Source organism: Rhipicephalus microplus, chromosome 5, assembly GCF_043290135.1.
Source record: "Rhipicephalus microplus isolate Deutch F79 chromosome 5, USDA_Rmic, whole genome shotgun sequence".
Lineage (NCBI taxonomy): Eukaryota > Metazoa > Arthropoda > Arachnida > Ixodida > Ixodidae > Rhipicephalus > Rhipicephalus microplus.
Window position 1 is genome coordinate 37424979 of NC_134704.1, and position 567904 is coordinate 37992882.

At 44.6% G+C, this 567904-nt stretch overlaps 14 protein-coding genes and 1 long non-coding RNA gene across 26 annotated transcripts; 7 read left to right on the forward strand and 8 right to left on the reverse strand.

Moving 5' to 3' along the window:
* The first annotated feature begins 10003 nt into the window (after positions 1-10003).
* LOC119174705 (methylmalonyl-CoA mutase, mitochondrial) lies at positions 10004-12490 on the forward strand. Its single transcript, XM_037425738.2, has one exon. The coding sequence runs from the start codon at positions 10145-10147 to the stop codon at positions 12452-12454; it is 2310 nt and encodes a 769-aa protein (XP_037281635.2). The 5' UTR covers positions 10004-10144; the 3' UTR covers positions 12455-12490.
* Positions 12491-13106: 616 nt separating this feature from the next.
* On the forward strand, positions 13107-22638 carry LOC142817732 (cysteine and histidine-rich domain-containing protein 1-like). The gene is made up of 10 exons (XM_075895225.1): positions 13107-13232; positions 13698-13793; positions 13954-14060; positions 15768-15860; positions 16944-17109; positions 18700-18752; positions 20364-20434; positions 20525-20624; positions 21471-21662; positions 22348-22638. The coding sequence occupies exons 2-10, from the start codon at positions 13721-13723 to the stop codon at positions 22498-22500; spliced, it is 1008 nt and encodes a 335-aa protein (XP_075751340.1). The 5' UTR covers positions 13107-13232; positions 13698-13720; the 3' UTR covers positions 22501-22638.
* Positions 22639-24291: 1653 nt separating this feature from the next.
* On the reverse strand, positions 24292-25685 carry LOC119174703 (mitochondrial import inner membrane translocase subunit Tim13). Its single transcript, XM_037425736.2, has 3 exons — positions 25454-25685; positions 25141-25209; positions 24292-24581 (listed from the first exon to the last, which is right to left on the reverse strand). The coding sequence occupies exons 1-3, from the start codon at positions 25556-25558 to the stop codon at positions 24483-24485; spliced, it is 273 nt and encodes a 90-aa protein (XP_037281633.2). The 5' UTR covers positions 25559-25685; the 3' UTR covers positions 24292-24482.
* A 229-nt stretch (positions 25686-25914) lies between these two features.
* Positions 25915-36747, forward strand: LOC119174702 (small ribosomal subunit protein uS9m-like). The gene is made up of 14 exons (XM_037425734.2): positions 25915-26054; positions 26189-26333; positions 26535-26638; positions 26731-26793; positions 26881-26911; positions 28053-28132; positions 28519-28607; positions 29644-29719; positions 31270-31395; positions 32389-32431; positions 32569-32674; positions 34583-34755; positions 35457-35535; positions 36673-36747. Exons 1-14 carry the CDS (start codon positions 25971-25973, stop codon positions 36683-36685), a joined length of 1212 nt encoding a protein of 403 aa, XP_037281631.2. The 5' UTR covers positions 25915-25970; the 3' UTR covers positions 36686-36747.
* Positions 36748-36965: 218 nt separating this feature from the next.
* LOC119174701 (uncharacterized) lies at positions 36966-56312 on the forward strand. Its single transcript, XM_037425733.2, has 6 exons — positions 36966-38125; positions 39775-39946; positions 40903-41151; positions 42550-42843; positions 44291-45241; positions 46476-56312. The coding sequence occupies exons 2-6, from the start codon at positions 39776-39778 to the stop codon at positions 46818-46820; spliced, it is 2010 nt and encodes a 669-aa protein (XP_037281630.2). The 5' UTR covers positions 36966-38125; position 39775; the 3' UTR covers positions 46821-56312.
* A 3020-nt stretch (positions 56313-59332) lies between these two features.
* Positions 59333-89334, reverse strand: LOC119174700 (SWI/SNF-related matrix-associated actin-dependent regulator of chromatin subfamily A containing DEAD/H box 1-like). 2 transcript variants are annotated; one of them, XM_075895226.1, is made up of 18 exons: positions 88741-89334; positions 88594-88654; positions 87809-88103; positions 86079-86267; positions 83026-83412; positions 77537-77748; positions 72623-72813; positions 70157-70295; positions 69448-69583; positions 68168-68305; positions 66785-66985; positions 65378-65506; positions 64914-65009; positions 63093-63185; positions 62410-62528; positions 61478-61660; positions 60195-60301; positions 59333-59586 (listed from the first exon to the last, which is right to left on the reverse strand). In XM_075895226.1, the coding sequence occupies exons 1-18, from the start codon at positions 88895-88897 to the stop codon at positions 59525-59527; spliced, it is 2895 nt and encodes a 964-aa protein (XP_075751341.1). In that variant the 5' UTR covers positions 88898-89334; the 3' UTR covers positions 59333-59524. The 2 variants fall into 2 exon arrangements, with proteins under 2 accessions (XP_075751341.1, XP_037281629.2); XM_037425732.2 differs by having other exon boundaries at positions 87809-88106; positions 88741-89333.
* A 3270-nt stretch (positions 89335-92604) lies between these two features.
* On the reverse strand, positions 92605-106034 carry LOC119174698 (uncharacterized). Of its 2 annotated transcripts, XM_075895227.1 has the most exons (8): positions 105419-106034; positions 105266-105332; positions 104172-104442; positions 102588-102773; positions 99821-100258; positions 96236-96379; positions 94201-94364; positions 92605-92745 (listed from the first exon to the last, which is right to left on the reverse strand). In XM_075895227.1, exons 1-7 carry the CDS (start codon positions 105597-105599, stop codon positions 94248-94250), a joined length of 1404 nt encoding a protein of 467 aa, XP_075751342.1. In that variant the 5' UTR covers positions 105600-106034; the 3' UTR covers positions 92605-92745; positions 94201-94247. The 2 variants fall into 2 exon arrangements, with proteins under 2 accessions (XP_075751342.1, XP_037281628.2); XM_037425731.2 differs by lacking the exon at positions 92605-92745 and having other exon boundaries at positions 94174-94364.
* Positions 106035-122934: 16900 nt separating this feature from the next.
* On the reverse strand, positions 122935-135249 carry LOC142817733 (mitochondrial tRNA methylthiotransferase CDK5RAP1-like). The gene is made up of 12 exons (XM_075895229.1): positions 134835-135249; positions 134169-134272; positions 133970-134108; positions 133414-133542; positions 133220-133301; positions 132255-132375; positions 129646-129891; positions 128830-128983; positions 128178-128308; positions 125661-125810; positions 124632-124772; positions 122935-123084 (listed from the first exon to the last, which is right to left on the reverse strand). Exons 1-12 carry the CDS (start codon positions 135091-135093, stop codon positions 122977-122979), a joined length of 1764 nt encoding a protein of 587 aa, XP_075751344.1. The 5' UTR covers positions 135094-135249; the 3' UTR covers positions 122935-122976.
* Positions 135250-155676: 20427 nt separating this feature from the next.
* LOC142817734 (uncharacterized) lies at positions 155677-227272 on the reverse strand. Of its 6 annotated transcripts, none has more exons than XR_012895328.1 (5): positions 226944-227272; positions 207944-208009; positions 205560-205613; positions 182646-182815; positions 155677-156703 (listed from the first exon to the last, which is right to left on the reverse strand). XR_012895328.1 is itself a non-coding variant. In XM_075895230.1 (3 exons), the coding sequence occupies exons 1-3, from the start codon at positions 227058-227060 to the stop codon at positions 156536-156538; spliced, it is 339 nt and encodes a 112-aa protein (XP_075751345.1). In that variant the 5' UTR covers positions 227061-227272; the 3' UTR covers positions 155677-156535. The 6 variants fall into 6 exon arrangements, 1 of the variants encoding a protein (XP_075751345.1); XR_012895327.1 differs by having other exon boundaries at positions 182592-182815; XR_012895331.1 differs by lacking the exon at positions 207944-208009 and having other exon boundaries at positions 182592-182815.
* Positions 227273-228845: 1573 nt separating this feature from the next.
* On the reverse strand, positions 228846-429457 carry LOC119173913 (uncharacterized). Its single transcript, XM_075895231.1, has 12 exons — positions 429068-429457; positions 380407-380571; positions 261765-261892; positions 244814-244939; positions 243585-243770; positions 242511-242673; positions 242063-242234; positions 241249-241354; positions 239902-240127; positions 239199-239330; positions 236197-238900; positions 228846-234865 (listed from the first exon to the last, which is right to left on the reverse strand). Exons 1-11 carry the CDS (start codon positions 429288-429290, stop codon positions 236226-236228), a joined length of 4302 nt encoding a protein of 1433 aa, XP_075751346.1. The 5' UTR covers positions 429291-429457; the 3' UTR covers positions 228846-234865; positions 236197-236225.
* On the forward strand, positions 393440-413763 carry LOC119174696 (zinc finger BED domain-containing protein 4). Its single transcript, XM_037425729.2, has 4 exons — positions 393440-393819; positions 397046-397405; positions 403625-404086; positions 404818-413763. Exons 1-4 carry the CDS (start codon positions 393649-393651, stop codon positions 405730-405732), a joined length of 1908 nt encoding a protein of 635 aa, XP_037281626.2. The 5' UTR covers positions 393440-393648; the 3' UTR covers positions 405733-413763.
* A 10543-nt stretch (positions 429458-440000) lies between the features above and the next one.
* LOC142817735 (protein SET-like) lies at positions 440001-459953 on the reverse strand. The gene is made up of 6 exons (XM_075895233.1): positions 459573-459953; positions 457973-458162; positions 454073-454251; positions 446813-446907; positions 446428-446522; positions 440001-440420 (listed from the first exon to the last, which is right to left on the reverse strand). Exons 1-6 carry the CDS (start codon positions 459840-459842, stop codon positions 440383-440385), a joined length of 867 nt encoding a protein of 288 aa, XP_075751348.1. The 5' UTR covers positions 459843-459953; the 3' UTR covers positions 440001-440382.
* A 784-nt stretch (positions 459954-460737) lies between these two features.
* On the forward strand, positions 460738-493041 carry LOC142817736 (uncharacterized). The gene is made up of 8 exons (XM_075895234.1): positions 460738-461151; positions 462891-463546; positions 472039-472563; positions 479716-479904; positions 482720-482908; positions 484671-484951; positions 485368-485476; positions 485925-493041. Exons 1-8 carry the CDS (start codon positions 460866-460868, stop codon positions 488811-488813), a joined length of 5124 nt encoding a protein of 1707 aa, XP_075751349.1. The 5' UTR covers positions 460738-460865; the 3' UTR covers positions 488814-493041.
* Positions 493042-498143: 5102 nt separating this feature from the next.
* LOC142817737 (uncharacterized) lies at positions 498144-560455 on the forward strand. Of its 5 annotated transcripts, none has more exons than XM_075895239.1 (18): positions 498144-498355; positions 532945-533035; positions 539869-540026; positions 545126-545209; positions 547013-547075; positions 549026-549125; positions 550488-550554; positions 550769-550862; positions 551475-551683; positions 552210-552305; positions 552985-553055; positions 553998-554072; positions 554999-555118; positions 555621-555797; positions 556346-556540; positions 558017-558178; positions 558856-558951; positions 559903-560455. In XM_075895239.1, the coding sequence occupies exons 1-18, from the start codon at positions 498299-498301 to the stop codon at positions 560061-560063; spliced, it is 2076 nt and encodes a 691-aa protein (XP_075751354.1). In that variant the 5' UTR covers positions 498144-498298; the 3' UTR covers positions 560064-560455. The 5 variants fall into 5 exon arrangements, with proteins under 5 accessions (XP_075751354.1, XP_075751350.1, XP_075751352.1 ...); XM_075895235.1 differs by lacking the exon at positions 498144-498355 and adding an exon at positions 530198-530326; XM_075895236.1 differs by lacking the exon at positions 498144-498355 and adding an exon at positions 530199-530326 and having other exon boundaries at positions 554001-554072.
* On the reverse strand, positions 525501-529478 carry LOC119174692 (uncharacterized). The gene is made up of 2 exons (XR_012895332.1): positions 529341-529478; positions 525501-525709 (listed from the first exon to the last, which is right to left on the reverse strand). It is a non-coding gene; the product is annotated as an uncharacterized LOC119174692 (long non-coding RNA).
* Positions 560456-567904: the final 7449 nt, after the last annotated feature.

Sequence of the window (567904 nt, forward strand, 5' to 3'; positions counted from 1 at the left end):
TGCGTGAAATAATATCCCACGGGTAGCCTGAAAAAGATAAAAATTAGCAGTATTCTGTAGCGTCGGTGTCAGCTGGGCTTAAAATCTCACTCCGTTGGAGAGAGGAGGAGAGCCAATTGCTCATCTCGAGTGCTTGTCAAATAAGTGCACAATGCTAAAGTTGACTTGCCGGGGGAAAGGGGGGGGGGAGCCCTCCTTAAAAAATAGAAGACGACTCCCCCTGCCCCTCCCCAGACTTTCAGCCCTGGTCGCGGAATAGCACATCATTGGTTAATTAAAGACAACGTTTTCTTTTTATATCTATAGGTGGGGTTAGTCTTTCAGTCACAGCGAAACGTATAGTGATAGACAAAGTGATGATTCACTTACGTGTAGTGCGTTGATAAGCCTACAAATACAAAGGCGAGAAGGTGTGTGGCCAGCTCGTTCTGAATGCCCACTTCTTTTTCTAGGCCTCCCATTTCGACTAGGCCATGGACTTTGTCTCCTTTTTTTTCGTACGTCAGTGCTTGCTTTAAAGACATTTCATCCACAATCAAAGAGCCCATTTTTTCCTAACAAAAAAAATGGGGGGGGGGGGAATTCACTGTTAACAGACATGCGTTATATATCGGCGGAGACAGTTAATTATATAAATAACCTTCTTTGTTGTTCCGTACATGACCCATAATTTAACAGAAATGATTAGGGTTTAGAGCAAACATAGCGCACTGCCGTATACTCTTAAACAATACATCTTACGTTCGAGTAATCCTTGCCACAGGTCTGGTCCCTGTTTATTCACTTTAAATCACTTTTCATTCGGCTATACTAGCATGTATTTTGATCAGTCAAACACTGCCGCGTGCGCTGCTTCCTTCGTTATTCGCGTGCATATTGTAAATAATTCTGATCGAAGTAACGTACCCGTTCGGACAAGTGTGTGCTTTCCGTGTGCAGCCTTTGCTTCATTAGCGACGAAACAACTGCTCCAGTACAGTAGCCAATGTAACGCTTCAGTGTCATGCGACTTGGAAGGGTGAGGCACCCAGACCTCCGCAACATTTCGTACCCGCAGGGTGATTTAGCTTGCCACATTATGGCCTGCCTGATGGTCACCTCTTTCCAACGGTGATTTTTCTCACGCAGGCATTGCAATTGCTCCTTCAAAAATTCAGCCTTCTTGTCGTTCTCGTCCAGCATTTCCTGATGATGAAAGGGCAGTTGAAATGCGTAAATCACGCGCAAGATAACATACTGGAAGAAAGCGGAAGTGCAGGGGAGAATGGAAGCTTGACCCGCTGAAACATCGTAGAGCAGGGAATGCCGGCGCATCCAACAATTCGACATTTACGTACTGGACTTGCCCTTGTCAAGACAAGTTTAGATGTTGTGGGAGAGTGAGCAAACGTTCACACACACGCTACTAAAGGAGGCTGTTGCTGTCCTGACAAAGAATAGTGCACCTGATTGTCGAAACCTTGCATTTGGCATCATTCCTTATTCAACAATTCATAATCGCGAGAAAAGATATGCGTTTACTCTTAAGACAATAATAGATGTTTCATGTCACCACGTGGACATTCAATTGCAGCTATGCTACATTAATGAATTGCGCAACTTCAGACTTGCGTCATGTTCAGTAACCGGCCACCGACTCACACATACGGACTAGCGGAAACTGTTCACTTACACTTTCCAAACCATTCCTTCCTTTTTGAATGCAATGCTGCTCGCTCAAGTTTATAAGGCAGACATCACATGTGCGTCAAGCGTGGCTTCCTGTACGAGCATAAACCGATCGGCCCATAGCACCAACACAACACAGCTTGCAAATTACTGTCTTTCCAGTTGTCAGTCCAATGTCCCTAATTGTTTGCGACGACAGAAATTTGAACTCGTTGTTCGCAGGATAAAGGAATAAACTCGGGGTGCGCCAATCACGCAAGGGGGTACACACCGACCTTCGTATCTTAAACACTTGCTCATGTGCGCGCTTACCCACCAACCTTCTTTTATTCCGTGTCCTTATGTCAGGCCTACACCTTCGTATGACCAGAAAGATTGCCAGCATCGGCGTACACTAAAATGTCACGTAAATTTATATGAAGAAGAAAATCTATAAACAGAGTTTCTCTCGAGCAGACATCATGACAGCGGACTTGTCATCCTTAAGGCTATAATTGTATTTCAGTCTTTCAGAAAACAAGCCTGCTTGTCGAAACGCCGCCTCGAAACAACTTTGCTAAAACTACTGATTAAGCGAGTTGGTTCATGATTATTTTCAGTGTTTGTGTGTGTGTAAACAGCGATTAAAGAATGGGAACAACCCCTGTTCACAGGTTTTTTACTGCAAGCTTCCATCCTCCCCTTTCTGACGTTTCTTACAAAAAAGTATAGGGACACTAAGTTAATAGACTGATAAATGAGTACCTGATAATTCTCTATCGTTCCTGTTCCGATCATACGACTATTAGAACAGAAAAAATTAAGACTAGGTTTAATGTTCTGAGTTTGGCGAACAATCTTCGACACGTGCACGTCGCTTTATGTTGCGTCGCTCCTTGTGTACTTGGCCGCATTGGCTGAGAACATTTCTTTGAAACTTGCTACTTCAGACCTTGCATCTACTAACACAGCAGTCTTAGACATTACCTGAGGCCGTCAAAGTATGACGTCACTGCTAGCCGATGCACGAGAACTTAAGGGTAGCATCGCCACCTTTACAATCTCTTATAGTTTCGAGAATTCCTTCGCTCACCGGACGTCCTCTCGTAGTACGGGTGATGTTGATAGAATTGACTTACTCCTAAATTGTTATTATGTTCAGAGTCATTTAAAATTAAGTGCGAATATAAAAGGATTAATATAACATTCGTCCACTGACGTAACTGCGTACCTGCAGCGTTAGAGCGCCATTCGCCTCGGCGAGGGCTTTCATCTCGAAAAAATCTTTCTTTAGCTTCTCTAGCTGTGAATGCAAATTACTGTTCATTTCTTTCAGCCTGCTGCACTTCCGCCGCAACGTCTTAGTTGCCGCGACCAGGGAGCGCATCTTCTTCAAACCGATCGACGTTTGCGACGTCATGGAGCGCCGCACTGGCCTCTTCTGGTGTTCCCCTTGTATAACTGAACTACAGTCCTCCATGTTGTCCTGACTTGATGGAAAATGCAACCACTCGGCCTCTTGTGCAGTTTCAATTGGGTTTTCAGAACTATATACTTCCCCAGGCTCCGCTGATGCTCGCTCTTCTTGAGAAGAATCTGCGTTGGACGTTCCCCTGTTAAGCCGAAAAAATAGCGAAGCATGACAGATATATTGTCCCGCTAAACGCATAAGGGAATACTGCTAACATTATTCTTATCCGTTGTTGTGTTAGACTTCAAGTTTTACTTACAGTATTTTTACTTGTATGGGTGCCAGCGTTGTTTCCCCCTGCGTTCGTTTTAGCCGCTTTTTCCGCGGCATTGGATCTTGCCCACGTGGATCAGGAGAAGCGGGAAATAAGGAAGGCACGGCTGTGGGCTTCAACATCTTCCTTTTCGTCACTGTTCTGTAATCTTCAGCGGTAAAATGCAGGCTGCATACCTTCGACCGGTCGCTGGGCTCCCAGCGATGCTTTCCTGAACCTTCATCAAAGGTAAAGGCGTATACGCATGGCTAGCAAGATTGCAAAATAACAGTCCATAACACCTTTTTTGTAATTAATTTTTCCAAAATGTAACAAGCCAAATGGGGAGGTTAAGAAAAAGCATAGCCACGATTTTATTCTGGGGAAGTACCTGTATACCCATTTAGTGCATTTTCATATTTTCTCGCAGCCTTTGTAAATGTCTTTTTAGATGACTACATTCGTCGATTGATGTTTAGTGATGGTACGTGGTCGAGTCCAGTGGCATACTTGAAGCCCTTTATTCGAAGAGCTCATTGGCTATACAAGGTTTCATAACAAAGCTGAATTTCCTAATGGCTGCTCAGTAACGAAGCGCGACCCAATACGACAGAGCCGAAACCGAGGCGCACTTGAGCGCCTTGGTCTTGGTTTAGAGCGCAAACCTCTAACCTGTACAATGACTCCGCCGTTGACGACGATGACTTCAGTGGTTTTTGTTCTTTTGCATTCTCCAAAACGAATCTTTGTCATGCATGATGTAATCTCAGATGCAGCACGCACATAAATAGAGTATCTGTCGCTGATTATTCCAGGTTCCTCATTTCGGTTTCACCGGCTGGGTCTCTTAACCCTCACAGAGCCGATGGGCTCATTGCACGAAGGACTTCAATTATGTCATTATACCCGACCGCCTGCCAGCCCTGTTTTACGCGCTCAGCAAGGACACAACCACACGAGACGCTAGCTAGCAAGGGACTGTTTATTGATGGCTGCCGCGCCGCGCGCGCGCCCTCTCTCAAGGTGGCCAGGTGAGGTGGGATCATCCCGATTTATTAAGCGGTGGCCCGCCTGGTACATCCTCCTTTTTCTTTAGGTGATGTAGTCGGCAAAGCGCGTCGGTGCTCTACGTGGCCTAGTTGATCTTCTGAGACTCGAGTCGGCTGCTTCTTGTGCCTGGCAAGTGACCTTATGCTGGGACGGGACCACGTCGGGGTCCCTTGATGGTTGACTTGCAATGGGTGGTGCACGTGCAGCTGACTGGTTCAGTAGAGCATCCGATGCAGGCGCCTGTTGTGACGGATGTCGTTCCTTTCGTGATGCGGATGCTGTTGTCAAATCGGGCGCTGTATCTGATGTTGAATGTTGTCTATGCTGTATAGGCGACGGGATTATCGGTGCGACATCCTTGTCATCCAGTGGGTCTAAGTGTTCGGGCGTCCTTTTTAGATGCTGACGATTCCTTCGATAACGCCGGCCTTCATCTGTACAGACTATGTAAGATCTAGGGCCAGCAAGTTTCTCTACTCGGGCTTTCGGAAACCACCCCTTGTCGTTTCTTATTCTGACGACGTCCCCTTCGGAGAGAGGTGTGAGAGGTATGCCTTTGCCGTGATCCTGTGGATGTTTCCGCACTGACGATGTCGAAGCCGATGAGAAGTCTGGAAGTCGTCCCCGAAGCATCCGTCCCATAAGGAGCTGACTTGGTGTGCGTCCGTCTATCAGGGGCGAGATTCGATAATTGAGCAGTGCAACCCAAAACTCCTCGCCAGCGTACTCACTTTTCTTCAAGAGGCGCTTTACGACCTGTACCCCTTTCTCAGCTAGACCATTGGCCCTGGGGAAGTGTGGACTGGATATGGTATGAGTAAAATCATATTTTACTGCAAACTGTCTAAACTCTCGCGATGTGAACTGTGGTCCTCCATCGGTACAGACTTCAATGGGTATACCGTGGCGAGCAAACATGGTCCCTAGTGTGTCCACTACGACCTGACTTGTTGACTGAGGCAACTGTTCCACTTCTGGGTAGTTGGAGTAGGCACAGTACGCAACCAGGTAACGCTTGCCCCCATGGTCAAATAGGTCGACACCAATTCGCTGCCACGGCCGCGTTGGGATTTCCCTCGATAACAGTGGCTCTGAAGGTTGCCGGTAGGCAAAGTGCTGACATGTGGCACACTTGCTAATGAGTGACTTGATGTCAGCATTCATCCCAGGCCAGTACATCAGAAGGCGTGCTCTGGCTTTGCACTTGCTCATTCCCAAATGGCCTTCATGAAGACGTTGCAGCATGGATCGCCTCAGACTCTTTGGGATTACCACCCTGCTGCCCCGCAAAAGCACTCCATCAACATATGACAGTTCTGACAAACATGGAGCTAGTTCGCCTGAGACTGGTCGTCCTTCCTGGAGTGCCTCCACCACTTGCTTGAGGTATGGGTCCGCCAGGATTGCAGAGGTCAGTTCAGTCTTCGTGTTCTCACTTACGATGCTGGCTAGCACGCGAGTCGCATGGATGCATACGTCTTGTTCGCTTTCTCCGTCACTCGGTTGGGTTCCTGGAATTCGGGACAGCGTGTCCGCCACTAGCAGATGCTTCCCAGGAACATACTGCAATTTGATATCAAAAGGCATTAGCCTCAAGAAATAGCGCTGCAATCGTGGCGGCATTTCACTCAGGTTCTTTTGTGAAATAGCAAGCAAAGGTCGGTGGTCTGTTTCGACTGTCACTGATAACCCCAGTACGAACTCCCGGAAACGCTCACAAGCAAACGTCACGGCCAGCGCTTCCTTTTCAATTTGGGCATATTTTGTTTCAGCCTTTGAGAGCACCCTTGAAGCATAACCCACTGGGCGCCAATCTTGGTCATGGAGTTGAAGAAGAGCAGCACCTACTGCAAAGCTTGATGCATCAGCTGAGAGTTTCGTTTGCTTCAATGGGTCAAAAACTGCGATCACTGGAGCCGATGTCAAAGCCTTAATAAGATCTTTCCATTCTTTGTCATGGTGAACTTCCCATATGAATTCAACATCATTCTTTATCAATGACCTAAGGGCGTCAGTTCTTTTTGAGAGATTAGGTATGAATTTGCCAAAGTAATTCATAATACCTAAAAACCTTTGAACTTCCTGTTTACTCGACGGCTTTTGCATGTTGGCAACGCATTCAATGAGACTAGCATCGGGTTTTATTCCTTCTTTGCTGATACAATCTCCCAGGAATTTAACTTCGGCCTTCGCGAACAGACACTTTTCTTTGTTCAGTGTCAGGCCAGCCTTTCTCGCTGCCATCAGTGCTGCACGCAGGCGTTGATCATGCTGCTCTTTTGATGCACCCCAAATTAAAATATCATCGACATATACGCGTGTGCCCGGCAGGTTTTCAAACACTTCCGTCATTGCCTTCTGAAATACTTCGGGGGCGGACGCGATACCAAATGGCAGGCGCAAAAATCGGTATCTTCCGAACGGCGTGCTAAAGGTGCAGATCTTTGAAGTGTCTTCGTCTAAGGGGATCTGGTGAAACCCGCTATTGGCATCAAGCTTGGTGAACATCACCGCTCCTGCCAGCTCTGCTTCTATTTCTTCACGTGAGGGTAGCTGATAATGCTCGCGTTTAAGGCTTCGATTAATGTACCGCGGGTCTAGGCATATTCGCATGCGGCCATTCTTCTTCATAATAAGAACAAGTGGACTCACCCAGTCTGACGGCTCTTCCATTTTGCATATGATGCCCTGCGAGACCATCCGGGCCAACTCCTGCTTAAGTGGCGCTCGCAGTGCGTGTGGCACTTTCCTCGGCGGCATGATCGTGGGGCGCGCATCATCCTTCATTGCCAGCGAATATGGTCTACGGATGCAGCCCAGACCGTGGAATAACTCCGGGAACTCGGTGACCCAGTCGGTGCTAACGTCACTTCTTGAAGATACATCGTGAACGCGGGAAATCAGCCCGAAACGTTCTGCTGCATTCAATCCGAGTAGGACTTGCTTGCCTCTCTTGACCACAAAAAAACTGATATTCTCTTGCTGCTCTCCTAGACGTAGTGGCAGACTGATAACGCCCAAATGATGTATTTTGCTTCCTTCGTAGTTAGTAAGTACTGTGGTCGATGGCCGCACCATGGTCGGCAAACGCATCCTGCGAAAGTACGAGTACGGCAATATGTTCGCTTGCGCTCCTGTATCCACTTTCAGTTCTGTCGGGTGCCCGGCAAGGTCCCCTGCCACCGTCCAATCCTGATTTTTGGACACGTTTCTGATTTGTACCGTGAGAACTTGAATGTCTTCATCGGTAGCGTCCGAGGACTCCTCCAGTGCATCTTCTGTTGCAGCGACGCCTAACTCATGAACGCCGCGTCTACTCCTGCAGCAAGCTGCAAAATGGTTTCTTTTGTTGCACAGCGTGCACGTTTTTCCAAACGCTGGGCAGCGTCTTGGTCCGTGAATCTTGCCACAGTAGCCACAGCGTCGACGTTGTCCGCTCGTACGAGACTGTCCGGCAGCGTTTGCAATTTTTTCGACTCTCTGCACTTTCGCTTCGCTTTCAAGAGCCCGGTTCTGCGTTGCTGCCAGTTCCGCGGCTTTGCAGATTTCTATAGCTGATTCTAGGGTTAAGTCCTTCTCCTGAAGCAGGCGTGCACGTAGCTTCTTGTCGACGATACCGCACACTATCTGGTCCCTCACCATCGAGTCCCTAAGTTCGCCAAAATTACAAGTCTGTGCTTTCAACTGAATATCGCGCAAAAACTGTTCGAAAGGTTCACCATCCTGTTGTTGCCGACTGCGCAGAACGTACCTCTCGAATGTCTCGTTGCACCGAGGCGTGCAGTAGTCTTCGAAGGCTTTGACGATCGAGTCATAGTCCTCTCGTTGTTCTGCTGATAGAGGTAGGGTGTTAAACACTTCAATTGCCTCTGGGCCCGCGACGTGTAGAAAGATGGCAGCCTTCTGTGCTGGCGTCCGTTTCTTGTTGGTCTCAGTAGCTTTGAAGTAGAGTTCGATTCGTTGGCGGAACTTTTTCCAGTTGTCGGCCGGAGTATTTGTCAGTACAAGTGGCTCGGGTGGTGGTAGGCAGTCCATCTTCAGCGCAGGGTTCGACTGTTACACTTCTGACACCACGTTCTGTTTTACGCGCTCAGCAAGGACACAACCACACGAGACGCTAGCTAGCAAGGGACTGTTTATTGATGGCTGCCGCGCCGCGCGCGCGCCCTCTCTCAAGGTGGCCAGGTGAGGTGGGATCATCCCGATTTATTAAGCGGTGGCCCGCCTGGTACATATAGAGTGAACAGTTAATCGCCACATTTCGTTACCGGCGTAACGTTTCTAATTACCTTAAGTAAGCTTATACAGAAACGAACAAAGCTGTATGGGAAGATAGAGGTTTGAGATGAGAAATACATTTGACCAAATTCGGTCGCTAACTTCAGTGACACCCAGTGTTCAAGAGTTGTCCATCGCTAAACACACACACACACACACACACACACACACACACACACACACACACACACACACACACACACACACACAGAGAGACAAACTGTGGAGGCAGCACGTAAATATTTCATATCATTAATTTTTTTATGGATTTCGGCGGCATTTGTTGAGGCAGCCTTCGGGAAGGGTGCTCGAACCCCTCGCAACCCACCGCTACGCATTTTTACATAATTTACAGATTTCGTATATTTACTTTTTTCTTGTGTGCTATATTTAAATTTCTTGGCACTATTTGTGGAGCCTGCCATATTAGCCGCGGTACTTTAAAAAAGCTTTCATGTTTTTTAGCTCAGTGAATTAGCATAACACACGGAAATAAAGTTTACTAAAGCACCCTGGTGCTTCTTGCTAGCTTGCAACTCGTTCTGAATTGAAACGACTCTCAAAAACACAAGACTCACCTTTTCTTCCAATTGCCTCGATCCATTCTTCCCGTATGTCTGTGGCAGGAAACTCGTGAAAACTTACTTTACTTTGTTTGCCTTGTTCCGATTTGCAATATGGCACGCAGCAATACACCATACTTACATTTGAGGTGTCAGCTCATCTAAAAAAAAAAAAACTGCACGCGGCCACTATTAGAGCTGACTACTGCAGCTATCTGCCGTCTGCAAGTTTCTGCACACGACCTACTGTGTTTCTGCGTATCTTCTGCAATTTGTGTATGCGTATCGTCTGGAACCATCGTGATTCAGTGTGAACAATGAATGCCTAACAATAGTTTTTTTATCTCGTTGGACTACGTTTTCATTCAAGAAATATTTTCATAATAAATTTTCCTTCATTTGTAGAAAAGTTCCCGTCTGCTTGCCACTGTGACCCTTTGTGTGCTTTTTTTACGGTTCTATTTCTGCTTCAAACGTCCACACGAATGCAGCCAACTCTGACGAGGAATCATATCGCTTTATTTGCCATATTTTACACATTCATACACAATTCATGCACAATAAGAACGATTTGCACTGCCACAGCGATGGCTGAAGCAGACGACAGCGAACAGGTGCTGCCTAGCGCCACGCCGCTCGTAGGTGACGGCCCTAGCGGCAGAAGGTATGAACTAGAACGTGGGCGCTGGAAGAGGTGCTCTCTGGGCAGGTCAGGAGTGTAGTAGGTCATGGTTGGTTGTGCACGTCCAGCTGGATAATGTGGGATGCAAACGTTGGTGTCTAGTACTTTAATTCGATTCGTTTGACTTCTGAGACTCCGTGCGGCATGGATGACTACCTGTGAAGTGTCTGCGCTTAGGACGCTGCCAAAAGTTGCCAAGCATGTTGCGGGCATCTCATAGTTGGCGTAGTCTCATCTACAGGAGCACTTATGTTCAGTGTTCGTGGGACTCGACAAGCGCGGCAGCGAGTTCTGCTGCAGGTGCAGCAGCTCCCGAAACGTCGCCATCACCTGCACCAGCGTCAACCGGCGTGGATTTCAAGTTTCCCGCAGATTGGGCGAAACGCGCCACTAAACAGCTGAAAGGAAAGCCACCCGAAAGTCTCGCGTGGCATACGGCAGAAGGCATCACCGTGAAGCCGCTTTACACGAGCGAAGACGTCAAGGGACTGCCTGAAGACTACCCTGGCATGTTCCCCTTCACCAGAGGCCCCTACCCGACCATGTACGCGGGTCGGCCATGGACGATTCGTCAGTACGCTGGTTTCAGTACCGTCGAAGAGAGCAACAAGTTCTACAAGGACAATATAAAGGCCGGCGTGCAGGGTCTTTCGGTCGCCTTCGACTTAGCGACGCACTGCGGGTACGACTCCGACAATCCGCGAGTCAAGGGAGACGTCGGTATGGCCGGTGTGGCAGTGGATTCCGTTGAAGACATGAAGGCGCTCTTTGACGGGATACCCCTGGAAAAGATATCGGTGTCCATGACAATGAATGGTGCCGTCATTCCTGTGCTGGCGATGTTCATTGTAGCCGGAGAGGAGCAAGGTGTCCCGGTTGGACAGCTCTCTGGAACCATTCAGAACGACATCCTAAAGGAGTTCATGGTGCGGAACACGTATATCTATCCGCCAGAGCCGTCGATGCGCATAATCGGCGATATTTTTGCGTTTGTGTCAAAGAACATGCCAAAATACAATTCCATTTCCATCTCCGGCTACCACATACAAGAGGCAGGGGCAAACAATGTTCTGGAACTAGCGTTCACCATTGCTGATGGGCTCGAATATTGCAGGACAGGATTGAAGGCTGGCATGACCATCGATGACTTTGCCCCGAGACTGTCATTTTTTTGGGGAATCGGCATGAAGTTTTACATGGAGATAGCTAAGATGAGAGCCGCACGCAGGCTTTGGGCCACGCTGATTAAAAAAAATTTCGATCCGAAGAATGAAAACTCGCTGAAGCTGCGTACTCATTCCCAGACCTCGGGCTGGTCACTCACGGAGCAAGATCCTTACAACAACATAGTCCGCACCACAATTGAAGCCATGGCATCTGTTTTTGGTGGCACACAATCCTTGCACACTAATGCCTTCGACGAGGCACTTGCACTTCCATCCAGGTTTAGTGCGAGGATTGCCAGAAACACTCAAATCATTCTCCAGGAAGAAAGTGGAATACCACATGTAATAGATCCTTGGGGCGGTTCATACCTCATGGAGGCTCTCACGGCCCAGGTGTACGATGAAGCCCTTAAAATAATCACCGAGGTTGAAGAAATGGGAGGCATGGCCAAGGCAGTGGCATCGGGCATGCCCAAACTGCGAATTGAGGAATGCGCAGCCAGAAAACAGGCCTTGATTGACAGTGGCAAGGAGGTCATCGTAGGTGTAAACAAATATCGCCTCGACAAAGAGGACCCCATCGATGTCCTGATGGTGGACAACACAAAGGTGAGAGCCTCACAGATTGCTAAGCTCGAGCATATTCGCAAGACCCGAGACAATGCGAAAACAGAAGCGGCACTGGATGCCATCACAGAATCTGCAAAGACTGGAGAAGGCAACCTGTTGGCACTGGCTATTGAAGCGGCTCGACTTAGAGCTACGGTTGGCGAAATCTCCTACGCCATGGAGAAAGTTTTCGGCCGCCACGTTGCGTCTGATAGAATGGTTTCTGGTGCCTACAAGTCAACATTCGGAGAGGATGATAAGGAAATTTCGAATGTGATAGCCAAAGTGAATGCCTTCCAGGAGCGGGAAGGACGAAGGCCCCGTATTCTCGTTGCCAAGATGGGACAAGACGGCCATGACAGAGGTGCAAAAGTAATAGCCACAGGATTTGCTGACATGGGCTTTGATGTTGATATTGGTCCGCTGTTTCAGACACCTGAAGAAGTCGCGCAGCAAGCAATCGATGCTGACGTACACGTTGTCGGCGTGAGCAGCTTGGCTGCCGGTCACAAGACCCTTGTGCCAGAGCTGGCGAAATGCCTGAAAAACATGAACAGGCCAGACATACTCATTGTTGTTGGAGGTGTCATTCCACCGCAGGACTATGACTTCTTGTACAAGGCAGGTGCTGCTGCAATCTTTGGTCCCGGCACACGCATACCAGTTTGTGCTGAGCAAGTGCTTGAACTCCTCTCGGGAAAGAAAAATGAAGAGAAAGAGAAGCAGCAAGCATGATCACATTCATTGGAAATAAAATGCACTTTGTTTAAATTGTCTTTTTTTTCTTAATGCCATTATTGTAGGTCAGAATTTTTCTGTTTTATGTTTTTCTTCAAGTCGCCTAATGCCCGAAGTTGTTTGCACTTCACACACTGCCCAGCACACAGTCAAAATTTTCAGCTTGTACAAAAAATGAAAATGTGTACATGTGCATTTTCTTGCTACACCCCCTTCGATTCAGAAAGTAAATGACCACACATATTTCTGCAGCATGCAAGCCTCGTAAGAACTGAGTCGGTACAACGTTGAAGATTATCACAATACTAATTTAAGTATTATGTGGTGGAAATGCTCGGCCTGTAAATTTGGCTGAATAAAAGTCTATTACTACTACTTATGTGGCACACAAAAAATTCTTCAAAAGATGCAGCTAATCACCCCCAACAACAAGCCTTGCATTTCCTCAATATCAACTTAACGAGAAATTAAGCGTTTCTACCCCTTGCCCACACCTTGCAACTGACGCCTGTAGTTTCGAGGCAGACAGGCGTCTCAAATGTGACCTTCGTCTTGCTGCTCTTTCACTTCATATGAAACGAAACCGCTGAAACTGGCGACAGCAGAAGAACTCGGGTCATCTGCAGCAGTAGTATCGACACCGCATCTCCGTTATTTCCGTTACGTCACGCCTGCCGTTCATAATAGGGCGATAGAGCTTTCCTGTCGGCGAGGCCGACACAAAAAAGGTGTGCGCGGATCGCACTCGCCGACAAGTACTTCCGAAAGTCCGTCAGTAAGTAGCAACGCTTTGTGTAATTTACTCCGGCCACCTTGCGTTAAAACGCCTAGCTGTAAGCAAAATTAATAGAACTTGCTGTCATGCGAAAACGATCTTGCCGCATCTTACGTCAGGAGAGACGCAAAACTTCATCAATGAACACTTTCGCTGTCAGGCCCCGGCACATTATTCTAGAAAGTTCTCTGTTGATATTTACTTTACAAGACGCCGGTCTGTGTGCTGTCATTAGACCGTTTAAAAACAGTAAAATGTGCTGCGATGCGCCACTTAACGCCGTCGGAGGCGCCTCTTCGCTGGAGTCCTATTCCATCCATCACTGCTGTCGCATGGAATCGCGGACTGTCAAAACGCGAATCTCGTGGATTCCGAAATTGTGATCGTTTGTCTTGAGTTATAGTTGTAGATATACGGGCGTTTAATCGCGCGTTTTGTGACTCTCAATTGCGTTTTGTGCTCCAGAACGATTGCGCAAGGCCCGAGTCATGCCCAAGACCTTGCTGCAGTGCTACAACAAAGGGTGCCTAAAGAAATTCGATCCCGATGAGAACGCGCCAGGTAAAACTATCGCTTTCACATTCATTCTAGTTGTTCACTAACTTATTACCGATTAAATCATCTGACATACTGCGACAGTTCAACGTCAGGCTGGCCTGCTTTTATTTTTTTAAGCACATTTTTTCGAAGAGACTGTTCTGACCCATCTTTGCCTCGACAGATGCATGTGTACATCACCCGGGAAAACCTGTATTTCACGATGCCTACAAAAGTTGGTCGTGCTGCAAGGCCAAGACCACGGATTTCACAGAATTTCTAAACATCAAGGTAAAAAGAGTTGGTGTTTATTTCAGTGTAAAGCAAATTAGGGGTAACTATCAGTGAAATAGCCTGAGGGTAGGCACTTAGAAACAACTACCTCTTTCTCCCTTCCTTGTCTCATAGAGAGATATCTAGCACCAACTCCATTGCCAGTAAGTGGTCTCGAAAATTTAATATGCTGGGAATAGTGATGACATCAGCTGTGTGCTGTTTAACATCCAGATGTCTTGCTTGCCCTTTCTGTTTCACTCAAATATTTCTTCCAAATCATTCGTCTGTACTTACGAATAAAACAGGGGGACCTTAGGGCTGATTTTTCTTAATTAGATACAACCCTAAATGAGCACCGACACTAAAATTTTCCATCTTGTTTTTTTCTGTTGCTTTAGGTAGCTGATGACCAACTTATAATGACTAGAAAACTTATTTGCCCAAGTACACAATGGTTAATTATTTAGAGAAGGTGTTATAGCACTCAGTCGCAGTTCCGGTTTCAGAGAGCACCAAGTGAGGCGGGACCCGAGTGATTTTCATGTAAACATAGCTGGCCAAGTGAGTGTGCAAAACTGAATGCTCGTGAGCACTGTGTTGATAACTCTTTTCAATGACTGCTTCGTGGGTGCTTTGAAGCATAAACATGCATGACCCTCCAAAGAATGCTCTGACAAGGCAAAGACATCAGCCTTTGTACTCTCATACAAGTCTGTCCCTCTTTAGTTAATGGCTTGCACTGATGTTTCCGAAACTGTCATGTTGGTGGAACACAGGTTAGTGATGTCCCAGGGAGATGTTATCATTTACATAAATTGCAAGTTCTGTTGTGATTGATGCACAGAGGTCAATAAAATTCCGATTGTAATGTTATCATACTGAAGTGCATTAAGCTGCGACCGTGACGTCATGTGCAAGCTATCTATTGAAAATTACTGCTACGAGAGAGCGCTCACAGGGATCGTGGCAGCGCACACAAACTTGTGACACGTGGGGCTGTTGCTTGTTTTCTCGAGAACCAAAAGCACATTTCACGTGCACTCGGCATAACATGCACTTTACGATTGATTTTAAATATGCTATAAGCTATACTATCCTTATATTATAGATGCTGCATGGGGGGGGGGGGGGGGTCCACACAAATACATCTCACAAGTTATCCCACCTTCAAAATTGTAACCTTAAGACCAAGAACCTTAAGAGACAAGAAGAGAGCAGAGTGGATTAGGGAACAAACGGGGGTTAAGGATATCATAGCTGAAATCAAGAAGAAGAAATGGACATGGGCGGGGCATGTAGCGCGTAGACAGGATAACCGCTGGTCATTAAGGGTAACTAACTGGATTCCCAGAGAAGGCAAGCGGGTTAGGGGGAGACAGAAGGTTAGGTGGGCAGATGAAATTAAGAAGTGTGCGGGTATAAATTGGCAGCAGCAAGCACAGGACCGTGTTAACAGGCGGAACATGGGAGAGGCCTTTGTCTTGCAGTGGACGTAGTGAGGATGATGATGATGATGACTTTTAATGAACACCAACAGATACTTCTGGTGCTCCACATGATAGCGTAACTGTGCTAGAAGCGAACACAGGCCACTGCAGACATTGACCATGAACGAACTGCTGGGAAGTTGTTCGAGGGAATCGGTGAATGACATAGCATTAATGAGCCTACCTCATTTACAGATTACACAATTTTCTTTAATAAACTGGATTTCACTTTCAGGGTTGTACAAAATCGTACCATTTGGACCAGAAGCCCCCAGAGTCGCCAAAACCAGAAAGAAAAATTGATCCTGAACTTGAGGCTCAACTTGAGGTAGGTCATTGTTTTTTATGCCCACTATGCCGATAACAGCAGTTATCATACAGCAAGTTTATTGTTGCAGTTTTTTCAGTTAGTATCTGCTTTAAGGCATGAAGCAGCCTGTTTTGCAGAAATTCTAGTGTCGGGAGCTTTTCGTTGTGACTGAAAAGTTTCAAACAGTGGATTCAAGTCGGTATTCAACCGAGGCATTCTACATGGCAGTGATTGAACGAACTGCTTTGGAACAAAAGTCCTATGCACTTATACTAAACCCTTTTAGGTGTCTGTCTATGTAATACTGCTTGGCAGAAGTGTGAAGTCACCCCAGGTGTTGTACCATGTGAATTGTGTTACATTGCATAATTGATAATCATTATTAGCCACAGCATAAACAAATTGGGCAGCTGTACAGAGCACATATTGCTGTATGGACATGTAGTAGGTACTTCACTAATTTGCAAAATGATAAACTATGTCGTAGTGGGCATTTTACAAGTATACATGAAGCAGGCATTGTAGGATTGTTTGAAACAGCCAGTGTCTTTGCTCGGGTGTTCCTTTCCTCAGGACAGAAGTGAAGTATCTACTGAGAGGCAAATGTGAAGATGTGAACGGATCCTGAATGCGATTTTGAAATGCACTTTTGAAGGTGAAGCTCAAGTGTTTGAGTTTTTGTGTTATATAAATCCCGAATCGGTACTGACAACATTTTACGAGCTCATTGTGCTGGCAGCATGGGCCATTCAAAGCATTAAAATGTGTAATATGGGATTTTAAACGTGCACATTGGCGCTGATTGCAGCGCCCCACCACATTTTGTTTGAGCTCTCACTTGTGTGATCGATCCAATTGACTTCTTAGTGTTTGTAACGGCAGAGAAAATGCTAGCGGCTATTCCATCTTTCGTTGTGCTACAGCTCATGTTGGTCCATACAACTGCACCGTCAGGAAAGTACTTCCACTATTTTGTGACAAATATCTGGTGAATCACAATATGCGACATTCAACAGAACATACTGGCATCTCCTCTGCTAGCACTCGTGCATACTACAAGGTATTTCTTGACTTGTCACATGGCTTTTTTTTTTTTTTCAGGCTGCAAATAAGGAGAAAGCAGCAGTGCGTGCTCAGATAACTCCGATTATTAGACCTAATGAGAATGACCCACTGGTGCGGCTAAGAAGCTCCATTGGTTCAAGCCTGACTCCTCTGCTGAGCAAGCTTTCCCTGGAGAAAAAGGTTGATGCTCCTGAAATTGAAGGTAAGCTCTTTGCGTGCTTGGCACTTGGGGAGAGGGTTATCACCCAAATTACTCTCTGTGTGTGTTGTTGCTTGAGAGGGTCCTTTGGTTCATTCATGCACGCAAACTGTCCCGTGTCGTACATGTCAAAGAAATTCTTCGGTGTCAATTCTTTTATGAATTTCACTTCAATGGCTTCGTCAAGTTGAGTCAATTCACGGCATCTTACGTTTTTGTCATAGGGGTTCTTCATGTAAATATGAACACATCAAAGCTGCACGGGTAAACCTGTCGCTCGTTCAGTTTTCTCCGCATGCTATCAGATTGGCACTGTTGTTAGTACTAGACAGCAGCCCAAGCAGTTAGAACCCTGACCCCTTATCCCACGTCTCGCGTTGAGTTGCGACCATTCTGGGTTTCAGGCCAGTGGGGACAGACACGTCTTTTAACTGAAGGTGTTTATTCACCTTGGATACATATCTGCCAATTGCAACAAATACACCAGCACAGCCGATTAACACAAGAACACCTCAAATATGGAGTGCACTCCGCACTACTAGGGGTAACAACAATGAACAAATATCCAGCACATGTCAAGCGAGTGATAACCGCTCAGCTCACCTTGCTTGGCTTCTGCACACCGATTCTGGGTGGGAGTTCAAGCTTCATGGCTGGAGTGTTGCAGGGGTTGATGGTGGCAGCGTTGCTAGCAGATTGGCTCCGATCTGGTCCTTCACACATCCCGAGACAGAGAAGCCCCTGAAAAAGCTATATGCTTTCTCAGGTTGAGAGGAGTAGTCTCCTCACAAAAGGGAGGGAATGGAGCACTTCGGCTACAGAATAAGCGCAGGGTGCAAAGGGCAGTGGGGGCGGCAAAATGATCCCCCAATGCAACCTTTTATGCCACTGCGAGCGTAAGCATATCATGAGCGGAGACACCGCGTTCAGAACACCGGATTGCTCACGCAACCCCAGAATATTCAACCCAAGATTTGCAGCAGTATGTCAGTGTCGCGTCGCAACAAGTGTGTTGGGCTCTAGGCGAGACTTGAAATTCCTGGTGCATTTTATAGACTGCATTACTCTACCAGCTAGTGAAATGCCCGTGCCCCTTCTATTTTTTTGAAGTGAGCCGAAATCTGCATCCCTTCGAACAATCACTTATCTGTGATAAGAAGCTGAGTGCATAAAGTAGCATACGTCACACTGCAGCATTGCAGGGTTAAGCAGTTCATATAGTCTATGTCACAGTGTCGTAGCATTACCGTTTTCTGTTGTTTTTCTTGCACTTATTTGGTGGTCAGAGTGACATGATACCCACATATCTACAAGATCAGCTGTCCACGAATATGAAATTGGCATTGCTGCAATGTCGTGGTCTGCATTTCTTGTTAGGTTGTAACTCAACTTATTTCATGACTTTGTACATTTATTTATAATGGTCGATTTAAATTGGTACGCTGGGGCAGCTTCCCAGCACGTACTTGCTACAAGAAACCAAATGAGGTCGACGCAGATTTGTGAGGCTTTAATGAATAACAGTTTTCAAGAAATTTTTATTTTGATTGCCTTTTTGGAGTTATCTCAGCCAATCTGCGCTTTACTTTGCAGCTGATAACATTGTTACCGTTGGCACAACGTGCAAGAATGCCGGTTGTCGGCAGGTGAGTTTCTTTTTGTAGCTGTAACACCTGATGGCAGCAGTGATAGCCGACACTGTTGTAGCAATTCACAGCGTTGTTTTGGCTTGACTTGTGTACAATAGATTCAATGTAATTATAACTGGGTGCATCACCTGTGCCATTGGTAACTTCGCACGCCTAGATCGGACTAGCCATTCTTCTGCAGCATTCATTTTCATTTCTGAGGAAAATAAATGAACCAGCCAGCAGCAGCATTAACTGCACTTCCTTTTGATTAATTCGATGGTCTAGTATTTGTAGGATCAAGCATGTGATGTTTAGGGTCAACACACATGTAGCACGACCTCTGAAGAGGTCACTGCTGCGATTACATAAAGCTCCTGCCTCCTGTCCTTTCGCTTCAAGGGCCTTTAACAGGCTTTTCCGGTATTTCCCATTTCTTACTTGTAAATGTCATGCTGACCCGTCATTCATTCCACACCCATAGATCAGGTCACATCTTAATGCCATAATTTTATACTCTTTACAGACCTTGTACGCTTCTATATAGTGTATGATTTTAGGCATCTATGCACCTGTAATACATCCCATCATCGTAATCATTGTTCACTGCTAATATCACCTGAAAGACATGGTGCTTTTTGGCCACCAATGGCCACAAAAAACTACTAATCATTGCAGGGATAACATGCTTAGGTACTTGTGTTTGTGCTGTTTTGTGAGAAATTGGACAAAATTTTGGACTCAATTCTTTGCTCAGGAGTGTACCTATAGTCTACAGTAAGATCCACCCCCCTCCATAATTTGAGAGATTTGAAATATCGATCAGTGGACTGCCTCCTTTCCTTCATTTTCATTTTTCACTGCTTGAATTTGCTTGATGAGGGCGAATAAAACCAATGAATGCATTCATATATTATAGTGTTTCATTAGCAATACGGGTGTGGTTTCATTATTTCTCGTAACTGTTCCATTGCCATTTTGAAGTTTGATGCGTGACCAAACTAGCCCCCCCGCCCCTCTGAATCTTTTCGGAATATTTTTCACAGTATAGGGATAGAAGGCGCTTGCTTGATTTTACACTGTGCCATCCTAAGAGCCAAAATGTGCCCTACACGTGTACTAGAGATCTATGCATTGCTTGCCCGTTGCATTTATCTGCGAATATGGTTCATGGCATAACTAGCCGTTTTTCACGACTATGACCAATTTTCTTCTCTCTTACGGTTGTATTGTGTAGAAAACTTTATTTAGCCAAGGCATTATTGGCAGTGGCTGGAAAAATTTTCAGATGATACAATAGCAATTAGGATTACTGCTGCTTAGGGGTATATTATAAAGCTGAAGTGCATCAAAAATTTCAGCCTAACCTGAATGCATGCTTGTTTCTTCAATTTATCATTAAAATACTTCTCACATCATGCAGCTTTGTCATTTTATGTGCACGAAATTAACGCTGGTAAATTATACGAATTGAAAACATATGTTGACTATTCTGCCAAAAAACCTCTTGCTGCAAATGCAAAATTAACACTGCATGCCTCTCGCCTCTACGTACGCTTTGAACATCTCAAGCTCTTTTCTTTGGCAGTTATTTGTCACCAAGGTAATAGTATCTTTTGCCATTTTCAGACTTACAAAGGCGAACAAAGCAACCTGGACACCTGCTTCTACCATGCAGGCTATCCCATATTTCATGAAGGGTACATTTTTTCTTCTTTCTCGGTGCTGCTCAATTTTTCAGCCCAATAAATTCAAAGGCAAACATTTTTTTTTCTCCTTCTCTACTGCAGGATGAAGTACTGGACTTGTTGCCAGCGCAAGACGTCAGACTTTGCCAACTTTCTAGAGCAACAAGGTTGCACGTCAGGCAACCACGTGTGGATAAAGAAGGTACGATGTCGCGCAGAAGGCCGTTCTGGTACTACATTATCGCGTGAAGCGGTCAATTGTCAAGTTATGGTAAATGGGAGCAGCAGCGAGTGACTTCGTCTCAAGAAAGTCTGGTGCAACATATACTGATCGTTCCAGAAACCTGAAGCAGTCGATTTGGCAGTGCTGGTCGAGAGACGGTGTTCCAGGTAGTTGCCGCCAGTGGAAATCCGACGATAGCAGAAAAAATTTTTCCTTTCTTTCAAACTTTTTTTCTTATTGTGGTCATCAGCTGCTACTAGCGTGCACACTGCTGAACTCTTAGACATCTTTTGAGTATTCTGTGGACTTACAAGTGCAACCTAACCTAAGAAGAAAGCTGGCAGAAAGGAGATGTGAAGCTGTTTATGGAGTGGGTTTCACCATATTAATCTAAATTAAGTTGAAGGAGGCTTGAAGGAAATGGAAGCAGCAGATTTTTCTAGTAAGCGGCATTCATTAAAGATGATATTTGTTTCGCAGCAAGAACTTATCGGCAGTCGCCGTGATGGTGTAGCGGTTAAGGTGCTTGGATGCCAACTTAGTGGGTCTGATGCCGGCTGCGGCGGTCACATTGCGATGGAAGCGAAATGCTGGGGGGGGGGGGCATGTACTGTGCGGTGTCATTTCTTGTTGAAAAAACACCAGATGGTCGAAATCGCCAACGCCTTTCCCTACAGCATGCCTCATAATAATGTTGTGGTTTTGACATGTAAAACCTCGGATATTAATAATTATTATCGAGATGTTATGAGCAGTGCTGCTCTTGCCCACGTCTCTGGTATTGCTGTATACTGCTGCCCACAAAACGAACATTGCCCTTTGCAGAAAACTGCCGAGGCACAGACGTCGTGTCGTTACGACTGGTACCAAACTGGAAATTCTGTGGTGATCAGCATTTTTACCAAGGTGCCCATACCCGATGAATCATACGTGGAGGCAAACTCGGTCAAGTTACACCTGCACATTACCTTTGGGGAAGACCGCACCATCTACGATGAAGTTATGGTGCTTCATGGAGTGAGTGGTGGACACTTATGCACTTCCAGTTTGTCACTCACTTTGACAAACCACTTCACTGCATGATATTGCTGGTGGTAGCTTGACTAGCCTTAACTAGGGCCAGCAACATTTGTTACGATGTAAACATGAATTGCCTACTAGTGTAACATTTGAAGAAAGTTCCGTTGACAACTTGCATTTGTTTCAGGTCGTGTGGCTATAACATCTCTCCCTAAGATCAAAGATACTCCTCTGTTGCTTGAAGTAACCTACTCCAATGACCTGCCACCAACTTCTAACGGGAGATTTGAATACCACAGAGTTTAAAATTTTTTGAAGCAGAATACTTTCAACAAAATACTAAAATACTCCCATGTTTTTAATTTTATTGTTATAACTTTGCGAGAGTTGGAAGGCTATGTTATGTATTATGTTGTACATTACAACAAAAGCATGCCAGTGTCTCGTAATCACCAGGTTTAGTAGGAAACAGCAGCTTAAGTGAGTCATTTCCATTTCATTACTATGCAAAATTTTTTAATCAGCATTCGATAATCAGTTTAGTCTCTCACATAAGTCACAAACACGGTCTGTTTTTATTTCACCTACCATTAATATGCAGCAACTGTGGCATACTGCCAATGCAAACTTCTGCTTATGTGGCTTCTGTTAACTCTAGAAATTTGTTTCTTCTACGCAACAGGTAATTGATGTGGAGAAAAGTTTGGTGCAGTACCTTGGAACCAAAGTGGAAATCAACCTCAAGAAAAGAGACGCTGTAGGGTGGAGGCTGCTGACCCTTCCACCACAAAAGCCACGGATTCAGGATGGTGATGGAGACATTGAAGACTCGTGAAACAAGCCTTGTGCCAGATATGCTGCATGGCTGCAGCTCGGGCAGCGAAATGTCGAGACAGTTCATCTAACTTAATTGGAACATCCTAATCAAAGAACATGTGGTTATTAAAGAGATTTGACTTTGTTTTACATTTCATTTGTCGTTAAGCTTTCTTTCTAAGCACATGGGCAGTGGTTGTGTTCACGATTGTTCAGCCACTTCACACGCAAACTGTCCAGTTTCAAAAGTCTTTCATGCATTTCAAGTGTACACCTACGTACTGTGCAAGGTCAGTGCAGGTTAAATACCTCATGGTCTAAAATTTTGGAGCCCTCCATTACATTGTGCTTCATTATGATATAGTGGTATTAGTGCATAAAACAAATTATGATTTCAAATTTATACAGCTCACTAATTGTATTAAGCAGAAAATTGTATCCAATTGTAAGGCTTAATAATATTCCAAAGCAAAGATGAATACTACTAATAACAGTCGGTGCAAAAAAAAAGACATGAAGAAAAATAATTCATAACACAAGGACTGTTTTAGTTAGTCCAATTTGCTACATTACTATTACTAATAATGGCACAGTGTGAGAAATGTAAATATGGTTTGATAAGAGGGGCCGTAATTGTCTGAAGGTTAGCTATGTATGCTTTTGCGAAATTACGACACATTGGGAATTAGCACCCACAGCCTCGTATTCATTGATGATTGATTGATATGTGGGGTTTAACGTCCCAAAACCACTATATGATTATGAGAGACGCGATAGTGGAGGGCTCCGGAAATTTAGACCACCTGGGGTTCTTTAACGTGCACCCAAATCTGAGCACACGGGCCTACAACAACAGCCTCGTATTCACACCTTGAAGCTGGATTAGATGCAAAAAAGAAAAGTCAGTTTCCCCAAAAGGGCAAAGCAATGAATGCAATAACAACATATTCAAATGTTTTATGAAGCAAGGCTAGCATTTTCGGGAGCAATATTAATTGTAGTACACATGCGCTTGGGAAGTAACCAATCTTCCTGCGGCGTGGCCACAGCAGATGGCCACAACAAGGCTCGAGCGTAGTAACTGCGATGATGAAAAGCGTTTCCCGTGGCAGCGTATGCTGGTACTAAGGGTTGTGTGTTGTCGCTGGTGGCAGTTTGTTACGTACCGCTCCAGGTACAGTTTTGGCACAGTTTTTTTTTCATGATGAAAGTGCAGCCCGTAGAAGCTCCTGCCTGCTGTGGGTGGAGCCAGAGCCCCCGCATGACCGCTCACAAGATAAGTGGGCGTGCAGATGACCCCGGCCCGAAAGGAGCTGTTCGCTCTGCAGAAAGAGGAGGCTAGTGCATCCTTTCCTGTGTTGTGTGAAACATAATGCTAAGGAAAGTATAGTAGGGGAAATTATTAGACTGAATTCGTAATATGTAAATGGGAAGAAAAGTGGGTGAAAAGATAACTTGCTGTGGGCAGGAACCGAACCTGCGACCTTCGAATAATGCATGTGTGTGTATATATATATATATATATATATATATATATATATATATATATATATATATATATATAGCTCATTATTATTGTGTCAAACACGGAAAAACAAGCCCTTAAGTATACACTCTTAATATATATAGATATATATATGCATGAATGACGGCGATGGCAAAAACTAGCCGAGGCTGTCTATATAATTTAAATTGCTATCGCAATAAAATATTAAATGCAGTCACATGACAACTGCCTTTAGAGATCTCTTGAAAAAAGTTTTGAGCAAGTACAGTGTACTTGTGACAGAATAATACAGGTTCAACAGCATAGCGACGCATTATGGTGTTTTAATCGTACGTGTGCTTTGATACGAGTGACACAATTCACCTTCAAAGCAGTTATCTACAATACCAGCGTACTTTGCCTATTTGTGTACATATATTCATATATACAACGTTGGTTGCAATTCTTCGTAATGTAGTGGCACAATTGGCATATACTGTACTGCAGGCCGGGTGTCACACCTGACCCCGTTCCCTTGCAATTCGATTGCCGTAGGACCTTGACACTATGTTCCAGGAATCCATGTACCGGTCCATGCACATGGATATACATTTCTGAAAGGTCAGAGAGAAGAATGCATTAATGAGAGATGGCTAAACATCACCACACAATGATGATCAGCACTACATAGCTTGCTGCTTCTGAGAAGAATAGGCAATGGATTCCTAGTCCCAGTAACAGCTGTAGGTGTCGCACCCATAATGCCTTGAATGAAACTGTCTCTAGTACTGCAATAGATCAGCTGTGGGGTCAATACTTCATAAACAATATGAGGCTTGGATGATGATAATAAGCACTGTCCTTGAACATGCTGTCTGACCAGCCTTTCCAACACTACACTCAATTACGATTGGGGATCGGCTGAATGTAGTCGGGAAGATTGAACACTTAATCAAACGAGCACAGCCGATCACATAATATTGTATAGTTGAGAAAACAGACCAATATATAAAGTTCGTACAGGTCCAGTAAACATATTATGGCGGAGATTTCTCTACCCGTGCCCCGAACACGTCGCGCGCACCTCCCTGAATAAAAAAAAAAAAAGGACGTTTCAGCGTCAACACGCGGTGGGTTGACACCAGGTCGCCAAGGGACAACCAAAAAACTGACCTGTTCAGAGTTGTCCAAGGACGTCCCAGGCTTGGAAATGCACTTCTTAAAGCACTTCTCGGTCATTTTCTGAAACGAGATTTTCGCAGTTGAGGGGCGTTCGCGGGTACCACTGAGGGAGATGACCTTCCCTGTAACGGCCATCTCGCACGTGTCGCATGCAGTAGTGTCAAATAGAGTGTTTCGGTCAACGTACGTTGCGAACGAACAAGAATAAGCGCAAGAGACTTCCAAGAAGACACCGTAAAACAAAGCGCGCTTTCGTAACAGTGTGCACGCGACCGGCATGGATTATGCCATTGCTAATCGTCACCTGCAATAACTCCTGAGCATTTGCAACAGCGATTTGCTGTTTGACCTGGTCCATCAGCTCCTCCTTTTGAGCTCCGGTCAGTTTTCCGGCCGGTAAACCATCCATCGTAAGCGTCGTTGTACAATTACGGGCGGTGGAGCCCCTATGTAACGAGACGAATTTCCAACCACGTGAAAAAAAATACACCCGGATTCCCGCACCACCGCGCTACACGCACAGAAAAAGAAGCAGAAAAAGAATGAGGTCGCAAGCCAATCCAACTCATAACAAAGGTTGATTGCAAGCCACTGCCAAAACCGAAACCTAAAACATGACGACCATGACGTTTCAATTTAAACATCACAAAGTAAACTTCTAATATGCGTTTTTGTTTCAAAATAAATTCTACATAAGATTGTCAACCTTTATTACAAAACTGTACTACATGCATGACAACATATTTTGGCTTTGTCACGCTGCGGCTTGGCTGGATCGGTTTTTTACTAAGCACCCGAAAACGCATGGCATAAAAGTTGCGATGAAGTCTGCTAGGACGCTCCAACTTATTTCCAAGTTGAATAGTTGTTGCACCGCAGCACGTCTATCTACCCCTTTAACTCATGTAATTACCGATTTTCGATCTGCGTGTCGAGCGGTACCAAATGTTATCGTAATACATTTGTAGTATCACTCGTAAAACCGGCCATTCTATCGCGAGTCTGAGCGGTTCGATGATCTGTGTCTCCCGACTTTCAGGTTCGCTACTCCGCCACCAGCAGCGGAGAAGACGCAGCCAGTAATGATGCCCCTGATATTCTCCAGCTGCATCTGCGAGCAGAAACCAAAGTTCAGAAGATCAGCAAAGCCATGAAAGCATACTTGGAACGGGCCAAGGCGTACGGTAATTTAATCGTTATTTGATCAATCAGTGGACGTGTTACCGAAGTTTTGAAGCTTTACAAATGCCCACTTCGGGAATTAAAAGTTTTCTCGACATCAACCGAATCGGTACTGGGATTTAGTTACTATTCGTGACGCTCTAGCCGTGTCATCAGCTACGAACCTAAAATAATGTTGCGTGTTCTTGTTGTGCTCGTTTCAGATGATTTCATAAAGAAGGAGCAACATGAATTTGACATTGGCAAACGACATCTTGCAAACATGATGGCCGTTGATGTCGACGAAATGACGCAGGATGACGTTGACGTGAGTTCCCGACTGTATATGTACTCGCGAGTATCACTGATCACGGTTTATTTTCTTTTCCTTTATTCTTGTTAATCTATTTTTTTTTTCAGAGAGCCATTCAGTATTTGATGCCTTCAGGCCTACACGAGCCCAAGGCTCGACCTATCATGAAGGTAAGTAAACCTGGTTTTGTACAACCTAACTTGTAAAACTGGAGGAGTTCCAACGTTCATGAAAATTTCATTTATTCTTTTTGATAGCCTCCTGAAGACGTATTCCCCAGAGAAAAAGGTTAGTTTAACGTCTCTAATCATGTTTACAATTGGTGTTGACATTGTTGATATTGAGGGATTCGAAGCTTTTGCGGCACCAAAGAAAACAATTTGCGTGCATTTCGCTTCTTTGACATTGCAGCTGTTTCCTTTGGTATGTTTGTAGCAGTCTGTACGCAACTGTACAGCTGCATGAAAAGTTAGGTCACGAAAATGATCACTTCAAGCACAATGCAACTTAACAGCACAAAAGCAAAAGAAAGCAGCGTAAAGATTATTGGTTTCACGTTGTGCACTGTGTTGTTATGCCAAAGCAGAACCACTATGTTAGTCATGCTTATGTCTTTTACTATGCATCTTGCAACTGAATTGAGTGTTTCATGTCGTTTAAAGTTGCTGATACGTTGCATTGAACAAGGCGAGTAATACACTCAAATTTCGATACAGCGAATCCGGATATAACGAAAGATCAGTCATAACGAAGTGAATGAAAAGATAGTCTTGCAATAGTTATATTATTATGAATAAGCCTTTATAATGAATATTTGGATATAATGAACTTAATTTTGTGTAAGATGCAGCTTTGTTATAATGACGTTTGAGTGTATAAATTATATATCGTGCTACATATAGATAGGTCTGTCTCTATGCAGATGTGTAGCTTTGAGTTTCATTAACGAAACTTCAACCAATAGGTACTTTCATCTGGCAGTTAAAGGCATTCATCCATGTGGTGCAACACATGATTGTGAAGTTGAGGAACAACTGTTAATAGGAACATTCAATCCACAAATGTAATAACCTGGCTGCTTCTACTGCGTATGTAGGTTGATCACACTTGTAACCTTTTTATTGAGAAAGGACGAAGTGTTCATTCAGTCTAAACCTTCAAAAAGGTTAGAATATTTCTGCTGAGTCAATGAAACAATTATGGAGCATCCATGTAGTGCAGCAAGGCAGTCTTTACGTGCTTACAAAGAATACACATTTTTTTCTCACATTGCATTTACGTACTTGAAGAAATACTGGTACTTTGTTGTTGAAGCCATTTCATTTTCGCTTATTACTTTAACCATATACCGGAAGCTTCTAAGTAAATCGCTTTGAGCAGAAATGCTTGGACTTGTCTTGTAATGTCATGACGCCTTGTTTGTGTGCAGCTGCGCAGTTCGACTATTCTGGAAGGCCGTTTCACTATCTCTTCTACACAACGAAGCCCCACTACTATGGCGTGTTGCATGTAAGAAACAAAATTTCATTCGCAAGTTTGTTTGCTTTTGTGATGCAGAAATCATAGTCCTGTTAAACAAGGCACTGAATGATTGCATTAGAGTGTGGTAGGGGTCAAATTTGCTGACCACAATTAGCCATCTTCTACATTTCGATTAAAAAAACCAATCACATTCTACGTATCTCATCCCATCGACCTCAGCCAAAAGTGTCCTTAAGAAACAAAATTCTGGCACGTGTGGCCTGCATTCATCTGCTGTTCAAGTATCAAATGGCTAGTTAAGGCTTGTGGAGTCTGGTTAATGTTAAAAAAAAAAAATATTCGACTAATTGCCGTGCATAAACAGAATCACTACGTACAACCACATGAAAGGTTTTTTCTTTTTTTTGATACAGGATGCAGTTAGCCATGTGGCAGAATTGAACCGCCTAGAAACCCGAATGCTCAACAAAGGAGTGGCTGAACCAGAAGCTGCAATGAAGTTGTGAGTTTGCTAACATGCAATTTTGTGTTGTGGGCCATATTTTCAGTGCTTGCTGCTAGAAAAATTACAGAAGTCCTCTGGCACGTGTTCCAAATGTTTCTACGTGCAGTCAGGGTTGTGCAGTTGTGGAGTACCAGCCGTAGGTCAGTGTACAGTCAAGCCTCAATATAACGAAGATGGATATAATGAAATATTGGTTATAACAAAGTAAACGAAAAATAGTTTTGCAATGGATACAATGTTAGAAATAACCTTTCTAACAAATTTTTTGATATAACGAAGTTATTTTCTTGTAAGATGCAACTGTTATGATGAGGCTTGAGTGTACTCACTATAGAGTATGCAGAGTCATACTTATGGACTTTAAAAATAGTTTAAAGAGTATGACCGAACAATGTTTGGCAGAAAATGAAAGTTTTTGAAATACCATACATTCACCCATACAGAAGAGAGCAAGAATAAAGTTTTTAGAGGTTGTCTTTTCAAGAGTGACAACCGGCGATATCCGGCCTACATTGGCTTCAATACAATATTTTTTTTTTTTTTCGAGCCAGACGAAAACTTCATCACTAAATTCGTTTTACAGCAAAAAATTTTGTAATTGAACACCAGATGGAGTGGCATCTGTTGTTTCTTAAATTTTGAAAACCAGGGTGTGTACTAATATCCAGGGGATTCAGAGGAATTCCTCATTTTTCATCAATTCCTGTAGATGCTATACTAGTTCTTTAATGTTTATCATGCACAGGAGGTCCCAATTACACCTCCAACTCTGGGACCTCCTCCTGGGCACTGAAATGTAACAACATTGTTTTGATTATTGTTCCAATTCATATTGATTATTGATCGACTATTGATTGAAATTTGATTATTGTTCCGATTCTGATTAACTGTGAAAATAGGGCATGCATTGCGATCTCAAACACTTAAAAATCAAGTGACTGCTGTAGCTACTTATTTATTCACATTGGACAGTGTGGAATGTTGTTTGTGCATAGGTGATTAACAACACACGCTTTGCATTGCATTTGCTCAGGAGTCTACAGGACAGCACCTGGCTTCCAAAGAAGGATCTTGAAGTGCTACTTGTGGAGTCATTGAAAGATATTCAGGTGATTTCCTACTGTCTATGCTTTCTCAACCTACCTGCCCTCTAAATAAGCTGTGGCTTCATTAGGATTTGTCATATTTGCTCTGTTTCACATTAATCGGGAACCAGTTCGGTTCGTGGGACCCTTTAAAAGCAATTCTCTCTTATATTAAGCATTTCGATAGCTTGATACAAGAGCAACAAGGTTTCTAAAGTGGTATTTATAATAGTTGCTGTCAACTGAATAGTTGCCTTCTGTGTCCCTTGAAGAATAAGCTAGAAGAACTGTATACGGAGGGAAAGCACCTTGTAAGCATGGAAAAAACGTGCACAGGTACCTGCGTTCTTTCATACAAACAGCCAAGAGCTTCACTTCCCCCTCGCACACTTCCTTGTGTGTTCAGTGTATGAGCATGCATTCGCGTGTGAGTGCTTTTGAATTATTAAGCTTCTTCCAAAAAGATTTACCAACTAGCCCAACTACAGGTTCTTCTGGCAAGCATTCTTTTTTAAGACGGTGATATTTATAGTGTTGACTTCACAAGACAGCATGGTAGATTGTGAGGGATGATTACAGAAATGTGACCACACCTTGGCTTTTGACATGAGCTCTGAGATGTCACTTCTTCCTTAGTTTTTTTTTCTTTAATGCACGTTTGAACACTCTTCACCTCTTGGAAACTAAATACTTTGCAACAATAATTATCTGGTAGTTGCGACCTTGGTACTCACAAGACTAATATATTGAAACGCCATGATACCCTGGATAATTTTGTTCTAATTGCCATTGCTGGCAAGTTACAATGATGCTGTGTGCCCATGTAGTGGACAAGTTTGCGTCTGGGGTAAAGTAAAATATTTTCGGTTTCCATCTGTTGTAGTAGTAGTTAAATAGTGATACCCTTCAACATGTAAGGAGCATGTGCTGAAGCTTCTATAACTTTTAAAATCTTTTCACTGTGTATATATCAGTGGAGGTGCATAACAAATCTCCCCCCCCCCTGCAATGCAAAAATACAGGTGTTATTGCAGTTCAATATTATTATGAATATCAGTATGTATACAGGTATTGTCAAATCTGTGCCCGCACAAACACTGCTGCTCTTACAAATATTTCAGTTTTTTTTTTTCACTGCCAGTAATAATGTACAATATTCACTGTCCTATTCGTTGTATGTATTTTTATGCGAACAACCAACAGAATAGTGAATTAACAATTTATGCATTTATAGAGGTGTACTTCTTTTTTTTATTAATTTTGTAACTTATTTGTGTTATACTTTTCAATGGTACACATATGTGAAGCTTTGGCAGGTATGACGCTACTGTAGCATAGGAATGAAATGGAAAAAAAAAAAATTGCTTATACATTGGTGCATTAGTAAAAAAAAAAAAAAACCTTCACAAACTACACTTGAGTTTGGAACCACCTAATGCTTTTGCTTTATTTATGCTGATTCTCTGTCATGTGCCTTTTGGCCTCCGACCGATGAAATCACATTTATAAGTGCAAATGTAAATGCAAATAACCGGCTTTCAATTGAGTGCTTCTTGCTTTTTTGTCTATCCCAGTACGAGTACTTCGTCAAGACCTTAGATCGATTAGCGGAACATCCGTACTCATCACAAGTCAAGGAGTTCATCATGAAGTACAGAAAACCGAGGATGGCGACATTTATTCGAGACGAGATACCACCGGTATGCCTTAGGACCCATACATGTCTGAAATTGATCTTAAAAAGATGAATTCCGGGGGTTTTATTTAGTTTGTGTCGTAGCGAGTGGTCTTTGGACTTATATTGTCCCCCTGGTGGATCCTGTAATCTGCGACTCATTTTAGTTTTTAGCATATATTTAGAATACTTTAGCATTCAAAAGCATTGAAACGGGGTTTTTCTGGCGGGGTTTGAACAGCCTCAGGCTTGGTGCTGCAGCATTCTGCCATAACTACGAAGTTAACTTGGCGGTTCATGTTTGGTGTTGGTGTATTGAGAGTGGTAAGGGTTTTTTAGGAGATGTGACAGTTCCAATACAACAAACCGATGCTCTGCATAATGTGATTTCCTTACAACAAGCGACAATCATTACATGATTTTATTACACTTTTAATTGTCCTGTTCACATCCGGTTACACCTTAAATTCGTGTTCGGCAGTATAAATGGTTGGCAAAATAATGACTCATGCAGCAGCTCTTTTCCCCCGACTGCCTGCCATGTATCCAGAGCACTTTTTTTTTTGTGCAATACAAGTGACAAATTGAATTTTGGGAGCTGGAAACATGCCTCAGCCGTCCTTTTCAACACTGCATTCTTGAACGGCAGAGGTTGTTACATTCACAGGATGTTCATAATTTAATTAAAACTAAGGAAATGAGAAAGTAGCCAGGGTGTTTTTTTTTCTGCCGCCATTGGCCTAAAAAAGCAGCCAAATCGGTGCAGAATAGCCAAATCTGGTAACCATGGTCAATTGATAGTAACTGTACAGCATAGTGAAATTGAAGGCTTGCCCTGAACTCCTTGGGAAACGATATTGCGGATGGTAGATTGTATTGATCATAGACCTTTTCAGATCACGTGGTCCGCATTAACTTAGAATGACCTGCAGTAAGTAATAACATGTCAAGGTTTTGCAAGCTCGTAGTGGTTCTTTATAAACCTGACTTGTTTTCTGTTTCTTTTTCCAACACCCAGTTACAATATGATGAAACTGGAAGGCCTTATGCCAAGGGTAGTGGTAAGTTCATCTGTACAATTTTGTTCGTACTGTAGCCTTCGTACTGTAGCCTTCTTCGTACTGTAGCCTTTTCGCTAACTTTGGTGCCATAAATTTTATTGGTTGGCGTATTCTCCCTTCCCTTCACATTTTTTAAGGTGCCAGAAAGCATGTGAGGGCTGAAGTGACTGTCTGGGGCAATGGCACGGGAAAAGTGACAATCAACGGTCATGGCATCGAATACTTTGACCAAATTGCAGACAGGTTAGTTGGCATCTGCTTCCTGTAACTTATTGATACCAGGCACCATTAACAGCAGCTCTAATTTTTCATTCTACTGTTTCATACGACACGATAATTTTGGCAGTGATGAAATATATGAACGCTACGGCGCCGCACTGTAATAGGTAGCCTGGATTTGTTCTCTGTGTAAGCTGACATGACACAGTCAGATGGCCTTTTTGTTCAAGTGAACAATGCACAGAAAGTGGTTTTCTGCTGACCTCGAGTTTACTGTAGCAAAAAAAAAAAACAGACATTTTTAGCTATATGTACAGCATTTCAAAAGCCTTCTCATGTGCGAATAAAATCACAGCATTATGTGTGTTATCATTTTGGCATGAGCTTGGTTCACACATTTTTTTTTTTTTGTTCTGGAATGAGTGGGCACTAGTGGCGTGAAAGAAAGTTAATTGTTCGAGGGGCTCATTTATTTGTTATACCCAATTAATGAAACAAACTGACAATTAAGCCAAGGAAAGCTCCTTGGCTTAATCATCTGTTGGTTTCGTCAGTTCAGCTCTAATGGTTCATTTTCCACCAGCTTTTAGTATCATTATGCAGCAGTTGCAGGTCATATATATCTCTTAACAAGTTTGTTGTACAACAGTGGTGGGTTTTTCCATGCTTTTCGTCACAGCATTTGTCAAATTATAAAAAACAGTTTAGTTGAAAGCTACGCAAGAAATTTCTCTCATCAGAATTGAACTGTGGTGCGGTGAAAATACAACCGCTTCCTAACAGAACCGGACAGAACATGTGCTAGCTATAATCTCCTGCTGCTGTTATTTTATACATGGCTATTGTGTCAACGTGACGTGCCAAAATGCTTCCGGAAGTTTGCATAACACTGTTCAGTTCAGTGAAGGAATTAGTGTGGCTTGTGCATTGTCAAATATGTTACGCCAATAAAAAAGCCCAAGAGTCTCATGAAATACGCTTGTTAGAATGTTGTGGCCTCTGTGTGAGAAATGTTATTATTTAGGCTTGAATAGATATTCGAGAATTTCGAGTATTTGACGGACATTGGATGAATGGATAGATGGAAGAGCTTTAATAATGTCCAACAGGTCGCACTATAGTTCGTAGCGAGCCGCTCCCACTTTGGGACCGAAAGACCTAGCCTTTCAGATGCTTCGAACGGATATTAACGTAATAAAATTTGCTTCGATTCGAATTTAAGGTATTGGAAATTTAGAAGTGTAGAACGACTAGGTGTCCATTAATTTGCATGTAACCCTCTTGTAAAGGTGGTTTCACTGCAGTGGAGGGGTGCCATACCATGAATACATCTTTTTGGGGGAAACCTGCAATGCCACGAAGCCTTATTTCAAAGCTAAATGCACATATTACTTTCACATCGATTGATAATTTTTTTCGAGTGTAAAAGCTTGTTATACCGACTTATGTGCTCTAAGTATAGTAGATTTCAACACGTAACTTATTTACAGGTTATCACTCGCATTCTACTCTGCTACTACTCTAACTCTGCTACTATTCTAAGTTGATTCCACCTCCTTCGAACCAAAAAGAATGACATTTGCGAATGCCTTGTTCGAATTTCAAAAGATATATAATGTGCAAAGTTAGTGAGGTCTTAACAAATATGCTTGTTTTTTTAATAATATGTGATATATGCTATTCTAATTCGGTTCGAAAATCAGAACCAAATCACTGTTTGCTTCGAATTCACTTCGAACCTGAAATTCACTATACATACAAGCCTAACTACATTTTTTTAGCTGCCACTATATCAAACACCGTATTGGGAGTTGCTCTCCAACCAAGTTTAATTAAGTGTGTATGAAAGTCGCATTAATTCTTGATTACATTGATTACTACGTGCTGTCACACTTTTGCCACCCTTTTACTCTTCTGCAAATCTTTTTTCAGGGAGCAGATAATGTTTCCCCTGCAGTTTACGGGACTCCTCATGAAAGTTGACATTGAAGCAACGCTCAATGAAGCCGAAGGGTCAAGTGTTCGTGCAAATGCCATACGTCATGGAGTGTCATTAGCACTACGCAGCTTCGTCTCGGAGAAGGAGGTAGAGAGAATGAGACTGGGTGAGAAACGTCATGGCCCTTGGTACTTTCGCAATACATGGTGCGTCGTTTACAGACCTTTAAAGCACACTTGTCACTGTTTGTTTTCCCGTGCACATCGGAAACAAGAGATTGAGAAGCTCATGAGCATTGCGGTTGTATTGAACACGAGTAGAGTAGACTGTCATTAAATGGAAAGTGAAGGGACCAGAAAACGTTCCATATAAAAATAGTTCCATTTACTGAGAGATGAATAGGGGTGCAGAATTCAAGTATGCAATTAATCATATTATTGGCACTTGTTCCATTTCAGCAACACTTCTGTTTAAGATACTTCTATTTATTGATATTGTACAGCATCAAATGAACTGCGTAGGGTCATGGCAATGAATGAAACGTGCCAGTCATTAGTTCATTCCACTTTGTGCTGCAATACACAAAGATTATCGGAATACTTGTATCAGAAGTTCACTTCTTTAGCATAGGGTCTCCTATCTCAAAGAAGTGACAGGTGTTGTGTTGCATGTGCTCCTGGTGCATTACGATAATTTCTTTGTACCTTGCATACACTTCAATACAACAAAAAAACGAATCAGAAATCCTGTGCCTATTTTGCTGTGGCTCATCCATTGCAGATTGGGCTGCCTTGCACGGAGATGCTTGCTTTTTCTAGCTGTATTTTACAGTTGAACTTTGTTGAGATATTTTTCTTTGTTATGCAGCTGGATTGCTTACAAGGGACCCTCGCCGGAGAGAGCGCAAGAAGCCAGGCCAGGAAGGTGCACGACGCAAGTACACTTGGTAGGTTGACAAAGTTGGCACTCGCACATTATCAGCAGAGGCTTTCTATATGAAAATACATTTGTTTATACAATCTACTAGCACTTTTGTCACATCTAAATGCAAAAAAATGGGTGTTGCCGGCTGTGACTTTCGTCACTAAGTGGTCTAAACCGGACACGTAGTGCTGAGCGTGCAACCTCATTGAGTGCTCTAGCATGTTTGTATGTACATATTTATTACCATTCGTGGAATGCCCGGTTTCTCGTGATGCTATGTTTAAAGTTGTTCCAATCACAAAGGAAACGACAATGCTGATGCACAAAGACAGACAGGTGTCTAGTGTGTCCTATTGCTTGTTATGTGCCGCATAGCTAAAACGAAACGCATAAAACTGGTTTGGCAGAGAAACACCAAGGAATTGAGGGTATGTTCATCTTACTAAGCAAGGATACCCAGTGAAAAATGTCGTCTCTTGCCAGTGAAAAATTTAGTCCTAAGTCGTTCAAGGGCTTAAGTCTCGTGTTTTGAAGCCCAACCTAGTAATCCTATTTGATAACCAAAGAAGCCCGTCTCCCAAAGAAGCCCGTTAGGGCGCTTTTTTCGTGTATGTTCTTTTGAAAGCACCAATTAGGACACAGGTGTGTACGAGGTGCCTTCTTGAGAGCCAAAGAGTGGGAAGCAGGTTTCTATTTTGTCTGGTTATCCCACTGTCGCATCTAAACAGTCATGTTGTCGTTCATTGTAGCTGGAAACTACAGCCTTTACATCTCGCCTTCGCTTGCTTTGTAGAAAAAGTGATGCTGTGAGGGTCATGTAGGTAACACATTTGTTAAAGGATGCACAAATTCCCAGTTAAATTATCATGCAAGAGGCTGTGCATGGATATGTTTATGGTCTAGGATGCACGTTTCTTTGTAGTCGTTTTAGGTTAAGAGTAAGCACTGGTGTACTTGAATGTATTTGTTCGGGACTACATTGACAGTTTGGTGGACAAGGTTGCATTTTATTGCTCTCCGGATTTGATCGAATAAGGACGGACTACTTAATAACACAGCTAGTGTCTAATAATATGCCTCTCATGAAATAGTATTTTGCCTGCCCCCCCCCCCCTTTTTTGCATGTTTTTTAATTACATATTTTTTTCTCTTTTTTCAGGCTCAAACGGTAGTCTGAAGATGACGAACACATCAAAGTAGTTAGAATGATTATTAAATAAACAAGTATAACACATTCCTGCTTACCTTGCCTGTTTATTTGTAGGATCGAAGTCCGGTGTTTTACTTACTTTGTATGGTGCGAAAGTATAAATAAATTTCGCGCGTCACGTTCAAATTTGCCGCCAGAATATGCTGTAGGAGCTCTGTTTTCAACCTCCTTTGATTAATGTTCTCTATCGGTAAATGCTTGCTCTCACAATCTTAGAAAGTGTACATCGAGTATCACTGTCTAATGCTGATGCCAGACACATTCGGCTATTTGGTTAGGCGGCGCCACTTAACTCCTTGGAAATAAACGAGCTTCCTAAATGTCAACGGCAGAGCCCACAACAGCTGCGGAGGGGAGGTGCCGTCGCGAGACTACGAAACTAGATTCAACGGAGCGCCCTTGCACGATCGCCTGATTCCTAGACGTTTTTTTCGACCAACTATGCTTAGGAATTCCGCTTGTCAATACAGATAGCATCACTGCGAGCTAGAGGAGCAGCTACTGGACGCAAATTCGGCACAAAGATTTTGATGCTGCAGGCTTTGTGCTGCCAAGGCCCGACGTTGGACGTCAAGTTCCCTGGCACGCCGCCGCCGCTCGTGACTGTTAGTCGGGGCGTCAAGATGCTACTGACTACGCGAGAACTGTGCACGCCGAAGCGCTGAAAACGAAGAAAAGGCACTGCGCACTCGAATTGCTCAACACCCAACCGCGCATCGAGGTCCGCGCGCCACTTCTCCCAGATTGCGCACCGACAACCCAGTTCGGGAGCGACGGCCCTGCGATATCTAACGGCCAAAAGGAACAAAACGACGAACCCATTTCGCGATCATTTCTTTTTTTTTTCCTTCGTTCCCGTCGCATCTTGTGAAGCTGCGGATATCCGCGCAAGACTGAGCAGTGCTAAAGTGGAGCGCCGCGCAAAACTGAGCAGTGCTAAGTGAGTGGAGCGCTGGTGCAAAGCGAAAGCTGCGATATCACGTCGGAAGACCAACCGAAACGCGCGAACGTCGCATGGGCTCTACGTGCGCGCTCTATCAGTGCTGTAGTACGTGCGTCACTCAAGCCACCGACGCGTGTTGTTGCTACAGCTGGTGCCGTCGCTCGCTTGACCGATGACGTGCGTTCCTGACGGTCCGGCAGTTGGGTGTTGTTGATCGGTGGCGCACACCGGCCGTTCGGCTCATGTCAGGCGCTGCGGACGTTTCGAGTTTCGCGATAAGGACTAAAACGGTTGTCTAGGTGGCGAACGAGGCCATTCTTGCGCGCAGTGCATCGTTTCCTCATTTGTGCACTCTTGCGCGGTGCATCGAGGTGGAGCGGTGGTGGCGGCAGCCGCATTGGATCGCCGTAGAAGAGACGCACCTCCCTCGGGCTGCTGCACCCTGAGGCTGGTCCGCAGGTTTGTATCGGACGCGCACTGCGTGTGCCTAACAGCTTTATTTGAATCATTAGTCGACGCGTCCGTGGTATAACCACTGCTTCACTCCGCGCACATTCGCCTGCTAGAAATCGCGTCGTTTTACTCCTGCAAAAACTGCCCCAATACCCTGTATCTCACAAATTATACCCGTCCGTCATTCGAATACGTGTGGCATGTATGGGCCCGACCCCATCTTTTTCTATGGAAAACAGTGGTTTTATTTCAAGGGCTACATGAATTAGCCACTAGCATTTTCAGCCTTCTAGGTGCCAACTGTGTGAATATCAATGTGTGCTTAATAAAGCTTTTTGGTACAAATTAATCCGGGCAGTGCTATATGTGATACATGCATTCAGGTAAGCGAAAGGAAGTGAAAAATGGTGTGTTATATCATCAAAGAGCAAAAAGAGGACTGTTATTACAAGTTCTTGCATGGTCAAGGTGTCATCTTCATGCTATGATACTTGCTTATATGTTGCAGAATACAGTCATACATAACCAGGTCATCAAGCACAAATGTCATAATGATAAACATGCACCCCCCATTTGACATTTCACGTAAATACCACAAGATTCACATCAGAATGAATTGAGTAAACTAAAACACTTTTGCAGCGCACCTGGTTTACAGCCCATGTTTTGGGACATCACATCGTACGACCAATCTGATTGGCTTCTTAGCATTTGCATGGCACGAGAAAATCATCTGGCTTTGAGGCAACACTTTGAGATCAACCAGAAAAACACATGGCTTGGCCTCCTCAATTTTGGCATACAATGAAGGATTGTGCAGAGTTTTTCTGTAAGTTATGTACCAAGTAGCCCAAGCTCCTTCCGCGGTTTTCTAGTGGCTAAGGTACTCGGCTGCCGACCTGCAGATCACGGGATCAAATCCCAGCTGCGGCGGCTGCATTTTCCGTAGAGGCAAAAATTCTGTAGGCCTGTGTGCTCAGGTTTGGGTGCACATTAAAGAACCCCAGGTGGTTGAAATTTCCGGAGCCCTTCACTACAGTATCTTTTATAATCGTATGGTGGTTTTGGAACGTGAAACCCCAGATATTAATTATTATTATTATTATTATTATTATTATTATTATTATTATAATTATTAAAGGTAAACATACAGCAGATGTCTGCCTGGTTGGGGTAACAGAAACCTAAGGAAGAAGATAAAATTACTCCAAGGTTTATCTTAAAGTACCCAGGATTTTGAAGCTTGACCGGCTTCTTCATCAGAGATGAGAAGGCCCCTTTCACTCATCCTTATCGCCAGCCTTGATGAAGACGAGTACACTTGTCGAAACATCAGCTTGAGCACCCAACCCCTGTTAACGGATTTTCTCATGCAAGCTTTTATCTTCCCTTTCCTATAATTGCTCGGACATCCTTATCTCATGTTTTAAGTTTTGGTACAATTTACATGTTACAAGGGCACTTTCGAAAATGGTAATAGGGTAAACGATAACTACAAGATTGGTTTGAGAATACCGGCCTACTTAACTAATCTCACTATACTTTTGAAGGTAATAAGGGGAACACTAGATAAGGATAAGGTTGGCTTGTGAGTAAGGGCATTATATCTGCTTCGCTGTTGACTGTGTTTTTATTATCATTTGCTTCTACTGCAGGATGGGTGCCCTAGTGAGCAGCTTCTTTCAGACGGGGGGACACTTGTTGTCGCCAGGTGCGTCTGAGAGTACTCGGCGAGTCATCCTGGAGCTACTCGAGGAGATGCGTTCCAGGGAGGCATCTCACATTCACTGGTCATCGATAGAAAGTTACCTCGTACAGATACCAAAGGTACTTTACCACTGCCCAAGTGCTGATACCGTACTCGGAATGTACTGGCTCCAGCAGTTAACTATGCGCAAGCATTCACTGCACACCATCACACCTTGAAATGACGAGAATCTACAAGACTAGCAAAATAGTCCAGAGTTTGACAGAACATTGTCTGGCAAGGGGCACACATTTCTTGCAAATAAAGAAACACTCGCCGAAGTTTCACTGAAAAAAAGAATTTGTGACGTTTTCGAAACCACTATTCGGGTCATTGTTAACATTCAAGCAAATGAAGTTGACCTGTGCCTTTATGTGCACAGTGGATGGCGCAATGATCTGATGTAAGTATCGGGTAGATTTTCACGTGTCCGATTACGTGTATGGGTCTTCAAACGGATTAATTGCGATTCCAAAGGAAGGCGGGATGACAGAGTCTTTAGGGTCGACGACAGTTGCTAGTACGTACAGGCGCACACAGCATTTTCATTGCAAGCATTCCTATGCTGTTCCTTTCAATGCATGCCTCATTTTAGTTCCTGGCCTTGTCTTTTTAACCAACCAAAAAGAAGGAATATAAAAGTTTTTTGGCAATGCTCTCTGTGGTTGTGTACAGTTTTGCCTAGCTTGAGTGTTTTACTATGCACTTACATATAAGTACATGGGTGCTATTGCATTTTGCCTCTGTTTATACACAACATTATTGAATCCACTCCCCATGCCTAGCAACGCAATGACATATACCCCATTGCCACCATGACGGGGGTATGATAATGGTAATAAACAGCAATGCAGTGCACTGAACTTAGGTTACTAACGAGCACATAGTTACTTGAAATATGTGCATCTTCGTTGTGCGGAAGACATCTCCAAACGATAAAGAATGGCGTATATGATGATATTGAACAGCATTGCACTGCGTTGAACTTACCAGTGTGCATGTGGTTGTTTCACAATTATACCCATCTTCATGTTAGGGTGAAAACGTCTTGTCAGTGGTGGGTCCGGACAACTACAACCTGCTTCAACGTGCCATTGGCTTCAACTGTGTTGAACTGGTGCGCTGGATTCTGGGGCGAGGCTGTGATGTGAACCGAGGCGTTTGCAGCCTGCCACTGCACATTGCTGCCCTGCAAGGCAATGAAGAAATTGTTGAGCTGCTGCTAAAACATGGAGCTCGTGTTGACACTGAGGCACGGATGTGCTTCCCAGGTCCGCATAATCAGGTAAAATGAGCTTCGCTTCTGAAACCTGAAAAGCAAAAATGATGTTCTGAGATAGTTGGCCTGCAGGTTGATCTGCAAACATTGGCTGGCCTAAAGCCATGTGCCACTAGAGAGCCACAGGTTGAGATAAATATGCGAAAGCTTAACCATGAAGTATTCTGCAGAGTAGCGAAAGCCATTTCCCAAACATTTATTGACAATGAAGCTTATCTAGACTCATGGTGCAGTTTTATATATTTGTGATTGTGTATTTTGTGTATGCATACACAACTGTTGTATATACGAAGATCATATTCAACCCTGTGCCTATCTTATTACACACTTTTTTTTTTTGCTTGATGTGGTTTGTATATGGTTAAACCCTTGACTTGTGAAGTGTCATTTTCTTGGAAGCATAACTACAATACTGTTCATTTCAGTTGTATCTGATATGTTCAACTAAAGAACGTAACGTGAAAGTTGAAGGAGCTAACGTTCAGTAGGGTGGCATCAAGGGGGCATTTTTTTATATAATACTTATGGCAAAATACCGCCCATTTCTTCTTCAAGTTTTGTTATCGCCCCATTACACCGACAATGCTGCTGTGATGAAACTGAGCCGAATGACCGAGAACCATCGAAATAATCTTAGAACCTTTCGATGCGATTAAGCGTATGATGCGAACATTACTGTTTATTCAAGAACTTACGTAGCTGCTAGGGATATCACTCTAATATTTCACGATAGATGTATAAATGTCGATGCGCTTCACCGCTTGTCAGATTATCGACGGCCGACTTCCTGTATGCCGCTATCAGTGCCAGTGTGTATTGCTGTAATCTGACTTTCCGTTTACCGACCACAAGTTCGGCGAAATGCAGAATTTTTTCTTGAACACTCCAGCCTCTGCCTTTGTCAAAGTCATGACCACGTGGCAATACTACTCCAAGCAGAGATGCGACAGTCAGTCATGTATTGTTTAAACTTGAGCTGCATTACAACTAAAAGCACCATGGTGGCTTAGTGGATAAGGTATTTGGCTGCTGATCCGCAGGTCGCGGGATCGAATCCCGGCTGTTGTGGCTGCATTTTTGATGGAGGTGAAAATGCTGTAGGCACAGGCCGTCTGCTCTGATTTGGGTGCACGTTAAAGAACCTCATTCAGTCCAAATTTTCGGAGCCCTCCACTACGCCGTCTTTCATAATCATATGGTGCTTTTGGGACGTTAAACCCCACATATCAATCAATATCAAACAATTAAAAGTGTTGCAATCTAGTGGCCTATTTCTATTCACTTGTAGCTACCAAACTACCAACGTACACAGTGATGCCCATGCCTTTTTGAACAGTCATTCGCTTGTTGCATTACAGTTACTAACAAGGCTTTTTGTTCCTTCTCTGTCCTTTTGCACGTAAGGTGTGTGAGCTTTGCAGTTCAGTGGGAGGCACTGGGCCCTCTTCTGACCGCTACTCTGAGCGCCTTCAATCTGCAGAGTACTATGCCATTGACGGCGACCATTCAGACATCTTGGAGCTCTTGTTGGCTCAAGGGGAAGACAGCTGGCTGCCCTGGCAGCAGAAGCGGCCCTTGCTGCATCTGGCCTGCGAGCGGGGTGCCTGGAATTGTGTTCGCTTCCTAGTTGCCGAACGCTCCGAGGAGCTCAATCAGTGTTATGACGAGTACTACCCCATCCACCAGGCTGCGCTTCAGGTGTGCATTTTGTATCATTTGTTTCATTCTTTACCCGCACCTTAAAATTATTCCCTCTGAAATTCTTGTTGCTTGAGCAATCTTAGTCATTAATAGTACAGTCAACCATTCCGGAAAGTGATCGACGAGAGGGAACGATTGAGAGCTCAGCAACTGCAGTCTATCTTCTAGTGTTAGCATAGTTTTTAGACTGCAGTTGCCTTACTTGTAAGAGTGCCTTTGTCATCGCAAACACCATTTTACAGCTGTGTTACTGATTCAAGTGCGCCAACGATGGGGCTTATGTAATTTAATTTTTACTGGCATTACACTTACAGGTATTGCATTACTGTTATATAAGAAGAATTTATGCTATAGCTGCTTCTCAAGTCTAATTTACTGCCAAAATCTAAGTTCCTGAATAAGACCAGTCGGTCACAGGTTACTTAGGTCATGACAAAAACATCTTCAAACCAGAATGTCGTGCGACACCTCAGTCAGCAAACAAATACCAACGTCCTAGAAAAGTACATAATTGGAGCATTCTGCCAGTACACACCATGTCATCTCAGCTTGGCGGTTGATAAAGACACTTAGAGAGAGCTAACTACTAACACAGTAAAAACGACGACGAAAGAATGAAAGGCAGCGCAATAGAGGACGCAGAACAGCAGTGTTGATGACAAAGCGAAGGCAGGTTAGTCAATATTCAATATGAGAGATAGATAAGTAAATTTGTACAGGTTATATATAAGCAACCAGTTAGATGCAACCATATTGGTCGTAAGTGATCATATCAAAGAGATTGCAGACATAGGATGAAGTCAGTTCATGCATGACAGTGGTAACTGGAAACAACTAGATGAGGCCTTCATCCAGCAGTAAACATAATGAGGCTGACAATAACGAAGCCTGAAATAGTCAAAGGTCTAAAAATATGCCAACATGCATAAAAACTTCACCCTGCTGACGCTAGCTCATGAATCGCACATAGAGTGCATTTCTTGTATTGTTTACAAAGCTGCTGTGACACAGCTGTCACCATCGTATTGTCTGTGGCAGTCAATCAAACAGAACACAGTTTGGCTGTTGCTGTCAGCTCACAGCTGTTATGCCGTGTGCCTTAGTGCCTTTGTTCCCTTGATTGTAAATATAATGCACTCAGTGCGAATGCTTTCGCGTTAGTGTTTCTTGTCGAGTCCCCCAAAACAAATACATTGGGGCTCCGTCAAATCAAAACAGCGAGACAGAATTTGTTGCATAAAGCAACACAAAGCTTTAAGTGGAAGTTGGACTTAAGTGTAACCTGGAATCGTGAGAAGAGTAAAACAAAAACATATAAACTAATTGACACAGGTTTCTTTTTATAAACTAGAGTTTTCATTCTAAGAGTGCCGCACCAGCGGAACTAATTTTCAAACTTTGCAATTGCTCTGGATTGCTTATGTTCACGCATTTCCCCTTGTAGGACAAGAAGTTCTTGGAGTTGCTCATACAGTGTGGGGCCGAAGTGAGTGCTCGCACAACGACTCAGCAGCTGACTGTGCTCCACGTGGTGCTTTTGCTGGGGAAGAAGTCTGCCGAGGAGACACTATCGGTGCTGAGGGCCCTGCAGGACCATGGCTGCCGCGAACTTCTCAATGAGCCCGACAGCCTGGGCAACACACCTCTGCACGTGCTGATTGTGCGCTACGCGTTGGAGGAGTCTCGACTTGGCTACCAAGAACCTCGCCCGTGGACTAAGTGGGACATGCTTCATTTAGTGCGCTACCTGCTACAGAGCGGTGCTGGGCCTAGTATCAATCGACCGGGGAACAGTGCATTGGCGTGCGTTCTTCGCCACGTTCGCGACTGGGAGTTCCGTTACGAACTGCTGGACATGCTCCTCCAAAACGGTGGCGATCCGAACTGTGTCGGTCGCGACGGATCGGCGCCACTCATGGTTTGTCTGGTGCCTCTCATCAACAAGGATCCACTGCATTCTCTCTCTCACAACAAAAAGGTGTTCTACCTCAACTCGGTGCGTTTGCTGTGCCGGTACGGGGCAAACCCGAACTGCAAGTCGCGCAGCAACCTGACTCCCATGCATGTGCTGGTTTTCACGGCTAGTGAGTACATTACGTTGAACCGGGAGGACGACAAGCGCAGTGCGTTCACCTTCATCCGACAGCTGTTGACAGTGCTTCTTCAGCACGGACTGGACCCCAATGCCCGCTTCTCGCAACGAATGCAGCACATCTTGCTGGCTCTGTTGGACTTGGTGCAAAACGCGAGGCTCCCGTCGGACTTGGAACACGTGCACGCGCTAACACTCGCACTCCTCGTGCACGGTGCAGACCCGGACGTGCAAGTCAGCTCGTCAGACCCAGTCATTTGTCACTCGCAGAGCTCTGTGTTCCTCAAGAAAGCTTCTAGCCAGGTGAGCACATATTATGACACGCTTAAGAGACATGAACTGTATGACCTCGTAATGGCAATAGTCAATGGGATAAGTAAGCGTTCTTAATTACGGTGCAGGCATTGTGTGCAGTGAAAACAGTGACTGCATGCCATTTGCATAGTGCAACCAGATAAAGCTAATTATTCTGTATATATTGCATGTGGAAAACTGATGTTCATGTAAAATAACTCGGCAATAAATAACTAGACGTCTTAAAAGTTTGCTAATATTTAAAGGCAAGCTTGACATCTTCAGTTTTAACGTCACTTCACATCTTCATTGTAATTTTGGTTTAGACATTCTATAGGGCATGCTCATACTTTGTTTTGCTATCTGTGTTTTTTTTTGTTGCATTCTCAAAGCACCCGCATGTTGCAACTCGAAATGGTAGAAGCACTTCTCCACTGCAATATGCTCACAGGGAGAATCATTCCATGAACAACGAAACTGACCTTGTATTTCTTCATCTTAAGTGCCTCATCGATATGCATGAAACTAGTTATGCTATATTTGTCAACCATTTACTAACAGTGAGACCATATGGTGCATCAATATATGTTTGATATTGTGTCAAGATCTGTACAGAAAAGTCAAATAGGTGTTTCACAACTGCATTTGTATACCTTGGTAAATGCAAACCTTTTTAGCCCGCGGTCATATGTACTTTTTTTTTAAATTGAGAGTAATGCAAAGCCGCTTGCTTCAATTCTACATGTTTAGTATGTAGCAGAGTAACCTTCAGGCGCCAAGAGTGGATTGCAGGGGACATTCGCGTGATCTAATCCTGGGCAACCATGAGTTATCTCTTTAAGAAAGCCTACTTGTGATGCCAGTTTCTTTGCAAGAACTTTTCTGACTAGTTAGTCCATTTTTATTGAATACCCACAATCGTTTTTCTCCAGCTAGATGTGTTCTGCCCTATTTTCAACAATGAATTTTTACACAACAAATTTAACATATGTGTGCATTTTAAAATTCTAGTTTTTACCAGGAAAGTCAGTAAAGAACAACAGTACGTTCCGAAGCAAGTAGCAAGCTTTTTGGATTTAATTGGAAGCACACATTTTGTGACACATCACAAGTGAACTGATGCAAAGAACGTTATTACTGGCTCTTTGTTCAGCATTTGTACACGAAACCTACACATTGCAAAGCGACTTACAAGAAAGACAAATGCAATGTTATTTCATTTCTGTTATGCTGCCATCTCCAGGTCCTACACTATTACATCCATCAACTGAGCCGCAAACACGACCTCCTCAATGACCCCGAGCAGCGCTTTGCCGACCTCATCCGACTGTTCTACTACACCATGGACCATCGCAAGCTCTACAGTTGTCTCAAGAGTTTTCTGAGCCAGCCGGCCATGTTGCCTCCAGTGACTGCTGGTTGCATCACACAGCTGCTCAAGTCCATGTACAGCCAGCCACGCTCGCTCAAGCAGATAGCCCGAGTTGCCATACACCAGGCCCTGCGACACCAGGTTGCCACGCTGGTGGGAAAACTCTCGCTCCCAGGACCTTTAAAGGAGTACTTGCTCCTCGACTGGACGCCTTAAAGCTAGCACACTTGGCGACATGATTGCCATAGCAGTGGTGCGGTGTTTTGTCTCTGCCTTCTCAGCGTGAAAGAATTACGGTGTGTATACACGAGGACAGTTAACAAAGATTCACAGACAACACGTGCAGGCACTGTGTGGTTTGTCAGCTGCACGGCTTTGCCGTTATCTGTTTGCACTGCAATTTGTTTGTTTTTAGTGTGTGGTACACAGTCCATGAAAGAGAACTGTTGGATCTCTCTGTATGTATGTGGTCAAGCGTGGCCTTCTCTCGTCCCTATACTTCCCTCCTGTGTTGTTGCTTTTTTTTTTTCCCGCTGAAGTAAGAAAGTTCGTGCTTCAATTCTGGCTGCGTTAAAAGGTCTTCCTAATGCTGCTGACCTCTCGTGTATCTCTTTTTCAGTGCTTTTTTATCTTGTGCTTGATGCTCTTTCGTCAGTTCCCTCATTTCCTGCCATGGAGGCAAAATGCAAACAATATAGGTGTAATTACAAAGCAATATTTTTTGCTTAACTACCCTAAACAGATTGAGCTTGTGCAATGACGTGTGGTGCATACTATCGGTTTTTATGATCAATTTGAAGCTTGTACCAACTTGTAAGTCACTGCTTGAAATCTTACTGTCGAGTTTTGACCTGTTACAGGGGTGCTGCCTTGCGATTTCCTATTAACGTCTAACATCCACAAGAGTGGATGATCTTTTATGCATGCATTGCAAAAGGAGCCACTTCTGACAGAGGAGCAATATGGTGCCACAATATGGTACCAAGAACTGCTGTGTTTGAATGTTACGCACAAAGCAACTGAAAGGTTATTGAACTGGAAAAAGAAGTATTCAAGCTGCAGGAAGTTGAGGGGTAAAAACACAGGTCCACGAGGAAATGAAAGCATGTTTGTGTTGTCTGTTCTGTTCCTTTTTGCGTTCACGTTTTCATTCAGTAACATCTCTCGATTATTGGTTCAGTTTTCTTGGCTGCCCAATATGTTTACAGTGATGGATGCAAAATGAAAGCATCAAATGCGAAAAAGTTTCGAAAGGGGCCAATTTAGAGGGAGTGAACAGCCATGGTGTCACATTTCTCATGAAAGCCTTCTCACTTTAGATTTCAAGAGATATCGTTGTTTAACAGGTGCATTTAGATTTTACTGTTACACAATCTTGAGTATAGTTATACTTCTTGTAATCACGCATAGCTCAGTCTTGTTACGATGCAGAGATGTTGCGGCAACAGGCGTCTCATTAAATAAGTTGGAAAACAACACGCCAAGAGTAATGAAGCTCTGTGAAGGGAGTAAAACTGCATAAACCTATGCAGTGGCAGAAAATCTGCCCTTTGTATAATTTCTTATGCATACAATAAACATATTACATATCCTTACTGTATATTTAACACAAGCAAAATTGAAACAAATCAATTTCCTGCAAACATTTGACATTCCGTGGGTCATATTGGCAGAAAGAAAACAGTGTCAAAACTTTTCTTCCCTGTATTATTCTTCACACGTTGCAGGCAAAGAGGTGAAATATTAAGCACTGACAAGACTAGCATTGTGATTAATACTGCAAGTGCTAAAGGGCGAACACTGCAATGTAATCAGAAAAAAAGCTTGGAGACGTAAATTTACAAAAGCATTTGTATTTCAGGGGAACATTAAAGTTTTATAAAGAATTTAGAGGTAAAGATAGATTGTTTGTGAAGAAAAAAAATGTATAACAACAATCATTAGTGAAAGGTGTTGCTCGAGCACTGGAGAATTGTTTAATAATGGGTGTGAGGCTATGCAACATTGTGGGCGCCAGTGCAGGATATGCTTCAGTACTGGACCTTAGGAAAAACTTCTACAGGGTACTACTTCTACATGCGAAGATTCGAGAACTTGAGATGTTAATGACAGGTTCAACACCTTTAAAATGCCTGAAGTTATCAGTGCATAAAAAAACTGTTACTGAAGAGTACTGATGTGTAATGAAGGTACTTTATTAGGCATGTTCTATTCAGATTTAACTGTATGATCCAGAAAAATGTGCCTTTGTTTATTGATCATGGTACTGGACGACACAATAGCATGTTATGCATAATTCAGATCTGCATCGCTTCCTCCCAGTAATGAACTTATGAGCAGGTTTCAATCAAACACTGTTGTGTGCTTATTTGTATTGACACTGGTGCACTGTAGATGCTTTAACTTCTTGTGCAGTTAGCTCTGCAGTGGTTTTTTCATCATGGTACAATACCAAACAAAATAGAAAAGTTTTGTTCTCTTTCTCGTACGAGCTTACTGAAATGTCCAGAGGGCAGAACCAAGCATTATGCTTTTTCTATATTGCTGTAGTATGTGCAGTAAGGTTGACAGAAATTTCACAGCAGGACCTGGAAACGTACAGTAATAAAAATTTTTCATTTTATGTTTCTCAAGTTATCAAATTTAATATTCTTAGAGGAAGTGCTTAGAATGTCAAGAAGTTAAGCTAGCCTATAAGGATTCATAATGTGAGAGGGTAAGATGTGACACACACAGACACAAAACAAATGCATTGCTTGCGCACGAATGCATGTAGCTTGATCTCGTTTTTTTTTTTTTTTCTCCTTCAATCTCGCTCCCACATTTGAGATGTCATGTCAACTACCTCGCTTCCTAACACCTGAATGCCCATTCGCTTCCTGGCACTGACTAAAAATGTGTAACCTAGGTGGTGTGACAACCAACGCAGCTTGCAAGTGCAAAATGCATTTCTGAGGTTGACCAGGTTACCACGTTAACTATGCAGGACTGTTCTGCACTGCTTGATTCCTTAAATAAAGGGCTCAGTCAAGTGACTTGGCAGCAAGTTCCTCGAAACTTGTCTCACATGTCTTTGTAGGCCATGCTTGGTATTTTAGTGTCTATCCTAACTGATGGAGAAGCAATTCATTATCATGATACTACTGCCATGGTGGGCATTTGGATGCTGTAGATTGGCGAGAGGCTATTTAGTGGGATGCCACGCTTCCCAGCGAATGTGTCGTGCAACTTGTACAGTATGCCTTGTGGTCGGCGCTGGTTCACCTTGCATCTCTTGGTTCTACCCTCTTCCCACGTGTTTCAACTGCCACAGTTGTGTTTTGAAAAGCTCTTTCCAAAACAAACTTATGTTTGGTCTTTTCACCTCAAACACTGCATTTCGTGTGTGTATTCGTAAAGGAATACGAAGGGCAAAGATTGAATCAATCTGTAACATTGCTACCATGCTAGAAACATGGTTTCTTATGTGTTGTTAAATTTCTTATCAGCCATCCCAAGCTATGCCAGCTCTTTAGGAAGCCAGGTACTTCAGAGAGCTATTGCCTGCATTGAGTCATCGAACTGCAAACCCCCATTTGGTGCCGCATTGCTACAAAGGTGCCAACAGAGTAGTGCAAGGAGGTTACAGCAAGTTTCTATCTATTAAAATCCAATTAACCTGGCCCAACTGTAATCTGTTTCTCTTTGAAATGCAAGTTCCTTATTTTTCCGGAAGTTGTCTATTGGTGGTGAACACTTACTCTGTTTTGGCATTGTGCAAGGCTAGCATAAATTATTTATTCATCTTGGAAAGGCTATATTTTCAAAAGTACTGAACAGGCACAGATGAAATATACATGAAAAGAAACGCTTACTCACCAAGTTTCTGTTGTGTCTTGCATGTGGCACCACCACCACTACAGCAATCCTTAGTCGAGTTCAAAGAACGCATCAGTGCTGCAGTGCAGACAACTGACAGGACTGCATTACGAAATGTATGGAATGAGCAAGATTGTTGTCTGTCTAGACATGTGTGACCATACGGGCATGTATTGAATGTTTGTAGAGGGTGTATTAACAAGGCAAATTTGTGTTTCTTTTTGTATATCTTTCATGAGTGTGTGTGCGTGTAATAGTTTCGAAAGTATAGCCTTTTCAAACGACTGAACCAATTATACTGGCACCGTATTTCTAATCATGTACCAGTCCTGTCCCACACTTATGCCATTTTCTGGCTCATGAAAGCTTTGTGCACAGTGTGATGAATGGCATAGACCTTCCGTATGAATCCCCCATTTCTACAGCTTGATTTAATTTTTGCCTTTGGTACCTGGTCTGAAAGGTTTATATCTGGAGCAGCTAGCAACGCTGCAAGTGAAGTGTTTACAGAATATGTCGTAGTTCTACGCACCTCTGGTGGCACAAGCAGGAAACTTGGAAGTGCATGGCATGTACTCTGTGCTCTGGACACACAGACTACAACTTGTGGCACTGAGTCACATCTAAACAAACAGACAAAAAAAAATATGCGCCACGTCATGCATCACCAAATCTTAGGATGCAACGTGCCACCATTTTGTAAAGTGCAATGTGTCCAGTGTTTTGCATGTTTGCATACACTTTCTACACAGTGCACACTTTCTTCTATTCTCATGTTTATGATTGAAGGGCTTGCACTTTCATTCATGCATATATATACCTGTAACATGGCTGTTATGGCCTCAAACGTACGTCAAACACTGCCACAACTGTAAAACCGGATGGTTTCTATGTGTACATAATGTGCAGCATGTTCTGCTGGACAGTGCAAAAGTGGTAAACCGACGAATCAAGTCGTAATGCAAGTGTTTAGAGACTTGTGTAGTCTCTCTCTGGTTAGGAAGAAGTGTGTGTGTGTGTGTGCCCTTCGTAGCATTTCTCTCTCTTCTGGCAAGGCACATGACATGAAAAGCTTTTTCAGCTTGTGAACCTTACAGAAATCCTGAAATAATTCCTCTGTGAAACTGTACATTGATAGCCAAAATGATGGTGTGATTGCCCAAACTGGATTTGGCGGTTTCCATCAGCACGTGCTCATTTTGCACTGTTGGCACCAGAAAAAAAAATTTGCATTTTCTTGAGTTTAATAGTACTGTTAGTATTTATACTGGGCCCATGAACGCTCTCCAACAGGAGAAAGACGAAGCTGTGGACTTGTATCCTCTACAATTTTGGTGTTGAACATACCTCTTTGAATATACCTATATTCAAGTTTGAATCGCTTTTCATCTTGAACAGGCTGTTACCTAGAAAAGTCCTCTTTTGTCGATTTCGTTCTGTATCGCTAAAGCAGAGCTGTGTATTGGTTTACTAGCGTAATTTCGATACATTGTGGTTCCCTGTGTATGTAATAGCTGTTGTGCCTAGTTTGAGGGTTTGCAAGAGTAAGGCTGCGTGTGAACGTCACGGATAAAAAAGCTGGCAGAGTGGTTTTTCTGTCATCTTCTCAATATTATTACAGAGTTTATGCTGTGATCTCTGTGTGCTTTAAAAATGTCATTCAGCAATGTCATTTCACTTAAGATTTCACTGAAACTGTCAACGAGAGGGTGCTTACCGCACATATTTCAATTCAGTGAGGCCCTTTATGTATTGTCTTGTTGCCAGCATTGCAAAATCTAGCTGTGATGTTAGCCCCTCGAGAATGTCTTTTGCACTTTAGTGGTGATAAAAAAAAAAACAATGTATACTTCATAAAGTTCTAAAGAGGAATATCATTTGAGCTCTATCAGACTACCCTTCAATATTTAAGAAAAGAAAAGGAAAATGTCTCTCATATCAATAGGGAAGCAAATGAGAAAATGTGCAAAGAAAACGTGTAGGTGTTTTAAAATACTATCTGCACTAGCTAACTGGGACATCATGAATTTTGAGGGCGTTTGCTCAGGCCAACACAACTTGATTGGTTAACTAGACTGAGATTCTAAATGTGCCAGAGACCGACTTTTGGTGTTTAGGAAGTCTTAGAAATGTTTACTGTGCCATAATAGCATAAGCTCGAGAGTGTGTGATGTTGCAGTAATTTGGGGTCTGCAACCTCTTGCTGAAAGATGAACAGTTGAAAAGAAAAAATACAATAATGGTCAAGACTGATTAGGAAATTCTTGACAGTGCCCCAATAACTTGCAAGGGTCCCCTTCTTGCATGGGTTACAATAAAAAGACGGTAAAATTGCACACCGGCTTTTTTTTTTTTTTTCTAGACATTAGCTGTGCCGAAATCAAGCGATTGCCTGTTTTACATTATCAGACTTCTAAATAGGTGCCCTTGCAAAACATCTTACACCAAAAACTGTGAGTGGCTCTGTCCACATCCCCGCGTTTCAAGAATAGACCAGACATGCTGGATTAACATAAAGTTGGTTGCCGGGGCTATGATAAACACACAATTCTTTTATCACATGATGGCATTACCCACTGCCCCAAAACATAAATGGCAATAAATTAGATGAAATTATGGTTAGAATCGAAAATTAAATATAATGGAGAGATTATTTTTAATATGTATTTAGGACTAGCCAAGCTGACAATAGTATTTAATTGTAGAAAAATGAAAAATAACGCTGGACAAGGATACGATCTGTACTGTTCAGTACAGAAAGCAGTAAATGCAGGAATTAATAAACATTTTTTTTTATATTGTCTAACATGTTTAGCTTTAAAGGCCTACAGTCATAGGCCCACCCTTGGGCCACTGAGCACACATGCTGCACCGCCACTGAATTTTTCATTTGTAGAAATTAATAAAAACGACAACTGCAGACACTTATTTCACTTGGCGTTCCAAACCTAGAGCACAAGTGCGTCCTTGCATATCTCCATTAATTGGCCTTTTTATGCCGTAAAAGTGTTGCAACTGCTGAAAAAATGAAAAGTCTGCAGATGAAAGCAAAATGTGTTTTCGTGTAAGCCCGGATCAGTTCCTGAACAGTAAAAACACACTCAAACCCACGTGCACTTTTCAGTTAGCATAAGATCTAGGTGAATAAATTCTTGAATAAAATTTTTTTAACAGCAACTAAAGAAACTGCTGATCATCACTTTGTTTCCAACTTTTTTTTTTAAATTGAAATCTTACTCTGTTGGCCATTATTTCTTAAGTGAAGGTACGTTACACAAAATAGAACATGGCTAAGGGAGTAAAGCCCTCGAAAACAGCAAAATTTGATCGGGCAAGGGAATAAATGGTTAATTTAAGGAACCTATTCCAAGAGGCTTTTCTAAAACTCATGCAATATATGCATGACCAACAAGAGGTTACACATTTTAAATGGCTTGAGGGAAAATAAACATAGAAAATAATGAACCCAAGGAACAACTGAGCTCAAAGGCTATAATCAAGCTTTACATCAAACCAGGCACAAGCAAAAACATATAAAATGGCCCATTAAAGTATGTTTAAAAGGCCACTGGTACATCACTATTACATAAATTAAAAAAAAATTTCCTATGTCAAGGGCCTAGTTGGCTAACTTTATGAAAATGTGAGGATCTTGAGAATGTCAGCCAAGGAAAATTTTTTTTTGAACTGTCTCTCAATCTTTTGTGTTCACTGAATGACAAAAAGTGCCAGTAGTTCCTGATTTGCTTTACGCGTAATCCAGAAGTTATGTTCACAAAACTTATTTATGATAACACTACGGATTAGGCTCGAAATCAATAGTAAGGGCCACACAACTTCTTTTTTCACATGTGAAGGACTTCTCTGCTGTCACAGATTCAATTGCATTTGCACATGATTGAAACACTGCACTCTAGCAGAAGTCTCACCTGAAATACTTAAGTTGAATCGAAGCTGTTCTTTCGTGATACACGTAACAATTGAGCCTGTTTGAAAGAACAGCTGTCATGACTCTGCAGTTCCTAGCTTGGGTTTTTGAGGACTGCTTGAAGGTTCTTTTCTGTATGTTAAACTGGAGAGGCTATCTAAATCTTCAACCTCTATCAAACATACACCGATTTCTAATCCCCAAGTATGCAGTCTGCTGCAGCGAACCAACACTTTTAAGTTTTACTCCCGCGTAAAGCAGTTGCATTCATATCTGACAGAATTCCCTCATCAGGAAAAGCATGCAAGGGCCATCTGTCACAGAACTAGTTAATTCGATAAACTTAGTAGAGAACGAATTCTCAGCTATGGAATGGACCTCTCTGAATTAATTCATATCCACCTCGAGTGTACTGACAAAACCGCTGCAATGTGGGAAGTATCATTTGCAAGGTAGTTCGAAGCATTTTTTTTTCGTGGTTTCTATGCTAAAACACAACTTGCACATTGTTTGCCGCAGTGTACCAGCATCGAAAGCACTTATATCTCACAGAGAAGATTTAAACTTCTATTCAGGTTAAGCAAGTACTTTCGGCACCTTTTGCTTCATCATCTTAATGAATACTTTTTCTGGAGGACAATCCTCCGTAAAGAAAGGTCCTTTGAAGTCAAGGTGGAGCATTCAAGCTTTGCCATACCAGCAATTGTCAAGCCCATATGTCAGGAGAGCCACCTGTCTTGCACTGTTGGTCATGACTGGCCTATCGAATCGTAGATTGAAGACGTTAAGTGCGAGATTTCTACTATGCTCATAAAATATAACAATTTGCACATAGTTATGTGCCACGTGTGTGTTAAAAATGTTGCGACGTGTTAGAGGTGTAGCAAGGAGTGTCTGGTGTACACATACTGTGATTTTCACTCAGCAAACTGCCCAAATGCAACCGTAAAGAATGCCTGCATCGAGTATAGTCAGCCTTGACACGGCTTGTAGCACTGGCATTGTGAAGTGAAATATATCTATACTTGTATGCTGCATCTTCCTTTCGCTGGTTTATGTTGCAAAAGCATTTTTTAATCAATCTTTTTAAAGCACATGCTACATCCCATTTAAATTTGCAGTTTTGTTGTTTTTTACTGTTTTGTTTTCGAACTCAGTAAAAATACATAAGATTGAGCTTAAACTTATGCTTGTTCCACTTGTCATAATAAAGAATACTGCCATGCAGCCAAGAACAGCGTCACCAGTGGCATCTACTCATGATACTGTGTCTAACAAGTATTCTTCAAAGCTTGAACGTATTATCTAGATTAACCAGTCTGTCTAAGAACGCAACATTCGTGCTAAATGCTTGTGTATTACCGGGAAATTGAAAAACGTAGCTCTGGGAAGAATGTTGCTTTTTTGCTTGAGGTAGTGTTAAGGCAGGATGAAAACAAAACGAACGTTACATGCTGCAATGGTTCAGTTGACGATAGTTAGATAGTTATAGCGCGAGAACAGAACGGCAACGCAGAGACAAGAAGGACACGAGTGCTAACTTCCAACAGTCCTTCGAGCCCTTCTTGTCCCTGCGTCGTCGTTCTGTTCTCGCGCTATAACTATCGTCATGTCATACCAACTAGCCCAAGCTGCCACACTTTTCGGTTCAGTTGAGTCACACGACATGTCACCAGCAACATTGCTGCTAAAAGCGACTTTCTCGTATTCCAGTGATATGGTAACCGCAGCACATACATTCAAGTCGAAGCTGTTTATCACAAATGATCTTGCACTTCATAGAAGTGCAAGGCAACGTAGAAAATGTTTGTGCTAGCTGTTTGGAAATCTGTACGATTAAATGTTTCACAATGATGTTGTGCTAGTTTTAATGATGAGCATATACAAGCAGCAATGACAGAAATAAAATTTGTTTGCAACTACATGTGTCATTTGTGTCTTACGTTCGATTGGGAAAACTACACTATGTCTTTAGGCCATGCTCTGTACCTGTAGTCTATAAAGGCCCTGCAACACTTTATTCAATGGTTTTATGGAAGGATTTTACACCCCGTGAATCAACTATTGCAAAAATTTTTAGAATCCACCATGTAGAAGCGAAGTGACAGAGATATCGCACGCAGTGATTGCTTTCTCTCTCATCTTGTCCCCAATGAGTGCACTGGAAACTAAGCGGGGAGCGATGGCATGGGGAAAAGAAGTTACATCAAGCCGCATTATGACCTTAAGCAGTCTTTCTTTTTTTCTTCAAACTTGAGATTTATCATCGATGTGACCGCAAGCATGCGCATGAGTATGTGGCGACATCTTGCAGCAATCGCAACAACAATGCAGCTCAAAATGCTCAAACCAGCCAATGGTTGTAAATTTCGGTACATGTTGCGGTGATTTGACTATATGATATCATTTGTAGAAAGAAAAGGAAACGATTTCTAGCAGACTTCGAGTATTCAATGTAAATTACAAGCAACATGCTGCACTATCACGTTTCGCTGGAGCCTTGACTACTGCATTCTGAAGCCTCGACTCGCGTGTTCTCTGGAGCCTCGGTTCTCTGACCATACTGAAAAATTGCTGCAAGGTCCCTTTAATAGAGACAGAAATGGTTCGGGGGAAGGTGACGGCTATAGATGATGAAAAATGTTGCTAAACCGGGAATGCCACCGGGCATATCTTTCTCGGGGCAACAATGAACGAACGCAACTCCTCATTTAAAGCTCAGCATCAAGTCGGCCATTGTAAAAAGCGTTCAAAGAACAGAACAGAAAATGAAAATAAGTTAGTGTAAAGCACCAGAGCCGAGTGTACAAATGCATTAACTTAACACTGTTGCTCTAGAGCCTAATGGAATAGAAATGCCATTGTTTGGTCAACTATGGTGTCATCACAAGCCATTTAAAATTTCCTGCAGTACACAGCAACAGTAACAATAATGACAAAAGAAGTGAGCCCACTACAGCTATCACTCCATAAACAATGATATACTTTACATAAATAATCACACACATGCTTGAATTACCTAAAATTACAAACTAGCCCAACCCAACCATTCAGGAACAATCTAGTTTTCCACGTTCACTGATTACTAATCTTATAGCTGGCTCTCTGTTGAAGCTTCACGCAAGCTTGATTGATTAATATGTGGAGTTTATTGTCCCAAAACCACCATATGATTATGAGAGACGCCGTAGCGGAGGGCTCCAGAAATTTCCACCACCAGGGGTTCTTTAACATGCGCCCAAATCTTAGCACACGGGCCTACAGCATTTTCGCCTCCTACGAAAATGCAGCCACCGCAGCTGGGATTCAATCCCACTACCTGCTGGTCAGCAGCAGAGTACCTTAGCCACTAGACCACCACGGCAGGGCTCGCGCAAGCTTCATGCACACCTTTAGTTTGCATTCAATGCTATGTGGTTGTCATGTGAGCACTTGTATTACACAAGAAAATGAAATAGAGTAGTATTTGTAAGAACAAACAATAACAATTTATTGTTCTACATGCCACAACCATATGACAGTGAGGCCCATTGTGGTGAGGGACCGTGAAATACTTTCGACCGCTTGGATTTCTTTAATCTCCAACTAAATCCACGTACAGTGTCCTAGTATTTTCCCCCTATTTAGATGCATCCACAATGGCAGGGAATCAAACGCACATACCTTATCTTAGCAGCATGAAGCGTTACGATGTTAAACAAACATGACACGTAATATAAACTGAAATGTCAGACATACCAATTATGGGTTAGGAAATAAGATTGAACAGCACTGCAGGCTCCGAAAACTCAACACTGGCCCTGAAAGGATCAATGCTGAAAACGTATATGCATGTCCTTTGCAAACATTTTCAAGATGGTCCATGAGATACATGCATGTCATCATCGATGTTTAAAAAGTTTGCATAGTTCAATTATTTCTCTAGCTTGGCATGTGATGGCAGATTTGGGAATAGTTTTTTTTTCATGTGCTGTTGTTTTTCAATTTTACTACAGCGATGTGCCGGCAATCTCTTGTGCATTCGATCGCGCACAGCCACCAGTTCCGGTATCGCCCTTTGGGTGGTTCTTGCTTCTTGCACCCGCATTACTGATGGCTATCTGGTTTAGAATGTCTCAAAGGACGGCAGATTTGTTACTCTCTCTCTCTTTTACTGCTCCCCAGAGCAGGCGTTGACTTAACAAACAATGCTGCTGTAGCTGCACAGCGTTTCCAGATTCGGGAGTCTCAAAACCACCTTTCATCACGTTGGCAAACAGATAAAAGATTATCGGAACTTTCTCATTTGTTTTTGCTTTTTGTATGCATGCACAAGCACACAGTTTTTTTCAGTTCACTCACCCGCACAGTTCACTTGAGCTGAGAGGGTGCACAGTGGTCGCTCTGCCGAAATTGAGTCGACTGGCCGTTCCACAAAACCGCCAATCGACTGCTGCACCAGAATCTGATTCATAGTATGTCAGTCTGTCAGACACCAAGTTGCTTGCTCGCTAGCACTCAGATGTCCACAAATTAGAGACATTTCAATAGCAGTTGCCACGAGACAATGCTGGCTGAACTAAAGGTGACTGTTCTCCTATGGTGTTTCCACTAAACAACACTTTGTGCACTTATTTTTTAATGTCTGTTGACAATGTTTGTTGCAAAGCATAATTTTCAACTGTGAAACATTGTTTTTTTTTTTTCACTTTATAGTTGCCCTAAAAAAATTACTTCTTTTTTCTGAAATAGATTCATCCGAAGAGTGTAATTCAGCAATAAAAAAAAATCGACCCTCGGGGGTCATATTTGTTGAAAAAGTTCAACTCTCAATTGAAGGCAATTACTAATTGATATGTAGATGATTTTATTATTCTCGGTGTGATGATACTTAATGAAATGAAGTATCAACCTAGACTGAAGGTGTCCACATTATATCAAGAACTTGCACAAGGAAACATGGTGAACCTTTTAGAGATTTACTATAAAAGAACGAATGTATATCACAAAATTGTACAGTGAAAAGAAAAAAAGGAAGGGGGAGGGCAGACGGTCATCATAGCCAAAGCTTCCGTGAAGAACAGACTAAAATATCTCTTTGAAATAACAAAAATATCAATTCAAGAAGATGACGTTGCATTCGTAATGGAAATAACTAGCTGCCCAAAGCAGCCTTGAGAATTTGGGCAACACTGGCCACATCCATATCTTCTTTGGCTGCATGAAAAACAAGAACAATAATAAGGGAGAGCAAACGACAAATGAATTCGTACACTTCAATTACACCACCAAAGTCCAGAGAGCTGTACCACTAATTGATCATTAGGAGATATATGAAGGTTGCGCAAGCATTCTGACCTGGACCATGTCATGATTGTAATCAATTGATAAATAAATCAATCAATCAATGGAACTTCATTCTCACGAAAAAAATAATGAAAAAAGTATAGGGATATAGCAGGATAGAAAGATATTGCTAAAATTTTAATTCAGCCTTTTTCTTTGCCCCAAAAACCTTATAGTAACAAAGCTAAGCTGTTTGGCTATCTAGATATAAAAACAAAATAGCTGTAATGATTATTCAAACACTATGCACGAGTAAAAAAATATGTGACAATGAAAGCAATAAAGGAAACGGCCTGTAGCTGAGTGCCATGACTACAAAGCACAAAAATCGAGAGCAGACAAAGGTTTGGACACACACACACACAAAAAAACAACTTTACATTGGTCAATACCTTCAAAATCAGAGTTAAAGCTATGTTCCATCATGTTGACTGCGCCAGTGACGAAGAAAAGAGAATGTCTATGCAAAAAACACTGACCTGTCTCATCCGTAATCTCTCTTTCAAGCTTAAGTTTGTCCTTTGCAATAGCCAGAATGCCTTCGTCAATGGTGTCTTTACTGATTAGTTTTACAATGTAAACTTCTCTGAAAAAAGAAAAAGATAAATTTTCAGGTAAGAGAGCGATGAGGGAATACCGGACAACAAAGCTACACCGAGAATCGATTGCGCACACACACTACAATATTATATTAATTCGTTGGGTTTTACGTGTCAAGTCTAGAATATGATTACGAGACACAGAGAAGTGAGGTACGTAAGATCGATTTCATACACCCGAATTCTTGAACGCACGTTTCCGTCAATGCACACACGTGTTCGCGCATTTCGACTGCACCGAAACATGGCCACAGTAGCTGGGAATCGAACCCACATTCCTGGGCACCTTTGAAGCAACCGTCATGAGTATTGTAACAAAAAGACATATTAGAGGCAGAGGAGTAAAGTAAAGACATACATTTTTAAATTAACAAAATCTTTCTCAAAGGCTTCTCGCACGTAAAAGGATGACACTTGGGCTGCACGTAAAATGGCAGACATGCTATCACAGACAAAAATTTTACGTACAGCAACTTGTGGAGTGACCTGCCGCGATAGTCTAGAGATCATGGTGCTTGACTGCCGACCCTAAGGTCGCGGGGTCGAATGACGGCCACGGTTCCCACACCTTCACTCGAGGTGAAAATGCCTAATTAAGGCTTATGTGTTTATATTTAGGTGCAAGTTAAACAAAGCCAGGTGGCCGAAATTGTGGAGTACTTTATTACGGTGTATTTCATAATCATACGGTAGTTTGGGAATGTAAAACCCCAAGAATTGTTACTACTGAACTTGTGCACTGATAAGACTAGACATGAAAACTGTGCTCACAAAAAGAGATTTTTTTTTATTCTCATGGAACTTGCATGTAGCAACGGCAGCAATTACAGAAATGAAGTGAGTCATTGTATTACAAGATCTTGACGCCCCCTCCCTTTTGGATACTAGTTCGTAGAACCAATCACACTAAATTCACTAAGACGCACCGATGCTTGAGCATGTGATCTGGTTAGTGTCCTTTCTGTATAGTCAGATAAAAGCCACTGCTTTGCTTAGCAGTGTAAAACAATAGCTGACTTCATAAGGAGTGCCACAGACCCCATTCCTATGTATTCTAGCATTGATCTACACCAGAATCGAGCGCTTGCTCACAGAGTCTATCGGCTGCTCCAACTCTGCCACTAAAATTCAAAATAAGATAGAATGCAGGCGCCGGGTCTCACTTGTTCTGCCCCAGCCTGTGGCAGCGGTCTTCTGCCTGTTTGTCATTGTACGGGTTAAAATCTAGGTCGTGGATGATGACCACATTGGCAGATGTGAGATTGATCCCCAAACCTCCTGCTCGCGTTGAGAGGAGGAAAACCAGGATTTCGCTGTCCCCATTGAACTGGTCTATCAAGTCTTGCCTGAAATCAGCCAGATCAAAAGACAGTGAATGAGGCAAAAAACACAGATGCCTCCATGAACAGCAAAAAATGAATAAGAATTGGGCATGCTGAGAACAATGCAGCGAAATCAGATGAGAGATTGACTTCGTGAAACAAGGCTTAAGAACAAGTTTTCATTTGTGTGCACATGTAAGGCCAATCTGTGCCTACTCGAAAAAACTGTGACTTTGAACTTTAAATACACAGTGTTTATCTTCAGTTAAAAATGAGCTGCAAAAAGTATAAAAAGCACACCTCTTGAATATTCATCATCTCTGACAACATAACAGATCCAACAGATTCTGAGGTTCAGCACACGCTGCCAACATTCATTTGGTGATGAGTTACTACTGTGTAGAGTTGGATACTTCTTGATTGTCTTGCATGAAAATGCAAAACCGTTACTGGAGATAAAGATAAAGTGCAAAAATTCCAGAGAATTCTGCTGCACAGTTTATACGTGCTTGCAGAATATATCCCCTATACACTCTTAACGCCTTCTTAGTGATGAAAAATCCTTGACCATAGGGTGCCATTGGAGCCAACGTTATGAAAAGTGGTCTCGTCAACTTCAAAGCAGCAATCACCAAACAGCCTATGTACAGTCTATGTACCTTTTGCACTTTCTTGTTCAAGAAGTTTCCACCTTACACTGCACTTCTCGTCTGAATGCCTTTTTAGCAAGTATAAAACAGAGATGAAGGTGATCCTTAAATTGTAGCGCTTACCTGTCAGGCACAGAAGTCTGGCCGTCGAGACGAAGCCATTTGTGGTGCCTGATGTTGAGATACACCTCAAGGATGTCCAGCATCATAGTGAACTGGCTGAATATTAGCACGCGATTTTTCTGGAGTAAAGGACACAAATGGAACAGGAGCGTCACAAACAATGACATTCTCGGGCTTCTTTTACTCGCATTAGAGAAATCTCACATGCCCACGCACTGTATGGCCTAACCTTGGTGCCAATTTCACAAGATGCATTGTTTTCCTACACCTGCAGATAAGCATAAGCTAGTTCATTCCTGCAACGAGATTGCCAAGCCCTTTTTGGTTAAAATCTGTGCTACCAATGCAGCTGATCACATTTGTCACTGGCTACCTAACATCCCAAAAAAAGGGAGTACGAACCAACTTCTGTTTCGTTGAGCTCGAACGTCTAGCAATAACGCAAATGCTTGCAGGCGTGCAGATAATGCCAACTTTACGACAAAGTAAAGCACAGTATTACGATTCAAGTTATTTGCTATGCTAATTGATGCCTGATTCACAGTGTTTTTTTTAATCCCTAAATCTCTCTGAAACATTCCGAACAAGCCTCATGCAAAAGTTACAGCACAAGAATAACGAACTTTTTAACGAATAACCTAAATGGACAAAATCTGAAAATAAGAAGACCGAGATAAACTCACCTTCTCTTTATGTTCTTGTAACAAAGAATCCAACTCTTTAAACTTGCCAGAATCGAGAATTTTGTCATCGTCGAGCTTAAACTCGTGAAGGATCTGACCAAAAATTGGGAAACAAGTATTAGGATTAGCACGCAGCAACAACAGGCTTTAATAGATACAAATTAAACAACAATATTAAATTTTACTCTTCTCGTATGAAGTACAGTCGCCAACCGATTTTCCAAACCTGGCGGGGACCGCGAGATAGTCCGAAAAATCTAACAGTTCGAAAAAATGGTCAAACCGTGATAATGAAGTTAATTTGGATTAGAAAAGGGTTAAAATATCCCCAATAATGCCATGCTTCATGGCGTTCTTGGGGACGAGCAAATTTGGTTCTGTTTGGACTACGGTAACATTGCTGGCACGCGCGTTGGCAATCGCTGCCGCCGACCGTTGCTCCACGGAACCCCACAAACAAAACCTAATGCTGGTCACAAAAAGATGCATGCAACTTCTCGCTTGTTTAATGAGATTTAACCACACGGTCTGGGGTTTTTTTACCTGCACTGACAACGCACAGTATGTGAGCATCCAGCATTTCGCCATCATCTAAATGTTACCGCCGCGGCCGCGATCGAACCAGTGTGTTCTAGGTCAGTAGCCGACCACAGTGACCACCCCGAAATGCTACTGATCGACTGCGAACATAAGCAAGCATGTGACACGCACGATGGCTCAAGCACACATGGCACACCACTGACACGACCACGTATGCAATGACCAACACAAAAACAAAAGCCCACGAAATATAAACAACTTACTGGTGTACAAATGATGATAATAAGCCTGACTGAAAAAGAAAAGTTTTTCTGTTTTGCTAGCCAAGAAAGATCAGACATGGCCTCCGAAACAAGGAGATTGTGCGCGCTTCCAATCTTGGAGCCCACACAACTAGCCACTGCAAGCCAAACTTGACCAAGCCAACAAAAATCCAACATGGTGGCTTTCTAAATCGAGCAGTATAGCTCACAACAGCCGATTTAGACTGGAAAATCGAACTTTCGAACATAAATTTGCCCATAAAATCGGCCGCGAAAATGCATTACAGTAACGAGAACCATGACGGTGCATTTGTGAAGTACGAAATATCCAACAAGAGTGAATTTTTGGAGTCCGAAAAATCCGTTGGCGACTGTGTAGTCGTAATACACCATTTCCGTTAACACTGCTACTAAAAAATTGTGCTTTTTAATGAAGGCATGCCACACACAATGGTTCACTATAAAAAATTCACACATTTTCACAACCAAAATCAATGGTTTCACAGTGCTGACCCCTTTTTAAAGAGACTTCACTTCAAGCAAAGCCAAACGTGGCATCTGTTCTCTCACTACATCGCGTTCTTATATGAGATTCCACACCGTGAAAGCGTGCCAAGTATACTTAGAATCACCAATCCAAGTACGCTTTACCAGCAAACAGTGCAATTTCGAATGCTTTTCCATGAAGCTTAGGGCTGCTATTTATGCATCCGCAGTGACAGTCCGCAATTCAAAATACGATTGTGAACTATACAGACATTTAATAAACCAGAGATAGCAACAATAATGACAAGAAGACAAAAATTGACAAACACAAGTTTGGCATTGCAGCACGCAGTGGCCCACGAAGACAAGAAAACAGTTCTGTCATTTTATTTTGCTTGTGCTGTTAATTCGTTGCCGTGACACATTTTTTTTGATGAATCAGCCATGCGTTCTAGCCCACTCCGTAAATATTACTGGTAAATGAAAATCGTATATCCTTCAACTAATGCATAACAAAATAAGGTTCGCTTACAGGAAACTTGGTGCAGAGTGTATGCAGCTCAAAGTCTGACATCACTTCCATGTCCTCAAATATTAGGTCAGGATTGGCATCAAAATATGTTGGTTCCTGAGAAAACAGAAAGAGCACTGAAAAACTCGTCTACAAGCATGAATATTTCACATTGATCATATCATATATGGTAATTTTTATGCTCTGCTTTATCTCACTAGAGTCCTCTTCTCTTCCTTCACCTCTGAAAAGGCCATTATTTAAATGAACCCATCAACTGCCTCTGAAAAAACAGTTCACTACTAAATGTTCCGATGGCATCATCAGAACATTTGTTTTATTTTCTGTCTTCCCTCCCCTGCCCTTTCTGCAGCAGTCTGAAAATCTGTAAATATGCCTCAACGTGATAACAAGCAAGTTTGAGCAACAGGCACCACTAGTTATCATAATAATTTAACATATAAAGAGTAATAGAGGAATACTACCTTCAGCAAGACACGGGACATTATTCGCAGCTTCTCCAGGTCAAAGTGGTTGCGCAGAAGCAGTGGATGATTCGAAGCTCGTCTCAACTTCATTACCATCCCCGACTGGGCCTCCTTGTTTTGCTTGAACTGCAACAGCAATGAGTTTTGTAAGAATCATCACATCAGTTCATCTCAGCAGCTGTTTAGAAAATGGCACTGTATTTACTCAAATCTCCAGACATTTGTTTATTTGAAAAAATGAATACAAAGATTGCCCACACGTTAGAAATGCTTAGAAAACCAAAAGCACTTTTGTGGTCTAAGTAACAATCAGGTGGAGTGTTATCGCCATAAAAAAATGGCAACAGAGCACGTTCTGTTGCGAGTTTCTATTGGTTCCTTTCATGCATGATGCCTACCTGCGCATATCGTATCTGTTCCCAATGAAATGCAAATGATGAAATGCCTCTTTTATTACGAAAGCTAACGCGAAAGGAAACTTTTTTCACATGCTGCTGAAAATAGCTGCGTATCACCCAAAAAGTTTTTAGCCCCCCCCCCCCCCCCCCCAAAAAAAAAACAGGACCTCAAAGGCAGGCTTGCAGACTACCTTGAGCAACTATGTGTAATGCTGAGCTAAACGAAGTAATGGCTGTTGAATTCACAGACAGTTGTTGCATTTCCAAAAGCAAAAGCCTAAACAACTGACTCAAAGCAGAAAATTAAATGCCAAGAAATTAAATTCTTCATTCTGTGAGGGCAAATTGGGCTCATCTGTCTTATTCTGATAACCAGCGTAGAGGTATGCCTTAGTTTTTATAAATTCTGATAACAATACATTCAGGTGCATTTTCGTTTTGAACCGCATAAGAACTGGGTGCAATGTTACATTCGAGCAAATACAGCATACAACGTAACAGCTTAGGGGTGTCAGTGCGTCGAGAGATTTCGAAGCCATGATGGAGGCACCTGAAAAGCTCGCATGTGCTACAAGTTTTTTTTTTTTTTTTTTTGACAACTTGTTAGTTCTTACAGCTCATGATGTGAAAAAATGATAAAGAATGCAAGGAACACTGACGAAGACAACAATGAGCCAATGTTGCACACTAATTTTGCCGTTGAAAACATTTATTTAAGCTCGGACTGTTTTTGGGAGTCATATTTTCAATCCGCATTTTCCCTAATGCCATGGTACGTGAGCTCTTCTTTTAGCAAGGAAGTCAAGAAATGCCTCCTGGTCTCGGGGGGCCTTCGTTCCAGCAATACTGGTGCTTCTTTCGGCCCCTACCAAAACCCTACCAAAATGGCAGAGGGCAGCACAGGAAAACGGAAGGGCGGATTCCTCCCGAGCTATTGACATTGGGCCTAGATTTGAATGGACGCAATCAGCAGTGCACATTTGATCAGCGCCATAAACCAACTCACCTCCTTCGAAAGATCAGCCACCAAGTTGATGTAGCAGGTCTGCTGGTAAGGAGTCATGGTGCAATAGCGTTCTTCCTCGTGCTTGACTGGAAGCTGCTGCAGCACGTCCTGTTTCAGGCGCCGCAAAACAAACGGCCGCATGATCTTTTTGGCGTGCTCGATGCGGCTCCGCTCGAAGCTGCTTTGGTCCTCCTCGTTTTTCTGCAGTGAGACATAATGCAGCTGACATTTGAGCTTTGCGGCCACGACTCCTCAAATACCAAGTATTTTCAGTGACATAGCTTCATACTCTTTCGTAAAAATTGAGAGTGGCTACCAACATTCACATCAGCAACATCAAGATCAAGGAATAAAAAAAGCAAGAGGAAATTTTGGCCAGTTCCATGCAGTGAAAAACATCGGACAGCAAAGCTGTAAGCGTGGGAGTGTATGTGATTGGCTAGTTTGATACTGGAATATCTCAAATCCGCCACTAGATTTGAAATACGCACACTTACTGTGGGAATTGAAGCTAGCCCGCTGCCTTTGAGCAGGCTTTGCCACCTTTTCTGCCGTTCTCATGTCCCAACATGTCTCCCCTCCTTTGCTGTCTGCCGCGCTGGGAGAGCGGAGTGCCCCCTCACCTGGTAGCGGATGTTGACTGTGGCGCTGCGCGCGAAGTCTCTCAAGAGGTTTTCGCGCGTTGTGTCGGGAGCGGGCAGATAGATACTCTCCGGGACTGCAGACGGTGAGCCACGCAATCTTTTCTGTCCGTCGACCCCCGACGCTCGGGGCTCGTTGAACTTTGCTGATGGCACTTAGCGCCCGAGGCGAACGCTCACCTTTTGTTGCCCCACTGCGTACGCACGGCCGAAGGGTGGTACGGTGTCTTAGTGCGTGTCCTAGCTACGCCGACCCGTCTCCCTCCAAAGCCAACGCGAGCGCCTTTGCCCTCGCTCGAGAAACCGAGCCTTGGTCCCGGTGTCTCCGTTGATCACCTTTACCGCGGAGACGTGCTCGTGGCACCCTGTGTAGTACTTTTATACCCTTGGCGTGGATAAGCCTATTTGTTTTCCCGTCGCGCCTTTGCAACGGGCTGTACTGCGTTCGGTGGCCACAGACAATAAAGTGTTGCGACTTTGAGCAGTATCGTGTTCTCGCCACGGCGACGGTAACGCGTGCCCTGCGGCTCGCTAAGACCGGACCCACGCTAGTGGCCATACACCTTCGGGATACGTGTCACTACATTACACATTTCGAGCATCACCATCATCATGACAATCATCATAATAATTTAGTTTCATTTATTTCTTCATGCACAACCTCTACGGCCTCATGACCTGCCTGACGCCTACTACTACAGCTGTTGCTATGACGACGACATAACGACTGGGAAGAACTCACAGATGCTGCTGAGAACATGAGCTTGATTTGGTCCGTCTTCTTGCAAAACATGTTGGGCATGACAAATGTGAGCAGAGACATGAGCTCCACGAGGTTGTTCTGCAGTGGGGTGCCAGTGAGGAGAATTTTCCGCTTTGCCTGCAAGCAGAGAAGTGGGGTGCAGTTAAAGAACTGATCTATCTAACATCGCTCTCACAAGGGAGCAATTCGCACGGTTAAATGTTGCAGGTCTACAAAGTTAAACAGGCAGCAGTGATTTATACCCTGATATAACAAATGCAACAGTGAACTGCTTTCTAGAAGAAAAACTTTGTATTATGACAGCTTTGTATTATTGGTGTACAGATTCAGTGGCACAAAATAATTTGAATATTTAGAGGTACCCTCAGTCCAGTGTTGCAGAATGCTCACATTACCAACGAACCAATATGAATGCAGGAAAACCATTCCATGAAAACTGAGTAAAACAACCAAATTACAGTGACTACTTTTAAGCTGTACAAAACCACATATTTATATTCATGAATATCTTGACTAAGGGACACAACACTATGGAACTAGAATTAAATAGAGCAGCTTAAACTTTTTATCCATACGAAAACATCTCTGATCAAAGTGCCTCCTTCTGATGAGGTGAAATTTTTGAACGTACTAGTACGAAAGAAAAACCAGCCCTATGTGTGTAGACCATGACAACCTAATCCAATTACATCTTGTGTTTTAACAGAGGAGCTGTTTAAGCTTCCCTTTGCAGAGCGTGGCGTCAATAGGAAACTCGGCGGCGTTGTCTGGCAACCACATGGCACAGCTGCGCCCTAGCAGGTGCAACACAATATTTTGGTCAGAGTGGGCTCTCTATGTCCTCTTCAGTTTTCAGTTAAATTACCTGAACATGTGCACCTGGCACACGTTCTCTAGCAGCCTCGATCTGGCTATATTTGGCGAGCAAAGAGAAAGGTAAAAAATGAAGAAAAAAAAACTGGGAGAAAGGAACAGACACAAAAATAACTAGAAAAAAAAATGGAGAGCAAGACGGTAAAAGAGAAACAGAGAAAAAGGAAGCAAAAAATAGATAAAAGGATAGATTGAGAAATAAATAAACAAAAAATACAAGGAAAGATAAAAACAAGGAGGATAAAAAAATATAAAGAAACAAGGAAAGCTGCCCAGCTCTGCAGTGATACCTTTTGGGCTGAGCACTAATAGTGTGAAGCTGCGTTAAATTACTTAAACAATTGCATAGGCAGCAAAGGACATACTGCTGAGAAGCCTGTACTCACACTGATCTTCATGAGGTTGGCATAGCGCTGTGAAGCCATGTTTTTGAGCATGTGGGCTTCGTCGAAGATCACATAATGAAATGGCACTTTCTTGAAGAGGCTTCTGTCTTCTCCATTTCCAGAAATCATGTTGTACCTGTCTCAATGAGGCATACGAGAGAGAACAGAAACCTTTATCAGATAAATGTGAGAATACCGACACCAACCAATGCGTGGAGAAATCTTACATTAAAACAACGGTCTTTTTTTTTCATAAAGGGGTCCGAATTTCAATACTGCGGCCTTTTAGAGGATAATAACAGCTTCATGTATTTCGATGTTATTATAATAATAGCTTGATGTACCTACCCCACCAGAACTGATCAGTGTAGTAGTAACGAACTATTCCGCTGAATTACAATAATGGAACTAGCAGTCAAACGTATTAATTCTTAACAACAACTTAATTACGTTACATGTTATAGAAAAAAGTAAGTCGTACTATGATATGCCAACCCCATACGAGAAATCTCTGAAACAAGACACTACTTTGCTATGCTATAACTCAGCAGTGGTACACCTAAAGTTACAGTAGATGTGCATTCTCTGTATCGGAGTTGGTAAGAGCACTCAATATGCTTTCCATTAAAAAATACCGATGTTGACACCAAGTATAATGAATGAATACAGCCGAGATTTTTCACTGGAGCACTTTGCATCGTAAACTTACGTCGTAATGATAACGTCGAAGTTTCCCGCTTCACCCATAAGAATATTGTACTTGAGCTCCCGCCGGTCCTTCTGACTGCCATGATAGACGAGTATGTCGAGCGAGGGACACCACAACGTGAACTCCCTCATCCAGTTCTCTGCAATCGTGTAACATAGCAAGAACTATTAGCTGCTCAATACAAGAATTAGTGGGCAAAAAAAATGTACGCACAGTCTCTGTAGCAGTATAAACACCAAGAAACTTCAACAGTACTAGCTGCTCTCCCACTTCAATTTTGCCACAACTTGTTTTTACGACATGGTACTGCCTCTTAGGTTGAATTTAATTGATTTGAGTTTTTTTTTGCAACAAGGTTGCGAACAGACCAGGCGAAAAAGCTGCACTGAGCAGCTTGAACGAAACCTGGCCACCTGATACACTGAGAAGTTGCATCCATTGAAACAAGCATGCCATTTACTTAATGCATGAACAGTAAACAAACATGCTAAGAAATAATGAACAAGAGTATTGTGTAAACATTTGAAAAAAAAAACAAAAAAAAACATGAACCTATGGCAGCGCAAGCAATCATACAAATATCTTCCATAGCCTTTCTATGACCGAGTAGATACATCAAGGCCATTTTCTTTGTGTAATAGATTTAGAATAGTCGATAAACAAAACTGTAGCATTTGGTCACCGTATCCAGTTCTCTTTTTATTGACAATCCAAGATCCTATATGATGAAATTTATAACAGGAATTATATTATCGTAGATCAGGTGACCTATTATAACTAACAGCTTAATCCAGATGAGCGTGACGAGACTTCTAATAACTCTAGCAACTCAATTACTCTTTGCTGGCGCCTAAAATATTTAAGGTTCCAAACTAGGTATGTCGTGAAATAAATGGGCTCCTCTAGTCAAGTTTATGAATGTTGATTGTATGAATAACGATTTCCCCTGAATGACGAGATAAAAGGCATTGAGAAGTGCAATCCTAAGCACAGTCATTTCTTTCCTCGGTTCTGCTCAAAGCACTACCGAAAAAGACATATTAACACATTATGTATCGCAATGAAAGCAGCATAACTGTAAGCATGCAGATGAATGCTACAGTAAAATCTCGGTATATTGAACTTCAGGGGGCCGTGGCAATTCGTTCGTTATTTTGAAAGGCCGTTATAGTAAAAGCCCAAAAATTAACATTAAATACTTATTTTCCACCGTCTAAAACGACTTACCTTTACAACGGTGGGTCCTTGAACACGTTTTTCACAAGAAAAAGCTAATGCACAAGTGAACACCGAAAAATGCAGGTTTACTTTAAAGAAGTCTGTTTTCTTTTTTTGATGCGTGCAACACAAACTTTGCAGTGCGAAGGGCCCCAGCTCATCCACATTCCTGTGGTGCGATTCAGTTCTTTGGTCACAACAGCCTGCTTTTTGCCTTCTAGTTGCCGAAGAATATCCACTTTCTGACTTATCGAAAACTGATTCCGCTTCTTTGTCGCAAGCAGAGACGAGCTCATTCGTAGTAGCACCACAGCGAGAACACTTTGCGGACACGATAAGTAATCACCGAAAAGAGATGAACACGACTGACAAACAAAGCCTCCTAGTCCCAGAGCACATGTAGAAGTGACAAAAAAAAGAAGAAGAAAAAAAAACACAGCATTGCGGCTGTCATCGCCTCTTGTGAAGAAAAAAAGTGCTAAAAACAAAAATTCCTCGTGTTTCGTTTTCTCCTCCCTCAATGTCTCAGGCTTTCCGCGCCCATGCTTCCTGTTCCGCAACTCCCACTCTGCCTTGCTGACCTTGCCCTCCCGTATTGCACTCGCCCCTCGCCCCTGCGCTTGCAAACCTGCAGCATCGGCACTTCAATAAAAAGAAAAAAAAAGAAAGTCGCCCTTTTGTTCTTTTTTTCCTCCTCACCGTGGCGCGTCTTCTGAGAAGCCAGGCATCCATTAACTTCGTCGTCTGCTTGCGTACCGCACCGGTGGTCGCCGCGGATTTCAGAACACGAGTTTGTAGTACTGAGGCGTTGTTAATATAACGCGGAATTAAATTAACAGTTGTTATTCTGAGAAGTTCGGTATTCTGAAGTATGTAGTAGCGAAATAATTTTACATTGAAACTATTAGCAGTCGGCGTGGGATTTTTTAAAAGTTCGTTAATGTGGGGTTCGTTTTACTGAGATTTCACTGTATTTTGTAAAATCAATCAACAAATCAATTGATCAACATAATAATGAGCAAGTAGTAACCGGGAGATTAATGAAATTCTGCTGAAAGTAATCAACATAATGTCATGAAATGCTGTGCCCGCATATTTTGTTGTCAATGCAGGTGAATAGGCAAGAAAGAGTGAGCAGTCAGTCAAGTGATGGGTTCATTATCGAACATCACAGCATGAGCTATGGAGAGTCCATGAGTTGGACTGTCAACAGCACCGAATAGATGGGGCCAAAAATCGCTCCTGTACCTAAAGTAGAAGAGGGCACCACAACCAGATGGGGCGAGGCTTCGCCCTGTTCCTGCAGGTATGCCAGGAAGGCAATGGCCTGGATGGTTTTACCCAGGCCCATTTCATCGGCGAGGATTCCATTCACTTCCTGTTTGTGCATCACTGTCAGCCAGTTGAGGCCGATGAGCTGATATGGGGAAAGACGGAGACTGGAAAAGAAGACAGTGGGCCATCATTAATCCACAGATTTTATTTCTTAGCTTATTGACACCATGCAAAAGCAAAGGGACTCGTCAGCAAGCTTTAAGATCTGCAAAAAATGACTAGAGCTCACTAATCAGAACTTCACCATAATAACTAGCTGAACTTTAAATGCCAGACTCACAGTATGATTATAAGCCATATTATACGTGTCACACGGGCTGTTTTAACCATGATCACGGGGGTCCGGAACGGTTTCCTTAATCGCGATCAACTTTATGACCGCTGCTACATAGCCCGAGCTACCGTAATTACTCAAATCTAACGCGCACATTTTTTCCGGTTAAGCGAGTTCATAAATCGCATGCGCGTTAGAATCGAGTATGAAAAAAAAAAATGAATACGGTCATTCTATTGCCATCGGCATTTACAAAATGGCTGCCCGCTACGTGCGTCGGCATGGCGCGTCGGCCATTTCTGCCTATGTGTTTCCCATGTGCGGCACTTCGTACGTGTGCTGAGGGGTTTGTCATATTGTAGTGCATTAGCATCGACGGCATGGAAGGGCCGACTCGAAAAACTCGACGAGTGCACCACGATGCCGCTTTTAAAAGAAAAGTCATCGCGTGCGCCGAAACGGACGGAAATCGGGCCGCAACGCGGTCGTTCGGAGTTCCCGAAACGTGCGTGCGGGACTGGCGGAAACAAAAGCAGAAGATTGTCGACAGTAAAGATTCACGCAAAGGCTTCATTGGACCACAGCAGGGTCGGTTTCCGCAAACTAAAGAGCTGCTCGGTGAGTATGTGATTGAGCAGTGAGCGGCACAGCGGCCCGTGACGACAGAACTGCTCCAAGTGCAGGCTATGCAGTTAGCCTTAGAAAAAGGGCTAATGCGGAGCCAGTTTAAAGCGAGCAGGTGCAAGCTAACTAACTTTATGAAGAGGAAAGGCTTTTCCCTCTGAAGGCGAACAGGCATATGCGAAAAGTTTCCGAAGGAGTGCGATGAAAAGCTTCACAGTTTTCAGAGGTTCGTCCTAAACTTGCGGCACAACAACGGCTACATGCTTGGGCAAATCGGGAATGCCGATCAGACGTCTCTTTACTTCAACATGCCTGGCACCACAACCGTCGAGAAGAAGGGGGCGAAGCAAGTTCGCGCGCTGACATCGGGCCACGGTAAAACTAGAGTGCCGGCAATCCGTTGCACGTCAGATAGGCACAAGCTTCCCCCGTAGCTCATATTTCAACGAAAGACGCTCTCGAGAGGAGTCGTTTTCCCGAGTGGTGTGATCGTGCGGGCCAACGAGAAAAATGAGTGCGGGTTGCAATCGATGTTTTACTTTTGTTTTTCATCGTGGAAACCGGGTGCGCGTTACAAGCGAGGGCGCGGTAGAATCGAGTAAATACGATAATTCATTTCGAGCTTGGGTCAGATGAAATGCACCAGGTGGCGCTTGCGTGCCGCAAAGCATGTCATTGACCAAACACAGGGCACGCCATTTCTATAGAGGTCTTTATAAGCAATGTTATTTGTGCAAGAACTACTCGAACATCAAAAACTTTGCGTGCTACTACAAAAGTAATATAATAAATCCATCATTCAATAGAGCTTCCCTTGCACTCGCCTGTGTTGCTTTGTGAGATTCTTCATCTTAGTTTTTATTTCTAATGGCCACCACACGTGCCATCTAGTGAACCGTCAATCTCATACGCGCCAGAGTTTCACTTCTGGCACCTCAGGTCTCCCAGTTGCTCAATTACTGTGAACACCTCTTCATTCGACTACAAAGTGCGTGTACATTGCCACAAAGTCGAAAGACTGGGGACACTCATAATCAGCTTGCTTCGAGGTGCTCCGACGGTGCGAGAGTTGAACTAAGTGTGGAAGACAGCAGTCATCTGCTCATCGTCTGCTTCTACCTTAACTACATGCGGTCTTTGTAAATTTTAAAATATGCAATATTTCAGATATTGTTCCAGTTTAAACATTTTAGAATTCACTTTTTTGTAAATACCTAGCTGTTTTTATAGAACAATGCTCTATTTTCTTGTTTATTGTGCTTTCTATTTTCTTGTTTATTGTGCTCTATTTTCTTGTTTATTGTGCTCGCCAGGGAGTGCAGACAACAGCGAAATCGCAATCTCTCAGCCAGATCGCGATGCACGGGTCGCGATAGTTTTGATCTTGATCACGCCTGAGCGCATTTGATTAGATAAAGTAATGACACACGCTTGTTGGACCAGCCATGGCCCACCAACAGCACCAGCTATCTATTGCATTTGCCGTTGCTATGACACCCTACGAGGTCGCCGGAGCACGTTGAATTTGTTTGTGTGCAGTGAAAGCGGCATATGCTTCTACCTTTTGTTCCTAACATGCCATAGGCGCATTTCCTGGCTAAGAAATTCAAATTCCCCCCAAGCCTTGGTGGCTACGGCAACGCATTGTGTCTTGAAGTTTTGTCGTCCTGCCCACAGAGATCCGCTGCGGTCAGCAGACCGGTGGGTGCGCGGCGTTGTTACTTTAATTGGTCGATCGCATCTCACGAGTGTCCTGACCTTATGGATATAATACACCCTGGTTAGGTTCCACCGTGGGTTAGGATCTGCATGCCTGGATCTCTGGATTGATTGACGACGCAAACTACACGTAGCCCATGTGGGTTCATTTCTTGCTGAAACTAGCGCACCAAAGAAATTTTTTAGGCTGGTTGGGCATTTTGGCGCAGCATGGCGCAACTTCAGCGAATTTCATGGTTTCGGTGCAGCTCGGCACAAAAATGGACAACTGTTTAAAATTGGTGCAACTGGCGCAGCTGCTGCACACCTGCAGATGCCACAGTCATGATGATGCATTTGTGCACTTAACTAAGAATGCTGTGTTAGGACAGTCGTAGATGTAAAAAGCAGATTTTTTCAATGCTACGAAGTTTGTGATGGTGGCACAGCGGAAAGCATGCTCGGCCTCTTTGGTCGCGGACCCAGAGGTCATAAGTTCGAACCCCTTTAATGGAAATTTTTTTCTTTGTCTTCTGATCGTGCGTATTTTTTCGGCGTCATTTTCTTGATGAAAATGCGTCCCTGAAATCTTGCTGGACCACAGCATTAAACACTGTCGTGTTAAAAACATGACAAAACTTATTTTTTATTATTTATTTATTATTCTTACATACTGCAGCCCGAATTGGGCTATCGCAGGAGTGGTGCTATACATCAGCACACACAAGAATACAACTCTTAACAAACAGGAATAGAACTCGTAATAAACAAATCGTGAATCAATACATTCATGCAAGAAATCTTCCAAACACAATGATCTAGTTGACCGAGGCAATACATTCCATTTTTCTATAGTGTGCGAAAAAAAGCTGAATTTAAATAGGTTAGTACGTGGATGGAATGGTGTCAGGTTGAATTTGTGGCTATTTCTTGTGGGTTTTAGTTTTTCAGGTGATAGATATTCCTGAGTTAATGCGAAGCGTGGGGTATTAGCAAGAATATGCAGCAACTTTAGGCACTCTAGCTCGCGTCGCTCGGACAGGGTTTGCAGACCTAGCGTAGCAAGTTGAGAGGAGGGTGAGAAATTCCAGTCGTAACGACGGAAAATGAAACGGATGGCTTTCTTCTGAACGGATTCTAGTGTGCTGATGTCCGATTTTTTATGAGGGTTCCATACGGGGCAGGCATATTCGAGGATGGGACGGATGAGCGATTTATACGTTAACAACTTTGTTTCGGGTGGAGCATCTTTTAATGTACGATTTAGGTAGCCCAGTTTCTTAAAAGCTTTATTGCGAGAGTATTCGATATGTTTAGACCAAGACATATTGGGTATGAAGATGGGGCCTAGGTACTTATATTCGGACACACGTGACAGAGAGGAGCCACTGAAGGAATAATCGAACAACGAAACGGAGCTGCGTTTACAGAAGGAAAGAGCAACTATTTTCGTAAAGTTTTGAGTTCATTTGCCATGTGTCAGACTGTCTGCAAAATTGTGCAAAACAATCATTAAGTAAATTGTGGCCATCATTGGTATTAATTACATTATATAGGACACAGTCATCAGCATAAAGGCAGATTTTCGCAGACACATAATTGGGCAAATCATTTATGTACAATAAGAACAAAAGTGGTCCAGGACTGAACCCTGGGGGACTCCGGATGAAACATTCACAACAGACGAGTTTGAGAAATTAAAAGAAACAAACTGAGAACGGTTGTTTAAAAAGCTAGCAATCCAGTCAACTAAGAAATAATTGTTAAGAACAGCGTGAAGTTTGTGCAGAAGTTTAGAATGCGTAACAGTGTCGAATGCTTTTGCAAAGTCGCTGAAAATTGCTTCAATTTGGTATCCAGAGTCTAGAGTGTTCGAAATGTCGTGAGAAATTCTACAAGCTGGGTTGTTGTACTAAAACCTTGGCGAAAACCATGCTAGGCATTACTTAGGATGTTATTATCTTCAAGAAACCTCATGCTTAAAGATAATGTGTTCTGAAAGTTTACATGATTGAGAATTAATGAAATCGGGCGATAGTTTAATAGTGACTGCTTGTTGCCAGATTTATGCATAGGAAGAATTTTCGCTAATTTCCAAGCTGAAGGAACAGTTGAAGTGCTTAAGGACTTTTGAAAAATTATGGTCAAGTAGCAGCTGGTCCACTCACAATATCTAAGAAGAAAAAAATTAGATAAGTAAATGTAGAAGGGGGGGGGGGGGGGGGGCAAACCTTTGGTTTAGCAGGGATGGTTGGGTCTTGATGTACTCGTCAGAGTCCTCGCTCTCACCGCTCACAAGGCGTGACACGATCTCTTGCATCTGGTCGGAGATGCTCTGGCAGCGGGCCATTAGGCGATTGACCACACCACGTGTGTGCAGCAAGTTTTTGGAACTATTCAGAAGGGTGGGCGACAAGTTCTTGCATGTTTCGAACTTAAAAACCTGCACAGACGGGGTGGAAGTTCAAATAGGTACACGTCACTGAAACAAAACAAAAAAACAAAAACAGCCTAGACAAATAGTTGCCATGGGACATTAAGTGCCGGAGGAGCTAGAGGATTCCTCCAGTAAATCATCCGGATGGCAAGCTGGGCAAGTTGGTTGCCCAAGGTAATTAAACTCAAGCATGAACTCATTCACACAATTAGCTTCTTGTAAGGTAGCAACGCGGGTAACAAAGAAAATGCCCCACTGCAAGAAAACAGCTCAAAGTAACAATGCTGTGCAAATGATGCACATTATTTGGGGCACGATGTTGCCCATCTTTGCTCAGCAGCGTGCGCAGATATTGCCTTTCTCCCTGCGCACCTCATTTCAATACACTAGTCGGAAGTATCAGATCAGCCCAGTATTTATATTCTACTTGCACTATACCATATTTACTCGCGTAATCCTCGCACTCGCATAATTCTCGCACCCCCCACATCACCCAACAAAAATTCTATTTCTTTTTTTCCTCGAGTAATTATTGCACCCCCGAAAACTTCCGCAATGTCGTCTGCTCGTTCCAGCCAGATAATGATAGCGCGCGCCATCTGGCGTTATCTCTTAAGCATCAAGCATACTATTATTGCACGGAGATTCAATTTAATCCAAGCCAAGCCCAAGTGGCAAGTGCACACTGCGGAGTGTTTTGTATGTTGCGTCAGTAATCTTGTCACGTTATGGGGCAATACTGAAGCTACACAGCTGCTTTCAAGTTGAAAGTGATTGATCATGACTAAGCAACGGCAACAGGGCCGCCGGCAGCTGAAAGCCACCAAGATGCGTTGGGCCTGCCGGGTGCCTAAAAACTGGGATTGATTGTAAACTTTATTTCTTCAGAAGGCAACTACGAACGATTCTGTTAAATAGCCATCAGCCCAATACTGACGTCCTACACTTACCTTTTGAGGGCTCCTGTTGAGCGACGAACGCTACCGCTACAGCCGCATGCCCACAAGCTTTGCATATACTATTCTAATTCTAGACTATTTGCTTGCACTTTTTGTGTCTCAAATAAATCTTGCCTTGTGTTGAACCTGGGCTTTTATTGTTGAAGTAAGTTTTAATTGGTACTTCTCATAACTTGCTATTAGTTGCTGGTGATAGAATCTCGATTTGCGGCCACTTTGTTTTCTTTCTCACTCTGTACGTTTTCGTGAAAAGTTTTCCCCGCGCGATTCTCGCACCCCCCAACTTTGCATCAGTTTTCCACCAAAAAAAGTGTGAGGATTATGCGAGTAAATACAGTAGTCAGTGACAACCTAAGAATAAATATAAGCTCTACCCATGAGGCTCCGTCGCCTTTCTTTTCCATGCCTCCATACTACAAAGAAAGTAGTTCCCAAACAATGGCAATGATTTTCACACGTACAACGACAATATCAAGCAAGATTAGTGTCAGGTTAGCAATATATATCTTGTTTAAATCTCAACCCCCACCGCACTCATTCTGGAGTCCACGAAGAAACAATGTACATCTCTCGAAGGTGACGTTTCTGCGCGGTACCTATGATGGTACTAAAACAAAAAATGCCACATTTAAAAGGACACTGAAGTCAAATAGAAACTTATGTCATAGTGAAAGCTCAATATATGACATCTAAATCAACAATATTATCAACAGCAGCGCCCTATTTATTGAGAAATTAGAGTAAATGCACAAGAATACATGCGCTGCAGTAGGACATTTTCAAAATGATCCCGATGACATGAGATGGACCGCCTACAATTAATCACCAGTAATCAATATAACTGCACTAAATAAAGAACCTTCCATGCATCAAGAGACACAATAACATGCTGCTTGTTCGTCCCTTTTTTATTCATGGAAAAAAAAAAAACGCCAGACGTTACCATGGAGAATGGCGCGAGTGGTTCAAAAATTCCATTTTCGCGTGGTTACATTGGGCAGGTCGTGCCATCTAGCGGAGCACAGTTGAACCAAAACATGTCTGCCATCTCGGAGCCAATGACAGGAAATTGATCAATGGCCGTTGTTGCTGCCGTGGCTCCCACTGCCTTCATTCTGTCTACTAGTGTCGGCGACCACGCAGTAAAGCCCGGCAACCTTGTGCCCGGCAACCTTGTGCCCGGCAACAGTGACGCGAGTCGCGCTTCTTGAAGCGGGTAATTTGAAGTGCGTTAACCCGATGCGGGCCACTAAAACGTGATTTTATTTCAAAATAAGCCCTTACTTGGCACAAAAGTGACACTACGAGGGTTCTGGACCACTATTTCAACAAACAACGTCGACTTAATAGTTGCCTTTAAGTGCCCCTTTAATGTACTATTTAAAATAAAAGAATCGCTCTTTCGCAGTATCACAAAATTAAACAGGGGCCTTAATCATATTTCATAAGGTCATCAGCAATTATTTGTTGTCTTATGAAACTCTCACTTCCCGGTTTTTTCGCTGTCTGGCAACTGTGACTAAAAGCATAGAATAGAAAATTTGCGATAAACTTCCTGAACTTTGACTCTTGTGCTGCTATAACCGAATGTGCGTCTCGAGTTGCCGTGCCTGTCCTTGTGTTTGAGATAAACGCCAATGCTTCATTCGACATCATGCTTCACCAAAATAAAACGGTGTAGTGCACATTAGGGAGTAACAGTGACCATGTCACTGCATACATGGTCGTTATGTTAATATTAAGCCGGTGCCTGCGGCTGAAGTGGTGGTGACTAAAAACTGTAGGTGAATTTTTTTTCTTGCTTCGGCAACTTGCACTTCATGATGTTGCCCTGATCCTGTCAGCCCTTGAATATTAAACTTTTTCAAAGCAGGACCTAGTTTTTCTGGTTAAGGGGCCACTACCTTCTATGAATGTGTGTGTGTGAAGGTGTGTCTGTGCAAGCAAGAGGGTTTTATTTCTCCAGTGTATGCAAGTGAATTGCGTGCCAGACTTTGCTTTCACAGGAGAGTGCAAGGCATCCTTCATGTTTCTTTCAAAGGACTACAATTGAATTTAAACTAGTTATCACTACACAATACATGCACGAAACACAGACTAAATTTAATAAAGACATGTTAAACAAAAATAAGACTTCTTAATAAGATATCAGTAAGTATGATACAACGCTTTAAAAAAATTTTTCTTTCTCTTTTTTTTTTCTGGTTAATAATAGTTTCAGCAGCATCGCTTCAGTAACGATTACGATCGATGCAACTGATAATGATTGATCGCGATCACTGCATCGATATCGCATAGCAAGAGTAATTTCGCAGTTTGAAAAACCTTGCACAATGTTTCTCATGCAAAGAGTTCGTGCATTGAGCGTGAAATAATCGCTTACGCGACGGGACCATCAATCTGGCACATAATTATGAGCCAGTAGAAATCCATTCAGTTAAGATCACGCAGCTGTACCAATAAACACATGTCAAATTATTCGCACACACAACAGATGACTACAATTAACTCTATAATGCATACAACATTGCATATTCTTCCCACTTGGTTTGTTTACTTTCGTACTGCGTCAAACTAGCAGGTTCTGTTGGTTGCTCTATTCTCACGTCTTGTCCTCACTTACATCACTCATATGGGCGCACAACACGGTGCACATTACAAAACATCACCAAGATTCTCACGTTGCGAGACCCAAGTAACACACATGCACATTTAGCAACGGTGATGCCATGGCTTTTGTGGGCAGAAAATCACAGACGCAAACATTCCCCAAAGCACAGACGCGTACATTCAGACTGCGCCTTCAGCTTATTGCACATGAATGACCGCGATGACAATCGCCGAGAGTGGTCACACTCAGGCGATACGCTTGATGCATTCAAACGACAAAGCTTCATCGCGTTCCGAAACGACGGAGCACGATGAAGCTCTGCAGTAGGCTTGTGGCACAAAAAAAAAAAAAAAAAAAAACGAGGAAAGGACAAGCGCAACCTCCGTTAAGAATGAACAAACTCGCCCAACAAGTCACTCTGCTGAAGCTCTGCCGCTTTGGAGCCCTTTAAAACGCTACCAAATCGGAAATGTCTTTATCGAATGCCAAACGGCGAGAATGATAGAGAGTGCGAGGGAATAACAGTAGCAAATAGCTTCCTCTTGACAAAAAGGGCATCACGGGAAAGCCAAATAAATGCCTGCCAGTCTCGGTGCAGCAGTACATCACCTCTCATCGCGAACAGTGTCATGCTGAATTTGTCATTAGTTCGTGACTGTTACGTCATGGTAAAGAGCAGTCGCAGTTGGACGCGCATAATACAAATGGACAGAGGCACACTTTACTTTTTATTCTTAGCTTGTCACCAACTTTAGAATTAAAACAAAGGTTTCATTGAAGTATATTCACTTGCGCACTACAAGTACTGAACACTAGAATGTGTAGATTGCCATAAAAAAAAAAGGGGGGGGGGGGCATGCAAGCAAGGCTTTTATAGGAAACATTATCACCAAGACTAGTAAACATCTTTTGATCTTGTTTCATTGCCAAACAGCAATTGTCCCCAGTAGGTCTGGCAATGCGTACAAATATTAATAATAAAGATATGCCGCGTATCTGCAAGCTTCGCTGCAAAATACGTCGAAAGACTGTCCTCTGTATGGAGGCACTGCGTGAGATACGACGCTATCTAGGAGTAATGTGAGAAATTAGCTTTTTGAAACGTAGAGCCACTGGCAGGTGGCAGCACCGTGTAGTTTTAGCAAAGCGTAAGAAACACCTGCTTTTTCGTTCATAGTGTCGCATTGTCTGTGCAACGCAATAAACACTACGGTCTTTAGGATTACGTATCTATGCATTTTCTAAATAAGGAAACACACTGCCCGATACTTACGCATTGATTTTGCACCTCAAATATGCATAATATTTACTTTTTGGTTGACAATGTTCACAAGCATGAATGGGGTCACCAGATTAAGATGGGTGGCTGTCGAGCAATGGCTTAAACTTTCACTGGGCAGCAGAATCGTTGGGAAGATGGACCAACAGACAGACCAAAATTTCTGCATTTAAGTATCCCAAGAAAGGCTATCATTTTCAATAATACAGTTTAACCCCCTTTATAAGGGACAGGCAACAAGAAGCCATTCTGTTTTTTTTTTTTTTTTTAATGAGGTGTCTCATACCTAATTGTCTGTTATATCAGTGCCTCTTATAAAAAAACGCCTTTATAAGAGGCACTGGAGTCAACTGCAACAACAACAACAACAACAACAACAACAACAACAACAATAATAATAATAGTAATAATAAATGATGAGTGAAAAAGCTTACCAGAGTCTTCCATGTTTGATATGGTCGGTTCTCCAGAACGGCCTCAGCCTTCTTCCGACTGCAGCCCGGGATCGCAAGTAGTTCATTAAGAGAGGCATTGTCAAAAAACTCTGTGATGGCCCGCTTCGTTTCGGCCCTCGCAGGTGTGTCGTCTGCCTCTGCACCACTGTCCTCACTGTCGTCAGCGGAGCCATAGATGTCCTCGTTGCAATACTCTTCCTCATCGCTGGCGTCGTCAATCTTAAGCGCCTTTGCTGGCCGCTGCGACACCTTCTTTTGGGTGCCTCGAGATTTGAGATCATTGAAGGCTTTGAATTTGGACAGACCAGCGTTCGTGCTCTTCACTGGTGATTCACTCGTCATAGCGACTTTTTCCTGGCGTTCGACCTGTATGCGGCAACAGACAAGAACACAAGCGTAGAGGAGCTTGAAGGGACACTGCGACATTTTTTGAGCGTAGTCGGAAAAAGCAGCCAATCATTTTGGGGCTACTGAGAAGATGAGAGCCAAACATTTAGAGCGCGGCATGTGGTCTGTAATTTACAACCAATTTTCAAACTCGGCTAGAAGTTGCTCTTATCTCGCAAACCATGCCATAATCAAAAATGATCGCGCCATGAACGCAAACTCCATGGCCATGCGCCGATTCGAGCGTCACTAGCTGCATAGCTAACACGACCATTGTGAGATGTTGCACTGCGCCCACACTACGGTCTATAAGAAGTGCAATCAGACAGAATATAGAATTACACCAGTGCCTTATATGGAATTACCCCATTGTGCCTTTAGATAACAAAGAAAAGAAAGCGCTCAAAGTCATGACGAGCATTGACAAACTGATGTAGCTTCTTGCCTCCTTGTCATCGCCCCTGCATAACTCCCAGCCCACTCACTAGTAGGAAAAGAGAGAAATGTCACTTAATGCGTGCGACAAATCCCTGCAACTCCACTCGTAGTTGACGGATCTTAAAAAGTTGTGCGGTTGGTTCATGAGGCAAGAAACTCTTTCAATAAAGTCGTCCGATGATTACTTTGAAAAATGTTGCAGGGCTCCTTCAAAGGAATGCTGCATAGAGCCAACAAGTTAGGCAAGATTCATAGATCACACTTACAGAATGCCAGAGAGGAAGGTCTTTTAGCATGAGTGGAGGTTCAGTAAATCAAACAGGACACAGAAACAAAACTGAGATTGAAGTAATACTGGAGAAACTGCACCATGGTGCACCCACTCTCCATCACTCACCGACTCACTCACACACATTTCAAAGCTTCTATACTCAAGGACAACTTTTCTTGGCAATGAACGGAAAACTACGGGGTCGGAGTTTCTGCACATGTACTCCTACGCAAAGACGGCAGGTTTGGCATGCACTTTGTACCGCAATAGAAAGTGATGGTTTTGAGCAATCAGCATCGCATACCGACTGAGACGCCGCTTGGCGTTTGAGGTACACTTAAACAGCAGGAATTTCTAACATGTCTACAAAAGCAAAAGTAACAATGTATAAAGTGGAATAACTACAAACATCTCACTAGTGTGAGCTGTGTCCTGTATCAAAGAGCTGCATGTAGAAAAGAAAGTAGTTTTTATATGTCACGTAGAAAATACTGACACAATTGTTTAACTAGATTCATTGAATGCAGGATACGTGCTATTTTTCTTGATAGCCTTCACTTCATTGCCAAGAAACATTATCCGCAAGTATAGTATGAGTGTAATACAAATGATGAAAGAAGCGAGCAGATGCGAATAGGAATGTGAGTGAGTGCTAGAATGGCCAAATTAGTATGAGTACAGTAGTAATATCCGTGGCGGAACATTTGATATTATGGGCGTGTAACACGTTCAAGGTACTAAATGCAAAAAGTGAAGTTATCATATATCATTAACCTATATGTTGCCTGAATGTTTTCTTTGCGTGAGCTTGAATGACAAGCTATCTTATGTATTTTTCAATTGGTATAACAATCAGACAATTTAAAGATCAGTTGCCAGTCAACACATTGTTTGCATACATTTGTTTATTTTATATGAATTAAACTACTGTTGGAGACTTCTTCAACACTTGCCAACACCTGTGAAGACTGGCCACTGACAGAATGCAAAATACACAAGGCTCAATCTATACCACTTTTGCAACGTCCCTTTTTAAAATATAGTACAGCAGAAGCTTGTTGATTCTAACTTGGTTAACTCAAACTTACAGTTAAATCAAACTGACGCGCTGATCCCAACGCAGCCTTGTGTATTTCTACAGGAAGAAACTCTCGATTATTCGAATGCATCAGATTCCACAACGGTTAATTCAAACTGCGAACCTCTTGTTTTCATCGTTCCTCGCAGAAGTTAGCCCTCAGTGATCACAATGTGTTGCAAAACCAAACCATACCAAATTTGCTAGATACAACACAGAAAAACAGCAGCATTTCTCAGCAGGTGAGAATTCCAACGCTGTGCCAGAGCTATTGGGCGAGCTGCAAGGAACGCTCATGGAGTCATAACAGAACAAACAGAAGCAAATTACTGATTGCTTTCAATTTTGCTTGTGTTATCTCTGTTATGTAAATATACACATTTTTGAGCACGAATGGCCACAAATATTTCGAAGCTAAAGCTCATTGTTCACACAAGTGCCAATCGGTGCTTCTTTCTGGTGTATCACTAACTGATCATATTTCTGTTCATGGTTCGAGCTCCATGAAACTGATTCACGAAATCACCTGCCACGAACGTGTAGTAGTAGCATCTTATTTGCGATAACGAGTACAGAGTTTCTCTGGACTTTGCCCACGCAATGTGGTGAGATTTCTGTTCATTCAAGTGACCGCCCACTGATTTGAACTCCACTTAATTCAAACAATTTTATAGTCTCCCTTAAGTTCAAACTAATGAGCTTCCACTGTACTATCAAATTTTACTAACATGCTCTGTTAGCAAAAAGTGCAAGAAACTTCAGCGCCAGTAGCAATCACATCGACAGAAGCAATTAGCTGCCAAATGAAATAGCTCAGTTTTTCATGAAAGTATTTTGCAAGCAAGTGTGGGAACATACCTTCGGCAAAGCCTTTTTCTGCTCTTCTGCACCATCAAATTCCACCCCTTTGCTGCTGGATGAGGAAACTGTCTTATACCGTGCATTTCGATGTGGGCTGGGGTCCTTGATGCCCGGAGGGTTGCCCAGCAAGTGCATACGCGCTTTATGAACATTCCATTTACATTGCACCAGAGCATCTTGAACGTCCTAGATTGCAAAGAAATAGATGAAGGTCAAAATTACAACGATCGCGGGACACTGAAAGACAACTCCGGCTGAATTACCTAGGCCAGAAAGGCTGAAAACGTAATATCATGATGAAAGTTTGGAAAAATACCTCGCTTTGCCGCAACATTAAATTCGGAAGAACAAGTTTAAAATGCACTGAAGCAGATGTCAATAAATGTGCGATTACAGATAATAATGAATTAAGTTTAAGTGCACCTCTCCCAAAAGCTTTTGTGACACTACTGGAGCTTTTTCCCAAAAACACGAATAAGCATGCAGCTTTTTTTTTTTTCACTGCCTGAAAAAAAGTGCCACTGTGCCAGAATTGAAACTGTTGAATGAATCAAAATTATGAACTTACATTTTTACACTTTACGTACGAAATAAATGAATGCTGTGCATTATTTTACAACATAGTACCAGTGAGTAAATATTAATGAGCAGAGGCAGATAATGGCAAGGTACGTATAGGGAGATGTTATTAAAACTAAATGTAATGTAAATGTGAAGAAAGAAACGTGGTTGAAAAGATAACATGCCGTGGGCAGGGACCGCACCCACGACATTCGAATTAGATTCAGTCACTGCCCAGGGCAAGTTATCTTTTCACTTTTCGTCCTCGTTTTTTTTTTCTTTGCAGTTACATAACATTTACTACTAGTAACATCCCCTATACATTCCTTGGCATTGTTGACTGTTAGTGCCCAATAATATTGTGTCTAACAAATAAAAGTTAGCCCTTCAAATTTAGAGTTCTTTCTTTCAGTGAGTAGTAAAGTAGTTTGCTTAGGAGATGCACAGCATGTGAACCAGCACACGTGCAATGTAGTTGAGAAGGCACACGGAATATTACTGCTTTTCTCATTCATTATTCTACATGAATATTAAGAATGTCAATGTCTTCTAATTGATTTGACTACTACAATGCAATATAAAAAAGGAAAAGCTGCTAAATTGCACCAGTACTTTAGCAATGAATATGAAAGACCTACAATACAGAAACATCATTACATACTAAGTTTGAACTGCTTCAAACTGAACAAATGATTTCCTTTAGCACGCTACTTCATTGATGACGTTCGAAAACATGAGCTTCAAACCAGACGGTCACTATTGTTGCTTGAACTAGGCTTGCTCGAGCATATTAACAAAGCACACAGTACAGATATGACTATGTTGAATTACCAGGCTGCCAAAGATGCAGACCAGATACCACAACTGACAAAACTTTAACCATAACTACACAGACCACTGTACACCTGGATTATTGTCGGCATACATGTTTACACTGGGTGGTCTCCATGTAGGCCCCGTTTAGAAGTCAGCGTAGGCATATTCTCAATTAACCATCCCTGTTTGTTAATGCACACGTGCCTCGTGACTAACAATGCTTTTTTTCTGTTTTTAGTTAATTGATGATTTTTGCCATTTTAATGTCGTACTTAGCGATCTGAAGGAGCGCAAGCGGTCTGGCTGTAATCAACAGAAATATGCAACCTGCAGTTATGTAGTTTACTAACCATGATGTCAGCTCCTCTGAACTCGTCGATCAGCAGCTTGAGACCCTTCTCTTTGTCAGTCATATACCTCGTGCACTCATCATCCGAATTCTTCTCCCTACTGCTGTCATCGTCCATGTGGTTAGTTTCCCTTCCGGCATCTAGAGCACACCTCTTCGAACTGCTGCTGCTCCCTCCACCCTCTTCAGAGCTGCTCGAGAGGACGCGCTTTCGCCTGGCTCCATTGGTTACAACTTGACTTTCTTCTAAGTCAGCAGTCGAGCAGCTTGCGATTATATCAGGAGACGCTTCCGCACTGCTGACAATGTGAAAGAAACAAAAATATGATCACAAAATTAGGAAAAATATGTCAATCACAACACTGTACTATTCGATACAGCTTGCAATGACTCCAAGCAACTGATACTCAGAATGTCAGAAAGCTAGGTCCGTGCCTACAACACTACGAGATTGAGAATGGCTTCTGGTTAGACCATCAATTTTCACACTCTCAATTTTTTTCCTCGTTCTCTGAGGCCATGAGTGGTAGAAACACAAACCTATGTGGCATGCATGGTGAACGAACAAACGGCAGGTCGCAGTAAATGCAAGCGAAGAAATTCAGAAAATACAGTTGTCACTACTCAATATTGTCATTACATAAGCTGAAGCCTTTGAGGCTCCAGCTTTACGAGATAACGTGCATGTTGGCACACCTCACCAAGTGGTCGAATGAATGAGTAGCGATAAAAAAACATAACAGGGGGCTTGTGTGTGCATGTGCAGAGGATAGTACAGTCGCTTACTTCTTATCCAGCCCAGACCGCATCAATACCGACTCGGGAGTCTCAGGGATGACAACTTCATCTGCGCACAAACAAAATCAAAGACGCTCTCAGACGCGAACACAGCATTCGATAGCGAGTCGCACGCTCGCAGGTCGACAGACCCACCTTCGTCTCTTTCAGGCGAACCTCGCTGGTCACTCGACGGCGAACGTCGCTCCAAGCCAGGGCTCTGCTGCGAACATTTCTTTTGAAACCTATAATGTCTAAGCGTATTCAACAGGCTCGGCGAGCTGCTGCCGTTAGAGACCAATGAATCGGACATGTTGCGCAAGGCACCCCGGAAAGAACAAACAGCTCAGACAGGTCACAACGTGTCAACTCCTGCTCCGTCGTATTGCACTTGACACACGGCAATGCGATCGATATCACAGCAGCCGAAATAATACCGCACAACACGTTTGCTAGCCCCAGCGGGACAGCAAAAGTTTACCCGCGAAATCGTGCACGTTGTCAACTCCAGCGGTGGTTGGACAAAGAAAACAAATATCTCAAGTCCTACACACCATTACCGATACGCTGCACCTCCTCAAGTACTGTGGACTTTTTAACAGCAAACTAACAGGAACACTTTGGCTAGGACAACAGAAACGTAAACCAGGCACTTGATGAATCCTGAAGATGACAACCGCGGACCGCGGTAGCCGCGGCTCAGCGCTCGGCTCGGACGGCTGACCGAGCTGGAGCAGGCTGGAGCAACTCGGGTCAAGCGTGGCGCTGCGGTCGCCGACTCGAATGAGAAAAGTAGGCTTAACCTTTAATTTGCCGCTAATTGTTCCTAATAAACGGCTTGAATTTTGTATTTCTTCCGTCTCGATGGGTGCCAGTGTTTACAAAGTAATACAGTTAACGAATGGGCGAAATACAACATTCGTGTCGAGTTCGGCAATGACCCAGATTGGGTTTACTTGTCGTGCGCGGAGAACAAAAAAATAACCAATATTAGAACCGATTTGCTCACAGTTGTGTGAACGTTAGTTTGGTTTCATATGCATTTTTACTACCACTGCCACAACAAATGCAGGTTTTCGTTTTTTTTTTTTTTACACGATGGCTTGCGTCGGAAACCGCGCGCCTGCCAGTTAAATTGTAGTTAAATGCACTCATCAGGCTCTCACATTTTACAAAAATCTAGCGTACGCGAGGGCAGTTTTCTAAACAGCATTAAGCTGTTTTAAAACAGCGCTTCAATATCCGAAAGCCCATTTCATTACCTAGTAATAAGGTGGCGGCATTTCCCAGCAAACGATCAGGATGTGCAGCGACTCGCGATATGCGAAAGCGAAAACAAACAAAAAAAATCAAATAGCTAATTCAGCTAACTCGCTTACCATTCGCACTGCTATAGTCATGTTCAAGCCTTACCTTACCTTACAGAGACGGAAGTTGCACCAAATATTTTGTGGGAGTTAGGAAAGTTAGAACCGCTAATTTTGTTCTGCCAATCAGGCTTCACTGCATTACAACCAAGATGTACAGGGAAGCAAAAGCTTGTAATACTTATTGTGATAATTAGAACACGTTGTGTTACCATCTTCAGTCTCATGCTTGATCTCTGTACGTCGCCTCGCTGTAATACGACCCGTTTGCTGCAACGCACGAGGAGAGAAAGATGGAACGTGCGTGCATCGTTGATGCTCTTCTTCTTCTCGACCATGTAAGCACGGCAGAAGAAACCGTAAACAATTTCACAAGGACGTCTTGTTTTTTTTTTTTTAATTAGCTACAGTTCCGAACTCAACTGACTTTAGTGCACAGCACGAAAGATACGCGTGGCAGCGGTAACGCAAGCAAGCTGTGAGACTACTCGACAGACATCGATCGTCCACACTGTCTAATAAGTACAGTGTATGCTGATCATAACCAACACTAATTCACCAGCCAAGTTTGAGAAACAGCAATGATATTTATTGCAGTCTTCGACGTTGGTACTACGTACGAAATCAGGCCCGCGAGCGATTAGGCCTGGCAGCACAAAACACAGTGGCATGGACAAAAAAAAAAAAAACGAGGCATCGTCAGAACACACTAAACTGCAAAAGTTTTTTTTTTTCTTATTTAAAAATGGCTTTCATAATGCCTCTCGCACAACAATTGCCACAAAAAGATGCTTGGGTTGCGACGCTGCCTTGAAGTTTTTGCACCAACCCGTTGTGACGACACTTATTTTGATGTCGCTTATTTAGCTCTCAATCGGTAAAAATTAAGTGCAATATCCTATGATCAAGAGACCCAGAAGGCTTAATGCGCCAAGTTTAGGAAAATATCTTCGATCCAAAGTGGCTATGAAGAAAAAAAAACATTTGAAATTCATGACATCATGCACGCCGACTTCCACATGCAGAAAGGTCAGTGTGAAATCGAAAACAAAATTATACTATAACCTTCAACTTGCCGTTAAAGTACAGATTTAAGCAACAACTTGTTCAAACCGATTCAATGTCCCACTTAAGCGCCACTTTAATGAATATTTGTTCATGTGACAATAGAGTCACCATATGGTGCAACGGGGGCAGTGATGGGCATTCGGAAGCTGCACTTCAAGATGCTATTGAGGTCACAGAAAGCTACCTCAGACCTATTGGACTCCGATACTCACCGCGTAAATCAAAACTGCTACTGTACAGCCCCAAGTGCAGGGGCCCCAAACCGAAAGGTTGGAGGCCTGTAGATGACATCGACACCACTCAAAGGACAAGTGAGGGTGGACACCCTCCGCGTTCTGGGTATGATGATTGAGTCAAACAGTTTAAATAACCAGACTGTACAGAAGCTTACAAGAAAAACAGACAATGCGCTCAGATTGATAGGAAGGGTTGATAACCGACAGCAAGGACTATGCAAGGACAACCTCATCAGGCTGGTGCATGCTTTCGTGATGTGTCACATCACTTACGTAGCGGCAATGCACAACTGGCAGAGGTCGGTTCGGGACAAGTTGAACATGCTGATAAGAAAAGTGGTAAAGAGAGCCGTCGGGCTTCCCATGTATACAAGCTCAGAGAGGCTGCTTCATTTCGGCATACACAACATGCTGGAAGAGATAGCCGAGTCTCAAGAGAGGGCGCAGTTCACAAGACTTTCTAACACCAGTTCCGGGAGAAACATCCTGAAAGAGATTGGAGTTCCCCTAACAAAAATCGATACCAGCTACTGCAGCGTTCCTCGAGAACAGAGAGAGCGTATTACCGTGGCGCCCATACCTCGGATTGTCCACCTTGAATACGATGTAGGCAAACGACGGGCTAGGGATAAAGCCCTCTTGGAGAGTGCCCATGCACATGCCCGGAGTTGCTGCTTTGTTGATGCTGCACAGTGCGCAAGCGGAAAAGAATTTGTTGCAGTCACTGTTGATCAAGATGGCATTGTTACGAACTCCTCGTCAGTCCAGACCACAACGGCTGAGGTTGGCGAACAGATCACAATAACCTTGGCCCTGCTAGACAACGAGAGAACAACAATATACAGTGACTCGAGATCAGCAGTCCAGGCATTCGGAAGGGGCACCATCTTGGAATCAGCCTTTCGCATCCTGCGAAATAAGGAGGTACAACAACACACAATCCCCTGGTTCCCAGCTCACGTGGGACAGATTGAGGGCACTCCATCCAGCCTCAACGAGAAGGCCCACAGAACTGCGCGAGGAGTGGTCGACCGCGTAGCTACTGAATGGCGTGAAGATGAGGTTCTGGACAACAAAGACCCTCCAACGACGTACAATGAACTTTGCCCCGCCGCGGTGGTCTAGTGGCTAAGGTACTCGGCTTCTGACCCGCAGGTCGCGGGTTCGATTCCCGGCTGCGGCGGCTGCATTTCCGATGGAGGCGGAAATGTTGTAGGCCCGTGTTCTCAGATTTGGGCGCACGTTAAAGAACCACAGGTGGTCGAAATTTCCGGAGCCCTCCTCTACGGCGTCTCTCATAATCAAATAGTGGTTTTGGGACGTTAAACCCCACAAATCAATCAATACAATGAACTTTGCAAGAACTTTTATTTGATGAGGCGAAAGTATCCGCCACCGCACAGTAAACTGAACAGGCCTCAGGCATTGATGCTCAGACTCCTGCAGGTCGGGGCATATCCCATGTCTTGCACTCTTGTACAAAATTCACCCTGAAATTCAGACACCAAAAATTTGCGCGCTTTGCTCAGACTTTGCCGGCTAAGATCATATTCTCTGCCGGTGCCCTGCGTTACGAGTTGAAAATGTTACATCGTCGAAGTGAGACGCTACGGTAAGCAGTACAAATTTAGGACGCAGCTATGGACAGTCCAACGACCCACGACGTGGCGGACAGGTTAAGCTATCTGTTCACGACCAGATGAACCTAAATAAAGTTTTTCCACACATAACGTACAATAGTATAATAATGCTATATTGTGGGAAAATTTTTAAATTGCACAGGGAGATTGAACTACAAAATGGTAATTATTTATCGGACTTTAAAGTTTTAGTATGAAATTTACAGAGCTGTGTGAAGGGTAAATTTGTTGTGGGTGCAATTATGAAATAATTTTTAGTGTGCTCTTCCTAAATCAATCCATCATTTTGCACTAAGGTGGCTTTCACTAGCCCACAGTAAAGTCATTGAACACATTTCAAAAAGCAGCTCTACATTTATAGACAAATTATCGCAATGATCTTCCGAGTCAAATGTCCTCCTTTGCAAAAAGTAATTCATATCTAACGTGAATACATCATCAGTATTCAAGACCTCATAGAAGCCAACATTCAATACATATTGCATAGAATTATTACAGTGCCTATAGACGCCTTGATTAGCCATAATTTCCCCCATGAAGTACAATAGACATTACAGATTCAACAGCTTGAACACTTACGGGGTGTTCACCTAAGATGCGGCCAACCCTGTACCTACAACGTCGTATGAAAGGCTGCTTGGCTGGTTGCTCCCAATACCTTTACCATAGTCGTGTAAATAGGTATGACTCTAAACAGGAAAAAAACACAATGGTAGCTCAAGTTGTTTTATTGAAATATCACTGTTTCACTTCCTATGAAAGCTGCAAAGCTCACCGATTAAATCGTGGCACCACGCGGTAATGAGCGACAGCTCGAAGCGCACCTACAACATGGAGTTAGGAAGCATTCAACAAAATTTATTGAAAAATATTAGCCAAGGATGATTAGTTCAACGTGGCGTAGAACGGCGTGAGTTAATTGTGAACGTGGTTTAATTAACTAGTGAGCACACAGCGGACATCACTTAATACATGAAAAGGCCTAAAATTGTCAACAGAGTTGTTGTTAGCACTTTTTGATTAAAAATTGATACACAGGAAAAAAAAAAGTGGTGGCTAAGCACCTGCTTTTATGGGCGAGTCTATATCCAACGAACTACTGATATAACGACCACTTATCCCACGCCACCTTCGTGTTCATTATAAATTGGTTGGACCGTAGTACCTAAAATTACTCAGGTGTTTGTGTGGCCCATATGACAATGAACGTTATTTACAACTATTACATTACACTTTCCATGCACACACACACACACAGGCACAAAAAAAAACCAGCCGTGTACGTGTATACTTTAATAAAATCACCTTCGGGAAGACATCGGACCACTCTCTACCACAAGGCAGTGCAAAAGCTACAGTGGCTGCACACGCCTCAACCGTGGCCGTTGTCGATCCTCACTCATGCGATGTTGCAGAGCAGTGGCATACAAAGATGCCGCCATGAGCACCTTACTGGAGTTTTCTTTAATCTGGAATAACAACAGCCAAGCATAACATAAGGAGAGGACCAATCCAAGGAAAAGTGATTCACTATAAAAGAACTCTGACGCCCCCATTTCCCTGTTCCATTTTAATCCATGACCCACTGTTTTTTAAGTTTTTCAGTCTAAAAAGCTTTTTTTTTTTTTTTTGAGTTGAGATCAGATATACTGCTTCTGAAAAGCATGTTTTGATTGAAGAAAAAAATTAAGGTATATATTACTCCAAATTAGCATAACAAGGTCTACAGTCCCACGGGCTACTACTCTCTTTCACGTTTCGCAAAATAATGTCGCAGTTGAAATCCTAGTGATTATAACATGTCAAATCATCAAAGTGAACTCCAATATTTAAATGACTAGCGTCAGAAGATCTGTTTAGTGACAGAAGGCTCCTTTTCCATGATGACGCACGAGCAAAGCACTGCACAACATTTTGTAAATACGAGCCATAAAAAAGGTGCAACGGTAGTTAATAAAAGAAAGTGCCAAGCAAGTGCAGCCATCTCTGATGCGAGACACAAACTAGCTTGAAAACGAGCGAGTGTTATACAAGGCACTCACGGGGAAATATATATGGAGCTGACACTGCACCGTGTTCTCTGTTGGGCCCCAGAAATACGCGTCTTTTTTTTCATTAAATGCTATGATTGCGAGCGGATGAGTTGCACTCATCCAAAATGATTAAGGTGCTAAAAGAATACTGACAGAAAATTTTCAAGGCGAGAAAACTGATGGAATAGACTTGTGTGAACACACATGCATCATCTACGAAATAGAAATGAATATTATAGCATAGAACATGCTTAAAATTAATTTTAAAGAATGTGTCTACCTCCGAATGTAAAACGTGCCTTTCATTTTTAAGAAAACGACCATGAGTTAGTGTTGGCTGCCACGATCTTTGTGAGCACCCTCTCCCAGCAGACCTTTTCAATGAAAATATGGGGCACCCGCATGAGTGTACAAAAGCTGATGTTCTTGCCTTGGCGGTGCATTTTCAGGGGTCACACATATTTGAACCATCTTAGATGGGATTAGAGCAGCATCCATATAGCAACGAAGCAAGCCTTCGTCGAAGAGTTGTCAACGCAGTGCTCATGCGCACACTGTTCTGAGTACTCACATAACCAGCGTTGTCTGCATAAAAACCACTCCGAGTCCCACCTTTCTCTGCACTCTATGAAAGCACAACTGAGACTGGTGCTACATAATAGCTCAAGCAAACGAGTGTTCCAGCCAGGATAAGTGAAACGTGAGCAACACTTATTGCAGCAGAAAAAGTAAGATGCAAAACTTTTGTCAGTGCTCCTTTTAAAGCTGACTTACTATTGTTGTTTAGACAACTTGGCACATTAACAGTCTAGTCACACTACAGTAACCTTTTACAGAGCTTTAATCCACACAAGAAACAGCTCCTGCCACTATTTGTAGAACAAAGCTTTATAATAGCGTTGTTACACAAGTAGATTTAGTACTGCTTATGTGCACTTGTCAGTACTACCTTATACATAGCAGACTAACATCACCCCCCCATCCACTGCTTAGTTGCTTCCTTTTCTTTTGAAAAATGTATTTTTCATGTCGAGCTTAATTTTTAATTTTTAATTTAATAAAAAGCTAATGATTGAGCCCATGCTTTCTTGTACCCATTTTTCGCCTTATCCTTTGTATCATATGGCGAACTTGTATACTGCACCTCGGCAGTTTATGTACACACATTCCTTTAAATGTATTATAACTAACAGTACAAATAAACCCTTACCACACTGAAGCAAGAAGTTAAAGGGCAGTTGCAAATTTCTGGAATGATATATAGATATCGCACTTAGTTGCAAGTGCTCGGACGAATATGACCGTACCTCAACAGCCACAAAATCACCGGGATTGATTTGCTTCTCCTCCACAGAAGACGATGGCTGTTCTGTGACATGCTCGGTAGGGAGTATAAATTCTTCACCATCGTCATTTCCCTCAGCCACGTCTTCTTGTTCTTGTTGGTTGGTCTGGAGAATAGGAACATTCCAAGAACACAACTGATGAGGTCATGCTCCAGAATAACTTTCTCTGATGTCTCCTCCACAAGGTTGCCCTTGATGCTCACTATTTTCAGAGAAAAAATATTCCTGGGAATGTGAATCTAAAATAATGTTTACTCTCCCGGGCACATAGCTTTTTGCTGGCTCAGTATGACTAAGAACCGCACAGCAAAGCTTCGTAGTTACTAAGTCCAGAGAAGACAGACACACAGAGAAAGATGGAGGCTTAAAGGAGCACTGACATCAAATTTCAAGATTAAGATGTGCTCGTCATTCGATCGCTTGGTATGCATAAATCTTCTTGGCCAAATTTGAACGGCATCCGTCGCGTGGAAGTTATTTTAATTTGATGTAAAACAGCGTAGAAAAGCTAAGGAGAAAAAAAGAAAAATAGACTGCCCTGCGACATCGACACTAGTTCTACGTGTTCGGTGGGATACATTCCACAAATACCATCCTGAATGACAATGCCCTATTAGCGATGACGGGTACGATCCAAGTGTTCTTATCGTGGCGCCGACTGGCGCCGTAGTGCAGAAACGCACTCGCTCATCCCATCTGATCTTCGTCGCACCGCTTTGAATGATTTCATAAAATTATCAAGATAAAAACCACCTTAAAAATAATGGCAAAAAAAAACAGATCATGATTAGGCGTGTGCTTGTCGGTCAGCATATCGGGGAATCGTTGCGAGTTGCAGGTGAGTTGCAGTTGTCTAATTCGAAGCACATAAAAAGCGCAATGAGGGTGTCTTTTCATATCACGTATGTATTACACATCGACATGACCAGAAGCTATCAAAAGTGGAACATCATATAGTCAGATATCATCGCTAACAAGTAACACACAGGTATCGTTGAATTTTAGTTAATCTGTAGACTTTGCGTCCACGTAAAAGTAATACCGTGTTAACCGCAAGAGGCTGGATAGGAAGGGCCATCTGGAGGCGCGAAAAGGAACCCGGCAAGCAGGAAATGTATATTATTTCTCCGCTGATGCTCATTCGCGATAGATACATTGCATTGACCACTCTGTGTATACATGAATGCTTTGCATGCCAAACGCACCAATATAGCTAACTGAGACACACGAGCGAACATGGTTGAAGCGCGCATCCTCGGGCACCTCTGTAGCGCTGCTTGGAACAGCCTTCCTTTCGGAATCACTGTTCTGCAAAAGGTCGATCGAAGCAAAAATAATTCGCGACATCGGGAATCAGGGTGATTCCAAGCTCCAGACTATCGTATGGAACCCGAGTCGACACTTTGTAGGGCGATGACAGCAGTGCAGGTGACAAGGCACGACTGAATGTGTCCGCCCAGCAGAGGAAATGTTTACAGAGCAGGTGAGCCTGACGTCACTCTTTTCTGTGGAGAATTGGTCAGCTGTGGCGTGATCTGGAGGTCACCGCGAGGTAGCGCCACTGGTGGTGCTCCCAGCGCTAAAAATGGCGGGATCGCAGGCCGTTTTGAATTGTGCTAGATACCAGTGATATAAATCAATAAAAATGATAGTTATTCATCCCTCAGTTGCATTTTAGGTCGCGAATCGCTGCTACGGGGTCTATAGCTACTCGCCGACACAAAAATCTTGGCATGATAAATTTGATGTCAGTGCTCCTGTAAAGAAACAAGGGGTCATTGAAGAAGGAAGGAAGGTCACTGGGCCTAACACTTTTACAAGGGGATGTGTTCATCAGGGCATGAACAGCTTTTCTTTAGCAGCTTTTCTTTATTACACTAAATCCATTTCTAAAAAGATACAGTTCAATGATTTTAACACCTGTAACATCATTCTCTTTCCATTTTTAGATTGTGGAATAATTGAAGATGTTTTGTCTTTTAGAAATAAGCATGCCCTCTCATACGATTGTCAACATGTTCTTCTAGATCACTGTGTTCTCATACTGTGGCCTCCGCAATTAGTTTGGGTAGAGCGCCGCCGGAACCAATTGCACAATACACGTTTACGACAATGAAATCCAAGTGCGAGAAACGTGGACTTGCTGGCTGGACTGCTTAAACAGCTTAGGCAGCATTGTATCTGATGTATAAAACGAAGTATAGAGCGACCAGTTAGCTGCCTCAGCCGCCGTTTTTCGCAAAAATATGCAGACACCAACTATGTAATGATATTGAACAGTCATACTGCATGCTGGGTTCTCATGCTATAATTCAAGCATAAATGGAAGCTTGCGGCTAATGAGATGTACAGCAGCCACAGACGATGTCAGCAGCTACAGCAACATGCTGGACTGCTCTAGACAAGTGTGAAAGTCTAGTTTCCCACAGTGAAGGTACAACAAAGTATTTGTGCAAAACTTTCAAGAAAAACTAAAGAGAAAAAGCTTTTTTCTCATTTTAGTGAATTACTTTGTTGCCATTCCAAAACTACCATGCTTGTCGCAAGAAAATGTTTGGCAAGCGAGAAAACGTGCAAAAAGAAAAGGTGGATGGTAATGCCACATTAAAATTTCCGCACCAAACGCCATGACATATTGAATTTTCGCAGTGTGTACTAAATCTTACATAGGGAAAGGCCAGAGACCTAGTTTTATATATACCAAGTTTTTTGAAACTTCAACCCAATGTCGCCAAAATTGCAACAATATGCTTTGGAATCTACGACTTCACGTGCAGAGGTTTCAGTCCAAAATTTAAAATGAAACTTACAGCGACTGACTCTCTTCTGCAGCTTGTGTGAAAAGTAAGAGTCAAGATCAAAACATTGAATCCAGATCCGCCCAAGTCGCGACCAGTGAATGTGTGACAATGGTGCAATAGACACACAGATTCATACATGATCTGCTTATCTGCTTACGTGCTTTAAAGGCTCTGAATAAGAAAATCACCTACCATAATGCTTTGTTGACATTACTTCATTGTATATAGACAATTCATTTATCAATTTCACTACAAGCCAAGTTTTTCTCCTTTGTTCAAAATTTCAAAACGGAGGGGAAAGTTCTGGTGTGTGCACATGAATGACAAAAGATACATAACCCTGCTGGAGCCCTTGGCAGCAAATTGAGTGCTTTTTCCTAATTAGCTACCACTAATTGTACACAGCATGTCCCTTCAGACATGTCAGTTTAATGGATTTGATTCGATCTATTTGTTTACCCCAACACATGTGATGGGGGGCAAAGAGTAAGGTCATTTCATGCCACTATCACAGCGGTGCGAAATCAGCCACAAATTATCTGAAGACCAATTCTGTACAACCCTAATGCATGTTCATCAGCAGGATCCGAATATTAATAGCCCACAACCACTGAGATGCAATGCATTGTGAAAGTTTACCGCTGCCATTCGCATATGTTAAACAGTGACGAGCCCTTGCTGCAACTGCTACAGTTATCACTGACCCAGTAAGGGAAAAGAATGAGAGAGAAAAAAAAATACCCACCACCGTTTTCCACGTTTCATCTGGCCCACTTTCCTCAACAGCTTCAAGTTTCGGCTCGCAGATGGGTATTGTAACCAGTTCATTGGAAGAAGCGTTGTTCAAGAAACCCATGCAAATGCGCGGTTCAATTTTCACAGCTGCACACTTCACTTCTTCATTCCTTTCGTCGATGCACGGTTCAACTTTTACAGGTGTGCTATCTGTTTCTTCGTCACTTTCGTCAGTGTCCCTTGTCGTACCATGGACGTCACCATCAATCTGCTCTTCGTCATCGCTGACGACTTCCACCTTTATCTCACACACGGGCACAAGCTCCACAGTCCTTTGCAGGCAACATGTTGGTGAACAACACGTATCAGGATCCGCAGAAGCTTGAGGCTCAGGCTCATCGCGAGTAACATTCCTTCCTGATGCTTTGTTCCTTGTAGCAATCGCTGCCTGCATTTTAATGCAAAAAATGTGACAAAGACCGGGAGCCAAACACACGAAATTTAATTATGAATTGGACTTAGCTGCCACTAATTGCATGCAGCATGTCCCTTCAGACTTGTCAGTTTAATAGATTTGATTCGATCTATTTGTTTACCCCAACACTTGTGATGGGGGGCAAAGAGTAAGGTCATTTCATGCCATGAGCAGGTTTTCTTAGAGCGGGTACAGTAGAACCATTTTTTTTATGTGAGAGAAGACAAGAGGGGATGTGTACACTCATCCCATTCCACGTTTTTTATTTGTGAACAGTGACTGGTGGTGTACATGCCTACTGTACATGCATACTACGAGCATTGGTTAGTAATGTTCGATAGTGCTATTATAAAATGCTAGTATTGGCTGATGTCCGCTGCTGTGTGTCAGAGTCATCTTGCTCTTATAGAGTCAAGAGCTAAAGTTAGTCACACCTCACTTTTTAAACATCTTCAATAGCAGCTTGAAACAGATCTTGTGACAGCTACTACAATTTTATTTTATTTTTCCATGGCAGACTTTTTAAAGGAACCGACAAATAACTTTTTTCGACCTAGTTTTTTCCAGCGTGACAAGTTACCCTTGGCAGTGTTCACGGCTGCAGTAGTTACTCCCAAAAGCACGTAGTTATTTTATACGCAGTATTTTTCCATTTGAAAGGCTCTGAACACCGACTTGCCTTTTGTCCAGCAATGCTGAGGATTCATAGCGATGCCGGTGGCCCATCTAGTGACTTGTGCATGTTGCCACTGTTCTGTTTTCGCAGGAGTTTCTGTAACTATGCTTAATCACGTTTATTCTGAGCTTTACAACTATTTTTGAAAGTAAGCCACTACGAGACGATGTGGCTTTATACAGCTTCCCTGTATTTTTACCACGTTTCGTGCGCCTGCAGCCAAGGTTGATGCACCTGTGTCTTAGATGGCTTGTCTCGTCGTTGTTACTCTCCCAACAAACGAGCCAAGGCATGTCACCAAAAACGCCCCTGTGCGTCATTTCTGAGACAAACTGTAGGTAAAAAAACCACGTCACTGCAAAACCTTAGTGACCAGGAAACTGCGTGCTCGGTTTCAGAAACATGTAGATAAGTTGCTCAAGACACGCTGACGAGCACGGGATCATTACGTCATGCGAAGGCAGCACCACTTGCGCCATGCTGTAACAATATGTGTGGATATATGGAAGAATCACGTCTACTAACGCCAGACAGCCGACCAGCCATCTAGACGGGCTTGTTATCACACGAAAGTATCATTTAAGCTGTACATCGTTGAAAAGACGGAGGTCTTCTTAGTTGATTCCCGGAGGATAGCAAAGTGTGGGAACGCAGAGGCGGAGACCCATTTCTGAGGAAAGGGCAGTTGTTTGCTCCATTGGTGGAGCATCGAGTAGGAGTTCGTCCCACGAGGCTGTCTCAGATGAGACGGAAGGTATTTAATGAAGAGAACTGGAGAGAAGGGGGGGAGCTTGGTGCTCGAGAATGAGATCGGGAAGCGGGGACAGAGGTTGTGCTTAGTGTAGACTCTGATCCAGGGTTGATACTACGTTGAGGGGGACAGACGTCATGCTTAGCGCAGACTCTGATCCAAGGTTGATACTACATCGAGGAGTTGGTTTCGATGTGTGCAGTACACGAAGGGCTTGGCAAGTAACGCCGACGTTAATATTAATACAGGCCAGTGCTTACTGTGCTTTAGTTGCCACCCCGGTTGCTTTAGTGGCCACCCTGGCCTTTATTTGTAAATAAGTGTCAGTGTGTAAATAAACCGAAGTTTGCCAGGAAATGAGCAAGCAGTCCAGTCCTTCAACGTGTCGTCGTGATCATCTGAACCATCGGGATAACATCCACCATCCCAATCTTAACTCCTTCCTTTTGTTCTTGTTTGTTGTAGGTTTTTGAGATGAAGCTGGTATGCACCAACTAACCTTAAACAATGTTTTCTTAGAGCACCATCTCGCTGCTTGTGTGTACACTCAAACCTCTTTATAACAAAGTTGCATCTTACACAAAAATTAATTTGTTATATCCGAAAATTCATTATAAAGCTTTACTCCTAGCACTATATTTATTGCAAAGATATTTTTAACTTATCTCACTATAACAAATACTTCGTTATATACAGTTTCGTTATATCGAGGTTTGAGTGTATTACGAGGGAAAAGGTATGCCTGGAAAGCAATCGCACAAAAACTTTCCATCATTTACTCAGGGTAAATGTCGAGCACATCTCTTGTGTGTATAATGACTACCACAGGTCACCCTCGGTAGTCACTCTGAATAGGGCTGACTTGGGAGTCTCACCTGTGGAGACTGTTCTCTCTCCTCTTCACTGTCAGAATCAACATTTCTGCTCCTAGACGTTGGAAAAATATTGAATTGGGCATTGCGGTAAGGGTTGGGAGCCATACGACGGGGCGGGTTTTCTTGCAGGTATGCCCGTGTTTCGCAGACATCCCATTTACATGTCACCAGGGCATCTTGGAGAGCCTGAAATGCAACATAATTAAAGTTGGAGGAAACTAGTTGCTGTATTACAAACAATTTTTGGTTGAATCCATATTTTTTTGAAATTTGTGACTCTAGAGTCATAATCTCAAAATGTGACCTCTGAACCACATGAAGTATTTCATGTTCCTGTTAAGCATACTTAGGCCTTTCACGTCGCTTCTTGTCTGAAGAAAATATGACGTGCACATGAATACACTCTGTTCTGAAGCTCCAATCAACTAGCACATTGTTCATGCAGTTGTTTGTGATGAGTGCATATATAAGCCCATTTCTAGGCTCAGTAACCTGACACAAAACTGCTACGATCGTTCGTTCATTGTACAGGGTTTCGCACTACTTGACGAACAGTCATCGAAAGACGCTCCTAGCGCACCTACCTTTGAGCGTGAAGCTTTGGACAGTGCAGTGGTGAACGGATGCAGCTGTGTGTCAACTAAAGAATGCTTGTAAGCATTCAAGCAGTGGAGCGTGAGTGTGGGTCAATTTCATATTTCGTGCATTTTTGTTTTTTCTTCAAAAAAAAAAAAAAACAACCAGGCAGATTTCAACAAAAATGAGTGCTTGATACTGGGGTTATTTGAGGCCAGGTACAAAATAAAGTGAATATTTCACGGATTCAAGCAAGAATAAAAAGTTAGCTAATTGAAGTCATTAATTTGTAAGCACTTCACCCTGAAAAAAAAAAACTTGGACCAGCTCCCACTAAAGAGAACCATGTGTAGATGTGAGGCAGTTGGCACTAACGCTTACGCTGGCAGCAATGTTGACACTGGCGCTCATCAAGCGAAAGCCGAGTAAAGACGCCTTTGACTGAATTCTGAACGTGCAATAGTGCGTCTACATATACAGGGTGGCCAGTGTACGGTTGTGCAGCACGAGCAGTCGTTTTTTTTTACTAGCAGATGTTGCCAGCGTCGACCTTGTGAGGCGAGAGGAGAGGAGAGCGACAGTTTTGCGAGTGTCTTCCTGTTCCGGCACAAGACGCGAGCATGCAGCACGAGAAGCGAGATGCGAGCGTACAGAGAGGGGTGTGTATGGAGGGTATCTATGGTTTGTATTACACAGGCTATAGAAAGAGCTGCTTCGCATCTAAAGAAAAGAACACAGGTTGTATGTACACATGATTGCAACTAATATACAACAGGTAGGACTTTCTATCAGCACACATCTTTTTTTTTTTTTTAAATCTTGGTTTTAGTTAGCTGGGACACCCTGTATATAGTATGTTCTACAGTGGGGAATGAATCTAAACAGGCCCTAACAGTAATTATGGAGAATGGTAATTGTTCAATCGAGTGATTCCCAATTGTACCTTCAACAATGTTGGAAGGGAAAGTAGAAGAAACAAGTCTAACAACTATGCACCCTGATACATACCATAACGTCGGCTCCTTTGAACTCTTCAATGATCTGTTTGAGACTTTTCTCTTTTTCCGTCATGTACTTTGTGCCCTCTTCATCTGAGCTCTCATCCTCACTGCTCTCGTTCTTGACAGTCCTTTTTAAGGCACTTGGAGCAGGCTGTCCCAATACTCTCGACTTTCCACAGGATTCTGAAAGCTTTCTCTTCACTCCAGTGGATGTGGATGGACCCTGTTCCGAGTTGGCAGCTGAATCTCTAGGTTGATTGCCAAGAGTTTTATTTGCACTGCAGTCAGTGTACAAAAAAAAAAAAAAAACAAGAAAGAGAATGAAACAGTGGTTGCCACAAACCATGCATATATATATATATATATAAATATATATATATATATATATATATATATATATATAAATATATATATATATATATATATATATATAAATATATATATATATATATATATATATATATATATATATATATATATATATATATATATATATATATATATATATATATATATATATATATATAAACACGATAGCAAGTTGAGCTAATAGCAAGTTGTGCTACTTATCTGCTGAATTTAAGATCACAGGATCAAATCTCAAACAACGACAGCCACATTTTTCTATAGACGCGATAAGAGTTGAGGCCTCTGTACCTAGATTTATGAGCATGCTAAAGAACCTCAGGCGGTTGAAATTCCAGGAGCCCTCCACTATATGTTGCCTTTCGCAATCATGTCGTGGTTTTGGGACATTAATATACAACAATCATTATTAAAAAATGGCAGGAAGGGGAAGATAGATGCTTGAAATGAAAAAACGCCATAAACAGGGGTTGTGTGCTTGAGCCAATGTTTCAACAAGTAGACTTTTCTTCAAGGCTAGAACTTGCTAATCTTTGAGAAATAGTAGTGTTTGTATCAAGCTAGCCAATGAGGTTCAAATGGGCCCTTTGCGTCGTGTAGTAGCATGCAAAAACGCCCCAGACTGACTGCTAATGCAAGATAACAGGCAAATATGTTTCAAAAGCAAGCTATCATTGTTACCTAGGTGCAATCAATGTAGCAAGGTTAGCAACGGATGTGTAGAGCATCACTTGCCTTTTTACTACGCTTTGGCCTGGCCTCTTCAAAGATGATTCCGAAGTCCCAGGACTGACAGTATCATCTGCACATCAACACACAAAGCACCTTTTAGAGGAAAGCACAGCATTCGATATTTATCGAGAAGTGAAAGTAAGTCGACAAACTAACTTTCGTTTCGGCCCGGCACTGAAGGACGACTGTGGGTTTGACTCTGGCTGCTGCTGCTCTGCGATGGAAGCTTTTCGGAGACAAAGTTTTGCTGCAAACATCTCTTTCGTGGCCTAAACTGCCTGAGCGTGCTCAACAGGCTCGATGATGCGGTACCGCTATTGACGAGTGAATTGGACATGGTGATTATGTAACCGGGATATTGGCATTCACGTCACTGGAAAATGATTGTCAGCTGTCAACTCGGACGAAAACGACCTGAGCTTGAAGCCATCAGTGGGGCTCTTCAATTTGTGCGATTCGTAAGAGCACAACAACACACTAACAAGCACGAGACAACAGAAACTTGCTCAATCGCTGCACATCGCGAAACCGTAAACATTGACTGTAAAAACTTCTAACACAACGTCATCTCACACGCCACTTAACACACGTCCAAGAACGATCGGTGGGACAGATCGCTGGCATTCAGGCACTTGTCGAAACAATAAGTTGACAAGCGCCGACCCGCGATAACCGCGGCTCAGCGCTCAGCATTCTTCGATAGACTCCGAGGCTCGGGCTCGAGTTCGACAAGTGCAGCAAGTGTTGTAGCTTGGCTACAGTTGGCTGGCTTCGCCGCGTGACTGGTTTGGCTTGGCTTTCAAGCGGCTTTAAATCCCAATAGACGTAGAAATTACGATAGTTATAGCGCGAGAACAAAACGACGACACAGTGTCTTTCGTGTCCTTCTTGTCTCTGTGTCGTCGTTTTGTTCTCGCGCAATAACTATCGTCATGCCATACCAACTAGCCCAAGCTGCCACACTTCCAAGTAGAAATTACACGAAGGGCACTATACACGGTTGAATTACAGTTGAATGTAGCACCATAGCGTCGCGATCTCATTAGCATATGCTTGACATTCATGCAGTGGGAGCACATGGACTGCGGTTTGGGTGCCTTATTGCCAGTTGTAACTGCAGTCTGTTGACAGCATGTGGGCGTTTTCGTAGATAGTAATGTCCTAATTTTACCAACTGTTCAACTCGCACATAAATATGTGATCCCCGAGGTCAAGAAATCGGAGCCAGAGCCTTTAGCAAGCGCTGGCCAAAGCAAACGTGACTTTCCCTCCACCACTTGGACCTCCATATCCACTACTTGAACTGAATTGGAAAAAAATAAAAAAATTAAGGAGTGTGTTTTCGCGCCAAGTGAAACCTCGGTACAGATTGTGGTTATAAGATGGAGAAGAAGAGAAAAGTGAGCCCCGTAACTGTCTGCATCAGCGTGCGACACCTCAACAGTAGCTCACAAGGGATGGGGGTGAGGAGGGATTAAAATGATAGAATTATAAAGGTATAGAGTGAGAGAGAGATGCACTGGGACAGCGAGCGAGGACATATCGAGGGGATAGGATAGATAGGAAAGATGGAAACACGGACACAGGAGTCCGAGGACGGGGCACCACTTGCGAGAGCTCTTGTTGGCGTAGGGAGATGGCGCAGGGGAAGTCCAGTAGGCCAGAGCTACGCTGTCGTAGGAGATCGGCGTCAGGAGATGACGTAGGGCCAGCCCAGTCGGCCAGAGCTACGCTGACGTCGGAGATCGCGAGGGCACAACCGGTCGGCACGGAATCCAGCGAGCGTACAGTGTACTCAGTATGTAGGTGTTCTGTGGTGTACAGTGTACTCAATATGTAGGTGTTCTGTGGTGTACTAGCGCTGAGCCGTGTTCTTGCAAGGGCTGTAGAAAATAGTGCCTTTTTCCTTTCTTTCAACCACACATTTATTCAATTCTAGTACACTGGAGGCGTGAAGCATATGCAGCATGTGCCGGTTGCGTTTATCAAAAGTTGTTCGCTGAATTGGAAAAACGTGCTCGCCAGCTGACCCGAAGGTCTCGAGTTCGATTCCGGCTGCCGCGATCACAATTCGATTGACGCGAAATGCCAAAAGGATCGGTGCACGTTAGAGACACCCTGAATGGTTGAAACCTCCGGAGCGTCTCTCATTACATCGTGGTTTTTAGACGTAAAACCCCAGATGTGAGAATCTAAAGATAAAAAAAAGTGATGCGCTGCACAGGCGTTCTTGCTACTCGCTCTCGCAATGTCTATGTTTGTTTTTTTTTTTTTTTGATGGTATCCAACTAATTTTGAGAATGAATTTTATGTATATATACTCCGAAAAACGCGTCATCCAGTGACCACTCACATGCTCGACGACATATTAAGTACGTCACCTACGAGCCATTGCGTCTTGTCGCTGCGGAAAACATGTTGTTACCCTAAATACATTGTCTGCATTTGAAGAGTCACTGCTGAAATGATTGTTATCTACGTTTGTACCTTGCTTTTTGTTGATTCTCTTGTCTCGAAGAATCACTGCAGCTATCAGTTACATAAGTTTGTATTACATTTGTTTTTGATTGATTGTTTGCCTGTTTCCACTGATATTTATGTTTATGTTTTGTACCACCCCTGCTATGATCTTGTAAAAGATCGCAGTACCAATAAATAAAATTAAAAATAAATAAATAAATAAACTGCCACCGCTTCAAGAGCAAATTGTCACCATTGCCTACAATGACATCGACCACGGCGGCGTGTTGGTCTCCCCTTCATCTCTTTGCGTTCGTAACGATAGCTCTCATGTCCCTTTCCGCAGTGGACCTGCGCTCGTCACCAACGTGAGTTTTACATATCGGAGAAGATTCTACCTCCCTTTCTCTATGAGAGCGCTACGGTGCCTCGCGCTGCCGATCACGCATGCGTCATACAAGCCGCCTCATCCAAAGACATATATCATCCTCTATCACGCACACAGCAGCTGCTTGTATTGTTATACGAAACACACAGAAGTTATTTCGATGTTTACTCGTCTACGTATAGGGTCACGCCATACGTCACTACAGCGCATATCGAATTCAGGTAGCCGGGACATCGTACACTCTATTGCTGCTGAAAACGCTGCTGACATGCTCAGATGTACAGGAGGTAACCCGCCCCTCAGCTAGCCATTGGTCGTCTCCTGTTCTGGAAGACCTGACCACAGAACACCGACCTGACTACAAGCACCCGTTGCAGCACGTCAGCGCGTGGAATTTCGACGCGACGCCACCACAGAACACCTACCAGACGCCACTGCCAGGTGTTAGAAAGAAGGGTTCGGGCAAATGGGAAGTTAGCCAGCACGGCATATTGCTTTGGTGAGGTGTTTTTTTTCATGTCGCCGTTCTAGATATAATTGGAAAAGGTCGTACCTGATGTATTTACTCTCAGGGACGGATCCAGACACTCATTCTAGGGGGGGGGGGGGGGGAGGGGGCGATCGCTTATCGTAACACCGGAGAGGGGGGCGTGGTCATTAATTTTTTGTTTTTACGAGCACAAAAACTCTATCATATAGCATAAACACTGTTATGTGCTCGAAGGGATCCCACTCATTTGTCCTAATGGGTGATAGCAGGTGGAGGACAAGCACTGAAGAGAGGGGGAGGGGGTATACTCACAGGCTTGGGGGGGGGGGGGGAACCACCCTTACACCCTCCCTCTTGATCCGCCACTGTTCACTCTATAGTGTTGAAAGCGCATGCTTTAGCGTTTCGTCCTATTCAATTGCTTCCAACTGTCATGCCTATGTTGAAAAAATACCCTGAGGGAAAAAGAAAATCTCAGTAGCCAAGTGGTTACGACGCACGCCTCCGGATCGCGAGTTCGAATCTCCCCTCGCCGAGAGTTTTTTTTTTCGTCAGGAATTTCTCTTTTCTTTTTCTTCCTGCTTTTTTTTTTTTCTCTTTGTACTCATTCTCTCACGCATCAGAGTTATTAGACTCTACGTCATAGAAATCGACGCACGTGTTCTGGAAGCAAAGGAGAATCAATCAAAGAACGAGGACGAAAAGAGCTCGTGCCAATTAATGATGTTAACTTTGTTTCTAAGACGCACTGCCAACCTTGAGCGTAACAGCTAGATCTGTCGTAAAAAGAGAGAGCGAGAGAGTGTGAAAGAGAGAGAGAAAACCAACTATTCCTCTCGCACATGGTCGGTCTTGCTGTTACGCGCTTCCCTGCCCCCCCCCCCCCCTTCACCCCTGCGTGCGCTTTGGAGTCAAAACTAGGACGCGTCACAGTCACGTGAAAGGTGGGCGGTACATTTCTCGTTTCACGCGGTGGCACATCCATTCTGTTCTGAATTATGTGCTGTGCGTGCGTGCCTGTCTAAGGCCATTGAACATTTACAAAATTTACCAAAGGAACGCCGTTATTTCCTCTGCCATTCCCTCGTAAACGTAACGAGCTTCGACCCTGAACGGAACGGTGGCGTTCCTCCGTTCCTTGCAAAATGAACTAGTTCCTGGAACATCGTTCCTTGGTATGCCGTTCCGTGAAACAGTGCTTATGAGCGCATAAATGGTGCGCCGTACTACGCGGCCTAAAATGAAAGACCTGCCATCTGCAACCTGGATGACCATTGTTATCTTTTCGTCACCGTTTACTCAGCATGCATCTGCAATGCCTAGGTGAGGTTTTGACGTGCCTTGCTAAAGCTTGTCTCCCACTCAAAACCACAAAACGCGCAGTTTCGCCAGCAAATACATCGATCAAGGTCTTGCGACACGTAGTGAGCGACGCCGCTAAGAACCAGAGGCAGTGAGGTTTCCTTGGACTCACCTCTCATATTCGTCAATATGCAGAACCTTGCCTTAATAACTGCTCCACTACACCATCTACTTGCTTCCTACGTACCCAATATTTGGGGACTGGATAATTAACAGGTCAGATGCCAAACGGCATACGACATGTTAACCTGTTCAAGGACGCCCTCACAATGCACTGGCCGCTTTCCGTGCCGCGTGTACCACTCTTCTGCAACGCGACATTATTATTATATAATTTCAGATGCGAAGCAGCTCTTTTACTAGCCTGTGTGACACTGTCCATCCGTGTCTCCGTGCCAACGCGCCGCACCACGTTCCCCCCACGCTGACAATTAGGTGGTGGTGGTGGTGGTACTGGTTGGAAGAGGAGAAAGGCACCTAATTTCTGCAGCTCGGTCGGGAGCACGGCGCATTAACGTCGCTTTCTCTTTCACCCGCAGTAGCTGCCGGCTCCTCTCAACTTTTTAAAACGTTGGCTCCTCCCCACACTTGCTCCTCCGCCCGCTCGCAACTCAATTATCTCTCGCTCCACCCTGTCCACCGCTCGCACCGCTCGACCACACGTCGAGTTGAAACACTCTTTCTGCTCGTTTATCTGCGATGAAACTTGCACGAAACCCAACCGACCTCCCGTGTCTGCCTTTCCAAGAAACGTTTACTCGAGTAAAGGCTACACCGAGTTTGGCTTCAAACCGCTCTTCCAGCACCCGCGTCAACGCCCGCTTCAGCCGGGTCAACGGCGTGCGCACCTCTGCTGCTTCACATCCCATCGTGGTTCCCTTCGGGGAGATTGTCCATAATTTTATAAACAGGTATACCAACGAATCTTTGCATGGTAAGCATACAGTACTCACTGAAGTCACGCCTGAAGCGTGCGTCGGCTCCTCCCCCGTCAGTCAGACGGCGTTCCTTTCGGCGACCCTCTGCTTCTGCTGCCAGAAGATCCAGATTCTCTTCTCTACGCCGGCGTTTGGCTGCTGCTTCTCTCTGTTGAAGATCCGGATTAGCTTGTCGCTTCTGACGCATGTACTGGGCTTCCTGGGCCTTCAGTTCTGGTTTGGCTTTCCAGTGCTGGCGCGCAGCTGCGGTTTGGGCTTTGACGATGCTAGGGTCAGCTTGCCTGCGGTGGCGTGCCGCTGCTGCTTGTAGGGCCTTCAGTTCTGGGTTCACTAGCAGGCGCTGCCGAGCGTCCGCTGCTTCCCGGGCGCGTACAGCTTCACTGGCCCGGCGTCGGCGTTGTCTCTCACAGGCGAGCACGCGTTCTCGCTCCTTGCGTGCTTGCAGTACAGCGTCCATCGCAGGAAGAGCGTTTCTGGAGAGGTAGTCGTGTGTTACGCTCATTGCAGGGACCCTTACAGCTATAAACGAATTTTCGCATGCAGAGCCATCGCCTCCTAGACTGGTTGAGCAAACCACGTACTCACTGTAATCTGTTCGCGATGTAGCGGGAAATTCTTGTTGCAGCGCTGCCATGACGTAGCCTTGGGACTGTGCGCTTCGTATGTTGCAGATTTTCGTAAACGCATTGTCAGAGTATAGGCGTTCGCACACTTGGTAGCTATGGTCGAAGCGCAGGTCTAGGAAGACACGTTTGATGCGTGCGTCGGATCCCACATCAGGAAGATGGCGTTCCTTCCGGCGGACACGGCAAGCCTCTGCTTCTGCTGCCAGAAGGTCCGGATTCTCTTCTCTGCGCCGGCGTTTGGCTGCTGCTTCTCTTTGTCGGAGATCCGGATTAGATCGTCGCTTCTGCCGCATGCACTGAGCTTTCTGAGCCCTCAGTTCAGGGTTGACTAGCCTGCGCTGGCGGGCGGCTGCTGCTTCCCGGGCGCGTACAGATTTATTGGCCCTGCGTCGGCGTTGCCTTTCGCGGGCGAGCGCACGTTCTCGCTCCTTGCGAGCTTGTAGTACAGCGTCTATCGCAGAAGAAGCGTTTTCGGAGCGGTAGCCACGTGTTACGCTCATTCTCGGGGCCCTTCCAGCTATTAACGAATCTACACGCTGAGCCATAAAGCACGTACTCAGTGTAATCTGTTCGCGATGTTGCGGGAAATTCTCGTTGCAGCACTACAATGGCGTCCCGCAGACTGTGCACTTCGTATGTGGCCGACGGCGAGCCTCTTCTGCTGCTCGAAGGCAAGACCGGATCTTCTTCTCTGCGCCGGGGTTTGGCTGCGGTTTCTCTCTGTTGAAGATCCCATTACCTTGGCGTTTTGTTTGTTCATTTAGTTATTACATCTGGCTCGTACCCACTACGTGGCCGGGTTATTTTTATAATCCGCAAATTGCGTTGGGCAAACATAGAGAGTACATTAAGCATCCTGCCGCCCAGTTCTTGGCTTATACCCCTTTGTGGGCAAACGCCATCCATACGAGGTCATCATCATCATCATTAGAGAGGATTGGCCGAGTAGAAGGTGCATTTTTACCATATTGTCTGTATTGTGTAATTCTTAGGTTCACTAGTTAATTCATTACTGATTTGAAGTATCAACTATAAGTGATGAAATATGTAACACATGCAAAATTTAGCTATAGTTTCAGTCATAGGAATGTTTTCTTTGCTTGAACAGCAAAGAAAACATGCCTGTGGCTGTATCCCAGAGTAGTGGCACCGAAAGAAAGAACATGTTGGGAAAGAAGCCGACAGTTAATGTAAATGAGAACATTAAGCAAAATACAAAGAAAGAGACAAGTCAAATATGATAATCTTTGTTATATAAAAACTGAAAAATGAAACAAGACTTTTATATGACTAAAAAGCTATAATTCTATTAATATATTTTTTCCCCTCCGCCATTCGTTCATTCACTCCGTGTCCTCTTCTCCTCCTCTTCGCCCACTCCACCAAAGACCGTTTCGCCCGCTCCGAGCGGCGCACCCAGCACGCCTCCTTTCAAACGTGCACTCGCGACCACGTTTGCGACAAAGTTTTTCTAGCAATCGCATTACAACCGGTCTTTCATCTTCAAGGACTGCACAATAAGCAGTATGCCTACATATGGTGTTCTATGGGAGGGTAAACGGCTCTGCGCTTATAAGGGATTACGTCGCAAGTGGTCAACACTATAGTTAGATCAAAACCACCGAACCGATTGGTTTCAGACTTTTGGTGCAACCACATTGAGGCTCTAGAAAGTGTTTTTGGTAGTTGCGCACAAGTTAGAAACTAACAATACAACCGTTCCGCTTGCACGTGCTGTGTCCCTTTTTTAAAATCAGAGTTTAGCGCGCTCTTCACCAGATTCAACATAAGAGGCACGATTGAAAAGGTTATTTCATACTAATTAGTTTATAAATGTACTATTATAATGAAGAAATGTGAAAACACCAACCAAAAATTTATTTTAGCGAAACCTAACGTTTCGACGCCGGAGTGGCTTCTTTCTCAAGAGTGAAAAGTCACGCGCAGCAAGCGACCGTATATAAGCGCCACACATCTCGAGTCTTATCACACTCGAGGAAGAAAGCCAGTCTGGCCTCTTCCTCAGGGATGATAAGGCTCTAGCAGTGTAGAAAGGAAAGCTTTCCTAAAATAAATTTTCATTTGGAGTGTTTTTCATTTCTCCAGTTTCTATCAAAACCAGGCTGACTTCTGCCAAATGTTCACCTTTGGCTTTAATATAGTGGTTTTCTTCGTTTCACCCTATACAGTTTCATCAAAAATTTGTGCAATGCATAATTTACAAATATTTAGTGACATATTTTCGACACCGTAGCCTGTCTAACATTGTGCACAGCTGATTGCAGAATCCAATTTTTGTTTTGCTTCATGCATGGAAGTCTCTTCCTCTACGAGCGAAAATTCGACTGTTGCAGGCATAGCCCGTACCCACATCTGCTGCTCGAGTTGCTTCAGCGTGTGGATGAACAAAGGACATTTAGGTGACTTTTTTTTTTGTAATAGGGTATTTGTGTTTGTAGCCTATATTCTTTCTTGATTGTAAGGTAGCAGCAAGTTTGCATAAAAAAATAAAGGTACTACTTTTTTCTGAAACCGCTGTCCTTTATTAGGCAGTGAGACACGTATGTCTCGCTTTTTAAAACAAGCTCATAGGGCAATGAAACGCACATTCCCACTTTTTTTTCCCAAAAACCCTTCACAGAGAGCTCAAATTTTGTACATATTGTAACGGGCTAGTAAAAGGCAGAGAAGAGAAGGAGAGGAAGACGAAGAGTCTTGGCAAGATCGCAGTGCGCTACCGCGAACGACCATCACTCACCTCTTGTAAATAGAGCCATTTCATCACAGCTCGCTGTAACAGTTGTGGTGGACGTGCTGGGTAATCGACTCCCGAAGACGGAGGCTGAACTGCAAGTTCTTCGACGGAGCCGTCACCTTGCTGGACTTCCACCGAATCTATCTGGGCTGGAAATGTCCCACAACGCAGATGAACACCAACCCCTCTCGACTTCTGCGCCGACCAGTTCGGCTCCACAACTGAGAAATGCTCGTCCTTTCGTCGGCACACCTGATGAAGACGTCAAGGCTTGGCTCATCCATTACAAACGGGTGAGCGCCGCCAACAAATGGGATGCCGCTTCTCAGCTTCTGTACGTCGCGTTCTTTCTGACGGATACTGCATTAGTGTGGTACAAGAGTCGGGAGGAAATGCTAACGACGTGGGACAGATTTGTTTCTGAGATTAAGGAGCGTTTCGGCGACGCAACAACGAAAAAGAAAAGAGCAGAACGGACGCTAATGCGATGCGCTCAAGTGCCAGGTGAAACTTGCACGACCTACATTGAGAAAGTAATAAAACTATGCAGGATCATTGACTCCAGAATGTCTGAGGAAGACAAAGTCGGGCACATTATAAAAGGAATCGCCGAGGATATTTACAGTCTCCTCATCGCGAAATACACCATGACATCTGTCGCCGATGTCATTCGCCATTGCCGCACTTTTGAGCAACTGAAGACGAGGCGCATCACGCCGAAGTTCGGTAGGCTAGCCAATGTGACGACTATCGCGAGTATAGACAGCAACCAGGCGCTTGATCTTGCATCAACAATCCGGCAAATAGTACGCGAAGAACTCGGCCTGTACACGCAAGTGGCACACCACCCAAGCATTCATCCCCCCTACCTGCCAACAGAGTTCGAGCGAAGCGTTGCTTCATTCTCCTTGCATCGAGTGACGAAGGGCATTGAGGATTCTAATACCACACCTCAGCATCAGCCACGTCTCTACGATAGAGGCCCTGCCTATGACGCTCGATCACGACGAGGACAGCCGCGTTCTTATACTCAGGACTCTCAGCCCGACTACGTCCCGCTGCTGCAAGGACAGTACCGACCCTACTACCAAGATGCAACTTACGACGAATACAATGGACTCCAAAGAATGGCAGAAACCCGTTCTTCGCCTGATAACGAACTTCCTCGCCGACAGCAGCGGCCCAGGATTCGTTCCGATGAATATAGTATAAACCGTGACCCTACCGTGTGCTACAACTGTGGCTTCACTGGACATATCGCTCGGTATTGCCGCCAACAACGCCGCCAATCACGAAGGACACCAGCCATGTCTTCGCCACCAAGACCCGGTGCTTCATATGACATGTGGACAACCAACTTGTTTCCGAGGGACCGTTTTTCACGCGAGACTAGACGCAGCGATTCGCCAGCATCTGAGCGGAGTTTGAAACCACCATCCAACTGTTCTCGTCGCTTGCCGTCTCCTCTGCGTCATTCTTCTCCGCCGCCGCCACCGTGAAACTAGCATCCGCGGCCAATGGAGGTGAGGTCGCCGAACGGTCTTTTCAAGATATACCTCTGCCTATTATGATGCTGAAAAACAAAGTGAATGTGCTGATTGATGGAATACCGACGATGGCGTTAGTTGACACTGGGGCTACTGTGTCTGTGATGAGCCTCGCCTTCAGAAATCGCTTAGGTCGCAAAGTTATGTTTTTATGGAATGATACAATCACCTTTCGTGGTGTAGGTGGCGAGTGGCTTAATCCTCTTGGTGTATGTGTTGTCAGTGTTTCATTGGCTGGAAAAGTATTTGTATTCGAATTTATGGTTCTATCCTGTTTGCACGATGTAATTCTTGATATCGATTTTCTGGAGCAATGCGGTGCTTCCGTCGACTGTGGTAGTGGGGAAATATCATTAAACAATTTGTTTCTACCGTCGCTTTCCGAAGAAGACTACCGTGGCGAAGACAGGAACACACTTAGTGTGATTGATGAAGTGATAGCACCATCTTGGTGCCCGACACCCGTTCGAGTCTCTTCCACAACGGTTGATGCTGCTTGTGTTGACCTCGTAGTGGGGCCTCTACGCAAGAACTGTTCTAAGAAGGACATACTTGCACCCTGTTCTGTTGTGTGCATGACAAAAGGAGTAGCAACATTGTGGGCGCTGAACTGTTCTGCCATGCCGGTAGTGCTTCCTCGCGGGATGAAGATAGCTCTCTTTGATAAAGCCTCATGCAGCTCAATAGCAGCACTAGTTACGGACCTCACCACCTCTTCCTCTCCTTGTGATATTCGCCATAATGAAGATCTAATGCTTGGTACGATCAGCAAGACTCTCAGTACAATGGAACGGCAAGCGCTGGTGCAGGGCCTTTCTCGGCATGTTGCTGCTTTCAACTTCAAACATAGAGATGCACCCCTTCAGTTACTCTCGTCCCTCGCTCGTCACAGAATAGACATTGGCTCTGCACACCCCATCCGCCAAAAGCCCTACCGAGTGTCATCCTCTGAGCGCAAAGTTATCGCCAAATAAGTAAAGGACATGCTGAACAAAGGTGTCGTGCAAGAGTCGTCTAGCCCGTGGGCAGCCCCGGTAATTCTTGTCAAGAAAAAGGATGGTTCCTGGAGATTCTGTGTAGATTACAGGCGTCTAAACACTGTGACGAAGTAAGATGTATATCCCTTACCGCGGATTGATTTGTCATAGATTGCTTGCATGCCGCTTCCTATTTTTCAACCCTTGATTTGCGGTCCGGTTATTGGCAAATACCTATGGAACCCGGCGACAAAGAAAAGACTGCTTTCGTAACTCCGGATGGCCTATTTGAATTTAACGTCATGCCTTTTGGCCTTTGTAATGCTCCAGCCACCTTTGAAAGATTTATGGACACAGTATTACGTGGTCTGAAATGGGAGATATGCATGTGCTACCTTGACGATGTTGTGATCTTTGGCCGTACGTTTGAGGAACATAACAACCGTCTCAGTCTTGTTCTCGACTGCATCGAAAAAGCTGGGCTGATTCTGAATTCAAAGAAATGTCGCTTTGGCGAACGTCAAACTCTGGTGCTGGGGCACTTGGTCGACAAGGATGGCGTCAGACCCGATCCTCGCAAGATAGAAGCAGTGAGCTCTTTTAAACCACCACAATCCACACAAGAACTTCGCTCATTTGTCGGCCTATGCACATAATTTCGTCGTTTTGTTCCACGATTTGCGGAGATCGTGTACCCGCTGACAAGCATCTTCCGACAGGATGCAACCTTCAACTGGACACCAGAATGTGACGCCGCATTCTCACAACTTAAGTTTGTACTAACATCAGCTCCACTGTTGCGTCACTTCGATCCATCTTGCCCGACTGAGGTCCACACGGACGCTAGTGGTATCGGCGTAGGAGCGGTGCTTGTACAACGTCACAATGGCACAGAGCATGTCGTGGCATATGCCAGCCGATGCCTGAGCAAATCTGAACGCAATTACACAGTTACGGAACAGGAATGTCTGGCAGCTGTTTTCGCCGTACAAAAGTTTCGTTGTTATCTTTACGGGAGGCCATTTAAGATAATTACCGATCACCATTCGTTATGCTGGCTGGTTGGTTTGCGTGACACCTCTGGCCGCCTCGCACGTTGGGCGCTGCGACTTCAGGAATACGACTTTACGGTGTCATACAAGAGTGGCCGTCGTCACGCTGACGCAGACTGCCTCTCCCGGGTTCCTCTTGCGACTACCGACTGCGATGCTGAGAATTTTGACGACTGCCTTGCCGCTGTTACAAGCACGTTCCCCAACGCGGCTGACTTCCAGAGAGAACAACGTAATGATTTGAACCTGGATCCTCTTTTTGCCACCACACGTGCCTCCCAACACAGCGGTCGCTTTACGGTCCGAGACAAGTTGCTCTATAAAACTACCTACTCCAGACATGGAGCACGTTTTCTTCTAGCTGTTCCCGAGAGCCTTCGCTCCAATGTTCTACGTGCTATGCATGACGATGCGACATCCGGTCATTTCGGCTTCATACGAACGCTGAACCGCACGCAGGAACGCTTTTACTGGCCCAAGATGTACGAAACAACGAAACGTTACGTCGCTAGCTGCGAGACGTGCCAACGTCACAAGCGCCGGTCACCGCTACACCAGGTCCCCTTCAGCCAATAACACCACCCAGCACGCCTTTTGAACAAGTAGGAATTGACATTATGGGTCCATTTCCGTTATCTAACAAGAAGAACCGTTGGATAATCGTCTGCATAGATCACCTTACGCGGTATGCCGAAACCGCAGCCATTCCCTCTTCTACCGCTGCATCCGTGGCAGTCTTCTTGCTCTACTCCGTGGTCCTTCGCCATGGCCCACCGCGTGTTATTATCAGCAACCGTGGCCGCCAGTTCACTGCTGATGCCGTTGAAGAATTACTACACATGTGCGCGACACAGTTCCGTCATTCACCCCGTATCATCCGCAGACGAATGGCCTCGTCGAATGGACAAACAGAACACTGACCAACATGCTTGCCATGTACGTTTCTTCCAATCACAAGAACTGGGATGAAGTGCTGCCTTTTATCACGAACGCCTACAACACGGCGAAACATGAAACAACAAACTTCAGCCCATTTTATCGGTTGTACGCCAGGTTGCCACTAAGCCCTCTGGACACTTTCTTACCCTTCATTGTACACAATGACGACTCTGTATCGAACACCCTGTGCCTCACGGAAGAAGCCCGTCGAATCGCTCGTCTTCGAACTCTCGCCTCTCAACGTCGTTCGAAGGAACGTTACGATGACCGTCACGAACTGGTATTATTCGAAAAAGGTGACTTGGTGTTGCTTTGGACACTGCAACGCAAGCGTGGATTGTGTCAAAAGCTTCTGTCACGATATTCAGGCCCATTTGTAGTTTTGGAGCATCTCAGCCAGCTCACTTACACAATAGCTCGTCTTTTGTCCAATGGTCATCGATAGAGCAGAACGCAGCTCACTCACATTGCTCGCCTGAAACCTTCCTACCCTCCGGGTGCATCATAACTCACCCTACTGGATTCGTCTGCTTGCGGGAAAATGTAACGGGCTAGTAAAAGGCAGAGAAGAGAAGGAGAGGAAGACGAAGAGTCTTGGCAAGACCGCAGTGCGCTACCGCGAAGGACCATCGCTCACCTCTTGTAAATAAAGCCATTTCATCACAGCTCGCTGTAACAATATTATAAAAAGCTGATAGAAATGATAATACCATCCTCAATAGTTGGCATGCATTGATTTACTTATTACATAAGAGTTCTACAGTTAGTGGTTGGGACAGGAAAAAAAGCTGGATCGACAACTGCCCAGAACATGAAATGAGATGACTGCATAGATGGAAAGATTGTCCCTCACAGTGACTGAAACCAACCCTATTTTTCTCGAGAGATGTGAAGTTCCATTTTTATTTCTTCATTGAAAATTGCAACAGTAGCCTGTGGCACCACCTGGTGGGAAAAACTTCAATTATCTGAGCTGCCCTGTCACGTGACCGTGAGCGCAGTCAATTTTCCTGTTCGTACTGAAATATTGTTTGCTTCTTTATAGTAAAAGATAATACTCCATAAAAATGAACTTATAGGCCTGCGTTAGTAGTGAGCAATAAGGTAGCGCTGCCTTCGTATGATGTAATGATCCCGTACTCATCAGCACGTCTTGGGGAACTTTTCTACGTGCTTATGAAACCATGCACGCAATTTTCAGGTCGCTAAGTTTTTGAAGTGATGTGGTTTTTTTAACTAACAGTTTGTCTCAGAAATGAGCGCAGTGATGTTTTCGGTGACTTGGCTTGACTCATGTGTCGAGAGAGTAACGACAACGGGACAAGCCATCCACGACAGAAGGGCAACAACCTTGAGCGCAGGCGCACGTGACGCGGTACAAATACAGGCGAGCTGTATGAAGTCATATTGTCTCGTTGTAACTGCTTGTTATTTTCAAAAATAGTTGTAATGCTCAGAATAAACGTGTTTAGGCATAGTTACAGGAACTCCTGTGAACAGCATGCACAAGTCGCTAGAGGGACTACCCGCATCGCTATCAATTCTCAGCGTTGTTGAACAGAAAGGCACGTCTATGTTGAGAGCCTTTCAAATCGAAAAATACTGCTTATGAAATAACTACGCATTTTTGGGAGTAACTACTGCAACTGCGAACACTGTGAAAGGTAAGCTTTCGGCTGCGCCGGAAAAAACTGCGTTGAAAAAAAACCAGTTGTTGGTCCCTTTAACAATGCCCCGAGTTCAAGAGTCACTGCGGCAACATGACGGAAAACGCAAGGTAAATTTAAACACAATTCAAACTAGCAATGCACACGCTATGCATTGAAAAAAAGTTCTACAAAAAGGAAATATTAATAAAGAGATACATAATAAAGCATATTCAAGATATTAGTATTTGAGGAAGTACGTACATTTCCACAATTTATTTTGAAATTGATTAGAGTATTTGGGAAAAGCGAAATGCCTCAGAACCATGGTTAGTACGTGGCCTCGGAACGTACCAATGTGCAGAGTGTCGGTTTAGGCGCACAGAAAGATTAGCTAAAATGTGCATAGAACTGCGACTTTTAGGGGGAGATGCAATTTGAAAAAAAAAAAAAAAAAAGGATTGTGTTGATCTGTAGTCTAGGGCAATGAATTTTTTGCTGTATGTATTGGCTTTTATGGCGATTTCAAATATGTGATTAGTGTTATGGTAAGTTGGACAGCCTTAGTTTTATGCCTTAAAAAAGAGTAACGTATAGTTGGTTTTGGACAAACTTTTTATGTTACTAAACATTTGTGGTTCTCAGCCATTGATGGCTCGTATTGCTCTAAATTAACAATAGAATGTACTAAATAACTATCAAGAAAGCACGTATAAGACATTTTCATGCACAAGAAAAAGTGTAATGTGAGAATGCTTAGAATCCTGGGCTCACACCAAGTGTTCGCTTTAGTTTTGCAATAATTATACAAGTCCTATCAAGTTTCAAAGGAGATACTTGCACCTTTCACATGTTAAGGAGTATGTGGAAAAACTTTGACCCCTATTGGGCTATCACAAATGTCATAAACATGAAGTCTAAACTAGAGAAATTGCCCAAAAATGAATCTTAAAAAGGTGTGAGTGAAAGCTCATATATGTGGAATATATATGCTAAGATAATTTCTTCCATCATGAGAGCTTGGTAATAATTGTTATTTTGAGCATGTGTGAACTGCTCATGCAAAATGCAATGGCAAGCAGCCAGGTGACAATTTCCAGGGGACTCAAGACAATGAGCTTCTTTTTGTTTTCAGCAGGCACTTTGTGCTCTTTAAAAGTAGAAAAATTAACTTGTCAAAGCAAATAAAAACAAAAAAATATGCAATTTTGGGAAAAAAAGTTGCATTTTTTAACTCGCATCTCCCCTTAATGGCATCAGACATGAAGGAGATTAATAAAGAGTATTTATAGAGCAGGTTTAATTTTACTGTCTTATATTTAACAAACATTTGTGAGGTGTGGGCAATGCAAGAAAGATTTACAAAAGAATGTAGAGCCTTTTTTCGTGGATACTGTAATTACTTATGGGTTTAATTTATCCATTACTCCAAATTAAGTTGCAATAAAGCAGGTGTGATAAGAATAGCACATTAAATATATAAAGTTTTTGAGCAACTGATAATACACGTAAACGTTTCGTTCATACACCTAGTTCTCTGCAGAGTTTAGTGTATAAAAGTTCTGTATGGTGATCCCATTTCATATGTTCATGAAAAATAACACCTAAAGATACCACAATATATGAGAACTCAATTTGGCTGCTGTTTAACATATTGTAGGAATTAGTGACCCCATTAGGTAAGGACTTGGAGTGAAAAAGGACAGCTTTTGTTTTGGAGGCATCTATGACTACATAATTATTGAGGTGTATATTTTTTGTATACTGAGTTATCTAGATAGATGATCTTACCGTGTTCTAGACAATGTATTGGGCTGAAATGTACACTATCATTTTAAATGTGATGAGCAAAACAGGCGTAACATTATGCCTACTTGAAGGGTTACGTTTTTATGAAACTACTAGGTCAGAAGACTGATTAAATTAGGTGGGTATTGTGATGCAAATGTCACATAGGCCCTCGGCTAGAATAGAAAAGAAAAAAAAAAGCTGGGCAAGATTGTCGCAAAGCAAGGTACAACTAAGAATGTAGTTCTGTTTCAATAATTTCTCCTTGATTCCAATTTTCAAATAACCTTATATTTTTATAAGCCTAGCCAAGGGGATTAAGAAGCGTACAGTGGGGGACTAATTGGTACGACATGAGTAACATAAAACTACTACACCATACAGGACACAAGAAGAAATATGTGGACAAGACCAGCGCAGATGAACAACTAACATATTGACAAGTTGTTAGTCTGTACTGGTCCCGTCCTTATCTTTCTTTTTGTGTCCTGTATGCAGGCATAGGTTTATGTTTATAGCTAAGAGGATTGAGCATTCTAACCCTCCTTTGCCAAATTTTTACTTTGTAAGTATACTTACTTTGTAAGTGAGCTGGGTCATCTTATAGTAGCCTGCAACACTGCTTGAGAAGGCATATCTAAGCATGTGTACTAAATAATACTGGCATGTTCACGAATAAGCTTTGTTATATCGCCAATAGGAAATCTGATGGCACATATTTTATTCCAGTGAGAAAGATAGACCGACTATACATGCCTCAAGCGCACCTGTTCCCGTTTTTCAGCCATAAATTCTTGCAGAGAAGTGGCATACAATGGCATGCCTTTGAGCACCTGGCTCGAGCAATCTTGAATCTGAAAGAAATGATGAACATTGTGACTTACAAGAACAGGACATACTTTCGAACAAGCCAGGTATGCACAAGTCTTTCTGCTAACTTTGAATGAAGAAACAACGCTGGAACAGGACAGAGATGAGAAAACACAAACAGGACGTCGTCTTATCTCAGCCCTGTTCTAGCTCTGTTTTTTCATATAAAGTGAGTATTATGTACCAACCAGCCAAATTCAAGACGCTAATACAGTTCTGCTAACATGCTTGTTTGCTTGCACTAAAATTTCGCACAGAGGCACAATTTTACAGCTAGTTAAGTTTAACTTTATAAAGCCCTTCTTACTAGTTTGTTCAAACATAAATCTTAGAGTACACCGCGCCATCACCACTGAAGACATCTTGATTCCACAGCAATAAAACAGAGGTGTCGTGCAGTACGATTTCCACGAACGTGGTTTTTTCTGTTTTCTTTGTTGATATAACAGGTACCGTCACTTTTACATATCTTCTTTATGTTAGGTTAGGTTTGGCTGTGCCAACTACAGAATTATCATTTTAATTAACATTTCCTTGAATTGAGTTACATATTGCTTGGACATCTCTAGTTCACATGCATGTGGACTTCACGGTGCATCGAATGAGGCGCAACATAATTTCTACAACTGCCTCTCTCGCCCAAAGAGCGGGCAAAAAAGCCGCAATGTGCAGAACAACATACGCAGTAAAGGCTGGCATAAGAGACAATAGACGGCAACAGCCACAGCCTCCAAAGCTCTGAGCTAGCATCCCCCCCCCCCCCTCCCATCAAAACCAGGCTCCCCTTTTATCTCTCCTCTAATATTAAGTAAAGTTGTTTCCTCCTCCTCCAGGTTTGACATTGTGGTGTGGCACACAGGCACATTTTACATGAAACGGAATAGACTTGAACGACATATTGTGCAGTGGTGCACGAGAGCATCGTCCAAGGAGAATGGGGGCAAAACTGGCAGTTTTGTGAGCGGCTAATAAGAGTATGTCTGAAAAACACACATGCACAGCCTCGTTACACTTTCTGCGTGAACATTTGGAGCTGTATGGAGAGGCTTTATACAGACAGAGGCAAATCCAGGCTGGTAGGCTAGTACAGCTTTCATAGCATGGAAGTTCAAAGTGTCAATGCTGCAAATGTTGCGCCATAGCAAACTAAACTCAGTACAATATGCTACCTCCATGAAAAAAATTGGCATAATTGACTGAGCAGTTTACTTGAGGGATCATAATCTGCCTTGTGATTTATCTACACAACAGGCAGTACAAGATGTTCCTAGAAAAGTAGACAAGTGACACTATGTTTGTCACGTGTTGACACACACACACACACACACACACACACACACACACACACACACACACACACACACACACACGCACGCACGCACGCACGCACACACACACACACACACACACACACACACACACACACACACACACACACACACACACACACACACACACACACACACACACACACACACACACAAGAAGAGGAGAGAGAGAAAGGAGTGGCTTCCACTGACAGTTGCAATACCTGAACAACTACATAATCGCCCGGTTGAATCTGCTTCTTCACTGAAGACGATGGGTGTTCTGGGATGAGAATCTTTGGGAATACGACCTTTATGTTGTTGTCATTTCTGCCGACCATGTCCTCTGGCGAACGGCGACTAGCCTGTTGTAAAGACCAGAAAAATAAGAAATGGCATGGGTGACTTAAAAGCAAATAAATTAGTGCTTGCAAACTATGCATGTTGACAATTCTAGATAAGCATACAGGGTGGTGAGGGAAAGGTGTGATTCTTGATTGTTTTACTTGACTGAAAAGGCTGCTTCAGCATTACTTCAAAAACTTGTGTTGCTCACTGAGCTGCATGAAAGCAGTGACACTATGTGCCTTTCAACAAGCAACAATAAACAATTCTGCCTTCAACAAATTCATGTGCCAGTGTCAATAACAGTGTAGGCATTCCTTTTTCCGTATTGTCTAGCTCCGATACATTATGTGATGATTGACTTTAGATATAGATTATTAAAGTAGAGTCCTTGAATATCACTGTAATTAATTAAATTATGATATTATTGCAGCTACAATTATCCCTTCAAACTGCTCGGTGAGGAAAACCAGAAGACAATGTCGTGTTGTAGTTGAAAAGGTGCTACCAATGAACATAAGTCTTTCAAAAATGTGTGTACTCGTCTTGGTGAACAATTTCATATTTCATGGCAATCAGTGTAGCAGTACTATTTCAAAGGCTACAGTATGACGTCTACACATTGTGACCAAAAGCTGTTTGGCCAAGCTATTTATAAAAACGAATTATTTTATCCAATCAGTAATGATGATATGCAATAGAGACATTTATGTAAATAGGGCAAATAACTTGAAAATTTTACATGAACACTTCTTCTCAACTGCTTATTGATGGTGATGGCATTAACCAAACAGGTTTCTGAAGACAAACCTCTTGATTATTCTTTGTACACTTTGGAACATTGCTTTGCTGTTGCACAATATCTGTTGTACAAAACATCATAGAGCATAAGAAATGAGTCTGCTTACTCCTTCAACCAGAACAAGCTGATGCGACGAAATTTGTTGGTCGAAGAGCTCTTTAGCATGACGACGAAAGAGGGACAACACTTCTCCAACTCTGCGTTTCTTGACATCGAGTGGGACATTGTCTTCGAGACGACGATGTGCGTGTGTTTTCTACAAAGTCGAAAAGAGTTCCAATGGCATTAGGTCAACCAGGTGCAACATATACTTAAAGTCTTTGATAGTTGAACCTAGCATATTGAAACCAGAAGAACAAAAACTGCAGCTACGCTATATTTGTATAGTACAACATATAAAGTCCAGAGAGGCCTTTCTCAGATGACTGAAGCGAGCCAGCCAATGGCCTACATTGCTGGAGAGACAATCCTTCTCATGCACTTGTAAATGTTCTTTAAAGTACAACATCACTTATTGTCCAGCTAATGAAGTGAGCCAGTAGTGTTAGCCATCTGTAGAGGCTTATGTGCACCTTCCTTCGAGCAACAAATGCACAAATGCCTTGGACTTCAAGAGTTGTATCTGACTAGAGCTGATAAAGTGGAGCCATTATGCATAGCCCTTAAAATAAGTGCAATAGAATATACAATTCACTACAAAATGAGCCATTCTTTCGTTTGTGAAAAAAAGACCTGTCTGAGCCGAGCTGCTGATAAACAAATTGAAAGCTGAAATACGAAAATAAAGACACAGTCAGTATTAAGAAAAGCTCAGCTGTAAAGAACTCTTAATAGGTTAGAGCCAATAAGCATTGTAATGAATAAAGCTACAAATTATCTTAACTGAAATGTTTCCCAGCAGTGATGTATCACATAAATACAAAATATCATTAATGTTTCTATTCAGGACATGACAAACTATTAACGGCCAGTGTAGAAAGTCGGAAAGAATAGAAACTATGGCAACCATAAAGAACATTACATTTAAATAACAGTACTATATCAACATCATTCTCAGATGTTTCAGCTCTTATATGGGAGCCACGACACCTGACACTTAGCAACCAAACATTTTTTAGTCATCATTTTTTTTTCACGAGATTAGGTTACTAGGTTTAAAGAAGTACTGACACCTTATTTAGGAGGCGAGTTTACTCTGCCATACAAATCTGCCATATACGGAGACAACTCTGAGCAAATATGGCGCTCAGCAAATGCTGATAAGATATTTTATTTTGATATCAAAGTCAAATTTCTCACAACGCACCTACCGACATCGACACTAACTTGACTTAGAAGTGTGGTAGCTTGGGCTAGTTGGTATGGCATGACGATAGTTATAGCACGAAAAAAAAAAACGACGACACAGAGACAAGAAGGACTTTTGTGTCTTTCGTGTCCTTCTTGTCTCTGTGTCGTTGTTTTGTTTTCGCGCTATAACTATCGTCGTTTCGTCAGACTACAGTACTTATCCCGGTGACTTCACGCAGCAGTCTGGCTAGATGTGATGACGTCAAGCATCAAAACAGAAAAAATGGCAGTTTGTGCGTCACCTACACGATTGTCGACTAGCGCTGTGCAGTCACTGTCATCCAGCGTATCTGCTAAGTGAGCTGGCAGAGTCTGGAACAGTGTACATGCACGCGAATACAAGATTTATGCTTTTGTCAGAAGACAAAGGAATCATTTTATTTTGAATTTGTCGTTATGACGTCAATACTTTGCCCTATGAAGACTTCCGCCAGTGAAACGGAGAACAATAGGTGAAAGCTCTACCGATTTTCGTACGATTTGGCGCCGAGACAAGCGTGAGTCGACTTCGTGTGCTGCGGCTAAGGCTGAGTTGGCATAGTTGGCTCCAGCTAAATGCCAACCAAGTGGAATTACTCTGCTCCCTGCACTTCACTCCTGACAGGTACATGTGCAACATGCAGTTGCTGACCGACTTCAGATTGGTGGCAAAGAACATTGTGCCCCCCTGCCGCGACAGTTGCAACTCGTGAGGCGAGCAGCAGGCGAAGCAGATGATCGAAGAAGCGACGCGGGCACGTGGACACGTCCCAAAAGCTTCCGGGCCTGGTGGCGCTGCTCATACCATGTCGTAACGTCAGGGTACAGAAGGAACCGAAACTAGATTTTAGAATAATGCTGTAAGGGCGCACTCACGCATACCGGTACATTTGCTATGCTCTCAGAGGCTTGGCCTATCATTTGACGAAAAAAAAAAAAAAAAAATCAGCAAGTGAAAAATTTCGTGTCAGTACCCCTTCAATACCTAATCAAATGATGTACCACCAACCATTAATTTCATTAAAAATATTTGGATTCTACTGCTTGTATAGGAACATTGTTTGATGTTAACGCCAGTAGTGCCTTGCACTTTCGATGCTCCACGTACATCAGATGCAGAAGAACCATAACTTGTAACTGTTCATTGAAAACAACAGCATTGGCAAGCATAATTTACAGGGAGCAAGGGTGTTTTCATGAGCTATTTTTTAAGGAAAGAACAATCATCCCTGATCAGTTCAAAACAGCCGTCACAAAAAGATATATTGATAGACAATATTGATGGCAGGCATACTTCTCTGAGACTGTAAGGAAACACGTAGGCTACGCTGTACTTCACTTGATCTACAAGAGACATGGTATCCTCGTGGGCGGCTTCAGTCTCGCCACAGAAGCCACATATGAAGTCGCTAGACAAGGCCACATCTAAGGGAGAACAGTAAAAATACGCAGCATATGACAGGTAGGCACGCTACCAACCTCGTGGTATGTATGTACGCAGAATTCCCAAGTACAAGCACACAGTTTTCTACGATAACAATATCTCAGTCGATGAGACCGGTTGCATGGTTAGGCATAAGTATTATGCAACGGGCCACAATACATCGCAAGCAGATCAAGGTATTCCCTGTGGAGCTAGAAAAACCCAACTAAAGTACACAAAAGAACAGAGAAGACAAACATCCACACATGAAATTTTTAGTAAGACAATGAAAATAAACATATTCAAAGAACAAATCATGAGTAACACTTCTACATGCACAAACTTGCATATAATGCTACGCACATGCTCCTTAGTTCTTGTACCAGTACTAAGTTTGTTTGTAGAAGAATTTTGCTGTAAACAATTATCTTTGACCTACAGCACAATACAAAATGGTGTTTGCTGTAGGACTGTACTGCCTAAGCAATATTTCCCAAGCACACGTGCAGGCTGTATGCCTTACTTGGTAGAACATCACGTATCCGGTCCACGAGCTCCAGATACGCTTCGCGTGTGTAGCCTCGGCGCATGCTTTCAAGAATAGCATTGTTCCCACTCTGCGCAGGCAGGTGGATTTGCTTGCAGATGTTGTCCCGGTCCCTAATCACTTCCAGCACCTGTTTAGGGACACAACAAATATGGCTTATGAAGAGATCGCACGCCATAAATGCTGCATCATTCGATGCTTTCTGGGTTGGTGCTTTGTTTATTTCAGTGTGCTCATAGTTTTCAATTTATGAAGTGTTGCGCAGTTTTGCACAGCAACATTTCTATTGAAAGGTGGTATCTGTGTTGCCCTCTTTCGTTTCTCATTGGCTAATGTACCTAAAACTTTTTCTCCCACAAAATTGAGCTCCCATTTTTTTTTAGTGCATTTTGCTTTTCTTTTCAAGCAAGTCTGTTCTTTTTCTACTTTGCTTTTGTCTGTGTTCCTTGTCTTTTGACTATTGCTGCCCCTTTTTTCCTTTCTATTTCCATTTCCTTCTTACTAAAGAATAGGCAGGCACTGTGCCTTTCTCAGTCGCGATAGTCAGCCTGCATCTTTCTTCTTATTATTTTTTTTTGTCAGTTGTAATGCTTTTATTTCAAAATGTAGCATTACTGTTAGTACTATTATACTTATAACACTAATACCATGAACTTTTTATGATGTTGCTGAGCTGTTCCAGTCTTTAAAATTTATAGCATATCCAGGAGACATGAACACAGCATGAGTACCTGTCTACAACAGTCAACTTAATGAGAGGTTTCACAACATAACACAGAGTGTTAGGCTTACCTCATCAGGAAAATCTTTCGGGTGGGGTGAGGTGAAGCGAATGCGCATCTCTTTGTCCACCTGCGAGACCCTGTCTAAGAGATCAGCGAATCGCAGACCGCCAACAGGCAACTTGTAGACTGTGCGGAAACCTCGACTCAAGATTTCTGGGCCATCTTTGCTGCGCTCAATAAAGGCCTGGCTTTCAGCTGAGGTGTCCCGGTAGCTGTTAACATTCTGCCCCAGCAAGGTGACCTCTTTAACACCCTGGTGAGAAACGAAAGATCAACCACATTACAAATACAAGCTTCCGAAAAGATATCCGACATGTGAGTGAATACACATAAATGGGTGCTTAGGTATGCTGAATCAGCACAATTGCATATATTTACGAGCACATGAAACCTACACCCAATAGCCACATATTTTGTCCTTAATTTTTTTTTTAGCCTTCTGTGAACCGAGAGAGCTTAGCAATGTTTCTGATGAAAAAAGTGGCATATGTGCATTGATTTCGTGTTATAGGCACTCAGTTAACAGGTGTCAACTTTTAGTGATAGAACACTCTTGCATATATTGGTGGAGCTGGCTGAATCAATACTCTCTCAACATGCTGCTTTACTGCGTGTGGAGTAGGAATGTGCGAACTGTAAATTTTGGGTTCAAACTAAACTTGAAGCAAACAGTGATTTCTGATTGATTGATTTGTGGGGTTTAACGTCCCAAAACCACCATATGATTATGAGAGACGCCGTAGTGGAGGGCTCCGGAAATTTCGACCACCTGGGGTTCTTTAACGTGCGCACAAATCTGAGCACACGGGCCTACAACATTTCAAACAATTCTTTTTCTCGAATAGTTTGAACAGTACATATCATGTATTGCTAAAAAAATAAGCACATTTGTTATGGTTAAACTAACCTTCATATTTCTTTTTAAAATCAAAACAAGGCGCATGCGAACGGCATTCTTTTTGGTTTGACTTTCCGTAAGATGCAAGTGATAACCGGTAAAATATGATATGTTTGAAAATTTCCCCTCCTTTCAGCATATAAGCCGGTATTACAAGCTCTTGAACTTAAAAAAAATGACGAATTGATGTGACGGTAGTAAGTTAATTTAACCTCGAAGAGGGGCTTTGCGGCAGTGCAAATTTTCCCTGAGTATATAAATTCCAGCATCGCACTCTTCTGCTACAGCGAAACCACCTTTACAGGGCATTACCTACGGTTTTTAAGCACTTACTCATTCGTTTCGAATACTTCAAAATTTTGAATAATTTAGGTTTATGTCAAAGTGAATTTGAATGGTGTAATATTTATTTGAATATTCAAAGTTCTCAAATATTCATATATACCTAATGTGAAGGAATCAAGAGTAAACCTAACAAACCTAACAGCAGGATTCATATTCAGGTACGCAACCAACCTGCAGATCATTCATTTGAAAAGTTGACTTTATACCATGACACGAGTGGGAAGTTTAACGAAAAAAAAAGGGTAATACACATGGAAAGACATGATGCCCTCTACAGCATCTATTTTTAACAGATCTTCACTCTGAATTACCCTATTTATGATATGAATAGTACCACACTCTAAGTGGCTCTGCAAGATCTATTAAGGTGCTCCTATACTCAGTTTTGAGGGGCATAACCCTAAGGGACAAGAAGAAAGTGGAGTGTATCAGGGAACAAACAGGTGTTAAGGACATCATAGTCGAAATAAAGAAGAATAAATGATCATGGGCAAGGCACATAGCGCGAAAAAAAGATAACCGCTGGTCATTAAGCATTTCAGACTGGATTCCAAGAGAAGGCGAGCGGGTGAAGGGGAAACTGGAAGCTAGGTGGGCAGATGAGATTTGGAAGTTTGCGGGTATAAAGTGGCAGCAGCAGCAAGCACATGACCGAGTTCACTGGCGGAACATGGGAGATGCCTTTGTCCTGCACTAAGCATGGTCCGGCTAATGATGATGATACTCAGTTTCAAGTCAAGAGCAGAGTAGCTTTTCGCCAACAACGGACCGCCCTTTAATCAATGCTATTGCTGTGTCAACATGACGTCATGGCCGACCCCTTTGCGCCTACAGGCAGAGCTTGGACCCAAGCTACGATGGGTGCATTCGTAGAGTAAAGCAGTGCCGCTGGAAGCTTTCCTTATGGGCAAAGATAAAATTTAGGTTTATCTTTTCTATTTCCCCGCTAGAACACAACACTTGAAAGAGTTCATTGGTTGGCCGGAGTAGTGAATCACAGGTTCATTGCTAACAGTAAATGTCTGCTTTTCTGGTTTTTCCCTGAACCAATTGATTATGATTATGTTGTCTATCTAAGCAGATTGATTTTACTTAAGACGGCACTCAACACACAAAAGGCAATTCAAAATGCGATACGAATCAACAGAACCGAAGTCAGCTTGCGAGAGCGCAATTCACTGGCGACGCCGATGGATTGTCATAAACAGCGGAGGCGCCCACTTTTGTTGAGCTCTGTAAGCACGAAAGAACAAGCTTTTAGTCCTCCCGTGATTGCAGCACGAAGAGGTCGGCTGCGACGCCATTGAAGCGAGTCCTCTGACAGCAGAAAGCTGCACTGGTCTTGACTTGCAAACGAGCATAATAGTACTCACCTGATCCGATAGGGCTTTCACTTCATCCAAGATGCTTGCCAGTGGGCGACTTCTCTCTCGACCACGTGTGAATGGAACAATGCAATAAGAGCACATGTTGTTGCAGCCACGCATGATGGACCTGTAGACAAGTTGACTATTGATTGTCAAGCAAAACATCCTTTCTTGATTTCATAGGCCCTTCACTTTGTCTACTTTCCCTGGCACACAGCAATACATGAATGGCAGTCTTTGCAGGATCATGCATAAAAGCACGGAACTAGCATTTGTCCTTAAGGTGAATATGGAGTAAAGATAACATTAGCAAGAATATCAATTTGGGGGAGTTGGTATACCATGATGTTTTGAGTATTTATCACAATTCAAAGTGCCAGGAAATAGTGCAAATGGTAGAAGGGAGGTAAAGGCAATGGCATGAGCGCTAAAGCACCGAAACATCACATCGAGCAACATGGGTGTACATCAGAAAAAAAAAAATCAAGTTTGCTATGACAGTTTTCTGAACAACACAAAACCGTGATCTATAAGGTTTGTTGAGCCAAACGTCCAAGCAGAAAATTAAAAGAAGGAAAAGAAAAAAAACTCGTCCAGTCAGCCAAGACCACTTGAGTGTGTACTTATAAGTGCTCACCAAGTCTGCTGTCCTCAGATTAATTTTGTGATAACTTCATTTACTACGAACACATACTGAATTGAACAGTAATGACTTCTGCTCAACAATGGCAGTGTCGCAGTTTTTTCACGATGCGACGTTTCTGGTACAGGTCGTCAAGTGCTGCAATTTCAAGAACTGTAAAGATCAGTGCGCTGTTTAGCACACTTCTCATGATTCGTAGATCTCCGACTGATATGTAGCTGCCACTCAAAAGGTATTCAAGAGCACGTAACTCCTTTGAGCACATAAACATACGAAAAGAGGAGTGAAATACTGTATTTCAATTTTAGAGGTCGCGAGATGTACTCACACAAATGCAGATTTCGAATTCTCATTCAGACGAACAGGGACTACATCTGCATAGGTTTCATCCAAAGAGAGCTGGACATTCACTGGAAAAGGAAAGCATAGCAGTGCACATAATTGCAGATAGCGTCTTCTTCTTGGAAAGAATATGAAGGTACACCGTTACTAGTGATCAATAAGAGAAAATAAGCAATGTACCACCAGCTTGTCCTGAATTGGCGAGGGCCAGGAGACGTGGTAAGTCTCTGTAGCTGTCTGGGCCCGCAACTATGTCCACTGCTTTCTCTTTCTCTATAAGTTTCTCTTTAAGCCTCTCAGCCATGCATCCTGCGAAATGAACCAGGGAAAACTTGTAGAGCATGAAAGTCAAATGACATACCATTAAAAAGAAACAGAATCACAGGTGCGTGATCAAGAAATCAAAACCAGTATGCAAGTTGTAAACAAAGCTTTGTTTTTCACACCAATAGTAACCATGGATTGTGAGAGACTGAATATAGCGATAAACCATGCATACCAAGAAGCGTTTTCTTTCATATGAGAAGACAAAGTAAGGATAAAGACAAAGTTTAGAAACGTCACATGTCATAACTTTGGTGCACAACAGGAAAGAAATTCACATATCATCAAAGAAAAAATAATAAGAACATCTGTTGTGGCAAGTGAACTTGCTTAGCATATATGAACAGCATAAATCTCAGTTACCCGTAATGTCAATTTATCAGAAAATATGTTTTCTTGAATGAGAACTAACCCAATATTCCGATCTGCAAGGGCCCATGTTGAGCGGCATGGCGCAGCCTCTTCAAGTGCTTTAATTGATTGATTCTCGACCAGATCTTTCCTTCGGCACCCTCTCGTATGGCACAAGTCATTATGAGCACGACATCAGCCTGAAATGTAAAGAGTACTTTCACAGCCTGTTGAATGCTGATTTATGCGTTAAGTAATACCTCACTTGCAGAGTTGGTCCTCACAAAACCAGCATCCCTCAACAGGGACCAGGCCACTTCAGTGTCATTGACATTCATCTGACACCCATACGTCTCGAAGTGTACTGGAATACCAGAAAAATGAATAATATGGAAACACACGCACAGTCGTTATTTAAGAACAATGAAAACTTGTGTCTTGCATAGCAACAAATCATGTTAATTTTATGTGCACGTGAAACTATGCCAGCTTTTAAAATCCTTCCCAAAAGCTTCGTAGGTACGACGATCTGCAATAGTTGACAAACTATGTCTCATGTGTAGCTATGCTACACAATAAATGAACACAACTGGTAATCACTAGCAAGTTTTTCTACAGCAATTTTAAATTATTCAATATTATATAAGATTTTAAGTATTAAATATGGGCATTAGGTGTTCATGGAGAACTCATAAGTACAATGCATGCTGGTCATACTGTTTTCATCGCTGCTTGACCAATGCAAGTTGTGTGCATGATTTCGCAAAAAAAAAAAAAAAAAAATAGCAGACAGTGCGGAGTAAATAAAGCACGAGTTTTTCGCCATGTATATTCTTTTCGGCTAGGGACTAGCCAACCAGAAAAAACTTGAAGCGCACGGTTGGATGAGCTTAAATGGAGAAGTTTAGGATACAGCTCCTCCTCACCTCTCTTCCCTTGTGCCTGGACATCATTACTCGCTACGTAGGGATGTTGGAACTTTTCAGTCGAGCGTGGAAGTTCAGCTTCGGCAAGGCTATTTGCAGAGTTAGCGATGAAGTGCTCGAGCGAAGGGCCTCGGGAAATTCTCTCCTTAACGCCGGAATCGAGTTCGCGCGGCGCTGAGTTGCACAAGCGTCGGCGCATCGTAACGTTCCGCAGCAACTGGCGCAGCACTCTCGACAAAAGCAGTCTTTCTGACATCATTGTAAGCGCAACAAACGTCGCTATGTTGAAGGCCAATGCTGAAAGCACTCCCACACTACGCTGACGGAAATTCAACGCAGGTCACACAGGACACCAGCGGCATGTTGAGCATCTAGTTACGCTCCGTGAGCGCTGCCATAATGATTTTTACGACAATGATGATGATAATGGCTTGACACTTTATAGAAACAGATACTACAAAACTACTAAAAAACTTAAAATATTATTTGTGAATTATTTTAGTTTATGCAGAAAATTTTCGTCCTCAGATGCTACGTGAGTGATACAAAGCTGGAGCGCTGAGATTGGCTACGTGCCACCTCTAGACAGAAGCGCCTGCTGCGCTGCAACGTAGTGACGTCATGCACTTTTTGGTTTGACGCTTAGTTTGAGTAGTCGAAGTGTCTAACGTTACGTCTTGACGGAACGATAGAAGTAGTTAAAGAAACGTCCAAACGTAAAACTGAAAAATTTTGAAGTTAGCTTCAGCTTAACAACAACACAAAACCAGCTTGTTAGACCTTCAGAACCAATCGGTAGCTGTGGCGTGGTTGGCTAGAGCGGCACCTGAAGGACAGGTGAGGTCAGTAATTCGAGCCCCATTGGTTTTCTTTCTTTTTTCGCACAAGTATTGTTTTAACATTTGTGCCTCCTCATCGGCCTCCCGTCAGCCTGATTTGCTGCTGGTGGTCCTGTCCACAGGCCCTTCGATATCGCATGTTTGATGACCCTCGCAGAATTGGCTACATTTATTATGATAAAGTGTTTTGCGAAAAAATGCTCTTAATCGGCGAGGCGTAAAAAGACGCAAAAAAATTCGAATGCAGCTGGCTGCATCGGTTTCTTTAGTATACGCGTCAGGAATCTTGATTTCCACGGTTTATGAAAGTTTTGATGACAGAAAGGCGCACTGCAATGTAGCCACGCCGAATATGCAACTGGAATCTGTTTTATGTCACTCAGCATACGGTCATCACCTGACGAGCTAACCGGCAGGCCGCATCAAAATACTAACGTGCCACCGTAATGCTCTAGGCGATCAGCACTTGATAAACGATGCCCAAGGGCAAGTGCCGACTGTGTTAGCCCATCTAACTACAAAACAGCTTGTCTGCCTTGCTGGATAACACGCACGGCCTGTGACAGCACGTGAGCATTTATGTAGCACCGGATGAGAGCGGTCGTACGTGTTCGCTCTTAGCAAAACAGCCTGCATGCAGTAGGTTTGGCTTTCGGAGATTGCAGGCCTCGTAAGAACACTTCGCAGACGCAGTGGGGTTTCATGCATGCGCGTCGGGACAGTCACACGTGAACTGTGCGAAAGCATTTATTTCATCGTGAAACTTGCTCTTCGCGACAAGCAAAACTAGGCAGCAAGGACACTCTCACCTTCAACAACACCACGCTTGGCACTGCAATCTAGAAAATGCAGTATACGTCTAACAACAATAATCCACACTTCACAATGAGAAACTTTATGGCGCACACATTCGGATGAAGCTACGACGCGGTGGACCGGCCGCGCTAGCTCCAACCTCCAGGATCATCTGGGCATCCAGCAATCCTGGACAGCGACGACACAGGGTCTCCGGTCCTCCTTGGAGACGGCCTAGCTCCAGGTCACGAATTTGCTGTAACTTTGCAGGGCAGGTAAATGGTCATTTTTGCCCATAGAGTTAATATACTTTTTTTGCCCATGTACGCCATCGCAAAAAAAAAAAAAAATTCTGGGGAAACTGACCCGGTATGCCAACCCCTGGCTGGCTACGTGACTGATATAGTAGCCACCATTGCATGAATAGAGGTGTGCGCCGAGGCGGTTTCAACCGGTGGCGGCGTTGGGCTCGTTCTGAGTCGGCGGCGTGTAAACCGAAACGACAAGTTCAAAAAGCTCTTTACTACGTCTTTTTTTTTTTTTGCTTAATTAGCTGAAATTCAGACCTTTTAGCACTAACTGCAGAAAATGACATATGAGAGTACTAGATGAGAATTGGCAAACGTTTCAAAATGTTTTGTTTTTGAGCATGCGTACTGAAAATCTGAAAAAGAAAGGGACGAGGGGGTACTTATCTCAAGACATATACAGTACATTATTAATTTCCAGGAAGTTTTGACCACATTGCTTCTGCTGCCCCAGTGCGGTAAGGTCTGGTCAGGAGGTTTGGATCCTCCTTTTGCCTTACCCTGCGGGTGAACCATGTATACGTGTTACATTGATCCATTTGTTACGTGGGATCTGCCGATTAAAATGACGAATAAACACAAGTTCTGATGGTAAAAAAAAAAAAAAACGTCTGCGAAAACAACGACAGAAAATGTGCGAATATGTCAAAATAAGACCGTTATGAGAAGAAATGTTTCTCTCTCACCCGCTTAGTGTTCGTCAAATAGCGATCACCGCGGCTGTGATCGAACACGCTTAAGCTAGAACACCGTGCCACCACGGCACGTATGTTGAATGTACGTTTATTGGTTCCACAAATGTGCAGCATTCCTTTTTTTTTTTTGTAGCGTGTTTGCATATGTTTCACAAGATTCATGTCGGTACCCTGCTGGTATATCATTTCAAAGAACGACGAACGCAGCCTTGAAGGACGCGCGCACACAACAGGATTCAATTTTAAATTCAACACGCAATAAGCTTGGACGTCAGCATTTTTAACGAAGCACCGCGGTTCGAAAGGAAAACCAAGACGCACAGGCGCTACACGTGATGCACCTAGTACAGATGAAAACACTGCACATGAGACAATCACATAATTAATAACCAGCACGTGCCCATGCGCCGTAAAAACCATAAAGATTTAACGCAGAACATGGTACATTCTAAATTACATTTTTCTAAAGAAATGATCAGGGTCTGTTTGTGATAACGCTATGGAAGGTATACATGATCAGGATTATGTTTTTTTCTTTGCATTTTATATACCTCAGTCAGTTCCCTATCGCATATCGTGGCATTTGATACATGCTTCCATCAGTTCCCTCTCGCATTTATTTCATTGCTGGTGAGCAACCAGGACGCAGGAGTTTGTTTTTAAACGAAAACGCCGATCTTTTAGCAAAGTTGTCGCTTTTGGTGCCAACTATTCGGGTCTTCCCACTGACATACATTACAACTGCAAGATTTCGCACGCCAACATTCAAAAAATGCTCAACAGACCCTGTCTTGACAGCTTCTTCTGAATATAAGCACCTCTTATTTCCCTGGAACAGTGAGTTATCGCTGTCGAGAATAACGGAAGTGGCTATAACGAAACTTTGCTGCTGGGTTACTTAGCTCCCTCAACTTTTGCCTGCATATAGCAAGTCAAGCGTTGTCTCCTCTGTGTCTCTTTTGTAAGGAGGAGAAAACAATTAATCATTACTTTCTATCTTGTCACCGGTACACTGGCGTGATTGAGGAGAAGATGCATTGCACAACCTCTTTGAAATCTGGTATGGAAATATCCGAATCAGTGTTCTTTCTTTTGGCGCCTCTTCTCTGGGCTACAGTCACAGGGATGTTTACTACGCCATAGAGGAATTTATCAGTCAGACTAAAATAATATCGAGCTCAATTATTTATCTTTTTATGCATTTTAATACTAGTATACCGCAATTAACGTTGTTGTATTAACTATTCCTAGTTTATACGAGAAGTATTGCGAAGAAACACTGAAAAACAAAAAATTCACCTAACACTCGGCCAATCCCCTGCATTGGCTATGAGACATGAGAAGAGGAGAAGACGACGACGGGGTGAAGGTGAATGAGTATATCACATACAGGCTACTAAAAACTTTCATGGACAATCTTCCGGAGTGGGCATGTGCCAGTGCTCACAGGCAACAAACAAACAAACAAACAAACAAACAAACAAACAAACAAACAAACAAACAAACAAACAAACAAACAAACAAGCTGGGTACTACAATCCATACGTTGAAGTCGCCGACTATAGCATGAAAGGTACCTTTGTGCTTGTAGGTGCATGCTTTAAATCGTTTCGTCACCACTGTTGTTCGTCTGCTGTAAACCTGCCTGTTGTAAGCCTTGCAGGAGTTTATTAAAGGTTCAAAGAGATTCAGACTGTAGAACCAATTATTACTCCTACATTACTTGTTTCCACATTGCTTTATTAATTTATTTGTTGTTGTTGCTGAAGTTATCTGCTTCATTTACCATATCCGTAGTCCCTTAACTGCGAATTTCTTATATTTAGTTTCGTTCTCTTGATCTCTTTCATCAGTTTAAAGTAACCGGCTTTTCGAGGCAAGCTCTCGAGCAACGGGGACAGCTTGGCTAACCGCCATTTCTCAAAGCTACTTCGGCCATTTCTTAAAGGCTAAGCAGGAACCTACACAGCAAATGGGCGATTTTGTAACTCGAGAGCTCTGATAGTCACCAGGAACTGATGCGTGTGCATGAGTACTTGCACGGAGTTAGAGACGTCGTAGACGAATCGGGTGACTCCTGACGTTGCTTGAGTCTGTTGAATTACAAGCATTACAAGCATCACGAGCTTGGTGTGATATGCCGCGGCAGGCAATCAAGCAATCCCAGAACGCCCCGCATGTGCGCGGAGCACCATGGGAAAAGTGCGTATATGTCGAGCGAGCAGGCTTTCCGGTCACGCGCTGCTCGTTAGCGGCGAGCACGAAACGAAAAAAAAAAAAAAACGCGTGGCCGCTTGAAAACACCGCTCCCACCACTAGGAGATGCTTGGTACTTTAGTAGGGAAACAGATGCTTCGTAAATTTTGTAGTGCAACATTGACCTTGGCTTTATTGTCTAATAATCATGGTATGATGATGAGATTAACGACGTATATGTTCCCAGAGTACAATCTATACTGATTCATTGCTTTATATTAATGTATTCTTAAGTTGTAAATATTAGACTTATTCGGACGCACCAGCACGTCAGACATGAAACGGGAAACGAAGGAGATCGGATGAAGGTATTAAGCGGCGGGCGCTTAACGCGGGCATATATCATCAAGAAGCATTATATCAAGCAATACGAGCTGAAACAACAAATTCATATTTACGCAACCATAAGCGTGCGCACGGGGGGGGGGGGGGGGGGGGCATGGAGAAGACCATCGCTCCCACCCTGGCGGTTGGGGGTGGGGGCAGAGTCAGTTTGATGACAACGACGCTGAACGCTTTCGATGTTGCAATAAAAGAACAACACATGTACTCCCAATTTTCAGGAATACCACGGACTAAGAACAGGTCATTGTAAGAAGCACGCCATCGCTTCGTTTTTTTTTTTCATTTGTTAATTGTGGAACATGCTGTCTTTTACGCTAGACCGATGGGGGAAGAAGGAGAGACTGCAACGAAACTTCTTGACCCCCCCCCCCTCTTCGTGAGGAACCATGTACACGCCTACGTATGTAATGTACTGATATGAATAGAATTGCAAGAGGTACCTTTCTGTTTAAACACTTACTGCGTTCTGAAAACAATTTCAGTGTTTTGTTTCACATTGATCACGACGTTATACTGTCTGCCTTTTTCAGAGGGGGGCAATGCCACGTTCTATTTTTCAAGTTTTGTTATCGCCCCAAAACACTACACGATTCTCAGCGCAAACTGCAGGCGCGGTTTGCGCCTGCAGTTTTCGAGAAGCTTCCGGACTTTAGTAGATAATTTCGATAAGATCACGCCCACTCTGCGAACTGTACAGATTATTCTGGAACCTATGCCACCGCCAGCGATAACGCTAGAACATTCGATGGCAAGAGTACAAATGCCGACGCACTTCGCCGCTTGTCAGTAGTTGATCGACGGCCGACGCTCCGTTCGCCGCTATCGGTCCAAGACTGCTACTGTAATCGGATTTTCCGTTTACCGGGCACAGGTTCGCCCAAATAAACAGTTAAATTCCAACACAAAGTCTCCTGTCTTCGGCCACGTCACGACCCCGTGACAATATGGTCACCTATGAGCATAAACGTGTGCGCAGAAGGTGGTGGGCAGGGGGGTGGGGGTGGCGAGAAAGGGTCACACGTCAATATATAGACGTTTTCGGTCCCAACCTGCGGGGCGAAACGAGACACAGCGTGGGGCAAAACGAGATGACGTGAAACGTTTCAACCCTTCAAATTTCGCACTAGAAGCAACCGAAATTCACTCCGTGGGCCCTCACGCAATCTTGATGCCCTCTGCTTGCACTCCACGCAATGAATCCAGACATTGCTCTCTGCCTGCACTCCACGCAATGAATCCAGACATAACAAGGCACTGTGTTTCTCCAAAAGTCCTAACAGATCAAGCACCTCCAGCCTTTGTGCTGATGGTGTCTTTTGTTGAACGCTCGCACTTCATTAGAGTATTCAATGATTGGAGGGCTAATATGTTCTGACGCATTTTCTTCGTCTCTTTTCGCCGTCTTGATGCAGACCTGCAAGGAAATTTCGTGGCTTTCAACTTCGTCAGCCATGCTTTGTGGGACGATGAATTTCGGATTTTCTATCACTAATTATTTTTTAAATTTCAGTATGAGAAAAAAATCTTTAGAAAACGTAATTCCAAAACGTGTTTGTGAACAGCTTGACTTAAAAATCCTTTCATTTTTTCTTTTCATGCGCCTCTTGAGAGCATTCTTGAGAACGCGGAACAGCCTGAACGTAACGCGAATTAAGCGAGTCCTTTCTTCAACAACAGTCAGTGTTTTTGATGTCGTTTTCCGCCCATGAATCTCCATGTTATACTTTCTTGTACGTCCTAACTCTCCCAAACAAAAAAGTAAAACATATAATTAGTATAAGTAAATGGTTCACTTGATAAGGCACTCACTCTCTAAAGCATTTCAATGCCTTTATGTTGTGTTTTGCCCCTCTCACTTGCGTGAATTAAAAAAAAAATCCGCTTGGTCACCGTGCACCAAATGAACCAATCTTCTGGCAGTATGTAGCTAGTAGTATAAAGTAGCAAAATAAAAACGTAAGTCGTTGTACTGACATCGGAGTAGTTTCATGCACGGATCCAAAAAAATTGGCCGAGCATAATTTCGCCCATTTTTGACGGACCACGAACACACTGACACCAGCCGAGTAATTTTTTCTACGCGAACGCTGTGAGCCATAATAAACTTTTACACACAAAAAGGTAGACAACTACCAGCACCTATTGCTGAAATAGAGAAACGAAAAAAAAAAGTACTTGTATTAGCTGCAGAAGTCGGCAAAGTCAAAATGTCGCGTTTTGACCCGTCTCTCGTTTCACCCCATCCTACCCTAATCATTAATCAGCAGAGCCCGCTGCGTAGCAAATGCGGGACTGTAAACTATACAATACTCAAGTGTTTCACAGGAGCCTCAAGCTGCGCACAGCGCACTGTCAACACGGCCATGACGACATAAGCGTTCGCACATCAACACAGAGACGACTCTCAGTTTACCGGGGAACAGACACTGGTAATTTGAATGAGATAGCGTTAAGAAAAAGCGGCACCGGCAGCGTTGGCCCGGCGAATGCGAAGAATATATCATATGGCCCCAGAAGGAATCGAGCCCTAGCATTCTGCGTGGCAATCAAGTATTCTACCACAGAGCCACGACTGGTCTCGGGACTTCATTGTAAAAAGACGCTATGCAGGCGTATACTGTGGTGAAGCGTCAACTGTGGTTGCAGTGCTGCCCATCTAATTTTATAAGCAGTGCATTTGTTCTCCAATGATAGAAGCATCACGTGATGTTAGCGTCAATTGTACCCAAGCGCCATCCAATAAAGTTAGTTTACGTAGCTTTATCGAGGGCGACCATCCACGCAGGTATGCAGGTGCTATATTTCCGCTTAATGCTTCCGGTGTCGCTAATGCCCACGTTGTTGTTGATATCGTTACCGTATAACTGCAAAAAAACTCGGTTTATAAAACATACGCGACTTTTCAACATATACATGTCTGTGCCCATACCATCTGTACAAAAGGATAGCGTCATTTCGTAAGGTTTTGCTCAATGAAAAAACGCCAGGCCTGCGCGCAGCACAGTCACAGCGGGGGCTAGAGGAGCGGCCTTTCAGAGCCTTTTCCAAACACTTATTGGGTAACTACTGCAAGCACTTGCTTGATACCCACTTCGATATTATTAGCGAATGTTAAGCAGTTGTACGTACTTCACCACCGGCTTTTAAGCTCACCAACTTAAACCAGGCCATGAAGTTCAGAATGGTATGTTCTTTCATTCGAGACAAGACCAAAAAACTGCAATAAACGAAGCCACAACTGCGTTCGAACCCTGCAAGCACGATAGGCAAATCCATGTACCACCCATAATTACCATGGTTGCTGAACGATTGCAGTGAAAGTGCCCCCCTAGTTAAATTAAATTGCGCCAGCGTGTTGATGTGGCTGCAGCCGTGCGCATTAGTATGTATGTATACGCATGCGTATAAGGCGAGAGATAGCACGACGTCAAGCTTTCACGACTGGATTGATCAGGCGCGAAGCCTCGCCACGCCAATCAGCCGAGGCAAGTGCCCTGCAGCGCGGATGAAAACACAAAACGAAGGCGCAATAAGGTGAACTTATTTTTCTCCCTCGCCATTTTCGGCGAGGTTGCAGTTGACGTGACAGTTCCTCGTAGCTCACCTCTCTGGTGAAGCGTCGTCTTTCTTGGCCGATAAATGAGCCCGTTTTCCTGGCCCCACTTTGGTAGATGAAGAATCGGCTCCTAAAGCAGCTGCACTGCGCGGCTTCACGCTGGCGTTGTGTTACTGGAAACCTTCGTGCAGCGCTAGACGCCCACCAATATCGCGCGGATCGTAAATTTTGGCGCAACTTGCACCCCCGGTGCTGGGAGCAAGCGCGCTGTGAACTCTAGAAGGTAATGGACGACCACGTGGCCCGTTTTGACGCTCTTGCGCTGCGTCCCCATGACGAAGAAGTACAGAAAAAAAAGGCAACGTGGTAGGTAAGTATAACGAATATCTTTTGTTATGAAGAAAAATAAAATAAAAAACCCCGAAAGTTTCACTGGTTTCTTGCCTCAAAGTGTAACGTCGTAGTTACCTTAGGTGTACCCAAGGGCTCCTGGTTCTTGGCTACAGATTAGTTGGTTTACGTATAGTCTTGAGCAATAAGTGGACGAACAGTAAAATTGATTTTTAAAGGTAGACGCAGCCGGCAAGCGCTACAGCGTTCTTTAAAATTGAATGCTCGAGCGGTAGGGAATCTGGCAATTCAATACGTTATATACATATCAGTAAATTACCAGTATACTCATTCAATAAACAAGCATTCCCATTCCAGCTCTTGTTGCTCACTATAGTACGTTTATTAGCGTGAACGATGGCACGGGCCTTCGTTCGCGCTAAAGAAGCAGCAAGATCTAAGTGATTCGGCCCAGTTCGTTCTTTCACCTGTCCCGTGGCAACCTTCGTTCGCACTGTTTCTCCATAGCGTTTAAGGCAGCTCACAAAACTGGAATTTTATGACGAATATGTAAAACGGTGCTGCGAAAGTATAGCGTTGCTAGTTCTTAAAACATAGCGTGTCCCGTGAACGTCTGGGCTAAAAAATGCAAGCAGTACGAGTCTATACTTTGCAAACAGAGGTGATAACCGAATAACTCAGCTATGTTTGCTTTCGCACTACCCGTATTCATCGGCGTACGGGTGCGCCCGAGGCAAGCAGGGAGGAGGGCGGGTCGGGTTACGGTCAAAATGAGCTCCGTCGCTGAAGAACCGAGCGCATATTTGATTCATAAGATTGATTCACATGTGGGATTTAATGCCCCCAAATTACCATATGAATATGAGAGACGCCCTAGTGGAGGGCTGCGGAAATTTCGACCACCTGGGGTTCTTTAACGTGCACCGAAATCTGAGCACACGGGCCTGCAGCATTTTCACCTCCATTAAAAATGCAGCCGCTGCAGTCGGGATTCGATCCCGCGACGTGCGGGTCAGCAGCCTAGTACCTTAGCCACTATAGACTACCGCGGCGGGGCTGTTTGATTCATTCGGCATAGGTCGACTCACTCGGACTCAGATTGAGCCGCGAGTCCGAGCCTGAGTATTTTGGTGCAGTTGAGTATACGAGTGAGTTCAGTTGAGTGAATGAGTGAAACAAATTTGTTTTGTTCAGAATAGGGGCGAGATAACTCGATGTCCCCTAGCTTGGCCCACTCAATATCACTCGGTATCACCCAACAAGTGATTACCTGTCCGGTTGAAGATAAATTTTCATGTGTGAGTTCGAGTGAGTCCAGGTCAGATAAAATTTGGGTGGTCATAGTCTGAGTGAGGCTTGAGCGCAAGATATATTGCCTACCATACCAATTCAGCCCTCTTCTGGAACGCTCCAGAACCATGGCAAGTGCGACAACTTCGAGCGAAACTGAACAGACCGAGACTCAGCCAGCTCCATGACCACCAGCCCCTCTATCCCCAAAGCCCTTTCATGGTGAGCCCTACGAAGACGTTGAAGACTGGCTGGACCAATACGATCGAGTCGCCGTCGCCAACGAGAGGTACTAGCACTGGAAACTCCGGTATGTCTATTTCTACCTGGAGGATTCAGCGCGTATTTGGTTTGAGAACCACGAGGCTACCCTGACAACCTGGCCGGTGTTTTGCACTCAGCTTCGGAACACTCATGGTGGCGCCGACCGGAAAGAACAAGCAGGACGTCTCCTCAATTCTCGCAATAAAAGACCAAAAGAAAGCGTGGCCAAGTTCGTTGAGGAGATGTCTCGTCTGTTCCGTCGAGCAGATTCTGCAATGACGGAAGACAAAAAGGTACGCTTTCTGAGGCGGGTGTCAAGGAGCAGCTGTTTGCTGGACTTGTGCGAAACCCACCAGCTACCGTGGCGGAATTTCTCCGTGAAGCGACAACGATGGAGCGAATGCTAAGACAGCGGTCTGCGCAGTATGAGTGGTCGGACAACCTTGCGTGTCTGTCAGCACCCTTGGCAACACCCGAATTCACGAGAGTGAGAGACCTTGCTGAGCTAGTCCGTAGCATTGTACGCGACGAGCTGCAAAAGCTTCGCGCAGTGCCTTCACAGTCTCAAGTGGCTGTTCTGACAGACGTCGTCCGTGAAGAGGTACGGCAGCTGGTACGACCATTAGTGGCACCTCCAGCCGAAGCTCATTTGCTAACGTATGCGGAAGCTGTACGCACTCCTGCGCCGGCAGCCAGCTATTTTTCCCGACCTACCAGAATGCAGACGCCGCAAATCTCCTCGCGCCTACCGCACTATGAAAACCCATGACCGACTAGCCTGCAGATGCCGCAGTACTTTTCGGGCCCGCCACACTATGGGAATCCGCGACCTAATGTGCGGAAATCCCGCATGTGGCGCGCTTCCGACAATCAGCCACTTTGCTCCCACTGTGGTGAGCCAGGTCACTTCTACCGGGAGTGCTCGTAGAGACAGATGGGCTTGCCTGGATTTCGGCCAGACGCTCGTCCGCCCCGGGATGGGAAACGACCCCGCGCTATCGCAGAATACTTGACAAGCCTACCATCTCCGAATCTTCAGCGCCGCCAATCACGCTCTCCGTCTCCTCGACACTCTACGTCCTCGAATCAATACTCTACTTTTACCGATGTTGTTGCGGGATGATCCGCTAGGTCCCCAAGCCCCGCCTGAGAAACTAGGATCAGCGGCCTGCGGGGGTGGGACCGCTGTTAAGCTATCGTCGAAACAGCCTCCTCCGACCCATCCGCCGATCTTCGACGATTCCTTTCAGCCGATACCTCTCATCGCCGACCAATCCGTTTCTGCTGACTTGCCGTTCTTGTCGACAACCATCTGGTAACTGCTCTGGTAGACACCGGCGCCGACTACTCAGTTATCAGCGCTGAACTCGTGGCTGAACTCAGGAAGGTTACGACTCCTTGGGGGCATGGACCAAACCTTCGGACAGCCGGTGGTCATCTCTTGACACCAATCGGGAAATGCACCGCAAGGCTGCAAATCTGTGAGTCGACGTTCGTTGCTTCTTTCGTTGTGCTTCCCGAACGCTCCCGGAAAGTTATCCTTGGCGTGGATTTCCTTCGCGAGCACGGCGCTGTTATAGATCTTCGAGACTGCCTCGTGACGTTTGCTGGCGACTATGCTCCGAAGCCTAGAGATACCAATACGCAGAGGACTACGCTTCGTATTGTCGACGACGCCGTCACACTTCCGCCACGAGCCAGCATGTTCATTACTCTACAGGGCTACATAGATCATGACATTAGTGGTATGGCTTAAGCCAACCTTTTGGTGCTCTATTCTCAGCAAATCTACGTTACCCGCGGCATGATCCAATTTAAACGTGGGATGACTGAGTTGTTGGTCATCAATTTTAGTGGAGCACACCAACAATTGGCCAAACGAACAACTATCGCTCATTTCGAAACCATTGACGATGAAGCGTGTACGACGATTGCCCCAATTTCTGCAGCCGTTGAAAGTGACACCGCGGTAGCCGATACAATCGTTGTCAATCCGAAGCTGTCGTGTGCGCAGAAAGAGCAAACCCGCTGTATTCTCCGCATGTTTAGCGACTGTTTCACGTCTACATTGAAGATAAAGCAAGCACCGACCGTAAAGAACCGCATTGTCACAAACCATGCTGAACGATCCATACGTCAGCACGCCTACCGAGTATCACAAAAGGAACAAAAGGCAATACGTTCTCAAGTGAAGAAGATGCTCGAAGACGGCGTAATCCAACCCTCGAACAGTCCATGGTCGTCCCCTGTCGTACTAGTAAAGAACAAGGACGGCACTTTTTGATTTGGCGTCGATTACCGCAAACTTAACAAAGCCACAAAGAAAGACGTTTATCCGCTTTCGCGCATCGACGACTCTCTATACCGCTTCCGACGCGCCCGATACTTCTCCTTCATGGATTTACGCACGATCAAGGTTGATGAACGCGACCGACAAAAACCAGCATTCATAAAGCCTGATGGTCTGTACGAATTCAAGGTGCTGCCCTTCGGTCTGTGCTCTGCTCCTGCGACATTCCAGAGGATGATGGATACAGTGCTGTCCGGTCTCAAGTGGGAAGCATGCCTTGTTTACTTAGACGACATCGTAATCTTATCACAAACGTTTGAGTAGCACTTGCAGTGACTTAGATCCGTGTTTGTTGTAATTCGCACGGCAGGCCTATCACTCAAACCAGAAAAATGCCAATTTGGTTACAACGAAATAAAGTTTCTCGGGCTTGCTCGCTGGATTCCGTGCCGACCAGTTGTGCCATCGCGATCTCCAACGACAGCGCAGCTCTGGCCGACTAGGTTGGTCCTACGAAATCTCCTGCCACCGGTCCCCTACGACGACGGCGTAGCTCTGGCCGACTGGATTAGCCCTACGTCATCTCCTGTCGCCGACAAGAGCTCTCGCCAGTGATGCCCCGTCCTCGGACTCCTGCAACCATGTCCTTCTGTCCTGTCTTCTCTTTATTTCCGTTGCTCCCTGTCCCTGTGCCTCACTCTCTCCTTCCTCTCTCTCTATCTCTCTATCATTTAATCCCATTCTTTTATACCCTTCTCTACCCCCCCCCCCCCCATCCCTCGTGAGCTACTGTTGAGGTGTACTCCCCCTAAGAGACAGTTACGAGGCTCACTTTTCTCTTCTTTTCATTTAAAATCACTCCCCCCCCCCCTCCCAAAGTTTCTTGGCCACCTTGTTAGCCACGATGGTATTTAGCCGCACCCAGACAAAACATTGGCTGTAGCAGATTTTCCAGCACCTGCCAACAAACGCGATGTGCGTCGATTTTTAGGCCTCTGCGCATACTACAGACGTTATGTGCGAAATTTCGCAAACATTGCCGAATTCCTCACTCGTCTGACAAAAGAAGATGTTCCTTTCGCGTGAGGCCCTGAGCAAAGACGCAAAGACGCGCTTTCTCCGAGCTGCAGCAGTGTCTCCAGACTGAGCCCTTACTTGGACACTACGACGAAGATGCAGACACTGAACTACGCACAGACGCCAGTAACATCGGCCTTGGTGCAGTCCTCGTCAAGTGGTAACGCGGTGTCGAACGTCCTATTGCTTATGCGAGCCGGATTTCATCATCTGCGGAGGCGAATTACACAACCACTGAAAATGAGTGCCTAGGTGTTGTCTGGGCGATAGCCAAATTCAGACCGTACCTGTATGGTCGCCCGTTCAGAGTTGTTACCGATCATCATGCGCTCTGCTGGTTGGCGAACCTCAAAGACCCTTCAGGACGTCTGGCCAGGTGGAGCTTACGCCTTCAGGAGTTCGATTTGACAGTCGTGTACAAATCCGACCGGAAGCATACTGACGCGGACTGCCTTTCCCGAGCTCCTCTTACGACAGCGTCAGGTGATCACGATCTCGACGGCCGTTTTCTTTGCGCTGTTAGTGTATCCGACTTCGCTGAACAGCAGAAGAACGATTCAGAGCTTCGAGAATTCATCGAATATCTTGAAGGCCGCAGTCCGCATCCACCACCAGCATTTGCACGCTCACTACCATCGTTCTGCGTTCGCAGAAATATCCTCTATAAAAGAAACTTCGACCCTTACGCGACTGAGTACCTGCTCGTCGTCTCGCCATCGTTACGAGCCGATGTCCTTTCCACTTGTCACGGTGAGCCTTCCTCAGGCCACTCAGGATTCACACGTACCTTGGCCTGGATTCACCAACACCGCTACTGGCCTAGCTCAATCGGGACGTGAAGCATTACGTGAAAACGTGTCACGAGTGCGAGCGCCGTAAAGCACCACATCAGCGCCCAGCCGGCTTTTTGAAGCCCGTCGCTCTTCCGACACAACCGTTCCAACAAATTGGCGTGGATATGCTAGGGCCTTTTCCCCGGTCTCGTGACGGCGACCACTGGATTGTAGTCGCTACTGATTGACATGACGCACTACTGCAAAACGAAGGTATTACAACGTGGCACCGCGATTGAGACTGCCCACTTTTTTAATGAAAAACATCGTCTTCCGACATGGAGCACCAGCAGTTGTCATAACTGATCATGGCACAGCTTTTACCACCCGGATGATACAAGACGTTATGCAGCTTAGCGGAACAGTACATCGAAAAACTACTGCATACCGCCCACAAAGCAACGGCCTTACAGAGCGACTAAACAAGACGATCGCCGACATGCTATCCATGTACGTTGACCAAGGCCACAAAAACTGGGATGATACTCTCCCCTACGTCACGTTCGCTTACAACACCACTGTGCAAGAAACAACTGAATTCACGCCATTCCGGTTGCTTTACGGCAGGGAGGTCACTACAATGCTGAATGCCATGCTTCTACCAGACAGGCACCAGATTATTGTCAAGACGAACGAATTTATCAGACTAGCGGACGCAGCTCGTAAGCTTACAGTCGAACGAATTCATAAGCAACAACGCATTGACTCGCTGCGGTACAACGCTCGTCGTCGCGATGTCTCTTACCAACCCGGAGAACGAGTATGGTTGTGGACTCCCATTCGACAACGGGGCCGGTCAGAATAGCTGTTACACCGCTATTTTAGCCCCTACAGAGTTCTCCGTCATCTCAGCGAAGTGAACCACGAAGTTCTTGACGTGGACATGGCTCGTCAATCCCGCCGCTCACAACAGCCACAAGTCGTCGATGTTTCGAGAATGAAACCATTTTACCAACGCTGACTATTCGTCAAACTCCCTTGAGTATAGACTTACAGCGATTGTGAACACCCCCTTGTGTATCATGTGTTTTCTTTTCAGCTCATAATTATGTTGTGACATCGGGACGATGTTCTTTGGGGAGTGGGGTAATGGAACTAATACAAGTTCTGCAAGCATTGTTTCCATAGATGTTGACAGGCTTGTATACGTGCTACTGTTCAAAAGATGACGAAGATGCGCTTGCGAAAAAGACGATAAAGATCTCCTAGGATAAAGATCTCCAAGATCTCCTAGGAGACAAGACAAGACGATAAAGTCGTATTGCCGTTGATCGATCCAGTCTGACGTCCTTGAGTGCTCTTATCTACAGGTTGCAGTTACATGTGCGACGTGACAATATCTTATGAATCAGTTTGAGTGAGCTGCGCAATTTTCGCTGACCTATGTTCATCGGTGAAATCCAGATGATTCTTCTTGTATAGTGACTTGAGCTAAAGCCCTGCACTGCATTAGAAGTGCTTTACTGAGCTCTTCAATCGACCCTCGCTTCACGAAACACCCATTTCCAGTGTACACTATAAGGGCCACGGTGGGCATCTGCACACAATAAAAGGCCTCTAAATCATGTCAGCCGAAGCGCCCCGAAGCCATGATTACCTGCGCGTCTACGGTCGTCGTAAATCCCCATTCGGGACCGCCCGGCCGCGGGAAAGACTCGTCAATGGCCCTTGTACGCGGGCTGGCTGCACACCACTCGAATGCTTCGTTCGCAGTTATTCGGGGTGTAATCAATTATAATAAGTAAGTAAGGGGGCGGACCGCACAGGTACGTAGCAACTGCTCATAAGCTAAACCTTGTCTCGTAATTATTTATTGGGATACTAAAATGAAACAACAAATTAGTTCCCTGCAAGCTCTACTGTACTTAATTTCACCTCGATAGTTTTACCAATGCACGAAAAAATATCTGAAACTCATTTGCTTCCTTTTCCCGCTGAAATCATCGATGATGATGTCATAGATTTCAGTTTTTTCTCCTCTTTATCACCAAGACGAAGTTTTCTGAAATCGATACGTGAAGTGTTTGGTCCGCTAAGAGGTCAATGCACTTCATTCCTATCGACTAATGATTACGTAAGCCCTAGTAGATGCATTCAAAATCAATAACGTCATGGCGACTGGCGCGGAAAGTTCAAGGTGGCGTGGACACCCGCATATTTTAAGCGTTTCCTCGCTTACAAAGCATCTTCTCGCTGCAAGCGTGGTGCTTTTAGAATAGTTAAAATGTAGTTTACTAATACGAGTAAAACCCTCTTTCTCCTTATAGGGTCCCTAAATTAAGGGGGCCCTGCAACGCTTTTTGGACATGGTCAGAAAACTCTGCCGATCGCTAGTCTATGCTCTCGAGAACACGCGAGCCAAATATACTAGCACCAGCACGCAGTCGAGAAGCCACAATAAATGCTCAAAATCAGCTAAAAATTGCTTTCTCTTCTCTCAAAAAATGACGCGACGAGCTCAAAAATCGCTTGTCACAGGCATTGTGTCTGTCATTGGCTGAATTGAGCATGGCCCACGCTCGGTCGTTACTGCAGGCCGCCGCGGATAGGGTGGCTATAGGATCACTGTAACCTGTGTATACGCGTGCGATCGCTGTGAAAAACCACGTATTCGAAAAGAAAGAAAGAAAAAGTTCTCAACGCCACGAGGTGTACGTGACGTATTTTCTTTGCCCGTGTCAACCCTTTTTGATTAGCTTCGAGCGCTTTCGTTGGGACGAATGTAATTTCAGCGTGCGACAAATCTTCGCAGCTCCGCTCGTACTCGACGGATTCTAAAAATGTTTGCCATGGTGAATTCGTGAAGCAGTAACTTTTTTTTTTAGTGAATTCACTCCACGGCTATTCGAAAAAGTGTTACGGGGTCTTTTTAAGAAAAAGGGTAATCCCCACTGATCCGCTTGTAGCACGAAGCCACACGAAAATTAATATGAAAAGGACAGGTTCTTGGTTGAAGAAAAAAAAATCGTTCTGGTCCAGGGTCCCTATAGGCTTTTCTTGTGGCCACATATCATGAAAGTGCCCTAACACGGGCAAACCACGAGGAGGTAGTGTCGAACCGCAGGGAACCACGCTGGAAGGAGGCTTTGCTCAGCTCCGCATTAGATAAGCAACTGTGGGCCGTTCAGCGAGCCGAGGAAGCCACCCGAGCCCAAGGGATCGCGACCGATGCCTAGGACGGGGCAGAAGCCCACCCCAAATCAACTTCGCTGGAGAATTAATAATAAAGCCGTCCCTCTCTTTCTTTCATGCTAGAAATGAGTCATTGTCAATTACCTCTATTGTAAACTTTCCCTAAGTGTAGAATATTAAGTTTTATGCTCGTCTGGTTGAACTTCCTGCCTTTCCTTCTTCTTGCTCCTCCTTCTTCTCACATCACCTTGTGGGATTCTGCAGAGCACTGAGGAAAAAAACCGTCGCTTGGAAAGTACAAGGACAGCTAGAAGAACGCGGGACAGGCGCAAACTTTTGCAGGGTTGACTTTACGTTTTCGTCTCCACTTCTACCTATTTAACAGCACGCACCTCTCTCAATGCACGTTCTGGTTCATGGCTTTACATTCCCGCACCACACGACACATGCTAACAATGGCGGATAGGTCATGATTTGTATACGTACACTTTCCAATAAAAAAAATTGGCAGACACCATGTACCGTCAAAATTGATGTAATGCGAACCATGCGGAGGGAAGGTGGCTGTGTTGTAAATTTTTTATTCAGCAAAACGTTGCGAAACAACGCTAACAATATGTAGAAATGTACGCGCAGACATGCGTTGAACAGTCGCATTTCATACCACTGGTTGTTTACGGTAGGTCCATGTGTTCAGATTTGTGTGCACGTTAAAGAACCCCAGGTGGTAGAAAGTTCCGCAGCCCTCCACTACGGCGTCTTTTGTATTCAAATGGTGGTTTTTGGGACGTTAAACACCATATAATAATAATAATAATAATAATAATAATAATAATAATAATAATAATAATAATAATAATAATAATAATAATAATAATAATAATAATAATAATAATAATAATAATAATAATAATAATAATAATAATAATAATAATAATAATAATAATAATAATAATAATAATAATAATATTATTATTATTATTATTACTATTATTATTATTTAATTCCTTGACTAACGATGCCTGCAGCAAGATGGGTATTAGCAACACCAGAAGCGGTAGGTTGATGTGTAGCGCTTGTGCTTGCGGGGATGGCAAATCTTGACAGTTTTCCGTAAATCAACTTCAGTGGATGGCACTTATCTACAGTTGACGTTAACCCGACGCGAAATCTGCACCACGGGATTACGCACGTAATTTTTATTAATTTAGATAGCCAGCATGACAAGCACAATTGACGTTTTACGAAAATTGGGGTCTTTTTTTTAAAGCAGTTCCGTTCAAAAGATTGATTGATATGTGGGGTTTAAACATTCATAAACCATCCGTTCAAAAGCAGTACACGTTAGAATGACATGCGTTTGTTTTCGCCATTCCTGCATAGAGACAACTTTAATAATATTATTTTGGGTTTAACATCCGAAAACCATGATATGATTCTCAGAGACGCCAAAGTGGAGCACTCAGGAAATTTCGACCACACGGGGTTCTTTAAAGCGCTCCTATATTAAATTACGCGAAATTCAAACATTGTTCCCCCCATCGAAAATCTAGCCACCACAGCCGGGATTCGATCCAGTGACCTTCGGGTTAGCTGTGGAGCGCCATAACCGCTGGACCAGCGCGGCGGAGCGGGTAGAGACAAACTGCATCACCCGTGGCGCATACCCGCATACCATGGCCCGTGGTATACTAGTACGTGCCGCATATGTCTGAAGCAAAAGGTTCGACGACGTACGCGACGGAATCGTGACGTAATTCACGCCATGACCAGCGAGTCATGTTCATCAGACCATCTTACCTTCCCATACTAATTTTGGTGTACCCCAAGTTTGGTGTACCACGAGAGAGAGAGAGAGATAAATAAAAGGAAAAGACAGGGAGGTTGACCCAAAAGAACTGGTTCGCTACTCTGTACAGGGGTGGGGGAATAAGAGTCGGAAAGAGGATAGAGATAGAGAGATATAAAATAAATTAGAAAATAAATTCACATGCGCACACATTCAGGGCGTTCCGATCACAGTCGTTTAGACAGGTCATTTCTAACTATATACTTAAAATCTGCGGCCTTTTCTGAACCAGGATCACTGATTTTTTTTTTTTTTGCTCTAAAAATAACATATTTCAAGACTTGTGCGGCAATCTGCCATGCCCTTCTTCTTACGTAGCAAGGGATTCCTTGCAGTTTAAACATCATGGCCATATGTAGAGGTTACAGTTCGCAAGCTGGAGTGCATTTGGCACGTTCAGAAAAAAAAAATAAATGGGCCCAGAAGTGCGAAAATGAAAGAAAGCAGGGGCGTCAAGCTTTCTGTCGAAAAATTTATATCTGGCCGGGAAAGTCTTAAGGACACCATTGGCGAGCATTACACTGTTATCGCCTTGACATTAAAAGAAATTGAGCCAGCGTGAAGGACATGCGAAAAGCTGTTCGGGGAACATACATACTTCCACACGGCATGAAAGGATACCAATCCGTCCCACGGCCTTTGTTCGAAGAACGCCAGAACTTGGCGTAAATTGAACAAAGACCTGTTGAATGGTGACCCATCCGTTCATAAAGGAAACCTTCCAGCATCTGTTATTCTGTAGAATAAAACTATATATATATATATATATATATATATAAACTCACCGCCGGGAGTCGAAGCTATACGGCCCCTCGCTCTTGAACGCGCGGAGCGAAATAACTCGACGACAAGGCGGATACGAAGACAGCGCAAAAGACGGAGCACATAAGTACTCCTCGACTGAGTTACTAACAGAAATACTACGCACTCTTCAACTGCCCACTTTAGCCGAACGACGGCAATTGGCAAGGATGAAGTTCTTGTTTTTATTGTCAAAAAATAAATTAAACATAAATACAACAAAATACTTCACGCCACGCCGTGGAAGAAACCTAAGAAGTGTAAACGATTACACATACGAAGTGCCGCAACAGCGTGTCAATGTATATGCGAATTCATTTTTTTCCAAAATAAATTCGTCAGTGGAATGCTTTGCCATTACCACTGGTTCATTGTGATTCACTGGAAAAATTTGAGGAAGGGCTCAAAGATATTTTTCTGTAAGCATGGTCTACTATGTTAATTTATTGCAATTTATTTGTATGCTTACTACGACTGCACTGCTTTTCCTTCAGCCTCAATGCCGGTGTTTCCAATGTATGTTATGTAACATTTCCAAGTTGAAGTGTTGCTGTTTAAATTGCTGTATGATTTGAATGTGTTGATGTTTGTCTTTGTTAGTATGTCCCACCCCTGCAACAGCCGAAAGGCTAACAGTTTTCGGAAAATAAATAAATAAATAAATATCCGAACTATATCTTCCCTTCATCCCTTCCGCAGTGCAGTGTAGCAAACCAGAGCTGACATTTATTGATTGTGAATTTCGGGCAGCGTGCCGTCAATAATATTTGGCCCTTTCTCAAGCACAGGGTAGCAAGCTGGTCTAAGGACTGGCTAACCTCCTGTCCTTCCACTTAATCTTTCCTTCTCTTTGGTTCTCGTGTTGTCGGGAGCCTCTACTACCGATCGGCAGCATTTTCTGACCATGCTCTGAAATTGTTGCAAGTCCCCTTTAAAACGCGATGAATCAACCAATTTTATTAGAACAGAGAAAGTTGAAGGACTTGGCGACCCACGTCTGGAAGGATCCAGCGATGCGGCCTAGAACCTTCCGAAGTCAGATGACGAAGTGATGGGTTTGCAAGTCGAACGGTACGTCCCTTTGGGATGTGTCCGGAGGTCTCGTAGGTTGATAGGCAGAAACGTGGAGTGCATGGCGTGGCAGAAAACCGCAGGCGTCACCGAGTTCATAAATCCTGGGCCAGGGTCCTGGGCATAGGCAAAACCGCAAGCATCCCCGTGAACACCACATACTGCCGAGCTCGGCCAGGCTAGACTCACACGCAGAGTGTTTTGGAAACTATCTAATTGGAAACAAAATTGACTGTCGAGTACGTGCGACAGTTACAGTTACGTATAAATACTGAATCAAGGCTTTACTGCCACTATGCTAACCAGCGCAAAGAGAGAGAAAGCCCTGCTCAGACCATCTGCCTTTGCGTGCAGCGATCCTTTCGTACGTTTAACCGTAAACGATTACGGTTGCAAACTGATGCTCCAACGTAACAGCCTGCCATTTTTGTCGTGCATCTGCTGAAGCCACGTGAGTAAGCGATGATCCGCAATGAAAATGAATTTATAACCAACATAATGAAAGGGTCAGTCGAAACGAGACACGCGCATTTCTTTGCTATGGTGTTGTAGACTTGTTCACCAGCAGACAATTTTCGGCTTACGTACAGAATGGGATGCTCATGGCCGTGCTCGTCTTCCCCATGAGAAACTACACAGCACATTTTCGCTTGCGTCACACTGCACAAATAAGAGTTTCGAGTGGTCTGGGCTTGACAGAACGGGCTCGGCAGTCAGAAGTATACCGTCCAAAAATTAAACGCAGCTTGTTTTACTTACTTTCAGTTTACGCTATTAGGAGCGTGTTTTTTGAGTGCGTCTGCAAGTGGGCTGGATACCTGAGAGAAACTTGATATAATGTCGTTAGTAGCCTACCGTACCCAAGGTAGTACAGAGCTCCATTGTCGTTTCTGGCTGAAGAAAGTTTTAGAGTGGCACAATTTTTAAATCAAGTGGGCTTCGATGCCCTTGAGTGAAACTGTGACTCAGGTAGTCGACTTCCGAGTGACCTAATTTGCACTTTTGGGCTGTTAAAGTTAGCCCAGCTTCATCAAGCTTACTTAGGACCTCCCGAAGATGATTCAACGCTCTGGCCAAATAATAGAAAATACTGCGATGTCGTCAAGATACGATATAGTGCGAACACCTCTGATCCAGCTAGCACCTGATCCATAATTCTCGAAAAGACAAGCGGGGCATTTTAAAGACCGAATGGCAAAATCAAAGGTTGAAAGCTACCGAAAGGAGTTACGAAGGCAGCCAACTCGCTCGCTCGTACTGCTAGCGGCACCCCAGTACCCTCGCACTAAATCGAGCGTAGAGATTAACTTAGCTTTGCTCGCCTTTTCAAAGCACTGTTCTACGTGCGACAAGTGATACACTTTGGTAACAGTCACCGAGTTAAGCTTACGGTAACTGATACACGGCCACAGTTATTTAGCGTTAGTTTCTATCATTGGAGACATGAAGCTGCCTTCACCGCGTTCGGCCACTTTAAGCTCCAGCATCTAATAGACTGCATCCACGCATCATAATAGAATGCATCATAATAGACTGCATCCACTGACTACAGCATCCACGCCACAAAAGGTTGATATACCTTTTGTGGCGTGGTGAGTATTTGTAAGCTTTACATCGACTGCTGATGTGCAAAGTTGGGTGGTCAGCTTCAGCTGTAAGCTATATATTATGAGTCGTCAGAGTGGTCCCACCGGGGACCTTTGAAAATTTTTGTCTGTGCTGTGCTATCATATCTGTTATATCTCCAAGCTGACTTTCTCAAAGAGCAGCCCTGTCTGCTGACAAATTAAGGATTTCATTCACAGAAAAATAGTCATGTCATGGGGAACATCAGGAAGTTCAGCTGCTTATTGTCCGGCTTGATTTGACACTACATTCACAACCTACACTCTCTCTACATAGGGCTTCATGAGGTAGCTGTCATAGATACGTACTTCTTTTCTACGACCTGGAAGTTCAACTACGTAGGGTTGTGTCTGAGAGTTTGCTGTATCGTCCCGGGGCCTTCCCAGGGTACCTCCAGCATGTTAGCTTTGGAAGTACGCCCCATGAGCACCTTTTGTTTCACGTGAAGCTGGCGCATTTTGTCGTTTTTATCGTAACGCTTTTTTTTGCTTTTGTCTGTGATTCAAGCATATTATCTTCCATCAGAGCGTGCGTGTCGTACAAGCGCTGGTTGCAAACGTGCTCTGCGATAGACTGATTGCTAGCCTCATCTTCCCAGTTCTCACGAACTAGCCTAAGCGGGCAGCCCAACGCCCTTCCGTACACAAGCTCTGCTGGGCTAAAACCTGTCGAGTTGTGTGCTACCAAACGTAATGCAAAACCATAGCTGGTAACGCAGTGTCCCATTCTTTTTTTTTTGCTCGTAACACAAAGCCCGCAATACCCGCTTCATTAAAGAATGAACGGTATACACTGTTGCTTTGCGGTTGTTGAATAGAGCTGTGTTGTATCTCGATACCGCTCCTGTTGATAAAGGTGGTTGTTAACTTACTTGTGAAGACACTGCCCAGATCGTACTGTATTTCGCTCGGAAAACCCACGCGGGAAAAGGTCAGAAGATCATCTACTATTTCTGCCGATGCAAGACAACGCAGCCGTGATGCCTCAGGAAATTTAGTGTCAGGGCACACCATCGTCAAAAGATATTTATACCCCACTTTGTCGCCAGTAAGGGCCCCACAATGTCAACTACGACTCGACGAAACGGCTCTGTGCTTATATGAACTGCAGTCATGGGCGCGTTTTGTTTCTTGTGTGGTCAGTTTTCTGACAAACACCAAAACTATGAACAAACTGCTCCACGTCTTTAAAACAGCCTGGCCAGTAATATTCACTCAGCAGTCTCGCTTTTGTCTTGGTAACTCCGAGATAACCTGGCCAGCCTGCCCAATAAGAAACTTCAATAATGTTTTCGTGGTACTTCGGCGGGACCACGACTTCGTCAGTGCTTGCCCCTTTCTTGCCCCGAAACTCGCGGTATAAATTGCCATTTCTTTCAAAAAACGAACCAATGCCTTCGCCTTGCTTTTTAACACTTCGGGGACAGTTTTCGAAGGTTAAATCAGTGCTCCGTCACTGAACTAGTATTTAGCAGTGGATTTATTTATGTCATTGTTCATCTGACTATCTTTAATATTAATTTAGGATTTAGTCGTCGCAGTTGTTCAATTGTACTCTCACCAATTTACTTATGTTCTCTGAATGATTGTCATGTGAAGTTTAACGCCCCAAAACCCCCATATGATTATGAGAGACACCATAGTGGAGAGCTCCGGAAATTTCGACCACCTGGGGAGTTTCGACAACCCAAAATCTGAGCACGCTACTTTTGTTTTCTCAATTAAGTAATCTACTCTTGCATTTTTCGATTGACTTATTTTCTTGTTCATTCAGTCATTTTGAGTTGAGCTGGACAAGAGCGTTGCAAAACAATTTATTTCAAGAGTTGCGGGGAGGAAGGCGTCAACCACGATTTAGGTCCAGTGCGGTGGACCAGTGGATACGGCGCTCTGCTGTTGACGCGGAGGTCACGGGTTCGACACCAGCCGTGGCGGTCCGATTTCGATGGAGGCGAGATGGTCAAGGTACGTGTGCCATGTGATGTCAGCGCACGGTAAAGAACACCGGATGGTCAAAAATTTACGGAGACTTCCATTACGGCGTCTCTCGTAATCATATCGTGGTTGACCATCATTAGCCTGACTACACCCACTTCAGGACAAATGCCTCTCCCTTGTTCCGCCAGTCAACTCGGTCCTGTGCTTGCTGCTGCCACGTTATACTCGGTACATACGCGCTTATTGTGGTAATGGAACGCAAAATCCAAGATATTATTATTATTATTATTATTATTATTATTATTATCAACCACGATTAACGTGTGTGTGTGTGTGTGTGTGTGTGTGTGTGTGTGTGTGTGTGTGTGTGTGTGTGTGTGTGTGTGTGTGTGTGTGTGTGTGTGTGTGTGTGTGTGTGTGTGTGTGTGTGTGTGTGTGTGTGTGTGTGTGTGTGTGTGTGTGTGTGTGTGTGTGTGTGTGTGTGTGTGTGTGTGTGTGTGTGTGTGTGTGTGTGTGTGTGTGTGTGTGTGTGTGTGTGTGTGTGTGTGTGTGTGCGCGCGCGCGCGTGCGCGTGCGCGCGCGTGTGTGTGTGGTTTATATACTGATGCGAAATTGAAAATTTTTGAGGATGAATTGAATCCCTCCACCAGAACACAGCAGTGGTAATGCAGTTGGCTCTACTTTCTGTTGCACGCGCCCGCTTATAATGGTGGCCGTTTTCTGCGAACGTCCTACCACTGCATTTTCTTTTCGAATGGTCTCACAAAGCTCCGCCTTAAAATGCAAATGCGGGAGGAGACACAGCTGAGGGTTGAGTAAGCAATGCGGCTCGTGCATTTACGCGCGGAGTTTTTAACAGCGATATGCATAGTCGGTATCGTTTACTCGTGGGAGGCACATGAATAAAGCATACCTGAAGACAAAATGCGGTGTTGCAACTGCTATATTTTTTTGTATGTGTGAGTTGACGGATCTTTGTTATTCTCCGATCGCGCACAGACACTGAAAAAAAAAACAAAACAAAAGACGTCAGCGGCATCGATGTCGCCGCTTTTCAAAAATTCACCGAGGCTGTGTCGTTTTCCTCAGCGCAGTGTCGCGAAAGTGTAGCCCAGTTACCGAAGCGAGCAATGGAATCGCTACTTCGTTTTATCTTCGAGTTTCGCGTACCTCCCACAGTAGATTCTTGTTTCACGATGGCGTCAGCTTAGTGTGATAGGAACTTCTTTTTTTGTATGAAGCAGTGCAGAACAATATAGCGGACAGTTGTGTTTGTAAGGTTGCTCAGACACGAAGGGAAAAAAGAGGGATAAAGAAGATCTGTATGCGAAAAGATCAATGCATTGAAATATCGATAGGGAGAGAAAGCCATATGTGAAGGTGGGTTTGACTAAAGTGAAAAAGAAAGAAACAATGAAAGAAATACAGAAAGAAAAAGTAAACGCAAGCAAGCACGCAAGAAAGAAAGAAAGAAAGGAAAGAAAAATGAAGAAAGCAAGAGATAGATAGATAGATAGATAGATAGATAGATAGATAGATAGATAGATAGATAGATAGATAGATAGATAGATAGATAGATAGATAGATAGATAGATAGATAGATAGATAGATATGAAACACGGACATGTGCTACAGAGGCCGTTTCTTGTTTCGCACATCCACTTGGTTAAGTATTTTCATTATACCTTTACGCAGGCCCCTTCGTATACTGGATTATGGCGGTAGTAGCACCCGAAAAGGGGATTTAGAATAAAAAACATTGTAGGGTGATTTATATGAGCACTGAGTTCTTGTGATCTTGTTCGCTTTGTGCCTATTCTTTAACGTAAAGAAAAATGAGTATGCGATGACCTGGGGGACGACAGACTGTATCCTGCATTCCGTAAAGATGATCCACATTTGATTTTCATAGCATCTTTCCGTGGCGAAAGCATTGCTTCGTCATGGTGCACTTTACTAGCTCACCAAACACTTTTTCTCGCAGTTGTTGCGTTTTTTTTTTATTCTCAACTATATTTGTCAGTGTCTGGAGTCATCGCCTCTTACAGAAATAAATAAATTTGTGACCCACACATTTTATTATTCATAAACAAAAGTGGGTTGATACCCTCAGAGCGTATGCTAGCTACCATAGCTACCATAGCTGCCATACGCTCTGAGGGCACCAACGTGCTTTCGTGATGGTTAGCTACCATGTTCGAGATAGCTTCAACATGCAGTGGTGATGCGCGAAGATACCTAACGAAGAATGCTTTGAGAGAGATTGCATTATGAGTGCACATCTTTACGCTTTAATTCGTTGCTCTGAGCGAAATCTGTCTTGAGAACGCTAATGCAAACATACAACTTCAGTGCATTTACCGGTGACGTGCGTATCCTTGTTTACCCTCAAACGTTGGTCAACGCATCTGAAATGGCATATTTCGTGCGACATATGTGAGTATAGCAATGATAGTTCTTTACCAGGTAGAATTCTCTGCATTTTATTGGTAAAACGAAAGTGTATAACATGTTAAACACGCCCAGTTGATCATCTGTGACTAAATATTTAGAATGTTGATGAAGGAACTCCCCACCACGTTGTAGTCTTCCTTTGTGTTGATCATCTCTATATCTGTGTTTCTGTTTGCAAGTTTTTTTTCTTCTTCCATGCTGTTGAGGCCAAACAGCGTTGAAAAAGGCAGTGTGTGTGTGTGTGTGAACGAAGGCTACACTTATGCTTAGGTAAAACTATTTTTTTTTGTCTCAGGCATCGACTCAGCCTTATACATTATTCTAATAGGAAGGAGGCACTGCACATTGTGGGGGGGGGGAGGGGGGGTGAAGTCAGCACTATACTTTCACATAATAGATAGGGGGCGCTGAGGCGAACCTTCGCCTCCCCTCCCCCGAAGGGGAACTGTGCGCATGCCTATGCTCGCACGCGTAGGCGAAATTGAGCTCACGTTCATGAATCTATTCACAGTTGCCTGAGCTCACACACTCATGCTTACGTCTACTCACACCTGTCGTCACTCCCGTCATTCCAACCTTCGAAAGGGGTACAGGGAACAATTAAAAACTCGCATGTTTGGTAATGATTCTGCCCGAGACTATAAGGTGAAAATTGATTCCTTTTTCTTTTCCTTCTCAGTCGACTGCGTCGATTAGTCCCTCCCCAAAGAAAGCTGTCTGCACAGAAAGTGGCTTTGCAGTGCCTAAGGGGTTAATTAATTGGCCCACTTTTTCATGTCACTTGTCACAAAATTTTGCGGCACGTGACGCCGTGATGACGTCCATCGAGTGACAATTATTCGCATCACTCGTCTTGACGACGACACCGCCGACGGCCACTCTTCGCGTTTGATGAGGCACATATGGCCTTAATAATCATACTCGAAGATGCATGCACATGGCGAAAAAGAGTTTGCCGCTGAGTGCTTATGTCATGTACCTCATCTCTTCTAAATAAAAATTGGTGACAAAAAGCGTTGGGCATTCGAAGAAGACGGAACTAACAAGTTCGGCCGTTTCGTCCCCCGCATGCACCACCACTCACGCAACGCGCATGCAAAAACGCACGCGTTCTCCAAACCGTATCTCTCTCCCTCTCTCCCCCATCTCTCCCTCTCTCCCTCTTCGTCTCTCTCTCTCTCTCACACACATTGGACGTCTAGACACTGCTGAAGTGCCGGAAGTTCTCTGCGTAGCGTGTTGTCTCAGCAACGTCGTTGAGACGTTTTCCGTGTAGCCGGCAGGGTGGTGGTCGAAAGAAGGCTTATAGGTTTCCATATATGTATAGCACTGTTTATTGACGTGCTCCGCACACGAGACAGCTGTCTTGTTTTTTTTTTTGTTTTTTTGCACACGTGGTAGCAGTAGTATAAATCGGGATGACAGTTGCCGTAAGATGACAGCCACTGTTGATATAAACACGCTCGCATGGCGCGCCGAGTAACTTTGGCGACTAGAGCTCGGACAGCGGGGGGGACATGCACTATGATTTGCTTATACGTAGGTGAATGGACTAGGAATGTACTCGGAGATTCAAGGCGAGATGAAGATTGCGGCGCACGTCAGAAAAATGAAGGTTATATACGGACGGCAAACACCGATTCAGATGCATGGACAGACGTGAGCTGTAATGGAGGATGATTCTGATGAGCCGTCGCTATTAACTCGGTGATAAAAACCGTGGTCGCACGCTTCAGTTTAGCAGGTTCATCATTTGTACGCAGTGCTTGCATGGTTATCTTTCGAGAATTGTGTATACGCACAGATAATCGCACATACACGCGCAGTTGCTTAAAAAAAAAAAGAGCTGAACGAGGCAACGACAGAAAATGGAGCTAGTTGGCAGGAATTCTCTATTAAAGAATGTCGAGGCGGATAAGCACGAACACAATAGTACAGAAATTGACAATGGTTCTATAATTTGGTTTCATAATGTGCGTCAATCGATTGATCGACCACTCACTCACTAACTCACTCACTCAATGAAACAAACAAACTCTATTTTTTTTACTGCGAAATAGGGGCGCAACGGATTAGAGTGCCGTACTGCAGCATCTTCCTGGCTGGCTTCTCCACGTACTTTTCGTTTGTGTGGCAAAGGGCAAGTTACAGAAAAAAACGCAGAAAGAACCAGCGGTAACGTGCTTTCATCTTATCATGCGCAGATCTAAGACAAAAATCCACGCATCTGCAAGAAGTGACTCATGACAAGTTGGTGAAGCACAGCAGAGAAGTAAGTCGCCTGCGCTCTCGCGCATGTAAATGAGTGGCAACGCGTGCGTAAAAGTATACGCATTGTTTTATTGGTCAATACTCGTACGTTGTGTTGAGTTCTACATTCTGTTTCGGCTTCATTATTACTGCTTTGTGGCCCCTGAGCCAATGGTTATTCGATGGGATCGAACCTGAAGTAGGCAATGACAAGGTCTATGCACGTTTTCTTTATATTTAGATATTTGTTCAGGTGCGAGTCTTCTAGGTACACGAACCACGCGTGATTGTTTGGTTCATTGACTAAACCGAACTTGTTCGAAGGCTTGCTTATCAGCTCTCGCTTTGTGTGCACGTCGATGGCCGAGTCGTCTGATATGATTCCAGTAAGGTATTGCACCCTTTTCTGAGCGTCTATAGGGAAGTTGAACAGTTCGCATTTGATTCCGTAGTGCCCGTAGCCGTGCGTTAAACGCCTGATGCTCATGAACGGGAGCCGTGGAGCGACTAATTGATGCTTGCCGAGCCCTCGCCTTTGGAGTAGTTTGCTGTCTGCGCAGACACTGAGCTGGCGCATGCCGTGCTCTCCCCTCCGGAGTCGCAGCTTATTGTCGGCGTTGCCGCTTTGCCACTGTTTCCCGAACTCTTTCCTCCGGGCTAGCTTGTTATGTCCCTGGATTCCTTTGGCGATAATCGCAGCTGTAATCCTTTGATGTTGCATTTTAAGTATTGTTTACTTTTCATCTTAAATTCAGAAATCCATTTGAGGGAAGTACGTGGCAGCTTAATTTTGATTTTCCCATTGAATGTGATGCACGCTGTCTCTTGGACTCAACCAGCTTGTCATGAAAGTTTGCTTCCCACCCTCTTTATTGAGAAACTATAGACACGTCCATGGATAGAATGGTTATTTTTTTTTTGCTTAACATGTTGCGCCGGTCAGCTCGGAAGTAAAGCGAAGTGAGCCGTTCGGTTTAGCTGGAACAAGGGATTCTTCATAACGAATGGACAATTTTTACGGAGAGGAGGATTTCCTTCTTTCTGGGCTGTTGCACGAGAGTTCACGAAAGCCAACGCCACAGCCTCGGCAGTGCATTTTTTGGGGGGCCACGCATGCTAACTACAGCCCAGAGGGGACTATGACAACACCCAAAACGCCTTGAGTGAAAAGGTATATCGTGCAGTCGGGGGAAAAAACCTGTATGTCTTATTACACGATGAAAACTGCAATTGATTTTCGCGCTATTCGGTATAACGTGCCTTATTTATGGATTACTGAGGCAACCTAAGTGTTCTACACGACCAGAAAATACTTTCCAAAATCAAGACACAAAGAAAACAGAAACATTTGCGAAAGATGACTACAAAAAAAAGAAAAAAAAACTGAGCTGGAATTATGTTTCACGAGAAGCTTTAATAGACGGCGTCGTCCCGTTAGCGCCTAATGAGGAGCACGCACAAAAAAAAAAAAAAACAATCAGTTGAACAGAAAAAAAAAAAGAAATCGAGAATGAAAGTTTTGCAGATTCCTCGAACAGCGCGTTTTGTATTACCGCGAGCACGTCCACGGTAAATCAGGCGTGCTCAAACAATGTCAAAAGGAAGAGAAAAATAGAATAAGAGAACAAGAAGAAAAATTCACAGGCCGAAAAAAGTCCCAAGTGAGACGCGAGCGCTTAATTCGATTGCTCGGTAGCTGCTACAATTGCACCGAAAAAAGAAAGAAACACACATTTCGCGGAGACACATATTTGCTCTGCACCGCTTTCTCTTTGTGTCCTGTGTGTGCCCTCCCTTGTGATGAAGCGACAGAGCGGGGAAACATTCATGACCAAGAGAGAGACTGCGCAGCCAGGCCCTGATGTCATCACGCCGAGTCCTCATCACTTCAATTACGTACAGCATAAACGCCGATTGATGGGTTAATTTGCGCTGATAATACGGAAGTGCATTTACGTGGACCAGTGGGTATACTGTACGCAAAGCGCAGGGTTGCGCGGTGAGGATGACCGACGTACACAACAAAAAAAAAAAAAAGTAGGCCAGCTTAGCACTAGGGGTGTCAAACCTGAAGGAGGTGCATAGTTTGGCAGCGTTCCTCGTTTCTCCTCGGTTTTCTATTTCTATCCTCTTCTTTTTCTTCTTCTCTTTTCCAGTTTGTTATTCTCTTTAGTTTTTCTTATCTCGATTCTTTCTTTTTTCAATTTCTTGCTTACGTCTTCTTTCTTTTTATATTTTTATGTGGTTTTGTCTGCGTTACACTTAGCGACAGGAAACCGCAACAGCATACATCGTTACGCCGAGCCCCCGAAGCGCGCCGCAAATATATATGACAGAATGACGTGATAAGAATGTATATTTTGTACAGCAACAAGCGCGCATTCAATCCCAAACACACATACCTCACATAAGCGTGTGAAAATCTATGTGTGTGACAATCAAACTTGAATGAATGAATAAACAGTTCTGAGTGGGCAAGGTACGTGCTGGTTTCACGTTTGTATGTTGGTTTTTTGTATGTGTGTACGTGTGCTGTCTTTGAAGCACAACTTACAATACAAACTCTACAATAATGTTGGAGGTTACCTTGACATTACGAAGATGCTGTGGGCACGTGCTAATAAGTTCGCGTGCTTATTATTACGTTATCGCTAATGGTATTGATGATACGTTACGCGAGTTCTACGTGTGAACGATTCATTAACTGCCAGAAGTTAGAAAAAGGAAAACACCAAGAAAGGCACACAGGACAGATTGCGCTCCATCTGTTTTGTATACGATTTTTTTTTGGGTTGTCCTCTTTCCAATGTCGCAAACTTGACAATTGTTCACTTGAATGAACCAAAAAGTAGCAATTAATTATGTGTTTAATATAGTTATTGTGCTAGTATTTTACTGTACTAATAATACACTATTGTTAATTGGACCACTTCAAATAACATTATGCTTGAGAATAGGACGTTCTACATTAAACGCAATATTTCGTTCAGGAAACCTGTTTTTGTCAACCGCCCATCAACCGCCCATGCAGGGCAATAATTTGAGTACGGCCATGTGTTTTGTCTGGATACATTTTAATCGTGACTAATTGCAAAACATTTATTCTCAAATGTTTGAGTACCAGTAAGAGGTTGATATGTGGGGTTTAACGTCCCAAAACCACCATATGATTATGAGAGACGCCGTAGTGGAGGGCTCCGGAAATTTCGACCTCCTGGGGTTCTTTAACCTGCACCCAAATCTGAGCACAAGGGCCTACAGCGTTTCCGCCTCCATCGGAAATTCAACCGCCGCAGCCGGGAATCGAACCCGCGACCTGCGGGTCAACAGCCGAGGACCTTAGCCACTAGACCACCACGGCGGGGCACGAGTAAGAGATTGATGTTATCGATTACATTCTTATGTGTATGGAAGTTTACGGTAGCTTTGGCGAGGTTATGCAACAAGACAGTCTGGCTAGACTGCTTTGTTCCATTAACTATGCATAACTAGTTTGCACTGAAAGATCTTCATAATTTTGAAGACACTCGGTGTTCAGTTGGCGATCTCTAGAGTGAGAGAGAAATATTTTAACGATGAGCTGGAGATGTTTGTCTGGTTTTTCGTCTGGCCTGCAGAGCATCTAAGAAAACACAAAGTGACAAGTTTTTATTAAAAACACCTTGACGCGCAAAGTTTCCGTTTCGAAGTAACGAAAGAGTCAAAAACTTATCGTCACCAGCAAAGCGAAAAAAAAAAGAAGCAACTTGCTAAGGGGTCCTCAGATATCACCACCAGCGTAACGATGAATGATTCTAACCATCTCAATCTTTCTGGGAGCTTTTCCAGGCTAACACTGATGAGTCATTTTGTTATTTTTTCGTTGTGTCTCGGAGCGTAACAATGACAGGCAGTTCGGAAAGGCGGGATTTATTTTTCTTTTTATTTTATACTGTGACATCCCGCCATATGAAAAGGCAAGAAATTCAAACAGGCGCGGCAAAGTGAGTTCGCGTCGCGACGTTTATTTGCTCGCTTACTGATTACCGTCACCCTACAAACATGTCGACAAACATAAAGACAATGCGCGAGATTAGAAAGGAGGCTACGGAAAACAACAGGAGGCTCTAACGAGCATCGATGTTTGCTGAAAACGTCATCGGTTAACGCGAAGGCACAAGCCGAATGCGCAGATTGAGATATGCGCTCATCAAACGAATGATTAAACAACTTTCGTCGGAATATTTGTCCTGCATCAGAGCGGGCACAAGACGAGCATGAAAACACTGCATTAATACCGTTGTGTCATATTTCTCCCCCCTCTTAAAAAAAGGGGGGAAGGAAAGTCCAAATTGGAGGAGGCGGAGAAAAGCAAAACAAAAACCGAATGACAGGGTGGTCAGCCAGGTTTCAGACCGGCTTGCTACCACGTGCTAGGTAAAGGAATAAATGGAATAAAATGTTATAGAAAAAGAATAGTACAAATGAGAAGCAAAAAAGTGGGAGCCAAAATACGATAAACAACGCTGCTTGAAGCCTATTTTTCTCTAAGACTTTGTAGCCGTGCACAAAAAAAGCGAAACAAAAAACCGTAACAACGTCCGTAAATCTACGTCCACAAACCAAGACAGTCCAACGCTTCAGATGCTCTAAGATTAGAGTGGATCAAAATCGAGCACATGTGAAGAAGGCTGGCCCTCCTGTGAAGATGTAGAACTGACAGATAAAGGCAGCGCTGCGAATTAAATAACAAGAAAAAAAACTAAAACTAGACTATACAAACATATCTAGAGTAAGTTCTAACTAGCCCCTATATACACAAGCTTTTCTGAGAATCAGAACACAAAGAGGAGTGAGTGGCATCAGATTAACGAGAACGAGCTCTGCTCACCAGACAACAGTGGCTGTCCGGCACGTTCTCGCTTCTATACGCCGCTACAAAGAGACAACGAGAGCGAATAGACGCATGGGTGCGGTCGTCAGAAAACGCACGTACGCACACTCAAAGGTGGACAAGCACGCAGCAGCCGCCGTTGGGCGCAATAAAAGGCCGCCTTTATTATTTGATTTGTGTTTCTGTGAACGAGGAGTATGTCGCCACCTTCGTCTCGTGTCGTGGTCTGATTTCATTTATTTAGGAAGACTTTTTCGTGCGGAACTATTTCCAGGGGACAGTACAAGCCAAAAGAAGCAACCAATCGACGCAAAACAGTGAAGTGGACGCGTCGAATGAATTCTTCTTGTATGTGGTTTCATTGATGGGCACGCTCGAAGCCCCGTTCCACACTGACTGCACCGTTGGCACCCACATTTTAACAACAACAACAACAACAACAACAACAACAACAACAACAACAACAACAACAACAACAACAACAACAACAACAACAACAACAACAACAACAACAACAACAACAACAACAACAACAACAACAACAACAACGACAACAACAACAACAACAACAACAACAACAACAACAACAACAACAACAATAATAATAATAGTAATAATAATAATAATGACAGGGGTTTAGGTTCCAAAACCACGATATGATTATGAGAAACGCCGTAGTGGAGCTCTCTGACAATTTTGACCATCTAGTGTTTTTTAACGTGCACTGACATAACACAGAACACCGACCTCAAACATTTCACCTTCACCGACACTGACGTATTTGTTCTCCATCTAGGTTTTATGTGCTGCGCACTCACAGATTTCTAAATGGCCACTGCGTCGGACTGCAAAGGCAACAAAGCAAAATACAAATCCCGTAGCGGCCTGCTCGAATGGCTCGACATCAAAACGACAAAGACAAGGCGTAGTATTGACTCACAGGGTTTATTATACACTTACCTAAGACGACTGGAAAGCGAGAGCCATGCTTTTTTTTTTCCTCAATCAATTTGTTGTTCCTACACCGCTAACCTCCGCAAGATTTCTGCACCTCGACTACTTTTGCACTACCTCCGCGATCATTGACAGAGCTACTGTTAAATGACGACGTCATTATGTTACGTCCCGTTGCGTGGCGTCATAAACATGTAACAAATTTTGTCAACTTGCGGCATCACGATGACATCACGTGATGATGTCATCATGTGTTGACGATTTTGTGTTGACGCCTCCGACGAGGGAACGCCGGTCATTTTTCATGTTTGAAGAAAGGTGTAAGTCTTCCCCCAATTCATAATATATAGGGTTTTACCTGCCCAAATCAGAATGTGGATATCAGGCAAGCGGTGGTGTAGGCATTGCGGTTATTTCGGTCATCTGGTGTAATTTGAACACCAAGCTAACATTGCATAGCAGTGAAGAGTATGTAGGCTATAGACAAAGATATAGCAGACTGATGTAGTGTAGAATGGATTAGAGGAAATTCTTGTATTCATTGCACACACCTACGATAGGGTAATTGACTGGGCGCTTACCAACCACTGATGGTTCCCCACTGCCTCGTCTCGCGAGCAGCCTTGATGTGCAATGCCGGCGGTAACCCTGATGGCATACATGAAACTGATGTCTAGAAGTTCGAAAAAAATGCTCCAGGCAGAGATGATTTTGAAGCTTCTCGGTGCACAATGAACACTTTCCTCAACTTACCAACAAACTAACAAAAAAGAGCCCGCAGATTTTGAAGTTTGAAATGATGAGAAAGTTGCACACTATGCGAAAGTCATACTGCCAAAAAGTAACAGCAATGTTAATTATTTTTGTGATCCACCGCGTTTTGTTACACACTATTCTTGTAGTCAAGTCATATGAACCAAAATATTGGCGCCGTTTCTGTTTTATTTAAAAACGCCGCAGGTACTTAGGTTCGTGGCAGAGTTAGTACAAAAGTATGAAACTATATTAGTAGACGAGAGTATATGGTACATGTACAGGCAATACATTTATGATAAAAATTTGATACACTAGATGACGTTCGTGAAATAACTTAATATTGCAACTAACAGTCTCGTTAGACAATGTGCCCCAGTGGATGATAGACGACGTAGCTTGCCAAGTTTCTGCATTGTGTGTCGCATTTTTGCTGCATCAACGTATTTTTGAACGAATGAGATAAAAAGTTGTAAATACTGGTGAAACTTGTGATCACTTCATATAGAAGGCTACGACATTTCTACACAGGTACAGTACATATTGCAGGACATATGGGTGTTATAGGATTTCGCTTGATCATCGCTTGGCTTAGCTGGTGGCCCACATATATAGGCAGAGAATGAATCCAAAGACTCATTTATTGGCGATGAAGCGAAGAAGAAAAAAAATATTCAGTGAATTTTCATGTGCTTTACGAAATTAAGAGATTTTGTTAAAACAAAAAAAATATGAAGAGAAAATCCCTTTTCGCATATACTAGATAATAAACGAAATGTTTTTTTTTTCTAGAAACAGGACATAGACAGTTGACTACGTCATTTAAATATGAGCTCAAACGTAGAAATATGAACGCTATGTGCACTCATACGAGCGAATGAGGAAATAAAAAATGGCAGTTAAAGAAAAAAAGAAAGAAAAAAAGAAAGAGAGAGAGAAACAGAAAGAAAGAGAGAGAGAGATAGAGAGAGAGAGAGATAGAGAGAGAGGAGAGAGAGAGAGAGAGAGAGAGAGAGAGAGAGAGAGAGAGAGAAAGAGAAAGAGAGAGAGAGAGAGAGAGAGAGAGAGAGAGAGAGAGAGATATGAGGCCTTATGGATGGCATATGCAGCTACGAGCGTCGCACCCAAGAAACAGCGTTTCCGCGTTTGCGTGAGATGGGAGATTTCCGGCCTCCACGAATACGAAGATGGAAGTTAAAAGCAATAACGAGCCCTCGGGGGATGAAACACTTGTAAAACACGCTTCATCCTAACTCATCTTTTCAAAACTATGCGCGTCACCGTCACTGGCGGAGTGAAACTTGGATGTTATAAGCTCCGGAAAGCATGACGACGTTTCTTTCATTATACTACAGAAAAAAATATATCTATATATAAAAAAAGTTGAGAATGCATGTTGTTCTAGTGATGAGTTTTCTTTTTCTTAGATGCCGCTTCGCTGTCACATGTTTCTACCACCCAGAAACATCGGAAGGACTGTAATAAGTTCCGAACGACAGTTCATCACTTCCGGTTATGGCGTAATTTACTTGCGCACGTTTGAAGCAAAGATCTGCGATAGAAAGACGCTGTTTTCACGAACCGATAAGGAAGATTTGCACAACGCGAGAAAGAAAAGTAGTCGACGAAATATTTAGTCGGTAAAAGTGTGCTCGGGGAATTTGATAACTGTATCTTTTTATCGAACGTTAGTCCGACGTAATTACATTGTATTAAGTATTTGATGATGCCCTGCACGCTAAAATGTCTGCGTTAGGCGTGTTGAATTCTCTGTTCATAATTTAATATGGAGGGAACGTTTTGTACGGCACGAGAATCTCAAATGCGCGTTAGAATAATGAGAAGCCTATCCCCAGTAATTATCAATTTTCACTATATGTACAGCCGCAAAATGCAGTAACTTCAAGAGAGTTTAACGTCTCAACGCGCTGTATCCGATCGTGAGCGTGATGACTACATCGATTTCCACAATGTGCATGTGCTCTCAGCGCGCTCTGGAAATGCCGGCTGATTGCCTTTGAGAACGAGTTAAAATGTTAAAGTGCATTTTTCTTCTGGATCGCATGAATGTTGGGAATGAAATCCGGTTCTATAGACTTAAAACCGAGTTGCAGTTGCAAAGGGTCACGTTGATTGGAGAGCTCGTGAGTTAATAACTAGCGCTAGTCGCGTGGTTGAGAATGTTTCGCAGCACAGTAATTAACCATGAACTAACATCAGGGAACTGATATGAACACTAATGAGATTCTTTTTTGAAGGCTCCTCAAGAGGAAGCAATTGGGAATCTAGTGTTTCATTAGTGCAGGAACATTAATTTATTGTGAGCTCAGATCACAGTTGAGGTTCGTAAGTGCGAATTCATGTCATGTGTGGGAACATAACACGAGGACGTTGGTTCCGTGCTCGAATCCCTAAAGCAGGTCATTTCCAACCAAAAGACTTTCTGAAAAAAAAAGAGACATTTTCTTTTCTTGTCAAGAGCCTTGCAGCACTTTGGGGTTGCGTATACCTATGTGCACTCTCTGTATGGCAGTAGGCTGCAATACACTTAAAACAGTACAATTAACGTCCCCTATCGCTTTCTTGGCTTTATTACCGGCTAGTTTTCAATAAAGGTGGGGTCAAACAAAGAAAATAAGCCCTTAAAGCTTTCTTCTACCTTTTAGACGATAATTCACTTTAGTTTTTCAAAACAACGTCTAAACTAGACCAAAAAAATTTATGGAACAGACTACCGGACAGCTGTCACCACCGCAATGAACCGTTGGATTAAGCTAAGGCACACGTGAACACATCGTCATTATTGTCAGAGAAGTGTGGGATAATAATAATCACGAACATAATTTACTGTAAGCGTCTACATTATTTCAATAATGCAGTGCATTGTCGTACGCATAGTTTATAAGAAGCCTGCGCGACCTGCTCATTTCATTTGTGTAGGAAAAAAATAATTGGAAGGTAAGATATGCTAGAGCCGGCTAACCTCTCAAAATGATAGTACCATTGAGCAAACAAAAAAACAGAAAAACGAGAGTAAAAAATAAAAAAAAACTAAAGAGAAAGATAGTCGTAAGGGCTACGTGCTTGTTCTATGTGTGGCGTGTAAGGAATTAGCAGAGTACGAGGGCAGAGTCCCATACGTACAGTGGGGTAACATAAAATACCACGGATATAGTCCATACAGATAGTATACAGACAATATCCTATAGAGTCGTAGATCTTACGCCTATACAAAAAACGCAACCATGAAATATGTTAATTATCAGCACAATGCTATGAAAGGTAGTAATAATGAAAAATATAAGTATTTAATTACCTTGTGTCCACCAAAATTACCCGTGCGCGTTTGTCATACATTAAAAAACCCTATGCGCGTTTGTCGTACATTAACATCAAAATGATGAGTTAGCCGGCTCCGACGCAGCCTATTTTCCCATGTTCTTCAACTCACACCATCTTCTCAAAGGAAAGCCTGATGGGACGCGAAGCAGCATTGCAAGAAAGTGGCGTCAAAAGTTAGATGAGGTTGGGGTTTTAATTAAAAGTTCGCGAATATGTGCTCTACTGACGAGTATTAATTATTTATGGGAACTGGAGATCGGCAATGTTTCGGCGAGTTCCACAACAAAATTAGCCACGATCTTTTCACTGCGTTTTTTTTTTCAAAACTTGAAGGCGGTACGATCTTGCTTGGTTAATGAAGGTAGCTGGAAAGCCGAGCAACATCAAGCAATGAGAGAAGGAGGTATGACGCGATGTGATTAATATAGCAGAGGCCGCTGTGATGATTAAACGGACGTTCGTCACTGTGTTTGCTTATAGCGGACGAGAAAGCATTAACATGAACTTTTTATTTCATGGCATGGGTGGAACGGCTGACGACACACGGATACGCTACCGTGTGCAGCGCCGTTGAGTCGGACGTCGCGGCCAGCAGTCAGGGTCACAACTCCTGAAATTCAGGGTCAGGCCCCGGCTCACGAGGACCACGCCCGGTAGGCCTCGCCCACGAACCTGCTCCCGGCCACTGCACCCAGACAGAAGCCGTTCAGCAGGCCCCGTCCTTGCACCTTGTACAAGCCGGCGGACTCGACCCCGAACGAACACGCCGGAGCTCGACCTGGCCGACACGTACGGGTCCCACGTCCGGCTCAGGAACGCTCCCAGGAACTCGTCCTCTCGAGCGGCGCACTGCTTCGTCTGCCTTCGTGGCCTCCACCCTCGAGCTCTCTTTTCCGCACGTTCCTTCTTGGCCAGGGCACCGCCAGGTACCCTCGGGTGCACCCTGCAGCTCATGAGCTCGTGGCCCACGTCCGAGTCTGGCCCGTCGCTCGGCACCGCTCGGCGATCCTAGATTCAGCCAGTCTCTCCCCTGGCATCTGAATCCTCGGCCACCCTGAATCCTCACCCGGCTCCGTGCTCCTCTGTGCGCACTCCCGCGTCTCGCCCGGCAGAACATCTCGCTCGTCCCTTGCCGAAGTGCGACGCTCTCGTGACACCGGCGCTTGATGGCATGGGTTCGGCCACGGAGCAGTCAACCCGCATGGAGACGCGATGCTCCATGCGGGGCATGGCCAGCCCGTCCAGCGAAGAGCGTGCGCCGAGACGCGATGCTCGACGCATCCGTGACCATTAGCCAGGCCACGTTCATCGCTGTGTCGAACGGCTGACCGTGGAGACGCCTCGCCGAGATCCGCGATGCCCTCGGCAAGGAAGAGAACAGCAGGCCAGGCCGCGCCCCGAGATGCAGCACTCGTGCCGGCAATGCCGCCCCAGCTGGTAGTTGGACGGCAGCAGCGTGGACGGCCGCGTTCCCTGGCCGGAACCTGGATCGCCTGCGTCCGACGCTTCGGCCCGCTGTCTCCCGTCTGCCGCTGCTTCGGCTCGTCCCCAGCCACAAAGCCCACTGCCACGTGATGGTCGCCCGTGGCCCAATCGTGGCACGCCACCTCTATGGGCCACCACTGGTCATCAGCTGATTCGCTGACAGTCACGCGCACATTAAACGCGCCTTGCCCCGCACTTCCGTCATTGTCGTTTTCTTCACTCATCACAGCCGCCGTGACACATAGTGAAAGCATATTTACACCATATCGGAATATCGTTGCACATTAGAATGCCGAGATACAAAAGTGATGGTACAGAGGTGCTCCATTGGTACGATTTATAGATAATTCGTACGCTGATTGATTACTTTGCTAAGCAAAAGAGTTGCACGTTATATTGTCGGGGCACAATTTGCTGAAAAAAGGAACATGAGTCCTGTGATCAAATTACAAAACGAATGGAGGAATGAGTCTGGTGGCATCCAGTCAAGTGCTCGTTTGTGCGAATGTAGAACTTACGCGTGTGAGTAATGTTTTCTTTTAAGGTAAAATATGCCGCATGAAGAAGCAAAAGTAATTACCATTTCTCTATAACACGACCACCTAGTGGCTGCTACCGCGCTACCTAAACTAAATGAGCTTTGTAAGCTGCTCATTCATGCAGCTTCCTGCATCTAACAACGGCTCGTTTCCTCCAATTCATTTGAGATAATGACGCCCGTATTTGAGTAAGATATTGAAGCGAAAGTAGGCGCATGTTTCCAGAGGTATTAAAGCAGTGGCGTGAGTAGAGAGAGAGAGAGAGAGAGCACTTTTTTTATTTGTACAAATATAAGCGATCTTGCTCGTAATATGGAGCTCTTTGTTAACGGTCCCCAAAACACCACATAACGCCTATAGGCATATCTGCGTTTTAGTCTAGCTTTCACTCAGGTGAATGATCGGGGTCTCATTCAATCATCTAAAGAAGAATGGAAAAGCGGGAAGCAGTTCTCCCTCTACCTACGTACGAAGTAGACGTTAGCTCTATCAGCTATAAATTTTCAATATCTGTTAGTCGCCAAAGTTGGGTGGCTGAACAGAAACCAAAAAATTATGCCAGCAGTTTGTCGTTGCACATCTCTGACAAAGATGCGAATTTCTTAAGCGCCGTGGTAATTGAGAACCGCGATGATTGCTTGCGCATGCGCCATGTGGTCAGTGAACACTGGTTCTTCAAGCACACATTTTATTTCGTTGTAAGCGGCAGCTAGACCAGTAATTTTCTCCCCGTCTTTCATTTTCCCGATACCTTTTTTTTACTCGTGTGAGGTGATTGACGCATGTATTACTATAACACTCTGTAATCTTTCATTGCAACAAACATAATGCGGGTGCTTTCTATATACAGTGCTCGCAATGGTCTAAATAAATATCGAACCCCAGGTGGTCAAAATTTCCGGAGTCCTCCACTACGGCGTCTCTCATAATCATACGGTGGTTTTGGGACGTTAAGCCCCACAAATGAATGAATGTAAATAAATATCGTTACCTTTGCACATGATTCATATTGTTCTATTTGTAAGGCCTCAGTCAGCGTTAACGATTACAAAAAAATATATTGTGTCAACGTGCCACATTCTCATTTCTTTCGAGGAAGGAGTAGGAAAGTTTAAGCGAAAGGACAGGGAGGTTGGCCAGTTCTTAGACCGGCTGGCTACCCTGTGCTGGAGAAAGAGGTAAGGGGAATAAACGATGATAAAAACAAATGTTGCAAAGAGAGAGAGAGAGATAAATTACAAAAATATTTCTGCGAAGTATTTTTTCGAATTTCGAAAATTTTTTTCCGAAATTACAAACAGGCCCACTGTCGACTAGAGGCTGCTATGTTAGCCTGGTATGCAAAGCATGGAGACTGCTTGTTGAATCGTTCAGATGGGATAAAAAATGTTAAGAGAATAAACTGCCTTAATAACACAAGGTAGACGTTCAAATAAGGACATAACATGACAGATCACGATCGCAAAAAACGCCGATCAACATTTTCTCTTGTGTCTGTGTTTGCACGTGCACCTGCTTTTAACATGAATCCTTACTAACACTCAACACCTCCTGTCATTTTAAACTATCTTGAAGGCTAATCGAACACCTTCAGATAACGTTATCAGAAAATAAATTAGCAAATCGCCGAAGAAATAAATTGCTCACAGGCGTAAACAGAGAACGAAAACGAAAAATTTTATTGTTTGGAATGTATGTGCTTTCGCCCTGTCACTGGGCATGCGCTAATGATTATGATTTGATATGGGAGGTTTAACGTCCCAAAACCACAATATGAATATGCGAGACACCGTAGTGGAGGACTCCGGAAATTTCGACCACCTGGGGTTCTTTAACGTGCACCCAAATCTGACCACACGGGCGTATACATCATTTTCGCCTCCATCGTAAATGCACCGCTGCATCAAGAGTTCGATCCCGTGACCTGCGGTTCAGCAGCCCAGTACCTTAGCTACTACACCACCGCGGCAGGGTAATGAACATGCGCTAAAAAATAAACATAGGAAAGTTTAACATGGCAGGCGAATAAGCAAGCTCATCACTATAAAAAAAATTAAGTATCAGTGACACATTAAAATGACAAAAAATAATATTTTCTGTCATCTTAATGTGTCACTCTTTTTGTCATAAATAAAAAAAACTAAATGCTAAAAAAACATGAAGTCGGAAACGAGCTACTGCAAGTTCCTTCAATTTATGCTAAGTGTTTTGAATGGTGAAAGAGCCTGGCAGTTAAAAATAAATAAACAAAAAAGGACACAGTGGTGAGAGCTATATATATATATATATATATATATATATATATATATATATATATATATATATATATATATATATATATATATATATATATATATATATATATATATATGACATCTAACAGACAGTAATGCCAAGGAATGTACAGGGGAAGTTATTAGAACCAATGGAATGTAAATAAGAAGAAAGAAAAGTGGATGAAAAAATAGCCAGCCGTGAGCAGGAATCGAACCTACGACCTTCGAATAACGTGTTCGATGCTATATCCACTGAGCTACCACAGCGACCTTCCCTCCATCCACTTTTTTGGGTTTATATGTGAATTTAGAAGTAGGAGTGACAATCAGCGCCATCTATAAGCCAAGCGACGAGTGTGAAACCACTCTTTTATACGCATGTTTGGCGTCACGTAGCACGTGAACTTATTATGAGCGGGCAGCTGATTAAGTCTTCCTCTTATACAACCTAAATACACTAAGTCTGCCAGTACGAGACCCTCGTTTAATGAAATAAGGGAAAGAAGTGTTTACCCAAGGGCTCGTTTGTCCGTGTTTTAACACAATATTAATGAGATATAACAGACAGTAATGCCAAGGAATGTACAGGGGAAGTTATTAGAACCAATGGAATGTAAATAAGAAGAAAGAAAAGTGGATGAAAAAATAGCCAGCCGGGAGCAGGAATCGAACCTACGACCTTCGAATAACGCTTCGAATCGTAGGTTCGATTCCTGCTCATGGGTGGCTATTTTTTCATCCACTTTTCTTTCTTCTTATTTACATTCCATTGGTTCTAATAACTTTCCCTGTACATTCCTTGGCATTACTGTCTGTTAGATCTCATTAATAGTGTGTTGAAACACGGACAAACGACCCCATAGGTATACACATCTTTCCCTTTTATATATATATATATATATATATATATATATATATATATATATATATATATATCTTGTAAACTCAATCCGACACCGACATGTTGGAAAAAAGGAAATGGCCAGCAGATTTATTGTCATGGGGTAAGAAGTGAACTGAGCTGTTCAATGAGAAGACTGCTACAAAACTGTCGCGGGAAGCGCACGTAGGCGCGCGTGGGCGCGGGAGTTGCTTCGCTGAGGTCAACGTTTGCTTTTTATAGCGTGTCGTCGGTTTACCCTTCTGACCCGTTTTTGAGTCTGCTTTAACGTTCACGATGCGTTAAGAAGCGTTCATGAAGCGTTGTGCTCACTGTTTCTTTCCTTCCTTCCTTTTTTCTTTTTCTTATTTTCTTTCTTTCCTTCTTTCTTCCTTCTTTCTTCCTTCTTTCCTTTTCCTTTTTTTCTTTTTTTTCTTTCTTCTTTGTTCCTTCCTTCTTTCTCTCTTTATCTCTCTCTCTCATTTTCTCTCTTTCGTTCTCTCAGCTTCAGTTTTTCGTTCTTTCTTTCTTTCGTTTTCTTTCTTTCACTCCCAAATCCCCAGCTGTTTTTCTTATACATATTTCGCTCCGCCTTAAAAAAAAAGCCGAAAATTTCCGCCACTTTCATCAGTGGAGCAGTGTTGCGGAAAGTGGATCGATGGCGCTGTTGCGGATGTGGCCAGCGGTGGCTAAGATCGCGCCTCTCGTTGGTCACCGCCGCCCCCGCGGTCTGGATGCCGGATTAGGAGTTTCTCACAAATTAGGACTCCCACGCATTCTCCCTATCGATCTACTTGCCGCTGCAGCTTCGCTGTCGCATAAGCTCCTCCGACTTCTCTTCGTGAAACCTTTCTTTTCCTCGATTAACTATTTTCCTTTGCCCCAATTCAGCAGCTATGCTCTTGGATCTCGCCAATCTATCCCTCTACTTGATAAACATTAGCTTCAGTTGTAGTAGTTCTGTAGTGAAATAGGTTACTGCGAAAACATTGTAACACGAGATTCGCAGTCCACTTAAGTACATTTGCGCGAACGTCAAAGAAAATAAATGTCTTTGCACGTGATAAGTAATTGGAAGAAGTTATAATCAAGATCGAGGATAGTGGAGATGGGAATACTACTAGGTATTGCGCCTTGGTCGATATCTTAATAACCCTAAGTGTGGCTGTACAGACGTGAGAAAAGATTTGTGTCCTTCGAAAATTCGTGCAGGAGGCTCCAGTGCACTGACGTGGTGCCTTTTCTTTTTTGGCTTCAAGAGCACATCACCAGTTTCACACATTTTTACGGAGAATACAAAAAAATTAGGATGAATACAAGGACATTTCCTAGTCAATTCAAAGAGTCTACTTTCCTTCTAAATACAAAATATGCCTAAATAAGGAGATCAAACTCTATATTAATCAACTCTACAAAAACGAAAAGTGCCAGGCCTGCTCGCAACTTGCAGCACAGTCACAGTGAAAGCTAAAAGAGCAGCCTTTCTAGAGCTTTTTTTTTTAAACGCTCCTGGGGAACTGCTAAAAGCACAATTACATGGTATGCACTACGCCATAAATTATCAGAATTTCTGTGTAGTCTATGCCATCATTCGTCTTTCTTTGCGTAGGTGTGGTACCCGCTACATACTTGTAAGCCATATGTTCACATTGTGTACGCTGTGGCTGACAACGATGAAAAATTACGCGCGAGGCTTTCGTAATGAGATGGAGCATTCAACTACCCACTCGTTGCGCAATTCGCGTCGTGTGACGCCCGGCTGTTACTTCACTGTTCTAAAACGGTATAGAACACGCGTTAACACAATTCCTTATTCGACATGGGTCGTTCTGCAAAGAAGTTCCAAGCACTAGCGTAGGCCGTTTGTTTTCTCTGTTGCCAGAACTGAAAAAAAAAAAAACTCGACGTAGCTCAGTGGTAGAGTACGGTGCTACCAGGCAGAGGTGCCGGTTTTGGTCCCCATTCTATTCTTGGCATCTTTTATTTATTTAGTTCTTTTTTCTTACTTCGCACGATAGTGGTTACGGACACCGGCGCCGGACAACTCGGGTGCCAGAATAGGTTCTTGTTGTGATCTCGTAACAGTTGTCGCTCTAAAATGTTATCCTTCTGGATATGACGCAATTTTCCGATGACGTCAGTGAAACGGAAACACCCTCTTCTATATGCCTGGTTTCAGGCTTGGCGAAACCCCTGCATGCTTTAACCGTCCCGAGGTTTCACGTTATTGGAGCTGAAATACACTTTCCTGCATGATTCTTTCCTCGCCAGTTTTTTTTTTTTAGTTGTCATCCTTGAGGTGGCAAAGCTGACATCAAGCAGTGTGGTGGCAAAGCTGACATCAACCAGTGGAAGTTGAGATAAAGCTCAGTGGGCAATTTTTTTCTTCTAATATTGTATTAATTATTATTGAGAAAAACTAAAGCAACTTTGCTCTTCTTTGATTTTTTCTATCTCGAAAATATTGATTTTACTTTATTCTTGTCACATTCTTTTTTTGTCCGGCCACTCTGATATCTTTTTTCCTGGGTTCTTTTTCTCTGCCTAGTTTGTTTCATTTTATTTGTGCCGGTAGTCGTGCGCAAAGTCGGCACAATTGAGATGTTCCACGGCCGTTTATTAGCGCTTCCTCTTACCACAGAGCTTCAGTTGTAGGTCCTTGATACCCTGCGCGATAATTGTCCGGCTACCTTTGCTCTCGTCGTGCCAGTAGCTGAGTGAGTCACACCGCGGGGCTCTCCCTGGTGAATGGAACGGGACCTGTTCATGGCTCCTGGTCGCTTTGTTTTTATCGTATCCGCACACTGACGGTTTGGCAAATGGGGGCGAGACATCTGCGGAAGGTCTTGTTTCTCGAGACCTGTCCAAAAGTCACAGTATAGACCCATCTAAGAGGAAGCACATGATCAAGCCAACATCCCTTCAATCTATTCAAACTTTAGTATTTGTTTATGATTACTTTAATTATTTTGTCTTTTTTACTTAATGTCGTCATGAGCGCAATATTTTCAAAACGCATAACAAGTGTTTGCGTGAGATAGAGTTCCAAAAAAGACTAAATAACTTTTTGGCATTCAAAGTTTTGATCCATCATCACCTTCATCCTCGTCATCATTAACACCTTCTATCTGCACCCTCTTTCCTTAAATAAGATTAAATAGTAAGTGAGAAATTGATTAAGGCCAACCTCTCAACTTTTCTCTCATAATAAATCTCTCTCTCCTTCTCAACATCACTTGAACGTATCCGGATTTGGTATGTGTGCACAGTTGCAGGAATTATTTCCTCTGCCTGATTTAGTTTTAATATGCTTGCTCATCTTTTTTCATTTCTTGATATCGGATAATCGATTAACGCAGTGTACCTTCTCATCGTTTCCTTAAAAAAATTGAGCCGCCGCAGCCGGGAATGAACCCGCAGATCGCGGGTTCGATTCCCGGCTGCGGCGGCTGCATTTCCGATGGAGGCGGAAATGTTGTAGGCCCGTGTACTCAGATTTGGGTGCACGTTAAAGAACCCCAGGTGGTCAAAATTTCCGGAGCCCTCCACTACGGCGTCTCTCATAATCAAATGGTGGTTTTGGGACGTTAAACCCTACAAATCAATCAAATCAATCAATAAAAAAAATTGAGGAAGCTTGAGCTCTACGTTCAAGAGTAAAACGTGCCAGCGTAATCGGGGCCCCTGAACTTCACCTATAATCATGCTGCAAGAAAAAAAAATGTTCGTGCACCATTGGCCGTTTCAAAGTACCCTAGAATACCTGCTGCGAGCACAGATACGAAGTGTTCACGACGACATAATTCTCCCTTTAGCGAATTGGCGAAGTGCCCGCCCGTACACAACATGCGCACCTGAGCAGCTGCACACGTTTTTGGTACTGTTTCTCCTGATGATGATTACCCATGCTTTAGCGCTTCGTCATAAGTGGATCATTAAATCTGTAGGACTAACATGTAAATCTGGACCACATCTTGATTAATTTGGTAAATTGTGTAAATAAGCGATCGCCTTGTCCAGCAGTTTAAACTCATTGGGAGCTTCGGCAAAGATAGCGTGCGCACGTCGAAGTTGAGGGCAGCCTGAATCAGCGGATGAAACAACAACAACAACAACAACAACAACAACAACAACAACAACAACAACAACAACAACAACAACAACAACAACAACAACAACAACAACGACGACGACGACGACGACGACGACGACGACGACGACGACGACAACAACATCAACAACAATGACGACGACGACGACGACGACGACAACAACAAAATAAAATGACACGAGTGGTCAAATAAGAGATGCATCAGGTTCGGTTTTTCGTTGCCGACTTCCTTCACAATAAAAACGAAGCAGGCATCGCTCCCCTCTCGTTGGTGGCTATCCGTCGCCCCCTATATCCAGGTCTCTCACAATTTCGCTCATCTCTTCGGTATCTGTATGTTTGCGCATAAAAGAGCAGCAGAAATGGTCGTGACGCAGAAGAATTGGAAGGAACGTACGGGCATCCGATGACACGTACATCGGGTGTCGTATATATGCGTGCTTCAGTGTCCCGGAACATGACTCCCGGACCTATATATATAAAAAAGTGGGGATCGAGGTGCGAGCTCAGTGGTAGAATGTGAGGCAAGCGCAAAAGCACGGCGTCTTGTGGTAAAGGAAAACGAGTTCTCCGGCTCCACCGACATTACACAGCCTTCTCCCCTCTTCCGGTGTTTTTTTTTCTTTCCAACACGCTTCCTTGACGACTGTTACAACCCCTCTCCAACGGTCGTTCATACCCGAACCACCTTTCTTGCCGTTTCGCTTTCCCGCCACCGTTTCCTTCCGGCTTAAGCTGCCCGAGTGGCGACGGCTCTTGCGGAAGCGTTCGTAATTAAAGATTCAACGGACGCCAAGGCACAGCGCTGCTTTCAGCCAGACAGCAGCAATGGACTTCATCGCCGCGCTCTTCCGTCAAGGCGGACATGAGTGGTAGTCAGGAGGCTTATCAACGATCATCCTTGAGAACCGCGCTTGAAGGAGGCTTGTACGGAGCACTTCGCGCAGCGCTACGTGAGGACACTGTTATAGTACGTGTTTTTTCTTTGTTTTTTTTTTTTGCGAGACAAGCATTAGGCGAATGCGTTTCTTTTAAGCAAATAGGAAGCTCTGGTTCCTCTTAACGAAGGCGCACAACAAATGAAGACTTGTGTCGTGTTCAGTGCTTGCGTTTACTAGCTGTGACGTAAGGAAATTTTTAGGTGCTCAACAGTGCCCTACACCTAATGATGTTTTTATTGTATAAATAAAAATAAATTTGTGGTTAAACAACACAAACTACGGCATTTAGAAGCTGATGGAATAATATTTTTTTCTCCCTCGTTATTTCTTGATTAGATCGACTCATCCACTGCGTGTGTGTTACCATAACCAGCAAAGGCTGGTGATTGGTGGTGCAACAAACAAACAAACAAACGAAAAAAAGCAAGCTAGCAAGTACGAAGACAAACAACATGATCTAAAGAGGTCTACATCCTAGCCTTTAGCCTTTACCTATATGATTAGACAGAAACACACTCACAAGCAAAATATATACGTGTAGGTATTTTAGAGCGGTGTTGTTGTTTTTTTTCCTTTCAAGGTGAACCTTCATTTTCGGCTTTCAAGCTATTCCTATAAAAAATCACAATCGAGCACGTCATACATCTACGGTGAGTATCGATCTAATGCCTTTATATCGCCCACTTTTTTAACCAACTACTGTCGCTGAAAGCAGAAACTAGGACGGATCCCTTAGAATCGTTTCCGAACCTTGTTCGTGCGAAAGAAAGGCGTCCGGCCGTATCCGAGCTTTTTTGAAGCTTACACTTGGATCTTGGTTGATGGAAGCATATACGAAAAAAAAAAACAATCTTGCTCGACCGTTTACGAAAGGCACCTTGTTTTTCGCCGTCTCAAAAGAAGTGAGTAGACGGTTCCGCATAGACGACCGTCTATAGACGAAACACGTTGGCAAACAAGGCGACGTCTTCGCTTGTAAAGCGGGCTTTGCCTTTCAAAGAGTTTTTCGTAGGAGAAGATGCTATGAGGGAAAGTGTGAAACGGATGAAAAGTTGAAGCTACCATAGATGATCGTTTCCAGTGTGTTTACAAAGCGCGAGCACCTCTCATTTCTTCTTTCTTTGTTTTTTTTGCTGATGCGAAACAGAAACAAAGTTAGTAGGTTAGCAAAAATTAAAAAGAGTGGTTCACAGTTTTTTTTGTAGATTTTTGTAGATTAATGATGTTATTTAGGAAAACAACACCATAAACACTGAATATAAAAAAAAAACGCTTCACACATTCAGAAGCAATGTAGGTAGTGCAGTCTTGTACAAAGTCTGTTTTTTTTTTTTCAAAGGAGATAGTGCTAAACTTCCCAACTACCTCTATATCTCGCGACGTTATTCTAACACATGCCTTCTTCTGAGTAATCATCAAACCTTGAAATTTGTGTTCATGTTCCTCAAGGACAACAACATAATTGATAATCTGCACAGTGCCTTACATAACAACCATAGAGTTTTACTAACACAGGTCACGATAATATATTTTCTTATATTCTTTCTCTTCTCTTCACACCTGATTGTAAGTGTGAACGAGAACGAGAGCTTTCATCTCTCACGCGTACTTTGGCCCGCGTAGATAATCAGGGTGTGTACGCTCGATCGCGCGCCCTTATCTTGCAGTGGGGAAAATAGTATGTCTTGGCTAGCCTCTGGGTTTCATCGGAACGATTCTGATGTAGTTACCGCGCGCACAAAGGTCACTGCAATTGTTGCACAGCCTCCGTTCGCGAAAAAAAAGCGCGCTTTTCAGACACAGCGAAGTAACAACTCAGACGCTTATTCGCATTCATCTGTACCTGTCAGTACGTTTTCTGCGTAATTTGTGCGTAAGAAACGCTGGGCACGTTTCGATATGCTTGCCATTCTGCGCGTGGCTTTCGAATTTGTTGCTATCGCGTTCATTGCTTCGCCTTCGCGGCGAAGCTGTGACTTTTTTTTTACGAAATACTTTTTTCCATCTGACTCACGGATGCGGCCTTTAACTGTCCCCCATTGCTTTTACCTCACCTTTTCTATGTTGCCCCCCTATCTCTTATATCCTTTGTCCTTTGTATAAATTTGAGGAAAGGTGTTGAGGGGCACGCACGCACGCACGCACGCACGCACGCACGCACACACACACACACACACACACACACACACACACACACACACACACACACACACACACACACACACACACACACACACACACACACACACACACACACAAGCAGTAAGGAAATCAGTTGGAGCCTTGAAAAAGATAAGTCCGCTTGTCGAAACGTCAGCTCCAGCGCTCCCTAACTCCCCGTTTTCGGATTTCTCATTTACTTATACAGAGCAGCACGTAGGCGCCATTACCTACCCCGACAAAAATTTTCGGTTCTTCAAACAAGGTCTTCCTTTCTTTCAAAACAATGACAACGATAACTTTACCAAGAGAGAGCTCCTTCGCTCCATTCTGACATTATGGTCGGGGATGACGGTGCTGTTGGGGAGCAGGTTAAACGGTTAACCTTTTTAAGATTTTAACGTGTTTAGCGCCTAACATTTACAGATAACAGTGATGTTAGCGTGCAGGTTAAACAGTTGACCTTCTAGCATTATAAAGTATTTAACGCCTAACATATCGAGATAACAGCACTGTTAGCGTGCAGGTTAAGCAGTTTACCTTTTAACGTTGTAATGTGTTTAACGCCTAAAATCTCCCCATACAGCGCAGTTAGGGTGCAGGTAAAGCAGTTAAACCATTAAAGTTTTAACGTGTTTAACGCCCAATGTGTCCAGATAACGACGCTGTTAGGGTGCGGGTGAAATGGTTTACCTTTTAACATTTTAATATGTGTAACGTCTAACATATAAAGACAGCCTGGTCGTTTTTGTTGAAAAAAAAGCGAGGACTGAAAAAAACGAAGATGACCTTGTTTAATACACATTTTAATATGTGTAACGTCTAACATATATAGACAGTCTGGTCGTTTTTGTTGAAAAAAAAAAAGCGAGGACTGAAAAAAAACGTAGATGACCTTTAAGAGTGAGAACCAACCATAAAAAAATGAAACGGCTCGCTCTATATACGAACGAGCCGACTGTAATGGCCTCGCCTCCTACTATGCGTCTCGCTTTCCAAGCTTGAGGATATGCGCATGAAGATATATGTTCGTTCGTCGTACCAACTTTTGCGACAGCATAAAATAGTACACAATCACGAATGTGCGCCAGAATTAGTTAATTTATGCAGGACATGCAGCGGCACGAAATGGCCCCGCTCGAGATTTTATGTATGTAGCGATGTTGCGTTTATTCTGGGTCGTTCATACGGTTCATACCATGGAATTAAAGAAAAACAGCTTGTTTCAGTTGTTTCTGTGTTTAAAGCTCGCTTTCAGCGCAGATATCGCATTAACAATCGTTCCAATACAATGACTCTGGGAATTCACCACCATCACATCTACTGAGCCAACTATTTGTCGACTAAGCGAGGCATTTGGTATTACTGACGAACGCTCTACCATCGAAACGCCATGCTTTAAGGCCTGCAAAGTCTATACGGACGCTGCTATCTTACAAGACGGCATGACATAATTTCTGAGTACAACGCACAATTTCGTCAGTAGTCAGCAGCGTCATATTACTCATATATCTAGGAAAGCCAGTGTTCTAGCAGTGAAACATTGAGCTGTCTGAGACTCACTGTTCGGATGAAACTTCTAACTGCGTACAATCGAGTAACATGACACATTCCTCGATTCTTTGGCGGCTATTCAGCAGCTCAAGAAAGTTCATTATGCGGTGGAAGCCTTCGAGGTGACACCACCACGAATCGTGATACAGCTTACTTGCGCCAGGATACACTGGACTCAAGTCAATGCTGCGAACGCTCACAACTTTGCTGCTCACCAGCAGGCGCACTGCACTCCTAATACAGATCTTCCGTCTATTCCCCTTCCACCTCAATCTCTAAACTGACTCCATGCTCGTAAAAATACACTTCGGCGGTACACAAGCGCTCCCGTCCCACCGTGTATCTCCTCTCTCTCTCTCTCTCTCTCTCTCTCTCTCTCTCTCTCTCTCTCTCTCTCTCTCTCTCTCTCTCTCTCTCTCTCTCTCTCTCTCTCTCTCTCTCTCTCTCTCTCTCTTCTCTCTCTCTCTCTCTCTCTCTCTCTCCCTTCACCTTACTGGGTGGACGGAGTCATGTTTACACTCCAGGTGGTCGAAATTTCCAGAGCCATCCACTACAGCGTCTCTCATGGTCGTATGGTGGTTTCGGGACGTTAAACCCCGCATACCAATTACCAGGAGTCACGTTTAGGAGGCTTTGGGAAGGGGCTACACCAACTGTCACCTGAACGGGGAACTGATCGCATTTACCACTGGGTGCTACGTATCTGTACTTTTCTATTCCAGCGATGCAAGCAGGTGCATAACATATTATACGGACATGCCAAGGGTTACACTGTCGGAACGTTCCCGTCACCTCCGGTAAGCAGGTCTTGGCTACAGTGGCACAACCAGTTATGACCACTGGATATGAGAAGAGGTTCCACAAGACATTTCTGCACTTCATATGCAACACCGGCGCACATTTAACACACAAGCACACAAAACGATATGCTTAGAAAGTATATACCTGTATATTATGGGCAGCAAAGGAAAGTAATGCTATAATTGTTGATTATTTTTAACGAAAAAGAAGCAAGAAACATACTCCAGAAACACTTTCGGCATCGCGTAAAATGAATAAAAACAAAGGAAAGAATATTATGCACTGTAATTCTTTTTCTTTCAGAGTTATCGCTCTGTGGCCCATGTCGGTGCGATGAAGATAGCAGCTTACTTTATGGCAGTGAAATAATTTACTGGCTTGCATTCGAGGGTAACGGCATTTCAAATACGACGGCAGCACTTCACTTCCCTATCAAATAATCTCACATGCCACGTGTGACACATATCCAATGATCACGTATTATCATACGAGAACACATACGATGCTAGTGTTCATACGATTGTATGGAAGTCGGCCGCCATTAAAACAAGCACACACATACAAAAGAGACATGAACACGACGACATGGGTGGCGTAGGAAACACACATGAGAAATACGTCTCAAGCGTATTCATACGAAATTACTCGAAACGAGACGTATGTGTCGAAGAATAATTTTTGATAGGGATCGTTTTGGGCCCGAGCTTTCTTCTCAGCGCTCAGTGACGACCAGTCGCATTTGGGAGGGTAGTTCACAAAATTTTTGTTTGAACTCTCTATATAGTTCAAAGAATATTACTGGGGGCTTGGGGGGGGGGGGAGACTGCTAATGATTTATATAAGGGGTTTAACCTCCCAAAACCACCATATGATTATGAGAGATGCCGTAGTGAAGGGCTCCGGAAATTTCGACCACCTGGGGTACTTTAACGTGCGTCCAAATCTGAGCACACGGGCCTACAACATTTCCGCCTTCACCGGAAATGCAGCCGCCGCAGCCGGGATTCGATCCCGCGACCTACGGGTCAGCAGCCGTGTCAGCAGCCATGGGTCAGCAGCCACTAGACCACCGCGGCGGGGCGGGGGAGACTTCTAAGTAAAAACTTCATGCAAACTATGCTCTTCATACGAAATAACATATATGCTATTAGTACAAACGAGAGGGAAAAATTCAACTTGAAGATAATTGAGGGAAGCACACCTGTGCAGCTAGGTTGCAATACGCATGCACGTAGTGATTAACCCAGATTCAGACCTTAGTTTCCATGGTGGTCTACTGTTCAGGGTGCTGCACTGCTGAACCGAAGGCCGCAGGATTGAGTCCCGGCTACGTCGGCCTCACTTTGATGGAGGCAAATCCTATAAAGGGGTGTAAGCTTAAATTAAAGTGCGCGTTAAGAACAAACCCAGGCGGTTCAAATTTTCGGAGCCCTCCACTGCGGCGTCACTCATACTCGTACGGTGGTTCTAGGACGTAAAGCATCAATATTATTATTTGTAGACTCAGACCCTCTACTTTATTTATTTGTACCTTCTTTCCCGTTTGTAACTATGTGATGCCAGTTAGCGGCCCGCAAAAGTTTTTATACAAGGTGTTCATTATGCGAAACATATGCGGGGTTCTCATGTTATCAGCGTAAAGCGGCGCGGGGTGCGTGTCTAATGTGGGTGAGGTTAATCGCGCTTCGCCTATTGTGTACAAGTAGCATAATGAATTTGACGAAGTTTGGCGTAGCAGGCTGAGGAGTGCGACGGAATGGTTATTGTGATAATACTGATTGTTGGCCTAGTTGGTATTTACTTAATGGCATGATTTGGCCGCAAAAGAGACACACACAAGAAAAGGAAAAGGAACACTCAAACGACAAGCACAGGCGGCACAGGCCGCCTGTGCTTGTCGTTTGAGTGTTCCTTTTCCTTTTCTTGTGTGTGTCTCTTTTGCGGCCAAATCATGCCATTAAAATGGTTATTGTATCAGTGTGCTTCTGTCGGCCCCTTCCTGCCTCCTGGGCGGAAAATTCATACGCAGCCTTGTAGCTGATAACTTAGGCGAAGCGGCACAGTCGGGGGAGTTTTAGAGAGCGTGAGCGCTGTGTTGTTTGAGTCTTTCTCTGACGCATGTTTTGCACTGTTAAAGAAACGCCAGGCCTGCGTGGAAAGCGCGGCACAGTCACAGCAAAAGTTGGAAGAATAGAAGTTCTAGAACATGTTGTACACTCTCTTGGAACTGCTAATACAAATACGCTCGAAAGGTAACCACTATATACGCCTTAAATAATTTTTTTTTTCATGTTGGGAAGCACCCAGCACGCCATTAGGCGTCATTCTGCAGAGAAGCGAGTTACGCACTACGCATTTGCAAGGCATTATGGACACTTTGTTGATGTAGGAGGATGTTGATGACAATGAAGATTTATAGCAGAGGCCTTTGTAATGAGTTGCAAGCGTTCGACGGCATACTCGTTCCGAAATTTGTATTGTGTGACGCTTAGTTAGGTTATTCACATTGCGTAACGCCTGGTTGTTATTTCGTCATTTTAACATAACAAGAGCTCCTGCTTGACTACCGGCTGCTGCGTACCTCGTTTCCGCTGGCGCTTCAGCGCCGTGCCCTGTGTAGTTTCGTGCGGCGACCGCCGCACGATACTACAATAACATAGGTTTACGTGATACTTTCCTGACATAACGCCAGCAGAGGATCGTTTTGCGAATGAGTTTCTAGTAGCTGCTTGGCTTTGTGGTGGAATACCGGGCTATCATGGAGGGGTCCCCAGTTCAAACGTCATTCCATCTTGGACATCTTTCTTACTTTTTTTTTGCGTATTTAGCATGATAGCGGCTACGGACACCGACAGCGGCGGACAACTACGGTGCCTAAAAACAGCCCTTGTTATGGTCTCGTAACGGCTTTCGCTGTAAAAAAAAATACCCACAGTCTGCCACACGTCTTTGCTCTCGGACGCTGATTATGTGATTGCATATTTGGGGACTAATTAATGTGGTCCTACAAATAGATGACTACAATATGCCTCGTTTATCGACAGTTAATTGCAGACTTCGTTCGGACCGGCTAGCGACTGACATGCGCGTTCTTATGTTCCAAGTCGCAAGGTTTATTTGAGACCCTGAAAGTTTATATTGAAGGTGACGTACCTAAGGGCAGACATCTCAAGTGTCCTAATTTGTTGGAGTGTATCGGGCAATATAGAGCCGGTAAACAAATCTTTACGCACCTGAATGCCGTTGACCCAGTCGGGTTAGTGGCGTGCTGAAACTTATTGTGGACTAGTTGGGGAGAAGGGAACGAGATTCCGAAACGAATGTTTCGCAAGCGTTCTCAGCGCGAGTGCGACTGCTCCACGTATTCGCCTGAGCCGAGCCCGATGCAGTGCCTGCCTTGACATCCGTTCATAGCTTACTTTAGGCAAATAGTTGCTCATGAATCATGATTGATTTCAAAACGAAAACATTCTTGTGTGATTCTACGTGAATCGAGAAAAACATGGACGTTAAACCACTGAAATTTATTTCAGATTTTTTATATGTTGTTGTCCAATGAGGGAAAAAACGAAATCCACAATTGGTTTGGTTTAAATAAAAATTGTTTCCAGGCACAGTATATCACTAACGACGAAGATCCCTAATGAGGCCCATGCTTACCTGTTCTGCTGTTTTTCTTTTACTTTGGTGAGGAGTTTGCAAAAAAGTCTATTAAAACTACGTACTTCCAATTTGTTTAGGTCAGAATACGCAAGCTTTTGCTTGCGTTCAATAGTTTTTGGTTTCTTAAGGTAGTGCACATATATTTATAAAAAAAAAACTCTAAATCTACTCAGAAAACATTTTTTTGCATATTTTGCGGGTCTTTATTTCAGAAAGGCCGTAAGACAGAGCGGACACAACTCGGCATTACGTTCTCAGCAGGATTAGTACTTAGAACATCGTGCTGGGAATAAAAGCGGATCTCTCTTCGAGGCACGTATGAAGACACCGGATGTGCGACTATATCCCCAGCCAAAATCGTCGGCCTGGACTCCGTCGTAAATCCTTCCTCGGGGAGTTACACTCCCGAGGTGAAGCTCTGTGGAGAGTGCATTGCGCCTAGTTTTTTTTTTCCTAGCGTGCGCAGTCACGGTTTTCCTAGCAGGGCTACAATGTTACAACCTGGGGCAGGCAGCACTGGTGTAACAGCTCACTTTCCCTTTCCACTGCAAGAGGATCAAGAAAGTGCGCAGGCAGAAACTCGCAGCACCAGAAATGACCGAAGAGAAACCGGAAAACAAGCTTGAGAATGACACGGTAGAAATAAACAATCTAAGTTTTTAGAAGAAGCTCAAGCGAGTCAAAAAAGAAAATAGTGTTTATGAAAATAATGAAAGGATAGATTAAAGAAGTAAAAATTGTTTCATCTTAAAATGGGGGTTAATTTAGGTGAAGGTATGAAACAAAAGCAGGATGCAGTGTGGCTGAAAATATAGCAAACATACAGACAATTCTCTTATCTAGAAAAGCTGAGATGGGGGACTTGAACTTTTTTCCATTTCTTTCACAATCTTAAGAAGGCAACCGACTATGAAACCACTTGAATAGTGTACCTATTTTCAATAAACAAGTATAAATGGCAAAAATGAAATGAGCGTAGACGAGAAAACATGTCGCAGGTGGGCTACCCGACAGCTGCGATAGAAGAGGATTGGCAGCATTCATTCTCATGGGAGTGAATGGTCGCTGCGGTGCAAGACTTACCCGATAAGCACGTATACACAAGGTGGTGACAACGAAGCATAGCCTCGTAGGCGTAATGGGAAGACTCGGATTTCGTTCCCAGCTGCGGTTCTCATTTGGGAGTCATAAGCACGTGTGCGATACTACCTAACACTATCTTGCAATATGAATCACGAAATGCGCCACTAATAACGAGGATTTGGGGAAAACCTCGTGTTTCTCCGCAGGCTCCCGACCACAACACGGCGCTCCAACAACCTTCTAAGGCTTCGCTCTCAAAAACAATGTTCCTGTGAGAAAACGACCTTGAAAGAAGGTCCGCATTTGTGCCGGTCTTCACAATCCGCTATACGAATTATGCCCCCAGACGAAGACCTTAATTCGCATGGCCTGGGACTGCCAGAAGAATCACAACGCACCGGTCAACCATAGCTCCACAATAGTGGAGTGGGAGGCGACCCTGTCCAGCTCTGACCCAACTGCAACAACGGGCCCTTGTCGACTGAACACAGACGGCGGCAAGGGTCGATGTTCTTGCGGACCAGAATGTCCAATCACTAGCAACTAAACTTATTATTATAATGTTGTACTCCCTGCCTTCCTTATCTCTTATGCTTCCCAAGTTCATGCTGTTACTATATCCTACTTCAGAAAACAGTCCAAATTTCTCTGTATGAGAAGCCTGGCTATACCCTAAGAGCACGGATATGAACAAACATAATTGACTTATGCGCATATATACAGGGTCTCTAGAACTTGAAAGTGGTTTATTTGTCTCTACACCCTAACTCCGTACATGCCGTATACCTCACGTATTGTTGGACATTCTCCTCCGTATATAATTAAAGGCGACAACTGTTCTGCAAAGGAAGGGGCGCTGTGCACTATCCGTTACACATTGGAACAAATAGCCCATCCTCTGATACAATATTGTTAACGCAGCCTCCAGTGCTGATTGATTTGTGGGGTTTAACGTCCCAAAACCACCATTTGATTATGAGAGACGCCGTAGTGGAGGGCTCCGGAAATTTTGACCACCGGGGGTTCTTTAACGTGCACGCAAATCTGAGTACACGGGCCTACAACATTTCCGCTTTCATCGGAAATACAGCCGCCGCAGCCGGGAATCAAACCCGCGACCTGCGGGTCAGCAGCCGAGTACCTTAGCCACTAGACCACCGCGGCGGGGCAGCCTCCAGTCCTATAAGAAGCCTATTTGTTGGTAATTACAGTTAACTGTATCAGAGAATGCATCAGCATACGTTAGGTCAGTCGTGTTCGTGGTTTTCACCTTTTACTTGGCTGTTTTTGATTGTTCTAGCTCAATTACACACAGAAAATGGTCGCGATGTATCTACTCTGTCGCTAAATAGCCAATACGGGACATATTTGTGATTGCCTGTACTGCCATCGGTTCATCTGTTTTATAGGGGTGAAGCTCCTTAAGACGGACAACTATACGGCAGACAACTACGGCTTGTGTGCCGTAGCTGGCCGTCGTAGTACGCGAAGTGTACACTAGACGGCGCTCGCCTCGTTAAGTGTTTTTGCATGTTTTGAGCTTGTCTTTATAATTATAAGGCAGCGGTTCAAATCTTCGTAGCACTAATTTTATGGTACGGCTTTTTCGGGGGCCAGTCACCAGGTATTTATTAGTTAGTGCGGGTGTGTGTGCTTGAAATTTTTGTTGTTGTTTTTTTCTTTTGCCACCCCGTGGGGGAGGTGCGCGTACATTGAACACGCAAATTTTTGTAGTAGAGCTTAGACTTTCTTTTTTTTCGTAGTGCACGGCTCGAGTTTAGTAATTATCGAGTATAGGGACAATTGGTGTCAGAATGACATGGTTAAAAAGACTGTAAAGTGTTCAGGATGTGGAGTGGGTTTGAAAGTGGACTCAAGCGTAGAAGCGGATGGAGAAGAGGCTGACGCGAAGTGTAGGCAATGCGAGGTCGAGGAAAAAAATGGAGAAAATGATGGTCGCCCAAAGTGAACTGCTGGTGAGAATCGATGAGCTCGAGACTGCGTTGGCGACAGAGCAAAAGAAAACGAGGGCAATGGGAGAAAGACTGAAGTCCACCGAGGAAGCACTAGCGAAGCTGAACAAAGAAGCGGCCTACGCAGAGAACAGTAGAGAACCGGCAACCAGAACGGTGGAGAAGGAAGAACAAGCAAGTTTGGAAAAAAACAGGTTTAGCTGGATCAACTGTCGCAAGGCCCAGCTTCAGCGAGGTAGTGGTGGGGCTGGGAGGGGACAAAGCAGCCGGCGTCACAGGTGCAAGTAGCCCCCAGGTGCAGGACGCTCCAGCTGAAAAGTCACAGCATGTGATAATCACTGGGGACTCGAATTTAAATTGATGCACAGAAGCCATAAAAGAGAGGTTAAGAGGTGACAAGAGGGTTGCAGTAGGGGAATTCCCAGGACGCAAGCTTGAAGCAGTCATGAGGCAAGCGAGCGCAAAACTCAAAACTACAGCTGATAGACGAAACCTCGTGATAATTTCAGGCGGTTTAAACGATGTCTTAAATGAAGATACAGCAGGACTAGCAGCCACACTGGCGAAAGGCGTTGATGACATGCGTGCCACTTCTCCTAAGGTACAGGTAGTGATATGCACAATACCGGAGGTACCGGTGCGTGATAGCAACCTGCAAAGAGCGGTTGTCAACGCAAACCAAGAGATATGGCGGATGAGTCGAGAGAAAGGCTTTGAGGTGGTGGAAATAAACAGAGAGGTGCATAGGTGGGGTGGTTTTCAACGAGACAGAATTCACTTCGATGGGCGACTAGGTCATGAGGTGGGTTGGTGACTTGCAGGACGCGCAGTAGCTTTTTTGGGGGGCAAGCGAGCCCTTCGGGGTGCAGGATAGCTAGTAACGAGGAAAACAACCAGGGAGACTCTTCGACAGGTGTTATGGACAGATACGATTCCAAAGTGGCACCAATGTCTAAAATAGGTAGAGTCCGAGGCATAAATAGACGTAGCCACGAGCGCCGAGCCCATTCTGACATAGGGTATATTAACATGCAGGGTGGTAGGAACAGGCTGAAGTGGGAAGAGATAGAAGAACAGCTAAGGGAAGAGAGGCCGATGGTATACGGTTTTGTAGAAACACATCTCAGGGACATGGAACAACCTCCGAACAATCCGGACTACGCGTGGGAATATTGTAATAGAACAGAAGGCAGCAGAAAGGGGGATGGTATTGGGGCATTCATTCATAAAAGTACAGACTGGCAAAGGGTCAAGCAGGAGTGCAAGGAACATTTATGGCTAAAAGGGAAAGTGGCAGGTCAAATGACACTCCTTGGTTTCGTGTACTTGTGGACGGGAGCAAAGGCCAGAGAGGAAAACCAGGCAATGGTAGAGTGTATATCAAAGGACATTCAGGAGTTAGGAAGAGAGTGCGAGATAATTATACTAGGAGACATGAATGCGCACATAGAAGATATAGATGGGTATACCGACCCGACAGGTAAAATGATCATGGATATGTGTGAAAGGCTTGATTTGATCATTTGCAACAGTACCGAGAAGTGTGAAGGGCAAATAACATGGGAGGTAGGAAGGCTGCAGTCGACGATAGATTATGCACTGATGTCACATAGGATGTATGATAAGCTCAGGGGAATGCACATAGATGAAGGTGGCTCCAGAAGTCTGGGTAGTGATCACAAACGTATCAAGCTAAGTTTTGGAAGAGCAGTGAAAGTGGGAAGGAGACAAGATGAGCAACTACAGGAAAATTTTTATTCAGAAAGGCAAATTGAAATAGCCACTAAACAAATTGAGAAAGTAATCACGAAGGATAATAAGACAGTGTGGACATACACGAATCTAATTAGACTCTTTAAACTAGAGCTTGCTAAGACGCGTAACAAGTCACCCCGGAAAAGAAGACACAAACCCAAAAGTTGGTGGGATGAGGAAGTCAAGAGAGTCATAGCAAAACGTCAGGAAGCCTCTAGGGCCGACATGCTAAGCAGCGGGGTGAACCGACAGATGATGTTGAAAGAAAATGGGAAACCTTTCTAAGCTGTAGAAGGGCTGCATCCCTTCTAATCAATGACAAGATTAGAAGAAAGGGAGCTCAGTGGCTGGCAGAAGTACATAAAAAAGATAGAAAGGCAGCTGCGAACTTTTGGAACCATCTAAACTCCCTAAGAAATGAGACGAGCCTAGAGCAGAGTTTTATAACTACAGCCCAAGGTGCCAGGCTAGAAGGGGACGAAGCTACTGAATACATAAGAGCAAAGGTGACAGAAAAATTCCAACAAAGAAGTACTTTAGGTACCACAACAGACAAGGACGAATCAAGTGGTGCAATGGCTCCATTTTCACAACGAGAGTGGCAAAGGGCTGAGAAAAGGGTTCCTAGTAGTACATCAACAGGCCCAGATGGCAATCCAATTAGGCTGATAAAGACATTAGGTCCGAAGTCTAAGCAGGCTTTGAGAGAGGCAGTGAGGAAAATAATAATCGATGGTGAAGTTCTCGATGGATGGAAACTTAGCAGGATGAGCATAATCTATAAAGGAAAGGGGGACAAAGCTGACATAAACAACTACCCTCCTATAACAGTGACATCAGTGGTCTACAGGCTGGCGATGCAGATTATAAAGGAAAGACTGCAGGCATGGATAGAAGATGAGGGGGTGTTGGGGGAACTGCAGAATGGGTTTCGGAAACACAGGAGGTTGGAAGACAATCTGTTCTCACTGACGCAGTGCATTGAAATAGCAGAAAAGGAACACAGGCCCCTGTGGCTAGCATTCTTGAATATCAAGGGGGCGTACGATAGCGTGGTTCAAGAGGAATTGTGGGGAATACTGGACACACTAGGCGTGGAACATGTAGTCACTAATCTTTTAAAGAGTATCTATAAAGGTAATAAGTTAGTTATAAAGTGGGAAAAACAGGTATCCAAGCCTGCAGAGGTAAAACGGGGGTTTAGGCAGGGGTGCCCCCTGTCACCCTTATTATTCATGATGTACCTACAAGGATTAGAGGCAAAATTAGAGGGAAGTGGGCTGGGCTTCAACCTTTCTTTAGTCAAACAAGGAAAACCTATTGATCAGGCACTACCAGCATTAATGTACGCAGATGATATAGTGCTAATGGCCTAAAACAAGGAAGATTTGCAGAGATTGATGGACATCTGCGGTAATGAGGGAGATAGGTTAGATTTTAGATTCAGTAAGGAAAAATCAGCAGTCATGATTTTCAATGACAACGAAGGTAGTGAGCTTAGGATACAGGACGTCACGCTAGAGATAACATAAATACAAATATCTGGGCGTATGGATAAGCAATGGGACCGAGTACCTGAGGGAACACGAAATACGCGTGACGACTAAAGGTAACAGGAATGCAGCAGTGATGAAAAATAGGGCACTGTGGAATTACAATAGGTATGATGTTGTGAGAGTAATATGGAAAGGGGTCATGGTTCCTGGGCTGACGTTCGGCAATGCGGTCTTGTGCATGAGATCAGAAGTTCAAGCAAGATTAGAAATTAAGCAACGTGGAATAGGTAGGCTTGCTTTAGGAGCCCACGGGAATACAGCAAATCAGGGAGTACAAGGTGATATGGGATGGACATCATTTGAGGGCAGGAAAGCTAGCAGCAAGATAAAATTTGAGAAGCGATTGAGAGAAATGAAGGAGGAGCGTTGGGCTAGGAAGGTTTTCAGCTACTTGTGCATAAAGAATGTCGATACAAATTGAGGAAGCGAACCAGGAATTTGACTGGTAAATACTTAGAAAACAGCAGATGGCCAAACCAAAAAGAACTATCGGTTAAGAAGAAAGCGAAGGAAACGGAGACTGACATGTGGAAAATGGGCATGATTAAGAAGTCCGCACTAGAAATCTATCAAACTTTTAAGCAGGAAATTGCCAAGGAAAGGATCTATGATAATACTCGGGGTAGTTCTCTACTGTTTGAGGCAAGGACGGGAGTACTGCGAATTAAGATATATCGGGCCAAATACGAAGAGGTAGACAAAGTATGCAGTGCGTGTGGAGAGGAAGAAGAAACTGCCGAACACTTGATAATGTTCTGTAAAGGGCTTCACTCTATAGTTCAGGATGATGGCACAGAATTTTTCAAAGCAGTGGGGTTTAGGGACCGGGAGGGCAAAATAGACTTTAAGCAAGTAGACTTAACTAGAAGGAGGTTATATGATTGGTGGCTAAAGTCAAGGCACGAGTGAAAATTAAACTCACTGCAAAGTACGAATCCTCAAACTCACTTTTTAAGGAAAAAATAAATAAATATAGTTTTGAGTTCATTAAGTATTACGGCTTGGTGGCGCTAGCCACCGCCCGATCTAAAGGGTACAGCCATATCCATCCATCCATCCACCCATGTTTCGATAAACAGACAGACAGACGGACAGACCCTTCACTTTTTATTTTGTCTCTCAAGATAGAAGCCTATCTTCTTTCGACAATTTTTGCCAGCGAAGCGTGCATATACGCCGCCAATATCTTTTTCTGTCTTCTTCGCAACGGCCACTTTTTTCCATTTGCTTTTCAAATGTTCCTACAATAAATAACCACGTTGAATAATCTTGACCATTATTTTTACTGTTTTACTGTTTTGTGAGTTTATGCAATATGTATACAGCTTAATTCTGTTCGGCCGCAGTTTACGAGGTCGCCAGGTTTCCCTCAAGCAGCAAGCTGCTAAATGTAGCTTTTTTGCCTGGTCATTCTCCGAAGGCTGTTTGCAAATAAACTCAATTAAGTTCAATGTAAACTCCGCTCTGTTCTAGAGTTGCCTGCATAGTTTCATATTAGAGCACGATACCGATAATTTTTCTACGACAAACCTTAACATACGCTCCTTTGTCTACCCACAGATGCGAGCGAGTGGCCCACATCAAGTTGCTTGCAACCGTTCGTTCTAGACACCGATTGCGCAAGTGCTACGCGCAAAAGGCTATGGTCACGAAAGATGGTGATCGACATCATAACATGCTCGCACCTACTTTCTATCAGGTCTTGTACCTCTCATTTCTTCTCTCATGGAAATATTTTTTGGCAACTCCCCTCGGAACTACCGACCACGAGGTATCCTAGTATATACGAGCAAATCGATATATAAGGTCCATGAACACAAGAAGAACGAAATCGTACTGCTGAACTATTTCTGCGATCTTCAATGCATGTGTGCAGCAAACGAGAACCACGAGAAAGATAAAACGCAGGGGAGACGCAAACGACACGATCCAGAAAAAAAAAAACGTTTTCTGAAGAAATAATATGGAAATGTTATGCACGGCAACCTGATAAAAAAGCCTGACGGGACACCAACTACGTCGCCATGCTTCCATTTTCGCATCAAGAAATAAAAAAAGCAAAAAAATATACAAGGCAAAAGATTTATGTGGGAGGCCACACGTGATTTTAGATGAAGCAGCCATGAAGTGCGTTTCGTTGGCTTTGCTAGTGTTTTTTTTTTGTGCGTGAACCTTGTGTGCACCACGAAAATCGTTTTCGGATAACGCTACAGGTCAAGCGGCGCCGTAAAAAACAGTAACGAAAGAAAAAGGAGAACGTTACCATAAGTTGTTCCAGTTCTGTTACACAGAGCATATTGGATCCGGGAAACAAACAGGTCCCAGGTGAAGTGGTAAAGCGTATATGTCTTGTTTTCTTTCTGGAGTAGATTTTCGTGTGGCCGTTTTGTTGTTTATGCAAATGAGGGATGTCAGAATACAATAACTTGTCTGGCATTTCTCCGCACTGTCGCAAAGAAACAAGTTTTCCTGGTAGGGCGTTTCGTTTACTCGGGGAAAAGAAGACGCGGACAGCGGAGTTTTGTGGCAACGAAACAGGACGACAACCTATATAGACTATTTTTCGTAAGACATCCGGGTGCCTCCATATTGGGCTGTTAGGACGATGTTTTGTTTTTGTATATCGCGACGCAAATCAACAGGGCCATGAAACACCGTTTGCACCAACCTGACCGTTTTCATGCGCATGCGTCTACCGTAACACTGTTTGCGTAGTTGTACCAGCACCAGCCGACGTTACTCCTCACTAAAACCAACCTTGGTCAAAATTTATTCAACAGCCTATACCATTGATTGAGCATAAGTTGCTAATCGGTTAGTTATAATTAGTTAATGTTACACAAAATTAGCAATGAATTACTCTTTCCAGATAACAATAGTTAGCCCTGGCCACAATATAGCTATATTAGCCACAATTAAACCAAAACTTTGCCTACTAGTGCTGCTGATGTGAAGTTCCTGTTGATGTGAACCAATCCTATGATGTGAACCAATTTTGCACAAAATTTGCTGAACTCTCCATTAACACCTTGTGCGTAGAAATAGATGTATGTACACTTCGCTCAACGCCAACGCTGCACCTCCCAGAAAAAAATTGGGTTTAGAAAATTCGTAACAAATTAGACAACTTGGCAAAGCCGTCCCTTGTTACCACGAAGACTAGCAATGCTGCAAACTCCCAGAGCTGTGCTGTTCAGTTCCAATTGCTTATTCACGTGAAGTCAAATGAATATCGCGTGTTTTAGGCAGGAGGCTTTCGCATAGAAGCACTTGTTCGTGTCGCCAGTTTAACTGTCTCGCGAATGGGCCTTTCCCTAGTTCGAAGCACTTGAAGTGGAGATCACCAAAATCAAGTCTGGTTGCTCTTGGACTCCGAAATTGTCCACCGCATGCCAGTAGGTAATCTCGGAGGCCTGTATTCACGTCTTTCTTTTGGTGGAAACATTTGCATGTTCACGGACAGATGCTGCCAGTAATATTCGACGACTTGCGCGTGAAATCACTATGGTGCCCACCAAGCAACGAGACGAATCAACACCACCTGTCCTCTTTAATGACTCTCCGCATGCCCACTGGGCTCGACCGAAGAGAAATCACCCTTCTTCATCGCCTATGGCTAGGCGTGTCGTTTACAAAATCTTAATCATTTGTCATAGGAATGGCCGAACGCGCTCTCGGTGATGCCCGTCGTTGCGAAGAGACGCCACGCCACGATTGTGGGACTGTCCAGTGTATGGCACCCAGAAACAAACACTGGCGTCCGCTCTTGCGCACATCGATAACAGCAAAATGTCTGTGGACAGTATTCTTTCAAGTGGCCGAGAGAAGACATTGCAACACAAGGCGACAAAAGCACCGTTGAAATTCCTACGCGACACGGACTTGAACAAGCGGCTGTAACAGCAATGTCTCACACCACGAAAGACAAGACTGGACTATGACTGAGTATGCACGCGTGTGCTGGCTGCCTAATGAGCTGTGTTTATCTCTCTTCCCTCTCTCCTCTCTATCTTTCATCTTCCCCATCCCCATCCCATGCGCAGGGTAGCAAACCGGTTGCATATAGGCTGGTTAACCTTCCCGCCGTTCTTCTCCTCCTACTTTTCTTCCTTTGCATGTTCGCGGCACTAGATGTCGCTTGGTCCGCAAGTGCCGTCGTGTTTAGGCCACCCAAAAAGCATGGCGCGTGCGGCATGCCTCCTTGAGGCTGGCGCGCATGTTCAGACTACCTACCAGAGAAAGGCCCATTTCAGCAAAGTTACTGGCTTTACCAACCCAAGCGTAACATTTTAACAAGGATCTACGAGGTTTTCATTCAAAATATACTTGGTGTTTACGTTAGCAGTGAGAAAGTACCTATACTAAGAACAGAAATCACCAATCATTACTTTCTTGTGAATGACGGGTGCGCCACAGGGCTGGGCGGAGCTTATAATAATTCATATGCTGTTACTGACTGTATATGACCGGATGACCAGAGAAAGCACATCTATAAAGTCTATAATTGAATTTATTCTTCACTTTTCTGTGTGGCTCAAGATTGACCAAAAAATCAACGCCGAGGTTACGCATCGAGGTTTGCTAATATGCCCAACAGATTTCATCTCATGAAAAAAAAAATGCAATCTTTGACACCAGTAATGGTGAAATAAGTGAGCCGGCGTCATAACCCCGTTTAGATTTAGTTAAGTAACCCATCGAACTGTCGTTCACATAAAAGGTAAGACACACTTAACGTGGCTGTAGGTTTCTGAATAGCGTTAGACAAACGTTGCTCGCCTTTTCGAAGAGAGTAAGCTGAATAATAAATGCGGGCGTGAAAATAGTAGAGATCAATGTTTATCACGGTTACCGAACCCTTTTAGAGCTGTTCTTGGCCTGGCTATATCTATAGTGTGCAGGCCGCCGCAGATACAAACAAAACAATCGGATAGAAACATGGGAAGTTCCCCTGAGCTCGAAATGTGTCTCCGTGTAATCCTATTCCGACAAACTCTTGGTGCACTTTCTCAACAGACGCACTGGACGCTTCTTACGGATGTCTCGGATGTTTATTTCATGAGATGCTTTTTCACACAAGCTCTGTGTTGGCACGTGTAGCCGATCAGGGGCATTGAACGACGATCCTATAGGGGCAAGTAGTACGACGAAACGCTACTTGTGTCATTCTGTTGATGTAAGGAGTAAAGTTATTGTACACGCTACATTTTAAAGGTAGCATATACAGTAACTCCAGTAAGGAGTAGAGTTGATTTGATTTGTGGGGTTTAGCGTCCCAAAACCGCCATATGAATATGAGAGACGCCGTAGTGCAGGGCTCTGGAAATTTCGACCACCTGGGGTTCTTTAACGTGCACCCAAACCTGAGTACACGGGCCTGCAACATTTCCGCCTAGATCGGATATGCAGCTTCAACAGCCGGGATTTGGTTCCGCGACCTACGGGTCAGAAGCTGAGTACCTTAGCCACTAGACCACCGTGGCGAGGCAGTAAGGAGTAGAGTTATTGTATATGGCTAGGGTTATTGTATACGGGGTAAAAACTTATTTTACTGATTTTAAAACACGAGTACTAACGTTAATATGCCTTGCCTTGCATGCTGCGCCGGGCAGCAATAAAACCGGACGCACGTCGGGTTGACTCAACTACTTCCAAACTTTCCTACTATTTTCCTCCGCCTTCTGACAGAAACTCACAACTTGCTATCATTGTAACATTTCTATAAAATAGACTCCCCTTCGAACAACCAATTAAACAGAAGGCAGGGAAACGAACCCATGCTCTCGAGCTTAGCAGCGAGTCAGCCCACGTGTTATGCTATATTTAGACCAGGGCGGGTCAGTCAGTATGAAGTAGTCTAAGAGTAGGTTTTTCTTAGACTACTTCTTTCTGTGAGGGGTCATACTAAATAATAAAGAAAGTAATGATGTGAAATTCTGTAGAAACGTACAGGATGGTTTTATTATGGCGTTTACCATACGCGAAAAACAAACATTTTCTTTCATACCTTTTGAACCATGGAAGGAGCAGTAGCTGTCTCACGCAAGTTCACCATAGAAAGCTAGGCAAACACAGAAAGAAAAAAAAAATGTTAGAACTCAAGCACACTCACTCTGAAATTTGTGGTACGTATTATGCGATGGAGCAACATCGGCGCCTTTTTTTAGCCTATATAACTTTACCGCCGTATGCAACAAAATATGCTTTGAAGTCTGTTCGCGTTTTTGCTTTCGATGGGAGTGAGTCGGCTGTCGGCGAATAAGCAGTTGGAAACTATACATCCTGCTCGAGGTCACTGAGACAGACTCGAAAATAATTTTAACGAGTTGGAGTCTCACAAAGGACGCCGCAACGCAGGAGAAAGAACTGGCAGATATACAGAGAACAGAAATTTATACCTAATGTCCTCACTGTCTGCGCTTTGGAGATCCACGTATCGCTAGAAAAAGAAAAGTCTATGAAATAAAGAACCAGAAGAAAGATGGGCAACAGAGAAAGTCCTTAGACCAGTTGCTCCCCTTTGACATTTCAACGGCATTGTGTTGTGCAAACTTTGTGACGAGGCGTTTTCACAACGGTACAATGGCCAGAGTTAGAAAGGAAAACAAAAACGGTCGCACAAAGATTGTACCTTCTGTCATCATAGTCTCGCAAAAAAGAAGAGTTAAAACTAAGTACTAGAATTGATAAAAAAACAAGAAAAAGTAACAACAAAGCATTCCTGAAAACCTTGTTTTCCCCTCCCCCGCCCTTCTTCTCTACACAATTTTTTGAGTGGAAGTGGTTTGGTACAAAACCCATGGCTGGTCACGCTCGATGGGGGGATAAGCAAAAAGTCGAGAACGTCGCAGTCACACTGCAATGTGACGTAAACGACTGCCACTGGCAGCAAAAAAAAAAAAAAAAAACTGGCAGAACACGGCGCACTATAATAGCCCATGGGGACCAACGACGAAGCCATTGTCCAACTCTGGTGATTTTGTCGCAGCTGTTTAGGTTTCGTGTTCTGGCAACGAGAGTTCTTGATAAGCGGCGCTACGTGGCTAAGCAGGTTGCCATGGGGGGCAGAATCAATAACTGCTCTTGAACTTAAAATTAGTTTAGAAGTTGATGATGCCAATCTATTGAAATATCATAAAGTAAATTGTTTCTTTACAATCTGCTGTCAATCAATCAATCAATCAATCAACAGGTAATGTTCACGCCAAAGTTCGGGGTTGGAAAGAAATGTTAAACCCCAAAATTTCACCGATGCTTACCTTGTAGAACTGCGCATTTCTCGTACTAACAGCATATCATTAAATGCAGTTCTTTTTAGCAAACAAAAAGGAAATCAAATTGAACTTCATAAAATTAGCACCATGTTTATGAAGCACAAAAAGGAGGCGAAGAAGGTGACTTCGTATTTAAGGAGAACGTATACATGTAAGGAAAAGCAACCACCAGGGCTCATCTGTTACGACATGGATGACTCTGCGAAACTGAATAAGGTGCATACACGTGTACTTCAGAAACTCATGCGCTTGTATTTTATTCAGCAAAACTGAAAGCAAGAAGAGCTAAGAGCGTTTTATTGCTCCAGTCGTGCGCATATGTTCTTTTCCGGTTGTGTCCTTGGTGCTAAGCCTACCGTTGACACTGAACGAGCATCACTTTACGCTTTATCGGAGTTCTCTGGACCGTGAACATCAAGTGAGATCGATGAAATGTGGTCAGACAGATTTCCCAAGGCGATTGTTTTCATACACATATATTAGCATGACTGAAACTTCCAGCGCTCTATATTTTGCACTGTGGTACATTCTTCTACACTGTGCTGCAGCTTGCCTAACCTCTTGGAATGTCTGGTAAATCTAATCTTTATTGACGTGTGCATACTTGAACCGCGTGCTGTCGACTGCTTTCTTTTCTTTGATTCGTATCTCTTTCTATCACACGGCCTCATTTGCATTCCTGTTTGGCACCCCGTTTTTTCTTCGAAATACACGTCAATATGAGATTTCACTTTCTTGCTACCTCTGCGGAGAATGGTTATACTGACGGCACTTTGTTATAGAGTGTTTCAGAGCCCGTTCTTTCTCCGCTCAAGCCGCGGTCGCTTGCAGCTCGTTACGCTTAAATGCGGTACAGGCGTCCGGCCGCTATCTGGGCGCTCGCGTTCCGATAACGCTTATGTGCGTGGAGCACGCTGAGCTCGCCGAGATTGATGTCTTGTTGCCAGACTGTCCTGAAAATTCTACGGCATCGCGTATCTTTCGCGTCCAAGTAGCGCCAATTTGTTTTTTTTTATCTTATGATGACCGATGTTTTTTTAACCAGAGTGCCAAGCTCTTCCCTTCCACCCGTAGTGAAACTTGGAGCGTAGAGTATGGTTACTGCACGTGCACTCACGTTCACATTCTTCCGTCATGTTAATAAAGACGGCCTCTTGTTGGTCGCTATTTGTCCGTGATGCACCTGTTAAAAAAACATAACAGGAATGAGTGGTGACAAAGGTGTGTGTAAGCGATTGCAGAGAGAGAGAGAGAGAGAGATAACTTGCGTTCCGCAATATATGATGTTTACACGTCAGGAAATATCGGGAGCCCGGTGTTCGGAGCAGATACGGCGAGCCCTTTAAGTACGCGGCTGGACAGATTCTGCCGCGAAGAAATATGTCACGTTTCAGACGTACACATACACAAGACAGGGAGAGATAAGCAATGCAAGGATGAGAAGGGTAGATGAAGAGGCACTGTTAACTGTATTACGGTCGCAATCCCTGTTAACGGTGCCTGTACATTATCCGTCAGGGCACCGCTTAACAACTGTGGTAAGGACAATCAATAACAGATACTACGGAGACCAACGGCGAGAATATGAATTACACGCAACAAGACGATTTCATGTTGTGTGCGCGTATCCTCACTCCTTTGTTCGATAACTTGGCAGGTTGCAGGGATCCACTGGTAGAATCCCGGGAGGCCCTGCTCTGTAGCCCAGTCCCCAACGTCAAGCGCGGCATAATCAGTCAAGCCCTTGCTGCTGCCGTGTCCCAAGGGATTCCGGCCGACAGCTAGGGGTGACGGGCCACGCCTGAAGTAATTGACTGACTTTTGATAACTTTTCTCCCGAACCTCTCTGCACCGAGAATCTACTAAGAAACAACCTAGCATGAACTAGCTAAGGCCTATTAACAACTAAAAAGCCACCTGATTAGTCTTCACAATCACCTCGTTTTCACTGTTTCAAGTTGTGCGGTGAAAGATTCGCCACTTTCTGCTTCTTTTGCCGCACAACCCTGTGCAACTACAAAACAACAATGAATTGCACTGTGCGTTACAATAGCGATGTGTAAGACTGCAGCGAGAACAACCGGCGCTGCGCAGTGCAAAAGGCGCTATTTTGTTTTTTACCACATTTAGCTTGATATATCCTGTTATAGTTTCGTTTTCTTCAGACGCACGTAGTTGGCACTGGACCTTTAGAGATAGTCCACCGCGGTGGTGTATCGGTCAGGGCCCTCGTCCGCTCACACGAAGTTTGCGGGTTAGATCCCGGTGGCGGCCATCACATTTCGATGGAGACGAAATTGTGGACTCCCGTGTTCCGTGCGATCGATGTAAGTGCACGTCAAAGATCACCAGGTGGTCGAAATTTCCGGAGCCCTCCACTACGGCGTCCGTCAAAATCATATTATGGTTTCAAAACGTAAACCCCCTGATTATTATTACATGTTTATAGCCCCCTTAAAATGAAAAAAAGAAACATTTGAATTTTTAAGCAATTTGTGACTTTATTCGGTCGAAGAGCGCAGTAAATGTCGTCAGTCCATTTTATAAGATGCCAGAAATCGAAGTTGAACGCTGACTGCCAAAGCGGCGGGAATATTTTTTTTTCCTCGTGCCACGCAAATTTAGAAAATCTCATTTGGACACGCCCGGCTTTCTCGAAAGGCATACGGCACATTCAATATCTGCTGCACACCGACAGGACCCCTCTACGGAATCAAATAAAGTCTCAGCGTGAAGGACAGAAAGCTCTCAATATACTGTAGTCAAAGTGGCCTGCTTGGAGTGGTGTAAGAGAGGTCGATTGACTTGTGCGAAGGTATGAGATGAATTTGCTGATCAACCTTTCATCTCCTTGCACTATTCCCATAGGACTGCGCAGGGTTACCCTTCATGGGGGATGGAGCGTGGGAGAGGGGGGGGGGGCGAAGGTTTGTGGCAGCGCTCTCTCTTAATATGTCAATTACTCGGGTTAACATTGCACTGCCACTCCGTCCCCCTCCCCCGCCCCCCTCCCTCCGACCCGCAGCGTGCCCTATCTATTGTCAATATAGAGAGCTGACTAACTTTACGCTCCCATACTAGGTGACTAAGGGGAGAACTCCCCTTTCTTCCCTAATAGAGAGCTCTGGGCACGCCTAGGCTGAGTAAACTATTCGGTCGCTGCACTCTCCTATACTATAAGATGGTTTCACCATCACGGAGTACGCAAAAGACAGCAGCGTTCTCTAAAACGGCTGCAGTCATTACTTTAAGCCAATGTTAACGTAGCATAAAAACACTACCACCGATTTGAACATACGTGCGCCGAACGAGAAACCAAAAAGAAAGAAGCGACGCATCTTGGCCCATCGCGTGAAATCGATATATAGAAGTCCTACGGGGGCGATAGTGAACAACAGCGCAGTGCGAATAGCTGATTCCGACTGCCCGCTTGAAAGAGAGTTTAATCCGGCCAAAGCGAACGCGTAGTCGATTGGTAGAAAAGAAAAGCCGATTACCTAGAGCGCGTATCTAAACTTAAATAATTACACCAGCGCGAAGTTCCAGCATCAAGCAGACAGAGTATACGAAACTTTCGCGCCGTTGCTAATTCCGTCAAGACCGAGCCATGATTATGCGCCTTTAGGAATTCACTGTGCAATGAGGACTAACAAACTTTTGTGATTGGGAATGATTGTTAGGCACTGGCGAAATTTCACCACCTAAAGTCAATGCACGCTTTTCTCTCCAAATCAGTACTAATGGATAGTGATCATACAGTGAAAGCAGTCACTAAATTATTTAAATTTTCAGACTTGTTTATGTGAAGCTGCTTACACCGCCGAGAGTTTACAAAGGTCATTGTTAAGTGTATTTACAAAACTAGCTAAGTCCTTAACAGAGTAAAAAAATAAACTGAAATTGAGGCCAGCCTGATGAAGCGCTTTGCAACTAATACCATAAACACATGCATGCCTTGTAAAATGTTCGAGTATAATTAATAAGAGCTTGCCATGTTTCTTTTGCTGCAGCCTTCTAGTTTAAAGATAATCGCTTTTGTGACACGGCATTGAAAATCCTGTACTCTGTGCTCTGGCCCATACTTAAGGTATGCCTGCCTTTTACGAACAGCTCCAAAAAAGAAAGAAAAGAAGAAGGAAGAAAGGAAAGAACAATCAATTCTGTCAACACTCTTGTCACTCGCAGGAGCAAACTTCCTTGTCAATATATAATTTTGTGTTATTTATGCTTTCGGTTTATAGTCTTTTTTTGTTTAGTTTATAAGATAAGTACCCTTCCGTGAATTTTTCAGAGCGTTTCACTACGACCTGAACCAAATCAGCCGGGGCCGCGACAATTCAAGATTGCCGCCACCCACGCAGAGATTCCGCGTCGGACGTAATTTTTCAAACTTTCTACTTGTCATGTCCCTAAAATTTTTGCCGAGTGTACTGTTCTGTGCTGTTCTATCTTTTTTTCTGTGGAGAGGTTGAGGTTCATATTACTTCTGCTACTCGTTATCAATAAGTTCTGCAGTAAAAAAAATAATGAACTGATTTAATCTGCGCTCATTTTAATCTATGCCCATGTGCAAGCTTTTCACTAATTAAGGCGAAAGCCTTAGACAACTTGTCAAACGCAAGACTTGATCGGTGGCGGCGTCCCCACGAGTGATGACTGTGTTACTATGTATATGAATGACTAAATGACGTCACCACGACGTCATTAATTCATTCGAAATAGTCACGACAAAATTTCGGCTGTCATCCCCGCGTTACTGTGAGATCACAACGTGACGTCACATGACGACGTTATCGCATAACACCGTTGCTTGGTCCATGGTAAGCCGATCACGGAAGCAACGCGCAAACATGCAGATGATCGGAAGAAAGCTCGTAATGCCACCGATCCCGGAGGCTGTGCAAGTAAACCTTAGACGCAGCATGCTTTCGGAGAGGGGAGAGAGTCAATACATCAACCGAGAACAAAAAAAAAGTAGTTGTAAAAGATTGTTTTTGTCATTTTATGTCATTTTTATTTTCTATGCTTATAGTACATGTTTTTCGGCCCTTACCTAAATATAGAAGGTTCTTCACCAGACAAAGCTTTACAGACTGTTTCCAAACAACAGAAACCACATCAACAGACGACGTAGTGGTCATTCCAGACGTCCCCGAAACTGGCACCGAGCCAGCGGTGAGCCGCATCGCACAATGTTGCCGGCCTGCTCGCCAAGCACAAAGATCTTCGCGAGTCAAGATACTGAGTAAACAAGCACTGCTCGGAAAGAACGCTAAAGCTTCGCGGAAAACGCCGAGGCCTGTTGCCGCGATCATGGGGGAATACTTACTCAATATAAATAAATCGCAGCGCACATAGTTCCCTCGGGAGTGCTTCGCGTGGGAACGTGACTTCACGCCTCATTTATTAGACTGCCCCCAATGACAGTCTATTCGTTCGAAACGCTCCCTGGAGAACAAGGGGCACTTTTGCGGGGTTCTCCAAACCTCTCTGTTTGTTCTGGTGTGAAACTGTTTTTTTTTTCCTAAAGCGTTTGAATGTCGCGCACTTAGCGTGCGCACGGAACATAACCATGGCTGTGGATTTATTTCGGTTGCTTGGTACGTCTTATAAACAGCGAAATCTCATTACAACGAGACGCAATACCATAGAAAAAAAAACAGCTTGGGCACATTGTAGAATAATTCACTTTCCTATGCGTCGAGTCCATGCCACGTTATAATGTACATATTTCGTCTCAAATGCTAGTCACTAATCAGCTCTTCAATAAAATTGTTGCTATTAAAATTATTTCAACCGTTTGTTATACTGTTGTATCATCGCTGATCCTGTGACATGTTACAAATATAGCTTCTTCTATGTTATGTTTCTTTTTAGTGATACCCTTGTCGGTGAATTAGTTGTTAAAGGGGCCACGACACCCAGTTTTCGATCTTAGTCTTCGTTATGTCGATTAATCCTTGCGAATCCACCTGGCGAAATGTTAGTGCATTCGGTTGAGCACTTAACTTATAAATGAATATTTTCATAAAGACGTGAGCGACCCTAGAGTCGCGTAACACTGGTGGACTCGCGAGCCGTCACGTAACGAGCACCTAGCTGTGCGAGCGTCTACATTCCTGCGAATGATACTTAACCGTGGTCAGCTGCGCATGAAATCGAGATACTTGAGCTCGTTTCATTTTGGGGCCGAAATTGAATTATTTGCAGCGGCTGGAACTGTGGTAGAAGACGATGGCTGCTCTCCCTGCTGCACGTGACGTCACACGGACCATGACAAAATGGCGGTCGGTCGCCGGAGGTAGGCGGGACTCACAGCCAGCAAATTCTAGGGCATGCTCCGCAGTGCTAAAATTTTTTAATAATCTATCTTCTATTTGTAATGTATATCATTAGGGCGTAATTGTATTGATAAATATTTGTCTTTAATATGGCTATCATACTAGAATATCCTATGAGATTATATAAATAAATAAATAAATAAATGAATAAATAAAATAAATAAATAAATAAATAAATAAATAAATAGAAATTCGACAGATACCACGGTACCATGTCAATCCATGTTATGCGAAGCATGCGGATGGAATGTGACTGTGGTGAATTTTTTTTTTTTACTGAGCGACTCATTACGAAATGACGCAATAATGAAGTACCATTGTGGTACACACACGTGTTGAACAGTCGCATTTTTTGTACATAACAAGATCTCTACATACGCGTAACGACGACAACAGCACCATTATTACAAACACCAGAAGCACGCTAAGCTGATGTGTCACCCTTTTGCTTGTTCTCGCCAGTGCAGTCAAACATCAGTGGACGCCACTTAAGCGTACGATTGACATTAACCCGACGTGACGCTTGGATCGTAGGAGCACATGTACAGTGTTTATAAAATAAGATAGCATGCACAACGCGCTGCCTTTGAAATCAGCTATCAGGGCTTTTCCCATGTATATTTTGTTAGTTATCACATCTCAGTGACGTAGATACCGAAACGCCACTCTTACGCAGGAGACTTTGACTCGACTTAGTTATGTAAACAGAGCCATACCTTGCACAACTACCTACAGGAATTTCAAAACAGGCGCGGGTCACTCGCAAAATCACTTTTGTTACGCGATGCTGTTCCGCTAATTTCACTTTGGTAACCATCATTCTTCACCGAGCTACGGAAGCGTAGAGGGGGTGGCGCGTAATAAATAATGAATGTATTCTGCAATCCCTGACGGAAGGTGACATTTTAACGCAGTAACGCAAAAAAAAAGGTGCAGTTTCTTCATTGAACTAAGCCAGGAACATTGCGCAATCAGAAAGCGGCAAATATGTTTTCTCAGGGCGTTTTAATTATAGACCTAGTAGAAGATTCTGTGCCTCTGCAAAAAGTTATAGTCGTTCCATATGCGAGATCAAGTATATTTTGTCGAGGCGTTTTATTTATAGACATAATCGAAGGCCCTATGCTCGTAGTTTGCTTTTAAATCTGCGAGGCTTTTGCACAGCGCAATATGCAAATAAGTGTGCTCGATATTAGAAGAGGATAAAAGAGAAATGACACGCTCGCTTAATAACGTACGTCATCACTAGAGTGAAATTTATTTAATCAAAATTCGAGCGAGTTATGCGTCCGATCGGCATAAACTCGACATGTGGGTGCTTGGAGCCTTGAGACACACGTCGGTAATAAGGTAAGCCATCAGGAACGAATTATTTGTTATCGGGTCACTGCGAAATGTTCAAAGGAAGCGGGTATAACGAGCTGGGAGATTCAAGGCGCACAAAAGAGAGCGACGGGACAAGTGTGGAATCGAAGCTGAATGAACCAGCTGATAGAAATCGAATATTGGCGTTTTTGTGTTTAAATTGAAAAGGAAATACGTGAATTGAAACTTAGAACAAACAATCAATAAAGGAACACGAAATAGTAAAAAAATAAGTAGTCGTATGCCGGCTGTCACTTCATGATCCCCATGGCACTCAGAAGATCTGGGATATTCTTTGAGGTATGTTTTCGTATAAACCCCGCGTTCGAATACCATGAGGAAGATAACTACTTTAAACTTGTCAGGCGTGTCGTACTACGGCAAGAGTTCCGTGAACAAGTGCGAAGATCAGAGTACCGAGAACCCGACATGCGTATGCAGATCTTAAAGTCATGTTGTTCAGTAGCTGACGGCCTTTTCTCAGGTGCTGCGCCAGCATCGGCGACATGCGAGATATCTAAGAATTCTTGAAAACGAAGACGAAGAAGAAGGAGTGCTAGAACGAATACAGCTTTTTATGGTCGGGTGCTGCTCTAGAAGTTTGCATTACTGCTTAAAGAGGGACGGACGCAAGCTCGCACCAATGGACACGAACCCCAAAATGAGGTCATGAACCGGATTACTATTTCTGGCTGCCGCGCTTTGGCCATCGGGGCGGGGCCTCTCGAGACACGATAACTTGTGAGCTACTATATGCCCTCTTTGCTTGCTTAAGTTCACAGCCACTGTCAATCTTTGTGCGTGCTTTAAAGTGTGAAACACTTCAGGAGGCCAGACTGTCACAAAAATAAAAAAGAAGGAAGCAGGGGTGAAATAAAAAGAGAGAAAAACAAACAAAAAAGAGGAAGTAAAATAGAAACAACAACAAAGAGAAACAAACAGACGGAGATGAAGCAATACATAAAAATAAAGAGAGAAAAATGCACAAAAAGAAAACAAAAAACATAAAACTGTCGAAAGAGAAGGACTTCTCCGCAGCTCCACACACCTTTCGGGCTTGGCAGCACAAGTTCGAAGCTGCCAATTTTTTTTTTGTTTGTTTTCACTGAAAGTGTTCCACAAGGCACAACAGAAGTAGATGTACGCAACAGAGTACCTTGCCACACTTTGACTCTGTAGAAACCATCACACAAACGCCAACGCCGAATTTTCGTTTCAAGTGTCTTAACTGCTATCACCCCGAAACCTCGGCACGTGCGAGTCATAATGACCGAACAGGTCACATTCCTCGAGCGTATTTATGGCGCAATGCTGCGCGGAACTTCCGAAGGCGCCGTAAATAAGGAAAAAGCTGTCAAAGGGGGGAGGAGGGGGATGTCGGCGCTAGCGTCGGGCACAATGCGTTCCCAAGGATTCGTCGCCGAATTCACGATGCAAAGCTGCAATAATATGCGCATATGCGAGCAGGGCAAGCAGACTGACTATTCTATGCGCAGGGGAGCCATTTTTCAGTGTTCCCCGAATATATTTTAATATTTTTTTTCTTAAAAATATGTCGTCAAGTCCGACGCTGTCACTCTGATGGTCGCATACATTATCTCAGAATTTAGAAGGGTTGGTCGAGTCTCTACAAGCGTGGTATTGACGTGCGTAGTTTATGACGACAATAAAAAGCATATAGAAAAAAGTACCGCACTCAACAGTAGAAACTGAACAGGGATACCACGACGTACAACAATGACGCCACGAAGGCATGGAAAAGATTCACCACACGTGGTTATTACAGTGCCACAGTGATGTCTTTAACTTGACATACGGGTAATAATCTATAATTACGCCGATAAAATGTTCCTCGATAATTTACTAGCTCTCATTACAAATGCACCATAGTGAACGCTTTCAACTCTCTTGCGATATATTTGTAGCATGGACAAGCGGGAACCTTATCTGCATTCTGGAACAAGAAAGGCTTGACAGTGAGATTCATCGCGTTCTTCATGGGTTGGTAAGCTATATGGATAACTGATGCCCATATGAAAAAGCAGGAAGCACCCCTCTTCCAACTATCTGATGGCTTACCCAGGACAGGGGCAACGTTATGTCAATATCAGATCTGTCCGGAGCCGTCACCCGTTTCCATGCAATATTGGAGAATGATGTATTTATGCAGCGTGGGTATTATGCAGGTCCCGTGAAGTATCTGTGTTCTGATCGTATCCATATGGGAGAGAGAGAGAAGGAGATGTACTCGGGCTTTTCTGGATGTACTCGTGCTGATAATTTGTGGCATCGATAAGGGCTGTATCGCTCGGTAATATCAAGCGACTATACCTCAGTGTAACATTAACAGATTATAACAAGTTACAACTAATCAGTTTTAACTGAGCCAACGATCTGCGTAACACATTTTACCTGTACCCCAGGAAAATAAGATATAAGTATTCTCTGGCCTCAATTCCTTCTCGTACTACAGCCTTATAAAACTCTTTTCCGAAGAGAGTGGATTACCAGAACTGATTGTCAGCAAATGTTTTTGAGAGAAGATTTAGCGGGGATGCAAAAACTTTTTTTTGATGGAGTGTAGTATGACTATACTGCCTGCATTTGCAGCTCGATCGCCAGTGATTTCCGTACAGCGTTTGCTGCATGCGTTCGTATCCCCTATATGGCTGATTGTGTACCATGTATAGCACTGCAACGTTCATCTATTGTAAATATGTTTCCACTCCTGTGTGTGCCTGTAATAGGCCTGGAGTATTTGTAAATAGCCCAATAATAAGAAATTAATGCCCGCATTATCGTCCAGTTAATCGGAGCACATAATGAGACTTTTTAACGAACGGAACCTCGTCACTTTCTCCATAGGGTCATTCTATAAAATCGTTAATGCTTATCACCAGATGTGCCAGTTTCTTAACAGCCAACCCATTACTCGATCACGGGCGGTGCTTTAAAATGATCCGAGCGCGAACGGTGGCGTAGGTGTTTCACCGTAATCGATGCGCCTCCATGTCCGAGGCACGCTGTGCATTATTAAGTTTGAAACCAGATTTTATTTACTATATACGCGTACCTTTAGGTGTGAAGCACTTTTGGGGTATCGACTTGTGGACGTCTAATGTCGACAAGCCAATACCCCATGACGTGTCATTTAGGCTGTGTTCCAATTCTTAGACAGTACGTAGACAGTCTACGCAGACTGCTTAGAAGACAGCACCGAGCCCATGCTGTCCGAGGATCGGAACACTTCTGGACGACTTTTATGCGACGATGCGCCACCTCGCGTCGAGAAGAAAAAGCTAAAATAAACAAACGTAACAGTTGTATTTTCTGCTTTATTTCGTGTTGAAATAAAAAACTAATCAACTTTACTCACATTGAGCGCCTGGGAAAGCGTCTGTTTGTGTGCAGACGACCATTCCTGCGAGATTTGATCTATCTGAGCGATTCACTGAGCCGCCGTCTTGTTTAGACAGCAAAGTGGCCTGTATCGTATTTGTCTACGATGCGGTCTTCTCGGAGCTGTCTATTTTGCCGGCTACGTGGGAATTGGAATGGGAGTTAAGATGGCCGCCGTCCATTTAGCTGTCTATTTAGCCATCTAGGGTGAGTATTGGAACACAGCATTAGTCACGGTCAATCGTAAATGAGTGCGCGCTAAAAAAAATAAAAAAATAGGGGTGAATCTCACTAGTCACCGCCATTGTGCTAAATATGAAGAAGTCGATAGTTAGCCCAACAAATAGCCAAAGGCGTCAGTTAGGGTGAAACACGCGGGCGCACAAGCTGCAGGGAACTGAAATCGAGCACGTTATGACCTTAGGTTATAAGCTTAGGGTAAGTTGCATTCCTACGCAGTTTACCGACAACGATAACGGAGTGGTATGACCCTTCCCCACATGTCTGGTTTCAGGCTTCGCATAACTATTGCCTAAACAAAGAAATCTTTCTCAAAACACTGTACGCTTCAACCTTTCTTCAGGTATAATGTCGGCGGAGCAAAAACACTCTTCCCGACATGCTTCAGCCCCTCCGCAGTTTGTTTCAACTGTTTTGAAAGAAATGTACTTTCTTGGTGCGCAGGGAACGTTTCAAAAAGAAGACAGATAGGACAGAGTGCACTCCTATCTATCTTTCTTCTGAAACGTTCCCTGCGCACTAAGAAAGTATATTTCTTTTTAAAACGCAATACCCAAGTACTAGCCCAGCTATATAGTCACTCTTTTGCAGTATATTTTTAACAAGCATGCTGTAATAATTGAGTTTCTAAATCAGCGAAGTAGACCCTAAAGGTGGAGTGCCAGTTACATATTCGGGAAGAGGACGTCCGTTGGGGCTAACGGGCATCGAAATTGCCGCTGCATGACGTGTAGTTATACGCAACACCTGGTTGAAGCGAATTTTTTCTAGATGCTAAGATGCTGCGATTCACACGCTGCGTGCTTTGGCTGAATGTGGCATGAAATTTTGAAAGTGAGCTTCATAATTTGGCAGTATTGCAGTGGCAATAAAAGTTACGGCTACAAAACATGCAAAGTTTTTTTTTAAGGGTGGACGCAGTTGGCATTGGAGCTTAGTTTTAAATTGTGTTTAGTGTTTTTCTTCAGTTTTTGTGTGTGCTTTTTATTGAGATGCACTGTCTGCAGGTCATTGGAATTTTGTCCAACCATAGCCAACTACAGCTTTGAATTTATTGATATGTGGGGTTTAAACGTCAGATAACCACCATATGATTATGAGAGACACCGTAGTGGAGGACTCCAGAAATAGCAATCAAATTCTTTGAAGAAGCGGAAACAAAAACGGAGCGTAGAACAAAATATGGATTTGTTTTCTTTACATATTTCGATGCATGATAATTGCCGCTTGGGAATTTTTTTCTTATACTGAAAAAGTACAGATGCATTTACGCTTCTGACTGCAGTTCCAGTTTGGTTAATGACACCAATTAACACTTATCATTTTTGTTCACTAACGCCCTATATTTTTTTTTTCGTCAGAAAAAGGTACGAGAACCTCCAAAAGTATTGTTTTGAGAAAACTTCAGAGATGACGTTGGGGTACACCCACATGTTTCGTCGTGTCAAAGGAAACGACCAAAAATATTTTTCGAAACCGCGAGTGCCTGAGTGCGATAAATTTTCTGGGAGATGAAGCGATTCTCTGACAGGTGATTGCAAAATCTCAAGATCGAATTTTCTGACCAAAGAACACTCACCCCACCTGACCGTTATGAATTTTTTCTTCATTGTTTGCGTAGAAACTTTACGTCCGTTCAAGCATTTTTTTTTTATTCTGCTGAAGGAATAAGTTTGCAGCCGTGATGGTTGTCAATAAGGTGCGAACGTGTCGGCCAATAGACATTCCACCGCACCGAATGTGAGGCTCATTGCGTAAAGCCAATACCAACGGGCACAACGATTAATAAGAAGTGCCGCCTCCGAGTTTCACGACACTTGTGAAAGAGGCATCAGTGGTGGACCCTTTTCATAATTCGCAAGTGCGATTCTCTGTTCTGCATATTTGCCCGACTTATGGCGGCACTGTTCATGCTTCAAGTGGAGACGCGGTCCTAGTCGAACGGGCTGGGGCTTGCTTATTACGAGTGTTTATATGAAGAGAGCCGACTTTACATTTACAGTGTCATTGCATAAGCAAACCGCGCTCCATGAAGCTGTTTGCAGTAAGTGACTATAGTCGCCATTAGATGTTCAAACTGCACAACAGAAAAGGTAGTTTTACCATTTTTTGTTGTACTATGCTAAGTTGTCTATTGTACTAAACATCATTTTGTCCGCAGACGCGATCTGCTGGAACGTAGCCATGTACAATATTGGTGTTAAAAAGAAAGAAAAAAGGCAAAGAGGCAGCTTCCCACTAGTGATGACAAGCCCGAGGGAAGCTAGCAGCCATTTTGTTTATCTTCAGTGTTTTTTTTTCCTATCTGTCCTCCTCTCCTTTTTCTCATGTCCAGATTTTCTGTTGTTTTTTGCTCTCTTTATTTCTATTTTCTTTCAATTTCTTCTCTTCCTTTCTCTTTCTCGCTTGCTTCCACATTTTTTTCTTTTATTTTTACGTATCGTACTGCGTTACGCCAACCGACGACGGTACACGATGTTATGCCTGCGAGTCCGCAGCGAACGTCCATGCCTCGGAAAAAGGAAATCTGTGTCAAGGCCAGCACGCGAGCCCGCCTGACGCGATCAACAACTCAACGGCGTCATCACGCGACGGCGCCTTTCTGGCGCGCACGTGCAGTGAGTCACCTCAGCCCGCGAGCCCGTCGAGTAAACAACCGGCGTCTTCCTGTCTGGCGGGTCTGACGCAATGCCTGGCGACGTCACTCGTCCTTGGGTGCAGCCACCTGCAGCGCAGCCTCTCCAGATTCGATGAGAAAGAATGACGCGGCCCAGCGGCAACCCCATTGGAGGATTCTGACCTCACGACCAGCGGCGCTTCTGGTTGGACATTTGGGTTGGACCCGGTGCATATAAAAGAAGCCCTGCGGCGCGTCGAGAGCAGACCCCCTTTGACAGCAGACCCATTTGAGAGCAGACCTATGTGTTAGAGAGGAGAGCTCGGCTCTTCGAGTCTCTGTCGGCCCCAGTGCCGAATTTGTAACGCCTCTGTATATATGCTGTACATAAACCTTGTTTAACTCACCGTCGTCTCGTCCGCTCGTCTATCAGCTCTGCGCAGAAGCAGTCGCGAGCTGAGAAACCTACGCTACCAAACGGCTGGTGACCTTCCCGGCGGAGTTCGAAGCAGTGGCGCCTTCGGGACCGTGTTGGCGTCGCCGTCTTTCGTAACAACGAACGCCCGGACCCAAAAAGCGCTCCTCACTATACGAAATCAATGTGTGCACTAGGTGGCACAAGCCTTGGCACATCGAAGCACGGGCCCGTCGGCGTTCATACACCCCCGGTCGACCGAGGTGTCTATCTATACCTTCGAGATGCGCCTCTGCCTCTTCGGGGCTACACACTTTCTTAGGACGTTCCATGGCTATTTAGGCCTGCTGTAGCATGCTCTGCTAGTGTGCTTGAATAGTCGAGGGGTCAAGACGCTCGCCTTCGGATAGAGGTGTACGCGGGTTCACATTCCATCTCGTGAAATATTTTATTTCGACAATTTTTTTTTCTCTTTCTACCTTTGTTCTTTGTTTTATTGATGTTATCTCCCTTTGTTTCTGCATTTCTTCCCCTCTCTTTTTCATTTTTTTGTTCCACACTACTCTCTCTCCTCCATTTTCGTCCCCTTCCCACCATCGCATCTCTCCACCTCAAACTACTAACTCCCGTTTCCAACCCCCTTACTACCCTACGCTGTGCAAGGCGATGCTATGCTCTGCGGTCGGCAGTGGCACTTGCCCGAATTCTGTGGCACGTATTTGTTCATTATGGGGAAGCTTGGCAACAAGGTCGACATTACGGCCAGCTTTTAGCAGCATCTTTGTTGAAATAGAGAAGCGACCAAGTTCGAATGTTCAGAACTAAATCAACAAGTGAAGAAGGAAAGCTCGGCAGACGAAACGAGCCGAAAAGCATGTCGGATTCGGCTACACTCTATGAAAAGCCCGAATCGATTCAGCGAGGCTGCTCTGTATGCGGGACAACGTCGCAGTGGTTGTGCAGACGGGATTTGTCGCCTTAACGTAGAGCAGCAGTGAAACAAAGACAGAACGCGGCTCATGCGGTTTATTCCAGAGAAGCGGAAAAAAGGCCCAGAAGCGGAGCACTTGGGGACTTGTCGGCAATGTATGCCCCACCTTTTTAAAATCCCTCGATAAATTCTAGGATCTCGTCAAAGTCTCCATCATGTTTGGTTAAAAAGGCACCAGAATTCCAGCGTCAATTAAAGACACATTGACTTATTCCGCTTTAGTATTAAGATTTATTATTTTACAATTTATTTTTGCTCAGTTTCTAACGCCCAATTACGTGATCACCTTATTATTGGAATTTTAATGACCAGCTGTTTTTCTTAATTTCGTTGTGCAGATTGTTGGCGCAGATCTAAATCGTTTTTTGTAAGATTTTTCTACTCATACAACGCTCTTTTCAGACTTCATGTCGATCTGCACATCCTGTTTTTTTTGTCTCCTTTGTGGCATTCTGAGAGAGTATAAACAATACTATGATGAATCAAGAGAATTCACACAGTGTCACAATCCTTACTTAAGTGATGTTTTGCGCGAAACCGATCTTCATAGTTCACTTTGTGTACCAACGTTTAACCGTACGTCACGATACGTGCATTTTTGTAATGCATTTTCGGTAGCTGTGAATTATTGCCTCGTCTTTTCGTGCGATAATCCTGGCCCTTGTTAAAGTGAGCTGAGCTTCATCAAAGACAGCATGACTGCCGCATAGAGTTTCGCACGAGAACAGAGTATGGTTCTCTTGTGATAGTCTATGGGAGCCGCAAGGCACGGCTCAGCCAGTATGTGAATGGCTGGTAGTACGTGGATTAACCTAAGCATCGTCCTTCGGGCTATTGTGTTGCGCCATCTAGTTCCGGCCACTTTGTCGCAGCACGAAGTCCATTCACGAAGCTCAACCGAATTTCAGCCGTCGCGATTCGCCGACTTGGCACGTTTAAGCTCGCCATGTCAAATCTGGTCGCGAGGTTCGCAACAAACTGCTATTTTATGCCAAATAAACAAAAGCCAAATTGCGGAAATAAATAAAACTAAAGTTCGATCAAAGCAGGAAGCGTGAAGAGCAGGCAAAGCCGTCTACTACCCTTCGTTCTCATTGTGGCTGAACGATCGCATGAGCTGCAGCATCCCGTAGTGAACATCGCAGGAACTTTAAGAAATATAGAGTATAGACATTTCTTTAGCGAACACCAAAAAATACATACAACTATAAAACTTGACATTCAAAGCCTGTTCTCTGCTTTAGCGGAAGCAACCAAAAATAGTTCCGATGTGAATACTCGCCATGACCATGCTTGAGAAAATCCCGAGGAAGTGCCGCCCGCTAACATATACAAATGGCCCAGGAAAAAAATACTTTGTCCGTTACACTGTAGTGTAGGTTAAAGTAATTGCCATTGATAGGGCTTCACGTACATGCAGAGGCTGACCCAATGGAGTGTAAAAAGAAGAGACGATATAAAATGGTTGCTCAATTATTACGAAGAAACAGAAGTGCAGAGGTCCAAGAAGAAACGCAAGAACACACACCCGCGTTAAAGGTTAATCAGTGGCAGCACCTCTGAATTCTTATTATAGCAGTGACACGTATGGGTTTAGACTTCTTTAACAAGGTTCCAGAATAAGGTACTATGTTTACTTACATATACTGAGCAGCTGGTGGACGTAAAAGCAAGTATTATTCAATATATTGCCGTAGACATATACTGTGTCCGGCCTTAATAGAGTCAGATAGATGCTATCATTCAGAACTTAATTTTAGCAGCTGTGCTTGGCAACGCAAACCTGTGCGATCACAACACTTACAAGAGCTTGAATACTAGGCTTACTTTCAGCGATGGTTTTCGGTTGAGTGTATAACGAAAAACTACGGCCATACTTTATCTTTAAAGCAGGCCGTTCATAAACTGAAGAGGCGCACGTGGGTGAGCATAAGGCATTTTCTATGAGCGAAACAGCCCGATGCAAAAGCTTCCGACAGTGCCGTAAATTTTGAATGCACTACCCAGGAAGCGCTCCGTAGACACTACGCTCGTTACATACCCAACGTGTCACATGGTTGATCTTGTGACATTTCTTAAATCAGATATATTTTTCGCTTTACGACATGATGCACAGAACAGAGAAGGTGCTAGGAGTGTGTATATATACACACAAAATTGAAATTAACGTATGTAGTTGCCCATATCTTTAACTATCGTGCACGAACAGCAATACTTTCTGCGCATATTCCCCTTCCCGTATTACTGAAGTTCCAAAAAGGGTGAGGGTAATTACACGTCCATATGCACATGCCCACAAAATGTTTTAGATCTGCATTCTATCACATGCGCTGACACGAAAAACCACCACACCACACTTCGAAACTCTATACTACACCTGTTTCGAAGTGTCTTATAATTGTAACCTGCACATATAAAGGGGATAATGACGAAAAAAAGCGTCCCTACTTATACATATATAGGTTATGTACAAACAAGCAGAAGCTGCTCTACCTGGTGTCTAACGAGTTGTGTGCCGTGAACTTTTGCAGTCGCTACTGATGGACACGAACGGGCTAAGCCATCCCGGCGTCATAACGACACCGAGACATGTCACGGACCGCTTCACTTGGCCGAGGATTGACGAAAGTGTTCGAAGCTGGGCAAGAAGCTGTCAAGCCGTGAAAGCGACAAACGCGTGCGGCGGTACAGACGCTCAAGCTACCGGGCAGCCGTTTCGACCCCGTACCACTTGAGGCTCGCTCAACACCGGCGACTATCAACGGTCGCGTGACTACGTCGCAAACAGACTAGTCGCAATCGTTCGCGAATGGCCGCTTTGGTCGCAACGCGACCCGTTTTGGCTGCATCGCTCGCTGCTCGATTTCTCAGCTGGGTGACTGCACTCGACAAACTCTGAACCAATCACAAATGACTGATTCATAAGTTTCAACGTCTGAAAACCACCATATCATTGTTAGAGACTCCGTAGTGGAGGGCTCCAGAAATCTCGACCACCTGGGGTTCTTTAACGTGCACCCAAATCTGAGCACACGGGCCTACAGCATTTTCGCCTCCATCTAAAATGCAACCGGGATGTGATCCTACAACCAGCGGGTCAGCAGTCGAGTATCTTAGCCCCTATAGACCACCGCGACGGGGCTCTGAACCAATCACGTGCGCAGGAAGAGGACGTAGGTATACTTTATGGGGCAGTGGCAATGCAAGCTGTATACGGGCAGGCGTGAATTCTCCTTGGCTACGTATAGGTCGCCGGCAGGTGTGAAGATCTGTCATTTTTTGACCACCTGTCGGAAACAGTCGTGGGACAGGTATACTTGTGGCAGGTGTGATTGAGCCTTTAGACTAAGTGGGGCCTCCCCGTCTTACCGAGGTTTCAAGTACACTGTCCTCCTATGTGAAAGGGAACATGCGATCGCGTGGCTTGCGCTATTCGGTGGCTACGTTACAGCACCATCAACCGGGAGCTGAATAAAGCAAGGCCACTTTTGGCGTCATCGCCCACAGGTCGAACAGAGCGGGAGCGCAATCTAGCAGCACTTGTCCACTGACCATGATTTGCTATATTGTTTGCGAATAGATGATGCCAAAAGCGGGCGTGCTTTTTTTTCTTAGTTGACTGATGGTGCTGTAGGCAGCCGCTGAAAGACGCAGGCCACGCGCTCGCGTGTTCCCTTTCACAAAGGACGACAATGTAGATCCTCATATGCATGTAGCGGTACTCAAGGCAACGCGAAGCAGCTTGTTTGCAAGGCATCTTGGAAGAACAATTTTTCCACTTATGCGTCGCTGTATGGTTGCCCTCTACGCGCAACAACTGACCGAGACCGGATTCCACCTTTTTCCTCCACACGAAGGGCGCACATGCGCAACTTCTCATAGCGGCAAAGTCGCGAAACTGCTCTTGATCTCGGAGGCTTTCACTCTGGCTTTCCTACCAAAATGGACAAGGCTGCACATGAAAACGAAAAGGGCACATTCCAAAGCACGCCTTTTTTTTTTTTATGAACGAGCTCCACTGTTCGGCACGTGCTTCGGTAGTACCACGTGCACCTAACAAAGCGATGGGATAAACCGTAAGTTTGAGCTCTTCCACCGAAAGCCTACCTGTTTTCCTCATCATTTTTCTCTCATATGGGCGAACATACTTAAAGACGCTACCCTAAAACGCGCTACATCCTAGACCCGCCTACGGTTTCAGATTGACAATTAGGCCTATACAAAGCGGGTGCAGTTGATCTTCCAGCTATAACGTTACACCGTAGGAAACAACCCGGCCCGGCAGAGGGAACGGTATACATTGCCACTGTTGCACAAAGATACTGGGATAACTGAGAACATAACGCACAGCAATCGTGTCACTGTCAGAAAGTGCTCTTCTTTCAACGGGCACGCTTCTACTGAGATTAAAAAGATAAACGCCCGAGCACTTACACCGACAATCTGGATAAAGTAACGTTAACACAGATGCTTACGCTCGGCTGCTGAACCGAAAGTCGTAGATTCGATCTAGGCCGCGGCGGTCGCATTTTGGTGGAGGCGAAATGGTGGAGACTCGTGCACTGTGCGATGTAAATGCACAGTAAAGAACACCGGATGGTCTACGGCGTCTTTCATAATCACTACAGCGTCTCTCCCTACGGCGTCTCTTATAATCACTACAGCGTCTCTCACTACGGCGTCTCTCATAATCACACCATGGTTTTGGCATGGTAAACTTTAGCTATTAATAAATTAACAGGCACTTACGCTTGAGTGCTGCAGGCCTTGAGCGGATTGCTGTAGCGGCCGTATTTCTCGCCTTGATGCGTACAATCGCACGGATAGTGAAAAAAAGAAAGGGAACCGGGCGACAAACCTTCTCATAAGAATGGCCGAAGTAAAGCCGCACCGTAAAAAGATCGGCACAAGTGGCTGAAGACAGGCAACACGAGATTGCGACACGTGGCGCTGTTTTTTCCCGAGCACGCTGGTGTCGAGAGTGCCAAGGCTATTCCATTTTCCAAAGCAGGGGTGGCCGGCTGAAAGGACGGGAACAAACAGGTTTTCGGGGCAACGGCGATAAAGATACGGTTGCACGCCGCTTCAGCGCAAAAAAAAAAAAAAAAGATGTGCTTAGTCACATCTACCGATAAGCAACAAAGAAGCGTTTTTTTATATATATATGGCCTTTCGGACGGGCCAACAACAAGACGGGCTGCTTTCCGCCGACCACCCCTGCTTTAGAAAATGGAATGTGCTTGGCAATCTCGCTATCGGCGTGCTTGTGACCAACCGCGCCGAGTGTTGCAATCTTGCGGCTCCGGCCACCGGTCTCTTGAGCATTTTTTGAATGCGGAGCATTTTGTACTCGCACAGTTCGCTCTTCGGCACCGTTCACAACCCCACTGCGCATGCTCGCGCCTTGTGTGGGCCCAGGACGGGAATACACGCGCAAAACTGTCGCTCCCTCTTTCTCGCGTACCAAGGCCGACGCAGGCACCATCTGCTAGTAAAAAAAAGAGAGAGAGAGAGAAAAAAAACAACTGCTCGCGCTGCCCAACCGTTTATGTAAGCACTGGATTGCGCTTTCGGAATTCATTCAATGGCGTCTTTAATTGGCTCTCGCTTGACGTTCAAGGCAACGCTTCTCCTTCATTCAATGAATAAGAGTAATAAAGACGAGATAACAATTAAGTATTCCCAAACCATACCGAATTACGCCTCATTTCCGCGATACCTCTACCACTCTGCGACGTATTTACTCGAGTTTCTTCCGTGGGAAGATGCAGGTGGCATGCTTTTTTTTTTTTTGCTGCACAGTCGTTATTGAGGTCTTTCTCACCACTTACCCCCTCCCTTTTTACTCTACCCTGATCCACTGCGTGACTTTCTTGTCAGTTTTCCCTCGACGCGAGGGAAAACGTCAATCGGGCGATAGCAGTCAGCATACGATCATGGAAAGTAACTGTTTCCAGAAAAACGGGCCAGTTTGTACGATGCGGGACGTTGTCAAATTTAGCTCGTCAGTCTAATCGGGTCTGAATATTTTGTTGACGAATTTGCAAGAAAAAAATTACATTGTATCCACAGAATAAATGATAATGAGTGGGGTGAAGCCTCTGTCAATCCGTCCGTGCTTTCGCCAGCCCGCTCATGTATGGAGAACACTTCCAGCACCGCCATCTCGCTTCTTTTTATTATATATTCATCATACACAAATACCGCCATCCAGCAGACAATCCAAGCACTAAACGAGAGTATGTACCACATTTCTGCTGTCAGCACTTTGTTGATACCTAGAGCGTGATAACGACGCTGTGTGGGTGTCTTCATCGGCGATGGAGTTACTTCTGCACGGATCGTATACATTTCGAGTGTTCAGCAAACGCTTACCAAGATTGCGTACCGTTGCATTGCGTTTTTTTTTTTTTTGAAAAAGCGACCAATCGTGTTTTTTTATGTAGCTGTTAGCACATGTCCTATGTGTTTTATGCATTTTATTCTCGCTTTTCCAGCGCTGCAAAACAGTCTGAATGCAAAACCCTTTTGCCTTGTCTATATGAAAGTCACTTACACTGTTAAAGTTTATGCATTCATTCAATGCCCACATACCTTTTGCCAGACGAGACAATCTCCCGAACCAGGAAACAAAAAGAAAAAGCAAACACGTCGCAAGAAAAATGTGGCAGGTTTATTTGCCCTTTTACGCAACCAACATCTTGTCCATTGACATCGGTTTTCTTTAGGGGCGTGATCTTATGTACAGTAGCGAACGAAGCACAAGAAAAATAGATTATATGTATATGCCTATGTACAAATATATACGCCATAGTATTTACAACCACACACTGCGTACGTAGACACTTCTTTTCTTCCTTTAGTATGGTGCGCTCGTCGCACTATGTGCAATCTCTGTAACACAACATCCACAAGGAGAAGAGCATACATTCGGGGGAGCAAGGCGGCTAATAGACGAGAGAATGCGAGACGCTGTGGTAGTTCTTTGGTCGTGGTTATGGAGGACCCACGCGAGTGTACACAAACATGATAGACGCATCTTCAAAGCGGGGTTTGAGGCTAGAAAATGCAACGACTTGTTCATCATTTTCGTGATGTCACGGAGCAACGTGGGGCAAAAATAAAAAGAGCAAAACGCGTCCTCCACAATGGTGGAAGGAAGGCTAATTCAAGTTCAAGCTTTGAGCGACATCATGTGGGGTGGGCAGTAAAATAAACGGAAAAAACAATATTTGGTGATTGCAGCATGCGTGGTCATGTCTTCATCTGGAATGCAGGTTTCGAACCATTAGAGAAAAAAAGAAATTTAAAGGTACGCAATACGTGCAAGGTTTGTGAAAATGTCCACTGCACCACATTTTTTAGCAAACAAGGCTTTTGTTTGTTGTAATGAGAACTGAAACTATGCTGAGTCGTGCTGCAGTTGCATTATTACCCGATCAAGAGACCTTTACGCAGCGCAACGAATTATCAAAAATTCCATCAAAATTTTCGGAAAAATAATCCAACAATACTGCCAGGAGGACGATTACTGAAATAAAATATTTTAAATATATTGGGCAAAATTGGAAAGAATTTTCCAAGTGCAAGTTGTTTCTCTACCAAATCCTACTGAGTGCAATTCAGGACTTCCGCTCGCTCTAATACGTGACGAAATATGGTAATTATTATTACTTTTTACCTTGTTTTACCAAGATCATGCAGCGAGTGTCAGCGAATATCAGGAAAAAATAAATAAAGATGTGGTGATAACAAGGAAGGGAAAGCGGCGAGCAAGAAAACGAAGAAACTGCTAAAACGTAAACAGGCTAGGTGCGTGTCTGTGTTTTATCAACGCACGGTCTGTTATCTGGCTGATATACTTCGATCTTTCGCAGCTTCGTGACCCATCTGTATAGCGTGCATCCCTCAAGTGAGATCAATATTATCAGAAAAACAGTTCCAGCTGTATTACCTTCATAACTACTCTGCGTTCCTCGTATATCACGTAGCCCCGCAAAACGAGGGTTACCCATGACTCAAATGTTTTAACTTGACCTTCACTAGCCTGAGTCACTATGATGAGTTTTCTAGTTTATCAGGACACTCTTCGTTAATTACCTGCACTAAGACGGGCAAGCTCACTGCGCAGATATAAGCGAACTCACCGCTTGCGATTAGTCCACATGGATCACTTGAAGTTTACTTTTGACGAGTTGGAGAGCCGCTGCTACAAAGCCTTAGTTTCATGACGTTTTGTCATCTAACAATCAACAATAATGAATGTTCATTATTTCACCTTTGCGACAAAGCACCGGTAATTAACCTAAGTTGAGTTCTTGCTTCGATAATGATCGCAGCAACGCCGATACGACGTATTTCCCGAGGAAGTGTGGTGTTTTGTAATGCTGAACTTCCTCAATTAATTTGCTTTTTCAAGAGTTTTGACAGATTTCGCAGGACGACAGCAGGTACTGTATTCTTTTTATATATACTCTTTGCTAACATGTAGATTGCGTTTTATGATAGGGATAGCGGTCGCTTCGGAATCCCAGTTTCACAAGGTTTCGTTATATACTAAGCAACGTAACGAGCGTTTATTAACGTCCTCTGCCAAACGTTACTAAGGGTTGATTCACGAAAACAAGTAATAACTGACCCATACTTACCCACTAGCCTCATTTGATTCTGTTTGTCGAAACGACCTTCACATAGGTCAATCAGTTTGACGACCTGCTTTAAAGTTACCTCTCGCCATCTCACTTCGTCTTCACGACTCGCCATTGTATACTCGCAAGTAAGACAAAAACGAGGCCGTGGGTTCGCTCCGCAGCCTCGGTGGCCGAAATCATATGAACACAATGTGCTAGAACACCTGTGAACTTAGATTTAGGCGCACGTTATAGAAACCAGGTTGGTGAAACATAATTCGAAATCAACCGCAAAGTGATTCGTATCGTCGTTCTGGGACGTAAAAAAAAAACAATATTTTTGTTTTCATTTAGGCACGCTTTCGTTCCGCTTATCATAAGTGACAGTAAAGTGTCTGTTCCTGGCGTGTAATGTACAACAGAACTGTCTTCATTCACAACCAGTATTTTACCGCGAGCGCAATAACATTTTCCGCAATAACCGCAGGCAGGCTCCAATCACGGTTATGTAAAGACAAATCAGCTCGAGACGGTGGTAGACGAACACTTGCAGATGAGGCAACGATGTGTGGCTCCACAGCATTACTTATAAACGCCGAGTACATTTAAAGTACCCCTAAAGCACGCCGAGTTAAAAAACGAGAAAAGTAGTTTCTCGCCTTCCTCATCCATCCTACAGGCGCCACCTCCCCGTCGCCACTTATCTCTTGGAAAAACAAGTGGACAATGTTGGCTCTCAGCGTTGTGCGCGTCAGGATTTCGAATTTCACCTACACTCTGTTATCTCCGCTGGCGCAGTCGAAAGCGCACAAAACAATGCGAGATCGGTTGACCGCGCACGATGTACATGCGAGACGAGGCAGAACTGGCGTCCTACTGCACGGGAAAGCCGAGTAGGAGGGTATACGCGGCTTATATCTGTAGTCTGTTAACCAATAGAGAGCTTGTTTCTCCATGACATCACGCGAACAGGCTGCTGGCGTCACAAGTTTTGGTGAAAAAAACAGGAAACGACAAGAGAGAACAGCGTATCTGTTCTTTTTATTTTCGAATGTTTTTACGGGCCCCTTCAAGGGGCAGCCATGAAAGGTGACTTCAAATATTAATGAATTTTTCGTCTCTTGTAATAATAAACGTTTTGCGGCTAGTGAGACTGCCACGCACTTAGAGCCCATCGCAATCGTGACCATTGATCGACAGACGATTGCGCAAATCGCTCACACTGTTGTTAAGCCGTGCTACACTCATTTCAGAAAACACCATTGAGGCTATATCTCGCTTAACGCGTAACGTCTAAGTGCTATCTGGTCGAAACGATATGAACACATCCTAGAGCTGTTGTACTCGCGAGAGGGATCTAAACAAGGCATTTTCTCGTTTTCTCTTCAATGCGCCGCTATGGGGAGATAAAGATGGTCTTGTGTAACACTACGTACAACGTTTTTCAAGGCGGCTCGATAGATACTTCTGTAGAGGGATGAAGGGGCGAGGTACGTAGATCGATAGTGCGTTGGTGGTGTGAGAGAGAGGGTGAGATGGATGGGTAGATAGATAGAGAGAAAGACTGAGGAATAGACTTCTGTCTTATCACATTTAGATAGTGTGCTCAATCGTCATCAACCTGACCTCAAATATATGTTATGCTCGCATAAATGTGGCATCTTGGTGCCTGGTGATAAAGGAGGAGGGGAGAGTAGAAAAAATAAAATAAAAGAAGTGGAACGAAAACGCGAGTATCGCACGTTGGTTTCTCAGCCAATAAGTAGCATCTTTCTGTCATAAACTCAAATCGGGCCCCATTAACTTGCTTACTTCTGATGAGCATCGACATTCGAAGGAAATATTCACCTTTTATCAAGCAGTCGTTTGCCACCAACGCAAACGAGTGACGGAAAATAGGGCAAACAGAAGGATGAAACTATCTGATCTCTTCGATATTAGATCGCTTCGATGACTACTCAAACAGCGAGAACAATTCGTAGCTCCAGACGCAGATTGTCGATTTTGTCTTAGAAAACAGGCACGTGTGGGGTACTAAAAATAATCTGGCTTAAGCTTAATTAGACGGTGAAGTCGCTCATTACCATCTGAAACGACTGGAGCGGTGCCTCGTGAAGAAATTTAAGTAAACCTGAAATACATCAGTTTATAAATGTATGACGTAACACTGACATTTGTTTTTCACATGAGAGCGTTCATGACTGAAGAGTGCTATGCTGTTGTAGTTCGAAAGCGCTGCCCGAGGCTGACTTTGAAAGCACAAACGAAGTAGCAACAATGGTGGCATAATGGTACATATTCACATTTTTCTGAGAAGAGACAAAAGCATGCTGACGATGCCATGGCGACAGACATAAACACGCAGCCCAGGAGCTTTCCAGAAGCCAAAAAAAAAGTGTCTGTAAACCCTCGCGAAACGGTCACTTTACTCGCGAGCTGAACTTAGAATTTTTCACGGAAGCTACTTGCCAATAAGTGAGCTATATTGCGACACCAAATGTACTCCGGGATCCTTCACAATCACCGACTGACCTCTGGGTTTACATGAATATGTTCGTGTCGGTGGTACGCATTCATCGTTTCAACAGTAGTAAACATTCGAAAACAGTTTGTCAATACCCATCAAAATTATGAATTATGAATGTGTGCCACATCAGAAATGCTACGAATAATTTCCATCATCTTTGGCATGATCTTGCCGCTGAATACTAGACGAAATGCCAGTGATGGGTTTATTCGTCTTTTAAATACCTAAATTTTAAAATTCTTAAATATCAAACGTTCGAACGTTCGCGACTTTCTGTTACAAATATACGTTCCGCAAACTACTCATGATAGTGTTGTGTTTTTACGAAATGACAGACACTCGTTGCGACACTGAACAGCCAACAGAGGACGCTGGGCCAATAAGAGTGAAAGGTTAAGCGAGCTTAATTTTAATGCGACCGCGGTGGCGCCAGGGGAAGCGCGGTCCCTCCCTTGCCCCTCCCCCATAAAAAAAGAAAGAAGGCAGGCGTAGTCTGAACAAAACGCCCATTCACCACTTATCTCCACCACTCTAGGCCCGCCACGGTCGTCTAGTGGCTGAGGTACTCGGCTGCTGACCTGAGGTCGCGGGATCGAATCCCGGGGTCAGCGGCTACATTTCCGATGGAGGCGGAAATGCTGTAGGCCCGTGTACTCAGATTTGGGTGCACGTTAAAGAACTCCAGGTGGTCGAAATTTTCGGAGTCCTCCACTACGGCGTCTCTCGTAATCATATGGTGATTCTGGGACGTTAAACGCCACATATATATATCAATCAATCCATCACTCTACCCCAAGTATCCTGGCGCCACCCCGGAACCCGACGTCAACATGCTGTCTATGTTTATGACGTATTGAGGGGTGCAACTTGTCTAAACGTAAATGTCCACAAACCAGTTAATAATATCAAGCAACAATAGTACAAACCTGTTGTATCATTGTGGTCATCAAACAGTTTTAACAGACTTCACTTGCGCCACCTGTTGCACAAATCAGGCCTACAAAAAAATTACAGCAATCGGCACTAATTTCTGGAAAAGCCAACAGTGAATATAAAAGAGGAGCTCGACAATTCAAGTCGGTAAATATCAATTAGGAGCCAACACGGCTCGCTAACAACAGTGTTTGAGCTGCGACACCCACTAATAAACCATACCACCACGTCACAAGACCACGACGATATTGTCCAGTCCTGCTTTTCGCAGACAACGACGAGAAAGAGAGCAGTAACACAGTTCGAAAGTTTGGAAACGCAATGAGACGGGCACGGGTATTCCGGTGAGCATCCCTGTAAACGCACCCAGGCACTGCAGCCAAAACTTCGTTGTGAAGTTCCCAGCAGGATATTTCGTTTCTTCTTTGTCCACGAGCGTTTTCCGACAGGTGCCGTGTCTCGGCGTGACGGGCTACTCCGCTGGGCAGTATGAGAGACAGGTCTGCCTGCGCGGGCACAGGGCAGTCGCTGCGTTGGCTCACAATCACGCGTGTACTGGCGCGTGCTTCGAACCCGACGACCTGCGGAGATGAGAAAGCGAGGAGATCGTGAAGCGAGAAAATGCTTTGTTGATCACTACGTCTTAGGCCGCATCGCCAATCCGGTCAACATTGTAATAGATAGTTCCAATGTTTCGCAGCACATGGACTGGGGACAAACAAATAGAAGACACACAAGGCGATGATAGGCTACGCTGGCATCGAGCCCCGGTCGTTCGAGTAAAGAAACCCGTATTTAATACCAATAATATTATCTGGTATCTTACGTGCAAAAACCACGACAAGATTGCGAGGTACGCAATAGAAGAGGGCAACAAAAATTTCAACCCTCTGGTGTTTTTCAACGTGCTCTGCAATGGCATAGTAGATGGGCCTCTAGCTTGAAACGCGCTCGGAAGAGGTCTGCAAGAGAAACCTTCGAGTGTAGCATAAAATTCCTGTGCTTCTAACTTCTTTCCTGTTCAACGCTGTGAAATTTTCAATGCTACTATCATCAAGCGCATAACAAACGATGGCTACCTCTTCCTTTGAGCTGGTGACCTCCTTGGAGAGTTTTTAGCCCAGTTTTTTACCACCGTCTGGTTTGTACAGGCAAGTAGCCTGTATTACATTTTTCACCAATGCTGCCTTTGCGAAGTCGTTTATTTCGGCAGCTATGCGAGAATTTGTGAACAGAATAAAGGTGACCGCCGTTCTCTCCCCTGCTATTTAGCTGTCTACAATAATAATTGAAGCTTGGCCTTAATAGAAATCAAAAAGAAATGATCATGAACTGGATATGAATTGAGAAGCAAGGGTAAGCAATAAGGATTAAGGGTAGCAGACTCCATTCTAAGAGAAGGCAAGTGCAAGAGGGAGATATAGAAAGTTAGGCGGGCAGATGAAAAGGTAGAGACTGTTTGGTTATATATGATCTTGGGTAATTGCACTGTAATATATCTGGACGAACTAGACGGACTTCATGTTATGGTCTGTCCTGTCCGTGCAAGTATGGTACAGGGCCATTTCCAAAGGAGAGGTTGAGAAGTTGGTATAGGGATGACTTGACAGGAACAAGTAAACGACCGGGTTGATTGGTGAAACATGGGAGAGGCCTTTACCATGCAGTGGGTGTAGTCGGGCTAATAATAATAATAATAATAATAATAATAATAATAATAATAATAATAATAATAATAATAATAATAATAATAATAATAATAATAATAATAATAATAATAATAATAATAATAATAATAATGTTCAAGTGCTCCACGCACACGTTCCAGTTGGAAACTACGCGATCACGTTGCACAGATCATATTGGCAATGTTAACTTTTTTTGGCCAGCACGAGAAAGTAATTTCGCTTACCTAGAATGTAATTCACATTGGGCTGTTGGTTAACTCTTCATGGAAGTCGTCTTACAACCATTCGAAGCCGGTGCAACAGCCGGCTTGTCTTGCGAAGAGTATAGTCCCAGCTTCACCTTGAAGTCGCTGATGCAGCCCGTGAACGAAGTTCTTCGCGTGGGAAATGGGTTGAAGTTCTCGCCCACCGAGCGCCTCGGCGACGTCGGAGGAGTGACCCTCGAGTCGCCGACATCACCCGAGAGAAACCTTTGTCGCCGAATCAACGGTATAGACGTCGCACCATCACCCACTCCCGAACCACCAGACTGACCCGAAGCCGTCATCATTGTGGCGTCTGTGCTCAGTGACCGAGTCGTCTTAGGCCTAGCCGATTCTACGCCAGATGGCCCTCCTAGCGCCGTCGCTGAGCCTTCGGACGCGCAACGGACACTTCGCGTCACCGACGTCGCGTGAGCCAGACTCTCGAAGAACTTGGAGGCGTCGAACTTGAGCGAGGACTTGCGGGGCGCGCCTCCGGGAGACCGCGGATGTCCGGAAGGTGTCGAAGAGTCGCGGCGGCGCCCTGAAGCCTCGTCCACGGCCGCCTTGCTCTCACTGTCGGCCACGGTGTGCACTCCGGAGTCCGGGGACACCTTCTGTCCCAGCAAAAATACCGATCTTCGAAGTTCCTTGTTGGGAGACATTAGGTGCGAGCTCGAAGTACTCGATTCACTATACCTAATTAAATCCTGGCTCGCCTCCTGACTGGCTTCATGGCTAGCTTCTTGACTAACGTCCTCTTCGGCCTTCTCGAAAATCATCTCGTTCAGCGTTTCTAGCGTAGTGCAGGTCAGTGACGAGCCGCGCCGCTTCTCCCCCGGAAACATTGGCTCTCGGCCAGACGACGAGTCGTAGGGCAGCAGCCGGCCATCGATAGATTCCTGGCTGGCCCTGAATGAGCCCGTCCTGTCTTCTTTCAGTAGACAGGGTCTGGCAGATGCGACATCTCCGGGTGCCGCGTCACCGTCGTCGGCCTCTTCCGAGATGGACCTCTCGTAGCGTAGCGACGACTGTTGGTAGTCAGTGTCGGACGACCTCCAGCTCACGTCGTTGGACGTGTTCCTGCTGTCGTACTTGTAGGACCACTTTCTGAGTGCTGACGAGCTCATCTCGCTGCTCGCCGAACCCCGTTTGCTAGAGTCCCGGCGAAACCTCTCCAGTTCGGTCGAAGGTGAGTCGCCGCCTGTTTCGTCTGAGGTGTTAGTGCGTCTCGGCGGCCATCGAGGTGGAGAGCCCAGCGAGAGCTTCCGGTCGGCGTCCTCCGAAGACGACCTGTCAATGTTGGTCGAGAGCCGCTGGGGGGCTCCCAGTTCGTCCGTTCCTCGTCGGCTGGTGTTTCGTAACGCCATTCGCTGGGCCTGCCTGTCGGACAGCGCTGACTGGCTGAACTTTCTAGACAGCCTCTGAAACTCTTCGTCCGAGAGTTTACCTTGGTTCGCCTGCTCGTCGGAAGGTTTCCTGCTGCCCACTTCCGAAGGCGGTGGTGGTCCGCTTGACGAGGACGTTGTTAGGCAGGCGTCACTCGAAGACTTCCAGCTCGACGCCTCGGAGGACGTCCTAATGTTGTACTTGTCCGAACCGGAGAGAACCATGTTGGAGAAGGTGTTTCTCGAGCTTTCTGTCTCCGAGCTGAGGGAGTCAGGAGCCGGCTTTTGCGGTTGCACCCTTTCTAGGGAACGCGACGAGTCGTCCAACGCGGAAGATGCCTCCGCTAAGGAACTGACGGTCTCCAGCTTCGAAGAAGGCTGCTCTTCTTCGTCCGACGTTAAGCTCTCCGACGACGAGTTCCTCGAGGCATCGCTCTCGTCGTCCGGTTTGTAGGAACCGTCGTCGTCGTCGTCTAGGCTTATTGGTTCCTGGTGCCTCACTAAGGTGGCACGAATGCCCGATTTTCTCGCCACACTAGCCACTCCAGGCTTCAACCCTTCGGCCAGACGTCGTGGAGGAAGCTTCGGCTGCGCGCCCTCGGCATCGTGTGCATCGTGGCGACGCTTGGCCCGGCGGCCGCGGCTTTCCTCTTCTTCAGAAGACGAAGAAGAAGACAACGAACTGTCTGACGTCTTGTCGTACGTTCCATTCTTTAACCGGCGCGGAGATTTCCTTTCCGGCAAAGAGGGCGGCGGTACCTTGGAGTCGGCGTCGTTTACTTGCTTCTCGCCACTCTCCTTCCTGGAGGGTGGCGGCGGTTCATCGGGCGACGACGACCTGTTGTTCTTGTCATCACACAGTTCGGTAGACGAAGAACTCGAACAGCTGCTACTGTCGTCTCTCCCAGCCTTCAACTTCTTCGCCTGCTCCCAGGAAAGCGTTTCGACGGGTATCGGGTCTCTCGTGGTCACACGAGGGGATGCCTTTCGCGCCGTCTTTGGCGTGGCGGCCGTTGAAGACAAACGCGCGTTGGTCAACGGTGAGCTCGAAGGCGATGTTCTCGAGCTTGACGCGGTCGGTACGCCACCTACGCGCGGGGATACTCGTGTCGTTGACGTGACGCCGCTCGACGGTGTTGCCGATGTGCATGTGGTCGGTAAGCCGGTGGGCACGGCGTGCGTCGGAGGCGGCGGGCGGCACCTGCGTACGAGTGGCTTCTGGCCCGCGAGAAGGTTGTTTACCGGAACGCCCGGCGATATTCGCTGGGGGCGCGTCGACGCGGGAGCCTGCAGGTTTCCTGCGAAAGAAGAAACGATATGGTGAAATTAATGCCTCACCAAGATTTAAACTCTCAGAAACACCAAAAGTGTCGTTAGGAGCTTCTCGACGTCGCTTGTGACGGTTTATTTTTATCATCTGGGATCCTGTAACATGCACCTAAAAATACGTACACTGGTGGTTTCGCATTCCAACCCCATCATGTGTAATAATAGGGAGCATAGATACAAATAATATACACGGCTATTTAAGTAAGTAAACGGCTTTGTAAATACGATAAGTAAACAAAAAGGAGAAAACCATGAAACCTTTCTCACCAGTGAGAATGATGTGCGCTTGGCGTTGGCGCTGTCTTAGTCTTGAGTACTGCCTCTTAAGCGTCGAGATGTCCAGTGTCATTCGACTAGGGTCCAAGGGGCTCGGTAGGGAAGCGTGGACGGCTCCCTGGCCTAGATGTTAAGGGATCAAAAATAATGACTATTTTAGTTAGCTTAAAGCGTGTAATACAATGATATCGCGACTATCATCGATGTAGGTTAAGGAACTCATGCATTTACGCTAGACGAGGCGTATGCCGTCATGCTTACATTATAAACATTGAGTTAGGTAAAGCTAGTATTCTTCAATCACGGCTAGTATTACGCGAAAGGACGTTTCTAGAGTACTTATGGCACAACAATAAAGTCGGTGCAATACGTGCCATATTAGAGGCCCACGCACGCGCTACATGCACACACGCACACACAACCGCTGGCATGCAATCATACAGAAAAAGAAAAAAAATCAAGGAATCCCAGCTCGAACCATGCAAAACTATGCATCAAATGGCGACATGTATACTTTTCAATCGGGCACATAATTTAGCCACGGCTGTGATAAGACATACCACTATTTTGCAGATTAGTGCACCAGTGGCATCACATGATCAATTAAACGTAACGCGAGTGTCGTGCTTATAGTGTGAGTAAGCATATATGTTAAGCGCGTTTTTTTTTTTCAAAAGCTTCGTTCGGGTCTTACCTCTATTCTTGGCGACGAGAAAGGCATTGGAGATGCCGCAGAAGGCGGCGGCCACCATCATCTGGTGGTCCGAGTCGGCGTCGTTCTCCTCGTCGTCGCCCAAAAAAAGCCAGAGCCCGTGGCGACTGGGTGCCGCTGCGGGAGGCAGGGGCCTGATGTTGTACGTGTAGCGGTCGCGCAACTCCGACAGCTGCGGGATAGGCACCCTGGACACGTCGCAGATGGCCTGCGCGGGGCCACGTCAGCACCGCAAGCAAAGCAGGAGGCACGGCACACACGCGAATTTGTCACAACGGTCGGCGTAGCGAGCAGCACGGGCAGAAAGCGGGTTTGATACGCACGGAGTCGACCGTAGATTGCGATTGTCAACGAACGCAGCGCAGTAGTCAAGACGCGTAGTTGCGTTGAAAGCCCAAATATGTGATGGCCGGGGCATGAAAAGAGAGGAAAAAGGGAGAGAGAACATGGATTAGAAGGTGTTCGTAGAGACAGAAAAGGTCGTTAAAAACTTCAAACATGTTATAAGCTCCGAAATGCTTCAGCATGCCTGCAAACGTTATGTCACAAGACCAAGACTTACTAAGAGCCCTGAAAACCAACAGCTTTCGCAGCTCTACTGGACATTACAGTTTCCCAGTTATACGTGACCTACCCACATTGGCACATTTCGCGGAGCACATTTTGCCGGGGGTTGTGGCGTGCCCTGTAATCCAGCTACTTGGAGGCTTGCACTAGTGGACGGGTTGAGGCTGGGAGTCCTGTCCCATGTTGTTGCGGAGCACAGGGCACGCTTTACCGTATGATAGGAGGTGTACATAATCACCTCTTAGTGCACCCATCCGTAAGGCAGCCTCATCCTCTAAAAACAGCGCCAGCTTGTAGCAATTAGGGGTCCGCGGCGGAAGTCTATAGATGGTTTCCACAAAGGGGGCTGATCCCCCTCAACACGATGCCTGAATAATAATGAATAAGGATGCTTAGTGCCTCTCTCTCTCTGATGACTTTTAAACCAGTATATCGGACAAGCCTTTCTACCAGGCCTGTGGCGCAGGCATTCGGTGTAAAGCCTAAAAAGTCCTAATGTCTAAGACGTTATCTACGGGCCAAATGGGATAAAACATTGTGCAAGACAACATTGCCTCTCACGGAATCTGACGTGTTTCGGAGATGGTCACGTGACACATCTCTAAACCCAGGGTCTCTTCGATAGGAAAACATCGAAAACACAAACCGTAATGTCGTGAGATGTTAACGCCTGTATAGGTGCCAAATGTTTGCACCTCTGCGACGCACTGTATACATGCTCGACACGCTAAATAGGAGCCACAACAGCGGAGTCAGTCTCACCACGATGAATTCGTGGGGGTCCTTGACGCCGAACTCGACCATCTCCCGGGTGAGCACGCCCATCACACTGTAGAACTCGTCTGCGCTTCCCACGGTCATGATGCGGCTGCCAGTACCGAGACCATGCAATGAAAGCGACAATTATTGAATGCTGCAAAGAGACACAGTCAGCTGAGTTCAGGAAAGCTTTCTGCGAACCGTAGCATTTTCAAATTGCACGCAATTTCGGTCTTTTTTGAATTACTGCCACGAGACGTCATCGCGTTTTCCTGCTTTATGTCAACTTGAGATATCAGCGATTTGCCGTAGCTGAACCATTGGCAACGCCTAAAGTGGCTGCAAGAAGCGAATTGGCGGCAGTTGCCCAGAACCAGCCTCCTTCCAGCCCAGATGCTAGACCTCTTGGAATTCGAATCTTCCTCATATAGTTGTCGCAGCATAGGCGCGATTCCACTCAGTATTGATTTTAGCATTTCCTCTCTTTCCAAACATCATCACGCATCAGCAGGGTGATAAGAAGGAGCTTCATGGCACGCTGTACAACACTATACCTTAAGAGAAAATTATTATCATCACCACTACGATCCAGGCGCGATAATGTGCCGACGATTAACCTAGCCGCATGTATTGACGGCCCTACGTCAGTGCATGCTGCGGTAAGCGATCAATCAATCAATCAATCAATCCCTGCATCATGCTATTAGAAAACGAGTCGTACCACGACCTTCTCCCTTTTTACGCTGCTACACACTTTCGATTGCAAGACTACATCTCTGTCCACGGAAGCGATAACAGTAAAGCGGTGCGTGCTCACTCTGCCAGCCCCTCCCAGATGGTGATGGCGGTGCGCAGGAGCACCTCATTTCCTTCCAGCAAGATGAGGTCCCAGACGCGCACTACCAGCGAACGCGGAAGGCACGTGGTGAACAGCGTCAAAAACCACTGCATCGTAAACACGTTCGTCAGCGGGGGCTCGTAGTTCAGACCTGCGAAGATGAAGAGCGAACGCACCAAGTTAACGGCAACCGCACAGCTAGGCTTTTTTTTTACGTGCAAAAGTTACAGTTGAAGAGCTCAAAGTATACTCTCAAGTTGTGAAGGTTAAGGAGTTGACCACATGTGTCACAGACCATATTACGAGATGCTATAGAGGTCGAAATACTACAGACCCCGTAATACAATGGTAGACGTGCTGCGCAAGTAAGAACAATGTGGAAGTGTAATCAGATCCAGCTTGTAAAGGAGCATACAAGCCCACTGACCGGCCTTGCTTTCACCCGCTTGAAGCCTGTCGAGGTGCGTGGCCAAGTTGCTGTGCCGCAGCCGGAGCAGCTCCCGGAACACGGCCATGTCGACAGAGAGGCCGCGGAGGTTGTTGGCGAAGTAGCCTTCCGGAAGCACTCCTTCCACGAGGTAGATCATCATCTGCAGCAGACACACATCGCCACCATCGTCACTTCCTGGGTAACTACCAGACGTGTATGTAGTAGGGTAAAGCAAAATGACAATAAAACACGCCTGTCAACTTAATGAACAGCGAATAGCCAGTATTAGTCGATAGGAATGCAGCACTAGCCAACGTCTGTTTACACTAGGCAACATCACCCAACGGCTAACATACGTTGGGTAAGCAGTGGACCTCACATAAACTGCACCCTTCCTTCATAATTAAAAGATGTTATAGCTGCAACAAGCAGAGCATCTATTTGGAACTGATTATATATATGTGAAGAGGAAAAGGTAAAGTAAAACAGGCCGGTTAACTGGTGGAGACGTCCAGTTTGCTACCCTATGATTGGGAAGAGAAAAGTGGTTATGAAATAGTGAAATAGGAGACGAGTCTGTGAAGACTTTACATTGCAGAGGTTTCTTTTATACTAAAAAAAAACGGCACGTTCGTCGTAGTCGGGGTAATCTGGAAAACTATTTTTTTACTAACAAAACTTGAAAACCTCTGTCGCAACAAAATAAAATATTCAGGATGCAAATGTTCCCGTTGGCTCCTTTATCCTGGTGCTGATGAACCGTACGACGCGCAGACCTCGTGAACGCTCGCCGACCACTCTCGCCTGGGCTTTCACTGTTCCCGGTTATAAAGCCCATACGCACTCGGGCGCAAGCGTGTTGGCCCTCGCTGCTGAGACAGACAGCCATCGGTGAGGATAAGGGTAATTATCACACACGCCATATGTTCATAACCACAGAAGATTTTGCCATACTGAGATCGGAAAATACTGTCTTTTATTATGGTGACGCATCGGCTGCTTCTGCTGCCTTAGTCAAGATCCCGCAAAATGAGTTTAAATGAACATTACCCTCGGACTACAAGCTCTCACCTTGAGCGCATCCTGATCACACCACTCGACCACTTCAAGTACGAAGGCGGCGAGCAGGTTGAAACCCTGGCAGTAGCCCACGGACTTGTTCCAGCGCGCGTACGCCAGCAGGACCCGCTTGAGTAGCGCCTGGTTCTGCTCCGCTTGGTCGCCGCTGAACAGGCTGCAGCCCGTACGGTGGAGGTCCTGCACAGGGACGATGAACCGGAATCTAGTGCCACCTATGATATATTGCTCACTTCTCTCACTCACTGGTTCAGTTACTAGACCAAGCTTTGCGTTCGCTTCCTTTGGGCGAAGCACGTCTTCCCGGAGCCCTCGCGATTCTATTAGGCACACGTTTTTCAAAACGTTCGATATACGTTGACATGGGTACAATGACATCAACAGCCCTGATAAAGGGAGGTTGAACACCATACGTGTGTCGCACGAAACAACAAAGAAACCTAGACCAATTTATCCGAAAAAAAAACTTTCTAGAGTCGTCGAAGTCCGAAGATGGAACCCGGACAACGCATTTACAGGGTGATCGCTCTACCAGTTGAGCTAGCCAGTGCAGGAAATTAGCAATGGGTGGTGCGGCAATGAATTACTAAAAAAAACTTGAAGTCGTCTACTAGCTTCTTGGTTTGTTCAATTGGTAGAGGGACAGCTCAGAAAGGCGTTGGTCCCCAGTTCGATTCCGCGACCACGGACGAATCTTTCGGCAACTAAGAAGGTTTCTTCCAGAGAAACCCGTGTGACTGATCTTGTGGTTTAGCTCCCCTATCCATACAACATGCGCAAAGAAGGAAGTGGGGCGCGAAAGTTACTGCGTATATTAACTTAGTAGGGAGGGGGTGCTGCGATACTCAATCAAGCCCCTTTCTCCTCTCCCGTATTTTCCTGATAGTGCACGCTGAGCACGCCTATGCGGCGTCCGGACAGTGCTGTCCTGCTTAACCTCTTGGCAGTGTGAAGCTCATTGTTGCCCATATTGCAGCCCAAAGAAGCTGCAATTCTCTCTTCGCCTAAACACAGAAATACAGTACACAGACATTATACGCTCGTAAGTATATGAACAAGATAGCCAAAGTAGGGGTGCGGTCCCAGTGGGCGAACAGCGTAGTGCCACCAAAGTAGCAATCCAGGCAGCCTGGCCTCACAGCCTGGTCAGGCGTCTTTCCTTTGTTCAATACGCAAAATATCATAACACTGTAGCGTTCTTTGTTCATGGTGGACGTTCCCACCTTGACAATTTGCACGCCAAGGTTGTCGTCGTCAGGGTTGCAGCGTTCGTTGAAACAGAACCGCGCCGTCGCCTCCCAGTCCAGGTCTCGGCTGGCCAGGTAGCGCTCCGCCAGCGTAAGCCAGATCTGCGCACGAATACGAAAAAAAAAAGAGAAAAGACATTGAATGTTCAGTATTCCCCACAACTTGTGAACATTAGAAGTGCATGACGTCCCCCATAAATATTGGAACCCACGGTTGTAAACACAACGTGTTTTGTTGCGAGAATCCTATTTCTATAGATGTGATCCCACAGGTTGATTTCGAAGGTTTCTTGCTCAGCTTCCAGCTCGCAATAAGATGGCGTGCTATTTGGCGCAATCTGGCAACAAAAGAGTGTTGCGCACTCCCCGTTGTGGCAGCGAGTGGCGCTGGCAACACTGCCAGGGAGACACGAAACCATAAATACGAAATACAGTGAATGAAAATGTGACCACCTCTGTGGCTCAATTATAGCATCGGCCACGCTTGCATGTTTTGTCCCTGCCGATGGCAATTTGACTTATTATCTACTTTAATTAATTTCCATTCACGTCCCAATTGCAACATTCCAGTTCAAACAAATACAAGTATAATACTCCCCACATGTTCTTTATCTTCACTGTCAGTTGGCTTCATTATAGGAAGCGTCCAACAAAACAAACGAGCAATCGAACCATCTTCCCGTGAGATTGCATGAAAGGGAACACGTACCTGAGGCAGGATGGCCACCGCTTCGGCAGGTGGGACTATCTTTGTTAAGGACACCTTATCATCCTTAGCGTGTTAGTATGAAAAAAGGCTAGTTGTTTACGTTACGTTACGGTGTGCTACTGTCTGTACTTTCCACCTTCTTCTGAAGAAAGGAATTATCTACACTGAGACTACGTCACGTGACGTCACAGACTAACAATTCAGGAACCAACACGTCCATTGAGGATGAAGCGCCTTGACGAAGATAGGTCGACCTATCGAAACGTCGGCCAACCAGCCTCAGGCACTTATTCCTGCTGAAACAAAATCTATAGCTTAATGAGAAGGTAGCGCGAAACACATGAGGACCAGATGGAAACACATCAAACGTGTGCATGTATGTTGTAACTGTTCGCTTCTGGTCTTATCATTTTAACGCGAAAGCGTCAAGGAGCTCGTTCCACCGAAATTCTCGCGTCGACGTCGTTGGTTGTTAGCGAAAAAGTCATCATCTTGTCCGTGACCGAAAAACTAACAAACATGCAAATAAAATAAATAATTAACGATTATCGGATTCGAGAGTGGACCTAATTCGGACCATTTGCGTGGAAATCAGGTGTTCTACCATACAGCCACGCGTCTACATTAAAATACTTTCCTCTGCTTGGAAACGCAGTGAAAACTTGCATGCTTTGCCAACACACGCGTTCTCGATACAGGCGTCCCAACACAACAATGTACTATCGAAGCAACGAAGTGATATTGCACGGTACAAGAGTACATTGTCATCGGGCGTCATACCATGGGATTATCATGACGACTTCGTCGTTTAAAGCCGGCTGCCCATTACAAAAGAAGACACCACGTAGCGGGCACATAGCAAGTTCAGAAAACATTTCACACGCGTAATGGCTCGCGGTTTAAAGCATGCTGCTTATTACACAGAATACAGCGAGCTTCACCGACATGAGCATCTTTAAACATTATTAATTGCTTTGTGGTAATCCACAATTTAAGCTTCTCGAGTAGCATCAAGCAATCAAAATTATGCACTAAGTAGTTGAAATAGGCATTAGGGACAGGATATCGCCATTGCATCGAACTCTGAAGCTTAAGGGTCTCTTCCCCCCCCCCCCTCTTTTTTCGCGCAATCTGTTGATTAAGCATGTTACTACAGCCCGCTCAGATACAGCCCCTGTATAGCAGGTACTATCCACCAGCCAACTTAACTATAATTTGACAGGCTGCTTGACTAATTAGCTCTTATTTTTTTCCTGATGCACCTAGTTAGTAATCCACACAGGAACGAGTTTACTGCTGCTTCTTTTGGTCACCACATACTGGATTAAAAAAAACGCGACACAGGCTGGAACTAGTTTCCATTTTCAGCTTGCGTCATGTTTCGCAAACTTTTTTTAGCTCTTGTACAGACATTGTGGCGCGTTACCAGGGGCGCACATAAAAGGGGACAAAAAGAGGAATCCATCTCAGAAACTTTTGAAGATGGAAGCAAAACACATTACCTACATTCATCACAGTGGCTTAATCTACTTACACCCCAAAAACAAAAAGAACAAGAAGAAGAAAAACAAAAAAAAATCCGCAGAAGAAAGAAAGAGAATTTATCTGCCAATACAGTTTTCTTGGCAGTGTTCGCTGGGGGCTTCACCCCGAGAGTTTGATTATCACGAAACGAGGAGCTTTCCAAAGATGTCCTGATGTACCTTTGTGAAGTGCATAATTTTCCAAAGGTTAACGCGAAATTAATAAAGGAGACGAATTCAACGATAGTAAAAATTTAAAAAAAATTAGGAGCGATGTTCTTGAAAAAAAAAAACATCCTACATTGCCCTATCTAAGCAGAATAAGGGGGAAAACAAAACAATCGTTTATAATAGTTTATGAAATGTTATGAAAAAAAAACACATCTATTAGGCTGCCTATTTCAAATGCAAGTAAAGAAAAAATAATCACCTCCCATGCACTCCGAACAGTTCATCAACAACGCGCTGAACTGAGTGATCGCGTCAACCGACTCGACAGACGACAATTTACGAGTGGAAAAATACTTGGATCATGTCCACATACTGATAATCAAAGGAACGTAGTGAGCATTCTCCCTGATTTTTTATTGAAGAGAAGTTTAATTAACTGTCATTAGTTCATATACATGGCCACTGTTTGTACGGAATCTGTACGCAATGTGATCCCGATATTTGAAGTGAACTATGCCCGTAAATACTGTGCTCATTCATGCATAATAAGCCCTATAGTCTACATAGTATGCACTTAGTGCTTCTGATTAGTTTATTCGTCTTTTATTCTTAATTTTTCGTGTTTGTGTGTTTATGTTGTACATATCTGTCATGATGTCGGGATAGCCGGCAATAACGTAGCCTACCTTCCCACTTTTTGCCAAATATAAATAAATAAAAAAAAGTTATTTAGACGCTGAAACATACGGCCCCCGTATGTGCTACAACTTAAGGAACGTTCTTCAAGTTGTAGCACTTATCTTATCTTGTTTCACGAGGTGATAGATCAAAATGAATTGTCACCGACGTTTGATTTTGAACTTTTGACGTTTTTTTTGAGATATCAGTGGCCCCTAAAAGCGGCATATGGCTTGTTCACTTTTCATTCTCTGACAAAGGCCGTGCCACGGCCAAAACGTAAATATATAAAGGAACTGCTTGCTTTCTCGCACGTGTACCAGCTTCTTCTCTTATACGTACCTGACCCACTGAACTTTCCTACTATATATATATATATATATATATATATATATATATATATATATATATATATATATATATATATATATATATATATATATATATATATATATATATATATATATATATATATATATATATACACGGTAGTACGTTTTCTACTTATTACCAAATACTCTGTCAAGCAAGCTTATTTTATGCCCAGCGCATACACCAGAAACAATTGTATGAAGCGCGTCTTCTCCTCAAGCTTAACAGTCTTACAGCAGAGCACGCTTTACAGGAGTACACAACATAAGTGCATGTGGTTGTTTCAAGAATAAAATGAAATGGAAAACAACTATTTCTATTACAATATATATATATATATATATATATATATATATATATATATATATATATATATATATATATATATATATATATATATATATATATATATATATATGTGTGTGTGTGTGTGTGTGTGTGTGTGTGTGTGTGTGTGTGTGTGTGTGTGTGTGTGTGTGTGTGTGTGTGTGTGTGTGTGTGTGAAATGCAAGAATGAGAAATAATTCAGAAAAAGACTCCGGCGGGCGGAATTGAACGTCCGACCTCTCAATTTTGATTGCGTGGCGTTAGCCACTGAGCGATGGAGGAGCACCGCCTTCAACGTTGAAAAAGCAAGCTATTTATATCTACCACTTACCGCTGGCGATGCCGATCTTGGGGGACTATCGTGTTTTCAGCATTCCCAGTGAGATGGCGCAATGAGCGCGTTTCGCCAGATCGTCACGACGCGGCGACGCGCTCGTCTCCCACCCGTACTTGCCCCGCGGAGAAGGGGGGGGGGGGGATCGTACGCCTTGGGCATTTACCGTAGCGATTCTGTTGTAGTCATCGAGAACACAAAGGTCACTGCACCCGCTGCACGGTCCCCATTTGTGAAAAGGGCTTTCCAGACACAGCGAAGTAACAACGGAGACACTTATTCGCATTCATATGAACCTGTGAGTACATTTCGCGCGTCGTTTGTGCGTGAGCAACGCGGGAAACGTTTTGATATGCTTGGAATTCTTCGCGTGAGATTCTAATTTGTTGCTATCGCACTGACTGCTTCACCTTTGCGGCAAAGCTGTGATTTTTTAATATATAAAAAACATGAAAAAGTAGGCTAAGAAGTTAGAGCCAGCCACCTCATCATGATCAAAATAATAGTGAAACACACACACACACACACACACACACACACACACACACACACACACACACACACACACACACACACACACACACACACACACACACACACACACACACACACACACACACACGAGACAAAACAAAATATAAAAATTATATTACGCCCTTGTGACGAGTTTGTGAAGTTTGGTTTTGTTTATCCCTATAAAGTTTCAACTAAAAAAGAAAGTAATTGAAACGGGGTGTTCCAACGAGAACAGTAACAGAAAAAGATACTATTGTAAAAAGAAGAGCAGTCCACGAATGCTTATGGAAAGATGAAAATAAGGAGCACCCGCAACTAATCCGACAGCTTAAAAGTCAAAATAAAAACGGCTGAACATTGAAAAAGGCAGAGACGGGAAATCAGGTCAGTCAATTCTCAGGCGGAAGCTTAACGTGATCGGTACGGAGAGGAAGGCGGCGAGTGGACGAATAAAAGGACAGGAGGTGGAGGACTTCGACCCGCGTAGGACAAAATGCGCCTCGAGATAATGACGCGGACGGTATACGATCATCCCCAGTTTCAACAATAGCGTCATCAACTGGTCGGCCTATTGTGCAGGCAGTGACCAGGGAGGGGGATTACGTGGCCCCAGCGAGACCTGTCACGATCACGCTCGCCATTGTGCCGACGACCGACTCTGTCGAACTTTTCTTGCGGCGTCCACTTTTCCAAACAACTCCGTTCTCAATGCCATGTTGAGAGATATCAAGGCAGTATGAAAGGGCTTGGAACAACAACAGCGACGACGACGGCGGCGACAAAAGCAACAACGACAAACACACCGGCCGTTCACATTACGAAGATTACTCGGACAAGATTTAGAAAGCCGCATCCGCCAAAAGCAAAAAAAAAAAAACATTCTTAAGGGCTTTGCGTTTAAAAATAAGTAGTACGCACTTGGACAGAAGTGCGTGTCTATGAGCCCTCCAGTTAAAAGTGAAGTCCAGTTGATGAAGTGTCCAAGGCCTTTGCAATATTGGATGTAGCACCGCGTACAAAATTGTAAGAACTAGTAGTTGACAGGAAAGGAGCACCTCTTTCCTGTCAACTACTTTTTCTTACAATTTTGTACGTGGCGCTACACCCAATATATCAATGAAATACCAACTAGCCTGCATAGACACCCTTGTTCATTGCCGTGTTCTATAATTATTTATATATATACTTGTTTTTTTTTTTTTGCTTTAAAGTCACAATTTGCTTTTTCGTGTTTTTTTTTTGCTGCAGGCCACGCAGAAGTGGAGTAGCTGAGGTTCTGTTTACCTCAATTTTTTTGACAGCAGCGAAACAACAAAAATAATGGCAATGGCGACGACGCCTACAAAGGCATCCAATGCCGACACCTAGCTGTTTTGCTGCACGTGCCAAATGTACACCGCTTGAAAAGGTACCATTAGAAAATCCACTGCTTAAGAAGACGGACTAACCACTCAGTACACGGGCAGCTTTCTGGATGTCGGTATCTGCCGTTTTCTAATTACACGTAGACCTTGTTCCGTATTAAAAACCAAGAGATGAAGTTTCGCAAAACATTAAAGTGTACTAAAAGCTACCGAGCCACGACCAGCGTTTGAAATAGTCCTACACGTTTGAATTTTAGCGCTTGGAACAATTCTACATTGTTTTAGGCGTTCAGTGAAGTTACAGCTACGTTTATAAGCCAATGTCGTTACGCCGGGTGCACTAGCCCAACGCAGACGCGATAAATATTGTTCTAAACAAACGTCTAAATTTCTACTCGGGCAGGCATTAGAAAAAAAAACGAAATGCCGGCTACAAAAAAGGTTATTGAATCATACCATTTCAACACTCCCTGGGAACATAAATACGGGAGTCGTATACCTACACAACCAGGCTAAGAAGCATGCATTAAGGGGCAACTACCAACGTGATGACATTGTGCATATAAAGCTTAATGCTCCCTAACCATCAACTGTATACTACGTAGGTAGAGGAACCGTGAAGCCCACCATCAGGTGTGATGAAAACATGCCACTGCAAACAGGTTCATCCCGTACAAGCCCTCCATTCGTAGGTTCAGCGGACCCATAAAGCTCCCAGCCGATGAACGAATGCGTGCATAAAAGGCAAGAAAGCAAAAGCAATAGAAATATACAACTTACCGAAAGGTATCGTAAAAGCAGCGTAATGGCTGTACGAGCAATATTTGGGAACATTATGTTGTCATTAAGTCTTTTTTTTATTTAGGCTACACATATAATTATTCAGAGAGTCTTTGTGCTAAGCACGCGTTATATCTGACGGGTGAAATTAACGTTTACTCATGAAGCAGCCACATTTTGCACTGCCTAATTTTATTCGCAAGGTTAGCCTCAGGTCCCAACACACTTTTCTTTATGTACCATTACGAGCTTAGTTTATTGTAGGATGTATACGCAAATGGTCACGGATGTGCTGTTCCTATATATTCTCCGTAAAGTATAATTACTTGGACTCTGAAGTTGCAAACAGACCGCATCTCGCGACCTTTGTCGATGCAGCCCAGTACGGGCGTTCGGATCGCTTCGCAGTGGTCTCGGTCGATCATAGTGGCACACTCCTATGCTCTGCCTCGGTTAGAAAGGTTTCGGCAATGGTGGCTGAGCAAATCGCCATCGCCATAGCAATGAAGGGCCCATCGCGTCCTAATGTCTTTACAGATTCGCGTTCCGCAGCTAGGGCTTTCGCCTCGGGCTCGATCTCGCGTGAGGCAGCGGCCATCTTCGGCTGTGAGGGGGCTGCCGGGTTTCACACCATAACATGGTTCCCGGCCCACATGGGGGCCAACGTACATCCTGATGTCCCCAACGCCAATGAGTTTGCCCATGACCGTGCGCGAGGTATCGCTCACCGCGGCGGTCCCGGCGGATTCGCAGGCGGGGACGCCGGAAGATACAGGGACTCGCTACTCACTTTCCACGAGATCATGACTCATTATCATCTATCTCGGAGGGCTTTTCCACTTCCTCATCCTAAACTTACGCGACCGCAATCATCGGCCTACAGGATGCTCCAAACGGGGTCTTTCCCTTCGCGAGGCAGGTTCAGTCATTTTTCGCCCAACATCGAGCCGCATTGTCCGGACTGCGGAGAGGCGTATTGCTCATTACCTCATATGCTCTGGCAATGTCCTGCGTTACGTGACGCAGAGTTCAACAAAGAAGAGGACTGGGAGGAAGCCCTTAACAGCGGCGACCTCTTCGTTCAACTTCGGGCTGTCCAGAGGGCCTGCGAGAGGGCGGAGGGCCACGGTCTTCCGGTCCCTACGTGGGAGCGGCCCGCGACTGCTACGGATTCCCCCTAAACGGAGCCGTTACAACGCAGTTCCTCAGGACCTGAATAAAGTTCTTTGTCTGTCTGCCTGTCTGAAGTGATCTGTAAGTTGCAAGGTTTTGTCGAGACAATACGACAACATTGAAAGAGGGATCACGCGCACTAATTTATTTTATTTTAATGTGTTGGGACTTCTGCCACGACAAAAAGAAGAAAACAAAACATGGCTGATCTCTCTGTCATAGGAATCGGTATAACACGAAAGTGCAACGTGTCTTCACAAAAGTAGTTTATTGTTTATTTATCTATGACAGCTTGTACGATGTCAGCTATAGCGCTGTTTGACATGAATGCACGTGCGTTGACGCGTATAGTGGCATACCTCCATTGTTGCGACGGCTAACGCCCGTGATCATGATTTGACCGCTGTCTTAGCTGAAGTTATTAACATATACATGGACTAAACATGTGCGAATACCGCGCAAGGATGGCATCAACAAGCACATGATAAACTTAGGTTTTTGATATGCACTGCTTCGAGGCACCTTTAATTGAGAGACACGGCGCTGTGTGCTGCAGAGTAATAAGGTGTATGCTCTATAGTACACTGCACCTCATCAACCCAGGAGGTAGAGATTCGTAGCTTAAGCCGCTAAAGTGTGAACACGTTTCACGTCTCGCAGGCCTGTGTCTCGCTCCAAGAAGACACGGCATTCGCCCGTCGACATCGTTGCCTATCTGCGGCGCTTATTGCGGCAGTTTTATTAGTCGGCGCTAGCCCATTCGAGACAGTAGGCGGCTGAGAAACATCGTTGGTGCATGTCAACACTGCACTACGCCTACCATGAGCTTTCATACGCAAACACATAGCAAAAGGAAGATATTATAACTGCGTCTCAGAGGGCGACCCTTCGATGCTATCACGGCCAGCGTTCATCGCTGTCACCTGAACCCTCTAACTGAGTCCTCGCCTAATCGTTCGCTATCGGTGCTCTTTAGTGTCATGGCGTAGTACTTCACTGCTCACAGACGGCAACACACCTCACGAACTATGAGCGCCTCTGTGATAAACATTGAGCGAACTACATTGAAAGTGTACTCTGTGGGTGCTCTGTTGAAAAGAGTTTGGGAACTTACCAAATGTACGATCGATTGTATAGAATATATATGATATATTTGTTAACATTTATTATCCCATCAACCAAGTGGAAAGGGGTTGCTGCTACCAATAATGGTGACAACTCCTGCATTTCTCTTTTCTTTCAAAAAAAAAAAAAAGTCACAGCTTTAGGCGAAGCAATGAACGCGATAGCAACGAATTGGAAGGTCACGCGCAGAATGGAAAGCTGATCGAAATGTGCCCCGAGTTTCTCACGCACAACGAACGCACGAAACGTACTCACAGGTACAGATGCACGCGAGTAAGCGTCTCTGTTGTTATTTAGCTGTGTCTGAAAAGCGCGCGCTTTTCGCAAACGGAGACTGCAATGATTGCAGTGACCTTTGTATGCCCGGTAACTACAACAGAATCGTCCCAGGTAAAGCCCGATGCCAGGCAAGACCTACGATCCTCCGTTCCTCCCCACAGCGAGATAAAGGCGCATGAGGGAGCGTCGCTCGACCTTCGCTAAGCGGGGCAAAGTGCGCGCGGAAGATTACAGTGCACGCCGTCTCATTGCGCCATCTTGCTGGTAATGCTGAAAACAGGATAGTTCCCCCGAGATGCCCGTGAGCAGTGGTAAGTAGTAGATATAAATAGCCTGCCATTTGAGCGGTGGACAACGTGCTCCTTGGTGGCTCAGTGGTTAAGGTCTTGCACTCACTACGCAGAAGATCCAAGTTCGATTCTGCGCGCCGGAGTCTTGCATTTCATATATATATATATATATATATATATATATATATATATATATATATATATATATATATACATATATATATATATATATACGGTGAGTGAAAACTTAAAACAAAGAAAGAAAGATAGGCTCTATAGTCGGGGATTTGTCTAAACCACCGGAAAGGAGGATTATCCGAAAGAAGAGCTTACGGTTCCGTGAGAATATAAGGCAACCGTTTCTCAAAGAAAACGCAGGAATAAAATTACCTAGCGGTCTCAATAAGTAAGTTCCTCAATCTATATGAAGCAAGAATAAATGTGCAGGGCATGGCAAAATGAGCTGACTAAGAATACGAAGTGGGGGTGAAGGGCAATGTAAGTGCCAATGGTGTTATATATGAATAATAAATGTAACGAACAAACTCGGACTGCTTCCTCTGCGCGCGCAACGGACAGAATCAAGGCTCAGTGAAACGGGAGCGATGTTGAAAGGCCAACGGTATGCGGCAACTTCTCTCATAAAGAGTGCACGTATGCGATCAACGCCAAACCAATCCTTGTTCGGAATAAAAGATAAGGCGATGGTAAACAGAAAGTCACGTATACTGCACCACTATAAAGACGTACTTGGTTATAGATGGAACTTTGTGGAGACAAAAAAAAACTAAACAAAATAAAAGTGGAACGATACGAAACTCAGCCTAAAGACAAATTTCTCCTCTGACATGTTTGGCAAGATAGCTTAAAAACCAAACAAAAATGCGGGAAAGTTATGCGGGGCACGTAGCATCGCCTCCAAGCACGTCAACGCCAGACGTCTATACCGCGCACTTCTCGCGGTACGTGTGTCTGAGATCGGAAGAGATAAAACGGCCTCCGCTGCTTTCGAGGTGTGCGAATGATCAAAGTAAAAGAAATGCGTGTTATATACGACGCATCTCCTACAGCGAGAAGCCGCTGCACTTGTCCCGAAAAACGTGGAAAATTTCAGATCAGCTCAGGTCAATAGATTTCGACGTGATGGCGAACGCAAATTTCGTATGGAAAATTTTTAGGTTGAGCCATACATTTTCAGAAGCGCAAGCAGAGTGTTATTTTTTTTTTTTGGGGGGGGGGGGGGCATTCCTTTGATCTGAAGTGTGGGCCGGGCTGGCAGATGTGGTCGAGCGTCATTTCATGCTCTTTGCACGAAGGAAAGAAAAAAAAACAAGAGAATTGAGCGGAGGGAAGGGGGTAAAGGGTTGCAAATACAAGCAACAAGGAAGCTTGTAGTGATGATAAATCGTCCAACAAAGAATTCCGCCAGAGCGAAATGTTTTAATAACATAATAAGAGAATAAGCCTATTGCTGCGCTGACAAAAGCAAGCCATGACGCAACATTTGCCGCAGCGACATACTCTGCTAAATTTGTTAGGTGTGAAGCTCCTTACGCCGTGGGTCGTGCGTCCCCGATGTATGTAGTAGTAGTAAGATTAGTAATTGATTTCATTGATTGGTATGTGGGGTTTAACGTCCCAAAACCACTATATGATTATGAGAGACGCCGTAGTGGAGGGCTCCAGAAATTTAGACCACCTGGGGTTCTTTAACGTGCACCCAAATCTGAGCACACGGGCCTACAACATTTCCGCCTCGATTGGAAATGCAGCCGCCGCAGCCGGGATTCGAACCCGCGCCCTGCGGGTCAGCAGCCGAGTACCTTAGCCACTAGATTACCGCGGCGGGGCTAGTAAGAGTAGTAGTAGTTGTTGTTGTAGTAGTAGTTGTAGTAGTAGTAAGTAGGTAGCCACCTGTTGTTTAGTCATGAAATGTGCACTGGATGTTGGTAGTTGTGTATGATAAATATATGATGAAAAGATGCTAGATTGTGGTACTCGCGGGGTTCACTAGATGGACGGATGGATGGACGGACGGACGGAAGGACAGACGAACAGGCAGACGCACAAACGGACGGACAGGCAGACGCACGGATGGACACACGGATGAACGGACGCGCGGACGCAAGAACGGACGCACTGATGGACACTTCACCCCACTCATGATCATTCACTCTGTGGATATGCTGTGATTTTTTTTGTAGGCAAATGCTTTGGCCACCTCATGAAACGCGAAAAGGAACGTCGCTTTTGAACACTTTGCAAGCGAAACCAAATATACGACAGTGAAATGTATACCTGGTATGTGAAACCAAGTATACGCAAAATGTATACGAAAAGTGTACGTGGGAGGCGATCGTTGTTTTTAGCTTCGGAGTACTCAATATACGACGAAGGGCAAAACTCTCGTTTGGCGAAGACATATCTGGCTCTGATTGAGGTTTGTACACGCTCTTCAAACGACGGAAAGCTAACATACAGGTCTATCGTTTTCGCAGAGTGGCCCAGCAAAGATTTTCAAGCGTCACGAACCGAAGCAAGCAACCGAATGCGCCACTTCTCGTCGGGGCAAATTGCTAAAGGCCGTCTATATACGGGGTTCCGGAAATGAGTCTATTGCCAATTCTGCTGGGAGTATGAACAGCTGCAGCTGCTTTACGCACCGAGTGGCGACTTCAATCACCAAACGAAGCTTTCCTCTCGAGGATGGACCATTTCTCCCGGGAAGAGTGCTGGTGTCCAATCACACACGAGTACCATCCACGGGACCGGACAGCACGCACGTCGCGTCGTATTCTAGGTGATCCTTCTACTTCAAGTGACGCGTTGAACTCAATCTAGCCGGAAGATAACGTGGGTATGTGTCTTTTCACAGCCCTTGCCGCCATACTGAGCTGAAAGACTCGCGCCCGCCTGAAGCTCGAAGATTGCGAAGAGCATTACAATAAAATCAAACTGCGAACGGAAGACGTCATTAAGGGCAACTAAACTAAACGATGCCCTAACGTTATTTGGTAGGCACGAAAATCAGCCTACGAAATGGCAGTGAATGTCTCTCTACGTGTTCGCGCAGCATGAGAAACGGCACAGTATAGGCTTCATGTACCCGCCAACTTCTTGCAACACTCTACCGTTCACAGAATACAAAGTCTCTATAATGTTAACTTTCTTGATCTCGATGTTTATAGTCCCCAGTTTGTATTTATGTGAGCTTTGCACTATCATAACATTGTTTTTCACAATGTATAGACTCTTCATTTTCCCAAGGCCTTCCACATAGCTGTGTATGTTCCACGTTATTTTTCATCCCTATTCCATAATTCTCGTCTTGTGTTTTTACTCTTCCCATATTGCGTTGATCTCCTTTGGTCTGTGCGTATTCACTCTCTTTATTTGACTTTTTATATAAAGACTGTCTGTATTGGATTGTTTATTTTTTCATTATTTTATTTTTGCGTGCGCCAACACAAAGATAATGTGTTGTTCCTGGACACAATAAATTATTGATTGATTTATTGATTGATTGATTGATTGATTGATTGATCGTTTGATTGATTGGTAATTGTTTGAATTTTGCGCCAGAAAAACACAATATGATTATAAGAAACGCCACTGTTGAGGGCTTCGGAAATTTCAACCATTGGGGTCCTTTAACGCGAACTCGATCGTCCGCCTCGGTGGATCAGTGGCTGGGTGTACAGCTGCTGAACCGAAGGTCACGGGTTCGATCCCATCTGCCGCGGTCACATTTCGATGGAGGTGAAATGATAGAGGCCTCCGATGTGAGTGCACGCTAAAGAACACCGGATGGTTGAAATTTACGGAGGCCTTCCCTGCGGCGTCTCTCATCTCATGGTTTTGGGACGGGAAATCCCAGATTATTATTATTATTATTATTATTATTATTATTATTATTATTATTATTATTATTATTATTATTATTATTATTATTATTATTATTATTATTATTATTATTATTATTATTATTATTATTATTATTATTATTATTATTATTATTATTCACCGCTTATTCTTACTCTGGCTTCTACGGAGTTCGATTCCGCGACCTTAACAGGCTGAACAAGCAACTGCGATGGCTTTTGAAAAGTGTGCTTTGCTCTTGGTGTTCAGAAGACGAATCCTCAGCCTGCTATACTGATGCAAAAAAAAAATGCAACACGTCCGCCTGGCCCCCAATTTTTACCGCTAAGTACCTGCCTGAGTCCACTGCCTGAAAATTCATAAAGCTGCACACTGCAAGAGCTACAAAAGACACCAACACGAAGACACAACATAAACGCGTTCTCGCATTAGAAAAAAAGTATAAATATAAAATACTACGCGTATCGCACGCTCATAAAGCCGAAGTTCACTCGTCGTCTTCGAATCGTTTGAGAAGCACCTCGCTGCGGCGCGCCTTTATACCGCTAACGAACCATAAATGGGGTGAAGCACGTGTTTTTAGAAAAAAGCAGGACCTCCCGCTGGAAACAGCACGCAGACTGCCTTCAGAACGGTCTCATAAAACTTTCCGAACGGAAATCCTGCTCTTTATATGTCAATGCGTGGCAGTCGAATCCCTAAATGTTTTTTTTGCTTTCGTTCTTCTTCGAGCTCGCGATGGTTTTAGAAGCTCTACACGAAGCCTCGTCCCGACTAACTGCCATAAGCGGAAGCAAAGCGTTGCCTAATGGAGCGAGGCCGTCTTTTGAGCCCGGTGATCCCTTGATCTGTACACCCACTCGAGTCAATACCAACCTGCGCTCGTCGCTTAAGGGGGACTTAGCGCACGGATGCGCTAAAGCGTTAAGACCGTTGATACCGTACGATGCTCTCATCTCCCGAGGCAGCATCGAGCCTGCGAGAAGGCGTCTGAGTGACGCTGGATGGCCATCTTTGTTCCTCCCCTGCGGCTGCATTTGCGATCGCCAGACGCAGCTAATCTCCCAGCTTTAGGCCTATTTGAGGAGCTTTTTTTTTAATGCGAAGCATTTCTTAGCGCACTTCGAGCGTATCTATCTATCTATCTATCTATCTATCTATCTATCTATCTATCTATCTATCTATCTATCTATCTATCTATCTATCTATCTATCTATCTATCTATCTATCTATCTATCTATCTATCTATCTATCTATCTATCTATCTATCTATCTATCTATCTATCTATCTATCTGTCTGTCTGTCTGTCTGTCTGTCTGTCTGTCTGTCTGTCTGTCTGTCTGTCTGTCTGTCTGTCTGTCTGTCCGCCTGTCCGCCTGTCCGCCTGTCCGCCTGTCCGCCTGTCCGCCTGTCTGTCTGTCTGTCTGTCTGTCTGTCTGTCTGACCGCCTACGACTTTTAGTTCTCCTGGCCGTTTCGTTATTGGAATCAATACCAAACTTGGTATGGCATAACTTGACCGTATGACAAGCATAATTGATTAGTCATAACATGACTATCGTGAGGTGTATGTCATGAATGTCATGATTTACATTTCATGGACTTGCTGCTCTTGCAGTGGTTTCGTTCACACGACATGTTGCAAAATTGGCATGGTATGACATGGCTGCATGGCGAACGCAAGAGACAGGCGCTAACGTGGAAATCATGACATGGATGTCACGTAAGTCACAAGTCATAACTACACGCCACGCTCATGGTACGCTCACATTCGTTTCGCTAGCTTCACATATACCAAATCTGGTGTTACGGGACGTGAATGCATGACGAAGGTGACTGGTGCAAACATGATAATCATGAGATGCGTGTCAAGTAACAACTTGACCACATTCCACGCTCGTGGCCGTTTCGCTAGCTCGACATATACCGAATTTGGTATTACATGACGAATACACGACGAAGGTAAATGACACGTCCGAACATGATAATCATGATATGCGTGTCATGTAAAACATGACTACATGCTACGCTCACAGCGTGCTCACGGCCATTTCACTAGTTACCCATATACCAAATTTGGTATCACGTAACGTGAATGGACGACAAATGCAGATGACACGTCCAAACATGATAATCATGACATGCGTGTCATGTAAAACTGAACCACATGCTACGCTCATAGCACGCTCACGACCGTTTCGCTAGCTCCACTTATACCAAATTTGGTATCAGGTAACGTGAATAGAATACGAAGGTAAATAACACGTCGAAACGTGATAACACATGAAAGTCATTTGCGGCATAATTTTCCTCCGCCTCCTAACGTTGTGCTGATTTTAAAGTGACATATAAACCTTGTTCATTCGTGCTTCGCATATCATCGATTACCACTGTACGTGGGATCTGCCAATTTTTTTTAATGGAGCCAAATATAGAGCCAGAACTACCTTATATAAAGCTGTATTGGCACATAAATACATACTCTCAACTTTCCTCTAATACAGCAACAATAGGTTACTAATCATTATCAATAATTTATTAGTACTGCTTTAGAGGAAATTTGACGGTATGTATGGGTTATTAGAGCCTTCTTTGAGCTAGTTTCGGTTCTACTCTTGGACCATTTCAAAAACGTGGCCGATCCCCCTATATAGGAATCGATATAGCACGAAAATGAAAAGCGTTTCCCAGATGTGTTTGAGCGTTTATTGCGCGTTGTTTCAGCAACAGCAACAAATTGCAGAGTCACGTTAGGAACAGCAAGCAGCTCGAAAGTTGTAGCGCACACCACAAGCAGGAAGCACGCAAGAAATCAGCATACGTAAGACGAGCGCGGAATAACAACTGTCACAGCTCGACATTTACAGCGCACTGTTGAACAGAAAGCAAAACGTACGAAACGAGCACGCAAGTATGCACAAGACAAGCGCGAAACTCTGTCACAATACTTCCAGCATCCTGTGTAAGCAGCACGCTTATTTTTTTTTAATTTATACCTTCTTTTATTTTTTCTTTCCTTCGCTCTTTCTTTTTCTTTCTTCCTTTCAATCCCCCTTTATTTCTTTCTCATAGCCCACTGCACCCTCCTAAATGCTAAGTACAAGGAATTCAGATCTGCACTTTCACAAACACCCCCGCACACACACACACACACACACACACACACACACACACGCACACACACACACACACACACACACACACACACACACACACACACGCACACACACACGCAGGCACACACACGCACGCACACACGCACACACGCACGCACGCACGCACAGGTCCATGACTGAGAGAGCATCAAATATTGGAAAACAGTGCCTATAAATACGCATACGGCAACCGCACCTTCGAGGTCCCAATTTTTCGTATGCGCACATTTGCAACAGCACGAAGCTCACCTTCTTTCGAAACTCTGCCGGAATGCCGTCGGGTAGCCGGACGACGATTTTCGTGGCGTCCATCCACTGGGCAAAGCCGGATTCACCACGCCCCGGTTCCAAGCTGAATCGCATACGGGTATCGACACCTGCGCAGTGGAAACGAGAGGAAACACGTGAGAACGCTGTAAGTATCCTCCGGCTCAATACGTAGTGAAATAACTGACCACCGTGACATCGACGTCGTTATAACCAAAACGCATATCTACAAACGTAGAAGTACAATTAGCGACCAAAACGAGCCCTCGCTCAGTTGTCTGGTGCTGGCAATCACACGCCGGTGCCCGTGCGCCTTGGCATACTCGTTGGTTTAACTTTGTTTTTCGTCAACCCGCCAGAGTGGATTTCAAACGTCACGTACAAAGCAGCGTGAGGTTGAGATCTGCTCGAACTGGTGCCGCTACGACTCCAACTGCTAAAGAAAGTCTGCCCTTTCAGTAAGGTCGATCGATCTATTTTCACGTATTAAAATGACAGTTAAATGGCTCTTATGTTAGGTAAACTCTTGCTTCAACATCATATGTATTCAATATGACTCTCAAATTTAACCAAAACCAAAGATTTCACGCTTGTTTTAGGTGCGTAACGCTCTAGGGACCAGGCTCGTCTTTTATACATCGTCTCATGTCGCATGGTCACGCAGTGGTCAATATGACCCCCTAAACAAGTGCTAACAATGCTCAAGACAAGTGCAAAATAAAACTAACAAGGTCTAAAATAACACAAACTTTAGAAATAACAACGAAATAACTGCAATAATTTACCGAAAATTCGCGAAAAGAGCTTCTTGAAACATTCAGCTGACACCCGCACCACGCGAGAGATGGCGCCACCGCATCGGCAAGCACGCGATTGCGTCGGCAATTGCTGGGTTGTTGGTGATAAGCCATGGCTAAGTTTTCAGATGCATTAAGCGAAGGATTTAGAAAATACACTGAGTCTTACGGAAGTGCGACATTAACGCAGGATTTAACGTGGGAGTTCGAACTGCTTTGGGAGCTACCCAATAACCACATTAACGCTTTAAGATGGCTAAATTGGCGCTAGATTACATCACAATCAGTACTATATTAAGCGCTGCGGTTGGTTTTTTTTTAAAGAGAACTTTTCTGAATATTCGCGAAACAGGAAGTAAATATTCAGGCGTGACTACCGTCTGGAATAGAAAGAAGAATGTCTCCGGTTGTTCTCGCCCTTGCTTTGTCCTTAGAATACAATGACGAGAAGGATTCCGATGCATTGCAGGAGTTTATTAAAGGTTCAAAGAAATTTAGGCTGTAAATATATGATTACTTCTAAATTCCTAGTTTCGAAGTTGCTTCACATTTTTTTTTGTTCAAGTTATTCGCTTCATTTTCTATAACCATCGTTTCTATTCGTCAATTTCTCATACTTAATTTTCTTTTTTTTTCATCACTATAATTATTTTAACAGGCGTAAGCTAATGAAATTAAGCTATTTTGTTAGAATTACCCGTTTCTTAAGCAATCTCTCAGCGTAGGCGTGTTCCCCACACTCTAGCCTCTACTAACACTACTAATAATAACACTAATGGCCCCACAAGAGCTCACGACAGGGAACTGCGAAATAGGAAGTGCTGTTTGACGTTGCTGCGTTACTTACGCTGAGAAAAGTACAAACAACGTGGTGTCCTCCGGTATCAAAAATTGAGATTTGCTATCTCTCTTGATAGCACACATGTAGCCAGCGTTCTGATTCGCGCGATACGAGGCGAATCGAAATAGACACGGATGCATTACTAAAACAAACAAGTCGCTTGTTTGATGTGCACGGGCGCGCCCCAATTTTACGCGCCACAAACTAACGCTTTCTTCCTGACGCAGTTCGTCAGCTTCTATTTGAACAGTGCGCTTGGTAAGCAATGTTGAGCTGTCAGCCCTACTCGAGCAATTCTTGGAGCTTCACGTCTGAAGGAAACACTCTGGGACAATCATAACTCGTACAGGAAGGTTTTAGATCAATTGAATCAAACTGGTGTATTTTTAACGTACATGTATATTAAAACAGATCACGAAACATTCTGAAGAAAGAGGGAGAGAAAACTTTATTTGTGCATAACGCGGAGCATTCCAAATGGTCGGGCCCCTATTACAGGGCTCCGCTGGCCCTAGCCATCATCTCTTCCCGTTGGACCAGCCAGCGCTGATCAGCGATGGCCGAGCTGGACAGCAGTGCCTCCCATTGTTCCTCTGTGTTGTTCATGTTGTGGTGTTCTTCATTGTGATGCGTACACTCCCACGTGATGTGAAGCAGAGTTGGTGTGGCCCCACACCACGGACATATATCTTTGTATGCTGTGGGGTAGAATACATGCAGCCTGTGTAAGTTCGTGTATGTGTTTGTTTGGATTCTGCGTAATGCCACCGATTCCATTGATGTGAGTTTCTTATGCGGTGCTGGATACAGTTTTCTATTGTCCCTGTAATACTGAAGAATTGTACCAAAGTTAGGGTCTTGGGGCGTTGGATCCTCTATTGCAGTGTGCAAGGAAGCTCAGTGATTTGTGAAGAAGTTAAAAAAAACAGAATGTTTTGCTCTTCTCAAGGATGCTGATTTGCCCCATATACATGGCTCTCTTTAAAGAAATACGTTAAATGTCTTTTGATTTTCATGACTCTGCAACGAGGGTATAATTATCTACAAGAAGAGTCATGACCAGCAAGGACTTACAAGTAAAAAAGGTTAAACTACTTTTCTTTCTTAGAGTGTTTGGAACCGCGCGTTTCGAACCAATCGAATGACTCTTCATGCTACGCATCACTCCGCTACACCTTGTAGGGGGTTTCGAGGCTATTCGGCGCAGAAACCCGCAGAGAAGACGCGGAGCCAGACCAGGAACCGGGTCCGCTAAGCCTCAGCCTCAACTGCCCGCTGCCAGCAGCTGCCGCGTGCCACTGAGACAGCGGGCCCAAAGTAGCCAAAGTAGACCTCCTGGCGCTGACATTATTGCACGGTGCCGTGGTCGTAGTAAACGTCTCGCTGCTTCATCCTTTGCCGTTGTAGCCGCCCGTACCTCTCACGTCTGGGTGGCGGCCACTCCTCCACGTAGCAGTCGTTGAACGCTGGCGACCCCGGCACCCAGGGAGGTGTGACGTCCCCGTAGAAGATCTGGTTGCATACGCCTCCCGTACCGGATCGCCTTTCATACTCTCTCTCTCTCGACGTAGCTCTGGACAGCCGCTGGCAGTGGACAGTTGAGGCTGAGGCTTAGCGGAATAAACCCGGTTCCTGGTCTGGCCCCGCGTTTTCACTGCGGTGTTCTGGGTCGAGTAGCCTCGAAAACCCCTACAACCTATGCGAAAGATTTCTCATGCTCACATTCGTTCGCAAAGCACCCGTTTCCAGAAATCAAGGTTAATTTAAGCTAAATACATACGTACTCAGAACTATAGTCATAAAACTCCACTGAAAACAACGTTAATGAGTCGAAGTGCCGCCTAGTGATTACACGATTGCAGTTGCGCCGTTCTTTTATTCCGTTCCTTCACGCTTCACAACCGCACTCTCCATGCGAAATGTTCTCAAAAGTCGCATGCTGTAGCTCCCGAAATCGGCGAGCACTTTCTGTTTCCCCGGACCAACAAAAAGGTCTCCATTTTGGCAGTGTCTGTAAGATAGGTAGTCCTTACGTTCAATGGCTGGCTGTGTTGCTGCCCAGCGTGGCGAATTTTTCCTGCGAAACGACAACTTCGAAACGCATCATTTTGTGGGCAAGCTATATGGGCTTCCTTCCTTCCTCCAATTCCGCATTCGCTGCCATTTCAAAGGAGGCCCGAAGCCGAGTTAGAAGCGCAGTTGGAAAGTGGGACTGCGGTATTCAAAAGGAAGCGCCACTCCGAGTCGTTCCGCAATCGAAAACAACCATTCACAAACGAAACCATTATTTGTACTTTTTTTTTCTTATGGGGGGGGGGGGCAACGAACGCCAAGCGGGTGAACACGAGGCCAAACGTACACACGCGTTCGTGGCAGGCTACAATTGAGTGGCCGAACTTGCATCCTTTTGAAAAGGCTGAAATTGGACTAGCGAACAGAACCGATGAAAAAAAAAAACGTAGTACGGTAATGTACTTGAAGATATAACCTGCAAAACAGACAAAGAAAAAAAAAAGACAACCGCACAAAGCTCGACCGTCAACAGAATGCTGGCCAACTTATCAACTGACCCAACTGTCGACGATGTTGTTAGTAACGTGGTGCTCTTCGACATTTGATTGTATTCTTGTGCGTGCATGTCCGTGGAATATTGCTGTCGTTCGTGTTGGCTACTTTTATTCTCAGACTTCAAAACATGGGCACAAAAAGTCGTGCAAGTAATAGAGACCTAGGAGGTGAGTGAGTGAGTGAGTGAGTGAGTGAGTTAGCTGTGTTATTCGAAAGATCGGACGTGCTACTGTGTGATCAATTTATGTGAAAATAATCAGACTTGTTGGCAACCCTGTCTTACCCTGAATTTTCCACTAGTAACAATTACTTCGGTACTAAATGTCGATTGGCAAAGCCTTCTAGCACATACTGTCATTTTGCGAATGTACTGATGTAGTTTTATAGAAAAAAAGGAGGCCTGTTAGACTTCCCGCCTCTGGAATAGGTTCGATAAACGAGATCAGTAGAATATCACACACACACACACACACACACACACACACACACACACACACACACGCGCGCGCGCGCGCGCACACACACACACATATACATACATACATACATACATACATACATACATACATACATACATACGTACGTACGTACGTACGTACGTACATACATACATACATACATTCATACATACATACATACATACATACATACATACATACATACATACATACATACATACATACATACATACATACATACATACATACATAGTGTGAGTAAAGAAGGCTATAAGCCATCAGGGACCCTATGCGGTGGTCAAATAAACAGCGGACCGGAAGCTCGCAGCCCGAGTCGAAACGATGCACGGCCTCGCCAAAGTGGCAGGCCTCCACCGCTCCAATAAAACAAAAGAGAAGCTACGCCGACTCCTAATTGCTTCTCCCCCTCCTATTGTGTAGCGTGCGATCATTACGAGTCACTGCTCCATTCGCCTCCTCCTTTACCTCCTCTTTTCCTTCTACAAAAGATCGGTCCCACTAGACGGCCCTTGGAGGAGCTTCGCCGTAAATCCTTCCGTTGTCGGGAGTTACAGGTCTCGAACGGGAAGGCGCTGTTGCCCTGCCGCTGCTTAGCGGCTGATCTGTGTAGTTCGCTGGCATCGCGTGCTTTGTCGATGTCTTCGACGTGCGGTGGAGAATTGATCAACTGGATCAAACGAGCGTCCCAAAGACCAGCAAACGGTGGCGAGGAAAAGGTGAAATTGAATGAAGTGCTACGCGCGAGAAATTGGGAAAATGGGGTATAGAGAGAAATGATCAATTTGGATAGAAGTAACAGTAAACAGCACCATCCTTGTTTTCAGTCGCACAGTATAATAATCGTGCTGAGAGAGAGGGTCTCACAAAAAGTAAGAAAGAGTGAGAAGCATATCAAATCACGCCATAAATAAGAAACGATACGTATGTATGTATGTATGTATGTATGTATGTATGTATGTATGTATGTATGTATGTATGTATGTATGTATGTATGTATGTATGTATGCATGCATGCATGCATGCATGTATGTATGTATGTATGTATGTATGTATGCATGTATGTATGTATGTATGTATGTATGTATGTATGTATGTATGTATGTATGTATGTATGTATGTATGTATGTATGTATGTATGCATGCATGTATGTATGTATGTATGTATGTATGTATGTATGTATGTATGCATGTACCCACGGCAGGGCTAAGCAGTGAGTGCAATAACAACAAATTAGAATGTTATACGAAGTTAGGCTAACCGCTGACCCTTTCGGTTTCGGTTTTCCGTAACTGAACAAAGCGCTGGTTTTAGAAAATACGGGCGCCCCAGGAACCGAAGCGGTTTTCAAGCTGCCTGTCCTCCGAACTCGGAAAGAGCGGTGAGAGCACATCAAGTTTGCTAGCATTGTCCCGACGTCTGTCGATATAGCGCGCATCAGCGCTTGAGACCACGCCCTTAAGAGCTAAGTTCGCAGCTGCTGCTCGAGCGACGCAGCTCGCCCGTATAGCATACGATGCGCGGGGTGGCATTATCGATTATGACTGAATAATGCACATGACGGCGACGGCATAATCTCGGTGTTTGTGTCCATATAATTGTTATCGCAATAAAGTGTTAGTAATGTGCTGCGGAATACGCTCTATAGCACGCAGCGTGTTGCTCCCACATCCGCAGAAAAAGAACAAGTCCTTCTGCTGCGTCTTTCTGTTTAGTTCAATGGGCGCGCGACTCCAGCGACGCAGCAGAAAGAAGCCCGCAGCCATTTTTTGAGACAGTAATGGCTGCCTCCAATTTATACGACATGATGCCCAGACTTCATTCCACTCCAAATTAATGGCACAAGTCTGACCGCGAATATATGCACTGTCACATAAAAAGTGCGGACACGCGCGAACCTCAAGGTAAAGAATATTTAATGAGAACTTTCGCAACATCATATTTATCAGCTATAAAACTAACAGCGATCGTCAGCTAAACGCGAAGCAGGCGAAAGAGTGTCGAAACTAAATAATCCCGCCATCATCGAAAACAAGCACATTGGGAAGCTTTCTGGCCAAACAAACAAATTTGTACCAAGACGTACCAAACGTGTACCAAAACGTGTACCAAAACGTGTACCAAAACGTGTGCCAAAACGTGTACCAAAACATATAAAAAAGAGTAGTTCAAATTCTTTTTTTTTTGCGTTCTGGCTTAGAGAGGCACGTGAACTCCCTGTGGGAGTCATTACACTCTCTTTTGAGAGTAGTGTTACCCACAAAAGAGTTAACATGCTTCTTTAAAAGGGGTCATATACATGGCAAGTAAGGAATACCAGAAAAAGAGTCACACGCTATTTTTTTTTGTTAGAGTGTAGCACCCATGTCCGAGTGTGTTTGTGTGTGTACTTTGTCATATCACTATTCTTCCTTGTACTTGCTTTCTTCAAACGGAAAACCGACATATTTGTGCAGCAATAAGTGAACAGAAAGGATAAGAGGTCGCAACACCAGCGCCGTCCTCTCAACTGCCCTGGTTCACTTGGAGCTGCACAAAATATGTCCATGGTAAATCTCCAGCTAGCCCAAGCTACCGTTCTATCAAGGTTAGATGGAGGAACAAGTACTAGCAGCTGCTTTAGAATAATGAAAAATGCCTATATCTGACAACCAACAAGGAGTGGGATTCTGCTCTCTTATAGAAACAAGAGAGCGGAGTAGCAGGCAAGCGAAATGCACATTTGCTTTCCGGCCACTTCCTTATACTTCCGCAGGCCGTTTATCTTTTTATCTCATTTCGAATCCGAATGGCCAACAGCCCGGCGTGCGATTACTATAACTTCGAGAAAACAGTCACCTGTCTTTCCTGTCAATGTCCCCGCTTCAGTTCACCCTCAGAATAACTTTAAGGTATTAGGTGAATTTGAGGAGCTTCGTTGTTGGAGGAAAGGTGTCTTGACATGCTGGCACGAAATGCTTTGAGTGTGCCTCTGCGTTTCTTACGGGTGGTGGTGGTTGTGATGTTGCAATAGGCGGGGTTTGCCTGGCCCAACAACTGGTCTCAAAGAAGGACTTTAGGCAGCGTCTTATTACCCTCTTCATTTTCACTCCATCTTTTCATAGGATCTCTTTTCAATCATCTTTTACGACCCCAAGGCAGCCAGCCGGCCTGGGAACCGTCTAACATCTCTGTCTTTCTGCTCATTTCTTCTCGTAACTTTTATTTTTTTTCTCGCTCCTTTTCTTTATCCTTTCTCTTTTTATTCCACATAACACGTGCAGGCTGGTGATATTCACCCAACAAAACACACAAAAAATAAGAACGTCAAGTACTCCATTATTTTTAGCTAGCGGAAGGCGTAAGAGTTGCGAGAACAAATACAAATACACCACGCATCTCTGGCGCGCCAAGAGAATCCTCCTTCCCCCTTTCCGACTCCCGCCTCTCAATTCCGGAAGTGTCTGAAAGTGCCAGACCTGGGCGGCGTCTCGCAAATGGGCCACTCAAGCCTTTCTCCGAGCGGCGTGGAATGCGCGCGCTAATCTCCCGGCGTCGCGTATACGAGCGCGCGAAAACGACAAATACAAACCCGGCCTGCACCTGACGTCCGCGCGCACCGCCGCATCGACCAGATCGATCAGGGCCCTTCGTTCGAGCCCGGACAAATACGCCCCGGGCTCCTGTTCGTTTGCTCGAATTTTTTGTCTCTTCCATGGCAGGACTTCATATTACGCACGGCCGTGTTCTTGTACGCCAACCTGCTAATCTCGGAACGGCGCGCACCTAATGCCTGTTCAGCTAGCTGATGCACTCGGGACCGGAATCGTGCTACTTGCAATGAAATGGCTTTGACGTGAAAATTCAGACAATTTTTCGCGCAAGCTACTTCTAAAGTAAGGAAGAGAAGAAAAGAAGACAGTGAGTGAGAAAGAGAGAAGATAAAAGACAGAAAGGTCACCTAAAAGGGCGAATCAACTATGCCACCCTGTGCAAGCAGCCAAGGAATGAGAAATTTGAAGCTGGGCGATTCCACGAAAAAAAAAAAAAACGAGGTATACTTGATATCCCCGATTTTGCTCATAACTTCGTATATTATGCCTGTGTGACCGAATAGCCCAAAATCACATTTCGTTTTCATATAAAAATATTTTAACGAAGTAAAAAAAAATTAAGTTTTTTCATTCCATTCCATTAACCAAGTAAAAATCGAAAACCATCGCCGGTTGACGACGGTCATTTTACGAAGAGTGCGTTTTCGTGAATTCACAAACATGCTAACAGCGATGCAAGTTATATACCACAAGTATCTTTCCGCTGAGCTCAAATAGAAGTAATGAAGAAATAGCTCACTTTATCTTTTCTCATTCTGGGCAACCTAAGTTTTTTTATATATTCGCCAAAAACGCCGTGCTTTTGAAACTCCTTAGTATTTGGGGCCTAATTTCTACTTCTGTGAACGCCGTAGCTTCTTCGTGTTTACAGCCTTGATATGTGAATAATTGTCGCCTACATTTTACTTTGTTCAGTAATTTTCAATGTAATGAATTTTGTTGCTCATAACACACAAAAAAAAAACCTTGTCGGTCGATCAAAAAGTTATATTAAAAACCGCACCTTCAATTTTGCTCAAAATTATTTAAATTGTTCTCAGCGGGCTGTATTATTATATTCTGGAAAAAAAAAACGTTGCATCATTTGAATGGGAACAAACTTACATATTTTCAAACATCGCGTCTTCGGTTACCTCATTAATTTACGGCTCCGCACTTCAAAGTTCAGTCGAAATCGATGAGGTGAAGCTATACATGACACATATAATGTAAAGCTGAAGAGTAAACTATAGTTTGTTGACTGCGCAAAGGTACTATGAAACTTTCTTCTCCACATGAACTGTTTCACATCCCTTTCAATCATCCGACGTATAAACTTCAATGTAACGAACACAAATATAAATTAAGATTTATTTACTTCATTATTAGTTATACTGAAGTAGATGTCATAAATACAATGTTATAAACAAACGTTATTATTTTTAGTACACCAAAGCTATTCTTGCATGATGTGCGACTTTGTTACAACGATGTTTAGGTGTACACGCATTTGTCGCAAGCCAAGCTCATTTGCCCTAAAAACTTCGTGCAGCATATTAGAAGTATTAGAATAAGCTCACTTTCATGACCATTAAAAACAACTTCGCGAAAATCATCGAAGCAACCAGGCCTAAATATAGGGCCCCCTTCTTTTCACCGCTCGCAGTAGGTGGCTTAATGGCGCTGACGACCGAGAGATCCGTCTTTATCGCCGCAAGCGACGGCCAGCCGTGAAAGAGCAATCTTGGAAGTTGATGACGAGGGGCGGCGATGCAGTGCAGCAATGCCCGCATTCTTGACTTCGGCGAAAGAAGAGGACAATAAGAGCAGGTAAAGGAAACGAGGACAGCCACGTAGTCACATATTGCGCGAGCACAAGCCGCGCTGGGACACCGGGTGCGGAGGCGTACGAGGTTCCCTCCGGGGCGCGGGTGACTTGAATACGCGATGAACCTTCCATAAACGTTAATGATGAGCTTCCTTGCGCGCCACCGAGCGCCGCCTTAAATCAGCGCAACGCCACGTGTCGCTAGAGCACGGTCATTTCATTAACGACGCCAAGAACCAATCTCGTGGCATTCGACTTATTCGCACGGCGCCTCAAGCAATAAAACGCAGAGTGAAAAGAAAAAAAAAACAATGTTCGCGCTGAGGGTCCTTGATAGAAGAACCTGAGAATTCAGGTTTCTAATTTTTTAGGTGACCTACCAAAGTTTCTGATACCACTGCTGTTGAATCACATCTTGGTACAACGGCAACCATTAAGCCGATTTGTAGTGGTTCTGCGAAAATTCTTTACCAAAGGTGTTGGGGTGTATACATAGCTTGAACGTGACGTCACAGACAGGATATCTGCGCAGGGTGCCCTAAGATGGCAGAAACCACGACATTTTGTCTCATTCAAGAGTGGCAGTGCAGAGGAGGAGGCATAGTCGTTGGGTCCCGGCGTTCTTTTGGGCTGTCCCCATTTACTTCTCTTCGCGAGCCACGCCAAGGGAGCTCACAAAGGAACGGAAGCGGCAGTGGCACTAATCTGATGTCACCGTTTGAAATCACGTAGCATCTCAACTAGCTTGGTTCCCTAAGATGGTGGCCATAGTTACGTCAGTGCAAACTATGTAGATTCAAAATTGCTATTACAACAAATTTTAGGGGTGAAGCTCCTTAGGGCATATTCTTGTCTACGTCCGTCAAGCGGAGATCCGTAGGATGTCAGACAAAAACGTTTAACAATAAACTAATATTCATCCTACTTGCGACAGAAGAATATAAGACACCTAGAAGTACAAGCGCCTTATACCATTAGACGACTTAAACGTAGACATTATGGACTTTGCTTCGGCCACTCGTCATCACTGGCTTCGTGAAGGTGCGGGATTTTTTTTTTCGAGCATGCTGGACTCCAGCGAAAGAGCAACAAACATTACCGACAAAGGATCCCGCATAGGGACAGACTGGACACTTCTCATTATGGGCGTTACGCTATGCACCGCTTAAAATTAATTAAAAATAATATCTTAGGTTTCACGTCCGAAAATGGCGATATAATTGTGACGGACGCCCTAGTGGACGGTTCCGGAAATCGCAACCATGCCGTGTTAACGTGGACTGACATCGTACCTAACAAGGGCCTCTAACATATCACCTTAACCGAAATGTTACTGTCAGAGTTGGGATGGAAGCCACGACCTTTCGATTGAGCAGCCGAGCTTTGTAACTCCCGACTCACCGTGGCGGAGTGAGCAGTAATCAAAAGGGCAAACTAATCTTCTCGCATGCAATTGCGCCGCTTCTCGCAAAGCACGGGATCTTAAAACGTTTCCTCTCGGAACTCCTTTCGTTCGTTACCGCTGTTCTCCAGTAGCCGTCCCGAACACGCCGAATGTATACAAGACGCACACGACCAAAACGGGTAAAATTATAAGCAAATCGACAGTCCAGACAGTACAAAATATAGTTACGCAATGCGGCGTGGAGATTGAAAACACGGCGTTTTCATCAGTGCGAGCAGCATGGACGCTGCTTTCCAGAACGGTCGCGTTGTGAAATGCTGTTGAGCAACATTTCACCGATAATTACACTTCCCCTCCGAACAACGCGGGCGGAGCGCGTTTAACGTGAATACTTACGCAACGTCCCGTTAGGGCTAGTGTTACCGTCACGACTGTTGCGACCGTGACCAATTTGCAGGACAGAACAGGCTTATTTCCTTAATTGAAATGCCGCCTCTGTAGCGTCGTATAGTGGGTAGCGAAAAAACAACAGAGAAAACATAGATGTGGAGGAGACCGATGTAAGCCCGCTGCACGGTGTGCCATCGCTTTGACGAGCAACGGTTGCAGACGGCGTATTACCACCATCATTTCCCGCATTTGTATGTTAACTACAGTTCGTACGCGGCACTTGATCAAAACATTTTGTTTCGTAAAACATCATGTTTCGTGCGACCCCTTTGAAATTTCATTTGCTTACGTAACACGCATTAAAACCTGTCCAATGCGATGCATGCCCTATTGAAATTACGAGGAACAAAGCCATTGCATTCGTCTCAAGTGGGTGCAAGCAAACCTTACTCGTATCAACTGCTGCTTTTCCGAACAGGAAACGAACAGTAAAAATTAGTTCGGAATGTTTGCTGACGTACGCTGTTTTATGGTTCAGTTAATTTCCTTGCTGCACCCACGTGCCTCTTGGTGTTTTCAGTGGAAACAGAGCGTGTACTTAAACTTGTTGTTGCTGTCCTATATTTATGACCGCGGCACATACCCAATGGAGCGGACTGTCTGAGTAGTGGGCGGGTTTTTTTTTTCCATTAAGGTCTATGTGGAAACTTGACTCCATGCTTTAGTTAAATGATATATTTATTTTACTTGCCGATTATCAGTAACGAAACAATGAAAGCCGGCAGAACCCTAAGATGGTATTTTTGTATCAATGATAAATACCTCAGTGACGAAGAATAAATGTCTCTGCGAATATAATTGTTTTTGGTCATTGGGAAGTTGTGCAAAATCGTAATTAACGTTTGAAACAAACACCTGCAAAATGCAGCCTATGTAATCCGCCCGACTCTTGACCGATCCCCCCGAATCGGTAGGTGCCGATGAACCAAGGAGTATCATCATCATCATCATCACCATAATCATCATCATCATCGTCGTCGTCGTCGTCGTCGTCGTCGCTGAGAGGTGGTGCGAGACGAATGAGTAACGGGTTCTGTCAATTCAAGTACCCGCTTTCGGAGAGGTTCTCTTTCTCACATATAATCGTGAAACGGCGACATGTAAAAATGCAACCAGTCGTTTCCTCCTGACAAAACAAAAAAAAAAAAACACAGGAAATGCACTCGTTCTTCGCAAGTGAAAATTAACTAAGTAAACGCGCCAAAGAAGTTTTGCGACAAAAACTTCCATAATACCTAAGTTGGATATATCGTTACATCGGAGAAATGAAAGGTGCATGAAACCCACGGAAGAACCACCGTATATGTAGGACCATTTCTTTCTCTCTTTCGTTCTTTCTTTCTTTCTTTCTTTCTTTCTTTCTTTCTTTCTTTCTTTCTCTCTTTCTTTCTTTCTTTCTTTCTTTCTTTCTTTCTCTTCTTTTTTCCTTTCTTTCTTTCTTTCTTTCCTTCTTTTTTCTTTCTTTTTTTTCTTTCTCTTTCTGTCTTTTCTTTTATTTCTCTCTAACAAACAGCTATATTTCCATTCTCATTAAATTTTTATAATGCGGTACACGGGTACAGCAAACTTGAGAACAAATCTTCTGGAAAGATTGATATGGCTTGGGTTGACGCCACTGAAGAAACCGTGTTCAAGTACCAGCATGGCGGGACGCGATGTTTGCATTGTCAAATTAGTGCTTATCAGTACATGGCACGCAAGTTGTATCGATGCGCAACCTCAGAAGCCAATAACGACCCGGCAGTGTCGTGAACACATTGAAGCGCGTTAACCGCAACGCAATATTGCAGCCTTGGCGTCCTCATAGCCGCCATTTTCAAAAACCAGTACATTTAAAGACTGTCTCTATGACGTCGTGTGCAATCTAGCAATTCACAAAAGTTCACTGAGAAAGAGTGACAGTTATATAATCGAGCGAATCGAAACCCGTCGAAAAAATGGCTGCCGAGTAAGGCATTCTACAGTCCTATCTAATTGACTATTTTGAAATACATCGTCAAACCACACCGGCTACATGGAATGATCGAGCAGTAGCGCTCGGGTATTTCTCTAGAAACACGCCAATCGCTGGCCACTCGCGTTCGTTCCACGCTTCCTAATTAGGGCTGGTATAATTGCAAACCAGAAACCTCTACAATACCTACACACACACACACACACACATACACACACACACACACACACGCACACACACGCACACACACACACACACACACACACACACTCGCACGCACGCACACCAGCCATGTAATTTGGTGTTACCTGGCGTCAATAAGAACATCCCCATCGCTAACGACGTGCAAATGACCACTAGACGCGAAAATATCACGCGTCACCGCGAGTTTCGTGGAGAGCGTGTCGCGGAACGTGAGATACCGTCGAACGTTCAAAAACATTATATGGATCGATAGCTTCCTAACTTCGATTTCTCTATTTTTCCATCTCCCCCCTTACTCTCTCTCTCTTCTCTCTCTCTCTTTTTTAGGCGACTGGCTGTGATTCTTCGGACTGGCTGTGAGTTGATTGATATGTTGATTTTTTTGTAAATAAAAATATGTGGGGTTTAACGTCCCAAAACCACCATGTGTATATGAGAGACGCCGTGTATAGTGGAGGGCTCCGAAAATTTGGACCACCTGGTGTTCTTTAACGTGCGCCCAAATCAGAACACACGGGTCTACAGCATTTCCGTCTCCATCGGAAATTTAGTCGCCGCCGCCGGGATTCGATCCCGCAACCGGCGGGTCAGCAGGCCTTACCTGGCCACTAGACCACTGCGGCGGGGCGAGATGTACACTGTTGCGACGACGAAGCAGGGTGATGATTTAACGATGCCAACGTTTGTTCAACTCATCTGGGATAGCGAGTTGAGTTTATCCGTCTAAAATAAAGTGGCGGTGCGCACTTCAATGGGATCCGAATTCACAGGCTCAACAGGACCAGCATCTTCCCGAATAGTCCTGAACTTGATGCGAGCAATGTTTTGTGTTGCTTCAGAGTGAAAGTGGAGCCAGAGACGTTTCGGTTTGCCCATTTCATTTATATGTACGTCTTTGAGTGAGCACCCCCTCCCCCCTCATTTGTTCAAGCTTGCGGATACGTCAATGTTTAGGGAAAACATATATGGCTTGTCCAAACAAAATACACGCTTTGTTCAAGAATCTGTCTGTCTTTCAAGACGATTGACAGTAAGCCCGTGGTAAACGGCGTATATGCATAGCTTGATTGATATGTGGGGTTTAACGTCCCAAAACCACTATATGATTATGAGAGACGCCGTAGTGGAGGGCTCCGGAAATTTAGACCACCTGGGGTTCTTTAACGTGCACCCAAATCTGAGCACACGGGCCTACAACATTTCCGCCTCCATCGGAAATGCAGCCGCCGCAGCCGGGATTCGAACCCGCGCCCTGCGGGTCAGCAGCCGAGTACCCTAGCCACTAGACCACCTCGGCGGGGCGTATATGCATAGCTTGCCATTAGTTAGATGGACAGTATGAGCGCGGCGTGCCCTAGTGGCCGCGAGTGTCTGTGGTCGCCTGATGAAATCATGATCGTCGCATCATCATCACCGCAAGCGCCCTTAGCGGTGATACAGGGAACCTGCCATTGCGTGACACCGGATATACTTGCAGACCACACAGGCGCGACGTGGAACAGCGCCGCTGCTAGGGTGCACCAAGATCATTACGTTCGCATAAAGGACACACTCAAGACACTCCAGGCCTAATGTTACACCACCCCGGAGGTACAGTGATTACTGTGGTCGGTTACTGACTCTAAGGTCCCGATCCCGGCCACGCGAAGGTCGGCAAACTCACTCAGCCTCACTCAGCCTCACTCAGCCTCAGATCAAGCCGTCAGTTCGGGTGAACAGTATTTTGGTGAGTTCGGGTGCTCCATATTTTTCGGCAACCGACGCGGTCACGATGGTCGTATATCGAAGGATAAGAAATGCTAGAGGCCAGTGTGCTGTGCAATGTCAGTTCACGTCAAAGAACAGCAAAGGGTTGGAATCTCCGGAGCCCTACACTATGACGAGCCTCACAATCGTATTGGCACGTGAAACCCCAGATATTTAAAGCTCGGTGTTTCTGAAAGAATAATGAAAGGGCAAAAGATTCGTTGAGCATCCGTAGTTCGCACGATGTGGTTATCCGACCCCGCTTTCGCGTCAGCCCCTTTGTTAGCTGTCTACCAAGGTTGTCGAGGTTTCGTCAAAATAGAAACCCTCCCATGCACTGCAAGTGTGCACTATTGCGCGTGATTATCCAGTCAACGCATACATCCGCGTAGACGCTTTGAGAATGCACATAAGACATTTCGCTTGGCTTCCATCTCATCACCTCGCCTCACTTCGAACTTCTAGGCCCCACTCAGCGTTCAGCGCAACTGTAGCTCAGCATTGCGCAGTGCTTCCATTGCACTTCACGCATGCCGCACGGCCGCCGATACCATTATCGTGCCTACACCCACTCAAAGCCCTTCTTACAATTCCTGGCATCCAAAATAAGAAAAAGTCGTCGCATCTAGCCCTGAAACAGGCCACATTACTTTTCCTGCAAGATAAGCACGACGGAAGCCTTCACATTTACACGGATGGCTCGTTGTATTCAGTAAGCTCTGCAGGGGCGGTGGTTATTACCGCGAGGCACAACACAATTAAGTTCATGACATCGCATTTGACGTCGTCGACAGCTGCAGAACTCGCCACCATACGTGCAGCTCTGGAGTTTATAGTGGAAGAACCTTCGGGAATTTGGTTCATCTTCTCGGACTCTAAGGCAGCTATTATATGTCTTATGTCACACTTTCGCCATGGACCTAATGAACAGTTAGTAGCTGAAATAAGGCTTCTTCATCACCAAGCAATCGAAAAACAGCACAGCATAGTGTATCAGTGGATACCAGGTCATTGCGGTATATATGGCAATGACCGCGCAGATGAGGCCGCTAGATCTGCACACGATGGTACCCAATACACAGCCACCCCGTTCTCAAGAACCGACGCAGCTACAAGACTTCGTTCGCTTGCACGTTACCTCACACTGGTACAGTGGAACTCAACAGACTTCACAAAGCGCGCCTGCATAACTTGGATCCCGATCTGCCTTCCCCCAAAGATATCTCGAGCTGAGGAGACTCTTTTATGCCGCCTGTGGCTTGGAGTGGCCTTCACGAACGCGTACTCTTATCTCATTGGAATGGCGAGCTGTCCTACATGCACCTACTGCAGCTGCGAAGAAACCATCGCGCACCTTCTGTGTGAGTGCACCCATTTCAACCCGCAGAGACAAGAACTCACTGCAGCTCTGGATAGACTAGACGATCGGCCTTTGTCGGAACAAAGGATTCTGGGTCATTGGCCAAGACCATCCTCAGCCCAGAAGGCTTTGAAAGCTTTGCTACGCTTTTTGCGGACAACTGGCCTCAGAGACAGACTTTAGTCTCTTATACTCTTTGATGTTGCCTTTCCTCTGTCGCATTTTTTTGTAATTTCTTTCTCTCTTCGCAACATTTCTTTTTAACATCTTTCATTACCCTCACCCCTTTCCCCAGCACAGGGTAGCCAGCTGGTCTAAGAACTGGCTAACCTCCCTGTCTTTCTGCTTAAACTTTCTTCCTCCTATACGCCGAAGGACGGATTGGCTCGTATTCACAACGAGCTCGAGCGAACGACACGCCCAAGATAGCGCGATCGAAGACAGCGAGGGCCATTTTCCCGCTACGATAACAACATCGATCTCATAAAAGGCAAGGCAGGGTAGAGCGAAACAGTGCACAATGTCCTTGTCGTCTAAAAAGATGGGGAAAGAAAAGAAAGAGAAAGCAAACGCCCATTCATCGAAAGGACGACGCTGATCTTAGCAACGCAGACGACCTGAAAGCAAAGACGGGACGATTCGTAGTACTATCGAGTCGGCGGTTCGGAGTGAAAGCCAACGCCTTATTAGGTCTGGACGAAGCGTACTGCTATATATGTCTCGGCTGGCATTAGTAGGGTGACCTAGGCTAAATTATAGGCGTCGCCTTTACCTCGCTTGCGCAATACGACCCCACGCACCCTCCTCTCCCATTCCTCATGTCCTTCGTTAGCTTCGACGTAGGGTTGGCTGTAGTAAAGTTGTTTACGCCATCCGCGCGAACTCGACAAAGTGTAATGAAAGCGGAGGGGCCGTACAACAAAATCAGCCGAGAAAAAAATAAACAGCACAGGACCTCGAGAAACCGACTAAAAGCAGCGGGAAACGTGACACTAGAGCAGTTCGACTCGCTCTTCTGTACCCTGGTCTTACTGCTTTCGCGTTTGTAGGCGTACAGAGCCGTGGTTAAGCTCCAACCTTTTCACTGATTATTTATTGAAGACCCCTTCTCTTCTTCACTATCTATCTATCTATCTATCTATCTATCTATCTATCTATCTATCTATCTATCTATCTATCTATCTATCTATCTATCTATCTATCTATCTATCTATCTATCTATCTATCTATCTATCTATCTATCTATCCTTCTATCTATCTATCTATCTATCTATCTATCTATCTATCTATCTATCTATCTATTTATATCTATCTATCTATCTATCTATCTATCTATCTATCTATCTATCTATCTATCTATCTATCTATCTATCTATCTGTACGTCCATCCATCCATCCATCCGTCCGTCCGTCCGTCCGTCCGCCCGTCCGTCCGTCCGTCCGTCCGTCTGTCTGTCTGTCTGTCTGTCTGTCTGTCTGTCTGTCTGTCTGTCTGTCTATCTATCTATCTATCTATCTATCTATCTATCTATCTATCTATCTATCTATCTATCTATCTATCTATCTATCTATCTATCACTGTCTGTCTGTCTGTCTATCTATCTATCTATCTATCTATCTATCTATCTATCTATCTATCTATCTATCTATCTATCTATCTATCTATCTATCTATCTATCTATCTATCTATCTATCACTGTCTGTCTGTTTGTCTGTCTGTCTGTCTGTCTGTCTGTCTGTCTGTCTGTCTGTCTGTCTGTCTGTCTGTCTTTTTATGAGTGTAGGACTTCCAGGGCCCAGCTTGTTTATTCATAGACCTCACGTGGCGAATTACGCTCACAATCAAGCGCTCACTGCAGGCCTAAAAGTGCGGATAACAATCCTCGAAATCGGGTAAAAATGATTCGACAATGTCTAAAATAACATAATTAACTTCAATATCTAGGAACTTATCACAATAATTACTTATTATTGCCAATTATGCCTCCTGCACATGCGGTTGACTCTTGCGCAGCGCAAGAGAAGGCGCCAGCGCCTCGCAGATCTCCCCCCACCTGTACTTCGGCGGTGCTATTTCCCTACATATGAAAGCAGGAAACAAGCTGGCGGCACTAGCTGCAGACATTTGTATCAACTGCCAGTACAGGCAGGAAGTCTAATGACGAATTTATCTCGTCTGTGGCCGATTGATCTCAAATTGATTGTGAATCTATAGAGGCGAATTGATCTCGACAGTCATTCACATACACTCACCCGCTAAAGGCTTCGCCGTCGGGTGGTTCTCACAGCAACTGTCTGCACTTTTATTGATTGATTGATTGATTGATTGATCGATCGATCGATCGATTGATTGATTGATTGATTCAAGCTTGAGCCTCGTCTTGAATGTTGGCCAATAAGCCAGTTTCGATGGTGGAGTTCTACGGGTACACTATTCTCGTAGAAGGCCCGTATCCTAACTTGTTGACATAGTGACAAGAGAAGAGCGCAGCGCAGTTCGAAACTTTTTACGGGGGGGGGGGGGGGCACCACCTTGATCTGTAGTGAAAAGGGGGGAGGGAGAACAGATGTGGTTAAATGTCATTTTGTGCCAGTATGCCAAAACATCAAAAATAAAAGCGAAAAGGGGGGGGGGGCACGGGCCTGCGCCACACCCTAGATACACCACTGCATAGTGATATCGAATTTTTCGTTGATTCTTCCTAGTGGACGCTTGTACTGGCATCTATACACACAGCTACTACTCTTAGACCAAGAGTGTGTCGTGATTTTCGACTCAATCGACCAGGCTCGGCCGTGTGGTGCTTCTTACATCATAAAATAGAGATTAGAGCTGAGTCTGCGAAAAAAGCTCGGTTATTTTTCGATCATCTCGTCTGTCCGTTACGCAGTACTTTGCGCGCCAGCGAAGGCGACCCTTTTTTTCCAGGCATAAACTCACGTTATAACGAACAATATACGATCTGATGCTAAGATGCGTTCGGGATTCCCGTTGTACTTTGTTGTAAGAGACGAAGCAGGGTACGTTTTACCACCAATAATACAAATTCTTCGCTCTTTACACGATGGAGCTTTTTTTTTTTTTTTACAGAAGCAGGGTAAGCTGGGTGTTTCGCATATTGCAAGAAGCGCCACAAAAAGTTTGAACATCCAGAATTACTCGCATCAAATGGCAACTATAAGGCTGATGTGCTAACGTCCACGGAAACTGCGTAGTTGTTACGAGCAGGGTATTGCAAAACAGAAGGTATTAAACAGTAATACCGAAAAGCTGGGCGCTTCTGTTACCCGCAATCGCACTGCACCACTCGCGCTCGTGAACGAGGCGAACGTACAATACTAGGAGCGAAAAAATGCGCGAAATGTAAAACGGTAGCCTTGGTATATCTGCGTACACAAAATGCATTCGTGATATATGAAGCAGTTATCTCATAGTGAGAAACATCACCAAGTTCAAAAATGCAACGGCAACACGATTACGCGCGGTGGCAGACTGTTATAATCCTGTTATAGATGTACTCGCACACAGCGTTGTGTAAGCATATGCGCAACGTGGTATATGATGCACCTTCACAGCCATATATAAAGCATACGGCCCAATGGTAATTCTCGCAGCGGTTATGGGAGCTGGAATGCACGATTGAGACCATTACCCACGTCAACATGACAAAGTGGCACAGCATATAAAGGAAACGCGGCAGTAGTAAAGGAAGATATCTGGCAGCTTTAGTAGGACGTCCACAGCAGCTCTACAGACCCGGGCTGCCATGGGAAACGGCGGGCGGCCTGAGTCCGCTGAACTGCCGCGAACGCTCCATTAAATAAAGTGAAGTTGCCTAATATCTCAACCATTCAACGCACGAAAGAGCTACAAGCACAGTCACTGCATGAAGCGTTAGGAGAAGCAGAAATGAAAAATTCATACGCGCGCTCCAGCAAGAACACGACCCTTGCGGCACGAGCGAATGGCGATAAAATAATTATCTGCTGTAGAATGAATAGGGCGCCGACAGCAGTGTCAGCAAAAGACGAAACACAAGCCAACACGACGGTACGGTTTATGGGCATCTAGCGTGTCCAGCCTTCGACGTACGTGCACGCACTTTTCTGAAGCATGCGATGACTGAAAGGAAGGAGGGTGGGGAGGGGGAGTACAAAATTGCAGCAGCCGATCTGACGAAAGCAACTGCAGAGCTCTCAGCGCTACGTACGTACGTACGTACGTACGTACGTTGTATGTATGTATGTATGTATGTATGTATGTATGTATGTATGCATGCATGCATGCATGCATGCATGTATGTATGTATGTATGTATGTATGTATGTATGTATGTATGTATGTATGTATGTATGTATGTATGTATGTATGTATGTATGTATGTATGTATGTAGGCATGCATGCATGCATGTATGTATGTATGTATGTATGTATGTATGTATGTATGTATGTATGTATGTAGGCATGCATGCATGCATGTATGTATGTATGTATGCATGTATGTATGTATGTATGTATGTACGCATGTATGTATGTATGTATGTATGTATGTATGTATGTATGTATGTATGTATGTATGTATGTATGTATGTATGTATGTATGTATGTATGTATGTATGTATGTATGTAAGTATGTATGTATGTATGTATGTATGTATGTATGTATGTAAGTATGTATGTATGTATGTATGTATGTATGTATGTATGTATGTATGTATGCATGTATGTATGTATGTATGTATGTAACACAAATGAGAGGTTATCTTTATTTTTCAAAAGCTGCGACCGATACCTGTCCTAAACTTTGGACATGAAAGGCAAACAAGCGCAAATTCAGTCCTTCCATGTGGCCGAAGTATCTTTTTGCCTCTATTTTTATATAGTGAGAGAAGCAGATCATTTAACCGAAGAATTACAAAAAGTAACATGCGTGGGTATCTCTGGATTTGCCTTTGTTTCGAACCAATCAGAAAGAGGGCGGGAGCAATATTGGAAACCAGCTTACAGAGCACGGCCCTAATCGGAAGCACTTCTTCACCGCCTGCACACCTTCATACAATCTCAGAGCTACAACACATGCGATCCTTCATTGAAACAAGAAAAAATTACTTAAACGACCAACCATAAAAGGGAATCGGAAAGAGGTAAAACAGTATTTTATCGTTTTTTTTTTCACCAGCTTCTCGTTAATTGGAAAACTGTTGCTAATCAAGTAGACAGCTCTGACGGTGCCCGTTCTCCTGTCAATGCAACGCCGACAAGATCGAGGTGCCTTTTAGAAATCAATAAAGGGCAGACGACCATGGGCGGACTTTGACAATTCTGTCAATGCTCTTTCAAAAAAAAAAAAAACACTTATCGCACTACATGGCAGGCTGATTTGTAAATTCCGAAACACATGAGTCACCATAATTAGTGATGGTGAACTTTTGTGAGGGCGTTTCGATATTGAACAAAGCGTTACATTTCATTCATATTTACGCACGAACGCCAAGAAAAAAATAAGCTGATGCTTTCGTGGAAAGCGAACGCTTAAACATCAAAGTGAGTGTGTGAGTGAGTGAGTGAGTGAGTGAGTGAGTGAGTGAGTCAGTCAGTCAGTCAGTCAGTCAGTCAGTCAAGTCGGTCAGTCAGTCAGAGTGTGTGCGTGTGTTTGTGTGTGTGTGCGAGTGTGCGTACGCGCGTGTGTGTGTGTGTGTGTGTGTGCGCGTGCGCGTGTGTGTGTGTGTGTGTGTGTGTGTGTGTGTGTGTGTGTGTGTGTGTGTGTGTGTGTGTGTGTGTGTGGCCTGAATAGTATGCTAAGGTCAGTTTCCCTGTTTCCATCAAAAATGCTACATCAGAAAGCCGTATTTGTATGTTTTTGTACTGTGTATCAACTACCGCTGTCCTGGCTTGGGTAGTTGTTTTTCTAACGGACGCTTTATGGTCCACTACACTTTTACATCACCCGTGTACCCATTCCGTACACCAACCCAGTGAAACCCGATATTCTTTTTCTTATTCTTCGTTCAATTCACTGTAGTCGTGCTTTTCTCTCTTTTTTTTTGCATTTTCATGCCACGCGTGTGTCCGCGTTAAACCCAGGAAATGTGGTGACAGGACAGGCCGGGCGCCGGAAATGGGACGAGTCATCAGAAAAGGCGACCGACAGTTCGCATGCAAGGCCGCCGCAACGGAACGTCTTTCCACGGCGGCTCGTTCGACCCGAAAGACAGAGCGACAGTTAAAACGAGCGAGAAAACAAAAAAGACTGAAAACCGGATGACCTATTTTCCCTTCATAGTGCCATGTTGTTCTGGCGATTTGCACTTCCTGTCTTAGCCCGAAATCACTCTAGCCAATGACAACCAAGCTTGTCAAATAAAAAGGTCGCAGTTTCGCAGCAAGGGCGAAGCAATGAATGAAATGGCGGATGGAATATCACACGAAGATCGACGAGAAGCTCGGTATTTGCAGCGTCCCGCTGCTGACCCGCAGGTTGTTGGTTCGACTCCTACCCACGGCAGCAGTCACATTTGAAAGGAAATAGAAGACTAGAGGGCCGATTGTTTAGATTGAGGTGTACGTTTACGAACCCCGGGTGGTCTAAATTTCAAGAGCCCTGCAGTACGGCGGCTTTCGTGTGATGTCGTGCTTTCGGGACGTCAAATAGAAAAAAAATATTGATAACTCCTTCCAAAATTTAATGATAAGTTATCTGGGATTTACGTCCCAAAACAACAATATGATTATGAAGGACGCCGCAGTGAAGGGTTCCGGAAACTTTGACCATCTGGTGTTCTTTTAGCGCGCGCTGACATCACACAATGCGTGGACTCCAACAATTGCACCTCCTTATAGGTGCGATCGCCAAGACTGACATCGAACCAGCGAATTCCAGGTAATCAGCGCGCACCGTAACCTTTGATCTACCATGGACCTACCAAGATCTAACGATAAATCTGTTTTTATTGATGATTGATTGATATGTGGGGTTTAACGTCCCAAAACCACCACATTATTATGAGAGACGCCGTAGTGGAGGGCTACGGAAATTTCGACCACCTGGGGTTCTTCAAAGTGCACCCAAGTCTGAGCTCACGGGCCTACAACATTTCCGCCTCCATCAGAAATGCAGCCACCTAAGTCGGGATTGGACCCCGCGACCTGCAGGTCAGCAGCCGAGTACCTTAGCCATTAGACCACCACGGCGGGGTAACGATAAATATGTTAGCGTTTTAGTTTAAAAGGGCCTTGCAACAATTTTCGAATACAACCACAAAACGCCGCCAATTCTGTAGTTGTTCTCGGTGGCAAGCGAGTCAACTAATATTGCACTACAAGCAGCTGGTAATTTTCAAACAAGCAGATGGGAATTTACAATAGCTGGCTCTACCACAGTGCCCTCGGGAGTAACGAAGCAAGCGGTACAACACTGCAGCACTTCGCAGACCTTTCACTCTGCTTCGAGCACAGCTTATGCCTACAACCCAATAAGCACGAGCGAGCACAGATAGAATACGTGAATGCAGACGAAGTCAAAAGCATTGACATCTCGCAATATAGTCATCAACAAAAGCGACACGCGTATTGTAGATCGTGCCAACCGCTGTGCCAGCTAGAATGCCAAATGTATCGGTCAAACTGTGCTAATCGCTCAACCTATAAAGGTTATTCTGTTTGCCACACGCCCCAAACCAGCTCATCTTGAAGGGCAACGCCTGGAAAGGTCATCCCAGGTATCGGCAAATGACATTCAGCGACATTCTCAAACGAGTCACACCCACGCGCACGCGGTCGATAACTACACGGTTGCGAGAACCGGGTAAAACTACGCGAGAACACAGCAAATAACAAAAGTGACACGAATGCTACAATTGCCATGACGTCATTGGTCATTCAGGTAGAATTGCGGTGTCGTTAGAAAAGTTATATTTCGCAACTAGATAAGTGAGATCTCATCCACGCCGAGACATTCTGACGAAGAGATCTGGCATGATTAAGAAATTAGGAAAACCGGCGCCAATCAGGAAGTGAATGGGAGCTTGAGGACGTATACGGTAATGAGCAGCGAACTCTATAACGGGGAGCAAACTACCAGCTTCCTGAAAGACAAAAGAACAAACACTACAGACTTCGGTGCGCGCAGGAAATTCCATCGGTCGGTAGCGTCGTGGCAGAGCGTTCTTCTACCTGACGCGTCCCACGCACCGACACAAGCCTCCGACTAAATCGATTGTTCGAACGGAGGGCAAACACGGCACGCTTTGTCTATACCTTGTGTGACGCATCTGGTGCTCGACGCGACGCAAAGAGGAAGAGAACCGCCGAAGCCGTTAAAAAGGTCAAAGGTCGTCCCGTACGTGAAACATGAGCAAATTCCGACCGGACAAGCGCAGTTAAAGGGACGACCGACAATGAAGCACCAACCATTGAGTGAGATTGGGATATCGCAAGGCGTGGGCGGTGCTGCGTTAACAATAAGTGCCGCATTCGTTTAATGTGCCGGCAGTTTTCACGGTTCGTTATGTTCCGAAAGACGCAAAGGCGACGCTTACACCTGCTATAGGCGCGATTAATGCCTGACCACACGTACGCGCTGCCATGCACCAGCGCGTGACGTATAACATCGGCGCACGCCCTCTTTCTAGAGGGGAGAGGGCAGGCGGCTAAACGAATCTGCGCGACCTCTCTCTCTCTCTCTCTCTCTCTCTCTCTCTAAGAAGAGGGCGCAGCGCCGTGTCTACACGCCACCTGCTGACACGCTGTAATTTACGAGGTAAGTAAGCTACCGAGTTTCAACACTCTCAGAGTAGTGTAAATTCGGCCATTGCTGCGTTACTTTGAAGAGACGAGGGGAGAAATCCTCAACACGAATTGTCACTGGGATCCACGTTTGAGGTGCAGCCTTCAAGAAGGCTTGTGCGTTTGTCGAAACGTCAGCTCCAGAGACACCCCCCACCCCATTCACGATTTTTTTTATTTCTTCAAGCTCCCACCTTGCCCTGAACATCTACCTTTTCTTTTGAAAGAGTATGTAACTTTGCAGCACTCCAAATGTCAGTGAATTAACGAAGCTAAAATTGAGTCACCACGTTTTATTTATTTCCTTTCTTCACATTGACAAGTTTAGCCTCGCAATTGCACTGGTTATGCCGAAGATATGGATATTAGAAACAAGCACAAGAACTAAGACAAAAACATTATAAAAGATAGAATGAGACCATAAATATAAAACTTGAAAGTTTACAACGAGGTTAGAACGTGCCCCCAGAACGTCTGCAAACCACGAGAAAAATAAAGATGCCTAGACGAGAACGTGTAAGTAATGTACATGTATAGGACGCTAAAAATACGAAGTTACAAATGAGTACACGTCTTCTGGAGTGTCCACAACATGGCAAGCACCGACATTTGTCCGGCCAGATGAAGTAAGTGAAGGCAACCACGCGAATTTTTTTCGTGGCCCCTATAATCCACGTCCGAGGAGGGACAAAACTTAACGCAAAAGAATACACCAGTGTTCGGACATACAAACGGCGGTAAAGAAGAAAGACACGGTTCTCGCGCCTTCTTTCTTTACCGCCGTTGTGTGCCTTTCTTGCTGCTAGTCGGCGTTTGTGGTGTCTCGTGTCCGTGTTTGCACGTCTTGACTTTTGAGCATGAACTTTATATGCTCACCATGATAGTATTGTCGTCCCCCGTATTACGAGGGTGTGCCCGCATCGTGGTTCCTATTTTCCACCTATTCAAGTCAAGGGTGCTTTTCCAGATGCACACGCGGACCACACATTTGCATATCCTTCCTCCTTTCGAAATGGGTTTCAGGTACGCAAGCAGGAGCGCGCGTGAGGTGATACAGCCTCGCGACACGTTCGCCATCGCTCCCGAATGGCGTATTGGCACCTTATTTATATAAACCGCCGCCGAATAAGCATAGATGTCTTCCGTGGGGATACCAACTACACGGACAACGGCTTGAGTTCGGGTAACTGAGAGGCTTTGGCGGGTATGCGAAACCAATAGAAATTCGGAAAATCGGGACCCGCTCCTCTTCCACGAAGAAAGCCCTGTTGAGTCTTACAAACGTCGAAGGTTGTTGCGCAAGCTTCGGCAAACTCCTGCGCTAGCGTGCGAACGCACGCCTCTTTGACAAGAGTGACTAGGAGAATCCGCAGACTATCATGCGAGAGTAACGAGTGCCTGTCGCTGTAAGGTGACCCTATAATGCAGATTACGGGATCAGTCATCCCCTCTACAACCGCGAAGGTACACGGGGAAACGCCCGCGTAGCTTTTACAGCGATGCTGCATATAACTATACCGATTTTGACTCCCAGAGCAGCTACTCAAACGTGTCAAATTGGCCAAAGATCGATAGACCAGTTAGCACGCTATTGCACCGTCGGCGATTAGGTGTTTCATACACACCTCACTTTTTATAACGCATAAAAAGAACGTCCCCACGCTGCGACCACTGCGATCATGTCGATGCGTCAAAGGATCATATTCTTTTATAATGACCGCAATACGATCAAGACCGCGCTGAAATGAGGGATCGCTTAAACCGACTTGACAGACAACCATTCACGATTACAAAAATACTTGGACCGTGGCCGCATTCGGATAATAAAAGGCGCGCAGTGAGCGCCCTACATGATTTTTTAGTGGACACAAATCTAATGAACTGTCTTTAGCTCATATTATACCTTGCCGATATCTGTACGGACTCTATCCTCAATGCGATCCCGATATATGAACTGGGTTATGACCCTACATACTGTGCTCATTCATGCATTATATGCCCTATAATGTAAATAGTATTCTACATGTTGCCCTTGAGTAGTTTTTTTTATTTTATTCTTAACTTTGATTTTTGTGTGTTTATATTGTACATTACTGTTATGATGTTGGGGTAGCCGGCTCTAACGTAGTCTACCTTCTTATGTTCCGCCAAATATAAATAAAAAATATAAAAAACTTACCTACTCAACACAACATGTATTCTTCCTTCGGCGCGCGAGTGTTCAGCTATGATATGTTATAAACGCACGTACACACAAACGCGCGCGCGCGCGTTTGTGTGTGTGTGTGTGTGTGTGTGTGTGTGTGTGTGTGTGTGTGTGTGTGTGTGTGTGTGCATGTGTGTGTGTGTGTGTGTGTGTGTGTGTGTGTGTGTGTGTGTGTGTGTGTGTGTGTGTGTGTGTGTGTGTGTGTGTGTGTGTGTGTGTGTGAGCGTGCGTGCATGCGTGTGTGCGTGCGTGCGCGCGCGCTGCACCTGCCCAACGCGCTGCAAAACTGCATACGACAACCCCTAGAAATGCCATTGCACCCAACTACCGAGCGGGGATTGAATAGTTCTTAGTTGCTTTTTCCTTATTGCCTCCTGCCTAAGCCGGGCTAGCTTTCGCAATTCTGCCGCAAGCCACTCTTCTCTTCCAACTCTGGTTTTCCAATCTTCGCGTGAGCGAAGATCTCATCTTCTCCAGTTCACTTATTTGCTTTTTTAATGCTTTTCAAGGAAGTAAACCACATATAAGTACCTCACCGCTTTCTCTCCCCCTGCTTCCACTAGCGTGGCTTCTGAATAAAAAAATAGCAAGAACAATAAGATTTCCTGCTTTTACGTAACACCACGTATCCAGCTGTTTTTACGGGAGGAGACACAAATTTGGGACGCCACCGTGAGGGGGGGGGGGCAGCTTCGACGAAATATAGGACAAAGTCAGGCGCGCTTTTTCAGATGCACACGTGGACGGAACATTTGCATATCCTTCTTCCTTTCGAAATGGGTTTGAGGTACGTAAACAAGAGCACGCATGAGGTGATACTGCTTCGCAAAACTCGCTGTCAAAGTACGATTGTCGAAAAAAAAATTAAATAAACGTCGTGAAATTTCCACGCACGCGAAGACTGTTAGAGGCAACTTCAATTTCAAACGAATATATAAACTACACTGCACATTTTCGCGGTTCGCCCTATTTTGCCGACAACACCACTGTCAGCACCACAGCCTTCAGTGCCGTGCCACTCTATCAATGGCCGTGAGGCACCTGCTCACGTGACTTTCTCGCACGCGATGGCAGCAGATAGGTCCGTTATTGTGCATTTTTTTGGGAGGGGGGACATGGAAACGCAATTTTTTTAGCCGTAAATGTTTTCGCGATTATTTTAAACCGCATGTTACCGCATGACACCGCATGATACTGCAGACGAGGGAGACAACAGAAGCACGCACGAACAAATAAATTTTATCGCAAAAATTTACACTGTACATCTGTCGTGCCCTTATTATCAGGCAGAGAATGCGCGTTTGATTCCCGGTCGTAGCGACCGCGTACCTGGGACGGCGTCTATTGAAGACATTATACTCAAACAATCAGCGCGACTACGTGATACCTGGGTGTTTACCATAGGGACACGTCACGTCGGTGGCTTCAAACAACGTCACAGACAACGTCAATCACAAAAAAAAACAGTTTTTCCTGAGCGAACGCTCCGTTCTATTTGACACTTGCTTTTTACTGTGACAGGCGACGACTGGTGTCGCCGGCAGCCTGAGCGCAGAAGGTGCTTCGCACCTAAAGCTGCACATAAAAAGTTCAGCAGGACTTCCGTTATTGCTTTCGCCTCTTGCGTCTTCGTAATTAGTGCGCAGTACTTTAAGGATCCTGAACAACGTCTCGTGTGATTACATGGCATCACGCTTAAGGCACCATAATATGTGAAGAGAAGACGCCACAGGTCAAGTGAATAACAAAGTAAGTCATGAGAGGGCGCACTACGTCACAAAGGAAGGTTTTTTTTTACGCAATGGATACCAAGCAGGCTGCACGTGTGGAGCGCTAGCGAGCGCTTGTCCACAGACGCCAGCTTCGCCGAAGGGCTAATTAGTCTGTGCGAGCCAGCGAAGTGATAGAGAAACGCCAGCGCCGAGAGTTGCAGATCTACGGAGGATAGAAGCGGAAGGGAAATGCTGGCGGACGGGAGATCACCTTCAGCTTCGGAAGACTGAGACGCAAACCGAGCTTCAACCGACACAGGCGAAGCCGCAGCTTCGGCTCAGACGAACACAAGTCGAGCGCCAAAAGAGGTAGGCGAGTCCTCAGCTCCGCTTCGCAGTTTGTACAGTGTTCATATTGTGGAACCGGCCAGATTTCCTTTAACAGCACTTTTTTTACAATGTCATACACACTCGCCCAATAAGAAATCCTAAGAAAACTGATAAAGTGATAACTCTCAATGGATGCGCAGCGCTGCCTTGTATGGCTTTTAATATGAGGCTCTCTCCCTTAATAATTGGCCCCTTTTCTACTAATTACCGAATATTCTCAGTCAAGTAAGCTTATCTTATGTCCAGCGCATCAGTAGACCTTCGTGGCTTAATGACGCGTCAACATACGAGAAAACAATTGTATGACGCGCGTCTTCTCCTCAAACTTGGTAGTCTTACAGCAGAGCACGCTTTACAGGGGCACACAAAGTAATTGCATTGTGGTTTTTGGGAGGAATACAACGGAATGGAGAAACTTTATTTTACGGGCGAAGCTCCTCAAGCCGTGGGTCGTGCGTCGTCGATGTATGAAGTAGGTAGCCACCTCTCGTTTAGTTCTTGCAACGTCCACTGGATGGCGGTACTTGTGTATGATGAATATATGATGAAAAGATGCGAGATGGTGGTACTTGCAGTGCTCACTAAATGGACGGACAGACAGACAGACAGACAGACAGACAGACAGACAGACAGACAGACAGACAGACAGACAGACAGACAGACAGACAGACAGACAGACAGACAGACAGACAGACAGACGCGGCCAGCGGACGGACGATTCACGGTTTATTAATAAAACCCTCCGAAGCTTTGCTTCACTCATCATTATTTCATCCGTGCATATGCTGTAATTTTTTTGTCATGCAAGACGCGCTTAGCGCGTAGCGATCGTCTCCTACGTAGTGACTGACAGAAACGAATGGTTACAATGTGTAATGACATCGTGGTCCATGCTACAACAGCTAAAGATATTGAAGATTTCATACTGGCCACTCCCACTTTCTTTTGTAAAATCTGTGATTCTAGCATCTCTTCTACGCGTATTAGCAAGGTTCGCTCGCGAAGACCTCCATCGTTTGTTGTAGAGTGACGCTAATTAAAACACACACAAAACCAGTTAAGACATTATTAGTTTTCTATAAAGCTTCGTAATAATAACATTAAAACCCGAGCTGTTATATTTTCGGAAATTCGGGGCACGCGTTTTTTTTTTTTGCCGATTTATGGCATTGCCCATCATCCACTTCGTCAGTGCTATGACACAAATTTCTTTCTTTTTTTCTCTCTTTCTCTCTTTCTCTCTTTCTCTCTTTCTTGCTTTCTCTCTTTCTTGCTTTCTCTCTTTCTTGCTTTCTTGCTTTCTTGCTTTCTTGCTTTCTTGCTTTCTTGCTTTCTTGCTTTCTTGCTTTCTCTCTTGCTTTCTCTCTTGCTTTCTCTCTTTCTTTCTCTCTTTCTTTCTTTCTTTCTTTCTTTCTTTCTTTCTTTCTTTCTTTCTTCCTTTCTTTCTTTCTTTCTTTCTTTCTTTCTTCCTTTCTTTCTTCCTTTCTTTCTTTCTTTCTTTCTTCCTTTCTTTCTTCCTTTCTTCCTTTCTTCCTTTCTTTCTTCCTTTCTTTCTTTCTTTCTTTCTTTCTTCCTTTCTTCCTTCCTTTCTTTCTTTCTTTCTTCCTTCCTTTCTTTCTTTCTTTCTTTCTTTCTTTCTTCCTTTCTTTCTTTCTTTCTTTCTTTCTTCCTTTCTTCCTTCCTTCCTTCCTTCCTTCCTTCCTTCCTTCCTTACTTCCTTCCTTCCTTCCTTCCTTCCTTCCTTCCTTTTCTTCCTTCAAAATGACACGTTCTTTGCCAGAGCACAGGCACCACCGACTCCTTAGTATCCTTTTTTGAGGCATATTAGGACATAAAACTATCACGCATAAATAACCAGTGCTTTGATTCAACCGGATAAGCGAATGCTGTATTTGCACACAGTGCTCGACCTGGGCGCTCAATGATTCGCTATGTCCCCAGCCGAAAGTAAACATCACTAGCAGACAAAACAATGCTGCCGTCTTCGTAAAGCGTATACACACATGCATACACACACGCACGCACGCAAGAGAAAAAATACGGAATCTATTCGCTATATTAGCGGGACTATAACCTTAGCTTGTGCTCGTAGGTTATACGTCACATATTGTACATGTACTTTTTATTATGCTTAATTTGATTATTATTTCATTCTTCTTAATTTTCATTCTTTGTGTATTTATTCAATTTTTCAAAAAAGTTCGAAATGTTCTGTGACTTGCTCTTTCGTTATTCATATTTTAGCTTTTTCATTGTATTAACATGGGAGGTCCCGCCTGCGGTTTACTACCTTGGGACCTCCTCCTGCATACTTACTCACAATGTGCATTTCTGATGGTAATAAAGAAACATTGATTGATTGGTTGATTGGTTGATTGATTGGTTGATTGATTGATTGAATACTACTGTCATGATGATGAGATAGCTGGCTCTCACGCAATCTACCTGCGCATATTTTTATATATAAATAAATTTTAAAAAGGAAAGTACGTTAGGATACCTGCACTCCCCATAAAAGGAGTGAAGCAAAGAGTGTTTGCATATTCAGCGCCGCGCTTCGCGGCGCAGTTCAGAAAAGTTTTTCCACGCTTGACTCGATTGTGCAAACTGTCATTGCCGCAATCGGCTGCATAAGGCAGTCCTGCGGTCTAATTTAGACGGCGCTATTCGCCGGGTCTGACATTTCCCAAATGCCTCACTCCTCCCCTTCTCAGTTCCCCATTAGTGCACACCACGACAGTTTCCTCGATCGCGCTGCCCCAGGCTGAACACGAAATCAAGCGGAACGGTACCGATACAGCCAGGCCTCTGACGTCACCCACTGACCCGGACTGTTTTGAAACGTAAGGAGCTTACGGGTTGCAGGTCGTGAGTGCAGAGGGCGATCACGATCTCGGGGCTCCTATTCTCGCGAGTCTCCCTCCCCGCCTCGGTGAGAAAGTCGGCCAATCCGCGACGCACGTGGCGCTAAACAAGGGAGACTCCCGGCTATAACGCTTGTGTTGCGACAACTGTCCGACGCAGAAACGGCGGTCGTGCGCAACAATTGCGTTGCTCGAGCACAGCTAGTTGCGGTCGATAACGGGTCAGTGAAATATAAAGCTCGTTGATGCAAGAAGTGCAGGCAGAAAGAGCCCTATATAAAAGACTTCGGGCGGTGTCTAGCCTGAATAGGAAGCTCTTGTCATGTATATTGCAGGTCGTTCATCGATTATAGCACCCGCGCACTGAACGTGACCGCAAAGCTAACATTTGGAGAACTGTCAAGAAAAGCCACAACTGCAGCGCCATGTCAACGCATCGCGAACGACAGCAAGTGTTGCCCTACATTCAAATGAATACGGCATGCCCCTTCTTTAGATGCTTCTATAACTTGCGTCGTGAGGCGACTACTGAATAATAACGTTCTTACATATTTTGGCACTGTTATTCATTGACATGAACAGAGAAAAACCGCAAAGAGGGACGCACACTTTTCTATGGCGGCCATCTTGTTTTTATGAATAGAGATTTCTTTTTTTTTAAATCTAAGTTATGTCTTGAATTCAAAGGGAAAAAACGATCATGGTTTCACGCCTCAAGTGATTGTCTCGTGCTGCTGAGTCTTCTCGGAAACAGGTCGAACAGCGGTTTTCATTTCAATTTGCTGTTTCCATTTCACAGCTGAGGATTATTGAACAGCGGTACACTCTGAAAGATTAACAGGTTGACGTTTTACGAAGATTAGCGTATATTTGAAAAGTAGTTCCGAGACCTGGCGTGGGTCTGTGGTAAAATGCTTCATTGGCACCCAGAATGCTTGGGTTTGATTACAGCTGCAGTTATAAAAAATATAATGTGCGTTACGTGTAACGAGAACCTGGCGCATCAGAGTGCACACTTTACTGGCACAGTCCTGACGTTTTCAAGTTTTTTCACATTTTCAAAGGGTCCAAGACGTCAACGTGTTTCTTGTATGTGATGAAAAACATTTTCATCGGGTTAAAGTATCAAATAGAATTTTTTTCTATTTCCCCCCCTCCTATGAGGTGTAAAGGCACAGTTCTTTTTCAACTTCACCTCCATTTGCACACCTGTTGAAGATGGCCTCTCACAATTTATTCTTGGAAACTTTTTTGTAAATTATGAATTTTAGCATTGCCATTTTCGGGGAGCGTTTTGGTAAACGGAACTCGATAACATATTCAGCGCCAGCAAACAAGCACGTAAGAAAGACGACACCTTAATGCGCTAAATGGCTACGTTTACGACTTATTTTTAATAAACCATCGATCGAATTCACACTGAAATGCCAAAGGCTTCCTCAAAATATTCGATAGGTTGCTTTCAAGTCAATTCAGCAACTGAACTAGTTTGAATTTTGCCAGCTCCCACACGCAATACATTGAAAGAGTTGAAGCTTGTACGAGTGGGTATGAACCCATTATGGTGTACTAACAGTGAATACAACATTAGGACACGGACACTTTCAGCTCTATTTTTTTCTGTCCCATTTGCTAATTTTATATGCCCTTTTGTTACGCTCCAACACTTAAATTTGTGCGAAGAAATAATTAACGAACACGTTTGGTATGCAAACGATTTTCTGAACCAAAAAGCGATGTGAGTGAAGATTAATGCGTATGCGTCAGGAGAAGCCTGAGCGTGTTTCGACGTGGGTAAAGAAAAAAAAGGGATAATCAGATTCGCTGTTCTCTGAATACCACATGTTACAACAAGAACTTCTATTAGGGCTAAAATTAAATTCATCACTCACAACAGAAATTATAAAATAAAAGACTTGTGTACGAGTACATGGCGGGAGATATCGTGGAAAAACGACGACGAAAGCAGGAGGGGCCGTGAAGGAGTTTGATTAATTAAAAAAAGTAAAAGCATGTAGCCTCTTGAGTATAAACGTAAACTATATGTCATTATTTCTGGAAGCTAGTAAAAACAAAGCTGAGCTCGAAAAATTGTGCAACGTACCGCGTAGTTGCACTCCCACACCTGCTTTCGCGTCGTTTGTTCGAACTACTTTCACATTCAGTTTCCCACTTGTTTTAATCTATTAATTCTTTTTAGAAGTACCAACCCACTCGACTGAAAACCTATTTAAAACATCCCAACGAGAGTCGACCAGGCGCGATGCATTATGTATGGGTCTCTGCCTCGTGCGCGAAACTCGCGCCCGATTAGTCAAGGTTATACTTAGAACGCTGAGCATGGAAGATAACGACGGACAAAGGTCGTAAAACCCACGCACCTTTCAGACACTACGAGTTATTGCGCAATATACTTCTCAACGCGCGCCGTCGTTTAAAACGAGAGAATATTCGCTAACTTCGTCTCCTATAGATAAACTTCCCTACAATGCACGCATTATTCAAGACGCCGCTGTGCTCGAATCGAGCCTACGCAGCGGAGACCGCCGAATAAATGTATAGAGGCCGTTCCGTTTATTGCTTCCAGCAAGGCTCGGGGATAGCACTGCAATAGAGTGGGTTGCAGTATACAGCGTTCGCACGGCCCCCACGAGATTCTTCGAGTGCACGATTTCGCTTTTCATCAGCTGACGTGATTCCCGTAGAAAGAGCCGGTCTTGGAAAGTAAACCCTTCTTGACAGTAAGAAGCTTTAAATGTGCGCGAATTTTAAAATAACGGCTTCGATCCCACGTGAATTTTTTAGTGGAATGCCCCAGTTGCTGCACCTCCGGCTTTCACTATAGCCTCGCACTCTGTTGTACTTCTCTAGCCCTGAGTTTTTAATGTCACGGGGGGGGGGGGGGGGAGGTTGCAACGTACTTGTGTGCGTAGCCACATAGGCGTCCTCACGGTTCCCCTTCAGAGAGAGAGAGAGGAGAGAGAAAGAGAGAGAGAGAGAGTGTGTGTGTGTGTGTGTGTGTGTGTGTGTGTGTGTGTGCGTGCGCGCGCACCCTTTTTTGTATTAGGTCAATGCATGGAACAGACTTTGCGCCCCCACTCTCTTAGGTGACTAGGGGCACCCAACCTGCCACCCCCCTCGTGCGCGCGCCTGTGCGAAGACGGCTGAAAGTCAGGGACACGTCGCAATGGTTTAGTGGTCATGGTGGTCCACAGCTATAGCTCGTAGGTCACGGGATCGAATCACGGCCGCAGCGACTGCATTTTCGATGCAGGCGAAAATGCCAAAGGCCCGTGTACTTGAATTTAGGTGCACGCCGATGAACCTCAGGCGTTCGCCGAAACTTCCGGGTCCCTCCACAATGGCGTCTAATAAAAATATTGCGGTTTCCGGGACGCTAAACGCCACCAATCATTATAAGAAGATGACAATGTCTTCTGCCAGAACTTCGAATGCAGCGGCACGCCAATTTCAACAACTTTCCTCTGTCTAGCTGGCTGAGGGCAACATCAGACAGGCGCGAATCAAATAGAAGTTCCTCGCCAAAGGAAAGTACAATTCAGTGGCCGATTGGACCCGTGCAATCCTACACTTTCGTGCACAATTTAAAAGCAACGCTCTTCAAGCTCGAGGTAGAACGTCTCGTGTCCACGAAAATCTATGCGCGCCGTTGTTTATGAATAACCAAGGGGCTGCTGCACACCACCTGGGTTTAACCTCGTATATTCATGGCACATGCGCCGAGGAGCAGCCATCGCCAAGCCACGGAGACAGCCCGCACAGCCGACGCGCCGAGTTTGCCCTGCTTGGCGCGAGACGAGTACTAGCGTATAAGGGTACGCGCTTCTACCAGGGGTGCCTCGTTCGCACTTTATGCTATGGCACCGGAACTCGGGACAATATTGCGCGGTCTGTGACAGGCTGTGCTTCAACTCTACTCTCTCTGCGCCAAGAAAAGACCTATCGTTAATCAAAAGGACCACGTCAAGCGCCTAAGATTGACCAGCTTCACCGTTTCTTAAGGATTTTCCACGGCTAGTGTAAACTTCTTTCATTTTTTATGAGACACAATTTTAAAGGCACACTTAACTCGAATTCAAACGGTATTACCAGCGTTCTTGACAACATGACCTTATCGATAACACTAAATAGCATGTGGAGTTCTACGGGCGCCTCAGCCACCAACGCTTTAGCGCTGCCACACTTTAGCGCTGCCAACAAGACCCTCTTGTTCTTGTCTCCAAGAGTTGGCGAGCGGGTTTACAAATACATGGTCCAGCTCGTCTAAAGTTAAGCGAGACAGAATAGCGCGGCTGCAGTGAAAGACTTGTCAATGACAGTGTACGATCTTCGCAACAGTGTGCCTCTTGAATTCCTGAACGTCTGTCGCATTAAACTGAACATTAGCGACGGCGCCATACTTTAAGAAGATAATTTACAGCGCTGACGATAAAAGAACCATGAAAAGAATACGACATGGCGAGCACTGTCTTGTATCTGCACTTCAAAATATAGAATAATAGTCACAGTGATTTTATATCATATTTTGGCGGCATCGCATTAGTTTCAGTTACGAGGATCCGTACTCTGATATCTTCGATTACATAATTGAAACAAAAAGATTACCATGTAAGTGTATTTTCATTTCTTCGTGATAGTGGGTTCCAACTACGTCAATATATTTGTCATAAATAACATCTGACAGTCTGACCAGTTGATCGTTTATTATATTAACATAATTTCTTTTATTTTCAGTCCAAATATTTAGTGTTCTTTAGCTTCATCAGTTTTAACCCCAAACGTCTTGCCACCTGGTTTATGTCCCATCCCCCTATGTGAGCGAGCACAATCAAGGAAATTATCATCATGGTGTACTCTTTTTTTATTTCAATGTGAAAATAAACATGGGAAGACATGCTACATTAAGCAACATGTACTTCGTTCACTGTGCTTTGTATGCGTTTTGTTGTTTTCCACAAAAAACATTACAACTCCTTCACGTATAGTTGTGTTATCACAATATTATACTATTGTTTGGTTCCCCTCGATCGACCATATAAATGTTTTTTTTATGCTGCTGTATAAGAAAAGTACTATCTGCGTCTGAGAAACATCGCACACAAAAAGTGTGAATGAAATACTTACACCATAATACTTTGTATTGATGCATAAAAATGTCCCCCAGCACTATACCTAAGTACCAAGGAGAGTACATAGGAGGGCACGCAGAGATTCATTGTGATATTTGAAAACACAAACAAACGAGTCCACGTAGAGATACTTTCTATTCTACTCTGTGTCGTTTGTTTGCAACTCCAAATGCTATCACAATGAACAAAGGTACCAAAGCAAGCGCCCATCACTGCAGCTGATAACGCGCCACCACTAAAGAACACGGTAAAATGGCACGCCTAACGAGCGGAGTAATACTTCAACGCCTCAAAGTAGGAGCAACAACGCGCGGTCGATCAAGCGCAAACATGCAGTGACGTGATTGTGAAGTCGACATGGCGTGCGCGCATCGCCTCGTTCGACGTGTACATACGTGCTCGTTTGCCAACGCTACTATACGTTTGCGCACGCGACGTGGAATCAACATTATCTCTTTTAACAATGAGGACTTGTTTGTTCAGTGACTGCCAGTGTATCACCAGCGCAAACAAGCCGCACAGCAGAAGCAGTCGAAGCAATTCGCAGTCGTCCGCAATCACGGTCATTTGCGGTAAGAGCCACAAATTGCGTTGCCGCTGCTGCTGCTGTTTTTGTTGAGAGCAAAATGTGGAAAGGTAGGGGCTATACGTTTGGGCCGGCAATCTGATCAGCATGGTAATAATGTTGAAAAACAAGTGACGCCGAAAAAGAATAAGTAAAGAATAAGGAAATAAAGAAATATTTATATCTACTACTATGTCCACATACGGTCTCTGGCGTATGATGAATACATCCAAGGCTAGGGTAGTAAACACACAGGGTGATCACACAAGTTACAGCGGACATAGTCTGCACATATATTTTTAAATGCGCTCGGCTATTACATGACTGTGACTTATGTTCATTAACGACACGATGTGATGAATAGGTACAACAATGTCAATTAATTACAAACAACTCACTAAAATCACGACGAGCGTTCACAGTGAGTCACTGAGTCGATGATGTTGTCGTTGTCGTCATCGTCATCGTCGCGGTCGTCATCGTCGTCGTCGTTGTCATTGTTGTTGTTGTCGACGTCGTCATCGTCGTCGTCGTCATCGTCATCGTCGTCGTCGTCGTCGTCGTCGTTGTCGTTGTCGTTGTCGTTGTTGTTGTTGTTGTCGTTGTCGTTGTCGTTGTTGTTGTTGTTGTTGTTGTTGTTGTTGTTGTTGTTGTTGTTGTTGTTGTTGTTGTTGTTGTTGTTGTTGTTGTTGTTGTTGTTGTTGTTGTTGTTGTTGTTGTTGTTGCTGTTGTGGTCGTCGTCGTCGTCGTCGTCGTCGTCGTCCTCGTCGTCCATTTACCCTTACCTCTCTCTGCTTTATTTCGCCCCCCAGGAGGACTGATGGGCTGTCAGCCCAAGCCGACAGGACATGTTCGTCTACGCCCACCTGTTGCCGCACGCATGCACAATGAATCACGCTTGCTGACTAACTAAACGCGTAGATTGCTTTAACCACATATGCTAATCACTGAGAAAGTAATTATTCGTTCCAGACGCTTAAGACACTCGCAATGAGCACCGCCTGCCAACACCGCCTGCTGTTCCATCGCACGCCATTACAACCTGCTTATAATGGATGTCCCGACGACATGCGGAGAAACTGGACATATCCAAGCGAGTCGGTGCATCTGTAGCGGACGCGTCAGCGCAAAAGTATAAAACAGACGTGCCTACATTTATTTATCCAGAAAAGCCTACAAACGAGAAAAGGAAGAGAAAGCCGGGAGCGGGCGCCGCAGTGGCGGGTCAATGCACACTCGCGTGAGGATACACAAATGCTATACCCAAACACAAACAAGATGCTCAGCCGAGTCTGAAAGAGTGCACTGAATATTTCATACCAACTGAAGCAACACGCCGAATCCATCACGCTGTCGTGACGCTACGGTTGCTGTGTTCAGTTTGCGCTTGTCGCACGCTAAATGCATTTTTTCTCCCCCTGTTTCGTACTAGATTAGGTCCGTTGCCTTAGTGAGTCCCCCGAGAATAGCTGCAGCATTTCGCTTTCTGCTTCATCAAAAAGGCTATAGAATGACGGAGGCAAGCAGGCATCGCGCTCTCATCCATTCATTTCGAGCACAAATGCACATAGGCGGGCGCTAAGTGAGAAAATCTAGGGGCGTAGAAGAAGGAGGATAGGGGGGGGGGCAAGCTTAATCTCATCCCCTCCTTCCTGCACCATCCCCCCCCCCCTTTCAAGTCCGAAAGACATCATCCTTAACAATGCATGGAAAGTTAAAGTATGCATGTGCTTCCCATAATGGCCTGCCTTAGGTGCTTGCGTTTCCGGGAACAAAGCTGGAAAACAACGAGCAGTTCTTGGATTGAAACATCACGCTTCTTCGGCCGCTTTCGGCGTCAAAGCACTGCGTGTCTAAATAAACAACGACCAAACAGGTTCGACTGAGTACTAGCATGGGGCACACCATGAGGAAAAAGAGGGCAGACCCCCCCCCCACCCCCCTTACCCTTGCCATGCTCGTGTGCGCGCCTATGGAGTGCGCCCAGCAAGTAAACGCCCACGGTCGGAGCAGGATGGAAAAGTGGTCTAGTTGGTAATTCATAATTGTTCAGTCAACTGGGAGCGCGGGAGTTCACTGCCCAAGGTCGGCTTTGCGGTTACTGTATCTACATTCAACGCTATCCTTATCAGTAGGAATTCACAAAGTTGTGACCACTAACATAACCGAGTCCCCGAGGATGCGCAGATGGCCGGCGCGGTGGCTTAGTGGTCAGGCTGTTCGGGCGCTGACCCGTAATTCGCGGGTTTGATACCGGCTGAGGCGGTCGCATTTCGACGGTGGTGAAATGCTTAAGGGCCGCATACTGTGGCATGTAGAATGCACGTTGGGGGACCTCAGGTGGCCGAAGCTATTCATAGCCCTTCACTATTGGCATCTTCGGCTGAGGTGCACTGGCACCGTGACGGTGGAAAGGAAGTTACCTCAAACACCGCCCGAGTTTCACGCCTCGCTACGGGCCAGCCGAACGTGTGAACCACAAAACTCGAATCCGCTACTGCAGCGCTGTATGCGAGAGACGTCATTGGGCAGACGACAATTTCTAGCGTCCTGTTTGTACTGGTAATAAGATAGCAAACAACAGAAAACCAAACAATGAGAGACACTTGCGAGACGCTACGTGTCCAGTGGGTGCGCATCTGATCTCCAGGCGGTTGTGCTGCATCTATTCTGTACCAACTCGACGAGAGTTACGGTAATTTTCGCATAGCCTTCGGTGTCCAGCGGAATCCTGGCAGCAAAAGTAGCCTTGTGCTAGTGCGGTCGGACGATGTAAGCTCACGCACGTTTCCCGTGCCGCCCAGCCATGTTCTGCCGCAGCGCCAGCTGTAAATTACGCCTGCAATGATGGAACGTCACCGCGTCGTCTGCCAGCGCGCGCGGGCTGATGCGATTGCACCACGCTTTACCATCGACCCCCGCGGTGACGCCGTGGCGTGCACTCGTGTCGTGGCCGGCCCAACCGAACGTGCGCCACCGCACGCGTGGTGCCCAGACAAAAGTACGGCACGGCACGAGTGCACTGAAAACGCCACTGGTGCCGCCAGACGAAGATGCCATATGTCACGTTTCGTAATCATATTGTGAGCGCAGTCACCGACTCTTCTTTATCGATTGGACGTGTCATCATCATTTGTATAATTTCCTCATCTGTAGATATCATCATCAGTGCGTGCCAGCTCGAGCTCGCCTCGAATAAAGCTCTTCCTCATAAGTGGTGGAGGTGCTGGGTATCTCGGCTATCACAAAACGTACGACAAAATACGCAGTCGGTTCACCTGGCCTGGCCTCTCATCCGCGATTGCCAAATATGTTTCTTCGTGTGCCTTGTGTCAACGGCGGAAACACCCACTACTGCTCCTTCTGGCTTTCTCCAACCTCTTCCTTGTCCCGCTTTGTCATTCGAAGTCGTCGGGATAGACTTGTACGGCCCCCTTCCCGTGACCTCTAATGGAAATCGTTGGATTGTAACGGCTGTTGACCACCTCACTCGTTACGCGGAAACCGCCTCACTGCACGCTAGTACAGCCACTGAAGTAGCTGATTTTTTTCTGCGTAACATATTTTTACGCCATGGAGCTCCGCGTGTTCTGCTCAGTGACCACGGCAAGGTCTTTCTTTCCTCTATTGTTGCTGAGGTTCTACGCGCCGCCAACACCATCCACAAAACAACTTCTACTTATTATCCTCAAACAAATGGCTTGACGGAACGCTTTCATCGTACCCTCTCGGACATGATTGCCATGTACGTTAACCCTGACCACATGAACTGGGACGCCATTTTGCCATTCGTAACATTCGCCTACAATACAGCTACGCAACGCACCACCGGCTTTTCTCCCCATTTTCTGGTCCATGGCCGTTCTCCAAGTGTAACTCTGGACGTCTCCTTCCTTTCAGCTCCTGCTACCTCAGCAAGCCCTTTATCCACACAATTTTCGTCTCGCCTCGAGCACTGCCGTCATCTGGCCCGAATCAACACCGGCATCTCTCAGGAAGCTCGCAAGTCTCGCTACGACTCAACACACCGTGCTGTCGAAGTTCTTCTGTGGACTCCCGTGCGTGTGTCCGGCTTATGTGAAAAATTCCTCAGCCGTTTTATAGGGCCTTATACGGTGATTGAACAAACGTCCCCCGTTAATTACCGTATCTCACCACTTAACGCTCCCTCCGACCACCATTGCCGTAGGACAGAAATTGTGCACGTTTCTCGGCTGAAACTGTACACCCGACGCAATTTCTAATATTGTCTCTCGCGCGGCCAGGAGGCCGCTTCCAGCGTGACGGGGAATTAGTGTGAGCGCAGTCACCAACTCTTCTTCATCAATTGGGCGTGTCATCATCATTTGTATAATTTCCTCCTCTGTAGATATCATCATCAGTGTGTGCCAGCTCGAGCTCGCCTGGAATAAAGCTCTTCCTCATAATATCATGGTTTTGGCACGCGCAACACCGGAAGAAGTTACAAATTTAAAGGAGCCCTGAAACACTTTTTAAGCAACTATGCAATAGATTCACTGAAAGAGCTAATTGCCTCACGAATTCAACGCCGCAAAAAAAATTTTTTTAAAGAATCTGTTCAGTGGGAGCGGAGGTACGAAGAATTGTCGCCCGCTGCAATCACGCTCTTTCTTCTGCCGTCCAGACGAAAGCGCTGGAAGCTAAGCACGGAGGAATGGCACGGGTCAAAAAATACGTCACGCGCGCCTCGTGATCTTGAGCTATTTTTTTTTTCTTCGAATACGCCGCCTTTTCAGTGTGATCACGTGCACACGCGTGGACAAGTCACGGCCTGCCACGGTTACCCCTGTAACGACCGAGCGCGCCGTGTTCAATCAGTCAATGGCTGATAGAAGGCCTTCTACGAGGCATTTTTGAGCGTCTTCCGTCATTTGTCGAGAGAATGGAAAGCATTTTTTTACCGAATTTTCATAATTTACTGTAGATTCCAGGGCGCGTGCAGCGCTATAATATATGGCTCGCGTGTTCTCGGGAGCCGATCGGCAGTCACGGTTTTCTGACCATGCTCAAAAGGTGTTGCAGAGACTCTTTAATACGCAAACAAAAAAAATAAAACACGTGGTCAAGGTGATCTAAAAGGAGGCCGTTAATTCTTTATTAATTATTTGGTAAATATTTAAGTTTTGGTTAAGAAAGTTGCCGAAGCTCTCACTAAGCTGCCTCGAAACAGCGAAACTGGACGATTCTGAAGACTTACCTATTGCTCCTGGAATGTTCCTGTAGGCCTTCGTAATAGGTGATGCTAGGTTGTTTCCCGGTTTATTACTAGTGCAAGGAGGCTCTCGCGTTAAACCCCGGGCAGCCACCGACACGACATGGGCCTGTTGTCATCGGCGTATACGCCTTCCATCGTTCCAGGGCCTTCTCGCAGCGGCCATGGCCTTTTCCGTTCCCAGGTATTCTCCCGTTGTGCGAACTCGGGTCTTAGGATGATGATGATGATGATGATGATGATGATATTTTTCGTAGAGGGTGAACAAACTGCTAAGATGCTTCACTATTAAAATAATATCATTTAAAGTTTCTTATATCTATCTCAAGGGAGTGAACAAAAATTAAAAACTGAGCGTTCCAGAGAAGGGGACACGTACACATATGTCACGTGTCGACCACGCGTCGCGTCCTATATTCAAGATGGCGCACGCTATATAGCTGGACCCGGTAGCTCCCCAGTATAAGTGAATGTTCCCAGGCGAAAGAACAAAAACAAAACAAATGTACGACGAACGAAAAAAAAATATGAAGAGAAAAAAAGCGGTACACCGCTTCGTAAGTTACGGAAGAAACTTGAGTTTGCAGCGTCCGTTTCCGTTTCGTGCGTCCTGGGGACCACATTCGTGCGAAAATGAGTTCCCCGCAAGAACCGCCGCCCCGCGGCGAGACCTCCAACTTGCGTGGTCCACGCGTCGCTAAACTCCACTTCTTTCCATATTGCTGCTGTTTCTTTCCGCTGCTTTCCCGAACAATTTCCTGAAACATTTTCGTGATTCCGGCTCCCCTTTCACTCAGCTCGCTGCCTTCCACGTCCACGCGTCCACTTAGGTGCCTTTCTCCTCTTCTAACCATTACCACCGCACGCATTACCATAGCGCACTGCGACGACTATTAACGGCGTCCACCCGCGGCCACACTCATCATCTCGCACACGCTATGCATATGCACGAGTTCCAGCCGGGCATCTGCATTATGCCGGGTGTGCACGCGGGAATAGAATACGTATTGCCTACGGTGCCCGGCTGGTTGGCGTTTCCCGTTTCCCCGTCCAGAACCCTGTCCGTGGACTTTTATTCTCGTTCGCGGCGACTGTTGTTGTGAGGACCACGCGATTTCTTTACCAAGTGCGGCCGTATGTAGTCGTAGCGCTGGAGGAAGCATAATCGTGATGTTGGATTGAAATAAAGCGAGCTTTCCTGCGCGCTTCCTCTTGCTTTCACACTGTTAGAACAGCAGAGTTAATTACCGCTCACTTGCTTGAATGCATTTATTATAGTTGATTATGTGTGTGTAAGAAAGAGTGGACACCAGAAAGGCAGGGGGGGGGGGGAGGTGTAAACTAGACGTTGTCCCACTTTCCTATCCTACTCGTGGGGACGGAAATAACCACGTAAGCGAGAGAGATATGACCCCAAATTTACGATGGGTTATTCTGCCCCCTTGAGATTATAAACATGAGTACTTTAGAAACGTCCTGCGAATTGGTGAAGTTGTGCATCAGTATGTCGTATTACTACATGCATTGAGCGCTCACCCTGTTGCCTGTCATTTCCTTCTTCCCTTTTGTCTCTTCACTTCACGCTCAAAATGAGCTGCGCCATAACAATACGAAACTTTCCCTTCCATTAGAAGGAGGACGAGGATTGAAGGAGGAAGGACAGGGAGGTTAGCCAGTTCTGTGAACTTAGAAAGGAGACAAGCCGGTGGTAGGGTCCGCAACGCTTCATCTTTCATTGCCTTGACAACGTTCCTGAGACAAATTATTATCCGCCACTCTGCCCTGCACACTACAATGTCGCGGTGCTGAGAAGGGCACGGGTTCAATTCATTCATGGCGGCCGCACTTCCGTGAAGTCAAAATCTCGCCCCCCCCCCACCCCCACGGCTCTCTCTTCACTTACGTAAACAATGACAGCACGTTAAAGAACAATACGAAATTCAAAATTAATCCCGCAGTTCCCCAGTATGGCGTTCATGACGAGCTTCTTGCTGTCATGAACGCCAGAAATACTTGGACTCTCGTTTGGTGTCGATCCAATTTTCCCCTGTATTTCTATTCTCTATCCCCTTTCCCCTTCCCCGATGCAGGATAGCACACAGAAAATTTTCTTCTGGTTAACTTCCCTGCCTTTCACTTGACCTTTCTCTCTCTTTCACCTGTGCACATTTGCTGAAACATACAACACAGTTGATAATCTGCGACATTTCTGTCTCCTTCACGTTTCCTCGAACCTTCGCATCTTCTTTTTTCGCTCTAATCCACACGACTATTCTGACTCCTAGTAAAAGAGCGGGGGGCACGATTCGCGGCTGCTGAGCGTGCAAGTCAGGAACACGGGATGCCACCGCAGTTATGCCGAAACCTCACCCTCCTAGCTTTCGAATGACTTCGCTTGCTCCGTGGGTGAGACCACGACAGCCGAGCAAGTCAAGCGAGCGGACGAGCGCGGTTGCATCGCCAGCGATCCGGCTCGAGTCACAGCACGACACGAAGCAAAATATGATTCAGGAGAAAGGAGGAAAGCTTGGCACACACGAGAGAGAAGGTACAGGGTTCGCCTCGACAACCGGCAGCGAGGCAGACGACGGTCTCCACCGCAAGGTGCCACCGCCGCCTTCCGTAAATAAACGGGAGATAGCGTGCAGCTCCGTACCTGATCGATTCATAGACGAGGCCTGCGTGACGAGTCACTTGGAAACGAAAAAGAAAAAAGAGAGCGCGGGGAGATGGGAACGCTGACGGGCGCTGTCAGGGCTTCTGTTCCTCGGCCCCGGATACGGTTTCGAGGTGGAGCTCCGAGTCTCATCATGAACGGGGACACAATAGACATTCTGTAGTACGATACAGACTTCTAAAGGTCAGCTATACAGATGAAACCGAAAACGTCAAATTACGTTGACATCGCTCTGTGAACAGCAGCCCTGCCGTCTTTTTTTTTTTCATTTATTTCGTTCTCTTGGTTTTTCTTCGCGCAAACTGCGCTTTTTTTTTCTCTTGTTCGACACAGGACGATCAAAAACAAAGAGCAACGAGAAGCCTGAGCAAAACTTCATTGTTCAATTTGCGCAAACCTGATCGCGTAAACATGGCTGAAAGAAATTGAGAAACTAAAACAACGTAACTATTTCGGACATTCACGTTCATAAACATGATACAAATGGGCCCAGTTTCAACCAAAAGGCGAAACACTGTGACGACAATGCATTACTGAATGAAAGTTTGCCGCTAGGAAAGAACAAACGCACGAATGGCACGAGCACGACACTTTGAGGTGAAATGCGATACAGTAAGCGATACGAAATTAGCCAAGAAGCTCTCTTCAGGTAATGCATTAAACGGCCTATAAAGAAAGGTTCGCAGTTGTATCAGCCGAACACACTGCCGTGAAACATTTGCTAACACATTAAAGGGGCCCTCTAACGCTTGGAAACATCGGTGCTGACTGCGTAACGTGTGCACGTGACAGGAACATATTTATATTTAACCCGATTAGTGGAGACACTGGATTTCACAACGCTGGCGTGAAGAACATCGCAAGCATAGGCGAGAAAACGCACCACTTTGCATCAACGCATCCAGTTGCAGAAAATTGTGCCATCTTGTTTGACTGCTTGAAAGAAAATGTACGGAAGTACAATGAACACATCTCTTTTATTCAAGTTCCCGATAACGTAGTGAATGCGGAGTGTATATATAATCGTTATAATGGTTATCAGAGAGTTCGTGTAGGAATGCATACCCAGCAATGCCATAACCACGTTAAATATTCGTTTCAGAACTCGCCCAGCAAAAAAACAAAGATTGTCATTTTAACTAATTACTGACGATCACTAGCGTAGTTCTTGCTCACTGGTGAAGGTCATCAATCTTGAACGAGGAAAGAAAACAGCAAATTCATTTCTAATGTCCCTGTTTCGACAGTTCCAAGACAGTCGTTCCTGAAGCACTGAGTATAATCAACTTTTTGTTTCGTTTTCGTGTACATTATTCTACGCTTCCTCTAATTTGCTCCGACGTCTCCACCAATTATCTTAATGCCGTCCCATTACTCCACCGGCGCTGATAGCCAGGGAGAAGCAGAGGTGAGAGCTACTGAATGTACGGGAATTACCAATCACACACACTCCATTCGCTTCTAAGTGCGTCGTTGAAGTTCTCACGACCAAGCAACAGAAATGAATGAGACATAAAACTGACAAGTGCCGCACCGAGCACTGTACAAAAAATTCCGCCATATTCACGAAGTGAATGATGATGAGTGGGCGAAGCTCCGGAGGTAAACCTGGTAAACCATGAATCCTCTGTACATTTTGCCCACTCGATTTTATTACATCGCTCCCCCTAGCGTACGTCGCCGCACTAAATCGAACGATTGCCTTCAACCAATGACACGCGCCATATGTGACATCATTCCTATTTTATAAGATCTCGCGTCTTTCATCAACTACAAGTACCGCTTTCTAGTTTATAACATCTTGCATCTTTTCATCATCAGCTACAAGTACCACCATCTAGTAAACACTACAAGAACTAAACGAGAGGTGGCTACATACAGGAGACGGTACCGCCATCTAGTGAACACTGCAAGAACTAAACTAGAGGTGGCTACATACAGGGGACCGTACCGCCATCTAGTGAACACTGCAAGAACTAAACTAGAGGTGGCTACATACAGGCTACAGGGGACGCACAGCCCACGCCCTAAGGAGCTTCGCCCCTAAAAGGATTGTGTCCATGTGCTCTGTTCCCGTGCATTTACTTCTCATCTTTCTAATCACTGGACATCGCTATAAATGTCAGGAGTAGTAGACATGCACGAGCGGCTGTAGAGTGACAGATGTGTCATACACCTAACAAAAGTGACAGACTGCTCGTGTGTTCTCCGCCTTTTCTCTCACTATTCCTCTCTCACATTCTTTACTTTTAATAATATGTGGGGCTTAACGATCTAAAATGATGATCACGAGGGCCACCGTTAATAAGGATTCCGGATATTTCGACCATCCGGTGTTCTTTAAAGGGGAACTTCGTTGCATTTTCGACCGTACTGAGATAACGCCGTTTTCAAATAGTATTTCCAGTCCAGCAACAGCTAGAGTGATTCACTTTGCCCAGACCCTCGCTAGTAATTTTAATTAAGCAATGACCGATGAGTCAAAACAGAAACCGAAACAGGGAGCTGCCCCATTCTCTACGATGGGTATCTGATGACATTACGAAATCATCTACACCACGCCACGGCTGTCTGGGGTGTAAGCATACCTCACGCACGAAAAGAAAGTTGGCAACGTCATACGATGAGGAATCGAGCTGTGCCCCAGCTCCTGTAGTCTTACTAGTGACAAGTTCGATGATTGCAGCTCTTGTGTGAGCGCGGAAGCACCGCCTTTCGGTTTCGACTCACCGGCGCGTGAAGCATCTGACGTGCCCCGAATCCATCTCCTAGTTGCTCAGCATTGTGCATGCATCCGACGTCAACGACGACTAACACGCTGTATGCAGCTGAAAAAAGCCGAATTCTGCTCACGTAGCCGTCGCCTTCTAGAAGAGAGCGCGCACTGCATCCGTCTGCTGGGCAAGATGGGGATTTGAAAAAAAGAGTAGGCACTTACGTCACGTACACAAAGTGGCCCGCGTTTACAAGTGTGATTCCGAAATGGGCTACCACTTTTTAAAATTGGTTTTCTAAAAAAAAACTAGATGACTTACAGTTGTATAAATTGGCAAATACCACGACGGCACTGACGAGAACAGATGTTCAAGGTTTAATTCAAACCGGTGAATATCGAAAAATCATCGAAGTACCCCTTTAACGCGCACTGACGCCACGCAGTGCATGGGCTTCCAGCATATCGCCTCCATCGAAGGGCAACTGCCGCGACTGGGATCAAACTAGGAACATTCGTGCAAGCAGCCGTGCGCCGTAACCACCGAGGCGAACCATTTCTTTTTTCCAACTTTCAAACTCCCAATGTCTTTCCTCGGTGAAGGCTAGCATACCTGCCATCGCAAATTGGTAAGCATCTCTGCATTCCGTCTAATTCCTGTTTTCCATCCTTCCCTCATCCCCAGTGACGTGAAAAATTTCAAGACGTCATCCCTGCATATGGAACCCACATGTTTATGTCTTGCCCTTCTTCTGAACAAAAAGCCAATTTCCCTCGCTTCCTCGCGATTGGCTCGAAGGTGGCTACGTTTCGCGATTTTACGGTGCCCCTAGGTGCGTTGTAGCCAGAGCCAAAGCATGCCCTCCAAGCCATAAAACGTCCACTTAATGGATCTACTCAAAGAAAGGAGACCACCTCCCCTTCCACACCAGTCCTCGAGCGAAATCGATGCACCGTCGCGAAAGGGCACAAACGGACTGTCCTGTGGCCCCACTAGCCCTTCAGGTACAAAAGAAAAAAAAGTATTACAATAACAAGACATGAAAAGGCGACAGAAAGCGGAAAGCAGGTGTGTTATCGCCCTGAGAGCTGGATATAGTAACTGTGCTTTAGACAGTAGGAACGCACAGTTGGCGGAACGAAGTCGATAAATGAAAAGGAATGAGAACATTGACAAGGTAAGACCAGTCTTAAAGCCAGTGATGGTACAGCTTCTGTTGTACATCTCGTCTGTTCCCTACGCAACGCTGACAGCTCTCTCTCTCTCTCTCTCTCTCCTGTAAAGGCAGCAGAAAGAAAAAAAGAAAAGAAACAAGGATAACGACTCCATTGAGAGCAACCAGCGTATTTTTCGCTCTATAATCTCATAATCCTCACGCACTTATCTCAAAAGACGGTTAAAAAAACAAATTCCAATGGTAAGACACTAATTCGGATCACCACAATTTGGCCTCTCCTGATGCCATATGCAATTGTTTTAGATATAAAGGCACTCTTTGACTCACGTGTGTAACGCCGTGGGTACCTGCGTCCATGCGAACGCGCCGCAACGCGTTCCCCTCACCGCATGTGTTGGAGCGGTGCCAAGTAGGTGACGCCGCAGCTGCGCGTTGACGTCATGCCCCTCTCACACGCTTCCCTCACAGGTGCGGACTGACATCACTCTCTCCCTCACTCGCAACACGCTTGCCGCAGTTCCCACAGTTGCCGGCTCTTCCGCTTGCTCGCAACACACTTCTTTCTCGCTTCACCGATCACAAGGCCATGGCAGTCAAGGCGAAACCAAGGAGGATATGCCTTTAATCCTCCTTGGGCGAAACGTGCGCCTGCTCTGGTCCAGCATCCGTGTTTCGATTCTGAAGAAACAACGACTACGAAGTCTTGCGAAACGCTCTAATGAAACTTACACGAAACCCAACCCGCCTTCCGTGTTCTTGCGTTTCGAACAAACATTTACTCGAGTAAACGCTACACCGAGTTTTGTTTCAAAACGTTCTTCCAGCATCCGCGTCGACGCCCATTTAAACCATGTCAACGTCGTGCGCACAGCTGCTGCTTCACATTGCATGAGGGTTCCCTTCGGGGAGACGGTCCATAATTTATTTAGGCGTAAGACATAATACCTTTTTTAAAAATGCTGAGGGCATCGATTTAGTATAGTTGCTGCGTTTTACGAGTACGAGTTGTGTGAATTCGCAACTGCCACAATCGTTCATCGGGTACAGTCGTGGGCGACTTGAAAGTTATCGGGTGAGCGCCTACCGAGGAGTAAGTACAACAGTGCCGCGGCCCAGAATCCTCTGTCGAGGAGAGAGAGGTGTAAGGCAAGCTTCACTCGTTGTTTTTTGCTATTCCGTATGCTGCGATCTCTCCTGATAGAGTAAGGCGCAATTCCATTGCTTTTTCTTTCATGACAATGCAATATATTTTTTGTTCAACATGGCACTCAAATGAATCAGTGCCAAGCACCAGCTTTCCCATATATTTCTCGGTAATTTTGTTATCGTCAGCGGCAATCTGAGCCAACGAATTATACGCCTTATCGAAACGAATAAAAAGCTTAATACAAAAGGGAAAGGAGCGAGTTTGTCGTAGGAGTGATCGATGTAGCGTGGTACAGCCAATGAGGGAGATAAGATTGCGTCATCTTAATTTTCACTGCTCCGGAATGCGCGACGATAGGCCGATAGACACTCGCGCGATAACCTTCACATCACGCTTTCCAGCACATAAAAGCATATTTTGATGCACGGACATTATGCTCAAAAACACAGTTACGTGTGGAAAGGAAAGAAAGACGCAGAGAGAAAGATAGGCGTTTGCAAACTGTTGCGAGCACTCTTGCTCCAGAAACGAATACTCATCGCACTTCTTTCCAGCGCTTTTTCGAAGCTGCGTCCGACACTTTCACTTGCTTTCCGACGAAAAGAGGCGTGTGTGGGAGAGGTTTCGCGATGTTATGAAACCCCCTGCAGGAGTCGCTAGGAAACGACTACGCTTTCACGGCGTTGACCACCCGAGCTAACGCCGACCCCCGGCGAGCTCTTGTTCAACGCGGCGGCGGACACGGGAGCGTTGACCCGCGCGTCGTCGGAGCATGTGGTCCCGGCGTGACCTGGGTGCGACCGACGAAGCGGTAAATTGAATGAACGGCCACTGCGAGCTTGTTGTCGCACACCTTTAGGACCGCGTGAACAACCACCGTTGATTTATACACAACGTCACTAAGATGAAGCCGGAGAGAACAATTGCGCCAAATGTATACAAAGGTTGCGCCTGACGTCATAGTCGCAGCTGCTGTGCGCGCTGGCATTCCATAGCAGCATTGACGAACAGCAAAGTTGCTGTTAACTCGCTTCAATGCGATAACGACGTGGCGAGAACGCCTCTGTGCGTGGATAACAAGAGAACCTGCATGGGATGTTTCGATAACACTGATTCGACTTCGCATACGACGCGCCACTTCGTCCTGGTGTTCCAGCACGGCGGTTTAAGTTACGTAAATGCAAATAACCTATGTGACGGGACGCTTCTACAGGCTACACAGATAATTTCGTGACGCAACGTTGTGAAAACGGCGACTAGGCCCAGTAATCCCCCTTTGCCGAACAACGGACGAATGGGGAAATTGACTTGGGTTTAAATTCATGGTAATGAGGGAATTAAAACGCCGACAAAAGGCCCCCTGTAATTAAAATTCATTGCATGATAACGGGGAACGAATCTTCTCATTCCTTATGCATTCGTTGTCTGTCACTACCTTACCATATTTGTAAACCATTGCAGAACTTTTTTAACTGCTGTCAGTGCCAATAAATTAGGTGATGTGCGAATGTGTATATCCTCTTGATTGTAATTCTATGCGGTAGACTGTGTGCCACATCTTACAGTGTAAGATGTAAAAAAAAAGGACCGACGGTATACCAACGGCCCTTTTTTATATAAAATTTTAGCTTTGAAAACAATACTTCCTGTCATATATTCACACCACCCAAAGAATGTTCACAAAGTCCGAGTTTGAAACGAAATATAGGTGCGCGTTAAGGAATCGCATGTATACGCGTCAGCAACCACTACGGCATCTGCTGCCAATTATGCAGAAATTATATTTGTAATAAACACTCTATATTATAACCCGCGATAAGTCGGGCTTCAACATGAAGTCAAGGAAAACTCACTCACTCACTCACTCACTCACTCACTCACTCACTCACTCACTCACTCACTCGTTTACACTCGACACCTGCAAGATATAAGAGAAAAACGCTAACGTTTCGTTTTACCCGTAGTAAACAAGAAGCGGCCCTCTGGTCTCAAGTAGTTTCCATCAACAGCACTTTATGAAGAAGCTACAACATGAAACAAAGCGAAAACATTAAACGAAACATATAAAGGTTAACCAGGATAAGACCTGGTTAAAAGTAACAAACGCAGGAAACGAAGGACAGCAGCCTTTCAAGCGCTGTGTTGCATAGAAACAGCAGTGTTCGACTAGAAAAAAAAAAAGGGGGGGGGGGGAGAAACAAACATTAACTAAATACGGCAAGCAGCAGGACAGGGTTACTCTTTTCGCGAAAAGCTTCGCTTACCTGGCTTTTACCGCAGGCTAGTCATGGGCCCTCGCGTTGCCGTTAGCAGAGCATTACTCATTTGCATCTCTCATCCGCTTGCCGCGCAGAGTGCTTGGCGCGCTCTAGCAATCAACACCACAGCACTGAAAGTGCGGAGCCGTATAAACACACAAACGAAAAAAAAAAATTATCTCCCTCGAGAAGTACAGCTACCAACAATACAAGCACGAATGTTCTTGAATTTCTGCCAGTGTTGTGAATTCACTTAAGTACTAGCGTTCTTTGAAAATTCTTTTTTTTTTATTACACGTTCAGGATGTATTAGCACCGACGTCGGCAGGAATAATTCTAGGGGGTGAGAAACCCCGTTGAATCGTGGTGGAGGATTGAGGGGGGGGGGGGGATTCTACTGGTGAGGGCAAGTGCTGCTGTGGTGGAGGAAAGGGGAGGTGTCTGTGTTAATCTATCTATCTATCTATCTATCTATCTATCTATCTATCTATCTATCTATCTATCTATCTATCTATCTATCTATCTATCTATCTATCTGTCTGTCTGTCTGTCTGTCTGTCTGTCTGTCTGTCTGTCTGTCTGTCTGTCTGTCTGTCTGTCTGTCTGTCTGTCTGTCTGTCTGTCTGTCTGTCTGTCTGTCCGTCTGTCCGTCTGTCCGTCTGTCTGTCTGTCTGTCTGTCTGTCTGTCTGTCTGTCTGTCTGTCTGTCTGTCTGTCTGTCCACTACATATGAGCGCGCTTGGGGTAGTCCCCTTAACCTTGTGTTAACGAAAATTGCACATTAGGACTTGAGTGAATGACGAGTTCGATTAGCAGTTATATACGATGAAATCCATTGCGTGTAATCCGAGTTGCGCATGTCATGAAACAATTTCCCCCAGTCACAAATAGGGGCGTGCACACGCATACCACAGCCCGTAGCACGCACCACACGCGATTCCCAATCTGTATCAACCCAGGAACGAACGCAATCGACTTTGGAAATGTTACCGCGATGGCGTTAAATCACACGCGTCGGGGAAAACCTAATGCCGAAGCCGGCGCCATTGCTAGTATGCAAGAAATCAAACGGACGCAAAAGACGCAAATCACTGTTGGAGCGGTAATCGAACTCGCAACACAGAACGCCTACTTGCGCACCAGTCGAGGCAGTCAGGCGTTTTGCGGCAGAGCCGTGTTAGAGGGTAAAACTTCTTCCGAAAAAAGACTTTGTACTGCTGTGATGCTGGGGCATCGTTAATCGTCGTTGCTGTATGACAATTTAGCATTTCTTATGAGCTCCAACGACTCAGCATGCTCGACCCCGGAGGAATACGACGACGACCGCTGCGTATGGTATGCACCGTAGCTGCACCATAGTGTACATCGCAACCCAGCATGCACTGAGTTTCATAGAGATAGAAATTATATGGACAGCCTCGACGGGTTTTTACGCAATATCGACGGGTTTTGTGACATAGGATCCAAAAGCGTTAGCTGCCAGCTTCACTTCGTATAACAATACATCTTGTTGCTATCGCATTCATTGCGCCACCCATGCTGTAAAACCGTTACATTTGTTTTTTTTACAGAACTAACGTCTGTGCTCTAATGCGGATGAAGGATGAAGACGTTACGTCGCACCATATGCAACCCTACAGGCGCCAATGTAGTCGACGTGTCTTGCAAGCCCCGGATGTGTGCACAGCTACTCAAAGTACACAAAGGCATCGGTGAAGCACATAACTCTTGGCTCAAAGAAAAAATGAGAGAGCGAGAGAGAGAGAACAGGCATAGGGTGCTTCTTCATTTCTACTTTGCATGAACTTGACTCTCAGAATGTGTGGGATAGGCCTGAATAATCTTTTCATTTCTTATTTTTTTACTTTGGGTTCGACAAGAAACGAAAACCAGGCACAAAAGAGAAGCGAAATGAATAATTTTACGCTGTCGTCGAAATCTATTTAAATGCACACTCGTCCTTGAAGGATCTTGCTTTGCAAACTCGACTTGCTGCGCAAGATGAAGGGAAACAAGACTGAGACAGGAAAGTGCGGGAGCTCTTTCCTGTGTCTCCTTTCTCGTTTTTTTTTTTTTTCAGCTTGCGCAGCAAGTCGAGTTTTCAAGTATGAACCAACTATGTATCTTCTTGCTTTGCTATGAACCCACGGCGCGTGCCGTTGTGCCGTTGCTGACCCAATGTGACTGCATTCGCGAACGCTTCCCTTTATTGCGTTTTCTTTTAATCATGGTAATGTATTCACCATCATCTCTCAACTCCTCACGTTTTGCTGCATCTACAGAATAAAATTAATTACGCCATTCGTACTCGTTTTATATCTTTGTTTTATTTCATCCCACATCGTTCATATTGTAAACTTTATTTATTGTTTTTTTAAACAAAAAGTCGTTTAACATTCAGTGCGACCACACGATTCTGGTGTCTAGCACGACGCAACTATATACACTGAGGTGAGCCAATGTAGCAGAGTCCCACCCGTATTCGTTTCATTTATTTCGTTTTTCTGTGTCGCTGCATAGTTCAACAACACGTGCAACCAACCCAGAACATTGTATTTAGTGGAATTATGGGGGAAAAATGAAAATGATCGCAGTGGACAATAGATCAACTCGCTTCTCGTGGTGCACGAACCCTCTGTTACTCGCTAATACCTTTACTTAAGACCACGCACTCCGAGATAACTTCGAAGAAACCTAGGCTTTAAGTGCGCCGCACTGTCGGGTCCCGGTTCCTAGTCCATCCACAAATCTCATGGGGCGTGATCACGTTCACAATCAAGTGGCGAATACACACCTAAACCATGCCTTGAAAAGGTCAAAACTGGGCTAAATAAAGAAACGAAGTCGAAAATATCATGATTCATAGAAATAAACAAGGAGTAACTACAATGATCAACTTAAATTTGATAAAAACGCTTCGGAAACGTGCCACTAGCTCCCACACCGCGCCAGAGAGGGCGCCACCGTTTCGCCAGGCGCGCGATTGCGCAGGCGCTTCTCCGGCGCTACATCCGAAAGGGGAAACAACCTGACAGAACTCGCTACAGACGACGCGTATCACAACTGCAGTAACAAGTAGGAAATTGCGCAGCAATAAGTTGAGCTCATGTCGCACACCCAGTTTGCGATTCTCCCTAACACGATACTACTCATGCCGAGAAAGCACTGCACGCTTACCTCAAACACTGACGACATCGATTGTTAAATGAACGAAGCAGCGAGAACTTTCAGGAACGAGAAGTGCTGGGTACACATGCTGCGCACCTCCCCTTGTTTCACAGTAGTGAAATTGCATTTAGCGCAGCATTTAAAGCTGCACTAATCGCTAAAAAAAGGAGATTCTTTTATTATTATAGAAATTACACACACGTTCCAAGCGAATTTTCGCCGTAGCCGTGAGGCTCCGACTAAAATCTGTGGAGGGGTGCTGACACCCCCTGTAAGGTGGTTTACGCCACGTGGCGCAGGTGTCTCGCCAAAAAGCCGCGTTTCGAGTTACAACCGCCGGGCTATAGGTGGCGTTGTGTTCGCAAAAGTTGTGTTCGCAAAAGAGCGTTGGGCTAGGAAGGTTTTCAGCTACTTGTACATGAAGAATGTCGATACAAAATGGAGGAAGCGAACCAGGAAGTTGACTGGTAAATACTTAGAAAACAGCAGGTGGCCAAACCAAAAAGAACTATCGGTTAAGAAGAAAGTGAAGGAAACGGAGACTGACATGTGGAGAATGGGCATGATTAAGAAGTCCGCACTAGAGGTCTATCGAACGTTTAAGCAGGAAATTGTCAAGGAAAGGATCTATGATAATACTCGGGGTAGTTCTCTACTGTTTGAGGCCAGAACGGGAGTACTGCGAACCAAGACATATCGGGCCAAATACGAAGGGGTAGACACAGTATGCAGTGCGTGTGGAGAGGAAGAAGAAACTGCCGAACACTTGATAATGTTCTGTAAAGGGCTTCACCCTATAATTCAGGATGATGGCGCAAAGTTTTTCAAAGCACTGGGGTTTAGAGACCGGGAGGGCAAAATAAACTTTAAGCGGGTAGACTTCACTAGAAGGAGGTTATCTGATTGGTGGCTAAAGTCAAGGCGCGAGTGAAAATTAAACTCTTCACTGCAAAGTACGAATCCTCAAACTCTTTTTTAAGGAAAAAAAATAAATATAGTTTTTGGTTCATTAGATATTACGGCTTGGTGGCGCTAGCCACCGCCCGATCTAAAGGGTACAGCCATATCCATCCATCCATTGACCACCACTATTGTCATCATCATCATGGTGTAGCACCAGTAGTGACCCCTGGCGGAAAGCAGGCCTTGGTGGCGGGCGAGAATTGAGCAACTCCTCTGCGCGTGGCGGTTGCCGCAAACGGTTGTCTCTAGCGTGGGTCCTCGGCGCCTGGCACCGCGGGCCACGCGTCGGGGCCCCTCGCGGTCAGTCAAGCGTTGGCGACGCCGCCTTGGGTGTGTTATTGTGTTTGTCCTGTTATTGTGTGTTTTGTCGTGGGATTGTGTTTGTCATGAAGTGTATGGTCATATTGTGTACGGATGTCCTAGGCTGTTGATAACGACTGATTTATCAATTCGGCGGACGATATCGTCGTCTAAATTAGTTAAATAAATGTATGTGTTTGTTTTTTTGCCACGACCGCGTTTGCTGTGTCCGTTGACTTCAAGAGCGTGGCGAGGCGCTCGCCTCTTCGAGACCCGGCAAGTCCTGTAACGATAACGTTGGTCCGCGCGTCGCCTGTTCTACGTATGAGTGAAAGCGTACGTAGGGCTGCCGACGATTGCGCCTCAAGCGGAGAAGAAACCCACCGATCTTCTCCGCGCGAAATGCAACGGACACATTTTGCGAGAGTGCATTTCGAAAACACTTGTAAGTAGACTTTCCCGCAAGACCGCTTTCTACACAGAACCTCTCGTTTTAGGACTGATTTTCTAGCTCTATGCGCGTTCACCTCCTTCACTTTTCAGCGAGGGTGCAGGCGCACTGTAAGCTCTTTTCAATACACTCTACAGGAATGTGGCGCTTCATATGTCGTGCATTCATGTTTTCACTAGTTATTTAAATATCTTGCTGCTGTGCTTCTATGAATTCGTTGTACTCTTCTTCTTTTGCTGTTATCGCCGCAATTCTTCATATGTGTTTATTGTAACCCTTTTTTTGTACTAATTGTACCCACTCCTGCCTAAGGTTTGAAGATCAGACCAGCAGTACTGCAATAAATCAATCAATCAATCAATCAATAAGTTTCCCCTAGGTACCGAGAGGAACGAAGAACTAAAAAGAAAGGAAAAGCAGGAATTCGTGGTGAATGGGGCCAATGTTCTGGCTTGCAGCCTGTGGTCGAGGCTATACACGTGAGAAACAAGCTTACTCCCGCACTTGCGGTAACTACTTCGCAAGCTGTCGGTATGGGGCTCAGCAGATGGGAACTGGGTGACTCCAAAAGACACGGCAAGCACGATCGCGCACGCCCTATCTTGAAGGGATCAGCAGAAGTCTCATATCGTTGCACGGGCTCCGTTCTGACCGCTCATTTTGCGCTAAAGCAACAAACGGCACAAAGGTCGCTTCACTCACTACAGAGCCCCCCCCCCCCTTTTTTTTTTCTTAATGGCAACGCTTTGATTAGTAAAGCTATACAAGGTGCTGAATGATTTATGTGAGAGCCTTACCTTGTTTAACATTCCAATTTGTTACTATACGACATTCATTTTTGGCCTTGAGGCGGAACCGGGACTTTTTATTAGCTATACACGAGCAAGTCAGTAGGTGGACACCGCAATACTCTGTTGAAATATCTCTGGTATTTGTAGTCTCGATACTTTTATTTTCGCGCAACCACGCGACGGAGTAATCAGTGATGCACTATCCCTTCCTCCATAAGCTCGGCCCTGCCCGAAAGCGCCCTTGGAAAAGTTGACACACATGACTGCTCTCTTTTTTCTTTCGAGCCTTAATACTAAACGCACGTAACATTTGCGAGATACGTATTCCGTACGAAATATTAAGTCTGCCTGATGGTATTGCTAGGAATACTCGAATCTCCTATTTAGCGTGCCTTTTTCGGCAGCCCATCGAACGCGCTGGTCCAAGTTTATCCGGCAACACGAATCCGCGCAGTTTCTGCGCAACAAGAAAACGCAACGGAGCAGTGTGGGACGAAACCGGAGTTAATTTGCTGGCGGCGTCTAATCCCGCGAGCCGTGATCTGCCGGTTGTGGAAACTCGGGCTCTCTGAACCATTTTTAGGTGGTTTCGCCGACTCCCGACGCCACCGTCGGATGAACACCATCGATCCGCACTCTGTCTGCCGCTTATTCGCGCAGCGCTTACCAGGGCTGAAGAATCACTTCTCTCGTCTTGCACGATGGCGGCAGCTTTTAGATAAACACAGCTCATCCTACGGATAAAGCCAACAGCCAGGAAGAAAAAAAGGGGGTGATATTTTATCCAGTTATGTTCTAGGTCGAAAACTTTCGACAAAACGGAGCCAGGAGTGTCTTTCCGAACAACCGAGAAGTTCGCTCGAAAACAGATTACCTTTCCCTGCTTTTTTTTTTTCATCTCTCTCTTTCCCTCTTTTTCTTAGCAGTGTATTCATTCTGTGCTAAGTTGAGGCCAAAAAACAGAGAGATGAATATGAGCGAGAAATATTATTTACTAGCATTCCAAGCTCGCAATGTTTCTAAAAATAACTTATTTTCCTTTTTCTTAGTCTTTTTTTTTTGCCGCACGTGCGTTTACACATGCGGCGCTGAAGGTGCAATGGCCTATGACCATTTGAACGGCCGCACATTTCTCAGCCCAGAGTGCACGCTATGTTCCTTCTCTCCTTCTTCTATACACTACACAGAGAAGCAAACCAAGACCTTCCTGCTTTTTCTTCAGGCTCCACGCAGTGCGCCCTACCGGGCTGCAGAAATTAGCCACCTTTTTCCTCTTGTAACCACTACCACCACCATACTTCCTTTACTTTGGTATTGCTCTAACGCAAACCGTAGACGATTGAATAAAGGGCGAAGTTGACAGCGGCAGTCCTAGGCTCATTGCTTTTTTGGTTTCCCTCTATTGCTTAGCTCCTTCTCTCTCATCGCACTATATGAGAAAAAGGTGTGCGCTATTAAAAAAAACCGTTTATTTATTTGTTGACGTTTCGATCAGAGACAGATATTTAAGATATCTTGATAAATATCGGATTCCAATCGAAACGTCGCCAAATGAACATTTTTCTTTATTTTAGAAGCGTGGAACTTATTTCAAACCATATATTTGCAGTCCAATCCCTTAAAAAGACACAACGGTACAAGGTACACATTGCTTTAAGAGACACCAGTGTACCTGCAATAAAATACGGGTTGATAAGAAAATTCAGTTAAGATACCATGCCATATATTAACAAGAATTGCTGCCCGGAACATGCCCCTTAAAAATGTCTGAACTAATATTATATATATATATATATATATATATATATATATATATATATATATATATATATATATATATATATATATATATATATATATATATATATATATATATATATATATATATAAGGGAAAGAAGTGTATACCTAAGGGCTCGTTTTTCCGTGTTTTAACACAATATTAATGAGATATAACAGACAGTAATGCCAAGGAATGTACAGGGGAAGTTATTAAAATCAATGGAATGTAAATAGGAAGAAAGAAAAGTGGATGAAAAAATTACCAACTGTGAGCAGGAATCGAACCTACGACCTTCGAATTACGCGTTCGATGATGAACGCGTAATTCGAAGGTCGTAGGTTCGATTCCTGCTCACAGTTGGTAATTTTTCATCCACTTTTCTTTCTTCCTATTTACATTCCATTGATTTTAATAACTTCCCCTGTACATTCCTTGGCATTACTGTCTGTTATATCTCATTAATATTATATATATATATATATATATATATATATATATATATATATATATATATATATATATATATATATATATATATATATATCTTGTGCTTATTCTGGCAACTGTAATAAATGTTATAAACTTCGAGAGTATGATGCAACATAGGAACCAAAACAATTATTTTATCCTAACAGTTTCGGCTAGTGGTCCACCGTCTGCGGAGGACGTAAGCGAAATGACACATCCCGTATCAGAAGGCCACCCAACCAGTTTGGGGGCCACAAGAAACAAAAAAGATCACAGAAAAATAACTAGCGAAAGAAGCGGCAGTGACTATTGCTTTGCCGGAATGTTCGTCAGGCAGCACAAAGAAAAAAGAAGAAATGAATATTTCCTTGCGCATGAACGTACTTGCGCCATTCGAATACCTGCTATAAGTTCTTGTATGCCCATCATCATCATTCACAATTATCTCTTTGTCCCCTGTTTACCGTTCCCCGTGTTCACGATGCCCAATTATGGATTATTTCTTATATTTGCTTCCACCTTCTTTTCTTTTCTGTATAGAATAAACTACCGTTTTATTGCAAATCTGTTGACGCCTACAATTTGTAGCTTCCGTAGCAGAATTCTTAATCAACAGTTGTCGTAAATCGAGAATATATGCAGGTACCATGGTGTTCTAAATAAGTGTGGTTACGCCACGGGTAATTTCTTTAGGTCTATAAAAAATAAGTTGGGCTAGCTAAACTGTGAAGTTATTAAAGACATTCTCTAACACATAACTGAAAGAGTAGGAAGGATAACTGCGTGGGTATAAAGCAACAGCCATCGTTTTCACAATCATATTTCCTTTTATGGTCTTCCCTTCTTTCCTTTTACCTGCACGTTCACAACTGAATGCTTGTTTTTTGTTTTTTTTTAAGCACATGCAGGCTTCTGAGTATGACGATGCTCCCGTAAATCCGCTGTTAAGAACAAAAAAGTGTTCACCGCTAGGGTATTACTTAAAGATCCTGCCAGTCGGTTCTTGGCCGATCCCCATTTATGGGTGTGCGCCAGAATAACAAAAATCATCATCAACAGTCTGCCCGTCACGCATATATAAGTGTACTTTATTTCATTCTATCGTGTGGGAGCTATGAAAATTCAAAACACAAATGTCTTTTAAACTGAGAACACAGAACTCTCAGCCATGGCGTAAACCACGGCCGCTGCAGGAAATAACTCATGGTGTAAAACACCATCACAACGTCATCGCCGGATATGCGTAGCAAACTATTATAGTGCCAAATAGGAACAAACAGCGTTTGTTCGTATTTGGTTAACGTTTTTAAGCATTGAACTTCATGACGTACTAGCGCAAAGCAAGAAGTAATAAAGTTCAGGTTTTTCAGACTTTCAGATTTTTCAATTGAACAATGTTAAAATTTCGCCCGAAAGGGGAAGCGCGGATGTCGATATCAATATATTTGAGTTTTTAGATGTGTTAACAAGCATGACGTCCTACATGCGAAGGTCCACTAAATGGGAGAATGAGGTTTACCCATACACGTTTAGCACGATTTCCCTCGTACCCACAATGCATGCGCGCGCGGGGTGCGATAGGCTCTCATCGCAGCGAGACTTTTGACAGAGCATCACGGCGACGGCGAAAACACTAAGTCGTCGCGTAACTGCCAGGTGACTATATTGTGACGTGATGATAATTACTTAATTACTGCCGCAATATATTCGCATCCCTAATAATAAACAAACCTACAGTGTACACATGCGAAGCACACGCAGCTAATGCGCGTTTCTTACGGCTGTCCGCAACAGGCTCACGCCCTGATCTGTTGAGCGACTTGCTTATTAAGGCTTAAGCATCGTGCTGCCTAAGCAACGCTTATATTACCACGTCCCTAGCAGCTCAATAACAGTGCAGCCACTGCAGTGTTCATGCCTGCGAGTTATCCTCGATCGCGTGGTGGTGGTAGCAGAATAATCGCTTCGGTCAACATGTGGGGAGTCATGAGCTACTCCAACAGCTTTGAGCCGATTTCGAAATTTTCTAACTACGACTCCACGTTTGCAGGCTTACGCTGCAACGTTGTAAATTAATAACAATGGAGTCTAGTCATTAATTTTTTTCCAGAAGAAAAAATATTTTTATTTGGTCCTACGGAACGCGACTGGGTCACGCACCTGGCTCAGTCCCATGTAGGGACTGGCAATATTTTTTTCGAGATCATTTTCCCTATACTTAAAGGAAGCGTTTTCATAAATGCATTAACTCGCTCATATTCTAAATTTAAGTCCCGAGTTCGAGTTAATGCATTTATAAAAACGCTTCCCTCGAATATTTTTTCTCAGATCATTTTTACTATATTCGAGAGAAGAATATTTATAAATGCATTACCTCGAACTCACGGTTCAAACTTGGAATGTGTACGAAACATATTGACCGGCGGATATGGCTAAGCACTCTGAAACTAAAATAAACCCATTAATCCCGAAAGAGTGGCTCGGACAGTGCTAGAAAACTTAGTAATGAACTAACCACCACGCTATTTCGAATTCGTGGCGCAAATACTGTGTCTCCACTTACGCCGTGAAAGTTTCTAAAACACTCTTGCGAAAGTCGTGTTTATAGCTTAGCATAACAAATACAGGCATATAGGCCGCACGCCGCTCGAAGTGGATGGCATGCAAACGAGTGTTCTTACATATATTTGCGGCAATCTCTCTTTTTTTCCTGCGCGCTGGCTGGTGTTGCAAGCCCTTGACTCGCTTGTATTTCTACATGCTCGTCGTCAGTGTTGGTCGTAACGCATTTCATCCTCGCACGTTCGCGTCGTTATGCATGGAAAACTCATTCGAGCAGCAGCCGCTGTTGGGCAACATTGATTTGCATACAGCTTACGGGTCTGTCACATAATGACTCTGGGTCACCAAGTGACTTACTGACCACTCCATCCTTGTTTCGCGGTGAACACTAAAGTGTTATATGCAGTCGCCTTTGGGTAGTAGACTTACATGGGGACTAGTTGCTACTATGTAACAACCAACCCAATCAAGTCAAGTTCTGCGTCAATTAGTTGTTATGGCGTAGTTGTTGCTATTTGGTTGTCGCTACGTAGTCACAACCAAGTCAAGCTATGAGTGGCTTAGTTGTCAATAAAAAAAATTAAAGACAGAAGTTAGGGGGTAAGATGCAAGCTTGACGCGATGGAAAATTCGCGAACGCGGGGTCTCGCCCATGTTTCGACAAGGCGACACTCGTCGAAACGTCGGCCTCAGCGAGATGTTGACGAATGTTTCGTCTAAGCCACATAGTATCAATTAAGTCAAACTGTGTTGATTGATGATCGATATGTGGGGTTTAACGTCCCAAAACCATCCATATGATTATGAGAGACGCCGTATAGTGGACGGCTCCGGAAATACCAAACACCTGAGGTTCTTTAACGAACACCCAAATCTGAGCACAAGGGCCTACAGCATTTCCGCCTCTATCAAAAATGCAGCCGCAGTAGCCAAGTCAAGCTATTTCAAGTCATTTAAGTAGGTGTGTGCGAATATTTAGAAGGCTGTGGCGGCTGCATTTCCGATGGAGGCGGAAATGTTGTAGGCCCGTGTACTCAGATTTGGGTGCACGTAAAGAACCCCAGGTGGTCGAAATTTCCGGAGCCCTCCACTACGGCGTCTCTCATAATCATATAGTGGTTTTGGGACGTTAAACCCCACAAATCAATCAATCATCGAATATATAGAAATTTAGAATAGATTATTAAACAGTGTTCTATTCGATACGCTACTGAGATCAAATAGGGTATACTCAAAATACCGAATATTTTTCGAGTAACCGGAAACCGATCGGTGAACCCCAACGCAACAAAACGTTGAAAGAGCGAGGGTTTATTTTTACTTGTTATTGTCACTTCTTATAACAACTGAATTAGACACATTCAGCCCCAGCGTTTAGGGGACTGTTAACACAATATTAATCACAGGATAATTGTGTTTTAGCCTATAAATCTGCAAGGTCACCGAAGCGAAATGTCGCCAATCCGCTATCATCATCATCAGATTGGTCACTGAACGGTGTCGTGATTACGGCTGCATTCACACACATAAGTGTGATTTCTATACATGTTCGCATAGCTTGCAACAGACGCAAGTTTCAAGTAGATGAAAATTGTTCTCGCAAATGCAGTATTCAACAATTATATTCACCTGCATTTGGTGACATGATGTGAATAACTGGTTTGTTTCATTAAAAGCGGCATGTGTTGTCTTCGGTTCAACATTGCTTAATGTTACGTCTCAGTTTTATTTCAAGGCTTGGGACAAAGTACCGCTTTGAGTATTGCAGTCACAGCTGTATTTCATAGTATATTTACAAAACAACTCGAATTCTCGAGCCACTGATGCATGCGAGCTTACCTCAGTTTACATAATTGTAGTAGTGTTTTCGTTGTTGTTGATAAAGCTATCTTAAAGTTCCTTTGCTAAAGTTTGGTAATATTTGTTGCGAACAAAATGTTACAGAATTGTAGAGCTGTTTTGGAAATGTTAGCCTTACTATTCTAAAACTATTTCAATAGTATTGAATAATATTCGATTCATATTCAATTTGGTTCTACAACGAAGTCAAGCTATGTGTGGCCTAATTATTACATAGTAACTACTAAGTTTGACACGCCCCACCACGGTGGTCTAGTGGCCAAGGTACTTGACTGCCGACTCGCAGATCACGGGATGGAATCCCGGCTGCGGCGGTTGAATTTCCGATGGAGGCGGAAATACTGTAGGCCCTTGTGCTCAGATTTGGGTGAAGGTTAAAGAACCCCAGGTGGTCGAAATTTCCGGAGCCCTCCACAACAGCGTCTGTCATGATTTTATGGTAGTTTTGGAACGGTAAGCCCCACATATCAATCATCAATCAAGTTTGACACATCGCTTTACTCAGTTCTGACTTAGCCGACTAAGCGGCGATTCAGCTTCGGGGTTTATGCCTTGAAGAAAAAAAGACCACCCGTCAAAACATTGATGCCAGCGACACACCCTGTTCAAAGGCTTTTTTAGCTCTTGAATCTTCCATCTTCGTAACTTATATTTCATTTAATGTAACTCATTGTGAGAGTAGCCACTTCATAACAACCAAGTTGCACTAGAGACAAGCGGCCTACACTATGTGAAAATCTGGCCATGTCCTCTGCAACGACTGCAGAGTATATATGACCAAAGGTTGTCTGCTGCAAAGCGCCCACAAAGTTGCGTTATAGCTCCTGAACATCGTGGCACAAACTTTCCTGCGTATCACGCACTCACGCCTTATGCTGGGATTGCCTCTCACATGTCTTACATGTACTCACCAAGGAGGCTTGGGAGCATCTCCGAGACGCACGCACATTTCAAGCTTTAAACGCTTTCGATGGTGCGACATTTCATGCCTCGTGGATTGTGTTACCGAGTGTGAGAGTTGTGCTTGCACTAGTGCGCGCGTTTTTTTTTTTTTACATACGATAGTCTTTCTTGGGATATGTGTTTAGAAAATGTGGTTAACAATTTAGAGTACTTGGTACTCTACTAAAGGATAACATAATCCCATGCTCTTCACACTTTATCAGGTCGTGTTGACAAAACTAACGCCGTGAACAAGTTCACGACGACGCATTGTCTGCACGTGGCTGATAGTAACGCAGAAATTTGGGTCCGTCCGTCCGTCCGTCCGTCCGTCCGTCCGTCCGTCCGTCCGTCCGTCCGTCCGTCCGTCCGTCCGTCCGTCCGTCCGTCCGTCCGTCCGTCCGTCCGTCCGTCCGTCTGTCCGTCTGTCTGTCTGTCTGTCTGTCTGTCTGTCTGTCTGTCTGTCTGTCTGTCTGTCTGTCTGTCTGTCTGTCTGTCTGTCTGTCTGTCTGTCTGTCTGTCTGTCTGTCTGTCTGTCTGTCTGTCCGTCCGTCCGTCCGTCCGTCCGTCCGTCCGTCCGTCCGTCCGTCCGTCCGTCCGTCCGTCCGTCCGTCTGTCTGTCTGTCTGTCTGTCTGTCTGTCACTTGATTCAGTCACCCGGTCGACGTTCAAGCACTTGCTGAATGCCCGGTCATCTTAAACTGGTTGCTGCCTTTATACTTGTTAACATTGTCGATCAACAAAGCAAACATTACGCATATCTGAGGCGCAACATCAACACGTAGGTATTATGTGGTGTGTTCCGTTGCTATAAAATACATATGTACGCAATTCTAATCTCTAGTGTTCAATAAGCTGCGCTGAAAATGCGACGCTATGCACGAAAGAAGGCAGGCATAAGAATACCGTCTTTTGATGACATTTCTAGCGAAGCCAGCAGGTGCGAGTTCATTTTCTCTCTCCCTCTCTGTCTCTCTCTCTCTATCTCTCTCTCTCACTTTTCTTTTTTCTTTCTTCATTGAACACACTTTCTATCGCAGCGCAGAGTTCAGGTGCAATAAAATAAATAAGCTCATTTCTTGTAGGCCGATACTTACAAAGACTAACTACCCTGTAATCTCTCTCTCTCTCCTTCCTTCTCCCTTACATGGTTTCTCATAATCCACTGTGTAGCAGATGCTTTTTTTTTTTTTTAACGGAAAGGTTCATAGCGACGAGTCAGAGGAGCTGATTTACGCTATCACTGCTTACTCTGCTTTGCACGTCGTACGCGACTGCGATTTTTCCTCGGCTATGTCCACAATCTGCCCAGCCTTCACGGCTCGGTTCGCCCTCTTGCTCAAATCCGCATCAGCCGGGGGGGGGGGGGGATTAAAATAAAAAATGAATATTCAAACCAGGAGTACATAAACCTTTAGTCGTAACAGTATCGGGCCTTATTTGACGTCATTAGGCTGTTATTACACGGCACGGCAGCGACTCAGTCAGCATTTCTTACTTCCGCACGGATTAGTCCGTCGCGCACGACGCCAGCACGCGAATGATTCCGCAATTATCCCGGTAAAATAAATACATGCTCCGTGGCGTCACCGATGAAGCGTACCCTATTTTCGTGCACGTTTTACATTCTCCACTGAGACATGCCATTGTGTGACGAGGAAGTGAATAAAAAAGCCCGCCGTCGAAGAAGGAACTAATGCCGAAATCATCAGATATATATGCACAGATAAAAATGCTTATATATCGGGAGTATAGAAATGGCCCAGCGCAAATGTCACGCCGCACCGTCATAAGCGATGTGGGAGGGAACACCGAAATCACGCTTCAATTTCTATGGCGGTCAAACGCAGTTGGCAGGCGCAAAGGTGCTCATAACATTAAATGGTGAAGCGGAAAGATATTTTTGCGTTTCGACGAGTCTGATTCGTATCGGTGCATCACATGCAATCATTGATTAAAAGTGATTTCCATGATCGATCTCATTTTTCTTTCGGCCGTGCGTCGGCTTCGCAAAAGCAACATGTATAGACAGCAGCGACGGAAAGAACGACCCATAAGTTCCATCCACTGGTTCGAGCAGGAACAAAAAAAAGACAAATTATAGAGCAGGTGCACCATATTTTTCTGCGGCGCACATCGAATAAAACCTCGCGATTTACGAGCAGCGATCTTCACTGCGGATAAGTTGTACGGGCCTCCGCAGTATATAGTAAGAGCCAGAATATCATCGCTCCATAAATCATACGCTTGTCAGTTCGAAAGAGAATGACAATAATTGTTGGAGTTTTAACATCCCAAAACTATGGTATGTTCATGAGAGACGCTGTAGTGGCAGGCAGCGGAAGCTTCGACCACCCGAAATTCCTTAACATGCAACTAAATCTACGTACACGAGCATAAATCATTTTCGCCTACATCGAATTTACAGCCGGGATTCGAACCCCCGACCTCCGAGTCAGCAGTGGAGCACCATAGCCTTGAGACCACCGTGGCGCGGAGTGAATTCTGAACGGGTAAACGCCTTATAGCTTGAGTATTTTATTACGTCAGCGCTGCCACGTGACACGCTAATCTAAGGCTGCCGTTTTAACATCGCATGCGATGTCCTAATGTCAAGAAAGAAGCGCTTACGCAAGATCCTCTCTGTGCGGCTCTGGTATACCCTGAAGGACGCGACTTCTAAAGAATTCACGATTAATTAAATACCGGAATATTCTGCACCGAAAACTAGATATGAACGGGTTACCTAAGTAAATGTACACAACCGGATTTCTTGTTTTGTTTTGTTTTTGGATTTGCCGCTATTCAATAGAAACCACGCCGGCGGAACAGAGTCGAACTCCGACCCTCGACTTCATCTAACTAATGACACAGTCGCTCGGCGGTGACCACTGCCTGCGACATACTCTGGTTTCAGCTGAATAGGCAGACTGAAAAAAAAATTAAAAAAAAACAGCGGAAGGTCAGAATCCCTTTGTCACGGCACCACGGTTGGTGCAACGAGTCTCAATCAACTCAATCGATCGAAGAAGCGCCTTAGATTCCTTCTCGTTCAGGCGCGCAAGTGTATATCTGTGCCCTTTCATTCGAAGGAAGACCGTGCTCCATTGGCGTTAGTCATTTGCCCCCTTGTTACCGGTCCTAATTCGACCTAATATGCGTGCCTTGGCTGCGGCGATCCCTTTGCTGCTTGCTGGTCAACGCAAATTAATTAGCTCCTCGGTCGCTTATATCACCGAAGAAACTTCCTCCGAGGATCATCGCGTGCTTCCGAGCACTTAGGCATTATTGAAGGCCGTCTCGAAGATTGGTTCTGGGACTTCGTCTTTTCATGCAAGGATCCTTCGGCAAAAGGGTTTCCTTTTGCTTATTAATTTATTTTTTTCTCCTTCGGTGTTTCTTTGGAATGTCTTTCGAGGTGGTTGCCGGGGTAGCGCACTTTCTTTCTGATCATTTCTTTTTCCAGTTTCTGACTCTAAAAACGGCGGCAATTATTAGTGCCGCTCTCCTTTTTTGCAGATTTGAGGGGCCGCTTTGATGTTCGCTAGTGGCTTATGAAAATTAATTACTTGATGAAGGAACGGAAAGGGCGGTCTGCATATCGCATTGCCTAGTCGGCACGACACTTGCGAGCTTTATGGCTTTTCTGCGGGGCGTCTTGTAATGAAGCAATTTATTGATTTCCACGCTCACGCCGCGTTTTTCTCGGCTTAATAAATGAGGTACTGTCGTAATTATAATGGTGATGATGATGACGATGATTATGATGATGATAATCTGTGGATTTTTGTGGCGCAAGAGCCAGCTTTGGCCAAAGAGCGCCAAAACGTATTTGATGTGCGGGAGACGAACGCGGTCAACGACAATGGCAGTGTGCAGCGTTTGCTAGTATATGGGCCTACGAACTTTCGCTGTAAAGTGCGTAGAACACTCATAGCTGTTAAAAGAATGTCGTGATTTGTGAGACATACAATCAGTAGGCTATTATGCTATGCATAGGCGAACTTTTCGAAGAAAATTTGCCCTCAAGTATAGCACGGCATACCTCGTCAGTGCCCTTGGAAGCAAGACGACGAGTGCGTGCTATTTGGTGTACAGCCATCGCAGCAGAGAACACTCAAAGGAGGCCGTGCTACACATTTTAGGGGCGAAGCTCCGAAAGGCGTAAGTCTGTCCATACCTTGTATGTATGTATGTATGTATGTATGTATGTATGTATGTATGTATGTATGTATGTATGTATGTATGTATGTATGTATGTATGTATGTATGTATGTATGTATGTATGTATGTATGTATGTATGTATGTATGTATGTATGTATGTATGTATGTATGTATGTATGTATGTATGTATGTATGTATGTATGTATGTATGTATGTATGTATGTATGTATGTATGTATGTATGTACGTACGTGTGTGTGTGTGTGTATGTATGTATGTATGTATGTATGTATGTATGTATGTATGTATGTATGTATGTATGTATGTATGTATGTATGTATGTATGTATGTATGTATGTATGTATGTATGTATGTATGGGACCGCTTATAGTTCCACCTTTGCCAGCTGCCCACTACTTCGTCCTTGCAAACATCCCACTACGCCCCGTCACCGATCCACCACTTCACCGACCATGAAGCAAATACTGTTGAGAAGCAGCCAATATAAAATGCCATATGGTCGTGTATCCCGGTTCGCGTTAAAGAACCATACATTGTCTCACAGTATCCATTCCTTGTTTGTACGTGACCATCTATAGTTCCACCTTCGCAAACTTTCCACTACTTCGTCCTTGCAAACATCCCCCTATGCCCCATCACCGATCCACCGCTTGACCGACTATAAAGCCGGTATAATGAAGGGGAAACGGAAGCGACGTATAGCTACCACTTACGAATTGTAGAATTTCTTGTGTAAATATATACAGTATTAGTATATGTAACCCTCCAGCGCTTCACCACACTCATTATCATTCACTCCGTGGATATTCTGTGATTTTTTAGGACTAACAACAGGCAGTGTAGCGGTACTGATAGTAACATTGTGGACTACGTCCTTGTCGAACATCGGGTCCCTTCCGAGGATCATTGCCACGTGCCAGGGAACATTCGGCAAGCCAGTTGAAAATACTTTTTTTTTTCGTTCAGGTTCAGTTTCTCGACACTCTAGCAGAGCGTGAAAACTGTAAGCCTTTCTCCACACTTATTGCAGGTGGGGAGTTCTCGCCAGTCAGCAAGTAGTTGAGAGTGCTGCAGTTATGACCTATTCTCAAGCGGCACAGCATGCAAGACCTCAAGTCTTCTGAACTTCATCGTTTATAGCCAGTTACCCAGATATTGTTTAATTAAGCGCAGTTCGTTATATGTTTCTTTCTCCGGCGCATTCTTTCACAAGCTTTCGAGTTTGCATGCGGAGGAGAGGCATCAGGTCTACAATGGGTACAGCTAAGAAAGTGTTACCCCTTTTTCTATTTTAATGCCAGTATTTCGAACCGAAGCCTAGCGTAATAATTTACACCACCACTCACCCGCTCACTTTGTCGCACACTCGTTCAATCACTCGTCCACTTGTGTATACATTTACTCACTCTCTCACTTACTCGCTCACCCACTCATTCGTTCACTCTTTCGCCCTCTGTTTCCAGTTTAATCAGTAAATCAAACATGCTCTCACTCACTCACTATAATGCCAAAACCACACTTCTTTGATTCGTTAAACCACTCGCCCTGCTTCTCTTGAGAAATGTAAGCACTCGTGAAAGCAAACGAACGTTCTCTTAGCGATGAAGCACAGTAAGATATTCCGGCATTTATTACGGTATACTTCAGCGTAAGTACCCAGGCACACGTCGTGGTCTGAAAATAAACTGAATCAAGCGCTCTTAAGAGTGTTGGTTACAGCGATGGGGAAAAAAACCTGTGCGAGTCAGACGTATGGTTAGGAGATCCTTACCGAAACCTAAACCAGTCGGAAGGTGCAGTGTGTGGCTGCATTGTAGCATATGAATGCAGGATTAAAGTTTAATGCCGCCGTTCGCACCGCGAGTGGGACGTTTTTAGCCCAAAATGAGAGCACAGCTCTGGACAGCCGCAGATTCTAATAAAATTTGCATTCGTAATGAGCCATTCTAGCAAGACCATTCGCTCAACTTCTCTGACACGCAGAGCCTGCATAAGCTAATTCTGAATTGCGCGCGTCCATTAGCTGGACCTCATTAACTTCTTGCAATCATTATTTCTTTTCTTCTTCCAGTTCACACTATTCGAATCTATCATTCGCAATACCTCTATGGAATACATGTGCACTACCGAGAGACGCTGAACTAGTCATTATTTCAGATTTTTTTTTTCACGAAATGGAAATTTTCCTAAATGTACGACTATTTCTCTCTGCAGTGCTCACTTGCCCATGCATTGTTTTATTTTATGCGATTATTTGACTGTGCCTTACGAGTGCTCTATAGTGTACGTTTTGTCTGTGTTTGTGTGTTTTTATCTGATCTCTCCTCCCCTTCATTATTTAGCACCAATACGAGCTTTTAGAAAATACGAATAAACAAGTATTAAAATGAAAAGAAAAACGAATGTAACGCTTGATCACCAGTGCCTGGTGGCAGACATAGACGATTATAAAAATTGTAGTTAAATGATCTTACTGATTGCAGCTCACGCGACTGCACCAGACCACACAGTTCCACAAGAATTAGGTTATACTTCATGGCTGCGCTGGAACACGATTCTTTTCTTTCTTTTTTTTTTCTTTTTCCTACCGCTCACTCGTGTGGTCGCCGCCGGACATCGTAAAGAGAATAGAAGAAAAAGAAAGATCCTTTAAAGCAAAACTCAAAGATAAAATCCAGGATTAGTATAGTGCGCCAAAGAGATTTCCAGCGCCCCATCCCATTTAGCTTCCAGTTAACATCACTGCCGTGTGCCTTGTGAATTCCCGAAGCGGCCCGGCTTCGCGTCACAGATGAAAAAAAACAACAACAAAAATAATAAAAAAACTCTGTAACAAGTTCTCCGACGGGAAAACAGTCGTGTAAGAAGCATTTAATCGAACGACAGGTCGTGTTAGCTATCAAACCAGGGTGTCGCGCGACTAAGACCGAGGACAAGGGTACGACCCCCTACCACGTTGTTAATAGATCAAAATGCAAAATAAAAACATCCGTTTACTTAGAATATAGGTGCGCTTTAATAAACCCTCGATGTTCATAATTATTTCTGAGTATCCGATTATGGTGTCGATCATAGTAAAATACGATTACGAGAGACACCGTTGTGGAGGGCTCCGGAAATTTCGACAACCTAAATGGGCTCTTCAACGCGCACCTAAATTGAACTGCACGGGCTTCTAGCAATTTCGCCCGCATCGAAAACGCCATACACCGGGATTCGGTCCCGCGACCTTTAGCTGCTGCAGTTGAGCACCATAACCACCAGACCATCGTTGCGGTTATCAATCATCATCATCATCATGGTACCATTGTTTTAATATAACACAGTACCGCACATCATTCAATAAAAATAGGCATGCGTGTGGCAGCGCACGTGTACCATACTATTCCACGTTATTAGAGCATGATACGCAATATTAACTAGTTGAAGTATTACATTACCTTTGACGAAAATTATGCATCGCAGGTCGCGGGATCAAATCCCGGCTGCGGCGGCTGCATTTCCGATGGAGGCGGAAGTGTTGTAGGCCGGTGCGCTCAGATTTGGGTGCACGTTAAAGAACCCCAGGTGGTCGAAATTTCCGGAGTCCTCCACTACGGCGTCTCTCATAATTATATGGTGGTTTTTGGGACGTTAAACACCACATATCAATCAAATTATGCATCATTTTTTACTACCAATATTGGTGCAGTGCGTGTTTCCTGTTAATTACAGATTTAATTTACAGTTGTAACGTCGTACCTATCATCACTAAAGTTTATTTTTTCCAGTTTCTTTTTTTCAGACAGTTATATATTTTAAGCTAACTCGAAAGCCAGCCACATTGGATATTCAAGGATACTTCTGATATAATAAATACCGTAAGTGAACTTTCAACGGGTAAATAACAAGATAAAATAATAGTGTGTACGATAATAACTAAAAAAGCACGGCCGTTACCATATTCTTGCGGTTTTATTCTGCAAAAGACCCACCCTTCCCCATGTGCACGGAGGCAGCGCTCGGTGACACAAGACATCATAGGCGCCGTGCGTTCAAGCGTAAAACTCACAAAGGGAAATTCTATCTTCATTTGCCACGCTAATTAGTCGTCTTTTTGTGCTCGTAAAACACGAAGATGGGTAATTAACCGCGGCGGTAGCCTGATTAAGCACAGTGCCTCCGCGGCATACATATCAACGCCGAAGCCATGAGGTAAGTGTTAATGCCTCCTCTGTTATCTCAAGCCGGTCCAAGTACTCAGAGCACTCCGGAAATTCTTTTTTTTTTAATTATTTAGCGGCGAGGCTGCCTCAGCTGGCCGTAAAAGCATTGGTACGTACAAAAAGAAAAAAAAAACTTTTTTGTACAAAAATCATTACGAACGGGTATATGCCAAAGAAAGTGGGAAAAATCACGCTACTATCAACTGGTCCATTACAAATCAAGAAGGCAACAGACGGGCGGCAAACACTGATGATGATTTCTAGAAAGACGTAACCGGTAATTGAGAACAGCATTATTAAACCGTAAGAATCAATCCAATGAAAAAGAAATGGCAGCATATCCACGGAGCGAATGATAGATAGTGGGGCGAAGCATCCGTTCATCCATTCGTTCTTGCTTCCGTCCATCCGTGCGTGCGTCTGTGTGGCCGCCCGTGCGTCCATCCGACCGTCCGTTCGTGCGTCTGTTCGTGCGTCCGCACGTTCATCAGTACGTCCGTCCCTGCTTTCGTCCATGCATCCGCTCCTGCGTCCGTCCATGCGTCCATCCATCCATGCAGCCATACATGCGTCCGTCCATGCATCTGTCTGTGCGTCCGTTCGTCCGCCTATTCAACACTCCAAGTACCACCATCTCGCATCTTTTCATCATATATTCCCCATAGAGAAGCACCGCCATCCAGCGGACATTCCAAGGACTGAACGAGAGGAGGCACACGCACACTTTCTTACGGCTTGCGCTTCGTGTCTACTTCCCCCATTTAACCACCTCGAGTTCATGGTATTTACTAGTTCACTGTATTCATGGCACTGCGGCCCAACGCTCGCTAAACCTTTTTAAAACCTAGGAGGTTACGCCCAGCGAGTATAACGTAGCAACACTTTCTTGTCTTCTGTGCGTTGTTGAACGATAAAAACTTCGCAGCGTGCGCGTTAACTAAAAGCCGAATTCTTCTGTCTCTCATTCCCCCTTAGCAGCCATTGGCATGTACATTGAGCACTATGTTCTATTGTTCAACAACGCACAGAAAAAATCTCTCACTGGCACCACTTTGGAGGTCAAAATGTTACACACTACTACAACGCTACACTACACTACTATACTACAATACTACTACTTGTTACACACTATCTATTTGACCCAAGGCCACTCTTACGGGGACGGCTTTAAGCTCTCCCATAGTAGAGTACCCTGTACTCTAAATCGTTACCCCCTTTTTTCTAATTACAACGGCTACGAGGGACGAACGGGTGCCGCTATAGGGAGCTTCGCCCCTAAAAACACCCCAACCACTCGTTTCAGCTTCACTGATCTAAGCGTCTGTACAGAGTGCTTCAGCGGTGCGTACAACGAGAAAATGCCAAGTAACGGCAAGGGCAGCGGCGACTGCGAGAGGCATAGAGTTTCTCAATATACACTAGAGGGAACTCTGGCGCTAGTGTCTATGGGAGCTGCAACACACGGCGCTTCAGCGAGCATGGGAACGACGGGTAATACACACATTTGTCTAATTTTCGTACTTCTGGCCTGCTTCTGGCTCCGTGTGTGTTCGTGTGGCTTGGAGCTGTTTTTTCACGAAAACATAAATTAGCAAATGTTCACCGTTTGCGCTTCACAACCTTATTATTTTAGGCTTACCATTTCGAATCAAGTCACTAAGTTTAAAAGGGTTTGTTCTTTCTTTCAAAACAAAACTGAAACGCAGCAATAAACGAAGCCGCAAGTACGATTCGCCGCCCGCAAGTACGAAGACTATAGGCAAATCTGTGTACTACCCATCATTCCCATGGTCGCTAAATAATCACAGCGCCAGAGTCCTCTCTGGTTAATTTTAGGAAACTTTATGAGTCGAAAGGCTGAGATGCCTCACCGAACACAAAATTCGGCCGCCTGCAACAGCGTCCAATGGCGTCAGCATGAGTGATTAAAAAATCATCAAGTGATGACGTTGTCACCTGACGCCACACATCACCACAATTAGTGACGTCGTAATGACGTATCTATGACGTTAGATAACGTGGCGTCACATTATGACGGCATAACATGACAACGTAATTTTATTAAAGGTGAACTAATCGGGGAGGCCATGCAAAACCAGGTGAGGTGCAGAAAGCGTGCCATGCTTTCGATCGCATAGGTCATGTCAAACTTCGTCAGGTGCGTAAATTTATAGGTGTGGGGTGTGGGGAATCAATGCATTTACTGTGAAACAAGAGAAGATATATTTCGCATTCGAGTCATCCTGAACGATCACGTAAGGGACAGTAAGAATTTTTTAACCACAGTGAAGGGAACGCCGTAATCAAAACCCGAACTTACAGACCGTTTTCCGCAGCTAGTTTGTCTATGCAAAACTAGATGGCGCCAGAGCACCGAAGCGCCACGGCCTTCTCCTCAGCGGCGCGGCCGCGATGTGGTATGTGGCGGATGTTTCCCTGCAGCCTACGGCGAGAAACAGTGATGGTAGTAATTCTTGAACAAGGAAAAAGGCACCTAATTTTTGTCAGCTATATATAAGGCGACACGGCGCAGTGCCTAAGAGAGAAAAAAAAAAGAAACGGGTGGTGCGGACTATGCGCCGCGCCCGCTTTGCTGGCCTTTCTACCTAGGAGCGTCAGCGTCAGAGGCGAATCGGCCGGCCATCGGCGACGGTGAAGACATGGAAAGTAGAAAGCCATTAGATCACGTGTTCAAACATGGCAGCGCCATTCGCCGCTGCGGAAAACGGTCTGAGCACAACGCATGAATGGCTGGCAATCAACGCGAAAGCGCAGCTTTCCACCTATAACTGCCCCGCTGATTCTATTCCCCCCTCTCTCTCTCTCTCTCTCTCTCTCTAAGTGTGCTGATACACGCATCGGCTGGAGGCAATCACCTTGATTAAGGCAAACCACTGCACAAGAATTTCTGTCACCGCTGCAGTCTTCCGTGGAATGCGGTTATGTCCCATCCCTTCGCATGCGTGAACACGGCGAAACGCTTCGGCGAATGCCTCACTGGATCGCGAGCATGCTTCAGTGGGCGACAGGATGACGGGGTTGCTCCGATAGGCTCAGCGCGCCGCTGACTCCTATGGTTTTATATGGACCCGTTAAATGTCATATTGCCGAGCGTGCATCGTTTTACGTTTCTTGTCCACAGAGTTCGACGAATTGTCGCTACCGCTACCTAGATAAAGATGGCATGGCTATCATGGTGATAGTGGTGGGGTCGCTGCAGCACGAGCAGTTAAGTCCTAGAACACATATTGCCTGAACATCTGATAAATTGATAGCAGATGCCTGTCACCACTTCTTAATGAGTCATCGATTTTATATGATTTGATATGTGGAAGTTAACGTCCAAAAACCACCATATGATTATGAGAGACGCCGTAGTGAAGGGCTCCGGGAGTTTCAACAGTCTGGGGTTCTTTAACGAGCACCCCTCCATCGAAAATGCAGCCGCCGCAGCCGAAATTCGATCCCGCGACTTGCGGGTCAGCGGCCGAGTACGTTAGCCACTAGGTCACCCCGGTGGGGCATAATTTATATATTCAAGCTGTTTGTTTATTTACGTATACATCCGCACACCGGCTCGCGGTACTACCATTCAAGCGCAAAGCGCATTTGCATGTACGCAATGTTGACGCAAAGCTATCATGGCTTAGCACGGTTCACTTCTCCAACCCGCATCTTTGTTTTTCCTGTATAAACACTGACACAACGTGATGCAGATGTTCTTTCCGCCACTACGATTTGCAGAACGCGGACCCAGAATAATCACACTTGCACAAGATCTGAACTTCGAGCGAAAACGAGCGCACGGCAACAACGCGCTGAAGCCGGTGTCATGCTCAATTTGAAGCAACGGTGCGTTAAGCATATGCGTAAGGACATTATCAGCGCTTTTATTTGTTTTGTCATTAAGCCTGCTACTGTAACACTCAGGTGTTGGGCCATTCGCTGTCATCACGTAGAATGATGTCAGCTGCAAGTAGCTGCACACCCACATACATATTTTGCCACCAAGACCTACTGTTTCCAAAGCACTAAGGAAGGCTTCATGGGTGCCATTGTCGTAAGCCCCTTTAACGTCTAGAAACAGGGCAGCACACAGTTTCTTACAGACTTTCTGGTGTTCAACATATGTCACCAGCTCAACAACGTTGTTGATTGACGAATGCATGGCCGCGCCTTAATCCGGTCATAGATCTTGGATAAATTTCGTAGTGCTCTAAATACCCCTTCGTTCGTGTTGGAATCATTATTTCCATTGTTGTTGTTTTTTCGCAAAACTGGCAAGCGCGATAGGACGATATGAGGCAATACCCATAGGAGATTTACCAGCTTTGATAATCGAAATGAGGTGACTGGACTTCCATGTGTGGTGAACCGTACCAATCTGCCAGGAGTCGTGTAGGCGTAAGTCTTCGAGCTTCGTCTTCAAGGTTAGAAAGGCCGCGGTACGTAATGCCGTCAGGTCCGGGTGGTGAAACTCCGGCCTCCTCCAACCTCCACCCATCCTACATTGACGTGAAGCTTGGCTTTTCTATCGTATTTGGCTGGAAGTTGCTTTCACGAAAGCTTATACCATGTTAATCGGAACGACTGACAGTGCGGCACGCGATGTTTGCGGCACCGATTAAAATATCGAACTCCTGCTGTGCCACTGTCCTCGATTTGCCTCAGACAGACAAGCACTAGCCAACGCACTGCGGTGACTAGATAGATGATCGGCCTCTTTCTCTGCAGGTGCTATTACAGCCCCGTCCACATCCCTGGACAGCCCACAAGGCAGTGAAAGCCCACATGTGTTTCTTGAGGAGGACGGGTTTGTGTGAACGCCTCTGACTTGCGGCGGAGGTCTACACGCTCCAGTGAATTTACTATCTCTTCTTTTTTCGTTTTCTTCTTTTCCGTCTTTCTCACTCTGTCTTTCTGGTTGTCTTTCTGGTTAAACTCCCTGCCCTCTGACTTTTATTGTTTCCTTCCTGAATCATTAAGCCTGCAACGTTTCTTGGTAAGATCGAGTCGAAAAAAAAAATGATTGATTGCTCGATATGTGGGGTTTAACGTCCCAAAAACAGCACATAACAATGAGAGACGCCTTAATAAAGGGCTCCGGAAATTTCTACCGCCTGGCGTTCTTTAACGTGCATCCAAATCTTATTTTCGCCTCCATCGAAAATGCGTCCGCCGCAGCCCAGATTCGAACCCACGACCTGTGGGGTCAAATAAAAAAGAAGCTAGCGTTAGTCATTCGCTCACAAGTGTTGCTTGCGTGTTGCACAAACGTAATTGGGGCTCCAGTGTCGTAAACCTGAGATCGAGCACATTAAGCGATGCAACAACAAGTGCTGCTGCGGCGACCCCCTTTCGAGAAGCTGCAAGTGTGACGAGAGGCACCGGTTTAAAAACGAAACATTCGTAGGTACTATTCTTGTGTGACTAAGCTTTGTCACTGGTAAAAATTGTTGGCGCTTTCAGGTTCGAAAGCCACGACATGATTACGGCATACGCCGTAGCAGAGTGCAGCGCGGAATATTTTGACCACCTGGGATTCTCGTGCGCCTACAAGTCCAAGCGCGGGGGCCTCGCGTATTTCGCCGCCGTCGAAAGTGCGGCCGCCGCGGCCGGGATTCGATCCCGCGACCTACCTACGCCTGAGCAGTCGAGTGCCATAACCACTAAACCACCATGGAAGGTAAATGTTTGTCAGTGAACGAACTGAAATACGGGCATGAATAATTAGATGAAAACGACACGAGTGTCGCAATTATGTCTCATCATTGGCAAGACCAAGCTACCATGTAAAAAATAAATAGTAATTTACACATGCAGCATTATTATTATTATTATTATTATTATTATTATTATTATTATTATTATTATTATTATTATTATTATTATTATTATTATTATTATTATTATTATTATTATTATTATTATTATTATTATTATTATTATTATTATTATTATTATGTATAAATGAAGAGCTACAAGCGCGTGTAGAAACACAGATGACTAACGAAATCGCGACAACTGTTACAGTGCCTGTACTTCCGCCTATGCGGCACGTAAGCATGCCTCTAAAAGCGTGACCGGGGCGGAAAAGAGCCTGACGAGTCATCCTCAGGCCCTAAACTAGCTTGACGCGAACGTCAAGCACGCCACGCGTCTCTCAACGAACGCGTGCACTGGCAGCGCGGCATTATTAACGTCAGCTCGCTGTCGAGACGCAACGCTGCCTCCAACCAACGCTGAAGGTCGCGCGCAGTGTTTTCGTTTAGGTATGTACATACGCGGGCATGTACATACACGCGCAGGTCGACAGCGGCATGTTTTCGGCGCCTTCGCGACAACCAGACAGCGTCAGAAACGCGCCGTCGATTTCCCCCGAGTGCATACATACCGAAGGGCGTGTGGCGAAGCAATTAGGCGCGGGCGCTCGCCGCACGTTCCCGGTGATGGGCGTTGACGCAGACGGGTTCCGCGATGGGACGGAGGAGAAGGCGAGACAGCTGGCTTTCGGCTATAGCACGGCAAGTTCGCGGCGTTCAGGCGCTTCTCTGTCGAGCGCGCGTCAATTGCGCGTTATTTACGCGCATGCGCAATTGATTAATTTCCTCGTACACGGTGGAACAAACCGACGTTCGTACTCACGTCCACTCACACACTCACGCCGTTCAAGCGGGTGCGAGTACATGAGTTGTGTCGAGTTGTGAACGAAGAAATAGCAAGGATGTACGTACTTCGTATCCCAGCTGCGGGGGCTGCATTTCCGATGGAGGCGGAAATGTTGTAGGACCGTGTGCTCAGATTTGGGTGCACGTTAAAGAACCCCAGGTGGTCGAAATTTCCGGAGCCCTCCACTACGGCGTCTCTCATAATCATATGGTGGTTTTGGGACGTTAAAACCCACACATCAAGCAATCAATCAATCACTTAAGATGTACGTACAACCAGATAGACCAACAGACAGTAAAGCCAAGAAAGGTACACGGTAGCTTATTTTTGTAGTCTTTTGACTGTTCCGTCGTAATCAGTACGCTGATTACGACAGGTGTCTTTTCAACCACTTTCGTTTCTCTGTACTTATCTCGCAATTCCCGAGTCACTGTTACTTTATACTTCTGTTGGCTTCATCGCCTGTTGCTCTTATTAGGTCGCATATGCCTAGCTATAGTACTAGTGGCGATCTTCCATCATTATTTTCGTATGCCATATCTTAAACGATAACCCTATACGTCTTCTCTTGACGGCTTAGAAACATAGCCCATAGCCTCTACATTTCTTAAGCCTCTGTCGTGCCAGCTGGTTAAAAGTCCTCCGGCATTCACCCGAGACGCTCTATGTAGCGAGCGAGCTAAGAAGAAAACACGAAAGAAGTCTGCAGGTTATCGTCGCCTTCGCACCTTGGGGGGGCGGGTCGATAACGCGAAGCTTTCAAATACTCTCGTTACCGCCGTTCGACGTGACGCTTGACTCGGGGCGCGATGCGGCGTTTCGTAAGAATGAAACCCGAGAAGAAGCTCCGCCCGAGGGCGTCAGCCTCGTATACACTCGTCTCCGAGACGACGAGCGGCGCTAAGGCGGCGTCGTCGGCACCAGCAGTAACAACATCAGTGTAGAAAACGGCGCCTTTTAAGGCGCGCAGAGCAGCTATCCGACCCGACGGGCAGAGCGAGCCCTAACGCCGACAGCAATTACCGGTGGCGCAGCAGTGCACCTGCGCGCTACCGTGGCGCTATAGGTGCATGTACTGCCGATAGGAGGAGTCATTAGTGAGTTCTAGGCGAGCAACGCATTTGCAACGCTCCAATAGCTGTCGAGCGTAACTGTATGCGCGGATAAGAAAAGGAAAAACGTACGCACGTGTACACTTAAGAGCGGCGTACCCGGTCATCAGCATCGAACTTTAGCAGGCAACATGCACCGCAGCTGACGTCTTGTTTTCTATGAGAGACCTCGAAAAACTGCGCAGGTGTAGAAATGCAACGTCGCTTATACTTATGTTTCACAAAAACGTCGCGAAGTTTCCGTAATAAATGAGGAAACGGTAATATATCACCGTTTTCTTGTTCACCCTTTCTATATCATATTTTCTATTGGTACCCTATAGGGTACCCATAGTGTGTCTCGATGCGTGCGCCACCGAGCGGAGTACTTGCTCATCAATGCATCCTAAACAGTGATATCATCGATCCTCGTGTCTTGTGGGTCGAGTAAAATAAATACAAGAAGTGCGGAAGTGCCCCGGCTAACTCTAGCCCTAGTTCAAAAAATATACCGACACGCTTTGCGACGACGCGAAGAAATGCACGTTGTTCACTGTTTCACGGAGTAAGCCACGCTATTTATTGCGTTGTACTTAACTGATTATTTATTCAAGATTAGTTAATTTCTGAAAAGACGGCGGTGGGCAAGAAATTTCGATTATAAAGTTATAGATGATTCTGCTAATTCACTGTAAATGCCCACAAAATACCAAAAGAAAAAAAAAAGCCCGTGCCATGCCCGTTTGCAGATCGTGACTGCAGCGCTGCATCCATCCATCCGTCCGTCCTCCGACCACCTCACGTATGCAGCGGCAAAGTAGACAATGTACCATTAACATCCCTGCCCGCTGCCTTAACCCCGACCAATCACAACGGCCCAACAAACGGTAATACCCCATGGTGTGGTGCCGCAACGTCCGGGCACGAACGCCAGTCAATCATATTCGCTCCCTTTGGGAGCGCACAAATTCGCAAAGCACAGTTCGAGATTATCCTACGTTCGATCGTCCCCCGAAACGTTAGGTCGTTCGATGGAGACAAAGTAAAACTGCAACGAAACAAAACGGGGCAGGGGAACGGCGGGCGTGCAATAGTTCATTGAAGTTCCCCACCTTTCCGTCCCAAAATTTATAGCCGCGAACGTCAAGGGCGTCCTCTTATAAGCACGCCGAAGCGGCGCTGTGCTATGAATAGCTCTTATCGCAAAACAGCGGCCTTGCGAAGCGAAGTGGGGAAAGGGTAAGACGATAACAAGAAAATTACCCGCTAGCACTCCCCTCAGTGTTAGCGCGCGACTGCAGCGGACCTTGGGGAATATGGAATAACGGTATAAAGGGTTAAAGAGCGCATGCGCAATACGCTAAACGACCACCGTACTGTTCAGCGCATGCACGCTATTCCTCAGACGTAAGGTCGCCGTGTTTGCGTGGTTAGCGTGGTGGACGTCACGCTGCTTTTCTCGCAGTGAATGCGTCAAAGAGCTTCTCGGGTATCTACGACAATCGAGTAATTGTGGCCAATTTAGCGTAGTTTTCGAGATCGCTTCCCAGTTCAACCATTTCTACAGACTAACAAGAGAATCACTCTTAAGGATTCTGCAACACATAAGTTATTCGGTTTGGTTGCATGATCCATATATCTTTATTGATTATAACAGTATAAAATGGGAACATTGCCGTATGCGTGAGTACAGGTGAGCATTTTCAGTTTTTTTTTTTCGCTTTTTTTGTCCAATTCATCCTCCGCTAAAGGATGTCGCAGTTATAACTTGGGCACGCAAGCACTATCTCGCCATGCGAGAAACTCGTTTTCGTCAAGGAAAGTTTGCGGTAAGGAAATGTTTAAACCTCACTATCACGCTAACGCTAAACTAAAACTGCCTAGCGTATCCCATGAAGGAGCGATAGATCGGGTCCTATGAGCCTCGCTTAGGAACATTAAGGTGGATAGTTTTAGAAAGATCAAGCGCAGAGAGAGGTTAGAGAAAGATGGACAAACGGTGCAAGAGCGAATTCCCGCATCCAGTTAAAAACGATCACATCACATCGAGGTATACATGGATTAGTCGTGATTGAAAACTTGTCTTTGTTTTGCACTAAAAGTTACCGTAAGAAGAAGAGTTCTTGTTTTTGTGCAAATAAAAGTGTTTTTTTCTTTCGCTCACTTTCTCGAAGAATGTCTAGGAATATTTTCTTGCGCAAATAAATATATTAGGAACACCAGCTGTCCGAATCCACGCTGACTATAATAAATATACAGCCCCTTTCTATATCTGCCTAACACAGCCACGACTTAGTTTCGCAGTAAGCTTTAATTGCTGCGTTGAAATTCAAAACGTAATGCATATACCATGGGTAGCACATTGTTGTGCACGCGTTCTACTTTTTTACACAACTACGAAACGACAGAATGTATGTTCCCTGACGATGGAATTTCTCGCCATCCAATGAATTTCCGGTACTTTGAGTTTTCTTTACTTTTTATTTCACATACCCGTCCGAACTGTGCAAATTAGAACTCAGCGACCTCTCAATACCGAGAGCACTTCGAATGGCAATGCAAATTTTCCTATGAGCTGCGCGCAGCTGCTGACAATGGGCCGCTAACAAAGCCGTAGGCGTCGCGCTGACGCGCCTGCTCGGAGCAAAAGGTCTTCAGCATTGTTTTCACGAAGGGGCGAACCTTCGGCACTTTTCTTTATATTTTGTCCCTATAGTACGACGGAACGGCACCTTTCAACGCATTCCCGGCGGTGGAGGACGTAAGATTCAACATTTTAACGCGAGAACGCGGAAGAAGTAGCTCGTTTCGAAATTCCGGTGTCGGCGTCATTGATTGTGAGCGAAAAATCATCGTTGTTCCGTGGCCTAAAAATCGAGAAAGATGAATATAAAATAAGTAATAAAATTTTTCAAACCAAGCGAGAATCGACTTCGGGCTTCATGCGTGGCAAGCAGCTGTTATACCACTGAGCCACGCCATTGCTTGAATCTGCTGCACCGAGAATTGAAGCCAGGTTAGCAATTCAAAGAGCTATGTTCATGGGGCCCGATTACGCTATCGCATCCTGCACTTGAAGGCGAAACTCAACCGTCCTGATATATATATATATATATATATATATATATATATATATATATATATATATATATATATATATATATATATATATATATATATATATATGGGGGGAAAGAAGGGTATACCTAAGGGCTCGTTTTTCTGTGTTTTGACAAAATATTAATGAGATATGACAGACAATAATGCCTAGGAATGTATAGGGGAAGTTATTAGAACCAGCGTAATGTAAATAAGAAGAAAGAAAAGTGAGTGAAAAATAGCTTCCCGTGAACAATTTACTTTTTCACCCACTATATATATATATATATATATATATATATATATATATATATATATATATATATATATATATATATATATATATATATATATATATATATTGTGATGAGGTTTATTAGTCGATAACGACAACGGCAAGACAGCGTGAAGAACCGTCCAGCAGAGATCAGCACAGCCGCGAGCCGAAGCACGAGCCGAGAGAGCCGGGCGTTGGAGATGCTGCTCACCGCAGGCACATCTTCTTCTTCACAATATATATATATATATATATGTGTGTGTGTGTGTGTGTGTGTGTGTGTGTGTGTGTGTGTGTGTGTGTGTGTGTGTGTGTGTGTGTGTGTGTGTGTGTGTGTGTGTGTGTGCGTGTGTGGGAAAGAAGTGTATACCTAAGGGCTCGTATTTCCGTGTTTAGACACAATAATAATGAGATCTAACAGACAGTAATGCCAAGCAATGCCAAGGAACCAGCCGTGAGCAGGCTGGTTATTTTTTCAACCACTTTTCTTTCTTCTTATTTACATTCCATTGGTTGTAATAACTTCCCCTATACATTCCTTGGCATTACTGTCTGTTAGATCTCACATATATATATATATATATATATATATATATATATATATATATATATATATATATATATATATATATATATATATATATATATATATATATTGACCGTTAGCGCCAAATGGTATTAGTACAGAGGGGGGTGGACTATGCAGAAAAACAATCAAACAAGAAGCACGTTAATGCAGTTAATTCATATAAATAAATCTCGTATAACAGAATGTTAACTAATTTATTAAAGAAAAAAACACCAATCATGCAATGGTAGCTATAGTGCATGACGGAATTTGAGGTTATCAAATGTTACAATGTCACAGGTAAGTATCTTGCACTCTTTTGGCGTACGAGGCACAAAAAAAAACGAATTAAAGAAACATTTGGCCTTTCATACCGACGCACAAGGGCAAAAAAAAAAAAAAAACGGCGAAAAGTTCGACGTTGCGGCAAAACTGAACACCGCAGTAAAACGCGTACACAGATTGAAAAAAATTATCGGAAAAAAAAGAGAAGGGGGGAGGCGCGGTTCCCCGTGAAGCGTTTCGCAAGAAAAGTTTCTAGGGAGACGAGCTGGATTCTGCAGAACGGTGTTAAAGAGATAAAAAGGGCGGCAATGAAGAAGCTCGCCTTTCAGATGGAAAAAAAGAAATGAGAGGGGTTTGTCAAGACCCTGCCGTCAACGCGCCGGCGGCTTTGAAAGCTGCGAGATTCACGGCGAGGCCCGCCACCGTCGGCGCGGACTCTGCTGTCGTCGATTTGTCGCAAAGACCAAATCGGTCGCGCGTCTCCACTGATCTCCGCGCGCCCCCTTCCTTCTATAACAGCCGACTTCTTTATTTATCGACTGTTTATTTATTTCTTCCTCAGTGCTGGCAGCGCACTTTGAATTTGTCGCGGGTCGGGCCTGCACTCGCCGCTTTATTAGACTTCCGCACAAAGGTGACCCACCTCATCCATCAATCGCTCCTTTTTTTTTTGTGTGTGTGCATTCGAAGGTGTTAGGAAACTGAATTTGGATGGGAAGCAGCCGAACGGCCTTGAAGAGATAGACAGCAATAAGGCGGTCATGCTGGGCACGCACGTTATCGTTTTTTTTTTTTTTGCGATCGCGCAGGGTGCGTTTGCTTATTTATGCGCTATTAGGTCGCAAGCTATGCTCTATATTCGCCTCGTGGCTCGGTCAGTGTTTCAGTAATGTGCCACTATGACGCGTTGTCAACTGAAGTGAGGTGATCAGTTCACTTCGTCAGTTGATATTTCCGCTTTCGTTCATTCGGCCGTACGTTTTTTTTTTTTTTTTTTTTTTACAGCAAAAGGTGTATATGGCTAGGAGAAATGAAAAAACTGTCCGGCATCGGTGTCACCAAGGGTCTCTATTGGCTTTCCTATCAGTTACGTCATTCTCAGCGTCATACCCAAGCACCGCGCCATTGGCTGCATTTTGAGTGACTTCGTCCATCTCGTCGAACTATAGCGCAGAACATACGCGCATAAGTTTCTCCTGAAACGTACGACTCGCTCGCTGGATTTCGTGCCGACCGGTTGCGCCCTCGCGATCTCCGACGACGGCGCAGCTCTGGCCGACTGGGTTGGTCCTACGCCACCTCCTGCCGCCGGTCCCCTACGACGACGACAGCGTAGCTCTGGCCGACTGGATTAGCCCTACGCCATCTCCTGTCGCCGACAAGAGCTCTCGCCAGTGGTGCCCCGTCCTCGGACTCCTGCAACCGTGTCCTTCTTTCCTGTCTTCTCCTTACTTCCGTGGCTCCCTGTCCCTGCGCCTTCCTCTCTCCTCCCTCTCTCTCTCTCTCTCTCTCTCTCTCTCTCTCTCTCTCTCTCTCTCTCTCTCTCTCTCTCTCTCTCTACCTTTTAATCCTATCCTTTTATTTCCTTCTTTACACACATACCCGGTGAGCTACTGTTGAAGTGTCCTCCACCTGAGGGACAGTTACGGGGCTCACTGAAACGTACCATATGGCATAGGTATACCATGGACAACTCAAGAAGAGCGCCTACAGTGCAAAGGTGAGAGAGAGCCCGCATTCGCCAAGCCGATGGTGCAGTCCTGGCACAAAAACAGGCCCGGGAAACCGAGTGCCGGCAGAAGAAGGGAAAAAGACACCTCACTTCTATTAATCTGTTGTCACTTTCTAGTTCAGCAAGTTAAGATGAATTATCTAGTTACTGAAGTAGATAGCTGAACCACCTACGCGCTGTTACTGTGCATGGCTTCCTGCTCCCTAAAGAGTCCATATACAGCAGCTTCACACCTTGAGAGACTATAAAAAACGCAAAGCCAGACAGAGACACGAGCGAAACGGTGCAAAGGTCGACGGGCAATGTCTGCACCGTCGCGACGCCTTTATTTTTACACCGCCTCCCTATGGACCTCCTGGAATTTACACTTTGCCCCTTGCGACGACAGGAAAGAAGAGTCACCGGAGCACGAAAAATAATTGTCGCACAAAGGGTAGCTCACCTATAAACGTAAGGGAGTCGACACAAAGCAAGAAAAAGAAAGGAACAGACAAAAAAGGAAAGAAAAAAGGTAAGAAAGCGAATCGGAAACACGGGAGAAAATTTGATTCGCATCTCATTCGGAGCGACCTGCATACGAGATTTCGCTATTTTCGTCGTCGCAAAAAGCCCGGAGGAGTTCGGGTGCATTAGTCCGCGAAACGAGCTAAAGGGTGGGTGAACCTGCTTTGATCTGCGAGGCCACGCCTCCACGAGGAACAAAAGAGGAAAAGAGCCCCCCAAAAAAGTGGAGGAGAAGGTGGCCTTGGATGAGCGTCGGCCAGGTACAGGTATGCATGTGTATCACGGCATGTTGTAAAGGGAGCGTGTGCAGTCGGACGAGAACGGTACGTCCCGCTCGACTGACATTATATACCGCCATTATTTTTTCTTCACGAAAAGCGGGCGCCGACTGCTGACTGGAATGTCACGGCATACCGATGCAGAGAGAGCCGATGAGAAACGAGACGAGAAGTTACGAGGAGGGAGTGGCGTGCGAAGCGGCAAAATGATCTTTTGTCAAATGAACAAACAAAAGCACGCCCTCATACTGAGATGAAAAAATGTGTGCGTGCGTGTGAGTGTGTGTGTGCGTGCGTGTGAGTGTGTGTGCGTGCGTGTGTGTGTGCGTGTGAGTGTGTGTGTGTACGTGCGTGCATGTGCATGCGTGTGTGTGTGTGTGCTTCACGTGTGTGTGTGTGTGTGTGTTTGAGTGTGTGTGTGCGTGCGTGTGAGTGTGTGTGCGTGCGTGTGTGTGTGCGTGTGAGTGTGTGTGTGTACGTGCGTGTGAGTGTGTGTGCGTGCGTGTGTGTGTGCGTGTGAGTGTGTGTGTGTACGTGCGTGCATGTGCATGCGTGTGTGTGTGTGTGCTTCACGTGTGTGTGTGTGTGTGTGTTTGAGTGTGTGTGTGCGTGCGTGTGTGTGTGTGTGTGTGTGTGTGTGTGTGTGTGTGTGTGTGTGTGTGTGTGTGTGCGCGTGCGTGTGAGTGTGTGTGCGTGCGTGTGTGTGTGCGTGTGAGTGTGTGTGTGTACGTGCGTGCATGTGCATGCGTGTGTGTGTGTGTGCTTCACGTGTGTGTGTGTGTGTGTGTTTGAGTGTGTGTGTGCGTGCGTGTGAGTGTGTGTGCGTCTGTGTGTGTATGTGTGTGTGTGTGTGTGTGTGTGTGTGTGTGTGTGTGTGTGTGTGTGTGTGTGTGTGTGTGTGTGTGTGTGTGAGTGTGTGTGCGTGTGAGTGTGCGTGTGTGAGTGTGTGCGTGTGTGTGTGTGCGTGCGTGTGTGTGTGTGTGTGTGTGCGTGTGTGTGTGTGTGTGCACGCGTGTTTGTGTGTGTGCACGCGTGTTTGTGCGTGTGTGCGTTTGTTTGAGGGGCAAGTACTCGTAATCTCTTGATTGATTGATTTGTGGGGTTTAACGTCCCAAAACCACTATATGATTATGAGAGACGCCGTAGTGGAGGGCTCCGGAAATTTTGACCACCTGGGGTTCTTTAACGTGCACCCAAATCTGAGCACACGGGCCTCGACATTTCCGCCTCCATCGGAAATGCAGCCGCCGCAGCCGGGATTTGAACCCGCGACCTGCGGGTCAGCAGCCGAGTACCTTAGCCACTAGACCACCATGGCGGGGCTACTCGTAATCTCTTGGCTAGCGGCCTTTATAGACGAAGCGACACACAGAAAGGGACATTCATGCATGCTTGATCGCTTGTTTACTGTTTCTCCGTCTCTCAATTACAGTTTTTTTTTTGCATGTTCGTGCGTTTGTTAGCTTTTGCGTGATCCTGGTCCACCTAGCGTCAGTTTACACGCTGGAAAGCACTCACACTGTCAAGGTTAAAAGGAACGGGCACGGAGGTGCACGCTGTGGTTAGAAAAACTAACAATTTGTGAATGGTTAGTATACTGTGGTCTGCGCGGAATAACAATTTTCATAGTCGACGTAGCGCTCAAAGACAAAAATGTAGAACCAAGAAGCCCAGGACGAGCGTTGCTCTGGTAGATTCGGGTTTTACATCGTCTTTCAGCGCTGCGTAAACCATACAACAAATATTCTAGCCGGCCTGGCTTGCGTCCTACGATAACCTCCCCATGTTTCAGGGCTGAATATTATTGTTATTTCGTCTATCATTTAATCTGTGCTCGCTTCCTTTGTACATTTTGTTCTCGTAGTATAATGATGACTGCAAAATGAGAGCGTGCGCAACATAAACATTTAGACAGAAGCATGCAGTGTTGATCGCACAGGGTTTCAGATGTCGATGGGGCGCACGCAACACGTGTGAAAGCAAAAAAAAATAAAAACACCAGGCGTGCGCGTAAGGCACAGCACAGTCACAGCGGAAGCTAGAAGAGCGGCCTTTCAGAGCCTTTTTTAAATACTCATTGGGTAACTACTGCAAGTGATAGAACTGCATTAAGAGGCCTGGGGTGCGGCCTCACCGGTAACCACCGCCGGGAACACACTCCCTCACCAGAAAAGGATTGGCCACCCTGGTGCAGTATCTGGCCACTACCTCCCACATGCATACGTCAATTAACTCACGGCCCTCAATCCCCAGCAGCTGCGAAGAAACTGACCACGGCGGCGGGCAGACCTGCAACGCAGCAGAGGGTGCTAAGAATCTCTGGATCCGGACAGGCCGCCATTGGAACCTGAACTTGGCAACGTTTAACGCTACAACCTTATCTAGTGAGGGAAGTCTAGCTGTACTATTCGAGGAGCTACAGGGTGTTAAATGGGATATAATAGGGCTCAGTGAGGTTAGGAGGACAGATGAGGCCTATACGGTGCTACAGAATGGACACGTCCTTTGCTATCGGGGCATGGCTGACAGAAAAGAACTGGGAGTGGGGTTCCTGATTCACAGAAACATAGCTGGCAACATAGAGGAATTGCAGTAGGGTTGACAGGCGGGCTATTTAGTACAAATTCATAATGGAATAATTGGAAGCACAAACCAACGGGACAACAAGAGAAGACGCAAACAAGCGCAGACTGAAACTCAGTTTATTCAGAGAAGAAATTATATACCAGAAAAATGAGAAAGGGAAACAACTGGGGAGAAAGCTCCACCTAGATCTTCTCTTGTTGTCCCGTTGGTTTGCGCTTCCAATTATTCCATTATGAACATAGAGGAATACTATAGCATTATTGAAAGGGTGGCAGGTATCGTAATTAAACTCAATAAGAGATACAAGATGAAGATGATACAGGCTTACGTACCTACATCCAGCCATGATGACACTTCAGTCGAAAGCTTCTATGAAGACGTGGAATCGGCAATGAGTAAGGTAAAAATACAATATACTATACTGATGGGAGACTTTAATGCAAAAATAGGGAAGAAGCAGGCTGGAGACCAGGCAGTGAGAGATTATGGCATCGGTACTAGAAACGCCAGAGGAGAGCTACTAGTAGAATTCGCAGTACGCAATAATTTACGGATTTTGAATACCTTCTACCGAAAACGAGGAAACCGTAAGTGGACATGAGGGAGCCCTAATCACGAAAATAAGAACGAAATATACTTTATAATGAGTGCACACCCAAGCATCGTGCAGGATGTGAAAGTGGTTGGCAAGGTACGATGCAGTGACCATAGAATAGTACGGTCTCGAATTCGCCTAGACTTGAAGAAGGAACGACAGAAATTGATACGCAAGAAGCCAATCAATGAGCTAACACTGAGAGGGGAACTACAGGATTTCAGGGTCTCGCTTTAGAACAGGTACTCGGCTCTTAGTGAGGAAACCAAGCTTAGCGTACATACAATGAATGATAATCTGACGAGTATCATTACGGAGTGTGCAGAGGAAGTTGGAGGTAGGGTAGTTAGACAGGGCACCGGCAAGCTTTCCCAGGAAACGAAGAATCTCATTAATAAACGTCAAATTATGAAAGTCTTAAGTACAACAGACAAAATAGAACTGGCAGAGCTTTCGAAGTTGATTAATAGGCGTAAGGTATAACCTGGAGAGAATTGAACACGCTCTGAAAAACAAAGGAAGCGTCAAAGCAGTGAAGAAGAAACTTGGGATAGGCAAAAATCGGATGTATGCACTAAGGGACAAAGAAGGCAAAATGACCACCATTATGGATAGGATAGTTAAAATAGCGGAGGAGTTTTACATAGTTCTGTACAGTAGCCGGGACAACCACGACCTTAATACTAAAATAACTAGCAGTAATGATAGAAGAAGTCAGAAAAGCTTTGGAGAGCATGCAAAGAGGCAAAGCTGCTGGTGAGGATCAAATAACATCAGATCTGCTGAAAGATGGAGGACAGATTGTGTTAGAAAAACTATCCACCCTGTTTACGAGGTGTCTCCTGATGGAAAGAGTACCAGAGTCTTGGAAGAATGCTAACATAATCTTAATACATAAGAAAGGAGACAATAAGGACTTGAAGAATTGCAGGCCGATCCGCTTGCTCTCTGTATATACAAGCTATTTGATACGCAAGAATTTGCGTAATTGCTAACAGAGTAAAGAAAACATTAGTATTCAATCAACCAAAGGAACAAGCAGGATTTCGAACAGGCTACACAACAATCGACCTCATTCATACTATCAATCAGGTAATAGAGAAATGCTCAGAATATAACCAACCACTATACATAGCCTTCACAGATTACGAGAAGGCGTTTGACTCAGTATAAATATGAGCCGTCATGCAGACACTGCGGAATCAGGGCGTCGATGAAGTATATATAAACATCCTGGAGGAAATCTACAGGGGATCAACTGCTACCATAGTGCTTCATAAAGAAAGCAACAGAATACCAATCAAGAAAGGTGTAAGGCAGGGGGACACAATCTCCCCAATGCTGTTTACCGCGTGCTTACAGGAGGTTTTCAGAAGCCTAGAATGAGAACAGTTAGGGATAAGAGTTAATGGAGAGTACCTTAGTAACCTGTGCTCCGCCGATGACGTTGCATTGCTGAGTAACTCAGGGGACGAATTGCAACTCATGATTACGGAGTTAGACAAGGAGAGCAGAAAGGTGGGTCTTAAAATTAATCTGCAGAAAACGAAAGTAATGTACAACAACCTCGGAAAAGAGCAGCGCTTCGAGATAAGTAAAAGTGCACTTCAAGTTGTAAAAGATTATGTCTACTTGGGGCAGGTAATAACCCCGGAGCCGAACCACGAGATAGAAGTAACTAGAAAAATAAGAATGGGGTGGAGCACATTTAACAAGCACTCTCAAATTGTGACAGGTAGATTGCTACTATCCCTCAAGAGGAAGATATACAACAGCTGTATCTTGCCGGTACTTAGCTACGGAGCAGAAACCTTGAAACTTACGAAGAGGGTTCAGCTTAAATTGAGGACGATGCAGCGAGCAATCGAAAAAAAAAAGGTAGGTGTAACCTTAAGAGACAAGAAGAGATCAGAGTGGATTAGGGAGCAAAGGGGGGTTAAGGATATCATATTTGAAATCAAGAAGAAGAAATGGACATGGGCTGGGCATGTAGCGCGTAGACAGGATAACCGCTGGTCGTTAAGGGTAACTAACTGGATTCCCAGAGAAGGAAAGCGGGTTAGGGGGAGACAGAAGGCTAGGTGGGCAGATGAGATTAAGAAGTTTGCGGGTATAAATTGGCAGCAGCAAGCACAGGACCGGGTTCACTGGCGGAGCATGGGCGAGGCCTTTGTCCTGCTAGAGTCCTGCAGTAGACGTACTCAGGCTGATGATGATGATGATGATGATGATGATGATGATGATGATGATGATGATGATGATGATGAACTACTGCAAGCACACTTGCTTGGTACCCACTAGGGCATTATTAATAAATTTATTTGGGTAGTATGCCGGCGTTCGCTAGGCTATTGTTCGTCATTCTTCTGAGAAGCGTGGTATCCGCTAAGCACTAGCAAGAAATTTTGTGCCTATTGTTCATGCAGTTGCTGATGACGATGAGGAATTATAGCTGAAGTGGATATGCGCCACAGTTAACAGGGTAACAAGAACAAGCTTTCGCAATGGGTTGGAGCATTGGACGGACCGCTCGTTACGCTATTCGCATTGTGCGATGACTGGTTGTCCTTTCGCTGTTTTAAACCGCATTATAAGTCGTATTATTGGATTGCTTTCCTGACATCAAGCCTGCCTAAGGCAAATTTGACAACAAGTCACAAGCACCGGTGTAGCTCAGTGGTAGAATGCTGGGCTGGCACCCAGAGGACCCCGGTTTGAGCCCCACTGTGTCATTGGTGCTAGGTCAAGCGTGCCTAAGGCAAGTTTGGCCACAATTTACAAGCACCGGCGTAGCTCAGTGGTAGAATACTGAGCTTGCATCCCGCGGACCCGAGTTCTAGCCCCACTGTGTCATCGGTGCTAGGTGCTAGGACACCGGCGGCGGCGGCGGCGGACAACTGCGCGTGACCCGAGTTGTGATCTCGTAACAGCTTTCGCTGTAAAACGTGCGCAGTATTGCGGCCAATAACAAAACCCGCTATAGTGTTATGCACTGCAGTTAGTGTCACCAGTGGTCAAGGCAGATATGGTTTCTTGTGTTTCGTGATACCCGCCTCGCTGTTTTAGCGGTCATAATACTCGGCTGCTGGCCCACAGATCGTGGAATTGAATTCCAGCCGTGGCGACCCCACTTTCGATGCAGGCGAAGATGCCTGAGAACAGGGTACTTGGATTTACGTGCTCGTTAAAGGACCCCAGGAAGTCAAAATTTCTGGAGCCCTTCACAGCGTCCCTCATGACCGTATCATGGTTTTTAGGAGTTGAACCCTATCGTTTATTATTATTATTATTATTATTATTATTATTATTATTATTATTATTATTATTATTATTATTATTATTATTATTATTATTATTATTATTATTATTATTATTATTATTATTATTATTCGTGATACAGGTCTCGATATCTTTGGTAATATATTAACAACATCCAAGGTTCCACGTGTCAAAGCCACGATGTCGCGATGAAGCGCGCCGCAGTGGAGGGCTCCTGAGTGCATCATATGCTTGGCGGCATCTACATGGGACTGAGTCGGGTGCAGCAGGACCCACTAAAGTTGTTTTTCATTCCATTCCCCGTTGTCCCCTTCTAGTTGCTCTGGCATTGCACATTACACGGGCGTTTCACATTTAGCCCCTATCCGAAAGTGACCGCTGCGGCCGGAATCAAACCCGCGTCTTTAGACATCGATCGGCAATGCATTGTGCCTACGCTTTTCGATAGCTATCGTGAAGGCTTAAAAGAGGGCTCTTTAAACCCATTTAACAGCAGTTTCACCTTCCTAGAGACCTATAGTTTAAACAAACGAGCAAACTAACAATTCAAGAAGAACACTCGACACGACATTGGTCTAGACGTCTATACACTATGCTCAACACGGCGCAGTCCTCGCTAAGCAAGAAAGTTAACCCCATTCGCGTTCTACGCCGAGAATTCTTCACGTAGCGAAGTAACGTAAACAATAAATAGCGAACGACAAATTCAAGCCAAATCGTCACCCCCCCTCCCCCTCCAAAAAGCGCCCGATACACCACGCATCCCAAGTTCCCGTTGCCCAGGGTTACGAGGCAGTGGCACAAGCGACGCCTTCTTTTCCTTCTTCCGTATCTAGGCGACGACATGAGCCGCGAGATGGCAGTCATGTAAACAAAATAAAGTTTTCACGACTCGGCATATCGGTGGCAACACGAAACACGACAGAAATCGCTTCAATGCGCGTATACGTGAAGTTCGTGCTGATGTTCGAAGCCGCGTGTGTTAACGTGCCGGCGAGCGAGCGCTAGCGAAGCCGTGGTTTGCAGCGCGCTATGTGCAAGTTTGTTGGGTCAAGTTATGGACTATACCAAATGATTACATAATATTTGGATTATACGATGTGATTATGAGGAACGCGTAGTAAAATCTCCAAGAAAAAAATATGGCAATCGCATACAGTCTATAATGATACGATATTGTGATTTCACGTCTAATATGTACATCTCCAAAATAATACACGTCTAAGATATTTGTATGTACATGCCTGATTGCGTGAATAAAAATAAAGTGCATCAACTTCAACACTGAATACGTCTAAATTTATTGGGCCATATTCACTGCCGCGGCTAGTAGGGGCGATGACTGATAACCTTAGGCGTGCATGCACATAAACCCACGACAAAGTGGACGATGGGACGACCACCGCATATATAGCACTATTGGTAAGAGCATCGGGCGCGCAATTCGAAGGCCGAAAGTTCGGGCCCTTGCCAGGGGCAAGCCTTCTTTTCGTTCACTTCACATTCTTCACATATATATCACAATTTTACAATACACCTAAAACTACAATTTACGTCTCGTATACCTTCCTGAGCTTCAGTATCTGCTGGTGTTCGCTAACGTTGTGTCCAACGAAAATAAACAAGTACTCGAAATTCTGTTCATGCGGCTCCATTTTGAGGTCTTTTTTTTTTTTTACGCGCACCGGAATTCAGTCAGTATATGCACGAGTGTACCCGCAGCGGCTCCAGCCGGTGACCGGACTCACGACCTCAAGCGGCACGCAACTGAACCACCCTGACAGTTTCCGCAGCGTCAACACAGAATGCAAAGCACACAAGATTCAGTGCGAGTACACGGCATCATGCATACAAAGGAACCCGGATATAACGAATGTGAAATAGATCACAAAAAAGTTCCATGTGGTTCAATATAAAGAATATCCTATATATTGAAATTATATTCGAGATGATTTTCCAACTGTTCTACATGCACAACAGGTAATCTAGAATTGGTATGTGCGGTTTGAACGATAGTTGATCGAAGCAACGAATAGTTTCGAGCGATCCATAAACAAGGTCCTTCAGGGCCCGCTCAGTGGTATTATAAAATTGGAAGCAGCGAAAGCCAAAAGCGGCGTGGTAAAACTATATATATATATATATATATATATATATATATATATATATATATATATATATATATATATATATATATATATATATATATATATATATATATATATTATGAAACTGCTCTCGACCGGAAATTTTCTCGAAGCAGTCGAAGCACGTCTTGGCCTAGCGAGCCGTGACCAGGCCTGAATTGCTGTCTTTTGAAGGGTAAAAAAAATGGAGCACGGCTTCTTTCTCACGGTAGGCTGCCAACGTGTGTACTCGCTAGTTTGAAACGCATCAATATCAGACCATCACTGGAGCTCGTCTCTAATGTAACAACAACCCGAACTCAACCCCTCTCTTGAAGATATCCGTCCCGTGTATTAAGTATCTATATTTGATCGGCAGTGAGATAGAAAAAAAAACCGCGGTAGACGGCAGTCCTTTCCTGGCGTAAAAAGCCCAACGCTCCAATTTTACCACGACGGAACACTGCCAGGGTATCAATGTCTTGATTAAAACATTACGGTCTAAACACGGATGGCGCCGCTGTGGCGGTGCCGTTTCTTTGACCGTTAGATAACGACTTTGAGTACGCGTAACATACGTCGCAGTGCAAAATCTGAAGAAAACGTCGCAAGTTGGTTAAAAAAGACAAAACGTTAACAAACTGTAAAGGGGTTATGTAACTTGTATGTCGATGCGAATGACTAATCATCTACGTGTGTATTTTAAAAATGCATCTGATCACCAAACCAATCCCCGGCTATGGTGGTCGCATTTCCATGGTGCACGCTAAGAAATTCCCGACAGCCGCAATTACACAAGCGGACAACCTCCTGCGACGTGCCACCCAGTCACGACGTGCTTCTGACACGCGAAATTCGAAAAGTTGTTAAACCTCAATGCTCGACATGAAATGCTAGCTTCGGCCGGCTGGTATGCATGCTTCAAGGATCGCACATCATCGCAAAGTGTATGCTCGACGAATCTTGAAACGGCTAATGCTTCGCCTGTTCTGCTTTGTTCTATACTAGTTCCCTGTGGAGACGCTCAGGTTTTTGTCACCAAGACTAGTACCTACATGTGTTAAAATTGTAACCCTTGGTTTGTTTTATTTTGTTCGTCTCGTCTCTTTTGCGATTATTCATTTCTTCTATGCACGAGCACGCTTCATTCGGTATAATCAGCCAGGCACCCTCCCGAAATTGAAGCGTTAACACAACGCCGACTTGGTTCCCCAGGATCGATGAGCAATTACAGGGCTATTTATAAGCCGCAGAAATACTTTCGAGCGGTTCGCGCGGTCATCCGTGTGCTTGATACCATAGCTGACATATGATGAGCTCTTTAGAGCGAAGCTGCATGTGGCTTGGTTACGCATGGCAGATCGCGTCGGCGGACAAAAGACGTGGAGAACATCAATTTTGGGCTCACCGATTAACTTCACTGATACAGCGCTTTTGCACGAAACAAACGGACATGCCGTAAAAGTAAACATACAAGTACGGCATCTTAACATGAATAATATAAAATTAATAACTTTATTTCAGCATCAAAATAAAGAAAAAATGTTTCCAAAAAATATTCACGGTATTATTAGCGCTGGCTGCTGCGCTTCGCATCACAACATAACTAAATGCAAAAAAAAAACACACCAAGAGCATTATGTTCCTTGTAAAACAAAGGTGTACCGCCATGCAAGCTTATGCATATTCACAGGCACTTTCTTGCAGGATTAAATTGATAATTAATTATTCAATTGATTGGTTAGTTGGCTGATTAATTTGAGTAATTAAATGTTTGAATAGTTGATTGATTGATTGATTGATTGATTGATTGATTGATTGATTGATTGATTGATTGATTGATTGATTGATTGATTGATTGATTGATTGATTGATTGATTGATTGATTGAAACGAGCCCAACGCAATCTCCACTTCCTTTGATTCACTGCACCAACTTCACTGCATTTTAACGACCAATCTCTACATCTCTCTCCCTCTCCAATATGGGGCACTTTTTGGTCAGTGATGCAAGTTCTAATTCGGGTTGTTCTTTTACCGTATCGCGCTGTCCTCACAACGAACGACGACAACGAAGTACGCATGCACTGTTTCTTACGCCCTACAAGCGAATTTTATTTAGAGCGGATCAAGCATGCACAGCGCATGTGCGTCCGTCACTCGGCACTCTTAATCTCTGGAAAGCAATTCACTAGCGCCTTCAACTCCGTAATACGGAAAGGGGACGGAACATCCTTTAAACGAGTTTCGAACGCCCCAGGCTATAGCACGATTTTGCTAGGACAATAACTGCGTAACGTTTTTCTCTCCCGAGAACAATAGCGAAACGCAGAGAATAAGAGCAACAAATTCCACGCATAGCCATTTTAAAAGCGTTTGTGGTGTTCGGGTTCCCTTACTAGGATTATAGGCGGCAAAAGCACAACGAGTGAGAGAAGAGGAGCAGTGCAGTAATAACGTAGTCTATATTTGTATCCTATTTGCGTACCGTATTTCTTTAGCTTGCTAAAAAGAGGGGAAGGGGGGGGGGGCGGAAAAAAACTAATACGAGAAGCTCCGAATGTTTTTCAGCCACGATCTTGCAGTACAGCGACATTCATAAGTGACCAAACAGTAGTTAATTAAACAAAACTCACAGTGTTGCTTCTTGAACTGTCTCTCATTATTTTTTAAGACGTGCTTTTACTCTGCTGGCTTTGACAGCAGGTGCGATACAGCTCTTGTTGGGCGCTTAAAAGCTGCCAAGTCAAGAAGTTAAGAAGAAATGCGTTGTGCATGGTACCCGTCAAAAGCGTTATTTATCATCGTAAGGCTCGCCATATAGCGCGCAACCATCGGTAACGCCCCTTCGGTCGCCCCCGCCTTCACAAACGAAAGCCACGCGCGCAAACACGCGACCAGCCACACAGGTCGAAAGCACAGTTCCCCTTCCATCCATAGACACCCTCATTCTCTACGTCAAAGACACGTTTTACGGGTTGTTTTCGTTGCACGAACACCACACCAGGAATCCCGGGAAATTGTTAAAACTCACCGCCAGAAGACCTGCTGGACGGAGTCTTCTTGCAGACGCTCTTCAGCGCCGACATTAAGAATCCGCTCATCGTCGACGCGCAAAGATCCGACACTGGCTTGCTTCCTCCGCGGGCAGCCGACGGTCCGGAACAGCTGCTGCGACGACCTCAGCTGGTAAACCACCGCCACCTCCCACACTGCCCACAGAAACACCACTACCGCGCCCGCTGGTGACCCCACCTCCGAGTCGGGGGCGCCTTCATCCCATCGGAATCAACGGTATCGGCCAGACTATACTAACGAACATAGGAGCAACTCGCACTCTTCCGTGAGCCGGAGCTCTCGACTTGAACCCGAAACACCAAACTTCTTCGCTCTTCGTTCCCGGAGCCGCACAGAGGAACAATTTCGGCGGGCGATTCGGAAGGAGCCTTCGAGAAGGCCTAGCGGCGAGTACGAGTCTCTGATCTTCGTCGGCGACGACGCTGAGGCGTCCACATGGAGAGAAGCGAGCAGCAGCGGCGGCACTTCGGAGCGAGCCGCGAAGGAGCTGTTGGCCCCTCCTGCACGGCGGCACGCCCGGCGGTCAGCGAGACCCTGCGAGAAAGCCGCCGCACAGCGCGCTGCTTCACAGGCGACGGAGGCGACGACAACGGCGGGCACCCTCTGCTTCCGGAAGTGCCACGGCGTCATTTCCGTTGGCTGACGACTACGACGTCGTATCGACCTTCTTTCGTTCCTCTAGGGCCAGCGCGCAACTCTTACCCACGGCTCATCACAACAGTCGCTCTCCTTTCAGAACAGTCCTGTACCCTCCCTATCCATATGGCATCTCTCTATTTCTCACTTCCACAATCTTTATATTCAGTGCGGAGTTCCCCTCCTCTTTCCCCACTTTTCCCTTCTTCTTCTTCCAATCTAGAAACAAGATTGATCGAGAACGTTGCAACCAGCTGAGAAAGTCGTGTAACGATTTTCGGGGCTAAAACGGAAGCCAGACACGCCAGACCGAAGTCTGGTGGATTTCTTTCCGTCTTCCTTTCTTTCCCAGTCTTTCGTATTCCGACTCCAGCGATATGAACTCACACACACACGGTTTGTTTTCCACTGTTTGCATGCTTTGCTACTGTTTTCCCGCTTTCTGTTGCTGTTTCTTCAGAACACATTCTCCAGATGAGCTCTTTTTAACGGGGTGTTCAGTAGAAGCTTATGCGTGACTCAGAGAGGAAATAAAATAAAACAGGAACATGTCAAGGCGCAACAACACACGCTAACAAGGCAACTCTATTTCTCAATGGTGCGTCCATTTTAACCGCGATACATTAATTCAATTCATTATTTAATGTAAGCGCAGACCTAAACTCATTTGTACCTGAATAGGTTCATCCGCCTTGAAAAAAACAAATCCCGCTCCATCTTTCATTTTTGACAAGCTTTCATACCATCTCTGCTCTCTTTCTTTATATTGCACCTTCGTTAGCTAACCCTTCATTCCCCCCCCCCCCTTTTTTTTTGTCACTTATTACTGGTAAGCTAAGCCTAGATCAACCCTTGTGAGCGCACGTCACAGTGTCCGCGGTCTGCGCGCGAACAAAGACCTCCGTCAATGGCAGACCCCATTCGCTAGACAAAAAAGAAAGAGAGAGAGATTCTTTTCATCTAGCCCTTAGCGCGACGCTATTCCTAATTAAGCATGCCCTGCGCGCGAAAGGCGGCCGCCACGTTTCTCCGACAATGAAAAAAACAGCCCCCGTTTGTGATTAAAATAAAGAAATCGGGTGGGGGGAGGGGGAGGGTTAAGCTGCATCATTTACTCTCTCCACGTGCTCTTTTCACCCTCTCATGACAGCCATCCGACGACGTCGTTTGTTTTCTTTCACGCGGGCGCGAAAGGCCACCAGGTGTCACGTCTCAACAAATGTGCGTGCTAAATAGCCCCGTGCACCTGCGTCGAGCATTAATAATGCTGGTTGGAGAGCGTCAGTGAACACGGACTGCGTAAACAACGGCACGAGAACAATCTGCATGTGTGTGCCTTGAAAGCGTGCTTCGCCTTTTAAACAGTCATTTAAGGGAGAAGCTAACCTTAAAAAATAATAAGTGAGTTCATTGTTTTTAGTGCATCATCTAGGCGTATTCCGCCGAAAACTTGCGAACGCTGTTTTGAACATGTTTACTCACATATCAGCAGTACCCCCCCACACACACACTTACTCGCGTACGAAAAGCTCCGATTAGCACTGGCTTATCAGCGACACACTGGTTGCAAACTTCATGAGCTCTGGCGACCCAGCGATTACCACTGGTGACTTTTGTCGGCTACAGTTTGTTAATTATTGTTGGCGAAACTACAATTGAGGTTTTCTAATTGTTGTTTTATATAGGCGAGTGCTGTATTATGCGAGCTATGTGATTGCGAATGTTGGCTTGCTATTGGCAGACTTTGCTATATAATGGCGACTGTTTGCTAATTAATATCAGCTTATGTATGCTATACGCTGTTGAGAGTTGAACATCGTCGTCGTTGAATTTAAATCCAGTGATGCTATCGTATATTGAATTGGCCTCGGTTTTCATCAATTGATTGATTGATCGATTGGTTGGTTGGTTGATTGAGTGATTGATTGATTGATTTTTTAATTTTGTTTTCTATCTTTCTCTGTAGTATATTTTTCTCGTGCCTCAAATATTTCGAACTAAAGTAGTTAGTACAACGACAACACGTGTCGACGTTTTGAAGCGAAAGTTTAAAACAAATCGCGCGCGTGAAATTGTATACATACATATAGGCGGTTAAATACAGAAATAGATAGGGTTGCGAACGTGTGATCATGCGCGACGCGCATGATCACACGTTCGCATCCTTTCATCTTTCCTTCACAACGACTTTTCGAGGTAAGTGGAGATAAATAAAGCAAGAAAGAAAGGCAAGACAAAAACAAAATCTACCTCCCGCCCCCCCCCCTCCCCCAGTACATAACAGTTTTTTAAACGACACTGGACATTCTGTGGTGCTAAAATTGAAATGAAGAACCTTCAAACCAAGGAGCCCGATGCCCCAGATCCGTGATAAAGCTCTACAATGACAGAAAAAACGTTGTGCATACGAGGAGAATGAACTAGAACTACCAGCGCAGTCAATATCACTTTGCACGCGAATGGCTCCAGGGAACACGGGAAGGACCGTTGGTCTTGGCAGTCACATCGCAGAAACCGTTCCTTTCCATTACGCCCACAGACATGCGCCATCAGCTTGGGAATCGACTCAATGGAAAGCGGTAGACATCCTTTGCCTTGAGCTGTATGGTCCAGCTTTCGGACCACTGGAGTCGATATTTTTAATGCAGATGATACGAGTGAAGTGCTTTCTTTAATGGCACATGTCTAAGTGCTACAGCTGTCCTATTTGTATGAATCTTTAAGCATCACTTAACCCGAACACAAAAAAGAAAAGCCTTCCCAGAGGAATTTTTCAATGTATATTCATCATTCGATGTATCAGCCCCTCCTCAATAAACGACTCACCGCGGAGTCTTGCCCTGAGGCATGTGTACAAATCTAGGTGCCAGAATGGTGCACTTTAATCAATCTGTGGTTGAAATCAGTGGCTAAAAAATATGCACACGCACGCACATGCGTGTGTGTTTGTGTCTCTATCTGCCGGTCTGTCTCTGTGTGAGCGTGAGAGAGAGAAAATGAGAAGAGGTATGTCAGTATGCAGGTCATTCCCCACTTTTTGTCTTTCATCTTCCCTTCAATATCCTGGAAACTGGTTGTAATGATAAATAACGGTGTTCACCAGTCTCTAGAGAGGAAAACGCGTCTAGTTAACAACACGCTGGTGACGCGGCATAAACTGAAATTAAACAAGACAAAGGGGGGGGGGGGGGGGGACTATTTGTCCAGCACTTATATCTTTCTTGCTGCGTGGAGCAGTCGATTCGGTGTATTCCTCGAGTTTTTTTGCGATGGCCGAGACGGAGTTAAGGACTCGGCCTTTTGCGTCCTCGAGTTCAAGACAGCTGAGGAGCAGGTAATAACTGAAGCAATGCCATGGATTCGAGAGGCCCACATTTACACTACAGACATGAAAAATGGGATGCATCCTAAGCTTAACACTTAGTAGTGTACATACGTCAAACGGTCCTGGTGAGCTAGTCGGTTCATAGTAGCTCATGAGAGCGGGAACAAAAAATAAAAACGAAAGCATCACATAAGGATACACAATGACGTAGGCGCTGATAATACGTGTTGAGTTATATACGTGTGTATCATGATAATGGCTGAGATATTTCAGACTATACTCTGGGTACTATAATGGATTGCCAGGCGACTCGTCCAGCATGTCATATCGCAGATACCGAACACACAAAAAACACACCACAACGTTCAGCAACCTCAACCAAATACTTAGTGTTTTCGCTGTTTGAGATGCGCACGTCTTTGCGCTTAAACGGCAAAACTGCGGTTTGGCCTAGTTGGAAGATATTCATTTTGAAGTTTTTGCGCAGGCACGCATGGATATATATATATATATATATATATATATATATATATATATATATATATATATATATATGTGTGTGTGTGTGTGTGTGTGTGTGTGTGTGTGTGTGTGTGTGTGTGTGTGTGTGTGTGTGTGTGTGTGTGTGTGTGTGTGTGTGTGTGTGTGTGTGTGTGTGTGTGTGTGCGTGCGTGCGTGTGTGCGTGCGTGCGTGCGTGCGTGCGTGCGTGCGTGCGTGTTCTACCACTGAGCTACCACGGCGGCTATCACCCCAGCCACGTTATTGGGTTTTACATGTGAACTTATTACGAGCTGGCAGCTGACCAATAGTCCCGACTACAAAAAGTATTTCCGAAGGTTCGCCGCATGTATAAACTGTGGAGGTGGCCTTCTCAGCCAGCTTCTAGGATTTTTAGTTTCACTTGTATCGTTATATCAGACAAAGGGCCGCATCTAATGTCACTAGTCACTAGTCACTGCTATGGCGGCGTCGTCACGCGTGCATCGGTGCACAACGGCGCTGCAAAAAACACACGCTGCTCGAAACCGTCTTGCAACTTCACCTGAATTGAGTGAGGACGAGCTTACAGTCCGAGGACGACAGCACCTAAACTTCACGTGTATGGCGATTATGTTTTGCGTCAGCCTGAGAAATCGGCAGCCGTTCATCGGTTCGTTCTGTTTCCGGCCTCAAGTTCTCTCCTCCGCCACGCGTGCCTAGCTGCTGACCTTTGGGCACAATCCTAGAGGTATTCTGCTTACGCGCGAATTCCACGAATTGTTGTGGCGCGGAGTGCTGACGCCGGCTGCAGAGCTTCTCTTAGCGACAAGAAGGCCACCGGAGTAGATCTTGGGCCCCACTACGAAACAGCGGAAAACGCTTTAGATCTGCGCGCGAGATTGTTCTCTTGAATACGATGTGCAAAAATGCGAATAAATATGCTATGACACATACATTGGAACGTTAACCTCTGCTAAGTGAGGTGGCTCATGGAAAGAAGTGACGTCAGACGAAATCACAAAGTTCACTGGACATCTGATTTATAGAAGGATTACTCACATCACGGGCATCCATCTATGCTGGAACACCTGCAGGCTCTTATCGCAAAAGAAAACAAAAATATACCGAGAAAAGTTTACCAGTTCACTTGTCTCACAAGAAACCAAGCAACACTTCACCGCATGGCACGAGCAATTAAGCAGCAGCTCGGTTCCGATTTTTTTTTTTTGTCTTTATAAGCGAATAGAAACGTTTTGTACAACATTTATTATTTCATATTGTTCCGGGGATTTCAACTTCAATATGTATACTCTGAATTTTCTTTGTTGTGAATATTTTAGCACATATTGTGTTTTTATTACACTGGTCGCTAGCTGGCAACCAAAAATTACACACTTTTCACATTTTTATTCTTTCCAAAATATTTTTCTTGCTCTACAACATACATATTTGGAAAAAGCATTTCACTGTGCAAAACTTGGTATGCTGCAATGCATGCTAGACTAACTCCCACACTGGCAAAAACTATTTCCCCGAGGCGTATCAAAAGCTACCATTTTAGCGCGGTAACGAAAGAGTTAACGGGAACCATTGCTTTAGATGAATTTAGGGTGTCATGCAGAATGCGATACCGTCTGGAGAGTGCCCGAGGTGCCACTGGAAATATTACTTGGAGATTGGAGCTCTGTGCTAGTAAGTTGAACCACTTTCTAAAAATTGAATAAACACATGGCACCGAATCTGAGTGTGTCCGGACCAGATTACTTTGTGCCTGAGCTGATGACTGCTTTTAGCACAGAACAAATCCTTGCAATTCAGTGCTTCGGCTCTTTTAACGGCATCTTCAACAATGCGCGATGGGTATTCCTGCTGGGTTTAAAGCTTCGCAGAGTTAATTGCTCACAGTTTTCATAAAAGTCCCGGTGTCTGTTCCGAGCAGATACTCTTGAAGCGGAGCGCCTGACTATATGGCATACTGGTTTTTCAATGTTTTACATGCTAACTTTTAAAGTGATTGTAAGGTCTGGCGTCGCAGGCCATGGGAGCGAGTCTTCTCGGGCTCAAAAGGGCGCGCTTCCCAAAAAGCCTATTCTCGGGAGACGATATGGATGGATGGATGCTATGAGCGTCCCCTTTATAACGGGGTGGTGACAAGTATGCCACCAGGCTCGACAAAAAAAAAATCTTTTTTCTTTTTTTTTATGTTGGCCTAATGCCTCTACTTCGATAAATTCTATCTTAATGGAAAAAAGGTAAATTTTCAGCTTAAGTTCTCTGCCATTTACGGCACACTGTCCATATTTTATTTTTCCAATATTTATTTTTGTCCTTTCTCTCTAATTTTCTGCCACCAATACTCTAACCGTCTCTTACTTATTTCAATCGCGGGTGTGTTCAGCTTTCCATTGTTGTCCCTAAAACCCAGGGCTTCCTGTAGGTTCGTGCCCAAACGTACACCTGGGTGGATATCTCCACATTCAATCAGAACATGTTCCGCCGTTTCCTTATCTTTCCCGCAGCATGTGCATTGTTCTTCTTCTTTACTGAATCTTGCTTTATAACTACGCGTTCTAAGGCAACCCGATCTCGCTTCAAACAGTAAAGCGCTTCCCCTTGAATTATCGTAAAATGCCTCCCTCCTTATTTCATTTTTGCCCTTTCGGTAGTTACTCAAAGCCGGTTTTTTCTCCATAGCTGCCATCCAGTAAATCGTCTCCGCCTCCCTGACTTTTCCCTTAACGCTCTTTGTTGACATATGGCTCACAATACCAGCCGTATATTTACTAGTGAGTCTTCTAGTTCTTTTTCTCCACTGTGTGTCCACGCTCTTCCTATACAAATAACGGAACACCTTCTCTGCCCATCTACTCTACTTCATATTTCTTAGCCTTTCTTCGAACCTTATTTTGCTCTGCGCTTCCCTCGCCTCAAAACCTGCCCACCCCATATCGCCCTTTACAGCCTCGTTTGTCGTCTTCCCGTGAGCACCCAACGCGAGGCGTCCCACAGTCCTTTGATTTACATCCATTCCCGATTGCACCTCTGCCCTCATGCACACCACTGAGTTCCCAAAAGTAAGCCCTGGAACCATTACACCCTTCCACAGACCTCGAAGCACCTCATACCTATTGTATCCCCACAACGCTCTGTGCTTCATTATTGCCGCATTCCTCTTTCCTTTTGCTGCCGAGGCTTTTTCCTGTACCTCCATGTATCTATCACTCTCATTTACCCATACTCCAAGGTACTTGTATTCACTTACCCTCGGTATTTCTTGGCCTTGTATGGACACCGTCTGATCACAGGGATCATTGAATACCATCAAACCACACTTCGTTACACTGAATCCTAGTCCAAGAGCTTCACCTTCCCTTCCGCATATATTCGCCAGCTGCTGTATATCATCTCGACTGTCCGCAAATAAGACGATATCGTCCGCATAAAATAAACCTGGAAGCTTCTGCTCAATCATCATGCCGCCCTGTTTGTGTGACAGATTAAAACCAATGTTGCTACCTTCTAGCGCTTTTTCCATACTCACCATGTACAGCATGAATAACAGTGGGGACAAAGGACATCCCTGTCTCAGACCCCTGCTAACCTCAACGTTCTCTTTGCTACGCATTCCTTCCCACTCTATGCAAACTGTATTTTCTCGGTATATCTCCCTCAAAAGCTGTATACAGTCGTCGCCCATGCCCATTCCTTTCAATATATCCCACAAAATTTCCTGATTAACGTTGTCGTATGCCCCAGTGATGTCTAGAAAAGCCACGTACAAGGGCCTATTCTCTATTTTAGATATTTCTATACACTGAGTGAGAACAAACAGGTTATCGTCTAACCACCTGTCGACTCGAAATCCGTTCTGAAGTTCTCCCAAAATATCGTTATGTTCGGCCCATGTTTCTATTTTCATTTTTACTGCTTGCATCGCCAACCTGTATAGTACCGATGTAATGGTTAGTGGTCTATACGAGCGAATCTTGTCCCTTTCTCCCTTGCCTTTATAGATTAAGTTCATTCTACTTTGTCGCCAACTGTCCGGTATTTGTCCGTCCTTTAAGCTTTTTTCTACTGCTTTTAACAATGCTTCTTTAGTGTTATGTCCTAGTTCGTTAATGAGGCTAACGGGAATCCCATCTAAACCCGCGGCAGTGCGCTTTGGAATTTTTCCTTCGGCCTTTTTCCAGTTGAAATTATCTAGTACTAGCTCTTCCTCTGTTGCTTTCTCCGCCACACTTTTACTCACTGGGGAGATCCCCTGGACGCTCTTTTGAAACGAATCGGCTGTTACCTTTTGGATGTAACCTAGCGCTTCGTACCCTTCCAATTGATTTCCTCCTTCATCTAGAATATGTTGTTGCGTTGTGACAGACTTCCTACCTAGCGCCTTTATGTGGCTCCAAAAAATCCTAGGCGCGGCCTCCTTTTTTTCGTGTATCTCTGTCATCCAGCGTTCACTTTCACCTTTAATTTTTGCCTCTACCAATTTCTGTACAAGGGATTTTTTCTCCAAATATATTTCCCATATTTTTTTGACTTCGTCCTGCGGCCGCTTCTCCTTTTTTGCCTTTCTATGCTCCCGTGATGCTTCGCGTCGCTTCTCGATCGCCTCCCGGATTTCCTTGTTCCACCAACTTTTTGGCTTCCTTTTTCCTTTCCAGCAAACGGTTTTCTTCTCTTTCCCTATCTCCTTCGTCATTAGATGTAACAGCTCCCTATACTCCCAGTCCTTGCCTGGTATTTCGCCTACTTCTTTCTCGACTCTTGCGGCTATATTTATTATTTGTTTGTCATTTAAATACGAGCTGCCAGACTTTGATTCCATGCTCATATTTTTAGTTTCGTATCCCATTTGTAATGTTATTCGTTTATGATCACTACCCAAGCTGTTAATGCCTTCCTCGTCTATCCTCAGATAATCTCGGCGTAAGCGCGCCCCTTCTGGCAAGAATACCGCGGTCAGTCGCCGCTTCTAGCAACCAGCTAAATGGTCCCCGGAATGCGGATTGCCGGTGGGTGACGGGAGAACAGTGCATAGCCACCCATCCGTCAGGAGTAGAGTCCGCGGGACGGCTGTCATGCTGGACAGCGTAGTCATCTCGCGGTAATGCAGGAGGCCCGCAGCCGAAAGGCGCCACCATTGTGTGCCTTCGCACAGTTCGCGGAACGTTGGGTGCAGGCCGGTCCTTTCGTCTCTCTCTTTCCGACCGAGCAGTCGAGTGCGGGAAGAAGAGAGCGAGAGGAGGGGACGGCAACAAGTGTGTCTGTCCAATAAACAGGCTAGATTGCCTTGGTTGGCCGTGAGAAGAATCGGGAGGGGCAACCGAGGTATTAAAACCTGACTTCCGAGTCCTCGCGAGAGGTTCTGGTCGCAGCAAAGAGTGCTCTGCACTATCGGCTCTGCCGAGGCAACATGCGACGGTTCCGACGGTCAAGTCTTGTAAATATGTACATAAGTTTGTGTATATAAAGTCGAGTTGTTGTCACGTTTGAGATGGGCTGGCTTCCATCTCCGAACAAGCAGCAGCAGCCACGACAACACAAGACGGACACTGAGAAGCAACCAACCTTCCACTCCCTTCTGTAGCAACAGCCGCTACGCACACGAGGAGAGCTCTGCTCAAAGGAACAGAGGGAGTGGGTAGAAGGCTGAGTTTTACTGTGATGATAACGGTGCCTGTCGGTATGTTTCCAGTAAAGCTTAGTGGTTACCTTGTTGTGAGATATGAAAACTGTGACGTCAAAATTGTTAACGGTAGGATGAGCGTATTCATGAGAAAACGAAACAGATTGGTGAATAGTGTTGAAATCAGCTATAAAGGATAGAAACTCACCTTCGCTATGAGGGCCAGATAAGCAAAATGTCATCCATAAATTGCTCATAATAACGATGCCTTAATGCCAAAATTATATTCCAGAACGGACATGAAAATACCAGCGTAATTAGGTCCAATGCGAGTGTCCGTTAATTTTCCGCTTATTCGAAGATAATGAGAGCTAAAAACTTAAAATTGTTAAAATGTAATAATAATTTCAATAAGGTTGCTAATGCGTTACTTCCAATGGGTTGTCATGGCAATGTGCCACCTACGTGGTTGATATATTGTTGTGAACACACACACACACACACACACACACACACACACACACACACACACACACACACATATATATATATATATATATATATATATATAATGAGATATAACAGACAGTAATGCCAAGGAATGTACAGGGCAAGTTATTAAAATCCATGGAATGTAAATTATTAAATCCATGTAAAATTCCATGGATTTTAATAACTTCCCCTGTACATTCCTTGGCATTACTGTCTGTTATATCTCATTAATATTGTGTTAAAAACGTTAAAAACACGGAAAAACGAGCCCTAAGGTATACACTTCTTTCCCTTATAATATATATATATATATATATATATATATATATATATATATATATATATATATATAGTCTAGTAGATCCTCCGTGAGCGGTCACAACGTGGTTTATTTCGACGTTTCGGCCTAGAGTCTGGCCTTCATCAGGAATAAAGATACAGTTTGTCGGTGCTCACCTTTATACAATCTCAAATCAGAGGGCAAGGTAAGAGGGAAAAAAAAGAAAAAAAGAAAAGAAAAGGAAAGGAAAGAAAAAAAGAAAAAAGAGAAAAATAATATACGGTGAACGCCCCTCGGGTGCCCCCCTTCCACTTTTCCCTCCACTCCCCCCCCTCTCCCCCCCTCTCCCCTTCACCTTTCTGATGTCAGCGGTCTGTGTATGTTTCCGTTCACTAGCGCATTCCTCCCGATCAGACGGTCCCTCCTGGCACTGGCCCCACACCGGGAGGGGCCAGTGCCCTCCTGGCACTGGCCCCACACCGAACCGCCAGTGCCAGGAGGGACCGTCTGATCGGGAGGAATGCGCTAGTGAACGGAAACATACACAGACCGCTGACATCAGAAAGGTGAAGGGGAGAGGGGGGGAGAGATGGGGGGGGAGTGGAGGGAAAAGTGGAAGGGGGGCACCCGAGGGGCGTTCACCGTATATTATTTTTCTCTTTTTTCTTTTTTTCTTTCCTTTCCTTTTCTTTTCTTTTTTTCTTTTTTTTCCCTCTTACCTTGCCCTCTGATTTGAGATTGTATAAAGGTGAGCACCGACAAACTGTATCTTTATTCCTGATGAAGGCCAGACTCTAGGCCGAAACGTCGAAATAAACCACGTTGTGACCGCTCACGGAGGATCTACTAGACTATATGCAACGCTACGGCCACTCAACCACCATGCCTGCCTATATATATATATATATATATATATATATATATATATATATATATATATATATATATATATATATATATATATATATATATATATGGGAGAGAAGTGTATACCTAAGGGCTCGTATTTCCGTGGTTTAACACAATATTAATGAGATATAACAGACAGTAATGCCAAGGAATGTACAGGGGAAGTTACTAGAACCAATGGAATGTAAATAAGAAGAAAGAAGAAAGAAAAGTGGATGAAAAAATTACCAGCTGTGAGCAGGAATCGAACCCACGACCTTCGAATAACGCGTTCGATGCTCTAACCACTGAGCTATCACAGCGGCCGTCCCTCCATCCACTTTTTGGGGTTTATATGTGAATTTAGAAGTAGGAGTGACAGTCAGCGCCATCTATAAGCCAAACAACGAGTGTGAAAACGCTCTTATTCGCATGTTTTGGCGTCACGTAGCACGTGAACTTTATATATATATATATATATATATATATATATATATATATATATATATATATATATATATATATATATATATATATATATATATATATATATATATATATATATATATATATATATATTGCAGCTTCACATGAGGGATACATTGCAGGCTCTTGAGCTTTATCTAGGAGTAATGCCCTGTACACGGGCTACCCACACAGCCACTCCGCACGCGGCGGGACACCGGCCGCACGCAAGCGGAGGGCGAAAGAGCCAATCAGCGACGCTCTTTCGCCCTTCGCTTGCGTGCGGCAGGTGTCCCGCCACGTGCGGCTGTGCGGGTAGCCCGTGCCCAGGCGCTAAAACGCGATAGAATAATCGGGCCCCGTTCGCATCGCCTACACAAATGGTAGCCCAGCTTTGCTTCTCAGTAGCCACCATGCCGCAAAGAAACGAACGTCTGTGTGCGTATAACATCAGCCGTTTGAAATTATCTTAGAATGCCTACAGCTAGTACAGTTGCCAAGAGCCCGCTACTTGTGAACTTTTGCAAACTTGTGAGCACGTAAGACAACACGCGTACCAGTCTCACTTGGTTTATGCTTTAGCTGCTAATGATTAATTACACCCGGAAGCTTTGTAAATGGTGGGCCTTCAAACCAAACCCTCACTGTGCAATTCCCCCCTGGTGCGATTCCACGCTTCTACAGTGCAATAATAAATGCGCTATAAAGATTCATTGCGTTATACATGCAATTATTATAGGGTCTTTGTTCTTGTTTTTGACAGTTTCAAGAACTGGTGTGGCTTCGAGGCAAAATACCTGCTTGCCGCGCAGACTTCATAATTTAGATTCTGACTCGAACGGAATATTTTTATTGTCTATTTATTTGCATCTATTTCAAAACATCACTCGTGAACAAAGCCAATTTTTCGCCCACAATGGACGATGCCGACACCTGATTTTTGCGAAACGAGCTCATTAACGCTATCACGTTAAAAATCAGGGTCAAGGCCGGAATTGAACACAAGCACTCTAACAGGCAAGCAGGCATTCTACCACATAACAATGCCAGTATACTAGAAACTGATTTAGAAAAAAAAACACTCTCTGCATGCGTCATGTCCATCGAAGATAAAGTTAACAGGCGCAACATTACGTGGCAGAAGCGTAGAATCGCATCGCGAGCCACACCACGTGAACTGCATCCCGATTGGGTGGCTTATACCTTAGCACTCACTACAAAGGAATCAACCGTAATTATTCACCATCCTCGTCAACATCCGCCACATCTGCAAAAAAAAAAAAAAGTGTGCCGTTACGTAGGTGTTCGTATACTGCCTTACATACGAGCAGCGGGTTCTTTGCTACATCGCAAAACAGTGAATTATGAAGTAGTGGTTACTCCGTAACTGAGCTTGCGTGGAGGCGCCGCGCCCTTGAAGAGCTCAAAAAGGCACATTTCACACACATGAACGTTATTTTTTTTTCATTAGACGGTTGATGTTTCTACTTAGAAGTTAATCCTGGCAAGCGAATGAGAAGGCGCTGCGAAACGGGACCCCTAACGCTATCTCATTGGCCTCTTAAACGCCAAGCTTAAATGTCCTCCAATTTCCGTATTAATTATACTGCCAGGTACGAGTCACTACAAGACCAAGGGACTCCACCATACGACCAATATTGACCTGACCTTCCGTGCCACCCGTCTTATATCGCCATTACGAATGGGTGCGTGCGATAGCGCACCCCTATTTAAACTGTTATAAAATATGACAACGTATGTCGCACTGCTACACACACGCGGTACGTGCGGCGGCACACCTTTTGATGTCAGCCTGGCGGTTTAGCCCTTCTGAGATCTCGAAACTGATGGAACCCCTACTTCTTCGTAGCTCATTAAGTCTCGAAACCTCGGGATCACCGAAGCGTGAGTCACCGCTGGTTTGAACCCTCCCCGCCCGCTAACTCTCTCGATCACGAACCCGTTACCGTAACTTCCGTGTAGCTCCAGTAGCGTACGCGCAGATACCGAGTCCACATTTTTTGCAATCAGATCGCATCTCCTTCGCGACATTCCGTAACACACTCGGTCAGGCTTACTTCCTAGATTCACTCCATTCTGGCAGAAGCTTGTTACTGAAGATGTATATGTTGCCACGTTCCTTTTCTCAAGTTTCATTATCGTCCCGATACACTACGCAATTCTCAGCGCAAACCACGCCTGCAGTCTTCGGGAAGCTTCAGGACTGTAGTAGATCATTTCGATAAGATCAGGCCCACTACGCAGACTATACAGATTATTCTGGGACCTACTTCACCGCTAGCGATAACGCTAGAACATTCCATGGAAAGTGTACAAATGCCGACGCGCGTCGCCGCTTGTCAGTTGGTCGACGGCCAACGCTCCGCTCGCCGCCATCAGTGCAAGTCTGCTACTGTAACCCGACTTTTCGTTTACCGGGCACAGGTTCGCCCAAATAAACAGTTTGATCTGACAATCTAGTCTCCTGCCTTCAGCCACGTCACGACCCCGTGAAAATATCATATTGCACACATATAGGCTATCTTTTCAATAAATTTCACAGAAAAAAAACTAATGACAATGAGAAAAAAAGCTTAAGATAGACTAAAACAATAGTTAACTACTGATAGAGAAAAATTCGACCAAAAACCCTGAAATTATAGCTCAGGCACGCAATGAATGCGAGTAGAACAGACAGTGAAAGCACGCTAATGAATGATTGATTTGATTGATTTGGTGGGTCTAACGTCCCAAAACCACTATTTGATTATGAGAGACGCCGTAGTGGAGGGCTCCGGAAATTTTGAGCACGCTAATCAAAAAGAACATGTTACGTTTACTTGGAAATTTTTAATAATGCAGTAAACAGCAAAATAAAGGCAGCGGATCCACACGAGAGAATAAAACATTTATTGCTAATAAATAGGTCGCTAGCGGTTGGAAGCCCTAGTGTGAAAAGCCATTGGCTCTTTGCCGCCCTCCAGGCTCGGTCGACCAGGGCCCGTTGCTGCGCTGGGTATGAGCTGGACAGGGTCGCCTCCCTCTCGACTATTGTAGGATTATGATTTGCCCGTAGACCCCACACGATAGGCGGCGCGTTGGACAGTAGTATCAATGTGCGTACTAGACAACTACATGAAGGAATATAGACCACGTGACGTAATAAGAAACAATAGTTTCAAGGTATTACATGGACCAAGGCATTACATGGCAATAAGCATTTTATTTTTACCAATGTGGCTATCTGGGTACGTTGATAATCCATTTTTAAGCTCTATGTTTGTGCGTGCGTGTGCCTTCTTTGTGTTGTCTGTATTGCGCGTTAGCCGTCCTTAAGCAACTTTTTTGTTGAAAAACGTGTTGATTAAATATTTAATAATCACTATAAGAATAAAAACATATAAACTGTTAGTACTGGCATCGTAAGGGCTCGATAAACGCGCGTAACCATTTCTTTTTTAAATGGTAACGCTATTTAAGAAGAAATAGTGTTAAGGTTGAAGGAGCCACAATTTAAAGACCCCATCTTTGGTCCTGAGCTCGCGCCCAGGTCCGAGGACGGAGTCCAGGGTCAAGGTATTCCCAACTATAAGAACGCTTCTTCAAAGCTTATTTTGCAAGATATTTTTTTGAAAACAAATTACTTTTATATTGTGATTTGTACGCACGGAAACACGAAGACCCAAGAAAAGAAGGAAAATAGGAAGAAAAGAACGGCAAGGAGGTTAACCAGTCTATAGGCAGCCGGTTTGCTACCCTGCGCATGGGAGGGGGATGGGAAGAATCAGTGAGCGAAGCAGGCCACTGCTTCCTAAAGAGGCACAACACAAGCATGCTTCTTCGGGAAGGGGAAACAGAATAGAGCAAGACAGGAGAAAAGTAAGATTAAGACAGACCTAAACACAAATAAGTAGTCACATAAATAAATGTCTATAAACTTGGGGCTAGGCCGGTTTTCGTTTAAGAACGTTATTAAGATCATGAGGGCCAAGTTACGCCGAGCAGCATATCTTCGCCGAAAAAAAAAAAACACTCATCAAGGGTCGTGCACTCAAGTCCCATAAGTCCATATTCCTTGATGCGCAGCACTCACTGCATACCGAATGCGGGACACTCTTAAAATTGATTGATGTGTGAGGTTTAACGTCCCGAAACCACCATACAGTTATGAGAGACGCTGTAGTGGAGCGATCCGGAAATTTCGACCACCTGGGGTTCTTTTGCGTGCGACCAAATCTGAGAACACGGGCCTACACCATTTCCGCCTCCATCGGAAATACAGCCGCCGCAGCCGGGATTTGATCCCGCGACCTGCTGGTCAGCAGTCGAGTACCTTAGCCACTAGAGCACCGCGGCGGGGCGACACTCTTGAAATTTGCGTGTTCACAAGAATCCACGTTTTAAGTGGCAAGTTCAAGGTTTACCTTCCTGCTCTTTTTTTTTTTTTTTGCACAGATGAAAGTGTTCGAGCATCGCGACATGAATATTGTGCCGAGTGACTCACGTCTCTTGAGCGACACCGCTTGCAGGACGGCCGTGACGAGGTCGTAGTGGTGTCCCCTGCGGGTCAGCTGCCGGTCCCGCTGTCGCAGGAGGGTCACCAGCATCGAGTTGAGTTTCACGATGACCTCCTGAAGGTGCCTCGCGATCCGCCGGAGCTCGGACTCATCTGCAAGAAGAGCGCGAGAATCACTTTCAACGCACTTAATCTATCATTATTATTATTGTTATTATTATTATTAGTAGTAGTAGTAGTAGTAGCAGCAGCAGCAGCAGTAGTAGTAGAAGTAGTAGTAGTAGTAGTAGTAGTAGTAGTAGTAGTAGTAGTAGTAGTAGTAGTAGTAGTAGTAGTAGTAGCAAGGCGGAAGTCTTAGTTGCTTCGTGAAACGCGAAAATTGACTGTTGTCCCGTGGCGTCGGCGTCAGTGCAAGTGATGCAAAAAATCACGTTTCACCGCATTGTGCGACGTCACCATGATGTTACTACGACGCCACGTACGTCATCCCATGAAATCATCGCTTGTTTGAAGGTGAGCCGATCACGGAGACTGTGCAAAATCAGGCGAGGCGTAGAAACATTGCAATGCCTCCAATCTTGGAGGCAGACGGCAATTTGTAGTATAGCACAAAGCTTGCGGGAAGGGGGCATCAGTACATAAAGTGAAGAAAAAAAGTGAAGATAGCTTCCGCCCACGAGTATCGCAGGCTGGGGCGCAGCCACAATTTTTTGGGGTGTGAAGGGCGATATTAGAGAGACCTGCGAATGCGCGGAGATGTGTTTGGGAGAGGGGGCGAATAGGGGGCTGCTAATCGGCGGCAGCTCTTATGCAAAAAGCTATCTGGAGTGAAAGTTGGAGAGGGGTATCTTGGTTGGCGACTTTCAAGCGACAAGTGAGCATTTGGAGGGAGACGAAGGGTCGACAAGGCTGATCCGTATAGTTGCATTGTTACCAGCCGCTTTAAGCATCGACTCACGCGGGAAATGAAAAAAAAGGACGAAGCTACAGCAGGAATTCATTAATAATCACATAAGAATTGAATGACTAATGAATTATAGTATAGTTATAATAAACTATTAATGCTAATTTAGATACTTGAAATCAACACCACCCCATTGTAGGTGTGAGCCATACATAGAGGCTGTCATCATCACATGATCAATTAGTCATACAATTCGTATGGGATCCCTTTTGAATGAATGAATGAATGAATGAATGAATGAATGAATGAATGAATGAATGAATGAATGAACTTTATTTAAAGTCCGGCAGTTTTCACCGGGCGAGGTGGGGGAAGAGGGGATCAACCCCTGTCCCTTCCCACTCTCCGTCGATTATGATGGCGGTGCCTCAGGCGACCGCTCGAAGTCCCTAATTAAACCCGGGCGGCATCTTCAGCTTGCCGGGCGGCCCAAAACTGGTCGACCAGCTCGTCACTGGTCAGTGCCACCTCCCAGCGGCAGCGCAGCTAACGCCGCCGATCGGCAACAGGATCCCTTTTGGCTAAAGATTATTCGTGTCGGGGACGATCCCCCAGAATAGGTGTGAGCCATTATCATCATCATCATCATTGGTACACTTGTGTGTGCTCAAGATCAACTGTCTAGTCAAGAAAAAAAATCACATTCTACGGATTAAGTACAGTGAGCCACGAGTTGTGTTTTTTTCTAGCATATAAAACATGGTGAGAAGGGCTTGCAATAAAGACTTGGAAAGTTTAGCCCCTACCTGTCTTAACGTCTGTGTCACACTTCTTTTTTTTTTTTCAACGTACCGCGCTAACACCCGCTACGTTGAGGGAATGAAGAAATCACAGAGAAGTGCAGGAATAAAACGAGTACTAGCGCAGTTCGGTCCAAGGACGAGCCGTCAGATCAGTCGCTGTCAAGAATTGTGAACACTACGGAACCTCTCACGACTCACTATTACTTTCGGGAACAAGACAGGAAGGGACAAGAAGCCACAATAAAGCAACTTTTCTTTATAGCGAAGGAGAGTGCTCTAGTGGCTAAGGTACTCGGCTGATGACACGCAGGTCGCGGGTTCGAATTCCGGCTGCGGCGGCTGCATTTACGATTGATGCGGAAACGCTGTAGGCCCGTGTGCTCAGATTTTGGGTCCACGTGAAAAAATCCCAGATGGTCGAAATCTCCGGACCTCTCTACTACGGCGTCTGCCATAAACATATAGTGGTTTTCGGGGACGTTAACCGCCACATATCTATCCATCAATCAATCAATCAATCAATCAATCGATTATGCCAAAACGACTCCCTGCCCTTTATACCAGGATACCTTTATATGATGCTTATTCAGAGTTCCAACAACGACGTAACGAACATATCTGAGACTTCGATATTCATGTGCTATTTTGAAGTGTACATGAGTTAATGCAAAAATAATGAGCTGTTGTTTTAATGCGATATGATTACTTTGCAGAAGCAATAATAATGCACGGTGTGGTTACTTCTTTTGTAATCTGTATTGCTGCTATAAGCTAATAGCACTTTGAAAAGCTCTAGCAAAAATAATTGGTAATGTAATTTATTTCCTTTTAAGAAAAATTTTGCCATTTAGGCCCCAGACAATTTTATCACTTCATATATTACGCATGCGTCAGTTTATGCGCTTTTGGAAATTTCTACTGCCTCAGTGGGACAACTATAGGTTTTATTGCGATGTTGCAATGAACTTCAAGCCACACTATTTTTTTCTTTTATTTTCACTTTACGAGTTTCACTTTACGATGGCCTAAATAAAAGAAAATGGGATACCGGTGCTCAACATATAGTAACGTCGCTGTTTATATAGAACAAACCTTATAGCTTCACAAGGATTGCCGCAGTCGACGCAAGGTAAAACTTGTTTGTTTGTTTTTTTTTTTTTTCGCTTCACCTTAACAGTCGATGTGAAGCTCCATCCTTACAAAACCAAGTTATTAAGGCCTGGGTGGCTCGCAAAACCGGAATCGACCCCGATTAAAGAAAAAAACATTTAGATTTCGCCGACAATGAATCGCTTGTGAAAACAAAACTTGCTTACATCAGACGCGTCGCAACGTATGCAGTACAACCCCGAAGCATGCGGAATATCCAGACATAAGCAAATTGAAAGTATCAGGCCGTCAGAGGTTGCCCTTTATAGTTACTCACATCGTTTATGAAACCTGCAACCAAGCATGTGAAATTGCTTGAAACCAATGGCTGGCATAGCTACTAACCTTGTTTATGAAACCTCCACCCATCAAAAGCGACGTCACGGTGCCGACTCTCCTTATTTTCTGTTTCCACGTGACCGTTCATTGTTCTACGCGGTCGACGATCTCTTTGTTAGTATTGTCGATTTTTTTATATTGTGACGGGGCAAGGTCTTGGCTTACAGGACAGCGTCCACCGAGAATCGGCAGCACAACAAGATGTCTGAGTTGCCTCTCGTGCAAGCGCCTAACGCACAGGCGTCTTCTTCATCTTCGCTAAGTGCCACGCTTGCTCCTGTCGATGATGCACCGTAACATCACTCCCCTGCGGCGGAAGCGCCGTCACGGCGCTTAGTACGGCGGCGACGAACGAGGAGGGTGATACGGTTTCAGTCTGGAAACGTGTACAACGTCTGTCTGGAGTGAGGTGGTCGAAAAGGCATTGTTTAGGGGTGCGATCTCGTAGCTCACGTCACTAAGTTGTCGTAACACTTTGTAGGGGCCATGGTAGGGTGATAGTAGCTTCTCTGATAAGCCGACTTGGCGGTTTGGTGTCCAGAGAAGTACCAGAGACCCCGGCGAGAAGTGCACGCTTTGGTGGCGACTGTCATAGCGGTCTTTTTGGGGCGCTTGCGACAAGTGCAGCCGATCACGGGCAAGCTGACGGGCTGCATGGGCTCGAGAAACGACATCGCTGGCGTACTCAGTAGACAAGGGGGCAGCCGAAGGAAGGAGCGTGTCAAATGGTAATGCTGGATGTCGGCCAAATAGCAAATAAAACGGCGAATAACTAGCTGTGTCGTGCCGTGAAGAATTGTACGCGAACGTGACAAAGGGGAGTGCTTTGTCCCAGTAACGGTGATCTGGCGAAACGTACATTGACAGCATCTGCGTCAGCGTTCGGTTCAGACGCTCGGTCAATCCATTTGTCTGTGGATGATAAGCGGTGGTAAGCTTGTGCTCAGTGGAGCAGGCGCGGAGAATGTCATCCACAACACGTGAAAGAAAGTACCTTCCTCGATCAGTAAGCAGCTGCCGCGGAGCGCCGTGATGAAGAATGACTTCATACAAGAGAAAGTCAGCGACGTCAGTGGAACAGCTTGTCGGCAGTGCTTTAGTGATGGCAAAGCGTGTGGCGTAGTCTGTGGCGACTGCAACCTATTTATTTCCGGAGGTGGACGTAGGAAACGGGCCCAACAGGTCAAGGCCAACACGGAAGAATGGTTCCGTCGGTATGTCAATGGGCTGTAGGAGGCCAGACGGTAGCACAGAGGGGCGCTTGCGGCGTTGGCAGCGGTCGCAAGCAGTGACGTAGCGAACCACAGAACGATACAGTCCGGGCCAGAAAAAGCGACGTCGCACACGATCGTAGGTACGAGAGACGCCTAGGTGACCGGCTGTAGGTACGTCATGTAGTTGTTCGAGAACGCTGGTACGCAGGTGATGGGGAAGCACGAGTAGTAATTCCGGGCCATCAGCGTTGATGCTGCGACGGTACAGAATGTTGTCGTGCAGTTCGAACAGGCGAACGGAAGGGTCTGTTGGAGCAGAGGTCAGACGCTCGATAATGAAGAGTAACGACGGGTCACGTCGTTGTTCGGTGGAGATATCACCCAAAGCGTGGATGGAGAGAACGCAGGGGTCTGAATCAAGGTCTGTCAAGTCGGGCGTTTCAACCGGATAACGTGACAAACAGTCTGCATCTGTGTGGAGGCGTCCCGACTTGTAGTGGACCACGAATGAGTATTCTTGCAGACGGAGCGCCCAGCGACCAAGACGTCCAGATGGGTCCTTTAGCGATGACAGCCAGCAAAGAGCGTGATGGTCCGTAACAACGGAAAAAGTTCGGCCATACAGGTAAGGCCTGAATTTCGCCACGGCCCACACTAAAGCTAGGCATTCACGCTCAGTGATGGAGAACTTCCGTTCGGCAGGTGAAAGAAGACGACTGGCGTAAGCAATCACGCGGTCCTTCCCGTGCTGTCGTTGGCCAAGGACCGCTCCAATTCCATGGCCACTGGCATCGGTCCGAAGCTCTGTAGGTGATGCTGGGTCGAAATGGGCCAGTATTGGTGGCGTAGTCAGCAGATGGATAAGAGCCGAAAAGGCGTCCGCTTGCTCTATACCCCATGCGAAGGGAACGTCCTTCTTTAAGAGATCAGTAAGCGGTCGAGCGATGTCGGCGAAGTTGCGGACAAATCGACGAAAATAGGAACATAGCCCTACAAAACTTCGGACGTCCTTGGTTGAGCGTGGTTCAGTAAATTGTTGTACTGCTCGCACCTTTTTCGGGATCTGGTTGAACACCATCGGCACTGACAAGGTGGCCGAGTATGGTGATTTGGCGACGTCCGAAATGGCATTTTGCAGAATTGAGCTGGAGAGCAGCTCTTCGAAAAACATCCAGAACGGCTGACAGACGTGTTATATGGCTGTCAAAGGTGGGTGAAAAGACGATGACATCGTCTAAATAACATAAGCAGATGGACCACTTATATCCTCGGAGAAGGGAGTCCATCATGCGCTCGAAAGTTGCCGGCGCATTACACAGTCCAAACGGCATGACTTTGAACTGGTAGAGGCCGTCGGGCGTAACGAAAGCGGTTTTTTCACGATCCATGGGGTCGACGGAAATTTGCCAATAGCCGGATCGAAGGTCGATAGACGAAAAGTATTGGGCACCATGGAGGCAATCGAGGGCGTCATCAATCCGAGGCAAAGGGTAGACATCTTTGTGGGTCACTTTGTTTAAATGGCGATAGTCCACGCAAAAGCGCCAGCTGCCATCTTTCTTCTCAACGAGCACGACTGGGGAGGCCCAGGGGCTGGATGAGGGTTCTATTACGTCTTTAGTAATCATTTTATCCACTTCATTTTGAATTACTTGGCGTTCCTTGTGAGATACGCGATATGGACGCCGCCGTATAGGACTGGCATTACCAGTGTTGATCCGGTGAGTCACTGCAGTTGTTTGGCTGAGAGGGCGGTGGTCAAAGTCGAAAACGTCTCTATATGATGTTAGCAGACTACGGAGGCTGGCAGCTTGCACTGCAGTGAGGTCGGGAGCAATAATCATCTTGTTAATGTCATCTGCAGGCAGAGTGTAATTGCGGCCAAGACAGGGGGATGTAGTATCGGTGTCCAAACCAGTAACGTTGCAGCTGTCAAGTGGAGATAGGGTGGCCAAAGACATGTCTTGCGGAATAACTTGAGTCAAGAGACTCACGTTGAGTAGTGGTATAACCACTGTATTATTAGCGATGGCGACAACAGTGTGAGCAAGGGCGACGTCTCGGGCCATCAGTACGTCGACTATAGGAGTGACGAGGTAGTCACCGTCGGGCACATGACGTGAGCACGACAAAGTGACATATGTAGCAGCTTGCGGAGGCAAGCGAACGAGGTGACGAGAGCGTAAACGGGGAGAATAGTCTGCTGGAAAATCGGCAAACTGCGGCAGTTCAAGCTGAAGAGCACCAGTGGCACAATCAATGAGCGCAGAATGACGTGACAGGAAGTCCAAACCAAGTATTAGGTCATGAGGACACATTTCAATGACGGCAAACTGAACTAATGTAGGATGACCGGCAATGGACACACGGGCCGTGCACATCCTTTGAACATCAGGGGTCCTCCCATTAGCGACACGAAGTTTGTGGGAAGCGGCAGGCGTGAGCACTTTATGTAGGCGTCGGCGAAGGTTCGCGCTCATTACAGAAATGTGCGCTCCAGTATCTATAAGGGCAGAAATAGGCACACCGTCAACGGCAATGTCTAACAAATTTTGTCTCGTCGGAAGCGTCAAGAGAGGATTTGTGGAGGGAGTCGAAGATGCAGCGTCACCTCCGGGCGCTGCACCGTTTAGTTTTCCGGGTAGGCAGGAGCGGGGTTGAATGGAGATGACGGCCTGCGAGTCTGCGGTGAGCGAGACGACTGGCGACGTCCTGGAGGCGAACGCGACTGATGACCATGCGGTGACGGAGATCGGCTGTTGAACCTTCTGTAGTTGTTTTGCGGAGAAGGCTGCACGGCAGACGTGAAGCGGGTGCTGTCCTGTCGGTAGTGAGGTTGAGATGAAGTCCGAGGTGGCGAGGACCAGCGGTAATTGCAGTAACGGACAACATGACCGATACGGTGGCAATGAAAACAAATTGGTCGATTGTCGACGGTTCTCCACGCCGCAGGGTCGCGAGATCGGGCCGTGAACTGCTGCTCGTGATAGGACGAGGGTGGACGCCATGAAGCTCGCTGCGGGCTGGGCAAAGCGCACACCGAGGGAATACCTATGCTGGCGAGTTCTTGGCGGACGATAGCTTGAACCATGTTAGCAGTGAGTGGGGTGGTGTCACTTGCAGCGGTGTGAGCCGGAGCAGAGGCAATAGCTTCAAGTTCGCGCCGTACAATTCGGGTCACCTGATCCGATGAATCTATAGGTGGTGGCTGTGTTCTTGCACGGTCTTCGCAAGATGATGTTGCAGCCGTATTCGGAAGGCGGGTGAACACGCTGTTAATCCGCCGGCTCTTCGCTTGCTCAAAGCGCCGACATTCTTTTATAATGGCGTCCACTGTAGAAAAATTTTTGCAGATGTGGAGGTTGAATGCGTCATCCGCAATCCCCTTAAGAATATGCCCGACCTTGTCAGCCTCCGGCATATCGGCATTGGCTTTGCGACACAACGACAACACATCTTCTATATAGGAGACGTAAGACTCGGTCGAGGTCTGCGCCCGAGGCGCGAGCATTTTGTTCGCGGCCATTTTTCTTCCAATCGGCTTTCCGAACAGGTCTAGCATTTTCTCCCTGCACACTGCCCAACTCACAAGTTCTTTTTCATGATTCTCATACCACGACTTGGCGGTTCCCCTAAGATAGAATAACAGGTTTGCCAGCATAAGAGTCGGGCCCCATCGGTATCGAGTACTCACACGTTCGTACTCTGCCAGCCAATCTTCAACGTCAACTTCATCTGGATCGCCGGAACCGCTGAACGTGCCAGGATCCCGCGGGGGTTCGAGCACGAAGGTTGTGGTCGCAGAAGGAGATGTAGTTACCGCATCATCTCCGGCCGCAGGAACACCAGGAGCAGATGCAGACGCCGTACTCTCCGTCATCGTTGTGGAATGACCCTTCAAACGTCGGCCGCTGCGAAGTTCCGTTGCGAGGCGGTTACCCAGCACTTCCACCAAATGTGACGGGGCAAGGTGTTGGCTTACAGGACAGCGTCCACCGAGAATCGGCAGCACAACAAGATGTCTGAGTTGCCTCTCGTGCAAGCGCCTAACGCACAGGCGTCTTCTTCATCTTCGCTAAGTGCCACGCTTGCTCCTGTCGATGATGCACCGTAACAATATTATAGTATATTACTCTATAAATATGTAGCTTTACGCTTGCGTTGTTACTATACGTTAAAGAGGCGCTGCCTTCAGGGGCGTAACGATTCCGTGCTCGTCAGCGCATCTTGAGCAAAATTTTCAGCGTACTCTTAGTTTCCAAGTCGCTAAAATTTCGGATAAAAGACGTGCACTGCCACTCGGCACGGCTGTAGTGACGTTTTCGGTAACTTGGATTGGCTCATGTATCGAAAGAGTAACGATGCCGGGACGAGCCGACCATGACACATGCGCAAACAACTTTGGGCGCAGGAAACCTGTGCGCCGATCCCTAAAGGCCTGACGTACCTGTGACTGTCGCAGCCTGTCATCGCGCGGTTCTTAAAGACCTTCGACGCAAAAATTTTGGTCTGTCTGTCTGTACATTTTGTTTAGAGAACAACATTTTCAGGCGACACATTTCTATTCACAAATGGCCTCGGAGATGTGTTGAGAAAAAGTTGTTAACCATTCAGAGTATTAGGTACTCTACTATGGGAGAGCATAAAGCCGTCCCGTGTGCCGCTGTGTAAGAATGAAAAATTGGTAGACTAATGTTTGTTTGTTTTTTTCTGTTTGTCCGCTGTAACAATACCTTAAACGGCACCAAACGACAGCCCGAACGGCCAACACCATCCGCGGCACCAACCAATATTGCTTACGTTCTAGCGTTCATACTTGTTCCGTTGTAAAGTAAAAATCAATTATTGCGCATATTTGAGGCACCATAACAACACGTCATTATTCTGTATGCGTCGCTTTATACCAAAAAAAAGGCATACATAAGTAATTTTAAAGACCGTAGCGTTTATCACGCTGCGCTGACAATGCAACACTTGCACGAAAAGGCAAGTGTTTCCAAGGCTTTACTAAGACGACACGGTGGTGGCACCTACCCGTCGCCTTGCGTTCTACACTTTATCGCCTCTGAGATGGGCGCGCACGCTGTGCACTTTGTTTCCCAAAACAACAGCCAGATAGCGCTCATGTCTCACGTGTGACGTACCTCAATGCGCTCGTTCGCCTCCGCTGTACGAATCGAGGCACTCTAACACAGCGCCTCCAGAATACCATTCACCAAGTTTCTCGCGCAGATCATCAAATAAACTTTTTTTTCACTCTCTCTAGACGCAAGACTATTGTCTTTCGACAACATTTGCAGCGTGACATACAGACACGGGGCCATTTTTTTTTAACATTAAGCCTAGAACATGCGCTAATGTACCCTCCGTTATATATCCTATTTCGTTAGATAAAACCTCTTATTTAAAAAAACAAATACATTTAATAACAGTGTACGACTGCTTTCAGATTCTAATATATTGTCAGTAACGAACTAAAGCAGGCAGCAAAGGTTACCTCAACCCGCGAAAGAGATGTGACATATGAGAAATGCAAAGAAATATTGCTGAAAGATTACTGGTTAATTTAGGATGTTATTGTAGGTACTGCAGCAGGCACGGCTAATAGAGCCATATTCTTCGACAGAAATAGTGGCGTGTGAAGGCTCAGCTTTGTAATCGCTGTCTCTGTAATCATTCTCTTGATAAGTGATGTTGTTCCTGTCATCTTGAAGCGCATCATGAAGGGCCCAATACTATACTCCAATGTAGCATTGACGCGCGCGCAAGCTGGGCACAGCAACGCAACGTTAGTAAAACGCGAGCACTCTATAGTCTAACGCCAGGCGCGACCAGCGTCCGTCGGCGCGGCCCGTCGGCAACCGGCGCGAAATGCGACGTACTGCATTTCGCGCAGATGCGTTACCCATACAACACTGCGTCTCCCTCTTTTCGTGACGGAGGGACGCCGGACGCGCTGAAACACGCATGCGTCAAAGCGACACAGCGAGGCGCACGCCAGCGAGTGTATGGCAGGACCGGCGCCTGTCGGGGCAACGCCGGCGTGACGCGGCGAAATGAACGCCGGCGAGCACGCACACCGCGTCATATCGAAATGTGTTGGCGCCTTGACTATGGCATGTAGTCATGTTCTCACATAACACGCATCGCATGGTTATCATGTTTGCACCAATCGCATACCTTTGTCATCCACTGGCGTCACTTAATACCAAATTTGACATATGTGAAGCTACCGAAACGGCCGCGAGCGCATCATCAGTGTGGCATGTGGTCATGTTGTTACAAAACACTCATGTCGTGATTATCATGTTTGGATGTGTCATTTACCTATGTCGTCCATTCACGTCGCGTAATACCAAGTTTGGTACATGTGAAGCTAACGAAACGGCCGCGAGCGCATCATCAGTGTGGCATGTAGTCATGTTGTTACATGACACGCATGTCGTGATTATCAAGTTTGGATGTGTCATTTACCTATGTCGTCCGTTCACGTCACGTAATACCGAGTTTGGTACATGTGACGCTAACGAAACGGCCGCGAGCGCATCATCAGTGTGGCATGTAGTCATGTTGTTACATGACACGCATGTCATGATTATAAAGCTTGGATGTGTCATTTACCTATGTCGTCCGTTCACGTCACGTAATACCGAGTTTGGTACATATGAAGCTAGCGAAACGGCCGCGAGCGCATGATGAGCGTAGCATGTATACATGATACGCATCTCACGTTTATCATGTTTGCACCAGTATCACACCTTTGTCATTCATTCACATCCCGTAATACCAAACTTAGTATAAGTGAAGCTAGCGAAACGGCCGCCAGCGTATCATGAGCGTATCTTATGTAGTCATGTTGTTACAAGACACGCATCTCATGATTATCATTTTTGAACCAGTCACATACCTTCGTCATCCATTCACGTACTGTAATACCAAATTTGGTATATGTGACGCTACCGAAACGGCCGCGAGCGCATCATGAGCGTGGCATGTAGTCATGTTATTACATGATACACGTCATGATTTTCATGCTAGGGTCTGTCGCTTGTGTTCGCCATGCAATCATGCCATACCATACCAGTTTTGCAACATGTCATGTGAACAAAACTGCCGCAAGAGCTGCAGGACCATGAAATGTAAATCATGACATTCATGACATGCATGTAATGAGTTTCATGTCATGACTAGTCAAAGATGTTCTTCACACAGTCATGTTATGCCATACTAAGTGTGCTAGTCAAAGATGTTCTTCACACAGTCATGTTATGCCATACTAAGTGTGGTATCGACACCATTATTGAAACGGCCAAGAGAGCTAAAGGTCATAGATAGATAGATAGATAGATAGATAGATAGATAGATAGATAGATAGATAGATAGATAGATAGATAGATAGATAGATAGATAGATAGATAGATAGATAGATAGATAGATAGATAGATAGATAGATAGATAGATAGATAGATAGATAGATAGATAGATAGATAGATAGATAGATAGATAGATAGATAGATAGATAGATAGATAGATAGATAGATAGATAGATAGATAGATAGATAGATAGATAGATAGATAGATAGATAGATAGATAGATAGATAGATAGATAGATAGATAGATAGATAGATTACGCTCAAAGTCGCCGTAGTTCGCTAAGAAATGCTTCGCATTTAAAAACCGGAAGCAGGGAGCGTGCTGGTCGCCGAACTGCGGCCAGTCAGCTACGACCGAAACGGACAGTTCATTATAGTAGGACATGACGAGCCCAGTACGTCATAAGAACATGAAAGAGGAGCATGATGAGAATTCTAACTAGAGCGCGAAACACGAGGCAACACCACCTAGACTATTCTAATCTAGGTGGTGTTGCACGAGGGGGGAGCTGCGTCGGTGGAGGCTGGTTTGTGGACGCTAATCGCGAACGATCAGTAGAGTACACTGTACTCAGGCTAATGAGTTCGGACAGTCAATAGCCCCAACCAACTAATGATGCGTTAAAACGTGTTTTTCTTAACACTTCGCAAAGATCGTTAGATACAAAATCTAGATTGTAAAGGGCTGCCTGGAATACCATACACGCACCGCGATTGCTCATGAGCGGCTCACGCTTGAGGAAGTAAATAAGCTATTTGGTAGCTAAATTTACAAGCGGGCACTCACGTCACCACGGGATCTAAAATGGTTAGTTCAGCGACGGCCTTTTGCATTTAGAAGTGTGGCAGCTTGGGCTAATTGGTATGGCATGACGATAGTTATAGCGCGAGAACAAAACGACGACACAGAGACAAGAAGGACACTTTCGTGTCCTTCTTGTCTCTGTGTCGTCGTTTTGTTCTCACGCTATAACTATCGTCAGGCCTTTTACAAGCGAGTATACTTTTTATTAAAACATGAAATCTGTGGAAACTTACAAGTTCATTTTGTAAACGGATAGATGTGGCATTCGACGTTTTCTACCACTTTAGTAAACTATTAATTGAGTCAAAGATGCAATACCATGGTGACTGGAGATCGGCGACTGGGACCACAGAAAGTTCGAGCTTCCTCGCATATAAGCTGCACAACGCGGGCGCGTCCACCCGGCCGCCGTTATTTCCAGGCGAGCGTCCTGTCAAGCGTTCGCGTTGAGCAATACTATTTTGCCGCGAACAGCCAATGAGGTCGCGTAAGGAAAATTTGATGATGGCTTCTTCATTACTGCACCTAAACCTAACGCAATAATGACAGTAGGCAGGACGCAGGCTGCCGGCTCAGCTTCGAACCGTTCCCTGCATCGTCGGCCAGCGTCGGGCGTATGCGACCGGCGCTAGGAACGTCGTCATGGCCCTAGGCAGCTGGAACCGGTGCGGCGGCCGGCCGCCCATCTTCGAGTACTATGTCACCGAGTTCCCACTGCCCGAGGAAGGAAACTTCAGGGCGATATGCAAAGTTTGCAACACCTCCATCAGCGCGTCCCGCCGAGCCACATCGAACTTGATATCGCACATGAAGGCGAGTTCCCTCTCATCGCGTGGCAACGTTCTTTTTGCACGATCCGTCGGCGCAGCGCGGACGCACGTCACGCCGTAGTTGAGCGTTGTTGAAAAAGCCCCCGCTTCTATAAATAATGGCATGATGGTCTCCCACCTCCCCAGCGTCTGGCTCGCGCGTCATACGTCTGGCAAGCTTGTAGGCGCGAGCCTCGTTGTTTTGTTTCAAGTCCTGACAATCGGCTGCGCCAAACGAGAGCGGGATGAGTGGAGCAGTCTGGGATTCGTGAACGTAAACACAGGATGTTCTCGACTCAGCGACGCGGTAGCCGCCGCGGTGGTCTCTAATTAATTGATGTCCCCTTTGTCTCTATGCGTCTCGGATTTTGTATTTTTCGCCTGCCGTCGCCACCAGCCGCTCGCGTCGCAATAGTTTTACTGCAAGCCGCGCATCGTTAGCGCATGGAAGTTTCTTTTTGCTCACGTTGCGGGGCAGGACTCCGCCGTGTAGCGAGCGCCTGGAAGCATTGTTTGCTCTTGGTAACAACCGCTGGAAGGCAGGTCTCGGTGACCCGCATGTCGAAAGGACTATGCGTATGCCGGTAACGTCTGCGAACTGAAGGTCGACAAGTATTTCGGGAGCCGTCGTAGGCGAAGTTGGCGGCGATCAGCACCCTGCAGACGCGCCGCGACATTTGGTGCCCCCCAATCGATAGCATAGTTTTAATTAGTTTTGGCTAATTAACCTTCCTCATGGCGCGGCGCAGCAAATACTGCGTTAATTAGGCAGGGACGTAATTGAATCCGGCGGGTGCAATTCGTCCATCCCCCGCGCCCCTTTCCTGCTGTAATGAAAGTAATTTCCCCCGCCGGCTCGTTTTATTTAACTGCCTTTGATTTCGACTCAAGCCGAGCTGTTGAATTAATAAAATTAGAATATTCAACTGTGAGCCATGACATATGTAATCATGTATTGCTGTTGTCTACCCGCACTATATGCGCACATACGGTCTTTAGCGCTATGTAGTACGAGCATTCTTACATTTTTCGTGAGAACAGCACGATTATTAGTTGTAGTAATGGTGACTGATGAAGTTCAATACCTTACATAGACAGCGTGGTCAAACTGTGTGAGTGTGCATTTGAGGAGCTTTTACAATTGCGCATCTGAATACGATTTTTTCTTTTTTTATGACAGCAACACATGGCGCCAGCACAATTGTTTCAATTTTGATCTGATGTTGCATAGGGTGCCAGGCTGAGGTAGATAACTGAGCACGCTCCCCTGCCTTCTATAAATAACAAACACCGATGCATTAGCCCGAACACGAAAGAAGTTGTGATGATAAAACTTTTTGTGTGCCTACTTCAGCAACAAGTTTCTAATTTCACATATCTGTTGCTTCATGAGCATTGTTTCAATGTATTATCCTAATAGTGGCAGGCTTACAATTTATAGGAATTAAAACTGCAACTTGTAACAGTAGAAAGTTAGGCTGGATGGCTCTTCGCTGTACCAAGTGGTGCATTGCAAAATGAAAGAAAAGGCAGGCCGTAAAGCCAAGAACAAGTGCTTACTGTCCTTATCATTTGCTACTGGGAGCTGTAACGAGTCACTCTTCAAATTGAGCAAATGTTCACCACATGCTGTAGCAGGCAGAGCATTGTATGATTCTGAGTGCATTTTTAAAAGGGTACCAACATGAAGCACAAAATCAATTTAGGAAAGAAGGGTAAATTTAAGGGCTCGTTTTCTTTCTCAGAAACAATATTAATGAGGACTGACAGACCGTTATGCCAAGGAAAGTATAGGGGATGTTATTAGAAGTAGTTGTAATGTAATTGTGATGAAAGAAAAGTGGATGAAAAGATAACTTGCTGGGGGCAAGGACCGAACCTACGACCTTCGAATAACGCGTCCGATACTCTACCAATTGAGTTACCAAGGCGGCTATCCAGCCCCATCCACTTTATGGGGTATGTATGTGCATATAAACGTGGGAGCGTCAGTCAATGCCACCTGTTGCCACTGCAGCGAGTATGGGACTCATTTTTTTGCCTGTAGGCGTCACGTAGCACATGATCTTTTTACTAGCTGGCAGCTGACATTATACGTTAGACAGATACATTATTCTTTGAGAGCACTATCACATTGATTTTCACCATTATAGTTTGATTATTAGAATATGAGGTGAAGGTCAATGGTGCATTTTTGAATTTCGCTCGGAAACTTCCTGATGTTAATGTCATCATAGGGTTGTAAAAATTATTTTCTTTTTTGTATTTTTGTCACAATAGCTTCATAAAATTTTCTGAGACTTGCCATGTTAAGTGTCTGGCTTTCATCAGCCACAATGTAATTTGCAGGTATGTGCAGATATCTCGTAATAGCAGTGCCACTTGTATACCTTTTTTATACTATTTTCATATTGGGGAAAGGTTAGCTTGTTATAGTTCATTTCATACATCAGATGCAGTGCTGTAAAAACAATCGTGTAAAAGCAAGGTGCTGTGTAGGCAAGGTGCTGTAAAAGCAAGGTGCTATAAAAGCTATGCAAGGTGTTTAACCAGCAAAAAATGTGCAAGTTGCCTGTCTCACGCCTTGATTTGGTCATTGTAAATGTGGCTTCTGTGATTGGCTCCTTCGGCTGTGTATTACAAGAACTGATTGCAGAGGTGATGATACGAGAACAAAAATATGCTAAGCGACCCAGGACGACCTATTGAAAACTGTATAAATAATGGGGTTTGTGTAATTCTAAGGCACAAAGCACCACCATTTATTACTGTCTTAAAGGAATAACAAAAAAAATCACTTCGTACATATCTACTGCCAGAAGTCTTGCTAGCTTTCATAGCGTTGACCCGATGTACGAAGTGGAGTATAATCTGAGCAAAATTATTTTTCTCTTTGGTGTCCCTTTTGCAGTTAAGTAATTAATAACAAATTAGCTGAAGTTGTATACATAGAAATAATGTAATCTTACCTTGTTTGTTCATGTTAGCATTAGGCAAGCATTTCCTATCTACTGCTATTACTCGTATGTTTTTTTTTTTTGCACTACTATATTATTTTCTTGTATTATATTACTATCCAATTTTTGCACAATTTCTAATTTACCACTCCTTTCTGTAATACCCTCGATCCTTGATGGTACAATAAATAAATAAATGCTAGTGCACTAAACCACACCAGCCCAACCCTTCTGCATGAGTTGTACATTGACAAAATTTTCATTCCTATGCAGCGCAAGCACCCTGGCGTGTACCATGACAATGGCAGCGCTGGCCGAATGATGGAGGTGGCCAGCATGCCCCAGCTGATGGGAAGCGGTGGAAGCAGCCAGCTGGGCTCAGTGCAGCAGTACGTAGACCAGCGGCAGCAGCAGGTGACCGACGCACTGGTCAGCCTGCTGGCAGGCAGCCTGCTTGACCCAGGCATTGTAGACACACGCGAGTTCCGACGGTTGCTGAGCCTGCTTGACACGAGCTACGAGCCGCCCACGGCATCGCAGCTGGTCTACGGGCTTCTGCCTGGCCGCCGCTGGGGGCTGCAACAGCGTGCTATGCTACTGCTCGAGACGGCTCAGAGCGTCGCCCTCACACAGGTTTGGAGCCCAGTGGCACTTTTCACTGGTCAATCTGAGCAGGACCGTGCTTTGCGGCAACGTATGACGATCTGGAGTAGGCTCGTGCATTTTACTGGTCGTTCCAAAAAAGCTTGTGTCACGCCAAATTGCTCTCGCTTCTCTGGTGTGAAGTCGCAGATTCGGGCAAAAATGGGATGAGGAGCAGACGTAACTTCAGTCATTCCGCCAGCTACCTTGTTCACAGTTTTAAGTGGCAACAGTGGTTGCTATGGAAACATGCAAAGAGGTAGCAGAATAATTTGCAGAACCGATTCACATGACGTGTTTGTAACTAACTTATGGTGTAATCACATGTGGAGAACTTCCATGTTCCACCGGTAGATTTACCTTGATGCATTCGGAGTGCTCACTACAGGGTTTCGGCGGCCACTCATAACCTTCCAATGAAATACACCATGAGATTTTATACATACGTGTCATCATCATTTGTAGCACCTCAGAAGTCGCTGTAACACAAGGCACTTTCAACTGCCTTCGAGCTGTTTGGCAGTGGAACTTGAGGTATATTCATCCGGGCACTGTGGCACTTTCACTTGGATTGCTAGAATACAGAGCTCACTCTTGATCCAAGCCAGAGAAGACACGTTACCGCGGCTTATGTTGCAAACAGATGAAGCATGGAGTCTTGATAAAATACCAGTTTCTCTACCGAGGTCAAGGCGAGATTGCTACAGAGGGCTCAGAGTTGAGTGTGGTGCTATGAAAGAACCAGCTGAACATATCCAGAGCCCTCAATTTTCACCTGCCAAGCGTGACGCTCACTGCCAGAGCACTCTAGAATGCTTGAAAACAATAAGTCAAATGCGTCACCATTTGTAGTTACAACTGCCTAACATGCCACATCAGTGTCTTCTAAGCTGAGTGCCAGTGAAAGGGGCCCTGAAACACTTTTTTGAGTAACAATGGAATTGATTCACTGGAAAAGCATATTACCTCACAAATTGAACGCCGCAAAAATTTTAAGAATCTGTCCAGTACGAGCGAAGTTGCAAAGATTTGTTACACGCTGCAATCACATTCTCTCTTCTCTTATCCCAACGAAAGCGCTGGAAGCTGAGTAGGGAGGGATGGTAGTGGCAAACAAAAAACGTCACTCACGCCTCATGACTGTGAGCTTTTCCTTTTTTTTCTTCGAATACGCGACTTTTATAGTGCGATCGCACGCGTGGGCAAGTGACGGCCTTTTGCGGCGACCTCTGTAACAACTGAGCGCGCCATGTTCAAATCAGCCAATGGCTAATAGATGAGCTTCCTTGGCTTATCTTCTGTGATTTGTCGAGAGAAGAGAAAGCTATTTTTAGCTGACTTTGATCATTTATTGTGAATTCCAGGCCGCGTGCTGCGCTATATTTGGCTCGCGTGTTGTCGGGAGCCTCCACTACCGATGGGCAGCGCTTTCTGACCATGTTGAAAGTCCTCTTTAAATGATGTTATGCATGCATCGGCTGCTTACACAGGTCAGCAAAGACAATGAAACTCACTCGGACTCACTCACAAAATACATTTTCTCGGAGAGCACGCTCGGAGTGTGACTCTGAAAGTTTTTTTACTAAACTGACTCGGACTCTGACTCGCTAAAGTTTTTCTCATCCGGACACACTGAGACTCAATCTCACCAACATATTTCTCAGCCGAACTCACTCAGACTCGCCGTGAGTGAGTCGGAGCACGAGTCTGCTAGTATAAAATTAGCTTTTCCTATCATGATGCATATGCTTTTTAATGCCCATATCTTACCTAATTGGTGCTCTACGATACGCCTTTTGATTTTGTAGCTTCAGATACGAGTTATTAGTGGTAGCAATATAATAAGGACGTTTTTATGCAATATTCAACTCATGTGAGATATTGCTATAAAGAATTTCCCATGAAAGAGCTTGGGGGAGAAATATCTTGGCACCCTCCCTTTCCACCAACTCATACCTCTCATCAGTAAACATCTACCATATTTACTCGAGTACTGAACACGCTCGCATAGTGAACCCACCCCCCATCTTGGTCCTCTGAAAAAAAAAATTTTAAGAGACCCACAACCAATATTTATGGCACCCGTTTTCTGAAGTGCAATGGAAAGCTTACCGGTCTGAGTTTGTAATCACGGAATGATAATGCGGAAAATGCTGTAGAACATTTATAATTGGAATTTTTGATTTGCGGCGATTGTGCAGTCTTAAGGAGACATGCTGCAAACAGTGGATGTGATCGCGGCAGCGATTATACGCCAGTGTAACGCCAGCAGTGTTGAAAAGTGGAACTCTAAATACAGACATGTAATGTTGTGTTTGTCAAGTCTGCAGTTCTGCGACCACTGCTTTCTAGCAAGCTAAATTATTTTGCTGGAGTTCCAGCACTTTCCCAGGGATATTTTTTCGACCTAAGCCAAGTCTTTGAAAACGAAATGACGCGTTTACACGTGATCGACAATTCACGCATGGTACTTTACATGCTGCCGTAGTTGGACGGGTTCCATATGTCATCACTTGACAACTTGAACGGGTTAAAGGAACGAATTTTGGCTTGCATGCGTGTGCGAAATTCGGACTCCTTATAAGTAGCGCCAGAGGGAGATGCTTCAACGGACGACAGCGGTAGCAACGAATCCGATGGACCATCACAGGCAGCACGCATGAGTGATACAGTAAAACCTCGTTATAATGAAGTGGGATATAACGAACTAATGGATATAACGAAGCAATCGCAATTCCCCTTGAAATTCCCATAGACGCCCATGTATTTAAAACCTCGTTATAGTGAAGCAAAAATTTCCCCACTATGGATGTAACAAACCACTCCTCTTCCACAATGAGCATTTACTGATCATTTTGGCATACGTCAATTCTCAATATCCTATAGTGCTTGACGGTTTCAGTCTCATCATGGCCGCGGTTATTCAAAACTTGTGCCTTGCGCTTTCCGGGAGCCACTTGCCAACACACGTGTGGGAGCGAGTTTCCCCGCTTCCCTTCTCTTCTGGAACTAATGGACTTGCCCGCGCAGCAACTCGCGCAAGCGTGCACGTCAGCTGGCCTCCCCTCTGCTGTAGAACTCGTTGACCCGCCCACGCATCTGGCCTCCTTCTCCCCTTCAGCTCCGCACTGGGGCCTCAAGCACCGCCGGGGCGGCGGAAATTGTGGCTTTCTTCTTTGTCATTCGCTGTGGAAGAGCAACACCACCTCTATCAGTTTCTGACGCTAGACACGAGGTGGACAACGGCAGCGGCAAACATAAGCGCAAAAATATAACAAACGAGCAAAAGTCAGCAACGTTGAAAGCCCTTGAGTCTGGCATGAAGAAAAAAAAGTGGCCTAAGATTTCGGCGATGTGTGGGTGCCGCGAGCCACCAGGCCCAGATGTTGTGGGACGCTCTCTTTGATGCCGGCATTGTGCCTGACTGCAAAACTTTCTGCATGTACGTCGGTGCCGATGCTGACGCGATGACAACGAAGAGTTGTCTGATGCGGAAATTGTGCCCGCGGTGACGGGCGTGCGTGACGACAGTGACATATGTGTCGATACCCTGGAGCCTAATGTTGGCGAGCCCGACGTATTGACGCCCCCGCAAGCGCTGGATGCGACGGGCCTGCTGTGCCGTTACGATGACAGCGAGGACGGGCTCAAAATAGCTGCTGCAGCTGAAAAAGCAGTCATCCACGTGAGGAACAGTCAGCAAAAGTCTATTGAGGACTATATTTCTTCAAAGTGATCTGTCAGCTGGTGTGCTGAATTTGGTGGAAATAAAGTGCATTGTTCATTATTATTTTGCTAGTTTTTCACCTTCCGACGGCTGTTTTAGTCTGCACGGAGGGCAGCTGTGATATTCCTTGGCGAGTACATTCTATCTTGCTGGCTAATTGTCGGTAGAAATGGATATTGCCTTAAACGAACTGATGGTTATAACGAAGTAATTATGACCCCCTCTTCAACTTCGTTCTAACAAGGTTTGACTGTATCAATTTTTCATAGAGCAGTAGGTTGATGCCATTTCGCGTGCCGCAGCGATTGCATTCACAAGCTGGCGTGCTTATTCCAACACGACAAGAATCAAGCTACTCTGAAAACGCCGCTCAGCCACGTGCATGCGCAAGTGCACTTGTTTCCCTGCAGAAGCCATGAAAGCAGCGCAGATTTTCATGCTCTACTTCTTTTACCTTGTAAGGCGCATAGAAACAAACGATAATGAAGAATAACATACATATTCAAAATTTAAGCCGTTATTGGTGCGCTTTAAGTAATCACAGCAAAGTTATTAAGACGTCATATTTTTGGTTCATGTCTCTTGCGCTAGGGGCACGACATGTCTGTTTTGTTTACCTTTAAACGTGATTTAAATATATAAATCCTACTCCGATCGCAAAAAGTATGCTGTCACCTGTCACCACAATTCACGCTCTTTTCCTTTCCACTGGAATCTAGTCACCCGTTCTGGCCAGTTGTGGGTCCCTTTAATGTATCTTTTCATTTTATTTTGGTGTGATAGCCAGTGCCATTGATGATTGAACCAACGTTAAATCGAGCCGTTTTATCTCAAAATAACGACGCAATGGTAGTCAAAACATAGTTAGGCACGCTAAACATTTGCGAGCAGCGTGAGCGCGAACGACGTTAATAAAAATTTAAAAATTGCCCTTTTCGCGGTAGAGCGCCATCTGTCGAATACAGAAGAAACCTTTTTGCTTATAGCACCACTCAAGCACAGTGACGCGAAAAAAAAAAAAAAAGAAACAAAGCGCATAGCCTTTGAGATGACGGGCGCACGGCATGTTTTTACGCCGCCCGCCCGCCATCTCGGAGGCCACGCAAAGCGCAGCCGCAGCCACTGCGCCGATGGCACTCCAGGCGTCCGCAGCGTGTGCGCGCCGCCATTTCACCTTGCGTTTTTGTTATCTGGTTTGTCATAGTGAATTTAGTTGTACACCTGCGGCGAAGGGGCGTGTTCAGCCAGTAAGCTAACTACATGGCTGCATGCACTGAAGCATGGGAACCGAGTGGCTAGGCAACATTTCGGCGTCGATCCGCCCGCGTTTGTTACAGGAAAAAACAGGAAGAGCTTTGGGCTACAAGAAAGATCTGTCACGTACTTCGTGGGCCAAAATAATCATGCAAAATTTTCACTGTTATAACTCCCGTGACTTTTTTTCTCTCGCGTAATGAACCCTCCTTCGACATTGGCGTCAACTTCTCTGAGAAAAAAAAAATGTGGCGCATGAACACTAGTGTGTTGAGATATGTGTGAACAAACTTAAGTATAAATGTAAGCCAATATAAGGCTCATATACTAATGCTGATAGGCGAGTACATAAGATCACAGGTCGGCAGTGGGAGGTTCAGCTCTCTCAAACTCACTCAAGAAATGTAGGTTGCACTTGGGGCTCACACGGACTGAGACTCACAAATATTTTAGCTCAACCAGACTCACTCGGACTCTCAGCTCGATCCGAATCAGAGTAAATCTGCGCAAGTGAACTCGTGGGAGCTTGCCGCCCAATGGCTGCTTATTGTATATTTAATTATAGTATATCTAACATGTTACCTTTTCACCATCTGTTTTACAAGTGTAAATCATTAAAATTAAACCAAATGTTCAAGAAATAGCCGTTTTGGTGCATAGTGGGAGTATCTGAGTACCATCGAGAACATAGATGCTATAAAAACTTTTGTTACAGATTATGTCGTGAACATTGAGTAGCAACATCATCTCATCATCATAACTTTGCCAAGAATGGCAACAAATTTTTTTTTTTTTATTGGTCTGTGCATTTGGTTCAGGCAGTCCAGAGATGGGAAACAAGAAATATGAACTTCTCGCTCTTTTAGTTTCCAAAATGAGGGCAAGAGATGTGCATTTGATGAAGTTTGGTAGTCTTAATATCAACTATATGATTCACTGTTCCAAATTTTCTCATGTTGGCACATGCCTACCAATAAGTCGTATGAAAGGCTGTATTGTTCCACACATTGATTCGTATGTTTAGTAAAATGACACTTCAGTATATGGTACAAATATAAAGGCAATGCGCTGTCTCGGGAGCTGAAATAGAGGAAACCTCGCCAAATCCGTTTTTTCTTGAAATATGCGCAGATGTGTAAACTATCTGTTGATTTCCGGTTAGTTCAGTAGTGGAAAATCAAGACGAGTAATAATTTCATTCAGATGACATCTCTGTACATTTTCCACAGGACGTTTGGCTCGGATCCACATCCTGCGTGAGTGTGTCAGCACACTTCATCCTCAACTGGCGCCTGCGCACAGTGTTCCTTGCCGGGCGCTACTTTGTAGATGCAGACCCTGCTGAAAGCGTGCAGCAGCTGATGGCTGAAGCACTGGCACAGTACGGACTGGGCGAGAAAGTGGCACATGCTGCCGTGTACACTGCGGCGAGTGTCGTTCGCAGTTTCCAGACGTGCCTTCCCGGCTTCTCAGCATGCGAAGAAGGCGCCGCTCTTCCAGGGTCGGCAGGGGCTCTGCCGGGAGCCAGCGACGGGGACTGGAGACCCCTGCCGGGCAACTTGCTGAGCCTGGACTCTAAAGACTTTGGGCCACTCTTTGTAGATGGTTTGGGCTGCTTTGCAGAAGCTTTGCAGACTTGTGTGGCTGATGGCCTGCATGATGACCTTCATCTAGAGGCAGCAGTTAACAAGGTTGGTTTGCTGCTGGCATTGCGTTGTTCATTGTGCACAATGAATGCATTTCTTTATTGATTGCACACTTATTTGGCACACTAGTCAGGCATTTTCACATCAGCCGAGGCCATCTGTCGTCTTTATAAATACGAGAATGGTAGCAGTTTGTCATATCCTCGCAAGGTGCAAAATACTCCGTGTGCTGAGCACACTAACACCCTTTATTGTGTTGACTGACTGTAATGCTGGTAACAGCGCGTACGGCGACTAAAAGGCCAGTTGCAAGAAAGACAACAGACTAGCTTGGACTGTTGCTTACTGGCCGAATGCCTGTGCATCCATGTGTATACAAACTTGTAAATGTAGCTTCTCGTGTTCACTCCATGTAACATTATCTGTACGCATTTTCTGGTTAAGTCCAGCATTGTACTGCTGTTTTGAAGTGCAAGTTCAGCATTTCTCTTCTTTTTTTTATTGTTCGTAGCTTTGATATTGAAGCATATCCATCAACATAAAATCAGCCACAAAGCTCAATTTGCTTTACTGATGTGCTACTGCACAGCCTGGTAAAGCACACCTTATGTGTGCTCGGGGTTCCTAGACCTAGTCAAGCTACTGGTTGTCGGGTTTTGTCTGGTTTCCCTTCTGAAACATAGGAATGTAAATACTCATTTTGATTCTGGTAGTAGTCTTTTCGGAAAATTATGCCTGCTGCACAGCGTACATTCATGGGTTTCACACATTTCCAGGTCAGCGGACTCGTTGAGTTGGCTCGAGGCCTGCCACAAGGGACTTTGGACTCAGTCCGCCAAGCTGTCGAATCCGGCTGCTCCACCTGGCACGGGCAGCTGCGGGTGGTTCGGGCCACTGCTGGATCACCCCTCGAAGTGCTGCAGGGCGCTGCACCTGCCCTGGGCTTCACACCCGACGACCTCGAGACCCTCCGGGAGCTCTCCGAGCTAATGGAGCCCTTCGAGGAGGCCTTTCACCTCAGCCGTGGTGAAGGCCGTGTGACGGCAAGTTATGTTGTGCCTTGCATCCGCGGGCTGCGCGCCCACCTCGAAGCAGCCCGACCTTTTCGGCTAGTATCGGCCGCAGGCCGGCTCGTCGCGGCATTGACCACTCACCTAGCCAAGTTCGAAGGGAGTGAGACCTTCGTGCTGTGCTCCATGTTAGATCCCCGGTTCAAGCTCCGCTGGTGCGCACAGGAGGGGGAGGAACGGCAGAGGTTGGCAGCACTGCTGAGCACCAAGGTGCAGGAGGCTGACGGAGATCGAGACACAACATCGCCGCCCGAGTGCGATGAACCCCCATGTGAGCGTCGCCAAAGCAAGTTGTTCCGCTACATGAGCCCGGGGGGAGGGTCCTCCACTGAAGGACCTCAGCACCAAGCCGCTCCGCAGTGCTGGGAGGTGAGCAGCTACCTGGCAACGCCGTGCTTGCCCGAGACCGGGTGCCCCCTTGACTTTTGGCGCCAGCACCAGGGTCAGTACCCAAAGCTGGCTCAGCTGGCCTCCCGGCTGCTGAGCGTGCCAGCCACAGCAGCTCACATTCTCCGCATGTGCCGCGTGGGTGGCAAGGTTGCCAACCCCGCTGACTTCCGGCTTAACGGAGTCACATTTGAAAACCTCATGTTTATCAAATGCAACCAGGGTCTCAGGTAGTCGAACCCATCATTGCTGTTTTTGAGTGCACCATTGCTTGAAACCGGTGTATGCCAAGTATTGGTGTCTGGCATCCATGTTATCGACTGCAGTCCAAGATCCAGTCATTATTTCACAGTCCACTTGGCCTGCTTTCATTTCGGTGCTGAGCCAATGGGAGTGATAGAGCTATGTCAACTGCGTGAGTCCTGTGGTTGGTCTTCATATGCAAGGTAGAGATGAAAGTTGTATATGTTTACAATGGGAAATGCATTATTTTATACAACGCTTTGATGCACATGTGGGTTGATAGGAGGTGAAGTGCAGTGTTCAGGCCCTTGTCTTTTATTGGGACGTTTCACTGACGATTCCGAACATTACAAAGCCATGTTTGCAGTGTGGTTATTGAGCATAAACACAGGACGCTACGACAGCCTTGTGTATCAGGTCCTGCTAGCCTTCCTATGTGTCCTTTCAGTGCTGAGATTTTATTTGCCCAACCGTTTCAGCCGACTGCAAATGGCATTCCTAGCAACACTGCACTGTAGCAGCAGTTATATGGCTTGTACAGTGCCTCTGTCTGAACGCACGCCTTTCTCTTTGTGGCCTAGCTGCTGTCGCCTCTCCTTCTTTCCTGTCATGCTAGTCTTGAACAGTGCTCCTCTGCCTTCCTCACTCGCAAGTTGTGCATTGCATGAGCCATGAACTGCTGTCACGACAAGTGTCTTAAGAGAGTAGCAATGTAACTACTCCACAAGGTAGCAGACCAGCAATTTAGTACAAGCGGCTGCTCACAAAACGGCAATGCACTAAATTCCGCTAGCCTATTCTTTCCAAAAGATAGTTTCCGAGAGGTTCCAATATTGAAAGTACCATACTTCCTGGACTAGTGTCAGCACCTATTGTGCTATGCGCCTGCAGAAGCCAATTTTAACTTGAAAGCAAAAATGCTTTTTAACCCTTTAATGCCTGAATTATGGAACTACTGAAGAAAAAGAAAAATTGTTTTCATTTTCCAGCTTTAAATAGCAACCTTAAAATGATTTCACAGTTATCTAAAATGCACCTTAAATGTGTACTTTTATGTATGTCGCAAATTCACCACATGCCACGAAAGCGAGGACCTTGCAATGAAAAATATACTTCAAAACTACGCAACATGTAGTGTGTACCACATCTTGAGCGCGTACACACCAAATAAACAAAATAAACTGAAACGCAGGTTGAAAATTACGTGATAGAAAACTCCCCTCAAGGTAAAACTGTATTTTGACATCATTTTACTACATGCCTCAGACGTGGTGCTAAAACTATGAAGATAAAACTTGTGTCAGCCAGGCGAAAAAGAACAGAGAAGTGAGCGTGCTTGCACAAGCTTCGCGCTCTCGGCCATCAGCTACAAAACAATTGAGTTTAGCATAAAATACATTACACAAGATAGAGCTAGATTTTTCATGCTGAAAGCTACATTCCCCGGGTGTAATTGACAGCCTGCAATAAAGACGGCACGCATTCCCTGACTTGCTTGCTCGAAGTTTTTGGGTATGTTGCAAATTCGCGACACTAGGCAGTAAGGAGAGCTTTCGACTTCAAATTGTTTCTTCTACCTCATTTGGAACCAGTACACAGTAGGCTAGCAAAAATGAAAGTGTCCATCTTTTTTGCTTGGCTGCATATATGTTGGTCGTGAAGCCTCTTAGAACCGCTATCACTGAGGCTCTTAAGGTCAAAAGGCAAGCCTATCAGATTTTTGGGCTCGCCAATCGAGGCATTTAAAAGCAGCCAGCCTAACTTTCTCAGCCAGCATTCAGCTTCAAGTCACCTGCTATAAGTACAAGCTGGTAACGTTGCTTGTAAGCAGCAGCAATTATTGCAGAGCTGATTTTGTCATGCGATTATTATTGGAAAATTTTTCATTGTTTATGCCTGCACAGCCCAGGAAGTATGGTGCTATTTGCCTCGTTTGTGGCATTGCAATAATTAGCTAACATAACTAGCTGTCGCAGCCGCACAAATTGCCATTGTATTTTCTGGGTTGTCACCACCTTCCCCAGTAATGGTTTTCTGATGCCCAACTCGTAGGTTTTAATGTTTACTTGTTGATTCTTCTTGGTGCTTTTCGTTATTGCCATTGCACTACGATTAATGCTTTCTCTCGACAGTCAATTAGAGGGAACAAGTGGGCTTGCAAAGAGAAGAGGAGGAGGCTGATTTTCGTTGAGATTTCCTGGACTTCCAGAGAGGTGGATAGCTCTCCTTCTTCGCGTGTGTATTTGGGACCCTGTGAATATTGTGCTGGGATTTTTACTTCGAAGAAAGATGATGACGATGAGACGTGAGTTGGGTGAAAGAGTATCAAGTGCCACAAGCTTTTGCAGTGATGCGAGAAGCACAGCGCTGTTATGAGCTTCCCTATGAAACCGATGCCAAAGGCAACTGATGCAAGAAACCGAATGCATTCATAAGTATACTGCGAGATGTGAAGGTTGCGCCTTTTTATGCATACCTTTCTTTTTTCCTCCCAAAGTCAGTATTGAAACTACATGTATAAGTGCGCAATGCACCATGTGGCGGCACTCTTGTACATATAGAGACGCACGGGAAAAATGAATCTGCTGCCTAAAAACAGCATGTTCGGCTTCAGTCGTACAATAGCCACCAGAAAACTACTTGATATAAGCATGCATTTCAAGTGATTTCAGAGATCAAAGAGAGAGAGGAAGAAAACATTTGTGCAGCTGTTTTGCAAACTTTTCTTGCCAGGAAACATTGACCAAGCTTGATTGAGGTCGGACAAAAAAAAAAACATATTCTGGACCGAGTCTTCGTGCAGCACAGTGTAATGCCTCTGTTGATTGCAATGTACAGTAATATCTCAGTAAACGGAAATCTGTTAAACGGAACTACTGGTTAAACGGAACTATTGCCTTTGCAATGCTTGGTTACGAGCTTGTATTCTGCACCCATGTTCATCGCTCAGTAAATGGAACATATTTTTGCGGTTCCTTCAGGTTCCGTTTACTGAGAGTCTACTGTATGTTCATTAACGATTGCGTGCACGCTGGCTGTGAGATTAGCTGTAAGATTGAGTTTTTGAACATGAGGGCTCGGGTTTAATTCGTGGCCACATCAGTCGATGCAAGAACGTCTGAGTATTCAGACTTAATGTTCATGCAAGCAAACTCTTACAAAATGTTGTAATCCGCGATTTCACGTCATTAGGTGGAGTTTCATGATGTTTGCATGATCTTTTGATCCCAAGTCCCATACCACAACATGCCTCATTATCATATCATGACTTGGGCACAGGATATTTCAGAGTTCGTGGTATATTTCTCAAACGCAAATTACACCACTTTGACAGGTTATATGAATATACATTATTATAAAAATGTATTTCTCATCCAAAAATTTTTAAAATTACTTTATGCCACTTGCTAAGCTAGAACCGCACAACACGAAACACACACGAAACCCTGAAGTATGGAAGGTACCTTGGTCCCAGAATAACTACAGCTTGCAATCACTAACTCATAATATTTGAACCATAGTCAACTGGTACAAACACACAACCGCCATAAATAAAAAACATCTGCACGACTACTTTTTATCTTTATGAGATAAAACTCATTACCCTGTATTCTTGTACGAAGTGTCATTGTTACATTTTATGCGTACGTGTGATGTGTGGTGATCTCTGTGTATAATGCTTTCGATGCGAATGCTATGTAAGAACACTTGGTGACATGCGTCACATATGTGCAATTGCCATTTAAGGGACTCCGGGCCTTCGTCAAGCTGTTGTGACAGCTTTTCGCCCAGGTGTCCCTCTAGATTGTTTTTCTGGTAAATAAATTGAAATTGGATTGAAATAACAACAGCTGAAACGAGGGATAATATAAATCTGCAAGGCCAGCTGACTCCGCTTGTGAGTTGTCGCCGCTGAGCTGATCAAGATAGTGTATTTTAGTGCTGGTTGGTTTCAAAGCCCTCTGAAATTATTCACAAAAGGAATGAGCTCTCCGGTGGCTGTTGTGCGGGTGAAGCTGTTAGATGGTATCAAAGATGCATCTCTTACTATTGTCACGTCATTTATCACATCCTGTAAATAGCACACCAGCGTATGCATCGATCACCCCCCCAGGAAACTCTTTTAATGCACAACTGTGCCGTTTTTAAGATTCATTGATTGAACTCTTTGTTTCGTGTGTGTTGTGACCCTGGTGGCGTGTTGCAAGTTGTCAGTTTTTTTTTTCCTTTTTTTTTCTCTCCTCACCACTTTGATAGCATCTTCAAATGTCTCTTGGAGATTTTTGTCTAGATGAGCCGCATCACAGCTGAAAACAAATCTATCTGCAGGGTAGTTGCGGATAACAAACAAAGGAGCTTTGGTTGTAAGAAAATGCTGTATGTTACAGTGTGTGTGCTACATCCTAAATTTCACAGTTTTTCTCTTGATTTGCCAATTTTTCCTTATCAACAGCTTGTGTTCCAATTCTGCTGCTTTCTCTATCAAAATATCAATGCTATACATATATGCGTATTCCTCTACTTCACTAAAAGTAAACGTAGATTGTGTAACGCTGCCAAATGGAAATGGTTTGCTTCTTTGTAGTGAAGGAAAACCGGCACGCTTTAAAGGAACAAGTGTTATCACTGCAGTCATGACACTGTGCTCATATATCACTTATGCCTACATTGAGTTTGATACTTAATTGCGGATCTAATTTGGAAGTCATAAAACATTAATAGAAGCTAGGCTAATATTTCTATATCACCCAAGTACGCAATTGGTGTTTAAAAATATAGAATCGTGGGATCGTCCTCACCAAACAGAAAAATCTTAGTACCACAACTAACTCTTCAAGACATGATCGCTCGTTCGGAAATTAAGACAAATAAAAGCTCCAAATCGTGAGTATTTGTATTTTTGATAATGGTTCTAGCTGATAGATGCCAACTGAAGCATTTCCGGTAACCTGGTCTCACATCTTAAAAAGCCGGCTACAACAAAGCAATGTTTGTGAAGACACAGGACTTAAACTGCGCAGTTTAACTCCACCTCCACCCCCCCCCCCCCCTTTTTTTTATGATTTATTGACCAATATGAAATAGCTTTTTGCACAGCTCAGAATTTGGTCAGAATTGGGTTTGACATTTAAGTGCTGCACTAGTTGCACGTAAAAGCGGACAGCATACTATTGACCGAGACTATTGTTTTCATGCACACGCCAAAAAGAAATAAACTTTTCAAGAATTGGGCTAAAATTTCTTTTCAGGCTTAGTGCCTCGTGACTAGCCCTCATTTTCTTTCATTTGTTGGTGCCACCATAACTCTTGTCCACTTGCTCTTAGAAAAGTCGCCTGTAGTAATGCCACCTTCATTCTGATAGAAAAAAACTTTCACTCCCTAGCAAATGGGTGCAGCTTGAAGTACCGGCCCTTTAGTTATGCAAACTAGCTGTATTCATGCTTGAAAAAAATAGTGCGCTGAGGTGCATCGCCTTCAGCCACCTGCAGCTGATGGTGACAGAACGAAGGGACCCATGCCTTTGTTTCCTATCACAGCACTTGGCAATAAAAACATAAACAATCAGAGGGGAAGAGAGATACAAAAGACCCTTTGGATCCCCAAGACAGGTGCCATAATTCAGACTGAATGCCTGCGCACACTTGTTTATATTGCGTTCGGTGGTAAAAAGAGCCTAAACTGAGAATCTGTCATTAAAGTCAGGACACTTGGAAATAATGATTGTTCGTTTTCAAAAGATTGTGTCTTTTGTTGTCTTACGCTTGTGATTCTTCAGATTCGGTTTTGTTGTTGTTGTTGTTGTTTAACATTTGCCTCTTTTGTAGCTGCAGAGGGAATGTTTTGATATCAAGAGCTTCGACTGTGGGCATTTTCAGAGAGATCAAAAGGCTGTATTAAGCACATACGTTCATTAGAAGATGTGACATTTGTTATGCCGACATTGCGTCAATACTTTCTTGGGCATCAATCCTCATTTAGTGCTCTGATTGAAATGTCAGCCTGACGAATTTAAGGAATAGCTGTATTTGTCGCCTGTCATCTTTCGTACCATTTGTAGCAGTTTCTTTAGGCTTGCTGGGGGCGTATTGAAATTCAAAGTTTTTTTCTCCCTCTCTCCTTTTGTCAGCTGGATCATTGGGCGCATGTTTTTTTCACTTCTGTGGACTACTTGACATGGCTAAATATTTGTCTGAAGCCCCTTTGTCAAGAACAAGAAGAGCAACGAAATAGCTATTGCAGTCATTCCTTAGTGTGAGGGCAAATGTTTCTGTGATGACCGATTTTCAATATCTTACCTAAGTATTCTTGTAACACATCTAGGCATCTACCAAGAGGATGCATGGAAATTTAATTTTTTCGAGTAAAGCATGCTAATCCTGAATTGGAATTTTTAAAAGTTATTTTGGGCTTTTTCTTCATCTTCAATGATCGATATGAGGGCTAATTTAATGTGTACTTATTGATCTAACCATTTGTTAACCTAAGTTTACTTGGCTATGCTGCCTTTGATATGCTGGATGAATTCCCAAAGAAGAAGTAGGTGTTTGGGCAGTATACCAATACGTATTACAGACAAAAGATTTTCAAGAGCATTTTGTTGAGAAGCTTTATGACAGTGGGCTACTAAGTCACCATATGCCAGAAGGTAGCAAGCAGTCTTAATCTGATGCCTTCATTTAACAGTCTGTATGACCACTTTCTGCAAGGTGTTGGTCATGCATGTAAAAAATGGTATCAAAGCTATAGGAAATATCAAAGCCATCAGTCATCGTTATCGTAGTAGTGCTCCACGTGTGAATTTGTGCCACCTTGATATTAGCTGTACTAAGTCCTGCCAAGTTGCAGGTTTTCTTGATATAAGTGCAACTTATGTCCAAAATTCTGCCAAACAGAGGGGTACACATGCAACACATTTGTGTTGATTTTTAACATTCACTATGAGAATATACTTTTTTTAACCATTCCACAATGCAAGCTTCAATACAGCTGCAGGTACCAGCAAAGCTTAGCTTCACAGAGGCTTCGCCGGAATGGACAAAGTTTTGCGAGGGAAACAGGGACAAAACGTCATTTTCACAGCACCAGAAAACTTGCGCTTTGTATTCGAGTAGAAAAGCAAACCTGTGTAGTCTACTTCTCAGCTAACATTGCAGCCTACCTTTTCAGTGCTTTTGCAATGAATCATTTGGACTTGCATTTAGTGAGATCACTCGTTTCAAGCTGAGCTTGATCAAATCAAAATCGGCAAACACTGTATTTGATTCCTGGAGCTTAGAATTGTCATCCTGATTTTCGTTCATGCCTACACAACGAGTTATACTCAAACCTCGATATAACGAAACATTGGTTATAATGAAGTAAACAAAAACTGTTATTGCACTAGATATAGTGTTAGGAACAACCCTTTATAACAAATTTTTGGATAGAACTGACTTTTCATATAAGGTGCAACTTTGTTATAACGAGGTTTGAGAGTACAACATACAACCGGCTGGCCACTCTCTAGGGGTACAACAACCTGGCCGTAACAAGTACACCATGTGACTGAACTCATGATTGCACATGTGGGAATTGCTTGGATGTGAAGCTGCATTGTTCCTGTAAAACGCTTTATTACCGCACCACATTTTTGTTTTTATGTGTGCTTGAGGCTCATTGACAATGTGCGGTGCTCCCACTTCTTCATGTGTTTGTACTGTTTTCCCACTACGTGTGTGTGTGTCTGCAAGTGTTCAAGGAACACTCGTTTTATTTATTTGCATTGTAAGCCATATATACTCAGCACATGGTGATGACATGTCTGTCGGTGAGCAGCCTGCAACCCTTTTGTTGTGGGCTGCATGCGAATTGTGTGCTGCTGGATAGCGTGTCTATTCTGAGCAGGCATTTGTGATCGAGTCTTTTTGCTTTGCCAGTGCACTTGAGTCTCTTGTACATTTTTTACATATACACATGCAAAAGAAGGTGTGTCATTAGAGTCTGACTCATGACAAATAAAAGACGAAAAGATTTGACCTTGAGCCTTCCTTGTTTCAGGCCTTCTTATCAAACTGTTGCAGTGCACAAAGGCATTTAAGGTAAAGATGCTCTGGACTAAGCTACTGAAACTTAGTTTCAATAATGACAGCATCCATCAGTTCACCTAAAGTTAATTTCATACTGGCCAGTATTTAAAGATTTCTACTGCATTGATATACGAGCTTGCCAAATAGGTCTCAACATACATGATCAACATGCATGATCAACATACATGATCAACATACATGATCGTGGTTCAATGGTAAACCCAATTTGCGAGTTTCTACTAGGGTTTCCAACATTCCAGAATTTAGCAGGTTGGTCCTGGCATTCGAGCGAACCTACCAATACCAAACTTGACGTATGAGCTCACTGGGCAGCAGAAGTCATAAAGCTAATCATGAAGATTACTGAAAACATTCCTTCAAAGTGACGATACTTTAAGGCCCTAGCTGCTAGCGATACAAGGCCATAGTTCAGAGGCTAACCTCGTGTGACTAAAGGAAGGTGTTGCGAAAGTCTGGAAAATATACGAAGACAAAAATTGAAGGCAGCTTCGCACTAGCAGTGCGAAGCCTGATGGAACTGTGAAGCTAGGTAGTCTTCCTCTTTATTTCATTTCTCTGTTTTTTCTATCTCTTTTCATCTGTATTTACTCCTGTCTCTTTCGCTGGATCCCTTGTTCACTGTCTACATTTCTTATGTCTCTGTATTTCTTCTCTTTCTGAACTCATTCTCTCACCCATCAGAATTATCAGATCTCGCGATGGAAAGTCTACGCACGTGCTCTATGAGAGCGAAACAGAACATCAAGAGGGCAATGAGGGCCTGTGTCAGTTAACGATGATGATGTTTATTTGCAACTTACGAACCTTCTCCAAGCTGCCATGTAAGAACAATTACTGGTGTTAATTAGTGATATTGGATAATGCAGACTAAGTTGACTTTAGTAAGGTTTAGTTGGCCCTTGGAAAAATTCATTAAACCTTCTTATAAGAGCCACTTGCATTCCAAAAGCACAGAAGTTCCCATAGCTATGGCATAACTGAACACGACAAACCATAAAAGCATCAAATGGAACCAACAAAATAGAGTTAGTGGAGCTTTGGAAGTTAATCAATAGGCGTAAGGTAGCCGATGTCACAAGGTACAACATGGAAAGAAGTGAGCAGGCTGTAAAAAGTGGCAGAAGCCTAAAAGTTGTGAAGGCGAACTTGTGCACAGGCAGAAATTAAATGTATGCATTAAGGGACAAAGAAGGCAATGTCATAACCAATATGGGAAGGATAGTTGAGATGGCAGAGAAGTTCTACATAGAGCTGTACAGAAGCCGAAACAACCAGGATAATATCGGAAGAAGCAGTGATGGTGGTAATCCAGCACATTACAGGACAGCTCACTCTGAGTAATGATATGGGCCTTAACACCCTCCCTCAATATTTGGTACCTACTCCCCTCCACACATATGATGCAGAATATTTCTCTTCAACCTAAAGCTGAATTTGACTAACGTGTGTAACGCCGTACCTACGTGTGTCAGTACGAACGTGCCCCAACGCGTCCCCCTCGCCGCAGGTGTTGGAGCGGTGCCAAGTAGGTCACGCCACAGCTGCGGGCTGACGTCACTCTCTCCCTCACACGCAGCTGCCGGCTCCTCCGCGCGCTTGCAACGCACTTCTCTCTCACTTCACCCTCTCCACTGTCCGCAACGCTCGACCTTACGTCGAGTGGAAACACTCTTACGGATTATTTATCTGCTATGAAACTTACGCAAAGCCAACCCGCCTCCGTGCCCTTGCGTTTGAAACAAACATTTACTCGAGTAAAGGCTACAGCAAGTTTCGCTTCAGACCGTTCTTCCAGCACCCGCGTTGACGCCCGTTTCAGCCGTGCCAACGCTATGCGCACCGCTGCTGCTTCGCATCCCATGAGCGCTCCCTTCGGGGAGATGGTCCATATTTTTTTTTTACCGACAGTTTCCGGCGGTAAAACTGCGTAGAAAGCTGACGTTGACTTATGCGGATGAGAACGATGCTGGCATTATATGTAACGTGCAGTGGTATATGTCGCAACTAAAACGAACTGCTGGAGAAGCCATCCATATAGCTCTCGCAAATGGACATGTGCGCGCATGCAAGCGTATACTGGCGCATGATAAGCCAGCTGTACGGGAGAGCGGCGAGATTTGGCGACCATCACTCGAAACGAATAATTCACGGCACTTTTGACCACGACGTCTTTAGAATATTCAATTAGATAAAACTTGTATGTCCTCAGTTCGAGACCTACATATCTGACAAAGCGAACGTACATATACTGCCGACGCAGCTGGGAAGGTTAAATAAATTGTGTCTGTTTACCACGCGCGTTGAAGTGCAATGAACACTGCCCTCTATTCTCTTTAAGGCCTTCGACCGACTAGAAGGAACATATCAATGAACTGATTTTTTTTCAAGCTGTGTTATAAAATTACGCACGCAAGAAATGTGTAGACATGTCAGCGTTATCTTTTATATATGTCGAAGACAAGAGAAAAGCACAGTTTCTACACGAGGAATGAAATTTTCTTCGTAGCTGAGCCTCCTGGAGAACAACTACTTAAACGGAAGCTAAAGAAAGACCACAAATAATGTATACTCGGGACTAGGGTGCCTTGATGCCCGCGCGCTCCGCTGAGGGTGAGGACACCCGCGTCGTCTGCTACGACCGCCGCCATTGCGCCTCCCCACCACAACTCGACCGTATGCGAAGCCCGCTACGCAACGCGCGTGTGGTGCCCTGATACGCCCGAAAACATGTGCAAGCTAGCGAGCTTTTTTTCTTATTGAAGCTTGGACATCTTTTAGAGTTAATTTTGCCTGAATGCATGCAGGGAGCGCATATTTCATGTAAGCTGACGGCTTGCGCATGATTTATGCGCCAGAGGCAGACGCTGACTCTTTCATGTTGAAAACAAATCCCTACGCTGGTTACCACAGAGGGGATTCTAAATCTATATCGGTGGTGTCGTTTATATGCTTTCTTTGTTAGTGTTAATTATTATCTGAGGCTTTTACGTTCTAAAATGACGCCTGATTGCAGGACTGCAGCAATTTTGACAATCAGTTTTTTTTTTTTTTGCCTGCACTGACGCAGTACATGGGTGTCCCCTGGTGTTTTACGTTATTCAAATTGAGACCGCCGTGGCCTAGATCGAAAGCGCGAGCCTCGCGTCAGCAACCGAGCACCGTGCCCACGGTGCCACTGAGGCGGACGCCTTTCTTATTGCATTAACTATTTCTCCACGATCTTCTCATCGCACAACTTGACTTGTTTTTTTTTGTGACATAGCGTGTTCATTCTACACAGCGGTGCCCCGTCTTGTCTTTATGCATCTTCTTTGTATGGACGCTTCGCGAGTACAGTTTGCATAAGCACTTGCGTATGATCCCTGATAGCTCACAGTATTAATAAATAAATTATTTACTTAAATAATAATGCGTGCTGAAAGAGTTTAAATACTGACGGTGAGTGTGTGTGCGTGTGTACACGCCTGCCGTTTCCCCTATTATCATCCAGTGTAGAAATAATTTATTTTTGCGCATTAATGCAGCGCTGCCAGAAGCAATTCAAATTATACGCTCCATGGCAGAATTCACTGAGTACTGTCACTAGTTGCTTCGCAGTGGCCGTAAATGATTAAAAAAACAACATCAATTGCGTAATGGTTCGAGACAGGATGAAAAGAAAACTTGAAGTACAGGAACAATGAAAAAAAAATTGAACTGCACACATTCTTACAAGGGTCATCACACCAGCATAGAAGGCGTACCTAAACCGAGGAAAAGATCGTAGAAAGAAAGAACCTGCGTGGCTTTGTAATGGCTCGGGCGCTCGAACGGTCGGTAATCGAATTCCGGCCGCAGTGGCCCCACTTCGATGGAGATGAAATGCCAGAGTTCTTAAACTTAGGTGCAAGTTACATAAAAACCTGTTCAAAATTTCCGAAGTCCTCCAATGTATACCACGTCTCTCGTGATCATATGGTGATTCCGGAACGTACATACTCTCTTCAAACTTCACTGGGTACGACACCACCGCTGCGCAAAGCTTTATTCCCACAAATGAATATTACGAAAAAAAAACAAGGATATCATCTGCAAAGAAACGCGTGTAACGTATATTTAATGATAAAGTTCTCATCGCACATAGTGAAACCAAAATGAAGGGCAGATACAGTACCAACCAAGAGCAGCAAGCAATGTTTACGAAGTGAAATACGCGATTCATGCACACGAGAATCAAGCATACAGCCGTCAGCGTGTCTGTTGCTTACACGAAATTGGTGCCGGTACAAATTATGCATGCGGAATACCGGCTGGAAACTTACGCTGTGAATGGATGATCTGTTTGTCGGATGCCACTTGTCATGTTTGATTTTCACTGTTGAAAAGGCCTTCATTTCGGGTCTCTTAGGAAACGATACAGCTTCCAGAGTTTCTGCAATGATTAGTGCCCTGCGGCACGCAATACACGCTACGGTGACGGTAGCGAGCGCCAGCACAATTATTCGGGCGCAGCGAACACGCAGAAGTGACTGAGTGGAGTCAAAATGGCGGCCATGCCGCCGCTAAGGCCGAGGAGGCGGCACCTGCCCTTACAAAGGCTGACACCACTCTAAGCGGGGGGGGGGGGGGGGGGGGCATCGAGGCACTCTACTCGGGACGTCCGTAGAAAGATACCCGATAGAGCACGTTCGGCTAATGCCCTGTTTGTCCCCGAAACTGCGCGTGCACGGACATTGGGTCGAAGCGTATTTCCACTTGTATATCCTTCGAGTTCCGTTATAGAAAGCGTCATTCTACATCAAAAAAAATTTTTTTTGCTTGTTTACGTTTATTTATAAACTCGAAAGCTATCACATGGTGGTTTTGCGCAAGCACATCCTGCTGGTGGGAACGAGTCGCATGTGCGTGCGTATGAATGGCATCGCATCATGCCCAGCTCGTCACCTCGCAATATTTCCTCTGCTGGTCAATAAAAAACGAAATTGTGAAAGTATACATAACACCGCGGAATAATCGCAGCGCGCTAATATTGCACGTTTGAGCTGTATATGGAAGCAGCTGGAAATTAAAAAAAAAAAAAAAAGGCAAGGAGCGCTTCGCCTACTGACGACACTTGCGGAGTATTATATATGGGCTCTCTTTTAACGTTGCTTGCGAAAGAAGGGCCATACCGTGAGCGCGGCTGGAGACTGCTTGCAGCTGCAGCAGCGGCGTGAATTTCGCAACTGCACATGAATGATGCCGACGCCCGCACCGACGTGCCCATTGTCATGTTGAACAGGTGAGATCGCATTTATTCGGCTTTGACCTCATTTCCTCCGTCTCTCCCTCCGCGGTATACTTGAGTGCCTGTTCGTCCAGCGATTATAGACGCAGCTCTCGTCCTGCGTTGCACGTACATGGTCGTGCGTTCGATTCCCACAGTGTTATGGGCCGGTGTGCTATTTCGAAAAGCCGTAAAATGCCGCCATCTTGGCATATTTTGTAATGGCGGCATTTCCAGCCGGCATTTCCAGCCGGCATTTCCAGTCGTAGCAGCCCTGTAGGCCAATTAGAATCGACAGTATGGCGTATTTGACAACATATCGCAATTTTACATTGTCCAACGGCACCTTCGGTCTCGGCGACCACATTTTGATATTTGCATCATTTATTTTGCTTCAAGGGAAGGAAAGTGTCAATGTAAGGGAACGTATGTACTTGATAAAGCGAAACGTTAAATCAGTTTGAGACTGGTAAATTAGCATTTCAGTAGTGTTCTTCCATCTTGTGGAGGGCAGACGTCGAATATTTTTCTAAAAACATTCGACGTCTAGAATGTGAAACTTTCTTGAATGTAGATGAACAATGCTTGCAAGGTCGGGCGGCACTTGGAATTTTTCTGGCGCGCGCTGTATGCCGCGGCGCACGTCGCCATATCTCGAAAGTTATGCTAGGAGGCAGTGCCGAAGACCTTCGACGTGCGCGCAAGCAACAACTCTGTTTTGAACTCTGGAACTGATGTTGAGATATTGAGCAAGAGATGAGGAATCGCTTAAGGGGAAATAGCGCTGGAGCCAACTTTTCGGCAATATGACTCGTCATCGACAGCAAAGCCCGGTCATTTTTGTTTTGGGAGCGAAGCTTGAGCGCTAAGAGGGTTGAAGAGGAGAGTCTGGCACTGTTCAATGTTCTGTTAAGGTTGCAACTATATAAACACACCAGGCACATTTTTCCCGTCTCCGTGATGTTTCGTATAAATCCAAATCTAACATCGCCACCCGTGTCGTTCTATGCGATTGAAAGCGTGCGATGGCCCGAGCCAGAGGGGAACCGCGAAAAGGGTGAGCGGTGTCTGCAGATCATGCGAGAAATGCCCACTTTAGCCTGTCAAAGTAGGCATCGTAAAAACATGCATTACAACACAACACATACAAAAGTATCGTTCTCATACCTTTGCGCCTGTTGGTCGTTAAAATTAATATATAGCCCGGGTGGCGTTTCACTCACTGCTCGGTCGCGTTTATGCTTGAGTTTCGCCAGGTTCACTGGCGCAGGCGGAGGGTAGAGATTACCCCCCCCCCCCCTGATATTGTCCAGTTCGGCACGTGAATATATACACGCACACATACAAACGCACGCAGTAACATGCATAAATAGTAGCCGAATCCTTTGTCCCTGCCTCAAAAAAGGTTTCTGGCTGCACCTGCTGCCAGGCCACTTGGAGTGAAATGTACTTACTTCGCTTTAATTCGCATAACATTCCAATTTGTAGGTATAGTTTCACTGCTTTGCCCTTACTGCGGAACTAACCTTTTATTTGGCGCATGTATACGTTGCGAACTTCCTAATGGCCTCGTACAATGACCGGTGTTTTAGAATGGACAAGACTTAAGGATTCCCTTATTACGAATGAATTTCGATAGGCACAAATTCGCAGTCGTGATTATATGGTCGCTGCTATCAAGATCCCGGTCGTGCTTTCGCCTGTATGCATCCCTCTTTCGCGTATGCACCGGCCGACCGAAGAATCGCACTTCAAAGAAACACAGCAGACAGGGAAACTCATGAGTCCCTCATTGAGAGGCGCTGTCGTCTGCGGAGGCCGGACGAGGCCCTAAAATGCCGGAGACAGAAAAGAGGCTGCGAAGGAGGTTGGGAAAAGAGAGAAATGTATGAGGAGGAGAGAACACGCGTGCAGTCCAAGGAGGATATAAAAACTTGCAGTCCAGTCCTTGAGAAAGCGTTTACATAGCGGGTTCTCTCTCTCTCTCTCATATGTCTAGCCTTTGATGCGCTGAGTGTGTATTCCGCACCTTCGCAGTTCGAAGAAGAGCGCCGGGCAACTCCTCGCAGCAGCCGGCAGCTGTGCTAACACGAACGGCGCGCTCCTCGTCCCTCCTTGCTGACAGTGGGCAAATGAGATGACTCTCTACGGTGGCGCTCGCTTCTTTCGGCGTTCGACACGACGCGAGGTCGTGACACGAAGGCGTCGAGTTTTCTTTATTTCTTTCTCTCTTCCTTTCTTTCTTTCTTTCTCTTACGCGTTTGCTGCACTGCTTCGAGAAGTGCCGCAAACGCGTAAGAGAAAAAAAGAAAGAGAAACAACGTCTCGGACACTTTGTCGTGGCACGCTGATTCAGTAATTGCGGAAACGCATTTCGGTATCAAAATTTCTCGTAGCTTGAAAGTTGCCGATGTGTGTACATCCCTCCATATCGGCTTTGTCCCGCAGAGGGCTTTATTTCACTTCCACGAAATTCAACGAAGCCTTCAGAGAGTGTCTTACCTTGCTACACATTTGCTTGTTCACTGCAAGTCCAATTAACGCATGTTCGTGTTTCCGAAGCATGTTTATTGACTGGCGTCACGCGTCGGCGTCAACACGAATGATGCAAGATAGCGTGGTGTGATGACGTCACGGATCGCAAAATATTGTGACGTCATCATGACGCCACGCAAACATGCCATCGTATTTTGATCATCAATCATTCATTCACGATCAGCCTAACTACACCCGCTGCAGGGCAAAGGCCTCTCCCATTTCCTCCAATCAGCCCTGCACTGTGCCATCTGCAGCCGCGTTATACCTCCAAACTGCTTGATCTTGAAATCCAGTTTGCTTTATCTTGGAATCCAGTTTCGCCCATATAGTCTCACGCGATTACTGCATCAAACTATATAGAGTTAAATAAACTATATTGAGTTTCATACGATTATTGTATGAAACTCTATGGTTCCGCCCAATCATATGCAGCTTGGCTACGAAAACCTGGAACATCACGTGATCTGCGTTGCGTCTGCTATTTCTACAACTTTCACTCAGTCGGGTCAGCGACTGGATAGAAAAAAAGAAACAAACATGTAATAAGTGAACCTAGTAAGGGGAAAATGCGTACGGCACATGTAAACGGTCGGAGCGTGCCATAACGGTCATACTACGACCTGTCACTGAATCGCGCTCCATTCAGAACCAGCGGTACGTGTGCGCATGATCGCTTCTGTGTCGACCAGCGTCCTTGAACCCGTTTCGTTTTGAAATGATGTCAGTACGAAAGGAGGACACGCGTGCCCGTATTTGCTGCTGTATTCGTTGTTTCGTCTTTAGCCGCTAAACTGGATTTCTCTCTTTATTAAAGCGGAATAAAGACGCAATTAAGCGCTTCCTTAACGCTCAGCCATCTTTATCTGGTGGCTGCGTTCATGTACACTTGTCAACATTGTCAATCAAAAAGCAAATATTACGGATATCTAAGGCACAACAAGAATGCGTAATTATTAGGTGGTGTCTTCCATTACTAGAAAGCGCATATATATACGTAATTCTGAAGACCATGTAGTGTTCCTTATGCCGCGCTGACAATGCGACGCTGTGCACAAAAGAGTGGGTGTTTCCTACGCTGCGCTAGGACTAAGGTCCCTAGAAGAAACAAGTTTCATCTAGGGACCTTAGCTACGACCGTTGGCTAGGACAATACGTTGCTGCCACCTACCAGTGGCTCCGGGTTCTACACAGACTCCCACAGATGGCGCCCATTTATCAAGCAGTGTATACCATATATCAAATACTTGAAAAAGAGCAGGGGGCCAAATCAAAAAGAACTATCGGTTAAGAAGAAGGTGAAGGAAACGGAGACCGACATGTGGAGAATTGGCATGATTATAAGAAGTCCGCACTATAGATATTGCGAACTTTTAAGCAGGAAATTGCCAAGGAAAAGATCTATGATAATTATCGGGGTAGCTCTCTACTCTATGAGGCCAGGACGGGAGGATTGCGAACCAAGACTTATTGGGCCAAATACGAAGGCATAGACACGGTATGTGGTACGTGTGGAGAGGAGGATGAAACTGCCGAACACTTGATAATGTTCTGTAAAGGTCTTCACCCTATAATTCAGGATGATGGCGCAGAGTTTCTCAAAACAATGGGGTTTAGGGACAGGGAGGGAAAAATAGACTATAAGCGGGTAGAAATAACTAGAAGGAGGTTATCTGATTTGTGGCTAAAATCAAGGCACGAGTGAAAATTACATCATTCACTGCAAAGTACCAGTCCTCAACTTCACCATTTAAAGGGAAAAAAAATAAATATAGTTTTTGGTCCAATAAGTACTACGTCTCCCGATCTAAAGGGTACAGCCGTATATCATTACATCCATGCATCCATACATCCTAGTTTCGGATTCGTTTCTTCGGACAAAGAAATGTGTAGAGAAAGGAAGAAATGGAGATTAATGGAGACAAAAAGGACAGAAAAAAATAGAGAGAAAGAGAAACAAAGAAGGCTGCCCAGTTACTTCCTTCGGGCTTGCCACCATTTTATTATTATTATTATTATTATTATTATTATTATTATTATTATGCCAAAGTACTTGTTGCAAACTCCGTAATGCTTTCCTTGATTATCTCCCTTAAGCCTCTTTTAACGCCATCTTGCGCAGAGCTCCAGGAAATGGACAACGAAGGTTGAGAAATGACCTGACCAGCAAGCCCATGAGCCCCCTTTCTCACCATAGGAATCTAGTCCGTAGGGCGCCGATCGCCCTCCGATTCTGTTTCATTATAGTCGTGCTGGATGGCGTTCACCTGCGACTGTCTGGCGCATGCTAAAGGTATACCGTGTTTGTTTAATACGAAAGTACGTGCATAGGAGTCGCCCGAACGGCTGGTTACTTTCTGTATGCGCCACTAACGAAACTGACAACTCAGCCAGTCAAAACATACATTGACATCATTTGTGGTAATGATCCTCACTTCAATTGAAAGGAATTGAAGTGTACAACAAACCTCCTTCAGTGGGATCCGAACCTATAACCTTCGAATGACGCGTCCGATGCTCTAAAAAAATTGAGCTAGAACAAAGGGCCCTACCCCGTCCACGTTTATTGCAGGTTATTTCGAAGGTTCCGATTCAACCGACAGAAAAGGTGATTTTTCGTCCGCTTTGATTTCTTTCAATTTATATGGAAAACGTTGCAGTACAGTTGAGAAACCACAAATTATGTCTGCTAAGGTTTCATTGGCTAAACTGTTCCTCGGTTTCATTAGTCGTATTAGTTTATTTATCTGTAAACTTAAATTGTTCGAGTGTTCCAGGTATACAACCTTCAAATTCTGAAGTTTGCGCGGTGAACAGGTGTAATCACTGCATGTACAGGGCTACAAGGAGGTGTTTGGGACACCGGCAGGGGGTCACCCAGCACCTCCCCCCAGTTTTCACGTGCTACAAAATGTCTTCAACTAGACAGAACTGAGCCGGCGGAGGGACGCACACAAGACTAGCAAGATGGCTGTCCATACAAAAACAAGCGAGTGCTTTCACTGTTCCAGAACATCTTCCATTCCAACAGGTATCTGACTTGCGCACCTGGTAAGCAAGTGGCAATATGTTTACGGGGAAATGTGCGCGTTTGCATTAAAAAAAAAACGGTTTGTCATACAGCCATCTCTGATGTGTTTACGTACCAGAAAAACAGAGTAAAACAGCAAGAATTTTTTTTTAAATCCACGCATTTCAGCAAACAGGGGTCACTATTTATTTACTGCGGCGCGCTGCCACCCCAGACAGTCATAGCTGCTCCAATTCGAAGCATGTGGCGTACGTATACGTGAACCTTCGACGTGCACATGCATTATAGCACATTTGCAGCACGGCATATCTTGTGAACTGTCGCAATCTCACACATGCGCCGTGCGGGATCGCACGTTTACATCGCATTTACGAGCCGCTCGGATGATCGCATTTGCGATTGTAAATGGCTCCAATATAGTAAAGGTTGTCGCACGACATTGTCGCCGGCCCTCTCCTTTTGTTGACATTTATCTCCGCGTAAACGTGTTTGTTGTGGAAAGCCAAGTGTTTATGAAATGTGAACATTAAAAAGAAAAACCGCTTTAGAATAGCGAGCGTACTGTTTTTTTTTTCTTATTTAGTATTAAATTTCTGGGGTATTACGTTCCAAAACCACGACATGATTATAAGAGACGTCATAGCTCCAAAGACTCCAGAAATTTCAACCGCCTGGGATTCCTTAATCTAGAATTTCGCCTCCATCAAAATGCTGCCTCCACGGCCGGGATTCGATCCCGTGCCCTTCGAGTCAGCTGCCGGGCACCATGACCACTGGGTCACCGCAACAAGTTTTTTTAATCATTTATAAACAAAGAATGAATTGTCCAATGCACATGGAGTTTGTCTGGCAGAATAAAAGCTCAATTACGAGGCTGTGCCGGTATTCGATATTTCGAGTGCGAATTCAAAATAAACGCATAGTGCGGCCCTCTGGATTAACTTTGACCACCTGGAGTTCTTCAACGTGTACCTAAATTGAGGCACAAAGACGTTTATTATTCCGTTTTACACTGATCGAAATGCAGCAGGTGTGGCCGAAAATCCAGCCCCACATTCCCCAGCGTTGCGCACGTTTGCCTTAGAAACGGAACTTGGCACATTGGTGAAGGTGTAGAATGTATGATTCCGTGCGAGCAATTACTCGCTCCATTACCAACCGACGCCTTTACACCTATCTACGTCACTCTATGTCCGATGCCAGAATCGTCACAGCGTTGCTGAGAGGTTATGACGCCCTGCCGCTGAACACCTGTATCGTGGGCTCGACCGCGACGCCAGCATTCTAGAGGAGTCATTCTCAACAAACGCACAAGGGCTATTATTCGGAGTGCTTGTTTGTTAGTTAGACACAACCGAATGAGAACAACAGACAACTGTAAATCAATGAAAGCACGGGGGAGACTATTTGCTGTCTTTAACGGTAATGTACGAAATCCATTAAAGTGAACAACAACAAAAAAGAACTGTGGATGGTGACCGATGATTATGGGTTCACATCTCATCTACCGAAAGGTTGTATATTTGTCATAATTACTGCGCTGCTCTTAAACACAGACCCGCCACGGTGGTTGTGGTGCTCAGCTGCTGAGTCGGCGCGCAGGTAGCGGGATCGAATCCCAACCGCCGCGGCCGATAGATTCGATGGATCGAAAATGCTTGAGGCTCGTGCACTTAGGTTAGGCCCGTGCACAACGAACCCCAGGTGGTCGCAATTTCAATAGCCTTCCACTATACGGCGTCTCTCGTAACCGTATCGTAGTTGTGGGACGTTAGACCCCAACAAGTATCATCATGTTATTAGAGTTAAAAGCAACAAAAAAATGTCCTCTATGCTTTCCTTTGCTTAAGTGTCTTCCGTATTCATTTGGTTGCGTCTTAGTTAAACAGCGCCCCGCCGTGGTGGTCTAGTGGCTAAGGTACTCGGCTGCTGACCCGCAGGACGCGGGTTCGAATCCCGGCTGCGGTGGCTGCATTTCCGATGGAAGCGGAGATGTTGTAGGCCCGTGTGCTCAGATTTGGGTGCACGTTAAAGAACCCCAGGTGGTCGAAATTTCCGGAGCCCTCCACTACGGCGTCTCTCAGAATCATATGGTGGTTTTGGGATGTTAAACCCCACATATCAATCATCATTAATTAAACAGCCACAGGACATACGCGTAGCCTGTGAGAGGTGGTGGTTGAGACCCCAGACATTTTTTACGGGTTTTATATTAACACACAAGCACACGCTCGAGCTGGAATGCATAGGCCTTGGACGATTCTCCCACTGAGAATAAAATCCTCACTTGAACCACTGTCCCAGGCAACAAAAGATGAATGAGGAGTGCATAGTGAGAGACCATCTGGCATGATGCATTCTCGTGAGGGCCCTGAAAATTTCAAGGTGTTTGTACCAATTTAGTATAATCAATCAATTTATCAAAGGGCAATCGAGGAATCAATAGTTTCCGACGTGTCACCATCCATAACTCTTTCACCCTCTCGAACATACGGCTAAGGACAAGCCTTTCCTAAACGAGTCTCTATGGTACGATGGAACATACCTTCACAGACATATGCCTTGGCTGAAACATCAGCCATAACGTCTCAGTGTACCACATTGCGCGGGCGTGCTCTTCCAATACCGCAATACCCTCTCTCCCCAGCCAAACCCGGGATGCCTTGGTCCGGCGAGCCCAGGCAGCAGCCGACGCCAATAAGGTCCCGTACTCCAAGAAGCGGTCCCTGCATACGTCCCTTGTTTTTACAATAAATGTTTATACCAAGGCCCCCATTTAGCCTGAGAACGCGAACCAACGCTCGCGACGAGCTCGCACTCACACTCCATGGCACATCGGCGACACCACAGTACAGAAATGAGCGACGTCCTTCGACCCTGTTTCAATCTACCTTTCCCCGACTCCGGTACGAACGTCACGCGCTCTAACAGTCACAAGTGTGCTATCCGGATCCTCTCTGCACGCATTGCGACCACACACGCCAACTGAAAAGCCCTATTTATCACGCGAAAAGAAACAGCCTATACGAAAGTAACACCAACAAACGAATCGTACGACAGCTGTGGCACAGCGCCGCAACGATTTCCCCGGACATGGTCTGCGGCAAAAAGGCAAGCATACACAGCAGCGCCTGAGAAAAAAAATGTCCTGCTAACAGCACAAGCAGACAAGCGCAGCTTTGCAACGCAAGAACTTATACACTATGCGAAAGAAGTCTTGACAGGAGTGCGACAGAGCTCTTCGTTACGTGTATGCGCGAAAAGGTAGTAGGAAGAGGGGGGGGGGGGGGGGCAAGGCACGGAAAAGATTGCTCCGCGCCACATTTCCGGCGGAAATCGGCCGCCTCGAAGTCTAGCAGACACGAGGTTCACAACAACGTGGACGGAAGTACGCAGTGTAGACACCAGATTGCGGCGTGTACACGGACCGCATGCAAGATCGTTCGTGTTGTTTCTCTAGCCGGTTAGATACACGCGGAGAACGCACTTGTCACCATCTGGCATACGTCACGGGCAGTATGGAGGCGCAGGTGACCAGATCAGAAGAGGCAGTCAACCTGCGCGGTTGTCGTATTGCCACATTCCCTCCTCTAGTTTCGTTATCGCCCCGTTTCACTGTCAGTAATTCTCAGCGCAAAACCCGCATGTAGTGTTCTAGAAGCTTCGGGACAGCTGGATATTATTTTGTTAATATTACGCCCACTTCTCGAACATTACAGCTCATTCTGGAAGTGTGGCAGCTTGGGCTAGTTGGTATGGCATGACGATAGTTATAGCGCGAGAACAAAACGACGACACAGAGACCATGACGATAGTTATAGCGCGAGAACAAAACGACGACACAGAGACAAGAAGGACACGTGTCTTTCGTGTCCTTGTCTCTGTGTCGTAGTTTTGTTCTCGCGCTATAACTATTGTCATTCTGGAACCTACGCGGCCGCTAGCGATAACATGAGAATATTCGATGGCACGCGTATAAATGCCGACGCGCTTCACCGCTTGTCAGATGATCGACGGCCAACGGCCTGTTCACCGCTATCGGTACCAGTGTGTATCGCTCTAATCCGACTTTTCGCTGACTGGTCACAAGTCCGACCAAAATAAACGGTTTCATGTTCCACCTATAGTCTCTGCCTTGGTCGACGTCACGACTCCGGGACAATATGATGGTCTTGTAGCATAGCGCGGAAACGAATGAAGACAAATACGAAGTAACAAACGGACATATCGCTGGCGTACGTTTGTACCTTCATTTTTGTTTTGTTTCCGTGCTCCGCTACAAGCCAGCTTACGATAAACCAACAAGCACATATCGGCAACATTGTCATACGACACTTCAGTCAAATCGCCAACCGTCACACGCATGATCGCTTACGTAAGGCACCACGTGGGACGATGCTAGCGTCATACTGGACACAAGTACGTACCTTTGGCCGCGAGCTGCTGCTTCGAGTAACACCTGACTTCGGCCCTAATGCTGGCCGCACTGAGTGTGGAACAGTCGGTGGCACAGGCGTCACTGTCGGCGCTGAAGCGGCGCGTGGGCCTCTGCTTGTGGAGACCCACGTTTATCTCGTCCAGCAGTTCGTCCACAATGGACTGCGCTCGCGATAGCGGCGGCTTGTGCGGCGACGATTCGCCGTCGCACATCCTGGCGTTGTTGCCTGCCTGGCACCAACAGCCGGCGAGGAACGCTGGCCCGGTCGACGCATTGAGCCGCGACGCGGCTCGCTGGACTTCAAGACGTGGTCGTCGTAACCGCGGCACGTACCACACAGACACTGCGCGGTTTCCTGCGCTCACCGCACAAGCGAGAGAGACTCGGGCCTGCCGCCACAACAGCAGCAGGTGTTTCGATAGCGGGCGTTCGCGCGCGCTGCTCCGGAAGGAACAAGGGGGCCCTCAACGGCAGGCAGCGCCGCTCGCGCTTGTTTCAACCGCGCGCGCTCCTGGCTGCCCTCTCTTGCGTATATGTTGTGCGCAGGCTTGCTGTCCAGACCGCTTGTTAGGTAGGGCTGTCGGTCCGAACAGCGTGGCTCCGCGAATAGGGCGGCGCGCATGTGTATTATACCCGCCACGTGTGGCGATGCTCGGGCTGCGAGTGCGTGCGTGTGCATATACACTTTCAATTACTCCACGAGCGCAAACCGGCGCGTGCGAATACATCTCCTGCGTATAGAAGCGAGCTGCGGTGTGCAAATAACACGTAGTTCAAGGGCTGCAGCCGCCTGAGTGCGCTTGGAGGTGAAATAAAGGTGCCGGCGTGGCCGCGCTCATTCGTAGGGGCGCTCTCCATCCTTAGTATGTATCAGCGACTAGACAGGGGGCTTCACCCGTCCCCACAAACATTTAGTTTGGATATGCATGTCATGTAGCACCTTCAATAAATATGAATTCATTTGGGCCTGATTTGTATACGTATTTCTGAAGTGAAAGTAACAGCGCAAACGCACAAGACCTCCCACATATCACATTTAACTATAGATATAAATGTACGTATGTAGTGTATTTTCTATAGATAAAAAAGACACGACGTACACAAGCGCTGATTATCAGCTGCTTTATTCCTTCGGTTGTCGATGCATATATGCATCGAAAGCCGAAAGAACACTATTACACAATAAAACAGTTTACACCTGTCTATAACATCCCATACACTGCAGGAATAGGGCGTTTTTCATGTATAAGAACTCCCATACCATAGTGTGTTTCCAATGGCCCAAATACCTTTACTACAGGAAAAAACAAAAGTGAAATATACGATATACTAGTCAAACATGATACATTTGCAGATCAGCATAGGGCGTTAAACCACACACTCGCAACGGAGTGTATCACCATGGATGGAGCACTCGCTTTGTTTTTTGTTTGTTTCTCTTGTGCGCTCTCGCACCCTTACACTCTGTACATCTGGTATATACAGACATAGTACCTTAAGCTTCCATTCAGCGCCGTTGAGGATATTGTTATTCCATAAAAAAAAAAATGAGGCGTAAAGTTATGGTACGCTTGTTGATATCCCCAAAAGATGCATATCTTCTGAACTCGCATAATATACAATGACATTTCAACCAGCGAGTCCCAGTTATGATCTGGTAGGCTGTGGCAAGGGACATAGGTGTTTCGATAGCCCTATACACCCTTACTTTCTAAAAGTTGTAAATAGTTAGAAAATCCTCCTTAAAGCCGATTTGAGGAACTAACCCCCCCCCCCCTAACTTTTGTAAATTTAGTTGGGCAAATGGGTGCTAAACGCGAGGCCTTTCTTTGCGTACTGCCCCGCCGCAGTGGTCGAGTGCCTAAGGTACTCGGCTGCTGCATTTCCGATGGAGGCGGAAATGCTGTAGGCCCGTGTGCTCAGATTTGGGTGCACGTTAAAAAACCCCAGGTGGTCAAACATTCCGGAGCCCTCCACTAAGGCGTCTCTCATAATCATATGGTGGATTTGAGACGTTAAACCCCACATATCAATAAATCAATTTCATTGCGTACTGCAAGTACTTTTGGCGTCTATCTGCGCATCTATCCATTTATCTATCGAGCCACTTGCGTATGTGTGCTTTCGTGATCACCCCCATGACTTCGCGTGAACCAAAATTAGTATGGGAGGGCAAGATGGTTTAACGAACATGACGTGCTGGTCAAAACGTCAATAATGTCAATCCCGTCGCGTACGTCGTCAAACACATGGCCACCCGCTGGTATGTACCACAGATTGTCACTTGATATCTACGCAAGAACGCCGAGAACCCGCGTGGGTGTTGAAGAAAAACCTGACGTCGGAAACGTCGACGTCGGGCAAATACAAACAATAAATGTCAGGGTCCCAGCAGGAATCGAGCCCAAGCATTCTGCATGGCATTCAAGCATTTAGCCACAGAGCCACGCCATGTCTCGAAACCACTTTTCAAATACACTCTAATGTTCGTTAAACGTCGATTGTGGTTGCAGTGCTAGCTATCAAGCTTTATAAACATTAAATATGTGCTGCTATCATTCAGCCGCCACGTCGGGTGAGCGTCAATGGTAGTTAGGTGCCACGCGCGTTGATTTATATAGCAGTGTTCAGGGCCATCATCCTCGCGAGCACCAACGCTTCACATCAGCCTATCGCTTTTTGGTGTTACTAATACTCATGTCGCTGTTGGCATCGTTGCGCAAGTTCCAACACTGGTTATACAAATATCTGCAACCCTTCAACCTATGCCTGTACGTGCGAAATTTGTAAATACATTTCATAACGTGTTCCTCAATAAACAAAAATTACAACACGGTCACCTTTCCTGTGCATGCTTCGCACAAAGTCGATTCCCAAAATATCAGGGATCTGCCATTTTTTGTCTTGGTTGGAGCGATAAATCAGGCGACAGTCAGCGCTAGTGTGTGTTGTGTCTTTCTTGTGGGACGTCTTGTGTGCTAGCGCTGTTACTTTTACCAGAGTCGTGAAGGGCTCCGCGTTTACCTCAAATGGATGTAGTACACGTGCACGCACTTGTCTAGAACGGCCAGTCAGCCATTTTTGTTTTGAAAAATAAAAACAAAACAGTCATGCTGCATGCTCCGCCATTGAACTATTATTAAAGCATGAACGTGTGCTTGTAGACACGCGAAGTAGACGTTGCATACGGCGCCAGCGTTCAAGCCGCGAGCTCGACCACTCCAGACAAGTCTTATTACGACTGTACAAACACACGCAGGCATTGATACGTAAATGGGGAGGATGAATCAACCCCTGCAATATGAGTGGCAGTCAAGTAGCTCCAGAAAAAGACCCTACACAGGCATATATACGACTTTATAATTTATACAGATAAATATTGATAGCTGGAGCTCGCATGTTATGGTGGTTATCAATACTTGCCTAAGCGCTTGCAAGTTGGCTAGGATGCTGTGTTCTTTTTAATAAAACAGTTAGTTGGCTCTAGTTCTTTGCCCAACACGTACACATGTGCCATGTCGGGACATCAATCGTGATTGCAATGTTCGCTATCCGCTTTTATAACGTAACAAGTGTACTACAATGACTTAGCCAGCTAGTCAACAGTTGCTCGACCACGGATGTATACCCCAACCTACTTGACATGCACATCGTCGCATAGCAGTGCGCATTTTGATGTAATGGCGTCAGTGCTGTAAGGTCAGGGACGTCATGTCGAACCTCTGAAGGAGCGCTCGCTTGTCTTCTGTGTTACCGGCGCTACAATTTGTCACTGCAACATGAAAACGTGCATGTACGTCGAAATAATGCATGGTGCAAAGCACAAAAGAAAAAAAAAATATGCCGTACACACCTACTCACCGAATGCTTCACATAAAAGATTCTAACAATCCACCGGAACTTTCACTTTTCACACGTCTTGTCTAACGTACTTGGCAACTCTTGTTCAACAAATCCCATCACTGCTTTCGTATCCACCAATATCGTAAACATTGTTATTGCGACAGTGATATATGCGCACCCAGTGGATATATGCGCACCCAGTGGAGAGAAGAAACGGGCCAGCCAGCTCCGTCACCGAAAGGTGGTATGCGAGGAGGATGTGGGGGATATCTCCTGGTTTGTCCAAAGTTGGCATGGGGAGTGGCATTGGTCTGGGTATCGAGCCATACATCGAAGCATCGCCACATGTGCGACGCTTACCGTCGACGGTACCTCAAACAGCCTTCCATTGGGCGAAGAAGCATGATTAGGGTGCTGGTTGAGGAGGGGAGCCTCGTGGCTGAAGAAGCAACTACGAACTTGATAAGCGCTTCAGGCACGACTGGCACGTATTATGGTGCACTTTACACACACATGACGAATTCACATACCATTGTTCGAAACGCTCAATATCGCATTCCAAGATAATGCATTGTTTCAGCACTTAATGATAATTGGCACATTATTAGATACCTCATTTTTCTGAAGTCACATTACATTTTTGTGAAGCGGGGGCAGCACAAAAATTCCTGCTTGTCATAGGTTTCCCTCAGGTTGCGTTGATGGTTCAGAACTCGCCGCGGCAGTGACGTGCATGCGTACACTGAGCCGTTCAATATTTCTTTGGTGTCGACATAATAAACAGAATACGCAAAGTTGACGGCCCCTGCCATATTGTTTGACGAAGCTTTAAGGTAGGTCATAGGCTACCAACTGAGCCTCACTGAAGGAAAAGGAAAGTTCTGCGATAAACACAAGGTAGGTGGTTGAAACGCTTTAAGGGCAGACCTATGGCTAAGGTCGACGTAAGGATAAGTTTGTTACGTTTGTGAATACGGGGCCACATTCGCATCGAGCCTGTCCGAGTAATATTTTGGTAAGTCTGAACAACATTTTAGTAGGTCCGAATGAGTTGTACATCCTTTTGCTGACCTAAGCATGTAACTGCAAGATGCATCACAATAGGTACAAGCTCCTGAATCTTCAAACACTGTATAAAACCTGTGCCCTCGAGCATCGCTTTACCTGCTAAGTTAAACTACAACAGAGGGCAGCCGATCAGGACAGGTGTATGTGTTGACCAGTGAACATGTTTGTGCACTTTACAAACTTAACACCCTCAAGACTGCCACGCTGTTGTGGGCAAGCGAACAGCCATTGGGAAGCTTTCGCAGCAAGATTGCACAAGAAAAAAAGCTCTCCTGGTACAGTAGGCGGAATTTGACCGACAAGCTTTAACAAGCAATGCAACTCTTGCCCAACATGGACCGAAAACGCCGCTGATCGGCAGTGAACTTCAATGACGAGCTCCAACATGTTCAAGGAAGACTGGAATTACATCACTGTGCATAAAGAAAAAAAAAATGCAAGAATGTGGCAGTTGTCACGAGTGAAAAGAGCAACGAGAGATGGGCGTTTTATTTCGATGCGTTTCATATCGATGGCGGCCGTTGGCCGTGTCTTGTACGCCTGTATTGATGGTGCCGCAACAAATTCTTCTTTGCAACTTGTCTTGTGTCGAAGTCTTCCTAGCATACCACCACCCTGTGATTATCAGCCAAACAAAAGAGCAAAGCATGCAGGGTTGAAAGCAGGTTTCAGTCTTTTCGAGCAGCTTTGGGAGCAGGAATAACACGGTTTTGAAGCAGTAAAAGGGGCGTTTTGGAGCAGCTCTTGTGCATCAAAATTTAGTTTTGGAGCACATTTCTTGAGTCACACATCACTGTTAATTGGAATTTTCGTTTTCTCTGTGCTTTCTTAGCCATACTTAGCCCCCCCCCCCCAATCCTTACAACAATAAAGTTGAAAGCACATCAACTCGAAGAAAAAAACATAAGCGGCGCTCTGAACAGCTACTCAGACAGATAGAAAAATTATTTGTTAAAATGTTGCAATGTTCAAAATGTGATTAAGAGTCCGCATATAACATGAACAGCAACTCAAGACTAGAGATGAACAAATAAAAGTTATTTTCATACTAAACCAACAGGGCTTTATAAAAATAAATGTAAAAAAACTTTAGGTCCGGTCATTGAAGTGCTACAGCCAACGCGAGAACCGCGAATAAATTTAGATGGGCTTGCCACGCCACTGCTAAGCTATCGATTTTTCTTTTTTATCAGGGTAGGAATTACATGGGCACTCGACGGGTTTTCCCCGTCGCCGCCATGTTCCGCATAAACTACAAGTTGGTACCCCGAACATCATACGTTCTACGCTCACGTAAAATTGTGCAAGTTGGTGTGGTGAGCGTTGCGCAAGCAGAGATTAAATGAGGCGGCCGATCTACATACCGTATATACTCGTGTAAGGGCCGCACTTTTTTTTCGAAAATTTTGCTAGGTGCGGCCCTTACACGAATCAGGCCGATTTAGTACAGGCAGTACAGGCCAAAGGTCTGTACTGTTTATGCAACAGTAGCAGAGTGCAAGAGTCACAAATGACATGCCAGAAATGTTTTTATTCGGATTCCATTTCGCTGTCCTCGTTCTCGGAGGAGCTCGCCTCGGCGTCCGCGTCTTCCCAGAGACGGTCATCTTCGGTGCCGTTCATGGAGTTCGAAATTCCCGTTACCTTGAAGCTTTTAGCAACTACTTCTACTGACATGGCACGCCACGCATTCAAAATCCATTCACACACCTGTTGGAGCGACGCCCGCTTCAGCCGTCCTGTAGGGGTCTTCTCGTGGACGCCTCCAGCCATCCATTCAGAGTAACATCGGCGAAATTCCACTTTGAATGGTCTGTTGACGCATACGTCGAGCGGCTGCAGCACACTCGTCAGGCCACCGGGAATGACGGCCAAGTCCGTACGAGTTGCGGCAACTCGGTTCTTGACGCGGTCGGTCAAGTGGCCCCTAAAGCTGTCCAAAACAAGGAGGGCTTTCCGTTGTAACAGCCCTCCAGGTCTGTTTGCCCAGACGGTCTTAATCCAGTCAACGACCAGTTCCTCGGACATCCAGCCCTTCTCTTGCGCACGTACGACGATTCCCTGAGGGAACTTCTCTTTTGGGAGAGTCTTCCTTTTAAATACGACGTACGGCGGAAGCCTCCTGCCGTCTGCCGTGATGCACAACATCACAGTGCACCTTTGGCGTTCTGCACCAGTCGTGCGCACAGACACACTTTTCGCACCTTTTAAATCCACTGTGGTGCTTTCCGGTGCATCGAACCACACAGGTGTCTGGTCCGCATTCCCAATTTGGGACAGGTCGTATTCATGCTCCCTCCTGAGAGCATTCACGAAGCGATGAAACTTAATGACGTGGTCTTCGTACTCGCGCGGCAGTTTTTGGCAAATCGTCGTTCGGCGCCGAATAGAAAGCTGGTTACGGTTCATAAACCGCGTAGCCCAGCCCCGACTTGCCTTGAATTGTGCCGGGGGTATTTCCATGTGGCGAGCGATGCTGAGGGCTTTGACGCGTATCATGTCAGTCGATACGGCGTAGCCGTCCCTTCGTGTGTCGACGACGTAGTTGACGAGCTCGCTTTCGAGTTGCGGGTACTTGCACTTTTTCCCGCGAAACGCCTTTCGGCTCCTGTTAGTAGCGGCGAGGGCATCTTTCTGATTCATCCAGTAACGCACGCGCTTCTCATCGACGTCGTACTTTCGTCCAGCTTCCCGCTTCCCGTGCTCCTCGGCATAGTCAATCACTTGCAGCTTAAATGCTGCAGTGAATGATCTCAGATGCCGGCCCATCGTCCGTCACGTGCGCTGGCTTCTGCAGGGTTCACTACAACCAACAAAGTGACACCGACGACACCGATCTGAAGTCGCGCTGCCAACGTATCGACACGATGCTAGGAACGATGCCAACAAAGAGGCCGCACAAGGCAAATATGGCGGCGCGCTGTCAACAGCGTGGTCGGCGCGTCGGCGGAAGTAGAATAAAAGCGGAAAAGCGTGCAGCGCCATCTGGCTGTAAATGAACTAACTACACTTTTCTGGCGGGACATTTTGAACTTTTGTTTTTTTTTTCGAAATATCCGCTTTCAAAGTTGGGGTGCGGCCCTTACACGAGGGCGGCCCTTACACGAGTATATACGGTAGCTTAAAGCGACGGCGCACGCGATACAAGACACCTTTAGTTGGGCGTACGTAACAATCCCAAGTACGCGGCACGATAGTGTCGTTGGGCGCTTCGCATTCACCGTACCAAGATACATTTGATTCAAGAAGACGTATGTTAGTAAAAAAAAAAACAGCTTTTGGTTGCTTTTTAGCACACTCGTGCGGCAGCGGCCGTCATAATGGCCACTAGCATCCAAGCCAAGGCAAATCATCAGGAATAGTGGTGTACGTCGGTTTGTTCCGGATGCGAAAACTGATCGCTAGTTTGTACTTCCGATAGCAGCGCAACATTCCCTCAAAGTAAAATATACCCGATTTGGGCCGGCTTTTGCTCTCTGCGATGCTACCGCTGCCATTTTGCTATCTGGTTCCAACTTCATTCAAGATATCGCCTCGTCCTTTTTACGTATGCCCCGTTTTTTTTTTTTCCCCGGCGTACGACGCATCTATGGAATAGATACGTTAAGTACCACGCATGTGCCCCTCTCTCCCTTAGCCACGCTGCGTACGTAGGCTAGTTACGTACGGCCAACTTAAAGTGTCTACTATCCCACCATGTGTTAGACCTGCCGTCGGATGCTCAAGCAGAGAGCAAACACTCCGCCCGTCTTTAACGAGCATTAAAAAATACGCGGAGGAAATGGGGGAGGGTCGCTCGAGCAGCAGCGGTGAACTTAGATTCTAAGGGTGTGGTTGTGATAAGCTGGCGCACCCACTATCAACAAGCATCAGCGCACGGCTAGTAAACCATTCGACATGGTGCACTCTCTAGGGAGATTGTGCGGTAAAAGCACTTCTCCCTAAAGTGGCCGTACGTCCCTTCTTACACCAACGTTTTGCAGAGTGTCGCGATCTCGGATTTAAAAGTGCTAGCTTTCAACCTTCGTATTGTCATGGGGTCGCGAGGTTGACGAATGCAGCAGCCACCGTTTTCACAAGTGAACCTTATTTGGGCGAAAAAAAAACCTGTGATAACTGCAAACCAGAGTGTCGGCCGTCGATAATCTGCCAAGCAGCAAAGTGCATCGGCATTTACTCATGTGCCATCAAAGATTCCTGCGTTATCACTAGCAGGTGCGTAAGTTCCAGAACAAACTCTAATGTACACATTGTGTGCTTAATCTCATCAGAAGGTTCTAAGATTATCTAGATTGTTCCCAGTTATTCAGGTAGGGGATTGCACAAGGTAGCCTTACACGCGTAATGGTGCGATAGCAAAAATAGAAAGCGCGTGCTGCATTACCTTCACAAATTATTGCTATTGCCATAATCACTTCACCGGTGACTTATTTTTTCAGTTTATATGGTTTGGCTTTTGGAATGTTTACACACAAACACCACATTTGCAAGACGCATGCATGAACCAAAATACGCCACGGAACTAATTTAATATGGACGCTGTTGTGCCCTTTGTGTTGTTCGGTTGATAAAACTAGACTGAATTCGGCGTTGAACACTCAAATTACCGTTTAGGCGCCGCAGGTCAGATTGGTGCAGAACGAAGCAGCACTTCCACCCCCGCGCATGCGGCAAGAAATAAATTACGTCTGTAGGCCAGAACGTCTAGAGGTAAGGACAATGTAAGCCTGGACATGACTGAAAATTCCACTCACTAATTTATATTTGTTGGATGCTTTGTGAAATGTCAATAATGTAAAATAGTCTACTGCCTTCATAAGCTGACCCAACCACTATAGCATATAAACACTTCAGCGGACTTGCAAAATGAAGCTATGATGCAATACAACAGTTGCACTCTTAAAGGAAATGTTCAGCAAGTTAGAAAATAGCTTTTAATAACCAAAAAAGCAGCGCTACGCATATACAGGTTTACCAAGATTGCCATGTACACTACCTTCCCGATAGTGTCAACAATCCTCTGCAGTTGTAGCTGGGCTAAAAAAACAATGTGAAATCCTTTACTAAACCCTTATCAAGGAGAAAACATTCTTCTGGAATGTTTACACAAAAGATGTTCGGCCAAAAAAGGACCTTTGAACCAGCTACCGTAGCCAAAAATCAGAAAAGAGATGGGATGGAAAGCTTTTATTTTTATACTAATGACCATTACACCAATATAAAATTCACACTGTGAAAAGGAAGAGGTCATTTCTTTCTCAGTATTTTATATAAACCAAACAAAACAATGGGAAAGAAAGGACATCAGGAATACAGAAATGCCACTTGTTCCATCCATACAAATGTGCAAGGCGAAATATCAGTAGTCACATTTACATCATGAGACAAATAATGATACTGTTCCGTGACAAGTTGCGGGGGACCAGTGCTTCAGTTCTCACAGAGGGATAGGCCGATGAAATAGCAAGCGAACGAAAACCTCTTCCCAGTTAGCACTACTCGAGAGAGTAGCTTTGTAGCGCTAGTATATACGTGCACTCCCCCAGCAAACCTTGTGCACAGTGCCCTGCTCTCGTCTTGGTTTGGTGGCAGGCAAGCCTGCTCCGTCAGTTGCAACACATGGAATGAAAAAAGCCCGCCTTGCAGGTACTGCATACAGCCACACGCTTCCCAGTTAAAAGCTGATGTAGCGATAGTGAATCCTCCCCAAAAAATAAAAAAGCGAGAACAAGCCAATAGTGTTGTCAGCCACAGCAAGCGATGCTTTGCGCACCTGCTGCTGACTGCCTACAAAAATAAGTAGCAAGCTATACATGCTCACTTGCCTTTATCCAGGCAGGCAGGCAGGCCTGCTGATGCTACCAAACCAAAACTAAGTGGCACAATTCTGCCTTTCCTTTCTTGTATAATATGGCAGACCAGAAAGAGCAACTCATTGTCCAGGAAGGAAAGAGCTACAACAAACACATTATTAAAAAAAAGCTCAAACAAAGTTATGGAATTCTATGCACATGTGTAGAAAAAAAGGAGGGGGGAGAGTATAAAGGCAACAAAGAAAACAACAAATGCTCTTTCCATGGACTTGGTGTTGTAGAGAAGAGAGGACTGGCAGCAGTGGTTTTGGTGGTGGTGGTCGAAAAAGAAGGTAATGCATGCAGGTGTCACTTGTGTATGGCGTGGGTGTTTGTGTATGTTTTCAATACATCAGCATATGCCCACCTTGTAACGGCAACTGTTATGTGTGTGTCAGGCCCCCCTTCCCCACAGGGTGAAGAGATGAATGACTCAATGAATGAAGGAGAGGGCTGTCCTTCCCCCTCCACAAACCAGATGGCAGCACAGCTGTCCTCCCCTTCTTGCCCCCTTCGACCCCGATGCGCACTCTTCCTAGGCTCAGTCATCCCCGTCACCACCTTCCCCTTCCAGGTCCCCTGCAACAAAGCAAAAGAGCACTTGGCTGGTTGGTTGGGTTTATGAACATTCAACATTTCAAAGCGATTATGGCTATGACCTCAATATGGAAGGCTAAGGATCATTTCAAGCATAAGGAGTGTTTTTAAAGGTACACTGAAGGCAAACCAAGTTTCATGCCAGAATGAAAGATCAATTCTTGAGAATGTCTAAAAAGTTTAATCATACCTTATTGTAACAAAGTTGCATCTAACACAAAAATGTGTTAAATAACACCGAAAATTTTTTTATAAAGGTATATTCCCAACACTGCATCTATAGCAAGACTGTTCTTGATTTACTTCACTATAACCGATATTTCATTCTATCAAGGTTGGAGTGTGTATATTAAGGGGGGATGCTACACCTTCCAAAAACTTTTATTTTTGCGAGTACCTCAGTCAAATTTGGAGAGCCTATGTAGATTTCACTGCTGATTTCAAAAATCTAATTCTTTTTTTTTGCTGTGACAATTAGTTTTAAAGATATAATGAACTGCGACTTTTTAATTAAGGCCTAATTAGCTGATTAACTGTAACTTGGATATTGATGTGCAACCTATAGAACCAATTCGGTATGTTCACAGTGTGCAATAAAGTATAAATCATTGTTCTGGGCTATTTCGAAGCAAAGTTGTGGGATGTTGAATATGACATGAAAAATTTCCCCATCTACACTTGAAACAAAAGATCCATTTAGAGAATTTTCTCCAAAAATTAATACAATAAAACTTACTTTACGACACATCCCCTGCATTTATCTTCGAAACAAAAAAGAAATCGTAATGATAACCCAGATAGAACAAGAGATATTGCTCCGGCATAATGGGAAGCACATGAAAATTGTCGTTTTGAGAAATCGAGAAAAAACGTGGGCACACATTTTTATTGCAGAAGATGCAACAAACAACCTCAAAACGCACCAGAAGCATAGTCTGAATGCATTCTGTGCTCATGCCTCCTCTTCACTAGCTTCCGGAGTTCCAATGAGGCTGTTCTTTTCTTGTTGGAGACAATGCTGCGACGGTGGTCTTTTTCTCTCGCTCTCCTGGCACCAGTACTTGTCGCATTCATGTCCATTTCACCGTTGCAGAATTCAAATTGCCCGTGTTGAAGCGCAGCACTGCTTCTGCAACAGCTGCTTCAACAGCGAACAGGGACGCATGGTGCTCCTTGGGGGCCAAACTCCAGATTACCGAATGTAGGCTCTCGTTGGAGTTCTGCGTTTTGCCGCGTTCGTACCTCTGAAGCAGGGCTCTTTCCGAAAGCCGGGTATAAACCGGTAGTAATGCCTCTGCCACGTCTTTCGGTAGATTGTAGGCATGCCTGGGGTCGGGCTCACCCTTTGCGGCATTGTGCCGACACCATGAAGTTTCACCAGCTGGGCACAGACTGTGGTCCGAGCATTCATCAGTGGAGGTGACGTGGCAGTATGTGGCCATCACAGTCTTTTGCATCTCGCCCACGTCACCTTCATGCGATTTCAGAGCCCGGCCATAATATGTGCTCAGCCTGGTGATCAGCTCACCTGTGAGCCTGCCTTTCCCACCAAGGCCTCTTTTCCCATCGCACTTTTGTTTCTGCACCAGGTTTCTCAATGCGGTGCCCATCCGTTTCTGTACATGATTAATACGGTCTTCCTTCTGCACGTCAATGTAACCATACACCTTGGCGTCTTGTATGGCGCAAAATGTCCTAGAGTCTCCATCAGACAGCATAGTTGTGTAGCGCAGGCCATGGCGTTCAAGCGACCTCTGAAATAGAATTAAAGCCGCCTCCACTTCCATTTGCCCCGCTTTGCTGTTTGTATTTTTTTGGCATTTGTGGTTAGCCTTCCATTCTTGATAGCCCTCACTACTAGGCTTTGGGCCCACCTCGCAGCCTAGGCAAAAGTTGGAAAGAACGACGTAGTCCAACACGTAGCCACTAAATATTTCGATAACTGTGCCCACGCCGATGTGGGAAGAATGGCCTCGCGTCTTCCACGTGCCGTCGTAGCTAACGGCAATATTGCCCCGGTGGCCGAAGCACAAGTCATCATAAATTGTTCTAACCTTTTCCGCACATTCGCTCATAGCGGACTCAGCCGCTCGCGTTGCAGCGGGTGCCAGCGTGTTCTTCAAATGCCGCTGAAACGTCTTGTGGTGCATACCGCAGTGTGAGATGCCCATTGTTGCGAAAATATCGTTCATTTTCGTTTGGCCGTTGCCGGTAGCCACCATCGCCCTCGAAGCGAGAAGATTTACTTCAAACGGATTGCACGTTTTCGTGCCGTTCGCGCGGGGCGAAGTCCATTCATTCGCGATCTCGCCGCACCTTTCACACTGCACTAGCACTTTCACGGCAAGTCCGTAGTCCCGATCCCCTCTGACGATCGTAGCCGGTCCGTGGCAGGCTTTGCAACACAAGGCACCCATTATCGCGTTTAGGATATCTAGATGCATAAGCAGATAAGGAGCAGCGTGGTCCGAGTCCTGTGCGGTTGCCTCGCTACAACTCGCGGTGAAAAAGTCAATTTTCCGTGCAGTTGCTGGCGCCGATGAAAGCCGGTCGAGCGTCGCTTTCTCCCGGGCATGATTTTCTTCAACTTCGGCGTTTGTCACCACCTTGGCGTCGATTCGTAGTCGTCCGGAGTTGGCTTCACCGTCATCGGAGGCAACGCGCTCGGTCGCACCATCGCTGAACGGCCGCGGAGCGTCGACACATCGTTCGTCGGAGTCAACCAAGGGCTCTGATGACTTCGTAAACTTTCTCCCACGACCTTTGCGTTTCCTGCGACCAAATGCGTGCACGGTCCGATACTTTTTTGCGTTTCCAGACATGGCGATACGATCAGAAGCTTCAGAGTGCTCTGCCGATTTCGAGGCGTCACAGCGGTAACCCTTTCAAAATGGCGTCGGGTCGCGTATGCAGGCGCAAGCCGCGAGCTTCCAGCCAACCGGAAAGCGCCATTTCAGTCACGTGCGCTGTTTAGCCAATGGCAGTGAGCGCGGCTTTTCGTCTTTGAGGCCCCGTTTTTCGAGCCGGGGAAACGCTCAATGTTGCTTACTGAATAATAATAAAAAAAAAAAAACAGCTGAAAACGCGTTCTTTCAAACAAGACCAAAATGGCGCCGATCGAGCGCGTAGTTCCCGCGTATCGTAGAGCCGAAACCTGCGCTATTCGCCCTCAATTTAAAGGACAGGACGCCCGTTTTCGGTTTTTTAAAGTTGAATAACAATAAAAGTTGATGGTATTCGGCTATGAAATTTTGTAAATAGGTGCGCAATGATGTCGGGAACGCGAAAAGAAGGTCCGCGAAAACTCGATTTTTTGGCTGATTTTCGGTCCCGAAGTGCCGCATTCCCCCTTAAAGGGGCCCTACAACACTTTTTGAGCATGGTCAGAAAACTACCGATTCGTAGTAGAGGCTTCCCCACAACACGTGAGCTAAATATTATAGCGCAGCATGCGGCTTGGAATTCACAAATTATCAAAGTCCACTAAAAATTACTTTATCTTCTCTCGACAAATCACGGAATAAGCCCAAAAATCACTTGTAGTAAGCCAATCTATTGGCCATTGGCTTATTTCAACATGGCGCGCTCGGTCATTACAGATCGCTGCGGGACGCGGCTACATGTCCACGTGTAATCACACTGTAAAAGCCGTGCATTTGAAGAAAAAGTGCTCAAGGTCACGAGGCGCGCGTGATGTGTCCCCGTGGCCCTGCCATCCCTCCCTGCTTCCAGCTCTTTTGTCGGAACGAGAGAATGCGATTGCAGCATGTGACAAACCTTTAACTCCACTCGCACTGGACGGATTCTTAAAATATTTGCAGCATTAAATTCGTAAGAAAATAAGCCCTTCCAGTGAATTCATTTATGGTTACTTGAGTATTTAAAGGCCCTTTTAACAGCACAGTTCTTTTGTAAGCGAGAAATGTGGGATACCATTTGCACCACCAGTCTAGAGCACATGCTTTACAACATATTGTGTCATCCATTGGCACATTTCGAGCACTCCCGGTAATGCTCTTTTTTTTTTTTTTCCTGCTCTATAAGGAGCAAGTCTGCTTCAATGGCATATCTGGGCAGCTCCGCAATGAAATCCACTCTACGGAACAACTTTGTCTACTGCATAAAAATCAGCGGATTCGACCGGAAATCAACACTTCGTGCAATTGTTTGCCCCCCCCCCTCCCCCTTCAGAACACACAAAAAACATGGACAACCAAAAACAAACAAAAACATTGCAAAAAAAAAACAATAGGGTGTGTGGAGGGGGGGAAGGGTCTCAATCGCAAGTGGCAACATCAGCGTTGCGTTCCTATAGTGGCTTGGAGTGACCGAACACATGAGGGTAGGGTTTCCCACTAAGGTGAGAGTCTCAAAGAAACAACACAACTGATAGAATCTACTTCCTCCAAAACAACTCGCATATATCTTCCTGGGACACCCGTGAACAGACGAGACGGCGCAACTGGCTGCCACAAAAGCGCGAATCAAAGCTTTGATTACTACTAGATTCCTTTGACAGGAACTCCAGAAGGAGTCTGGCCTTTTTTTATTGTGACAGCAATTATGTAGACACTCTAGGCTGTGCGCTTACCTCTCACACGTACTTTGCCCTGCGGACCGGTGGGTGGGAGAAGGTAGATGCTTGTGCGCGCGCGCTTATCCTTTGGTGGGAAGAATCGTGTGCCTTCGGCTTTCACAGGAACGATTGCGTTAGTTGCCGGGCCCACACAGGTCACTTCAATCTCTGCTCAGTTTCAGTTTGCAAAAGGAGCACGCTTTTCATAAACAGCTAAGTATAACTGGGACACTTTATTTAGTACTCATCTGTATTTGTGGTTATGTAGCGTGCATAGTTGCTTAAACAGCACGTTATGTGTGGAGCGGTTAACGCAGGTAGTTCGCTCTCGTCCAGTGTGTATCTTTTTTGTGCGTGAGCAGCGCACTGCACGTTTCGATCTGCTTGCCGTTCTCAGCGAGACATTCCAAGTTGTTGCTGTCGCATTCATTGCTTTGCCCTTGCGACGAAACTGTGACTTTCTTTTACGTATTTACTGCCTTTAACCTACCTCTGTGGCCCTTGGAGCTCGTAGATTGCATCACATCACCGCAACCGTGGTTCGGTGCGCGGCGGTTCCGGAAAACGGTGGTTCCTTTTACAATCCCCGTGCGCTTGGCTGCACACGCACCTTCAAAGCTTACTCGTTTTATGTCATCCAGGATCACATCTGCCGCAGTTTTGTCCGCAGAGTTTGCGGAAAGCAGTGTTGACTGGTCGAGCTCACACTTTCGGGGCTCTGTCAGTTACGTCGTCGCCATACATGATCGCGTCAAGAGCGACTGCGGTTTCGTCCACAGCAGTTGTGGTACTGTAGTTGTGGCAACAACAATCACATGCACTGTAGAAGACAGTGCGTGCGCCGGTCGCACGCATACTTCCGAAGCTTTGAGTACGCTGCTCTTGGCCTTCGTTCGACGATTTCCATACTAAAGTTCGTATCACCCGCTGCGATTAGGAAATATGTTCAAAACATTCGAATTTAGGCTCAATAGACATATAGTAGAATTTGGCTGGAAAATCTCATGAAGTCTTATCTGCCGCAATTTTGCATCACTGAGATTCTACTGTTCGTTTAGATGAACGCCTCTTAAACTCAGTCGTAATAAAACGGGGTAGGTTCGAAAAGCCTTGAGCGGATTCAGCTGCTGTTTTGGCGATGCGGCCAGATCACGCACAGAAATTTCGATTTCCGAGAGATTTTCATGACGATCGTATAAAAGGAAGAAACGGTCCAAATCCGGGAGTCGCCTGGCTATCCGAGAGACTTCGTAGGTATGCTTACCGTATCCACAGAACGTTTTCCACAAATTTCACGGTGGTTCAATGGCAGTGTAAACGCAGAAGAGATTATCAGTGCACATAAGCTGTTACGGCTTCCTTCATTAGATTACACATAAGCAGCAGGTAGGACAAATCAGGATTCTCACTTACCACCATCATCTTCCCCATCGTCATCTTCATCATCCTCATCGCCTTCACCTTCCTCTTCTACGACAACTACTGCATCCCCACCCTCCTCTTCATCACTGCAAAAAAGCAACAAATTGCCTTTAAACAGTGCCAACAGCTGATGTAGATCACAGCAGTGCATGGTCAAGTTAAGACGGAGTGAAAATAACCTTGTGAAGTGACAGACAGAATGTGAAGCTTTGGGTAGCGATCGTGAATGATGAATTGCACCACCAACTTCACGCAACGCAAGGGCAATCAGAATTGGGATATGATCAGCCAACTTAAACACCGTAAAAACACAGTTTGTGTTTATACTTAAACACCGTAAAAATTAGCTACAATATGAGTCGAGAAGATCACGCACCTTTCGTCCTCGTCGCCTTCGAGTCCGTTCTCCACTTCAATGTCTGGGACAAGGAAGTACTGGAGGGGGTTCGGCCACATATCGTCCTTGATCACCTGTAAGAGATGCATATGCGCATGTAAGATGTGGTGGGGGATATAGCATGCACTCATTACAATTGCCCCGAGTGTAAATTGCTGGCAGGTTTTTTCTAACACCCATGTCCTTACTTTGGAAATGGGGGACTTTGGAAATGGGAATACTGAGGACACATTTATAGACCCGCAAAACTTGGGAACAGAAGTTCATGAAAAGGGCTGGCTCAATGATAACTAGAGCACACAAGAGGCAAGCCCAGCAACTACAACTTCCATTATGAAATAACAGCATTTCTTATTGAAAGCAACATTGAGAGGTCCACTTGAATTTGAGTTAACTTGCAGTTCTATAAGTACAGACAAACACAGATACTATGAAATCGACCGTGCGTGGAAAATTTTTTTTTCAGAGCAAAAATTTTATTATAACGAGATCGAGAATATATAGCTGACCTGAGCTGGTAGAAGAAAGAGACTTGTTTCTCAAAAAAATCATGAGGTGTCAGCTGCTTCCTTTTCTTTCTGAGCAATGCCACGGGATGCTCACACACCGATAGCAATGCCATTCTACTAGCTACGGAGCCGGGCAAAACTGTCACTCCTGAAGAAGGCACCGAATCGGACTGAAACCATGAGTTTTTATAGCTTTACAGTCAAAGCTGTTAAGAGATCACAAGAGTCGCATGTGCTACAGTTGTCTGGTGCCTTTGTTCGTACCCACTATTGCGTGAAATACCGTATAAACCGGACTGTAGGTCGAGTGGGAATAAGGGTCGACCCCCCAAGTTCAGGTCACCGAAAAAAAAAAAGGAAAACAAACCGAAACTGCCGAACCACATTTATTTGCGAATTGGGCGCACCTCCCCCCAATCGTCGGAGCTCCCCTCAACCACCATCGCAACTGCTCCTATTCGTCTGACGAAGCACCACTGCCTTCTGGCTGGCCACCTGGCCACAGTGCGTAGCCTTCAGTGCCATCCAGCGAGTTGCTCATGCAACATTTTTTGAAAGCATTTTCCACCATGGAATCCGGCAAGAAGTGCCATGCGGAAAGCACCCAGCCGCAAAACAGTCGCAAGCGGAGGCCTCTGTAGGCGGCCCGTCAGTGTCTTAGGGTTGTCGCTGGACATCCTGCTCTTGGTATTCCAGCCGCACTCGGTTCTTGAACGGCTTGTTCAGCACAACGTCGAGCGGCTGGAGGGTGGACGCCAAACCACCTGGTATCACGGCGAGGTCCGTTTTCCCGTCGCCGAGTGCGCGTTTCACTGCATCGGTTAAGTGGCCACGAAACACATCCAACACCAGCATGCTGTGAAGACTCAGCAGTGCACCTGGCAGACAGTTCCGCACCACTCGTATCCATTCGAGCATCATGGCCTCGTCCATGTATCCCTTTTTGTTGACGCAAATGACAACACCGGGCGGGAACACTTCCTTCAGCATTGTCTTGCATTTGAAAATAACAAAGGGCGGAAGATTTCTACCATCTGCCGTGCATGCCAGCATGACGGTGAAGCGCGAGTGCTCGTTGCCAGTGGACAGCAGCTTCACATCCTCGGCGCCGCGCTGCGTGATCGACGAAGGCATGTCAAACCACACGAGGGTCTCATCGGCGTTGCCAATCTGCCCCATATTGTAGTCGCTCTGCTCCCAAAGCCGGTTCACGAAGCGCTGAAAATTTATGAGCTTGTCCTCGAACTTCTTCGGCATCGTTTGATAGATGGATGTGCGGCGCTGGAGAGAAAATCCTTTGCGTCGTATAAATCGACGCACCCAAGAGTTCGGTGCACGAAACTTCTCTCGTGAGCCCAGCTTACGAGAGAAGTTTAAAGCACCCAATTTAAAGATTGGGTGCTGAAAGACACAGCACTTTCAATTCGGCCAGAGACTAGCAGAAAATATTGAATTTAATTTTTCGCAAATTGGCGTGCCTTGCTGTCGCACCATGAACAGACAGGAAGTTATGCGAGACCCACCGGATACTAACACACCAACCATGCTCAAATGAAAAATCTCTTACCCACTGACATCACAAGCATCCACTGCAACTGCCCCAGCCATCTGCTTCTGCACGACTTTCTCAAAATGCTTTTCACCCAGCTGATGACCAGCAGCCAAGGATTCCATAGCCGCGCTGTAGCTCTCAGATGTGTACTTGTTTTCTCAAGTGGAGCTTGCGTCCATGTTTGAGAATGTGCAGTTTGTGTCGTGTGCCGCTGTGCAACGTGAACGGTGAAACATCTTGCACAACACAGAATGCCTCAACGTTGCTCTGCGCTAGGGTGTGCAAGAAGTAGCATCGGCAGAGACAAATCATGTCATGACTTTCCGACAGAGCTGAAGCTTTAAGTATACGGATTCGAGCTGCGTGCCCATCGCAGCCAACCTGGGTACCTTCAAAGTGCGACTTTTTGTGCTCTAAGCATTTCGAGGATAGCGACTATGAGACGAGCTATGCAATATTGCTAAAGCTTGGTTGTGTTAGTGAAACGGCAGTCCGCAAAGCCTAGTGCTATCCTCTCCATTTTCTTGCCATTCCTGGAACCACTGTCAAGCCTGAGACGACTTTCCCCACTATGAGACGTTGGATGGTCCGGTATGTAGCGCACCACACATTGGCTTACATAGGGAAAACGAGCAATCAGCGGCAAAGGTTGAGAAAGTTCCCGCAAGCTGGCGTGTATCCCCGCTACATTGACTGGGCCTAGCAGCCAGCGACTCGCATTCTTCAACCACTGCTTTGCGCATCAGCACGGCGACAACCTCAGTACTGGTTCTTGCTTCCAAACTTCTGTGCTCGAAGTCTTGCATTGAGTGATCTATAGTGAACTCAGAAAAAATATACAACACATGACAAGCGTTCTACGAGCGTGGTCCGATCAGATGTAGCCAATGGCGGCCTCGGTAGGGCAGCATGTGACCAATAGAGATGTCTAGAGCGGCTGCAGCTTGGCTAAAAACAGACTTGAAACCGTTTTCTTTAATTTCGTGCCAAAATACAAAACTAGGAGGACGCCTGTACACTAGAAGGCTTGATCTACGTCACAAAACAAACCGTGATGGCGGACAAAAACACGTTGCCGAGTGGCGGATCTTCAAAAATAGCCGTTGCATGCGTGAATTCGTCACTTCAGAAGCTACCTTCGCCGAAGCAAATAGATTTTTTTACCATTTCCTTGTTAGAATTGAGCTGGCACATTTGGGAAAATGATAGTTGAATGATTAAATATGATTTTAAAAACAATACCTCAAAAGTAGAAATTTTCGGAAATACGCAATTTTTCGACCCGCATCTCCCCTTGCCAAGATTTCAGTGCACCAAACAGAGGCACAGACTTGCAACAAAACTGCAGCGTTTCTCTGACACGCAATCACTAGCAGCTATCCACAGTCAACAAGGTATCTACAACAAAGAGATACAGACGTGGTATCTCAGAGCATTGACTTTTGCCTTATGTTATTTTGATCTAGTCGTGACTGACTGATTCAGTTGATAACGTCGACTAACAGTCACCCTGACCACTGACCATGCCGGTTGTAGCAGGTACTGTAAGATAATTACAAGGCAGGCAGCAGTGAGATACTCCTAAATAATGTTAATGATCAAGGCTTCTTGAACACAGGCTTCCAGTCCCTAGGGCCGCTCGGGGACCAATACACACCCTATCTAAATGCGGACACATGCATGAAATCAAGGCGAGTTTTGAAGATACAGTTGAATCTCGATAATGCGAACTCGAAGGGGCCCGGAAATTTGTTCGTATTAAAAGAAGTTTGAATTAGCTCTGATACAGTGGGACCGACTCGTCGCTGGAGCCGTCCTAGGGACTCCGAACTAGGGGTTCCTCGCACGCCCTCCTTCTTCATGCCTTTGTGAATAAAGACATTTCTCTCTCAAATTAATGAAAGCTAAGCAAACAAAGGGCTCCCCATGCATCGGCGCATGTGCATTGAGCTAACACCAGAGGGGGAAGTTTCAGAAGACTTACATTTATTCACAAATCACAGGACATCCGTCATCAATTGAAGTAATTGGGAATGCGCGTCTGCACACGTTTGCCTTGCAGTGAGTCAATATCGCACGCAGCTTGAAAAGCATGTCTACTTCGGCTTCAGCATTTTCCTGGCCAGAGAAGTTGCGTGCGGCTATTCATGTTCAGCACCAACACTCTGTGAAGACGACCGCTGCATCTCCGCTACGTCCCTGTGCCTAAAGCCGCAGCGTGGCCAGAACGTGACGAGAAAGGAGGAGGGTCTGCTTCTCTCCGGCGAGAGAAGCAGATCAATGTGCGGTTGAAGAAAAGAAAAAAGGCACCATCTTCTGCAGCCCTTGCGGGAGCACTGGTCAATCGGCATTTGAGAGAAAACAACACTCTACGGCAGCTTTTTTTTTTTTTTGCTCTCTTCGCACACGTTGTTGAAGGGAAAATGGTTACATGGCAGGGACCGGAAAGCAGGAAGCGTGGCACCGGCGCATGAGAGAGAACCACACTCCGTGACAGCTTTATTATCTCCTTTTTCTTAACGTGGCAGGGGCGGAAAAGGGAGAAGCGTGGCACAGGCACGTCGCAGATCGGCATTTGAGAAAGAGCAAACATTTTACCACAGCCTCCCCCCCCCCCCCTTCCTTTGCACACAGCGTTGAGCTGAGAGCATTTTCAAAGCGCAGTACATCCCAATTACCTGCCGCGAGTGCTTGCGCGCATCCCAATTACCGGGCGGTTTCGCCCATTGGAATACCCATAGCTTTGACGGGACCTCATCGTGAGTTCGAAGAATTAATGAGATTCGACTGTACCAGCCATTCAGAAAATGTAAATGTAGCAGCCCATTATGAGGACAGCACTACATGGCACAATCCAAGAGGTGGCTGTGACAGAATGCTTTTGCAGCATGAAAAAAGTGACCAAGGCATGGGGCCTTGACACAGAGTGCTAGCTGCAGCTTCACAAATCTATGAAGTGGAGCCTCAAGAACATGATTTCCCACAGATATGCGCCAATCCTTATTGGTTTGGTCTTAGGAAAACGCTCGTAAAACTAGTATTAAAAACCTTAATAACAGGACAAAATTTCATTCAAAATATTGTATTCATTAAAATGAAATGTGTACTCATGATGTACTTATTAAAAAATAATGTGTGCTCGTAGCTGCCAGCCTAGCAGGATGTAAATTCGGGAGACGGCATCTGGGGGAGGGGTGATTCCTCCCCCCCCCCCCGCATATCTAACATGACTGAGACAGACATTTCAGACACTCTGTCGGTTGTTTCGGTACACAGCAACCACAAGCGCACAGTGGGGTTCAGGGCCTCCACACTTGTCTTCAGCAGTTGCAGCCATTTCCCCAACCAGGGTTCATACAGATTCAAGGACTTTCAAGGACCTATAAAAAGATTTTCAAAGCCCTCTTAAAAAAATACACTATTACTATCTCGAAAATATTGTAATGGTTTCCTGCCATTGAGAAGACCTTTTCAAGTGGTGGGAATGCCTGCCAGCATTTTGCAGCAGCCAATGAAGCAGGCAAATTCTGCTTTTGGAGCAGCTACCTCTGTTCTTTAGCACACATGGGCTTCTCATGGTACATACAGAGTAAGAAAATTTAGCTCTTACTTCAATTTTCCCTCAGTTTACTTTTATAATTGGAACAAGCCTACAAAATAAGCCTAAAATAAACAACACAGGATCCTCTTCAGAAGTAGTGACATAAAACAGTAAGGATGTTGTACCAACAAGCTAGCTGCAGCATGAGGTCCCAAAAGCTAGCACGCTCACTCAAATGTGCGGGCGCATGGAGATGGGGCGAGAAGGAGAAGCAAAGCAAGCCCTGTACATTGACATAATAGGAAGGGGGACCCTTTGAACAACCTTCAACTCTCCCCCTGATGTGAAACCGTATGCACATAAGTGCAGAATTGCCAGGTTGCGCAGGTTTCCCACCACAGAATTTTTCACCTATGTCGAAGATTAGGTTCTCTGGTATCACTATGTTGTGGGACCTGGTTTCTCCCAGCATTGTCGAGAAGAGCTTCAAGAAAATGGGGCAGTAGCATACGTTCAACAGCACTAAGGACTACACACTATGAGAGGGGGGGGGGGGGGGGGTAATGCTTCAATCGCACCTCACAACTAGAGATCCCAACTAGACCATGAGTGACCGGATCGTGCCGATTAAAGTATGTGCCAATTCTATTAAATAAACAAGTGCACTTTGAGCTGCAATTTGCACAGGGGGCCCAGCGTACAGACGCTTGAACCCCGAGATTGTGCCGGACCTTATGCCAAAATGACATGTATACACAGAGTAATGTACAATTAAGCCTACATATAACACCCCACTTAAAAAAAGCCTTCGCTTAAAACGAACAATATTTGCATGTCCGTGAAAATATAAATTGTTTCAGTGACACAAAATCGCACTAACGATCGGTTACAGCGAACAGAGTCTGCAGACTTCCCGGGAAACCGCGAGGTGCCCATAGATTCTTATTGTTAAACGCCGACCCTGCCTCCGCGCCCAGCGCTTTAGTTGACGCTCTCTCCGACCACTCTTCGTTACACACCCTTCGGTCTTTTGTCCCCCCCCCCCCCCCCCCGATTCTGTTTCACACTGCCAGCCATCTTTCCAAGACCGGTCGACCATCTCCACTGTTGTTGATCGCTGGTACTGTCAGCAGAAATGTCGGCAGTCATGAAGAAACTGCGGAATCATGGCGTCGATGAAGGATATATAAACATCCTGGAAGAAATCTATAGGGGATCAACTGCTACCACAGTGCTTCGTAAAGAAAACAACAGAATACCAATCAAGAAAGGTGTAAGGCAGGGGGATACAATGCTATTTACCGCGTGCTCACAGGAGGTTTTCAGAAGCCTAGAATGGGAACAGTTACGGATAAGAGTTGATTGAGAGTACCTTAGTAACCTGCACTTCATGGATGACATTGCATTGCTGAGTAACTCGGGGGACGAATTGCAACTCATGATTACAGAGCGGGCTCGACTGTAATACCAACTGCACCGCTTTGCAATGAAAGCACTATCGTAACTATCAAGGTACAAGCAAGGCAAGGTTTACACCAGACTTATCTACCTTAGAGAACACTACATAGCAAGTTAGGATTTCAAGCACTGCAGGCAAACACTGTTATTGCTGGCAGTATGGATTAAGGGAGTCGTACCTCAGCAATGTCATCGGCAGACGCATCCCCGTGATCGGTGAACCAGTTGAAGAAGGTGCGCGGCTGCTCGTGCGCCCTCTTGCGACTGCTCTTCATCTGCGACTGCCGCTGCTTGTGCCGCTTGGTCAAGTCCATGTCCTCCTTCCATTTGATGGGCGTGGACTGGGAGGCTGGGTCCCCTAAGGTGAACACATTGCAACACATCACCACAGCAGCATCTCCCCTGTCTACCCTTCCACCAGTTCCAAACAAATTCAAAACAGATTCCTTGAACATGCCTTTTGACAACTGCATACCTGCCAATCTGGAAACAGAGACATTCGTAAAACGCCCGAGTGAGAGGGGGCTACCGATTTTTAAAAAGTTTCTAGATGTGACGAATTTGCCTTTAACGACAAGTAATCATGTTTAGCCCCCATAAGTCAAATTGACGTGCTGAATTAATCCCCCCTTTTTTGGCAAAAAAAAAAAAACATTACGAAGAAGAAGAGAGTTGGGGGGCTTCAAGAAACGCAAGCGCAAACATCGGCATTGCAGTGTCATTTTCCCACTACGTTGAGTCTCAAAGGGGGAGTGCAAATGCTCCCGAAATTTCGCTTTCTCAAAACAACTCACAAAAAAAAAAAAAAAAAAACTGATCTGCATCAAATCAACAGGTGCATGTATTAACACGTGAATGGACGGGACGGCCCAGCTGGCTGCAGCGAAAGCGCAAGTCACAGCTTTGGCTTTGGTCGCTACTAGATTCCTTGCACAGGAACGCCAAAACGCTCCTAGCCTTTATTTTTTACGTCTTTACCGCCTTTATTCAACCACTGCGTCAGCCACGTGCCCTTGGAGCTCGTAGATCGCTATTGCATCGCCGCGACCGTGGTTTTGTGCAGAGGGGTTGCAGCAAACGGTAGTTCTGTTCTCAATCCGCGTACCTTTTAAACCAAGCCGTTTTATGCTATGCCCGATCACTACTATGGCAGTTTTGTCCACAGAGTTTGCAGAAAGCAGCGTTGCTTTGACTGGTTGAGCGTTGGCCGCACGCATACTTTCGAAGCTATGAGCTCGCCGCTCTCGACCGGCCTTTGTTCGACGGTTTCGATACTAAAATTCATATCACACGCCATGATTAGAAAAAGTGTTCGGAACATTCAAATTTCGGCCCAATGAGCACATGAATTTGGCTGAGAAATTTCACGAATTGGTATCTGTGCAGTTTTGTATCGTTGAGACTCCACTGTATGTCTAGATGACCGCCTCTCAAATTCGTTTATAATAAAACCTGCATTTTCGTCAATGCGGCCAGATCTCGCACTCGTACGAATTTCGATTTCTCCGAGATTTTCATGGCAACTGTACAAACAGAAGAAACGGTTGAAATCTGGGAGTCTGCAATGCGGGAGACTCTGCAGGTATGTGATGCTAACACCAATACATATTCTCTCCTAGTCGCGGAATATAGCACATCGCCATTTTTGTGGCTTCCGCGACTAGCTACGGCAAGGCGGCGTAGCCAATCGCAGAGACTACACTATATTATTAATTTCAATTTTTAAAATTAGAAATGAAATATTTCTCGTAAAATTTCGGACAAGATTTGTAAAATCGTAACCGCGATCGAAATTCATACAATTTACGGAAAAATTGGAGGAATTGGCAGGTATGCGACTTTATACCAGCACTATTTGTAAGATCGTATTCAAGCGTTTGGGGCAGTGACCCTTCACCGCGATTTTTTCAGATATTGCACAACAGTTGCACACCTAAAATGGTGTTAATCAAATCCCTCTCTGCCATGTTTGCATTAGGTTCTGTCGCTTTGCCTTGCAGATTGTCCCTCCTTAAGCCAATTATGTATATCTCAAACCAATAATTTATACTAACTAGCTTAACTGGAGTCTAACATGCATCTTGAAGCCTTCAACCAGTCTCCACTTTGCACAAAAGAGACTTGTCTTGAGAAGCAAGCCCATCAGACATGTGGCAACACAAATGAGGATCAGGCACCAGCACAGGGTACAAAATCCAAGAGGATGGCTGCGGATTCCCATTACTGTATGCAACACTGTAATAGGGCCAAGGCTTTTTGCCTTGGCACTGAGTGCTTTGGTTGCAACCTAATGTGGCTGCCACGACCTATGGAGATCTATCATGCATACTTGCGAAGTTCCACGATTCTGAATCAAGGAGATTTTCGCAAAAAGCACCGGGAGGGGGCGCAGCTGGCTGCCGCGAAAGAGTAGGTCAATATCTTGCTCACTACTAGATATTTTTGGACAGGAACGCCATAACGCTTCTAGCCCTTTTGAAGTCTTCACTGCTTTTATTTACCGTTGCGTTAGCAGTGTACCCTTGGAGCTCATATATTGCTATCGCGTCACCGAAGTTGCAGCTTTGCGTGCAGTGATGCGCACAAGATGACGCGCGGCAACGCGCACAAAATGATCTATAATCGCATCTGCTGCGGTTTCGTCCACAAAGTTTGCGATAAGCAGTGTTGCTTTGACTGGTTGAGTGGTGGACGCGCAAACACTTCTGGAGTTCTGTTAGTTACATCGTCGTTATACATGATCACGGCTAGAACGGCCGCCTTTCGTCCACAGAAATTGTGGCAACGACAATTACATGCATGCGCCGCTCGCTCGTATCTGCGGCAGTTTCACATCAACGAGATGCAAATATACGTTTAGATGAACGCCTCCCAAGCTATTATTATAGGACGAAGTGGGTTTGCAAAAAGCCCGGAGTAGGTTGACCTGAATTTTTGTCAACACAGCCAGATCATACACAAAAATTGCATTTCCGGGATATTTTCATGACAACCATACAAAAAAAAATTGCGGTCAAAATCTGGGAGTCTCACAGGGGCAATCCAGGAGACTGGACTTGGCAGGTATGAACATGGCAACCTAGCATGTAGTGTAGGTGAACGCATTTTTATCTATAAAAACTTATAGCAAGAACATGTACTAACTGCCAGGCAAGCACATCAACAAATATAGATGCATCTACAACAACCCTACAGAAGCTCCTCTAAAAACTGGGGTTGATGGGAAGATTCAACACACTAGTCGAGTGGTACTTCATAATGTAAGCAGTTTGAAAATCCGCACATGACTCGCCTTCCAAAACAGGCTGGGTGTTTCACACAGCGTCTCGAGAACACACTAATCGAGCTGTCTCAACCAGAAATGACAGAAAACGCAGGGTTGGCTACAATGACAAGATGACCCCCACAAATGGAACACTAATAAGAAATTACACAGGAGCTGTCACCTTTCCCGGAATGTGTGCACTTGGGATCGTACATAATACTGCAGTGTTTCTTGTTTTACTCGAAGGGGAATGCCATTAAGGTGATAACCTCATTGTTACCCAGACATCTTGAGTATTCTTTCTAATGAACTAGCAGCTGTTTGCACCTGTGTAATTTCTTCCAGTATTTTCAAGGCGCCCAATTTGCTACCGTATTACAGTTGCAATGAAATTAAGCATTATATATTTGTGAGGGCTTGATATCCCTTTGCGCATCCTGCATTCAATAGGTTGCAGACAGCGGTCCAGTGCCTCCAAACAAACACCAATCTAAATCTATTGGACTAGAGCCGTAATTACCCAGACCAATATAGTGGCCCAACTGTGCAGCTGCATATCTGAAGCACAATCTCTGGGCTTGCTCTTTCAAGAGTCTTAACAGGGCAAAAAAAAAAAAAAAAAAGCAATTGAGCAGTGAGAGGCAATATTAACTTAGAAGTGGCAAACAACTCTGGGCCAGCTGGCTGGCAGAAAACTGCCAGCGCACGAGGGCTACTGTCTGTCGTTTAGACAGACGCGTAATAACCAAACCGCTAGGCCCAATTAACTTGTATACAAGTCTCTTTCTTTAAATAATGAGGCAGAGGCACTTACCAGAGGAGCCAAGGTGGAACTCCTTGATGAGAACATCATTCTCGAAGTAAGGATTCTCGTCGAAGTAAAACTTGATCCTGTAGCCAGACTTTATGTCCTCAAACTCTTCCACCTCCAGCTTGGAAAGGAAGTGCAAGCTCTCTTCCTCCTCTTCATCGAGGATGGCTGAGATCTGTGGATGGTTCACAAACTGCACGTGCACAATGCTTCGTCAAGGAATCAATGGCTGAGCAGTCCACAAGTAATCTGAGATTTTACCCAATGTTATCCCACAAATACGGCACAATAAGATGGAAGCGTTTCACGCTTGAAGCCTCCAAAACTCACTTTCGGTCAGTTTAAACAAAAGTCGCTGTTCTATACTTCATCCGAAGGTCGCGCCACTTCCTTTTCTGTTCGTTTTCGCGTATCAGCCGCTCTTCGCCCCGAAACGGAACAGTTCGATTAGACTGTCTGGCAACGTTGGGACCGGCAGCCACGCGTTGGTCACGAGTTTTTCGCTCTGCCCCTTTAGCGACGCTCGAATTTGTCGCAATCATGAGAGAAATAAACAGTCGCGCACACGAAATATCGTACAGAAGTAACAGAACTGTGCAGGAATACAGACGACAACGAAAAAGGTGCGAACCGATCACATCACTAAATCGCGCCACACAACGTGGTCACGGCGTGCTAGCCGCCTCGGCGAGGGTGAGCAGGCATTTTCGAACACAAGCGGTACAGCACGCGGCCGAAGCCTACCACGCGTTCCCAGCCGGTGCGGTGGCGCAAAACAACAAACGCCGTCTCTGCGGCGGCGGACAGCAAATACATAAAAACCACGAAAAGATCGTTCAAATCGAAGGGTGGCAGCGGTGAATAGCACGCAGAAGCGCTTGCCGCTCTTCTAGACAGCGTCAACCACCCCCCTGAATCGCGATCGTCATAACTCCAAAATCGGGCGACATTTCGCCGAGAAACTGGCCGAAAAACCAGGAATTGGCATCACGCTGAACTAAGCTCACGCTTAACACATCCTTGGGGCACGGGGATCGCGCCGGCGCAGCGTTACAGGCAAGTGCGCAAAGCAGTGCATGGTGCCAGCACGCCAAAGCATGCACCCCCCGTACAAAAACATGGACGTCGCTAGCGCGTTAGGCTTAATGCCTGAAAACAAACGAATCCACCACGAAATACCGCCCCGGTGCAGCAACGCGACTACCGAGTCACGGAAAGAATGTTTTCAGGCAGCTACGGACAAGCAAAGCATGAATGGCTACGCATTTTACTATCAGAAGCCCGGCAAATCAAGCGCCCTTTCGCTTCTCCGTGCCGGCTACCGGGCATCGCAAGGCATTGGCGGGAAGACGAGTAACACGTTTCATGCAAATACAAGTTGGACTCAAACACGAACAGCGCTTAAACGCCTCGCGTGCAGCAAAACCACACAGACGCATCCCGAAGAAAATAACACTCTCGCGAGCACATTACAAAGCCTCGCGCGCGAAAATGTGCATCGAACAAAGCATGTGCCAGCGCAGCCAGCTACCGGGTGCACCATATTAGGCTTAACTCGAGAACAAAACTCTCATGCAACGAAACATTTACCAGGAAAGGATACGGCTGTCACCCAGAAATTTGGAATCTTCTTGATTAAGTCATTCCTCTTCTCGAAGAACGGTTTCCTCAACTTGTTGTACTTCTGTTCCACCTTCAGGATCTCCTCGCTGGCCTTCTCGTTGAGCGCGTCTATCTCATTCTGACAGGCGTCGATTTCTTCCAGCGCCTTCTGAGTCTCAGCATCGTAATCTCTGCTCTCATCGCCGTCGCCCGACGCCGCGGACCCTTCGGCCTTTTTCGCTTTCTTCGGTGCAGGCGCGCTGGTAGACATCGTGAACGGTGGCCCGCGACTACGACAAATCACACAAATACGGGCTCCACACTGCTTGCCTTCGCCGAGACTCGCAAGAGAAGACTTGGCCTGACTTGGATTCCCAACACGCATGCGCAAGTCAAATGGCGCCCGGCATGCAAGACGCGTTCTTATTCGTTACCTGTGCCCATCTAACCAGGAATCTCATTGGCTCGCTCGGTAAACGTAATGGCGCCGAAGAAGCTGAAGGCAACATATCATTACATTACCAAACGCGCGGCGATTTTGCTATTTCGTGTAGCTTGTTACAGGTGGCCGTTTAACTATTTTTATAGCCAGCTATTTAATTAATAATATGTAGCTCGTTGTTGCCATAAAATTCACATGTTCGTTTCATTTTTGTGTGTGGTGGACGTTTCTTTATCGCATTTCTCATTTGGGGTAGGTTTTATTAATTTAGCGAAAACATCCACTGTGCTTGCGAGTGTGTTTAGAGTGCACATAATTTTAAAACATATAGCGAGCAGTGTGGCGTCCAGTTTACGCTGTGTTGTGTCCCCATCATTTAATGTAGTCGCTGTATAGTACGGTGTACAAAAACCGCACTGTCCGCCGCTCACGACTCGTGCGGAAGCCGTTAAAGCGGAGTGTTTTCTTGGCATTTATTAGCGATATGGGCAAGAACTGCGGCTCGGATAGCCAGTCATCTCTCCTTGAAAAATATTACTGCTGTCACTGTTGTTTACACGAACCCACCGAAGAAAAAGAATGGATATTCAAAGCCATGCGACACGGGCGCCCTCTGATGTAAACCACGCGCATGCGTACAAAAGCGCACAAAACAGAAACCAACGTTGCCCGACGTTGCTGCTCTTTGGAAGCAAACAGTAGTACGCCGTGCGCGATTGGTTGCGCGGCTGTCTAGCCACGTCACATGACTTTCAGCCGTTCGCATCGTCCAATGGTACGAGACACGACGAAACCCGTTCGTATTCCGTCCCGCTGGATGCGTTTTGTAGTAGAGGCAGCAGGCCACGCAAAATGGCTTCAAGCTGCCACAACGTCATCGACGATTGTGTTGAACGTTGTGCCAACCGCGAAAACCACACGTCCGAGCCATCGTCGGAGAGGACTGACGACACCGAGCCGAGCGGCGGCAGCCATTTGAAGAAGCGAGAGCAGCACAGCTGCCGAAATCTGCCTGGACTGCCCCCGAGTGAGGCGTACGGCACGGACCTCACCACGGACTCTTCGCCGTCCGAGTATGACGACGAAACTGACGCAGTAGCAGCTCACGCTTCCGAGTGCGACATGGAAAGCGCACAAGGTACCGTTCAAAGCGTAGGCTCGCGCGAGCTGGCTAATCGCGCAGCTGCCCTGGACGGGACATCCGTGCGCCCGTCTATTGGGCGACGTTAGCCCTACAGGCGTGAAAGCTTCAACCTTGGGATTGTCTGCGAGCGACCGCTGGTTTTCTACATCTATTCCCCGATCGCACTAATCGCTCGCACCGAGTCGGACGCATCCTAGCAATATCTGCGCAGACAAGCGGGATTACGAGCGAGATCGCGGCTTATTGTGTTGACCCAAGTCACGCTGGTGTTGTTATCGCTTATTTTCTTTATATATTTTTCGGCGGGCGTTTGGGCATTTTGCACTGTTGTGGTTCGCATCCTTTGTAGCTGTATATCCTGTGTCGTGGTTCCGATCCCGAGACTGACGATGTGCGATCCGCTGATTGTGTGTTTTCGTGGCCGAAGGTAGCCTTTTGAACATGAACTGTTTTCATTTCGACAAAGAAGTCGCGATTCCTCGCTCCGCCCACACGCGAGTTCACACTTATTTGGAGGCTGGAAGAAAAAAGAAACGAACGGTAAATTGTCCCACTCGGTCGGGATCGGGGGCAGATGACAGCTTTGTAGGTGAAACGATCGATTCGATTTTTGTTCTTTCCCGTCTGTGTGGGCGTTAAAACGGGGTCGGTTTCGCAGCGTGCAGTTTCGTCTCGCAGCACCTTTTCAGGTTTCGTACTTTTTTCGAACACAGCCCTGCGCGTCGTCTGATTTCAGGTGCGCACAGTCGCGATCACGGCTGACCATGGCACGCGGTACGCAAACTCCCGCCCAAGCGAGGCGTCCTTTCAAATTCCGCGTTGCTATTTCGGAAACGTTTTCCCCGTACCCGCCATGCGTGCCCCCTTGGCGGGCGGACTGCGCGCCTGGCGTTTCCTGAAGCGCCTATCAACCACGTGGCTGGACTTGTTATGACTGCCTTAATCTTGAGTAGTGTGTGTAGCGTGGCGGCAATCCTGGGAAGCGCCGAGCGTAGGCTTTTCGCTCATCGTCGTCACGGTGACCTTTTGGGGTCGTGCGCACTGCGCTGAAAATTGAGACCCTCAGCATATCTTAGCTACCGCGAAAGTGGATATAGCTGTAGCAATCTGGGCCCGTCTTGTGAACTGTGAGGCGATGGCAATAGTGTGCGCGTATTTCGGGTTTCGGTTAGTGTTTCGCCCAAACAGTAGTTGTTTGGAAACGGTAGTAGTTGTTTAACCAGAACGCAGGAAAAGCGATGGATCGGGTATTTTCGTGATTGTTCTCCTGGCTAGAAGCTGTGCATAGAAACTTTGTTATGCCTTTGGGCCGTAGTATATGGCGTAGCTCTCAGATATTTGTCATTATAGCACTTGGAAGCACTTAATGCGAAGGCACAATTTATCTCAAGGGAGTGTTTGCCTCTATTACCGTTTGGAACGTCAAATTTTCTTCAATGGCTCAATGTGAGCTATTAAAAGGTTTGAATGCCAAGTTGCATGTGTAATTTTCTGAAAGAGACATTTATAATGCTCCAGGTTAACATTGTCCCAACTTTACACATAGTCTACATAGTAAGAGATGCGGTTCGAGATGGTCAGGTGTAGATGGAGGCTTAAAGAGATGAAAAAAATCCTGAAACATGAAGTGTTGCCCGACACAGCTTCGTGGTTTGCAATTGTAGTGGAGTGCTCCTGCTGTCAACACTGCTCATGCACATTCCAGTAAGTTTTGTTTCTCAAATCTTTCCCAGGAAAAGAAGCAGTTTCACAGACGATGCCGTCAGCTGAACTTCTCCCGGTGCCCCAGACTGCAGAGGTGGCTTCCCCCGCGTCTGCCACCATCCCTAAAACGCTGCAGTCCATAAAGGTTTGCGAAGTGCGGCTCAATGGCAGCACGGTTGCGCAGCCTTCTATTTTGCCCAGCAAAGATGCTGCGGTGCTGTCGAACGGTTGCATGGTGCCGTCTGTGCCACAGCCAATGCCTGGCCCTGGGCCTCCGTCGGCTGCGGTGCTCACTGCAGCGGCATCGCCTGTGTGTCTGCCGCAGCAGGCTCTTCTCTCAACTTCTTCTTTAGCACTGTACCTGCCAGCATCGGAACAGACTGCTGTGCTTCCGAAGGTCAAAAAAGACGGCGAAAAGAAGAAGCGGTCGACGAAGTCATCCAATTCTTCAAAGTCCGGTTCCAAGTCCCACTCATCGAACAGCGGGGAGGCTGCCTCGAAGCCCGAGAAGAGTCGAAAAAAGGCTGACTCTTCTGACCGCGCTGATCGCAAGGAGCGGCGCAAGAAACACAAGCACCGCGAGGACGAGGAGTTGCACAGCGCCAAGTGTACCTCCAAGGAGGGAAGCAAACACACGGAACCTCCAGAGAAGAAATTGAAGATTTCGAGCAATACGGCAGCCAAGGTGAGCATTGTGTGTGTCTGTTTATACCTGTGTCCTGAGAGTAAATTCGATGTCACCTTAAGTGAGTAAGCGTCACATGCAATTAAAGCACTTCAGGAGGTGTCACATAAAAACACTTAAGTACACGTGATTTTTAGTGTACTTAGTAGTAGTTTCTCACCATTTCTTTTTTATCAAAGCTTTTGCCGTCAGCCACACCAGTCATTGAAATAATCAAAGAAACCATCGTGCACTCTTCTAGCTGGGTTTGTTTTAGTTTATTAAAGGGAACGGTGTTCATTAAGCTTTTTAAGGTTCGTCCTGTGTTGGTTTCATCTACTTTTGTCTGATGTGCAGCGATTCTTCTTTCCATGTGTGTGCGACAACAAATCTGAAAATTTTCCAGATGCACATTAGTCTTTCCAACAAGCATGTTGTTTGAGCACTACTTATGCTACTGTTTTTCTTTTTTTCTTGTATGATTTCTTTGAATCTGAATCGATAATCAAAGAAACCATCGTGCACTCTTCTAGCTGGGTTTGTTTTAGTTTATTAAAGGGAACGGTGTTCATTAAGCTTTTTAAGGTTCGTCCTGTGTTGGTTTCATCTACTTTTGTCTGATGTGCAGCGATTCTTCTTTCCATGTGTGTGCGACAACAAATCTGAAAATTTTCCAGATGCACATTAGTCTTTCCAACAAGCATGTTGTTTGAGCACTACTTATGCTACTGTTTTTCTTTTTTTCTTGTATGATTTCTTTGAATCTGAATCGCTGTTGCTCTTTATAGAATGAAAGGGCCGCTGCTACCAATGCTAAACATCACAATGTAGTATAAAGTGAAGAAACGGGGAGTTGTACTTACCGACTGCAGCACTAAGTTTGCCAGATATATTAAGACATTCATTTATTTGTGCAAGCTCTTGGCCCATAGGAGTTAGAAAATTCACTTGTTTCGAACAGTAATATCTGGCGTTTTATGACTCGAAAGCACAATGGGGTTATGAGGGACGTCATAGTGGACACCGAAATGCGACAACCGTGGCAGGGATCGAAGCCGCTGCAGCCGGGCACCGTAACCACTGATCTACCACGGCGGTCATCAACTTACATCTGTACAAAAATTCTTCCACAGTAGGATTGTGCTACCTTGATTGAACACTTATGCAGGCAGAATTCTGGCTTCTTGTCCTTACTACAGATTATCCTTCTGTTTAGGTGCAGTCAAGTCGAACAATGAAATTGTTGTTCTTCTCGATACATGACTGTCATGCAGTCTGCTTGGTCACTTTGTGGCAGGCACTAAATTTCATATGTTAAATGAGTAAAGAGCGCTGACAGCTTCATGGGCACTTTTTGATCATTGTTATTTTGAATGAACTACAGTTGCTGAAACGTACCTTCTGGAAACTTTGTTAACTCATCTTGCATATTGACATAATGTACACAAGTAGAGATTGTCAAGACGTTCTGCCCCTGTGGCAATTTATGTGGAATGGGATACCACTGGAATTCAATTATCGTGGCAGCCGTTTGCCTGTCAGCTTAGGTAGATTCTCCTGCATTTAGTCCTCAACTTCATCCGACAAAGTGACCGTTTTGTGATCATTTGCTGCCGTTGACACTACTTCAGTAGTACGTCTCTAATCAGGATCACTATACTTAACCATGCATTCAACTGTGGAGCCAGGAGGCATTCAATGTTGCCCATATATAAGATCTACAGGATATACAAAGATATCAAGAGAACAGTGGCCAGGAAAGAGAAAACGGTTTGCAAGCACCTTCCAACATTTTTAGGTAATGGAGTTTAAAGACTTAATATTTAATATATGCATATCCTGCCTGCAGTTGCCTTTGTTTTTGTGCAAAGAACCATTTAATGGCCTGCTTGAAGACCTAATGGGGAGCACTGTGTAGCTGCTTGGGCTGAAGTTAAGGGGAGAGTGATAGTCCTGAAACGCTGTTTAATGCTGGTTTGTTGTTTTGCTGATGTGACTACTCTCCGACACTATGTTTTGACAGCCTTAAACCTTCTAACATATGCGACACGTGTTTCTGACGCGGTGTTTGACTTTCAGGTTATCTTCTTTCTGTATACGCATGCATCTGTCGGTGCTCACGTTCGTCATTCTTTTGCTTCCTCGGGCCTGCCTTACCTGTATTTACACGGTTCAGTTCTTCGCACTGCTCACCTTTACCGTGCATGTAAACCAGCTTGTCCATGTTCTTATTCTTAATTTATGCCATTGTTGGAAAAAAATACTTTCAGCAATAATTACAGTCCCACAATGCATTTTGTGTTGCCGTTCATGTCAAGGCTTTTGCTAGCCTGTCAGCATTCCTCGCATGGTGCTTCTTAACGGTAAAGTAGAAGCAAACAAAATGCTACGGCCTTTTACTTCAAAAAGCACAGCTGCTCTTCTGAAGTGCCCCTGTTTTTGCACATTTTAAATGTGTGCAGAGAGGAACTGAAATCACTAAAAATTTGCATTCTTAAGACTGCACTGATACAAAAATTATCAGTCGTAGCGTTTTTTTTTCCCCTTCAAATGAAAGGCGAAGGCCTCAAGAGCCCAGTAAATGTACTGCTAAACATGAATGCACCCTTAAAAAAACAAAAAGTTAATAGAGTGCGTTGAACCCCAGGTGGTCGAAATTTCTGGAGCCCACCACTACTGCGTCTCTGATAATCGTATGGTGGTTTTGGGACGTTAAACCCAACATATCAAGTCAAAGTTAATAGAGGGCGTTCTTGGAAGCTAGTTTCGGTCCCTACTGTACCCAGACATCAGGACACTGCATGAGCTTCTCGCTACATGCTCACGTGAGATGTGATTTTTCCACGGTTGCTCTACACCTTGGCCTTGTTGGTGATGCGCATGCAGCCATTTTCAAAGTTTTGGTGCCTGACATCAGATATAGCGACACTGCTGCGGGAAGCTACAAGAGTTCGTACTGCAATCTGACGTCAAGTTAGTCCCAATGCCGGCATGTGCACCATGGGAAAACTAACTTCAATATCGAAATGAAATAGCTTGCCAGCATTTGCTAAGCCTCACACTTACTCAGAAATGTCTCTGGATACAGGTGATTTGTATAGCAGTTTAAACACACTTCCAAAAAATGGTGTCAGTACCCTTTAAAGGGGCCCTGCAAAACTTTTTGAGTGTGGTTATAAATCGGTGCCGATCTGTGCTAGCAATAATAGCTGTATAATTGCTGCCGCTGCCATGAGATCACATGTAAAGTAAGTTGCTCATTTGAAAAAGGAAGATGCTGAAGACAATGACACGTGCTAACAAATGTACCCCCTTTTCACGCCTTCTGTGTGTTGCTTCCAGTGCACGCATGTTGGTATGAAAGGAGAGATAAAGCATTTAAAGGGTGCCGCAAATCCCTTGAACTCCGATCATGCTTGACGGATTCCAAAATTTTGTGCTGCAGTCGATTCTTGAGGCAATAAACTCCTTTATTGAAACATTGAATCATTACTTTTAAAAGTGTTACTGGGTACCTTTGACGAGATTCTATATAGGAAACAGATTTTTTTTCTTATTAGTAGTTTAATTCTCCTACAATACCAGAATTGTTGGTCTTTCTGCGAGATGATGTTTGGTAAGCGAAAAAACACATGAATGAAAAATGTTGTTCGCATCTCCTTAAAAGTTCCTGCACCAATTATGTACCATGGCATCAGGGATTTTGGCAGTGTTTACGAGGACCTGGATTATTCCTAATTTGTAAAAATAAAGTATGTTATCCTCTAATGGGGCCACAGACTGAACACAGCCGGTTGCAGAAAATTTTATTGGGCAATTTTCACTGAGATATAAAAAATGAACATAGAAATCTCAAATGTCACATGCAGAATTTTTATCGTAAAATTTAAAAATGATACTTTGGTTCTGCTTTTGTTCTCAATTATTATAGCTGTGATTGTGAAATTAAAGGGGCCCTACTACATGTTTTGAGCATGGTCAGAAAACGGTGCCGATCGGTAGTAGAGGCTCCTGACAACACGCGAGCCAAATGTTATAGCGCACCATGTGGCCTGGAAATCACAATAAATTATCAAAGTCGGCCAAAAATTGCTTTCTCTTTTCTCAACAAATCACGTAATATGCCCAAAAATCACGTGTAGCTAGCCCATCTATCAGCCATTGGCTGATTTGAGCATGCTGCGCTCGCTCGTTACAGAGATCGCAGCAAGAGGCCACTACTTGTCTACGCGTGCGCGTCCGATTGCACTGAAAAAGCCGCACATTCAAATTTAAAAAAAGGAGAAAAAAGTGCTCAAGGTCGCCAGGCGCGTGTTACGTTTTTTTTTTTTTGGCCCTTCCATCCCTCCATGCTTCCAGCGCTTTTGTCGGGATGAGAGGAGACAGAATGCAATTGCAGCATGTGACAAAAACCTTTGTAACTCCACTTGCACTGCACGGATTAAAAAAAATTTTGTGGCGTTTAATTCGTGAGGCAATATGCTCTTCCAGTGAATTCATTCCATGGTCATTCGAAAAAGTGTTTCAGGGCCCTTTTAAAACTATGTCTTTGTGAGTAAAATTTGACTGTAACCCTATTAATTATTTCAATTGCGCGTTTTTTAAGTGTAGAAACTTGGTAGGATGGTCTACAGTAGATGAAACTATTGATTGAATAGTGGGAGCTTCTGGTGCTGTGTTGAAGAGCTGCAGCATGGACATAATAATTGTGCTGGTGTAAATTGCTAATTACATTAATGCGATGGGCTGAAGTGCAGGCTTTGTTATCAAGTCTCCTTAGTGGATTTGGCTTACAATAAGTGGCCGGAAAATGGGAGGGGCTTACTCAGACTTACTCAGTCTCCTGTCTTTGGCCACGTCACGACCCAGTGACAATATATGTATTGCCCATAGGGCTCACTCGTACTCTCCAAAAGTATAACTCACAGCTCGATCATAGTCTGAGTGAGTCGACTGATCAATCTGTTAGTTTATGATTAGCCTTTTGGACCATGGTATCAATGCTCTTTAACACCAATATCTCGCATAATCAGTAATCCGCTTGGAACCTTTCGATCTCATACATATTGGAATGTGAGTTATCAGTAGTTGCAATCCAGTAAAAACATTTTCGTGAAGGTGTTTGCTGAGGGGAATGGTTAAGGTACTTTTTCCCTCCCTAATTCCCGCCTTTGATCAATAAAGATTGAGCTAGTGTGTTGAAGTATGTTAGTAGACGTTGTGGGGTCTCGAAGTGGAAAGCGCCATGCTCTTACAGTGAATGGACACAGAGTAGACATGGTCGGACCGAAGCAAACAACACACATTAATTTACTTTTAGATAGAATAGACGATATCGTCAGCCGATTTATCATACATCAATTGTGATCAAAATTACACAACACTCAACAACATGACAAACACAAGGACACACACAAGGCAGCTTCACCAAGGCCTGACTCACCACGAGGGCCTATGGTAGACCCAGGGCTATAGAGAACCGTTTGCGCCAAGCCCCACCGCGGTGGTCTAGTGGCTAAGGTACTCTACTGCTGACCTGCAGGTGGCGGGATCGAATCCCGGCTGCGGTAGCTGCATTTCCGGTGGAGGCGGAAATGTTGTAGGCCCATGTGCTCAGATGTGGGGGCACGTTAAAGAACCCCGGGTGGTCGAAATGTCCGGAGCCCTCCACTGCAGCGTCTCTGTATTGTATTATTATTATTGTATTATAGTCAGAACGCGCTGGCACGCACTAGTGCGTTCGGGCCATCGTAAGTGGCTGTGTAAGAAGCTGTGGCCTCTACCCATACATCCTATCAGCAATCACATGATGGCATCACAGAAACTAGATTCTGCAGACGCGCGATGAACCCACATGCTCCCACGTGGCATAGCAATGAACTCGCGTGACGTCGTTCGGTAAGAATTTGGAACGAGTAACAGCAACAGAAACTACAGTGAAGTCATAGTGTGCTCCACTTGTAAGGATGCGTTAACATAGAGCAAGGTGCCCTTGATGAGCGAAACAAGATCGACCCATTCGCTGCTTCACATGCTACTCACTGTTAGCTTTAGTGGGTGTAATTTTCTAATTTATAAGCATGAGCACTCGTCTGGGTTTTTGGCGCCTCACTAGTGGCGGAGACTAAGCCCCATGTGACTTTCTATGAGTAAAGCAAGTATTGCTAACATTAGAGATAATTTGCAGGATGCACACAATACCTTGTCTGGCACCCTAGGGGGGGACTATTGTTCCTCACTTCTTTCCCTCTGCTGTTGAACCACTCTCCACGTACATCTGGCAGGTTCGGCCAGGAATGCTTTGTTTTTCTTAGGTGGGAAGGGGGAGGGGGCATATTCACCATTTTTGAACAATGTGCGTAGTTTCACTCTTTACGGTGAGTAGGGATCCGATTTGGAAACTGCGGCTTCAACGACATAGAAGCCTGAGCGCACAATTTTGGAGGGGGTTTTGAAGTGACGCAAAATTGGTCTCAATGGTGCTAGCAATAATTATGCTATACATTGGAGCATTCACAATTCAATATTGGGATTACCAGACACAAAGCTACAAATTACAGTAAAAAAAATATCGCAAATGAGACTTTCACTGCCAGGGGTCCTTTAAGGGGCCCTACAACACTTTTTCAAGTAGCGATAGAATGGATTCAGTAAAGGAGCTTATTGACTGTTGTAAAAATTTTTAGAATCTGCTCAGTATGAGCGAAGTTATGAAGATTTGTCACACACTGCAATTGCATTCTCATCTCTCATTCCTATAAGATCGCTGAAAGCTATGCGAGAAGAGATGGCAGGAGGAAAGAAAATATGGCACGTGCACCTCGTGGCCTTGAGCACTTTTTCTCTCTCTCTTTTTGTTCTTTGAGTACGCAGTTTTTCAGTGCGATTGCATGCATAGAAAAGTCATTGCCTCTCATGGCTGCCCCAGTAACGAGCATGCTCAATTCAGCCAATCGCTATGACAGTGGCGTACCAACACTTTCGCGAGTGGTGGGCCAAGCCTACCTCACTCGTCAGCTGGGACACACACACGTGTATGTGTGTGTGTGATAATTTCCGCGCGCGCGCGTGTGTGTGATAATTTTCCGCGTGCGCCAAAATTTCACTATGTTGTAACATAGCCTCGTAACAATATCATTCTCCTGTAAAAACATAATTGAGTAATTGCGGTTGTGATGGAAAACTGCAGCATACTTGTTCGTTTCCCCAGCGTGCAGCCAAGAGTGACCACTGTCGAAAGTGGGGGGGCTCGCGCCCCTTTTCCCCCCGGCTGGTATGCCTATGCGCTGTGATGAGTGATTTTTGAGCGTGTAGCATCATTTGTTGAAAGAAAAGGGAGCAATTTTTGCCGACTTTGCAAATTTATTGTGACTTATATATATATGCACTATAATCTTTGGCTCGTGTGTTCTTGGGAGCCTCATCTACAGATCACTAGCGTTCTATGACCATGCTCATAAAGTGTTGCAGGGCCCCTTTAAACAAGAAACTCAGCCATGCGTTTTGAAGGAACTTTCGACAGAAACACCAAATTTCTTTAGACTTGCAGTGTTGCCTTTCAAAGCTCATATTTCTTGTTCTAGTTATGGTAAATTGATTGTTAAAAGAAAAAAAAAATGGAGAACAAAGATTTCTTTTCTTTCTCTAATTATGTGACAAAGTCCCAGTGAAAGTGCTATCACGATGAAGTGAATTTCAAAGCATACATATGAATATTTTTTATTGTGCTCAGCAGCGATGGCCTGGTAAAAAGTTCCTGACAATTTTCAAGTCTTGACCTACGGCTCTTTTATGTTCATAGAATACAATGTTCTCTATCTTTATCAATATGGGCTGGAAGAGATGTTCAAAACAATATAATCGTATAGCTAGTGCAATGACCGTTTTGGGGTCTTACTCACCTCCCAAGCATCTTCTGCAGCATTGTTTTCTTTTTGGTCAAATATTTGGAAGAGACCACTATCATGTAGCCTCCGAAGCTCCTGCGTTTGATTGCTAGCCTTTCAAACGGGTTTTTTGAACTAGAGGGCAAGTGGTATTTCATTGTCTTTGACACTCATATGTAAAAACCCTGCTGTATGTAGTGTGGTAATATTTGGCTTGCGTGTTTACGGAAACCTAATTTCAAAGTACCGTTTGTTTTTTAGACTGTTGCAGGAGCCCTTTGATATTTTCGCTACTGCCCTTCTGTTATTGGTGTGCTAAACTGACACTCTGTGTTTGATGTTAGAGATGCGAGACATGCTGTGGCTCATATGTCATGGTTTTATTCTGTTACATATATGCTCCTTCATCTGCTTCTCCTGCCATTGCTTATTTTTTGAATAATAGGAAATCTGTGCATAGAATTGAAAACCACTCTCTGATGACATCTGTTTCAAATTTTTTGGTGATTTACCCTAAATTAGGTTGGCTTATCTGAAGCCAAAACACGTGGCAATAGCTGAGAATGACAAGAAGTCTGTGTTAATTCGTGTTTCCTCACATGCTGTTACCTTTCCTTCCCACTCCAGTCGTCCAGACATAGCAGCAGCAAGAAGGACCAGCTCCCGCACAAGACGAAACCTCCTCCTGCTCCACCACCGACGACAACACCTTGCATCACCATCGCACCGCCGCATCCGCACTCGCATCATCAACCCCCATCGTCAACAACGCCATCCTCAGCACCTTTGTCATCCCCGCTGACGATTTCACCTGTCAAGAACTGCAGCAGCGGTAGCATGTGCTGTCGGTGTAAACGCAAGTGTGCTTCGCAGCGAAATGTGGGCATTCAGTGCAAAAAGGAGCGCCATGGCAATGCCCACTCGGCTTCCTCTACTTCAGCCCCTCTGGGCCCTCCATCTGTGGTCGTCGGTGCACTGTCTCTTGTCCCGAGAATGCCTGCTTCTCTGGAGTTTGGACACATGCGCCTGGGACGCTTTGTGCGCCGAGAAGTGCACCCCAACGGAGGCGGGGAAGTGCTGCACTTGTATTGGGACGAGATCTGCCACCTCGAGCCAACTGACATGATGCGGTTGGCAAAGGATTTTCTTAAGGTGAGCTGCAAACTGATAGTACTCCAATATCAACTTTAACAAGTTTGAAAGTTGGGTTAGTTGATGATCGATCGCCGTACCGTATAGGCAAAGTAGTGCACTTCAATGAGGATAAAGGGGACAAGAATGATTGAGCATCTTGTCATTTTTGTTCCTTTTGACCTCAACAAAATGTGCTGCTTCACCTGTACAGTATGATGGTAATGTCAAAATTTGGAATATGACATATTTCTTATGTATATGCAAAAAGCAATATATAACTAAATTGTATATGGTATCAAATATCTTTTTGGAAGTTTCACATTATTGACAGGAGATTGAATTTACATCTTTAGTATTCTGAACTTTAGTCAAATTTGCTGTTAACTTGTATATAGTGAAATGTTATCTGCACAATTTGAGTATCAGGGCCATGTAAACTGTTCATTGGCAAATTAATTGCTACAGCAGAGTATGGAAAGTTGGGCTCACTAGCAGTTCAGTGAAATGAGCTTCATCATTTCTTATGTTTAGAAGTCTAGCATTGCCCCCATGAAAAAAAACAAACTAAATTATGCTTTTGCTTCAATACAACACATAGTTATAGCTATAAATACTTGTAGTCTGTAATAGTGATTGATTACGGATGAGCCAGTATTGTGTTAGTATTTGAATGTTCAGAGTATTTACTCGTTCCTAATGTTGCTTCAATACTCTTATTTGCATTTGTTTGATCGAAGAAGATTGATCACTGCACTTGGCTGAAAAAAGAAACAAACGTCCCTGTGAAAGCAGCTCTGAAAAATATGCAGCACATTTATTCACTGTCTTTTTGCACTATAAAATGTAATAATTTCTTAAAGAACATCAGGAAATTGAGTTTGTGGTGTTTTAGAAGGTTGTAGAAGTGCACTAACATGATTGGCTTGCACATCTGCATAGACTAGAGTCTTCAGTGTATTTACTGCGCTGCACTTCGGTTGTCACTAGCTTTATCATAACAAAGTGATGGCAGAAGTTTTCATTATACAATTACCGCCTTGTTGTACGAGATCACAATTCATATCGTGGAGTTCTGAGTGAACTGTGTTTTTTCATAGTAGAAGACTTAACTTCTGTTCTGTTCAGAAATGAAGGATACATCTGTCACTAAAGAGTTCCACACTTGTCTTTGGCCACATTCTCTCCCGGCATGATATTGGGCAGTGTGTTTGGGGCTGGATGGTGCATAGTAGACGAAGAATAAAACAGCATTTAAGACTGAACGATTTGAAGACACAGACACAGTGCTGAACTAACAAGCAAGGCTTATTGCTAACTGCGAGCAGGTATCTCCTTGCAGATACCTTCTTCCTATTTATTGCAGTTGATTTGCAATAAACCTTAGTTGTTCAGCGCTGCATCTGTGTCTTCATCTTGTCCCATTTTGAGCACTGCTTTGTCCTTCGTCTCCCGGCAAGATCACCTGCCGTCTGGCTCGTCAAGTCAGTCTAGACTATACGCTCATTAGTGGAGTTTTATGTGAATCTGTCTTTGAGGTCGAAGTAGCACTGCATTCCAAAGTTTAATCGACAGTAGTCCTAACGTCTATGATATCTGGAAACTGCTGTGATAGCTTTCAGGCTTTGCAAACTGTGTGCAAACTGGGGTTTGCGTTATGTATCATTACAAAAAAAAATAATAAAACAGCTCTTAAACTCAAAGTGTTCAGTGCCGTGCGTGTCCCCTTTCTTCCCTGCGTCCTGTGTTTAAGCGCTGTTTTATTTTCATCATGGAACCTCACCAACTCGCACAATCTGCTTGTCTTCATGTTTTAGGGCAGCTGCAACTCTTGCAGTGTTAGTGCTCTCATTTCTGGCTTTGCAAGTCTCACAACCTCATAATTTTTATTTATTTACTTTATAAGTATGGCACGAAATTTTTGATTACACGAAGAGGAACAGACAGTAAAGCATGGATCTTTACTTACAAAACCTTTCTATGCCTCAAGGATTCACAGGCACATGTACTGTATGTAGACCTTGCACTATAAAGGGCTTAGCTTGTTTCACGTGCGATACATTATGTGCTGTGGAGTGCAGAACTGTTTGAATTCTCCTTTAATGAAGAAAAAAGCTTTGCACGTTGAGCTTTCTAGAATTTTATCATCGCATCTGGTCATCTGTTGATGTTGAATTTACTTGGAGCTGCTGCTTCATGAAGTGTTTACAGCCTCTGGGTACGTAATGGCAGAGGGTACTAGAGATAGGCTGTAGTACTTGAATTGCAGGTCGCATTCAGTCTTTTTTTTATAGGCTGTAGTACTTGAATTGCAGGTCGCATTCAGTCCTTTTTTTTTTATAAGAGCTTCACTGTTGTAGAAAAAGAAGAAAAAAGCCACAGCTTCTATCACAGCAATCTAATTTATTGAATAACAGTGTGTGCTTATTGACCTCATACTGCTTAACAAGATTTCACCTCATCGTTAAAAGTTTCTATTTTGTCTTTGCTATTGGCTAGAGTTCGTTGGATGGCTGTCACTAACACCTGTGGCACTCAAACGTTACAAATTCTTTTTTGAAAAAGTCTCTGGTATCTAGAACACAATTGAGGCTTTATAAGATTTAAAAGAACCCAGAAGTTGTAAAGTCAGCTCACTGCATCCCACTTTGCCTCTCAAATTGACAAGATATCTGCTTCTAATCTCATTGCGTGTTCACTAGGGGATTTTTACTGTCTGTGATGAAGGTTTTTTGGGAGGGGAGGGGGAGAAAAAGCTAGATCATTAAAAATGTCGATGGCAAAATTTTGAGTACAGTGTCGCCGAGAATGCTTATTAGAACTTGGGTTAGTTGGTAGCTCGTCATATTCGCTTGAAAAACACTCCCACATTCACCCATACATCTACTCAAGAAACACACCTCACGCACAGGGCTCACTACCATCTGCTTATTGTGCATGACTGATCATCATATATGCCTCGCTGTGGTGACCTAGTGGCTAAGGTACTCGCCTGCTAACCCGCAGGTCGTGCGATCGAATCCTGGCTGAGGCGACTGCATTTTCGATGGAGGCGAAAATGCTGTAGGCCCGTCTCCTCAGATTTGGGTGCGCGTTAAACAACCCCAGGTGGTCGAAATTTCCGGAGCCTTCCACTACAGTGTCTCTCATAATTATATAGTGGTTTTGGCATGTTAAACCCCATATCAATTATCATCATATATACTCAATTCAATCAATATACTATCAATCAATTATCATCATATATACTTATCGAGTGATGTGCAGTGATTTACTAAGCAATGCTAGATCAGTTAGTGCTTCTAGGTGGTCTATTGTTTTCTTTATTCTTTGTTGCTTGTTGGGGGAGGGGGGGGGCTGGATTTGGCACTACTTGGTGGATCATTGCACATGCAATAAACAGGTGTATGTGCACTGTGTGTGTGGTGTGCTTCTTGAGTGTATGCGTGTGTGAATGTGTTGTTCGAGAAAATACGAACAGAACACCGATACCAGAGTTGACCCAAGGCAGTTGATAAAGTAGCAGTTGCTGTAGAATAAAAAGATTATCCATGAACCAGTCAAAATCAGGCTCTAAAACTTTGTAGATACCGCGCTGCTCTCCATGATTTTTAAAAGAAGAGCAGCGATGTCATTCCAACTTCTTTTTCTTCTTGGCATCGTTTTAAACAAAGTGCTTGAAACTCTATACATTGAACAAAGTATCTTGCCCTCTCCCACATTGTCAAATTACAATTACAGAAGATGGGTGAATTATTTAAATTTTATCCTCTCTAAAAAGCACCAGATCAGCTAAATTTGCGGAGCCCTCTTCTACACCATTCCTCATATCTATATCATGGTCGTAGAACATAAAATCATAACAATTGTATTACCGTTGTTTCGTTTGAAGCAACATCTGATTTATGAACAAGCGCTAGTGGTTTCAAAGCAAGCACTGTTCATTGGCTTGCCTGACCTTGCGTATTGTCACTATCAGAGGCGGAGTTGTTTTGGCACAGCTGTACTTTTTTTGGTCTAAGCTGTTTGCAGTTTATCTAAAGCACTTGATAAGAATGACAAACACTCATATATTGAGATTGCAACCCTTTATGGGATACAGGCCATCTGAAAGAGTGGGTAAAAGAAAAAGTGTAGCCCTCCTTAAAGCATTGTGCAGTGATTTTAGGCTAATATTCATAAGCTGGCTGTTAGTGACGGAAGTGCTGCTGCAATCGCTCCAAGCTCCTCCAAGAGATAAGTGCTTCTCCAAAGTGTAATATTTGTTAGTAACTGCTCCAAAATGAGACTGAGAAACTGAAAACAGTAACTTTTATCGTGTGACTGCTTAGCGAGTATGAAAAATAGCAAGTGTGTATTGTTATCTAGTATATAGCTTGTATACTAGCTATATACTAGCTCAGGGGGGGGGTATACTAGGATTGTTAATGTATATTTGTACATGATGGACTGCTTTGTAAAATGTGTGTGAGATTATTTTATTATACATCGATTTGTGACTGATTACATTTACCACTTTATCAACTTCGACCTCATTTATGCCACAGTGGCATACTAAGTGTATAGGTCATTTAGCTTGTTTTATTTTTAAAGTTTCAGTGGGGTTATAAAGCAGTAAGAAAATAGCACACCAAACTCGTGCCAATTATAGCCTGTGGCTTTGGCAATAGTTACATGTGATTGTGGCTACTTTTGTAATTTGGCACTTGGTTTTACCTCGTTTATATCGCCTTTGCCACAAGTGCTGGCGTTTTAAATATATGTTGCTCATCTTACTTTGCAATTTTCCAATTATTTATTTTTTGAAGTTTGAAGTGATTATTGCAGGTTAAATATTATTACATAACAATATGTTAGTAATAAATATAATATATTTATGAGGTGCCCAAATGATGCTTTAGACTCTGGGAGGTATTTAGAATCTTTGGCCATGGTCTCTGGAAAAAAAAAAAAATTGGGGACCCTAAAGCGTCGTCTTTAATAAGAGTTAAATGCGATAGCCGTGTCGTGTGCCTTGTGTGTACTAAGTTCAAAATGGCTTGTGTTAGCGAAGCTTGTTGTATAAACATCTGCAACTCTTCAACATGTCTGTGCGTGCAATATTTATACATATATTTAGCATACTTTTTTGACGTGTCGCTCAATGGAAAATTGCAACACGGTCACTTTCTGCCCAGATGCTTTGCTTAACATCGATTCCCATGGTATGTGGAATCTGCTGAATTTTTCATGTTAGCATGGACAAAATTGATAGTTTAGTGATGACTCTTCGCTTCGGTAACACTGCGTTTTTAAGCAATAATGCCTTTATCCGATAATCACTATAGTGTCAGTAGTCCCGTAACACTTGGGGCTGCATTTGTTATAGTAGTTCAATTATTAAAACTCGAAAAATGACCTCCCATAGTTCTATCGTTTAGTTCCTCTGAGGCTTTCCTGTTGGTGCTGATTATTAAAAAATAATTTTAAAATATTTACTATTTTATATTCGCACACATGTACTGATGTAGAAGTGCAAAGTACTGCATAGTTTCATTTAGGGTATACTCGTTTTTGATTGCAGGAAATTATTTGATCAAACACAAAAGGAACCATTTAGGGGCAGTTTTCTAATCGTAAGACTTATTTGTGCAGGCTAGTTAAAAAAGTTGTAGCAGTGGACACTGTAGTAGACTGCGGCGATCACATTTGTCGAATATTATAGCACGTGTGTGCCGCACAGAATATTATAGCACGTGTGTGCCGCACAGACCCTCTATTTGGAAAAACAACCCCATGCCTGTTTCTGTCGCCTGACTAATCGACATCATACACACAGTCTGACTAAGGCTTGCCCATGCTCAACGTTGCGCACCGCTAAGCTCGTCGATTCGTTCTTTGTCATGAGCACGTCGATTTGTTCTGTACGGCTGAAACTGTGGCGATGCAATTTTTGTAGAGCCCGAGAATCCAGGCGAAGCAATATTGCCAGAACTAAAGTTTCGAAGGCATCATGACTACTTCACCGCAAGGGATAAAGTGCTCCTCACTCTCAGTTTTCTGCTTACACCTCTATGACATGTGCTCATGTGGGGGAAGCGGCTCGGTTGTTTGCCACGCCGATGACTTATCACAAACGTCGTGTCACGTTGCCAAAGTAGACATAGTCACGGTGACAGGCTGTTCTTCGCTGAGAAGGGTGGAGAGCAGCCATGCGAAAATTTGAAACCGGCCGAAACTGATGTTCTAACCCCCCCTGTAAGATCATTTTTATAGCACGTGTTCGCGAAATTCTTGTGGCAGCATGTTAACATAGCAAAAGGGGGCATATTTCTCTTCATCAAAATTTTTGAACCTCGTTGTTGTTTACTGGCCCTTTAAGGCCTGATAGAAACTTTAAAAAAATGTAAGCAAGCTATCGTAATATCAAGAACAACAGCATTAGTTGAGGATAGTTTCCATAACCTACCCGACATGGCAGTGGTGTCGCAAATTACCACTGCTCACTTGGTCACTTCTGACACTTGTTTTTATGTGATGGCAGTTAATATCAACACTCCCTGGTGGGTCTTTGCCATCAACACCACTGTGCCTTTTGTGTGTGTGTATATGTATGTATAAAATTCACTAGTCTAGAAAAAACTTTGCTTGAAATGCACGACCAGGAATTCGAATTAACTACCCCTCACTCCATCATGCAACTTTTTAAATCATGCTGCCATAGAGCATACTTTCTCCATCACAGTTGGGGCCAGCTATTCATATTTACTGCTAGTGGTATGCAGAGCTCTCATGCGCTTATGTTTGGCAGAGGCTTGTTCGCGATCACTCTCAAGGTGGGGCTAAGAAGGGTTCACTTTAAATGTCCTGCTCATCTTTTGCTTGCCGGAGGTGGGATGCGTGCATCCACGCAGAACTTTGACCTACATGGTTTGGTTACCCGTGCTCACATTCTCGCCTCATAAAGGGGGGGTTTGAGCATGACGTGCTTTCACTGCAATTAGTGTGTAAGGTATAGAATATAGCGAGCGTGTTTGCGGATAGAGTTATCTGCCAGCCTTTCGTCTTATGATACCCCGATTTCTTGCTGTCCTATTCAGTGCTCCGCCCTTGTGGTAAAACAGTAAAAATTTTTTTCCTCCACAAGTTATGTTGACATTTTACGAAGATTCCATTTGTGTTGGTTCCTTGCAGGAAACTTTCTATGAAGATCCACCAGGTGTAGCTCGCTATGTCATGGGCATTGTTCACGGTGCAGCGCATGGTATGCCTGATTTTGTCGACTACTTTGCCGAGCACCATCCCAACCTGGTGGTCAAGTGCGGCGTGTTGTGTCGGCATTCGGACATTGAGACTACCTCCATGCTCAAGTTTCAGGAAATGGTAGGTGCTGTTTGGGGAATGCCGTTTTAGTTCTGCCGATTTCATAGTACAGTGTTATAAAAATACAGTAGACTGCCAGCTAATATGAAACTCCGAAGAACTGTAATAATCTTTTAACACAACAGATTCATACCTGCTGGAAATGCACGTGCCCTTTTGTTGCTAGTGTGAAAGATGACGTAGACACATGGATGCTTGTGCAGTTTGGCCTGTGTGGTGTTTGTAGCCTGTCTGGCTTTTCAGAGTTTTTGGTGAGTTTAGTAAATTATTCTTCTACTACAACGTCTTGTGTTCTTCAAGGACGCCCCGAAGACAACATACCACTCTAAATGGTAACGCTTCTTATGCTAACCAATTATCCATGCCCAAAAACAAGAATAATTGCACTAAAAGCGATAATGCCACAAAAGTCTAATTATCGAAAAAAAGTAATTTAGTCATCATTATGTGTTAACACTTTGCTGAGCTGTGGGTTTTCACAAACACTGTTATTCTTTTATTTTAATGTTTGATTTTAATGGGGATCTGTCTACCTTCTTGCAATAAGATTTTACAGCTGGGGTTAGTTATTATATTTCACTGTTCTGCTGTGGCCAGAAAGGTAATGCAGAACCAGTTTTCGTGACTTCAGAATGTCAAAAATGAAAGTGCACTTGAATCGCACTTTCTAGAGAAATATGTGGGGGGCCACTTTATCAACTATCGAAAAATTGAGGCAAGCAAAACTTACCTTCGTAGAGTTTTGCTGTCAGAACTAAAGAATCAGAAAAGTGTTGAAGCACGAAACAAAACGCTCTGACTGACTTGTACTTGACGTAGCTGATGTACCTTCAAGTACATCAAGTTAAGCAACGCAGTCCACATAGAGAGCACTGTTGGACTGATTATGATTAGCACTGAAGTATATTATGGATGTTTGGGCCCATTGGATTCAACATCATGCGAGCTTGTAACACCCTCCTGGAGGGGACGGAAATAGAGAGAGGGAGGTAGTATGCACCAATGTTTATAGCAGGGGTGAAAGTGCTGTGCCATCTTGCACCAATCAGTCTTGCTGCACCAAGCTGTGCATAAACGGTATTTTGTGCGTACAATGCCTAATTTAGCCAAGTTTTATCATCGACCGAGCAACATGCATTGGATTCACGAAGGACGCATTCGCATGCAGTCATTAATATTTCGAGCGGTTCAGTCACCTTGTATTTCTGTTCATGCATGGCACTTGCACCTTGTCACTCATAAATATATATAATTTGTGGTATGTCTGGTTGCTTCATCAGTGTTGAATATTAGGAACAATCACTGGAATTTTTCGTTTTTTTTTTAGTTACCAGTGATGTGTAACCCTAGAAATATGCTCCGAAACTAACTTGCATAGTTCCAAAACACACCTTTTGGTGCTCCAGAGCTGATTCAAAACTTCCCTTTTACTGCTCCAAAGCTGCTCCAAAACTGCATTATTCCTGCTCCAAAAGACTGAAGCCCACTTCCATCCTTGCTATAGCGAAGCCTAAAAGCCATACAAAATTTGCCGTGCAGCATCTATAAAATTGTGATATCTGGGCACTTAGCTTATCTCTGTCCTTACTGTACCGCCCCGCCGTGGTGGTCTTGTGGCTAAGGTACTCGGCAGCTGACTTGCAGGTCGCGGGATCGAATCCCAGCTGCGGCCGCTGCATTTCCGATGGAGGCGGAAATGTTGTAGGCCCGTGTGCTCAGATTTGGATGCACGTTGAAGAACCCCAGGTGGTCGAAATTTCCGGAGCCCTCCACTACGGCGTCTCTCATAATCATATGGTGGTTTTGGGACGTTAAACACCACAAATCAATCAATCAATGTCCTTACTGTACCATTTCTTCTAGTACCATAAGAGCACTTTGTATATCTTCTTTCATTCTCTACACTGTCTGTAGTGCCACTTCGTGGTGACTCTCTAAGCAAGTATAAATATAAGTTGAAGAGGCTTGATGCTATATATCATTGAACAGGGAATGTCGCTAGAGCTAAAATTTCAACAGTGTGGCAAGGGATATTGGTCAATATGTAATGGTGGATTTGTTGATTAGTTACGATAGCTTAAGACAGTGCAAGTGCGCATTATGGATACATATGACGCAGAATGTAAGAATAGACACAAATAAGCAGTCTTAATTTGAGTATTTTTCATTCTTAACAAGGAGAGCTTGTGATAAACTGCTCGAAACCACATTAAAAAATAAGTATAGTTTTGGCTTAGATACAAGCAGTTCACAAGGTGAGGTCAGTCGATCGAAATTGCCTGCTTTGTAGCCACTGGAAACGAGATGTGCGCTGTCACTGTTTCAGACTGTGGTAACGCTGAGTCTAATTCCTTTGACGGTAGGGTGTCACCACTGCCTCTGACGTATTGGTTTCTTATATGACTGTAGCTTTTAGGCAACCTCTGGGCTCTGCTTATCAGAAAAGAAGTGTGTGAAAGATCCGTTCACTTTTTTACTTGAAACTGCATGGCTTTAGCAACCAGCACTGTAAAAGTTGCATGCCTATGCAAAAGTAGTTATGAAATTAATTTTGAGCTTAATAATTTAAGTTTGTGATAGAAGACAGTCGTATATATATAACAAGCAGTTTTGGCTAAACTACACAAGCATCACGCAGATAAGTAAACTACAGGAAAGCTTACATACATGCATTTTCACCTAATCCATTGCGGCCCCGACATCAAAATATTGGCTCTGGTGACATTCTCTGTCCGACAATTCGTCATCCTCAGGAGCAAGCCATTGCGCCCGGTGATGCATGTCACCACAGCAATGTCGTCTCCATTGTGCGCAGGTTGGGCGGACATACAGCAGTGGCACGTACCGCGCTGGCCCCCTGCACCAGATGAGCCTGGTAGGCACTGTGCATGAGGAAGTCGGTGGCTACTTTCCCGAGTTTCTGGAAATACTCGAGAAGTGTCCTTTCCTGTACCTCACCATGCCTTGGGGTCCCCTCTCTCAAGTTCATATGGAGTCTCCGCAGGTAAGAGGGGACGTCACCATTATTAGGTCTGTTAGATATAATTTTTCAGGTGACATAACAAACAGTTTTTCAAATCGTTCAAGCACCTTTACTCACTGCTGTTTATTAAGCCTCTGGCAAAACATTTTAGAGTGCAGAGTGCAGAAGCGCACGAGAACTGTTAGAACGATACATGAACACTACTGCAGGGAATCGGACTTCTACTCACGTTGAGACTGTGAGGAATATAGGATTGAACTTTTATTTCACAAACTTCAGCATAGCAGAGCAAGTACCCCACACAGCGTAACAATAGCAGTTAGCATAGTCATCGAAATTTGCATCATTGTACTTTCCAACACCATTACGTGCACTCGAATAAATTCTAAAACGTGTACCACTTTTTCTGTAGCATGTGCAGTCTGATCATTGTTTGGACAACGTTTAAAAAGATATGCAAGCCTTGCATTTAGCAGTAAATTTGTTACATTAGTTAACTAGTGAAAAACTGTCACGGACCAAGAAATATAAGCCAGTGAGCTTGTCATTTTTGTCCATGCCATCTGTGGGTTCAGATTAATCACAGTATCGACAAAATTTTGCTATTAAATGAGTGCCAATGGTTAGGGGCTTGCAAATAGTTAAATTTAGAACCAAATCAAATATGAATTGAATAGCAATCATACTAATTCAAACGCAGTAGTTTTTTAATAGAAAGGCAACTGTTTCTAAACAGCCCTAAAAATTCATAACATTGTGATGAAACAAATATTCACGAACGTTAATAAGTAAATGTTACTGTTACATCAAGCCGGCAAGATCTATTGCAGTTACATGAACTAAGATAAGCCCACATACTGCAGCGACTACAGCCTTCATGGTACTTTTTAATTGTAGGCTGAGCACAGCTGTTACTTGAGTATTCGAGGTGGTACTTGGTCACCAGCTTTTAAATAACTCTTAGAGCATTATGTTGCATCATGTTTCGTGAATGAATTTCACGATGGTGATAGTGCATTGAGGATGCATTCGCTTGGCCAACACATGAGTCTGAAGGGCCTCTAAACCACCTCCGATAATTTTTTAATTGTATCAAGTAAACACACGTTGAGTTCAAAATGCTTTCACAATCAACAATGTCAAGCGCGGCAGTGCTACGAGCAGGCGACCAACGAATTCTAAGAAATGATTCTTTCCCCTTTCTGGGCTTTTTGGCAGTGTTCAGCCCCTCAGTGTCTGCCGCGATGCCAACATTTTTTTCTGCTTGCAGGTACGTGTGCTCACCGCTCTTCCTCTTCGCACGTTGAGGAGGAGCATTCGGCCTGGAGGCGAGAGGAGCAGACAAAGGGATCATAGTTAAGGAAAGAGCGAAATGAGCGAGGGCCTCTATTGTATCATTAGATGCGTGTAACTGCTGTTCTAGCACTGTTTCGAAACATTCTCGTGGCTAGGTATTCACTGTAGGCTCATGCAGAACTGCAACAACACAACTAAATTTTGTCCTCTGGGTAGTTTGGGGGCCCTTCAAAACAAAAATTCTTTTTCCGGGGATGAGCAAGTTTTTGCTAGTCTTGTGAAAGCTTGAATTGCATGCATATTCTTGTTTTTCCAACTTATGTTCCTCTGGTGTTTTTTCGCCTGTGCTAATAGTTAAAAAAAATATTCGGCGGTTTGAATATGTGCTATTCTATTTCTTATTAGAAATTCTTGAATATTTTTCCACACCTACTGAAGATCAGAAGATCAATAGCTTCAAGCTGACCGTCTCTCTTTTGTCACACAGGAGAGCAACGATGGTCCAATTCTGTGGGTGCGTCCCGGCGAACAGCTCGTCCCCACCGCCGACCTGACTCGATCGCCAAACAAGCGTAACAGCGTGTCTGGGTCAGGAGCTAGGCGCCGAGACGAACTGCGCAAGTTGCAGTATCTTCCCCGTGCCTCGGAGCCACGGGAGATGCTCTTCGAGGACCGCACCAAGTGCCACGCGGACCACGTTGGGCAGGGCTTCGATAGACTCACCACTGCTGCTGTGGGTGTTCTCAAGGCTGTCCATTGCAACACAGGGTGAGGAACGTTGTGGCTGTCACGGTCACCAAACTCATTTGACTAGTCGTTCATATTCAAGCTAAACTCTAAATGGAGTGTTTAAATGAGCAGAGTTAAGAACTGTGAAGCTTTTATCTACTTTTCAATTACTTCGTCAGGACAGTCCTGACATGATTAATCAGGGAGGCCATTTCCAATATCGGAGTAGCGGGTATTGTTGGCACACCTTAAGTGTAATATCTTTCGCTTAACTGATACAATAGTCTTACATATTTTGCCATGCATGAAAGCAAGTGTTTCTGAAAGTTTCCAGGTGTTCTGTGATGAATACAAGTCTAAATGCAAGGTTTTCTCTTCTCCTCTTGATGCTTTTTTTCGAAAGTATGGGTAAAAGAAAATGAGTAATGCTGAGTGTTCCTAATTTTATACAACAGAGGAGAAACCAATCGCATCACCAAGGATGTAGTCGCATTCCATGCGGGTGACTTCAATCAGCTGGTGGAAAAGCTTCAGTTGGACCTTCACGAGCCGCCCGTTTCGCAGGCGAGTACTAGCCATTTAAACTCCCTGGTTTGTGATTCAAGGACTTTAGAATATGCTTATGACTGAAAGTCATTGATTGCAGAGTTTTCTACTTCTCGTATAAGATCCATTTCACTACAGGCATTTTCATTTTAAAGAATACCGCTTTGGTCCTATACGTCCTCGTAGTAATGATAAATTCCTATTAATTTAAAGAGACCCTAATGTGTTGATTCTACAGGAATGGGAATAGACCTGCTGTTTTATTGCAAGTGGTGTTGTTCAAAGTAAACCATGTTTATAACAGAGATGTGTTTCTGGAGGAAGTAGTTTTCTTCTGGGGCCTTATTCTCGTGGCCTAACATGCGTCTATTCCATAACATTTTTTTTTTTTTTTGAAGAAAATTGAGACCAGTGCAGTTTTCTTTGTCAGAGAAAAGTTTTTGACTCTCATTTGTTTTCGGTGCAGTGCGTGCAATGGGTCGAAGACGCCAAGCTGAACCAGCTGCGCAGGGAAGGTATCCGGTATTCTCGCATCTCACTGTGCGACAATGACATCTATTTCTTGCCGCGGAACATTGTGCACCAGTTTCGCACTGTGACGGCCGTGGCCAGTGTGGCCTGGCATGTGCGCCTGCGCCAGTACTATCCGCAGGAGACGACATCTCCCCCCACAGCGGCTTCAAGTCCCGAAGACACAACGATGAAAGAGGTCAAAATCGAGGACTCCAAGCCCCGAAAGCGGGAAGCGGATTCAAAGCCGCACAAAGAATCATCCATTAAAAAGATTAAGCTGGAGCCCGGAAAGGCACTCTCGAGTGAAAGAAAACCGGAGGAAGCAACAATTGCCGTAAAGTCATCGTCGTCATCGACCCCGAAGAAACACAGCGGGGACAAACACAAGTCACACAAGGAGAAGAAAGAGAAGGCTAAGGAGCTAGACTTTAAGGCCTCGTCTCACGAATCAAAATCGCAACAGCCACATAAGGTTCATTCTTCAGCGCACGGACCTAAGCCGCAGCTCCTGAAGATTCCGGTCAAAGAAGAGCAGGAGGCTAAAGTTGAAACAACACCCGAGCAGACATCGGTTTTGTCAGATAACGTGGATGGTCAAATAAAAGCAGAGCCTGTAGAGAATGATGCAACTTTTGGTGCCTGTGATAACAATGCTCAGGTGTTGACATCACCGTCGACGCTTTGCGAGCCACCCGCTGCATCATCCACTGAGAAGCCACAGACTTCAGTAGTCACACCTGTGCAGACAGTTGAAGTGTCAAGTGTGGCTTCTTCCTTGTTGAGCGCTTCCACGGTGGTAACTGCAAGCCTGTCGGCACTCAAGACGAGTGCTGTGGTATCGCCGGCATCAACCAAAACTGGCTGTTCCATGGTAGTGATGTCACCTCCTCCCGTTGAAAATGCTGGAGCTGTATCTACTGTAGCTTCATGTTTAAAAAATGATTCGACAGTACTTGCAGGTGTAACACAAAATGACAAGGCTAGCTGCGCTACGTCTACAGAAGCTGAAACCAAGGTTAGCTCGTCATTAGCATCATCTGCTTTAAAAACCTCTTCTGCAGCAACATACACGGCCATTTCCAAAAACAATTCAATAACAACTACAAGTACATTTTCTTTGAAGAACAATTCTTTAACAGCGGCTGCTGCTTTGTCTGCGAAGAGCAATTCTGTGGCAAGTGCTGCCTCTTCAAAAAGCTTCTCTACTGGAAGCAGCATTGCTACTTCCAAGGGCACTTCTACAGCTTCCACTGCAGTTACTTCAAAGTCCTGCACCATTGCCGGCAATACTCTGTCAACTAAGAACAATACAGCATCAAGTACAAGGTGCAGTACTATCACGAGTGTGGCACCTTCTTCAAAATCCACATCAAAAATAAGTTCTGCCATCAGCACTACAACATCAACAGTTAGCACCTCACTGGCTGCTAACATTGCTGCTTCAGTTTCTAAAACTGATACGTTTGCCACTGTGGCAGCGCTGTCATCCCCCAAAGCCAATTGTGTCACCACCATGTCGAACTCTGTCACTAACAAAAGCTATCCCTCATCAATGGCCATGACATTAACATCAAGGAGTAGTTCTTCAGCTGGAGTTTCTCATCACAGCCCGAAGAGCAGTCACTTTGTCAGTGCATCTGCTGTCTCAACCTCCAAAAGTAGTTTGGTAAACACAGCAGCCATAAAGGGAAGCTGTTTATCGGTTGCAGCCTCTGTACATGCGACATCAAAAGCAAGTTCCAGCTTGACCACCGTAGCGCACCATGCAACATCTAAACTTGGTTCTCTTACGTCTTCCTCGTTCTCCAGAATGGGTTCCACAATTTCTACAGTTATGCATTCGGCCCCAAAAAGCAGCTCGATAGTTACATCGTCTGTCGCAGTCTCTCCTCTAGAACTTCTTCTCCCTCACACAACAGGCACAACTGCACCTAAGTCATCATCGCCAGCAGTCTCTTCAACGTCGTCAGCCAGTAAAGTCGTCTCGATGTCCTTTTCCACACAGCCCGTGTCAAGCCTGTTGACGTGCAGTGCACAAAGGCCTGCAATGATTACGTCAGCTTCTCTGCCTCCATCTCGAATCCCGCCCTCTGCTATGTCCAGATCTGTGCCGACATGCCATCGTTCTGGTACACCACCCCTTCCTAGGCCCATGATGCCAACTTCTCTTCCATCTTGTATCGTGCGCACAACGATGGCACCGCACATACCAGTGGCGCACATGAGAATGGCTCCTCCTTCAGTGTCGCTGTCGTCGTCAGGCGCTCCCATCAGGTGCTATGACGATTTCACAAGGCACTTAGGGCCTTCTTCGAACCCCATGTACAGGGACATAACCAAGCCGCCGGCATCGTTGTTGAGCCCTTCATTGCCACCCATCGCACCTCCGGTCATGGTTCCATCAACCATGGCTCCAGTCGCCCCCCAGCTATTAGCTCCCACTGTCATGCCCCATCATACTATTGTGGGACCCTTCGGAGAAGTCCCTGCCGCCTACCTGCCGTCCATGGCCCATCCGCCACCACGCTATGACGCAGCCCCGATGAATTACCTGCCAATGCCCAGCGGTGCCCCCGTTCCATATTCTGTGGCACTTACCTTCCCAGTTCCGCCACAGATGGGCATGCCAACATACTGTCAGCAGATTGCACAGCCGCCTCCGGTACCTGCAGCGGCACCCGAGCCGGAACAAGCGACATTCGACGAATACGACGACCCGGGTACCCCGCTCATGGACGAAGAGCCCCTGCATGATTCACCGACGCCTCCTCCATACGACTGCCACCAATCTTTGAGGGCCGAAGACTGTTCCAAGGTTGTCAGAACATTGGACCTTCGATGAGACATTTCTTGGATGGAGCGCTCTGATGGGATTGGTGGTTTCAGTGTTCTTGTCGGGCACCAGCTCGCGTCATGTTCTGTGCGCAACTGTGTCCATTGCGACTGGGCATAGCTTGACTGTTGCCCTGGCTCTCCCTGCTAAATAAGGGAAAACAGAAAAATTCGTTCCCCTTTGTGGTGGAAGCTACAGAGTGTGCTGCTTCGTTGTGAGCAGCGAGTGTGAGTTGAGTGTGTAAGTTGAGCACTAGGATTGTCACATGTGCTCATTACAAACGCTGTGGCTAGGAGCACGCCTCTGCTTCAAAACATGCATTAAGCCATCACGTGGAAGTGTTATTGTTGTCATCACTATCATGACCTCCAGGCATGACTGAAAACAACTGTACAGCGTCGCAAGGTAATCACAAACTGCTGGTGTGGACACTTCGATGACAACTCCCACTGTCGGTTTGCGTGCACACCTTTTCTGCTAATGTTAAATGTGAAGGTTTCTTTCTGTTTATCTGTATTGTGGTCTTGTGTTGGGATTGTGATTGTTCTGTGTGTTACATTAAGCAAGGCTTTGAGATCAAGCTACCCTTTATTGCCTTGTGCATCAATTATGTCACAAAAACTGCTGGTAGCACAAATCTCTGTACACTTTTTTCCCCCCTTGCTTTTCTGGTCATATTTTTTTGTTTTGCATGTCACTGTACTTGTTTGTAGTGCTTATGGAGAGCTTTACCAGTTGGGCTGGCGATTAAGTTTGAGGTTGCATTGGCAGATGTTAAATGCCGATGAGCATTCTCGTTTTGCCCTTTGACATGCTCAGAAAATTGTGTGTATGTCATGTGCGAGGAAACTGCTGTTGGTACGAATGCAATTCATTCAATACCTATTTTAATTTATTTAACATGTGCACCCGGTTGTTGAGAAGCTTGCTCTGGCATGCCTCCGAGATTGAGCTCAGTTCAATACATGTCCCCTTACTTTTTTCTTTTTTTGATTTTTATTAAGTATAAACATCAAAGAGTGCATAGATTGACCGCACTGCGCTAAGCACATTTATTGTTGTGTGTGTGTGTGTGTGTGTGTGTGTGTGTGTGTGTGTGTGTGTGTGTGCGTGCGTGCATGTGTGTGTGCATTTTTTTTTTCGTTTGCAACTAATTGCTGGTTTGTTTTGAAGTTCGCAATAGTTGCTTGTTTGTGAATTCAATGTTGCATGTCTACTTGCATGTAAAATTTGGTGCTGTTTATAAAAGCCTATTGGTTAAACTGCATTGCAGCCCACTCTAGCCAGGCATGCTGCATCGGTACTTTCAAGCTATGCATGCTTCTGTTTGCATTGAGCGAAAATCTATCCGGTGCCCCTCCCCTCTCCTGCTCTACATGCTTCCAATAAGTACACAAGCATGAAAGTGTGAGTTATCACTGCTGCTCCTCACTCCTATAATTTTTCTTCTTTGTAGTTGCAGAGTGCCTGAGCAGAGGTGTTTGCTTGAGACAAACATGCTTCTTTCCAGACAGAACAGACCTCACAATTGAGTGTGGCATTCGCTCAATCTTGCTGAATGCAAACGGGCGTGATTTGAACAGTTAAGGCACGTTGTTACAACGTATCACGTAGTTCAGACACTGGCATTTTCCGTAGCCGACCCAACTGTGTTAATAAATGTTTTGTTCATGCAGTACTGTAGCGATTAATATTTGTGTGGCTTTTCTGGCCTCATACTATAAGAATGCCAGCTCTCACTATAAAGGCGAATCAGTGGAGCCTTTACCTAGTCTTGGCTTTCAAATTATTGCTTTTCATTTGTGGCTGCTGCTCTTTAAGGCTGCATACCACTTATGGTTTTGCTTCTCGGTAGAATTTCCCAGTGAGAGGTCACTGACCTTCAATGTACCTTTTTTTGAGGTGAAACTGTTCCATGTCTTGTTTTATGTATGATGCATTCCTGTGCAGACAAATTTTTCTAAATGCCAGTAGTATACAAGGTATAGCGGCGTTATTGCTCTTCTTTCCGTATGTATGCGTACATAAGGACACTTTCTTTTTGCAGACCACAAGTAGCCCTCTCTGTAACCCCTTGTGTGCCATGTTTTGTTGTGAATTCTTGCAAGTTTACCTTTTTGCTGTGGCATTCGTCGTAAAAGACAATTTATACAGCATTTCCAGTCCTTATTCATATAATACCCCAATCGTATGCCTGGAATTACTGGAAAAATTACTGGGAAAAGAACCTAACCAAAGCACTGTGTTTTCACTTGTCCGTTTTGACGAGAAACACGGGCACTAAACCACAACCGTGGCACGTAAGGGGTCAGCAATGGTGGACAGTTTTATTGCACTACAAGCAGTACACGTGAATGAAAAGTGTGAGTGATGTTACAATGTCGTCGATCTCTTGTTTTTATTTATTCCTTTTTTTCATTTATTGGCTTTATGTGTGGTTATGGATGGAGATACCTTTTCAAGAAGGTAGAAGCTTTCACTGACGAGATGAGACACACTTGAGAAAATTCTGTGTGCACACAATATTTATCCTTGGAAAAGGCACACCGCTATAGCTTTTAGCAGTGAAGGCTAGTTCACATTGGCGACGCTGCGATCATGCAACCGTTTCAACTCTGTCACTCACTGCGTGGTTCACACCACTGAGTCGCACTACTGTAGTTGCAAAGGTGGCAGATCAGTCATCTCAGTCACGCTCAGTTTGTACGTTAAGCAAACTTGACAGGAAGGAAGCGAAGAAAAGACTAGCAGGAACACAGGGACAAGATGTGTCCTTGTCTTGTAAGATGATGGCAGACACAGACATAATTGGCATTTCGCTTGGGGAGGCGCCTCTTTTGGTGCGGTGATCGACAGATCACACTAGCTGGTGGGATTAGTGGTCGTATTTAAGTGCTTTCTGGTTGCCAGCTGCAAACAGTCATGCGGCACCTTCAGATCGCTGGTGGGAATAAGCCCTAATAGTGCACTGTCTTTGTTTTATTTATTGTTTATACATGGCACTTCATGCATTTTTGATGCAAGGTTGTGTTTGTTTACTTTCCTTTTTGGCGAGCATACCATTCCAGGACAAAAAAAGAATGCAGTACACATGTATATAGATATATATATCTGGCAAACATTCAGGCTTGCCAAAGATTGAACTCCTAAAATGAAATCCAAGGTTTAATTTGTACTCCTGTTGACATATAGCGGGAAAAGATGAATCACCTCTGCATCAGTTGTGCATTTTTATGATGTGTTGGGTTGCTTGTGCTGTTTAAATTATTGTCTCGTCTTTGTTTGTAGTTGTGGACCATTGAGTTGAGGTGGGGTGCCTCTGTCATCAAGGACAAAGAGGCAACGGTGACTGATTTCTCTGTATATAGGCTGAATGCACAGGGTGGCCTGTACTTTAGTGTGTGATGCCTCTTGAAGCATTGGACATGTGCATCTCTGGAGGAAGTTATTGTCGGAGCGGTCTTGGAATGATGGTGTGGATTGAAGAAAGTTCTGTGCAGTGCAGATGGTTTACCACTTTGCGAAAGTAGAAATCCCTGCAGTTTAAATAAGTATTCTGTGCGGCTTACTTATGGTAGTGGCATTAAATTCGTGCAATGGTACAAGTGCCTGTATGCAGACCAAGTGTATTGATAGTGAAAAAATCGCATCATTAGCGGTGGTTACACTGAAATCTCCACTTCTGCCTATGGGCTAAAAATTCTTAGGGACTGCAATTGGTTTCTACAAGTATGTAATTGTGATTGTTTGCTATCATTTATTGGCAATTTCTGAAATATTGTTACGTTATCAATATGCTAGCAATATGATGGCATCCGACACTTTGTGGAAGCGTTTCAGAGCTGCAAAAAGGCCTTGTGTCCCAACGGAGCCAGTACAGGCTACCCTGTGCACTACTGTATCGCTGTACATAGTTGTCACATAGCACAACACGTGTCCCCTGATGTAATGGTATCCATCACGTGTTGCTTAGTGCGTATGCATTAGATTGCCCCATAGGTGGCCCCACCCCCTCCTTGTTTTTCTCGGTTCGCCTCCGAAACCATATGCTTGCTGTCGGAACACGCACACGAAAGCATACGTCCTAAGTTATATCTCCTTGCATCATCCTGTTGGCAATGGTTCTCTTGTGTTCCCTGTATGATATGGATGCACTGTAGATACACCCTTTTTCCACTGCAACCACACACACTCTGGGAGACAAGCTGGTGACCAATAAAACACTGCTTCTTTACCACCCTTGCTTCTCATAAATCTCGTGTTCTTCGATGCTTGTCTCTAGCTGAGCTGCCGACCACCCTCATAAAGTACTTCTTAACAGCGAAGCTATGTCAAGCCTGTGCTGTCCTGCGTAACACATGTGGCATGACCAGGAGATAGTGAATAATGAAATTCACGAAATTATGATGGCACTCATAATTATGGCGAAAATGAAACTGTGATAGCTAGGCTTGAGTTGTTGCTTGAAATTAGAGTAAGTTAGCTTAGTTTACACTTTTGCAGCTTCACTGTCCGATGGTTCTCGTGGCATAGAAATGGCGAAATTTTGTAACAGTGAAGACGTTCAAACTCGCCGTAATTTGTCAGATACAGAAATGATGCAGAGATTGGGACCTAGGGTACCGCTACTGTAGCGGGCCAGTCCGCATGCCTGGTCTGTATAGAACCGTAATGTGTAAAACAACGGGTACAGGGGGAAAGAAAGTTAAATTATTGGTAAAAAAGTTCTTCACGAGGTGGGATTTGAACTCGCGTGGGTGAAAGTGAAGTCTTGGATGCCGCATCGAAAGCGGAAACTGACCGTCGCGTACACATAGTGATTGATTGGTTGAAATAACTATTGTGATTGAAACAATGTTATCAAAACTAGTGACGCAAAAATCAAAATCGTCGTGACATGACATCGCCACGTTTGATCACAGGGGGGCCGATCTCGGAGACTCTTCAGAACGGTGTGAGGTGCTGGAAGCTTGCAATTCATGCAATCCCTGGAGACAGTGCAAAACCAAATACAGAATGATTTTGGAAAGGACTGGCACAATAGACTGATGAAAGAAAAAAAACAGATGGCGTTCGCCTTCGACGTCTTAAGCTAATGCATCGGAGATTGTGGAAATTTACGGTAATAGCCGTATGTAGAAAAAAAAGGGGGCTTGCAAAGTGTGAGACCGTGGCGCAGTGGATAGCGTGCCGGGCATCTGTTGTCGCCGACCGAGAGATAGTGGGCTCGACTCCTGTTGACGGAACCTCGTGTTTTCTAATCGTGTTTTACGTCATTTCCGTGACGGAAATACGTCACTGAAGTCTTGGTGGACCCCGGTATAAATCATTTACGTGTAAAAAAAAAAGACTGATATTGAAGAGACACCTTCTAAACAGCAACACAATTTTTTGCGTATTAGTAATGTACCATTCAACGATACCGAAAACGGCCCTCTTACCGCGACACGACGCCTAGTAAGCGAGAAATCGCGCGAAAGGAAAATACGGGTGGCGACGCCAATGAGAGATTTCCGCACCACACACCATGTTGTAATAAAATATGGTGTCTACTGGGTCCTACGCAGTTTCCAATCGATTAAAATAAAGCACATTGTCACCTGTGTGTGTCATAAACTTCGCACACGAAGTTTCAGAAAATCTTGTTGAGCCAATACCATGAACATACCGAAAGTACATTTCGAAGTTTCTGACGTCACTCGCGGAGTTTAGGCGTGAAATTTAAAAATTACATTTCAACCTTGATTTTCTCCGCTAATAATGACCTTATAATAGTGAAACATAAGGCGCTGGAGTTTTCCGAGTGCAGTTTGTTAATCTACACTAAGTCATTATTTCTCTTTGGTGTCCTTTTAAGGGAAGCATAGATTAAATACGCGCAGATGTTTCATCTGTAAAGTTGGCTTCGCCGCGGCACGTTGGTGTCATCCTGTACACGGAACGGCTCAATGAACAGACTGGCGCAACTGCTTGTTTCGAGAGCGCCTAAAGGGACACCTGCACCCTGCATCTGCCTTCCCACCACGAAAAACATCGCAGCACAGCTTTGAGTTGGGTTGACGCTTCGTTGTCGTTGCTACTTGTGAAATGGTAATACTGAACTCGTGCCTCCTCATTACGATGTGAAATACACGGGCAACAAATCGTGCGCTTGTGCTACGCACCAACCGTTATGGCCGCCTTTAGCGCCGGTTTCCATTCCCGGGACTTACCTTTTAGGTGTTCACAAGATCCCGAGACAGCGAACGGGGGGAGCATTAATTGGTGAAGGCACAACGCGTGCAGCGCAGAGATGCGTGTTGGGCTGCGCAATCCAGCAAATTGTCTTTCCAACTTTTATTTGCCTCTTCCTTACTATTTCTGTATTCACTCGATTTCCCTCCAGTCCCTGACTGCGTCGTTAATTTTTTTTTTCGTGCGCAGATTATAGGTGCACAACATTGTCACCTTGGCACTGTCGCGAGCGATTAATGATTGCTCGTTAGATGAGTGCGTATAGACAGTGGCGGAGGCCTTCGAAGAAGCTTGAACGTAGCTAGACAACGTTAATAGGGAAGGGGGGCATTTGTTCTTCGCGTATGCTGGTGCGTGTTTTTGTATGCGTAATTCGAGAATTTCGGGTTGGGGAGCGTTTAACCCTCCTTGACTACGCCAATGGGGAAGGGTAGATCAACCTGCCCACCGAAGCCCGTTTACCCCAACCATAGCATATCCACGGACGTTGCACATTCATCGCTTACAATAACGCGCAACATCAGCCACTTGTTCAGTATCCCCTTTCCAGTCGAGCGCGTGCGCCAAACCAGAGGGAGTCGGGCACCAAGCACAGACACATTGTACACTGAAGCGTGCCCCGCTTCGTGATTTGACTGTCACTGCCGATCAGCCAAATATAATTGATTGACCCAACTTGGAGGTTGGAGCACAGTAATCCGGAATGCCGCTTTGTCGGCATACTCCAGCTTCGGAGTTGCCAATACAGGTGCCGTGACTGTTAGCTGAATGACATCGCTCGGCGGCAAAGCCTTTCCTCCAGAACTTAAAAAAAAAAAAAACTCGCTGAAAGATGGCCGTACGGAGGCAGTGCAAAAAGCCTACCTGGAGGGTGACGATAAACTGACTCATAGTAAGATGACAATCTTAACGTGCATTGCGAAGCAACAGCAATAACAACTACAAAAAAAAGTTTTGACGACACGTACTTGATGTGATGGCGTTATGCAAGTTATGAAGGTGATCACCATAAGCGTGCTTCGCCGCAAAAATGATCGTGTTGTGAAAAAGCCATCTTTCGCGAATATTTTTTGTTTGTATGGTCGTTCGCGCGTCGTTTAACACATACATATCTACGAACAGTTGTGTCTTTATTAACAAACGCTTTCTTTAACCTTACCGCAAGCTTCCCCGAACGACTCCCAAGCCGCGATTATGCAGGCTACCTGTGACTGGAAGGTCTGCGTTCTGCCCCGCCGCAGTGGTCTAGTGGCTAAGTTACACTCGGCTGCTGACCCGCAGGTCGCGGGATCGAATCCCGGTGGTGGTGGCTGCATTTTCGATTGAAGTGAATATGCTGTAGGCCCATGTGCTCAGATTTGAGTGCACGTTAAGAACCCCGGGTGGTCGAAATTTCGGGAGCCCTGCACTACGGCGTCTCTCATAATCATATGGCGGTTTTGGGACGTCAAACCCCACATGTCATTCAATGTCTGCGTTCCAAATGGTAAAGAAGCAATATGTATGTATGGCACCTTCGCGCTTCTTAACGTTTCAACTACCGGTTTTTTTTTATCTATTTTTTAAAGATTTTTCTTGATCGCCCATTTCAGAGGGTCATTAGCTTACAATTATAAATTTTCTGAGGCTACAATTGTTTTCAGAGCAATGAAACTCGCAGCATTGACATGTTCACTTTTAATGCACACAATTACATCGCATAATTAGTCCTCGACCGTGACGCCTGCAAGAGCATTTGGCGGATTCAAGCTTTAACGGTATAGGTAGACGGCGACGAGCACAGTAACCTTTCCAGTAGCAGCTAACCTTTTTTTTTTTTTAGATGCGGAGCATCTTATACTCGCGCCTTGTAGTGCGCCGTCCGCGCCGTCCACACCGCTTCTCGAACATTCGACAGCTGACGCGCGCGCATGCGCCGTCGCGCCGTCGCCCACTCTTCCACCATCTGTGCATCCCTTCCTCCTCTACACACCGCGCGCGCTTCACTCCTCCACCATCTGTGCACCCTTCCTCCTCTACACACCGCGTTCGACATCTACAATTCTCCTGATTCTCCAGTGGACGCGCATGTGGCGTCGCGCTTCGAGAACATTCAACAGCTGACAGTGCATGCGCCGTCGTGCTGTATATATACTCAAGGTCGGCGCTCGCTCGCTCAGTTGCCGCTCGTCGGTTGGTTTGTACGGCGCGTCGACGTCCAAGGTCGCGGTGAAATGAATTCCAACGAATCCACAAACACAATGATCGACGTCCCTTCGACCAGCGCCGCCCTTTCGCATACGTGTGTACGTGTTCACTCATTTAACACCCCCTCCTACAACCACGTTAACCAATTTAGCCATCGACCCAAGTAAGTCGCAATTTAACACCCCATTTCACAACCACGTTAACCAATTTAGCCATCGACCCAAGTAAGTCGCACTTTAACACCCCGTTAACCAATTATATGCTCCGCATCCTCCTCAGTGTTCCCCCGAGGGAAGCTGCGGGCAATTTTTTCTACCTGCGTAGGGCTTTTTACAAATTTACATGACCTTCTTCATTAATAATTTAGCAGTTCATGGTACGTTATAGAACGTATTTTATTATTTTTATTTTTTGCCTTACCATTGAACGTTTGAAACGTCGTATTACGCCAACGGGCTTGATTCAAATATGCCAAAATAAGAGGGAGCTTTTACGATTTCTAACTATTAGACATTTGACACGCTTACTTGTTCTTTTATTGTTTTTTTTACTCAGGCGTATGCGACATATAAATATGCAAGAAAAGTAAGAAAGCATGCCTTATTAATTTTATCATCGTACGTCTGTCATGTTTACCCACATGGAACCGCACGGTAATATTTCGAAAATGCGTGCTTCGAGGACTGACCGGCAGAGCTCTCGGAGTTCTGGCTCGGCTTGGGGCTATAACCGGATCTTTCAAGCCGGAGTCCGAGAGGCCGGCCGACGTAAAAAGTGATAGAGTGGGGGAGGGGGGCAAGGATTCTCTCGGCGTAAAAGAGGGAAAGGAAGGAGAGAGGCGAGCGCTTGGCGCGCCGCGCCGCAAAAAGAAGCCAGAGCCGTAGCCGCAGGGCCAAGCCCACCAGCAGCCGGCTCTCCTGCGTGCAAACACACACACACTGCCGCAGCCTCCGCCGTCTCTCCCGTCCCGGCGCCGCAGAGAGCTCCGCTGTCGTCGATACAGCGCGGCGCGGTTTCTTTCCTGTCTTTGCTTGTGTTGGCGTGCAGACGAAGTTGTCGCACACGGCAGGCCCATGATTAACACCTTCTGGAATCTGTGTCGCGCCTGCCCCATACCGGCAGAGAGCAAGGTAAGACGCCGCCGATGAAGCTTCTTTTCCCCATTCTTTTAGCAGCTCGCTCGCGGGAGGGCTGCGCCGTCGTGCACCTAGGCCTAACGGTGAAGAACGCCCGTCTGCAGCTCCTGCTGACGCGCGTGGGAAGCGTGTTTCCCGGTTCTTGTTTTGCCCTTGGTGACCGGAGAGCGGCCCTCTCTCGAGTGATTCATGGTTGCGTGCGCTCGCACGGTTTTCTCCGCGAGCCGCAACTCAACGAAGAAAGCTGTTTTCTATTTCGGCGAGTCCAACGAGCACTGTCAGTGCGTGGCGCTGCTCTGGCACTGGATCTTCGGTGGGTAGAAGCGACGGATATTTGTCAACATCGCTCCATCACGGCCGCTTCGGCGTTTGGCCAGAAGGGCCTGAAATCTCTCTTAACCTCTCGCTCTGCTTGTACGTTAAGCAAACGTTGACAGGAGGGAAGAGAAAAAGGAAAAGCCGGAACCGCCATATTCAAGTGATATAGGGGCTTTGTGGTTTCACTCCTCGTACTGAGTGTAGGTGCGGTCACCGTAAATCGCCCCCCCCCCCTTTTCTTCCGTCGAACTTACGAGCGTAATTTAATTACCGCGTTAAAGAAATTAGTGCTATTGTCAGGTTACATCTGTCGCCATTAATCAGGGAAACGGGCGCTAGACGGCTCAATCTATTCAGGTAATGAACGACCTGCCAGGCTTTATTTAACACAACTGGCCTCAGTACGGATAAACCACTTTGTGACGCGACGTAAGGTAGACATACTGCAGCATAACTTCCCTTCTGCTCAATCCTGTCGGTAGTTTTATCCTTACACGATATTTTAGCTCGAAAATGCGCCATTTAAGCAACAGGGTTTCCTTTGCGACTTCCGCCTTCCACATGTATTTTGTTGTTTTCAGCAGTAATGCTGACAGCTCAGAACTTCAACCGGAACGAAATCACAAATCACTATGTATCGTACACGACATCTTCATTGTTCTCATTATTGACAGATTTTTTTTTCTGTTTTAAAAAATGTTTGAACGCTGGTGGGATCTCCGTATCTTCATTTTAAGGCGTGTTTCCTGACGACCGCATTATATTTATCATCGAACTTCTAGCGATTCGCATTTCTAATTAATCGTTGTTCAGCCAATAAATCGCTTATTGCGAGTTATTATATCGTCACATCGTGCTATTTTCCATGGCACTCGCAATAGCATAAATAACGTGTGTCTACTAGCATGAAAAAGTTTTATATTTTCTCTTAAAAATTATGCGCTAGAGCGGGGGTTAATAATACCATGAGTAATAATAAGATGAAATCAGCCACGCTTAATACTTCCTATACTGAGACTTGTGCAAACTTTTTTCGAAATTCCACGAAATTATCGAAGATGTTCGTGGAACACCTTTGGTACCTGTGTGCCGCAATTCAAAGGACATTTCTTTTCTGCAAGTTAAAGACGGAGCACCACGAGCACAGCGTCACGGCACAATTGTTCCCAGCAGCCATTGAAATGAGTCAAGTCGCGTTTCTTTACCACAGTTTTCCAAGTATCTGTCACACACAACGAAAAGAAGCGTTCCCGCAGTCTCTGACGAGCACGTACTTTACTGAAACGTTCCATATGTTTCCATAATTCCATATGTTTCCATAATTCCATATGTTTCCATAAAGAATGCATATGTTTCCCATATATGTTCCATATATTTCCGTAAGAATCTTACGGAAACATACGGAATTATTGGACATCGCATACGGAACGTTTCAGTAGTGATATACTGTGCCTCCTAATTTGCTTCCCGAACCCTATGCACTCATCTGGGCGTCACCCTGGAGAAATTACATCGCCTTATATTCCGCCTTCTCTTCCGTAATATAGGAGAGCTAATCTGCGTGTCATCGACCATTCGCATAACCGTGATCAGTGATCCATCACTGAAACGATGCAGCTGACGTTGTCTGGAAAACGCGGTCAGACTTCGATTTAAAACTTTATTTTACGAATATCACGTCCAGATAAAAAAAAAGGAATGGAATCGTGCTTTTTTTTTGCTCTGGATATATGCATAAACCTAATTTTTAAACTGTTCCTTAGCTTAACGAAGTTGTAATAAAACAAAGCATTTCGCGACAGATGCACCGGACAATGATGGATGGATGTTCGGAGGCACTGAACACTGCACTCGAAGAAAAAAGGATGGGCGTGTTTTACCTTTTTAGGCACGTCCCGAGTCGTTAAGAAGATGACTTTCTTCAAAGAGACACGTTAACTCTGTTTCGGGCACCACGACTCCCCGACAGAGTATAAATACTTCCAAATATAGTTATAGTTCACGAGTCGCTTAAAAGAAATATATATATATATATATATATATATATATATATATATATATATATATATATATATATATATATATATATATATATATATATATATATATATATATATATATATATATATATATATATATTAGGAGTACCAGGGAGAGCCACACTTACATGGGTGCAAAATATATCGCCGGTGTAGTTGTAGTTAGGTTAAGGTGCATGTTAAAAAAAACTAGGTTGTCAAAATACACCCTCCCGGTGTGGTGCTTCTAATATTTATATCTTTTTTGTTGCCCATAAAATCTCTTTTTTTTTTGCAGACTCGCTGCATCGCTGGTGCCGCAAAAATAGGGCAGTTTATCTCTGTCGCAACAGCGATACGGCCGTTGTTGTGCCACAATTATAAACGGTGTGAACAGTGGTCTCGTGTCGCACTGCTGTGCCACCGCAGTGCGACATGCGACCACAGCGAATCGTACGACGATCTCTACAGTTGCGACGGTCGCGACGGTCCGGGAGCAGAAAAACACACAACGTAGTTCTTGGTCGTACGGTTCTTCGCTAAGGCGGTTGTTTTGGAGTAGTGCTTGGGGACGCGCGCAAGCTTCTGGTACTAGCTTAGCGTTATTTCTTCTTTGGAGAGTGTAATATCCTAGAATTATATTTATTCTTTATTCATACATGTTCCCGCTTTGCCCAGCGGAGTTACAATAGGGTGCTACGAAGTTGAAAAAAAAAATTGTGCCCACTGTGCGTTAGTCGCGCCTCTCGAGACCCAGGCTCTAAATAAAATTCCACCATCCATACATCTTCACTAACACTGCACACTTGTTCAGACGTCAGGCTATTCCACTAATTAATAGTTTTCACAGATTAAAAAAAAACTAATTTGCGTTCATGTTTGTGCTGTTCGGCGTGGCCTTATTTTGAATTTGTCATCTATGCATCCAGATATATAATCTGGCCGTTTTTAAGCAAATGCCTCTATTAAATCCCGTTTTTTTTTACGAAATATCTAATATGAAAGGTTCAAACACATTTGTTTACGACGGAATGACAGTCTTCCAGTTTAACCCCTTTTCTATTTCAGTACAACTGTGAATTTTTTTATACATTACGACTGAAGACAAACCTGGCTTTAGCTGAGAAGTTTTCCTTGTCCTGGTTGTTGTTTACAGTATTTTACAATGTGACTACGGTGGTCAAACCAATAATTATAGAATCGCTGCGTCGCAGAGAGGCTAATCAAGTGCCCTCAGCTGCCGTGGTGGCAACGGTGCCCTTCTGCTGACCCGCAAGTCGTGAGTTCGACTCCCAGTCGCGGCGGTCTGATGGAGGGCAACTGCCAGAGTTAAATATCAGTTTCGTTAGATAATCCCTCCACTATTATTACGTCCCCCATAATCATATAGCTGATTTGGGACGTTAAAGTCCGAACTTATTACTACAAATTAAATGCTCTTCTTCGCCGTCAGTGACGTAGCGGGGGGGGGGGGCACACCAACCCCTTTCCCCCCGACAGATTTTTTTTTTCGCCGTGGTATATATGTGGAGCGCAATAAGACCGTTTACCTGCCCCACCCCTGGTTCAGATCAATTTGTTGCCTACCCCGAGAAAAATTTTTTCACCTAGCCCCCATTCGCCATATATATGGATCATGGGTGTTTAGTATGTAGTATACGCACCTCCTCTCTAATTCTGGTGAATCGGGAACGTGCAAATACTCCCACGATGTGATCAACAACATCAAAGTGGCCGCAGATTACAGACTCCGGGACTGTTCAATTTTGTCACCACGCCATCGGGAGAATAAACCCGGATTATAGCATTACACTAATCGCAGGTTCGGCTCACCTTCACTGACACCTCCGTGGCCCGTAAAACGAGTGCGACAATGGACGAGAATGGCGGCATATGAAAAGCGTCTCTGACATTAGTTTTATTTATCTATATCAGGCATACAGCCGTTCTCTTTGGGATATCAGGAGGAAGGGCGTACACATAAGAGACTATTGGTACACGAGGGTAGAGGGGGAAAATCACGTATACATAGTATTCAAAGTAATGCCGAAGAAATGGTGCAACTAAACATACGTCATAAAAATTTTTAGAGCGGTTACAAAATAAAAATTAATTTTATTTATTGATGGTAAACGGCAAAGAAGGCAGACATATGTGGTATGAGGACGCCAATGAAGATGACTAAAACAATAATCCTAGTTCTTACATAAATCATAAATGTAACGACCGCACAATCATATTACGTTAGAAAGTGCACGTGACTAACGGAAACTAATACAGATTACCTGCACGATCAATGAAAGACTAATATGTGATATAACTAACGCCACAACACAAAGCGAACGGTAAATAAAGGTTTACACACAGTTTATTCAGGCGAAACGCATAAGTCTATTTCTAGCAATTACAGGAAGCTATCTGAATTATTACATGTCACAAGTGCTGATATATTGTTCCGATTTCCCTGATTCCCTGCGAAACAAAAATGAGGATTCAGAGCTGTCGGCTTTGAAACGGTACATTGCTGAAAATATTTGAACGACTATGAAGTGAGTGTGTGGTTTCAGGGTTAGACAGGTACTTGGCGCTGCCAATCAATGCTATAAGTTAGTTACGGTAAACTTGAGATACCACATTTTTCTTCGAACTTCTTCAACATCATGTCGGAACTCGTGCGCTGGTTGTAGCGTCCGATATATAGTTCAAAAGCGTTGATTGGTATTGGAACGTTAAATTCTCGTGCAATAGCTATAGGTTCTATATGCTTCGTTTGTTTAGAGTGCAACGTTACTTTTCTTCACCAAAATGTGCATCAGCTTTGTAGGCACTATTAACGTTTATAGCGTCACGGCAAGGTTGCGTGGAAACTTATGTGGCGTAGCCACTTGCCCCTCTCCCCCTCCCTTATTTTTTGCTATACCGCATCATGTCTTCCTTTCATAACATGAGTGGCTACATCTTATTTATTGCGAATACGTCGATTTCCAATGCACCTTAACTTGGTATTGGTGCCGCATTTGTTGGAAACTCAAAACTGACGCTTGCTGTTGGGTTCGCACTCCTCACTATTTTCATTTCGCAGTCGTCGTCAAAGCCATTGTCTCGAACTGAACTGCACCTCCCACCGTGAAGAGAACGAAACAAATATACATGCAAAACATAGACATGTTATTATGGCGCCTCAGATATGCGCAATATTTGCTTTTTTAACTGACAATCGCACAACTATGAACGCTAAACCTTGAGCAATATTGGTGGGCGCTGCGGATGGGGTTGGCCGTTTGATGCCGTTTGAAGTATCGTTAGGACAGACAAACAGACAAATGTACAGACAGATAGACAAACAGACAGACAGACAGACAGACAAAGACCGAAATTTTTCCGTCGAAGGTCCCCAAGAAAGACTGTAGTCTTTAAAAAGGAAATTTTCCCCTTACAGTCATTAGGTATCGAACTAATGTCCATGCGGCAATGAGCGTTTGCCATCTGGAGGCGATAGCCAACGTGCTATATCCCGCAGCTTTGAAGCTTCGGCAGCGACAGATGACTTCATATATATATAGTATAGCGTAGCCAAGCCTTGCCCAGGCCCTGGCCTCAGCCTACCAGCCATTAAGTCTGAACCTTTCTGTCCGAACTCTCGTCGCGTTTCTTTGTCCGAGTGTGTAAGCCCACCACTATCGTCATTACATGCACAGCGAGAGAAACGCTAGGCTGGGGCATCTAGGGAGCGAATGGGAAAGGAAAGGAGGTAGAACGGGAAAGTGGAGAATAAAAAGGGGATGAACGGAAGGTGGGCGCCCTCCCGTTTGTGCCTTGCCGCCGTGGCGCGTCGCTCGATAACGGCTAGGATCGAAATGGCCTGTCGATGTGTGTATGTGCGCGCGTGTGTGTATGTACACGCGCTGGAATTTACCTTTGAGCTCCGTCTCTCTCTTGTTTCTTTCCCCTCTTTTCCAGGCTGTCCCTATACTCTCCAGACGACCGTGATAACGTCCTTGACGAGAGGCAGGGCGATGGTGCGAGTGTATTGTTTTCTGCCGTGGAGAAGCAGACGTTGTTTGTGTAGTCGTCTGCTACTTCTGTTCCGTTCCGTTTTTCTTTGTTCTGGTACTGCTCCGACTAAAGAAGGTTTTTGCGCTTGTGAAATGTACAGTGCGCGATCTTAAGGGAGGCCAGAGAAGAGTGAGGATAGGGTGAGGTATACTGCGCTCTTCTGCTCAAAAATATACACCGTTTGCCCGGTGATAAAATCAACACCTACAAACTTACACACACCCTCCTCACATGCATACATGCAGACACATACAAGTTGGTATTCGTTCGGTCGGGGTCTCCTTTTGAACTAAGCTGCACCACCACCTTTTCTTGAGAAAATAGAAACTATAATGCAGTATCGGTGTTTGTAGCGTTCGTTCATGGCTCCTATTTTAGAAATTCATATGGAATATACACACAAAAATGAAGCACCAAAGGCGTAGCCACGATTTCTTTCTTTTTTTTGGGGGGGGGGAGGTTAACGTGAAAAGAGAAGGACTCAAGCATCTTTTGTACACTCATGCGTTTAGACCTGAATATACACATGCAATTTTGAAGAGAGAGAGAGAGAGAGAGAAATGAATTTTATTTCACCAGGCCCTCTACACTTCAGCCCTTCTGTTAATGGCCTCCTCAGTCCAGGTACCCAAGCTGCGCCAGTGTAAACAAATTAATCAGTGAAAGGAAATAACTCAGCAGAGCTACTTAATCTTTTTCTGGAGTATATGAGAACCTTTTTAACGTTCAGACAAAAAAAATACGGTGCTCTTATACAAAACGATAATAAGTGTTTTTGTCTGTTGTTGCAGCACGTCGCTTCGTATCGGTACGAAGTCTCGTGATTTATATAGCTAGTCACGTGATTATTCTGTCTATTGTTATTCATCGAACACGTATACGGTACGAAAACGTGAAATAGAAATTGACACAGGAATACGTTGATCGTAGATACGCACCGTTGTGTGATGGCTACACTGTTCGCGATTCTTAAGTATGGACAAGCATTGCAACAACACCCTGTAAGCTTGCCGTTTCGTTGAGTAAGATCATAGGATCGGTTCGCATTGGTTCCTGTGCTTGATAGTATGGCTTGTGTTGATTTTATATACCAATAATAGGAAACCCGCAGAAATTCGGAGCATGTCATTTTATGCGCTTGTTTACTTGCTTTTTTTTGGGTGAATTTGCACTTCGTTCACAGTGTTTGCTTTCGTGAGGGACGCGTTGAGAGGTGGGAGAATTTTTATCAAGCATTGCACGACTGACAAATGCAATGCACAAATAAAAAATGCACAGTGTATGAGCGCTGGACTGCATCTGTGTGTCATCAATTTATGGTTCAGCAACAATTGTGGCTTATCAGAACATATTAAAAAAAAAACGAAATTTAGATATTAAGAAGACAATAGGGCTCGCCACTAGGAATATTGCTCAGTTTATGACGGTGTCCAACCTGGGTGGTTTTGGGCTGATGTTGTTTCGTTACAAAGAACAGCAAATTAATTAGACAGTTTTTTCGGGGGCTCGCACACATGAATGCCCAAAAACCATTAGACACTACTTAATTTCTAAATGCAGTGGTTAAATAGAGCGTCATTCAATTCATATATGTCTATAAATATATTTTGCAAATATAAGGTTGTAGACATAAAATGAAATAAAAAGAAAAAGATACATCCAGGTTGTAATCGGGATATGCGACACCGACAAAACAATGTACTTATGCGAAGTATATATTCCAGAACCTGATTATTTTTACAATTAAGAAAGGGACATAAAGCGAATAGGCTTAGCGATGCTTAATAAATAGGAGTATTCTAAGATTAAAGTATATTTATAGTTAAGCGAACACGTTCACTGATAAGTTATAACAAAATATGCCGTACGCTGTATTCTGATAACCAAAGTTTTATCACATCGCATATGCGTGTGCGAAGAAGTATATTCAAGTTGATATCATGTCTTCGAAGAGATATCTAAAACCCATCCAGACATCTGAATCTGCCATTTATCGTCACATCTGCTTCAATAAGCGTCGCGCTCAGGTTTAAATTAGGCTTCATGTTTAGGACCGTCTCCACTGAACTTATTTACAAAAAGATACGCAGATATCGCACATTCAACAACAGCATCAGAGCGTATCCATTCACTGATGGTGCAACGCGCTCTTGTCCCGACACAATGACTCTACACATGACCGATTTTCCAAAAACGCCGCTATACAATTTAATGACACAAAGGTCATACATGCGGGACGCGCGTTGAATCTCACGAACGTGCCCCACATTGACGTCGCTGTAGTACGACCCGCTGATTCGCGTTTCGATTTCCTTGTATTACTTTCTAATGGAATAAACTTTCCAAGGTGTTGTAGTCGTAGCGCACAAACTGCGGAAGACATTCTCCTCGCCGTTTCGTCGTCGGAGCGGTATACGGCTGGCAACTTGCCAGAAGCGTCTGTGTAGGCTCAACGCGACTAGATTTTACACTCATCAATACTGATCCTCTTGAAGCGTGTCCGCAGTTTCACTTTTCACCACTTTTCCTTGTAGTTTCTCCTTTCTTTTAGATGCGGAAGCATCTTATACTCGCGCCTTGTAGTGCGCCGTCCGCGCCGTCCGCACCGCCTTAGTTGAGCTAATTCATTACGTCTGATACAATAATCACTCGTTCTCTGCTACTGCAATATTCACGCGTTCATCAAGTATAAGGTTATTTGTTGCACTTCAAAAGCATACATGTGTCCGAGTTAAAACGGTCAAAGTTTCACATTAAATGCACCAGGAAGGTAAAGTATTGGTACGGAAACCAGTAACACAAACATGAGCTTGTACGGTAAAGTTAGCTATTTAAAACCTACGCGAGCGTCGGTGCACACTGAACCATGCCTGTGTATTCAGGCATGTGTCTAACTCTGTTACCAGCCACTAAACTGTTTTAGCGGGACGGCTCAGTGCTCTCCCATAGTTGAGTACGAAGTACTCAAAATCGTTCAACATATTAGATGCGGAAGCATCTTATACTCGCGCCTTGTAGTGCACCGTCCGCGCCGTCCGCACCGCTTCTCGAACATTCGACAGCTGACGCGCGCGCATGCGCCGTCGCCCACCATCTGTGCCGCGCGCGCTTCTCCTTCGAGAACATTCGACAGCTGACAGCGCATGCGCCGTCGCGCCGTCGCCATCTGTGCCGCGCGCGCGCTTCTCCTTCGAGAACATTCGACAGCTGACAGCGCATGCACCGTCGCGCTGTATATATACTCAAGGTCGGCGCTCGCTCGCTCAGTTGCTGCTCGTCCGTTGGTTCGTCGCAATAAATAAAACACCGCCCTTTCGCATACGTGCCGTACGTGTTCACTCATTTAACACCCCATTTCACAACCACGTTAACCAATTTAGCCATCGACCCAAGTAAGTCGCAATTTAACACCCGTTAACCAATTACATGCTTCCGCATCTTCCTCAGTGTTCCCCCGAGGGAAGCTGCGGGCAATTTTTTTACGTCTTTCTCTCTCTCTCTCCCTGTTATCATTTTTTTGTCGCAGTCATCGTTCTTTATCAAAAGGTGGAAGACGTGGAACGATGTCGTCGGTATTGTCATTTGTTTTTCTTGTCCCCGTTGCTGCGTTTTTCTTCATTTCTTTTATTTATTATTTTTATTGATATTCTTAATATAATAAGGTAAGGCGAGGGAGATGCATGAAATCAAAACTGGCACCAGACGCACTTTTCTGCCGACCGTATAAGGTCGCGTTTTTTTTTTCGGTTATAGCTCTGCCTTCTTTTATTTTACTTCATGAATAGCTGCCCCAAGACAAGTGTTTGAAGCGAGAAAAATTATGAGTAATAATGTGGCCCCGTATCGTGCAGGAATTCCTGCATAAGCTTTTTCACCAAAAGCATCACGCTAATTTGTCCGTACACCATCGCGGTCACGTCTGCACGTGCATAATATGCTCCCTGAAAACCCATCTGCGAGATTGTGTAAGCGCTTTCAGAAAGCACATTATAGAGGCGGCCGGAAAGACAGCGATGCAGCATTAAAATTTTTATTATTATTTCAGTCCTCCTTCTTGTGCATCGAGTTATCTATCGTAAATTGATGGATTGGTTCACCCACCCGTTTCGGCTGACAAATCGTTGCATTAAACCCATCAATCATAGTACACTGCATTCGTCTGATTTTATTAAAACAGAAACTGCGAATAAAGAAACAATGGCATTCCTGTTGCTTCTTCTGAACTTTAATGAAAACAAAAAAAAATCAAAGGGGGCTTCGCAGAGCAAGGAAAAAAAAAATTGGAATAGTTATACTAAACGGGAAGTGATGCAACTTTGGTTAAGCATGTAAACGATATACGACGCTCTACAAAATGCCCTTCCAAGTGTCGCAGCTTCTTTAGTGGCCGGCTGCACAAGTTCCACGGCTCCGTAAACACCTCTTTGCTTCAGTGTGACAGAAATTGCTCCTATGGTCTGGTCTTCCCATTGGCTAGACTTATAGATTCAGGAAGTGTACTCAAGATATATTTGGCTTCAGATGATCGGTGGGTTTCTAACACGCTTCAGTGTTGAGTTAAGATTTGAATGTTTTATTTTTCATTTTCTTAATCTTGGGGGGGGGGGTCGAAACCGCGAAAAAAGATATCAGCAAACATAAGGAATGTATTAGCCTCGAAGAGCTATAGCTACCCCAAAACCAATTAAGCCGAAAGGTTGGCTTAAAAAGCTTGAACGTGAGTAATACGGCAGAGACTTGCGTCATTATTTGGCCAGAGGTTGCGTAAGGAAGCTTTGACAAGCAGCAAGGGTAGATATGTGGGCTTGTTGGTAGTGAGTCGTTTGCTTAAACTTCGTTGTAGCGTGGCGAAACCCATGGCTCCACCCTTATTGACTTCATTTTTCTCGTTCAACGAGCTAGGTCGTAGATGAACTCCGTCGATCCTTGTGGTATTGTGACCCACATCGTCAATTCCGTGTGCAGAGAAGTACAAACTTTTAACGTGATGGTGAATGTTACAAGTACTGTTGCAAAGCGGAAAGAAACGCTTGTTGCAAGTTTACGTTTTCTGTCATCTACGTTTCTTTCTGGTGCCCACGTCCTTTGCCGCGTCACAACGAAATTTGATAAAATTTAACACACACGTGACGCTTGTAACAATGCGGCAGGACATGTGCCTATTGATGGGCACCGCGAGTGTTTACCAATTTCAACATTTACTTCACATCTCGAAGCCCTGTTTACGAAAGTTGAGGCACATTTCACTGTGTGAAGATGTATTTGTCTAGGCATTTAAGTGCATAATAGAACACATTTTTTTTAAATTAAATGGACAATATTGTTGGTACTAAAACACCCGATAAACGCCTTTAGCCAACAGTTAGCCACAACAAACCTACATTGATGATCAGTAGGTAACGCTAATCAACACTACGCTCTTATTTTAAGTCACTAGATGTTTAACAACAACAACAACAACAACAACAACAACAACAACAACAACAACAACAATAATAATAATAATAATAATAATAATAATAATAATAATAATAATAATAATAATAATAATAATAATAATAATAATAATAATAATAATAATAATAATAATAATAATAATAATAATTTCCTCATTTCCATCAACTATGGAGGGGACTGTGGGTAAAAGTTGCTTGAGATACAAGCAACTTGACAGAAAGCTCGCAGCCACCATTTCTTCCGCAGTATAAGCTCAAAAAGTATTTCTTTTGTCAATAAATGATTCAGGAACTGCGTGTGAAGCACCTCTTATTTTCCCTAAAATTTCTTGCTTGCAAAACTGACTGTCATTTATTGTACGCTTTTCCACGTGACATTAGTTCCCACGTGACACATGACAATTAAGTTACCGGTGGATTCAGGAGTTTTCTTGGGAAAAGTAATTGTTCAAATTTTCTTAGCGAGGTATACAAATATAGCATGCGCAAAACACTTCCTTTTAGTTACTTCACTAATATATAATAAATAAATGGAGTAATGACGTCATAAAGATATAACCCTGGTTGGTTCTATAAGCTGTACAGCACAAACAGACGAGGTGAAGAAAAGACGCAACGGAATACCCTACGCGTGTATTTTTATTCAGTTTATTCGTAAGTACTCCAACACAACTGTGATATCACAGAGGTTGGTTTACATGTGACATCAATCGACAATGATTGTTTCGAAATTGATGACGCAGCTATGTGAAGATACCATGAATCGATCCCCATTTAAGTGCTGCCTGTGCGGGTTATACAAGCTGAAAGAGAGAAAAAAAAAAACTGCCATTGGCGGCCTTTTATCATAATCGTACAACACTTTCTCGTAAATTATAAGCTTTCTTTTATCGTTATATGAAAGGGACTCATAAACCGTGCACCGCTTTTTGCGTCAAAGCGAATGAGCGTCGCATACGAGCAAAGTTTACAGTTATGAAAAGCCCGTTTACGAAAACAACTCTTCGTGAACCGTCGCGAGCACAACAAAAGAAGACGAAAAGTCTCATAATTTAACATCGCTTTGGAGCAATCCACAGTACAATAGTTAGTGGCGTTGAAACAAACAGAAAATAGCATACACACTCCTACACTACCGCGTTCAAGCAACTGCCTAACTATAAATAGGCTTTCTATTTACGTGTTCTTATCCTGTAAAGAGAAGCATAAAGCGTGTTTTGCACGGCTAGGATCCAGAACTATAGCTTCTATTTGCTTTGAAAAAATTTGCACCTAAAGAGTATTTGTTCCGTATCTTCTCTCTCTCTCTCTCTCTCTCTCTCTCTCTCTCTCTCTCTCTATCTCTCTTGTCACTTATCGCTATTGTTCCGGGTTGTCACTGTTTTTATTTATAGAAGCACGTGAAAGGCGAAGACCAGGTCAAATAACGAAGTGGGGAAATTACTTGCGACGAGGAGACACGTATGGCCGCACTAAAAACACAGATTACTACCGCGATTCGTTTCGCAAAAAAACACCATGGGTGGATATAGCAGCCACAAAAACAATGCCAAAAAATGGTGGCTCGCGTACGCGTATAAATATATAATTTCCACATGACTCGAGCTTTTTATTCTCCATACACTCGTTCGCTCTTCCAGAACGACAAATCGTCAACGCGATGAAAATTATAAAGCTGGAAAACAAAAAAAAAGGAAACATGTTGAGACGTAACGATATTGGCTTCCGCACACGCACTCCCCTCTCTCTGCAGACGACACTCACAGGCGCAGCAGACATCATGAAGGTCTGGCATGAGTTCGCACGCACCATAACCTCCTCAGTCCTTTTTGCTGTCCAGACGGCACTCTGGAGCAGACGAACGTTGATGGGGGAAAACGTCGCACCGCTTTCACTTCGCTCCGTAGGCTTCGTTGTGGGCTTGACTCGACCCTTTTTTATTTTTACTTTCTTGCTGGCCAGACTCGCCGCCACTCTCGCTGTTTTTTTCTTTTGCCGCTGGCTGTTCTTGCTTTATATTTTACTTGCCGGTCGTTGGCATGAGTATTCCTCTCATTCGCCAAAAGATCGGCGGAAAGGAGCACCCTCAGATAGACGAAATGGCGTCTGTGCTGAACGAGACGCGCTGTGGAGAAGGAAAAGTGAAGAACTCTTTCGTGGGTACAAAGTTTGAGTGCTTGCTAGCTGGCCTGGGACTCCGTTCCAGAATCTTGAGAACATGAGTCCCTCTAAACGGCTGCAACCGAATGCCAAGTGTATGCGAGCCAGTGCTCCAAACTAAGACGGCTTGGCTCGGTTCCGTATCGCCCTTACTTCCTTATAGCCCTCGAAACATGCCAGTCGTTTTACGGCGGCAAGGGAAACAATTTCGCTTGGTGTACTTTGGTAATCCGGATGGGAGAAACGAATCGTGAATGCGAGTGGGAGCGGCATAATCCGCAAGCAGCCAAGAAATGGGAAAATGCCTACGTACTGGTCAAAGTAATGTATACTGTACACGCGACACATTGTTCTTCCAGTATCTCCACCGTAATCAATTCTTTGTGCGCGCGTGCTATTGATCGTCTGTTAGTTTTTTTCCTTTTCTTTTTTTTTAGTTGAGGAGGAGACTTGTGCTGCTAGTGACCATGAATTCGTCTAAATCGTCGTAACTAATCATTCTGACGCCTCTAAGCATTCGCATAAATCGAAATAACAAATCATACTTCTCACAAATAGGTAACCGATCTGATTTTGTGGAACATGGCCTCAACATGGAACACTTCTCTTTAAACACAGCAATACTTTAGTACCCTGTATATTTTATTTAGGTTTCAGACGTTTATTTTACACTTTTTTTTCAGACTCATTTTCTCGCTGCTAACGAGTGACTAAAACAAAATTTTCAAGTGTACACGGAATGCGATGAGAGATTACTATTAACAGCGTAAATATAAATATTGCACTTGCTCATGATTCATAGATTTATGTCCACAAATGTACAATAAAGCTACCTATGGATTGAGAGTTTACAACAGCATCCTTGCTGTGCGTCCATGTTTGACCCTTACTGAGCAATTAACAGCCCGAATAGAGGGGAGGTCGCACCGGGGGAGGCTTCTGTTGCACCGCACGTCGTAGTCCAACCACTTGTAATTTGTAGCCATTGCAGAAAACAGGCTTTGTCTAGTTTGCGAAGAGGTTATACAAATAGGTTATGTAAGCGCAAAGAATCGCCCGGTTAAGAAAAGTATAGAATACAACGTTTCGTTATTTATACTGCCCAGGTTTTTTTTTTCATTCTTTGAAGAAATTATTGTGTTTTTAAAGCTGGCTTCTCTACATTAATAACCTTTATGAGGTGAAGCTTCCTTTCTATTGTTGATAATAATGATGATGATGACAATGATAATTTAAACTTTATTTTGGTTCATACAAGACGCAGGGAGACCCCATGCCACCCGGCTAATCCCACATAAGGATAGTTCCCCTTGATTTTCTACGTGACTGTTGTAACCTATAAGAAAAAAGACCTTTAAACCTTTCCAGTATCAATAGTGAAAGTTGACGCAAATGAAAAATTACAAATAAATAATGAAATTCAACCACACTAAGAATCGTAGAGACAGGTTCTTTTCAATTCACTAGTTGGTGCCTGTAGTGTAGATGTAATAGTTTCTAGGAAATTCGTGGATTCACGTTCAACGCATACCCGCGGTTAGGTTACCAAAATGTAAAAAAAAAAATAAAGTTATCAGGCGGTGACATGCAGTATACAGTTACTGTATGTAAGCAAAGGTAACGTCGGGAACATGTACATAGGGAACATTTACAAAGGATAAATTACATGCAGCACGGGCAGAAAGTCAAGGATTGTCGACTGAAAAGCGAAGGTTCAGAATAATGCTATAACGATTGCTTTCACCGCCAGTACCGAGTAACAAAAGATAAGCGAGGTAGTGTAATGGCGTCCTCCTCGCACGGTTGATCACATTCGAAAAAGTGCGTAATGGCATCTTTTGTCAGAGTATCTGGCACGCCATTATTCTACCCTAACGCGGCTCACTCCTGGCACCAATCCAGCTCATGCGCACAACAATGTACGGTATGGGTGCTGCACGCAACTACGAAATCGTTGGTCGTTGACCATGTATACGTCTGCGTGTGCGTATACGCTCGGAAATCGAACAAAACAGTGCCTCGTCTGTTTTGTTTCCGTCACAAATGAATTGCAGCCGGCGCCACCGTGCGGAACGCAGCGAACGTTGCCCAATGCGTGCTCAATATGCCACTCTTCATGTGTGAAGTAACCCTTCCCCGATTATTTCTTGTTTTCCCTTTTCTGTTGGTTAGATGAATGGAGTCTACCTCTAAAGGAGTGCTGTGTCGCAGAGGAACGACTTGGACTTTTGTGCATAGCGTGCTTACTAACACGGAGGTAACCCGAGGTCACGCGGGTTTGGCTTGTGCAATGCGAGCCGTATTTTGACCCGAGAGGGAAAATTGAATAGAGGGGAAGAACAGAAGTGCGGTGACATTGCTTGCTGTGAGTGAGTGAGTGAGTGAGTGAGTGAGTGAGTGAGTGAAATTCAGTCTGTGAATAAGAGACTGAGTGAAAGTGAGTGAGTGACTGAGAGGATCAGCGAGTGAGTGAGTGATTGAGAGGTTAGGTGCGTGAGTAGGTGAGTGGATGAGCAAGTGAGTAAGAGAGTAAGTGGACTGAGTGATGGAGAGGGTGAGCAATGGAGGCAGTAAGTGAGAGCGAGATTAAGTCTGTGAGTGAAAAACTTCGGGAATGACTGAGTGAGTGCGGTAAGTGTTACGCTATTTTACACTGGTTAGATATGTGTTTGTCACAAGTTTTTTTATAATTAAAAGCCCTAGGATGAACCGGGTAATGAGCTTATAGACAACTCCTCCTTGCACAATGTCTTCAACGTGCATGTTCGAAAAAGAAGAGTTACCGCTACAGCCGCCACGAGAAAGATGAAGAGATAGAGAGAGGGAAGGGGAAAATGGTGAGAGGAGAGCGGAAGAGTTAACCATGGACGTTTTGTCAGCGTGAGCAAGTAATTTAAGTGCTAACGCTAATTTATTGCACACTTCATGGCTTTGTGACGCAACTTTTGCCCTTGTAGCGCTTACTTAGCATCACCAAAACAAATTTAGTCTGCATCAGCCTTGTAAACTGTAAGTGGGCTTCAAGGTCATTCGAGGAAAGCATCCTTCAACTGTATTACAGGATACGCTTGGAAGTCTGGGCGTCGTGGGTATAAACTCTGATTTCAAACAAAGCCGCAGGGGAACACGCTCATCTTGGAGTTCACGTGCCCTTGCCGCTACATCCGGCACCACCGGCTGACAAAGTTGCTTTTCTTTACTTTCAGTCCGTACGTTTTCTTTTTATACACTCTAATTTTGCATCTTACGTGTTCACCAGTATGTCGGTGCCTCTCCGGCTTGCTGTCACGAAGAATCGTGCCGTTTAACTAAGCTAACCAGCTAGAACAGTGAAACTTTCAGAACTTGCGCAGTCTGAGTACTCCATCTTTACGAGGTCAAGCATGTCGTATCTCTTCATCGTATTTTTCGTGAGGCAAGCGTGTCGTGCTAACGAGCAGTACATAAGATATTGCTACATAAGATATCCGAGACGCAGCTTTTAGTTCCAAAGCGGCCTATTCTAACAAAAACTAAATGAAACAAAAACAAATTAAAAGCGTCGAAGCATGAAAAGCTATAGAACGTGAATGTTTTTTTACGATAACCAGAGAAAAACATGAGCGCAAAAAAACACTGGAAATTTGATTATGTGTAGTGCTACAGTATAGACAAGTAAACCCTGTAGACTTTGTAAACTATGCAGCAGCACTGGTCAAAAGGTATTAAGATACCTAAGACGGGTGCTTTGTCCTGCATTTTTCCATTACAATTTGTCGTATCCGTGTAATGATTCTGAAGACGATGGCTCCGTGTACCTTGGTACGGCACGGTTTGTCTGGCGTTATATGGTTCTTGACGCTCCGATTTGAATGTCAAATAATATAATCGCCTTGTGTTACATACAATTACATTGACAATGAACATTATCTGTGAACGCTTGAATTATGCAAAGAATTATGCAAATACACGCATTAACTATCGGTGCTGCTTTTGTACAAGTAAATACGGTATGTCAGTCCCGCACAAACGATTGGGTTCACAAATACCTATGAAAGTCTCTTTTGCGAATTCGCCCTTCTTATTGCTAACACATCAAAAACAAAAAGTGCTAACGCATTCCCGCATAGGTAAGTCATGTAATGGCATTACGTGCGTTAGCGTAAGATTGACGTGTTAATGTGCCACATTTACACACTAATCTTACGCAAACACATTAACGCATTTTATTGCCAATACAATAAAATGTAAGATAAAAATTTCACATACGCGTTGAATGCTTTCTGCTTTGCGGGGGATCGACATACTGGTGACATTGGCGTCTGCGACATTGTGACCTTTGCATGACCTCGCAAGCGCCTCTGGGAAATTGGGCGAAAAGCGCTGGGCGACGTCGCCGATTACGTTCTCACTACTCGGTGGCAGTCAGGCTAATTTCATCGATCCTTGACAGAGCTCGTGAAGACTGAAAGCCCTGCCCTTCTCGTGAAAGACCTCCGCACGTAGCGTGCAGCCTGTATTATGCACGGCCATCCTTGCTGCGTGCTCATGTCTTCGCCCCGTGGCATTAGCGTACGGCAGCGAAGCACTGCGACTATTTATGTATGTTTGGACGTGAATGAATTCGGCCCTCGCTGATCTATTTCCGGGGTCACTGGTTCTATATATACTCCTTATAGATAACTGACATATTTATACTGACTACGGAAGTAATGTAGGCATGCAGCTGAAAACACATTTTTACACATTGTCTGAAGGCGCAGGCGCTTTATGCTTAACCTTAATTGGAAAAATAATTGACCTTGTTCCTCTTATAGACAGACAGACAGACAGACAGACAGACAGACAGACAGACAGACAGACAGACAGACAGACAGACAGACAGACAGACAGACAGACAGACAGACAGACAGACAGACAGACAGACAGACAGACAGACAGACAGACAGACAGACAGACAGACAGACAGACAGACAGACAGACAGACAGACAGACAGACAGACAGACAGACAGACAGACAGACAGACAGACAGACAGACAGATAGATAGATAGATAGATAGATAGATAGATAGATAGATAGATAGATAGATAGATAGATAGATAGATAGATAGATAGATAGATTCACCGGGAACTCTGCTCCTGATATATTTGAGATTTAAAAAAAAACGCTATTTTATGTAGCCCACACAAGAGAGCACGGTGCAGAGCCTTTGTGGGGAGTGGGAAGAAGAGGTTGTGGTTATGAAAGGGAAAAGAAGAGAAAAGTGAGCCCCGTAACTGTCTGCATCTGGTGCTACACCTCAACAGTAGCTCACAAGGTATGGGGGTAAGGAGGGATTAAAAGGATATGAATAAAGGTAGAGAGAGAGAGAGAGAGAGAGAGAGAGAGAGAGAGAGAGAGAGAAATGCGCAGGGACAGCGAGCGACGACAGAAGAGAGATAGGAACGATGAAACACGGTCACAGTAGTCCGAGTACGGGGCACAGCTGGCGAGAGTTCTTGTCGGCGACAGGAGATGGCATAGGGCTAATCGAGTCGGCCGAAGCTGCGCTGCCGTCGGAGATGGCGAGGGCACAACCGGTCGGCACGGAATCCAGCGAGCGAGTGTCTGGGAAAGAGAGTGATAAATAGAAGTTATAAGTAAGGAGATTTCACCTTCCACGGTGCAAGAATGTCGGCCGATTCAACGAACATTTATGGGCGCTCTCAGTGGAAAAGTAGCACTCAATATCATTAAATATACAATAACCACTATGAGTTTCATTTCATATTGATTTTTGTGCCTGTAAGGGTATTCGCTTTTCTCTTTCGCGAATGGCGTGTACTTGTACTCTCTACTCGCGACGCTCGAGTGGGCCTGTTTTCTTCCGGGTGTATATGAGCGTACGCGTGCCTCTTTTCGTATACGATGTCGTCTCTGGAACGAAGCCAATACTCCCGGTCCGGACTCCTCCGCACCCGCTATTGATGCCAGCGCGCATGCTTTACTCTAACGTCCACATCGCCGCCACGCATAGCGCATATAGAGAGGCGAACGTAGCAGTGATACGATAAGAGATACAGGAACATCCTGTCAATTATACAAGGCCGGAAGATGTGTCGATGTTATGCGCGATTGTCGGTAAGCGGAGCTGGTATGCAGGCGCCGACAGCAAAGGGGGATATCGCTGCACGTACATGAACTCGCACCACATGGTATTGTATGGATACTATTTATGCTTTCAGTCAGATATTAAAGTGTGTATTTTCATCCTATTGCGACCGTGTGAACAGAAGGTACGCGCACGTGGGAGGAGATAGGGAACGCGACAAGCGCTGTTCTTCTTGGTATTACGCGTACAAGTGGCTATACATTACATTATGCTATCATGCACCGACTCCCTGCAAAATCGTTGCCTGCATCGCAGCCGACCATCGTTGTCACAGCATCGGTGCACCATCTCCCTCGAGAAGCCATACCGCGTTAATAGTTTCGTGAGCTCCTCGACTCGTTTCTAAATTAAATATTGATCGCATGAGCGCAGCCGATGTTTCGAATCGATTGTTGAGTTACTACTTCTAGAGCGCAAACGAACAAGCTAGTTTCGGCGTCAGCGTGGTTGTGAGCGAAAAAAATCACGGCGGACACAAACAATAAAAAGGCACAGCATATCCACGGAATGAATGATGATCAGTGGGGCGAAGCATCCGTCAATCCGTCCGTGCGTCCATCCATTTCTATGTGTGCCTGTTCGTGCGTCCGTCTGTGCGTGCGTCCGTTCGTACGTCCATCCGTCCGTGTGTCTGTCTGTCCGCCTGCTTGCCTGTCCGTCCGTTCGTGCGTCCGTCAGTGCGTCCTTCCGTCCATCTAGTGAACAGTTAAAGTACCACCATCTCGCTTATTTTTATCATTTATTCATCATATACAAGTACCGCCATCCAGCGGACAATCCAAGGACTTAACGAGAGTATGTACCTCATTTCTGCTGTCAGCGCTTTGTTGACACCTAGAGCGTGATAACAACGCCGTGCTACGTTTTTCGTAACACGTGGACATGCGGATATGTGCCTGAGGGCAGGTATGTGCCACTGGTATGCGGGTATATCCCACAGGTTACGCACTACGGGGACGCGCAAGCCACGAAAAGGAGCTTCGCCCGGGCCGAAAAAATAAAGACAAGTTCAATAAAGTGAAATGCTGGGCCAGTTGGTACAACATAATGTGGAAATATATGAGCGCACAAGGTAGAAGGAAAAAAGCACTTAACAGGAAAGACGCTTTCCGTCCAAGTTCCTGTCGAGTCCCTTTTCCTTCTATTTTGTGCGCTCATATATTTCCACATTAAATACAAGTTATTTCTCCACTATGGTCCGAGGATTCCAACGAACTATGTTCCGCTATTGCTAACGCACCACTTTTATCACCACACGGGTTGACGGTAAGGCAGCGTGCTATACAGGACACGACATAGCACGGTACGTACCATGACGCCATGGGGGTCTTCCGACATCATCGGTACGTATACATGAGCAGTCGCGCGTTTAGAACTAGTAGGTAGCCTGCTTGCAAGTGCAACTTGAACCAAGCGTGAACGAACTCAAAGGTGTGGCGATATGATGCGCACTTGGACAGGGCATCTATAGCTCCCTTAACCCTGACCGTGGCGCTCATTTCAGTGAGTTCAGGGATATTAAGGCGTTCTATACAGTTACTATAGAGCGTACGCAGCAACGGTATTGCTTCTGACGGTGAAGCGTTTTCGCTTCTATAAGCGCGTTATGTGCATTGCCTTTCACACGCACCCCTTTTGTGGCGAGGCCTGATAGAGTGCGCGTGTTCTTTTTTTTTCATGCATTTTCTTTTTTTATCGCTACGCTGTGCGCTGTTCGGCATCTACGCAGTTGCATTGTATACTCAGTGCGTGCTGCCTGAAAAGCACACTGCTTCTAACCACGGCATTCGCGTTCCTCTCGCAAGGCTTGCCTATATGTAGACGAACCACAGTAGGTTAGGCAAGTTTTCGTGGTTTTGAAATGGCCACACGTAAGGAGTTGCCGTTTATTCATCGCGTATCCGTCTCTCCAAATTTATTTAGTGTTAAATATAAGCTCTTACAATAAAGAAACGATCTTGTTTTTTTTCTCCAGAACATCAGACCGTACTACAAGCGCCACGTTGAAGTTTGATACTACATTGTCGAAAACGTCAACCACAGCAATACTTCTCTTTTTTTATTTTTCCCGCCTGTTTGATTTCTGCGCTTCTTTTCTTCATTGTCTGTCTGCCTTTCCTCACTGTGAGGTAGCAAACACGGAGCCTCTTTTTCGGTTCACTTCCATGATTTTACCATCTCACTCACTCACTCACTCACTCACTCAATGTCAAACCGCAGACCACGTTTCAGTACGTGCGTCAAGGCACCCGTTACTTTGCCGAAGCAGAGATTTGCGTCTTCTTAAGGCCTCGTCTACATGATGCTCTCACCCTTGTTATGAGTAAGCACTTCGGCCAGGAGGCCAGGCTCTAAGTGGCTTTGTGCGCCAACGCCCCTCAAAGCGTGCCCATACACTGCTGCAGCGAGCAGATGAGAGGGCGAGCTAGCGGTCGCCCCGATCCCGATGCTCTCGGGAGTCGACGCACGTTTGGGCCTGGACAGCAGGGTCGGGCAGAGTGACGGCCCTTTCTATACCTTTCCTTCTCGCCTGTTCATCGATGCTCGTCGCTCTTCGACCGTTCTCTCCCTCTCTCCCAGTCTAGAGCAATCGATGGCAGCAACGTAGCGTGTCTGGGCGTGCGTGCCGAGCCCGCGGACTCCTTCCTTCCTGTACTCGACGCACCGGCGTCGACGCGCCTCGGCGCGTCTCTCAAAGGAGGCCGGCGAGGACATAGAAATGGTCGCATTACACGGACGGCCGCCGTAAAAAAAAAAAAAAAAAAGCCGCGCGGGAGAGAGAGACAATGCGGCTGTTTCGCGTCACTTCGTCCACGGCCTCCGTCTCTCTCTTTCTCCTTTTCCTCCCTCGGTGCGGCATATTGGAGGGACGCGTGGGCCTGGTATCCGTCAGCTGTTGACATATTGCTTTGCTATACTAACTGTAGCCGTTAAACTGGCTACACTTCCCCGCCAAGACGCCCATTCCGTGTGGTACGTTTGCATTTCACAGAAACAGCGCCAAGTTCAGCTTTCATCAAGTTCGCAATGTCATCCCTGAGAAACATATTGCGACTGTTCACAGACAACGTTGGCGCGTAGTACTTTGGTGGTGCTATAGTCATGACTATTTTGTTTTATCGCCCAGCGTCGTCAGATACTCTTATTATCTTTCATATTTTTGCTCTTGATTTCCCCTTCCCAAGCACAGGGTAGCTAGCCGGTGGCTTTTTCTTAGTATACCTCTTTGTCTTCTTTTCATCTCTCTCTCTCTCTCTCTCTCTCTCTCTGTGGCTCTTCCAAAATCCTTCACTAGCGTAGAGCAGCGGGTCAGACACACTAGGCACTGCGTCGTGCTCCCGACCGGGTTGCAGAAATTAGGTGCCTTTTCTGATCTTCTAACCGCTACCACCACCACCACCGCCAGAGACATTAGACTAGAGATTATCTCTTCGCATTTCTGCCATTATGAATGTCCTCTCTCTATCTCTCTCTTGGTAATAGTATGCGAAGGTTGACCTATTTGCTCCCTAGTGATGGCTTGCACGTTTAACGCTTACAAACCAGCATGTAATAGCGCGCGCGCATAGCACATACACGCTCATGAAATAAACCGCATGGTAACGCGAGAAGTCATAAAGCACGTTTAACGGTCTCTGGAGCGTGTGCATGGTTTACAGCACGTCGCTGTACTTATACGGTGCAACGCATCTCCAGAGTGCAACGATAGGCCACGGTAACCGAACGCCCACTACTGATTGCTGAGCGGCATCACCTCACGTTTAAACATTTTCAACATCGATCTTTTTTACGTTGTTTCGAATATGCGGCTTGTAATGTTTCTCGTTAGTGCTAGTTATGTTGATGAAAACACTACAGCTAGCTTTCTGACCAGACGGGCTCTAAAGCATAGAGAGACGCCGCGGTGGACTATTTAGCTACGGTGCTGCACCACTGAACCGAACGTCGACGGATCGAATCCAGGCCGCGGTGGACGCTTTTCGATGGAGGCGAAAACGGTTGAGGCCCATTTACTTAGATTTAGGCACACGTTAAAGAAGTCCAGGTGGCTAAAATTTCCGGAGCCCACCAGTACAGTGTCCCCGTAATCATGTCGTGTTTCTGGGACTCAAAACCTCAATCAATAATATCAGCAAACCATCGGGCAAGCCAGACGTACCAGCAGCGAAGACGCTGACTCGGTCTGCTAGCGACGTTCCTTTCAAACGTGCACTGATTCTTCCTTTGTCTTGCAGACCGCCTCGTTGTCCCGGTTATTGCCGCACTTAGTTATTGTTCATTCTTTCGCGGTGGTGCGAATGTATATCGCGCCGTGCTATTGAATACGGCGAGCAACGAGCGCTGACGGGGCGGGGTGTCCAACGAGACACCGCTTGGGGTGCCTCGGTGAAGCAGATTTTTGTGTGCCACAGACGATGATGGCATATAGATATTATGCTGGAGGCTACGAAAAATGAAGCGGTGATGTATCGTGCCTGCTATACATTAATTACGCGCTTCCTTTGTCGACGTATTCTTCCTGCAGAGGCTGTTCTGCCTGCATGACTTGTAAGTGCTGAAACAAAGCCAACTCTACTATAAGGCGAAAAAGTGGAGAATGCAAGCGAGCGTGCATGCGTGCGTGCGTGCGTGCGTGAGTAAGTGAGTGAGGAAGGGAGGGAGGGAGAAGGGAAGGAGGGAGGGAGGGAGGAAGAGAGTGCACTTGTGTGTTCAATTTCTCTGAGCTAGGTTATTCTTTATGGCGCGTGTACGAATGCTTGCGCGTTTGTGTCCGAGCGCATGCGTTGTCCTCAAACCACAATTCAAATGACGTCAGGAACGGGCTGCCGTGAATTCAGAGCTATTTTCTCGTGCATCGTGTCATGCGTGCAGGTATTACCTTCATCTAGTTGTCAATCTGGCTTCCGAAAGTTTCTCTTTATTAATGCGCCATTCTTCCTTCTATTTTCGTCATCAATAGATCTTGATGAGAAAGTTTTGCGAACCCATGCCTGCCATCTCTTTTGCCGGCTTAAGAGTGGGTACTGAATTTATATTAAAAATATTTTAAAAACGTAACTAATTTTGAAATGCGAAAGCGTGACTAAATCGCGCGCCCGGCTTAGTACCATGTAGGTATGAGTGTCGGCCGGGTTTCGTGTTGGGGCATGCAAATTAGTGTTGCATCGTCGCGGTGTCAGGGGAGCATTGCTGTAGCTTTAGTGGGGAGCAAGAAAGAGAAAATCTACAACCAGCCGCTTGTAGCACGAAGCCGAACCGCGGACCAAGACTAAGAAGCTTTTCTTTCTGAGAAATCCGTACGAATTTCCTTGTGGTTTCGTGCTACAAATGAGTGGTTGCCTATTTTTTTTCTCTTTATTTTGACCCTTCCGCCACGTTTCCAGTCTTCGCAGAACTTACTTACATTACTAGTGGGGTGCAAGTGCTGGAGTTGCTTGAGGGAGGAAATTGCGCCTTTTTAACCCCCATGCCGATGCCCATGCATAGGTACCGGCAAGGTCAGTCTAAAGAACCCAAAAAGAAACAACGAACAAAGAAAAAAAAAACATTACTGATCCCTCTGCAGCCCAGAACATGCCTTCACAGAAGTCGCTGAACATTTACTGGGCATTGTTTTACCACAATGGCGAATGAATGAATGCTAAAGCAACAAATTGCAATGTCATGCGAAGAACGGCAAACAGCTCCAGACATGGAACGACCTGTTGAATCACAAAGAGCGTGCGGAAAGAACATACACGGGATGAGTGCGAACAACTGTCAAGGCTCGAAACTCAAAGCGTGCTGCTTTGAGTTTGAACGCGTCATTCGAAGATCGCAGGTTCAGATCCTGCCCACGGCAAGTTATCTTTTCACCCACTTTTCTTCATATTTTACATTACAATTTGGTCTAATATCTTCCCCTATACTTTCCGTGGCATTAGTGTCTGTCTGTTAGATCACATTGATATTGTGTAAAACACGAAAAAACGAGCCCTTAAGTATAAACTTCTTGCCTTGATATATATATATATATATATATATATATATATATATATATATATATATATATATATATATATATATATATATATATATATATATATATATACGGTAGAAAAATACACTAGTTTTACTAACGTTTCGGCAGGTGGGAGTGAATGGTTACACATGGCACACAGGGCACATATATAAGCCGCTTCTTTGCGTATCACACGGCTAAGTCATTATCGGTAGTTTAGGAAACAAGATTATATATCACCAAAGGTACGTGGCTATAGTGCATATACAGCTGAAAACGCGTATCATTATACAATAGTGAATTGGCACGTATTAGATACCCTACAACTTGTCTGGAATGAAACAGGTCAGCAAAATAACAGACTGCGCACGCAGTAGCTCACTTGGTCATACGTTCTGCGGGATAAACACAGCCTAAAAACATTCAGTAAGCCTTTAAAAAAGAAAAAGAAGTTTAGAGAGATAAACAAAATCGCAAAGCAGACAGAGCAAAATGAATACGAGTAAAATGGTGAAGCGAGAAAGGCCACCTACATTATGTAGGTAATATTTGACAATAGGCCAACATCGTGCGAAGAATATACACTTGTCAGTAAAACAAAAAAGCGATTTACTAAGGCAATATGCAAGTAAGCGTATGTATATATATATATATATATATATATATATATATATATATATATATAGTAAAGAGAAGAACAGACAACGCCCTTGCTGCAAACCGGCTGTTATTAGATGCGAAGCAGCTATTTGACTCACATGTGTAATGCCATATGTGCGTGCGTCCACCATACGAACGCGCCGCAACGCATTTCCCTCGCCACAGGTGTTGGAGCGGTGCAAAGTAGGTCACGCCCCAGCTGCGCGATGACGTCACGCTCTCCTCGCACGCTTCCCTCGAAGGTGCACGCTGACGTCACTCTCTCACTCGCAACGTGCTCGCCGCAGCATCGGCAGCTGCCGGCTCCTCCACCCGAAACGCTCGACCGCACGTTGAGTGAAAACACTCTTTCGGCTCGTTTATCTGCCATCCCGGTTGAAAAAACGTCCACCATAGGAATGGTGGATTCCATCATCCACCATTTTGGTGAATTATGGTGCTGGAAATGTTGGTAGCACATGGTGTGTGGTGGCATATGGTAGATGGCACGCTCCAGCCGGCCGGCAATGCTGGAGTGCGAAGCAGTGTCAGAACCACCGTGATGAGCTGCCATTAAAGAAATAACAAAAATAATCGTATAAAAACAATGCAGAAAGCGCCCGTAAAAATTAAGGTGCGACCATGCGAAATATAACCTGCCACCTTCAGATTTCCAACTGAGCACACAAGCCACTGCGCCACGCCGACAGATGGCAACGACGGTGTTAAAGAAGTAGTCAACTCACAAACTTAGTGTTTAACTTCAGTTCTGTTTGTCGTTTACTCGAGATGAACGGGATCTGCACCTGCTAGTAAAATTTGCACATTTGATAAACACGAACTGCTGCCTGTAACGATTGCTACTGTGATAATGCCAACAGCGCTATGTTTTCGTTACCATTTGCAACCGCAAGAGGAAAAAAAACAACTCAGTGGGCTGAGGAGCAAGCAGAGTTCATCGGTGGTTACTGCCAAGTTTATTATCAGTTTCTCGCTCCTTCCAAAGGGCGATATCTGTTCAGACTTTATGACGCTTCTATGCTCATTCGATTGATACGCCCACAATATTGATTGTGATGTTTTTCGTGCAACGCAGAGCGCAGTCGTGCTAGCGCACCGCTGTTGCTCTGTCGTTATAGGAGCAACTACATAACGGCTTGGCCAAAACGAATGCAGTATGCCAGAAACATTGCGATATCATATTGGTTCAGTAAGCATACGAATTGACGAGTCTGTGTTCTCGCATAAGAGCCAGTGAAGTGCCGGCGAGAGCGACCGGTGGCTGTCGGTCAGGGGAAGCGTACATTTGGTGAAAGTGCGGCAAGCGCGTCGTATCGATGTTTGTCGCTTCTTGCGCGGACACCGTGCACAAGAAAAAGGCTTCATTTAGGTTAAATGATGCCACAGCTACGATGTATTTTCATTTGTACTCGTCGAAATCGTGTATTCTGGAGCCCAGAAGCGCCGATAACACTAGGGGCTCGGTCGGTAGGGCTATCCTTTGGTGGAAATCATATGGTCGTAGAACAGAAGGGTGAAAGTCAAATTCGCTGGGGCTCGTCTCCACGCATGTCGAAAGTGAAAGTTTATGCATATTCGCACGCACTTTGTCAGCTTAAAGGTATGGCTCAAGGAATAGATCGAGTGTGCAAGGATTGCTAGAGTTGTGTTTCTAGCGTGGTGACGTCAAGTGACCGCTGTGTTCTGCTCTAACATTGAAAGGGGTAATTGCGAACTGGAGCTCATTTATTTCTCGACAACTGCGCGCCGGCGTAAAACATTTATTGTGACTGTTCACAATGATGCATCTAGTCTTCTAAACATCATAACAAAGAAACACATCGCAGATGTCAACCTGATGTAAGTACGTGCACGAAATGTAAACATATTCACGGTCGCATGTTCTACGCTCTACAAAACTGAAGCGTTGTTGACGCCACAGGAATAAAAAAAGATAAGCGTGCTAGTAAGCGTAATGAGCAGCGTTGGTTTCTTTAGACCGTTAACATATATAGCTGCACATTCAAAACACCACAAATAAGTGATTTCACATATCATATGCTTTTTCATAATAATAATAATAATAATAATAATAATAATAATAATAATAATAATAATAATAATAATAATAATAATAATAATAATAATAATAATAATAATACTTTATTCTGGCATGTGTACACAACAGTTACATGCCATGGAGATGAGGCAAAAGGGAACAGAGGAAACTGTTTCCTGACTGGGCCTACATCCCGGCTCGTAAACAATGCCACCATCATCCACCAAGCTTCCATCACTCTACCGTCATCCACATTGCTCACCAAGCCTTCCACCAAACACGTTTTGCTCGCCACCATCAGCTGGCTACGCGCCTGACTGGAGTCTGTCACGTTTTTTTTTTTGGGGGGGGGGGGAGGGGGGTGAGGGGGAGGGCCACCTCCTTGATTTCGGGGAAGGCACCCCCTTGGTATGGTCATGGTCATTTTGTGCTCTCCATGCCATCGCGAAAAAATTCCAGGGGGTGGAGGGCACGGGCATGGTGTGCCAATTCGGGGCTACGCCACAGACCACTCCAATCCATCCAAGCACAAGTCTATAATGTTGTGAACTAATTTGAACTGCGCTACTCTGCTGTAGCTTCAATCAATAAGAGTAGTGGATTAAGCACGATCGTATGCAGCAGTCAAAACTTGAGCATTGCCGCGCTGCCATAGGAGGAATACAACCTGTATATTTATGAGTAAGTGCGGGGCCTCTTAACAAATTAATGCTGGCTACAGCACCAGAAACCAAACCAAGAAAAAAAAACGAGAGAAGATGCAAGTTTGCTCTCGGATAGTGCACCAAACGGGAAAGAGCACGGACTGGGAAGAGGGGCCGGTCGTCTGGAATTATATTGATCGCGTCAGCTGCGTTTAGGGCTAAGCTGTTAGATACACGAGCGAGTCTTTAGTTTATGTTAGTTTGTTAGCTTCTCTTTATTTTTTTATTACCGTGTTCATCCAACTCAGTAGACAACGCCCACTCGCTAATTCACTCAGAACGCTATCATATTTCGTATAAGCTTATATGGCTGACGCTGTATCTCGTCTGCGACAGCACCTCAGTATGCCGACGTACATATATACTAACATGACCAAATTATCTCCAAAAAAAAAGGCAGGAAAAATGGGGGTGGGGTGGAGTACTTTTAAGTTCAAGCATATGCTTTTATGAGCCCTACAAAAGTCACCATTAATACTTCATCGGCGTAAATAACGGGAATATAGGACCTTTTTTCCTCGATTTTTTTTCATACGGCTTGTCCTTCCTGTGACATCAATCGAGCCTCTATTGATTTTCTTGATTTTTCTTTTTGAAAATAGCATATTTCAAGTTTTGCACTTCTGCCGACTATTTCAATGCTCGTTTTATTTGGACTTTCACTTACTTGCCTTAGCTGAGGAATAAAATCAAACGAGTATGAAACAAAATCACCCAGGGTCTTTCTTTGATACTTTATAGGAGAAGTGTTAAGGAACCCCGGTATTATTTCTCCCGCTACGGGGACCACTTTGTGTGGTCACTCGTGGGAAGCACCCCGTTTCAGAAATAGACTTTTTAAAACATAATTCGGCATCTACATACAATGCACCGTTCACTTCATTATGCAGCGCCAGTGTTTCGTGGACAGCAGCTCTGTTAGAGCAAACAACGTGAGCCGATATAGTTGAGAAGGTAGCGTTGAAACAACAACAACAACAACAACAACAACAACAACAACAACAACAACAAAGAATAAGATGCAAACTAAAGTAAGCTCAGTTGCAGTCGTCAGAGCACCGTAGGAAAAAATTATTTAACATTGCGAAGCGTCAAGTCCTAAAGCGTCCAGTCTGGCTGCTTGGACAGACTCCACATCGTAGCTGACGCACGCACGGCGATTCGTTAAAATTGGGCAGGAGATACGCCACGGGTTTCTCCGCGCAGTAGAAACGTTTTCTTCGTGTCGAAAGCGGTCGCCGGACGAGCTATTTCTGCTTTTCAGAGTTGGAGCAACCACTCGTACACGTTTATTCGCAATGCGGTCGATGGAAAGCATTCAAAAGAGCCGCGAAAAAAACACCACGATACGCGTTTAGATTTGTGGCGCCATCTGTGAGTTAAAAATCAAACTAACAACGGCGCCCCGTTTGTGAGGGAGGGCCGACCGACGTACCCCTTGCCGCCAAGCTGGTAGGTGTTCTGTGGGGTCTCCATATGGGACGCACGTTTTCTTGCTTTGTTGCTCGAAACAAGTCTCCCTCGGGCGCTGAAGAAAATCGCCGTGTATTCGGCGTCGTCGTCTAGAGCGCTGGACCTGTCGTCGCCGCGTCGTCAACCGCAGCACCCGGTGAGACGTAGTGCAGCGCCAACGATCCAAGCGGGCAATGTTTCTTTTTTTTTTGGACTCTGGACGGGCCGTTTCCACGGCAGCGAAGGACGACGGCGATCGAGGGAACGCGTGGGAGCGGAGGGGTATCCGCTCCGTTTCGTAACATGTCGGCCGCCACGGCCGTCTCGTGAAAAGATCAACCGAAAGCTCGATCGCTTGGCCCCTCGTCGGCGTTTCCTCGTCAACATGGTAACGTGAAATCGTCGCAACTACCGTTACGGGCGATCACCGCGATTCCAGGTTCCTAGCCTTACCGTGTTTACGTCTCGCATGGTTCTGTTTTGGTCGCCGCGCGGACGTTTAATCCGGTTCGCACTTAGCTCCTCCTCGCGCCCCAAAGAGCACGCGAGTTCAGGTGTCGTTTCCGGGACCGAAAGCGAGTTTTTTTCCTCCGGCGCCTCCGTGCAAGATATGTGGTAGATACCGGTCTCCACGACGGGCGGATCTAGCGGCCTTGTTTTCTGATGAGCCGCTGAGTGAGTAGCAGACACGTCCGTGTGTGCATTAATTACGTCCGGTCTAAGCGCGCGTGTTCCCTGTCGGAGAGTAGGCCAAGGCAAACGGCAGGCACTTAAAGAGAGGCTAGACGTGTGCTACGTTGCCGTTTTTAGGGACGCGCTGTGACCGATTTACGGTGAACGCAATGAGTGAAAATCTCGCCGTGAAAACGCCCTCGTTGCGTAATATGCGAGGCAGTGCATTGTATGCACGGAACGTGCATTGCAGCATGCTTTAAAAAATTGCAAGTGTGGAACCGTGAACATTTTACTGTGAGATCATGCCGCCTTGTTTTTGTGTGTTGCATTATGTTTTTCTCTACGGTGTGCAAGTTGGCGCACTTTGAGCTCGTGTGCGCGCTCGTGTTGAAGACTAATCGAATGTAAATTTCGCACGAGTTGTCATGCTTGTCGAACAGAGAGTATGATGAATATTATACGCACATAATTTCTGGCGTGTACGACCGTTGGTTGCATTTCTCATTCAAAATAAGTAAAAGGGCAAAACATGTGGTGCTCACAGCCGTATTTAAGATCGTTGTGCATGGTAGCTCGCAAACAATAAATAAAGAATTGGTGTGTTTCACTCCTCACCATAGCTTTATGAAAAAGCATTGGCATGGTTAAAATTTATATACTGCCAATGGGGATCGAGCACTAATGGTGATAAATGGTGTTATATTGCGGAATTGTACACTTGTGCGACCAAAGAGACATGGCCTGTGTGTCTGAGTTACGTGTATTTTTGTAGTCCATTGAGGGCATCCGGCATACACATTTCTGTGTAACAATGTTTTCACTTGCTTGCTTCCTAGTCATGGTCTTTTTAATGCACCAAATTGAAGGCTAGTCTTTCGTGTACTATACTGCAATAGAAGGGAACCCGTGTTTACTTTTAGGGGAAAAATTGTTGACTTGGCATATTTACTTAGCACTCTGAAATTCCGCACGACCGCAATGTACTAAACACATGCAGTCATTGTTTTAATTTTTAGTGAACCTTCTTGACAACCCTTTAATACCTGAAATATGAAAATGCCAAAGAAAATAAGTTATCATTTTCCAGCTTTGAATAGCATCCTTTAAATCATTCCACAGTTAAATGATCTAAAATGCACTTATAATGCATACTTTTTGTGCATGTCGCGAATTCTCCACATGCCACAGAAGCGAGGATCTTGCCATAAAAAACGAACTTCATAACTACGTAACATGTCGGGTGCCATGTCTTGAGTGCGTACACATCATATAAACAAAATTATTGAAGACGTAACTTGTGTCAGCCAGGCGAGAAAGAATGAAAAAGGGAACCCTCTTGCATGCGCTTCGTGCTATCTGCCATCAGCTACAGAACAATTGGTCCTAGCATAAAATACATTACACGAGATAGCGCTAGATTTTTCATGCTGACAGTTGCGCTCTCAGTGAGTAATTAACAGCCAGGGCTAAAGGTGGCATACATTTCGGGACCTGCTTGCTAGAAGTTTTTCGTTATGTCGCAAATTCATGACATTAGGCAGTAAAGGGTTAAGCTAACCATTGCTGTTGGTGATATCTTCGTAGATGTTGCATGAAAGGAAATGTTATTTTTAACTGAATTGTTTAGCATGAATATATTTAATGGAAGAAACTGTGGTGTTTGTGCTTTCTACTGGTTCTTGCATACTGTTCATACACTCACACAGTGTGCCCTTTATACTATATGTAAAATCTGTGTTGAGTGTTGGAACATGAAGCAGTCTTCGCTACCTTTAGTGCCCACACGATGTGAACCTTATGGCATGTTACACTTGTGCTCACAGGAAATAGAAACAGTAGCCATGTTCAATTGAACGACTCGAGTTGTGCGGAAACTTGACTGTCGCAGGCAACACACCTGCAATTAAAAGGAGACTCACGTTAACATACTTTAGCTGACACCATGGTGAGCATATTATGAAGCACAGTTTATAAGGCATACACACAGTAGTTGCACTTTTTATTGTCTTTTATGAGCATCACGTGCACTTCAGAATTGATATACGCAGCTGTCAATCAGTTCTGAGGGCATGCTATCATATGGCAAACGTTGCGTCTTTATTAAATAAATGAATGACTGAGTTACCATTTATACACTTGTGTTGTCACCAGGCATAACAAGCACCCTGATACTTCAAGCAAGCTGCAGGCAAAATAAACATTCTGTGAACTTGTTCCTCGTGGTGTCATAATTGGATGGGCATGTATACATCTTCAAAGTGACATTTCACGAACTGTGAAGGCCTTTCAGTTATTTAGGAATTTATATTTGTTTATTTATTTATATTCATGTGCTTCAAGGGCTCTGGAAGGAATATAGTATAAATACACTGCCCCTTCAATATTAACTATAGTAATATTAATTTTTATTTGCACTATAATATGAGCCTTCAGGTGACATGCTACACAGATAGACAATTTTCTTATGCACATGCGTGTGCTAGATTGTCTCTGGAGCACAATGCTGACATCAAGATTCCACACATTTTATGAAAATTAGATTTGGTTATCCCTTTCATTATTGATGGGTGATATGACCATAATCACACTAAAAAGGTTTTTGTGTACGTATAACTGGTAGTTGTTTCCGAATGTTTCGCCTCTCAGTTGCTGTCTTGAAGAAGACAAGTATGTTTCTTGAAAGGTCTTTTCCAGCGACACCCATTGTTTCACAATGTTTTTTTTTTTTTTTTCAAATGTGTTGCCTGGAATTAGACTTTTTTCTGAGCAGTAACAAGCCTTGCTGATGGCTATGTAACCTGTTTAAATAAAGCATGAGATGATAAACTGAATTGTGGGGCAGAAGTCTGAATTTGCTGCTGCAACTCGGTAATTATTTTCTTTTCCTCTTCTTTTTCTCTCTGCCATTCCAGTTGCACGCTGAGTACAAGAGGAGCTTTGCGTGGCAGCCAGGTCATCCAGAACCAGCGGGAAATGTCGTCGTGAAGCCACCAGATGCAACTTGTGAGTCGACTTGCATTTCCTCTCGGTTCATGTTGGTGGTGTCTTTAGTGCATAAAAAGAATACTACTGTTTACTTTGATAAGTGCGCTAGCAATCGTGGGGGTTAGTGGCTAAGGCTTTGCTGTTGAGCACAAGAGCAAGGGTTCTATTGCATATCCTGGCAGCCCCATTTCAAATGTCATGAAACAGTGAAATTTAGGCGCTTGCTAGAGGACCTCAGATAGTCAACATTAGCCCAAATTCCCTCACTGCTGCTTCTATTATGTGTCTCATTATTGTATCCCTTTTGCACGCAAAACCCCACAATCTAATTTTCTGTGTGTGTGAATGTGCACAGCTGTATATGCTTTGGGGATGCAGGTATGCCACTGCTGTAATTCGATGACCCTCCAAAAACGTTTCTATATGTTAGCTCTGCCGTAACTACAGCTTTTCTACATTGTCTGATCACATTGATTGGCACCTTGTTTGTACACTGGACGCACCATATATACACGTACCCAGATTGATGCATCACCACTGGATTGTACGTTTTTTCATGTAAAATGCTTTGGAAACCCTACAAGATGTTTTCACTGTAAATACCAATTACATAACATTAGCAGTGGCAATGCACGTATGCAGCTCCTTGTTGCAATCAAAGAGATACACCATTAGCTTTGAAAGTATTGGGGCAACAATTTCCAATTTCCATTGTTTAAACATAATTTTCAGCACAGTTTTAGCAACAACAGTTTGAAGCACTGAATGTGGCATTTTGCCCAGAATGCTGTCATTTGTTTTCACCTAAATGTGAATGTCGTGTTGCTGATATTTTTAAAATAAAATTTTCTGGTTAGAATACGTTAAAGAGAACATAAAATGAAATTTGTTACTTTTTCTTGATTTCTTTATTATGTATAGCAGCCAGCTTCAAGCAAACAAAATATTGTTAGATTTATGTGCTCTTAACATCTTGTCACAATAGCTACAGTTTCTACTGGGGCTTTTGGCATCAAATTCTTTTTTCTTTTTCACTTTTCTTTTTGGAAAGAGGGATCTACTTTGTCTAAATATAAACGCAAACCTCGTTATGTCTTACAAGAAAAATAAGTTCACTATATTCAAAAATTCCTTATAAAAGTTATTCCTAACACAGTATCTATTGCAAAAATACTTTGTCATTTGCTTTGTTTTAACTTATATTTAATTATATCCACATTCATTATATTCAGGTTTGAGTGTATTATCTTGCATAATTTATAAGAGGTTCTAAAAAAATTGCTGGTGGTGCTTTCAAGGGCATGTGTGAGTCAACTATGGCAGTTGACACATTATTGGTAATGGTGGCCAGCCATTGCTAAAAAACATGAGAGCCGTTTATTTCATAGCATACAGAAGTGAGATAGAAAAAACTGGAGTGGGTGGGGGGAACTAATTGAATGAAATGCGGCTCTTTACACAAGACAAGTTTTGTGTTATAAAATCATGTTTAAATGTCAGCCACTGACCTTTGGGTACCTTCTAAAAGCTCTTACTAGAAATACACTTGCTGCTACAGTCCATGCACACACTTCAGCTTGGTATTTGTTCCTGCGTTGTTTGCTTTTGCTTGCCTTTTCTTCTCATCGGTTTTCTTCTGTGTATGGTTGCTTCTTTTCTTTATGAAAGCTGTACGACATTCACCGCATTCTCGTGGCTGAGAAATTCTCTAGCGTCACGCCTCAGCAGTCGCTGACGAGTTAAACTTGTCGTTGTAGGAGAGGCCACGTTGGAGCACAATAGGACTTTCACGTAAGGAGGGAGTATGCTGTTCGGATTACAGCAACAGACCGAGACATTTTTCTCGCGTGCATGTGTGTGTGGGGGGGAGAGGTCATGAACGAATTATGAAAAAAAAAAAAAGAAATCAGCCGTGTAAACTGTCGTACAGCAAAGCTGCAAGTGCACGAGTGTATTGATTGCCTAGCAAGATCACGTGGTGTCGGAAATCTGCCACTAGTTTGAAATACATGTGCTTACACATTCTGAGCATCATCATCATAATCTCATGCGTCGTCATCATTTCATTTTAGTTATTTCTCTGTTCAATCTGCCTTCTGATCATGTAACCTGCGTGATTACTACTACTACTTCTACTACTACTACTACTACTATGACGCCGACGATGATGATGGCACAGGGAAGACTAAGATAGCTTTACTGTTAAAAAAGTTCTTTATTACCTGTTGCATATGAGGAAAATGGCATGGCTAATGCATTATTCTGGTATGCTAAGAATATTCATTAATGAATTGCTATAGTAAAAATAAAATCTCAAATTATTTCTACATTTAGCTGCATCTTAAAATGAAGGTAGTAGTAGTTGAAGTAGACGTTCACATTGCTGCCAGCAATCTGCACGTAACTTTCTATTTCTCTTAACAGAGATCATAAAAGCACAGCATACTTACCAAACTAACAGATCTCACGTGAGACCCTGAGGTTGAACTGCTGTGAATGTCACCTAAATTGTGTTTATAGGAAAGAAGAATTAATTAACGGGAGATATCAACCTTTCGTAACATAAGCTTCTTTTATATATAACGCAATGTTTATTGTGAAATAGAAAGCAAGTGCACAGAATGCAAGTCATAATAACACAGCTGTCATTTGGGCCCTATCTCACCTGCCACAAGATGCGGTGCGAGTGAAAGCTAGTTCCTGACCTACATCTTTTTTTTTTTTTTTTAACTGTTGTGCCCAGCTTTACCCAATCCGGTGAGCTGTAGATGGAGCACAGAAAACCGAGCATGTGAGATTCCAGGCTGTAGTACAGCATGAAATTGACAGGAGCTTCATGGCAGTGACGCACGTGTGCTCTTTGTAACTGTTTTGTTTCCCCTCCGTTGCTCGACTGTTGCACGGCAGACGATGGGCTGCCATCAGTCACGCTTGGCTCGTTTGCTGGTCCCCCCCCCCCCATTTTCCTATGCCCTTTGTTAGACTGCACGAGGCATCGTTGGTGTGAGTGCCTCTTTCATCTCGTCTCCCGCTGTGTTGTCGTGCTATTGGTTCTTCAAGTCTCCGCATTCGAAGTTGCCCATTTGAAGAAAATGATGAATTTTCTGAGACCAGGTGCGTGTATGTTTGCATGTACTGATGTGTGCTTGTAACCGCGATTGTGTTGGGTTTACTTACGACCCGGGCTGCAGGACGCGCTGAGAATCAGTAATTGAATTCACGTAGTTGTGGAAGTCATGTTTACGAGTCGTATTTCTACATAAGGTAATGAATGAACGGAGATGCCTTAATCGGTGTTCATAAACTTATATACACCACAGGTACTGACTATAATTGTCGTTGACATGGACTAGTACTTGTGCACACAGTTGGTATGATATAAATTATTTTAAACTAATATGGTGTATAATCTGCGTTCACTAAAGTTTACTGTGTTGTGTGAAACAATGTTTGAAGTCAATATGTGCATCGAAGTTTAGGCTTCACAAGGGAATCAGGTATCTTACTGGGCATAACCTGACAATAACTATTCACAGATTTGAATTATAACCCTAGACTATATTTTGCACATTAAAAAAAAAGAAGCTTATTCACTTTAAAATTAAAATCAAGCGTTTTAAACACTTCCTCTCGGCTGTGCTTTCGTCAGTCTGTTTAAGTAAAATAAGGTAACTTTAACATAAGAAAAATCATTTGAGGAGCATACGTATTTATTACATTGCTTTCTGGCAGCTATTCTTTATTGATATTTCTTGTATATTTCATAGATATTTTTTATGATCGACAAAATAAGCCGTGTAGTGAGCAGTCTAACAATTTTTTTAAATACATATTTATGTTTTTTCTTGTTTTTTTAAATTATTTGTGTCTGCTGTCTCAATGATTATTTTTAGCTACTGAGTTATGTTCTAACTGAAGTATTTATATAATAGCACTCCTAGCCTGAGCTAGTAGCTTGAATCCTTTCCAGTTAAACAGCATTAAATGGCATGCTGAGGTAAAGTGAGAAAATTATGGCATGTAGATTCCAGTTTCAGTTAATAAAAAATTTTAAACATGCATCATTCTTGAAGTGCATTGCATACAACAGTTATTTGTATATATAACTGTGAAAACAACTTTGTTTGGTTGTTTACTTTTATTTTACTATTTCACCATTTCCTCTCTGCACTACCATGGTTTAATACTTGTTGAGAAAAAAGCAACACTCTGTGAAAATATCTACTGAGTTTTAAACTAGACACATACACAGATTTCTCGTCCTCATGTTCAAAAATATTTTAGTTACTAAAACATACTCATCTGTTTTAGTCACAGTATAAATACCGGAGATTACCAGACCATTTGAAAAATGTACATGACTTGTGCAACTTCTTTTGAAAGTAATGAAAAAAGACCTTCTGCACAATCATATTCTTGACATTATTTAGCTGGCATCTACGTTCCACTTCTTTCACCTGACTCAGTTGGCACTTCATTCATAGTAATAGACATTTCAGTATACTCTCATATCTGTCACGCTTGTCCTAAACTGTGTACTAATTTTCTTGAATGTCATCATGTAATTTAGATCTTAAGGCCTTCCCTCAACATGTCATAAAATTATGAATGTAGCTTTCAAAATCGGTTTCTTTTAATGTTTCCAACAAAATATCTCAAACAACTTTCATTGTTGTTCTGTAGAACAGGCTACTTAATTTAGACGGTTATGAGGAGAATACAAGTCATTATCAGCCTGCAAGCAGGTTGCAAAATCGAATCTTGGCTGCGGCGGCTGCATTTCCAATGGAGGCAGAAATGTTGTAGGCCCGTGTGCTCAGATTTGGGCGCACGTTAAAGAACCCCAGGCGGTCAAAATTCCCGGAGCCTTCCACTACGACGTCTCTCATAATCATATGGTGGTTTTGGGATGTTAAACCTCACATATCATTCAATTATCAGCCTGCAAATAGATGAGCCCTTCCCCCATCACCAGTTTGTTGAGCAATTCAAACATTATTTTTTTAAATAAGTGCGGACCCAGAAATTTTGCATTATCTTCGTTCAGTTAAAATGAGTGGCTAACGACCCGCTTGTTATGGCTTGAAGCCTCATTTCCTAGAGTGTGCAACTGTTAATTACATGGAGACATTTTTATGGGGCTCAGTCACAGTTTTGGTTTCAAAGAGTGCTCAGTGAAGTGGGACCATGTTTTTTTCCTTTCGTAAACACTGCTGGCCCTTCATTCTGCAGAACAGTGATGAACATCATTCTGTGGCAATGCGTATACAAACCTGTGACGCAGGTAGTTGCCAGTTGTTTATATTATTACCGAAGTGATGACAATGTCACGAGGAGGTCTGTATTGTGCTTAGATGCATGGCATACACTTTCAAATTGATTAGAAATATGCTAAGAGTTTTTCTTTGTGGATGTTTTATAGATATTGTGTGTGTATCCACACAAATTTATCTCACGAGTTATCGTGCTGTCAAATTTTATGTCTGTACCTCTAATTTATTTTAATCTCAAATGCTAAAAAAAATGCATCTTAAGTATGCTTCATGTTCCTTACATCAGAATATGCCACTAATATTTACTTATCTGTTTTTCTCACCACAATTGAGAATCAGGAATATGTAACCCCAAACTTTCTGGAATAGTGAAGATTCTATAGTCACACCTGCCAGCCATCCTAAATTTTCCCAATGTTCTTGAGTGGTGGCTCGTCACATGATTTCACGCATGTTTCATAGATGTTTGATGAAATAAGTTTTTTATAAAGCCTCACTTCTCAATCTTCAGCTGTACTCTTGCAAGTATGCTGGCTGTAAAAGGGCACTAGAGTAATTAACACCTGCTTTAAGAAGGTTTATTGAAATGTCTTCAATAAACAGACAAAGTGTGCAACAATGAAGTCTTGAACATAGTCGAAGAACACTACTGCTCGTTGTTTTTTGTTATCCCTATTGTGCTGTGCATAAAGATAAGTCATGGTTTATGATGTGCATATACACCCTGCGAAATCTGTTTACTCCGAAATAATTGTTTTAAATTGTGGGCCTCGGTACTGGTGTCCTTATGATGGTGCTTTTCTGAACCAAAAAGTTCACAGGTATATATTGTTGAATTTCAATGGCGAAGTCGGGGTAAGTTTTTCTGCTATTTTGAAGCAAGTGTGTTCCAATAGCAGAGTGAGGGTGGAAGTCAAGTGCTCTAATGAGAGAGTCGGAGTGGATTCAGAGCGGCAGTGACTCGGAGGAGCAGGAAAAGTTTCTGCGCCGAAATTGGCAGAGTGGACCAGAATTCAGCCTGACGCACTCTCTTTAACACATTCGCACACTTGGGGGCCCCACCGCTGTGACATGTTTTGCGACAGCTTCAAGTCGGTAAGCTCCAGCTCCTGCGCAAGCAGTTAATCGGATCATGCCACCCACACTGAAACCACTACGCACGAGCAGCAATTCAACAGAATATGACAGCAGAATCAGCAGAATGTAAAAACTACATGCAAGGTATTCTGGACAGCTTAGGGACTTTCATTTCTTCCTTGCTTATATGCTTACTACGGTGGCAGGGATTGTATTCCAATCGCAGTTTCGTAGGTGTTGCTCCATGCCAGAGTCGAGTGCTTGCTCACGGAATCCATCAGCTGCTCCGACTTTGCTATTGGAATTCAACATAAGAGTTAAGCAGAGTGACTTGTTCGGCGAGTTAGTTCATTCTTAACGAGCTTATGGCGTAAAAAAAACATGAGAAGGATGAGTGCTTGTCCTTCTCTCATGTTTTTAACTCTTATTAATGTGCCGTAAGCTCGTTAATAAGAATTGACTTTTCTGTGATGTGTGACTGACTTTGGGCCATGAATGTAGCACTGGAACCAGCACTCACAAGGAAGAAGAAGCACCCGGAGGTAGCATATCGGACGAGCGACATCTTGGGCACCGACGGGAGTCACCATCAGGCGGCGGCTGCGGGATCAGCCGAAGCAGTTACCCGTGACAGCAACGACCACTGCTACAGGGCAAGGGTCAGTTACCACCTGCTCTCTCTTATTGTTCTAGCAGTTTAGAAGCACCTCTCAGCGGTGGTTGCTGTACATGATCTGAAGTGGTCATGATTCATGGTTCTGAATGGCTGCACTTGTTTGGCCAATGGTTAACCAATGTGTAGATGCTATTAAAACCCTGACCCATAAATCACACGCTCAGGACGCCCAAATATTTAGATATATTTAGTGTGCTAAAGCTTTTGCCTAATTTGGAAAGGTAAACCATGAAGTACTTGATGATTAGAAACATTCAGCATCTATGTCATTTCCTGCAAGTGGAGATGCACATTCTTTTTTTCTTTCACACTTTGCTATCTGAAGTGCCCATTTTCACATGCTTTCTATCTGAAGTGTTCATTTTTGCATGCTTTCATAACGTGTCCACCTGTATTTTAAACAAAGTATTTCATAGAGGTATCTCCTTTGGCAATTCACATGGCAGCAAGAGCGTAGCTTTCATCAAGCATAATTTTTGCACTAAGCCGTTTTCCACCCGCTAGTGGAACTGCTGGCCCATCTTTTGTCCCAGATTTTTTCCAACATTTATGTTCCTTCAGAATCCATAATTCAATTGCAGTCGATTCTAGAGGAAGAAATAGCTGAAGGCCAAGTCAAAGTTGTCTATTCAAAGGCACATAAAGTCCTGGAATGCTGCCATTAGGCAACTGGTTTTAATTGGGGTTTGTTGCTTCATTATCATATTATAGTTCTGGCAAAGAAAATGCAATGCTTAAAATTTTTTAAAAGCACACACTTGCAAGTTGCTTTCGTTTTAAAAGGTACGCTGAGATATTGTGAGAAAAATGTGTGTCTTTAGCTGACTTTTGTTTCCACTTCATGACCTGTTCCGTATAGCTGCCAACATTAAAGAAAAAAATGATTTTTCGCATATTAGTAAAGTGAGGTTTCACAATCTCGAAAACACCATTCTTAACATGACATGACGCTTTGTAAGCAAAAAAACGCATGAAAAGAAAATGTGGGTGGAGACGCCACCTTGAGATTCTTGTACCAAACACCGTGATGTCATAGATCTTTAACGTGTCTTTTGAGTCCAGCGTAGCTTATAATTGATAGATATGAAGTACATTGCTATCTGTGGGTGCCATAGACCTAACATACAAAGTTTCGAGAAATTTAGTTGAGCCAACGTTGCAAAAATACACAAAGTACATTTTGAAGTGTTTGATGTTATGTGAGAATATTTTGGTGTGAAATTTTAAAATATAACTTCAACCTTGATTTTCCCCGCTAATGATGAACTTATGATAGTGAGGCATATGGCATTAGAATTATCAGAATGTAGCTTGTCAATCTAAACCAGGTCATTCTTCTTCCTTGGTGTCCCTTTAATTTAATGAAAAGATGTAAAAATAGACTGTTGCACGACTTCGTGTGTTCACATATGTCAACCTTGGCAACATTGACTTTCTATGTAATATAGTATATTTAGAAACTGACAGTGATGCAATGTAGCACATGCAATTACTGGTAGAAAATAATAAAGCAATATGATAGCTTTTTTTTTGCTTTTTCATCTCGAACTCAATTCAGACAGTACACAGGTAGAGCAAAGCACGTCCCTGGGTTAGGGCTTTGTCACGTAATGGTTCATTAGGCAGGGCAGGTGTACACGTCGTCGAGAGGGTAGTTGGTGCGGCATTCAATGGGAGTGCTCCTATCCTCACTAAGTGCAAACAAGATTGACCATTTTGCTCCCCCTTTGGAAAGTGGCAAAAGGAGAGGCTGTGATGTAGGAGAGTGAGTGACAGAGGGTGAGGGCAACCATGTTGGAAGGTCTGGAAGAATGGCTCTTAGAAGTTGAAGAGTAATGAGAAGTCAAGAAAGGAGAGGGCGGGGAGGCATGGCATATTGGGTGCGTCTGCTTTAGTCGGTCGGGTGTGTCTGCCTCTGAGGTCACGCATTGCATCGGCAGTGGGGAAGGGACCGGCGGCTAAGGGGAGGAAAGGTAGAGGCTCGCCACCTGCCAGGTGTTTCACTCGGAAGTCAACCTTTGTGCGAAGGAACACATAAAAATCAAAGATGGGGCTTGGCTTCTCAGCGTTCTTTTTTTTTGTTTATTCTAGGTTGTGTTTGTGTCTATGCAAAAGGTTTTGTTTGTGTTTTGTTTGTTAGAACAAAAGGTTTTGTTCTAGGTTTTGTTTGTGTCTATGCAAAATGAAAGAGAGGCAGTTGCTTCATATAAATTACTCTGAAATGTAGAGCTCCTGGTGCATATCTATCACTGCCCATCATTCAATAGTTATAAATTAAATTCTTCAAAGCGTGGCTGCTCCCATCAAAGAATATTAACTCATGTAGCACCATTCTGTCCTGGGCAGAGTCCTTCCGTTTAGCTCCTCTTCAGTCTAACTTGCGTGGCTGTTCTTAGTGCACCATTGTTCCTTATTTCACAGAAGAAGAAAAAAAATGGAAGGAAAGAAAGAGAGGAGGGGTGGGAGAAGAAATAGAGGTTCATGTTTTTTCCTCGCTTGCCTTCACAAACCACCTCTATTTCTGCCTTCTCCATAAAAACAAAATAAATAAATAAAAATGAAGAGAGACACTCACACCTTCTTGTTTCTTTTTGTCCTTGAGGATAATGTCCTCCCCTTGCTCTCTACCAAGAACTAATGGAGATGCCCAGGCTGGAGAGCAGCTGGAAAAAAAAAGGGAAGATAAAAATTGAGGAAGGGAGCACAATGCTTTTTTTTTTTTGTACCCGTGTGGTAGAGGAAGTAACGGGACATAATGTGTTGGCTGACTCCATGGCATTAATCATTAGGGTGTGTACATATTTGGCTTTCACATTAACCACTTTTGTTTTATTCTGCCAGTTGCGAGGTGACGAGGGGGGAAAAAAGGAAGAAGGGGGTACGGAACGAAAACAATGATAATATGAAATAAAATGCGAGGTTCGCCGAGCAGCAAGGCACTCCCTTGCAAGACTGCTCAGTGTGATGACATGGCTCCCCTTGTCCAGCAGCATGCAATTACATACTACGGTTAGATGCTAGTTAAAGTGCGCTGTCATCGCTGAAAACTAAGGAATGTTGATTGCACGTGTAGTGTTCTTCACCTGTGGACAGGTAAGCTTTATTGCTTTTAATTATCATTGCAGATGCTTTCGATTGTTTAGGTATGGTTTTATTGTAGGTTGATGACCTTTTAGGGTCAATACGAGTTATAGTACTCCTTGAAATTTAGTTCTTTTTTTTTTGTAGCTTGTATTGTTGTATCTGACCTGCGTTGATTGAAGTCAGGGTACCGGTACATTGTGTTGATATATTGCCTGGGGTGCGAAAAATATTTCAGGGCAAAACTTTGTCTACATTCATGTAATGCCGTTATTGTGATCAGCATAGCTATGGCAGTTCAACAAACATTTTTACTTATCACTGTCTTCTGGTCCACAGTCCATGCCTTTATTTTTTGTGAGATTACTTGTTTGCATTTAAAGGGGTAGTGCCACCAAATTTCGAGGCTATCCCAAGCCTCTTGTGGGTTTTCTTTGTATACAAGGACTCTCCACGCGAAGGGTTGGACACTACAAGTGTGTAGAATGTATTTTAATTTACTTCTAAAAGTGTAACTGAATGCTCACTCTTGTGATCTAGGCCTATCGCTTGCGCAGCAACATTGACAGTTCAGAATAGGAGAAGCAACGGCAGTTGTCGTGACGTCACACCAGATCTGTAATGATGTGAGCAACCTCCGCCATCTCCGAAACGAGCGTACCCAACGTACCAGCAAAGCATCGGTTGCTCTATTACTCGCCAATCACTTGCTGTATTAGTCACTGTATTCGTTCGCTTCTTTGCTAAGTGCTACGCATCGAAACCTGCAAAGGCATTCAGTGTTTTGTTGCCGCTTGTGTGGCAAGTGTGTATAAGAGTAGGCGAAACTCAGCACGATGTGCGCCACAGCCTTGTGTGGTCACGTGACCAAGCCACCTATGCATCGACATCACTTCCCAACCCGGCGCCGCAAAACTGAAACCGAAAATGGTCCACATAAGTAGAGCAATGCAAAATTATTTAGCTAAAATAAATGAATCTTGGTGTATTTATCATGCTTCTTGGAGCTGAAGGAAACACTTACAGCAAAGAACATGCATGCCAAAAAATTTGATGGCACCACCCCTCTAAGTAGCTGATGAGGTGCTGTGGCAAATTTCGAAGTACCAGGAAAAGGTCAATAATGTTTATATGAAAAGAAAAGCTTTTGTAATTTTGGCGGATGTCACACATTCCAGTGTGTGACATTGGCCTTTAATAGTTTCTCTCAATCTTATGGCTGGAACCAAATCTACATGGAAGCATGCATGGTGTGATCCATTCTTTTGTTTGTACTGGCTGGGCTGTGTAAAGTAGTGCGTTCTAAATTTTTTTTTATGCAATAAGCGCAAAAAAATGCAGCCAGTATGGGGACACTATACACCTCCAACATTTACTGGTTCATCCCGGCATATTTTATCAGTGCAACAGTTCTATCTTAGTGTCTGCAAAAGTAGTGCAGCGATCGTGGTATATGATAAAGGTGACAAATGTTTCTCTGCAATAACATTATTTCCATGCTTTCATCAGGGATACAGACCATCCTCTGTTTTCTTTCTGTATGTGCTTGCAGCTGCCATCAACAAAAACTGCAACACGATGGCCACGTTCAAAGTGGCCCCGACCATACGCAGTAATGTCGACATAGCCAAAATTGAGTGCTGTTCTGATTACTGGCACTTCCTTAGTTAACCACTTTTACATTTTGCCCCTTGGGACCCACTTGATCGTTGGCACTATGTTTCGGTTCATATTAAGCACTACTATGCACTCATGCATACGTATACATCTTACGTGCACGAGCACATTATAAATATTGGTTCTTCTTGACGCTTCTGTGTGTACTGGGTTGTTTGGGAGCAATGTGCGGATGATGCTGGTTTTATAAGGAATGCTGCTGGGACCAGTGGCCAAGTGTCCGCATGCAGTGTGTTTGCCACTATGTTTCTCAAAGCATTAGTTTGTTCAGTGTAATGCAAGTGCAAGTTGGAATCTTAATTCCTTCACTGTCACTTTGCACAGCCCGGCGAGCGGTCGGACAAATCCAAGGTGGGCTCCCGAAGCAGATCTGCAGACCCCAGCCTTGGCCGTGGCAGGCCTGTCATGGTACGTGTTGTGCTTATGTTCCGAGTCAGTACTGTAGATTCCAAATGAGTACTGTAGCACGATACAGTGGAACCTCTTATTCAAACTCTAAGGGAACGGCGATGCATTGGACGTTGACCTTTCGTTTTGGGTCTGTCTAGAATTCAGGCCATTAGGGAGAAAAACTTGGAAGGAATAACTTCGTAAAGGTCTAGAAGATCAAACTTGCTGAACTTCTATTTCGCCAACTAGTCAATTAGAGTTATCTGCGGATTGAATTAAAGAGGTCTTCTATAACCATGTCATTTTATGGAAATTTTACCACATACTTCTTGAAAATTGTTCATGTAGTAATTGTAGGGGTTAATTTCACAAGCAAAAATGTGACGTTTATGTGTATGCACATGCATGAAAAGAAACATGGGAGGTGGGCTTTTTCCAAGTTTTGTATTACTTTGACTCAAACATAGTGCACTTAGATTTATTCCGAGCCTGTACATTCTGTTGAGAATTATGTCGGAAACATAGAAGCACGGACAGCATTGCCTCAACAATACATGCCAACCCTGTCGTTTTCACAAGATTTAAGCAATGACAGTCCATGCAACGTGATGTTTACCTATATAGGAAGTTGTGGGGCTTAGCTGCACAGTAATGCCAAAATAAAAGCGCGTGGCATGAATGGTTCAAAAAAACATTTGCTGGAGTGCTGTGTCAAGATAGCCGTGCGAAGTGGTAGATCATGAGCAAGGGAAGAGTTAAACTTGTTCATGTGGTTTTTCAACTTAAACTTGTTCATGTGGTTTTTCAACTTGTCTCTTGAGCTACACCCCACATTGCACTGCTTCTCTTTTATAATCGTGTGCAGCTTCTAAGCTGTGTTCAAACATTTCATGTCGTTTATGTTTTCCTTAATGTGTCTTCATATTTATAGCTTAACTGAGCACGCTGTGATACCTTCTGTGGTACTTTCAACAACAACAAAAAAGAGTTGTTTCTATGTAGTCTGTTGCTTCAATTTGCATAGGCTTGTTACGGCCTACTAAATGGTGAGTATGGAGCAGAGTGACAAGTGCGTACACTTGCCAAACAAGAATTTTCTTTCTTTTCTGCAGAGGAAACTGAATTCTAGATGCTACCTAATTTTTTTTTTCACTTGTAGCTCATATTGTTTGAATAATGGGTGCTGTGTGCATGATGCATTTAATATTTACCAGTGAATTCAGTACTGGCATTTTGTAATTATTTTTCTTCTACTTTTGTAAATTTTTGTTTCCATATGTAGTATGAAATCAGTAGATGTCTCTTTGATTACCAGGCTACTAATTGCTATTACTTTGCTCGTGCATTTTGGAAATGATTGTCTCTTACGTGTGCGTCACATAGCTCAGGTACTAGACAGTAGGCGCAAATATGGTAAAGGCTCATTTAAAACATTACTGGTTGCTAAACATGCACTGGTTTGTAGCTCTTCACTTTCTTTCAAACAGTGAACATGTTGTTGAGGCTGTGATGAGTGCCTGATTTATTTATTTATTTATTTATTTATTTATTTATCAATTCTCGTTACTTATTCTCCTAGAATAAGTAATGACTCGTTAACGACTCTCATTACTTAAAGCCTAGAATTATATTATTGCCAGCTACCTTACGCATAAAGTACTGTCAAATGCATAGTCTGTCAAACCAAGGAAAGGTCTGCTGTCACGAGTATGCTTTTTCTACAAGGAGTTCATGAATTCTTTCTTACTACAAGGAGGAACGTTGTTTGTGCATTGATTGAAAGTAAGCAGGAGCTTCCGCTCCCTTGCATCACATTTTCAGAGCAAAGAAGAGTGTTGTGCGGAAGGCCCCATGAATGGGGGCTGTGATGGCACCAGCCCAGAGGTAGGGGTGCGTTGTCACCAGCAGAACAACATAGCATGTGCATCATCAGGGAGAGGCTGGCTTTCTAACCGCTACTACTCGCTGCTTGCTTCTGAGTTTGCCCATTAAGAGGCCCAGTGGAGACCCGCCTACTGTAGGTAGCATAGCCAACTTTCTGCAGGGCATACCCTCTTCGGAAAGCCATAGGAAAGGGGAATTTATTTAATGAGTGCATTCTTTACCTGATTTGTTCACTTCTGTTGACTCGTTGTGACTCGTTGTGACTTCTTGGTCGGTCTGCCTGTATTGTTAGTGGCTATGCTACCGGGTGGCAGTGTTTATTTGCAAGCCTTTACTGTCATTGCCTTCACACCGGCAGTTGTGATAAGAAGAGCCTAGACTATTGAAAAATCATTTTAGTGGCATAAATGTGCCTTCAGTTTGTCGCGGACTCATTTTTAATACTCTGACGTGTTTTCTTATGTGAGCGGTATATTACTGAGCAGCTGCTCATTACATTATTTGGACTGAACTCTACAATTTGTTACAAAAAAGTTTGCTGTGTTCATGGGAGTGACTAAGGCTTCATATATATGTTGCAAAAAATGACAGAGTTAAAGTACTCTGGCAGTATAAAGCTTGCTGTGTTAACGAGCTTGCCTCTCACTAACAGGGGAGTTTCACTAACTTACCGGTGAGTGTCATGGTGTCAAATCTAACAGCAACCACTCAGTGGGCTGGCTGTGGTCTTTCGTTGGCTTTGCTTTTTGCCTGGCTTGTGATAAAACTGCTTGCAGCTGTATGAATGTGTGAAATGGAGAGCTTTTTAGAATGTACCTGGTAAGCATGCTCCAGGTTGTCTGCAGGCTGTAAAGGCCATGCAGTAAAAAATAAATAAATGTTGCCTGTAAGGATTCACACAGGCATGTACTGCCAGCATAAAGTGAAGCCCAAACAAACAAACAATAGTTGCAACAATACAACCCATGCTTCGTCAACCTATAATGATATGCGCAATCAATCTGGAGCCAATTTCTTAACATAGTTCGGTCCCAGCATTCTCGATCCCAAATTAAGCAGCAGCTACAAGCAGGTTAACGGGGGGTGTAGCAATACATCCTGGTCATTTTTTACTTATTTGTATTTGAAATTATGCTGGCAGTATGTGTTTAGGACACTTTCTTAAAGATCTCATTGTTCAAGAGCATCCAACCTTATCAGAGTACAGACTCATGATGTTTGGAAATGTTGTTTAAACTAAGCGGGAAGAAAAATTCTCGGTTTTTGTACATATTTCAGATTAATTTATACTACCAAAGAGATCTGATATGAAAGAAAAGGTGTGGAGAGTAAAACTGCATTCACTTTTTGACGAACTTGGGCAAAATTGGTTGCAGGATTGCTGTGAGTTGCTGGTGCGAGCCTCAACAGAAGATTATGTGTCATGCAAATAAAAAGTCTAATCAGTGGATTTAAGGAAAAAAATTATGTTGTCAAGATTAATTAACTTGAAAGTGTGACAAATGTATCATTATGCATTTGGTGGTGTATTATTTTAGCGTGAGGCCACATGCTTAGAGTGAACCAAATTAATAGTGTCTTCACTATTTTGACAGTATATTTCTTGTATCTTTAATTATTCAAATATGCTAATATTATGGGGAAGGGGGTAAAGTTGACCTGCAAATAAACAGAACTAAGAGTGGTTTACATTACAATTATTCAAATATGCTAATATTATGGGGAAGGGGGTAAAGTTGACCTGCAAATAAACAGAACCAAGAGTGGTTTACATTACTTAGTGGGTTTAGTACACTGATAGGAATGAAGTAACTTTGGGAACTTCGAATAATTGGTCTCCTAGTGCACATCCCAAAACTCCGGTATTGGTAGCAGCGTACAAGTGTGTGAATAGATAGGCAGCCCAGCCGGTTTTGATTGAATGCCTCTGTGTGTTCTTGCCACTGGCAGAGCCACGGTGATGAGGCTTCTTGTAAGACAAGCGAGTACAGGGCTGCCTTTGCCTGGCCACCCAAGCCTTCTCTGCCTCCGGCCACCAGGGATGTTGTCGGTACGTACCACATCCTTAATTTCAGTGTGATGTTACGTTGGAAAATTACATCAAAGCAGCCATTCGGGCTAGTTAGCAACAGTTAATTGTGAATGCACGAAGTGGGACGCAATACGTAACAGTTATAGAAAAGAGAACAACACAGATGCAGAATTATCAGCTGTCAATTATCAGTAAATCACACAGGCAACAACACAGGCGCACAAGTAAAGGGGCACAATTATCAGATTTAGTGTGTGTGTGTGTGTGTGTGTGTGTGTGTGTGTGTGTGTGTGTGTGTGTGTGTGTAAGAGAGAGAGAGAGAGAAAATCAAAGACTAAAGAGAGCCTAGAATATGTACTGGTGAGCATGTGTGCACACTGAAAAAGAACCATAATATGTTTTTAAAAGTGCATTTCAGTTCTTTTTGTACCCTGTGTCGCAGCACGTTAAGAGCTGGGTTGCGCTCGTGTAAGGTGTCGTGACGTTTTCGGGGCCGCTTCGCTCCATCACTGTGTTGTTGATACACGGGCACCCATATTTGAATGTTTTGGTACTTGCTGTCATCACATTGAGCCACACTGGAGTGTACGACATCACGGTAGTGTTGATTCAGTAAGTGCACTACGCAAAATCAACTTTAAGGTCTAAATAAAACATCAGCATTCACTGAGCTTCACATTTTCTTAGAGCCCTTCATGTATACAGGATATATTTATGGCAAAGTAGACCCATCTCTGAAAGTTGGTCTCAGTACCCCTTAAATCATGAAGAAATGAACAGAAAAAGAAGCAACGTGATTGATGTTGGCTTCTCCAAATCTCTATTTTCTGTGTTTTCTCCTGTATTGATGTAAGTTTGGCTTAGAATGACAAAAGGCTGAGCTTGTTTCTTGAGATTCATCACAAAAGAAAGTAGTGTAGATATGCACACATGTTGGTTTGTTCTCTTCTGCAAGTGTGTCTATATGCCTTGCCTTCTTTCATGATGAATTTGGCTGTTTAGGTCAAGTATTTGTCATCCAAATGTATTGATGTAGTGCAGTGTAGCTTAAAATGTTACTCTCGTCAAGCAAGAGAATGCATTTGAGAAGGAAAACTTGGAGCACTGCATGCAGAACAAAAAAAAAAAAGAAGAAACAGTCGTTGAGGTACTTTTATTGCCACAGCTTAGTCATGTATGAAGAAGTCATGTAATCAAAATGGTAGTGCATTTAAACTTTTACCCACTTCGAATTAAGAAAACCAGGTTTTGATGTAGACGCACTTTCAGGAGTTGTCAACTGCTTCAGTGAAATCTCTAGGCGGACTTCGTTGTCATAACCGAATGGCTCTTTTTACCTGGTCTATACATTGTTATAACTCATATTTTTCATAAATACAGATGGCCCACACCGAGCTGAGCCCATGGAGAGGTTGTTGCCTCGAGACGACACCTCCCACGAAGTCAAGTAAGGCGTTCATATTTTCTTATAGTAGTGGCTGTTGTATGGCAGAAAGAGGGCCCTTGTGCATGCCAGTGTTGTAAATTCTTATATACCATTCCACGAATTGCCATGTTACACCAAGTCTGTAAATTTCAATAACAGGTTTGAAGCATACTAACTACAACTACATTAACAAACTGTCCTCGTCAGTTTGCTTATGTGTGTTCATCTCTCGCAGAAAAACGACCAATAGAACGGAATACAAGGCTAAGTTCAAGCCTTTCTCATCCTACATGTACATCGATGGCAGCTGGAAGAAGCCAAGGGCAATTGTGAGTGTACCAAACTCTTTCTTTAATTTGTTTTATTGATTTCTCATTCATTTTGATGATTAGTACTGCCTTTTCTAGCAAAAGCTTTCAAGTGTTGCTTGCATGACTGGAGTTCCCAGCAGTCGGGTGTGGTTTCTGCTAGACTTTGGTAATTTTCGTTTTTTTTTTCATCATTTAAAATGGAATTGAAGGTGTTTCATGTGCTGCTTTGTTATCTTGTCATCATTTTTGCGCTGTATAAACCTTTTATGAAAAATGTAATACCAATTAGTCCACGTCATTCTGTTGGCTAGCAGCAAAACTAGGGCCCTTTAGTAATCACGCTCCACATGTTGAGTGCACCTGAACTTGTAAACGTTGACTAGCGCAAAATAACCATCACAGAAGGAAGACACACATAAACAAGACAGGCGCTAGTCCTGTTGCTTTACGCTTGTTCAAATGTAAATGTTTAGTTATCATCAACTTGCGCAAATTTTCATGTTGTAGCCGAAGTGTGTCGGTCGCACAAAAACTTGCATTTAAAGCAAGTCTTGCGCCGTTGCGTCGCGCCCCGTTGCCTGTACTCCTAAACATTGGACATGTCCACGTTTTCCTCATTACTGCTTTCAGATGCCAGATGCTCCACCCATGGTGGACCCAAACCAGTGGTACACTGAGGTGGTGGAGCGACTGCACATGGCTGATGAATACCGCAGCCGGTCACGTGCTGGCGCGCTACAGACAATGGGACCGACTGCATCGCACAGGACGACCACACTGTGGGCCAAACTGGACTCCAGTGCAAGCCTCGCTGCCTTGGCTCTAGCACACACGCCAAGGCACGGTTTCCTCGTTAACGATCGTTATTGTCACATTCATCAACCCAATCAACTCTGTCTGCATGTCTGCTTGCCTAAAGCCATGTCAATGGCTTTGGGCGAGACTGTTCAGTGACCCATCAGAATGACAGATGACCAAGCTGTTGAAGGTTCACAGGACACAAGAACAGCAACTAAGTAGGAAAGACAAATTTTAACTGTCAGCATAAATATTGCACAGATGCACGGAGGTGAAAAAAAAAGGGGCTGTGGTAATATTTATCATATTGATGTGCCTCAACGTGCACACTTTTAATCTGTAAATAAGGCATTTTTTACATTAATAGACACATTCGCAAATTTTAAAGTCAATTTTTTGTACCCCTGGCATTAAAGCTTCTCGCTTGTCAAACTTCGATTCACTTTCTTAATTTCTGCTGGCATGTCCATCTCTCTGTCTTTATGTGTCTCCCAAAAATTACACCTGTACTAACTCAGCTCATGGCAAAAGTTATTCATACGGGATCCAAATTTTGCAATTCTGCAGGCTAACCTCTGCAAAGACACCTTCTCGGGAACGGCCTACTCCAGCTTCTATTCATCGATCTCAGTCTGCTAAGAGGAGAGAAAAGACAGATGCTGAGTAAGCACCTACTGGGATGTTTGTGTTAGCTCTGTCTTGTTTAAGAACAAGAACTATTTACATCTTGGGAACATGCTTAAAGATACCTCTTTGCAATCCACATTAGTATTATTAAACTTACTCTATTATAAACTAAAGTGGATTTTTCTAACACTCAGAAAGCATATTTGTTCACATCCATTCTGTAACTATGTGCTTTGAGTATGTACGTTGGTAATGAATACAAACGGCATAAGTACGCCAAGTTCAATCCTATAATGATCCTAATTGACTGCTGTTCAACAAGTAAATGCAGTGCTTATGATCAGATGTATATATATGATAACACAAAACAAGCATATTATGCGTTATTTGCCTCCTTGTTTGACAACGACATTATGTTGGGCATCAGACTGTTTTGTCCAGCTGGAAAAGAAAACACAAAAAAAGCTGTTGCGTAATTTATGGTCCTATATAAGCAGGCTGGTTCTTGCCATATGCCATTGGCAAAAGAAAAAACAAAGCCACTGCTCAACTTACACCTAATATTCTTTATAGCACGTCAATATTACCTAGCTGCTAAAGTCATGTGCTCAATGCCTTGTGTGTTGGAAAGAAAAACAAAGAGTAGTTGTTTCATACAGATATCTGTTTTTGTGTATTGCGGGCCATACAAAGTACAAATGACTCTCTTGTTTAGGGCTGGCCGCACTACCGATTCTTCCGAGAAGAAGAGCCCGACAAAAGCAGTGTCTCCAGTCAAAGCCGAAGGTGCGTTGAACAACAACGAGCTTGCAGGTTTCTTTTTTGTGACCTTATTGGATGGAAGCATAACTGTCACATTTTATGAAGTATCACATTTTGTCTATTGTGTTTATGATATTGAATGTACATTAAAATGAAACTTTAGGAGTTGCTCTTTGAGATCCTTATTGTCAATAATTTTGCCTTCACAGGTCAGCTATAAAATGAGAAAATGAAAGTTATAGTTTCATGTTTGTATTTCGCTGCTAAACTTCAGCATGTGATCGCCACAGTGACGTCACAAATTTGGCAGCTTGCATACTTTTGCTACAGTAGTTCAATGAGCTTTTCTTCAGTTTACTGTGTTAAGACTTTGTGTCCCCAAGATTACTATGTGAATAATATTTAGCAACAAGCGGTTCCACAGGCCCTAGAAAATGCTGTCCGGATTGGCGACGTCACAGTGAGCTGTTGCAGAAACTTCACAATGTTGTTGCCACCGTTGTTTTTGTTTTTGTGCATTTTCTTCCTTACCAAGCATCCTCTCGCAGTAAAAGCGGTGTTCTTTATTGTTAAAGGATAATTTACTACTACGAAGAAAATTGTTTGTTTTTTCTTTAGTGTCTCTTTACACGGTCTTTTCAATTGATAGGTTTGTAGAACAGCCTTTTATTATGACTTATTAATTCATTGTGCTGAAGTACTTCAATCGTGGTATCATTCCCTTAGATCATGGCTCGCCAACTGTAATGTGACCTTACTCATTTTTCATTGCTGCAATTCACTTTGCAGTGTTACTAGCACAAGCTTTCTCATCACATGAAAGAATCTACTATTTTTCCCTCTTCTGTTCTCGGTGCAGTGTTCATGACTCTGTATTACAGTAGCAGGCAGACAAGACTGTGCCTTACTCATTTCCTTTGACCTTGGTTTACACTGTTTTGAATCTGTTACCATTTTATGCATCAGCAGGTAATCAACGCAAGGCTTCTCCGGCAGCCAAGACTGCAGCTCGGCAAAAACAGACGTCACCGAAAACACCAGGTGCGAAGCTCTGAAACTCAAAAATGTTCTTGCAGTGATGCTGATGCTAGTGTCGGCTTGGCAATAGTTGATGAGGGATTCATTTTATTGGAATATCTGCCGTGCATTGGTGCCAACAATACAACACGCGCTCGTAGTATAGATTGTGCAGTGGGCATCCAATGAGTGTCTTTTCTAAAATGAGGTCATAGAACAAGATTGGTTGAACACAACAGGCATTAAAGTTGTGATAATACGGAGCTGAGAAATTAAGATATTCTGAAACTAAATCATGTTTTTCACAACATTGCAATGTCAAGAAATTTAGTTAAGTGCGTTTAGCACTTATGGCTTACTCCTTTTGAGAGAATTGCTGAAGTACATTGAAACTGTGTTCAAAATAATGATGCAATTAGTTCATAATGACAAATTAAATGTTCCTGAAGTGTTCAGGTTACTAATATGTTAACTAAACCGAGTTTGTCATCGTGAGAGCTTATTGTAGCGCAGATCCCATCTGTGGTACGATTCCATTTTTTGCATAATTCATTTTATGCTCAAAGATAGAAAGCACTATCAAGGCTAAGGTTTTGTTTTGTTTTGTTTGTGTGTTTTAGCATTGACTGTGCACATTAACGGCATATTTCTGGGTGATCACATGTGCAAAAACACGTTGCAATATTTTGTATTTACACTCAAAGCTCGATATAGTGAACCCGTGTATAACAAAGTATTGGTTATAATGAAGTCAATAAAAATTAGTCTTGCAATAGCTACAATGTTAAGAATATACCTTTATAATGAATTTTCGAATATAACATACTTATTTTCGTGTAAGATGCAATTTTGTTATAGCGAGGTCTGAGTGTAATTCTCATTAACAATGGTTGTGTGTAGAACTATGGTTTGAAGTCTTAAGCAAGGTTATGCACATTTTTACCATGCAGCAAGGCATGACGAAGATGGAGCGAAGACGACTGCTTCTTCGCGAGCTAGGGCTGCTTCATCCCCACCCCAAAGGCGCACACCACTGGCTGAGGCTGACAAAAAGGACGATAAGAAGACAGGCAAGTACAGTGGGCAGAAAGAATGGCAACCTATTTCATAAAACCATCTCGAACCATTAAATCGCTTACCAAAAGCACTTTTCGGGCGGCTATACAGCCATACAGCTCGTACAGTCACTGTGAAAATTGGTTTTGGCGAGGTTATGTTCAAGGTTGGCCCAAATGGTTGTTTCAGGCTCTTTGAAAAGGTTCATGCCTTGTACTTTCAGATTTCTTATTGCAGTCACATATCAATATGCTTTATATTAAATATAGTGTGCTGGTCTCGCCTCTTTTTCTATTGCTAGATGCATCCTTGGAAGTTCTCTTTTTCTAAATACATCAGTGGCAGTGTCGTTTGGTTTTTAATCTTCACATCCCCAAAATGCTGCCTTCGAATAAGTTTGCACTTAAAACTGTGATGTAACCGAGCGGTGGATTTATTTTTTTATACTAGAATACTATTTTACATGAGGGAAGCCCACGCAGTGCACTTGAAATATTGAATAAAATGCTTCTTTAGGGACTTCAAGACCCCGGCGTCCACTGCAAGAGAGTGCTGCACCCCCTGCTGCGAAACCCCGGGCTGTGGTCCGGCCAGCGTCGGCTGCTGTCAATGAGCAAGATGGCAAGATCTGGCTCAAACCACAGGGCAAGCCGGAGGGAGAGGAAGTGGCCGGCAAGGAGCAAGATGGAATAGGTACACCACCACAAAACAAGAACTTGGTGATAACCATCGTCATAAGTGCTCCTTTGCGTTCTTTCTTAAGGATTGTTACCATTACATTACCAGTTACCTGCTACTGATGGCGTTCTGCCACTCTCTGAAACAAGGCTTATTGCCTTCGGACTCTGGTTTAAGTTTTCTTTGCTCACTCGTGGTGTTGCTCATATTCTTTTTTTTTCTATAGTGCTCTTCAGTTTTCTGTATTGAGATCCTGTACATTTTTAATAACTTAATTTTTTTTTGGATGCATTAACATTTCGACTGCTGGTACAGTATGTACAGTGCATCATAAGATGAAAATAATAGGCACACTTTTTTCATACTAGGTGTACGCGAGGCATTTGCCACTGAAAATTTCAGAAACCAGAGCCCGTCAGATGGCGTGTAACCTTCGCAAATGCGTTTCCACTTTAGTTCTGATGAATAAATGCTACCAAGAGATCTCTAGTATTGAAAGCACTTTCTGAGTTAACATGGCAAAAGATAAGATAGCGTGATGCTCGCATCTGGTGGTGATGTAGACAAGGCGGAGGATGCTGGCGGTGGCGAGGACGGTGTGCTGGTGCCCCCGGCAACGACACCGGCCGAGAGCGTGGAGGCAGCCACTCCCGGGTCTGGCTCGGAGCGCAAGTCAGATGCAGTGCGCCCCAGCAGCCTGCCGCCCATGAATGGCTCCAGTGCCAGCTCTTCGGCCCTGGCTTCAGCCGACATGGCCAGTACGTAGAACAGCATTGGCTTGTTTCGTTGCAGTAAGGATTGACGTGAATGTTTGTGCATGTGTGTGTGTACGTGAGTGTGTGCGAGTGTGCAATCACCATCTTGGTGGTTATAGAAAATGCACTAGTGCTGTCCTATGTACAAAGGCCATGGAAAAAAAAAAAAAAAAACGTGGACTGCACAGGATGCTGTTTTCTTTGCACTGCGACCTTGGTGGCAATAAAAATATTATAGAGTGGTTCTTGATTGCATCATGGGTGACTGCAGTGGCTTTTTGTTAACATCCAGGCTACAACTGCTTGAATACGTAGATGCCGCACTGTTTGCATTTCTTTCCATTGCGACAGTACACCAGACATAGTGCTCCTCTTTTGAAGGAGCTTAGTGTGCTAAAGCATTTGTGTGTGATCACAGGATTTAACTGAAGTTTCTTGAAGCATGTGCATAGAGATGTCAATTATAGCATATCTGATAGTATGACCACTTGTGTTGGGCAAAAAACATCGTACTTCTTGTGTCATCAGGAATAAGACTGATTGCTACCTGCTGAGTGCACTCAGAATTTGTGTATATAACATAGTACAGCGTTAACTTAATCAGGAAGGATCCTGGCAGCCCATCTCTGCAGGTCTACCAAGAAGCTACTATTCAACTTATGCAGCTGTTATCTGGTGGTTTCTGCATCTTTCCTGTAGCACTTTTTCTTTAACTCAGTCATTTGTCCCATAAAATTTCCAATCGTATTTAGGGATACTGCTGTCCCAAAAGATTTGATATCATTAGACGCCTCTCCCCGAAAAGTAATCTAGAGAAGTTTCGAAAATGCAGCAGGGTGCTTACCACAGTTTTGTGTACAACCTATACAGCAGACGCTTAAGTTTCATGCCCTGAGGAAGATAGGCTTTTCTGTTGTTTTTTGAAAACCTTTTGTCACTGGCTGATCTGTGCCTCTTGAATTAAACAACATTCAAGCCTCGTTGATATTGTGCTGTAAACTGAAGGTGCTGACACATAATTAAAGAAGAATAATGGAGGTCTGAAATCTGTAGCTGTTTTCTTGTCTGGAGAATACTTTCTCTGGCAAATATTAGTTTTGGCCTGTCCACTACTCCAGTATGCACAATAGGTTCTGCGTAACAACACATTCTTCAAGTGATGTAGTGACATCGTGTGAAGCTTCATCTAACACAACTTCTTTTTGTGTGTTTGACAACTGTTCTTGCTGTGAAATCTTTTAAAAAAGGCAATGGTGATTACATCACTTCCAAAGCTTGTACCAGCAGTTATGGATATGCTCAGTTACTGCAGCTACAGTTATGCGTTTGTTTTGTTGATCACCGCACCGCCAGATGGTACCACCATCCTATCCACGCTTCCAGTAGACTCATGATAACATAAACGTTGAAAAGTTTGCAAGCGAACTAACACTTAATTTTTTTGGCTGATGCCGGTGCCTCCTGAATGACTTCTTTCAGGCCCATCGCCACTGCCAGAACCTCAATCTGGGCCTGTGCCGTTGACTACAGTCAAGTCACCTGAGGAAGTGACCGGAGTGAAGTCACCCGACCCAGAAACTTGGACGGTTCCTCTGGACACTGGCCGAGGCCTCGAGTGGACTGACGGCCAGTCACCAGCTGGTAAGTGTGATCATAGTCGCCTAGAAGCCTTGGGATTGTTTTGGACTGTTTTGTGCTGCCTTCATGTTGTCATTTGTCGTCAAACAATCAAAGAAGTGTACTTGTTTTCATTTTGTCTCGATGAGCATATTTCAAAGTTCTAATCCTTTGTATGTTAGAATATAGTAGGTTGGTGAACACATTTTTCAAGAAACTACAGCAAACGAATGCAAGTGAAAGCTATACAATACACAACAATTCTATGGCACCAGAATTTTAAAATGCGTCGTATTAGCCTGGAAAGCAAAACTGGGGATTTGTTAATGAGAGCTTCTTGTTAATTTGAGCATTGATATTAACTATACCTATTCGTGTTTGACCGGATGCGCATTTTCAATTGCCATATTTTGTGGTTTTTTCGTCCTTGGGTTGTCAAAAAATTGTTTATGCTTCATTACTTTCGTGGCATCTTTGACTTGGGATGGTTGTGTAAGTTACAAAGCTAGAAAATGCGGTTTCACATGTATAATCTCTGCTTCAATGCTCTCATTCGACTATGTGCTGCTAAAGTCTAAAAATAATAGTATAGAGCAAAAAAGACGAGGCACGGGAGGTAAGCAGACAGTGCACCAACTCGCCCAGCAACGCATTCTATTATGTGCTGCTGAAGCCTTCAACTAAGCGCTTCTGTCACTCAGGTGACTGGCCAGGAAAAGCGAAGGGCACAACTGCACCCATCATCGACACTGCCCCAAAGCCAACGTCTGCACCTAAAACAGAGTCTACCATACCTGGTGAGTGTTCCATTCTTCCCCCGCCCCCTTTTTTCTTTTATGTAATGATGTCTTGGTACATCCAAATGTATGCAGCTTGCCGCATAAGCTTGATGTTAAGCACTTCTAGGGGATTGCATTTATTTTGTGTGCTTTTGCGTGGCACTAGGCTCTACTGCTCATAGTTAGAAGTGCTATTCGCATTCAATAATGACTGTCTTTGGTTAAACCCACCATTCTGGTGTAGTGGTAATAGTGCTCAACTGCTAACTAAAGTTACAGGATCTAATCCTGGCCGCGGCGGCCAAATTTAGTTGTAGGGGGATATGCTAGAGGCCCATGTACAGCCGCCCAAATCTTTAGCTATTGTACACAAACGCCGACTTTTCTGTGCGGCAGCACCTTACGATGGAGCCGAGTTGCAAACAGTGCGAGAGTAAGCGCATCCCCAGGAAGCGCACTCATCTGGGCTCATCGTCTGCTTGGCTGTTCCTTTGTGAGAACTTCGCCCTGCATTAAACTCACTTCAGATGATCCACATTTGTCAGCTTATCTCATGCACGAGGGCGTGTGATGTATCTGCGGATCTCATTTTCTGGTTTGCTTGCTGATCTTCGAAATAAAAGATACGGGCAAGATGCGCAGCCAGTTCGTCTGAAGTGAGCTAATGCAGGGCAAGGTTCTCATGAAGGAACAGCCAAGCAGACTATGTACCCAGCTGAGCGCGCTTCCTAGACATGTGCTTACCCTTGGCTTGTTTGTAACTTGGCTCCGTCGTACGGCGCTGACGCACAGATACGTCGGCGCTCGCACACTATGTCTAAAGATTTGGGCGGCTGTACTTAGGTTTAATACACGCCAAAAAACCCAAGGTGGTCAATGTTTCCGGAGCTCTCCACTGTGACATCCTTCATGAACATACTGTAATGTTGTGATGTAAAAAGCAAACAATTATTGTGTCTTCGGTTACAGAGGGCAAGGTGGACCCAATACCTAAGGCAGCGCCCGAGGAATCCCCTCACAAGGGAGCTCCGGAAGATCCGGTGAAGCCGCAGCCTGTCGGTCAGGCAGGTGTGGACGTCCTTGACAAGGCCCGAAATCGCCTCGAAGAGTTTTGGGTCACGGGAAAGTGAGGTGGCATTGCGCGCCAGAAAGTCCACCTCTGGAGGCAGCACAGTTGCCTACCCGTGGGGTGAGAGTGCTAAGAGAAAAAAATGCAGCGCGGCATAGCCGAGGTGCACACTGGGAAGCTGGGGTTTGGTTTCCAAGACAAGTTCTTGGGTAGCCTGCTTAGCCTAGCTTTGTCTTCCGTCAATTTCTATCCAATCCTCTCCACTTTCTTTGTGTGTGATTATTGGACTAGCTTCGCCTTACCACTACGGACATGCATTACTATATTGTTATCAAAAGGGTAGGCACATCACACTGATGACACAAATGCTACAGTTTGCATCTTTTGGGGCATATCTCAGCCGTTAAACAATAACCGTCATCTATGACGCATTTCTTTCCTTGTCGATTTCACTCTTTTTGCCTTCCTGCTTGCTATCTCACACCGGTAACATGCACGCAATTCTTGACTTGAAGATATCAAGCATGCAGCGTTGAGGAAGGACAAATAGTATAGATGATGGTATTGTTTAAGTACAAGATACACCACAAAGGGTGCATACTTTTCCTTAAAGCGTATCGAAGGATGGTTAAGGACCGGAGGGAGTGAAAATGCGGTCTTCTGGTGTGAATGTTCTAACTGAGCGAAGCTGGTGACCGCTGCCTATATGAGTCCCCTGTCAGAAGCCCCGGAAGTATCGAAACAGGCGGTTCGAGCCCACACAATAAAGATAGGAGAGGGCCAGGAGAGGAGAAATGAGGCAGGTCAAGAGTACTGAGGGAAGGCACAAGTTCGTGAGTCAATTTTGTTTCTGAGATTCAGGGTCGTTAAGCTTTTCACACTGCTGTTTTCTGTTTTGTTTTCTTACGCAACTCCTTGTCGCGGGATAATTTTTGCTGTGGGAGAATGTGCTTGTGAGTCTATTCGATCTCTCAAACGCTGCATTTTGTTCTCGAGTTTCTCTGTTCTTGTCGAAGCGCACTCGTCATTTTTCTAAAGCATGGCAGATACTTTGGCAGATTGTAACCTTCAGCACCGAATTCAGCCGAGCTAAAGTGGTTACATTAGTCGTCACTATTGTGCGCTCGACGAGAAGCATAGCTAGGCAGCCGTCACGAAATCTGTAGGCTTCGGAGTGTTCGGCTGAGCTGTCCTGCCTGTTTTGCAAGAAAGAAGGCAAGAAGAAAAAAGCCTTAAACACTTTGAGTCGTTATTTCAGATATCTTAAGGTTCCATCATTATCCTGCATCAAGTGTGTCTTATTTTACAAAAGGCAGCTACGCATAAAATGCCCAATTTTTTATTGACAAACACATCTAGTCTCTTGTTACTTTGTTGGTTGCGCTGTGCTAAGAAGCTTCTCTCATCAGTTTCTCTGCAATGCACGTCTCTGTTCCTCACACACAGCAACATGAGAAGGAGAGCGCACAGTTCTATTACAGGTTAGATGTTACACGTGTTGTGTTGGTCATCTTGTCAACTACAATGTTTGCTCGAAATGTTGATGCGTTAACATGCTGCTGTTTTAATTCATCCTGCATTACTTACTAGCACTAGTGCAAGTTATTACTAGAATCTTTGCTTCTTAAAATTTATATTGTCACTGGACAAATGGGTCGTGTACGACCACTTTATTCTTCCAAGTGTAATTGACATCTGACTGTTTAAGAGCAGATAAAGTAATATTGCCACTTGTGCTTTTCGCATTTCAAGTGACTATTATACTGAAAGGGGTTTTATTTGTGAATTACTATATTATATTGTTTTTAAGACTTTCTTTTCTATTGTTAAGTCTTTAGAAGTCTATTTTACTTTTTAAAAGAATCTTAAAGAACTTAAGTTATTTTTGATGTCGTTGTCATGATAGTATGACACTCACGTCGAGCTTAAGATTGTCTTTTATGCAGGGAAAAGTTGTGGGTGTGTGCTATTTTTTCTGCTTTTTTTTTTAGCATGCGAATTCCATGCTAACATAGTACTGGTTGTCATTAGTAAGTCAGTATGTTCCATGCAGTATATAGCATTACAGTCGTTAATTGGCACCTGAATGGAACACAAAAATATGTTCCATTTAACGAGAGTCCCACTGATTGAGAGATGAACAGGCGTGTTGAATTGAAATGCTAGACCATTCGTGCATACTGAGGGAGCTGTTCTATGGAAGCAGCGATTTCGGTTTAGATATTTCTGGTTACTGAGAGTTTGCTTAATATAGTTTATATTGGTACATCGTTGTACATCAATTGATTCTACCCACTTTTATCGTGTCGTGCATTACATAAATCTCATTGCTACAACAAAGCAACCAATGATACATTGTTTCATTGTTACTGGACTGCACTGTACTACACATTTTTCAAACACCGACATCTTTGTAATCTTTAATAATTTTTTTGTCAAGTTTAAGCTGAGAAAAAAAAAAACAAGATACAAAGTGAAAAGACATCACTTTGATGCATGTGTTGTTAGCAAAGCATCCGAAAAAGTTTCTTTTTTTGCTTCTTCTCCTAAATGGTCTTTCTTTCTCGACTGAAAAATGGTTCTTGTGTGCAAATAGCATTGGCGGGACGTATCGCCAATTGAGATCTATAGCATCCGTGTTTTGAGCTGACAAGCAAAAACTGGTTTTGTTCTCATGACATCTGTCATCTGTATTTTTGTTGTGCACGTTTCATAGTTTTACGAACGCAAGCAAAAAGCATGAGAAAGAGAAGGGGGTGATATTGTGCTGGTTTACTAATTTTAAGCCCAGGAATAATATTTGTAGAAGATTCAGGGGCCGTCAACAATCAGAGGTTTGTTGAGAGTTCCTGCAGGTGCATGAAAGGAATTAGTGATTTGGGAGTGAATGTGCTTTGGCAGTGATGTTCCCCAGCTGTATCGCTCTTTCTCTCATATCACAGGTTGAACGTTTCATGCGTCTAACGTTAAACAGTTTCTTGAAACATTGTACTGTGTTTCCCATTCACCTCAAAACTGCCAACTTTCAATTATGTCATTGGTGTTGTGTGGGCAGTCCCTGCCTGCGTAAAAAATTACTGATAAACTAACGCACGCTCTTAGTCTAAAGCACACGGTCAGCCTGAAAATAAAGTACAATTGTAGTGCTGCTGGAAGTTTTGCAGCGCTCCCTGGTTGCACTGAGCCAAGACACCAGCTTGCGATTTCAACTTGAACCGAACCAATCTCATTTCATTGGTAACCTAGCATCGCTGTTGATAAACAGAACTGATAGTCTGAGGTTTTGATTGGCTTTAACTTCTGGACAGGTGTATTGTCATGATCGATATAAGTTGCGACGTGGTGCCCTTAGCAGAAGTGGGGCCAACACTGCACGGCAGAGCCAACGGAAGAAAGATTTGCGAGCCGAACGTAGCTTCGATTACTTGTATTTTGTAAAGACATTCACTGTATCTTCGTGTTACCGTGCAGGCTTGGGGCCGTCTACTGTGGGCACTATGTTACAGTTGATATTGAGCGTGACTCTACGTGACTGGCTGACGCTTTGATTGGCATGTGATTGTACACAGAGTCTTGGCATGTGTACGAATTGTAAAGCCCATTCTTTCTCAGTCTCCTAGTTAAGATCAACGATGCATCAAAGTGTTTTGGATGAAAAAAATTCCAAAGAAAGAAAAAAAAGTAAACGAAACTCCGCACTCTGCCTGTCTAGTGTTACGTGCAACATATTTGTCAGTAAGGCAACAAGTCCACTTGGACTTGGAACCTTTGCTAATGCAGCCCAAAGTTGTCATTTGCTGCTCTGATGTCGTAAGAGCATGCTCTTCTCATCAGAGCCGAAAGTAGTCGTACTTCGAGGATGCTTGTCTGATAGTATTGTCAATTAACAGTGTGTTAGCTCTCTCTCATTATAGTTGGGTAGACAAGGTGTTTTGTTATTTCGATTATATCAGATCTGTTTTTGTTTTTTTGAAAGCAAACACGAGCCTAGATCCCATTCCTAAGAAAATAATGTGTGTATTGAATGCTTGTCCCCCGTCCCGGCCTTCCCAATCAAAATGTCTGGGTTACTGCATCAATGATGTAACAGGCTGCATTGATGCTATAACTTGTAGATGTTCTCAATAGGACAGGCCAAGCATATTAAGTAAGTGTGTCTTAAAAAGAAATATTCATGTGGCATCTCGATCTGTGTGTACCGGTTAGAAATGCAAAGGTCTCTATTTTTCTCGCTGGAGAAATGCGAGCCGCGAAACATTGCTCCTTGTGCGCACCTTATTTCGTTATCATTTTTGCTGTTTAGATTTTCAATATATATTATTTACACTTTACAAATGCACCAAAGAAGCAAGGTATTACAGGGCACTTTTCTAAGCTAGGGTTCTTATTTTGTGATACAAATATTTTCCATGCCTCTAGCGGTATTATTCAGTGTTGCATTGACTTTTCGTGTGCGTGACTTGTCAATGTCATCTGGTGGCATCACATTTTGTCTCTAGCCTGTGTCATTGCCTGTCAGAGTTGTGAGGTAATAGGATTATGAGATTATATTTAGTCTGTATTCTAGGAAACGTTGTTGAACCTAGATTTATATTCAAATGTTTAGGTCTTTACACTCGTAAGGCAGCGTAAAATAAAGAGAAACGTGCTTATTTATTAGACGTTCTTCTCCGAGAAGCACTTGCTGTGACCGGCAGTTTTGTTCCAACAACTCTTCCTAAGGGTCAAACATTAGTATGCATTAGACCTTTCATGCCGCTGTTTTCACGCAGTACTGCTTGCCTAAAGAACTAGCTGTATTGTTACGGTGATAAATGAAATATGTAGGTAGTAAAGCAATTTCAGCTCTACTCTTGTGTGGAACAGCAGATCATGGTCTTTAAATTTCACATTTGAATACAATAGTCCCTTAAATTATGTGACATGTAATGTTTTTCTGTGTGTATATGTATTACCTTTGAGTTACACCGTCCTTCTCAAATAAGTGTCCTGCATGTATACATATATATTTTATTCTCTTGAATGAACAAAGTTGATAGAATGTGCCAAGGTGTGAAATAAGTATAAAGGAAAAGGCACATTGCTCACGGAGCATTCTGCCAATGAGTACGAGAGTTGACGATCTGGAGGTGCGAGTGAGTTCTACATCATTTCGTGTGGATGTTAATGAAACGAGTGAGTGAGCTTGAAAAACTGTCTCGCATCACTGTGTTACGTTGTCTTGAATAGCAGGTGTGAGACCTGTTGTGTGGCTCCATACAGCTCTTTGTTTGCTGCTCGTTCGAGGATGGTGTCTGGTGGATGTGCAATATTGCCTAGACTGGCAGGAATTCAAACTCCAATTATTTTTAACCGACTGAAATATAAGTTTGGCTGGCCTACGTTGTTTTCAGCGCATCCCAAAGCCATCTCACTGATCCGATGTCAATCATTTTTTTTTCATTTATGCAAGCTTTCTGGTTTCTGAGTGCAAAACAATGCGGCCACAAAAAACCTATTAGAAAACTTGTTTAGGATATAAATAGCCAAAACATGCCCTCGTTTAGTATATAGGCATCTGATAATACAAATGTGAGTTGCAGGTCTATTTGTATAACAAGCTGTAATTGTGGCTTGGGCCATGCCTCATTCAGTTTCAGAAAACCCGAGACTTGGGTAATTCACATTAAAGTATGCTGCCTAGGAGTTTGAATTGATGTGGGTTTATTATTGTATTAAGCGTGTGGAATTTATTCTTGTTGGGAGTTTCACAGAGGCACGTGATTGCAGGTTTTTTTTTTGCTTTTCCAATACAAGTCTATGTGTTATCAAGATCTGTTTCCATGAGTGGAGAAAAGCATAGGGAATCTCATTCTCCTTATCAGCTGTTCTGCGGCTGGCATACATGTATTATTCAGTGAGACTTGTTTCTTGTAATCGCTCCTGCTGCCTTGGTTGTTGTTTGTTTATGTGAATGAGAAATGTGTTTATAGGCTCAGTGTTTGAAGAGTGCATCAAGTGTGAATTCAGGCCTCCTATCAACCTAAATTACAAAGCTCCGAACTCCATACCTTTGTAAGAATACGTATTAAAAAAGTTTTTTTTTTTTTGCGTGCATTTCATTACCTTGCCCATTTCGGTTTCCTAGCATGCAAAGGTGTTCCACATTGTCGAGAAACTTGCTTGCTATTTATTTGTCATAGGTTCTAAATGTCATGCAGTTTCACAGCTTTAATCTTTAATTCTTAAATGCACATAGCTTCCTAAACAAGGACTGCAGTAATATGTACATTTCCTTAAAATAAGTATATAAGTTGAGTGATAAATGATTCAGTCTTCTTAATAATGATGCACGCATGCAATTAACTTGCTATAACAGACAAAGAAATGTTCCTTCTGGTACAAGCTAAACATTGCGCTATTTTGCCTCAGTTGTGCTTACCGCATGGTGGAAGAAAGCAGTTGGAGGGCTTAGCATGTACAAACTGCTTCAACATAGTTCCTATCTTCATATAAGACGCTTTCACCAATGTGAGTGTCTTCATGTTGGCGTGAATTCTTACTTCATTGAGCATTACAGGTGGCACTGTTTGTTGCTATAACCTGGCACATTCGCCAGTGCACGTGCCGAATCAATTCCTCAAATACCTAGTTATCTTGGACGCACTTAACAAACTACTTGCTTTTGAAGTGTAACTCTTATCTTGCAGATATATAAATTTTAATATTATTGTTTACTGAAACGCAAAATAAGTTCCAATTTACCACAATTAGCAAAACGTAAAAAAAATTATCACTCTTCAACATGAAACAATCAGGCCGAATGACAAGCTGAGTCGTTAATATGTACTAATAGTGGGCCTTGTTTTGCAGATATTGTACGTCATTTACACAAAGCTATGTTAATGTATGTTGACATAGCAGCAAGATAGGCTGATATGCTTGGTTCTGTGTGCTTGCAGTCTATGCAAGTGTTAGCACAGCAGGTACCTTGCCACAAGCATGTCAGAGCTAGATTTTGTCTATTCATCAGCTCACATCAAAATGATGAAGTTTTCTATACGAGTACAATGAGAAGCTTCTAGAGGTCTTTGTGGAAAATAGGTGGTTGCATACTGCAAGGAGTAGTCATCTATCTTGTTCTCATGCGTCAAATCTAAGCTAAATTATTCTAAGCTAGTGTTGTCTTTGGAGGCTTTACAATAAGCAGGCATTGTAGACTACACTCTAATCACAGCTTAAACATCTCTCACATAGAAATTCATCTTATTAATGTAGTCATAATTACAAATTCCCATTGTCCATCGTATACATGATCATTTGGTGCACTTGCGGATTATCAATAACCCTGTGAAATGGATTCGTGCTGATCAGCCACATGCAAACACTGCACAGACTACTAGTTAACCTCAAACCATTGCTGTTAATAGGGCATTTCTTTCATTAGCAGTACTGAAAGATTAAAGAGACATTTTAGGAAATGATCATAATCCCAGCTTGCACACACTAAAACATGAATAAAAAAAGCTTGAAGCCACCTCTCTCTATATACGTGAAGCTGATGTAAATGCAATCGAAAATTGACGTTATGCAAACGAAATTGGCCGTAAACTGCACCCTTGGTTTCCTGTAATGTTGGAGCATAGTTTGGTTCTTGCCACAGTTCACTTGTTTATGCCTGGCAGCATGTCCTTGGTGTGTATTTGTGAGTGCGATTTCCCAAAGTGCGAGTTGTGATATGTGGCGTAGTTTCGGGAAATACTATGGCAACGTTTGAAGCTTAAAGATGTGTTTAAGTGTCGTGTTTGAATATCTAGCGGGGTGTGGGTTTCCTTGTGATTATATTTGCGTTTACTGGTACAAGTGTCATCCTTTTTGTATGTATACACGGCTGTTATTAGTATCAATAAAGAGAAACACTAC

Coding starts and splice junctions, on each gene's coding strand:
- LOC119174705 (XM_037425738.2), top strand. CDS start 10,145: ATGTTGCGGGCATCTCATAGTTGGCGTAGTCTCATCTACAGGAGCACT.
- LOC142817732 (XM_075895225.1), top strand. CDS start 13,721: ATGCCCAAGACCTTGCTGCAGTGCTACAACAAAGGGTGCCTAAAGAAA. Junction 17,110..18,699: donor TGATGCTCCTGAAATTGAAG/GTAAGCTCTTTG, acceptor TTTACTTTGCAG/CTGATAACATTGTTACCGTT. Junction 18,753..20,363: donor AGAATGCCGGTTGTCGGCAG/GTGAGTTTCTTT, acceptor TGCCATTTTCAG/ACTTACAAAGGCGAACAAAG.
- LOC119174703 (XM_037425736.2), bottom strand. CDS start 25,558: ATGGATGGTTTACCGGCCGGAAAACTGACCGGAGCTCAAAAGGAGGAG. Junction 25,210..25,453: donor ATGCTCAGGAGTTATTGCAG/GTGACGATTAGC, acceptor ATCTCGTTTCAG/AAAATGACCGAGAAGTGCTT. Junction 24,582..25,140: donor CCTTGGACAACTCTGAACAG/GTCAGTTTTTTG, acceptor CTGACCTTTCAG/AAATGTATATCCATGTGCAT.
- LOC119174702 (XM_037425734.2), top strand. CDS start 25,971: ATGAAGTCTGCTAGGACGCTCCAACTTATTTCCAAGTTGAATAGTTGT. Junction 28,608..29,643: donor CCAGAAGCTGCAATGAAGTT/GTGAGTTTGCTA, acceptor GCATTTGCTCAG/GAGTCTACAGGACAGCACCT. Junction 32,432..32,568: donor GCCTTATGCCAAGGGTAGTG/GTAAGTTCATCT, acceptor ACATTTTTTAAG/GTGCCAGAAAGCATGTGAGG.
- LOC119174701 (XM_037425733.2), top strand. CDS start 39,776: ATGGGTGCCCTAGTGAGCAGCTTCTTTCAGACGGGGGGACACTTGTTG. Junction 39,947..40,902: donor ACCTCGTACAGATACCAAAG/GTACTTTACCAC, acceptor TCTTCATGTTAG/GGTGAAAACGTCTTGTCAGT. Junction 42,844..44,290: donor TCCACCAGGCTGCGCTTCAG/GTGTGCATTTTG, acceptor TTCCCCTTGTAG/GACAAGAAGTTCTTGGAGTT.
- LOC119174700 (XM_037425732.2), bottom strand. CDS start 88,897: ATGTCCGATTCATTGGTCTCTAACGGCAGCAGCTCGCCGAGCCTGTTG. Junction 86,268..87,808: donor TCAGAGGAGCTGACATCATG/GTTAGTAAACTA, acceptor TTTGCAATCTAG/GACGTTCAAGATGCTCTGGT. Junction 61,661..62,409: donor CAGACTTCTGTGCCTGACAG/GTAAGCGCTACA, acceptor GGCTGATTTCAG/GCAAGACTTGATAGACCAGT.
- LOC119174698 (XM_075895227.1), bottom strand. CDS start 105,599: ATGTCCAATTCACTCGTCAATAGCGGTACCGCATCATCGAGCCTGTTG. Junction 105,333..105,418: donor AGTGCCGGGCCGAAACGAAA/GTTAGTTTGTCG, acceptor GTTGATGTGCAG/ATGATACTGTCAGTCCTGGG. Junction 96,380..99,820: donor ATGAAACGTGGAAAACGGTG/GTGGGTATTTTT, acceptor CCTATTCTCCAG/ACCAACCAACAAGAACAAGA.
- LOC142817733 (XM_075895229.1), bottom strand. CDS start 135,093: ATGATGTCAGAAAGACTGCTTTTGTCGAGAGTGCTGCGCCAGTTGCTG. Junction 134,109..134,168: donor GGACCAACTCTGCAAGTGAG/GTATTACTTAAC, acceptor TTTACATTTCAG/GCTGATGTCGTGCTCATAAT. Junction 132,376..133,219: donor AATTCGAAATCTGCATTTGT/GTGAGTACATCT, acceptor ACTTGTCTACAG/GTCCATCATGCGTGGCTGCA.
- LOC142817734 (XM_075895230.1), bottom strand. CDS start 227,060: ATGAGAAGGTTTGTCGCCCGGTTCCCTTTCTTTTTTTCACTATCCGTG. Junction 205,614..226,943: donor AAGGCCTGCAGCACTCAAGC/GTAAGTGCCTGT, acceptor GTGTTTGCCTAG/CTTTCTATGGTGAACTTGCG. Junction 156,704..205,559: donor CTCCTTCCATGGTTCAAAAG/GTATGAAAGAAA, acceptor GCCTATGCCCAG/GACCCTGGCCCAGGATTTAT.
- LOC119174696 (XM_037425729.2), top strand. CDS start 393,649: ATGGCCCTAGGCAGCTGGAACCGGTGCGGCGGCCGGCCGCCCATCTTC. Junction 397,406..403,624: donor AGAGCGTCGCCCTCACACAG/GTTTGGAGCCCA, acceptor CATTTTCCACAG/GACGTTTGGCTCGGATCCAC. Junction 404,087..404,817: donor TAGAGGCAGCAGTTAACAAG/GTTGGTTTGCTG, acceptor ACACATTTCCAG/GTCAGCGGACTCGTTGAGTT.
- LOC119173913 (XM_075895231.1), bottom strand. CDS start 429,290: ATGTGCGACGGCGAATCGTCGCCGCACAAGCCGCCGCTATCGCGAGCG. Junction 243,771..244,813: donor TTGGCGTGCAAATTGTCAAG/GTGGGAACGTCC, acceptor GTCCCTGTGCAG/GACCTCCACCGTACGGGCTG. Junction 242,235..242,510: donor AGCGGGTGAAAGCAAGGCCG/GTCAGTGGGCTT, acceptor TCATCTTCGCAG/GTCTGAACTACGAGCCCCCG.
- LOC142817735 (XM_075895233.1), bottom strand. CDS start 459,842: ATGTCTACCAGCGCGCCTGCACCGAAGAAAGCGAAAAAGGCCGAAGGG. Junction 458,163..459,572: donor CAAATTTCTGGGTGACAGCC/GTATCCTTTCCT, acceptor GTGCACGTGCAG/TTTGTGAACCATCCACAGAT. Junction 446,523..446,812: donor GAAGGCGACGAGGACGAAAG/GTGCGTGATCTT, acceptor GCTTTTTTGCAG/TGATGAAGAGGAGGGTGGGG.
- LOC142817736 (XM_075895234.1), top strand. CDS start 460,866: ATGGCTTCAAGCTGCCACAACGTCATCGACGATTGTGTTGAACGTTGT. Junction 461,152..462,890: donor CGACATGGAAAGCGCACAAG/GTACCGTTCAAA, acceptor AATCTTTCCCAG/GAAAAGAAGCAGTTTCACAG. Junction 485,477..485,924: donor ACGAGCCGCCCGTTTCGCAG/GCGAGTACTAGC, acceptor TTTTCGGTGCAG/TGCGTGCAATGGGTCGAAGA.
- LOC142817737 (XM_075895235.1), top strand. CDS start 530,261: ATGCACGGAACGTGCATTGCAGCATGCTTTAAAAAATTGCAAGTGTGG. Junction 550,863..551,474: donor GGAAGAAGCCAAGGGCAATT/GTGAGTGTACCA, acceptor TACTGCTTTCAG/ATGCCAGATGCTCCACCCAT. Junction 556,541..558,016: donor GGCTTCAGCCGACATGGCCA/GTACGTAGAACA, acceptor GACTTCTTTCAG/GCCCATCGCCACTGCCAGAA.